Consider the following 506383-nt stretch of genomic DNA (forward strand, 5'->3'; position numbering starts at 1 on the left):
AATGCCAAGAACATCTCCATGTATACCCCTAGGGTAACATTTAATGCACAGCCAGACTGCTGTCATCTGTTAAGGCCTCTCTGTTCTCCCAGGTCCACTCTCTGGAGGAAAGCACTCATTCTTTTGAGACTGAAAGTGGAATCCTGAATTCTGCACGTCTGTCTGCCCCAGGTACAGCCAGTCAGCTGAGAGGTATGTTCTAGGAAACTGGGTAGGTTTTTAATCAAAACATAACTCAGAAGGCATTTTAAGAAATTGAACAATACAGCTCTAAGAGAGGTGTAAGTGATCTGTGAATCACAAATATCTCTACATAAAAAACTGTAAACGAATATTTTGGAGAAAATAAAATTAATAATTCTTAACAACAGCTATAAGAAACAGGCTATAGAGGGGTAAATTACTTCCTTTATGCAAACACAGACATGATGGTACTAGCCTATGATCCCAGTTCCTGGGTGATGGAAGCATTAAAGTCAGGAGTTCAAGACCAACCTTGGCTACACAGCAAGTTCTAGGCCAGCTGAGTTACACAAGACTCTTATCTCAAAACAGATGGTAAAATGGCTCAGCAGAGAGAGAGAGATGCCAGGCCTGGGTTGGATCCATGGATCCCACAAAGTGGGAGGAGAGAACCAACTTCCAAGAGTTATACTCTGACCTCCACATGACACTCAGGACACACACACAGTGAATACATGCATGCATGTATACATACATATATACATACATACACACAGTGAATACATATATATACACACACACATATATATATATACATATATGCGTGCATGCATAAATGGAGAAAACAAATCTTCTCAAGAGGGTTTTCTTTAAAAAAAATTGAAGCCAGGCCTGGTGGCACACACCTTGATCCCAGCACTTGGGAGACAGAAGCAGGAGGATCTCTGTGAGTTCAAGGTCAGCCTGGTTTACAGAACAAATTCTAAGAATCTCTACAGTCGAAATAGGATTCAACCTAGATTTACTTCCACCTGTTTTCTGGGCCTAAAGCTAGGTGCCCTTGCAGGAACTTTCTAGAACCACTCCTCTCAGTGGAGTCAGATATTTGAAAGTTCAGGCTGTGAGTAAAGGAAACCATGATAATGGCCCAGGGTCAGAACATTGCTGGTGCCACACAGCATCCTCCAAGGTTCTTGCCTATACCTGGAGTTCCCAGACTTGCCTTCTGCCTGTGGCCTAAAGAAACCAACAAGCAGAGACAGGAATCAGATCTTTAAAGTTGGGCTTCATTTACAGAGCTATCAAGTGGAAGAGCCTGTGGATCTAAAAAACTAAGCTAAGCATCATCTCTTAGCAGACCATATGGGAGGACATCGGCCTTCTGTCATGCAGAGGTCAGCCCCAGTCACACCCACCCGGCTCTAGGCAGTGATCGGCCAGGTCTCTGAGACTTGGGGTGTCTACGTCTCTCTCATGATCATCCTGTGCATTCCTCCTTCATTCCATGGACTTTTGGCTCCAAACACTTCTCAAAACCCTGAATGTAGAGTCCACCAAGATGACTTGAAAGTTAAGAGGACACGAGTTCAATTCCCCAGGACCCACATGGCAGAAGGAGAGAACTACTTCTAAACATTTTCTGTCCCCTGACTTCCACACATACATGTAAAATTAATAAATAAAATATGCTGGGGGGACGGGGAAACATCAATCTAGTCAGTGTCTGCCAGTATCAAAACTCCTCCAGGAACATCAGGTCTGGGAGGAGGAATTACTTAGCCATGGCCAGTGTGTGTGTGTGTGCTAAGTCATGAATGTCATGTGTGTGCCGACTCCTTTTTGCAACATGCAGTGTGTGTGTGTGTGTGTGTGTGTGTGTGTGTGTGTGACACAGAATATGACTGTGGCTGACCTCTGTCACCCCAGCTCTGTTCTGGCAAAGCCTGCCTTTTTCCTTTAGAGTGTGTGCTGGATAGCTTTATGTCAACTTGACCCAAGCTACCACTGTGATGGCTGTTCCTGGTTGTCAACTTGACTACATTGGGAATGAACTACAGAACTACAGAAATGGAGGGCCAGATCTTGAGGCTGGAAGACACAGGCCTCTGACCCGGATCTCGATGTGAAGATCTTGAGGCATAGCGGCTATGAAAAGCTTAGGCCCAGGCGAGGTAGTACACGCCTTCGATCCCAGGGAACACAGGCAAGCAGACTTCTGCATTCAAGGCGGGGCCCAGGACAGAGCAAGAGCCAAGTAAAGAAGAGCTTAGGTTCAGGCATGGTGGTGCACACCTTTAATCTGGACCAAACCTGCTGCTGGAGGCCTCCATAAGGACATTGGAAGAAGACAGACTCACTCTTCTCCTGCTTGCACTTCTTTGCCAGCACCTCTGTTGGAATCTGGAACCTACTTCCGGACTCCAGCTCATACAGAAGACCAGCTGAGACACCCAGCCTTGTGGGACTGAGCAGCTACTAGACTCTTGGACTTCCCACCCACAGCTGCCCATTGTTGGGATGGTTGGACTGCAGACTGTAAATCATTCCAATACATTCCCTTAATACATAGAGACATTCCGTAAGTCCTGTGACTCTGGGAGAACCCTGACTACTACGGGGGAGAAAGAGAGAGAAGAGGGAGCCTCAATTTAGAAAATGCCTCCATTTGGATTGGGCTGGAGACAAGCCTGTAAGGCATTTTCTTAATTAGTGATCAATGAGGGAGGACCTAGAACATCGTGGGTGGAGCCGCCCCTGGGCTGGTGGTCCTGGGTTCTGGAAGAAAGCAGGCTGAAGAAGAAGCTAGTGTGTGTGCACCCCGCTAATGCATCCGGCCTCTGCATCAGCTCCTGCCTCCAAGTTCTGCCCTACTTGAGTTCCTGCCCTGACTTCCTTTAATGGTCAACTATGACCCAGAAGTGTAAGCTGAATAAACTCTTTTTTTTTTTTTTTTTTTTGGCAAAGTTGCTTTGACCATGGTGTTCATCACAGCAATAGAAACCCTAAGACCCTAACGTCTGCACTCAACCCTGAGGCATTACACTGAAATGTAGTTTTACGACTCATATGAGAGGAAATTGAGGGCTCCTCAGAAAACCACCACATTCGAGCATAGACATGGAGAAACCTGATGAAGCAAATGCAGCTTCAGTGGCCACATACAGTCCTGAAAGAGCTGAGTCTCAGCTGAGAGAATTTACCAAGACAAAGGACAAGACCTCCAAGGAGAGCACGTCTAGTCATTGGGGCTGCTTAGAGCACACCTCTCAGATTCCAGTCAGCAGATCATGCTACTAAGTCAATAAAAACAAGTCAATAAAACTTTCTTTGTGAAGTGGGGTAGGCAGGAGGGGACCTTTAGTCTTCTCATCTAAAAGAGACATCGAGGACTGGAGAGATGGCTCAGCAGTTAAGAACACTGACTGCTCTCCCAGAGGTCCTGAGTTCAATTCCCAGCAACCACATGGTGGCTCACAACCATCTGTAATGGGATCTAATGCCCTCTCCTGGTGTGTCTGAAGACAGCTACAGCATACTCATCATATATATAAAATAAATAAAATCAAAAGAGACATCGAACCCTGAACATTGTCATAGACAGAACCAGCCCATTACACGAATAGAACAGTCCTTGAACTAGGATTGTGAGGGTGGTTATGGGTTCAGCTGGAACTCACCATATGACCTTGGCCAAGTCAACTTGACTCTGAACTTCACCTTAAAATTATGATACAATTATTTCCAGGATCATGAGATTAGGTAACTTAAGTGAGAGTCATCTGCTAGCTGTGCTGCCACCATCATTACGGGTGCAGCAGACTCACTGAGCTGAGACACCCAGAAGGGCAATGTTTGGAAGTAGCAAAGAGATGAAGGCTGGGGTACTGTCAGAACAGACCACTGGCTGAGAGGGACCACCCTGAATGTCACGATCTAGAGAGCCTAATTCTGAGGGAGCCTCTGGGTTGCACAAGTAGTGCATGGCCAAGCCCAACCACAGACTAATGAAGATTCTGTTTCCATACAGAGACCACATAGAGGCCAGCCTGAGGGGCAGGAAAGTGGTCCATACTCATAGATCTCTCATCAGTTCCTGCCATCTGGACCAAACCCCCTTTGCTTAATTCTCTGGCCTGCCAAATAAGACAACTAAAGCCTACTGTGGGAGACCCAGTTTTGCATTGGCACAATGCTTTATTGAGATACCGTATTGGCTGGTTTTGTGCGTCAAGTTGACACAAGCTGGAGTCATCAGAGAGGAAGGCACCTCAGTTGAAGACTTGTCTGCATGAAATCCAACTGTAAGGCATTTTCTTAATTGGTGATCTGTGGGGGACGGCCCACTGTGGGTGCTGCCATCCCTGGGCTGGTAGTCCTGGGTTCTGTAAGAAGGCAGATTGAGCAAGCCATATGAAGCAAGCCAGTAGGCAGGACCACCCCCACCTCATGGCCTCTGCATCAGCTCCTGCCTCCAGGTTCCAGCCCTGCTTGAGTTCCTGTCCTGACTTCCACCAACGATGGACTATGATCTGGAAATGTAAACCAAAAAGCCCTCCCCCAACCCCTGCTTTTTGGTCATGGTGTTTTGTCACAGCAATAGAAACTCTTAGTAAGACAAATACTTTAATACTTTGTATCATTCTCATTGAGTTGGTTCTTACTCATTTTCCCAACAACCTCTTAATTAATTTATTTATTTTTGTTTGGTTGGTTTTTTGTTTGTTTGTTTGTTTTTGGAGACAGGGTTTCTCTGTGTAGTCCTGGCTGTCCTGGAACTCACTCTGTAGACTAGGCTGGCCTCGAACTCAGAAATCCTCCTGCCTCTGCCTCCCAAGTGCTGGGATTAAAGGCCTGTGCCACCACTGCCCGGCCCCAACAGCCTCTTAAGGCCCAAGATATAGAAGAGATCTCACAAATTCAGGATGACATTTATCATGTAGCATTTAATTCTCTACCACAAGTATAATTGGTCCTCATCTCTACTTGACCAATGAAAAATGGGTTCAGAGTATGGAAGAAATTTGATCAAGTCACCCACCTAAACAGAAACCAGAGCTCCTAAGTGTGGAGCTTCCATTATGTTAAATTGCATGGGAAGGCATTTTGAAAAACACAATTTAGAAATATCTATTAACAAGCCTGGCATTCCGACGGTGTGAACAAAGTTTAAGAATAAAATGGCTTTTGCAGTAAGGTAAAGCGTTAGAATGTGGACTCAGTACTAGCATCAAATTCCTTTCCGAGTGTGTGTTTTGTTGTGTTTGTCTCTAAGCAAACAGAACCACCCAAGACAAACAGGATTTTAGGATATATAGCATATAGATAGAACCTGGTAATTTAATCCAGACGGCGAAAGCGACGCATCCACTCAAACACTTAAATGAATGAGTGGATAATAAATAAGTAAATAAATAATAAAGTAGAAATTTAAAAATAAAAAAAAAAATTTTTTCAAGGAGCCACGTCTCTATGGTTGTTTCAGTGTCGGAACACAGGAGACACTCTCTCGTCTTCGAACTCTATGGTTTGAGGACAATGCTGTGACCCCCGGAAGCGATCCTGGGAGGTCAGGGCACCAAGATGGCGGCGCGCGCAGCGTGTGTGGCTATGTGCCGGTGCCTGCAGCAGGTAAAGGGGTGGGCAGGGAACCCTGGCGGCCGGAGGCGCCGTCGCCGAGTCTCGCTGCCACCCTCTGCCCGGCCGGCTCGGAGTCTTCCTCCAGAGTTGTTATTAGGGAGTGACAAGAGAAGGGCAGATTTCTCTTTTGAGAGACTCAACATAAATTGACAAGACGGGGATGAGAACTATAGAATGTCAGAGCGGGAAAGATGAGACAACTGTGTTCAGACGCCCTCCCTTCACGTTAGAAAGAGCAATGAAAGCCTTGAGCTCAGAGAAGACAGGAAGCCAGCCTCGGGTGCTTAGGAGCTGAGCCGGGGCTGGGTCTCAGAAAGCCCCGTCCTCCCCGCCTCCGTGGGGTGGGAGACTTGACCCGCCGGGCCCCGAGGTCAGGGTTGGATCCCCCTCAAGACGTTCTTGGAAGAAGGAAAACTTGCCTGGCGTTCGCACGGCTTGAATCACAGCACTGGGGAAAGGAGGCAGGAGGACTTCTGGGTTCGAAGACAGCTCAGGCTACGCATTGAGATCCTGTCACAAAAAATAACTTAAAACAAAAAACTAGGCTGTTCTCAAAAACCTTTGTGACTCTTCTCAATGGTCAGTTAGTAGTTGTGAAAGTACAGCTCAGAACTGGACCTGGTGGCTCACACTTGTAAAACTTGGCCTGCATATTGAGACCCTCTCTCCAAAAATAAACGAATTTTTAAAAAGGACAGGCTAAGACGGTTCAGTTGCTAGGGGGTTTAATGCCAAAGCCGGCCCTGTGTTGGATCCACAGCAGCAGATAACCCAGAGATGGTGGCCCACACCTGTAATACCAGCCCTTGAGGGGGTCAAAGCACGAGGATCAAAAGTTCAAAATCACTCTCAACTACATACAGAGTGTAAAAACCAGAGTGGACTCCGTGAACTTGTGTCTCAAAAAAAAAATTTTTTTTTCATACTAGAGATTGAACCCAGGGCCTTGTGCACAACAGACAAAGGTTCTGCTACTGAACCCCACTCTTAGCCTTCTGTGGGACTCAAGTCCTCTTGTAAGAACTGCTGAGCCGTCACTCTAGCTTCCAAGGTTAAATAGTTAACACTTTAGAAAACCTGCCTTCCAAAGCAAAAGCAAGTTTGGTGAAGAGTAATGCTTTAGTGTGCAACTTCGTAGCAAAAGCAGTCTCATTCTCAAGTCTGTTTTTGCATACCATCTCTTACTATGAAGTACAAATAGGCAGCTTTCAAAGACTGCACTGTACACCAGCCAGAGGATGAAAAGTCTTGAGTAATGCCTTAGTGAGTGTTGGTTTTAGGCCTCCTGAAGGTGTCTTAAGGATTCATGGGCGGTGCTAGCCCACAGTAAAACCACTGATCCTAAGAAAAGTATATGAGGGTTAGAGAGGTGGCTCAGTGGTTAAGAGCACTTGCTGCCCACCCATGAGGTCAGGGTTTCAGGTACCAGCACCAGGCTATCAAGGGGGCATTCATGCCCTGTGACCCCCCACTCCAGGGGTTCAGCAGAGGTCCACTGAAGCTTTTTGGCTTCCAGACTAGCCGAGAAAACTTGAGACCAGTGAGATCCTACCTTAAGCAGGTGGAGACTGACAGAGAATGACACCCAACAGCTTCTTGCCTCCACATGCTTGCACATACATGTGCATGCATGTAGAAACACCCATACAAATGCAGAAACTTTTTAAAAGAAAACTAGGATGCTAGAGACGGAATTGTTTGCACTTGTAAGAAAAACTTTATCCAGCCAGATCTGTACACACCCAAGCCCTTAAAAAACAAATTAAAGCTAAATGCAGTGGTTCACAGTCAGCACTTGAAAGGTGAAGGCAGACATTTGAGCGTTCAAGACCATCCCCCATCTCTCCGGTTGGAGGCAGGTCTTGTGTCATGCAGCCCTTACCTCAGGGTCACCAGAACTATCTCAGAGGAAGAATGTGACTGGGAAGTGTCATGCTTCTTAGCATTTGGGTCACTGATGTAGGAGAGCTTACTGTCTGAGTGTGTGGGTGTGTGGGTGACCACACATATTCTTGCACTGAGCCTGGTGTCCTAGTTTGTAAGCCAAGAAAGGCTAGAAACTTGTCTCGCAGCATAAGAGCAAAGGCTGGTTTGGGTTTTGCTTTGTTTTGAGACAAGGTCTTTCTATGGAATCCTGGCTGGAATTTGCTGTGTAGCCCAAGCCGGGCCCCAGCTCACAGATCCCCCACCTCATAATGCCAGGATTAAAAGCATTCACCACTACAGCGAGCACAGGCTGTTTTAAACACACCCACTAGTTGTTCTAATTCCTTTACGTGTGCCTCCCTGTTATCTCCATCTTTGTTGTATCTTTAAAGATTTTATTATGCTGCTTTCAAGGTTACAGTTTTCAATCAGTTTAAAGTATTATCCGGGTGGCTAAGAAACCATGAGGTCGGAGCAGTACCATTTGCCTCCTTTCCACTAGGGGGCGCTCGCTTAAAGGGTTTGTGCAGTGCTGTGTTAGGGCAGCTTGTGGAGTAGTGGTTAATGATGGGTATCGATGTGGTGTGTGCTGTATTTTAGGTAATTTACAAGCAAGGTGCTTTGGCCAAGCAAAGATTCAATTATACAGACATGTAATTTTAAAAGACTTTTGTTGTTCTCTGTTTCTGGAACAAATGAATCCTTGGTACATCTGGCTGTCCTTGAATCCATGGCCCCTCCTACTGGGCCTCCAAAGTGCTCAGCTCAGAGGCATGTGCCAGAATGCCGAACTAAGTAATTTCTGGTTTTGTTTTTAATTATGTGTCTTTGTGTACCTATGTGAGTTTTCTGTGTACCACGTGCATGTGGGCACCCATGGAGGCCAGAGGGTACCAGACACTCTGGAACTGGAGTTACTGTAGGTGTGGGTGCTGAGAACTGATCCAAGCTTCTAAGAGCCATAAACACTGTTTTTGTTTGTTTGTTTGTTTGCTTTTTGGTTTTTCAAGACAGGGTTTTCTTGTGTAGCCCTGGCTGTCCTGGAACTTGCTGTATAGACCAGGCTGGCCTCGAACTCAGAGATTCACTGCCTCTGCCTCCTGAGTGCTGGGATTAAGGTGACATGTGCTACCACTGCCCAGCACTTTGTTTTTGATTAAAGCTAATTTGGTCCTTTTGATGCCCAGTATATTCCTCTGAAAGACTGAGACCCTTTCCTAGCACCATGTACCTTCTGACTTGTGCTTGGAACTGACTCTGCTTCTGACACATGTCCCCTCCATCCTTTCTAGGGATTGGGCAATTCATCTATAAATGGTTCTAAGAGCAGTACAACCAGAACTGGTGGCCTCCCTCTGTGAGTATGCAACTGCATTTGCTTTATCATGCTAGAGCACGGAGCTCTGTGCTGTGTGACTGAGCCTTCTCTTCCCCACACAGCAGTGCCAGTGTGAAGTGGGTACCATTGTCAAAGCTGCACATGGATGTCCCAAAGGATCTGACCAGACCTACGGTAGGTACTCCCACTGCACAGGGGAGGCTTCTTTATCATAGAATACCAGCCAGTACACTGTGATGTTCCTGGGAGACTCTGGGCTATTTTTCATGCTACCCAAGGAAGTCCTAAAGAACACCGCTATTGCCCTAGACAGATGTGGTGCTGTGAAGTGTCTTAGCTCACCATAATTCAGGGGTGATATTTAGTAGTGCTGAATCCTTGGTTCACAAAAATATAATCTTTCTGTGGCCTTCAAGCCTTTGGATTTTGAACTTGGGCTTGTGCATTGCTCGGTTTACACTGAAGCAGGTCATTGGCACAAAAATGGTGAATCCACAAGTAGCTATGTAGCCTTACAGAGTTTAAGACAAGATGCTGTCTGTCCCAGGCTAGCCTCTAACTAGCTATGTAGCCGAGGATGACCTGGAACTCCTAATCCTCCTGCCTTATGTTAAATGATAAACTTGCAGGTCACCACTCCCAGGTCTTAATAAAGTTCTAAAAATTCTAAATCTTCCCATTTCCCATCTTAGTTTGTGAGTCTAGCCTAGCCCAGTCATCAAGCCCCAGGTTCAGTGTGAGAACCTATTCCAAAATATATGGTCTGGCCAGTGAGATGACTCGGCAGGTAACGGCAGTTACCACCAAGCCTGTCATCCCGGGTTCGATCCCTAGGACCCACATGGTAACCAGGGAGAGCCAGTTCCTACACGTGTCCTCTGACATCCATGTGTATGCCATAGCATGCACACAGACAAACACAATTAATGTTTTCTTTTTCATAGGAAGATAGATAACCAGAAAGGTGGCTCCGCAGGTAGGGTACTTGCCACCAACCCAACCTGAGTTCATGTCCCAGAACCCACATGGTAGAAGCAGAGACGTTGCATGCATGTGTACACACATGTACACACATGTATACACACACACATACACACACACAATCTCTTTATTACTTGTTCGGGAAATCAGACCTTGATGTTAGATGTCTAACTATTCCAAGCTAAACTGATAATGATCTCACAAGACATCTTCAGAAAGCTTTTAAGATTTGTTGCAAATTCACAATAACTTTAAACCTAAAGGGGCTCTCGAGGCCGGCTCAGTGGTGGAACTTTTACCTACACTCTCCAAACACCACAGAAGTTTACATAAGTACACGGCCCTACAAGATCAGATAGAACATACCATCCTCTCTACAAATTCTGATATAAAGATCATTCAACTAATCCTGTCTTTCCAACCATCTTATTTGGAATAATTGAGAACAGATGTCTGTCTTCCTGGTTACTAAGTGGCTCTCATCAGGGGTGAAGCACTTTAACCCTGACTCACTGGGTTAGTCATAACTCTTCCCAGCCTAATGGTGAATGAAATGAAGATAATTTTCCTCTTGGGAGAATCAGAAATGCCAAGGCCATTATTTCTAAGGCCTTTAGTACTGGTGTGGAAGGTCCAGCCAGTGTCATAACGTTTTAATTAAACATGAGTAATTTCTGTGTGAGGACAGGCCAACCATACATGAATAAATTCGTAATAAAAGGGATGAGTAGAGCTGGGCTTTGTGTGATGATTACAGTGTTTAGCTGTTGTATAGCAGTGTTTAGCGATTTATAAGTACATTAGTGTGTGTTGTCATGGACTCTCCTTGTAGACATGGAAGAGCTTTCGCACACACGTGGTGCCTTAGACATGAGTGCCTGAGAGCAGGCGTCACACCGTCCTCACTGTGCAGCCGCCCCTGCAGAGCTCCTCAGGTCTGGCCTTCCAGCTGGGTCACTGGGAGCAGACCCTGAGACCCTTCTCACTGGAAACCAGTTATGGGCTCAGTCATGCTGAGTTGGAACCTCCATCATGGTTATGTAGTGACCTTAAAGGTTGTGTCATTCTCAGCAGATGCCCACGGGTTTGGAAGGTCATTTTGTAGGTCTGTGTGGCACTGGGAGTCCAGCCAGTAGTTTTAAAACATTGCCTGTCATTTTCCTCATTTATTAGTAAATTCTGAAGTTGTTCAAACAATAATGTTAAATTTTCTGGATGTAAATATTACAAGAACCAAAACCAAAATTTGTCTTTTTTATCTTAGATAACCACTTCCGACGAGCCAGACACATTGTACAAACGCCTATCCATCTTAGTGAAGGCCCATGACAAGGCTGTATTAGACAGTTATGAGTATTTTGCCGTGCTCACTGCTAAAGAACTTGGCATTTCTATTAAAGTGTGAGTATGACCTTTCCTAATCTCACCTGTTGTCTGCCATGATGTGATCAGCAGGAACCTGACTGGGAGCTGAGCTTGTAAAATAGGATAAATTTGTGGGTGAAGTTGAAGCTTGTCCTGTGTAACCCTAACAAGTAGTGTTGCTTCCTGTCTGCTAGAATTGTTAAGTACTAGAACAAGAAAAATAAAGATACCCTTTCTAGAAATTGCCCTGACATAGGTAAGCCCAGGAAGCCTCCTGTCTGGGATCTCTGTGAGACAGGGAGGCTCTGAGACACTGTTCGGACATGGTGGTTCATTGGCTAACCTTCATGTAAGGGGAGCTTCATGCAGCACCCAAATTGCTGCCTCGGGGCACCTGGTCCTTCTGTGCTGAACGGGGCGTCTGAGGCTTTGCCAGTCTCTCCATAAATTGCCCTAAAACAGCAGACATTACAGTTAAGTTCATAACCATTGCTAGTCTCCATAACTGGAATACATGAACATGAGGGAGGGGCTGAAGGGTGTCAGTGTGCATGTGTGCACATTCTTGCATGGCTCTGCTTGCCTGGGTGTGGGAAAAGGTGCTTCTTGCTATCCGCAGTATTTATTTTGGCCTGAGTTTTGTGAAAGCAGCTGTTACAGATGAGGCTTGACACATGGAAATTACTAAATGGCAGTTAGTGTCTGTGATTGAGCGAGTCTGACCTGCAGAACTGTGTTATGATGCTTGGGTACAGTGACTCAGATGGAACCTCACTGAGCTTAAGGCCGTCTGTCCACTGATGCAGACACGAACCGCCAAGGAAAATAGAGCGCTTCTCTCTCCTCAAGTCGGTGCACATCTTCAAGAAGCACAGAGTCCAGTATGAGATGAGGACGCTCTACAGACACTTGGAGGTGGGTGTCACCTGCCCGTCAGCGTCTGTGGAGCACACATCATTAGCATGTAGCACCACCTCACCCTACCATGGGCCCAGTCAGCTTGCTTTCAGGTGACCCATGCCTACCAGGGGTCTAGACAGTGACTCTTGTTCTTGTGAAAGCTGTCCAGTAACAAGAGCAGATGCAAAGCCATCCTTTACACCAGTGGGCTTTAGAATGGCTCGGCATGTAAAACATGGCACAGGAAGCAGCACCGAGGGACTGTTTGCTCATATTTCAAAAGTTCTAGTTAACATTTTATGTAGTTCACCCAAGCAAGCACAGTGGCTCACACCAGCACTTAGGAGGTGGGCGCAGAAGGATCAGGAATTTGGGGTTATCCTTGGCATAGTGAGTTCAGTAGTATTCTGGGCCACATGGGTCTCAAAAAACCAAAAGGCTAAGTAAATATGGATGTCACAGTTCCAGGCAGTGGTGATAGAATACACCTGTAATCCCAGCACTTGGGAGACAAGGGCAGAAGGGCTCTTCGTACAGTGACCCTGTGTCAGACAAAACAAAAAACAAAAAAAACAACCATTTGTTTATTTGTGTTGGACAGTAGTGAAGGATGCCTTTAATTCCAGCAGTCAGGAGGCAGAGGCAGACTGATCTCTGAGTTTGAGGCCAGCCTGGTCTCAGAGTGAGTTCCAGGATAGCCACACAGAGAAACCCTGTCTGGACAAAAAAACATTTATTTGTAATTATAAATAGGGGCACATGCCACAACCCATGTGGGGAGGTTGAGGACCACTTGTGGTAAGTTACTCAAGCGCGTGGTTGTCAGGGTTGAGAGGTCAGGCCTTTTCCCTTCTCTGGGTGGTCTTGTTGGCCCCTCCCCCACATGGGTGCCTACAACCAATAGAGGTCAGAAGAGGGAACTGGATGCCCTGGAATTGCAATTGCAGGCGGTTGTGAGGCATTTTGTGGCTACTGGGAACTGAGTCTGAGTCCTCTGCAGGATCAGCCAGGGCTTGTAACCACTGAGCCATCTCTCCAGCCCTTCTACGCATTGTAAAATGAGAATCTGTGAAAGATCTCTTAGAAGAACAGGCCCCATCACTTGAAAGGGACAAAAGAACCTCAGAGATCTGTGATGTGGCACTATGGCAGGACATGTTCATTTTGTTTCAGTTAAAACATTTGACTGGAAGCACAGCCAACGTCTACCTGGAGTACATCCAGCGGAACTTACCTGAAGGGGTGGCCATGGAAGTAACAAAGGTATGGCTTGAATTCCTGCCTCACGAGGGCTAACTGGGTCCTTCACTCTCTAGCCTTGTCCTGGCTGTGGAGGATAGGGCCATTGGCACACTGGGCACAGAGTTAAGCCCACCCCACCACCCAAGTCCTCATTGAGCCGTCTTACAAGTCTCCCTAATAGTTGTTAAGACCTGGGGACTACAGCACAGCCCCACTCAGAGGGCACTGGGATCAGACGGCGTACACACTGGTCATTATTCTCTCCTCAGAAGGCCTCCGAGTTGAGGGTGAAAGAGAAGCAGAGGGTGTGACAGGTCAGCAGATCAGGCCGTGGGCACAGTTCATGCCAAGGTCAACACTGCATCCAGATTGCTTTGTTTCTGGCTTTAGACACAGATCCAGCAGTTGCCAGAACACATCAAGGAGCCCATGTGGGAAACGGGTCCCGAGGAGAAGGAAGAAAGCAAGTCGTAAGCCTCGGACAGCGGCAGTGCCAACATGTGAGCTGATGTGTTACTTGGAGAGCGCCCCCGCCGAGGGGCATCGGAGTCACCTGCCCTTGCTCTGTTGGGGCCTCACACCTGGGCAGCCAAGCAGGAGCAGGCTGGGTTTCAGGGAAGAACCACTGTATCTGTTCTTTATAGCAGACTATGCTTGTGTTTCGATTCGACAAACATTAGCAAACTTCTGTATAATCTGAAACAAAAGAACCAGATTTAAACACCTGTGTAGCACTGCTCACTTCTTGTTAGCTTGTGCTAATTTTATTTTATTTTTATTTATTTATCCATTCATTTTTATTTCTGGAACTCACAGAGATCTACCTGCCTCTGCCTCCCAAATGCGGATTAAAAGTGTGTCCATCGGGCTGGCGAGATGGCTCAGTGGTTAAGAGCACTGACTGCTCTTCCAGAGGTTCTGAGTTCAAATCCCAGCAACACATGGTGGCTCACGACCATCTGTAATGAGATCTGATGCCCTCTTCTGGTTAGTCTGAAGACAGCTACAGTGTCCTTATACATAATAAATAAATATTAAAAAAAAAAAAAAAGTGCGTCCATCGTGCCTGGGTGGTTTGTGCTAATTTAAAATGTTTACTTGTTCATTCAACAGAAAATGAGTGGTACCTTTCTCATGCACATTTTTATTTTCAAGTTCCCCAAACAACTGTGGTTAAATGAATGCTGGGCAGTTTAAATATGGCCTTTCCCTTGTGTAGCCAGCGAGTGCTGCCTGGAGGTGACGTTGGCACACAGCCTGATGTCAGCACTGTTTGAGAAACTGACACACAGACAACTCCTGTAGCCCAGAGCCTGTGGGGCCACTGCCCATGGCCACTGCAGTGAGCCCCTGCTCTCAGGCCATTAAGCAGCATCTGTCCTGTGATCCATTCATCCGGCACGCTTTTATTCAGTGAAGTCTGCCCTAAGAACTGAGGTGAACACCAGGGTTAAATAGAGCCAGTGGCTTGCACGGACTGTGGGCGCAAGTAAGTGTTTTCGGTTTCTCACTGTTTCTTACAGTCTGAGGAGGCCTATGGCTTGTGTGGTTTCCTTCACTTCTTTGTCCCCTACATAGAACTGCCTGGCCTGACATCAGGTGTCAGTGCTCTGAACATACACTGCTTATGTGCTAGACTGTCGTTACCATGGGACGGACCTCAGCGCCATCGTCTGTGACCTGGCATTCACACGGTATGTCTAAGCATACCTACCCCAGAGTAAGCCTCAAGACTAGGAGGTAGCTGGTGAGACAGGAGCAGGACTAAGCTGGCTCTAGCAAAGCAGCATCTGACTCTAAAAGGCGTGATTCTAAAAAGATGGAGACCCACGAGTAAGATCTGAGGGCTTTTTCTTTTAGAGACAATTGCAGTTAAGAGGACAGATGCTCACCACCCAGGACCGATGCTCACAGTCCACCTCGGTGGGTGGACGTCCATTCCAGTTTTCAGATGAATACCCATAAGCCACGTCACTTAGGTTAGTCATTTATGCAGTAAAATCTTACACCGGTGGGTTGGGAACTCGTTAAGACTGTTGTCACGAAGCCAAACGTGATTTCACCCCCAGAACCCACACGGTGGGAAGAAAGAACCACCCCAAAGTTGTCCTGTGCATATGCATGCACAAACACTATAAGTAAAGATGAATTTTTAAAATCTCATTTCAAGATAGAGACACCACTGCACACGCAGCAAAAACTCTTTTTTTAAAGGTGTATTTGTTTTTAATTCTATATCTATGCATGGGTATGTGCATGGGGCCCAAGGTGTCATATCTCTTGAAGCCGGTGTGAACTGCCCAGTGTGGTGCGGGTGTAGAAGACCGTCTTCTGACAGAGCAGTATGACACCTTACTTGCCAAACTATCCCTTTAAGACAGGGTCACACCATTAACTCAAGCTGGCCTTGAACTTGTAGTCCTGCCTCACCTCCAAAAATGCTGGGATGCCAGGTGTGTGCCTTCAGGCTCTATAATGCTTGCCTGGGTTTGCCTGTTGATGTAACCAAGGTAATGTATCTTGAAAGGCTGAGAGGAGCTAGGAGGTAAGGTGGTTTTATTAGGGTGTGGTCCTCCAGTACGCTGTTGGTTTCTCTGGTGTGAAGCATACTTTTCCATATTAATGATAATCATGTCGAGTTTGTTTCAAGTTGCTGGTTTACCTACAGATCTGCTAAGATTAAGCTAGTCCCATGCCAAGTTTCTGTCCTTTCACAAGGAGTGATGTAGATAAACAAGCCATAGTAAAAAGCTGAGGCAGGAGGATTGCCAACAGTTCAAGGCTAGCCTAGGCAAGATATTTAACCCTACCAGAGTGGGGGATTACACTTGCGTGGGATGTGGGGAACTACCTACCTATTAAGGTCTAGATAAAGCAGCTCACATAGACATTCACGGAGTAGTGTCAGCTAGCAGCGGTGCCTCCGGGACAGCAATGCATGTTTGTGTGCTGTGTTAAGAACCACCCAGAAGAGAGGGAGAGGCTAGCCTAGAGCATGGCTGGGAGGTTTTCTTCAGATGGAAATTTACTCCTTACAATAATACAACAGATGGGTCATTAACCCCTTTACAACAGAGAGCCGAGGCTTGAACTGCTGTACCCGCGCACTTAGTCACTCAGTTGAAAGATAAACCTGGGGCCAAGAAATGGTGGTTTCAAGTTCAGGTGAGTGGCAGGGACAAACCCAGGACCTAAAGGGGCTATGAGCCAAGTGTGGGGGTTCACACCTGTAAACCCAGCACTGGGGAGGTTGAGGCAAGAGGACTGCAGCAAGTCTGAGGCATCCTGGGCTATAGTTAAATACGTCTCATAAAAGAAGGCACAGCCAAGCATTGTCATGCACACCTTCAATCCCAGCACGTGAGAGGCAGAGGCCGGCAGACCTCTTTCATTCTAAGCCTTTCTGGTCTCTTAATGAGTTCCAAGACAACCAGGTCTATACAGAGAGACCCTGCCTCAAAAAATAAAAGATGGAGAGTGGGGGCCAGGGAGCAGGAAGCTGTCTCAGCAAGTAAAGGCACCGGCCACTTCAGCCTGACTTGAGTTTGTTTCCTGACTGTGTTCTGACCTCCACATTCAGTTGTACACATGCCTACACACACACACACACACACACACACACACACACACACACACACACACACAGAGCCTCAGCTACATAGTAAGACCTTATCCTAAAAACAAAATAAGAAAACCCCTACTCTACTGGGCCAGCAAGATGGTTCAGCAGGTAAAGGTGCTTGCCACCAAGCCTGGTAACTGGAGTTCAATCCCTGGAACCCCCTGGTGGAAGGAAAGGACTCTCAAAAGTTGTCCTCTGCCCTCCACACACGGGTCCACACAGGTGCAGTGGCATGAACATGCACACACATACTCATATATAAAACCAAGCTTTATTTTTAAAGAGCTTTGAAGAACTCAAATGTGCACTTTCATTTTAGTATATTCAAACCTTCTTCCCTGTTCCCTTCTTTCCTCATTAAAAGAGAAGCATGACGGGAAAGATCCTAAGGATAAACAATGTCAACAAAGGGAGGAGAGGACACTTGACTCTGGTGGGCCCACTGCAGGCACCAGCCCAGAGTGAGAGGACAACGTGGCGTTCCGGCCTCAGCAAGGCAGGACTGCAGCATGCAAACTGATAAGGAGGCCCGGCTGGGGTCAGTGCGCTCAGTATCTCCCTGGTGCACACGCAGCCTGCAGTCCCCAGGGCTCTTGCTCCGTGCTTAGTCCTGTAAGCCCTTACTATTGTTACACATCCCGAGCTATGCTTTCCTTCTATGGATTCTTAATCCTCTTTAAAATGATATATTTATGCCTCAGTAGGTCAGCAGTATTTATAGGTCAGGTCATGGGCAACCAGCCTGCTTGAAAACCCAACCGATTTGAGGTTTCTCAGCCAGAGACTACATCAAGTTGTGTTTCATTCATAGAATTTATTTTTCTTCTCCCATCCTCCTGGATCCTGGAGATTGAACCCAGGACCGCACACAGGCTAGGAAGTGCTCACTGCTGAGTTACACCTGACCTGCGTGCTCTCTCTCTCTCTCTCTCTCTCTCTCTCTCTCTCTCTCTCCCTGTCTCTCTCTCTCTCTCTCCCTTTCTCTCTCTCTCTCTCTCCCTTTCTCTCTCTCTCTCTCTCCCCCTCAGACAAGGATATCACTTAGGCCTTGAGCATATATTTTTCTCAGCATGCCTCCTAGGTGCCTGGGATTATAGGCCGACATAGAATTTGCTTCTTCTTACAATTACTTTGTAAAGGTTTATTTTTTAACACTTGAGAGTTTGCCTCACATGCATTGCATGCATGTAGTACCCGTGCTGGCCAGAAGATCGTGTTGTGCTCCCTGGAACTGGAATCTTAGGTGGACATGAGCACTACCCGGGTGGCAGGAACTGAACCGGGGATCCTCCGTAAGAGCAGCAAGTGGTCTTAACCACTGAACCATCTCTCCAGCCCCCGCTACTTTCTTTTTCCTTAGAGGCAAAGTCTTGCTATGTAGCCCAGGCTAGCCTGGAATCCCAGCTCTCATGCCTAAGCCTCCTAAGGGCTGGGATTGCAAGTGTGAGCCAGCACTCCCAGCTCTCAGAGCCACTTGCTCCAAAGATGAGTCAGACCCCCGTTTACACTGTGGTGCCTTGTGCACTCCAACACCCCACCCCCACCGTCCACTTCCATCCATCTGTATTCCCACAGCTTCCTCTTCAGACACACCAAACTGAGGCAGGGGTGAGGTCTCTGAGCATGAGAGGAGATGTGAGGTGAAGTGCACCGTGAGAGAGTGTGACTTCGTACGTGGAGGGATGGGCACGCACAGCGTTGTGATGGCCCACTCCGGCAGCTCTCAGCTTCCTAGGTGCAGGCTGGGGTTGGGGGGTGGGGGCGCACAGGGAAGAGACGGCTTCATTGAGGGCCCACCCTGGCCAGGTGAGGGTTACATGGAGAAGGTGACAGAGAGGAAGATGCTCCAGGGGAGAAGCTGCAGGAATGCTGAGCCTGCATCAGGAGAAGGAGATGAGCAAGCTGACAGAGGGTAAACATGTGGGAGTGACAGGTCACAAGCATCATCTGGTTGGTGAATGACTGGAGTGATGGAGTTGGTGAGAATCAGCTGGAAGGGGGAAGGCATGAGAGAACTGAGTTTCAAAGACAGTTAGAGACAGGCTGGGGGAGCCCCAGGCTTTCAAACACCAGTGAGTTTGGGAGCCCAGTAGGGCTTTCTGGACTAGTGCTGGGCTCCACCCAACAAGCTTCCTGAGCCAGCTTACTGGGCGTGGACTCCTGAGAAATTCCATGGGTAACAAGTTCCCAGAGCCGGCTGCTGTTGGGACCACAGGTGGATGGGGGAGGTGGCCATGCTCTTTACAGCTAAGTAGGTGGAGGGCGGAAGGATGGCTCAGCAGGCAAAAGTGCCGTTTGCACAAACCTGATGTTCTGAGTTCAAGCTGGCTGCGGTGGCGGTAGGCATCTGCATTCCCGGCCCCATGAGATGGGAGATGGAGACAGGAGAGTCTTCTGGAAATTCGTAGGATAGGAAACAGAATGGCAGACAAAAGAAAGGCCCTAAGTCAATGAGCAAGAAGGAGAGGACAGCTCCCGAAAATGCCCTCTGACCTCTCACTACATGCACCAAAGAAGGCAAGGGCCTGTGAGCTGGTGTGAGCAGGGCAGTCATTCACTCGGCAGTCACGGAAATGCTGCCCGGGAACAGTGCCATCACTGTCGAAGGACAGAGGAGAAAAAGTAAAACAGCAAGACATGGCTTCAAAGGGACGGACATTTACATTTTTACTCATTTGTATTTATGTGTGTGTGTGTGTTCTCCTGTGTGTACATCACGTGGGTGCAGTGCCTATAGAAACCAGGAGAGGGCGCTGGATGCCCTGAAGCTGTAATCACAGGCAGTTGTAAACTGCTCGGGTGTGGGGGGAAAGGACTCTTAACTGCTGAACCGTCTTCTCCAGCCTTGGGGCAGGTGGTTTGAGGAGGGACAGGGGCACAAGGAAGGCACCAGCCCAAACCTCAGGCCTAGAGAAATGTGGAACATGGGAGAAAACAAGTCTAGTTCTGGAAAGGATGATGGTGGGGGTAGAGGCCATGGAAACTAAGGGTGAGATTCAAGGAAATCGGGGTGTCAGGTGACAAAGATCACAGACACGAGGTCAGGCCTGAGGGGTTCCTCTACAGTTCCAAAATGAGCGTCCCTAGGACAGGCTCACGTGTGCACTACCACACATGGCTTCAAAACAGACAAACCAACAAAAAAACATAGGTTCTAGTGGACTGGAGAGATGGCTCAGTGATTAGGAGCTTGTTCTGTTCTTGTAGAGAACCTGAGTTCCAAAACCAGTACCCATGAGTGGCTCACAACTGCCTGTGACTCCAGCTCCAAGGGATCTGCCGCCCTCTCCTGGCCTCAGTGGGCACTGCACTCTCAGGGGCACAGCCCTCACCACACACATATATACACATAATGTAAAAATAGTAACAGATCTTTTAAAAAACAAAATAAGCACCAATGTTGGAAAGATGGCACAGTGATTAAAAAACACTTGTTCTCACAGAGGACCCAGATTCAGTTTCCAGCACCCATGTGGTGACTCACAATGAATAACTCCAGCCTAGGGGACCTGACACCCTCTTCTGGCCTCTGTGAGCATTGCACACATGTGATGCACATACATACATACACATGCACATACACATACATACATACATACATACATACACACACATATATATATACATATACACATATATACACATACATATATATACACACTTCTTCACATAAAATAAAAATAAGATCTAGCCACCCATGGTAGAAAACACCCTTAATCCCAGCATTTGAGAGGCAGAGACAGGCAGATCTCTGTGAATTCAAGGCCATTCTGGTCTACAAGTGAGTTCCAGGCCAGCCAGAGATACAATGTGAGAACCTGTCTCAAAAAATAAAATCTAAAAAATAGCATAAACATATAGTTTGATTGTTTTGGGTTTTGCTGCAGTGGAGGTGGGGGTGTCTTCCTGTGTCAACAGGGCAGTTTTGAACTCGAGCCCCTCCTGCTTCTCCAGTGCTGGGGTCGTGTGCAATGACTATGGGCTTGATTCAGCGTGTAGTAAATATGTGCGTGGTGGACCTAATGAATACGTAACTGCTGCTAAAGTGAGTCCACGTGGCCTTTAATTTCACGTGGAAGATACTTTGGACCACACTCCCGGGTCCTGCCCGTGTGTTAGTGCCTGAGAGTGAATGGGAGCGGTCACTTCAGGGCTGGAGTGAAGGGCTGGAGAGAAGCAGTTGTCCTTTAAGCTAGAACATGAAAACCTCGAGATTCAGAGATTCAGGCGCAGTCTGTAAGGGAGCTGCAGACACTGGTGGAACCAAGAACCCCGCCCCCCAGGGCTCTTACCCTTCCTAAATCTGCAGCCCCTCCCTGGACCTGTGGAGGGGCGGGGCTGAGGAAGCTTAGCCATCTGGAGGTCAGACCTCCCGGGGAATCTTCTAATGGTCTTTACAGAGCTAAGCTGGCCTGGGCCTGGCCCCCACTTCTGGAGGTCCCTTTACTACCAATCAAGTTCAGTCTCAAGTTACAGTGAAAGGGCTGCTCAGAGCAGGGAGAGAGCAGCCTAAAGTCGGTGGGGGACTTGGAGGAGGCACAGGGCCTGGCTCTGTTCTAAAGTTCTAAAAGCCGGGATGGGGCAGCAGTTCAGCTGGGAGGAGGCGGAGGCTGCCGGGGAGATGGATGTGGCGGAGCTGCAGGAGTGGTACAAGAAGTTTGTCGTGGAGTGTCCGAGCGGGACGCTCTTCCTGCACGAGTTTAAGCGCTTCTTCAAGGTCACTGGCAATGAGGACGCTACCCAGTATGTGGAGGGCATGTTCCGAGCCTTCGACAAGAATGGGGTAAGAAGCCCTGCGGGAGAGGACCTGTGGCCCACCCACACAGTGCCTTTTCCATCTTTGAGCCCTTCAGAGTGAGACTACAGTTCCACCCAGCTGCTTTCCTCTCCATCCCTCTCCCCCCACCCCCTTTGTTCCTTCTTCTCTTCTCATTGGTCCCCTACATCTTCCTAAGGGCCAAAGGTCACTGGCACACAGTCTGGGCTTTCTCTGCTTTTTAGGCCAAGGCTCTGCAGCAAAGGGCATGCCTTTACAAACCCCATATAACCCCTCCTGCTGCTCTCAACACAAGGGAGTAAGATGTCCCAAAAGCTTTCTTAGCACAGATCAAGACCACCTTGCTAGTCCTTCAGATGGAGACTGCTCTCTTCCCTGTATGGATGGCAGGGGCTTCACGCTGACTGGGAGGAGAGTGGATAGTTGCAAAAGCACTTTTGACTTTTTTTTTTTTTTTAAGATTAAATGTGTGTGTGTGTGTGTGTGTGTGTGTGTGTGTGTGTGTGTGTGTGTAGGTACTTGTGGAGGCCAGAGGGGGCATCAGATACATTAGTGCTAGTTACACATATTTGCGAGCTGCCCAGTGTGGGTGGGATAGACCAGTAAGTACTTTTAATTACTGAGCCTTCTCAATGCTTTAAGTCATGGGGCATTACATGAACCAAATCCCAGAGTTTCCTTACGCCTCCCAATGACACCAGCAGCTAAAGGACACTGAATTACATCATGCACACATGATAAGTGTGTGTGTGTGTGTGTTCATGCATGGAGGGTACACTGTGTGCATATGAACACCAGAGATTGACCTCAGGGCCCCAGGGCACACGACCAACCTGTTTCTGTGACACCATCTCATTACCTAGAGCTCACCAACTACGGTAAGCTGGCTGGCCAGGAAGCCCCAAACTCCTCCTGTGTCAGCTCTCTCCGCATAGGGACAGCAAGTAGATGCCTCAACAGTCAGTGTTTTCAAAGATTTTAAATCATATGGGTGTGTGCACGTGCATGCAGTGCCCGGGGAGACCACAAGAGGGCAATGTTTCTCATGAAACTGGAGTTAAGCCGGTTATAAACTGCTCTGCAAAGATGCTGAGAACAGAACTGAGTACCTGCCCTTAACTGCTGAGCCGGCTCTCCAGCCCCCGCACCCAGCCTTTGATGCATGAGCTAGGGAGGGAACTCGGGTCTTCACACTTAGTGGACAGGGGCCATCTCCCATCCCTAATTCATTTCAATGCTACTGTCCTTTGAGAAGCCCAGGCTCAGTGTCTCCTATTGTCTTCCCAAGCAGCTTGCTTCTCTCTTAATCCTAGTGCATAAAATCTGTATTAACATCTCTTAGACTGGAGCTTTGCTTCAGAAAAGTATTTTCACTCAGGGGCTGGCGGCATGGCTCAGTGGTTAAGAGCACTGGCTACCGGCACTCACATGGCAGCTCACGGCCATGACTCATGGTAACTCCGGTTCCAGGGCATCCAGAGCCCACTTCTGACCTCCACGGGGGCCAGTCACACTCCTGGTACACATGTATGCAGACAAAACAGCTGTGCATACAAAATAAAAAAATAAATAAGAAAGAATTATATGGGAAAAAAAGACGTCATTTTAAAGGTTGTCTGAGTCAGTACCCTCCAGTACTTCCTATGGTATTGTGTTATGTTGATTTTTTTATTTATTTATTTTTTTTTTTTGAGACAGGGTTTCACTATCTAGTCCTGGCTAACCTAGAACTCTCCATGTAGACCAGGCTGGCCTTGAACTCACAGAGTTCCACCTGCCTCAGCCTCCTTAGTGCTGGGATTAAATACATGGAACTGTATTTCGCCTGATGCCACCGAAATAATATAATATAAAGCCTATTTCTCTGAATTGAGGGGATACATGGGTAATTTGAAGAGACTGTGAGGACAGTGCCCCTGGGTACAGAAGAGCTTGTGCCACACTGCCTCAGTGGGAATGGCACTTGATGTCTAAGGCTGCCCTTAGTCCCAAGTCCGACTAGAGGGAGGGATCAGCCCGGTCAGTGGAAGCTCGTCCGTTGAGATCAGTCACAAAACACAGGGCACAGAGCCAACTTCAAACCTTCCAGGTCCATCCCCTCCTCTCAAGGCTGTAGGAGCCTACAAGGGAGTGGTGTTTTGTTTTTTTGGTTTGTTTGTTTGTTTGTTTTTGTTTTTCTAAATTAAATTAAATGACAAGAAAACAGGTCAGCTGGGTGTGGCAGTCCACGTTGCCATGCAGCCTCTGGAAAGCGTGGCTAGGGTGAGCCCAGCACAGACAGACCCTGCTTCAGACAAACACATCCAATCCAAGAAAGGAAGCCAATTTGCCCAAGGTCAAATGCTTACTTCAGCGTTCTTCTTTCTTTTTTTCTTTTCTTTCCTTTCTTTCTTTCTCTCTCTCTCTTTCTTTTTTCTTTCTTTCTTTCTTTCTTTCTTTCTTTCTTTCTTTTTAAAATGTACATCGGTGTATAACCTGCATGTATATATGTCTGAAGGTATCAGATCCCCTGGAACAGAAACTACAAACACTTGTGAGCTGCCATGTGGGTGCTGGGAATTGAACCCAGGTCCTCTGGAAGAGCAGCCAATACTGTTAACTGCCGAGCCATCTCTCCACCATCCTAGCATCTTAGTTCCTGGTCTAGTGTTCCTACTTAGAGGCCTGGGAGTTTTGTTGTTTTTAGATTTTATTTTATGTATGTGAGTCATTTGCATGTAAATATGTATATGTCTTATGTCACACGGTGGTAGGACAATACCCCTTGGTACCCATGAGTGTCAGAAGATGGTGTCCAGTTCCCTAAAACTGGAATTTTAGTTGGTCGTGAGCTGCCGTGTGGGTGCTAGGAATTGAGCCTAGGTCTTCTGCAAGAACAAGGGCTTTTAACCACTGAGTCATCTCTCCGGCCCATGTTAGTTTTGAAACACGGTCTTATATGTCTGGCCTAAAACTTGAGATTCCTCCTACCTCTGCCTATCTCCGTCCCTGCTCTCCCTTCCTGACAGTAGCCTGGGAATGGAAGTTTGTTTGTTTGTTGTTGTTTTAAAGAATATGGGGGCTGGAGAGATGTCTCAAGATTCAGTGGACCCAGGTTTGAATACCAGCAACAACACACAACCATTCATAATTCCAGTTCCAGGTGATCCAGTGCCCTCTTCTGACCTCCATGGGCACCAGGCACATGCACACACACACACACACACACACACACACACACACACACACACACACACAGTGTACAGATATACATGCAGGCAAAGCTTTCATACACATAAAAACAAATTAAGTAAATAAATCTACCCAAAAATATGTAAGGTATAACTGGTGTTGCTAGCCAGACTTCTTTTTGTTTGCGTGCTGATCTTTCAAGACTGTGTCATCTGGACTTGTCTTCAGCACAGGTGCCAGTTTGAAGTTCTATGACAGCTGCAGGGTCCATGCACAATGCAGCCCAGCCAAGGAGAGATGGGGGGGAGGGGGGAATCTCCCAGGTATCTCCAGCCTGCTCTGAGTAGGTAGGCACCTCCAACCCCCTCAGGCTAAGGTGGGTAATTGTTGTTGACTAGAGCAACCCATGATGTGACTAACCCCAGTCAGAGCTGTCGGAGAAACAGTCCCAGGGTTTCTGTGCCCTCGCAGGGGAGGCACTGCTCCAAGGAGTGATGTCAGAATGAGCCTCACAAAACATGGGGGTCATTGTGGAAACTGAATTACGTTGAGAGAGGCTATTGTAAGAATAGAAAACTCTGGGCCAGTTCTTCAGACCCAGTGGCATGGGTCTGCCATCTCGGCTACTTGGAAGGGTGAGGCGGAGAATGAACTGGCTCCCAGGGGAGGGAACAGCATGTCCAGTGACACAAAAGGTCCCCAGGTATTGCAGGGAAAGGGGACACTGGGTCTGGGGACACAGCGTCAGTTGGGCTCAGCCTACACTCGGGGGTGGTGAGGATGTGGTTTGGGGGTCCTCATGGCATCCACACTCAATGCAGGACAACACCATTGACTTCCTGGAGTATGTGGCAGCCCTGAACCTCGTGCTGAGGGGCACCCTGGAACACAAGCTCAAGTGGACCTTCAAGATCTATGACAAGGACGGCAATGGTTGCATCGACCGCCTGGAGCTTCTGGACATTGTGGAGGTCAGTGTCTGGCTGGCTGTAGGCTGGCACCGGTCCCAGGTCCCATCCGATCCTCATTCCTGGGGTTCTGCCTGAAGGTGGCCTGCTCAACAGGGAACCACCTAACACTGACATGGGAATCACTCACACTGTGTTATCTGCAGCCATCAAGATGGCCCAGATGGTAAAGGAGTTTGCCATCAAACCTGACATCTTAGGTTCAGCCCCCATGATCCGTATGGTAGAGTAGGAGACCAGACTCCGGGAAGTTGTCCTCCACATGCCCACCATGGCACACATATGCTCACACATACAAGATACACCCCCAACACGCACACTGTTGCACACATACACAATAATAATAATAAATTTTGCCATGTGAGATGGCATGCACCTTTAATCACAGCACTCGAGAGGTGAAGGCAGGGGGATCTCTGTGAGTTCGAGGCCACCCTGATCTACAAAACAAGTTCCAGGATATCCAGAGATGTTACAGGGAGAAACCACGTCTCAAAAAACCAAAACCTAAACAAAGTAAAACAGAAAACAACCATAATAATAAATGTTAATTTGAGAAAGGAAAATAAGAAAACCAATAATCTAAGAGGCCACCTGCAGAAATTAAAAAGAGTAAGTTAAATCCGAAGACATAAAGAACAAGAAGTGAATAAGGTGGAAAGGAAGGCTGGCTGAGTGGCTCGTGGCTGCAATCTCGAAGACTGTCAGTCAAGTCCAGGGCATCCTATACGAGGGACTGCAGGCCAGCCTTTCCCTACAGAGTGAGACTGTCACAAACAGGAAGAAAACAAATGCTGGAGAGAACAACTGTGAGACAAAGTTCTCACTGCTGCGACAGCGAAGGAAGAACTTAGAGCAGGAGGGACTGGTTTGGCCTGGTTGGGTTTCACGCTTGCCTTCTCTTGCCCATAACCATGGGCAGAATACCATGGTGACTGGAGCAAGTGATGGGAGAGGCACCAGGAAGTAGCCAGGCCATGCTAGACCACACCCATCACAGACACCCGTCTAGACACCCTATCTTCTAAATTTCCACGGTCAACCTTCCCCAGCCCACTCAGGTTTTATGTCTGTCAGTGGGTTAAACCATCCCTTCCCCAGGAGCCCTTTTGAGCCAGCTGACTCTAGAAGCCACCCCATGGGCACTGACTGAATATCTAAGCAGCTCCCAGTCCATCAACTGACAGTCACCATCAACTGACACAAAAGACAAGTCAAGAAAAATCAAGATTGGTTCTTTTCATGGGGCGGGGGCATGTGTAGTATAGATTTGTGGATTTATTTTTTAAGCAATTTATATTTTACTGTTTTAGGTGTATCAGTGGTTGTCCTGAGTGAACAGGGTGCCATGAGTGTGCCATGCCTTCAGGAGTCAGAGGAGGGGGTCAGATCTCCTAAAACTGGGGAGACGGGGTTGTTAGCCACCATATGGGTGCTAACAATCCAGCCCAGGGCCTCTGAGAAAACAGCCAGTGTTCTTAACCATTGACTCATCTCTCCAGCCCCTCTACTTTGTAATTAATTAATTAATTAATTAGTGAAAAGTCATTCTAACACCCTTTGATCCCATTAAGTAGGCTGGGCCCTCCCACATCCATCACTCATCAAGAAAATACCAAATAACTTGCCTACTGGAGGCATTTTCTCACTTGAGGTCCCCCTCCCTGGATGACTCTAGCTAGTCAAACGGACCAAGACATTCAAGTTCTGTGTTACTAAGATGCTCAGCCTGGAGGCCAGTGCTGGGTGGTGGCACTAAGGGACACAGGTCCCTGAGAGTCTGTCAGAGTAACCTAGCTCTTTCTCTCTGGCAGGCAATTTACAAGGTAAAGAAAGCCTGCCGGGTGGAGCAGGACCCCGAGCAGCAGGGCCAGCTGCTCAAGCCTGAGGAGGTGGTGGACAGGATCTTCCTCCTGGTGGATGAGAATGGCGATGGTAAGAGAGATGCAGTCTGCCGGGAAACTGCACGGTCTGTGCAATATGACACCCCAAAAGCTCTCTGCCACAACCCCACATCCCTGCTACTGATATACTTGTCTGTGACCTGGCTGGAGAAGGATGGTATGAAACATCAAAGGCGCCAAAGACACCTGAGTGCCAAAGACACCTGAGTGCACATTTGTAGGGGTTGGGGCACTTCCGAGAGCAGCTGGTGAAGGCTGGGCATGCACGGCACGTGGAACTAATCCTCTTTAATTTTATTTTATGTTAATGGGCATTTTGCCCACATGTATGTGCATGCCATGCCCACAGAGGCCAGAAAAGACTCTCAGATCCCCTGAAACTGGAGTTACAGACAGTTGGGAACCACCATGTGGGTGCCGGGATTTGAACCTGGGTCCTCTGCAAGAGCAGTCAGTGCTTTTAACCCTTGAGCCATCTCTTCAGAATATATATATATATATATATATATATATATATATATATATATATATATATTTGTTTTTTTTGAGACAGGGTTTCTCTGTGTAGCCCTGGCTGTCCTGGAACTCACTCTGTAGACCAGGCTGGCCTCGAACTCAGAAATCCGCCAGCCTCTGCCTCCCAAGTGCTGGGATTAAAGGCGTGTGCCACCACTGCCTGGCTATATTTTTTAAAAAGATAAAAAGACACCAGAGATATGATTCTGTGGATAAAGGAACTTGTCACCAAGCCTAATGGCCTGAATTAAATCATGGTACTCAAGGGATTGAAGGAGAGAACCAACCACTTCAGGATGGACCCTAAGCTCTGCACTCAGGCTGTGGTGAGCATGTATTCACACACACACACACACACACACACACACACACACACACACACACTCACACTTGTGAGTTACAAGAGGCTCCTTTAGACTCAGAACCAGCAAGCTACAGGCTTAGAATCCCAGGCTGCAGTGCGGTTGATAGGAGAGGAGGCCCTCCCCATATCCCCCTCCCCTGCCTCATGCCCCTCTCTCCCACCCTTGCCCAGGCCAGCTGTCTCTGACCGAGTTCATTGATGGTGCCCGTCGCGATAAGTGGGTAATGAAGATGCTCCAGATGGATGTCAACCCGGGCAGCTGGATCACTCAGCAGAGGCGGAGAAGCGCCATGTTCTGAGAGCCCGGGGACCCTGCAGGGGCGGGCCCACACTCCCCGCCAAGACTCCCAGGGTCCCCCAGGTTTACAACGTAGCAGGAGGCTCCTGGCCTTGTTGCCTGAAGCCTGACCCCTGGTTGGTGTGGACTTCCCAACACTCCCAGTATGGGAAAGCAATGGCTGCTGGGTCTGAAGTGGTTCAGTCCATTCTTCAGGATTTACTAGCATCCTGGGATCCGATGTTACTCTACTCTCCGGTTGCTCCTGGAAGAACTGGACTTTGACTGGGAGATGTGGGGCTCCTACTATTCTTTAGGTATTCTCAGAGGAAATGGGGCCACTGGGGGGCTGGGGGTGGAACAAAGGTTGGTAGTCTGGAAAGACAGCAAGAGTGGGGAAGGAGCAGCCCAGCTCAACCACCCTGAGCGCTGGCTGGGGACAACTCTCCCCAGCTCCTCTTCGGGGTGTCCTCATTAAGGATGACAAAAAGGAAGGCTACCACCATGGTCTTTTACCCTGAGAGGCCTGGTGGGCTTACGGGGGACGTTACGGCTGTGCTTGGTGCTGCTCTCCAGTTTCTCCTCATCCCATCTCTAACGTGAGCCTGCTACCATTCCCAGCCATAAGCCCACATGCCTCCTTAAGGATGGAGACATCTTCTCTTCCTCTCTGGAGGGAACCTGGCATTTGAGTTCCAGGCCAGACTTTGTGTCCCACAGCTGTTGGACTCCCTAACCTTCTGAGGTGGACTAGTCAGTCCAGGCTGTCATGTCCTTCATGCACCTGATATAGAAGCTAGACTACCAGAGAGGCTCTCTGCCCTTCTCTCCCTCTTTCCATCTGTGCAGCTGGGGAAGGCACCTCAGAGGGCCGGAAGTAGGACCAGTGTCACTTAGTGATTCTCTGTGGAGCCTGGTGGGTTGTTGGTGTTATCTGAAATAGATACACATTCCATGTTAAAATAGAGTAAAATAATTTGTTGTCCTGGAGGTGAACTTTGTTTGCTTGTTTGAGCAAGGCCCCACACTATAGCTCAGGCTAGCCTGGCATTGTATAGCCCAGGCTGGCCGGAACTCCTGCCTCAGGCTCCAGAGCCCTGAGATTCTAAGTGTGAGCCCAGGTTATTGTGCATGGGAGAAGAGCTGTTTGTCTTCATTTTGTGGGGTAATTGAGACAGTTTTGGGAGCCCAGGTCAGCTTGAAACCCATGGCAATCCTCCTGCCTCAGCTCACTGAGTGCTGTTATCACAAGTGTGCACCACTGTGCCCAGCATGAACTTGAAGTGTTTTTTTGTTTTATCTTTATTGTATGGGTCTGCATATGTCTATACACCATGCGTGTGCACTGTCACAGAGACCGATCCTGTGGCACTGGAGTCACAGATGGTTGTGAGCCGCCACGTGAGTGCTGGGAATCAAGCCTAGGTCCTCAGCTGGAGCAGCCAGTGCTCTCACCACTGAGCCATGTCTCAGCCTTTTGGAGTTCTGTAGTTTGTAGGATGCACTATAAAGTTCTCTTAAGAAATCGCTTAGGGGCTGGAGAGGTGGCTCAGAGGTTAAGAGCACTGGCTGCTCTTCCAGAGGACCTGAGTTCAATTCCCAGCACCCACATGGTGGCTCACAACCATCTGTAATGGGATCGGATGACATCTTCTGGTGTGTCTGAAGACAGTGACAGTGTACTCATATACATAAAATACAGAAATCTTTAAAGAAAAAAAGAAAGAAAGAAAGAAAGAAAGGAAGAAAAGAAAAGAAAGAAAATTACCCCACAAAATGAAAACAAATGGTCCATGTAAAATATGAATATATCCCAGGCAGGAAAACTATGTGTTCTCCAAATCGTGGAGGTACATGAGGCAGGCTGGAGGATGCCTCATCTAACACTAATACACAGTAGGTGCTCAATAAATGTTTGTTCTTCACCTGAAGCCACACAGACTCCAGGGTCAGGGCAGAGTGTGACTTCCCGAGGCTGTGGCAGCAGATGCCAGGATTCCTTCAGAGGCCCAGGGGCTCTCTCATAGTCTCCTCATCTTCAGAGTGACCTGGGAAGGAAGATGGGAGGGACCAGAGAGAGAGGGATACTGGCAGGAAGTACCAGCATCCTCTGAGTTCCCTAGAGGATTAGGGACCATCCTTCTCTGTGCTGGACTCTCAATTCCTACTACAGTCACTCTGCCCCGCACTATGAACCCAAAGCAAAACGCTGAGACTCTAACTTCAGGAGGTTCTATGTAATATTAAGACAAGAACAGCACAACCACACCAGGCACCGCACGGGGCCAGCCCTCAGCATGCAGAAGCCACAGGATGAGGTTCAACCGGCAGCCTCCGCTGCCATGTCGCCAGCGTCTGCCTCCTCCTGGTCGCCGCCGTTTTGGAGTCTACGCACGATGCCGGTCAAGTCCAGGCTTCGAGTCAGCGTGTCCAGGAGCATCTGGTCCTTCTGGACGCCTTCCATGAACTCCTCCAGAGACAGTTCCCCTGGATTGGGGAGAAAGAGATTCTCAGGATGAGGTCTTAGGGCTCAGCGCTGGATGCGAAAGGTAGAGACAGAGCTAGCGCTGGGGCATTGGTAAAGAGTTTAGAACCCAAAGTCTGGTGCAGGGATCCCCAAAATCCAGGTCTGCATCCAGAGCAGAGGAGGGTATAAGAGGCGACCATCAGAGGGCCCTCTGTCTTTCTCCTTTCTTGCTCCTTTCCAGGGGTGACTGCCATCTCTGCTGACCCCTCCCCCTGAGGAACCCCTCCTCGGCTCCCTCACCATCCCCGTTGACGTCGATCTTGGCAAACACGGTATCTGTGAATTCCTCAGCACTCATGGATGAGTCGCTCCAGGGATTAATGGTTCGGATAGCCTGGGAACACAAATAGGCAGAAGTGAGGAGATCTTTTTCCCAGTGGTGGGAGTGGGAGCAAAACGAGCTTGTCAGAACCCAAGAACGGTTCAGAGGGGAAATCAAGGTTAGGGCCTCAGGCACTTAGGACACCGAGGTAGGATTGCCTCAAACCCGAGGTCAGTATTAGCCAAGAAGTTGTGAACCAGTCTAAGTTAAAATCGTTAAAAAAAAAAAAAAAAAAAAAAAGAGGAGGAGGAGGAGGCGGAGGAGGAGGAGGAGGGGGCGGAGGCGGGGGAGGAGCGGGGGGAGCATCGCGGTAGCTCATCCCTTTAATCCCCGCCCTCTGGCAGACAGAGGCAGAGACCAGCCGGTCTCCGGTCTCCGTGAGTTCCAGGCCTGCCTGGTCTATATAGTGAGCCGCCATCTCAGAAAAACAGATGTTGAGATAGTAGTAAAAGCGCTTGCTACTCAGGTAAAAAGCAAGGTGTAGTCCTGCCCCTGTAACCCAGTGCTGAAGGGAGGCGAGGGGGGAGGACTGCTAGGGGCTTGCCACCAACCTAGCTCCAGGTTCAGTGAAAGACCCTGTCTCAAAAAGAGGGAGCAAAATTCTTGACATGATCTTCTGATGCCTCACACACGTGCACGCCCCCCTGGCTACACACACACACACACACACACACACACACACACACACACACACAGCGGAGCTTTAGCAATGCCTTAGTACCAATGAAGAAACTGAGTCCCAAGGAATAGTGACATAGCCCAGATCATGCAGTTAATGAGTTAGAGCTGTCATGCCTCCGTCCCAAACCCCATCCTTATTCTGGGCTGCGATTTCTATCCTGGGGCTGTCAGCCCAGGCACCCACTCTTGGCCACATCCCCCATGCACTGCTGGCCCTAGCCCTCTGCACCTGGAGTTACCCGGATGATGGTGAGCAGCTCGTCTTTGTCTATGCACCCGTTGCCGTCCACATCGTAGAGCTTGAAATACCAGCGCAACTTCTGTTCCACCTTGCCCTTGAGGACCAGGCTGAGGGCGGCAACGTACTCCATGAAGTCAATGTAGCCATCCTGGGGAGAAGGGAGAGGCTGGGTGAGCACACCAGGGCTCCGCCCACCCTACTCAGAGCCCCGCCCACTTCAGCCAGAACCCCACCCCAAGGCCTCTCCCCAATTCTCCTCCTTCCCCCCACCCCCCAATTCTTCACCCCTTACTACTGAAGCCATAAGCCCTCAGGTGCTAAGCAGAAGGGAGCAGAAGCCAGTCTGCTCTGCGATGCTCAGTCCCCTTGTACCACTTCAAGGAAGGGCAAGAACTGTGAGTCTCTGCCCCTCAGCTTACAACCGTGACTTGGGAACCAGCAGGTTCCCGGGAGGCAGATTTGTTAGCAGTAAGGACTCCTGTAACAGGCTGGGCTGCCTGCGGGTGGGCCATCGGAATCAATAATGAGCTCTCTGTCGTTGGATGCATGCAAACGGATGCAGCACAGCAGAGGCAACATGTCCTCTGGGATCCCCTGGTCCGTTCGGCAAGACTCTGGCCACACTGAACAACACAGCAAGGCTCAGGTCATGGTGAGTACTTGCATGGTCCCTTCTTGAGTTCAGGGACTTTTACACACATCTGAGCTCATTCTACCCTGTCAGGATGGTCCTCAGGACCGGGCAAGGCCCCTGTGCAACAATGCCTGGGAAGTGATACATAGTAAACAGTAAATAAGCATGGCCTTGTTCTGTAGCCCAGGGTGGCCTCCAACTCAGGATCTTCCGGCCTTGGTTCCTGAGCGATGCGATAAGAGTGTTCCTCCAGGCCTCCGGCCCTGACTTTCACTCTTTCTTCTTGTATTGCTGAATGTTTTTAAAACAAGGAGTTATATTACTGTTGTAATTTCTTAATAACTACAGAGAAACAGTGGAAAAGTCAGAAGACCAAAGTCCCCACTTGGGAAGGACCCAACCTTGGACATGTCGCTGGGCCTCACTGAGCCCTCATTTCCTTGGCTGAGATGCAAAGGACAATATGAACTTTCAAGATTGTGGCTCGGCAGGGTGTATATACACACTTGTAATCCCAAGAACTCTTGAGTCTGAGGCAGGGGGATTGTTCTGAGTTTCAAGTCAGACTGGGTTATACAGTGAGTACTAGTCAGACCACAGACACACATCTCAAAAACAATGTAAAGAAGTGAGATATGAAATGGATTCCCATCAGTAACAGCACAGCTGTGTGTGTGTTGTGTGTGCATGTGTGTGGTGTGTATATGTATGTGTATGTGATGTGTGTGTATGTGTATGTGGTATGTGTATGGTATGTATATGTATGTGATGTGTGTATGTGGTATGTATGTGTGTATGGGGTGTGTGTATGTGTCTGTGGTGTGTGTATGTGTATGTATGTATGTGTGATGTGTGTATGGTGTTTTTATTATGTGTATGTGGTGTGTGGTGTATGTGTGTGTGGTATGTATGTATGTATGTTGTATGTATGGTATATATATATGTGTGTGATATGTGTATGTGTGGTGTGTCTATGTGTTGTGTGTGTGTGTGTGCAGTGTGTGCAGTGTGTGCATGTGTGTGCATTCATGCTTGTACCTTTTGGAGGCCAGAGGTTCATGGGTGTCTTCTTCTATCGTTCCCCCATATTATTTTTGGGACAAGGTGTCTCATGGAACCTGGAACTCACTGATTCAGCTAATCTGGCTACCTCGTGAGCCCCAGGGATCCACCTATCTCTGATTCCCAGGGCCAAAGTTACAGGTGTAAACCTGGCTTTTTACATGAGTGCTGGGGATCAAATCCAGATTGTCACTCTTGCATGACAAGCATTTTACTGGCACAGCCGTCTCCCTAGCCCTTGGTCTTTTATTCTAGTACTTTCCATGGACTTCCTGTGCTGAGACTTTTGCATTGCTCACTGCATCCCGAAGCCACTCCCAGAAGTTGACGTTGAGACTCGGCCGTACAAGTAACTGGATGACAAACATTTGCCCAGAAACTGGGTCTTCTAAACTCGGCACCAGTGCTTACACACAGGCGGAAGGACATCTCGGTGCGCTGTGATGACCTGCACAGCCACGCCCTGCAGAGACTAGCACAGGCTCCCTTGCCTACCTGGCTTGCCCCCTTCGTGTATCCAGTGTAGCTCCTTGGTACCTAGCTATCTTCTCACTGGAACTGCTACATTTTTTAAAAAGGAGTCCTATGAACTAGGGTTTCAGCCCTGCAGACAGACAGCCACTGTCATTTCAGTTTTTTTGATAGCACTGGGGGATAGAACCCAAGTCTGTTTTAAAAGACAGACTCTAAGCTTGGCTGGTCTTGAACTCCCTGTGTAGCCAGGATGATTTTGAATTTCTAATTCTCCTGCTTCCACCTCTTGGGTATAAAGATTACAGATGTGCACCATCTCAGCCGGTTTACATAATGAACCGAGTCCCCAGCATGCTACACAAATACATCCACAGACCTTGGAGCCTTGAGCATACTGGGCAAGCATTCTAATGCTGGGCTGTACCCCAGCCCTACAGTTCTTAATATAGTATGTTCTAATAAAACGTTATTTATAAAACTAGGTTCTTGGATAGGGATGCATGGTGGCACACCTGTGACACCAGCATCCAAGAGGCAGAGACACAGTTCAAGGCCAGCCTTGAACCATATAGTGAGACTCTGTTGCAAAAATAGAAGCAGGGGCTAAGGGTGTAGCTCGGCTGGGAGAGCGCTTGCTGAGCATGCATGACGTTTTAGGTTTGATTGACAGCCCGGCATAAACCAGGGGTGGTGATGCACCAGGGAAGGAGAAGGCCAAAGTCTGACATCATTGTCTGCTATGGCAATGACTTTAAGGCTACATGAGGCCCTGTCCTGGGGCTGTCATTTGAACTCGGCTGTAATCCCTCCCTGCTGTGAAGGTGGTCAGGGCTGTGTCCCATCTCAAGGCCAGGCTGCAAGGTCAAGAGACTGTGGCTCATGAAGTAATTGAATAGCTTGGTGTGAGGCGGCACACTGGGTATGACACAGACTGTGTGTTCACACAAGCGTGCGTGTGTGTGTGTGTGTGTGTGTGTGTGTGTGTGTGTATGGTGACAGACATTATACAGCTCAGGTGGGCCTTAAATCTGTGGTGATCCTCCTGCCTCAGCCTCCTAAGTACTGAAATTAGAAGCTTGTACTATCAGGCCTGGCTACACTCTTCATTATAATAATTGCATAATGAATGTATATTATAAAATCCATATTAGACATAAATCTCAGGGTTTCTCATATATTCACTTATTCATATAATACTTATGAAGTACCTACTATGTTTCTGGCACTGTCCTAGAAGCTGGAGCCACAGCAATAAGCAAGACAAGACTTTGTCCCCAACAAAGCTCACATCCCAGTATGCAGAGTCATACCAGAGGTTATGGCTATTTTAATATCTGGCCTTGGAAAGAAAGAAATCAAATGAATGAATTTTTAAATTTAAAAATATGAATTACACAAATAATTTAATTTTTTATACATGTACAGGGTGTTTGCCTGCATGTATATCTATGTACCACATGCTTGTATTGCCCAAGGGGGAGTGGGAGGTTGTTAGCTACCGTATGAAGGCTGGGAATAGAACCCAAGTCCTCTGCAAGGGCTCTTTACTGCTGAGCCAAGTCTTCATCTCAAAAATAAAATTTAAAAAATGAAAACTGAGCCAGGTGATGGGGACACACACCTTTAATCCCAGCACTTAGGAGACAGAGACAGAAGGATCTCCAGGTTTGAGGCTAGTCTGGTCTACAGAGTGGGTTCTAGGACAGCCAGAGCTACACAGAGAAACCCTCTCTTGAAAAAACAAAAAGAAAAGAAAAAAAAACTGGGGAGGGAGCTGTGGCCAGGGAAGGCAGAGATGGGGCCAGACCCAGTTGGCTCAGTAAACTTGAACCAAGGTGTGTGTCAGTGAGGTTTGAGCAGAGATTTGTAACAAGGAAGATGGAAGCCAACGTGTCTGGAGGAAGAAGTTTCTAGCAGCACAAAAACTCAAGGGAAGGATGCAGGGTCCTGAGGAGGTCAAGCTGGGTAGAAACAAGAAGCTGACTGGGGATTCTGTTTGTTTAGGGCTCTGGGGATGGGGACAGAGTCTCATCACCAAAGCTGGTAACTGTGTAGTTGAGTGGACTTGATCTTCCTGCCTCTACTTCCCAACTTTGAAAAGGAGTGAGTTCCAGACAGCACAGGTGACAAACTGAAGAGATGGCACCCAAGTGATGAGAATTAGGTGCAGGTACAGGAGTTGCACTGTGTCTGACTTAAAGGAATTTTCCCACAGACATGTCTTGACCCCAACAGCTTCCCTTAGCAGGAGACAGGATGTTCCAGTGTGTTGTGGGTAGGTGCTGGGATCCCTCCCAACCTGGCCAGGAGGACCACTCCCTCCCTGGAGCACTTCGGGGTGTCCACCCCCATGACTCCTTCACCTTATCACCCTATCTCAGGCTCTCTGGCCCAGCTCTCCTTCCAAGAGCCCTTGGAGCCAGGACACTGCCCTTGGGCTGGTCCTTTAGCTCCCGTAATCCGGTTGGGCCTCTTAACTCATGTATTAGTGAGTTTTAAATAACCACACAGAGATCTTGGCATTCCCTAGAAGCAACCACCACGGTGTTGTTTTTGAGGGGAGGGGCACTCCCTGTCACAATGGACACGACGTGGCTCCATAGCACTGATAGACCCCATGTCCCAGTGAGGGGCCAGCCCAGCTGAGAATCAGCTGACCCAGCACAAGCTGTGGAAGCAGGTGTGTGGTTTTGGATTCCACCATCTGTAAACCCGATTGTTCTAGATAAATGGCAGCTTTACAGATGAGCTCCAGTAAATCTCTCTCCCTCCCTCCCTCCCTCCCTCCCTCCCTCCCTCCCTCCCTTCTTCTCTCTGAATTCATCCCTCACACCCAAGGAACATCTAGGGGTCTCTGCACAAGCATCCCACCGACCCAGTACCAGCACCTTGGGGTACCCATCGGCCACCTTGGAAGCATTCACACCTGTCTTGGAGGCGGCTGAGCTTGGGTAGACAGAAAGCAAACACCTTGCCTTCAGCTTATTGCTGAAGTCTTAGTTATTGCTGAGCCCCCCAGGGCCTAAAGCTGAGATGTTTGACAAGCTTCCGTGGGATCAAATCTCAAAGCCCACCTTCCAAATGAACCAGACACTGGAAAAACCAACCAGCTCCAACTCTCTGGTAGCTAAAGCAGGGCATGGCAACTTATACTTGTAGTCCTAGCAACTAGGAAGCTGAGGCAGGGGGATCACCATGGGTTGCAAACCAGCCTTGGCTCCACCATAAGATTCGGCCCCCAAAACAATGGGAACCTGATGTAACTGTTGGGGAGGACACTTCTTTCTTCTTGTTCACTCTGCCTCACCCCTAGGCTGCTCCGGCTTCTTGAGGTATCCCCCAAGAATCAGGACCTTCCCGTCCCTCCCATCCTCTGCCCACCTTGTTGAAGTCGAAGGTCTCGAACATCCGTTCCACATACTGGCTGGATGAGGGGCTCAGGTTCTTGAGGCCAAAGAACTGGCGGAATTCGTAGAGGGTGAGCTGGCCAGAGGGGCACTCCGTCATGAACTTCTTGTACCACTGATGGCATTCGGTACTACTCAGCTCTTCCACCGACTTGCCCTCCACAACGTTGCCCATGGTCCAGGCTCACGAGAGGCAGATGCCCTAGATGGACAGGTAGGTCCTGCTTTCTAATGTCTCCTGCACGAGGCTGGCTTGGCTTTTGGAAAGTTGACCTCCCCTCTCAGCGGCCTAAGCAGAGACAGTCCAGTGAGTGGAATTGAAGAGGGAGATGAGCAGGTCGTAACTCACATCCAAACTAGGACTGCTAGGGGGCTGGGATTAACAGACGAGGGGATTTTTCTTGCCCAGTTTGCAGTCTGCTAATCCCTTCTTAAGAGAATCTGGTAAGTGACTGGCCAGCGGCTGCTCTGATCCCACGACCTCTGTGCCCTTCTGCACAGTACTGAACCCACAATGCTTGGCCTCTCGCCTTCAGACACGGAACTGACATAATGTGATAAATAGATCTGGTTTCTCTCCCAGACGGAGGCCGTGCTGTACCCTTGATTGGGCATCTATCTGGATGCAGCTGGCCAGGTGTCCACTACCGTTGGACATTACCGAGGGATTCCATCACATGAAAGCTACTGTTTGAGTTCAGAGTATAGGGGTTTCCAAGGTATGTCCCCAAGAGCTGGAAGGAACCCCAAACAGTGTATTCTATTTCTCCTGGATTGAAGCATTCCCTTCTGGAGATAAAGAAAGAAGATCATGAAATAGCCATGAAACAAGATTCACCAGACCCTCCCAATAGTTACATGAGTAGCAATGGGGAGAGAAGACCCTTGGGCTCAATTCAGAGTTACTCAGGAAGCTTGAAGGATGAAGCTTTTGTGAGTGCCATCACCCAGCGGTAGGGTTTTCAGTGACAATGCTGCCCATGTATCACCCACGACCTTGTAGCTGCTGGATCCCAAACCCCGTTAGCACTTTCCCTGGCACAGATTCGACAGCAGGACAACAGGGTTATAATGGCAAACCTTTCAGCGGCTTAAAAACTTGTGACAGCATCTGTGGCACCAACAATTAAGACTTTGAACTCAGCTTGGGTGAAAAAAATGTCACCACTCAGGAGCCATCAGGTGGTTGGTTGGAAATCTCAGTGCCATGGGTAGGCTACACCTCCCTAGAGGTTTTTGAAGATAGGTCTCTGGGAGCCCATATACCATAACAGCCTGTCCTGTTGTGGGCTGCGTCCCCAGAATGTGATGGCAGATTCCTACTGATGAAGACATGTGCTTTGATCGTAGGGCATGCAGAAGCCAAGCAGGGCCTGAGCTGGCAGCTTCTGTGTGTCTGGCTTAGAGTCCCAGAAGGAACTATACCAGCTGCTGAAGAGGAAGCACCTCCTACTGTCCTGCATGCTACATTGTTGTGACAGTTAGCATGTGAAATAGCCCCTGGGTCCTTGAGGAGGCAAAACCTTGCTGGAAGAAGAGAGTCTCCAAGGTGGGCGTTGAGTTTTAACGGCCTGGCCCTGCTTCCTGTCTCTGTCATATGAACAGAATACGTGGCAGGCATAACAATGTGAAGACCAGCTGTACCTCAGCCACTCTGTTTATTGATGGCACACACACATAAAAATGCAATAAAAATATATAAAACTCATCCCTTCTCTATAGTGATTCATAAGGAATGTGTGTTGTTCACATAACCCCAAGAAGAAACCAAACAGGTCTGTTTTACATCTGCTTTAAGGTACACAAAGGGGAGGGTCCCCAGCTTTGGTTGCATTCTGTAGTAGAGGGACTGTCCCCAAATCTCAGCAGAATTCATCTCCTGCTCGGCACTGGTTTTGTTGTACTGTGAGAACTGTACCCTGCGGGGTAAATCACCACAATGCAGCAGCTTAAACCCGCACGCACCCATCAGCCCACGGTTTCTGTGACCGGCTCTCATGTGCTGCTGTCAGGAGTCAGTGGGCTGTGCTTCCTTCCGTCTGGAAGTTCGACCAAACAATGGGCTCCGACTCTTAGGAGCTGGGGCAGAATTCCCTCCCTTGTTGCTCTGTGACTGGTATTCTAGCTCCTTGCTGGAAATTGTCTGACAGTCACAGGTCGTGTGTGTGTGTGTGTGTGTGTGTGTGTGTGTGTGTGTGTGTGTTATGTGTGTGTTTGTGTGTGTGTGTGGTATGTGTATGGTGTGTGTGTGTGTGTGGTATGTGTGTAGTGTGTGTGTGATCTGTGTTTGTGTGTGTTGTATGTATGGTTTCTGTGTGTGGTGTGTGTGTAGTGTGTATATGTAGTGTGTGAGGTGTGTATGGTATGTGTGATATGTGTGTAGTGTGTGTATATGTGGTTTCTGCATGTGGTGTTGTGGTGTGTGTGTAGTGTGTGAGGTGTGTGTGGTGTGTGTGATGTGTGTGTGTGGTTTCTGTGTGTGGTGTTTCCAGTGTATATGGCGTGTGTGTGTGTGTGTGTGTGTGTGTGTGTGTGTGTGTAGTGTAGTGTTTTCTATAACCTGCCCACAGTTTCTGTTCCAGAGAATAGAATGCCTCTTATTCCATCAGTAAAGGGAGTCTCCTTCCAGAGCTAACTGGAGGCTTATACAAACTAGCCTTTCAGAACAGTGACATACCATCACCTCTGTCACATTCTATGGATTCTATGGAATCAAGTTATAGGCTTCACCAACACCCCAGGGGAGAAGGCTGTACACAGACAAGAGATTGGGAGGTGGAAATCACCAGGATACCCTTAGGAACCTAGAAGCTTCCAGAAGACAGACATTCTAATTTTCTCTGTAGCCTTCAACACCTAGTACCTCCTATTCTGTGTGTTCACTTGCTGGTTCTTCCTCTTCACCACATCCAAGGGGACACTGATCCCCAAAGACTGAGCTTTGTAGACTGGCTCTCTTCTCTCCTGTGACTGCTGCTCGATAAGTGAGAAGGAAGATGCAGGAGAGATGGACTGGGTACCACCGCCTTCACTCCTTGCTGCTGCTGGGTCACACAGTGGAGAAATGGACTCCCCAGTTCTTGAGTTCTCATGGCAACACTTCCCTCCCTCCTCTCAGTGGTTGCAGTGAGAGTCCTTCTGCTGCTGCTCACTGGGGAGTCACCTACAACTGTGTCCATGCCTCGGTTCTCAGTCCTCTCAATGTCCCTCTGTGATTTTTTTTTTAATGTATATGTATGTTTTGCCTGCATGCGTGTCCTGTGCACTGTGTGTGCTGCACCCACAGAGGCCAGAAGAGGGTGTGGGATCCTCTGGAACTGAAGTTACACACTGTTCTTAGCTTAGGGTGCTGGGAACCAAATCGAGCCCTCTGGAAAGGCAGTCAGGCTTCTCGACCACTGAGCCATTCTCCAGTGCCCTTGATTAATATTTTTTGAGAGTAACATCTTGACTTATTTAACTGGGAGCAGAAGCTGGGCAGGCTCTTGACCACTGAACCACCTCCCTGGTATTTGTTCCCTCTATTTTGAGGAGGTCTATCTAACTTAAGTGCCCAGGTAGGCCTTCAACATGTGACTCCCAGGCATCCGCCTCACGCGTAGCTGGGATCACAGGCCTGTACCACCAAGACCAGGTTTCAGATTCACATCTGAGAGGAGACTGAGCTCAGATACATGATCGAGGAACAAATGTACAAACGTGATGGCAGAAAGGGTTGATGTGTGAACAAATACAGGTGTGACTGCAGAATGGGGGAGGGGTGTGACAGGCACCCATGAGGACAAAAACAGGGGTGCATGCGTAATCACAGAAAGGCATGGGGAGGATAGGGCGGAAGGCGCCATGCTGCCGTGGATAGTTTTATAGCCGAATGAAATGAACCAAGAAGCGTGGGTGGGTCAGAAGAAGATAGCAGAAGTTGGGGTACGGATGAGCTCACTCTGACTCCTACATAACAGAATCCTGAGTAAACTGTTAATGCTGGGATTAGTACATTCCACCCCACTCCACTCAGGTGAGACCTCCGGGCAGCTTCTTAAAGGGAGCCCTGAAGGCTGTACTTCAGAGATGAAACTCCAGGGGGTGCAGACGCCCTGATTTATGAAGTTAAACTCCTGCTGAGAACCCAACTCTGTACCCTCAGTAGGGGCAGAATGGTCTGGAAGGGCACCGATGATTCTGGTGGTCTCTCTGCCTCTCAAAAAAAGATCCCAGTCTCGTTGTAATAACATTAATTTATTGCATAAATGATTAAGGTCCTTTATTTTACACAGCCTGAACACAGCACTTATCTCTGACGCTTCTCCAAACTCCATCAAAATAGCAACAAATGATTTTTTTTAAAAAATACAAGTCCCAAGAGATTAAGGCAGGTGGTAGACAAGATGAACATAATGGTGTATGCCTGTAATCTCAGCACTCAGGAGAGGCTGAGGCAGGAGGATAGCAACTTCCAGTCCAGTATGGGCCACAGCAAGATCCAGGTCAGCCTGGGCTACAAGATAAAACCCCACCTCAAAGGGGCAGGTTGAAAGGGGTCTGGCAAAAAATAGTGATTTATTAGAGTGGAGAGGAGAATCCTGAACAACCTGTTAATGCTGGGATTAACACACTCCACCCCACTGCATCCCGGGGAGAAAAGAAAGGTTCAAACACAGATCTAATCCTAGCCACAGAGGTCTCAGGCTCAAAAAGGGAGTGAGCCAGGACCCCTGGAGTCAAGTCTGTGATGCAAGATGTGGGGGTCATAAAATGGGATTGGTCAAAAGCTCGTGCAAAAGAAAATGAGCTACACAAATGGGGGGTAGTTGGTAATTTTGTTTTTTGTTTTTTTGTTTTTTTTCTTTTTGAGACAGAGTCTTGCTGTGTATCCCTGGTCAATCTGGAACTTGACATAGACCAGGTAGCCTTAGAACTCATAGATATCAACCTGCCTTGCCTCTGTCTCTCTGCCTGAGTGCTGGGATTAAAGGTGTGCAGCGCCAGATACCCTGTGTAGGCTGGAGAATAGGCATCCTAGGCCTCTGCCCCTGTGACCTGGTTAAAAGCTATGCTGCCGAATTAGCAAAGAGGCCCCAGTCTGGAGAGGGGGTACAGTCTGGGGAGGACGGGAGGACCCTCTCAAGTGGGGAACAAAGGACAGACTGGTAGAATGAGCCACAGTTAGTAGGCTGAAGGAGTGCCCACGGTAAGAGCTGGCAGCACGTGTTGCCAGCTTGTCTCAAAAAGTTGTCTCTTGTCTCAAAAAGTCAGAAACCTGAGAGGCTTGTGGAGCTCGCCTGCAGCAAACAATGCAAACAACAAGACAGACGGGGAGCACGCCTTTAGTCCCAGCACTTGGGAGGCAGAGGCAGGCGATTTCTGAGTTCGAGGCCAGCCTGGTCTACAGAGTGAGTTCCAGGACAGCCAGGGCTACACAGAGAAACCTTGTCTCGAAAAACAAAACAAAACAAACAAAAGACAAACGGGGAGATGGAGAGATGGCCCAGAGGTAAAGAGCACTGACTGCTCTTCCAGAGGTCCTGAGTTCAACTCCCAGCAACTACACGGTAGCTCATAGCCATCTGTAATGGGATCTGATGCCCTCTTCTGGTGTGTCTGAAGATTGCGACAGTATACAAAAACAAAAACCAACCCAGAAACAATAAGCCTAACTTGGTGGTGAGCACCTTTAATCTAAGCACTCAGGAAACAGAGGTCTGCAGATCTCTGAGTCCGAGGCCAGCCTTGCCAGCCTTGTCTACATAATGAGTTCCAGGACAGCCAGGACTACATAGAGAGACTCTGTCCACCACCACCACCCCCAAAAAAACAACAACAAAAAAAGCCAGAAACAATTAAGAACATAGCTGAATTAGTAGCAGGCTTGTCTAGCATGCATGGCCCCTCAGTAGACCATGAATGTGGTCTACTCTGATCCTTGACAGGTAAGACAAGAGGGTTTTAGCTTTGGGAAGCATTGCCAAGTGTGGCCTAGGGGAATACTGAGGTCAGCACTGACATTGGGCCCTGGGAGAAGCACATTCTTGGGGCAGAGGGACTAAGAGGAAACCCTTTCAGTTCTTCAGGCCCTTCTGGATAAACTCACCAGGTGGCAGCCCTATCCATTTAGGTGCCAGAAAAAAAAAGGACAAAGTTTATTGCTATTGAAAAGAGGCCTCCCTCAGCTGTCACTGCATACCCAGCTAGCCCAGGTATGCACCGCTTCTCCAGGCATGAATGATATCTCCCTCTGGGACCCAGGACCATAGGATAAAGGTGCAGGGGGGGGACTTCCAGATGCCATGGACCTAGCTGCGCCACAAGATCAGGTTTGCTGGAGGGACATCAAAGCGTTTGCGGGTGTGGTCGGTTTCTCTTCGGTACAGGTAGCCACAGGTGGGCTTCTGCAGGGTGTAGAAGGGAGTTAGGGAGTTGGAGTACTGTGACTTGTAGAAACGGAACCTGATGCTAGTGTCCGGGTTCTGTCCCCGAGGATCCACCACCACCGGTATGTAGTCTGCCTCCAGAGACTGCACTCGGTCCTGCTTCCATTTCTGGGACAGCGGCGTCTTTTTGCCTGATGTCATCTTTTCCCCATGACTGAGGAGTAAGGATTTCTGTGAATCCTAAGAAGAGAAAAGGAAGGAGAAAGTTGGCAGGGCCTTTAAACGCTGGGGCACCAGGCTTTGACGTTTCAATCACTAGAGCCAAGGCAGGAAGGAGAATGGGGCACGATACAGAGTCCCCAGCTCAGCTGCCCAAGATGCTAGAACATCCAGGGGACAGCCTTCAAGCCCCTCCCCCTAGGCCTTGCTTGTGGACTTCTGCCTAATTAACAGCAACACCTGCCAGCCCAGAAGGCAGGGAACCTGGGTGTCGACTTCAATGCTGTTCTGCCTCTCATCCCTCCTCCCCATGGCCTCTGGTGCAGTGCTCCCCAGCTCCTGACACTAGCATGCCTTTATCCTCTTTCTCCTGAAGAGCCACCCCAGTGACCTTTGGGGTCACTCTCCCTTCAAACTCTTGCCTTTTCCATTCACCCCGAAGTTCACTTTTGGTATTCATAGCCATGTGATCATGTGTGTGTGTGTGTGTCTGGAAAAAAAATCCCAAAGTATCTATTCTAGAATGCAAGATGTTTAATGTGGCACCAACTATCCAGCCCTTCCCATCCCTGGACCCATCCTGTGTTCTGTCACCCACCCTGTGTAGACGGGTGGTCTACACCGGTCTGCTTCTGTTTCCAGTCCCGCTCGCCTTTGTTTTGGCTACCACCAAATCATTCCAGCATCCAATCAGTGCAGGCCAGAACGAGCTCTCCTGCTTCCTGTCTTTAAGAAGGCCCTTACCTGGAACATAGAAGCTCCTCAAATCCTGTTTCTTTGCTCCAAACCGAAGCATTTAGAGAGTGATGTGGAAATGTGGGTTCACCTCAACTGAATTCTAGTAGAGGGCGCCCCACCTTCCAAGCTGCTGGTTCTTAGAACCTCCCATTGTTACAGCTGTGCCTTGCCTACCTATGCCCGCCCCCCCTAACCTCTGCTCTTGGCTGACAGGGCTCCCCACTGCTAAGAGTCTCCCCACTGATGTGTAATTCCCACTGTCCTGGCATTCATTTACCCTCGGCTAGCCCATGTCTTGAGTGTTCTATGACAGGACCACCATGTTCGTGACAATACCATGCCATCTCCCAAGAATGAGACGTCTGTTTCTTTTTATGTGTTTCTTTGTGGGTTTTGTTTGGGTTTTGCCCTGAGAGGAATTCTCATATAGCCCAGGCTGGCCTCAAGCTCATTGGGGTAGCCCAATCATGGCCTGGGATTCCTGATCCTCGTCTCTAGATCTCAAGTTCCTTCTTTCTCGGGGGCTTTCAGAGTCATGATAATACAATCGAATGCTGGGGCTGCCTGTGAGTGACCATCCACCAGCATGTAGGTTAGGATATTGGATTCTGTCTCTGGGACTTTGACTACCACCCATTTTCTCTCTCTCCCCAGCCTCAGAGCTATAAAAAGAAGCCAGAAAGATAATGGGGTTAAGGAGGGTGGAGCCCTCCTACAGCAGCTGGGGGCTCAAGTCAAATAGAACCTTGGCATCTGATTTACAAAATTATTTTCTCAGGCAACACATGGCAGCATGGGACCTCGTTCCTCATTTTTGAAAGTCTTCCTGTGTTCCCCAGGCAGGGAGCGCTCCTGACAGCCTTCCTCTTCAGGCAGTGTTGTTCAAGCCTGCTCCAGCCCCATCCTATCGTGATCTGTGCCACTTCCAACGCTCAGCTGGTTCTTTGGCCGACCCCGTCACATCACTTAACATTGTCTTCCATAGACATCAGAGGAAAGATATTTTCTTTCATGTTCTTAAGTTTGGACAGACAGAGGATCTCTGGGTAAATGGCCCCTCTAGCCAATCTGCATGTGGGCAAAGGAATAGGAGGCAAGAAGAGCTTGAGAAAATAATCCCTGTTCTTGTTTTGTTTTGTTTTGAGACAGGGTTTCTCTGTGTAGCCCTGGCTGTCCTGGAACTCACTCTGTAGACCAGGCTGGCCTCAAATTCAGAAATCCACCTGCCTCTGTCTCCCAAGTACTGGGATTAAAGGCGTGCGCCACCACTGCCCGGCATTCCTGTCCTTAATATTGGCAGAAATGAAAAGTATCCCTGTACATGGCTGTGAATTACCACTGGCCAGCCCTCCATGAGAAGGTGTCCAGGCATCTCTCACTGTGGTCAGACACTCTCCAACCACTCCATAAACCATCCCCCAGGTCAACCTCCCAGCAAGATGAGACTCGGACGTGAGTCCTCTATCTTCTCCTTGAGCCAGTTGCTTGAATAAAATCACCCTCCTTCCCTCAACACCTTGTCTTATGACTTGACTCCTCTGTTGTGTGGTGAGCACCCAGACTCGGATCCTAATTTCCAAGATGGTGTCCTTTGCCAGGAGGGACTAAAATAGGTACACACAACTTTAGAAAGTTGCAAACTGGGCCTGGAAAGATGACTCAATGGTTAAGAACATTTGTTGCTCTTCTGAGGACAAAGGTAGGAATATGAGGGCCCAGGCCATCCTCAACTATATAGTGAGTTCAAAGCCCCAGGATGCACAAGATACTTCCTCAGAAAACAAAAAAGCAAGAGGAGTCATCATTCTGAGACTTCTGAAACCGCTGTGACCTCCTCCTTCAGCTTGCAACCTGAGACTTGGCATCTTGACCTCTTGGCCCCTGGAGGCTGGGACCAGGGATGACAGAGGCAGGTGCTTCAGAATGGCTAGGGAGCTGACAGAAGCCCCATAGGAGGGCAGATAATGTGTTTTGCTGACAGAATCAAGCTTCTACTGCAGTGGTTTGAATGAGAATAGCCCCCAGTAGCTCAAATGTCGGACTACTTGGTCCTTAGTTGGGATAATCTGTGTAAAAGTTGCCTTTGTATTATTCAAATGCTGACTTTTGTAGGACTGAGAGTTGAGAACAAGACTTGGTTATCTGTATGAAGCATCACTTGCCTGGGTGTTCTGTAAACGTCTTCTCTATCTCCTCCCAAATCCTTTAATAAAGAGATGACTGGCCTACAGCAAAGCAGGAGAAAAGAGACGGAACTTCTGGGCAGAAATGGGAACTCTGGGAAAGAAATCAGGTGTGACGGGATTTGCTAGCCAGATGTGAAGGAGGAAACAGATGCTGGCACTGGGGAGAGCTAACGAGCCATGCAGCAGGATTTAGACTAGTGCAAGTGGGTTAATTTAAATTATATGAGCTAGTTGGCAACAAGGAAGCTGAGGCTTTAATAATTAATAAAAGGTCTCTGTGTCATTACTTGGGTCAAGACAGTCTGGAGATAGACCCCAGCTGGTAGAACTATTTGAGAAGGATTGGGAAAGTGTGGCCTTGTTGGAGGCATCTCACTATGGGGGGGTGGACATTGAGGTTTCTTTTTTTTGGGGGGGGGGGGGTTGAGACAGGGTTTCTCTGTGTAGCCCTGGCTGTCCTGGAACTCACTCTGTAGACCAGGCTGGCCTCGAACTCAGAAATCGCCTGCCTCTGCCTCCCAAGTGCTGGGATTAAAGGCGTGCCACCACCCGGCGACATTGAGGTTTCAAATGCCCACACGATTCTAGTTCTCTCTCTCTCTCTCTCTCTCTCTCTCTCTCTCTCTCTCTCTCTCTGCCGCATGGCTGTTGTCTTTTTTGTTGTTGTTGTTTTGAGACAGGGTTTCTCTTTGTAGCCCAGGCTCTTCTGGAACTTGCTCTGTGTAGATAAGGCTGGTCTCAATTTACAGAGATCCTCCTGCCTCTGCCTCCTGAGTGCTGGGATTAAAGTCATGTGCCACCGCTGCCCATGCAAGCTGTCAGCCACTGCTCCAGCACCATGTCTGCCTGCCTGCCTGCTGCCATACTGACCACCATGATGGTCATGGGTTCCAATCCTCCAAAACAATACACGCAGTAAACTCTTCCTTCTGTAAGTTTCCTTAGTCATGGTGTTTCTTCACAGCAACAAGCGTGTTTCACTCATCTCTGCCAAAGCTCCTAACAGACAACTGAGTGTCTATCCCGGTTTTTCTGATGCTGAAGCAGAGGCTCATGGGTATCTAAGCTACCATCAGTTGAAGTTTCCACAGTTTGTGACAAAGCACACCGTATTTTTCAGAACTCTGACAACTGACTTGCACAACAACTAAAATTCCAACACAGCCTTCCATCTCTGCCCCAGTCCAGGGCCTGGATCCACCTGCTCTCTGGGCACACCTGCTGTGGGCACACCTGCTGTGGGCACACCTGCTGTGGGCACACTTGCTGTGGGTACACCTGCTCTAGGCACACCTGCTGTGAGCACACCTGCTCTGGGCACACCTGCTGTGGGCACACTTGCTGTGGGCACACCTGCTCTAGGCACACCTGCTCTAGGTACAGCTGCTCTAGGCACACCTGCTCTAGGTACAGCTGCTCTGGTCATACCTGCTCTGGGCACACCTGCTCTGGGCACACCTGCTCTGGGCACACCTGCTCTAGGCACACCTGCTCTGGGCACACCTGCTCTGGGCACACCTGCTCTAGGCACACCTGCTCTAGGCACACCTGCTCTGGGCACACCTGCTCTGGGCACACCTGCTCTGGGCACACCTGCTCTGGGCACACCTGCTCTAGGCACACCTGCTCTAGGCACATCTGCTCTAGGTACAGCTGCTCTAGGTACAGCTGCTCTGGGCACACCTGCTCTAGGCACACCTGCTCTAGGTACAGCTGCTCTAGGTACAGCTGCTCTGGTCATACCTGCTCTGGGCACACCTGCTCTAGGTACAGCTGCTCTAGGCACACCTGCTCTAGGCACACCTGCTGTGGGCACACCTGCTCTGGGCACACCTGCTCTAGGCACACCTGCTCTGGGCACACCTGCTCTAGGTACACCTGCTCTAGGTACAGCTGCTCTAGGTACACCTGCTCTAGGCACACCTGCTCTAGGTACAGCTGCTCTAGGCACACCTGCTCTAGGCACACCTGCTCTAGGCACACCTGCTGTGAGCACACCTGCTCTAGGCCTCCACTTGTCAGCTCTGCTCTAGAGAGTGCTGCTGCTACATTCAGAGCCTTGACATATGCAGAGATGAGCCCTCACAGAAACTTGGCAAAAAAAATGGCTCAGGGAAGGTAGAGCAAAAAGAAGAGAGGAAGAAAGAAGAGAAAAAATAAAAGGGAGGAGGCTGCTAGAGAGACAGCTCAGCAGTTAGGAATGTTTGCTCTTCTTCCAATGGACCCTCAGTTCAGCTCCTAGCGTCCATGTTGGATGACTCACAGTTACCTGTAACTTCAGTTTCAGTGGGTCTGCCCAACACTCTCTTCCAGACTCTGTCAGCACCTACGTGCATGCAGCACACACACAGAAACACATCTCATATAAATAAAATAATAGAAGGAAAGAGAGGGGCTGGAGAGATGGCTCAGAGATTAAGAGCACTGGCTACTCTTCAGAGGACTCTGGTTCAATTCCTAGCACCTACATGGCAGCTCTCGACTGTTTGATCTGACATCCTCACACAGATATACATGCAGGAAAAAAAAAAAAACACACAAACGTATGTAAAATTAAAATAGTTTTTTAAAAAGGACAGAGAGAGAGAGAACAAAGAAAAGGAAGCCGATGAGGAAGAAGGAAGAGAGTGCTCATGCCCTCCTAGCCTTGCCCTGCCCCTCCCAGGGGCCAAACCAGAAAGGCTCTGAGTGACTAATACACATTAACTCTGAGGCCGTCCATCACCTACCTGCCCAGGACCCAGCACTGGAGGGAGGCTGGGCCTGGCTTCATACTTCCCAGGTTACTGTCCTGTCTGCTTTTATTTAACCAGCTCTTCCCTGTCATGTCCTTACCCTGGGCATGGGGTTGGTTAGAGAGAGACCCCTCCATGCTCAGGACAGCACCACACCACCAAAGAATTCCCACGGCCCAGGACCAAGAAGGCCAAGGCTGAGGAGACCTGCTTCAGAGCCTTGAGGAAGACACTGCAAAGATGTCTCTTAGACCTCCCGTTCTACAGAGTACAATGACCTTGACGGACAAGCAGAGGAGGTTCACAGCCACTCCCTTCCTTCTGGAACCCTCTTCCATTTCCAAGTTAGAGCTCAAAGTGGGATCCAGATAGAATTCTCCCTTGCTTCATGTCCCATGAAGGACTGCCTGGGAGGAGGCCTTTGAGAGCCACGTGTCAGTCAGCATGTGCTTGTCTCTGTCAGGATGTAGAATGGCTGAGGCTGGACCGAGAAGGCCCTCTGGAGCTGAGAGACGTTCCCTCCAGTGGAGAAGTGCACTTATACAAATATGGGGACCTAAGTTCAGATCCGAGGAAAAGAGCCAGGGCAGCCCACAGGTAAACCTGTAAACCCAGCACTAGGGCGGTAGAGTCAGGATACTGACCGTTACCAGCCTAGCTTCAGGCTCAGTAAGAGACCCTGTCTCAAAGGATTAAGGTAGGCAGTGACAGAAAAGGAAACCATACATGTTTCTTTAGCCTCTGTGTGCACACAAGTGTATGTATGCCATGCAAGTGCACATTCACACACATTAAAGTTAAAGAACAGAAAAGGCATGATTTTCTACGTAAGGTAAGCTCTCACGGTATCGGGGTAGATCTTCTCGGAACACAGGCCCATGGGTATGTGGCCTGGTTAGGACATGGGTATATGACCTGGTTTGGCCCAAGCCTGAGTATCCCAGCCTGGAAAGCCAATTCCACACTAGCCAAGAACCTTTTCTTAGTCTGAAGTACTGATGAACTAAACCCAGGCTCTCTCTCACTTCTTCTAGGCAAGAGCTCTAACCACTAGACTACATCCCCAGCCCTGGCCCAGGACCAAGATTCTCTCCTTACTATCTCACTTTCTGGTAGCTGGCTGTGTGCCCTGTTGAAATGCAAATGCCATTGGGGTGAGGCAGTTGGGAGTCTCCTGGGGTACCCCAGGGCACCTGGTGTTGTGGAACACATCAAGCCTTCCCAGGCTGAAGGCTGACATCTGGCCTGCCTCCGCCCTTACAGGTCAGGCAACCTTCAGGCAAAATGGTCACGGTATAGCCATCAACCTCACCAGCTTGTCCTGGAATGCAGTGGGCAGAGTGATAAGATTGGCTTTGCATAGTGTAGCACCTTACCACTGTATGCCGCCTTGCCCTCAGTGGAGGGTGGGGGGCTCCAAAGACAGCGGGTGATAGACCCTGGGTCTGTGGCTAGCTACCTGTTCAAATTGTAACACCCCCTCCACCAACTGTGTATAGTCTCTGAGTGTGTTGGAATACTCTTTGCTTATTCCCCACACTTGTAAAGAAGAGACGCTAGGGCCAGGGAGATGGCTCAGCAGATACAGCTGCTTGCAGCTGAGCCTGACAACCTGAGTTTGATCTCCAGTACTCACATGGTTAAAGGAGACAACCAACTCCAGCAAATTGTCCGACTTCCGTAAGTATGCCGTGGCATGTACACACACACACACACACAGACACACACTACACTCAGACACAAGCACACATATACATGCATATACGTACACAAACAAACACTCAGATGCACACACACAGAGACAGAGACACACACATATACATACAGGGGCATACACACATACACATAGAGGCATACACATACACACAGAGAGTCACACACATACACTCACAGAGGCACACACACACACACACACATATATACACACACAGGCACGCACACATGCACACAGAGGTACGCATACAAATATACACAGAGGTACACACACAGAGATACACACCATACACATATACACACAGAGAGGAAAACACACACACACACACACACACACACACACACACAACCTGTACCTAGATTTAAGCAGTAACTTTACAGATTTGTCTAGGAGATGGTAACAGAAAAGTCTGGAAGGCACACTGCAAAAACCAAGTCTAAAGGAACCAGAGGATTGGGTGGTAGTTTTCTCCTCTATCCCCAGCCCCCACAGAAGACAGACAGTAGAGGCCCAAAGGAAAGGACCAAGTTCAGTGTGGCCTTGTAATCCAAGCTCCAGCTCCAGGAACACAAGCAAGCCTGGAAAGGACCCTCGTCTCCCTTCAATCCATTTCAATTGCTGTGGCCTGGGACCACCCAGCCCCACCCCATGATGTCATCTCACTTTCAACATCTTTGACCAGTGTCTTCTTTGATGGTGAAATGGGACTTCTGGTGGTTAGGGATCCAGAGGCACCCGGGGTGTCTTGGGAGGGTACTGAGGATGCCAAGGCAAGAGGCCCTGGTGCAGGGGCTTGGGTATTGTGATGTCTCCTTACAGCATAAACTCATCTGTCTTCCTAAGGAGACAGACTCAGGGTCTGGCCCTCTCCCCTCTCCAGTGTTCCCCCTAGAACCTTTACAGTATAGACAGTGGGGTAAGATATTCCTAGTCTCTAGCAGGCCTCCAATGTGTCATATGAAGTCACTAGCAGAGAGGAAATACATCCCCACCCTCTCTGTTTGATTGATTGTTGTTTTGATTTATTTATTTTATGTGTATAAATTTTTGCCTGTGTATATGTATGTATACCGCATGCATGCCTGCAGGTACCCAAATAGGCCAGAAGAAAGCAGTTGGCCCCCTGGAACTGGAATTACAGTAGTTAAAAGTCAGCCCTTGGGTGCTGGGAGCTGAATCCTGTCAGCAAGCCACCAAGCCACCTCTCCAGCCCTGAATGCCCTTGCTCAGGGACAGGCCCTCATCTACCTGCTTCAAACTCTCTAGATAGTAGAATTCGCTCCGTAAGCCTGGATCCCCGCCTCCTTCTTGCTTACTTACCTGTCTGCCCGCTTTCTAAATTACAGAGGTGTAAGACAACTGATGGATTGGTAAAAAAAAAATGATTAGGAGTTGGGGATGACGTGTTGCTGGGTAGATGAGACTGGACCAGCCCTCCTGATTGGATAGATGAATTGACGAACTGAGGGACAGATGGATGGATAGAACAGCATTTGGCTTGTTAACTAGGGAGTGAGTTGGTGGGTGGAAGGGTTAAATAGATAGACAGCTAGCTAACTTGTTGGTCAGAAAATGGATGAGTAGGGTGGGTGAGTTGATGGACAGATGAATGTGTAGACACGCAAATGAGCAAACAGCTGGATTGTTAGCCTAGACATGGGAGGGTAGGTATAGAGACCGACAAAAACAGACAGAAAGCCAGCTGGCTAAGAAATGAATAGACTGGGAGATTGATGGGTGGATGGGTGGATGGATCAGGGGATGGTTGGATAAGAGATGGTTGGATGGGGGATGGTTGAAAGGGGGATGGGGGATGGTTGGATGGAGGATGGTTGAAAGGGGGATGGTTGAAAGGGGCATGGGGGATGGTTGGATGGGGGATGCTTGAAAGGGGGATGGTTGAAAGGGGCATGGGGGATGGTTGGATGGAGGATGGTTGAAAGGGGGATGGTTGGATGGAGGATGGTTGAAAGGGGGATGGTTGGATGGAGGATGGTTGAAAGGGGGATGGTTGGATGGAGGATGGTTGAAAGGGGGATGGTTGAAAGGGGGATGGGGGATGGTTGGATGGGGATGGTTGAAAGGGGGATGGTTGAAAGGGGCATGGGGGATGGTTGGAGGGGGGATGGTTGAAAGGGGCATAGGGGATGGTTGGATGGGGGATGGTTGAAAGGGGGATGGTTGAAAGGGGCATGGGGGATGGTTGGAGGGGGGTGGTTGAAAGGGGCATGGGGGATGGTTGGATGGGGGATGGTTGAAAGGGGGATGGTTGAAAGGGGCATGGGGGATGGTTGGAGGGGGGTGGTTGAAAGGGGCATGGGGGATGGTTGGAGGGGGGGTGGTTGGAGGGGGGGTAGACTGCTGGCCGGGAGGCTGATGAATAGATGTCTGGTTGTTCCACAGAAAACAGATCGTAGCCCAGGAGCCAGGTTCCTTGAACCTAAATCCGAGCCACACCATCTCCTGTATGTGACTTTGGACACACTGACCCCCCTTTGCTTTGTTTTCCTCCACTGTGAGGTGCAGGGACGGATGGCCTCTTCCTATCAGATGGGGACAGAGTTGGTAGGATAATGATCAGCACAAAATCATCACTCCACAGACATCAGCAATCACTGTGTGGGCAGCTAATTGATGGACTGACGGGTGGGTGGTTGAATGGTCCGCCTTGATCTCATCTTCAAAAACAAGTTTGGGCTGGAGGGGTGGTTCAGCAGTTCAGAGCACTGGCTGCTCTTCCAGGGGACCAGGATTCAATTCCCAGCACCCACAATGGCAGCTAAGAACCAGGTGTAGCTCCAGGCCCAGGTGATATAACACTGTCTCCAGACCTCCTGATACATTAGGCACACACGGTACACAGACATACATGTAAGCCAAACACTCACACACATAGAACAAAATAAAAATATATAAATATAATATAAAAGTGAGATGAATATTGATACTTTCATGGTATTGTGCCTGTATAACACATTTAGGAATACAAGGCCTAGACCCAGACCTTCTTTAACTTTTTTAACTGATTTGGGATGGTTAACCTATGAGTTAAGGGACTATAGCAAATTCATGGCTTTGAGTTTATTGTTAGGAGGTTTCCCATATTTTATTCAGAAATAGCTGAGAGGAGTGAACAGACAACAGTCCAGGTCACCTTACATGGATAGTTGGCTTTCAAAACATCAGAAGTCCATAGAATTGACGTTACAAATATTTATATATTAATGTTTATTCTGATTAGAGACCTGTCTGCTCCTGACAGCTTCCTGTCGTGGATTCTAAGAAGAAATTGAGCATCCTTGGAGTTACTCCAGATGTGTGGTGACAGCCACTAGGCAAGAATTGCCTCTTTCCACCTACAGACAAATTACTGTCCAGAAAAGGACACACTTGCAGAATAGTCAACTGATTATATCTGCCTAGACAGAGTAATCAGCCCTTAATAATCCTGCATCACTAAGGTCTGTCAGATGACTCTGGGCCAGAAGGCTGAAGATTTGATGCTCCAACGTTCGGTAGTATAGGGGCTTTTCAGGTGTTCAGCAGTCTCTATAAATTGGCTAAGTTTTAGAAGCTATGTTTAGTGCTTCCCATAACTTCAGTTAACTCAGTCATTCTGGATTTCTGATGGGGTTGAAGACCCATAGTCTCATAGCCAACCCTGGCTATTTACTTTGAGAGAAAAGATCTGAGTAGATGGTTTTCAGCTGACATTCATTCTAAAGCCAAAAAAAAAAAAAAAAAAAAAAAAAAAAAAAAAAAAGCCAGGATCAAAAGTAAGTGTTTTAGTTAGGAGAGATGACAGAGGTTCTGGTTAGTCAACAAAATGATGGACTGGGTATTAGGACTATCTTGTACCTTGTACCTCACTGGTACAATTAGGAATAAGTATGCTCTAACTGTATTTTGAGAGAAAAGTTTTACTTTAACAGGAAGAGTGATATGTAGGAGGAGCTAAGTGGGAAGGAGTACTGAGAGGAAGAGATGGAGTAAGGAGAGAAGATGAAGGAGAGGAGAAGCTAGGTGATGAGAGAGAGAAAGAGAGAGGGGGCATGGAGGCAGATATTCACAGGTCTCCACCAGTCAAAGATAGTTTTTATATCTAGGTTGGGTATTGGGTTACGATTCTGATTGAGCATTACCAAACTTAGAAATCCTTTGATTAACATTTTTAAAAAATTGTATAAAAGCAAAAAGGAAAGGGGGGGCATGGGACAGGGGTTTTCTAGGGAGGGGAAATGGGGAAAGGGGATGGCATCTGAAATGTAAATAAAATATAAAATAAAAAAACAAAAACAAAAAACCAATATATATATATATATATATATATATATATATATACAAACTTTGTTAAAAAAAAAAAAAGTCCCTACCCATTAAGGTCCTACGTCCCTTGCACCACGATTGACTGGCACCATCTCACCATCGGCCGCCTGGCTGCTTAAGCTAGTCCTGACTCTGTTTTCTTCCTGGCACCGTGCCTCTGCTGACTGTGGGTGATGTAGTGGACTTTGGGGCCCAGAGGCAAACTGGAAGTGGAGGTGCTGATAGCTTGTAGGCTGGGCCTAGATCTCATACCCTGATGGTCATAACCCCTAATTTCCAAGGATACTGGGAGGGGTTGAGCACCAGAAGAAGAGGCCCCAGTAATCAGCATACTGAAATCTCAGTCAGAAAGAATGGGAAGGTGAGCCTTTGGCAGAGTGGCCAACCTTTCTGACCCAACAGGGAAGGCCTAAGCTTTAGCCCTGGGCCTGAAGAAACTTTCAGAGGAGCTTGTGAGGCAGGAAGTTTGAGAGAGAGAGAGGAAGGGAACAATGCATGTTATACAAAGTAGGCAAAGGCTGGAAACCCAGAGTTCTGGGTGATCTGAGACAGGTCCCAGCTACCCTCTGAGTGGCCCAGGTCCCATTTTGTGCCATGATGTTACACATTTGATGGTGGGACATTCATTCTATCACACATGGAAGATCTTAAGTGGGGACCTCTACATGATAACTAGGCCAGGCTCTGCCAGTAGTGTCCTTAGCCCAGACCATGCTACTCTGACACGGAAATGTCCTGGGTGGGTGGTAATAGCTAGGGAAATCCCCCTTAGGAAAGTCTAGACAGGTAAGCCTTCCCCCCCTGCCCCCCCCCCCCCCCGTTTATTTCATTTGCAAATTTTTCGCTGGGTTTAGTGGTAGAGCACCTGCCTAGCACAGGCAAGGCCTGAGGCTCCATCCCTCCCAGCAGCTCCATAAGGCTGGGCATGGTGGCACAGGTTTGTAATCACAGCACTCGGGAGGTAGAGGCAGGTGGATTTCTGAGTTTGAGGCCAGTCTGGACCATGTTAGTAAGGGCTACATACTATGACCCTGGCTCCAAACAGATAGATAGATAGATAGATAGATAGATAGATAGATAGATGATACATACATACATACATACATACATACATATGTACATAGATACATAGATAAATGGCCTCTGGGCTCACCCTTCCTGGGCCTAAATTCCAGTTCCGTAGTTCCGTGACTCGAACAAATGGCTTCACCTCTCTGTGCCTCAACTCTTTTTTTCTTTTTTTCTTTTTTTTTTTTTCAGTCTGGGTCCTTTATCCCTTTATTTCTTTTTCTTTCTTTATTTCTTTCTTTTTTTTTTTTTTTTTTTTTTTTTTCACATCAGGCCATGAACTCGTACGGAATGGGTTCCAACAGCTCAGGCTCTTTCCGGTTAGTCCTCACAAAGTGTGCTCTCTGGGTGGCCCAGGCTGGCACTCCAGCTGAACCCAGGTGCCCTTCTCTTTGGCTTCCTTCTTCTTCTGATCGTTCTCCTTCCCCCGCTTCAGGAAGCTGTCTCTGCTCTTCGAGTGTTCAATGTGCTCGGCCCGCACACTGATGCTCTTGGCCAGAATCGCCCACGGCATGCTGGGTGACGTTGTAGACTCTTCCGGTTTTGTCGTGCTAACTCTTACGGACCATTCTGTAATTTTGAACAGTCCCATTCCCTTTATGTCTACAATATCACCCTTCTTGTAGATTCGCATGTATGTAGATTCGCATGTATGTTTTAGGAAAAAACTCCATTTTTCCTAAAAGGCGTAGAGAACACACACCGAGTGGCCCTCCTCTTTCCCTTTGCGTCCGTCATTTTGGAAGAGGACTGCCGGGGCCAAAAGGTGCCTCAACTCCTCATCTACTGAGTCATAACAGACGTGATCCAGCTGGCTCCTCGTAAGGCCCATGGGCTGGGAGCTCAGCTGGCTGCTGGCTTACACTACCACTCTGTAAACGGTACACAATGCTGACTCAGCCCTGCTTCCGACTTAGGACCTCATTTTATTCGTCCTAGAAGTTCCTGGAAGGTAAGGGCTGTGGTCCATCCTCCACAATGCTCAGTGGGTGTTTGGGAAAGATAAAGTCATCGGGACTCTGGGCTGACCTGGAGCACAGGAAGAGCCACCATCTACCCCACCCGCAGCCTCCCACGGCCTCCTGCCTGCCTGCTGTCAGGTGCTGATGGTTAAAAGAGACAGATGACGGCCTTACACTAATAGACCTGGTTCTGTAGCATCCTCTCTCCCCTTCCTTACCTGCTCTGTGACTCGCAAATTACTTACTCTTTCTGATTGCCAGTTAAAAGTACAGAGGGCTGAATTGCCCAGACTCTTGGCTCTGTAGCATATGGGCACTCTAGGTCCAGTGTTTATCTTTAGCACCCTTCCTCAACAGCATCCCTGACCCAGCCAGTCAGCCAGAGGCAGCCATTAATGACTATCTTCTTACTCCTGTGTTCTTGCAAAACACACGGTGGTGTTTGCTGTGTGGGTAGAGTTCATTTACATAAGCAGTGCTGTGTGTTTTAGATCATATTCTGCTGTTTGCTTTAGCGCTCTGATTTCTTCTGAAGATTTTATCCATCCCTGCTGGTTTGAAGCTCTGTCTGAGTTTCTGGGTGAGCCTCTAGCATTTCACTTCTGATCTCTTCCAGGTCCTGCAGGGACAGTGTCCACATGTTCCCTCTGCTTAGAGAGATGGATCCCATATGCCTGCCCTCCACATAAGCCACATTGCAATGGCGTTGCATTCATGTCCTTCCCTCAATTGAGAGAGAGAGAGAGAGAGAGAGAGAGAGAGAGAGAGAGAGAGAGAGAGAAAGAGAGAGAGATTTTCTGTATATCCCTGGCTGTCCTGGAACTCACTCTGCAGATCAGGCTGGCCTCCAACTCATGAGATCCTCCTGCCTCCGCCTCTGAAGTGCTAGAGTTAAAGGTGTGTGTGACCACCACCTGGCTTTTGATTGTAGGTTTGGTTTTGGTTTTTAATCATGCTTATTTGTGTGTGTGTGTGTGTGTGTGTGTGTGTGTGATGTGTGTGTGCAAGGGTGCATGCACCACAGCGTCCATGTGGGGGTCAGAGGACAGCGTGTGGGAGTTGCTTTCTCCTTCCACCATGTTGGTACCAGGGATCAAATGCAAATCATCTGGCTTGGCAGCAAGTACCTTTACCAGCTGAACCATCTTGCGGTGCCCTCTTTATTTTTGAGACAAGATCTTGAGCTTCCTTGTTGCCTAGGCTGTCCTGGAGTGCCTGGACTCAAGGGATCCTTCTGCCTCAGTTCCAGGTGATTGGGACTACAGACTTTATCAGCACATCAAAGCTTAGGCCTTACATGATCAACTTCTGACCTATATCCGTGGCTTTTTGAGACAGCACCTTATTGTAGCTGAGGGTGGCCTTGAACCCCTCCTCTTACTAAGGATGACCTTGAACTCCTGATCTTCCCTCTGCTGCCTCCCAAGTGCTGGGATTGTAGACTTGTGCCACCACTCCTGGCCTAACTTTCTATTTTGAGATAGGCTCTCCCTACTTGCCCAGGGTGACCTTGAACTCATTCTGTAGCTTGCATATGCTTTGACTTTGTTCCTCCTGCCTCGTTCTCTTGAGCAGTTGCAATTACAGCCCTGCACGACCAGGCACGGCTCTATTTTTTTTTTTTTTTTTTTTTGAAGTATACACATGCACACGTGCATACATGTACACACATCCCTTCAGATTGTGGGTATGTCTCCCTGGCCTTCAAGGTGACCTCGTGGACACCTGTTCTACGCCGCTCACTGGCCTGGCTGGAATTTTCCTTCTTAGGGTGATCTGTTGAATCTCCCCTGCTCTCTTGCAGGCTCCTCCCTGACACTTTGGTTCTGTTTAGCACCTCTGCATCCAAAGTTAGGGCTCGGGAGAGGGCAGAGGCACTTGGGCTGAGCGAGCATCTGCTGGCGTCTTAACCCATTTTCTCCCTGCATCTTGTGACAGGAGCCAAAGAAGGCCTGGAGAGGTGACTGCATGGCCAGGGTCACAGTCCTGAGAAGTAGGAGAGCCAGGATTCAAATCTAGTCAGTACCCAAAAGCAGCCCCCTCCCTGCCATGCTTAGAATTCCACCAACACAGCTCAAGGAAAAAAAGGAAAAAAGGAAAAGTAAGGGGCTTTGGTCCATCAGCTAAGAGTGCTTGCTGCTCTTCCGAGGGACCGAGTCAGGGTCCCTGAGCCCGTACTGAGCAGATCACAACACTGTGACTACAGCTCCAGGGGGATCCGACTCCCTCCTCTGGCTGCCATCAGCACCTGCAAGCACATGTGCAAAATAAAATATGGTAGTATCTATTTTTAATTACAGCGGGGGGGGTGGGGGGGGGAGTGGATTTCTGAGTTCAAGGCCAGTATGGAGTCTGGTCTACATACAAGTTCCAGGCTAGCATTGCACTGAGAGACTTTATCTCAAATATGTGTACGTGTGTGTGTGTGTGTGTGTGTGTGTGTGTGTGTGTGTGTGTGTGTAAATAAATAGGAATGTGAACGTCTTTCCAGCAGTAAACACAAACCTTCTGGTCAGGTCAGACACCAGACCTTCACACCGCTCAACACCAGTTAGGCAAGGATTCCTAGGTCCTGTCAGGAGGGCGTCTGCAGTTTAGACTTCCGTTTAGCACTGACACTTCTCCAGAAGAAAGAGGAAGTAGGTTGAAGTGCGCCCTTCCAGGGCCCCCTCCCCCATGGGGCTCCAGGAGATAAGATATCCTCTGCCTGGGAATAAGACGCTGCCCTGCAGCCAGGCTCATCTGGGTATCAGGTGGTGGGAGGGAGCTCTGGAGATCTAGCTGCAGAGACCAGGGTTGGATAGAAGAGAGCTGAAGATGTTTCCACCAGCCTCTCCCAGTCAGAGAGCACACAGGCTTTACCACAGTGGGATGGGGTTTCTGGTTAAACAGTAACTTCCTGGGCCAGATCCCACCTCACATTCCGAGTGGGCCCAGGAGGTTACAGGTTGCTGAGTAATGGCTGAGCAGAGATTAATTACAGGATGGGTTTTTGTCCGTGTCAAAGGGATGCCTGCTATTTGACTGTTTCTTTTACTGGAGGAACAGGCATGCGGTGATGTTATTAGTTGACTAAGTTCAGGCAGGAAAGAGAATCAGGCTCCCGCCCTGCTCCATCTCCTTCCTATGTAGCCAAGGATGACCTAGAATTTCTCGTCCTCCTGCCTCCTCAATCTCTCCAGTGCTAGAATTAGGAGCGTACTCCACCATGCCTGTTGTCTGTGATGCTGGGGATTAAACCCAGGGCCTTAGGCATGCTGGGAAAACACTACCTGTCAAGCCACCCACATCCTCAGCCCCAAATCAGGCTCTGACTCTGCTGAGGGAAACTGAGTTTCCATAGTTGTTGGGTTGACAAGATGAAATTGGAAGTTGGAGGTGGGTTCTCCATATTGAACCTAGATCTTCTGCAGACCGCCCCATGTCTGAAGGCAGTGGAGGGGAGACAGGTGGTGTGAGAGCCAGCCTAGAATATGCTGACACTCAGACCTCAACCTCAAACACCCCTGGTATTCGAAGGGCACTGGGGGCCTCATTGTCTCTACACCCAGCCGAGATGCACCCATATGCAAAGGGACCAGCTCTGGGAAAAAGTGATCAAACATTTCAGGGTGTCCCATATGTGCCAGGCCCTGGGCTTGCTGCTTCACCCTGATGGTGTCCCTAGCAACTTGAGGTGTAGCCCCTGGCCTTCCTCCTGATCCCCGGCTGAGGAAGCTGACTCAGCACATTTGCCTCCGCCTGCCAATCATGACCAAGCCCATTGTTTTCCCACAGACTAGCAATTATGCCCTTCTGTTTGCAGTGTGAGCTCACAAGTCCCAGCCCTCCCTCGTCCTCTCCAGGTGACCAGTTTGATTCACTCATCAGTTAAGTGGCTTCCTTCTGCCCCTCAGTCTAGCCCTCCCCATTCACCTTCCTGACAGCTGTTAGGGTGGACATCCTTAAAACGCAGCTGTTAGAGCCTGAGGTGCCGCCCAGTGGCAGAACTCTTGAGAACAAGCCTGAGGGCTTGGGTTAAATTCCTTTGCAGTGCAAAAAAACAAACCAACCCTCTGATTCCAGTGTCCCTTGCCCGCCTAGCTCAGGATCCTGAGGGGGCAATCTGGCAGCCACTGCTCTCGGCTACAGCCTCTCAAACATTAATGTACATCCTGTTTTGCAGATGAAAGATGATGAACTAATCCAAGAGCGGTGTACCTAATAAGACTCCTCTGGGTAATGACAGGGAAGATGGCTCAGCGGATAAAGGCGCTTGCTGCCAGGTCTGACAACCTAAGTTCCATCTCAGGGACCCACATGGTAGGAGGAAAAAAACTACCTCCTGCGAGTTGTCCTCTGACCTCCAGTTGTGCCCCGTGGCCTGCGAATGCCACCACCACCCCTCCTCTAAATAAATAATATGTAATTTTAAAAGAACTAATCGGGACTGGAGAGTTGGCTTGACACTTGTTGCTCTTTCAGAGAACCTGGGTTCAGTCCCCAGCACCCACATAGTGGGTCTCAACCTCTCTCTTCTGATCTCTAAGGGGACTGGACACATACACAGTGCACATACACACAGGGAAAGCACTGAAACACAAGTAAATAAAATTTTTAAATCTTAAATAAAAAAAAAAAGATAGCAAGGGATTCAGACACTGGAGTTCACAAACTGCCGGCCCTTTTAGACCAAGATCTCTACTTGCTTTCATTCATTCATTCATTCATTCATTCATTTGATTATTTATTTACTTGTTTATATATTCATTCATTTGTTTACTGAAGCAGGGTCTTGTGTAGCCCAGGCTGGACTTAAACTTGTTACCCAGCTGAGGCTGACTTTGAACATCTAATCCTCCTGCCGCCACATCCCGAGTGCATTGTGAGATTATGGATGTGCAATACCTAGCCGGCTTTGCTGTAATTTCAGTTGTTATTTTTGAGACAGGGTTACATTATGTAGCTGTCCTGGAACTCACGATGTCGGCTGGAACCTGTGCTCCTCCCATTTCGCCCCTGCCTCCGGGTGCTAGGATTAAAGGCGTGTGCCACCCTGTCCAGCTGTTTCTAACTTTAACTTTCTGAAAAGTCTTCCTCCCACTTGCCTCCTCCTTCAGCAAACACTTTTACTAGGTTTTAATTTATGTTTTCAAAGTTTCTCTGTGCCAACAAAAGCAAATGACACCATACTTGCCTGTCCCTCTCCCCTTCCCCAAACAGCCGGATGCTGATACACAGGGTTGGTTATCATTTCATCTCAGAGATGCCGAGGAGTCAGCAGGCTTTCCCGAGTTGGTATTTTACATGCTGTTCAACTTGGACTTGAACTCCTGGGCCCAACTGTTCCTCTCCCCTGAGCCTCCTGCACGACTGGGACATGTTCTACCGATATGTAGAATCCTTCATGGAGACTGACATTATTCTACCATTGTGTGATGTGTCATAATTTATTCAGCCAGCTGCCTCCTGGTGGCCACTTGGTTGTTTCTGATTATCCCAGGTGTCTTCCTTATTTTAACTATTAAATATATTATCTATATATTCTTTGGGGATTTTATTCATGTATACAATGTGTTTTAATCATACCCAACTCCCTTTTTCATTTAAATATGGTGTGTGTGTGTGCGCATGCTCACACACTTGTGTGCTTTGCTATATAGTGGCCAGAGGCTAATTAAATGTCTTCCTCAATCACTCTCCAATTTATTTTTTTGAGACAGGGTCCCTCACTGAGCCTGGAACTTGCGATTTCAGCTAGACTAGCCAGCTTGTGGGATCCACGTGTCCCTGCCCTTCCCGTCCCTCCCGCACTGGAATTATAAGTGCACACCACTGTGCCTGGCTTTTGTGTAGGTGCTGGTGATCTGAACTTGGGTCACACACTTGCACAGAAAGCACTTTATCCACTGAGCCACATCTCCAGGCCCTCACCTGGTTTCTGAGCCCTCCATACTCTGGCTAGCCTTGTGACGTTTCATACCCGAGTCCCAACTCCATCTCTCTAAGCCCCCCGCAGACACCTCCGATACGTTCTCCTTTAGTACCCCAGACCACTGTGTTTACTGTTTCCTCCTCCTCTTTCTCATTTATCTTCCTGTGGTTCATCTCACCATGGCTCTGTTTTCCCAAACAGCCTCCTGTACCTGAAGCTCAGAAACCAGGTCTTGGATTCATCTGGCTTCTCCGAGGTCCAGAGCTGGGCACACAATGGCTTTCAAGAGCATTAGGCATTCCACGGGTGTTATATATGATTGGAGCCATGGGCTGGTGACTCTGCCAGGCCATGGGCTGGGTCTAAAAGCCCAGAAGCTGCCCAGAGCAAGAGAGACCTCTTGTCGAAGCCTCTGCCTTGTGCCTGAGTGTGTAGAACACTTGGGTGGGCCAAGATGATGTCCAAGATCTAATGGGGTTCCTAGTGGGATTAGAGGGGGGCCTTGTATGCTTTCCATTTGGTTAGCAGGGGACACCGTGGTGTAAAGACAAACGGTAAAGATGGCTCAGTAGGTAAAGGTGCCTGCTGCTAAGCCTGTGACACACACACACACACACACACACACACACACACACCCCTGAATTCTGCAACTTGCCCTCTGAGCTCCACAGGCAGGCGCCATGCTCATACATGCAGAGGAGCACAAGTAAACAGATTAGATAATAAAAATGTTAAGGGGGTCAGTAGCTTGCCTCTTTTGCTCTTTTAAGGGACCGTACCAGATCAAAGTACCCACATCTGGTGCTTCAGAACTTCCTGTCCAGAGCTGATACCCTCTTCTGGCATCTGTGGGCATTTCCACATCAGTTATACACAGACACATAAAAAAATGAAAATAAATGAATATATATATATGTATATATATATATATATATGTATATATACATATATATGCTTTAAATGAAGAAGGTAAAAGGATTATGGCTTTGTGCACTGTCCTAGCTGGGCTCTTTTCTGTCCTGGTGACATCCGTGTCTTCCCGCACAGGCTAGCTCCAGTCTCCATTTTTAGAAACCTTCCTGGACTAGGCAGCTCCTGTTGACCTCTGGTCCTGTGAACTTCTGCTATATGTGACAGCTACGGCAGCGCTGTACTTAGTCATCCGAGGTCTGCCACCTCCGGTCATATAGGCCTGTCCTCCTGCTGAGATCTCCAGATCCTTATGGGATAAAAAGGTCAAAGAAAAACGCCTGCCTCCTTCTCTCAGCACACTACGTGACCACTGGAAGGTCTGTCATGAGCCCTGTGTCCCAGGGCGGCTGCGGGGGTGGGTGGGGTGTTTACCACAGTCAAGTCTCCAACCAGAAACATTTGAAGAATACAGAGTTTGGGGGATTTTTTTTTTTTTTTTTTTTATTGTCATTCTGGCGTTTGTTGTTGCTTATTTTGAGACAGGGCCTCATATAGCCCAGGCTGACCTTGAACTTGGGTGAGCCCAACCCCTGATCCTCGACCTCTTGAGTGCTGGGTTTATGGGCAAGCACCACCAAACTACATTTCTGTGGTACAGGGACTCGAACCCAGAGCTTTGTGTCTGGTCGGCAAGCGCTCTGCCCACTGAGCTACACCCTCAGTACCCAAAGAGTGTCTTTTAAAATGGTCCTCATCCCAGGGTTGGGATTGTAGCTCAGTGTAGAACCTTTTGCTAAAACGTCTAGCATGTTTGAGGTCCTGGGTTCTATTCCTATCACTACCCAAAAAAAATATTTTTTTTTTGAGACAAAAAAAAAATTTTTTTTAATCTGTTCCATCCTCCTTCCCAGTGCGATTCCACGCTGCCCATCTGGTTTACCTGGAAAGCGATGTCTGCACAGTGGCAAGCCCTGAGGGCATGGCTCTCCTCGTCTCCTGAAGCTGAATGAGGCTTCTCAGAAATGTCACTATCATGGAAAGCAAACAGGCAAGAAACTGTTAGCCTGAGAGATTTAAGTGACAGGAGAGGAAGAGGCGACATGTGGCTCTTGGCTGCGATATGGGAAAGACCTGAAATAGTAAGTGATCTCTGAGGGAGGACTATTTTAATATGGAGTGGCTAGTGCGTGATAATTGTGTGTTACTGTCACATTTCTTTGTGTGTATGTTTGTGCAGTACATATGTGTACACGTGTGTTTGGGTGCATATAGAAGCCAGACACCATCACTGTTGACTGATTTGTTTTTGTTTTTTGTTTATTTGTTTTTTTTTTTAAAGATTTATTTATGTATGTGAATACTCTTATTTACATGTATGTCTGCATGACAGAAGAAGGCGTCAGATTCCATTACAGATGGTTGTGAGCCACCATGTGGTTGCTGGGAACTGAACTCAGGACCTCTGGAAGAGCAGTCAGTGCTCTTAACTGCTGACCCATCTCTCCAGCCCAAATGTCATTTTTGTTTGTTTCTCTGCATGGCCATGGCTGTCCTGGAACTCACTCTGTAAACCAGGCTGGCTTTGAACTCACAGAGATCCATCTGCTTCTGACTTTTTAATTTTTAAAATTATATTTATTAGCCAAATATGGTAGTGTACACCTTTAAACCCAGCACTGGGGAGGCAGAGGCAGAAGAATCTCTGTGAGTTGGAGGCCAGCCTGGGCTATACAGTGAGTTCCAGGCCAGCCTGGGCTATATAGAGCAACTCAGACCTGAACCCAGAGCCTTGCACTAAGCTGCATCCCTGTCTTATTTTTTATTTATTTTAATGTTTTGAGATGGAGTCTTGCTAAGTTGCCTGGGTTAAACTTGAACTAGCTGTGTAACTCAGGCAGTTCTGAACTTTGACACCCTCCTGCCTCAGCCTAAATAGTTGTAATTACAAGGCTGAACCACCAGGCTGGCTCCAAACATGTTTTTAAAGGTTTTATTCATGGGGTTGGAGAGTTGGCTCTGAGGTTAAGCACACTTGTTCTTGCAGAAGACTTAGGTTCAAATCCCACCACCCTCTGAGGGCACCAAGCAAGCGTGTGGGTCACATGTATACACGCAGACGAAACACTTAATACACATATAATAATAACAATTTTAAAGGTTTTATTTATGCCTAGCCTGGTGGCACATGCCTTTAATCCCAGAATTCTGGAGGCAGAGGCAGGTCGGCCTCTGTGAGCCCAAGGCCAACCACAGCTATACAGTAAGGCCCTGTCTCAAAAAGATATATTTTTAAATTTTATGTATATGAATATTCGCCTGCATGTATGCAATGCACACAGAAGCCAGAAGGTGACATCTAAGCCCCTGTAACCGGAATTACAGATCATTGTCCACTGCCATGTGGGTGCTGAGAACTGAACTTAGGCCCTCTGAAAGAACAGCCAGTGCCCGTTATTTCTGAGCCATCTCTTCAGCCCCTCCCCCGCCCAAATCTGGTTTTTGAAAATTACATTCCTAGTCGGGCATGCAGCACACCTTTAATCCCAGCACTCGGGAGCAAAGGCAGGCAGATCTCTATGATTTCAAAGCCAGCTCCGTCTATGTAGAGAGTTTCATGCCAGCTAGAGCTACAGAGTAAGATCTCATCTCAAAAAAAATATTCCAGGAAAGAAGAATCTTGTGTCTATGAAATTCCAGATTTTCCAATGCTGTGTTCAGGGCATGATGTGGCCATTGTGTTCTGAAACTGACTCCATTGTGGTTATCCACACAGGATCAGGCCAGTGAGATCAGTCAGCTTTCTGATGGGCAGCACTAACTAGACCCAGTAAAGAGAGGGGAAAAGAAAAGGGGAGGCGGAGGGGGGGATGGGGAAGAGAAAGGGAAGAGGGTATTAGGGAGTGTGGAAGAGAGAGAGTTTGCATGGATGTGCTCAGGATACATTGTTTTATGTATGCAGTTGCCAAAACAAAAGACTAAATAAAAGATTAGTTCATTAAAAATACATTAAGGTGGGCGTAGTGGTCCAAGCATTTAATCCCTTGGATTAAACTTGGGAGACAGAGGCGGAATAGTCATAAGTTCAAGGCTAGCCTGGTCTACAAATTTCAGGACAGTAATGTATACATAATAGAGAGAGCCTGCCACAACAGATAAATACATATATACATACATACATATATACATGTATACATGTATATGACATATATGACAGGGTCTCTCTAATATACACAATCTATAATATGCAATATGTTAAATATATTTTATTGCATATGTTATATATGTAATATATTAGTATATTAATATTATATTCGTATATTAATAGTGTGTTAATATATATGGAGCCCTAACCATGAGGATAGTTTCTTCCTGTGTTCTCTAATGGTTCAGAAATTTCTTAACTCTAGCTGACCTGTAACATCCCATGTAGACCAGACTGACCCCTCTTGCCATCTTTTTGCTATTTTACAGGCAGAGCTTGTTTCGAAGTCTCCCTCCCTCATGTCAGAGGGCCCACGGGATGCTTTGGGCCATGCTAGCTTAGCCAGGCAGGTACTTTTTCTGGGACAGGAGAGTCATTTCTAAACTGTCCATCCTGATCTACTCAGGAAGGGCTCACAGAAGCAAGGAACTCGCCTCGGGCCTTTCCTGGTCCAGGAAAAAGTGGGGGTGGACTGGGCGTGCCCGTGGGGAACCCGCGGCAGGGGGCGGCTCTTCTCCCCGGCAGGGCGTGGGCCGGGCGAGGTCCTCCGCGCTGCGTACCGTGCCAACAATGGGCTGTTGTGGAAGGAGGCAGGAATGTGGCCCGGGGAGTTGGGCGGCGGGGCGGGGCCGGCTCCGGGCGGCAGCCTCTTACCTGTCCAGGTAACTCGCATTTCCAGGCGAGCGGCGGCGGCGGCGGCGGCGGCGGCGGCGGCGCCCGCACCACCTGTCGCCGGGTGCGCGGGCGGGGAGCGCGGCTGGGGGCCATGGCCTGCTAGTGTCCTCTGGGAAGACGCTGCGGGGTTCAGTCTGGGGCAGGACAGGGCGAGGGACGGAAGGTCCTTCCCTCGGGGACAGATCGGCCTGCAGCAGCATGAAAAAGAACCAGACCATGCAGGGCACTTTCAGCAAACTCTTTGGGAAGAAGCATGCCCACCCCTCCACCACGTCCCTCTACGCCACCAACCCACCCTGGATTTTCACCCAAGAGGCCCAAGAGGAGGGGACCAGGGACTTTGGTGAGTGCACCCCGGGGTGAGGAGGAAAAAAAAAAAAAAAAACAAGGGAGAGTTTCCCGTGGCGCCTCTTCCCTCCTGGCTCTGGCGTCACTTGGGCGCTGGGAAGGCTGGCAGGGGCAGGGGCAGGGACACGTTGGAACCTGTGGCCGAGGAGATGCTGGGAAGTGGGAGGAGGCGCGGCAGCCCGAGTCAGAGAGGTGCAGGGGACCCCTGAAACGAGGCCGGAGATACTTGCCGCCCTCCCCTGCTGGCCCCGGCCCCCTTTACAACCGTTGGTGGGGTTTCTGTTTGTGTGGCTGTCTTTTCTGTGGCTCCCACCCCACCGCATATCCGCATTCTGAGTCAGAAGTATTCCCGAGATCTAGACATCTGCCCCTAGCCCTTTCCGCTTCCTCTGTCCCGCAGAGAGCCTGCCTCGGGTGCCCTTGTCTTTTGCTCTGTTTGAGAAAGCAAAGTCAGTGACGCGCCACTGTTAGCAGGTTGCCAGCCATTTGAGACACCAAATTAACTTTGTTTGGTTTTGTTGGGGGTGGGGAAGGGAAGGGGGCTGCGTGTCACAGGCTCTTGCCAGGTCTTCTTGGGTCTGGGTTGTCTACCGTCTCAGATTGAAGAGGCAGAGGTGGGACAGTGGAGAGCGCGCGCTGACCCTTTGATTCAAGGGCGGTGTGTCTTTGCAAGCTACTGGAAATAAATTGGCACTGCCCCAGCTTTGACTATGAGACACCTTATCTCTTCATCAATCTACAGTTTATACACTCTTAACTGAGGGGAACCCCGAGGAAATAGGGGACAGGTATTCACTTCCATGATTCTGGTGTCTGGAGAGGGAGACAGGGGTGTGTCACCAATTATTCCCTCGGTTTACCTGCCTTCCTCATCACCTTTATGGCCACCGTGCTGGGGCCACAGGAGATGCTGCAATCTCCCACTGGAACTTGGGGTTCTGTTCAATACCCAAATGACTACACTGGGGGCCAGGGCAAGAACAAGATGTCACCTCTCCCTGACCTAAAGATCTCTCACCAGCAGGCAAGCAAAACTAAGAATATGTCTGTCCTCCTGCCCTTTGGAGGTCTCTGCTGCTAGACAGTCTTAGGTGCATGAGAAAGAGAAGAGGTATTTCTGAGAGGAGAGGGAAGGCTGTCACTGGCTGAGCGTAGGTTTCGGTAAAGGGGGAGAGAGCAAGACCAAGTGGGGCGTGTCTAGGCAAAGAAGATGCCAGCGCAGGCAGGTGTACTCCAGGAGTACTCTAGGATACCCCAACATCTTCCTTGGCCTGAAGGAAGACAGCAATACCAAACTGTCAGCCACCCTATCCTAGGTGCAAACTCTCCTAAAACGTTTGATCTTTGACTCACTGAGTTTCTGTCTAGTGTAAGATACTATTATTGGCTTTCTGGATGAGGACGCCAAGGAACAGGGATGTTACAGAACTGGTTGGTCCAAAACCGCAAAATTTAAATGGTAGAGCTGCGATTTTCCCCGGCGGGTACAAACAGATGCTCTTCAGTAGACAACCAACTCACGTAGCTGTCACTACCAAGCAAGTCGGAGAATTTCCGGTACCCCAGAGTCTTGCTGGCAAGAGAGCCAACATCTGGACCCAGGCAGAGCCCTGACTCTTAGCAGGCTTTCTGACTTTACTCTGGAGGAAGGAATTTGGGGGCAAATTGGACTAGCAAGTATCTATCTGACTTAAAAACCAGTCCCCCTCCCCTTCTCTTCAAAGAGTCTGAGAACAGCTTCTCCATTCTTCTTCCCTATTTGGCCCCAGTGAGTGGACTGTTGGGAGGAATCAGGCCTGGAGAGAGAAGAGGGACAGGGTATCCTGTCAGCTTTTACCAGTCTAGGCAGGGCAGGAGTCTAGGGGACAGTTCCTCCCTGTCCTCAGGGCAGGGCCGGGCCTTCAGCTGACTCAGCTTGGCTGTGCATGTGTGCGCTGGGCTGGGGTTTGGGAAGGTGGACAGCAGGCTGGCTCTCCGGTGTTGTGGTGTGCTCCCTGGGGTGCTCTCAGGCAGGAGAACCCCTCTTCCTTGCTTCTCTTGGGGTTGAGGAAGGAAGCAACTGGCGATGGGGATTCTGGGATGGCAGTGGGTCCGTCAGCCTTACCTCTCCGTCAGTGATAGTGCTAGCTCCTTGGAACTCGGTGTTTGTTTGCTGTTCTGTGGATATAGTATTGAGAAGTCTTAGAGCAATGCTTCTCGACCTTCCCAAGGCCAGGACCCTTTGTACAGTTCCTCATGTCATGGTGATCCCACAGCCATCAAAGTATTTTGTTGCTACTACGTGACTGTAATTTTGCTAGTGTTATGATTTTTAATGTAAATATCTGATATACTGGATATCTGATATGCAACCCCAAAGGAGTCTCGGCCCACAGGCTGAGAACTGCTGACTTAAACTGCCTGCAGTCATGTATATTAGCAAGCTTTGAAGACACAAAAGGAAACTGCTTCAACGAGGCGTTAAGTAGCTGCAGGAGACTGTTAAAGTCTAAAGTAGCTGCTGCCCAGTGGTTCTAGAAGGTTCTCCAGGGGTTTCTAAATCACAGTTTGTTACACTCAAATCATTGCAGTTTTTTTTGGCTATGTTGCCCAGGTTGGCCGTGAACTCCTGGACTCCATCGATCTTCCTGCCTCAGCCTCCAAATAGCTGGGACCACAAGTGTGTGTCACGGTGCCTGGCTCATTCTCATTCTGAACTTTGCCTGCCCCTGCCTACTTCATTTCCTTGTCCTCAGGTCGCCACACTCCAAAGGAAATAGGCATGAAGAGGCCACCCCAAGGTTTCAAAGGGGCGGGGCATTCCAGCTCTAAAGGCCCCCTCCCTGGTTTCCAGTGCTGGGGGGGACAAGTGGTGGATGAGGGTGGGGCTGGTAGCCAGAAATCGATGTCCAGGTATGTGAAGGAATTGAGCTTGCCTGGCGTGTGGCTACAGCCACGTCCCAGGTCCCAGTCTGTTTGCACAAGGTCAGGCTGGGAGCAGATAAAATGCAAACAGGCGCAGAGGGTGATGGGTAAATTTTTCTAGACCTTGTATCTGGTGATCACGGCCCTACTGAATGCAATCACAATCTTAATTAAGCCTCTGCCACCCAAACAAGAGCTTCAAACGGCTTCGCTATTGTCTTTTAAGCATTTGAGAAAGCAGGTTCGAATCTTCACAGGTCTTTGTAGTCTCTTTTGATAAGAAACAGGGCCACAAAAGCCGCCGCTGGAGCAGCCACAACCAAGTGGCCCAAGCTTCCAGCCCCTCTACTTCTGGGGGTGAGGGGGGAGAGGGCCTTACTTCAACCCTTTGCCTGCTGCTGATCCTCCTCATCCCAGCGATGGGAAGCGGGGACTCTCCCGCCCAGTTCTACCAAAGGAACAGAGCTGCCAGACAGGTCAGATGCAAATTTCTCAGGCCCAGCCACCAGGCTAGCATTCCCTACATGCCTCATTCCGAGGTGGTTCTTTGTACCAGAGGCTCTGGGGATTCTTGGGATTTCCTTCCCCTTCTGGAGCTGAGCTGTTGGCGTTCTCCCAAGGACCCCTGCAGGGCACACAGCAGGCTGGAAATGAATGTGTGCAGAGCTGTGACTAGCTCCTTAACTGCATTCGGGATGATGGCTGCTGGCTAGCATCCTTCTCCTTGAGGCTCTCTCCCCAGGCCACACACACTTTGCATACCAGGCCAGGCTAAAGGGTAACCAGCCATGACTCTCCCGGAGCTGAGCGCCTCTGTCCAGACAAGGCTGGGCTATCACTGGCTTGTAGAAAGCTGACTTGTGTTTCGATGGGTTGTGAAGGAGACTTGTTTACACTCCTGTCACAGGGTAAACACACCCTGGAGGTGTGCTGTTAAAGACAGGTTGTGGTTTCCTGGTGGTGTGGCACTCCCCCACTTCTACACCCACACACACATACCCCACACATACCAACTCACACCATACACTACACACATACCCCATATATACCAAACATACACCAAACACACCACACACACCACACATACATACCACACACATACCACAGATACACACATATATACACACCACACATACACACATATACGTACACACCATACATACTCATACCACACATACACACATATATACACACCACACATACACACACACATACCCCACATATACCAAACATACACCAAACACACCACACAAACCACACACATATCGCACATACACACACACCACACATACACACACATACCACACACATACCACACATACACACATATATATACACCACACACACCACACATACACACATATACACACACACCACACATACACACATATACACACACACCACACATACACACATATACACACACACCACACATACACACATATACACACACACATACCACATACATACCACACATATACACACACACCATACATACACACACACCACACATACACACATATATACACACCACACATACACACACATACCACACATACACACATATATATACACCACACACACCACACATACACACACATACCACATACATACCACACATATACACACACACCATACATACACACACATACCACACACACACACACATACCACACACATACCACACATACATACATATACACACACACCATACATACACACACATACCGCACATACACATGTGCTCTCCTCTCTGTCTCTCTAACCTTCACTGTGGCTCCATTATGGAAGTCCCTCTTTTTGCTGTAGCTAACCCAGAAAGCAGAGTCTCCTTGACCCTGCAGACAGCTGCAGCCTGTAAGTTAATAATGACATGTCCGTTTTTTCTTTCTCCCAAGGTGTCAGCGATAGAACCCCAAGACCTACTCAAGTTAGGCGGCTCTCCCGTGGAACACACCCCTAACCTGAGTACTGCCTCTCCCACCAGCCCCATCTCCTGAGCTTGTGAAACCTGTCTATTATATATCTTCCCAAACCAAGAGTCCTCTTTGTGCTGAAGGGGAGGCATCAAAGTGCACCCGACCACGTGGCTCTTGTTCAGAGCAGTTCCTGATTGGACAGCTTTGGAATGGGGGAGGTTCGGAGTTTCTAGCAAGTTCCAGGTGACATCATCCAGCTGTTCTGGGCCCCGAGAAACAAGCCCTTCCCTAGAGAGTGAAAGGATTACCTTTGCCCTCTTCGGGCCCTGTGCTAAGACTGGTGTCCTTTGAGATGCCACCATATGTCACCTTCTCTGCTCTGGGCCCCGTTGCCCTACCTCCTTTTCACCCCAGCTGACACTTCAGCGTCCCCTCTGCCCTTGGACACAGGGTGCTTAGGCCAGGCCTGCTAGGGCTTGCTGGGACAAACTGGCCTTTTCAGGTTCCTGTCATGTGAACCTGTTAATTAGCAAGGAAGGGCCTCATTAATGTCATTTGTGGGCCACATTCTCATGGCCGCCCGTTGCTGCTGCCCTGGAAAACCTGCGCTCCTCCAGCAGTGGAAACCTGGCTGTTCCACCTTCCCACCCACCCACCCCCGCCCCCATACCAGCGCCCGGTTTGTGTCTGCAGTGTGAGTGTGGTGGATGCAGGGGGAGGCGTGCTGGAGGTTCCAGGTTACTCTGGGTCAAAACCACATGTCTCCTAAGCTAGGACTCCATACCTCCTTAGCCCTTGAAATCCAATAGATTTGTGGCCAGTACTCCAGAGGTCACAGGGCAGGGGCTCCTGACAGTTTGGGGCTCTGTAGCTCTGCTCTTACCCCTGATGGCTTCACTGGCATGAGCTTGGAAGGCTTCCTATAATGTAGAAGTCATTATCCCCATTTTACAGGTGGGGAAACTGACGTTAAGAAAGTGCCGGAAGTTGATAGGTATTGCCTAGAGCAACTGAGCTGTGAACCCGGAAGTACCTCCTAGGTCCTCCCCGCGGCTACACCAACCACAGGAGACCCTTAAACCCTGCATTCTTGCACTGCCATGCTGGCTGTGACCAAACGGATCAGACTCCAGTCATGTTGCTGGCCCTTGAGTGCTGGGCCCTCTTGTTGGCCAGATGTGGTGCTGTGATCATATGACCTCTTCCAGCTTCAGGTTCCTCATTAAAATGGAGACCCTGGCTGGCAAGATGACTCACTGAGGAAAGGTTTCACTTCTGCAGCTTCTGGAACCCATGCAATGGTGTGAGGAGAAAACCAACACCGCAAAGCTGTCCCCTGTTCTCCACATGCGCGCTATGGCACACGCGCACGCACTCGCACACGTGCGTACACACACATACACACTGTTTCCCCTACGAGGCACGTGAGAGCTTAGAGTAGAATGAGAGCCTGGCGTCTACTATGGCTCCTGTAGGAAGCACAGTGGGTTCCTAGCCGACACAAGGCCTGCGTTCAATTGCTAGGACTGTAAGATAAAGAATAGCGCCTACACCAGGCTGGGTAGCTCAAGCCGGTGAGATCTGGGCCAGCCTGAGCTAGAGCAAGACCTTTCTTAAAGAAAAGAAGTTCGTGTGTCATAGTATATGCTTAATATTTGCTCAATATCAGTAGCTTGATATATGTTAGTCATTAATTTATTGATATTTTTACTACTATGGACAGATCTGGGATTGAGGGAATACAAGCTAAGTCACTGTCCCAGAATATCTTGACCTCAGTGACCATGGAGATCCATCACCGGATTTCAGCCCAGGGAACAGAGAGCATTTTACCAAAAGGCTTTCAACCTGAGTTCTGTGGGAACAGACAGAAAATTTCAGGGACTCCTCTTGGGTGGGGGAGTAGGAAAGAAGGACTCAGGAGTCTGCAGGCAGCTTGTGGTGAGTCCCTGGCTTCCCTAAGGCATCCCCCAGCTAACACACACACACACACACACACACACACACACACACACACACACACAGATATGTACATGCCGCCCCGCCCCAGGCCAGAGAGCCAGGCCATGTGAGACACCACACTGCTGTTTCTGGAGGCTTGTCGGGGACCTGGAAACCCTAACACCATGGGCGCTTTGTGGCTTTGATCCAGTCCCTTCTACTGTGGGTTTTGGTCTTTCCATGTGCCAGGAAGGCAGCCCCAAGCATCAAGAGCTCACAATGAATCCTGGCAAGAAAGCAGGAGGCCATTTCCCTCCTGATGGCTCTGACCATGGGCACGGGTGTCCCTATCATTTATATGGGATGCGACTTATATGATTCAGGCTCAAAGTCTTAAACTCTTAGCAGGAAAAAGGGGAGGAGGGAGATCAGTGATGGTGAGGATGGTGATGATGAGGATGGTGATGGTGATGATGATGATGAGGAGGAGGGTGTGCTTGTGATTTCTTGGGCTTTTTTAAAAAATTACATTTGATTTAGTGGTGTGTGTGTGTGTGTGCGCGCACACACACATGCATGCACATGTGTGTTTCCGTGTCATCAATGTCATCATATGGAGCAACAGACAACTGCTGCAGTCAATTCTCTTCTTCTCCCATGTGGGCCCCAGGGATGAATCTCAGGTGGTCAGGCTTGGCAGCCTTTACCTGGGTCTGTCTTCTCAGCCCTTGGTTTGTCTGGGGTTCAGTTAAGACTCGCGCCTTCGTCACAGGCTCTCAGCTCCTCAGGACACTCCTAAAGGCTCTCTCCCCTTTCCTCTGGAAACTTCCCACTCTGCATGCAGGTCTTTGCCCTTTCTGGCCTTCCAAATCCTCCTGCCTCCCCAGTGGGGGCACGCGTGACACTCCCGGAGCTTCGGGGCACACAGCCCCTTCCAGCGGTCAGACTGAATAAAGATGCTGGACGGCAGAGAAGACAGGGCCTGGTTTTCTGACTGAGCCCTGGCCAGCCTCCTCCCAGGCACCGTTTCACCTCCTTCTTCACCTCCTTCCCGAAACCCCCGCCTGTAGAAGGGGCTGCTTTTCGGGAAGGCCCACTCCAGTGTTCTTGACTCTGTGATCCACACAGCTTAACTACTTCAAGAGGAAGCCCCACGTGGGAGGGCTTCTGACAGTCTGTGTAGTTCTGCATCTTGACCTTGACTCTGGGGAGAAAAAACCAATATGACCTTGAGCTTCTGAAAGAGCTGGCTTGTGGGGGCCACACAGTCCTCTGCTGACACTCACTCTCACATACAGGGACTGACACTTAGGTGGAGGAGGGCCTGGATGGAGCCTGTCAGTCTGCCCACGAGTCCCTTCCGGGTAGAGTTACCTGATGACACATGTCTTTAATCCCAGCACTCAGGAGGCAGAAGCGGGTGGGTCTCTGGGTTTCACATCAGCACAACCTAAGGAATCTCTCTCTTTCTCTTCCTCTTCTCTTCCTCTTCCTCTTTCTCATACTCTGTGTGTGTGTGTGTGTGTGTGTGTGTGTGTGTGTGTGTGTGTGTGTGTGTACGTGTACATATACATGTATACATGTATGTTGTGGGTCCTGGGGAATCAAGCTCAGGTTGTGAGCCTTGGCTGTTGGTATTTCTACCCACTAAGCCATCTCACCAGTCCAACTTTTTGAGACAAGGTCTCAGTGTAGCCCAGGCTAGCCTAGAAGTCACTGCATAGCCTAATCTGGCTTTGAGCTCCTATAATTCCTGCGTCATCAGTCCCTTGAGCAGCAGTACTTGAGAGGTGAAGCCACCACAAACCAATGCCAGCAACAGTGCCCAGGAGTCAAGGCTGGGTCGTGAAGCCTGTGAGATGGTGGTGACAGAATGCCCATCCTCTCAGGCACATGAGGGGGTCAGGCTCTGTTCTAGCCACCTGTGGGCTTTGGCAGTCAGCTTTTTCACTGCTGCACGCTGCCCATGGTCTGTACCACAGTCCACAGACCGGAACCCGGCAAACCAGACCGGGGATCATGTTCGCTGCCAGTGCTCCAGGAACTGTGTTCTGGAACAATGGTGGCACAGTGGAGCTGTTATTTGGGCACCCTGGGGAGGTGGAGAGTCTTGAACGTGCTCTGCCACCTCCATTACTGGGTACCCATGGCACATCCAAAACCCTAGATTCTTCTGGAGACCTTTGGCTGTGGGTAAAGAGGTAGGCGCACCAAGACCCTTCCTGGCTAGCCCAGTCTCCCTTTTAAAATTACATTTTGTTTTGTTTTGTTTTGTTTTGTTTTCAAGACAGGGTTCCTCTGTGTAGTCCTGGCTGTCCTGGAACTCACTCTGTAGACCAGGCTGGCCTCGAACTCAGAAATCCGCCTGTCTCTGCCTCCCAAGTGCTGGGATTAAAGGCATGCTCCACCACTGCCCGGCTTTTCTCTCTTTTTAAAAATATTTACTTATTCATTCTTTGTATTCGAGCACACTGTCACTCTCTTCAGACACACCAGAAGAGAGCATCAGATCCCATTACAGATGGTTGTGAGCCACCATGTGGTTGCTGGGAATTGAACTCAGAACCTCTGGAAGAGCAGTCAGTGCTCTTAACCACTGAGCCATCTTTCCAGCCCCAAATTACATTTTTTTAAATCTTAAATTTATATTATTTATGTGGTATTGTTTGTGTGTGTGTGCCAGGTCATATGCATGGAGATGAGAGGAGAGTTTGCAAGAGTCAGTTTTTCCCTTTCACCATGTGGGTCCTGGGGATCGAACTCAGGCCAGTGGGCTCGGGAAGCAATGCAGCTTTATCCAGCAAGCAGCCCACCAGCATGGCTCAGTCTCTTTCGAATAAATTATTGGGTTTTCTTGCAGTCTCCTTCTAAAATGGGATGCTGGTTAATTGAGATTTATTTATTTTGGACAGGGTATCACCATGTAGACTTGGCTAGCCTGGAACTCCACCTGCTTCTGCCTCCTGAGTTCTGGGATTAAAGGCGTGCATCACCACACTGGGCTTTATTTCATTGTGATTCTGACCTCTTTGCTCTCTGGCTGGAGAGGAGAAGGTCCCTCATTCCCTCAGGTCTGCTAAATAGGGCAACGGCCTTCTGTACTTGTGACTCTGCAAAGCAGGAGACCTGTGGATGTGACAGTACGCACGAACATGGGAGGAAATGGTGAATTCTTATCAGTGGTGTCAAAGGTCATGAGAGAGACTGGTTGAGAACAGGAACATTGCAACTCACAGGTCCATGGCTTTAGAAACAGCCCAGAGCAGGGTCTGGAGGAACCTGGAGGATCTGGAGGCTCTTTTCTGTGTCATCTTCCCTCAGGGTTAGGGATCACATTAGTTCAGTCCCTCTGTGTGCTGGCTGTTACCCCATAGCTGTTATAGAAGGTTGACACTGTCACTTCCGTGGGGCAGATGGGACAGCTGAGGCTTGGGAAGGTTTCACACCGTGTACAGCCAGTGTCAGCTGGGATTTTTTAAAATGTATTTTTGCTGCACTAATTCTTTTGCTCTCTCTATATTCTGCAGTCAAGGGTACACTGAAGGAAGATGGGCAGACACACACACAGACACACACGGACACACACACACAAGGACACACACACATACACATAAACACACATACAGACAGGGGCACAAACACACACAAGCACATGGACACACACAGACACACACAAACAAGAACACACATACGCATATACACACATGAACACACAAACACACATGGACACACAAACACACAGACACACACAAGCACATGGACACACATGGACACATACACACATGGACACCCCCCCCACAGACTCGCACACACACACAAAGAGACACAAGCACACAGACACGCACACTGGTGGTGGTGGGTTGGGGTCAGGAAGTGCTTGACCAGGAGGGGTACAAGAGCCGGGGTGTTGGCCACAGGGGGACAGCAAGTGGCTCTTCTGCTCTGCTTGTACCAGATTAGCAATGTAAACACTTAAGAGAAATCTCAGAGACAAGCTTCACCGGGGCCTGGACCTGGCTCTCAGGGCAGGAGCTGTGTGAATGTGGAGGGCTGGAAGGGTGTATGGGAGGGTGTCAGCAGAGTGATGGCGGCTGTGGGCCAAAGCCTCAAGAACCCACCCCTAGCCTGCTCCACAACACGACCTTGGTATTGTTATAAGCACAGTTCCACCCACGGGATCTCACTGTGTTAGAGAATCAGAGCCGGCAACCCCGAGGCTTGGTTTCCTCACTGGGATCTGCAGGTGGCCCGGTCCCCTTCTTTGACCCCCAGCTCACTGTGTCCCTCTCTGTCCTCCATAGATGGGATCTATTATGGAGACAATCGGTTCAACACTGTGAGCGAATCAGGAACAGCCACGCTGAAAGCCCGGCCCCGAGTCCGGCCCCTGCTGACTTTCATTCCCCTGGTGAGTATGCCCCGGTGCCCAGGCGCGAGTCTGTTCCAGGTGGGACACCTCACCTGCCAAAAAACGGAGCTGGTCTGCCCCATCCGCCTCGCCCACTGTCCACTCGCTTCCTTCCTGATGCCAACCCAGGCAGGCTGCTGGGAGGAGGCGGAGCAGAGACTTAGGGCAGGAAGCCCGGGATCAGGAGAGGCACCCAGTGTCGGGAACAACCTGAGCACTGAAGAAGTTATTTATCATCCCTCATGGCCACTGGTTTCCTGCCAGGCCCTGGACGAGGGATGATGTAATTGGCATTGCTGTTTTCGAGGTGCTCTGTGCCCACACAAGGAAAGGCTGCTCATTAGAGCATTGGCCAGGCAGAGGCAGCCAGTGTATTTGCAAGGGATGGTCAAGAAGGGCTTCCTGGAAGAGGCAGCGTCTGAACTTCCTCATAGGATGAATAGTTGTGACGCTTGGGAGAAAAGCATCTAAGACAGATTTGTTTGTGTTTATGAAACTACAGGAAACCAAAAGCTCTCATCTTTTGTTCCAAGACAGGGTCTTGCTATCCCTGGCTAGCCTGAAACTCCATATTTATATCTCTCAGTGATTCTCCTGCCTCTGCCTACTAAGTACTGGTATTACAATTTCACCCAGCAAAGCAAACACCCATATATATGTAATGTGAATGAGTGTTTTGCCTTTGTGTGTATCTGCACAGCATGTATGTATAGTGGCCACCAAGGCCAGAGCGGTTATCAGAAGCCCTAGAGGTAGAATTACAGGCACTTGTGAACGGCCATGTGGATGCTGGGAATCAGACATGGGTCCTCTGGAAAAGCAGTAAGCCGTCTCTCCATCCCCAAATAAATAGTTTAAAAGCCACAGTTGGGGTTTTGCTTTTTGATAAGAGACCCCACAGAACCACTGAGGAGGGCTGGCAAGACGGCGCAGTGGGCAAAGGGGCTTGCCACCAAACCTGATGACTTAAGTTCGATTCCCCAGAACCCACAGTGAAAGAGAACAGATTCCTGCAAGCAGCCTGCTGACTCCGGCTGCAGCACGTGCTGCCTCTCCTCCACACAAAATAAATTAAGGAAATGTAAAAGGAACCACTGGAGAATGGTTCTGTTCTTCTAAGGCTGTTCGATCAAAGTCTCCTGTGTGGTTTTAAAGGGACTCTATTAAAAGTAAAGAAGAAAGCATCTTATGTAACGGCATCTGGGAGGTAGAGGCCAGAGGATCAGGAGCTCAAGGAGAGACTGGCCTGTAAGCCTGGACTAGGTGGGACCGTGTCACCAAAAGGCTTAAAAAACAAAGGAAAATTTAAAACTAGACAGAAATAAACGCCCCGGGTTCATTCCCCAGTAATAAAAACACAGCCAGCCGAGTGTGGAGGTACTGCCCCTCAGCTCCAACATTTGGGAGACAGAAGCAGGTCATTCTTGGCTACGGGGAGACCCTGTCTCAAAACACAGGCAACAGACAACCACGCCTTTCAGGTCACGTGTTTTCTGTTTAAAAGCGACCTCTGAGGCTAAAGCTGTAGTTCAGTCAGCTTGCACTCAGCTCTGGATTCAGTCCCCTGCGTCACAAAAAAACCAGGCCTGGCTGAGCACGTCTGTGATCAAAGCACTTGGGAAGCAGAGGCAGGATGATCAGAAGTTCAAGGTCATCTTTAGCTACATAGCCACAGAATTGTCACTTCCAACAAGAAGGTTAAAACAAAACAAAAACAAACAAACAAACAAAACAAACAAAAAAGCTTTTCCAGAGATGCTCACAGCTGTGTGTAAAGGCTGCTGCAGCCAAGGTGACAATCAACTGAGCTTAGCATCCTATTTCTAGAAGTGAGTTCCAGTCTCTCCCCTCACTGACCCATAGCGCATACTGGGGGTGGTGGTATGGGAGCTGACTGGCTCCTAATGTCCTGGCCCCTCTTCCACCACTTTAAGACCCAGGATGACAGGGTCAGTGAAGCCTCCTCCAGTCTCTTATATCTTCTCCCCACCCAACTATCTGGAGCCTTTCCTGCTGTCTCCACTGCCCCCACCCCAATCTGGGCAGACCCTCCAGAGGCCTGTGGAAGATTCAGGACAAGTCAAGGCTTTTAGGGTTCCTCGGGCCTGGGGTACTGGGCCTGTTGAGCATATGCCCTGGAAACATTCTTTCTGCATAAACCAGGAAGGCCCCACTATGCAGAATGAGAGAAGAGACACATGCCAACCAACAACTGAAGCCCATTGGGTCTGTGGGAGTGTTCAGTACCGAGCCAGAACTGAACCCAGGAAGGGCCATTTACCACATTCCTTCAGTGCTGGCTAAGGTAGAATTGTCTGCCTGTCCCACCCACCCTGAGAACACAGCTAGCACGGAGTTCCAAAGATCATATACAGGAACAGAGCTGCCCCCCTCCCAAAGAAAGTGCTTGCCACAATCCCCCTCCTCTTCAGCAGCCCAGAGGCTGCAGCCCTGAGACCGGAAATGATTTGCATATAGTCTTGCAGAGCCAAGATCCAAGGCCAAGCCCCAGGTCCAAATGCCCCTCAGGCTGCCCTAACCTTCCCTCTTTGGCCCACCTGGCAGCTTCCCCTTCTAGAACCCTTGACAGAATTAACCCCACCTCCCTGGCCTGGCGATCTCTACACTCGTCCTGTGGTTTCTTTTGGATCTTGGACCCTTTGAGGCCCTAATGAAATGACTTAGGAGGGTTTTAGCTGAGGACTCTCAGGCCCCACCAAATTCAGACCCCTGGTCTAATTGCAGCTCCCATCTTGCTTCAGGTTACGGGTCTGGAGTAGCTCCAGCCTCGCTCACCACCTGCTCTGGAGGAAGGTCGGCTGAGTAGCTCATTTTTTCCTATCTGATCTCGGGCCTCTCCCATAGGCTCTGCGCTGTCTTCCAGTGCCCCAGGTGTGCGTGAAGGGGGGACACCAAGCAGCATCACCCTAGAAAACGGATGAGGCAGGCCCACCCAGGGTCTTTGAGCCCTGCCTGTGTATCTTCTGAATACCCTCTCATCTTTAGTACCTTTCAAGAGCCAGCCAGGGGACGGGTTCACAAAGAGGTTGCCCTCAGATGCCTTACTCTAAGAAGTACTGTCTCACGTATCCATAATTAAAGGCCAATCATGAAACAGACCTTTGGGGTCCTTAGTGACTAAGTTGGGCCCTGGGATTGACTGGTCATCAGGTACCTATCCCCAGTCCCAGCCCTACCTTGGGTTGTGGAGTGACAGAGGACTAGACCCTTGTTCTCTCCAGGCCTCTGATTTCTTTGCCCTTTGGTAGGGCTTACTACTGTGACTCGTTCTCTAGAGTGTCCCCAGCTGTGACTTTCTGTGCTAAGTGACTATAATGGCATGGGAGGGGGCGTGGCAAGCTCTTGCACACGCCTGACACACAGATCCAGATTCTTCCTGGAGGAGGATTGTTTTCTGGCCACCAGGCCTGCCCACCTCACTAAGGGGGGGGGGAGGGGGCTGGGGTTGGGGGTCTTTGAGGTTTAGAAACACCAGACAGCGGAAGTGGGAGGACCTCAGCTATCATCAAGAGGACATATTGCCAGTGCAGTGCTTCATGCCTGAGATCCCAGCTACTCAGGAGACAGAGTGAGGAGAGCTGAAAGTTGGGGCTACACGTACAGGGCCTTGCTTCAAAATATGGATAAATAAGGGCTGGGGCATGGCCCACTAACAGAGCATGTACTGTATGTTGGGTTCACTCCCTGGTGTGGGGTGGGGATAAGAATATAGAAACCTGGGCCTGTGAGAGAACCCAGTGGATAAAGGCTCTTGCCACCCAGCCTGATGACCCAAGTCTGATCTCTGGGACCCAAATGGTAGAAGGAGAGAGGTGACTTTTGAGGGTCATCTTCAGACCTGCACATACGTGACCTGTGCACATGTACACACTTGTACATAAAAATTAATAAATGTAATAAGAATAGTGACAACATAATAAAAAAAAATAATGCCAGACCCACAGAAGAGAGGGCTTGCCCTGGACTAGAGAAGCAGAGGCAGGCTTGGTGGTGCACACCTTTAATCTCAGCTCTTGAGGCAGAAGCAGGAGGATTTCTGTGAGTTCCAGGACAGCCAGGGCTACACGGAGAGATCCAGTCTCAAAACAAAAAGAACAGCAGAGCTTGGAGCTGGGTCTTTGCCACAGGCCTCAGGAAGAACAACCTTTTCCCTACTTCTAGGAAAAAAGGAGCCCAGAACTCAAGGCTGAGCCTGTCCTGTGCATCCAAGAGCTAAACCCCTGAGCGGTAACTGATTGGAAGGTTGTTGGGGCTACCTCTTCTCTGTACCCCATCTGATCCTACCATCCCCAGGCTGATGCTTATGAGAAATTTGAAATTAAATGTCTGTGTGGTAACTATGGGCAAACTGGCTGGACAGGTCTTGGGGTGCCCAGGGGCGTTGAGAGCTCCTTGGGTTGCCCTACCCTCTGAGTCACACAGGCCTGGCCCTGCCAAGGGGAGGAAATCCCTGAGCCCTGAGTCCACCCAGACATCTCGGGAACACATCCCTAAACTCAAGGCATAGACAAGGCAGGGTGGGTCTGCCTGATCGTGTAGATGATGAGTGGAAAGGTTATGGAGTCTGAGGTGTCAGAGCTGGTGACAGTGAGAGTGAAGCTGGAGGGTTTTACCCCTTCCCACCCTCCTGACCCCTTCATTCACAAGAGTCCCCAACACAGACCCTCAAAGCCAGCGACACCCTCATCCTCGCCTATAAATAGCTGCCTCTTGGCTAGCCCTGGTGTTCATGAGCATGCCCTGTCCCGGCTGCCTCAGGAGGCTTGACCAGGAAGATTAGTTAAAAGTGGAATCAGCTCTGGAAGACAACAGAATGGACGTCAGGGACCTGCTCCTTTGGCCCTGCTTACTCCTGCCCTGGAGGGAAGGCTAGAGCTGAGTCCTAGAGCAGAGGCTCAGAAACAGCCAGGCCCCTACAGCTCTGACCCCAGGAAGCCTAGCAAGCAAGAGAATGATGTGGGGAGCAGCTGAGATCAGTTTTTTAGACAGGGACTCCCAGTGCATCCCAGGCTAGCCCAGAATTCCTTATGTCGCCAGTAAGCATCCTGAACTTTTAATGGTTAGTTAAATATCTCTCTCTTTCTCTCTCTCTCTCTCTCTCTCTCTCTCTCTCTCTCTCTCTCTCTCTCTCTCTCCTTTCAACAAATGCTTATTTTGTCACCCTGGCTGGCTGGCCTGGAACTCTGTAGACCAGACAGGCCTCAATCCTCCCGTCTCTGCTTCTCAGTGCTGAAATTAAAAGTGTTAGCCGCTAAGCATGGCCATAATATTAGATTTATTTACTTAGTGTATGTGTATTCTCTTGTGCCTTGCTCTCTGTGGTGTGTGTGTGTGTGTGTGTGTGTGTGTGTGTGTGTGTGTGTGTGTAGTCAAAGGACGGGACGGGTGTTAGTTCTCAACTACCATCCTGTAGGTCCTGGAGACTGAACTCAGGCCGTCAGACTTGCTGGCAAGATTCTTTAGCTACTGAGCCTTCTCACCAGCACAACCTCGAACTCCAGCTCCTCCTGTCTCCACTCTGGGATGCTGGAATTACAGAGATGCACTACCATGCCTGCTTTATTTGGTGCTGGAAATTGAACCCAGGGCTTTCTGAATGCTGAGTAAACACCCCAAACATTCTGACAACTGAGTACGCCCTCAGCTGAACAGGGGGGCATCATGTATTACCACACAGGTAACCCTCTCCTGAGGAAGATAGCCCCAGCCCCATGGAGCTTATAGCTAAAGTCACCCGCCCATCTGATGCAGAGATCTTAAGTGCAATGGAGGACCCAGATGTTCTCAGGTTTAAGTCATGTTCTGTCTTGAGCATCCAGCACTCTCTCTGGCCAACATCCCTATATGGCTCCCCACAAACCAGTGGCAGCCAGCTGGGCTTCACTCAGTTGAGCACCTTGGGTGCCTGTAAAGTTCTCCTTGTGACCCTGCTCTGGGTGGGCTTGAGGGAGGACCCAAGCCGGCCTGGCTATGACTCTAGAGCAAGGTCTTCTCCCTCCCCATGACTCCGCCTCCAGGGCCAGGGCACAGACAGGCTCAGGAGGAGGCTGGTGAGGAAGGCTTTCAGGATGCAGCACACAGAGCCCTCAACACCGAGGTCAGCCATGCATTTACCTGCTGGCCCAGCCTCAGGGGATCTACCTTGGGGCTTGGCTGAACTCTTAGGAATCCCAGGCATGAGGATGTGTGTGCCAGGGCAAGAGGCGGTCAGTGGGGTGGGATGGAGTGTTGAGCTCTGCCTCTTCGAGCTCTCTCATAGCAGGGTGAGCAGTAGACGCCATCAGGCAAAACTCGAGGGGGGAGGGAGGGTGGCGGCTAACTTGCTACTTCCTCTATTCATGCTTTCCTCTCCCCTTTCTTCCCCCTTCCCTTCCTCTTCTCTTTCATCCTAAAGTGATAGCAAAGGGGACAGGAGAGGATTCTTGGTGACTTGTCCCTGATGGTAGGGAAACGCCCATTTCCGCAAAGCATCGGGACAGAGGAGTCACAGGGCTGTGCCCTGGGCAGAGCATCTGAGGTTTGAGGCTCTTACTAACCCACAGAGGGTTTTGTTGTTGTTTAACTTTTTTTGAGGTTTATTTATTTTAGTTTGTGGCGTGAGTGTTTTGACTGCATATAAGTCTCTGTGGGATGTGTGTGTCTGCTGCCCACAGAGGCCAGAAAACGACATCGGATCCCTGGAACTGTAGTAACAGCCTCATGTGTGCTGGGAATGGAAGAACCCTTAACTGATGAGCCCCTCCAGCCTCCCACTGAGTTTTGATTAGACATGAGGGAGAACCCAACAGCAAACACCTCCCTCCTCTGCCCTGCTTTGTGGGGTCTGTGGGCATGCCTCAGCCTCTGTAGTCCAACCATCCCAAGGCAGGTGGGGTTCACCCCACTTTATAGAGTACAGACAAGATCGCTGAGTCCTGGGAGGCAGGAGGGGCACTCACTCAGCTTTGGCAGGTACAGTCTCTGCTTTTGTGATAACTGTTTGAGATTTTGCTTATCTTGTTGTTTTGAAACAGAATTTCATGTAGCTCAGGCTGGCCCTTAGACTCACTGATCCTCCTGCCTCTGCTTCCCAAGTGCTGGGATTATAGGAGTTTGCTACTACAGCCAGCTCATATTTTGTTTTTGTTTTATGTTTTGTTTTATTTTGAGACAGGATCTCCATATGTAGCCCAGGCTAGCTTCAAACTTGTAGTAATCCCCCACTTCTGCCAAGTGGAAATTACAAGCATGTGCCATGTTTAGGCTAAATGATGCTTATATGTCTGCTTTATTCTAGTTATAAAGACTAGTCTTTGAAGACAGCCTTGTTCTGTTGTCCAGGCTGACCGGGACTCAGCCTGGTCTTCCTGCCTCAATCTCCCTCCGTGGATTATGAGTATAAACCAAACACCTTATGATTAAGAATCATAACTATGTTGGGTGGCTTTTTTTTTTTTTATTATAAATGAATACAACCACTTGTTAAGAAAGGAAACTGAGAGGCTGCAAGATGGCTCAATAGGAAAAGGCACTTGCCACCAAATCTGATGACCTAAATTTGATCCTTGAGGTCAATATGATGGAAAGAGAAAATGATTCCCACGGGTTGCCCTCTGACCTCCACAAGCTCGCCATCATATGTGCACACACACAAACATAGAGACAAGTCGCTGGGCATGGTGACCTGGCATATGGGATGCAGAGACAGGAGGATCACGAGTTCAAAGCCAGTCTTGGCTATATATAGAGTTAAAGACCAGCATGAGCAACATGGCACTCTGGTTTCTTTGTTTCTTCCTAAAGGGAGGCATAGAGAGTGAAGGAAGAAAGCCTGAGTCTACTCAGAGTAGTCCCCTCTCACCCCTCTCACCAGGCCCTGGAGTCAGCCTTGCCAGAGCAGTTGGCTCACTGCCCGTGTCTTCCACTGAGCTGAGGCACCTGCCATGGACCCCTGTGAAATGGCCCATGGCCTAGCTTCTGGGTGTTGTCAGGCTGGGGAGACAAGGAAGTGCTGAGGCTCAGTTTCATGACATTTCTGACTGGCAGAGCCAGGCTGGACTCCGCCCAGGCACTGAGGGAGGGCACCTGCCACAGCAGGAAAGGGCGTGGCCTTGCAAGTCTCAGGCGCTCACTGAGTGCCTTCTGCTTGTTGCCCACAGGCTGGTCCACTCCTCAGAGATGTGGACAGCCACCCCGTAAGTGCAGCACATGGAGGCACAGGCTAGTCCCCACACGCAGCATCTTGGACAGTTTGCTCTTTTACCAGAGCCAGAGGCCAAGGATAAAGTAATGCTTAGGTAAGTAGGGCAGAGCACACAGAGAGACACACAGACACACACACAGACACACACAGACACACACAGGCTCATATACGTACTCACAGATACACATACAGACACACAGACACACATGGATACACAGACACACACAGATACACAGAGACACACAGACACACAGAGACACACAGACACACACAGACACACACAGACCCACACAGATACACAGACACACAGAGAGACACACACAGACACACACAGGCTCATATATGTACTCACAGATACACATACAGACACACAGACACACATGGATACACAGACACACACAGATACACAGACACACACAGATACACAGACACACTTAGATACACAGACACACACAGACACACAGATACACAGACACACAGAGACACACAGACACACACAGATACACAGACACACACAGATACACAGACACACACATATACACAGACACACACACACACACGTAGATACACACACAGATACACGCAGGCTCATAAACATACTCACAGATACACATACAGACACACAGACACACATGGATACACAGACACACAGAGACACACAGATACACAGACACACAGAGACACACAGACACACACAGACACACACAGATACACAGACACACACGTAGATACACACACAGATACACGCAGGCTCATAAACATACTCACAGATACACATACAGACACACAGACACACATGGATACACAGACACACAGAGACACACATGGATACACAGACACACAGAGACACACAGACACACAGAGACACACAGACACACACAGATACACAGACACACACACACACGTAGATACACACACAGATACACGCAGGCTCATAAACATACTCACAGATACACATACAGACACACACAGAGACATACACACAGAGACACACACAGATATACAGACACACATAGATACACTACAGACACACACAGAGAGACATATGTAGATACATACACACGGACACACATACACCATGATTATTGGACACACATGGACATACATATAAACATACACCATGATTGCTGGCTGGTGGCTCCTGGAAACTGGCTTCTGAGAACACCTTTCCTGGCCCTCCTCCCGGTAGTTAGACAGCCACCCAGAGGCCAAGGAAGTAGGCTGTCCTAACACCCTGTCCTTGTAGGGTGGCCTGAGCATCAACGTATATCCAGGTCAGCATTCACACAGCCAAGGTTAGGGAGCCCCAGAAGGGACACTGTATGAGCCAGCCTCACAAAACAGCATGGTCAGTGAGGTCTTTGGAATACGTTTACAGGCAAGGTGGGCCGACTTTGCTCTAAGCTGATTGGCGGCTGAGCTGGCATGAGAAAACACAGATTTTTCTTTCTCCTGTATTCTTCATACCACCCACTTACTCCAGAATTTACTCCTTCAAAAGGTATTCGTTCAGTTGTCTAGTTTGTGTATGGCACGTACAGACACTTCTGTCCTGACTGTCCAGCAGGCTGGTGGCATGCTCCAGCCAGTAACGGTGTGCACCAAGTTGACCCATAGGAAGCATGCAGACCAAATGCTGTGGCCACTTGCTGTGTGACCTGGGGCAATGGCCTCAGCCGTTCTGTGCATCACATTCCTCACCCGGAAAGGAAATAACAAGTCTTTTCTGGTTCCTATGTAGACTAATTGCTCTGTTTGACAGACGCTGAGCGTTGTTTTCAGGAGATGTGATGTCGTCGTAACTGTCAGCTATGAAAGTAGTGTCCTAAGGCCCATAGAGTTCACAGGGAAGGGAAGTTAACTCCCACCTGGATTGCCAAGAAGAACTTCACAGAGGAGGGACATTTAAACTGGGGTTTAAAAGATAGCTAGGAGTTGGGCAGGCAAATAAGAGCATATCAGGCAGGAAAGAACTCCACAATCCGTACCCATTCTTAGACGGCAGGCGGCGGGTGTAGCCAAGTCTGGCAGCTTCTTCACCCCCGTCCAGAGCAGTGCTTCTAACCTTCCTAATGTGGCAACCGATAATTCAGCTCTTCATAACTGTAGTTTTGCTACAGTATCCGTGTTCTCTGATCACAGGCAACCACCCGTGAAAGGCCCATTCAACAACTCCTCAAGGGGGCTTGACCCCTGGGTTGAGAACCCCTGCTCTAGAGCCTTGAAACCTCTGCACAGGCATGTCCCTTCAGGGGTGTCTCTGTGGTCAGCAAGATGGCTCAGCAGGTAAACTATGCACGGTGCAAGCTCGACAAACTGAGTTCAATCCCTGGAACCCACATAAAGCTGGAAGAGAACCAACTCTACTTACACACTGTGGCACAGATCCTCACACCCCTCAAACACAACCATCAGCAAAGATTTGAAAAGGAGAGGTCTGCCCCAAAGAGGAGGGCTGCTGCAAAGAGCCCGCTTGCTGAGGGGCAAGCTGGGTCACCTCCAGGAAATGTCAGTTGGAGCCTAGGGTTTGTGGAGTGGAAAGATGGTGACAGACCCGTACAGAATCCACCTTATGGAAGGTCTGGCTCGGACACCATGAGAAGGTCATTGGATTTCTTCCCCTAGGCCATTGTAGGGGTGCTGGAAAAACATCCTGCTTGCAAAATGTTTTTTGTGTGTTTGTTTGTTTGTTTGTGCTGGAAAATGAACCCAGGGCTTTACACGTACCAGGCAAACAAGCTACCACTGAATTGTAACGCAGGGGTTCTGTTTTTGTTGTTGAGACAGTTGCCAGTCCAAACTGAACTCAGAATTCATTTTGTAGCTGAGGGTGATCCTCCTGCCTCCACTTGTAAGTGCTGGGACTATAGGGTCTGCTGCCATACTTAGTGTTTGCAGAGCTCACGATCCAACCTAGATATCCCATCATGCACTGTGGCAACAGAGCTGCCTCCCAGGCGACCTCCTTTTCTTTGCATGGTGTATGTACTTGATTATGTACCCGTGGGCATGTGCACAAGTATGCGTATGTGTGCGGAGGGCAGATGTCAATGTCCACTGTCTGTGTCAACCACGCCATACCTTATCATGCTGGGTGGCCAGTGAGCTTCAGGGACTCACCCATCTCTGCTTCTCCAGTGTGAGGATTGAAGACGCATGCCTGGCTTTCCCAGGTGTACTCACATCCTTAAGCTTTCACGACAAGCGCTTTACCAACTGGTACATCTCCTCAGCCTGTTTTTTGTTGTTCGTTGGTTTAAGAAGGCTCTCTTTATGTAGTCCATGATGGCCTCAAGTTTACAATCATGCTCCTGCCTCTGGAGCCCTGGGATTACAGGTATGCATCACCAGAACCACCTGGAAATGTGCAGAGAGAGAGGGAGCATCATAGAAACTCAAAAGCTCACTGAACTGCTGTGAAGTGTGAGTGACTAGAAAATGGAAAGTGCTAGAGGAGTAGCTGGGACAGAGAAGTAGCTGGGACAGAGGAGTAGCTGGGGCAGAAGTACTAGGGTAAATGACAGATTTCTTTTTTCCTTTCATTCTTGTGTGTGTAGATGTGTGAGTGTAGATATGTATGCCAGGACATTTGTGTGAAGGTCAGAGAATAGTTTGGGGGAGCCATCTTTGCCTTCCACCTTGTTTGAGGTGAGGTCTCTCTTGTTTTGAGTGCTATGCAATGTACTCCAGGATAGCTGACCTGAGTCCTTCCTGTCAATTCGCCCATGTGTGCCCCCATCTCACAGTAGGCATGCTCAGAGGACAGATGCATGCCATGGTGCCCAGTTTTTCATGTCTGGGGGATTTTGCTTGGGATGTCAGGTTTGCACTGCAAGAGCATCTCCCTGCTCTTCCTTCCTTCCTCTTAGAATTTTATTATTGTGTGTGTGCACATATACATCATTATACACATACATACATATATATATCATACACACACATATATGCATATATGATGCATAATTGCATACTCGCAGATCAGAGGACGACTTTGTGGGTTTCTCTCCTCACATCTCATTGGGTTCTGGGAAGTGAGTTCAGTTTGTAGGCATTTGTAGGCTTGCATTGTCAGGAGCACATCTTGTTGGCCCAGAGAAAGGGTATAACCAAAGGTGTAACTTTGCTTTTAGTTTTCTGAGACAAGGTCAGCCCAGGTTACTACCGCTAAACATGGTCCTCCTGCCTTTGCTTCCCAGATGCTAGAATTATTGGCGTGCACCACAATGTCCAGCTAAACTTTTGGTTTGGTTTGGTTTGGTTTGGCTTGGCTTGGCTTGGCTTGGTTTGGTTTGGTTTGGTTTGGTTTGGTTTGGTTGTTTTCTTTTTTCTAAACAGGGCTTCTTTGTGTAAACCAGGCTGTCCTGGAACTCACAGAGTTCCATGCTGGGATTAAAGATGTACGCCACCACCTCCTGGCTTTTCTTTTGTGTGTGTGATGCAAGGTTGTAAATGCTCCTGTGCTTTTGTGGGGATGGGGGTGGGGTGTGTGGGAGTGTGGTGACACACGTGGAGGGCAGAGGACAACCTCAGGTGTCAGTCCTGGGCAGCTCGCCTAGTTTCATTTCTGTGGCAGTGACAAAGCACAGAAGTGACAGGAAGCACTGCAGATGCGGCAGGGTTTGCTGGGTTTACAGTTTCGGGTCACAGTCCATCGCTGTGGGGAAATCACAGCGGCAGGAGCTTGAGCAGTTGGGCAGCCAAGAGCGGAGAGAGTGCAGCACACTGAGAACTCATGTAGCTATCTCTGTACAAGCCAGGGCTCCAGGCCAGGGCGTGCTGCTGCCTGACCAGGGCGTGCTGCTGCCTGACCAGGGTGTGCTGCTGCCCGTGCCTTTAAGCTGGGTCTTCTTTTTCCAAGATAGTTCCTACAAACATCCCCCATGCCAACCTGCTCTAGACAGTCTCATTGAGGCTCTAACCAGGCGATTCTACGTTCTGTCAAGTAGACAAGAAAGCTAGCCACCTGCTGTATGAGTCTCTCATTGGTCCGGAACTATAAAAAAAAATTATTCTAGCTAGCCCATATAAAAGACACAAAATCCTGGTATATTATGTATAAGCTGTAAGCCTAGATTGGGCAGGTTGTGAGCTGTCTTAACTTACATTCCAGGCATATGTCCCTGTTACTTGCTGTTTGAATCTAGAAGAATTATCTCTGCTCCATCAGTCCGCCCTCGGGGACATTTCACTCGGGCATGTGCTGTGGTCCGCCTCCTCTCAAGGCTGGCTTCTCCTCTCCTCATCTCTCCTGAGACCTGTCCTGATCCTCAAGTCCTGCCTCTCTCTCCTGCCCAATCACAGGCTCTAGCCTTTATTAACCAATTAATTTTAAATTGGGAGGCGCTGTTTACATAGCACCACTCAGGGTAAGTGAGGATCTGCTCATGGTGGGGGTAACCAGATCTTGGGGGCCAGTATTTAACATTTGAATACATTGCAGCACCAGACCAACCCTGACATGGAGCTGCAGCATGCATGGCAGGGTACTTGGCCCTTGAGTCACCTCCTTTCCCACCCCGCCCTCTCTCTGATGTTATTGTTTGTTTCTTTTCTGAGACAGGATTTCTCTATGTAGTCCTGGCTGTCCCAGAACTCACTCTGTAGACCAGGCTATCCTCCAACTCAGAGATCAGCCTGCCTCTGCCCACCACCACCTGGCTTGAGTCACCTCCTTTCTCAGAGAGTGCACCAGATTGCAGCTACATTCTACTACAGCCAGTTTTTGTTTTTGCTTTTTTTTTTTTTTAAACAAGTGTTGAGCAGGGCGGTGGTGGCGCACGCCTTTAATCCCAGCACTTGGGAGGCAGAGGAAGGCAGATTTCTGAGTTCGAGGCCAGCCTGGTCTACAGAGTGAGTTCCAGGACAGCCAGGGCTACACAGAGAAACCCTGTCTTGAAAAACCAAAAAAAACCAAACAACAACAAAAAACAAAAACAAACAAACAAAAAAACAAGTGTTGATTTTTTTAAAGATACATTTATTTTATTTTTTTATGAGTACACTGTAGCTGTTTTCAGACACACCAGAAGAGGGCCTCAGATCCCATTACAGATGGTTATGAGCCACCATGTGGTTCCTGGGAATTGAACTCAGGACCTCTGGAAGAGCAGTCAGTGCCCTTAACCGCTGAGCCATCTCTCAGCCCTATTTTTTTTTTTTAATCACTACCATTTTAGGAATTTTACAGTGTTTATTTAGTCCCTCTGAGTGTATAACCTTTTCTAACTAACCCTAATATATGGGCCAGTTGTTGGAACTGTATAAATAATTCCCTAGAACCTTCTAGAGATTGGTCACATTTGTTTCCCAATCCCTCTTATTTAAAAAAAAAAAAAATGTTTTAAACTGTATTTTATTTCCTTCTGAACTTTTCAAGACCTGAGACATGGTGTCCTTTTATCCCCAAGTCCTCCCTGGACATACTGCCTAAGGATAGAAACTTCAGTAACACTCAAGAATGTAGTGTTGATAAAATACTGTTATCTGGGAAGCTGTTTACAGCCAGTGACTGCCAACTGTCCCTGACCGATCTCCGTGGCACACCCTCCGGACTCCAGGATTATACAGAGCCTGTACATGCATCTCTCCTCTTTGAGTGTGTGTGCCTGTGTGTGTGTGCGTGTTTGTGTCTGTCTGTCTGAATGTCTGTCTGTCTGTCTGGGGTGGCGGGGAGGCTACACGCACAGGTGCACTTGCCACAGGATATGTGTAGAAGTCAGAGGCCAACCTTGGGTGTTGCTCTTCACCTTCTGCTGGTTTGAGACAGGGTCTCTTGTTTCACTGTGCCAGGCCAGCTGGCCTGGACACTTCCCCGTCCAGGGACTCTCATCTCACCATAGGAGTGCTGCCATTACAGGCACTATGGCTTCCACCTTTACATGGGCTCTAGGGATTGGAACTCATGCTTACACAGCAAGCTCTTTCCCCACTGCGCCCTCTCACCATCCCTGGACCCTCTCTTCTTCATGAGGATTTGCCTCAGCTCCCAGAGTCTGAGAAGGATGGCGAGACACTGGGCCACCTTGAGCATGATGCCCTACAAACTTGCACTGTCCACGCTGAACTGATCACCATCCAGGCCCCGTGCTCTTGATCCCAGAAGTCCGGGTCCCATACCAAAGGAGGAAACTCCCCGTCTGTTTTTCTGAGGCCGAGATTCAGATAAGTTCTCCAGTGTGCTGGACGCGGCTGCTAAGAGCCAAAGCAGTGATGTATGAGAAGAAAACGCAGGGGCTTGGGCAGACTGGGACTGCTTGGGAGATACTGGAGGAACGAGGCTGAGGCTGGACTACCGGGGGTTCCTTGTGTCAGGGGAGATACTAAGGAGCCAGCCCAAGCCTGAGCTGCTATTGCCAAGTCACGCTCTAAGGACAGGCTTCCGTGCTGCGGTCTGGGGTGGCTGGCTTGTTTGCAGTGTTTTAGGATCAAACGGCTGGGTGTTGTAGTATACACCTATAATCCTGCACTCGAGGCTTTGGCAGGAGTTTGAGGCCACCTATAGATTGAAACCCTGAAAATCCAGGGTTCATCCCCAGCACCTCAAAACAAGCAAGCAGGCTGGGTTGTAGTGCACAACTTTAATCCCAGCACTTGGGAGGCAGAGGCAGGTGGAGCTCTGAGTTTGAAGCTAGCCTGGTCTACATGGGGAGTTCCAGGACAGCCAGGGCTACACAGAGAAACCCTGTCTCGAAAAACCAAAAGGAAGCAAGGATGGAAAGGGAGAGAGAGAGGAGAGAGAGAGAAGGAAGGAGGGAGGAAGGGGGGGACCTGCAGGTGGCTTTGATGGTTTGTAGCTTCTTGCCTTTGCTGGGGGGGGGGAGGCATTAGAGGATAATGGCCTGGGGTTGCATTACCTTTGTGGATCTATTTTCTGTCGAAAGAGCATTTTGCTTTCATTTATATGTGTGCCTCCTAGTGTCTGCATTTTATGTGAAGAAAATGGGTTTCATAGATACATAGAAAAGGAGGAGTTGGGGTCTGGAGGGATGGCTTGCCAGTTAAGAGCACTAGTTTTTGCAGAGGACCTGGGTTCAGGTCCAGCCTCTGCATGGCTGCTCACACTCATCTGTACTCAGGATCTAATCCCCTCTCCTGCTCTTTGGAGGCACTAGGCATGCGCATGGCATTCAGGGTGCAGTGCTGAGACAGGGGGATTGTGAATGTGAGTGAGACCTTGTTTTCAAGCACTGTCTCCACCCTAACCTGTCACCGCCTGCCTAGGGTCACACTGCCGACAAGGCTGAGCACAAACAGGACCCGAGACTTTTGATGCTAAGTCTCAAGCCTTTCTGATTTCCAGTTATGCTTCAGAGAGTCAGCCGAGCTCTCAACCCTGGCCCCCATCACACCAGAGAGAGCGTCTTCAGTGATGGTTATTAGCAATTTCCATTCGTGTGGTGCTTCTCAGAAGGTCTGGGGAGACTCCTTTGCTGGGCAGAGACAGAGTCAGCACAGAACATGTATGTCACTGAAGTAGATAAGACAGAATGTACTTTAAGGTTAGTCTAACGCCAGAATTGTTTACGAGTATGAAAAGGATGTAGCTGCCACAGATTACCAGAAAGGCTCTGAGGGTCCTGGGAACCAAGGTCTGATCCAGAGTGTCTACCTTCCTAAGCCCCTAAGGCTGGGGGTTAACAACATCAGGCCACCAGTAACAACTGGACTTTCTGTGTTTAATTTGAGGATGCCTTAAGACCTGGTAGGTCTGTGGACACCAAGAAGTCCCCCAGTTTCATCGGAAGAAATAAAGAATTATCTAGAGCTGAGTGTATCAGCACGCGCCTTTAATTCCAGCAGCACTCAGAAGGCCGAGGCAGGCAAAACTCTGTGAGTTCAAGGCCAGTCTGGTCCTCACAGTAAGTTCCAGAACAGCTAGGCTACATAAAGCATAGAGAGACCTTGTCTCAAAAAAGAGCATCTAGAGGGGCAGGAGAGATGCTCAAGAGAATTTGCTCAGCCGGGCAGTGGTGGCGCACGCCTTTAATCCCAGCACTTGGGAGGCAGAGGCAGGCGGATTTCTGAGTTCTAGGCCAGCCTGGTCTACAGAGTGAGTTCCAGGACAGCCAGGACTACACAGAGAAACCCTGTCTCGAAAAAAACCAAAAAAAGAGAATTTGTTCCTCTTATAAAGAGCATGGTGATTCATAACCACTATAATTCCAGTTCCTGGGGGATCTAACACCTTCGTCTGACCTTCAAGGACTCCTGCAGACATACAGTGTATATATACACACACACACACACACACACACACACACACACACACAATCCCTATGCATTGTAGAGCGGGAACAAAAGCTTTCTGGAGGCTCACTGGTATCCAGCATGACCTACTTGGCCAGCTCCAGTCCAGTCTCAAAAACAAAGGTGGATGATTCCAGAGGGATATTTCAGGTTGACTTGTATTCTATACACACATACATACATACATACACACACACACAGAGGCCAGCACACATATATATATATATAATATACATAAAAAGAACTACCGAGAAAGCAGACAAAGGTGCTTGCCTTATGAATGGAGAGGGCGAAGTGGGCGGTACAGGGGACTTCTGGAGAGTTGAGCCTTGCCTGGGTGGTTCAGGATAGCAGCATGTTAGTAGGGCCTGGCTTGCATAGGGGACAGGTGGCTCCTCTGTAACATTAGGAACATTTATTGACTTCTCTGTGCCATGAGCCCAGTGCTTTCTGGACATTACCTCGTTAGATGGTGTCTTAGTTAGGGTTTCATTGCTGTCAAGAGACACCATGACCATGGCAGCTCTTATAATGGAAAACAATGAATTGGGACTGGCTTACGGTTTCAGAGGTTCAGTCCTTTATCTTCATGGTGAGAAACACCATGAAGCATGCAAGCAGACTAGCATGCAAGGAAGAGGAGCTGAGAGTTAGTTCTACATCTTGATCCACAGGCAGCAGGAGACTTCCCCACAAGGCCTACTTATGAGCATATGAGACCTCAGATCCCAACCCCATAGTCGCACACCTCCTAATAGTGCCGCTGCCCATGGACCAAGCATTCAAACACAGGCGTCTGTGGGGGCTGTTCCTATTCAAACCATCACAGGTGGGTGCATGGGTACCTTCCGGCTTTAGCACAAGTTCACAGGTAGAGCTAACAGACAGGGAGGGTTGAAGTATTTTCTCAGTCCTGTGGCTAGGTAGCAGGGCTGGTCACATTGAGCCCGTTTACAAGGGGCAGCTCCGCTAGTCCTTAAAGGAAGGGCCGTGGTGACGCGCAATGCCCAGGACCGGGGTCCGGCAGTGCCAGCTGTAGCTGTATGTTTTAAGTTACCTCTGAGACATTTCCGGTTATCCATTTCCTCATCCGGTACATACAGGGGACATCTTTCTCATCACATGGTGACTGAGATGGTTTTAAACAGAACACAGGGAGCATTCTCAGTATTATAGAAATTGATGAGAGGTGCACCGGGACTTGGCTCGGCTGGCAGAGCACTGCACAGAGCCCTGGGTTTAATCTGCGGTACCACAAGGGCCAGGTGTGGTGGTGACAGCTGCAGTCCCAGCACTGGGGAGGCGAAGGCAGGAAAACCAGAAGTTCAAGGTCATCTTCAACTACATAGTGACTCTAAGGCCAAGGATGGTGGCTTGAAGAAAGGAAATGAAGAAGGAGAGAGACAGCTTGCCCAACTCCAGTCCCAGGAGGAATGCAGACTGTGGCGTGGGAGGGAGACGGTCAGACTAGAACGTAAGCTGGTGGGCTTGGGGACCAGAGGTCAGGCCACTGAGACCCCTGAGAAGCACGTGCAGTGCTTGGCCGAGCTCCCAAATGGCAGGTGTGTGCACTTTGTTGATCTATGGAAATGTGTTTGGGGGAGGGGGCGCAGATAGAATGCAAAATAGACTCACCAACGGACAGCTGTGCAAACACTGCTCGGTTCAGGTTGGAGCTCAGAGGCTCTGCAGGCTCATGGAGCCCTGCTTTGACACTCAGTTACCCGACGAAAATCCGGAGTCAACTGGAGGCTAGGATGAGGGTGCTTTTGGCACTGCAGGGTTCTTTGTGTTAGGTTTGGGAACCGGTTCCAGGAGCTGGTTCTCTCCTTCCATTCTGGGTCCCAGAGACCAGCTCAGCTCAGCTCAGCTCAGCTCAGCTCAGGCCATCAGCCTTGGCAGCAAGCGCTTTTACCCCCACCAGCCTTCATTCGGTTTTTTGATGGTTTTGTTGTTGTTGTTGGATTTGGTTTTGTTTTGACAGGGTCTCACTGTAGCCTGAAACTCATGATGTAGACCAGGATGGCCCTGAGTATGTGGTAGCGTGCCTGGCTCCTTGGCTTGCTTTTAATTGAGATTTTTATTCATATGTCCTCATCTTTGCTGATTCTGTATTTGTAGATTTGATCTGTAACTAACATTGTGCTTGTGGTTGTTCTCGTATGTGCACAGATCAGTGGACAATTTGAATGGGAGCCCAAAGCATACATTTCTAGCTGAGGGAAGAAAAAAAAAAAAAAACAAACAGGATACTTGGTGTTGTTTTTTGTTTGTTTCACAAAGTCTCACCTAGCACATGATGGCCTCAAACTCACTATGTGGCTGGGGATGTCCTTGAACTTCTGATCCTGCCCTGAGTGCTGAGATTCCAGGCATACCCCACCACACACAGTTTTTACCCTGCCTGGGCTCGAACTCAGGGCTTTGTCTACACTACAAAGCAAACATTCTACCAACTGAAATATAGCCCCAACCCAGATTCACTTTTAAAATTCACTCTTGGGGCTGGAGAGATGGTTTATCAGTTAAGAGCAGTTGCTGCTCTTACAGAGGACAGATTCAGTTCCCAGCCCCCACATGCTCATTCCCTCTGTGTGTGACTCTGGTTTGCCTTCATCTGGCCTCGGTGGGCGCTGCACAGATAATTAATCTAAAATAAATTGAGTTCACACGAAGTTTTATCGATACTACCATCCCTGCAGTTTCTTCAGTAATACAAGACTCACAGCCAGGGTTTGAGAAGCCTGTTCATCTCTCTATGTCCCCTGGTCTCTTTCAGAATGCCCAGGAGAACCATGGGCTGGCTGTGCCCACCCCGTCTGTCCCAGAAGATTTTGCAGACAAAGAAGTAGGAGGTAAGAGAACTCTGATCTTGTGACTTCTTCTTTTCCTCCCTGCTTGGGCCCTGAATTTAAAACAAAACAAACAAGCAAACATCTCCCCAGCTGGAGGCAAAGCCTCTTGGTTACTGGTCAAGGTGGATGAAAATAGTGGGCCTGGTAGAGCCATCACTGGCTAACAGCCATTTTTAGAGATGGGGAAAGGGGCGGGCCCAGGTCACAGCAGGATAGAAGGCCTCAGGAAGACCTCTGAGAGGACAGTCCTCTGATTAGCTCTTGTCGCTGAGACACCTGACCTGCTTGAGAACAGCGGTGCCAGCTCTAGAGGACTCAAAGTATGGGACGGATGTGAGCCACTTAGTGAAACTAGGCAGGTGACGCCCGGTGTGACTCTGAGCAAAGGTTCCTGAGAACTGCTCGGCTCAGTCACCACTTTCCTGCCCCTCCCCCACCGCTGCCAAAGGGCATTTCCTTAGCTAGCCCAGGCAGGTTTTCACCCCAGGGTCTGCACTGTAGCCCACTCCCCCTATCCCTCTGCTCCAAGGTCACCTTCCCAGTGGGCCTTCCTAATTAAATGGCACCTCTCAGCACCCCTCCCCTGCTGTTTTTATTACTGCCTTCTCCGTGGTAATGATTTACTAGTTTATGGAATTATCGGGTTGACCCCTTATGCAGTAAGCTTCAGGGGCAGAGTATAGAGCCAGTGGAGGGGTGTGTGGAGGCCAGAGGTCAACATTACCTAGCATGAGCAAGGCCTAGGAATTGATCTCTAGAACCCCTCTGTATCTTTTGTTTATTGCTGTCGGGACACGGGGTGCTCCAATTCAGGTCCCCAGCATCACACAGATAGGAGGAGCCTTCCTAGGCAGCCCTGCTCTGGGCTCGCTGCCCTCTCCTAAGCACTCTGAGGAGAGAAAAGGGAAGACAAGCATGGCAGAGGGAGGTGGACTCTTCAGGGGCTGGGGCACACAAGAGAAGCATGTGGCTGCTGTCCAGGTGTCCAGCTCTGTAGCCACATTGCCCTGGCTACCTTCCTTCCTTTCCACCATCCCTCAGTCCAAACACTCCGCTGCAGGGGTTCTAAACGCCGCCATGGGTATTGGTAGACTGGGGTCTCCCAAAAGAAAGAGTTACCTGTTTGTGCAGACTGGGTTTAGGATGAAAGGGCTGGAACTAGTGTTTCCCTTGGCCAACCCGTCTCCCTGTGCCAGGCACAGAGACCAGCTTTGGGTGGGAAAGGTGAGCCATCAAATCTGAGCTGAGTTCAGCCTCCAGAACCCACATGGTGGAAGAAGAGGACTTTTTCCCATAAGTCCTTAGTCCACTACAGGTATGCCATGGTACCTGCCCCACCCCCACCCCCACCCCACCCCACCCCCGTACACACACACACACACACTAAAGAAAGAAACAGAAGCAACGTTTCAAGAGAGAGAGAGAGAGACAGAGCCAGACAGCGAGAGCGAGACAGAGCGACTGGCTCAGCTCCTTATCTCTGCCTCCTCCTTTCAGGTACCGGCACACTAGTGAACGGCAACCTCCGCCTGTACAGCTCTGTGGGTGACCTGAGGCCGGTACACTACGATCTGGACTCTTCCATCCCCCCACCTCCCCCAGGCCCAGCCCCAGGGCCACCCCAGGACACTTCACAGCCTCCAGGAGAGTCCCCTCCACCACCACCTCCTATTCCTCCTCCTCCTCCCCCTCCCCTGCTGGTGGAACCCCCACCCCCACCCAGCACAGCCCCACCTCCACCCCCAGCGTTAGACACCTTATCCCCACCCTCCACACCCACCCCTCCTGACTTCATCCCCCCTGCCCCACCATCTGCTTTCCTGAACCCCCCTCCACCTTCTTCGCCAGCCCCAGGACCCCCAGCTCCAGTCTCTCTTCATACAACTGGAACTCCTCGCCTCTTCCCCACTGGGGCTATTATCAAGTGGAAATCAGAAGTAGCACTCAATGGCAGGCATCCAGAGGACCCCAGAACCAGCCCCCCCAAAAGCCCTGCTGAACTAAAGAGGAGCCCCATAGGGCCTAGCCCAGAACCCCACCTCACCTTCCCCAGGTCACCGAAGGTGCCTCCCCCAACCCCAGTCAGGACCTCATCTATCCCAGTTCAGGAAGCACCAGGAGCTTCTCCAGAGGAGGAGGAAGCCACCCAGAAGAGCTCCGCCCACCTCCCACCGCCTCCCAGTTTCAATGTCCGCCCTGCATCTCAGGTTTACCCCGAGCAGTCCAGAGAGCCCAGGCTCGAGACACCGGGCAGCCCACGGCTCAGGCAGTCTGAGCCCCAGACAAATGGACAAGCTGGAGCTCCACCCCCAGCTCCTCCCTTACCTCCACCGGCTCCCCCACTTCCTCTGCCAGCATCCTCCCTGCCTCCAGCTGCTCCTCCTTTGCCCTCTACTGAGCAGGCAGCCCCTCCATCTTCTGGATTTATGAAGACCTCCAAATCCAGCTCACCTGCTCTCAACCCCAAACCCAACCCCCCTAGTGTGGAGGACACAGCCTCTGCAGAGCCTGTTGACTGGAGAGACCCCCGGCAGATGGAAAAGCTTCGAAGTGAGCTGGCAGCCTATCTGTGTGGGTCCAGGAAAGAGGATCGGTCACTCAGCCACAGGCCAGTCCCTACGGTGGCCTTGAAGGACAAGAACAAGAAGAGTAGCAGCCCATCAGAGGAGGGAGCTCCTCCAAGCCTGCCTGAGAAGATACACCCCTGTGCTCCTGAGAAGAGCCCCTCCAGGAGCAGCTTGCCAGAGAGAGAAGCCACCAGCAGCCCAGCCCTACCCCCTGTGGACTACATGCCCCAGGATGCTCCAGCCCCCAGTGTCAGGCAGATCCGGAATAAGCTAGAGGCTCGGTTTGCCTCCTCGGCTGAGAAGGAAGCCAAACCCAACGTAGCATCTCTGCCCCCCAAACCCCAGCTAGAAGAGGGAAGAGCCTTTGAAAACGGGACTGATAAGGGCAGATTCCATAAGCCTGCCACCAAGAATCCACCCCAGCCATCTACCACCCCTCTGCCTGCCCCAACACTCCAGTCCAAGGTTGTACCTGGTCCAGCAACACCACCCAAAGTCACACCTAAGCCAGCCACACCACTCAAGCCTACACCTGGGCAGGCCATACCACCTAAGGCCTCACCTGGGCTAACCTTACCACTCAAGCCTACACCTGGACAGACCACACCACCCAAGAACACACCTGGGCAGACCACACCACCCAAGAACACACCTGGGCAGACCACACCACCCAAGAACACACCTGGGCAGACCACACCACCCAAGGACACACCTGGGCAGGCCACACCACCCAAAGATGCACCTGGGCAGGCCATGTTACTCAAGGAAGCACCCGGGCTGTCTACCCAACCCTCTCAGCTGATGGCAGAGAAGGACCTTGCCTCTGTAAGGCAGAGAGAAAAGCCAGAATCTCAAGAAAACACAGTGGCTACCCAACTGTCCACAGATGGCGCCCTCTCTCCTCCAGCTATTCCACCAAAGTTGTCTACCGGTGGAGAAGAGGCGCCATTTCTCTACAGACCCCATCGCAGCCAGAATAGCCACAACCGAGGGGTTGCTGTAGTGACTCCCACTCGGGCCAGAGGGGAGACTACAGACTCAGGGGATCTAGTGGACGAAAAGGAGCTCCAACACCATCCAGACAAACCTCTCACCCCAGTCCAGCCAGCTGACCAACTCCTCAGACACCCAGTGACCGGGGAAGTGGTAGAGCAGGGTTCCCCAATGGCCCTGCTCCTCGCAGCCAGACAGAGGGCACAGAAGACTAGGGCTGGAGGGACTGCGATTGGACGGTCCTCTTTGCCAGGGAGTCTCCGTGACCATAGCAACCAACCAGAGGCCAGCTCTGACAGCATCTTTTACAGAGGTAGCCGGCCTAACTCCTTCATTGTGGTCCCTAAGGTGCCCAGTGAGACAGAGGACTCCCAGCTGATTGCAGCACGGCCCACTGGGCCCAGTCAGTGGAAGCCCCAGCAGGGACGAGACACACAAGGCTCAGAGCCAACCTACAGGCATGGGTGGACCAAGGCCGAATCCCCAGCCCCTGTGGCCCGGGAAAGACCAGCTCCCTCAAGCTTACTCCAGGGCCGCGCCCTCCCCAAGTCCTTCTCTTCTCCGCCCTCTCCTTCCTACAAGAGGGAAGAAGAGGAGGAGGAGTTCAGCTTTGATATCATTCCTCCGCCGCCAGAGTTCAGCAATGACCCCGAACCTCCGGCCCTTGGGCAGCAGCAGCAGGGCCATCGCGGGTCCCCACCCAGGAACAACTTCTCTGATTTGGGGCAGTCCCGGAGTCCCAATCCGGCTCCTGGCTTCTCGCGCTTCCCGGGGATTCAATACTCCGAGCTCGGGGGTCTGGATCGCTTCTCGGGCAGCGGACGATCGCTCATCAAGAAACGCCTGTACGTCGGGGAGCCCCATCGCAACCCCGGGACGCCCCGTGGCTCTACTGGCCGCAGCCTGAGCTCCCCTAACTGCTTCGGACCGCAGCCGGGAGGACCTGAGATGCGACGGGTCAACTCTGGGGGCCGAGCGGCCCCCGGTGGCCTGCAAGCACGGAGGCTGTCGCTGGAGGGCGCCCGGGGTGCGGCCGAGGTCAAGTACAAGACGCCCGGCGGAGGCGGTGGTAGTGGCAGCAAAGCTGGGGGTTATGGCTTTGTCCCTGCCAAAGGCAGCAGGTGAGCTGGGTTCTCTTAAGATGGAAGGCTCTCTGGACCTGCGTGAACAGAGTTGATGTCAAGGCCATGGGCCGTCGCCTGCAGCTTACTAAGAAGTGAGGAAGGCCCAGATACCTGGAGAGTGTGCTGTTGGCCAGTCCCTTCCTTCCCAGCACCTCTCTTCACCCACCTCATCCTCTGGGGTTTCAGGGCTTCAAATCAGTGTAGACGAAAGGGAGACCTAGTGGCCCCGGGTGGAAAGACAGATCCAGACCCAGGCTGAGAGCAAAGGAATTTGAGTGAGCAGAGGGTACCAAAAGGGTGTTCTGAGGTTCCACTCTGGAGATCAGAAATCCAGCACATTGCATTTTAAATTGCTCTGCTCTGGGGAGGGCGGTGGAGTGAGGACCGACCAGCTGCCTGTGAATCTTCACCTCTCTGCTCTCCACTCCTTCCAGGTCTCCTCACCGCAACACTCACTATGGAAGCCCCATCAATACGTTCACAGTGAGGCCTGGGACCCGCCATCCCATCTCCTACGCCTACCCTGGGACCCATCGGAAAACCACTTCCTGAGCCACGTGGTTCACTCGGCTGACTTCCAGGGGTTGGATCTGGGCAGTTGTTTTGCGGGGGGTGGGAAGTCGCTCAAGGTATTATAGGTCCCAGCTCAGACACCACTGAGAGCCTTTGTTCTGGAAGACAGACAGACAGACAGACAGACAGACAGACAGACATATCTGTCTCTGAAAGTACCAAGGGACAGCTTGGCTAGGGACTGTTGGCAGCTGGGGATGGGAGGAGGGAGACTGAGGAGGAGCTTTCTGGGCCCTGTTTTTACTATCTGGTACTGTCTGTGTTAGCAAGGTTTATTGGAACCCAGGGGGTTACAGTTTGCCTGTCAGAACCTCATAAAGGACAGTGGAGGTTGTCTTTAACCTCTACCTGTTACACTGAACAGGTAATGGCTGGCCTTCCTAGCCACTTGGAGGTAAGTTCAAGACCATTTGCACAACACAGGGCTCTGCATCAGAAGCCTTATGCACCAGCCAGGGCCAAGCAGGGTCATTGCTCCTTGGCGCTTACTCACAAGGAGGCCATGAGAATGGGAGATGGAAGATGAAGGCTTGCTTTTCCATTCAGGCCCATGAAGTCCTGGTTCAAGGGATTGGGCCCAAGGAGCTACAAGGTCTAGGAAGTATATAGAACATTGGAGAGAGGTCTTGTAAGGTCAAGGTAGTCTGCTAGGGCCAGTTCAGAGCAAGGGAGACTTGTCAATCGGGTGACCATTTGTCCTCTGCCTGCGTGGTCCAGGGTTATACCAGTGAACTGGAATATATGTATAATATATTCTAATATGTGTTTGTGTGTTATGTCAAATAGAGCAGGAACAATAGTTCTTCAGGTGGGGAATGGCTGGACCTGGGACCAGATCAGGGCAGATGGGAAAGGAAGGGCAGAGCAGGGGTAGACAAGAGGAAGCCCTCTCTGGGGCTTCGTGACCCGTGGTACCAGCTGCAGTACCAGGTGGCTGGGACAGCAGGTGAACCATTTCAAGTAAAGATCGTGTGGAGACGGCTGCCACTCAGGTGGCTCGGGCCGGCTAACAGCTTCACTGTGCTCACAAAGCCAAGCCCAGCAACACAACACTGGTCTATAAATGTGTTTTCCCTCAGTAGGGTTTTAGAAGAGTTTGCTAATTCATCTGCTGCTTTGAGGAGAAGAGTGGGGTGTGGTCTCCCGGCAGGGGCGTGCTCTGGGGTGGATGGAGAAGCACTTGGTCTCACTGGACACGGGAAATAAATAGCCAGTTTGGACTGGCCTCTGCTCTGCAGCTGTAGATTGGTGACTTAAATCTCCCCAGGCATATTATGGGATGCTCGGAGTGCTGAACTGGACAGTGCCAAGCACGGGGACCAGGCCCAGAGGTGAAGTCACATGGTAAAGCAACTGTCCTTAACCAAGTCTCTCTGGTTGCCTGAACCTCAGATTCTTCTCCTGGATAGTAACCGTGCCTCATCAATGTTGATGAATGGAGACAGCCCTGTGTTCCTTCTGGGCAACCCTGACAACGTGGTTTGTGTCCTGGGCCAGGCCATAGTCTAAAGCCTGGCATGGTACAGAGCTAGAATCCCAGCACTGAGAAAGTGCAGGCAGGAGCATACAGTCTAAGGCCAGCCTTGGCTACAGGAGACCCCACCTCAAACTGAAACAAACAAACAAACAAAAACACAGGAATTGGGAACAGAAGTAAAAATAATTACAGCTTAAAAGAGGTCAGATGTTAGAATAGGAAAAGAGAATACAGCAGCTGGAGGCTGGCCCAGCTGATAAGGTGCTTGCCTACAAGCTGAATGCAGCCCCAGGGTAGAGCGATGGCTCCCCCATGAAGCGCTTGCCTTATAAACACAATCCCCAGAGCCCACATTAAAACACTATGCTTGGTGCTAGCTTGTAATCCTGGCACCAAGACAGGGATCTGGCCACATGCCCTCACCCTAGTCTTTAAGACCCAGTGAGGGAACCAGTCTCAAGGTAGACAACCTTCCTGGGGGTTATGCCTGAGGCTGCCCTCCAGATTTCACACACACATGCCGATAAAAAGGGGCACACACAAGCCACGCATGGTGTTACACGACTTTAATCCCAGCACTAGGAGGAAGAAGAGGCAGGTGATCTCTGTGAGTTCAAGGCTAGCCTGGTCTATATAGCAAATTCCCGGACAGACAGGACTGTCAAAAAACAAACAAACAAACAAAAAACGGAGCACATAGAAATGTTGAATATTATTTTTTTTTTTTAAAATGCCGGTGAGATGACCCTGGAGTAAAGGCAAGCTTGCTGGTCTGGCAACCCGAGTTCAGACCCAGGGATCTGCATGGTGGGAGGTGAGAACTGACTCCAGCAAGTTGTCCTCTGACTTCTACATGGTTTTCTCTACTCACATGCACAAAATATTAAAACACAAAAGGCTGGTTGTGGTCGTGCAGGTATACACCTTTGATCCCAGCAACTGGGAGGCAGAGGCAGGAACTCTCTGAGTTCAAGGCCAGCCTGGTCTACATAGTGAGACTATCTCAATAATAATAATAATAATAATAATAATAATGACTGGGGATGTGGTTTAGTGATAGGTACATTGGTTTCCATCTCTAGCAAGCTAGGAAACTGAAACAGGAGGATCACTATGAGTTCAAGGCCAGTTTGGGATATATAGAGAAACCCTGTATCCTATAAAAATGCAGTAGGGATAGAACCCCATGTGGTGTTGCTAGGGTGTATAAAACACTGGGCTCCATCCAAACTGCGATCCTCTTACATTATGGTTAGCTCACCGTAATTCCCATAAAACCATGTCTTTCCACCCCCTGACCTGTTGGGCATGCTCTGCAGAGCTGTTTCTGACCACCACACCTCCTCTGCCTTAGTTTTCTTCAGAAGGGGAAACTGAACCAGAGAGGTCATCTCAAGATGTGTTGGGGAAAGAGATACATTTTCTCCTTGGAGATTTTAGGGGAGTCTTGGGGTGATGCAGCCAGCAGGCAAGGTTTCCAGCCAGCCTCTCCATCCTTCAGGGTCTGTTCCCTGCCTCTCATGGTCCTTCAATATCTGGCCTCTTTCCCCTCTGTTTTGCCTCCGAACTTCTCTCTTCATTTAGCCCTGGAGGTGCAGCAGGGAGTCGTGGAGGTTAACCCAGCATAAGAACCCACATCTGCTGCTTTTTTTTTTTGCCTGAGTTCTTGAGAGCTTCCCAGCACAAAGATAACCATTTCTACACATTATCCTGGCCCTCCACCCATCCCCCATTCATGGACTTCAGGTTGAAAATTCCCGACGTTGCAGCCATAACTACCAACACTTACATAACCCTGACCGATGGAAGTCGCTCAGTCTCTGGTTGCTTAGACAGTCATCTAACATTGACTGGGTGTTAAGACTCCTGTTTGCATTGCAGTGATGAGGAAATCAGGCCTCCAATGCAGGAATCAAGTTGCTCCAAATAGCCGGGCAGACTCACCCAGCATAAGAACCCACATCTGCTGCTTTTTTTTTTTTTTTCCTGGGCAAAGTCTCTGGAGCCCAGACTGGCTACAGATCGCTATGTAGCAAGAATGGCCTTGAACTCTCAAACCCCTTTGTCTCCACCTTCGAGTGCTGGACGCCGTCATGCCCAGCTCTACAGTTATATTTATTACTTTTAATTTTGTAGGGTTGAACTCAGGGCCTCCTACATGCTAGGTGCGTGCTCTACCATTGAGCTGTGCCACCTGCTGCCCCTCCTAACAGCCGTGTGCTTACGTTTTCACTAGCTGGTCTGAAAATGACGGGTCTGGACTTCAGCTGTGTGAGTTTGACCCGCTGTGGGGTCCTTGCCTGAGTTCTTGAGAGCTTCCCAGCACAAAGATAACCATTTCTACACATTATCCTGGCCCTCCACCCATCCCCCATTCATGGACTTCAGGTTGAAAATTCCCGACGTTGCAGCCATAACTACCAACACTTACATAACCCTGACCGATGGAAGTCGCTCAGTCTCTGGTTGCTTAGACAGTCATCTAACATTGACTGGGTGTTAAGACTCCTGTTTGCATTGCAGTGATGAGGAAATCAGGCCTCCAATGCAGGAATCAAGTTGCTCCAAATAGCCGGGCAGACTCACCCTGGCCCTCCTGTTTGCTCACAGCTGCCTGTCTTCGAGCTGTGACCATTCCCTGTGGCCCAGCCTTTCCAGAGGGCACTGACTAACCCACATGCCTTCCATTCACCCAGCACAATGGGATGGGGAGAACAGGGGGAAGCCTTGAACTCCCAGTCCTCCTGCTTCAACCTCCTGGTTCTGGATGCCAAATGCCCACATCTGTTTTATTGATTTATTGATTGTTTTTATTTTTGTGGTACTGGGTATTAAACCCAGTGGGACAGTTAATTTTGGAGCCAAGGGGGTAAGGGCTGAAGTGCCAAGCAAGCCTGTCCTGACCTGCCAACCCTCTGAAACTATGGCCCCTTTCATCTCTATAGCTCAGGGCGGGGCCGGCTTCCCACCTTTAGTCAGCTGACCTGGACGCATTGAGATGTACCTCCCTCCAAAGGCCCTGGGCCACCATCTTTAGTTACCTTTTAACCAGGAAGGTGAGAGGTGGCCCTGTAGGATGGGGACTCATGGTAGATTTAGGACTGGAGTGTGCTGGGGAAGGAGGGCCACCATTTGCATGCTTGTCACACTCAAACACTTGACAAAGATATGTGCCCTTTGCCATAAGTGACCTGACATACGTGCTGGGCTGTGGTACTTTGGTGACATCTCTTGGGCATTTACTGCCGCTCCTGACGTTCACTTTCACCCGAGTCCAGGGTAGGGGAAGGAGAGCGAAGCCCCATGCACTTGCACTGCTGTGCACTGCTGTCCTAGCTGCGCCCTCCTGAATCAGCCAGCAGGTGGCGCTGTGCTCACTGCCGCCTGTACTTTTTTTTTTTTTTTTTTTTTAAAGATTTATTTATTTTTATATTATGTGAGGACATGTGTCTTCAGACACATCAGAAGAGGGCACCAGACCCCATTACAGATGGCTGTGAGCCACCATGTAGTTGCTGAGAATTGAACTCAGGACCTCTGGAAGAGCAGTCAATGCTCTTAACCACTGAGCCATCTCTCCAGCCCTGCCTGTACTTTGCCCAGCACTGGTGAGGTTCTGAGTTTAGATTTAGATCCAAGCGTTGTTGGTTGACCTGGCTTCTAGTGGGCATGGGATGCACTGGAGTTCTTGTGAAGATGAGCTCCTGAGGCTTATTTCTAACCAGTTCCCAGGTATGGCAGGTACACATCTGAGAACTGTCTGCTCAGCTCTCTCAGCAGATAATCTCACTCAGCTCCCTGTGAAGAAACTACAGTTCCCACAGTGCAAATGTCTCAGGCCACACAGCTGGAGGGAGGCGGGAACCACCTCCTGATCTGCCCTCTGCCTCCAGGGCAGTGTGATGTGTGTACGTGTGCCTGCACCTGTCCAGATTCTTGTTCCAAGAAAGACAGACAAGGGAAGAGGAAGGTGGCTTGCGAACAGTCAGGAACACGGCCAGTCAGACTGAGAGCAAGTCCCCGGTATCAGCTCACACGGTGGACTCTACCTCTACGGACCATCACCACGTCCACGCACCAAAGACACACCTTGTGGTACTAGGGTAGACACTGGGGCCATTCTTGCTTGGTGCAGGCAGGTGCTGTATCACTGAGCTACACACCTAGCCTAAGCCCTCATACCTCCAGAGGCCAGAAGTGGCCCTACTCACCTCACTGGAGTCTCCCCCTTAAGAGAGTTGCCCCACCCAAGGCCACGCCCCTTACTGTTGAGCAGTCCTCTTCCTCAGCCCTGAAGGATCATGGCGGCTCAGGACCCCATTCACTGAAAGCTAGGCAGCTCCTCTCTGGCCCCCTTTCACCTCCCCTTCCCTAGGGCACTTCCACGGGGCTCCCTTACACTGAATCTTCCATCTCCAGAGGGATTGCTCTCATAGCAGCTGGCTCAGAACCAGGGACGATTACAACCGCTTTCCCTCCCCCACATCCTTTCCCATGGTCCTCCTTACAACCCAGGATATAAGCACCTTCATCACCAAATAGCGAAGAAACCTGTCCCAAGGTTTCCTGCAGCACACGCGCGCGCGCACGCGCACACGCACATGCACACACACACACACACACACACACACACACACAGGAACTTTACCAGCCTTGTATACATAGCAAGAGTTCCAGGCTGTACTGTGAGACGCTCTCTGAAAAGTAAGTAAATAAGTAAAAACTAAGAACCATACTGAGCTAGCTAGCACGGGAAAAACCAGGATTCCTGTGTACATAGTCTGAGCTAGCTAGCACGGGTACAACCAGGGTTCCTGTGTACGTAGTCTGAGCTAGCTAGCACGGGTACAACCAGGATTCCTGTGTACGTAGTCTGAGCTAGCTAGCACGGGTACAACCAGGGTTCCTGTGTACGTAGTCAAGCTTTGGGCTTTGAAGGCTTCAAAATCCTCTCCTGGAACATTCAGAGAAACCGTTCTGGGCAAGGAAGACATGTTCTAGTCTGGAGGAGGTCTCTACTGCTTGGACTTCATTTCCAGCATTTTCTCGCTGGCACCCAGACACACAGCCCTGGGGTTAGACTTACGTTCAGTGCTTCTTGCCTTGGGGTTGACCGTGGTCCCCAGCAGGGCAGTGGCAATGTCTGGAGACACGGTTTTGCTGACACTTGGAGGAGCAGCCTTCACTAGGCAGAGGCCCGGGGTGCTAAGTAGGTCAAGATGCACAGTGCCATTCCCCAAAATTGAGCCCCAAATGTCAGCAGCATTGAGGAGGAGAAACCCTACACTTTAGACTGGAGAGACGGCTCGGTGGGTAAAGGTGCTTGCCACTAAACCTGCTAACCCAGGCTAGCCTAGAATGACAGTAGCTGAGGATGACCCTAAATTCCTGCCTCCACCATCCAAGCTGGCACACCTGGTTTATACACTGCTGGGGACTGAACCCTGGCCCCCATTCATGCTAAGGAAGAAGTCTACTAACCAGATTTTACCTTCAGCACACTTCCTTTTTGAAAAGACTTATTGTGTGTGTGTGTGTGTGTGTGTGTGTGTGTGTTGCCTGTATGTATGTGTACTGTGTGCATGCAGTGCCTGAGCTGACCAGAAGAGGGCATCTGGTCTTCCGGACCATGAATTCAGGGTGGTTTTGAGCCAGCATGTGGATGCTGGGAACCATACAGCCCAGGCAAACTGTTTAAAGACAGGGTGTTACTAAACTCGCAGAGATCCACCTGCCTCCACCTCCCTCATGCTGGGGCTAAAGGTGTGCATTAGCTTCCCTGGTGGATCTTGCACTTCAGGCAATTTTCCTCCCTTAGCTTCCAGAGTGCTGGGACTATAGGAGTGTCTCATCATACTTGGCCTCCCCAGCAAAGCTTCTCCCAGGTTAATGCAGCATGGCTGGAGGTGTCTGGGGGACCCTAGCACACCCACGTCTAGTCAGGTAAAGCATCATACATGTCACATGTGTGCTGACGTCACACATGTCAGTGGTCCCCATTGCCACGGTGCTCCTATGTCTGGGGGAGCGAGTGGGGGACAGGAAAGGCTGGGTCACCACACTGAGAGAAACAGAAAGAACCTAAGCATAGCTTACGGCTGCAGTGGCAAGTCTCAGCTTGTCAGCCCTCCCTTCAAGTAAGCGAGCTAGTTTCTCTCCCTGGACCCTCACAAGGTTAAGCCTGGAGAAGAGAGTAGCTCCCACCCCCACCCCACGACTCCACAGCTCTGCCCTGAACACCAGCCAGCATTATTTCTCCATGGCCACCTGAAGTCATCTCACGTCTGACAACTGCCCAGCTGAGCTGAGTCCCAGATACCTAAGCCTGCTCCTGCCTCAGGGCCTTTAGCCCAAAAGTTATTTTCCCAGTTATTTGGTCTAGATTCAAATGTCACCCTCCTGGAGCAGGAAAGCCTTCCCTTCCACCCCATTAAAAAAACCATTTACCTTGTTCCTACATGCTTACTCTCGATACTGTCGTTTATGGTGTTTCCCTTAGGGTTACCACGATCTGACACACACTGCATTTCCTTGTTTACTCCAAGCCTGCTCCTGACTTCCACACTGAATTATTCATGGCCACCCTCCTCTGGCTTGGTGTTGTGTGTCGCTTTGCTTTAACAGGGGTTTGACATGGACTCTTGTTACATAACTCTGCCTGGTTGATACTGTGTATCCCAGGTTAGTCTCAAACTTGGCAGTTTGAATAATCCTCCTGCCTCCCCTTCTTGGGTGTGGGAATTAAAGGTGTGCACCCTCAAGTTTGACTCTATTTTTTTTCTTTCTTTCATTAGTTTTTTTTTTTGGGGGGGGGCACAGGGGGAGTCTTGCTATAGTCCAGGCAACTGAGGCAATCCTCCTGCCTCTGACTCTGGAATGTTAGGGTTATGGGTATATATAACCACCACAGGCTCTGGACTCTACTTTTTAAAAAAAAATTTTTTTTTAATTACGTGTGTGTGTGTGTGTGTGCGCGCGCGCATGTAATCTCTCTCACATGTGTGCAGATGCTCAGAGAGGCCATAAGAGGGCACTGAATCCCCTGGAACTGGAATTGTCAGCCTTGATTGTAATTTGGGTGCTGGGAAGCAAACACTGGTCCTCTGTGAGAGCAGGAAATTCTCTTAACTGCTGAGCCATCTCTCCAGCTCCCTCTCTGCTTTTTAATTTCATATATTTTGTGACTTACTGTTTTTGTTATAAAATGCCTTTAAAGCCAGGTGGTAGAGATGCACACCTTTAGTCCCAGCACCTGGGAGGCAGAGGCAGGCGGATCTCTGTGAGTTCGAGGCCAGCCTGGTCTATAGAATGAATTCCAGGACAGCCAGGGTTGTTACACAGAGAAACCCTGCCTCAGCCCTGACCAAATAAAGTGCTTTTAAGTTATGACCTAATAAAAAGTATGAAAATACTTATTGTTGAATAACAACTGGCCTGTTTACTAGAGTTTACTCTAGTACACAGATGTGCACACAGACCACCATATATACATACATACATAAGCACATGTACATACACCACCATATACACATGTGCTCACACATGTTCATACACACATACACACATGTGCAGACATGTGCACACAGATGTGCATACATACACACACACACCACCATACATACTGAGATTTTACTTTTCCTGGACATTCTGCCTCTTACTTCCTGGTTCATTCACACAAACTTAGCTAGAAAACTTGCCACCAAGTGTTCCCTAGTCACTGGGCACGGTGGCTGTCACCCACCTGTGTGTGACCCAGCACTTGGGAGCAGGAGGCAGGAGGACAAGAAGTTCAAGGCTAGTTTTGGTTGTACTTGTTTGGAGAGAGTGTCTCATTAGCCCAGGCTTGACTCAAACTTGAATTGTCACTGAGGCTGACCTTCTATCCAGCCTCTGCCTCCTAGGCATTGAGTTTTCAGACATTGGTCACCATTCCTGACCCCAAGGCTATCTAGTATGTTCAAGGCCAACCTGGGCTACATGAGATCTTGTCTTGCATGAAATAAAGGAAGGAAGGAAGGAAGGAAGGAAGGAAGGAAGGAAGGAAGGAAGGAAGGAAGGAGAGAAAATAAAGAGAGGAAGGAAGAAAAGCTGCCCCTAAGTTAACCCCATGACAGTGAAGCTGGAAAGAAGTGAATGCCTGGTTCCGTTCTTACCGAATCCAAAGTCTATCTAAGAATAACATCATCAGAGTGATGATCGATAACAACCCCACAAGAGGCTGCAGAGACCACTCGGAGGTTAAGAGTATTAGCTGCTGGTGCAATGTACCCCACACCCATGTTACAACCGTTCAGTTCCAGGGGGACTGGCACCCTCTTCTGAATTCCATGGGCTCTACACATACAAAGCACAGATATATAGGCAGGCGAGATACCCAATCATAAAATAAGAATTAAAAAAAAAAAAACTATTTTTAAAATTAAAATAAGCCAGGCAGTTGTGGCCCAAACCTTTAATCCTGGCACTCAGGAGGCAGAGGCCGGTGGATCTCTGAATTCAAGGCCAGCCTGATCTAGAGAGCAAGTTCCAGGACAGCCAGGGCTACACAGAGAAATCCTGTCTGAATAAAGAAATGACAGACAGACAAATACAAATAAAATAAGAGAATCTGCCTGGGGAACGGCAGTGAAAGGAACACCACTTTGCTACTTTGCTTGATTCTTTAGCCATCAGGGAAGAGACAGCTGCTCGCTCTGGAGAGAAGGTGGGCGTAGACTGGGGGAGCAGAGGGGAGCTCACCCTGTGGGAAGGCTGAGTTTCTGAAGCAGCTAGCTTCACACTGTGCACACCAGTGTAATTCCTGGGCAGAATGACTGGCAGCTTCCAGGCATTCCGGGGAAGGTGAGAATAGGCTCAGAGGTCATCTTGGCTCACTCCTCAGGAGGCTGTCCACTAGGGATGCCATCTCAAACATCGCTCTGTGGGAACGCTGCCTCATTATCCCATTAGGCACAATACGAAACGCTTCTGAAAACTGTTTTTCACTTATCAGATCGGCAGGAGATTAAAACATGTGGTGTTGGCTGCAGTGTGGGAAACCAGGTTTTTGGTTTTTTGATTTTTTTTTTTTTTCCAATCCTGGAGAGAAGCTAATGTGCCACCGCCCTAGTGAGGGCATTTGGCAGTAGCCACTGTCTCAAGCCGTCTGGTTGCTGGAACAAAGCTCTATCCATGGAGACTCACGGCCAAGAGAAGCTTTTTAAAAACAAACAAACAAACAAACAAACACAGGTCCTGAGGTTTTGAAGCCTAAAAATTAGCACTGAGACTAGAGAGACATCTCATCCATTAAGAGTGGTCGCTGCTCAGGACGGGAGTTCAAACCCCAGCACCCGAGATTAAGCAGCTCACAATACCTACGACTCCTGCTACATACATACTCACACACACACTCACACACATACATACTCACACACACAACACACTCGAGTGCATGCATGTGCTCGCATGTGTGTGTGCGCGCGGTGATGATGTTGGCTTCAGATAGGCTAGTACAATGACATCGTGCCGTCATAGCATTGTTTGCTGATGACAGCGCAATTTCTGTAAACAACAGGCAATCTGTTAAAATGAGGCATGTGTGAGGACGCTCTACACTCACGCAAGCCAATAAGGCTGCTGCTTACGTACCAGGAATGACCCCCTAGAAATAGTAAGGTGTGCACGTGTGTGTGTCAGGGGGTGGAGGGTAGGAGTGTTGGTCTAACCCCTGTAATCCCAACATTTGGGGGACTGAGACAGGAGGATTTCTGTGAGCTGGAGGACAGCCTGGACCACATAGTGAACTGAGCCATACTTTGCCAACTATGCTCAGTTTAAGATCAGTTTAGTCAGGAGAGAGAAACTGAGTGTGGGCATCTGTTGTAGTCTGCTCTCAGAAGGCCGAGGCAGGATGGTTTCACTTTGAGGTCAGCCTAGGCTATATAGTGAGTTCAGGGCAACACAGGTGACATAGTGAGACTTTGCCTCAACCCACCCAGCCACATCAAAAAGGAGGAGGGGGACAGGGAAATACTAGACACATTTTGAGAAAGCTTAGGTCAAGGGTATGGGACATGTTTAATTGGTTAGGGTGACGGGCAGGAATGCCAGTGAACATTGCTCAGCCTGCACCATAAAGGGAGGGACATTAATTAATACAGGAGTGTGGCCTCAAAGGCCGGCCCCCTCCCCACCTAGCAGCTGACAGCATGGTGACTGCATGCAAGCCACTTAGCTTCAAGCCCATTTCCTCTTGCACTAAGAAATGAAGTAACGAGGCCGGGCGGTGGTGGCGCACGCCTTTAATCCCAGCACTTGGGAGGCAGAGGCAGGTGGATTTCTGAGTTCGAGGCCAGCCTGATCTACAGAGTGAGTTCCAGGACAGCCAGGGCTACACAGAGAAACCCTGTCTCAAAAAACAAAAAACAAACAAACAAACAAAACAAAACAAACAAACAAAAAAAACAAAAAACAACAAAAAAGAAAAGAAAAAAAAGAAATGAAGTAACAGTAACGTATGTGTGACCCAGGAGAATTGTACTTCACTCCTGGGCTGAGATCGAGGAGTGTGATTTGGTCTGTTTACATGCTTACCACAGTGCCTCACATCCTGGGGGCCGGAATATGGCTTAGAGGGTAAAGGCTGTCAGAACTGACAACCTGAGTCTGATCCCTGGGACCCACACGATGGAAGGGAGACAAATGATTCTGGAAAGCTGTCCTCTGGCCCCCTTATTCACAGCAGCATACACACTTATTAATGTATACAAATATATTTATATAAATGTAATGAAAATACATTTTTAAAAAGCAACAGGAAGCTGAGTGTGGTGCTGCACACATTTAATCCCAGGACTTGGGAGGCAAAGGCAGATGGATCTCTGTGAGTTCAAACCCAGCTTGGTCTACATAGTGAGTTCCAGGACAGCCAGGGCTAAAGAGAGAGAACCTATTTAAATAAACAAACAAACAAACAGAAATAAAGTAAAACAACGAACATCTTGGGCCAGGTGCAGGCCTATATCTGCAATCCCTGCACTTAGGAGGCGCACACGAGGATTCTCAGTTCAAAACCATCATTCATAGCAAATCTAAGGGCAGCAAAATCAAAAACAAGACACAAAGTAAGTGTATCATGGTTTCTGATCAAAATGCAAACTCCATGGTGAGGCCAGAAAGCTCTTGGGTCTGTTTGCAGCCACACCACCATGGCCACGCTCAGTCTGAGACACGGTATTCTGTGTCCTCTCCTCTCTACCTAGTCCTTCCCTTCCTCCCTCCCTCCCTCCCTCCCCCCCTTCCTTTTCTTGACTTGGTCACTTTGAATGTCCAACTCAATTGTCACCAGTCCCAGCCCAGAAGGAGACTGTGCACACTCCTCTGAGATGCCAGGTACTACAGCATGTGTCTGCAGATGTCACCACACACCACACAGATGAGCCCATGCTTGTCTGTGATGACCCGCACAGGGAGCACTGACTGACACTGGGATGAGGCCATGGTAAGACACTGCTCCTACCATCAGACCAGTAGGCTTTCACAGGTCTCAAGCCACTGGCATGGTGAGGAGGCAGGCACTCACTCACTGAATGTGAACGGGCAGACTCAGAACTGGTTGACCTGTTTAGCAGGCATTTGCAGCAAAGTCACACACACAGAGATTCACTGAATGGACACACAAAAGAGCTGGGGCGGGGGGCAATGTTGACAAAATGGCTTTGTATTTAAAGGGCACTTGTTGCTCTTACAGAGGGGCTTACAGGTTCAGCTCCCAGCACCCTCATGGTGGTTCACGACCATCTGTAACTCCAGTTCTAGGGGGTCTAATGCCCCCTCCTGCCCTCTGTGGGTCCTATGCACAGGTGGTGCACATATGTACATACAAGCAAAGCACTCATAAAGTAAACCAGATAGATCCTCAAATGGAAAAAACCCATGCACCGCTTGCTCTTCCAGAAGATGCACATTTCATTCCCAGCATCCACATCAGTTTCAACTGCCTGTATCACCAACTCCAGGGGATCTGGTGCCCCCTTTTGGCTTCAGTGGGTACCTGTCCCACATGCACACACCCCTCCACTCTTTACTCTTCTCTCTCTCTCTCTCTCTCTCTCTCTCTCTCTCTCTCTCTCTCTCTCTCTCTCTCTCTCACACACACACACACACACACAGAGAGAGAGAGAGAGAGAGAGAGAGAGAGAGAGAGAGAGAGAGAGAGAGAGAGAGAAAATAAATCTTTTTATTTATTTTGAGACAGAGTGTCTCTAAACAGTCCTGGCTATCCTGGAACTCCCTATGTAGACTAGGCTAGCCTTGAACTCAGAGAGATCTGCCTGCCTCTGTCTCCAAATGCTGGGATTAAATATGTATGCCACTATACCTGGCTAAAACTAAATCTAAAAAAAAAAAAACACAAACAAACAAGGAAAGGCAGGTCATGGTGGCGCACACCTCACCTTAAGTCCCAGCACTTGAGAAGCAGAAGTAAGTGGATCTCTCAGTTTGAGGCCAGCCTGGTCTACAGAGCTAGTTCTATGACATCCAGGGCTACACAGAGAAACTCTTTCTTGAAAAACAAATAAACAAACAACCCTTCCCCAAAAAAACAGAAGGTGTAAAGGCCTCATGTGTCACCTAACAAGTCACCTGGATGAGTGGAGGGAGAGCCTATGTCACAGCATTGTAGAGTCTTGAATCAGAAAAAAATTCTTTATTATTGGCACGGAGGACACACTAACCACTAGAAGAAAAATACTGTTTATACAGTATCTATCACGTTATAAAAGAGATATATTTACATGTGTGTTTGGCACATAAAACCATACTGACTCATCAGGGGGAGACCCAAGAGCCTGGGATGGGAGAGGAAAGTATTTATTATATCTTTTTCTGTCTTTCAAGTTCTGTGTTGAACACATGTATCATCTGTTCACAGTGAAATAAAATAACCTCTAACAAAGAAGGAACAAATGACGTAAGCAAATGGAGATGACCTAAACCATAAGCACCAGGAGGGGAAATACCTTGTGCTGGTTTCCAGAGCCGGAGGGGTCCATGGCAGATCTGTACCTGCAGGCTGGTTCCTCTCCCCAGACTTGCAGCTGGGGCTGTGCAAGCTGATGGTCAGCGACTTAAGCACTCGCTTCTGGGTGACTCTGAGTGAAACAGAAGAATGATAAACCTGTCACCAGGAAAATTTAGAGGCAGCAATAAACAAGGAAGGTTCAGGCTCTTCTTGTTCCTACAAAGACACTGGGAAGAGCCTCTGAGGAGCCTGTTGTGCCCTGGGCATGCCTCTGGGCTGGAGATGCCATGCAGTGGTAGAGAGCGTGCCCAACAGTGCACAAGGCCCTGGGTCCCTATCCCCAGCTCCTAAAAAGAGAAAGGGAAATTCTGTAAAGCATTTGGCAACCCTGGGACCCTCGGGCTGAAGGAGTGTGCTGCTCCCCGGAGTGGGAAGGCTCACCAGCTCTAGCTGCCCTTTCCTGGGATAGTCCTGATTCTCTGATTCGGAATTGACAGAAAGCCCCCACCTCCCACCCCGCCAGCCTGGTATAATCTGGTTTTACAAGGGCAAAGGCTCCTTACAACTGACACTACACTGGCCTCCACAGAGATGGGGCAAGAGCCTCAGGCCCAAACAGGACTGAAGTTGAGGCCTCTCAAGATGGCTCCAAGCTGCACCTCGCTTGCCCTCCCCTCCTCCCTCGGCTTACCCTCCTCTTCCAAAGGCTCACTTGGCCAACCCCACCCCACTGGGATTTCAGCAGAGGCTTCAGGCCTCAGACCAGCCCTCCTCCTTTCTTTTGGTCAGAGGAGGTAGAACTGGTTCCTGTGTGTTTACTCATCTCCCTGGCAACACAGGCCAGGCAGGAGGGTGTCATCCGGGTTATCAGTAGGTTTCTGTTTCCTACCTCTCCTTAGGTACAGGTACACTCCGGCTCTCTAGGGCTGGGACCAACCTCCCCCCAGTTCTTGAATAGCTAGCTGCCCCCCCCCCACACACACACACAAACACACACACACCCTGCCATAAATCACATTGGAAAATGCCACCCTCTGTGGAGTTGACTGTGAGAACTCATACTCCCTGTAACCTTGCTCCTGGTCCTGCCTATGGTCCTCTCCTACTCATCTCCCTTTAAGCAGCATCCCAAGACCTTGTCGTGGAGTGATGCCATCCTCCTTGACCCTCCCCCGCTCTTCTGCCTGCAGTCTGGGGGCCTCTGACCAAGAGCATGCTTGTGTTTGCTGTTCTCTTTCCACAAAGATGGCAGCATTTCCTGAACATTCTTCTCGAGCTTTTTTTTTAAAGCGCAGGTCATTCGGTTCTCTGGCTGGGCCCTCCCCCGCTGGCCCCTCCCCACAGGCCACAGAGCCTGCTTGGTTTCTGTGAGGGTTCTGGCAACTGCCTGCTCCCCGTGTTACTAGCCCAGGCTTTGCACACTACCCACCCCTTATGGGTTTTATTTTCCTTGTCCCCTGTCCTTAAATTCTCCAGCACCGTGACTGGCACTGCTTTCCTCCAGGGCTCTAACGGCACCACGGGAGGGACTGACATACCATGTGTGTTGTGGGTTGTCCACCCAACACCCCCCACACACACACACACTGTAAGAGCAGGGACCTGGGACCGCCCTGGTATTTGTCAGTGTCGGTATCCAAATAGTCCCCCTTAGAGGCAGCTCAACTGCTGTTTGAGTGACTGGACAAGGGAAAGGTGGAATGGGGGACAGACAGAAGGTCTGGAAGCAGAGGCAGATCACACCTAGGAGCCAAGTGAAGGCTTTCTCCCTGCAGGGTAGGAGCCCCGTCCGGCACCCTCTACAGCCTATAATGCTTTTACTTTTGTAGTTTCCCACTAGAGTGGATTCCCTGGAGGCAGGAGCTATGTCCTGTTCAGCAGAGCATCTTTAGAGACGGCACAGTGCCATGCATACATGAGTGACTCATGAAAGAACACAGAACTGTCAGGGGACCTCACTGGCCAGATCGGACTAGGAGCGGCGGTCTCCGGGAGGGCCAAGAATGGGCAGAGATGCAGCTGGAGAAGAGCAGGGAGCCTGCACATCTGGGTGGGGCAGCATCAGACTGGCCAGGGAGGAAGATGTGCTGTCTAGATAAAATGGACAAGACCCTGGCGTGGTCTATGCAGGGGACTTGGAAGTCAGTCCACGCTGCCCAGTCTGCAGTCCTACCCCAAAGTCAGCAAGGCAGGACTGCATGCTCAGTGCTCGTCTCTGAGCTCCGCCTGAAGTGGGATAGAGAGGATGTGATTGGGTAGAACCATTAAGTCAAGTTCAACCTGATGTGCTATTACAAGTATAACCATGTTTAATCCTAGCACTTGGGAAGATCTCTGTGAGTGTGGGGTCACTCTGCTCTTCACAGAGTTCTAGGACAGCCCATGACAGGGCTACGCAGAGAGCCCCTATCTCAAAAATAAACAAACAAAAAACAAACAACAACAAAAACCAGACAACTGGGTACAGTTGGATGCTGAGACCAGCTGGGTGGTAACGTCCAGAGGTGAAGAACCAGAGGAACCATACCCCTGACATGAGAGATGGCACTTCCGGGACCCTCCCTGGTTTGGTAGGCACAAGGGAAAAGCCATCAAAGAAAAACCAAGGTGTTGGCCGAGGACATCGGCACAGAAGGTAAAGGAACAAGGTCAAAGAGAAAGTGACAACCTACTGGTCGCACCCCAGCAGAGGCTGGCCTGACCCAGGGCCTGAAGAGCACTTGGCAGTGGGCATCTAGGGCTGGCTACAAAAGTGACCGTGTCACATAAGGCGCTCAGTATTGCTCAGTAGTTTGCTATCTCCAGAGCCAGAGTATTTGCTTTTAGAGGCTATGTGAGTGTTCATGATCTGGGATGTTTAAAACACAACTGTGGCTAGCAAGAGTATCGCCCTGAGATGGGAGTGTAGCTCAGTGGAAGGGAGCCTGTCTAGCATCCCCAGGGCCCTGGGAAGGGGCTGGAGGAGCAGCTAGAGAGGTTAAGAGGTTAAAAGCGACTACTACTCTCGCCAAGAATCTCAGATGGATTCTCAGCATCCATAGTTGACAGATCTCAATTTGTTCTAACTCCAGCTCCAAGGCCTCCCTCTTCTGGCCTCCAAGGAGGCTTTCCTTTGATCCCAGCATTTGGGACACAGAGGTAGACAGATCTGAGTTTGAAGCCAGCCTGGCTTACTAAGGCCAGTTAGGGGTACACAGTGAGATAGCATGTGGAGGCAGAGAGATGAGTTAGAACTGACAAGGTGTTAGGCGTTGGAGGTAGACAAAGGACATGAATTTCTGTGTTTAAAATATACGGGCTGGGCCTGGGGACCGGGATCACAGCTACCTAGGAAGCTTGAGGCAGGAGGACTCCTAGCAGCCTGGGTTACAGAACAAATTCTACCCTGGCCATTTAAAGAAACAAAACAAAACAACCTAAAGCCTTGGGGCTGGAGAGATGGCTCAGCACACACATGGCAGCTCATAACCTCCACGCCAGCATACCTACCATTCTCTTCTGACCTGAGGAAACCACGCACACACATACACATATATGCATGCAGATACATGTAACATATCAAAAATCTTAATAAAACAACAAATAAGCACCAACAACTTGTTCTGGTTTTGAGGCTGGGGCTTACTATACAATCTAGGCTGGCCTTGAACTCAGTATCCCAAATACTGAGACTGCAGATGTGTTACCATTACTCAGCATGCAGAGAACATGTCTGAAGAAAGTTACAGGAAAAGCTGTGCACAGTACTTCTTTGCCAACCCATTGAAAAGCCCTATGTCAGATTCTTTTTTGTTTGTTTGTTTGTTTTGTTTTTGTTTTTTTTGAGACAGGGTTTCTCTGTGTAGACCTGGCTGTCCTGGAACTCACTCTGTAGACCAGGCTGGCCTCGAACTCAGAAATCCTCCTGCCTCTGCCTCCCAAGTGCTGGGATTAAAGGTGTGCACCACCACTGCCCGGCAGATTCATTTACAAAGTTTTTATTATGAATTTTATTACAGGCCTTTCATAAATCACACTTTATTTTTCTTTCCAATAAGACCCCCCAATTATAAAAAATAGAAATATATAAATATACACATACATTGCTTTAACACATCCTCACTCAGGTCCATGTCCGAGCATCTCTCTTCCCAGAGGAAGACAGTGGCGCAGTTCTGAGGTCATGGACAGAGCCCCTCCCACGCCCACCTCGCACAATATTCTCAACAGGCCTTGAGCTTCAACTGTGATAATGGTGCCGGAATTACAGATGTGCTCACTGGACATACAGGAACAGCAAGGTGTGTCCCATCTTATCGTGACTGGATTTCAACTGACTGGCCAGAGCTGCCAAGTGTATCCCAAGCTCTCAGGAACCACACAAGTCAGTCTTCCTGTCCTGACCTGGAAGTTCTGAGTCACAAGGAAAACATTCCTGTTTGGTCCACAGTTGAGAAAGCTCATTTTCTCCCCCTCCTTGTCCTTCACTTCCAGACAGAGCTCTTTCCCTCCAGGCAAGGGGGACCAAAGACCTCCGAGATCAGCAGGGAAGGTGGAGCCCCTACAGCTAACTGGAAGCCAAGCATGGTGGTTCACATGTGTACCTGCAGCAGGTGGCAGGAAGACACTGAGTTCTGGGATAGCTTGGGCTACAGGCAGAGCCTGTCTCTGAAACATGAGGGGTGAGAAGAGAAAGAGTGAGCAAGACTGAAGGAGCTGAAGCAGTAGTCACAGGATGGAGGAGGCATTCCAACCCAAGGAACAACTCAGCCATTTTGTGTCAATTTCCACAGGTCCCTGCCATTCTTCCTGGGAGGCACAACTTATGATTAGTGGGAAAGTGGGTCTTCTCTCCAGGGAGGTGGAGGAGGGGGATTCTGATGCCTCAGCAGGGTCCTCTCAGCCCCTCCCTCCAGCAGGTGGGCATGTAGCTCTCTACCGCATCTGGATTTCTCAGCTAAGCTTGGTCCCCTCCTTCTTGCTAAGTCCTCTTCATGGTGTTTAAAATCCATGGCTCCTTTTTAAGTCACTGATAACTAACTATATCACAGCTTCTGGTCAGAGCAGCTTTCCCAGAGGGTGCTTCGATTCCATCGTGGTCAGCTTTAATCAAATGCTGCTCGGAGATCAAGGCTACCCCATGGTCACTGCCATCGATACTGACACCTGTGCTCCTAGCTCCTGGCAGCCCAGATCAAAGGTGAGCTGTGGGCCTGTTTCCAACACATGAGATGCAAAGACTTTCCATCCACTCAGCAGGGATCTTGGGGCCCAGGTGAGAAGTAAGAAATTCTGGGTTAGTATGTCAGTGAGAGGAATCCAGGAGGTCTGGAAGATACACCTGGCCTTCTTCTCAGCAGAGCACAGAGCCTTATTTCTGCTTCTTCCCTGGCCCTCCAGGTTCCAAAGGAATCAAGTCCCATGATTGATCAACAGAGTCACTAGAAGTCCCTGGCCTGTTATGACAGTTTGGTCAGGGGACAGAGCAGCCCTTCACTGCACCATGGCTTCCTCCACCCACACTCAAGCACAACAGGCTGTCTTCAGACACAAGTTGCTACTAAAATGACACGGCCAGAAGGATACCGCCCTCCTCTTCCCTCTGTGATCTCACTCCCCCAGGAAAGCGGTGTTCTCTCCTTTACTGGGCAGCTTCCTTCTCAGGTCACGAGAGGGACCTAGAAAGAAGAAGAACCACAGAGGCTGCTGCGGGCCCCTCCTGCTCTCCTAGGTGAGAGCAGCCTAGGGCTGGCAAGATACAGCCACTGAAGTGCAGTGGTGCACGTGGGAGCCAAGGAAGAGAAGCAGAGGAAGCCTTCCTCTTGCTCATGCAGTACCCAGCAAGCTACACATTGGCCAGCCTATTCCTACCAAGGAGCAGACAAGCAGGCCGGAGCAGGCCAGAGCAGGCCAGAGCAGGCCAGAGCAGGCCAGAGCAGTCCAGAGGAAGCCAAAGCAGGCCAGAGCAGGCCAGAGGAAGCCAAAGCAGGCCAGAGCAGGCCGGAGCAGGCCGGAGCAGGCCGGAGCAGGCCAGAGCCGCCTCCCACTCACTCACTTCTTCCTCCGGATCTTGGGCTTCTTCACTGGCCGCAGATAGGGGTTATCGATGAGGCTCTCTTCCCCGTTCCGGCTGCCAGACAAGGAGGAGTTCTGCTGCAGGACAGAAGCATTCTCCTTCTCAGCTCCGGAATCATCCTTTGAGCAAAAGCCGGAATAAAGCAGAACACCAGTGGCATGAGGAAGGAGACTGTGCCCAGGACAAGAACCACCTCTGGTGTCTCTACTGAGAAACGAGAAGACAGGAGCACCCTCTTTCCAGTGCTACCATCTCTGCCCGCCGTGAGGAGACCCGGGCAGTGGCTGGCTCTAAAGGGAGAAACTGTGAGCTCTGACCAACGACAGACTCTAGGGTCCTTGACATCTTCAGAATGGGACAGAAAGAATGAAAACCTAGGACGTTAGAATTTACATGCTTCAGGGAGGAAGTCTAACCCAATGGGTTGAGGAAAGAAGTGACCATGGGTATCTTGGAGTGAGGGACACAGGGCCAGAACAATCAATGCACAGGCTGTCTCCTAGACCCAAAGTAACATAGGTCTAATATATTTCCCCAAATCTCTCATTTCTGGCATTTGGAACAAAGAACCAATGACCATATTCCAGCATATTCAAGAACTTTCTGGAATCCTGAAGTGAAGCTCAGCAAGGAAGAGCAGAGTCCATGACTTTAAATTTAGAAACTGTCCTGGAGGCATGAGTGGTTGATTTTCCTTCCTTCTTCATATGTACACTCTCCTCCAGTCCCCACACGCTGTCTCTCATTTTTGTCTCTGGACTTCTTTATCGAGCAGTGGCAGCAGGGCCAGGGCATGGACCACCACACCCAAAGCCTGACCTGGCTGCTCAGGCCCACTGACCAGAAGCTGACCTGTAGCGCCCCCTGGTGACACACCCCACAGGTGCCCTGGGGAACTGAGAGTTTAAAGGAGGCCTCAGATTGCAACCAGGAGTAGCTGTGATACTGAGCTGTCATATTGTGACCAGATGGCAAAAAAAGGAATAGAGGCTTCATGTCAAGGGATAGCTGGGCTGGGGTGCACACACCAGTCTCTCTGGTTTACTGGGCCTCAACGCTCTGGATGGCTCTAGGTTGCAACATCTCTGCACTATCCATTAACTCTGATCTCCCTGGCAAAGCCAACCCTGTACAGTGATGTGCCTGAGTCCTCCCACACTAAAGCCACTGGAGAGTTTCTCTTCAAAACCAGAGCCATAAGACCAACCACACTGATGGGGGCCAGGTATGGGGAAGGTCTGTCTGACCCTCAGCTCCTGGCCTATCTGAGTTCTTATGGGCCTAACAGAGGACTGCCTACCATTCCCTCAGTCCACCACTCCTCCATATCCAAACCCCAAAGTTACCAAAGGCTGCTTCAACTGTACCTTAAACATGTTCTAAGACAATCTGTGAGAGTGATATGAAGGGCCCCACAAATTAGATGTTAGGTGTCTCTCTACCAAGGACAGCTTGTGGAAATGGTACTGCTACGATCTGTTCCCTTCAGACACAGCCTCGAAACAGGAAATACAATGGGCTCTTGGTGTAGAGGCACACCAACAACCCCTACCTGTCTCCCAGCTGTGGCTTCTGCTTCCATGCCAAAGGCTCCAAGTCCAATGCAACCTGTCCCCTCTGTCACCGCCAGTCCCAGCTCAAACCCCTAAGTGCTTACCTGACAGCTTCACACAAGTATCTCGCAGGTACCACACGTTCAGTGTGCCTCAGCTTTCCTCGCATGCTCTACCTGACTCCCCACTGTGGGACAGCCACCACCCTTAGGTGCCTGAGCCGGCGAGTCCTGCAGCCCCCTGTCTCTTTCCTGCACTAAACCCCATCTGTTAGGGCGGCCTCTTGGCTTTACTTACGATACAATCCGACCATTTGCACTGCCTCTGCTGTGACCACCTGAGGAGAGGGACCCACACTTGTCCCTGGCCTACATCCCTGTAACAGCTTCCTAACAGGGCAGCGTTCCCTCTGGGACCCACTGTCACCAGAGCCATCAACAATGCTCCCAGAAGTTGACAAGTGTCCCTCCCTGGCTCCGTGACCCCCTGCAACTCTGCTCACCCAGCTCCTGAAGCAGCTGGCCCATCCCACTGGCCCATCCCACTGGCCCATCCCACTGGCCCATCCCACTGGCCCATCCCACCGGCCCTTCCTTTCTCTTCCCTCCCTGGTCTTCCATCCCAGCCGAAGATGTTCCTCAGGCCCTCCCTCATCTGCAGCCAGTATCATGGCTCAGCTCTCCTCTCCCCTTCAAGTCTCCGCTTGGTGGTCCACCCTGAGTGCTGTTATGGGAAGCAGAGCCCCATCTTCACCATCTGCTGTTTCATCTTGAATATGTGAGGGTGACTTTACAGGCTCTCAGGAGCAGAGGTTTTATCTACTGGGGTCACTGCTGTACCCTGAGCAGCCACGACAGGACCCAACACATGCTCACTGCAGAACACGTGCTTACTGGGTACATGATTGGTACACAAAGTTGAAACTTCTTGGCTGCCTACAGGAGAGCTAGTTCCAGTGACAGAACAAAGAACAAGAAACCACTGGCCACTCTAAACTCATTGTTCCCTTATGTTTAAGGACAGGGAGGAAGAGGTCAGGGTTAAAGTGTCCCACAGCAACAGTGCCTGAGAGACACCCTCACATCAGGAAACAAGGAGGCAGGTTAAAATTGGTCCCAGGGTGAGATGTGACTGTGTTGTAATCCCAGCACTTAGCAGGCAGAGGCAAGATCAGGATTTCTAACACATGATTACATTCTGCAGGCCACCATAATAGTAACAACAGTCTTCTTTATTGCACTTTGTATGGAAGAGCATGGCTGTGCAACCTACCACAACAGGGGGTACCGTGAGTTAGCTCACTCTACCTCAGGCTGGCCCTGCAAGTGCTCTACCCTACCCCTTGCCTGGAAACTCCAGAGACACATACAGGTGTTAGTCTCCTCGGGTCTTTACCCAAATGTCACCTCTAATCCCTTCACCACCACCACAGACCCATGTCTGATCTCTTCAGCTCCTGAGGTGGGGCTTTGCCTGTCCTGCCTCCCACTAGTTCCTCAGCACCAGGCACCAGGGTCTGCCATTCAACATTTGCTAAATGTGTGAGTCCCCAGGATGTGTCTCTCATGATGGAGGCTGGTCACACAGCCCAGCATGCAAGTTTCTAATAGACAGCCAGAGGCCTGGGGTCGGCCCTGTTCAGTTCCCAGGGGCAGGGACCGAGTACTGTGAGAGGTAGGCAGAGGGGAGAACCCACCGTGCTGCTATGAAGAGCGATGTTCTCTGTATCTGTCTGCTCGTCCTGCTCCGAGGAGTCGGTCTCTTCCATCTGCTGTATCTCCAGCTCAGAGGGAAGCAAGGCCGTGAGGTAGGGGATGGTGAAAGGTCTGGCAGCAATCACTAGGAATTTGAAAAAAGATGTGAGTCTGTCAAGAGAGGAAGGCAGGTTTGAATGCTGCCCAGTCACCATGACCTTTGTTACTTTCCCTTTGCCAGACACCTCGCGTTCTGAAAGGCAAACCTAAGGGTTACTAACCCACGGGTCTGGAAGGGCTGCATGAGGTGCTGTGTGGGGAATGGTTAGCACCTGGTGATCTTTGTCCCCAATGACTGCAGAGCCAGCACCCAGCAGGCACTCAGTGGATGCTTACTGAATAAATGAGCCAAACCTCCACATTCAGCTTTACATCTCTGGAGGTCGCCTACAGAGATAAATGAGTTGGTCACCAAAGCCTAAAAGTGGCCCAAGATGTGACAAGAAAGGGCACTGATGAGCAACTGGCTGCAGAAGCCAGTGTTCCTCCTGCCACCTGAGACAACACTTCCCCCCAGCAGGCTCTCTGCTGTTCAGGGCTCAGCCACTGCAAGCTAAACCTAAACTCACTGCAGACAATATATGAGAGGCTTTCTGTTGGGGAATCATCGGGTAGGAATAGGTTCCTGGGATATGAGGGAAGGAGCCACAGATCTGAAGGATAGAGTGCACTAGAGAAAACCAAGAAGGCATACTCATCTCGCCCACTGCACTGAAAGGAAAGATGGTGGGTGTGATTATCTCAAGCAACAGGGTGCCCAGAGGGTGACTCTCACGGGGGAAAGTGCTGACGTCATCCTTGAAAAGACTCTGGGTCTCGCCTGTCTTGGCCATGAAGCGGGTGAGTGCTCGCTCCACGTCTCGCCTCTGAGATGCAGCCTTTTCCCGAAGGACCTGGTAGTCAGACACCGGCTCACGGTATGTCTAGGAGAACAACAGAGACAGCAGGCTGAGCTCCTGCCACCCGCAGCTCTCCTCAGGCCCTGCCTTGCTGCAGCTATGTCCTTCTGAGACCACGACCTGCTCACTAACGTTAGAGCAAAGACATGTCAAGAGCAGCAGACAGCAGAGGACATCTCCATATACACACATTCACTGAGAGAACTGCAGACAGTTACCACACAGCTGACTGCGTCTTCACTGAACCTCCACAGTAGCTTCAGGTGCAGGACACAGATCCTGAGAGAAGACTGAGAACCGTCAAGGACCCCTAACTTGGCACCTACAGTGTATGAATGGTGGCCCATGTGCATCTGCATAATGTACCACCCCTTGTCTTAAATCCACCCTCTCCAAGCAGACACATTGGTCCAAAAGACTCCCCTCCCGCTACATGTGTGGAATACTGGGCCCGGTGGCACACTCAGGCAGGTGATCAGTGAGGTCAAGGCCAGCCTGGTCTAAGAAAGGGAGGGACACAGAGGGAGGAGGAAGGAGAGAGAAATGAAATACAGGTGAGGGTGAGATGGCTCACCAGGTAAGGGTGTGCACTAAGCCTGAGCATCTGAGCTGTCATCAGGACCACATGGCTCGAAGGTTACATGACAATACTCATAACTAAGCACTTTGATGCAGGCGTACACGCGTATACTCGTAACCTCAGCACTTCAGAGGTAGAGGCAAGAGGACCTGAAGTCTAAAGTCAACTTTAACAACATCCTGTATCAGAGGCTAACCTGAGCTGCCTGAGATTCAGTCTCTCTCTCTCTCTTTTTTTTTTCTCTTTCTTTTTTTTCTTTTTTTGTTTTTCGAGACAGGGTTTCCCTGGAACTCTGTAGACCAGAGTTGGCCTCGAACTCAGAAATCCTGTCTCTGCCTCTGGCTCTCAAGTGCTGGGATTAAAGGCGTGCGCCACCACCGCCCGGCGAGACTCAGTCTCAAACAACCAACACTAAAAGGATTTTCTTTGTTATTTTTATTGTCAGGATCCATTAACACACTATATAAAAGAGGGATTAACACTATGTATTAAATTGTATTCCCATAAAAAAGTGTTTAGATGCAGTGAACTTCCAACTCCTGGCATCTCATATGACCTTACTTGGCAACAGAGTCACCAATGATGTCATCAATTAGGAAGAAGTCATGGTATCTTTATAGGAAGACAAAGTATTCTATTTATTTTTGGTTTTTTGAGACAGGGTTTCACTGGGTAGCCTTGGCTATCCTGGAACTCATTCTGTAAAGCAGGTTAGTTAACTCACACAGATCCCCTGTCTCTGCCTCCAGAGAGCTGGGATTAAAAGTATGCACCTCTATTGTCAACAAATAACTTTTTTTTTTTTTTTTTTGGACAAAGTATTTTAAACTGTAGAGGTAGACAGGAGCATCACGTGGGGACTTGAAGACTGGAGTGACATGCCTAAAAACCAAGAGACGCTGGAGAGATGCTGGTGAGACACTGGCATCCCTCAGCTAGAGCAAGGCAAGCAGATTCCCTACAGGTGTTAGAGGGAACATGGCCCTGATAACACCTTGATTTTGAACTTCTGGCCCTTAGGCCTGTTAACTAAGGAATTCTGTACTGTTCTACGTCATCTGTCTGCAGAACTCTGAGAGACTGCAGTGCAGGACAATGGCTGTAACAGATCCTTCCCTGAAGCCTGCACCATGGAGAGGCTTCCCTGAAGACCTACACTCTGCACTTTACTCCTGCTCAAAGGAAATGTGGCAAGTTCTATCTGTGGAGACACAACACGCCCGAGGGAAGGTGGCACTGCTCACCAAGCACGATGAAAGGACAGCATGAGCTTGGTACAGCCGGTTCTCCATGATATTCAAGTAATTCATCTATTTATTTCAACCAACTTTCTCCTGGGTCAAAATGACTTTGTGTATTGGGAAATCCAGAAAGTACATGCAAGACCACCACGGCAACCAGTCATCTTACCAAGAACCAGCACAAACATGTGGAACAGCCTCCCAGATTTGTTCTGTGTGGCTAAGGAGCTTTGTGTTTGGTGGGAGAAGCAATTTCTTGTGCTGGCAACGTAAAGATCCTAACTGTCAGTGGCTGGAGAGATGGCTCAATGCTTAAGAGTGGCTGCTCTTTCAGAGGTCCTGGGCTCAATTCCCAGCACTCACATCCAATTCCAGGAGATCCAATGCCTTCTCCTGGCCTTTGTGGGCAGCAGGTGCACAGACATACACACAGATGAAACACTCACACACATAAAACCTTTAAATAATTCCTAACTCTTCTGGTCAGATTGCTTTACTTTGTGTTCTCCCCCTTCCGTCTCTCTTTGTGAGAAAACATCTTACTCTGTAGCATAGGCTGGCCTCAAATGCATAGCGACCATTCTGCCTCAGCCTTCTAAGGGCCGGTGAGCCACCATGACCCATAACAAGCTGGCATCCCTGTAGGACCGTCTTCAGAGAGCTGAAGGACACTCTCCGCTGCAACCCTCATCAACTGGGACTCACAGACACACTGGCCCTGGGCAGCTCCAGAACTCACCGGGGTTTTGATGTAGGTATGAGGGTCCGGAAACTCAGGGAAATGGCTGGGGATGTGTGGTGGGTGGGGTCGGTTCTGCCCCGCAGTGAGGGCCTTGGGTGTCACTGGCTGATTGGTCACCGGAGCTGCAACACAATTGCAACTAGTTACATCTCCAACCCCTACATTCTACAGATGATGGTCTCTGTCAAATCCCTCTCTTCTCTCTGGACCACAATTAAGCACTTTGTAATCCTATTGACCAAAGGCCTTCCATAACCTTCCCAGATCAGCAAACAATGCTCTGCCCTGCCAAGTAATCTCGCCTGATACTTCAATCTGTGACAACCTGGCTGCAAGCCTCTTGCATCAGCAGCAGAGTGGCTGTCACCAAAGCACTACATAAAAAGAACACGGAAGCTCACTAAGGACTGTGGGGGGCTGTGGCTGTCTGTCCAGGGCAGGCTGGCACTAGGAATAGCTTTTAGTGGTGCAGCACATGTTCAGCATGCAGGGGCTCTGGGGTCTAGTCCCCAGCACATACTGTGAGCGTTCACCCCAAATAACCAGTACTAAACTGGGAGGAGTGTGGGCTTAACTGCCAGAGGGAAGGAAACACACTTTCCACTGTTTCTCTCCATTGTGGGTAGGGAGGTAGCTCACTGAGCCAGTCTCTAGAACCCACATAGTGGAGGGAGACAGCCAACTCCACAAAGTTGTCCTCTGCTCTCCACCGGCATGCCATGGCATGAACACATTCGCACACATGTCAATGGGGGAAAAAGTGACTTTTGAGTTCCAGGACAGCCAAGGCTACAGAAAGAAACCCTGTCCCAAACCAAACCAAACCAAACAAACAAAAACAAGTACAACGTTTTCACCTCAAGTCCTAACACTAACAAAGCAGTTACTCCCTACTTAGCTTATGGGACTCACTTTTATCTAAAACAGACTAAAACTTTTTACATAAAAGGATACATGATAAATATTTTAGATTTCTTTTGTTTGCTTGTCTTTTGAGCCCAAGGCCCAGCTATGTAGCTCAGGCTAGCACAGCCCTCACTACCTACAGTGCACTACAACGCTAGAGCACCCCCATGTGCCAGGGTTACAGGTCCATCCACCAAACAGCAGCAGTTCAGATTATTCGAGCCACAGACCCTGCCTCTGTAACGTGAAAGCAATCACAGATAGAAAGTAAATAAGCCGACAATAAACTGTCACTTACAAAAGCAAGCACATTTTGTCCACAGACCACAGAGTTTGCCAACCCTGATCTAGAGAAGCAAGAACCGCCATAGTTTTTGTACGGTCATCTGCTCTCCAGGGCTAAACTGCAACTGCAGTAGCTCAGACACAGTTCAGGCGCCTGGAGACTGAGCTCTGCATTCTAATCCTGCTCCACGGACAAGACCAGCTCACCACCCCAAGGACTGGGAGGGAGCCCGCAACAAGGGAACAGCTGACACTCTGATGCCTGCCCCCTTCTCCCACCAAGGCACACTACAATCCGGGTTCAAAGCCTCTTACGTGCAGTGATGACCATCCTCTGAGACCGTTTTGCATAAGCAGGTAGAGTGTCAACATTGAAGCCTAGGGACAAAAAAAAAAGGTCATTGCCATGTTCCGATGCTGGCATGATACTAAACAGGAAGACGGGAGCTATCTGTGCGGAAAGGCTCAAACTCCCAGCTTAGCCACTATTCTGCCTCTTCTTACGAGAACTCCCACAAGGACTTAGGAGGTCTCTGAGACAGGGTCAAAGGACTCCTTCTTCATAACGTTCTAACTAAAAGCAGATCAGGGAAAATAGGATGGAATGCAAGAATACTCAGCAGACACGGAGAGCCCAAGGCTTCCCCCACTTCCTGGTGACCCTACACTGGAACACACTTACCCATTTCAACCAGTGTGACCACGATGTCCGACAGTGTGGGCTGGGTCCTGGCTGTGTGCTCGCAGTATGACTTGGCACTTCTCCCGATTTCTGAGATGTCTACAAGGGTAAAAGGCCAGAGGTTCTCCAAAGTTCAAAATAAGATTACCAGGTGGGCTGCAAGTTATACTTTATATATATGCCCAAATGACCAAAGGCAGGGCTCAAACAGGCACTTGTGTGCATTCAAAAACAGCAGTACAAATTCTGTCCCAGGATATTTGATCACACTATGAGCTCTGAGATTGTGGTGTTTACTAGAAAAACCTGTTTCTAGTTGTGCTGTGGCTCAGCCTTAGTGCACACCAAACAATGAAAGTAAAGTTAGTTTGTAGAAGGAAGCACCCATGTTTAAAAGTGATGTCTAATTGAGTGACAGACAAAGTGACGAATCAGAGAAAGATTTGACAAACTAGGATATGCCCAACTCTCAAAAGGAGAGAGAGGAAAGGGAAGCTACTTCAGGGGCAGTGCAGAGAGAGAAAGAGGAAGGGAGGTTGTTTTACTGGGACAGTTATAGAGAGGACAAGCTAGACACAGGTAAAGACGGAACCAGCCAGAGAATGAGGAGCCAGAAGAGAACAGACTGTCCAAGTCAGTATAAAGCCAAGCACAGCAATTCAGTAAGGAACTGAGAGAAGCCAGATTCAGTATGCTTAGAGAGGCGTTTGAGTCAGAACAGCTGAGGTGAACAGCCAGTCAGAGTTCAAGAAGAACTAGGAAGGGGTGAGCTTATTCAGCAGTAAGTCTCAGAGGCTGAAAACATTCTAGGCCCAGATAAGATTGTATGGAGGCTAGAAGCTTCCAGGACTAGGCCTAAGTTAGCAGACTGAGGCGGTAAGCCCCTAAACTAACAATTACATCAGGCAAATAAAAGCTACATTTACAATATTCACAACAATCAAAAGGTGAGAAAGATCTAGCCACTGACAGATGAATAATGGCTAAACCAATTCAGATATAAACACACAATGGAGCGGGTTTGTTCGTTAATTTTGAGACAGGTTCTCATATAGTCTAAACTCCATGTGCAGCAGAGACCGCACTTGAACTTCTGATATTCCTGCCTCCACCTCCCAAGGACTAGGATTACAGTGTGCCCACCATACCCAACTACAAATGAAGTATGTGGTCAACCTTCAAAAGGAATGAAATTCGAGCCGGGCAGTGGTGGCGCACGCCTTTAATCCCAGCACTTGGGAGGCAGAGGCAGGAGGATTTCTGAGTTCGAGGCCAGCCTGGTCTACAGAGTGAGTTCCAGGACAGTCAGGACTACCCTGTCACGAAAAACCAAAAAAAAAAAAAAAAAAAAAAAAAAACCAAAAAAAAAAAAAAAAAAAAAAGAAAGAAAAAAGAAAGAAAGAATGAAAAAAGGGGAATGAAATTATTCAAATGGAATGAAATCTATGACATGGATAAACTTTGAGACACTATGTATATGAAATAAGCCAGGCACAAAAGGACAAATATTTTCAATTCCATTTATCTGAAGAACAGAGAAAAAATAAATAGAAAGCAAAAGCAGAGCCTGTCAAATGGCTCAACAATGAAGGTACTTGCTGCCAGTGACCTGAGCGCCATCTCTAGGACTCACGTGGTAGGAGTAACCTGATCACACAGGCTATCCTTTGGTCTCCATATATGTGCTATGGCATGCATGCAGTCCCTACCACACACACACACAAGGAATAAGAGTAATTTTTAAAGAGATATGTTAGGCTGGAGAGATGGCTCAGCACTGACTTCCAGAGGTCCTGAGTTCAATTCCCAGCAACCACATGGTGGCTCACAACATTTATAATGGGATCTGATGCCTCTTCTGGAGTGTCTGAAGACAGCTACAGTGTACATAAAATAAATAAATAAATCTTTAAGAAGAGAGAGAAGGGGGGCAGGGGAGGCTGATTGATTGATTAGGCTGGGTGGTGGTGGCAGCACACACCTTTGATCTCAGCACTTAACAGGCAGAGGCAGGTGGAACTATGAGTTCATAGCCAGCCTGGTCTATGGAGTAAGTTCCAGGAAAGCCAGGGGGCACATAGAGAAATCCTGTCTTAAAAAACTAAAAGGGAGAAGGTATATAAAAAATAAAAAACAAATTCAAAGACAGAAAGTAGACAGGAGTTCTTGGGGCTGTGGAGAAGGCAGAATCCAGTTCTGTTCAGGGGTACAGGGCTTTGGCTGGATAACGCTGAGGGTTGTACAGCACTAAGCACGTGCACTTAATGCCACTGCAGATGATTACAATGGCAATGTTGCTACGTGTGTGTCTCCCACACCACAAGCATCAAAACAGTTTCATTCTACAACGGACATTTTAGTTTCTTCTGCCTGAAGCTGAGTCTCTAACAGTCTTCCAAGAAAAGAGGGGACAGTATGGGGATGGCGTTTATGGAGTTGCAACCTGTAAAGCAGACAGCAGGCCTGGTGTTTCTTGGTACTCACAGCTCTGCAGCATCTCTGTCAAGGTCTCCACAGATGCTTTTTCAGCACTCTCAAATCCCGCCTCTGTCAGCAAGGAGCTCACAACCACTTGCAGGGTCCTCCTCCGGGCCAGATGGTAGTTATCAGCAGGGTTAGTGGACTGCTTATTTCCTGGTCTCTGTAAATCAGAAGCCCAGAGAGAGGAGACTTTGAACCAATAGACAAGAATGAAACCTCAGAATTTACACCATCAAGAACAACAACAACAAAATGTCCTGTATTGTCCCACCCCCACCCCCCAGTCTCACTCTATAGTTCATTCAGGACAGCCTAAAGCTAGATATGCATGTAGCCTAGGCTGAAACTGCACTCCTCTTATTTCTTCCTGCCAAGCCCAGGAATTACAGGTGTGTACCAACTTTTGCCTGGACAGTAAAAATTCTCTTTTGGTAAACATTTATCAGTGTAATAACTGAGCATCCAAATCCTGAGACTTCCAATAGGATAAATGCTACTTGCTTTTAAAAAATTACTTGTAGATAGATGTGTTTGGTGACTGTGTGTGTTCCTGTGAGTGCAGGTGCCACACTCAGGAGGCTCGGATTCCATGAAGGAGTTACAGGTGGTTGTGAAGCACTCCACCAAACTCAGGTCCTCTGAAAGAGCAACAGTCCGCCTTAACCACTAAGCCAGCTCTCCAGCCCCATTCACTTCTTTCTGGAGCAAAGTATCAGAAAATATATAGGAGCTGGTCGATGGTGGGCACGACTTTATTCCCAGCACGCGGGAGGCAGAGGCAGGCGCGAGACGCTGGGAGGAAGGAAAGAGAGAAACACTATCTACACGAATGATGGTATTGAGGGTATAAACCTACTGTCTTCTTGTCCCATCACACCATTTCAGTAACAAGGAAATTAAAACAGTAACAGATGCAGAAGAGGGCTAGGAATCACCGCAAAGAAAGGTAAAGCAGCTAAATAGTTTACGCAGGGACACCCTTCCAACTTTGGCTGGCCAGTAAGAGGAGAAAAACAGCCTCTTCAGACCAATCAGAAGGTGTTCCGGGTTCCCACCCCCAACAGGGAACAAGCCAATCAAGTCTCAAGTGCAGCCATATAGGAGGCTGCTGCCAAGTCCCAAGCAGCGGGGAACGCCTACGGCCAGAGATACTCTCCAGCCCCGGATCTCAGAGCGGGTCTGGGTTTCTCGGCCCGTGAGAAAGGTCCAAGAAGACCTAAACTCTTTCGGCTTCATGCCTCGCCTCCCGAACCTTACCGTTCCGGAGCCACCAGGCCCAGCCGCTGTGTCAGCCATCTTGCTCTCGCGTAGTGTGCGTGAGCGCGGGGCACGATGGGACTTGTAGTTGTGGGGCGGGGAGGTGGCGAAGGGCGGGGCCACAGTGCCCCGCCTTGTAGGCAAGTTCTACGAACACGTGTGAGTCTTGGCCGGTGGAGGGAGGTCAGGCTATCCCAGGTTCACGTGATTTTTTGTGTACTAAGCTTTCTTGGCCTCTTCGTTGGTTGTAGCAATTGATCTGGAATACGCTCTGTGGGTTGCACTGAGTTAAACATATTTTGGCCAAGAGCCTGCTATCTATAATCTCCGAACTTTGAGGCTGAGTCCAAAGGATCTGGAGTTCCAGGCTAGCTTGGTCTATGTAATGAGTTAAAGGCCAGCTTAGAACTACATAAGGAGACCTTCCTTGAAAGAAAAGAATAAAAATAAAAACAATAACAAAGCCATTGATATAAAATAAGTTCTCAGAAACAATACACTTAAGAATACACTTTGGAGCAGAGTGGTTGGCTCAGTGGTTAAGAATACATACTGCTGTTGGAGATAACCCAAATCTGATCATTCATGTTGAGTGACTCAGAACAGTCTGTGACATCAGCCCCAAGGCCTCTTCTAGACTTTGAGGGCATACACACACACACACACACACACACACACACACACACACGCATAAATTAAGTTACCCTCTAAAAAATGTACGCATTTATTTTATGAGTATGGCTATTTTGCATGTGTGTATATCTGTGAATCACTTGTGTGCCTGGTGCCAGAGAAGGCCAGAAGAGGGCTTAGCGTGCCCTAGAATTGGAGTTATAGACTGTTGTGAGCTGCCAGGCAGATGATGGGAATTGAATCTCTGGAAGAGAACCAATGCTCTTCACTGTGGCAACATCTCTCCAGCACTTAAAGGTGCTTTTGAAAAGACTCAAGAGGTTGTCTGGGGCTGGAGAGATGGCTCAGTGGTCAAGAACGCTGACTGCTCTTCCTAAAGGTCCTGAGTTCAATTCCCAGCAACCACATGGTGGCTCACAACCATCAGTAATGGGATCTGATGCCCTCTTCTGATGTGGCTGAAGTCAGTGATTGTGTACTCACATACATAAAAATAAATAAATAAATAAATCTTTCAAACAAACAAACAAAAAAAGAGGTCCTCTGTCTACAAGAGCAGGGATTTCCCAACTTACCTGATTTTTAGCTTTACCCAGCTGTGCCAGCCCAGCTCCAGTGATCTCACTCAGAGAGGGCCTTTGTATGGTTGTTTTGTTTTATGTGAGCCTGGGTTTCTTGTAGTCCAGGCTGGTCTTAAACTTGCTATGTAACTGAGGGGGTCCTTGAACATTGTGATGATTTGACTATGAATTGGCCCCCTAGGATCATATATTTGAATGCTTAGTCACCAGGGTAGGGCACCTTGTTGGAGGAGAGGTGTCACTGGAGGGGGGCCAAGTGTCTGTCTCTGTTGCCCTACCCCCCCCCAGCCCCTTGCCCTGTGTGTGTGTGTCTACCTCTCGGTCTGCACATCAGGATATAGCACAAGGTTCTCAGCTACTGCTCCAGTACCACTTATGCTGCCACCATCCCCACTATGATGACAGTGGACCAAACCTCTGAAACCGCAAGCGAGCCTCCAATTAAATGCTTCCTTTTATAAGAGTTGCCTTGGTTTAATCCAGCACTTGGGAGGCAGAGGCAGGCAGATTTCTGAGTTCGAGGCCAGCCTGGTCTACAGAGTGAGTTCCAGGACAGCCAGGGCTACACAGAGAAACCCTGTCTCGAAAAAAACAAAAACAAACAAACAAACAAACAAAAAACCAAAACGAAAAACAAAAACAAACCAAAAAAAAAAGTCTTTAGGCAACAATGACTAAGACAAACATCCTACCCTCACTATCCCTCATTGTCCTACCCATTCCTTCTCCAGAGAGCCGGGGCTACAATAATTCACCATCGTACTCAATGTAGGTAGTGCTAGGAGAACCCAGGCTTTTCTTGCATGCTAGCCAAGTACTCTTGAAAACAGCCTATGCCTGGCTGCAGGCTTTTGTCTCACTACCAAGCTCCTTGGATGATTCCCCTGCACTTGTTCCCTGTGGCTCTCAGCCTGCAAGTGTTTACTAAGTGAGCAAGGAAGCTTGTCCCTTGTCCTTCTCACTCCTAGAACTTTGTGTCCATGTTACCCATCAGCCTCTCTGGTCTGGAAAGTCTTCAAGAGAGATTGCCTCTCCTTATCCATCCTGATCTGGAGGACACCAGTAGGGGGTAGGTATGCCTGGCTAGATGCAGTCACTGGGTTTGAATCCTAACGTTTGTTAGCCCTCAGACTCTGATCACGATACCTAACCTCACTGTGCCTCAGTTTCCCTACATGAAAAGTGGAGACAAGGTGAAATAACAGGTGAGATAACAGGTGTCATGGTATCTGGCTCTGTGGTAAAAGTTAAGAACTCAGGTCTACTGTTTACTTCCTGGGCAGTCAGGAATTGCAGATGTCCAGAAGGCCTCCCTCTGCAATGTGTACCCCTGAGCCTGACGGAGCCGCAACCGCCCCCACCCTCCACACACACACACAAGGTCTGTAGACCCCGAGGTGGAGTAGGTCAGAGCTGGATAACCCTTCTGGCTGCTTCTCAAGGTGTCAGAGACTAAACCCAGGCAGAGCCCAGCGCCCAGCGCCTTTGTCTCACCCGCCCCCTCGTCCCCACTTCCTGCCCAGCTTCCAGCTCGCGATCTGCAGTGCAGCGCGGACTTTGTAAACACCGCGCTTCGGTGGGGGTGGACACTCGCTCTGTTTGGGTGCCCAGGAAACGGAGTGCACGCCCCTGGCCTGTCTGTGGCCGGCGGTTGTGATCACCCGTACTGCCCCAAAACAGATGCCCCGCAGCGAGAGAGAACGAGAGGCCACCAACCATCTAAGCTCGGAGAGTTCATCTGCCAAGAGGTAGGCTTGGGAGCTGCAGAAACCAGAATACATGTGATGCCCGCATTGCCAGCTTTGCCTAGGATGTTACTAAGATGTCCAGGCTGGAAATCTAGAAGTGGGAATAACAGGTGAGTGGGTTCAGTGCATCACCGCGCCTCTCTCACCTCAGTTTTGGCCCCAAAAGCTTAGCTTACTTTCCCACGGAGTATGATATGTTGACCAGAGCTAGGGCTCAGAAAAGCCCCCAAAGGTCCTGGAGCCTCCTAACCGCGTCCTCCGCACACCCTCCCTCCAGGTTCCCGGGCAAGCCCAGCGGGGTTAGCTGCAAATAACAGCCTTGGAGGTTGGAGGGCAAACCAGCTGGGCTTAGAGAGGCTGGTATCTGATGTGTACCAGGTACACATTTAAGTGTGGACCAGAGGAGTCACTGAAGAAGTGAGCTGATGTTGCAAGGAAACAGCAATGGTTTGCACTGGCAGAGCACCTACTGTGTGCTCCGTATTGTTTCAGATGCCCAATAAGCTGTTGACTCAGCCACAGCTGGTGTCGGTATCAAGTGCCACAGAGACGAAGGCTAGGCTCTGGCTGGAAAGGAGATGTTTGGGGTGGCTTCCAGAGGATGGTTGTTGACTTCAGAGTATTAGACTGGGAGTCTTTGGGGTACTATTTCTCCTAGAGGCCAACTGAATTGCTATGATGTTACTGGGCACTGGGATATACTGGTAACTGGGAAACAGTTCCTGCTTGTTCCAGTTATTTCCCAGCATGAGGAAGTAGGGATAGAAAAAGCAGTTCTGGGAAAGACAAGCTGTCAAGCTGGATCCCCTGACCTCACAATTGGATGAGGCTGGGTGGGCCAACCTGGGTGGGCATAATAGAACAGTCGAAACCATACCAGACACCCACTCCTCATCCTGGACCCTGGGACTGTTTTTTCCTACAAGCTTTGTCCTGTGCCTGTCACCTGTGTCCTCTGGGACCCTTCTCTGGTGTAGAAGTTCTTCTGAGGCTTTCTGGCACTCCTAGCACAGCAGGCTACCAACTCATTGGACACTTTTTCCTGGGGCCACGTTCTGCCAATGTTGGGGGACATCGTGGAATAAGATCAGAGCTTCTAGCCACAGAGACTGGAAACGGGAAGTGTCTCTGGTCATTCCGTCAGGACGTCAGTCCATGCTCAATCCTTGAACCCATGGTCATGGCTCCCACGGCTGTGTTTCTGTTGCTCAAGGTCTTGGGATCCTAGCAGAGAGTTACATAGCATCTTTGAGTGTTTGCGTAAGTGGTTTAGACATGGCGTTTCATTTACTACGTTTAGTAGCTGTATTAAATCATCTACTAGGAGTTCAGTTTTATAGATGAGGAAACTTGGGCACAGGATGTAAGGAGATCTCCTTAAAGAAGGAACAAGAAGTGAATGTCAGGGAGCTGGGAGATGGCTCAACAGGTAAGGACATGTACTACTACTGCAGAGGACCCAGGTTCGGTTCCCAGCACACACACATGGTAGCTCACAACCACCTGTCTCTAGGGGTTCTCATGCCCTCTTTTGGTCTTTGCAAACACCAGGCATGAACATAGTACACATGCATACATTCAGGCAAATACTCGCACACATAAACAAAATAAATAAAATCTCTTTTTAAAAAGTGAAAGGATGTCTCAGATGGACTTAAATCCAAGTCACTTGACTTAGAACATCCTAACCCTTTTTTTGCCCCTTGAAGCAAGGTCTTTCGTAGCCCAGGCTGGCCTCCAACCCAATCCTGACTCAGCTTCCTAGCCCATGCTAGGATGACAGGTACCCATCATTACATCCAGGTCAGAGTCCCTGCTCTTAATTGGCAGGTCACCCTGCCTATTTAGCCATGTAGAACATGCAGCTGAGCTGGGTGCTGTTTAAAGTCAGTATGTGGTCTTGTGTAGCCCTGTGATACAGCGGGTGTATCTGGACTAAGGCAGGTCTCTTTTGTAGAAGAGCTTGGATCTCAGTACTGTTTACAGAGTCCCTCAAAGGCCTGCTCAGGAGTCTGGGGACAGCACAGCACAGAGATAATATTCTTCTCGTGTGGGTGTGTGCACGGGGGATGTGACATCACATGCCTTTAGTCCCAGCACTTGGGAGGGAAGGGCAGACAGATTTTTGTGAGTTGACTGCCAGCCGGGGTCTACTTAACAAGTTCCAAGCCAGCCAGTGCTACAAAGACCATGTCTCAGACACACTGCTTACGTTATGTGTATGGGTGTCCTGTCTGCATTTATGTCTGTGTACCACATGTATGCATGATGTACACAGAAACCAGAAGAAGGTGCTGGATCCCTTTAGACTGGAGTTAGATTGCTGTGAGCTGTCACGTGGGTACTGGGAACCACATCTGGGTCTTTTGAAATTGCTACCAATGCTTCGGTCTCTCCAGCCCTCGCTGCTGGCCTACACCGGCCGGCCAGGAAGCTCTCCCTCCCTGTCCTACCTCACTGTGCTTGGATCTCTGACATCTGCAGCCTCTTAACATGACTGCTTGGGATGGGAATATGCACACCAACTCCTGTCCCCACAAGCCATGTCCTCAGTTCCATTTGTCCTTTGAGATACATCTAACCCAAGTTGGCCTGAAACTATGTAAGTGAGCTGACTTTGAACTTCTGGTCTCTCTGGCCCGAGTCACCTCTGAAGAGTGCCAGGGTTAGAGGCGTGTGCTACCTACCACACTTGCTTTGTCTTGGGCACATTCAGACTTAGACCTCCCTCATCCTAGATCTCAAGAAGAACACTTGAACTTGGAATCCGATTGAGGAGATAATATAGAAATGGGAGAAGCTTAAGGTACTCTCCCCTGAATCTCCAGTGTTACCTCATGAAAAACAGTGCCCTTGGCTCTACTCCCTGCAGGTTGGAACAATGCCTGTGCTTGATGCTCCCACCTCTATAGGCAGCGTCCCTGAATTCTAGCTGTTTTCTCTGCCTCCTCTCTGAAACTCTCAGTTTCTCCGAGGAGCTCTCTGCATAGGTCTGGAGATACCCAGGGCAGGTCTCTATGCCTGCTATGATCAAAAAACAATTTATAATCCCAGCACTCAAGAGGTAGGGACAGGCTAGTGTCTGTGAGCTGAGTTTGAGAACAGTCTGGTGTATGTAAGTGAGACCCTGTATTTAAAAAGACACCCCCCCCACCACCACCCCATGGGGCTGGAGAGATGGCTCAGAGGTTAAGGGCATTGGCTGAGATTCTAGAGGACCTGGGTTCAATTCCCAGCACCCATGTGTCTGCTCACAATGTCTGTAACTCCGGTTCCAGGGGATCTGAAGCCCTCCCCTTGATCTCTATCACACATGAACAGGGTGTACAGACATATATACAGGCAAAACATCCATATGTATAAAATAAATAAAGGTATTCTTTTTTAAAGAACGGCTAAACATTGATCCTAAGAAGGGATGGGTATTGAGGTGGGTGTTGATGTTGGGGTTGAGGGTGAGGGACGGAGGTTGTGAAGCTTATGGGTAATGAAAACAGAGGGCTCGGTCCCCTCCCACCCCTTCCTCTCTGCTCCCAGTGTGTCCGGGTACAGTGCAACCCTGGGCACGCCCCCTTTCCTCCGCCCTCACTTGCTGGGGAAGAACAGGCTGTACCCTTGAGAAACCACAAGAGGAAGTTTAGGGCAGCTCGTGGGTGGGGAAAGTTCTGGGACCGCGGCCAAGTTTCCCTTTCCCTGCTGAGCGGTAGGTATGTTTATCTTGCCCACAAAGGCTTTTAAAGTTTAAATCCTCTGAGTTTCAGAGAGCTGTCAAGTCCTGTCCTGGCCCTGCTGCTGGCCTAGGACAACCTTCCTACGGTAAGATTGGAGTCTGCGCAGTCTCAGCCCCTCGGTCTCTCCCCACAGCACCTCTAGACCCTTTCAACTCTGGGGAATGTGGCTTCCGCAGCCACTTAGGGGCTTCGCAGTGCTCCCAGAGGCTCCAAAGCCTTTCTCTCATTGGATGCTCGCCGTAATTCTAGGTGCGCATGTGCACGCCTCTGCCGGGCTTATCATCGTGGAAACCAGAGTCCAGAGAGGATTAGGAACCTGCCAAAGTCACACAGCTAGTAAGTGGCAGAGTTCAGAGTTGAAGGCAGGTCTATCTCAATTCACCGTGCGCTTTCTATTTTCAGTAATGGAAGCTGAGGTCTAAAGATTTTGTTTGTTTGTTTGCTTGTTTATTAGAGACAGGGTTTCTCTGTGTAGCTCTGGCTGTCCTGGAACCCACTCTGTAGACCAGGCTGGCCTCGAACTCAGAAATCCTCTTGGAGATCTTGCTATTCCAGAGGAGTTGGTTCAATTCCCAGCATCCACATCGAATCTGTACATGCAGGCAAAACAACCATCTACATGAAATAAAATATATTAAAAATAATGTCGGCCGGGCGGTGGTGGCGAGGCCAGCCTGGTCTACAGAGTGAGTTTCAGGACAGCCAGGGCTACACAGAGAAACCCTGTCTCGAAAAACCAAAATATAATAATAATAATAATAATGATGATGATGATGATGCTGTAACTGAGTATGGAGGACAACGCCTTTAATGCCAGAAGAAGCAGGTGATCTCTGTGAGTCTACATAGTTAGGACAGCCAGGCTATGTGGAGAGACCCTGTCTCAGAAACACCAGAAAAGCACAGGCCGTTCTTCCAGACGATCCAGGTTCGATTCCCAGCACTCACGTGGCAACTCACAGTTGTCCATCTGTCCCTGCAGTTCTGGCTCCGATGCCCTTTTCTTAAGGCCTCTGAGTTTTGATCAGATTCATGTGCTGCCATTTTAAGAATTAGAAAGCAGGAAGCAGCTGGTAGCACCGGGGAAATCTCAAACACTGCAAGCAGACGGCAGAGACAGAATCAACAGTTGAAGAAGGACGTGCACTGGGAATAAGGAAACACAGGCAGCAGACACACAGAGAAAAACGACCTTGCAAGGCAGAGTGCAGACCTGGGAAACAAAACTGAGGGCTGGGGGCCTTTTAAGTCTTTGAAAAAAGTCCTTCTCCCCTAATTTAGGGCTGGTCAGTTTGAAGAAGAGCAGGATGATTGTTGATTGGCCTGCAAAACATCCAGGCCTTAAATCGTTGAGCTAGTCCATCAGCAGGGGGTCTGGGAGTGGGAGCCTAAAGCCAACAAAGCCTTTGTTTTAAGCTGCCAGGCTTTTGTCTCAAGTTGGGAGGGTGAGGAAGAGAGCATTCATTCTGGGGAATTTGGAATTCACCACCTGTATAACCTAGCCACATCCCCTCTCCCTATCTGCCTGACTACCAGGAGGAAGTCTGTTTAACTCCTTGTCCTTCTGACCTTCTTGGGCACAGGACACACGCGTGGTGCACAGACCCAGATAGAGACAAAACACCAATATGCATACAATTTTAAAAATGCAATAACGGTGATGTGTGGAGAAGGGGAGGGCTGGGGTAGAGCAGGGAAGGAGTCTTTGCAAGTAAATACTTCGGAAAAGAACACCCAATAGAGTGGTTATCACTGTGCTTCCAGTGGACCCAGGGCGGGGTCCCAGCATCCACTTTGCCTGGCCCTCCAACTACAAGGGATTTGATGCCCTCTCTGGGCTTCCATTGGTACCCACATACACCTGACAGTAATAGTTTTAATTTAAAAACAAAAGAGAGCTAAGTAGGGAAAAAATAAATACAGTGAATACTTGTGGTCCCAGCACTCAAGAAACTGAGGCAGGAGGATCATTGGAAGTTGGAAGGGACCTAGGCTGTGGAGTAAAACCTTGTCTAAAACCAAGCAAGCAAGCAAGCAAGCAAGCAAACAAGGCAGCATCAAAAAGTGAAGTTAGACTATAGAAACTGAAGGAGACACAAGAAGTGTTTAGATGTTAGAAAGTAACAAAAAATGTTTATTTTATTTTTTAATTACGTGTCAGTGTGTGTGTGTGTCTGTGCACATAAATGCAATGGCCTGAAGGTCGTGAGCCACACAATGTGAGACCTGAACTTGGGTCATCTACAAGAGCAGGACAAGTTTTTAACTGGCTCCCTAGCTCTCTGGCCCCATAACTTTTTTCTTGAGTGGTTGGATTTTTTGTATTGTTCTGCATTTTGATAGTTTTGACTTGTTGTTGTTGTTTTTGATGTTGTTGTTATTATTATTATTGCTTGTGCCTTGCCATATAGCCCCCAGTACTATCATAAATAGACCTGGGTGTCCTTGAATTTGGAGCAGTCCCCGTTTTTCTGGGAGCTGGGATTACAGACATGGAAAGTACCACGCCCACCTGGCAAAAATGTAAGGACTTTCTAACAAATAACTGTGTGATCCCAGCCTAATGACGTGAGTCCCAGCTACAGGAGTCTAGAGCGCATGCACTGAGGACCTCTGCCAGAGTGTCAACGTGAAGACTCCACCCCTTTCCGCTTAGAAATTGGGTTACTCACCGAGGCCCCCTTGCGTCATCACTCGGCCTGCCGCTGGCCTGGCCCATGGTATTCACACTTTGCCCACCAGATGGAGCTATAGCCCAGAGTGTTGCTTCAGGGGCCCCGGATTGGGTGAAGAACCCCACCTGGTCCTTCAGGCGCCAGCTGGTTTCCTGGGACCTCTGTCCCCACCCCATTCCCAGCTGTTTACACAGAGAGCTGTTCTGACCGGACCCAGCAGAATCTCCATAAAATATGCTCTGGCCGAAGTGTGCAGTTGTGCGAGAATGTTCTCCTTTCCCAGGCAGGGGCCCTCCCACACCTCTTCCGATTCCCGACCTTCCCATGTCCTTGCTACAGAGGGACCCAAGTGTCTGCCAACACCAGCAGGTCAGAGAAGCTACTCTGAAATGACCCTTCCTATCCTTCAAAGGGTATAACACATTGTTGCCTGTAAGGGACCTCAGATGCCACACCTTTCTGAAAGTATTAGCCCTCTGCAGCTTGACCAGTTCTCCCATGTTGGGTAAAATTCTCCAGCAGCCTCTCCTGAGATTAGAAAGCAGGGGCTGAGCCATGGCTCTCTGAAGGTGGGACAGAAGGCAGGTGCTGGTTCTTCCAGTATCCGGGCCAGATTTTATTGCTGCCTGTCAGACCCATTAAGGGCTATTACATGCTTGGCTTGATGGCACAGGCCTTTGGTCTCAGCACTGTCGACGCAGAGGCAGGTGGATCTCTGTGAATTTGAGGCCAGCCTGCTCTCCATGGCATGCCAGGGCTACTGGGTGAGAGAGAGCTTGTTTCAGAGACAGAGAACTAAGAAAGCCACACAGTCAGTGGGCTACAGGACACCACACATAATAGGCCAAAATGAGCAAGATGGCTACAGTGCTGAGGACAGCCCCGGAACAGTCTGGCTAGTATTTCCAAGCACTTAATAATCCATTGTCTCCTAACTCCCACCCGCTCAAGAGACATAGGGACAGGAAACACATCATACAGGCCAAGAAGCTGCTGCACAGAGAAGTTAAGCTTCTCACTGAGTTTCACAGTGCTCAGCTGGCAGACTGACGGGGCTGTTTGGCCTCAAATGGCAATTCACCGTCCATTTTCATTCTGTGGTGGTCGGGCCTGAGAGCAGTCCGTCTGGATAAGCTGCCTGGCTTTGTTCTTGCTAGGCTCCTTTCTGGCTTCTGTTCCCTTATCTACGACCCCTCCCTCATGGTGGCTAACACTAGCTAAATGTTTAGTGTATGCTAAGTAACATCTTTGCAGCCTCACAGCCCAATGAAGCCAGTGTGTGGGTGTGTATGTACACACGCGACCGTGCATGCTGAGACTCAAACCCAGGCCCTTGCACATGTTGGCAAGTACTCTGTCACTCAGCTACATCCCAGGCTGAATGGGCTTTATTCTGCCTTTACAGATGGGGAAACGAGGCATAGAATATGGCTGGGTAATATAAAGCCCTGCTCTTTCCAGACAGGCTGTAGATTCTGATGAGTGGTAGTTACTGTCTTCATGACAGCAGAAACCATTCTCTAGTGTATACTCCTTGGGGTGGGCATGGGGGTTAGCCCCAAATGAGTCTTGCTTTCTTTCCTCGTCATCCTGCCTATAGCGTAATTGCTCTCTCTCTCTCTCTCTCTCTCTCTCTCTCTCTCTCTCACACACACACACACACACACACACACACACACACACACACCTTTCATTTTGAGACGACCCTATGTAGTTCTGGCTAAAACTCTCTTTTTAGCCTAGGCTGGTCGTGAACTCACATGCCTCTGACTTTCTGGTACATATGCTACTGTGCTCCATTTCAGCAGAGTTTGGTTTTGTTTGGTTTGTTTTAAAAACATGGCTTCACATAGCCCAGGCTAACCTCAAGCTTGCTCTGTAGCCAAGGATGACCTTGAATTTCTGATCCCCCTCCCTCTACCTCCCCAGTGCTGAGATTACAGGCAAGTATCACCACACCTGGTTTATATGGTGCTGCAGATAGATCCCAGGGCTTGGTGTGTGTGCTAAGCAAATGCTCTACCACCCAGCCCTAGCTCCGGCCTCACAGCCCGTTTTCTTCTAGAGTAAAAATAGACCTGAAAGTTCTGGCCTGTGGGGAGAAGGTTGGACAGAGTCCTTGAAGTTGGGGCAATCCCAGCAACTCCCAATTCTGGCCCCAGCGTTTTCTGCTCCAGCCCACCCTCCCTCTGGATCTCTGTTCCCTTCTCTTCAGGCTGCTCCTCCCGGCCCCTCCCCTGGGCTCGCTGAGTTCTGGGAAAGGAAGTCAGGGCCGGGGCCTCAGACAGATGCAGGCCTTGAGCATCAGCTTGAGCTCCAGCTGGAGGAGGGGGGCCCTGCTAGGGGAGAAGAGGGCACCTGTAGGTCCCATCTGCCTGTCCCCTGAAGGTTTCTGTCTGCTGTCACAGATTCTTTCCTGAGCTCTAGTTTGTGGAGCTTGCTGTGGTTGGAGTCCACTTTGAATGAGACCCGTGGGAGGGTTGGATCTTTAGAAAACCAACAGCACCAAGCATTGGGAAGGGAAGGCTCTTTCCACCCAGTAGCTGGCTCAGAAGGCTGCCTCTTCCTTCCTCTCAGGGCTGTCCTGCTCCTAAGACATGTCCCCTGCAGACATGAAGGGTCTTGGAGTCACGGGCCTCAGATACACTAGATGACCAAGCAAGAGCAGAGATGTCAGACATCCTCTAAGCCCTTCTGTCTTTCCAGTCAGCTGGTACCTGCTTGTCCTAGGGCCAGCATCTGTTTTTTCTCTTTGATTGACTTAGCCCATAAGACCAGCTGAATCTGCTTCTCAGCTCTCTGGATCTCTCGAGAGATAGTCTATTTGGGGTTGATTCAGACTTGCTATAACCACTGAGCTTGACCTTGGTGCCTCTGGGTGGTCCTCAAAAATTTTCCTCAGACATAGCTGCTGAGAGTCCTGTTGGGTGTTCCTTATGAGCATATACTGTGTGGATTTTCTTTCTTTAAAAAAATACGTGTGTGTGTGTGTGTGTGTGTGTGTGTGTGTGTATGTGTGTGTGTGTGTGTATGTGTATGTATATGTGTATATATATATGTATAAACACACACGCACACACCAATATATATGTATACATGATATATGAATATTGGTGTGTGTGTGTGTGTGGGCAAGGTGTAAGTATGGGGGCCCGTGCTTGGAGGTCAGAGTTCAACTTTCACAAGATGTTATTCTCTTTCCATCTGTATGTTTATTAACTCAACTATTACTTATTTTTCACACTAATACTATAAGGAGCTGGAGGATGTCGTTCAGTTGGTAGAGACATGGCATAAAGGTACCTCTGGGTTCAGTCTTCAGGGACACAGAAAACTGGATGTGGCCTGTGACTGCAGTCAGCACTCTGGAAGCAGAGTGGGAGAACTCAAAAGTTCAAGGTCGCCCTTGGACTTGAGGCCAGCCTGGGATATATAGGACCCTGTCTCAAAAAAGAAAAACAGAACACAAGGCTGGAAGATGGCTCGGTCAGTTCAGGGTTTGCCTCACAAGCGTGAAGGCGTAAATTTGAGGCTCACAACATGTGTGCAGATGCCTTATGTGCTATCAAGTGCCATGGAGGCAGAGACAGATAGACCTCTATGAGTTCGAGGCCAGCTTGGTTGGCATATGTATGTCCCATGGGGGAGTGAGAGATGACATCAGGCTCCCTATTGAGATCCTTATACATAGTCTTGGGGGGTAGTAACACAGGGGACTGGGGCTTCTGACCTGGTTGTCAGTGACATGTACATGTGTCTTGGAAGTGGGTGGTGTAGGGAGTGTGTTGTCTCCCCACCCATAGCATACCAGGGCATCCTGCATCCTGGATCCCTTAGGTCTCCTAGCTAAAGCCCCAGCAACATCCACTAAGCCAAACCAGATGGAACACTTGGCCTCACGCCAGCAGGCAGGTCAGGTGTCACAGAGGACCCAGGAAGCAGGAGCATGTGATGGTGAAGGTGAGCTTTGCTAGGTGGGGCTGGGGCTCTGACCTATCTGTGGAGTCCTGGATGAATCAGCCAGACCACAGCCACCCAACTAAAACGAAGGTGCAGACATTTTTTTCTGACCTGCCCCTAACGTTCATTTCCTTTTTCCCTAGGCTCTCCCGTCTCAGCTTTTCTGGGGTGTGGCACTGAGGCAGTAGCTGAGGGTGCAACTCAAGTTCATGGTTAAGCTGGGTCCTGGGGCTGAAACGGTGACTTGGCCTCTGAGGAAGGTTTGAGGTTTCTCATAGTTCACCTAGAGATAGGCAGCAGCCCTGCCTAGGACAGATGCCCCACGCCCCATCCAGGGGACAGGACTGCAGAGAGTCTAAGGCTCAGGCACCTTATACAGCCATCCAGAATCATCTAAAATACACAAAGACTTGGAAAATATTCATTTGTCTGTTATAAGCGTGCAGTAGTGCTATGACATATTCAGTACTGGTTCAAAGTCGGGGGAAAAACCAAACTGAGATGACTGCAGAGATGACTTGGTAATTGGTTAAGACCATTCCCTGTTCTTCTATAGGCCAATAATTTTCAGCATCCCGGTCAGGTGGCTCAAAACAGCCTATAAGCACTATAAGGAGATTTCATGCCCTCTTCTGATCTCTGTGAGCACTGAGCTCACAGGCATAATCAGTAATAAATCTGAATTCCCCATTGCTCCCCCCCAACACTATTAAAGCCAAGTATGATGGTCTACTCCTGTAAACTTAGTCCTTGGGAGTTAGACGCAGGAGGATCACGAGTTCAAGGCCATCCTTGGCTGTATAATGAGTTTGAGACCAGCCTGGGACTTGGACACACACACACACACACAAACACACACACACACACACACATATATATATCCACCCTCCAGATATCATTATTAAAATAACCTAATAACCTGAATCTTCTCATACAACCCAGGTTACATCTAAGAATCTGTAGCACAGCTGGTTTTCTCTGGGGTAGCCAACCAAGTCTTCATTCGAATCTTGGGTTGAACTCGGGACCAGGAACTACATGTAGTATACCAACAATGCATAGGCACCTTTGACCAGCCGTTGGCTCCTCCAGTTGCATTAGTCAGTTAAGTTACTGTTAAGTGTTTGTATTCAGAAGTTCATTATTGCTGGGCGGTGGTGGCGCATGCCTTTAATCCCAGCACTTGGGAGGCAGAGGCAGGCGGATTTCTGAGTTCGAGGCCAGCCTGGTCTACAGAGGGAGTTCCAGGACAGCCAGGGCTACACAGAGAAACCCTGTCTCGAAAAACCAAAAAAAAAAAAAAGAAGTTCATTATTGAGGCCAGTGTGTTCTACAAAATAGAGAGACCCTGTTTCAAAAAAATCAAAAATAACAAATAGAAGTTCACTATGCACATTCTTGTGGGCTAGTAGGGCCACAAGAAGGGTTCCTGTGGCTGTCCTGTGTGGCTGTCCTGTGTGGTCATCCTGTGTGATCATCCTGTGTGGCAGTCCTGTGTGGCTGTCCTGTGGCTGTCCTGTGTGGCTGTCCTGTGTGGCAGTCCAATGTGGCAGTCCTGTGTGGCCATCCTGTGTCTGTTCTGTGTGACAGTCCACTGTGGCAGTCCTGTGTGGACATCCTGTGGCTGTCCTGTGTGGCAGTCCCATGTAGCAGTCCTGTGGTAATTTGGAGCAGGATTGGTTACTTTTGCACAACCTTACGCAGGTTGACCAGGAACTTCCTCTCACTGGAAAGTGAGGAAATCAAAGAAGAGAAGTTTTGGTTTTGCATTTTGTGCTGGTGTGCCCTCTGCTTCCATGCTAGGGAATCAAACCCACTGTCGACCCATGCTAGACAAGTACCCAACTGCTGAGCCGTAATCCTCAACCCCAAGAAGAGGCTTTGGTGAGAAATGATTCAGGAGCAGCTTTTGGTTTTGATTTTCTGAGACAGTGTCTCTTTGTAGCCCAGACTAGCCTTCAACTCACTAAATAGCCCAGGACTCGTCTCAAACATGAAGCTCCAAATGCTGAGATTGCAGGCGTGTAGCACCAAGTCTGAGGTTGTCAGACAGCAGGGATGAGGGTGGGGGTTGTTGTTTCAAGTCAGGATTTCTTTGTGTAGCCCTGGCTGTCCTGGAACTCACTTTGTAGACCAGGATGGCCTCAAAATGAGAGATCTGTGTGCCTCTGTCTCTCTGCCTCTCTGCCTCTCTCTGCCTCTCTGCCTCTCTCTACCTCTCTCTACCTCTCTCTGCCCCTCTCTGCCTCTCTGCCTCTCTGCCTCTCTGCCTCTCTCTGCCTCTCTGCCTCTCTACCTCTCTTTACCTCTCTACCTCTCTCTGCCCCTCTCTGCCTCTCTGCCTCTCTGCCTCTCTGCCTCTCTGCCTCTCTGCCTCTCTCTACCTCTCTCTGCCTCTCTGCCTTTCTGCCTGGATCAAAGAGCAGTTTTTAAAAGGTACTTAAAAGTAAAAAGAAAGATGGGTGTTATTTGGAATTCCCAAAATCCCTGTGAATTCAGTTTGCAAGAGCAGGAAGTCAGAGAATCAGGAGTTCAAGACCACCCTCAGCTACCAGAGTCCTTGTCTCAAAATGCACTTGGAGTACAGAGCAGTCTCAAAAAGCAACAACAGTCGGGAGAAAAAAAGCAAAATTCAGTAGTAAGGAGTGGTGACTCATGCTTTTAATCCCAGAACTCAGGAGGCAGAGGCAGGCAAATCTCTGAGTGTTCTAGGCCGACTAGAGAGAGCTACGCTTGTCTCAAAAACAAACAAATAAATGAACAAATAAATAAATAAAATGACAAGAGCAGTTCTGATGGTGCTGTTTGGGTTTTTTTTGTTGTTGTTGTTTGTTTGTTTGTTTTTTTTAACCTAAAACCATATTACAGAAATACCTTTCTCTCTTATTTTGATGGAAATTATTTGGACTCACTTCTTATTCTCTTTGTGTGATGTTATTGATGACTTCCTTAAGAAAGTCATTGTTAGTGTTATAATCATTATTATTTCTGTGATAACAATTGATTTTTCCCCCTCTTTTGGTGCAGGGGATTGACCTAGGACCCCTCACATAGCTATTGACAGGCATCCCCCTGCCTTGTTTTTGTTTGTTTATTTTGCTTTGTTTTGGGACGGTTGTGTGTGTGTGTGTGTGCAGGAGGAGGGAGGGACAGAGACAGAGGGAGGGAGAGATTAATTGACCGATTCATTGATTCATTGAAAGGCTGGTCTTGAACACCTCCAGTCTTTTGAGCGCTGAGATCACAGGTTGTGACATTAGACGCAGCTAGCCCTTAGTGGTTTTGAGAGAGCATCTCATTGTGTAGCCCTAACTGGCCTGAAATTTATAATCCTTCTTCCTCTGTCAACCCAGTGCAGGGATTATAGGCGTGCACACTCCTCGGATATGAGAGTCATTTTAAAAGTTTATTACTAATTTCTTAAAAACAACAAACAGAAGCTTGTTAACACATTATTATTATTATTATTATTATTATTATTATTATTATTATTATTATTATTATTATTATTATTATTTTGGTTTTTCGAGACAGGGTTTCTCTGTGTAGCCCTGGCTGTCCTGGAACTCCCTCTGTAGACCAGGCTGGCCTCGAACTCAGAAATCCGCCTGCCTCTGCCTCCCAAGTGCTGGGATTAGAGTGTGCCATCACTGCCTGGCCACAATTTTTTTTTTTAAATACAGTAATCATCTTATTTCCCCAAACACCAAAAAATTAATAGGAACCTAGGCCTTGGTTTATCTTTTGTAGCTCTCTTTAAATGCCTCAATCGAAGACAGCCAGATTATCCTGTGGGCGTCAGCTTCTCCTGTGCACTGGGTGCTTTGAGTGAATGTAGAAAAACAAAAGGCAGCTTCAGACAGAGATGTCACCAGAAAGTGGGGACCTGTGGACTGAGCTAGTGGACAGCGCTCCTGTCAGATGGTAAGAATGTTTGATACAACAGTAAGATGCTGAAGGGGGCAGGGGTGTGTGTTGCATTTGACTCTGCTTGGAAGAAGCCATTGGGGCTTTGGAAGGAAGTCATGTGGTCAGGGTGGTTTAAGACAATTCCCAAGGCTGTAGTGGAATAACGAAGGAGACTTGCCATAAAATTATGACAAGACTTGAAATTAGGGTGTAGGTCGCTTTTCTCACTGCTGAGACAGAATGCTGGCACTGGCAGCTTTGGGAGAGAAGGGGTTCTCTAGGCTTCTATAGAGGAAGAGAGCTCTACTTTATCATGGTGGGGAAGACATAGCACCCCGAGGGCGAGACTCAGCTGGTCACATTGCCTCTGCACCCAGGAAGCAGAGAGAGGTGCATGCTGGTCCTCAGATGCCTTTCTTTTTTCTTCGTTTTTATTCAGTCTAAGACCATCCCCTCTGTGAGAAGGTGCCGCTCACATTCAAAGAGGCTGGGCCCTCCTCAGTTAAATCTCTGGAAAACCTCTGCCTGTGTTTCCTGGGCGATTCCAAATCCTGTCCAGTAAGAGTCAAGCCCTGCCATCCTACAGGATGGCAGAAATGGAGATGAGGGGCCGTGCCGTTCAACAACAGGTTCTGAAGGCTTCAGAAGCAGCAGAACTGGGTAACTGGTAGGAATTAGACTTATCCACACTTCCCCCTGAGAGGCACCCTGCATATTTCTGCGATGAAGTATGTGGTCTGTGTTGTACTAGCTGCTTGAATTCCTTCTCCCCTGCCAGGCTGTGTGCTCCAGCTTAGGAGTGAGTGAGAAGAATCAAGTACAGCTCTGCAGGCCTCAGGATACAGGCCTGTAATCCCCGCTACTCAAAGGGCCGGGTCGGGTCGGGAGGATTGAAAGTTCAGGGCCAGCCTAGGCCACTTAATGGGACCCTGTCTCAAAATAAGTTTACATAAAACAAACAAGCAAGGTTCCCCGTGGCTTCCTGGCAGAATGCTGGTAGAGTTAACAGAGACAGTAAAACCAGGAGGAAAGACTCAGATACACTTAAGTCAAGCCCTCCCATCCTATAGGATAGTATATCTGCAGAAATGGAGATGAGGCACCATTTGACGAATACATATTTATGGTGTTTCGAGACAAGATTTCTCTTGTAGCCCTGTGTGTCCTGGAACTAGCTCTGTAGAGTAGTTTGAGGCTGGCCTCAATGCAGAGATCCTCCTGCTTCTGCCTCCCAAGTGCTGGGACTAAAGGCCTGCACCATAATTCTCATCTAAGTAAAATATATATATATATATATATATATATATATATATATATATATATATATATAAAAATTTTAATATATATATATATATATATATATATATATATATATATATATTTAGGGAGATGCTTTTTTTTCTCCTTTTGGAGTCAGATCAGCACTTGGGAGGCAGATGCAGAAGGGTCATAGGTCATGGGTTTGGAGTCATCCTTGGCCTCACCGTGAATTTGAGACCAGTCTGGACTATACTGGACAAGCACTTTATTGACTGAGCCACATTCCTGGCCTGGAAATATTTTTCAGAACTCCAAATATTAAGCTGGGCATGGTGGTGCACACTGGGGGGTGGAGGCAGGAAAGTCAGGAATTTAAGGTCCTCCTCTCCTACATATCGAAGCCAGCCTAGGCTGCTTGAGACCTTGTGTAAAAAAAAAAAAAAAAAGGAAAGAAAGAAAGAAAAGAAAACCTGACAAAAATAGAATAAGACAAATTTTAGAAATGTTTTCATTTTAAACCATTTTGTCCACACATGTACAGAAACACACAAATATGTATATAAAAAAGAAGATCTGCTGTAATGTGCTTATGCTTGCTTGCTTCAGCAGATGTACTTTTGATGTCTTTAAAACAAAAATCTGTTGTACTGTTTCTTTTGTAAAACATACTGGTCAAGCGTAGCTTCAGGGCCTGTGAGGCTCAGCAGAAGCTGGAGCACCTGAGCTGGAGCTTCAGAACTCACTGGGGAGGGGCAGAACCCTCCTGGAGTCTGGCCTCGGGCCTCCATACACACTCCGTGGTATGCACTCGTCCACAGGCACAGTCGTACAAACACATATGATGATAATAAATTTTCAAAATGAGTTTCATGACTTCCAAGAGAAGCTGGGAAAACATCCTGTCTTGTCATCGGAAACAAACTGAGTTTGTTCTGGGGGTCGAGGGATCAAGCTGTAACTCTGGTAGCCCCAGAGACAGATTATCCAAACTAAAGCAAAGGGTCTATCTACTCTGGGAGCTTCGAGAGACACTTTTCAGGAAGGCTGGGAATGAGCCTAGGAAATGGACAGAACAGAAGAAGTGCCCAAGGGTAGAAAGAGAGCCCTACTGGGAGCTGGCTCTTAGCTCTGTCCAGGTGGGACTGGTGCGGGTGGACAGGTTTCTGGGGTACAGTCTGGGGCCTGGCTTCTGGATTTGTGATAAGGAACAGAGGGGAGTGCAGTTCAGCAGGGGGCTGGGCTTTCCACTGTCAAGGTGACAGGCATAAGCAGATGGAAGGAAGAAAATCTAATTTCGGGTGGTAGGGTGACCCCGCAGTGAGTCTGAACTGCTATTTGTACTTTGCTGGTGTCACATCCAGGGCTCCTTCTCTTCAAAAGAAGGCTGGGGTAGAGAGCCCTGGCCTAACAGGCCAAGGGTCTGGATCATATCCCCAGAGGAGGAAGGAAGGGAAGCGGGGAGCGAAAGAAGGAGAAAGAGAGGAACCAGACATGGTGGCACATGCTTTTTGGATCTCTGTGAGTTCCAGGCCAAAAGAGAGAGTGAGAGAGTACGAGGCCCGGGAATGTTGCTAAGTTGGTAGAGTGCTTACCTAACTGTGCAGGAAGCCCTGTGTTCAATTCCATAAACGGCAGCTAATCCTGTAATTCGGAATTCGGAAGGTGGAGGTTCAAAGCCTGCCTCAAAGACATCGCCAGTTTGAGACCAGGCTGAGCTGTGAGATGCTGATCTTTTTTTTTTTTTTTTTTTTTTTTTTTTTTTTTGGTTTTTCGAGATAGGGTTTCTCTGTGTAGCCCTGGCTGTCCTGGAACTCACTCTGTAGACCAGGCTGACCTCGAACTCAGAAATCCGCGTGCCTCTGCCTCCCAAGTGCTGGGATTAAAGGCGTGCACCACCACCGGCCCGGCGAGATGCTGACCTCTTAAAGGAGTTTTTCATACATATATTTAGATGCACTACACATCCATTAAAACACAAAAATCAAGTGACGGAAGTATACCACAAATAATAACAGTGGGATTTTGCTTGGTTGGGTTTATTTTGTTTTGTGTGTGCTGGGGTCTCCCTGTATAGACCTGGCCAGCCTGGAACTCACTGTGTGGACCAGGCTGGCCCAGAACAATGCTGGGATTACCAGCATCCACCACCACACCAACTCTGCTTTTTCTTTAAAAAAAAAAAACAAAAAAACAAAAACAAAAAAAGTATTTTAGCTGCAGCTGTATGTGGTTTGAACCCCCAGTGTTACATAATCCCAGGATTTGTAGAGACAGAAGAATCAGGTGTTCAAGATCTTCCTCAGGTACCTATTAGGTTTGAGGGCAGCCTGGGCTATGTGAGACTCTTAAAAAAAAAAAAAAAAGTCCAGTTCTGTAACAGGAAGAATACAAACATACTAGGAGTGTTTCCGTGAGCTTATGGAAAAAGTGTCGCTGGTTTGTGGCATCTCATTGGAAGCTAAGAGTAAAGCAGGGGTAAGAGGTCCAGTAAGGCCCAGAGCTGGTGTGGACTCTGCCCCAGCTCTCAATTATCCGGCCGCTCTTCAAGTCCAGTTACACCAACTAAATTTTAAAAGTGGCCTGCCTGGCACTTGCGGGGTGACCATCTCAGGCCTTCATGACAATTGGGGTGAGCGAAGTTAGATAAAGGGACAGTTACCCTCAGAGGGGCACAGAGTAGGTCTGAAGAAATCCAGCTTCCTCTAGTCCTCCTGAGCAGCCTGGAGGGGCAGGGGCGGAGGGCTGGGGAAGGACTGCGGTGGGAGCCGGAAGCCGGGCAGCATCCCGCAGAGTCTGCCTCCCCGGCTCAGCAACAGAGGAGGGGGTGGAGCCTCCGTTGAGCCCTGAGATAAGGAACAGGCAGCAGCTGACACTGGGATCAAAATAAACAGCTGTGCCCCGGGGAGAACAAGCTTCGCATTCCGTTCTGTGATCCCACCCCAATCCCTACTCTTCCCCCGGCGCACCCCACCCCCACCCGAGCACACTCGGCATCCCTGTCAGCTCCAAGGGCCTCCCCTCAGCCTTGGCTTGGCTCCTTGTGAGCTGTGTTCCCACATCAGCCCCCTCTTTAGGCAGAGGCTCTAGGGGCCTTTCTCCAGCTGTCTGGAAGGACTGAGGACTCAAGACAGGTGGCCGGAGGTGGAAAAAGAGGGGCCTCTTCCAGGGCCAGTCCCCATCTGCCAGGCTGGGCCACCCTCAGACTCTTCCCCTGGGTCATCTAGGAAGGCCTGGGAAACAGAGTGGGGCTAACCTCTGATAGCCGGGCTGGGGAGGCTGAGGCAGGACCTGGGGTCTGGTGGTGGCAAGAGTATTCACTGGGCTAGAGCCATCTGCCCTCTGCCCTCAGGCTCTCAGTACAGAAACGATGGACAGTGGCCCCTATGAGGGGCCTCTTTGACTGGCTTATGGGAGTTCATTCCTCGGTATAGTGCCTGAAGGTATCCTGGTCCCAGGGACCTGGGAGGCTCCATATCTCCTGAGGTTTCATGTTAGTGCCTCAAACACCCCCTGATTTATTTCGACACATGCTAGCCTGGGGGTTAAAGTCTAAGAGCTACAAGGAGCCAATACTTGCCCTTTCCCCAGGGCCAGGCCAGCTCCTGGGGCCACCATGAGTAGCAGTTAACACCCCTTCTTCACCAATACCCCCATAACCAGTCCCAATCTGAAGAATGCAGGGTTTCAGGAAGGCCCTGGGCCACACCAGGAAGTGTCTTCATTGCCCTGAAGAAGGTTTAATGACTTCTCTGTTCCTGAGCCTGGATGTGGCTTCTAGCCTGGTTGTTCAAGGGTCTGATCCAGGGGGCTGCAGGGAGGCGTTTGCTTTGAGATCAGGAGTCTCTGCTGCTGTCAGGAAGATGGCCGAGTGGGAGCATGTGCAAAAGGGTCACCTACCTCTTGCTGGCAGGCTCTCTCTGTACTGAACTGACTCCTTGAGACCCCCAAGACCCTCCAAGAGCCTACATCTTCAACAGATGCTAGGCATATCCTTGATTATGTAACCACGCCCTCCCCTGACCAGCAGTTTCAATATGTGAGTGCCCCAGAAAGCTAGGAGCAGCCGCTTATATATAAGTATCTCAGGATAGGAGTGGCAGATCCTTAAGGCCTCTGTGGCCTTAGGAAGCTGCAGTATATTCAGGCCCTGAAAACCAGCCCTGGTAGTGACTGACATGCACTGAACACTTGCTATATGCCAGACACAGACAATCTTCTTCCTTCGTCTTATCCTATTATCCATACTGAACAGACAAGGAAATGAAGGCTTAGATGAGTCACCTAATTTGCTGAGATCACATAGCAGCTCTTGAGCGTGTGCACCACACCGGGGACAGAATCTGGCCTGCCTGTCTCCAGAGCTCTTTCCCACCGCCACAGACAGCCCCAGCCTCCAAGGTTGGAGAGAGCTCTTCTGGTGGCAGCTGCTTCCCTTCTGCCCTCGCAGGCAGGAAGGAGAGTGAGGCAAGAAACAGCAGCTGACAATGTGGCAATGTGGCAACAAGGGTCTCAGCGCTGAGGGTGGCCAAACGCCGGGGCAGAGGCTCCAGGGCGGGGGCAAACGCAAGATGGGTACAAGGATTGTCTGAGCTGCAGGCAGCTGATAGACTCCTCAGCTGCTTCCCCCACCCTCTCTGATGCTTGGTGTGGCCATCACTCCTGGGGCTGTCCTCTCTTCCCCTCCCCTGATGTCACTCCCAGCTCTGCCTCTCTTCCTCTTTATGACCACGGTTTCCCTTCCTTAACTCTCTCCTCTGTTCTCTTCCTGCACCCGAAGGAGGTTGTTCATGTCTTTTCTCCAGCTGTACCTGTGACATTCCTATCTCCATAATAATAGCATCTATTATTAACAAGCACCTACTGTGTGCCAGGTTTTGTCTCCATAATAATAGCATCTATTACTAACAAGCACCTACTGTGTGCCAGGTTTTGACTCTATAATAATAGCATCTATTACTAACAAGCACCTACTGTGTGACAGATTTTTGTCCCCATAATCATTAACATCTATTATTAACAAGCACCTACTGTGTGCCGGGTTTTGTCTCTAACTACTTAATAGCATGAACTCTGTTGTCTTTTCCTTGAGACAGGGTCTCACAGCCCAGGCTGGCCTCAAGCTCCCTGTCTACCCAGGGAGCACCTTGAACTGCTTCCCAGTCTGTCTTCACATCCCAAGTGCTGAGATGACTGGTATTTACCACCACTCTGTTTAGGCGGTGCTGGGGATTGAACCCAGGGCTTTGTGCATACTGAGTATGCAGTCCACCAGCTAAGCTGTACCCCCAGCCACAATGTGTACTCTTCATTCTCCTTGGGAATCCATGAACAGTCACTACCAGATCTGTTTTATAAAGAAGAGGAGTGGGCTTGGAGACGCTAAGACATCTGCTCAGCGTGACTGGCCAGCAGTCTTCCCTCAGGTCTGAAGCTCACCTCTTCTCCCTGCCCCGAGTTTCATCACCTTCTCCTGCAGGATCCAGTTCCACACGGTTCCCTGAGCATGTCAGAGCCTTTTCTCAAACAGAAGAGAAGTCATTTGAGAAATGGTTGGTTCGAGAGGTGTATTTTGATTATATATTAGATTCGCGTTTCGTCTCCGTTTGACATAAACTAGGGACTAGGGTTGAGCGGCTGTATTCTGATATTCTGTACCTAGATGGTTGTTCTCTCACCTTCAGAGAGCAGACTCTCTCGATGGTAGAGAAGGGCTGAAGAATGTGAATGGAGAGGCAATCCCCCTTTCACCTATGGAGACCAGACAGTAGTCTTCCTGTCTTCCTGAATCTGGACGTGGCTTCTAGCCTGCGTGTCCGAGGGTCAGATCCACTGGGCTGCAGGGAGATGTTTGCTTTGAGGTACATCGGGCATCTTTGCTGCTGGCAGAAAGATGGCCCAAAGAAGTAAGCCTGTCCAGCTCTTGTCGGAGCATATGCTAAGTCTCACCTTGCTCTTGACCTCTCACTGATAACCACATGAGTACCTCTGTACTCAGCTGACTCCTTGGGGCCCCCAAGACCCTCCAAGGTTCTACATCTTCAACAGATGCTAGGCATATGCTTGACTATGTAACCATCCTCACCCCTGGCCAGGAGTTTGAATAAATGAATGACCCTGAGAGCGAGTAGGAGCCACTCGTTTCTGAGGACCTCAGGGTGCTGTGGTTCAGTACGAGAGCAGATGCTTAACATGGAGGGGTCAGGGGCTCAACCTTCAGGACGAAAGTAATAAATAAAAAGGCCAGGCATAGTAGTGTGTGCCTTTACTCCAGTACTTAGCAGGCAGAAGCAAGCAGATCGTTGTGAGTTCAGGTCAGCTTCTCATAGGCTCCAAGTTCCAGAGCAGCTAAGCTACAGAGTGACATTCTGTCTGAATAAATCCATTCATCGGCTGGACTAGCATTGATTTCTGAACCAGACCCTTTAAGATAGTCACTTGGCAAAACTGAACTTTCCTACCTGTAAGTCGAGCAGATGGTCCGAGTCCTTGGTAGACCTGGGAGCCCACTGTTCTTCTGTGTTCTGGAATGTGGAAGAAAGCGTCCTCCTGAGGGCTTCACGAAGCCTAGGAGAGCGGCAGAGGGCAGGAGAGAAAGGATAAGGGAGGGAAGAGGTACTTTACTTTTTTTAGAAAAGTATTTCTAGGGGACTGGAGAGATGGCTCAGAGGTTAAGAGGACTGACTGCTTTTCCAAGAGGTCCTGAGTTCAATTCCCAGCAACCACATGGTGGCTCACAACCATCTGTAATGAGATCCAATGCCCTCTTCTGGTGTGTCTGAAGACAGCTACGGTGTATGTATAAAATAAGCAAGTGATTTTTTAAAAAAGAAAAAAAAAAAAAGGTAAATATTCTTACTTCGGTATGGGGGGGTGCTTGCCCCAGAGCACACATGGAGGTGGGGGTGGAGATGGGGTGGGGGTGGAGATAGGATGGGAGTGGAGGAGCTTTGTGGAACTGTTTCTCTTCTACCTTTCCACGAATTCCAGGGATTGAGTTCTGGTCACCAGGCTACATAGCAAGCCTCCCTCTCCGCTGAGCCTTCTTACCAACCTTGTCTTTTTCTTCTCAAGACGTGGACCAAAACTTGGCCCAGATCAGGGCTGAGATGACCTGCTGGTTCTGAGACCAGATTGCTCCTGCAGAGGTCATGAGTTTGAATCTTGGCACCCATGTTGAGCTGGGAGTCACAACTGCCTGTGACTCTAGCCCCATTGTCTCCATCGCTTGCATACACACACCCACACAGAGACACACATAATTAAAAATTAAAATATCAATATTGTTTTTTGAGACAGGGTTTTCTGTGTAGCCTTGGCTGTCCTGGAACTTACTCTGTAGTCCAGGCTGGCCTCAAACTCGAAGATTCATCTGCCTCTGCCTCCCAAGTGCTGGGATTAAAGACATGGGCCAGCATGCCTGGCTCTAAAATGTAAATTTTTTTTTTTTTTAAAACCCAAAGTTACGTATCTGAGGATGACCTTGAACTTTTGTAAGTCTTGTATATTTGCTATGCAGAGCTTCCAGGGGAAGCCTGAGGGACTCAGGGCTTCTAGTTGAAAAGTACAAACTGGGGGAATGAATTTTAGGGAAGAGGTTAGCCATCTCTGCCACAGGATGGGAACAGAGGAGCCTGTGATATGTGGATGAGAATGGTTTCCTGTGTGGGATTCACATCCCCACACTTCTGTAAGGCTTGTGTCAGGTAATGGAGGCCCTGCAAGGGTCAGAGGAAGGGGTGGAGACTTCCAAGTCTGTTCTGACAGAAAGAAAGCAGGGCTGAGGCAAGGAGGCAGAGAGGCCAGACATAAGGGGAAAATCCTTTGCAGAGGAAAGCTCTGTGCAGCCAGATGGCCACCGGCCATAGGAACACACTCATTTATTGAATAGCTAGCATGGGTGTGGAGGAAAGGGAAGGAGAGAAAGACAGGCATGGTCCTTTACCTTGTGGAATTTATGAGCTCTCAGCTTTTCCTGGTCCCTCTGCTACCCATGAGCGGACGAACTAGAGCATACCAGAGAGCTGGGAGATCCCATAGGGAGGCCTGTGGAAGGCCCTCGGCTGGGAACTGGATGCCCGCCATCTTGGGGCACAGCGTAGGCTGCGGTACTGGTTGGAATGGACACTGAGGTTGTGGGTTTGCTTTTTTCTCACACCAAGCATGTGACCTGGTTTCTCAGGCTGAGGTGAACAGCCTCACATGGGCTGGGGGCAGTTGCCCCCTCTCAGGGCAACTCTAGGTGTCCCTTTTTATGTTGTAGGTTGTGTAGGAGTCCTCATTCCCACCACCTGTGACCCCAGGTCACCAACTACACCCCTGTTTTCCAGTACGGAGTAGAACCCCTTGTGGAAACACTTCTGTGGGGCCTCTGGGCCTCCCTTCAGCTTCCTGGGCCCCTCTTGGCTTGGCTGGAAGAGAGGCCCCATGACTTCACCTCCTCAGAAAGCTTCCCGGCCTGCTCCCTGTTTCCTCTCTCAGTGCATTCCAGACCCTCTGCCTGTCTGCCTGCGTGCCTTGGCCCGTCTCACACAGCCCTCCCTTTATTCCCCCTAGCGTGGCCTCCTCAGGCTCTGCCTGCCTCCTGTGTAGACTTCAGAGCTCTCTTGCTGCCGAGCACCTCTGACACCGCTGAGACCAGCCCTCAAAGCTCTCTCTTCTGTCGCTCACAAGTCTTGTGACCCAAGGGGAGGCGTCCTGTTGCTGATTTTTTTTTCTTTTTTTTTCTTCTTTCCTTCCTCCCCGTCGTCCCCCCTTTTATTTTATGGCAGAATCTCACCATGTAGCCGTAGCTAGCCTAGAACTTGTTATGTAGACCAGACTGGCCTGGTGTTCACAGTGATGCCCTTGCTTCTGCAGCCCTAGGCTTCTGGTGCCTCTCCCATGCTGGGGTTAAAGACATGTACTTCTATGCTGGGCCTGTTTATATTTTTTAAAAAGCTTCTTCCTCGTGGGTGGAGATGCAGCTTAGTTGGGAGAGTGCTAGGCAAATGCTCTGCCGTTGAGCTTTTTCTCCAGGCCCCAAGTGCATTCTCCGGGTGTGTTGTGTATGTGTGTGTGCTGGAACTCACTATATAGACCAAGCTGGCCTCCATTTTACAGATCCACCTGCCTTTGCCTCCTGAGTTGCTGGTATTAAAGGCATGCACCGCCATGCTGGCCCACAGTGAATTCTTAAATGTTCTGTGCTTCTATGCCTCAGTGCCCTGGCCCGTAAAGTGGGACTGTAACAGTACTTAGCTACAGAGCCATCAGGAGAATTACATGCACTGTGAGGAGGCTGTAGGCCCATAGATCACCCAGAACAGGGCCTGGCCTGGCCCATAGCAAGCTCTTACACAAGTATTAGGTTATTATTATGGAACACATGTTTGCCATTATGATGATGTGGACAAAAGGTTTGGGCTCAGTGCTGGCTTATAAACCCAGGGATCCAGGCTGAATCAATCAATAAAATTCCTCAGATTCAGGCCAAATCAATCAATAAAATTCTCAGACTCACATGACCCATACTTGAAGCTAGGATGGCCCTGGAATAAAGGCACAGGGCACTGTGCTGGCTTTGTTACGGTATCTAAGGACCTCAGGGTTTGCGGTGCTCTTGTTCTCCTGGTCACGTGAACACTGCATTGGTGACAGTTGAACCTTGCTCCTGGGGAGCACACAGGGCTGAGTGCCTGTGAGGCTCTGGTCATAGCATCTTTATCATATCCTTGTTCTTTGTGTGCTTTTTGCCTAGACACCCTGTTTGAAATGTATTGTTGACACGTTAGTATTGAACTCATGGCCAGCAGTCGTACAATCTTGCCAGAACAAAGCCCATGTAATTATTTTTTCTGTAAGGTACATGCAGACAGCTAGCAGTGGATGAGGTGGGTCAGGTAAAAGAAAACAACAACAACAACAACAACAACAACAACCCCAAAAAACAAAACAAACAAACGAACCAAAAAAACCCAAAAAAACAAAAAACACTTGCTACACAAGTCTGATGGTGTTCAGTTAATCCTTAGGAAGGAGAGAACCTCTCCCCAAAACACACACACAGGCATGCATGCACAATCAGCATGCACATACACACACACACACACACATACACACACACACTCAGACACACTCATGCACATATGTGTGCAATACAAACACATGCACAGGATACATGTTTCTGTACTCAGACACATGCATCAAACACACACACACACACAAACATTAATAAACAAAATTTTAAGATTTATTTCATGATCCCAGCACTTGGGAGGCAGAGGCAGGCAGATTTCTGAGTTCGAGGCCAGCCTGATCTACAGAGTGAGTTCCAGGACAGCCAGGGCTACACAGAGAAACCCTGTCTCGAAAAACAAAAACAAACAAACAGACAAACAAAGCTTTATTTCATGTGTCTGGTGAGCATTTTGCCTATATGTGTGTGTATGTAGTATGTGTGTCATGTGCCTGCCTGGTTCCCCTAGAGGTTAGAAGAGGGGGTTCCCTCTTCTGGAGGTCCCTTGCATCTGGAGTTTTGCTTATGAGCCAGTGATTGCTGTGAACTGAACATGGTCCCCTGCAAAAGCAGCAAGTGCTCTTAACCACTAAACCACCTCTCCAACCATCATTGTCATCTGTGTGTGTGTGTGTGTGTGTGTAAGGTGGAAAGAACTAAGAGTCCAAGGTTAGTCTTGACTAGAAGGGACCATGTTTCAAAGAACAACAACAAAAGTGTTACTTGTGCAGATTGGTGTGTTCTCAGGGAAATAGTGTCAGCTGGTGGTAGTTGTTGCTTTAGTACAAAACCCTAGGTTTCATCCCCAACAGTGCATGAAGCTAGTTGTGGCACACATCCACAATCCCCAAACTCACTAGAACTCAACTAGATAGTGAGTTGAGGCCAACCTGGGCTACATGAGACCTTTGTCTCAAAAAAAAAAAAAAAAATGTGGTGTGGCAGTGGCATACACCTTTAATCCCAGCCCTTGGGAGACAGAAAGAAGCATTAGTTTCTTTAAGTTTTGGACTAGCCTGGTCTACATAGTTAATTCCAGGCCAGCCAGGGCTATACAGTAAGAGACCCTGTCCCCTAAACAAGACAAAACACTAACAAATCAACTGTATACCCACATGGGTGTCTATCCCCCTGCTTCCTCGAGTGTACCGATGCCCTAATCCTGTTTCCCCAAATTCATCAGTGGAATGACAGATTGCCCTACCCAGTAGGGGGCTCCAACATCTCTAATGGTACCCATACATGCCACTTGGCCAGTCTTTGCATATCTCTCCCAAAAGGGTTAAGAATGTCTGCATTAGCCGGGCAGTGGTGGCGCACGCCTTTAATCCCAGCACTTGGGAGGCAGAGGCAGGCGGATTTCTGAGTTCAAGGCCAGCCTGGTCTACAGAGTGAGTTCCAGGACAGCCAGGGCTACACAGAGAAACCCTGTCTAGAAAAACAAAACAAAACAAAAACAAACAAACAAACAAACAAACAAAAGAATGTCTGCATCTGCCCTAGTCTGTACGGGAGGAGGGGTGAAGTAGCCCTGCCCTGCCTCCTCCCCCTCCCTACCTCCCCTCTGCACCCAGGGCGTCTCCATGGTGAACCAGACCTACTTCTGCATCAGGAGGTGGGGATGACTGCAGGCAGCCACAGCCACCTGTGACTTCCCTAAGCCAAGCGTTTCACCAGCACCTGGGGAAGACCCTTGGCGGTTTGGGGGAGTCTGTTTGGGTTTGATCTTTATTTACCCCTCAGAGGAAGTAAATAAATAGCTCTTCATGTGTTGAGGTGGATGCAAGGATGCCAGACCTTGTGCCTGCTGCACACCGTTAACAGCCGTGACCCAGCCCTAGAGGAAGTGGTAACGAAAGGATTGCTTGTTTTCCTTTCCAGTCACCCTCACTGCTCCTTCCCGCCTCCACCTGTCTGCAGGAGCTGAGCAGGCGGCTCTGTCAGCCTGGGATCTGATTGTTAGTTCTTCATTCCTTTATTCATTCATTGCCTTGTGAGGTTGGAGGGAGGCGGGGATAGTGACTTCACCTTGGCTTGAATTAGAACCCTGAAGTTTGTACTAACAAGATTGCAAGCCAGCTGCAAAGACACTCCAGCCCTGTGGGACTCTGAGTCTCAACTGTGGAAGTCAGATCGTATCTCACAGGACTCTTGTGGCCATTAAACAGACTAGATGGTGATTTGCATACATCCGCAGTTGGTCCCTTTAACGTGGCAGTGGACAGACCATTAAAGTCTGATGATCTTATATCAATCTCTGTAACCATGTAGAGTGGAAGGAGAGAGCCGACCCCAGAGTTGACCTTTGACCCTCTACCTGTCTACCATGACGTACTCCACGGCGCAAATGCACAAAATGACAACAAAAAAAAATGCTAAGTTGTTTTTTTCCTTAAAGATAGCAGTAGGGCCAAAAAACAACTTAAGAAAGGAAAAAAACAAGGGATGGAGGAAGGATAATGGAGCCGGGCATGGACAGTTTGTGTCTGTAACCCTAGCACTCAGAGGCAGGAGGGCACTAAGTTCAAGGCCAGCCGGAACTCAGAGGTAAGACTGTGGCTCAGACAGACAAGGCTGGAGGAGGACGTGGCTCAGTGGGTAAGAGACCTTGGTCTAGAAGCATGAAGACCTGAATCCAAATCTCCACATTGACATAAAGAAAACATACAGTACCTTTAATTGGTTTAATCCCAGGACTGATCTCTTGAGTTCTAGGCCAGACTAGTCTACAGATTGAGTTCTAGGACAGCTGGGGCTACACAAAGAAACCCTGTCTTAAGGAAAGAAAGAAAGAAAGAAAGAAAGAAAGAAAGAAAGAAAGAAAGAAAGAAAGAAAGAAAGAAAGAGAAAAAACCATAGGATGTATATATATATATATATATATATATATATATATATATATATATATATGCCTTGATTTTTTTTTTTTTTTTTTTTTTTGGTTTTTCAAGACAGGTCTTCTCTGTGTAGCCCTGGCTGTCCTGGAACTCCCTCTGTAGACCAGGCTGGCCTCGAACTCAGAAATCCGCCTGTCTCTGCCTCCCAAGTGCTGGGATCAAAGGCATGCGCCACCACCGCCCAGCTTATGCCTTGAATTCTAAAGTGAGGAGTAGAGACAAGTAGATCCAAAGGCCAGCCAGCCTGGGGAGCTTCCCGTTCAGTGAGATACCTATCTCAAGGCAATAAGGTAAAATCGGTAGAGAAAAGCATCCAGTGTCCTGCTTTGACGCCTGTACATACTGCCCTCATACACACCATTAATAATACGTTTTTTTAAGTTGGTATATGGCTCACTCCTGTCATCCCAACACTCAGTAGGTCGAGGCAGAAGGATGGCTGTGAGTTGGAGGGCAGTAGAGTTGCTGTTTCTTTGTTTGTATGAGCTCTTCTCTGTGCCTGCACACTCACAGTTGATTCTAAAATAGAACTGTAGATATAGTCCACATATGATCACTGGTTTGGTTTATTTTGCATATCCAATGTTGCATTTCATACTTGTTAAAAAAAAAGGGGGGGGTGGGGTGGGGCTGGAGAGGTGGCCCAGAGATTAAGAACAAAGACTGCTCTAGCAGAAGACCAGGGTTCAGTTCTCAGGACCCACCTGGTGGCTCACAAACCATCTATAACGTTAGTTCCAGGGGATCTGATGCTTTCTTCTGGCCTCCAAGGGCACCAGGCATAGATGTGGTGCACAAATGTACAAGCAGGTGAAACCTTCAAATACACAAAGTAATTTTTTAAGAACAAAAACCTAACATCGTCTGTGTGCATGCGCGCGTGTGTGTGCGTGTGCGTGTGTGTGATCAGCACATGGGTACTTGCTGCATCCTGACCATCTGTTTGACCCCAGGAACCCCCTTGGTGGAAGGATAGAATTCACTCCTGAGAGTCGTCCTCTGATCTCTGCACACACATTGTGATGTAGACAACCACACACGAACATAGACACACAAAATAAATACAAATGTAGTAAAAAAAAAAAAAAAATAAAGAAAGAAAGAAAGAAACAAAGAAATAAAAAGAACTCAATACATAAGCAAACAAACAAATAATTAAATGTTAAAAAAAAAAAAAAAACCACACAACTGAGGTTGGGGATATAAATAAGTGGTAAACAGATTACCCAGCATGTACAGCGTAGGGGTCTTTCCTTCACCACAGTAAAACAGACAAACAACCCTTCCTTAACACTTAAGGTCTAGCTATGATATTGAGAAGATTGGTGAAGATTCCTTTCCAGGTTTTATTTGGATGTATGGAGATTCTGCAATAGCATTCTAAGAGTTTAAAGAGAATGAAATGGAGTCTCTAGTCAATATTTTATTGGTACAGTAAGATTTACGGGCTGGGAGATGGCTCAGCAGGAAAAGCCACTTCTGGCTAAGCCTAATGGCCTCAGTTCAGGACCCATGGGTTTGAAGGAGACAGTCAACACACTTTCTCTCCCTCCCTCCCTCCCTCCCTTCCCCCCCCCAACCCCCGTTTCTCTCTCACTTATTTTGAGCTAAGGTTTCTCCCTGTAGCCCTGGCCATTCTGGATCTCACTCTGTAGACCAGGCTGGCCTCCAACTCAGAGATTCACCTGCCTCTGCCTCCCAAGTGCTGGATTAAAGCTGTGCGCCACCGTAGCCCAAGGACAACAACCAGTTCTCAGAAGTTATTTTCTGACCTTCACATTCAACGTCATGACACTCCCTACCCCCACACAATACAGAGACATAATTAATAAAAATATAACAAAAACACCAGGTGATACTGGCAGAGGCAGGAGGATCTCTGAGTTTGAGACCAGTCTGTTCTACAGAGTGAGCTCCAGGACAGCCAGCACTACATAGTGGTGGTAATAATAATAATAATAATAATAATAATAATAATAATAATAACAACAACAATAACATTTTTAAAGATGCTAATGAATATTTTTAAAAACTTGAAATTCCCAGCCTTTGTTTTCTTCGTATATAATACTTTAATAAACCATTTTCTTTATGCCAGAATGTAACTTTGATGCGTATGTGTGTGTGTGTACGTAGAGCCAAGATTGACATTAATAAGCTGTTTTCTTTAGGCTAGTACATAGAGTTTGTGTATATGTTTACGTTCTACGAATGTTATATGTAGAAGCCAAGGCTGACATTAAGTGCCTTCTCTCCCTTTTTTTTTGTTTTTTGTTTTTTGTTTTTTCGAGACAGGGTTTCTCTGTGTGGCCCTGGCTGTCCTGGAACTCACTCTGTAGACCAGGCTGGCCTCGAACTCAGAAATCCGCCTGCCTCTGCCTCCCAAGTGCTGGGATTAAAGGCATGCGTCACCACAGCCCAGCTTCTTCTCTCCCTTTTTGGCTCCTAGTTTTTGAAGGGAGGTCTCTCTCTCGCTGAACCTGGAACTAGCTCTTCTGCCAGACTAGTTGAACACCAAGCCTCTGAGATCTTCTTGTCCCTTTTACCCCAGTTTTGGGGTTACAGGCCCCCTCTGTAGCACAGAGTATTTACATCTGTGCTAGGGATCTGAACTCAGGGCTTCATGCCCAGAGTCTCAGTGTAGACATTGTTAATGCTTGTATAACATTTCTCCTGTTTTGCCAGAGCCTGTACAGTTTCCTCAGTTTTGTGTCGGCTCAAGAGACAAGTTGCTTGTCCTCTAGAACCCACTGGCTGCGCGGGCCTCTTAATACCTGCCTGGTGTCTGCTCGTGTAATGTTGGCAGTGAGGATCTTACAGTGGGTGGGTAGCAATCTTCAGGGGATAGGGCAAGCAGAGGTTCTATCAGGGAGGTCTTGGGGGAGAGCAGACCTTGAAAGAGAAACAGAAGCTCCTGGACACAGAAGCTGAAGGATAGTTTAGAGGTTGCCAGCCACAGCGAGACTCACTATCAGCTCAGTCAGCTGGATCGCACCTCCACCCCTCCCCATTGGGTGGTTTGTTTCTGTTTTTTCTTTAGAGATGACAGATTCTGCAAACAAGGGCTCCAGCTGTTTATCAGGGGCCCCTCCTAGGCCCAAGTGCCAGGGGCTCCCACTCCCTTCTGGAGAAGCTGTAGGGTCCTGATTAAGTCGACAGCTGAGGCAGGGGACTTGGGACTAGAACAGAGGGAGGCTAGAAAGGATAGTAAAAGACAGAGGCAGAAAGCTTCAGGAGAAGGAGTGGTGCCCCACTTGGGAGCCTGGGCAAGCAGAGGAAGCTGACCTCGCCTCTCTGTGCTGCCAGGGTGTGTCTCATGCTCCTCTGCCTGGTGCAGGGATGCCGCCTTCAAGGCTGCTGCTATGGCAGCTGCTTTGCAGCCCGACACATTCCTCTACTCTCCCGATGAATCCCTCTGCTTTGGCCCTTCAGCAAATCAACATGGCTTCCAGATGTGAACTTCCGGGACTAGAAATGTGGTCAGTGGTTAAGTGTTTGCCTTACATGAAGGAGGCCCAAGCCTTGATCCCCAGAACCACAATAAAAACAACACAACACAACAAAACCCTCAGAGCTGAGGGCAGGAGAGACGCCTCAGAGGGTAAAGGCCAATGCTGCCAAGCCTGTTCACAGCGGAAAGAGAGAACAAGTCTGTCACCTGCACGTGGGCAACCCTGGCTTGTGAGGGCTCCCACACACACACATAAATACAATGGTAATAATCATATCATTTGAGTGAGGCTGCTACACATCTGTAATTTCAATACTCAGGAGGCAGAGGCAGGGGGATTAGAAGTTTGAGACCAATCTGGGCTACATGAAACCCTGTTTCAAAAAAAAAAAAAGTAAAGTTTGGAATATGGAAACAAACAAACAAACATAAAAATGCTGGGCAGTGGCACTAGGCAGTGGTCCTAGGCAGTGGTAGCACACACCCTTAGTCTCAGCACTCTGGAGGTAGAGTCCAGCCTGGTCTACAGAGCTAGTTTCAGGACAGCTAGGGCTACACAAAGAAACCCTATCTTGAAATAAGACCAAAAATTTAAAAATGCAAACAACTAAAAATGTGAGAAAAAAAAAAAAAAAAACAGAATGGGCCAGACATGGTAGTTCATAGTGAGATCCTGTCTCAAAAAATAAATAAAAAATAAAATAAAAATCAGTGGTTAAGAGCACTGGTTGCTCTTCTGAAGGTCCTGAGTTCAGTTCCCACGTGGCAGGCGGCTCACAACTGTCTGATGCTGTCTTCTGGTGTGTAGAGTACATGCAGACAAACATAACCATAAAGATAAATAAATAAACTCTTATTTTAAAAAGTAGGAAAAAGGAAAGAAAAGACTTATATTAAGGAAAGGTACAAGGACGCTCAGAGTTGGTGGACATCTGGAGTAGATGGCTTCTGTGGCCCTTCCCACTATCATTTTATACCTGAGAGGATAAGGAAGGGCGGGGTCCGTGACTGACCTACTGTACAGAGTTTCCCGTTAACCACATCTCTGCAGTCAGGAACAAAGTGGGGTACACTTAGATTCCCAGCATGCAGAAATCCACAGCTCTCAGAATACCGCTGTTCCTTTACGTTAGGGTTCAGATGTGTGAGCCCCAGTGATTTCAGAGAGTTAAGGATAAGTTCAACAGGCATCCCACAGGGCTGGCCAACAAATACCAAGTCTTGATTTTGACATAATTTCAAACTTAGGATAAAGCTGCAAGAACGGTACAAAAAGAAAAAAATGAAAATTTCTCAAGGGGCTAGAGTGATGGCTCAGTGGTTAAGAGCACTTGCTACTCTTTCAGAGGACTAGGGTTTAAGTCCCAGCACCTACATGGCAGCTCATAACCTGTGTCTGTCTGTCTGTCTGTCTGTCTGTCTCTCTCTCTCCCCCCTCTCCCCCCATGTACAAGGTCTCCTGTTTTTCACCACTTTATACACCAAATCCAGCTGGCCCTCGGCTTCTGGAATTCTCCTGTCTCCACACCCACCAATAACAGGCATGCTGCTGTCCCCAGGCTTAAAATTGGATTCTGGGCATCCAAATTTAGGTCCCCCTAAACTTGGCAAATGATTTATTTACTCCATGAACCATCTCTCCAGACCAATTTACATTGTTTACCACTCTGGTGTATGCATGCGCATATATATATATATATATATATATATATATATATATATATGAATCATAGAATGATAAAAGGCAAGATGATAATATCCATATGATACCAGTGTCTAATCTAAACTCCAGGTCCACGTTATATTCATTTGTCCTGTCTCTGATTCTTCTTAAACCTGGAATGGTCCCTGTGTTTGCCTTGTTTTATTTTATTTTTTTATTTTATTCATTTGTTTTGAGACACTGTTTCTCTGTGTAACCATGGCTGTCCTAGAACTCTGTCTGTAGACCAGGCTGGCTTTGAGATCCACCTGCCTCTGCCTCCTGAGTGGTGGGAATAAAGGTTGTGTTTGTATGATGTCAAGTTTCTTTTCTTTTCTTTTCTTTTCTTTTCTTTTCTTCTGTACACGGGATGTAACATGGGGCATCATACATGCTAGATAAACACTCTGTAAATGTCTCAGTGTGGGAGTTTGGGTGTGTGTCTGTGTGAGCATGTGAGTGCAGGTGCTCTAGGAAGCCAGAACCTCGAGGCAGCTGTGAGCTGTCCGATGCTGGGAACCAAACTCCTGTCCTGTGCAAGTACAGGCAAAGACCTTTAAACATATCTTTTAACATTTCTGTGTGTGTAGCGGTATGTATAGCACAGAGCACATGTGGAGGTCAGAAGAGAACTTGTCACAGTAGCTTCTCTTCCTCTGCCATGTGGGTTTCTGGGATTAAACTCAGGTAGCCAGGCTTGGCAGCAGAAACTTTTACCTCCTGAGCCATCTCTCTGGCCCAAGAACTTCTTTCTAAAAAACAAAACAAAAAAACCAAAACAAAACAAAACAAAAGAAAACTTTTATTTTTGTAAGACTGATGGCCTTGAACTTCCAGTCTTTCTTCCTTGCCTCCATATAGGGGTTTTAGGTGTCCATCACCACACTCCGATGCATTTTGAAGGCATCCTATCAACTCCGCTATGTCTCCAGCACCCAGGCAGAGAGCTTCAAAACAACATGTCTTCAACTGTGAGCTGAGCTATGTTGTGAATGGAGTTTGTTTTACTTCTCAGCCTCCATTTCCCCATAGACGAGGCACCTCCGGGAACATAGGTGCTAATTCCTGTGTTTATTTCTGGGGCATTCACCCACAAATACTTGAAAACTGTGTGGAGCCAGATGAACAGAGTTTTTTCTCTCAGCTCTGGAGGCCAGAAGCCTGATAACAAAGTGTTAGCAGGACAAACAGGCTCTGAGAAGCTTCTGGGGCAAGATCCCTCTTGTCTCTCCCATTTTGTTGCAGCCCCAGGCAGGCACTCCTGGGCTCTAAAGCTGGATTGCTCCTATCTCTGTGCTGTCTTCAGCAGTCTCTCTCTGTGTCTTGCACTGGTCATATCAGATTTAGGACCCATTCTGCTCCAGTACCGGCTCCTCTTAATGACACCTGGAGCCACCCTGCTTCCAGACAAGGCCATAGTCTGAGACTTAGGATTATTGCTTCCAGGGAGCTTTAGGGTGAGGTCTGTAAATACCCTCTACCTCATCTTCCCATTGGGAGATGCAATCCATTCCACCCCGTAACCTCAGTTACCCAGCTTGATCCCACATTTCCTTGTATGTAGGCCCTCTGCTCAGTCATACTGTCTCTTCGGGGGAATGACTACTCTCGGGGTGGGGTCAAGGGTCTGCATTCTCAGACTGGTTCAGTTCCTGCCTTTCTCCTATGTGCCTCAGGCCCCTTTCTTCCCAAAAAGGGTGATAATGCTACTGTTCATTTTTTAGCTGTGACTAATTATATACTGGAGAGAGTTCTAAACTTCTCCACGAAGCTGAGCATGGTGGTGCACACCTGGAGTCTTAGCACTTGGGAAGCAGAGGCAAAAGGCTATCAAGGGATTCAGGCCAGCCTGGGCTACATACACAGAACCTATCTCACATTCAAAACAAACAAACAAACAAACAAACAACAAAGTGAAAAAAACTGAGCCCAGTGGTTCATGGGTGTAGCCCCAGGACTGGGGAGGCAGAGACAGAAGCATCCTTTGGAAGTTGGGGAGCATTCTTGGCAGGTTGCCAGCCAGTCAAATTCCAGTGAGAGGCCCTGTCTCAGAAAATTAGGTTGATGGCTCCTGAGAAAGGATACCCAAAGTTGTCCTTTGGCTTTGACACGTGTATTTGTATAGGTGCACCCACATATGTGCAAACATGTACACATATGCAAAATAAAACCATCATCAGATAGTCAAATGTGATACACTGATTGACCAGTTGACTCCTTGAACTACTGCAACGTTGGTTTTTTTTTTTTTCTTTTAACTTTTTCATTACATTTTCTTTATTTGGGGGAGGGGCAAGTGCACTCCATGGCACGCATGAACGTGAAGATCATAAGACTTGCACGAGTCCTGTCTGTCCACTGTGTGGGTTCCAGGCACTGAATGCAGGTGACCTTGCTTGGCCCCTTTCTCACAGAGCCATCTCACAGACCTCTGTGCCATGTCTGTCTATGGAGACAAGCCTAGAAGAAATACAAGATCTCCATTTTTACAGAGAACCAAACACTGCTCTAAAGTAAATCTAGGAGGCGAAATCTATTAGAAAAGGAAGGGGAGGACCGGGCATTGTTTTGGAGATTGCTGTGGAACAATCTAAGGTTTCCCAACCAGGAATTCCGTAGCACAGATGACTGCCATCTCTGGTTCAGGACTTGAAAGTCCCAACCCACACAGTCACGGGCGACTTTTGCCCTGGGGTGACTGAAGACAGTTGCACCACACCCCCAGAGGAGCCCAGCTGTCTCTGCTTGCCCTCATTCAGCCACCTGAACTCATTCACTGTTTTCCTGTCAGTTGGGCTATGCTCGGGAAGAGGCCCCTGTGGGTGGGGAGGGGCCGTGTGTTTCATTTGCTGTGGGGTTTGCTGTCTTTCCTCAGGCTTTAGCAGAACAGGTGCCGGCCAACCAGCTGGGTGAAATGAGGACATTCTTCCCCCCACCTCATCCAAATCCCTCCCCCAACCCAGCCACACCAAAGCCACATCCCATTTCCTCCCTCCCCCCACCCTCCATTCAAAAGCTCCCCGCCCTTCTCCTGTCATCTACCCTACTACAGTGGAGCCTGAGGGGGAACTCACAAGGACCCTGTCCCACTGCCACACTTCTGTTTATTCAGAGTGAATGGAGAGATGGGAATGTCCTAGGGAGGGAGGGTCAACTGTTCAAGGGATGGCCTAGGTCCCTGATTTTGCCTTCAGCTCAGCACATGTACACAGTTCTGTAGTTGAAGAACCACTTCTCCAAGGCCTAAGAGAATGGACATATGACATGGGTGGACGGTGAAGGAATCAGAATGAGAAACATACTCTAGAATAATGACTCTTAAAGTTGAGCCTGTATCTACATAGGCTAGAGGGCCTCCGAACTTTACTTGGTACTGTGAGACTGAAGCGGGCCCATGAATTGCATTTCCAGGTTGTTCCCTGGCTGATGGTTGGTGCTACACCAGCTGATATAGGAACCACATTCAACCTCTATTCTAGACTTCCCTTAAGGGATGAGAACAGACCACTCAAGGAGGAGGGGCTGCAGCAGGGGCCTTTCTACTTGAGGTGTCCTGTTTATACTCAGATGGGGAATTTGGCTTAAGAGAAGGTAGAGGCTGCATTGGTGCAGGAAGATCAAGAGTTCAAGGCTACCCTCAGCTACATAGTGAATTCCAGTTTAACCTGGGCATTCGAGATGGCAGTGAAGACACTTGCTGCAAAGCCTTACTGCCTGAGCTTGATCATCAGGAACACACACACACACACACACACACACACGCACGCATGCACGCACGCACAGCACGCATGCATACATGCAGCATGCACGCACATATACACATGGCAGAGAGGAGACCCTCCTTGTCTGTGCCCACCTGACTTACCCTTCTCAACAATGCTGCCTGGCCACTTGACTCTCTCATTGAATCTCCCAGCCCTGGGGAAAGAAAAGCCCCTGTCTTCTCTGGGGTTTGCCGCTCACTCTTTCCTGTGCTGTGGATTGCCTGGTAACAAGTCAAAAGCACAAAGCTAACCCCACTGCAGCACCTGAGAGCGGACCCACAGTGATGAGTTAGAGAGACATTGCTCAACTCCAGGTAGCAGATGTTCCTGTTTTTGCAAAACAAAAACAAACAACAAAACAAACAGCAACAACGGAAAACCCCCCAAGTATAAAGTGAGAAATATTGCTGATAGAAGTATTGACATACACATAGACAAAATGCTTGGCTGGCAGGAGCCCCTCAGGACTACCACCCAGGGCTCTGCTGGGAGATTCTAGGGTTGGGAATCTAGCTCCGGGGCAGCATGCTACTTGGCTGGTTCAGCCTTCGTTCGGAAGGCCTGGATTGCATTCCCAGCACCTTGAGAAAACCAGGGAAACTCATGCATTTGTTTTCTGTTCTGTTTGTAAGGGTTTTTTTTGAGCTTGTTTAATTTTTTTTTTAATCTAATTTATTTTTGCCTGCATGTTTGTGCAATATATTTACCTGAGACTGGAGTTACAGGTGGTTGTGAGCTGCCACATGGTTGCTGGGAATCAAATCTGTGTCCTCTGAACAGCAGCCAGTGGCTCTTAACTACTGAGCCATGTCTCCAGCTCTGATTGATTGATGATTGATTGATTGATTGCAGAGGACCCCAGTTCAGTTCCCAGCACCATGTCAGGTGTCTCTTGACTCCCTGTACCAGTCTAGGGGATTCAGTGCCTCCAGCCTCCCGGCCTCTGAGGAAAACTGCGCTCACATGCACTATGCACACTCAGACTCAAAATCCACATAATTTAAAATAATAAAACAAATGGCTGGGCAATGGTGGCGCACACCTTTAATCCCAGCACTTGGGAGGCAGAGGCAGGTGGATTTCTGAGTTCGAGGCCAGCCTGGTCTACAGAGTGAGCTCCAGGACAGCCAGGACTATACAGAGAAACCCTATCTCGAAAAACCAAAAACCAACCAACCAAACAAACAAACAAAAACAAATGGAGTCTTGGAGTCCCTACCTTTCCCTGCTGAGCTGTTGACAACTGAGGGATTCTAGGGGAGCAGGCAGCCATTGCTTTCAGTGGTATAGAGCCTGCCAGGCTCTAATGTATAATTTCAAACCCGCAGCCACACACAGCACCTGATTAAAAACTGAGGGTCACAAAACAAATCCAAATAGCGTGAATATGGGAAATGAACCTGTAAAGAAGAGAAGGGGTAACAGAGATGGTGGGGAGGTGGAAGAAGGTGATGCCCAAGGGTAAACATTGCATTCTGTACATGTATGAAATTGACAGCGAATGCATTCAATCAGTTAAATAAATAAAAAAAAAAAAGATGGCACCCCCAAGATGGCCAACAAACCTGACCAACTGAGTTTAATTCCCAGGGCCCGTATGGTGAGAGGAAGAAATCAACCACCATAAGTCATCCTCTGCCGTGGTACTCCTGTCCACAAACACACACACAGGGAATGAATAGACCAGATTTTTAAAAAAATTAACAGACTTAGTCGGGCAGTGGTGGCACACACCTTTAATCCCAGCACTTGGGAGGCAGAGGCAGGTGGATTTCTGAATTCGAGGCCAGCCTGGTCTACAGAGTGAGTTCCAGGACAGCCAGGACTACACAGAGGAACCCTGTCTCAAAAAAAAAAAAAAAAAAAAAAAAAAAAAAAAAAAAAAAAAGAAAGAAAGAAAGATTAACAGATGTACCAAAAAGATGGTGGTGCACACCTGTAATCCTGGAAGATTGAGGCAGGAGGATGAAATGTTCAAGGTCATTTTTGGCTTATAAGGACTTGGCAGGTGACACCAAGCTCCATAACACTGTGGTTAGTGAGTGACTGAGCCGATAAAGAACACAGAATTACCCCCACTCTAACCCATCCTCACCCCTGCTTCCCACCCCTACTCCTCCCCCATCCCCACCACCCTATCACTGCCTCCAGCCCTCAGGCTCATCCAACTATTCCTGATTTCATTCCTAACTGTCACTGTCCTTTGAGTGGCCTTCACTCGCGGGCTCTGTTTCCTCACCGGCTACTTTTATTTTAAAGAAACACTGCATGGTTTTGTTTGCCAGTGGACACCCTCCCCAAAAAGAAGATCCGGAGACCTTAACTCAGCCTCAGCAAGCAGGGCTCCATCTTCTCCGGCCTCTCCCGGGCTCGCAGCACACGCATGCCCTTTCATCATTGTAATCTCTGTAAATGCCATTTTGTGTCTTCAAATGCTTTACGTCACCTAATTTGGGAAGCCCGTCTGTGTGTGCACACAGAATCGCTTCTTCTGGAGATGGTACTGGGGCTGTTTAGTCAGGGTCTGATTGTTACCCACTTGGGTGCTTTCCAATCTGGGACTACTTCCTTATTCACTACTGAGCTCCCTGCATTCAGCCTCAGCCCCTCTCCATCTATAAAAACCTGCCTTCCTAAAGGTCATGGTCACCAGGCTTTCTAAGAGTCGTCTCAGTCGTTGACAAAACCCCAGTCCTCACCCCAGTCCTCACTGTAATTGGACCTGCCTGACTAACCACCCTCAGGGCTACCCAGCAAGCAGCCTGTCCATCAAACTCGAATTCCAGTCTTTTCTTCTTTCCATGGTTTCTTTTACACAGGCCAGCAGCCCATGGGTACAAGGTTTATAACCCCAGCTAGTGGGCAGACTGAGGCAGGAGGGGCCCAGTTTCAAATCCTGCCCAGTTTCTGATCCTGGGATCAGAGCAAGACTGACCAACTTAGGGAGACCCTAAAGCAAACAAAGTGTTAGGACTGAGGACATTGAACACTTGTTTAACATGTGTGAGGCCCTGGCTTCAGACCCCAGTGCGAGGGGAGCGGGGGGGGGGGGGGGGACAATCCAAAGTTGATAAATCTGATAAATCAAGCACAGAATTAAGGAATGGGTGAGTGAGTGAATGAACGAATGAATTATACTGCATTGCAGGTATGGTTGCAAGTGACAGAATCCCAGTGACATGGGAAGCTAAGGTTGGAGGATCTCTTGAGTCTTGGCCTTTGAGGTAAGGCTGGGTAACAAATTAAGATCTTGGCTCATTAAAAAATACAAATCACTTTAATCCCAGCACTTGGGAGGCAGAGGCAGGCGGATTTCTGAGTTCGAGGCCAGCCTGGTCTACAGAGTGAGTCCAGGACAGCCAGGAAGCCAGGACTACACAGAGAAACCCTGTCTCGAAAAAAAAAAAAAAAAAAAATACAAATCAGACCAGGCATGATGACATATGCCTTTAATCCCAGGCAAGGTCTCTGTTGACTTTGAGGCCAACCTGTCTGTTATCTAGTTGATGAGTTTATTTTTTGGTGTGGTACCGGGAGCTGAACCCAGGGTCTGGTGCACCCTTGCCAAGCCCTCTAGCACTATGGCTTCAGCTCTCTAGGCTTCGGGTCCTTTGGGGGTTTTGCATTTATTTCTGTATTCACGTGCACGTGTGTGCACTTGCATGGGTCAGGGGATGGATGACCTGTGGGAGTCGGCTCTTTCTTTTCACCATGTGTGTTTTGGGGCTTGTGCTCAGGTTGGCAGGCCTGGAGGTTGGGGCTCATCTAGAGCCAGTTCAAGCTCCCCAGAGCTGGTTAACTTGTGAGGTGCTGCGGTGAACCCCAAGGCCTCACATGTCAGGAAGCTTTCTCTCAAGTGTCTACATCACTAGCCTTACATCTTCATTTTGTTTGTTTTAGACCAGATCTCTCTAAGTGGCCTAGGCTGGCCTTGAACTCAGTTTGTAACACAGGAAGATTTCAAATTAGGTCCCCTCCGCCTCAGTTTGTACACTATCTAGGACTTATGGATATTATAGGGTAGGCCCTTTACCCTATACAGTGAGCTGTACCTGCAGCCCCAATCTAGAGTCTTTCTTAAATAGATAATTCATTTAATCTTATTTTATGTGCATTTATGTGAAGGTGTCAGATCCCCTGGAACTGGAGTTATGGACAGTTGTGAATTGCCATGGGTGCTGCAAATTTAACCCAGTCCTCTGGAAGAGCAATCAGTGCTCTTAACTGTTGAACCATTTCTCCAGCCCCAATTTTAGATCTTTTTAAAATTTCCTTTTTTAGTCTGGCACTGGTGGCCTTTAATCCCAGCACTTGGGAGGCAGAGGCAGGTGGATTTCTGAGTTCGAGGCCAGCCTGGTCTACAGAGTGAGTTCCAGGACAGCCAGGGCTACACGGAGAAACCCTGTCTCGAAAAACCAAAAAAAAAAAAAACCAAAAAATAACAAACAAACAACACAAAATAAAAATTTCTAATGCATATCTAATGTATGCATTTAAGGCTATAGAGTCCCCATTTGTGCAGCTTTTTGAATCTTATAAATGGTTTTCTTTATTCACCCTCCGTAATACAAAATACACAGCTCCACAGTCTATAAACACCCACATCACCAGCATTCAAATCAAAGTTCAGGGCATTCCCATAACCCTAGGAAGCTCTGTGGAGCTCATTATGGACCAGTTTCCATCTCGTCTCCAGAATTAAAACTGTTTTTACTTAGAATTTCAACTACATAGGGTCCTGTAGTATATTTTCTTTTTGTATCCAGTTTGGCTGAGCCTGTACGTGGTATGCAGAAGCAATTTGTTTCTTCCTAGAGCCAGTTTGCACTGATGTATATGTCCATTGTGTGTATATGTTCATGTATATGAGATATACATGTATTTGTCCATGTATATGGAATGTATGTGTATATGTTCATGTGTATGGAATGTATATGTCCATATATATGGGATGTGTGCATATGTGTATTCCATCCATATATACGGAATGTACATATATATGTCCATGTGTATGGAATGTATGTGTATATGTCCATGTATATGGAATGTACGTGTATATGTACACATATCCATGTATACGGAATGTACACACATATGTTCATGTGTATGGATATGTCTCATGTATATGGAATGTATATGTTTCAAGTATATGGAATGTATATGTCCATGTATGGCTGTACATGTGCTATTTGTTTATCCGTCCTGGTGTTGACAGACATTGGATTGCTTCCGGTTTGGAGCTCTTAAACATGTATGAGCATCCTGTGCAAGTCTTTCGTCTTTTTTCTTACATTTTTCTGTGCATTTTGTACATGTGTGTATGTGTGCAAATGCATGCATGAAAGTCAGAGGTCAGTTTTGGGCAGTCAGGTCAGCTCTGTCTTCCTACCATATAGATCTTGAGAGTGGAGCTCAGATTATCAGGCTTGGCTGCAGGCAGCTTAACCTGTTGAGTGATCTCACTGGCCCCATGTTTGAACCTTTTGTGGACATAAGGTTTCTTTTTAGGTAGGGTCCTAAATGTGGGGTGTCAGGATCTTAGGGTAGACACCTCAGCAGTTTGATTGTATCTGACTCTTTACACTTTTTGGTTTTGGTTTCAGTTTTGCTTTTTTTTTTTTTTTTTTTCCCCACATAGAGGTTTCTCAGTATACCCCTGGCTATCCTGGAACTCACTCTGTAGACCAGGCTGGCCTCAAATTCAGAGATCCACCTACCTGCCTCTGCCTGCCGAGAGCTGGGATTGAAAGTGAGCACCATCACTGCCTGGCACACTTTACTTAATTTTGAGATAGGGTCTTACTGTGTTGTCTAAACTGCCTTAAACTCCTGAGCTCAGACAGGCCTGCCTTAGCTCCTAGAATAGCTGAGACTACAGACATTTATCACTCATAAATTTTACACAGTGATAATTTCTTTTTATCTTTTGTTGTTGAAGCAGGGTAGCACGTTAGCCCAGGCTGGTCTTAAGCTCAAAGTGAGCCTCTGAACGTCCTAGGGTCACAGCTGTGAGCTGCTATATCCAGTTAGCATATGGTATTATCATTTTGTTCGACTTCTTTAAAAGTTTCTCAAAACCATTTATTTGCTTGGCATACAACTTGAAAGAATGTTTTAGAACTCCCACCTGTGGGAAGAGATCTTATCGGGTCACTGTAAGACCTAAGAGCCATGGCAGGGAGGGGCCAGAATTGTTATGGGTTTGCATTCTAGCCTGGACCCTTGTCGACATGGGATGGTGTAGCTCCTTCATCCGTTTCCAGATTCCTCGTGGAGTTTTAGGTTGAGCACATTAGTGTAATAAAGTCCATAGATCCATGATCCCAGGACTCGGGAAGCTGAGGTAGAAGAATGGTGAATTCCAGGCCAGCTGACGCTACACAGTAGGCCATCTTGGCCTATGTAATAAGACCTTATGTTGAAAGAAAATGTAGGGCCTGGGCATGATGGCACACACTTTTAATCCTAGCAGTTGGGAGGCAAAGGCAGACAGATCTCTGTGAGTTCGAGGCCAGATTGGTCTATGCAGAGCAATGCTGTTTGGGAGGTATTGGGGATCTTTTGAGACAGGGTTTCAAAAACCTTCTACCTCGGTCCCTACTCCTTTCCCTTGTTCTAGTCCCCCGGCTATCACGTGACACCCTTACGCCCATCACGTGACTCCCTTCCACCTGGATCTTTACTCTGCCACCCACTCCCAATCCCATGTTAGTTTCCCCAGTCTCTGGCTCAGGGCCAGATTGCTTGTTTCTTTTTATGGAGTTCCTGGTTAATCTGACAGGTTCCTTGTGACAGTACAAAGGTTGGCGGCTGCATAAGAGTTGTTTGTTGACTGGGTCTTTTTCTGGAGCACATCAGGGGGAAGAGATGGGCACCACACAGCCAGGCAAAGGAAAGAGACAGACCGGTGGGGACACTGGCAAGCTTGTGGCCCAGGCATGTGGTCAGTAGATACCTAGACATGGTGGAGGGTATTTATATTCCCAGCATCACGGGTCGGGGTGGGAAATCAGGTGGTTCAGACAAGCCTCTACTACACAGTGAATTTGAGGAGAGTCAGAGCTGCGTTAGACTGTGTCGAAAAAATAAACAGAATGTTCGCCCCAGGCCAGCGAAAGCTGCACAGTGAGGCCCTGCCCCCAAACCAAACAAACAAATAAGTAAATAGGACCGGGAAGATGTCTGAACAAGTAAAGGTGTTTGCTGCCAAGTCTGGTGAGTTGAGTTAAACCCCTAGGACCCATATAATGGTAGGAGAGGACTGACTCTAACAAGTCGTTCTCTGTCCACGCATGTGCAGACACACTCTCTCTTTTTTCTTTTATTATTATTATTATTATTATTTATTTATTTTGTTTGTTTGTTTTTTCGAGACAGGGTTTCTCTGTGTAGCCCTGGCTGTGCTAGAACTCACTCTGTAGACCAGGCTGGCCTCGAACTCAGAAATTCACCTGCCTCTGCCAAGTGCTGAGATTAAAGGCTTTCATCACCACTGCCCGGCACACTCTCTCTCACACACACACCCACACTAAATGTAATAATAATAATAATAATAAACCTTTAAAAGTACCTAGACATAATTGGGTGCTGGAGACAGTGGGGACAAGATATCACACAGGCAGTAAGACTTGGAGTGTGGTCACTCGCACCTATAATCTTAGGTCTCAAGACGCAGAGGAAGGAGATCAGGGACCCAAGCCTGGTGTTTTTGCTGAGTTCAAGATGGCCAGTCTGGCTACATGAGACTTTATTCTCGAAATAAGACTTTTCCCTGCCATCAAGAAGAGAGGGAAATCTTGAACATACAACCTACATGGTAGAAAGAACTGCCTCTACATAGTTGTTCTCTGACCCCCATATGTGTGCCATGGCACATGCGCTCACATACATGCAATCCTAATAAATAATAAGAGTATGTGTAAAAAAATACTGAGACAAATTGGGCCTGGTAATGCAAGCCCTTAATCCCAGCATTTAGGAGGCAGAGGCAGGTAGATCTCTGAGTTTAAAGCCAATCTGTCTACAGAGTGACTTCATGATGACCAGGACTATACAGAGAAACTCTGTCTTTGGGGGGAAAAAAACCAGAAGAAAATAAAAATACTACAAGAAAAGAGAAAACAAAATGCAGATACATATGTATATATTATGTTATTATATTATTATATATCTCATGTGGTGTCTCTGAGAGAGCTCACAAATATGAGGATCTGAGTTCCGATCCCCAGCCTCCTTGTACAAAGCCCAATGCATACCCGTGTCTCCAGCGCTCTGTGTGGGGCAGAGATAGAGAATCAACCAGCCAGGCAACCGCCAGCATAGCACGGGCTCAGTAAAGATACTGTCTCAAGGGAACAAGGCAGAAAGCAGTAGAGGAAGATGCCCAGCATAACATTCTCCTCATGGGTGCACACACCTGCACACACATCCCGTGCAAGCACACACCCAAGTAATGTACACACACACATTTGTAAACGTTTGTCACTGAAGACATTTTTGAAAGTGGTAGCATGACCAGTCGAGACCCCAGGAGAAGACTGATTTCAAATCAGTTTTCATCAAGTCAAATATTTTGTTTGTTTTGTTTTTTCCAGGATGGGGTTGAGTGCACCCCAGGCTGTCCTTGAACTCTCTGTGTGGCCAAAGATGATCTTGAAATTCCTGATCCTGGGGCCAGGCAGATGGTCCATTGGGTGGAGCGCTTGCCTCTCAAGCCTAAAGACTTGAGTTCTCCCCCTGAAACCTGTGTTAAGGTAGAAGGAGAGACCCAAATCCACAAAGCTGACTACTGACCTTGACACACAGGCTATGGCTCACACTAGCCCACACTGAAAACAAAAGAAAATAAAAACAAAAAACAAAAATAAAATGTTGGTTCTTCTTCTGTTTTCCAAGTGCTGAGATTACAAGAGATGAGTCCCAGTCTGAAATTTGTTTTTACATTTTTAATATGATTTTATTTAGTACTGTCTGTCTGCCTGCCTGCCTGTCTGTGTGTATCTGTGTATTTGTGTGTGTGTGTGTATTTGTGTGTGTGTGTCTATATGAGTGTGGGGACACCATGCCATGGTGCATATGTGGAGGTTGGAAGCCAGTTCTCTTTCCCCTGTAAGTGCTAGGGTTGACAAGGTTAGGGTTGTCATGTTTGTGCAGCTGGTGCTTTTAAACCCTGTGTGCCACCTTGTCGGCCCCTCAGGGTTGTTTTGTTTGTGTGAGTCTTTTCTTCTTTAGTATTTCCTTGTTTATTTTATAAGTGTTTGTATGTATGTGCACCACATGTCTGCCTGGTGCCTTAGAGGTAAAGGGTCCCCTGAAACTTGAGTTACAAGATGGCTTTAAGCTGCCATGTGGGTGCTGGGAACTAAACCAGGCTCTTCTGCAGAACTAGTGCTGCTAACCAGTGAGCCGTCACTCCAGCCCCCTGAGTTTTTAAAGTATAGAAAATTAATTTTATTTATCATATTTACCTTTGCTCTAAGTATTTGCTAAAGGAGACATGCATTTATACATAAATGTATGCACGCATACATACATACATGTCTACATACATATATACACATACATGCACGCATACATACATACATGTCTACATACATATATACACATACATGCACACATACATACATACATACATGCGTACATAGATACATATTAGTTTCTTTCCCTAAGAACTTTACTTGGCAAATAACCTTACTTCTTGGTCTCCAAATATTGGGGGGAAATTTTTTTAGTCTTTGAAATGTAAATTTCTGGAACTAGTCTTGGGGAGGGTGAATAATCTGGTTGAAGAAGGTTCTCTGAGAGGGTAACAGGCTTCTTCTTCCCCCCACCCCCCATTGAGTCACCTGCAAACATGAGCCCTTTCCGTGGAGACCAGAGAGTAATGAATGGCTCATTGCATCTTTCTCCCCGCCGCTGAGTTTGGTCTTTTTGCATACACCTGTCCGACTATGATTCAGTGTGTTTTAGGGACTGCTGCCCTGTCTCACTCCCCCCCCCCCAAACACCAGGCATGCATTCACACATTCAAATTAACAAGCATGTCTGGTGTGGTGGCACATGCCTCTAGTCCCAGCACTTGGCTGGGGATCAAGCTCAAGGCTTCTCCCATGCTTGGCAGGGACTCTGTCAGCAGCTAGAGCCCTATTCCCCCAACTTAAATTTTTATTTATTTATTTTTGTTTCTTTTGTTCATTTGTTTGCCCCTTTTTTCTTTCTTTAAAATTTATAAGATTTTGAAAAATTAATTATGCACATGTGTACGGGTGTGGGTGCGGTGCCTGTGGAGGCCAGGATTGGGCATCAGATCTGGAGCTGAGCTATATATAAGCAGTTGTAAACTTCCCAGCGTGGGTCCTGGGAACCTAAGGTGGGTTCTTGGCAGGAGCACTACAGGTAGGCCTTAGTCACTGAGCCATCATTCCAGCCCTGCCCTGCCTCCCTCCCCACCCCGCCCCCAGCTTTTTTTTTTTTTTTTTCTCTTTTCTTTAGGATGTTTGGAACAAGGTTTCACTCCATTTCCAGATGGCTGGGAACTCACTTTGAAGCCCAAGCTGGCATGTATCAACCTCCCAGGTTTAGATTACAGGCATGGATCACCACGCCCACGCAGGGTCTCCCAGTGTTCTTATGAGACTGAAATCCTTTAGTGAGGAGAAAGTATGTTGTAAAGTAGTTAAGCAGTGTTGAACACATGATGCACACCTGTAGTCCCACCTACCCAGGAGGCCCATGTGGGAAGAGATGGCATGAATCCTGGAGTCCAAGACCAGCATGGGCAGCAGGAGAGACCCTAGCTTAAATAAATAAATAAATAAATAAATAAATAAATAAATAAATAAGGAGAGTAAAACACCACTGTTACTAATAAATGACTAAACATTATCTGTGTAAATTAATAATCATCATGTCTGTTTAAATTTTTTTAAGAAGAGTATGGGGCTGGAGAGATGGTTCAGTGGTTAAGAGAATTGGCTTCTCTTCCAGAGAACCCAGGTTTTATTCTTATCACCCACAAGACGACTCAACTACCTGTAATTCTGGCTCCAGCAAATCCAACACCCTTTTCTGGCCTCTGTGGGTACCAGGCATGCATGTGGTACAACATACACAGATGCAGGCAAAACACCCATACACAGAAAATAAATATCTAGAAAATAGAAGGGAGGCTGCTGAGAAGGCTCAAGGGTTAAAGGCACTTGTCATGAACGCCAGGCAACCTTAGCTCAGACGCCAGAATTCACATGAGGGAAGAAGAGAACCGACCCTACAGTGTTGTCTTCTGACCTGCTCTCCATGGTTCATACAGGCTGGACACATATCGAATACACACACTCTCTCTCTCTCTCTCTCTCTCTCTCTCTCTCTCTCTCTCTCTCTCTCTCTCTCTCTCTATCGTTTTGTTTTGTTTTCTGAAACATGGTTTCTCTGTGTTGTCCTGGCTGTCCTGGAACTCTTTCTGAAAACCAGGTTGGCTTGGAATTCAGAGATCTGCCTGCTTCTGCCTGCTGAATACCGGGATTAAAGGCGTTCGCCACCACTGCCAGGCTTCATACACAATATTTTAAAAAAACATAATGTGTGATATGAATTACCCCAAGTCTGTTCTATGCAGAGAACTGTGGGACACCAGTAGGCCAGACATGATGACACACGCCAGTGGACCCAGCACTTATGAGGTAGAGACTGTCTCCTAAAGATCGGAATGTTGAAGGCCATCCTCAACTACCTAGCAACTTCAAGGCCAGATTAAACTACGTGAGACCCTGACAGGTGCAGAATACCAGATGGGCCAATTATCTTTGTACCCCAAGTCCCTTTCAGGGTTCAGTTGAAGTAGTGCCAGAGTTTACCAGAAGAAGAGTTAGGATGGGAAGTGAACTAAGTTGTGGTTCAACAGGTGGCTGCCTCTCTGTGACCCTTCTAACTTGGGCTGTTGTTGAATAATAACGTGGGCACTGGGGACCCTTCATCAAGGCCTCCCTGCAAACTGGCAGTGGGTTTTCTGTAGAACTGCAGATGAGCTGAACCCTGTGGCCAACAAGTATGGTGTTCTGAGCTCTGCTTAATCTTTCCCAAGCAGACCAAAGTGAGCTCCAGCTGCTTCCTTTCAGAGGGTCTGGCTGTGGTGGCTCAGACGTGTAATCCCAGGACGAGAGTGGTAGATCTAGGAGGATCGGGAGTTCAAAGTCATCCTTGACTGCATAGAAAGCATGAAGACAACTCACAGCTACATGCGACTCTGTCTTTAAACAAAACACAAGGGGGGGGGGGTGGCTCTTACGGACAAAGGACTGAGGTTCTGTTCCTAGAACCTGTGTTAGGCAGTTCACAGCTGCCTGTAACTTCAACCCCAGAAGATTCTCGTCCACTTTGGAGGGCACCCAAATAAATACATGTGGTATATGGACACACATACACACACACATTAAAGGGAAAGAAAACCTCTCACCCGCCAATCCTTGTGTGTGATATCCTGCCAATAGCTGAGAAAATAGGCAAGGGATAGAACTGCCCACCCACCTCTCTCAGATTGTACAGCTGCTAAAAAATAACAGAACCCGAAATTAAACCGGTCAGGGACTGGAGGTAGAGGAGGACTTGCCTAGCATGTGTGAGACCCTGGCTTCCATTCCCAGCACCATAAACAAAACAAAGCAAAACAGATAAAGCAGGCAGGGAGTCTGGCTATGGAAGGAGATACTGTTATTATTGTTCTAAAGCAGAGAGACACTTAACAAGGCCACACAGCTGGTACATCAGACATCTGGAAATCAAACCAAACTCAAGTCCAGAACTCACACTGGTAACCATGACCCTGTTCTGTGTCCATGGTAGTTCTAATTATCATCCATTCACTCATCCTCCTTCCATCCATCCTTGCATCCTTCCATCCATCTATCCTTCCAGCCATCCATTCATCCTTCCTTCCATCCATCCTTCCATCTATCCACCCATCCTTTCTTCCATCCTTCCATCCATCCATCCATTCATCCATCCATCCATCCATCCATCCATCCATCCATCCATCCATCCTTTCTTCCTTCCATCCTTCCATCCATCCATCCTTCCTTCCTTCCATCCATCCATCTATCCATCCATCCTTCCTTCCTTCCATCCATTCATCCTTCCTTCCATCCAATTTTCCATCCATCCATCTATCCTTTTATCCATCCACCCATCCATCCTTTCTTCCATCCATCCATTCATCCTTCCATCCTTCCTTCCATCCATCCATCCTTCCATCCATCTATCCTTCCACACATTCATCCATTTTTTTTGGCTGAACCAGGGACCTCATGAGTGCTGAGGGTGTTTTCAGACAAGATTGTTTATGTTCAGAATATTGTGGACACAGACATGTGTTGTGTTCTGCCCCCTAGGCCTCATGGCTGCTTTAATTATTCATTCAAAGCATATAGATCATTAGGGCTGGAGAGATTGCTCAGTGATCTAGAGGACCCTACTTCTCTTCCCAGCACCTATGTCTAACTCTAGGGGATCTGACACCTCTGGCCTCTGAGAGGACCTGCAGTCACATTTTCATGCCATCACATAGACACACATGTAAACATAATTAAAATAATTTTAAAACGTGGTCATATCCAATATTATGAAAATGATAGATTTGGGGTGGGATACGGCTCAGTTGGCAGAGTGTTTGTCTAGCATGGATGTAGCCTTGGGCTCCATCCCTGAGGCCACACAAACTACGCATACTGGTTCTCAGTTGTAATTTCAGTACTTGGGAGATAAAAACAAGAAAAATCATAAGTTGAAAAGTTCAAAGTCAGAAACAAACCCACGGAGTAGTGGGGACTCAGAGACCACTCATGACCCATGCAAGCCTGAGGGTCTGCGGTTGATCCCCAGAACCCAGGTAAAAACCTTGGCATGGTGTATGCCTGCAATCCCAGAGCTAGGGAGGCAGAGACTGGAGCCCACTGGGACTCACTGGCCAGCCATTAGCCTAGGGAAAGCTAAGTGAGCTCCAGGCCAGTGAGCGACCCCGTGTGAAGGGACATGGATGATGTTTTTGTGGACAGACGTAAAGTTGTCCTCTGTCCTCTATGAATAAGCACACATGTGCAACCACACAGTCTCTCTCTCTCTCTCTCTCTCTCTCTCTCTCTCTCTCTCACACACACACACACACACACACACACACACACACACAGCATAAGTTTGAGGTCAGCCTGGGCTACATAAGACCCTGCCTCAAAACATAAAACAAAATGGGCCCTGATATAGCCATGCACAGCTTTACTTACAGCTCTTAGCAGGCAAATGTAGGTGTATTTCTGCAAATTCAAGGCCAATCTGATCTACCTAGAGAGACCTCCATCTCTACAAACAAACAAGAAACAAAACAAAGGAAAAGTAGTAAGATGCTAGATCCACACAGAACTCAAAAGCCTGAGAACCCGACTTCAGTTCCCCAAATATACATTAAAAACACAAATGCTGTACACATCTGTGATTCCTACAGGATGATGCAGCAACAGGAGAATCATCTGTAAGCTTGCTGGCCATCTAGCATTGAGAAGAAATGACACAAGAGACCTTGACTTACTGAAGGTGGGGAGAAGAGCGACCTGCGGACTCCTGAGAGTTGTCCTGCCTCCACATGTATTCCCTGCAGCATCCATAGTCACACACACACACACACACACACACACACACACACACACACACACACTCCCCAATGGTTCATTTACAGAACATTCTACAGATGGGACATTGGGGTTCCTTCCATTTTTATTGTATTCTTTTTCAGAGAGAGAGAGAGAGAGAGAGAGAGAGAGAGAGAGAGAGAGAGAGAGAGAAATGGTAGGAATGCAGTTGGATTTATCAGCTTACTTCTTTGTGTAAGGGCTTTCCGAGGCTGGAATTGGAGGCCTGGAGAAACCACTTGAGCAGGAGAGGAAGTTCTGATTAGTAACGGTGCCAGGGTGGAGAAAGGGAAAAACAGACCATCGCTGTTCAGCAGGGATTTGGCATAGCCTGCTGAGATAGGAGATTTGGGATGCATTTCAGAAGTACTTGCAATCCCCTCTCTGGGTACTACTGTAGCATTCTTTAGTGTTTTCCAGCCCAGTGTCTCACTGACATTTCCCAGATGTATGTTGGAGGGGCAGGGAAGGGTGGGGCCATCTTCCCAGCTCAAGCCACGTGCCGCCCGCTGTGGCCATCTGGAGTACCGAGGACCATTCATCCCGTCTCTTTCCCCTTTCCCTTCAACCCAATGCCCCTTTCAAGTATTTCCTTTAATGTTCTACTTTTCAGGGGCTAGGAGACCCTCAGCAGATAAAGGGCCTGCTGTGCAAGCATGGGGACCTGAATTTGGATCCCCAGGACCCACATAAGCTATCAGGTGCTGGTCTCTGTAACACTCGAACAGATGGATGGGTAGAGGCAGATGTACCTGCAGAGCCTGCTGGCCAGTTAGTCTAGACAATCAATAAGAGACTTTGTCTTCAAAGGAAGGAGGAAAAGCCATCTGAGACACTAGAGGAAGACACTACATGTCAACCTCTGGACTACAGATGCACACACCCCATCCTCCCTCTGACACCTCAGGCCTAAACTGGCAAGAAGACCCAAGACCATCAGATGAATCACACCCATGGTGCTTTCTTATTGGTGGCATCCTCAGCTTGGGTTCTGAGCACTTCCTAGGCTCTGTTCCAGCTATCACTACAAATGACCTTATGTGATATTAATGGCAAACACTGAAAAAAATTATTACATTATTTATTTACTTATTATGTTCATGATGGTAGGCACCCACACCAGCACCCCTGTGAAGATCTAAGGACAACTTTTGAAAGTCAGTTCTCATCTCTCTGTATATAGCAGGGACACAGGGTCATCAGGCATGGCAGCAAACACCTTTGCCTGGTGAGCCATTCACCAGCCCCAGCCAGCATTGTATTGAGGAGTAAGGTAGACACTTTGAGGAGCTAAGGTCTTATCCAAGCTACGTGGGTAGGGCCTATGACTGGGGAATCAAGAGCCAGGGCTGTCTGAGCTCTGGCCACAGGGTAGTAATTCCCATGTATTCTATACAACTTTCCTGATGTTGTAAACAAGAGAGATCATAGCTAGGAAGAAATGCCCCTGAAGCCACAGGAACCTTTCATTGCTTAAAATACACTAATAAGCTTACTTACAGAAAGTGCGTGCAGCACAGGACGCCAGGCATGCCCCATCTCTTTCTTTACTGTGTTAGGATTGTGTCAGTGCACTGTGGACATGTAACTGTGGGCGTGTGTCCATGGGCTGTAGACATGGAACTGTGAGTATGTCTGTGTGCTGTGGACATGGAACTGTGAGTGTGTCTGTGTACTGTGGACATGGAACTGTGGGCGTGCGTGTCTCATGTCGTGCTTATTCTGAGGTTCTCTCCTTCCACTCGAGGTTCTAGGAATTAAACTCAGGTCATCAAGCTTGTGTGGAAAGTGTTTTTATCCAAGGGACCATCTTCCCGACCCATCAGCTTTATTTCACTCATCTGTTAAAACAGTTTATTTAGCCCAGGCTAACCTAGAACTCACTAGCCTCCTACATCTGCCTCAAGAATGCATTGGCTCTGTCTGTCTGTCTGTCTGTCTGTCTGTTTATATATTTAGTAGCATCCTCAGCATTGTAGAGATTTGTTTGTTTGTTTGTTTATTTAATATTTTGTAGTTTCCTTATCATTGTGCTGAGAACTTTCCAGGCTCTGTTCCTGCTATCTTTACAAACAACTTTGTGTGCATTAACATATATTATTTAACAACAAATATGTACGTACGTACGTATGTATGTATTATGGCAGGGTCTTGGCACACCGCCTCAGCTGGCCTTAACCTTGCAGTGCTGTTGAGATTACAGGTGTACACCATCTCTGGTAGTTTTCTTTCTATGTAAGATCCAAAGTGACTCTGGGTCACTGTTTCTTTAGCCACAAAATGGAGACAATAAACCCTTACTGAGTAGGATCACTGGGAGACTAAGATAAAATAATGCTTCTATTTAAAAAGGGGGGCACACTTCTAATTCCAGCATTCCAGAGATGGGGGACAGGAGGGTTCCTGGTATTCGTTGGCACAGCCTAGCCAAGTGGATGGGCAGCAGGACCAGCGAGAGAACTGTCTCTGAAAACATACGGTTGAGAAGCTGCCGACAGCTCGGTGTGTTAGAGTATTTGTTGTTCTTGCAGAGAATCCGAGTTCAGTTCCCAGTACCCATATCGAGTGATTCACAGTCACCTCTAACTCCAACTGGGGGCGTCTGATTCTCCCCATGGGCTTACGTGTGCAAACCCACACACAGGCACACATATATCCACACCTAATTAAAAGTAAATAACAATGATGACGATAATAATAATGATAATAGTAAAAGATGGAACCAGATGTGGTTTTGACACTTTAGTTTTGGCACTTGGAAAGCAGAGGCAGACTCATCTCTGTGGGTTCAAGGCCAGCCTGGGCTACATTGTGAGACCCCTGTCTCAAAAAGGAAGAAAAAAAGAAATTAAAAAAGGAAAGTAGGTAGCTACTGTGTGTGCATGGATACATGCACCCCACACATACACATGTGCACGTGAACATACAACACATGAGTACATACATGTACCAACCCTCAAGGATCTATTTCCTGCCTTGAAAGACACAGACAAGTGAGAGGAAGTAAAATTATTAATATAAACTTGACATGCAGGTTTCCTGAAGGATGTCCCTTCAGCTCTGTGACCTTAAGTGACCAGCCACTGTCTTCGTTGTTCTTTTACCACAAGCTGGAGGAGAGGGCCACAGAGCAAGTACCTTACATATAGTTTACTGACTCCTTGGGACAACCCTGCAAGATTTGGGTCAAAGACAAATCTAAGATTCAGGCAGGTTAAGCACCATGCCTCAGACTACACAGTACATGGCCAGCAAGCGGTAGGTTTGCGATTTCAGTCCACATTAAACATTGGAGATCACATGCTTTCAAGGACTACAGAATTGATTCATGATTTTATTTTATTTTTGAAACAAAGTCTCACAATGTATTCCTGGCTGTCCTGGAACTTACTGTGTATTCCAGACCGACCTCAACTCAGAGAGACCTACCCACCTCTTCCTCCAAAGTGCTGGAAGTAGAAGCAGGAATCACCAAGCCTGCTCGAATTTTATTCTTGTTTATTTTTTTATTGCAAACATGTCTATGTAGTCCATGCTGGCTTCAGACTGACCAGGAAGTAACCTTGAAGTCATGGCCCCTGGCTCCTCTGAAATGCTGCAACTATAGTTGTACACTGTCCTGCTTTTTGTGAGAGTTTATTGATTTTTCTTTATTCCTTGGAAAGATATTGATGTAGCCCAGGTTAGCCTCCAAGTTGATAAATAGCCAAGGATAGTTATGAACTCTCACATCTACCTTCATGGGACTAAAATTGTAGGCATGCATCATTTGCCTGGTTCTCTGCCCCTGTTAAACCTCTTACTCTTTTGTTACATTTTCATATTATGCTGATAATTTTTTCAAAATAGTGTTTTTCTCTGGTGCCCTGGCTGTCCTAGAACTCACTCTGTAGATCAGGCTGGCCGCAAACTGAGAGATCCACCTGCCACCTCTGCCTCCCAAGTGCTGGGAGTATAGGCGTGTGCCACCATGTCAGCCCCCATGTTATACTTTACTTAAAATAAAACAAATTAGTCAGGCGTGGTGCACACACTTAATTCCAGCACTTCAGAGGCAGAGGCAGGCAGATCTCTAACCTGGTCTACCTAAAGAAGAGACTGCCTCAAAAAAAAAAAAAAAAAAAACTATATATGTTTGTACATAAATTGATAGAATGATTGACAGCTTAGCAAAAAGGTTATTTAAAAATATGTTTTAGCCGGGCAGTGGTGGCGCATGCTTTTAATCCCAGCACTTGGGAGGCAGAGGCAGGAGGATTTCTGAGTTCAAGGCTAGCCTGGTCTACAGAGTGAGTTCCAGGACAGCCAGGGCTACACAGAGAAACCCTGTCTCAAAAAACAAACAAACAAAACAAAAACAAAAATATGTTTTAAAGATTCATTTATTTATTTATCTGTATGTGTGTATGTGTCTGCATGTGTTCATATGCATCCAGGAGCTGAAGGGGCCAGACAAAAACGTCAGATCCCAAAGAACCGGAGTTCAAGGTAGTTGTGAGCCACCATGTGGGTGCTGTTAACTGAACCCCCTCTTCACTGCTGAACCAGCTTTCTAGCCCCAAGATTTATTTTTAACTGTGTCTGTGTGAGTGAGTATGTGCTTGTGTCTCTGTGTGTCTGTGTCTGTGTGTGTGTCTGTGTGTGTGTCTGTGTGTGTGTCTGTGTGTGTCTGTGTCTGTGTGTGTGTGTCTGTGTCTGTGTGTGTGTCTGTGTCTGTGTGTGTGCCTGTGTCTGTGTGTGTGCCTGTGTCTGTGTGTGTGTCTGTGTGTGCCTGTGTCTCTGTGTGTGTGTGCCTGTGTCTGTGTGTGTGTGTGCCTGTGTCTGTGTGTGTGTCTGTGTGTGTCTGTGTCTGTGTGTGTGCCTGTGTCTGTGTCTGTGTCTGTGTGTGTCTGTGTGTGTGTGTCTGTGTGTGTGTGTCTGTGTGTGTGCCTGTGTCTGTGTGTGTGCCTGTGTGTGTGTGTGTGTGTGTGTGTGTGTGTGTCTATATGGGGAGAGGGGTCTGTGCATGTAGGTGCCCTTGGAGGCCAGTGGCATCCAGTCTCCTGGACCTGCAGTTATAGGGTTTGTGAGCTCCCCCATGTGAATGCCGGAAACTAGAAAAGCGTTATTTCAAGCTGGACTCTGTGGGTCAGACACACTTGTAATCCTCACACCTTAGAAGGTGAGGCAGGAATGTCATGAGTTTGAGCCAGGTTGGTCTACATAAGTTCAAAGCCAACCAAGGCTACTTAATGAAACCCAGACTTTAAAAAAAAAAAAAAAAAAAAGCAACAAGATAAAGTTTATTTGAGCTTCCCAAGTCATTGTTGATAATACGATACACTCGAGGACGTTAGCCAGTTGTGGTGGCTCATGTCTGTAATTCTACTTCTTAGGGGGCTGAGGTAGAAGGACTACCTGGAGTTTGTGGCCAGCCTGGGCTACAGAGTGAGAAGCTGTCTCAATTCTTTTTGCTGTTTATTTTTTTTTTAAATACTGAGATTGTTGTCAAATTTTTGAGGAACCACTATTGACGATTCTGTCACATATATACCATAGGGTTTCATGTTCTCTAGCGGGTTGACTCATCTGTAGTCACCTCTGAAGTGGTGGGGTTCACACCCTTCACTGTCAGCTAAGTGTTATCTCCTTTAATATCAGCATTTTGTGTCAGGTCAGCAAGAAGTAATCTTTTCCAGCACGGTTTCCTGTCTCTGACACTCTGATCATAGTGGAGATGGCCTGCAGTAGGGAAAGAACTTTCGGGGTTTGGGGTGTAGCTCAACTGTAGAGTTCTTGCCTGTATTCTTGAGTCCCTGGGTACAACCCCTAGCACCTCAGGAAGGAGAAAGAAAAGGGCATATAGGATATTGTGGCTGACATCTGTCATCCCAACGCTTGGGAAGCTGAAGCAGGAGGATCTCTGTCAGTTTGATGCTAGCCTGTGCTACATAATGAGTTCCAGGGCAGCCTGGGCTACAGGATGAAATTCTAATCAAAAAGAAAGAAAAAGGGAAGAGGAACTCCTTTCTTATCAAACCTGACCTTTTCTTTTTTTTTTTTTTTATTTTTATTTTTTAAACCAAAGTTTTATGCTTGTAACCCAGTTGGCCTGAAATTACAATAAGCCTCCTAAGTTGAGGGGTTACAAGAGTGAATTATCACACCTGGTTTCTTAGTTAGGGTTTTACTTCGTGAACAGACACTATGATCAGGACAACTCTTATAAGGACAACATTTAATTGGGGCTGGCTTTCAGGTCCAGAGGTTCAGTCCATTATCATCATGGCAGGAAGCATGGCGGCATGCAGGCAGGCATGGTGCAGAAGGAGCTGAGAGGTCTACATCTTGATCTGCAGGCAGCCGCAGGAGACTGTGACACACTGGCCAGGCTTATACAACCTCAGAGGCCCACTTCCACAGTGACACACTTCCTCAAACAAGACCATACCTCTTCCAGTAGACAGACCACAGCTCCTAATAGTGCCACTCCACTCCCTGGGGCCAAGCATTCAAACACAGGGGCCATACCTTTTCAAACCACCACACCTGGGACCTTTTTAAGCATTAATTCATTCATTTAATTCAATTAATTCATTTTTCTGTGTATGTGATGGTGGTAGAGGATTCGTGTATCACACACCTGTGGGCAGAAGGCAACACACGAGTCTGTTCTCTCCTCTTACTATGCGGGTTCTTGTTTTGTTTTGTTTTGTTTTGTTTTGTTTTTCGAGACAGGGTTTCTCTGTGTAGCCCTGGCTGTCCTGGAACTCACTCTGTAGACCAGGCTAGCCTCGAACTCAGAAATCTACCTGCCTCTGCCTCCCAAGTGCTGGGATTAAAGGCGTGCACCACCACCGCCTGGCCCATGCGGGTTCTTAAAATGGAATTAGGTGCACAGGTCACCAGGCTTTGCAGCAAGTGCCTTTACCTACTGAGCTGTCTCATAGACCCAGCCTGATATTTCAAAGGGAGTTTGGTATAAAATATGGGAGGAGAAAACACCACAAGCATTTATAGCCCAGAAGAGGGAAGACTAGAAGGCAGATAACACCCATGTTTCACAGCTGAGGATAAGCTGGGGGTGGGGGCGGGGTGTGGAACCACTAATATTGACACTTAGACTCCAAGGACCAGGAAGGTGTCGTGTAGTCCTACAATGCCCAACATTAGGGACATCCGAGTGGCCTCCACGTGTGCTCCTCATTGCTCAAAGTGTGTGCTGTGGCCCAGCAGTTGCTTGGGATCAGGATACGTGCAGGCTGCTAGGCCCTACCAGAGCTGCTGGGTGCACAGACCACTGCCTGTGACGTGTACAGCTGACTTTTGAGCAGTTCTTTCTGAGTGGGCCTTGTATGGGAACTTCCTAGTTTTATTTTGGCATCTGTACTAGTTTGGCACTTGTGTGTGTGTGTGTCTGTCTGTCTGTCTGTCTGTCTAGTTAGGATTTCTACTGCTCTGATAAACATCGTGACTAAAGGAAGATACGAGGATAGGTCTTAGCTTGCAGCTCCCAGGTCATGCTCCACCACTAAGGGAAATCTAAGCAGGAACTTCAATGCAGGAACTGAAGCAGAGACCATGTGAGAAGGCTGCTTACTGGCTTGCTCCCCATGGCGTTCTCAGCCTGCTTTCTTATAGACCCCAACCCACCTGCCCAGGCACGGGTAGGACCATACCCAGTGACAGGCACTTGTCTTCGAGACAATCTTTTTTTGGTTATTTGAGACAGAGTTTCTTTGTATAACCTTGGCTGTCCTAGACTCGTTTTTGTAGACCAGGCTGGCCTCGAACTCACAGAGATCCACTAGCCTCTGCCTCCCGAGTGCTGGGATTAAAGGAAGACTTGCACCACCACACCAAGTTCTTCAGGCCAGTCTTCTGAGGCATCTTCTCAAGTGAGATTCCCTCTTCCCAGACATAGTTAGGCATATATCAATTTGACAAAAACCCAGCCAGCAGTGAGCTGATGCGGTCAGTGGAGCTGCTTACAGGAGCATTTAGTGAGGGCGGGTTAGTGACAGAAGCGTGAGCAACTCACTAGTTGCCACACCACTGAGGAAAGTGTCCTGTCTCCCCCACCACATGCTGCCTATAGACCAGTGGTTCTCAGCCTTCCTGATCCTTCAACACTTTAACACAGTTCCCCACGTTATGCTGACCCCGCCCCAACCATACAATTATTTTTGTTGCTACTTCATAACTGTAATTTTGCTGCTGTTATGAATCATAATGTAAATATCTTGGGAGATGGTGGTTTGCCAAAGAGGTTATGACCCATAGGTTGAGAACGACAGGTATAGAACCTTCTGAACCATGTCCGCACCCCATTCCCTCCTCCAGAACTGTGTTTGCTGCCCTAGGAATCAACTTCTGCAGTAGCAAGCCTCTTGCCATGTTGGTTGAGTGAGTCTCTCTCTCCTTTAGTAGCTCACAGAGAACCTAGGCAGGGTGTTTGCTTTCCAGCCACTAACAGTGCCTGGCACACAGGAGCAGATGTCCATGAAATGCCCGTTGCATGACACAATTCTTGCCCCTTCTTTCCTCGGTCAGCACTTGCCTCATGCTTGTAGGCTGAACCGAATAGCCCCCGTTCTACAGATGAAGCCACTGAGGCTCTGACCCTTTTCCCAAGCTCAAAAGTGGTAGTTTGACAATCAAATCTTAGGATGTCCCCTTAAAAGCCTTTCATAGTGTTAGGTTTCAAATCTGGGACAAAAGGCTGCAGTGCCTATTTAGCATATCAGAGCAGACTCTGGCCTCCTGTTCTCTCTCACCTCTCAGCCCCTACCTGTTTTTTTTTGTTTGTTTGTTTTTTTGGTTTTTGGGTTTTTTTGTTTGTTTGTTTGTTTGTTTTGTTTGTTTTTTTTGTTTTTGTTTTTGGTTTTTTTTTTTTTGTTTGTTTGTTTTTTTGTTTTTTTTTTTTTTTTGGTTTTTCGAGACAGGGTTTCTCTGTGTAGTCCTGGCTGTCCTGGAGCTCACTCTGTAGACCAGGCTGGCCTCGAACTCAGAAATCTGTCTGCCTCTGCCTCCCAAGTGCTAGGATTAAAGGCGTGTGTTACCACCGCCAGGCTCAGCCCCTACCTGTTCCAGGGCCCTCCTGGCTGGCATACCCTACTGGATACCCTGAACTCTGCAGCCTAGGGGGCTGGCCATTTGGTTACCAGCTCTCTTTGTACCCATGAACCTCTTGGCTGCTCACCTGGTTCCCTCTCTCCCGTCCCCTCCCACTCTTGCCACATGAGTCAGGATCATGTCTACTCTGGGCTCTCTCCTAAAAGTCTCTGCCTCTAACTATGCTCTCCCACATATATACAGTAACCTTTCTCCTCCACCGTACTTAGGAACAGGTAGGTCCTTTCTTTGCCTTTTTTTTTTTTCATTCATATAGAAGATCTGAAAATGCTGAGTTGCTTATATACTGAACTTCTGTTTAAGCATTTGTTAATATTTGTATGTGTACTAGTGTTTTGCCTGCTTACATGTGTGTGTGCCATACATACAATGCGTATTTGTTTGTTTGATGCCCAGGGAGTCAGAAGAAGTCATTGGGTGCCCTGGAAGTATAGTTACACATGGTTGTGAACCACCATATATGGATGCTGGGAACCAAAGCTGGGTCCTCTGCCAGAGCAACAAGCAACCATAATCCCTAACCTTCTCTCAGGCCCCAATGAGCTGCAGGGGAGAGGGAAAAAGGTTCCAGTGAGGGGCTTGCTTGCTGCTTCTCGGTCAGAAAAAAAGGTGACCTGACTTCAGGGCAAAAGGCTCTCACTTTCCAAATCAGAGTAGGTCTCCCCACTTGGCAGAGAGAGAGAGGGAGAGGAAAAGGGAGAGGGAGAGGGAAAGAGGGAGAGGGAGAGGGAGAGAGGAAAAGGGAGAGGGAGAGGGAGAGAGGGAGAGGGAGAGGAGGGAGAGGGAGAGGAGGGAGAGGGAGAGGAGGGAGAGGGAGAGGAGGGAGAGGGAGAGACAAAGAGAGAGAGGGACAGACAGGGAGAGAAACAGAGACAGAGACCCACCCAGGCTCGGCCTCTTGTCTATTTCAATGTTCTTTATAACTCTAGAAAGATGCCCAGAGTCTAAAATCAAAGATGACCCAACAAAGACAAAAATTTCTCAAAAATGTGCTCTCTTCCTGGAGGAATTTCACCTTCCTTGTCTTTCAGTCCTTAGCCAGGGAATCCAGGAAGTCTGCAGGCTGTGGTCAGCTGTGGCCCTCAGCCTGTCTGTCTTCCCTGAGACTCACCTTCCCGGGTTCCTCACAGGGCCTAGGAACAACAGCAAGCTTCCTTCCTTCCTGTTCCTGATTCTGGCGACTGCCAGTCTGTAAAGTTCTGATCTATGTAGTGTGGTCATTAAATCCTAATCTTGAACTAGGATGATCTGGGTTCAAATGCTACCTCTACCTCTCCTTCTGGGTTTCTCTATGTAGCCCTGGCTGTCCTGGAATTCTCTTTATAGACCAGACTGGGCCTTGAACTCACAGAGATCTGCCTACCTCTGCATCCAGAGCTCTGAGATTAAAGGTCTGTGTGTGCCACCACACCGGCTGCTACCTGCACCTCTGACTGGCTGTGAGACCTAGGTAGTTTACTTCACCTCTTTGTGCTTTGGTTATTCATCTGTAAAATGAGAATAATTTTTAATCCCACCACTCCAGAGGGAGAGGCAAGTAGATCTTTGTGACTGTGAGCCTGGTCTATAGAGTGAGTTCCAGGACAGCCAGAGCTACACAGAGAAGCCCTGTCTCAAAAAAAAAAAAAAAAAAAAAAAACTAAAATTAGTAAAGTGAATAAGTAAAAATAAATAAAAATGTAAAAGAAACAATTTTAGAAAAACCCTGAAATTAAATAAATAAAACTAAAATATGGATAACATAAGAATATATTTGAGCGTTAAAAGTTTTGTAGGGGCTAAGTTTGCTGGGCTAAAATTATTTAAATATATTAGTATCTCTTAGTCAACTTTAAAATATACATTAAAACACATTTGTGATCTATGAAATGTATGTTAAAATATAGTATTTACATGCACATGTCTCCATGGGTTTTGGGGATCAAATTGGGGTGCTACTTTTACAAGGCAAGCACTCCCTATCTCCCTAGCCCAGCACACGAATACTTGATCAGGCACAGGCACACACAGTTTTTAAGATAAGGTCTCTCTACGAAGCCCTGGCTGACCTGAAGCTCACTCTGTAGACCAAGCTGGCCTCAGACTCACAGTGATCCAGCCACCTCTGCCTCCTCATTGCTGGAACTAGAGACATGCCCACTATAGGCAACCTAAGATTTATTTTAATTTGTGTGTGTGAATGCGCATGCACACGTGTACACACTCACATATGTGCAGATATCATGTAAAGAGGCCAGAAGAGGGTGATGGGTTTTCTGGAGTTGGAGGTTTAGAGGGTTGCTGGCCTCCGTGTGGGCGCTGGGAACTGAACTCTGATCAACCCCCTTTCTGCTTCTCTCTCCTCTCCCCGCTTCAAGTCTTACTCTGAGGTCGAGGCTGGATCTTGGGATAATCCTGTTGCCTCGTCCTCCTGTGTGACCAGACTCTAGGTGTGTACCGCCACACCCAGATTCTCTTCTCTTTCCTTTTGGAGGCAGGGTCTCCCATTTCTCGGGCTAGCCTTGAATTCCTACACGGCCGGGGATGACCTTGAACTGCTGATCCTTCTGGCTTCATCTCCCAAAGGCTGGGGCTATGGTTGTGAGTCACCATGTTTGGCTCGCTTTTCCTTTCATCTGTCCTAGCCCAACCCCGGGATTTTGTGAATTCTCAATTATTCACGCTGTGGAGAGCTAAGAGGGCAACTGCAAATGAGAGAATACATTAATAAATTAGGAAGTGTCAGTTGCCCTCTGATAATAAGATTATTGTTATGGATGAAGAGGCTTGACCCAATAGATTTTTGATTTGAGAATAATTATATCCAGCCTAGGAGGGGGCTGGCCCTTTGGAAATTTCCAATATAAAATGGCACTAAAAAGCAGTTTGCTGCTACAGTAAATTGCAGGCTTGTTTTGTTGGGGTTTTGTGTGTGTGTGTTTTGTTTTAGTTTTTTTGTGGGGGGTGGGATTCAAGACAGAGTTTTTCTTCATAACCTAGCCTGTCCTAGAAGTAGCTCTCTAAACTAGGCTGGCTTCGAACTCACAGAGAACCACCTGCCTCTGCCTCCCATGTGCTAGGATTAAAGGCATGAGCCACCACTATCAGGCAGATGTGTTTCTTTTTGAGACAGAGTCTCACTACTTTTCTCTGGTTGGCCTGGAACTCATTGTGTAGACCTGGCTGGCCTGGAACTCCCAGAGATTCATAAACTTGACTGGATTTATTTGTTTTTGACTTTTGACACAGGGTCTCTTGTAGCCCATGTTGGCTCTAAATTCAATATATATAGCTGAGGATGACCCTAAGTTTTTGATCCTGCTGCCTCTTATTGCTTAAATGCTGGGCTAGTAGGGCATCCGCCATCATGCTCAGTAGTGTTAAGATAAATTGTTTAAACAGAGATACAAGAAAAAAGAATTTGAGTCCTGCCTAGGGAACCCTACAGATCTCAGTTTCAGAATCACTTGAAAGTGTTGAGCCTGGTGGCACCCACCTATAATCCTACCATTTGGAAGACTGAGGCAGGAGTTCAAGACCAACCCAGGGTACCTAGTAACACCATCTCACTATCACGAGCACACACACACACACACACACACACACACACACACACAGAGCATGGTGTTATATACCTATTATTTTAGAACTCTGTATTCCCAGTGTTCAGGCAGGTAGAAGGAAAAAGAGTTCAAGGCCAGCCTTGACTACATACACAGTAAGTTCAAGGCCAGCCTTGACTACATGAAACCTTGTCTCAAAAAACAAAAAGGAAGAAGACAGGAAAAAAATAATCTGGGAAGATGGCTCACTGGTGACCGGCCTTGCTGTATATGCAGGGGGACATGAGTTTGAATGCCCAGTGCCCGAATTGGAGCTAGGCAAGGCTGCACATGCCAGAATTGAGCAGCACAGGTAAGGTGCTATAGGATGCTCCATGGACAGCCACCCTAGCCAAACCGGCGAGCTTCAGGTTCAGTGAGAAATCCTGTCACAAGGGACTAAAGCGGAAAGAAACAGAGGAAAGCACCTTTCCTCCTTCCCTGGCTCACAAACATAGGTGCTAATACTGCCACACACATGTATACACATAAGCATAACCCCCACATACATATTACACAAACACATTCCAGTTTTGAAAAATAATATGAGCCAGGCACTGGTGGCACAGGCCTTTAATCCTAGCACTCAGGAGGCAGAGGCTGGCAGATCTCTGTGAGTTTGAGGCTAGCCTCCAGGACAGCCAGAGAGCTCCAGGACAGCCAGAGCTTTTGAACAGGGAAAGCTTGACTCAAAACAACTCCTCCCCCAAAACCAATAATAAATAAAATATACTTATATATTTGCAAATGTACATATATATAAATGCACACATACTATCTGTCTGTCTATCTATCTATCTATCTATCTATTTATTTGGTAAAGATAAAGGGTAGGGGTGCAGCTCAGAGACAGAATGCTGATGTGGTATGTAAGAGGCCCAGTATTGCAAACCAGTCAGGCAGTCAGTGGATCCACACTTCTGGGTATAGAACAGAATTCCCTTTCCCCTCCTCCAGACAGGGTCTCACTACACCTTAGGCCAGAGTTGCCCTCCACTTCAGCATGTGAACAGGGCATGAGGAGAAGCAGCAGCTATAGAAGTAACTACAGGTACTGTAATCTGGACTTCTTCCACTCCTGTTCCCACGTCTTCTGAACCCACCAGGCAGCCGAGATTACGCTGCGGCCAGCGTGCCCCAGCAGAGCCCCTGTTTGAACTTAGCTCAGACTCTACTTGGCTCATTTATCAGGTCACACCCCACATCATCATGGGAAGTCAGTGTGTTGGACTCTTCCCAGAAACTGGAATGAAGATAGCTCACATGAGAACGGGCACATAATGGGTCAGAGCAAAGATACGCCACTGATTGAGAGAGACACAAAGGCTGAGGACAGGCAAGCCTAGACCTTTACCCTCTGGCCCCTGTTAGCATATCTAAAGGAAGAATGTGTCCCGGGGGTGGGCCTGTGAAGGGCAAGTTAGTCCAACCAAATACTTTAAGATCTATGGGGAGGAGGGGTCCTGGCCCGAGTCTCGGGCGGCCTTGGGGTCTGACTGAGACCTTCCCTCTGACCTCCTTTGGTGGCCTCTCTTTCTCCACCCCCTCCTTAAATGTGGATGTCTGCTGCTGTCCTGTGCACTCTCCCACATTCCTTACATGACAGCATTTACCCCGAGCTCAGCTTCCTGTGCACAGGACTCAATAGGAACCAAAAAGAAACGTGCCCACACTGGACTGAGTTCATCTTCCAGCCCTGCTCAGCTCTTAGATTTTCCGACCAGGTGGCTCTAGTGGTAAGGGCACTTGATGTTGAACCATACATTCAGTGAGGCAGATGCACCCTCTTCCCAGGTAACAGGCACCGACTGGCACCCCCACGGATAAAGTTTTAAATAGAAGTTTTCTGTGAGTTATTTTGAGATAGTGTTTTGCTGCGTAGCCCAGGCTAGCCTTGAACCATCAATCCTGCTTTAGCCTCTGAATAATTAGAAGCATAGCCCAGCATAGTACAATGCCCAGCGCCCTTGGAATTTTTTTATGATTTTATTTACAAGAACCTCTTAAAGGCTTCCTACTTACATGGCTGCAGACCCTAAATGTTTAGAACTGTTTCTGGTTTTGATTCAAACCTTTTAACTAGTTTGAAATGTACTATAAATTACTATTAACTCTTACCTTCCTGTGCCGCAGCATAGAGTGCTTGAACTTGAATACACAGGTGGTGACATTGTACTGGAATTCATATGTTGTTTATGTATTTTAAGACAAGGGACTTACTATATAGCCCCGGCTGACCTGAAACTTCCAATGTAGTCCAGGCTGACCTCAGAAAACTCTCTCTGCCTGTCTCTCCCTCCTGAGTGCTGGACTTAAGAGCATGCAGCACACCTGGTGTAATACGTACCACTGGACATAGTGAAATATGTCTTTAATCTCAGGACTTGAGAGCTGGAAGCTGGAAGGTTCAGAGTTTGTGGCCAGTGTGGGTTCCACAGGACACTGTCTCAAAAATCAAAATACATCATTTGTTCTTAAGCTGGACACATTGCTATCCCTGGAACCTTATCTTAGGAAATTCACAGTGTGGGGGAACTTCCTGCATGGACATCCTAAGGTATATAGTAAATTCAGCTAACCTGGGCTACACAGACTCTGATCCAAAACAAAGGTGCTTTGTTGCTTTTGGGCATTACTCAAATTCTCCTGCTGGCACAGCCCCTGCATGATTGGCTCTGCCTTCCTGTCTAACCCCTGTCCCTTGGCACCCTACCATCGTGTTGGGGTTCAGCGTCCCAGGCGAGGGTGAGCAGAGGCTGGTTGCTTAGTTGGATTTGGTTACTTGGTGACTCTACCTTTCTTGTTCTGTGTTTGTTTCTGTGACCGCTGTTAAAAAGGCTTGGAGCCCGCCCAGCAGGAACCACAGGAGCAAGGCTAAGAACAGAGCCCCGAGGGCCAAGGCAAAGCCCACCTTCTCGGGTCAGGCTTCACGGTGGCCACTGTGTCTCTTGTCACCTCTACCTTCACATTTCAGCAGGAAACTAAGGTTCTTGCAGGGACATCCAAATGTCATCCTTCGCAGGTGACATTTAAGCTGGCCTTGGAGGGTCCAGGGCATTTCTAGAATGGTGGAGATGTGTGAGAAGGGTTTTAGGCCAACAGAAGTCTATGAGCTAAGCAAAAAGACCAGTGTAGGACATTCAGTGGTCCCAAGTCTAGGTGCTTCTGTGTTGGGGAAGACAATCCAAGGCTGGAGAGAAAATTTGGGTTCAGATCACTGTACCATGTGCCCCTCTTTCTGTCTTTCTTTACTTTTTTTCCCCCCCTTCAAATGGCCTACTTACCATATTTCAAGCTAGATCTTGGTGGTTCCCAAACTTTGGGAGGTCTGGATTTGAAGTTTTTATGATTCGAAGGAGACATGTGCATTCCTTTTTTTTTTTTTTTTTTTTTTTTTTTTTTGGTTTTTCGAGACAGGGTTTCTCTGTGTAGCCCTGGCTGTCCTGGAACTCACTCTGTAGACCAGGCTGGCCTCGAACTCAGAAATCCGCCTGCCTCTGCCTCCCAAATGCTGGGATTAAAGGTGTGTGCCACCACCGCCCGGCTTCCATGACAAGTGCATTCCTAAAGGTTCTGAAAGACGGCTTGGGGAGCGTGGGGAGCACAGGTTAAGGGATGGCAAATGGAGCCAGAGCGACTACTACATCAACCCATGTGTTACATAGGAGTGCGGGAGCAGTGAGTGGAAGGACCAGATTCCAGAGCATTTTGGAAGTAGTGGCGACAGGACTTGTTTGCAGATTGTTGTAGCGACAGGGACAGGAGAAGTTGAGGAAGAATGACGTGGACATTTACAGCTTGGGGCTACACACCAGATCCCAGTTAATAGGGACACAGAACCAAAGAGATGGGGCAGTGGGCCCCGAGTGTCTAGGACGAATAGCATCAGTGTGACATCCAGGTGGGGATGTGGACTGGGGGTTGAGGATGGAGGCTGGTCACTGGAGAAATGAGAAAGTGAACTAATTGAATTTAACAGGGCAACTCTTTGAGGTGTGTCCAAGGAGAGAAGATGGGGCTTTGGCTTCATCTGGAAGCCAGTGGAGGAAGAGCCAGTGAAAGGGGAGGAGGCTAAAAAAAAAAAAAAAAAAGTGGATGGCGGGGTACAGGGGTGCACATCTGTCATCCCAGCACTTAGATTAGAGGCAGGAGGATCAGAAGTTCAGGGTCACCCTTGGGTACACAATGCAGTTGAACACCAGCCTGGGCTCCATGAAACTCTATCCCCAGGGAGGGGGTTGGGGTGAAGAACCGAGTTGCTCAAGGCATTTCTGGGGCTCTTCGGCAAGTCTCAGCAATGGCAGCTACATATCAGAAGAGGAGAGCTGACCTTTCTCTTATCTGCTCAGAGACCAGATGCTTCTGCCGGATCTGGGCTTGCTTCCATGGTCTTTCTCCCTGCGCAGCCTTCTGCTGAAGGGGAACTCATAAAAGAGGGGAGACCAGCCTGGTCTACAAAGCAAGTACCCAGACAGCAAGGGCTACACAGGGAAACCTTGTCTCTAAAAACAAACTAAAAAACTGAGAATGCTGACCTAACTCCATTATTATTCAGAGACAGACGGGGCACTCAGCACAGAGCCTGGGACAATGCTGTGACCTCCGTTGCCTGCTTTGCCTGTGGTGTGAAGTCACTCTCTGGAAGGGAACTATCTTAGCTCCAGGCATGGAGAGAATCTGCTCTGGGTTTTGAGTTGTTTAGACATGTTTCATCCCTCAGTCCATCCGTCTGCCCATCAGCCTGTCCATCCTGTGTCCATTTGATTCAATTTATCCATTTGTGTGTTCTGGCATTTGTGTGAACACTAGAGGACAGCTTGGGGGTTAGGGGTCAGGTTTCTTCTTTCCTGGGGGCCCTAGGGTTTTCAGTCATGGTGGCAGGTGCCGTCACACCATCTTGCCATCTGTAAGATTTTATTTATCCTTTGTGTATGCATGGATGATGTGTGCAGGGATGAGGGAGTGGTGTGCAGGCGCCATGGCACTTGTGTGGAGAGTAGAGAACAGCTGTGTAGAACCCATGTTCTGCTTCCATCTTTACATGGCTTATAGGACTCAGGCTCAGGTTGGCAGGCTTGTACTGCAAGAGCTCTTACATGCCACGCCATCTTACTGGCTTTATTGCCCCTTTGCTGGTGTTAAGTATCTGCAAATACTTAAACCAGGTCACCATGGTTCTTGGGTGCTCCAGTACTCCTGGGTTGCTTTACTGACCACCCTGATATAGGGATTACTACCCCCATTTGTAAAGGAGGAGTCAAGTCTTTTCCTCCAGGTCACACGTGAATGAGTACATGGCAGAGGAAAGTCAGACCTGAGCTAGTGTGCCTGTACATGGATGTCAATCATGCATGTTAACCCATTGTGGAAAGTGACCATCCATTCACTATCCAGAATGAAACACGTATCTTTGCTTCTTCCTCTGTGTATGCGTATGTGTGACTGTATGCATAGGTGTACAGATATGCACATGTACCCTCACACACTTAGGACCAGAGGACGGAATTGCTTCTTCTCTCTTTTTATTTGTCCCAAGACAGGTTCTGCCATTGAATTTGGAGTTCGTGGTCCTTTGGCTAGGCTGGCTGGGAGTCCCAGCAATCCTCCTGTAACTAAGTTTCATATCTACAGATTTAAAAGTTTTTCTTTAGATGGGATCTCTCTGTGTATCCCAGGTTGTCCTGGAACCCTCTGTGCATATGAGGATGACCTTAACCCCCTGATCTTCCTGGCTTTATCTCTTCAGTGCTGGGACTACGTGTGTGCTCCAGCCCACTCTGTTCTGCAGATTTCCTATTCTGTTTGCTTTACGTGAATGGAATCCAACAGCAGGTAGTCTTTTGGGACTCTGTTCTCTGTCCTTAGGATAATGTTTTCAGAGTCTGTAAGGGGTGGAGCAGGTATTGGTGCTGTATTTCTGAATTGTATGTCTGTGGTTCTGTGGTGGCCGCACTAGGGATTTAACACGTATTTTTCCTAGGCAAGAATTCTAGTACTAAGCTAAATACCCAGACCCTCTATTTTACATTTACGTTTGAGATGTTCCTATATTCTTTTTCTTTTGTTTTAAATTTAAATAACTTCATTATAAAAACAAAAACAGTTGTGGTAGTGTCTGCCTTTAACCCCAGCACTCTGGAAGCAGAGGCAGTCAAATTCAAGACAGGAGAGAGGTTTCAGGTTTGTTTGTTTGTTTGTTTTTTAGGTATATCTTAATCCACCCAGAGAGTGTTTTTCTTCTTTAAGATAAACCTGAGCCAGATGTGGTGAAATGCCCATGATCAAGAGCAGGAACACTGTTGGAGCCCAGGAGTTTGAGGTCTTGATGTCAACTTGGATGACTTAATAACACCCCCCCACACACACACACACACATACACACAGAGCTGGTCATGGTGGTACTTGGGAGTCCAAGGCAGAAATGAGATTAGGAGTTTAGGGTCATCCTTGTTTGTGTAGAGTTTGAGGCTAGCCTGTGCTACATACATAAGACCTTCTTTACAACACAAAAAGATAAAGGGGCTTCCTGTCCTTTTTGTTGCTTCTAGCCTAGAAATATCTTAGATTTAATGGGGTCTCAATACATCACACAGAAAGAGTCTGAGAATGAATAAAATACACGCTGTGGATGAATTGCTTGCAGAGGCTAGTGAGTTAATTAATTAATTACAGATGGGTCTCTGTGCAGTCCTGGCTGGCCTGAAACTTGCTGTGTAAACCAGACAGACCATGAACTCATAGAAACCCACCTGCTTCCTCCTAAATGCTGGGATAAAGAGCAAGAGCCACCATACCCTCCCCTTTTAAATTTAAATTACATTTATTTATTTATTTATTTCTGTGCATAAAGCATAAAGCGTCTGGTTTTACAGTGTGTACAGCGTCAGTGTGAAGGTCAGGGAAGACCAACCTATAGGGTTCTCACCTTCTACCAAGTGAGCCTCAGGGATTGAACTCCAGTTAGCAGGCTTGGCGGCAAACGCTTTTTATCCACTCAGCCATCCTGACAGTCCTGGATGTTTTACTTCTCATTATCACAACACTACTGGTTAGTGTTTCGACACACTAATAACTAATTTTTTTGTTTTTTTGGTTTTTCAAGACAGGGTTTCTCTGAGTAGCCCTGGCTGTCCTGGAACTCACTCTGTAGACCAGGCTGGCCTCAAACTCAGAAATCCGCCTGCCTCTGCCTCCCAAGTGCTGGGATTAAAGGCGTGCGCCACCACTGCCCGGCTACTAATAACTAATTTTAAATTGGAAGAAAATAACCCACCAAAACACACACGCTATAAGTGAACTTTAAGTTAGACTTTGCAAGTATCCATGACAGCTGGCTGGAACCAGATAAGAAGACTCTACATGAGGAATCACCCAAGTATCCGTCTTTAGACCTTGCCCACAGGCTAGCCAATTTTGCAGCTCTTCCCACCCACCCACAATAAGTTCCAAATCTTTGAGGACAGAGAGGAACTATTTATAGGAAATGAGGAGAATTGTTTAGAATAGCTATTAACTTGCTGTCTCTGATCTTTCATCCTGCAGCCCCAAAATGTTCTGGAAGTTATGGACCAGCAAGACCTTCAGGAAGAGAGAGGAGGATGGCAGTGGTGAGCGATAAGGCCCTAGGTGGGCAAGACTGCTGCAGACATGATAGCATTGAATCGGGCATCTGGGGCCTCTCAAAGGAGAACTTTAAAAGCCAGGGTGGCTGACTTATAAGTTGACTTGATAAGCAGGTCCTTGGATGGGGATGAAAGAGGTGTCACTGAAAGATTAATTTCATGGCCTTGGGCCACTTGTCCAAATCTTTCTGGGAGCAATGTGAAGATGGGGTGCTTTAGAAAGTTTTGCATTACCAATGGGGCCCAACCTTTCAAACTTGGATTAAAAAAAAAAAAACCCATTGAAACCCCTCTGCCGGCCGGGCGGTGGTGGCGCAAGCCTTTAATCCCAGCACTTGGGAGGCAGAGGCAGGCGGATTTCTGAGTTCGAGGCCAGCCTGGTCTACAGAGTGAGTTCCAGGACAGCCAGGGCTACACAGAGAAACCCTGTCTCGAAAAAACAAAAAAAAAAAAAAAAAAAAAAAAAAAAGAAACCCCTCTGCCACTGGAATGACATGTAGCTTTCTTGGGGTTTCATCTTTCCTTAAGCATAAGAATTCAGAGCCTTGCCGGGCAGTGGTGGTGCACGCCTTTAATCCCAGCACTTGGGAGGCAGAGGCAGGCGGATTTCTGAGTTCGAGGCCAGCCTGGTCTATAGAGTGAGTTCCAGGACAGCCAGGGCTACACAGAGAAACCCTGTCTCAAAAAAAAAAAAAAAAAAAAAAAAAAAGGAATTCAGAGCCTTAGGGAGATGGTTCAGTGAGTAAGGGCAGCTGTCCCCAAGCCAGAGGACCAGAATTCAATCCCTGGGACCTGCAGTAGTGGAAGGAGAGGACGGATTCCTGTAAGTTGCTGTTGGTGTCACTGGAACATTGTGATGTGCGTGCCATGCCCTATAAGTAAATGCATAATAAAAACATTTTTAAAAAAATAGACTTACCGATAAGTTATTTCTCTGCTGGTGAAACCAGCCAATTCAAGCCAGATTAGTTTATATTAAAGGCAGGTTTGTTGGGAAGCTGCTCTCTTGAGTTCACTGGCCCCAAGGAAGTTGCCATGGGGAGGGAGAGAGAAGAGGGGGAAGAGAAAGAAAGAGTGCATGCTGAGAGAGGGTGGGGCAAAAAAAAAATCTGGATTATATGAGGAAGAACTGTGGGGGAAGGATAGCCCGGCCCCTGGGCTGGAAAGTTCAGTGTTAGGGGCAGGGGCAGGGTGTGCCAGGTAAGGACAGAGGGGTGCTGGGAGAATTTGGATGCCTGGTCTGCTTCAATATATAAATAGACATCTCAGTCCCTTGTCCCAAGGTCCAAAATCAAACATCTATTTATTTCACTTATTTTTCTTGGAGAAGCCATTATTTATATATTACAATAATTAGGGCTATATCATGGACCAGAATCCAAAAATGTGTGTTCTTTGAGATAGAATATAAAATACATATCAGGTTTCCATGGGGCATGATCAGGCCATGGGATCAGATTCTTAACATCACCCCCTTTTCTGTGCTGTGAAGGAATTCACTTGGTGGCAGATTTTTGAGAACTCTTCCATGTCTGGCAGGCTCTGGTGGTGCACCTGCGTAATCCTGGCACTCAAGTAGAAGCAGAAGTATTGCACAGTGGCTAAGGTAGCCGCCTGCAGAGGGCGAGCCCGTGCCCTCTGCTCTGTCTCTCCCAGTTCTAATCCCGCTTTCCCCGTGTGACTCTGCCTGAGTTTTTTTTTTTTTTTTTTTTGGTTTTTTCGAGACAGGGTTTCTCTGTGTGGCCCTGGCTGTCCTGGAACTCACTCTGTAGACCAGGCTGGCCTCGAACTCAGAAATCCACCTGCCTCTGCCTCCCAAGTGCTGGGATTAAAGGCGTGCGCCACCACCGCCTGGCGACTCTGCCTGAGTTTAATGGGGAAAAAAAAAAAAGAAGAAGCAGAAGTGTTGGGAGCTCACTGAATTCAGAGAGATCCTGTTTCAAAACAAATGAATAAACAGGTAAGCAGAGGGAGTGGACGCACAGCAGGAGTAGGACCTGAGCGATCTGGAGGACCATTTCTGTCCCCACCAGACAGCAACAGGATCAGTAAATCAAAGCAAGAAAGAAATCCAAGATGGTACCCGAGCTGACAGTGTGAGGACCCTGTGGGGCATGGTGGTGACTCACACCATCAATCCCAGCAGAGGCAAGAGGACCTCAGTGAATTTCAGGCTAGCATGGTCTATCTACAGAGGGTTAAAGGATAGCCAAGGCTCTGCAGTGAGACTCTGTGTTGAGTGTATGGTGTTGTTATTTTTGTTTTGCTTTTTTGTTTGTTTGTTTTGTTTGTTTTGAAAGAAAGAAAGAAAAAAAGAAAGAGAAAGAAATAGACAAATAAACCCAGAAGTGTAGTAACAGAATTTCATGCTAGTTCCAGATTCAAAAAAAAAAAAAAAAAGCCAGGTGTAGCAAAAAAATAAAAGTGGTGGCGCACACCTCTAATCCCAGCACTTGGGAGGCAGAGGCAGGCAGATCTATGAGTTCGAGGCCAGCCTGGTCTACAGAGTGAGTTCCAGGACAGCCAGGGCTGCACAGAGAAACCCTGTCTCAAAAAACCAAAAAAAAAAAAAAAAAAACCAAAAAACCAAAAAACCAAAACCAAAAAGTCAACATGCAATTTAAAATAAAGTCAACTTAATCATGATTTACCTTTTTTTTTTTTTTTTTTTCTATTTTTTACTTTGTGGGAGTGTTGTTTGTTTTGCTTTTGAGGGAAAGTTTCACTATGTAGCCCAGACTGGCCTTGAATTCATGAATATACACCTGCCTCTTTAGTCCTGGATGCTCAAAATAACATTAATTAATTAATTAATTAGTTAACATGTGTGTGTGTGTGTATCTGTATGTTTGTGTGCTTGTGTGCATGTATGTGTGTATGTTTGTGTGTACATGTGTATAGACTTGCCATGATGTGAGTGTGGAGACCAGAGGATAACTTGTGAGACCTGGATCCCTTCTTCTGTAATATAGGTCCCAGGGATGGAACTGAGGTCCTCAGGCTTGGCAGCAGGTGTCCTCACCACTGAGCCATCTCAACATCCTCAAGGGCCATGGATCTTATACATCACCAGACTTCATTTGCCAGCACCTTGCTTAGGGCTTTCCTCCGTGCCCTAAAGCGTGTTTTTCTTTCCATAAACTGTTCTTGCTTCTCTAGGACCTCCAACATACTAAGCAGACAGATGTTCTACCAAGGAGTTATATATCACAACTCTTAGAGAGTTTTTTCTTTTGAGTCAGGGTCTCCTATATCCCAGGCTGGCTTCAAAGTCACTTATTAGAGGGCTACCTTGACTTTCTGATCCTCCTGCACTCCTCCCCAGCATGGAGAGTACAGACAGGAACTACTAGGCTCAGTTTACAGGATGCTAGGGCTTCATCTCCCCCAGGGCTTCATACATGCTAGACAGTCACTGTACTCGCTACACCATATCCACAGCCTGAGAGTCTTGCTATCTGTAAGTTGCCCAGGCAGACTTGGAACTTGTAATATTTCTGCCCTTGCCTACCTCCTAGCTGGATTTTGGGCATGCGCCATGATGTCTAATTTATCTTTGGGATTTGGAATTAATGTTATATTAAAATTTAGTGGAGATCCCAGTGGCAATGGTGCATGCCTTTAATTCCAGCACCTAGGAGGCAAAAGCAGGCAGATCTCTGAGTTCAAGGCTAGCCTGGTCCACAGAGGGAGTTCCAGGACAACCAGGGCTACACAGAGAAACCTTGTCTCAAAGAACAAAAACAAACAAAAATAACCAACAGCAAAAAGAGAGAGCTAGGGGTTGGGAAGACTATTCTGGAAGTAAAGTACGTGCTGTATATATGGATGACAGGGGTTATGGCCCCAGGCTTTACCCATGGAGTGGCTTTGGGTGGATGAGGACTGACTAGACCTGATGTGATCTTCTCCTTTCCTGGGCTATCTGGTCTCAGTGGACACCTGAGGTTGTCCACTGAGACACTGACCACATTTACCCACTAGATCAGCTGAGTGATCGTTCTCAGGAGAGTGTGGCTTAAACTCAGCATGTACTTTTTTTGGTTTTTTGTTTTTTTCATTTTGTAGTGACTTTTGAACAGAGACTGAGTGGGTGAATGTTAGATTTAAAGTGTGTGTGTGTGTATGGTGTTGTTATTTTTGTTTTGCTTTTTTGTTTGTTTGTTTTGTTTTTTGAGACAGGGTTTCCAGTATAGCCCCGGCTGTCCTGGAAATCTCTATAGACCAGGCTGGCCTCAAACTCAGAGATCTGCTCATCTCTGCCTCCTATTACTGGGATTAAAGGCGCGTCCTATCACTGCCTGTCATATGTATGTTTACTTTGTGTGTTTGCATGTGTGTATGTGTCTGTGTGTGACTGTGTGTCTGTGTGTGTGTGTGTGAGTTTGTGTCTGTATGAGTGTGTGTCTGTGTCTGTGTGTATGTCTGTGTGTGAGTGTGTGTCTGTATGAGTGTGTGTCTGTGTGTATGTCTGTGTGTGAGTGTATGTCTGTGTCTGTGTGTATGTCTGTGTGAGTGTGTGTCTGTGTGTGACTGTGTGTCTGTGAGTATGGGTCTGTGTGTGTGTATGAGTGTGTGTGTATGAGTGTTTGTGTATGAGTGTGTGTGTGTATGTCTGTGTGTGAGTGTGTGTCTGTGTGTGACTGTGTGTCTGTGAGTGTGGGTTTGTGTGCCTGTGTGAGTATGTGTGAGTATGTGTCTGTGTGAGTATGTGTGTGTGTATGTGTGTGTCTGTGTGAGTGTGTCTATGTCTGTGTGTATTTGTCTCTGTGTGTGTCTGTGTGTGAGTGTGTGTCTGTGTGTGTCTGAGTATGTGTGTGAGTGTGTAATGTGTGTCTGTGTATATCTGTATGTGTCTCTTGTGTCTGTGTGTATGTCTGTGTGTGAGTGTGTGTCTGTGTGTGACTGTGTGTGAGTGTGGGTCTGTGTGAGTCTGTGTGTGTGTCTGTGTTTGTGTGTGTCTCTGTGTGTGTCTGTGTGTGTGTATCTGTGTGTGTCTCTGTATGTGTCTGTGTATCTGTGTGTGTGTCTGTGTGAGTGTGTGTCTGTGTGTGTGTCTGTGTGTTGTATAAGCACACCTATGCACACTTGGTGGCCAGGAGGCAACCTTCAGAAGTTGTTTTTCTTCTACAATGCAGGTCTTGAGAATCAAATGCAGGCCATCCGGATTGGTGACAAGCACATTTATGAGACAAGAAAACTTGATGGTTCTCGAATGACCTTGGGGTGGGGAAGGGTGCAGGGGGTGTGATCTAGGACCTGTGAGATGACTCAGGAGATAAAGTGCTTTCTGAGAAGGCCTGACGACCTGAATTTGACTGCTGGGTCCCACTTTAAAGACAAAACAGACCCTACCAAGTTGTTCTCTGACCTCTACAACCCCTGACACACACACCATGGCATTTGTGCACCCTGCCTTTCCCCATTCACACTAAATGTGAATGCACATTCAACAGTAATTGATTAATTTTTAAGAATCTTTTAAGATGAGCCAGGTATGACAGTGAACATCTTTAATCCCAGCACTTGGGAGGCAGAGGCAGGCAGATCTCTGAGTTCAAAGCCAGCCTGGTCTACACAGAGAAACCCTGTCTTGAAAAAACAAACAAACAAACAAACAAACAAACAAAAAATGAAACAAAATAACCACCCCCTCCAAAACCCAAAATGGCCTTTGTGTGTGTGCACTTGTTTGGGTGTATAGTTTTGTATAGACTCGTGTGAATACTCAAGTCTACGAAGCTTAGACAGTGAGGACTGAGTCTTCCTCTTGGCTCTTCATTTTACTTTTTGAGACAGGGTCTTTCACTGAACTTGAAGCACATGGATAGGTCAGACTGGCTGGCCAGCATGATCTTAGACGCCTCTTGTCTCTGTCTCCCCAGGGCTGGTACTGAAGTCATTTACTGCAACACCTGCCCTAACATGTGTGCTAGGAAACCAAAGTCATGTTCTCATGCTTGCACGAAATACTTTACTGACAAGACACAGCTCTCCTTCCACCCCAGAACAGTTCCTTCCCAGCTCCCCCAGCCCCACTTCCCTCTTTGTTTCTTTTTTGTATATTTTTCCAGACCAGTCTCAAATTCTTACATAAGCAATTCAAGTTTTCACCTTGAATTTCTTCTTTAAAAATTTTTGAAATTATTTTTAATTGTGTGTGTATTTGTGTGCACAGGCACACTCAGTGAGCCAGAGGTGTTGGATCTTCAGGGAGCTGGAGTTATATATAGGTGGCTGAGAGCCATCTGATATGGGGGCTGGGACTTGAACTCAGGTCTATGGGAAGAACACTGTGTAATGCTAACTACTGAGTATCCTCTCTAGCCTTCGACTTCTTACTTCCCTTCCTTTCTCTTTTTCTATTTAAAAGATTTTTATTTTACTTCATTTTGAGACAGGATCGCACTGTGCAGCAGAGAGTGGGTTTCTGGCTCTTGAGTGCTAGGGTTAAGGGCATGAGCTGCCACGCTAACATATTTTTACTTACATGTAGGGGTGTGTGTCTGCATGTGGATATGTGCACATTAGTGGATACCAGACTCATCAGACCCCCTGGAGCTGGAGTCATGCTGTAAGCCGCTTGAACTCAGATCCTCCAGAAGACTAGCATGTGCTCCTTACTGATGAGAGCTCTCTCCAGACCCACAACCTTGAATCTCTGAATGTCCTGCCCTTGCCTCGGAAGTGCTATGAGTTTACACACATCACACCTGATCATATCTCTCGCTCTGGGACTCCATCTCAGCTTCCTCCAGGCCAGGCATGTGCTCTATCCACTGAACTACCTGCTCAGCCTCCACTGATCATCGGTTAATTTTTAAGAGTACTTTTATTATTTTGATTATGTGTGTATGTGTACAGAGTGTAGTGTGTGTGTGTGTGTGTGTGTGTGTGTGTGTGCGCGTGCGCAAGTGAGTAGAAGTGCCCTTAGTGGCAGAAGGTATTGGATTCTTCTGGAGCTAGAGTTACAGGTGGCTGTGAACCACTGCCTGTGTGGGTGCTGGAAACCACACTCAGGGTCTTCTGGAAGACCAGTAGGGATTCTTAGCCACTAAGCCATTTCCTCAGGCTGGCCACAAACTCACAGAGATCCATCTGCCTCTGCCTCCCGAGTGCTGGGATTAAAGGCATATACTACCATATACATCCCAAAATACTAATACTAATACTAATACTAATAATAATAATAATAATAATAATAATAATAATAATAATAACCAGTGATTAAATAAAAATTGATAAAGCTTGTTGAGAAGTCACCCTTCTTGTGATAGTCTCTGATTTAGGGATGACACCTTTCTTGAATGTTTGTAAGACTCGACCTATTTGCTGCAAGTGTAGGTGAAGGCTAGCCTGGTGTGGAGATGAAGGGCTAGCCTGATGTATAGGTGAAGGCTAGCCTGGCGTGTAGGTGATAGAATTGAACTTTTACTTGGAGAGTGAAAGTGATTTAAACAATGAGAAAGAGGTGATACTTCACTCATCACAGAAAGTCCAGAGGTAGCCTCAGGACTGGTTAATCAGTAGCTCCACAGTGTCGCCCAGGAGAGAGATTCATTTAGATAACCCACTAGGCCCCTTTCTTCATCACAGAGATGGCAGAGGCTGCCCCAGCATCCTAGCCGACTGGTTTAGGTGTAGCTTTGTGGTAGCAGTTTTCTGTGATCCCTTTGGTTGGGAAGCAGAGGCAAGAACGTTGCCAGCCTAGGCTACAGAGTGAGCTTCTGGTCAGGCAGGGCACACAGCAGAGTCCTGTCTGAGAAGGTCAAAACGAAACAGAAGGGTAAGGGGTCTAAAATGGACCTTGTCTGCTAGAGCACTTGTCTAGTTGCCCAGCGTGTAGGAAGCCCTGGGTTCCCTCCCGAGCAGCACATAAGCGCGGCTACACACTGTAATGTTCCGCCATTCCTGCACTGCGGAGAAGAGGCAAGATCAGGATTTCCAGGCCCTGTCAAGTTTAAGTCTAGCCTGAGCTCCGTGTTACCCACCTCAGAAGGAAGTTCGAGGTTATCCTCAACTATACATTACCTTAGAGGCAACCTTCGGCTATATGGGCCATTATCTGAAGAAAAAAAGGGCTAGCAAGATGGCTCGGTGAGATGGTTTAGTGAGTAAAACTACATGGTGGACAAGCTTAAAAACCTCTGCTTGGCCCTGGAACCCACTGTGGAAGATGAGGGATACGTCAGAAAATTGTTCATAGGTGCAAACACATATAGCCCATGTTTTATATATATGCATGCGCATGGTCATACAGTGCCTTTAATCCCAGCACTCAGGAGGCAAAGGCAGGAAAATCTGTGTGAGTTTGAGGCTAGCCTGATCTACATAGTAAGTTCTAGGACAGCCAGGGCTACACAGTAGTGAGGCCCTGCCTACAAACAAAGAAAGAAAGAAACAGATAGGTAAACAGACAGACAGACAGACAGATGACAAAATATAATGCGACAGCAAGCATTATACAGTAAGACCCAGCCAATAGATGGGTGGATGGACAGATGAGCAGACAGAATGATAAAATATAATGGGGCCTGCAAGATGGCACAGCAGGTAAAAATGCTTGCTGCCAAGATCCCCAGAACCTATGTAATAAAAAAAGAGAACTATCTCAAATTGTCCACTGCCTTCCACATACGCATAGCATACACATGCATGTGGAAACACATACACATTTAAAATAATAAACCAGTTACAGTGTGGAGCTAGCTATAGCTTGGACAGCCTGTAGGATGCCCTGGGTTCAGTCCCCAGCATTGTGTAAACTGTTCATGGTGGTACCTGCCTGTAATCCCCAAATTCAAGAGATGGAGTCAAAGAGAAGTTCTAGGACACCTTCATCTACAAAGTGAGTACGAGGCCAGCCTGGGCTGCATGAGACCTTATCTGAAATATAGCAATGGGTATAGCTATTTCAGTTTTACAGCAGGTACATGGTAGTATAGTCCTGCAATCCCAGCACTGGGGAGGCAGAGGCAGGATGACCCTAGGTTTAGACCAGACATGTTCACGGTGAGTTCTAGGCCAGGTTAGACCCAGCCTTAGAAACATTGACAAAACAGCAACAGCAGCTTTTGTTGTTGTTGTTTTGTTTTTCCGAGACAGGGTTTCTCTGTGTAGCCCTGGCTGTCCTGGAACTCACTCTGTAGACCAGGCTGGCCTTGAACTCAGAAATCCCCCTGCCTCTGCCGCCTAAATGCTGGGATTAAAGTTGTGCACCACCACTGCCCGGCAACAGCAGCTTTTTATTACACAGATTGTGTTGCACACACACATATCAAACTGAGTGGTTACTTGTTCAGTTCTTGAGTATAAGGCTACCTCTACCAGGAGAGCTCTTACCTAGACGGGCATGGTACTTGTCATGTCAGAGTGTGGCAGCCTCCTTCTGAGTACCAGTCACCTTGACTGCTTAGTGGCTTGTTCTGTAGGAAGCTATTGTACCTACCACAGGATGTGGAAGTATCTAAGAACTGAAACTATCCTGAGTCTATCTACAGAAGCCTTCAACCAGAGGCGGCTGGGAATCTGTAGACAAACATCCTGCCTCATTGTGCCTCAGCTACAATCATTATATAGACAGTTGTACGCTGCCATGTGGGTGCTGGGAATTGAACCAGGGTCCTCTGGAAGAGTAGTCAGTGCTCTTAACTGCTGAGCCATCTTTCCAGCCCTTGCCCAGCCTTTTTTCTTAAAATTACATTTTATTTATTTTCTGTGCATATGTGTGTTTGAGTGTGAACATGGAGACCCTAGGGGTTGAAATTTGTCAGGCTTTGTATGGAGCCTTCTCACTAGCTCCAGAGTCTCTTGATCAATAGGGAACCCTCCTAGAAGCAGGATGCTAGTGAGTATTTTGGTCACTAGTAAGACATTTCATTGTGAAATGGGAAGAAAACCTTTGTGTGTTGTTTTATCTTGCTGGTTTAATATTATGTTCCACAGTGATGTGTTTATAAAAAGATAAAAAGAAAGAGAATATGGTCTGTGGGTGTGTGGTGAGATGTGGGGGAAGGGGATGTCTCAGCGGGCCCATGCTGAGGCATCTCTTCCCCCTGAGGGACCAGTTACACACAGGTATAGTATAGAGTTTATTCAGGGCATGGGGAGGGGAGCCAGGAGGGTAGTAGAGGCAGGGGGGTGAGGGGAGGGGAGAGAAGTAGAGGCAGGCCATGACCACGTGGAGAGAGGGGGAGGGGAAGGGGGTGAGGGCACAGAGGGATCAAGAGATCTAGAGAGCAAGAAAGGAGTGGGCAAGCAGCCCCTTTTATAGTGGGCCAGGCCTACCTGGCTGTTGCTAAGTAACTGTGGGGGTGGAGTTTAGACAGAATGCTAACACACAGAAGATTATATATTGGTGTCATAAGGACAATAGGGATATAGTTTATTTATTTACTTATTTTTGAGACAGGGTCTCACTAAGAAGTCCTGTCTGGCCTGGAACTCACTATGTAGTCCAGGCTGGCCTTGATCTCACAGAGATCCACTTTCCTCTGTCTCTCCAGTGCTGGGATGAAAGGTGTGTGCTGTCTCACCAGGCTAGTGGCCTTTTTTTTTTTTTTTTTTTTTTTTAAAGGTGTAATAACTATTCTTTTTTTTTTTTTCTTATGGAGACAAGATCTCATTCTTAGCTCAAGTTGGCCAGGAATTCACTCCATAGCCCAGGCTGACCTTGAATTTAGGCTGATTCTCACTCATACTGGGATTCCAGGTCTGTGCCACCAGGCCCAGCTTATATAATTGTGTTTATTTCTCAAATTTAAAAAAAAATCCATTTTTATTTTATGCATTGCGGTATTTTGCCAGCATGTGTATGTATGTATATATATATATATATATATATATATATATATATATATATATGCATGCCTGGTGGCCAGAATAGAGCATCGGAACCCCTAGAACTGAAGTTACAAATGGCCTCATGGGTGCTGGGAATTGAACCTCTGGCCTCTGCAAATAGCAGCAACTGCTTTTTTTTTTTTTTTTTTTTTTTTTTTTGAGACAGGGTTTCTCTGTGCAGCCCTGGCTGTCTGGCTGTCCTGGAACTCACTCTGTAGACCAGGCTGGCCTCGAACTCAGAAATCCGCCTGCCTCTGCCTCCCAAGTGCTGGGATTAAAGGTGTGCACCACCACTGCCCGGCCGCAGCAACTGCTTTTAACCGCAGAGGGATCTATCTAGACTCTAAGTTCTCAGTTGTGGTAAATGTTATTAAAAGTTATAAAAATGGGCCATAAGGAGTGCAGGTTCTTGACATACAGGAAGTCCTGGGTTCAGTCCCAGCCACTATTATTATGTTGATAGTTGTAAATACCCATACAGAAGAACAAATTTGACTTTTAAAAGCCATAATCCCAACTAACTGGTGTCCCATCCCCCACCCCCACTGTGGGTCTGAGGATTGAACCTAGGCACTAAATGAAGTCTGGGTAAGTGCTTTTTCACTGAGCTATGCCAGCTCAGAGAAGGGGGTGAGAGAGTGAGGAGGAGGAGGATAATTGTTGTTACAGGAGAACAAATGTCACTAGTCAACAGCCCTGGCTGTCCTTGAACCTGCAGCAATCCACCTGCCTTTGCAGGATGAATGTCCGGATTACAGGTGTGGGCTACCACAATTGGTCTAGAAACTACCACATTTGCATGTTCACTTTGCCCCAGATACGTGCGAGATACTTTAGGCCCGTTGGTCATCAAAACACCCCCGTAGGGTATGGACTTTGTTATTACCCAACGGGATGAAAAGAGAAACAGACAAGAGAAGCAGTAGATTTCGAACTCACTCCAGAGCGGCCTCACTCTAGACTTGTGTCCACCTTCCTATTTGGGGGTGGTATCCCCTCATCTTAATCCCATACCTGGTTTCTCTCTCTCCCTCTCACAGTGAGTGTGAGAGTCACTGTGAGGAGATGGGCCTCACCTGTTCCTCTTCTGGGTCTCAGTAGGAGAGATTCCAGTGATAAAGAGGTGAGGGAGTGGTAGGAGGAAGGAGGTTTGGAGGCTGCCTTCCTCCTGGCTTTTCCTCTGGCTGTGACAATTACATTCCAGCTGTCCTCTAATTTACCATTGCATTGAGTAACTTTGTAATTGGATGCACCTGGCCTGAAGCACTTTGATTCACTCCCCTTGGTTATCAGGAGTGTGAGCTGGCTGGCGCTGGTGCTCTTGGGTGCTCGCTCCATCTCTCTCTCTCTCTCTCTCTCTCTCTCTCTCTCCCTCCGTCCCTCCCTCCCTCCCTTCCTCCTTCCTTCTCTCTCTCTCTCTCTCCCTCCCTTCCTCCTTCCCTCTCTCTCTCTCCCTCCCTTCCTCCTTCCCTCTCTCTCTCCCTCTCTCCCCTTCCCCTTTGTCTTGCATTTTTGTTGTTTTGTTTGTTTTGTTTTTGAGGCAGAGTCTCACCTAGCCCAGGATGGCCCAGAACTTTTACTCTTCCTGCTTCCACCTTCTAAGTGTGATTGCCAGTGTGTGCCACTACCCCTAGTTTTGCCCTGGGAATTGAACTTAGGGCTTCTTGCATCTTAGTCCAACACGCTACCAACTGAGCCTCATTCCCCGTCCTTGCTTCATTGCTCTGTCTTCTTAGTTCTGTATTTCCAGGGGCAGTGATGAATCTGATCAGTGTACCTCTCTGGAGTCCCACCGAGGGGGCCTCCTGCTCGCCGGGGCCACCTGATACCGAAACAGCCAACCTTCATGTAGCTGGCCAGCTCCTTGGCCCTGAAGGCCCCAGACAGTGGGGCCGTTGACCAGCTCTCCAAGAAAGCTTCCAGGACTCAAGTGTCTCTGGGCGCCCTTTCTCAGTAGATCCACAAGGAATAAATCAATATACATCCCTGGGACGGCACAAGAGGCAACGGGATGAAGTGGCCAAGAGCTGGTACTGACTGGTGCTCTCAGATCTTGGTGGCTCAGCACCCCCCATCCTTCTTTTGTGTTCTAACTCAGTGTGTTTAAGTTTTTATTTCCTTCATTCTGTCTTCCAAATGCTTAAGTGTGTTTGCCCCAGTGCTCTGGGCTGTCTCCCTGCTTGTTACTCTGAAGACATTCTCATCCCCTTTCTATAATAGACACTGCATATTTTCCTCGATGGTCCTAACTCAAAAGGCAAGGCTTTCTCTCCTCCTTGGTTCATCTCCCTCTTCCTGGCAGCTTCCTTCCCTGATTGTTTTTCCCCCCAAATTCTAATAAAATGGTCCTCAAGCTTATTAAAACAAAGAAGCCATGGGCTTAGAGAGGTACCTCAATGGTAGAGTGTACCTGCCTAGTATATGACCCAACCGCTGGCTTTGAACCGCAGCACCTCTTTCTCCTGTGTCCTCCCATGCAAGGGCATGAACTCAGGAGCTAAACTGGACTGCAGCCTGCTTCCACCAACTGTGTGACCATGGTGACTTAGCCACCCATGCTTAGTGTTAGCACCCGGCCCCTGTTACAAAGGGGCAAATCAATATACTTTCTGTAAGGCTGTTGTGAAGAAAAAAATGATTTATTACATCTCAGATATGTTCAGTTCTTGAATATAGTGTGTGTACATGAAGACCTGTTATTGGCGCTCACAGCCAGTTATTGTATCTAGAGGATACACGGCTACACAGGACTTTGTCTCTGCCCTTCAGGACAGGAAGTTTGGTGGTACATTCCTGGAATCCCAGAATTTGAGAGGAAGAGGCAGTAGGATTGTTGCAAGCTGGAGGCTATTCTGGTCTACCTAGAGTCAGAGCAATATAGAGTCAAGTCTATAAATGTCAGAGCTACATAGTGAAACCCTGTGTCATAAAAGGAACAGAATGTTAGTGTGGGTAATGCATGCAATTGGGAGGTAAAAGCAGGCAGATCAGATCCAGCCTCAATTATATAGTAAATTTAAAGCTAGCCTGGGTTGCATAAGACCCTGTCTCAAAAAGTGTCCCCTCCCCAATTCTTTAACTGTACAACTTGGAGTATAAGCATGGTGGTACACGGTTGTAATCCCAGCATTTGGGAAACCGACACAAGAAGCTGGAAAGTTCTCCACGGGCTATTATTATTTGGTTTAGTTGCTTTTGTTTTTGAGATGGAATCTTATATAGCCCAGGCTGGTCCTGAACTCATTAGGTAGACAACAATGACCTTAATCTTTTGATCATTTCTGGGTTCTACAGTGCTGGGGATTGAACCCTGGGCTCTGAGAATGCTAAGCAGGCGCTCTACCACCTGAGCTCCATCTGCAGCTTCTCTCTCTCTCTCTCTCTCTCTCTCTCACACACACACACACACACACAGAGAGAGAGAGAGAGAGAGAGAGAGAGAGAGAGAGAGAGAGAGAGAGAGACTGATTCATGAAGCATGAAGCCTAGGCTGGCCTTGAAGTGTCTGTATAGTGGATCCCGGCGTTAGGCATCACTTCCCTGCTTCTTAGATCACAGGCGTGCTCCACCACATTCAGCTCCGAATGGCTTTCAATAGGCTGATTTTAACCAACATTGCTTATACTTCCCTTGGAGCAATGCAGTGTCCCATTCAGCAGACCTGAGAAACTGCGTTTCTTCTTTTGCTTTTTATTTTTAATTGTGTGTGTGCATGCCGGTGTGTGTGCACGCGGGTGTGCGTGCACACGCTACAGCACTGGTGTGGAAGTCAGAGGATAACTTGTGGGAGTTGCTTTCTTGTCTTCCACCATGTGGGTCCCAGGGACCACACTCAGGTTGTCAGACAGAGTGCCAGGATCCTTCATCCCCTGAGTCATTAACTCGTCCAGAAACTACATTTCCGCTCAGCTCCCAGATGCTGCTGCAGATCTGCGGAATTCATTTAAACGGACGAGATTCTAAGCCACATTTCCCGACAGGCTAACTACTGTGCCTCAGTTTCATGCTCTGTAAAATAAAGCCAAACTCAAGTCCATTCCTAGAATCCACTTTAGGGGAGGAGTGTCCCAACTATGTAAGCAGTTATTACTACATTCCCTAGAGCAATGAAATAAGACGCGTACGCGAATGAATAACTTTTGGCGACTAGTTCTTTCTTGGGTGGCTAGCGTCACGACAGGGCCCATTGATGGGGAAGAGGGCACCCTCCCAGAAAGTTCTCTCCACCCTCTTGGTCAGAAGGGACCCGAGGGCCCGGAAGCCTGCGGGCCGGAGCCCAGCGGACCAATGGGGCTGCGGCGAAGGAGGGAGGGTATGGCGCCCGCCAGCCCTTTCCGTCTAAGGGGCCCGCCCCTTAGAACGTTGTGACGTCGGAGCATTCCACGGTTGCTACATCGTCGCGAGGGGCGGGGCGCCTGTCAGGGAAGCGGTGCGCGCGGGTGGCGGGCGGGCTGGGGCTTCTCCGCACAGTGCCAGCGCCAGCGCCAGACCCGCCCGCACCCCGCGCTCTCCCTCACGCGCGTCGCCTCTCCTAGGACTCTCTAGCCCGCACTCCTGCTCTCATCCTTGAGCCATCGCAGGATGGAGCTGCTGTGTTGCGAGGGCACCCGGCATGCGCCCCGGGCCGGGCCCGACCCGCGGCTGCTGGGGGACCAGCGTGTCTTGCAGAGTTTGCTCCGCCTGGAGGAGCGCTACGTGCCGCGAGCCTCCTACTTCCAGTGCGTGCAAAAGGAGATCAAGCCGCACATGCGGAAGATGCTGGCGTACTGGATGCTGGAGGTAAGGCCCGGACGGGTCCCCTCTCCTCACCCCACCCCCACCCCCCGGCTCTGGGCAAATCGAACTTTCCCTGTCCCGGCTTCGCGATCCCGACCACAATCTGCAAGATGCTTTGGCGGCCCAGACTACAGGGGCCTGGCCTTTTCACACAGGCACCCTAACCAGCTGCCTGCGTTCTGTCCCTTCCCTTTCCCCAATCCTGATCGGCTTCTTCTGTGACTGCCAGTCACTTGGCACTTGTAACTAAGCTTCACTTTGGGTCGGAAAAGCGGGCTAAGGGCCACTCTTTCCCCTGTGGCTTTTCTCGGTGTCTCCTGCTTCCTTCCTCACCCAGTACTCCCTGGAGAGCGCGTTTGGAAAACCCTGGGCTCGGCCGCCTTCGTCCCAGAACTGGTTCCTGTGTCTGTCGTGGGGTTCTGGCGGGGGAAACCGGTGGGTGGGGGTGGCGCGGGCTCGGTTCCGGTCCACAGGGAAATGAAAAGTGCGGGAGACACGGCAGGAGTTCCCTCCCCTTCCCCCGGGAGTGAGTTTGCAGTGGGTGGCGGTAATGAGGGTAAGGTCCCAATTCTCTCTAGGTGACCCTTCTGTCCCCCTTCCGCTCGGCGTGGGGGAGGGGGAGTCTGGAATCTTTCGTGAGCATGGGCTTCTCTCTTTTACACCCCCTACTCCGGGGTGGGGAGGAGACCGTGCAGAGGAAGTGGGGGGGGTCACCTTGGGGAGGGCACATCCTCCTCGGTTATTGATACTTGTCGCTCCAGGTTTATCCCCTCTCGGTTTATTTTTTGCTCCACATTCCACTCTCCCTCCACCCCCGCCCCACCCCCGCCCCCCATGCTGCCCTGTTTCACTTGGTCCTTCCCTGGCAATGACTCGTGCGCCCTCCCTCAGGTGTGTGAGGAGCAGCATTGCGAGGAGGACGTCTTCCCTCTGGCTATGAACTACCTGGATCGCTACCTGTCGTGCGTCCCCACCCGAAAGGCGCAATTGCAGCTTCTAGGTACCGTCTGCCTGTTGCTGGCCTCCAAGCTGCGCGAAACCACGCCCCTGACTATTGAGAAGCTTTGCATCTACACGGACCAAGCTGTGGCTCCCTGGCAGTTGCGGGTGCGTGCGGAACCCTCCTCCCTTCCAAACATACTATTGCCCTATGTACTAGTAAAAGGAACGCCAAGCTCACCCTCTCACTCCCCAGCCCTCCCTTCGCCCCTGGCTGGTATTTTGGAAAAAAAACTAGGGTGGGACAAAGGCCGTGTAGCATAGTAGTGGTGCTTAGCTGCAAACTTAAAACTAAATGAACCCCTTTCCTCTGACCACAGTGGGGTTCCACCCCCCACCCCCCCCAGATATCAACAAGTCCAATTGCGGGTCTATACACCAGTACTTTGCCTCTGGGTTTACACAGCCACCGTGAGTTATTTATTGGCAGCGGCAGGGCATGTCTGCACACCCCCACCAGAGTGGAATGTGCTTCACGTGGGGGAGGGGGCTGCCTTGCATGAGTCTTTATCCCCGTGTGGACTTTGTGATGGAAAAGCCTCCCGGAGCTGATTAAAGCCAGGCCCTGATTGCTGGAAGGAAGCGCTGAGGTGTTTGCATCCCTTTCCCTCGTATTCCCAAAGACACAGCTCCTTCCTAACCCTCCCTTTCTTGTCTGTCTTCTGAAAAACTCGAGCAGCTGCTCTGGGCCGGTGGAAGAGTTTCTCCCTTTGCTGCTCAGCCAAAGGCCAGAGCTGAGACAGACAGGGAGCTGAGCTGCAGCTGCTTCCGATGTGATAATGACGCTGGTCCCCAGGCCCTCCCACTCAGACCAAGGGCTTTCATAACCCTGTGGGGAGCTGCTGTCACTCCTGTGGTTTGGGAAGTGGCTCCTTGGGGCCTCTTGCTGGGAACTTGGGCTGGGCTCCTCCAGGCGGGGCAAAAATCGGTTGGGTTCTGCCCTGCCCCGAGGAGTCTAGGGAGGAGGTGGATCTGTTTGGATCTGGAAGAGAGCTTGAACATCATCTCCCACAGGGTCTGGGGGAGAGGGTGGGTGAGCTGGCACCTCCCTCCACCTTGTTCTGTGGCTGGCCAAGCCTTCCCTGACCCTGAGAGGAGTCTCTGGGCCCCATCTCCTAGGGAGGAGGGCAGCAGGCAGAGTACTGTGATTGGCTGGCTGGGAAGCTAGGGTACTGGGGCCCCTGACTGCTGTGAGTCTGGGAACTGGATTCCTCTTCCTGTCAGGCAGCTCTCTGAGATGGGAGGCCTGAGTTGGGAACCCGGGAGGCCCCACAGCTCTTTGTGATGAATCTGGTAGTTTCCAGAGCCAGGGAGCAAGATGTTTTTTTTTTTGAGGGATTGAGGCTGGGAGGTAGGAGACTTACTCTTTGTGAAGAGATTAGGGTGGTCTACATGACTGTGTGTGAGGGGAGGTTTTCAGAATAGGCAAGTCCTTCTCCTACTCAAGGCCCTGAGCTGTGAGTGGCCTGCGGTCAGAGTCTGAGAGACTCCAAGAACTCCAGCAGTCTAAATCCACAGAGTAAAGCAGAGGCCCCAGAAAGGAGGGGAAAATTCCGACCAGAGCGCCTTGAAACCAGGGATGGGTTGTATGCTGCCAGCTACTATGTTCTTGGATTAGGGCTGGGATTTTCACGTTGTCTGGATATGGGGGAGGGTGCCCACCTAGTGAGGACCCCACACACTCCTGATTGCCTTTGGGTGCTCCCTTCGAGGCTAGATGCTATTTGGTTATCAAGGGCAGAGCCCTGGGTGCAAAATTCAAGCTTCCTTGTCCTGTTTTTGGCTCTGGCCCAGGCTGTTTCTGTGGGGTCCTGTAAGAAGCCTGGGGCTGACACCTAGGTCATAGGACAAAGAGAAGGACAGCTGTTGCTGGGGGACCTGGAAGAGGTTGGGTGGGGCTGTCATTTCTACCTCAGTGAGAAGTCAAACCCATGAGTTCCTTCCTGAGATAAAACAATGAAGAAATCCTCCCGTGTGCAACTCGGAAGTGCAGCTCAGGCCAGGTCTAGGATGAGTAGACTGGGGCTGGGGCTCCTAGCCTCTTAAGACTTCTTAATGGTTATGTAGGCTTGGGCAGGTTTCTCAGGGGTCATCTGGATTCATCCTGTTTGGCTTGGACTCCCTCATCTTGAGACCAGACCCACCCATGATGTCCCACAAAGGGGGTGTGGGTGGGGTTGGGCAACCTCTTTGAGGAACCTTAGGAGTGGCCTCGTGCTCGCTCTGTTTAAGAGACCTGGCTTGTGATATTGGGAAAGAAAAGATTTCCGAAGCCTGTGGAATTTAGAGTTGATCTGTCTCAGTTCACTCACACCAGCCTCAAAGGCCTGGGAGGATCAAGAGGGAAAATTCACGTCATTCAAGCCCCTAGTAACGGTCAATAGACTCTTAAGTGCATGCCGGTAGATCCTCCCTGCCCACAGCCCATCATTCCGCAGTGCCGGAGGCAGAACTAGGATCTTCTGTCCAGTTCTCAGCCCCTTTGCTGGCCACTGACTGCATGTCCATTCTTTATCCCCCAGGAATGGGAGGTGCTGGTCCTGGGGAAGCTCAAGTGGGACCTGGCTGCTGTGATTGCCCATGACTTCCTGGCCCTGATTCTGCACCGCCTCTCTCTGCCCAGTGACCGGCAGGCCTTGGTCAAAAAGCATGCCCAGACCTTTTTGGCCCTCTGCGCTACAGGTAAGAGCCAACCTGGGGAAATATTTTGGGGAGGATACTTGGTAGCAGCCAGGAGATTGTTTCAGTACTCAGAGCTCTGTGTGTGGTGATCCTGGGAATAGTAGTTACTTGCCTAAGGTCTTCATACCAGGCAGGGTTTTGGCTATTTTCTAGTTCCTGGCCAGGTACAACTGAGGTAGATGGAAAGTTTGCTGTTTGCTCATGTCTCAGAGAAGGTTGGGCTGGGGTAGAGTGGTTCAGTGATAGTATGCATTCCTCAGTCCAATTGCCAGCCCCACGAGCATACACCGAATCCGCCTCTCCTAGGATCTGCTTTCTCCCCTTGGCTCTGTCACCTCATCCACCACTGGGGGTTCCCAGTATGCCGCCTTCATCCAGCCTGGTGTGTTGTAGGGAGTGGTAGGACGTATGAGATGGCTTTCTTCTCATGGTTTCCTCTCTTTTACAAGATTACACCTTTGCAATGTACCCTCCATCCATGATCGCCACGGGCAGCATTGGGGCTGCAGTGCTAGGCCTCGGCGCCTGCTCTATGTCTGCAGATGAACTCACAGAGTTGCTGGCCGGAATCACAGGCACTGAAGTGGTAAGTCTCAGGCCCCATTCACAAAACCAGTGCTATTCCCCTGAGTCCCCAGCAGAGGGCGGCATCCACCCCAACTCCGATTGTACGCCCTGCTTCTATGGCTTTTTATCTCCTGCTCCAGTCTTGGAGAGGAGTGGGTGGGGTGAAGGACACTTGCAAGTAGATGTCCCTCTCTCGACAATTGCTGTGCCGCGGCCAGGGGTGGGAGACTTGGTGTCAGATGCAGGGTTGCTCTCACACCCTTGCCACATCCTCTTGCCAGTTTCTGAGAACTAAAGACCTGATTCCTGGGCTGGGCTGTGGCCTAACCTCCCCAGACTTCCCGGTGCACAGGGGGTGGCCTTTCTTTCCACCTGTCTGCTGTCAGTGCTTTGGGGAGAGAGTTGCATTGACTGAATGATCTTGTTTTTCTTCCTAGGACTGCCTGCGTGCCTGCCAGGAGCAGATCGAAGCTGCCCTCAGGGAGAGCCTCCGGGAAGCTGCTCAGACAGCCCCCAGCCCTGTGCCCAAAGCCCCCCGGGGCTCTAGCAGCCAGGGGCCCAGTCAGACCAGCACTCCCACAGATGTCACAGCTATCCACCTGTAGCTTGGGACAGGCCCCCTCAGGTGGCCACCAAGCAGAGGAGGGGCCACTGCCACCCCCTCCCTGCCTCTAGAACAATCCATGCCATATCTGAAGCCCGAGGGGGGCTCTCCTTCCCCTCACAAAGCCCAAGGGGCCAGGTCCTGCCTATCCCCACAGTGTGCACTAAGGGGCTGCTTGGTCATGAGGGTGTCTACATGGCCAGTCAGCTCCTCTTCCTTCCCACTCAACCAGCTTGGCTGTCCTGGGCCATGATGGTCAGAGAAATACAAACAGGTAAAATCTACACACCAGCATTTCTTTTGAGTCCCTCCTGTCTGGGGCTCCAACCTTCTCTTTGCCAAAACGCCCCAGTACCTTCCAAAGGTGTTGCCCCTTGCAGGGTCATTGCATTTGGATTCGGGTCCTTCAGACATCCCGATAGACGCATATGAGGAACCAACCTAGATGGCCGCTGTGTAATCCTGTACTCCAGCTGCTCTTAGAGGGAACAGCTTAGGCCTTGGCCAGAAGAGCAAGAACCCATAGATTGTTGCTTTGCTTCCCGCTTAGCTTCTATGATTGAGGGGTCTTGAGGGGTGCTGATGGTCATTTTAATTTATTGCTTTGAATACAACTGTAAGAGGGTACAGTGAGGCCTGTACCCCACAAGTGGTGGTAACCCTGGCGGTTGCTGTTTCCCTCCCCTCCCCTCTGCTAACTGCTTTGTGGCCCAGGAGCTGCTATAGCCTGGGATGGGGTCATGCCTTCCTCTCCTTAGCCCTCCACCTCATCTTCAGTGGAGAGGGTTTAACTAGGGATGGATGCTGTGGAGGTGACTGAGCTATCTGGAGAGAGGGCAAGCCCTATGGACACAGGTCTTTCCTCAGGCCACAAGGTTTGGGCTGGTGGCCCATTTCTATCATGCTGCCTTAATAAAGATTTCGGAGTAAAGCTGTCTCCTGTGATCCCTGGGGTTCATGTAGAGCTGGGAGCCACGAAGTCTCAGGCAAACTGCTTTTTCTGGAAAGGGTCCGTAAGGAATGCTCAGGCAGCATGGCCTGCTTTACCTGTGCACCCATTATAGGGCCAAGGAGTAGCCACAACCCAGAGGGCTCGTGGGAAACAGGACTGGACAGTTTTGCATAAAGCCATTTTGATGTATTTTTGATGATGCAAGATGGCAATATTTCCTAGCACTCAGAGGGAGAGGTTTTAGGCTAACCTGTGTACTACATGGCAAAGAATGGTGGCTCAGCAGCTGAGCACTGGCTACTCCGGAGGAGAACCTGGATTTCATTCTCAGCACTCAACCATTTTTAACTCCGGTTTTAGGGTCTAATGCTGTGCGGGCACAATGCTGATAAACAAATGCATTGCAAAAACAAACCCACAAAACCGGATGAATGGGGTTAGGGTGTGGCTGGGAGTACTTCCCCCAGCATGGAGGCAGGCCTGGGTCCCATCCTCAGTGCTGCAAAGAGAGCTGGGAGTAATGGCAGTAATTTGGTTGGGCTCAGCTAGGTGCAGTTCTCTGCACTGACCTAATGTTTCCAAGATGAACTACCGTGTAAGCAAGCAAACGTGAATTCAACGGATCAAAACATACACAAACTGGGTTAGAGACACACTTTTTCAAAAGTGAACATGATACAGCAGGATGACTTCAATTTAGTCAGCTGTGGTAACAACTGTCTGCCAGGGTTTTTTGTTGCTTATTTTGGGTGAGAGGGTTTCACTGTATAGCTAGCAGTGGCTGGCTGCTACTCAAATTTCATACAAATTTTCTCAGGCCATTGAAAAATACAAAGATTGTGAGCCTAGCCTTTAACAGCTGAGCCATCTCAGGCAAGTGGATTGCTGAGTTCAAGGCCAGCCTTGTCTACAGGGCAAGTTCCAGGGCAGGTAAGGATACACAGGGAAACACTGTCTCAAAAAAGACAAAACCAGACACTACTCTTTGCTCATTAGTTCTGCAGACACAGGTATCTGACCTAGCTTGTCAGCCAGCCTAAAGCTCTTGTCACTCAAAAAGCTAGGAGGAAATCTCATTTTGCTTCTCAGTCTGTTGTGTTGCTGTCCCCTAGCAAGGGCCTCCTCCTGCATTATATTCTTCTCTGACAGCGAACTTTTCCAACAGACACCTTTCTAATATGGCAGCAGAAACGGGTGCCCTTAAAGTCACCCATGACTGTCATGTTAAGAGTTGGGGGCGCATGTGTGCATGCACACACATACACCCTTACACCCTTTGAAGAACAAAGGAAGCAAGAGTCTAGAGACACAACTGTAGAGTAAGGTGGGCTGAGGGCTCTGTGGAAAGGAAGAACCCGCCCTCTGAGCAGGGGACAGGGAAGAGCCAGCAGCGATTCCCACTTCTCCCTATAGAGGGGAGGCAGGGACCTGCAGGGACCAAAACACAAGAGCTGCAATAAACAACCAACCGCCTTTGTTTTCTCCACACCCGTGTGCTTATACAGTATCTGGAGAGAGCACCCCTTAAACCAAGTGCCAGGTGGGTTGTGGGGGTGCTGAATTGGGGTAACTCCAGTTAGCTTCCAGAAGTGAACAGGGACCAAAGCCTAAAATGGCAGAGAAAGCCACCAGATGCAGTCCTCTCTGCCCAGGGCTGGAGCCACTGATGCCATAGCAACCCTTAAGTGTCTCGACCTATGTCTTTTAACTACACCAGCCAGGGTCCTGCTGTCCTCCCATGGCCCCTGGACCAACACAGGTGACTGTTCTCATTCCATGGAGACAGCAACATCTTCCACGTCTCTGGGGACTGCACTCTGAAGCTCACGTCTGATTTCAGGGGACAGCTGTGGGTGGGGCTGCAGTCGAAGCAGTTCCAGGAGGGCCTCCTTCTGCTCTGTGGCCAGGTCAGCCTTGTAGCGCTGTGCTAGTGTCAGCAGGCACTGGTGCCAGAGCACGGGCAGCTGGCGCTTCTCTGTCCGGAAGGCAAGAAAATGGAAGACGAGAGCGTCGAGCACCCGGTAGGGCAATGCGTACTTTTTATCCAGCAGCAGGCGCAGGAAGATGCTGTTGGCACCGCTGTATTCCATCTCAGCAATCTTCAGCATGGCCGCACTGAAAGGGAAGGTGGAATCATGGGAATTAGGCCACACCCACGAGAGTGGGAAGGTCCTCCCTCAGACTGAGTCTTACCTACAGCATTGCCAAGGGGACCATCACAGGCTGCTATACTCCTGAGATTTTCTTTACCATCTCTACACATCCGCCCCACACCTCCGTCTCTGGCTTGGATAGTAAGCAACTGCCATGTGTAACTACAGAGCATGTCCACATGTCTCACCACCTCCACTTTTTAGCACACTTATTTCCTAGGTGTCCATTCACACATACAGTCATTTATTTACTGAGTACCTACTCTGTACCAGGCCCCCAGACCCTACTCTTGAAGACCTACTATTCTGCTGGAGTAATCAGACACCACTGGCATAAGCAAGCCTCAGACTCTAGGTATGGTAGCTCCTTCTCCACTTGTACCCCCATGCCCAAGTTCTGGCTCTATTACATAGCTCTCCGCTGACCAGCCCTCCTGCACCTCACCACCAATACCTGGAGTGCAGCACAGGTATGGAGCACTTGCTGAGGATACTGCCCACGATGATGGCTTCTCGGAGAGTACAGGTGCCAGATTCACACAGTGGGATCAGGATTCCTAGGCAGAGTCAGAGGTTTTCAGTCTGTGGTGAGGGAAAGGCAGCGCAGCACCCAGCAGCCCCAGCCATCCCGGACCACCAAGGGGACACAGCCATTCACCACGCAAGAGCTCTGGCCCTCCTTTCTCCCCTGCTTCTGCGATTTTACCTTTGAACCAGGCCCCAGGCTTGAACAGGGCCTTCTTGAGTGCCATGTAGAGGTGAAAGTTGAGTCGTTTGTATTCAGCAATGTCATCTCGGACTCGGGGAAGCAGGACAAGGTTGTAGAAGCGCTGAGCCATGCGCTCCTTCAGATTAGAGGCAAAAATCCTAGCAGGGTGGGAGTTTCCAAGTTACAAGAGAGCCTGGCCCTGGCACTTTAAGCGTCACCATGGATGGTGGATTTGAGAGGTTTTACAGTAAGACACGGGGACATCATTTCAGAAAGGGTATGTGGGACTTGTGTGCACACATATCCAGGTCAGCTTAAAGACAGAGAGCGTGGCCATAGATGTACCCCAAATAGAGCACGTACTGTCTCTCTAGTGTTTGGTTTTAACTTATTTTATGTGCGCGCGTGCGTGTGTGTTTTCCCTGCGTGTATGCCATGTGCGCCTATGCACCGTGTATGTGCCTGGTGCCCATGGAGGCCAGAGGAGAAATCAGATTTCCTGGAGCTAGAGATGGTTGTGCTGGGAATTGAACCTAGATCCTCTAGAAGAACAAGTGCTCCTAACAGCTGAGCCATCTCTCTAGCCCCTTGTGTTTTTCTTCAAAGTGCTGCTGCTGGAGCTGCCTTTCCTGTATTATTTAAGCTGAGCGCCTTTAGCTAGTCTGTGCTGGCTACTCAGGAGAATCAAACCGTCAAGCTCCCCTCCCACAGCAGAGCTGGAGCATGAAAGTGAGAAGCCCTTCCCTCTGAAGTGTACCACAGGACTGGTCACGGAAAACAAAAGAGCAAAGAGCAATGGGCCAGTGAACAGCGGCGGCAGCAGAGCCTGCGCACCCACACCCTGCCACCAGGGCCATCTATGCTACCTGGTGGCTTGATACATGGAGGCTGCAGTCCAGGCTTCAGGCTCAGTGACATAGAGGATCTGCTCCCAGTTGGACAGTGCAGGGATGATCTTAAAAGCCTTGGGCAGTTTCCCACTTCGATACTTACATAACACCTGGGGATAAAGAAAGCAAAGTCACCAAACCATGCTCCAGGTCCTGGCCCTGTCACTGTCTCACGAACTGTGTCACTCATGTCCAGAACAATCCAGAAAGACTCATTCTCTAGGTGACCTTGTTTAGTGGACTTCCAGCGTCAGTAAGAGGCAGTGTCCCAATCCTGTCCTTGATCGTCATGGCTTATTTGGTGGGGTCCTTGGATGAGAGCCCCCCACACACACCCTCTTAGCTCTTACCTCCCGGACTCCTCTGTAGACTTCCAGGACCCGGGGATCCAGCTGAGGCATAGGGAAGCCCGATACCTCTGACATGACAGTCTCCACCTCTGTCTGCTTCTCAGTCAGTTTCTCCATGATGATGTCAGCCAGGGTTCGCCTGCGGAGACACAGGGAAAGAGGCGTAAAGGACTAGGGTCACTTTCCAGGAAACTGTAAAGTCCCCTCACTCTGTTTGTGTACTTTTTTTGTTTCTGTTTTCGACACAGGGTTTCTGTGTGCAGCTTTGCCTGTCCTAGAACTGGCTCTGGAGACCAGGCTGACCTCAAACTCAGAGATCCAGTTGCCTCTGCCTCCTGACTGCTGGACATAATGGTATGCACCACCACTGCCCGGCTCCTGTTTATTAAAAAAGAAAGCCAGCCGTGGTGGTATAAGCCTTTAATCCCAACACTCAGGAGGCAGGCAGATTTTTGTGAGTTCAAGGCCAGTGTGGTGGTCTTCATAGGGAGATCCAGGCCAGCCAGGAGTACACAATAAAACCCTGCCTCAAAAAGAAAAAAAAAAAAAAAAAGAGTCACAAAACAGCCCCCGAAATCAACAAGAATGATTCACAAACTTGCATGTCATCCTTGCACTGGGGCCAGGTGTTGGCCTGTCACTGTTCCAATTTTAGTGTAAGTGATGCCAGAAGTGGCAACGGGCAGTTCCCCGAGATGCTGACAAGTCTTGATCCTCCTGGGATCACAGCCTCAGCTCCCCTCTATGTCCACTTAGCCACCACAAAGTGCTGCAGGGAGCACGGGACCTGGGTGTCTCTGCACTTGAGACAGAGCCAGCAGTAGCAGGGACATTAGGCACTTGGACTCTGAAGTCAGCCCTGGCTCTTCTATCCCCCTTATGACCTTGGCTTGTCACTTGACTCCCCTATGACTCAGCCTGCTCATCTGTAAAGTGGCCACAGTAAACAAGCGTACCCTAGACAGTCAGCTAATGGGTAGCTGCATATGCCTACACGCAGAACTCTCAGACAGAGCCAGCACGTACTGAGGGATGCTACTTCAAGCACACCTAACACTGCTTGCAGAATGGAGATCAACTTTTGAGTACACACTGGAGCTCTGTCCAGGCAGTGGTGGCGCACACATTTGATCTCAGCACTCAGAAGGCAGAGGCAGGCGGATGTTTGTGAGTTCAAGGCCAGTCTAGTCTACAAAGCGAGTTCCAGGAAGGCCAAGGCTACACGAAGAAACTCTGTCTTGAAAACCACAGACAGGCCGGGTGGTGGTGGCGCACGCCTTTAATCCCAGCACTTGGGAGGCAGAGACAGGCGGATTTCTGAGTTCGAGGCCAGCCTGGTCTACCGAGTGAGTTCCAGGACAGCCAGGACTAAACAGAGAAACCCTGTCTCGAAAAACAAAAAAAAAAAAAAAAAAAAAAAAAAAAAGAAAACCACAGACAGACAGAGCTACACAGATAACTAGAGCTCTGGCCGTGTGGGTGCACCACACATCTCCATTACTTGCCAAGACTCCAGGAAGCTTCCTTCCTTCTTCCCACTTGTACAAACAGTCCCAGCACCAACTGCATCCTTCTCAGCCTCTGTCAATTATCCCTGAGTGAGTAGCTGGGATTGGCATCGGCCCATCAGGCTTGTGCAGACGCACACCCCACACACCCCATGCACTGAACCACCCTGCTGCCTCTGCCATGTCAGCCTCTTTAAACAGAAGCTGTCAAATGAGGAGTCAAAATTACTGCCACCTTGGGCTGGAGAGCCGGCTCCACCGTTACAATCTCTCGTAGAGAATGGGTTCGGTTCCCACCGTCTACGGAGTCACTCGCAAGCACCAGTAACTCCAGTTCTAGTTCTTCTGACCTTCACGGGTACGGGGATGCACAAGATGAACATACATACATACATACAGGCAAAACACTCACACCCAGAAAAGAAAAAAAAGTTTTAAGAAAATTACCAATGTAGTAGGCTGTGTGGTCTGCTAGTGGCATCTCCAGAGGCCACCGATGTGACTTCAAATTGCCCTGTGTTGGGGTGTCACTCACACAGCAATGCCTAGCAAGGATGAGACCCTGGGTTCTAGCTTCCAGCACAAGGGGGAAAACGTTTCTCTGCTGTCTTTTTCTGTGCCAGGCAGCACTGAATCTGAGACTTTGCAGACTTGTGTCCTGTTGTCTGCATGACACTGGTGGCAAGTGCTTTTAAACCCTCTGGGAACATGTGGCAATTCCTGGAATAACTTTTCACTATTGGTATCAAGAGGGAGGTGTCAGAGACAGCTGCTAAAGACCATTGGGTTCTGGCTTCCACACATAAAAGAGGTATTGGGCCCACACACTGTGACTGCGACTGAAAGCCCTGAATTAAAAACTACGCTATGAGAGCAACGTACCAAGAATAAAAACCAGAATGGGTCCCTAGCTATAACAAGGGCCTGGGTAACCTAGAACGTCTATGTCAGATGGACAAAGGGGAGACATTTTGAATTTAGGAGGGCCACTGTTGGCAATGATCAGACCAATAGCTGTGGTTTGTGGGAACTTTCTATCAGGGTCCACTGTCCCAACCTTTAAGCCCCACCTGACGGGAGGGTTCTTGTTCATGAACATTTCAATGGCACGCTCATCTTCAGGGTCCACGACCACCTCTGCCTGGTGGTTCACCCCGGTCATTTTGGCCGCCTTCTCCAGGGTAGGCCATTCTTCATCTTCCTCATCCGATCCATCCTGTGGCACTCCTGGCCCTAAAAGAGGAAAGACAAGACAGAATAGTCATGGTGAACTGGGGCTTCTGAGTCAGGTCACCATTCCATGTGCCGCACACCCAGGGTGCAGAAAGGATACACGTGCAAAGGGAAGGGGCAAAAAGTTTTATAAACTATCCTTTTGTTCCCAGAGATTTAGAATCTTGAGACAAAATACAGCACACGAAGCAAGAGATGATGATGCCAGTAAATAATGGATGATATGTCACCCTCAGTGATCTAGAAGGATCCATTCTATACTACACATGTGTAATCCAGATGACCTCAGGGAGCAGGTACTATTTGTTGTACCCAGTTCAAACTGGGACAGATAAGTTGATGTGCCCACAGTAGGCAGTTTGGGTCCTGACTTCCTACTATGTTGCTTGCATAGTAGATCTGTGCCATGTGCTAAAACTAAAACCATGGTAGAGGCAGTCTGTACCACTGGCACTTAGATGAGCACGGAGGCTGAGGATGGGCAATCTGGGAGCAAGAGTGTGCTCCATATCCTGGAAAGCGATGTTGCTAGAGTGTTGGGCGTTAAGGAGCTAGAGCCAGAAAGGAAATGTAAAGGCAATCTGGAAGACTCCGAAGGCTGGGCAGTGGCATTCAGACTCTGATCAACCAGTACGCTTACATTACTGACTTAGGCAGTCAAGGATGACCTGGAGTTTCTTGTTCTCATGCTTCCACTTTCCAAGTGCTGGAATCACAAACACTCGCCACAATGCTTAACTCTGAGCTCCTGGTGTTGGGATAACCTTGTGTTCTGTGTAAAGGTTGCCTCTGCATTATTCACACATTGATTTTTGTAACAGCAGAAAGCTGAGTACAGTTGATATTTTTTGTTACTTTTATGAAGCATCACCCTGTGGGGTGTTGTGTAAACACCTTCTCCAGCACCTTCCGATTGGTCTAATCAAGAGCTGACTGACCCATAGCAAAGCAGGAGAGGGTTGGCGGAACTTCTGGGCCGAGAGAGGAACTCTGGGAAAGAAACACATGGCAGCACTGAGGAGTGGTAACGAGCCCCGTGGTTCAACATACATCAGTATAAATGGGTTAAGTTGTACGAGCTAGTTGGGAACAAGCCAGCTAAGGCCAAACTTTCATAATTAATAAAAAGGTCTCTGTGTCCTTTCTTGGGCGATAGGTGGGTCGAGCCATTTCTGCCATATCCTGAGGTCTTAACCATGTAGCCTTGGCTGGGTGCTTCCTGAGTGCTGGGATTAAAGTCGTGTTCCAACATACCTGGCTGACTTTGGAAACATCCCGCAGAGCTGAAAAGGCAGCTGGGAAAGAGTCTAATAAAAACCGAAGTAGTTGAAACATTGCCTAGCAACAGGTCAGCTGCTATGGAAGCGGGTTAAGGGAAGCACACAGAGCACCGATGATGAGAGTCAAGGTCAGTTTTTGTTTTGTTTTTTAGATTTACTTATTTTACTTTAAGTGTGTGAGTACTGAATGCATGTATGTCTGCACTCAAGTGTGCCCGGTGTCTAATGAAATCAGAAGATGGCCTCTGATCCCTTGCAACTGGAGTTACAGACAGCTGTAGCCTGCCATATGAATGCTAGAAACCAAACTCGGGTCTTATGCAAGAACAAGTGTTCGGAAGAGCCAAGGACCAATTCTTGAGAGTTTCCTCTGTTCTCTACACACATGCACATAAAATTCATGTTAAACAAAAGAAGAAAGTGCTTTGAAACATGTAGGGAAATGAGAGCAATTAGGAGACAGAAGCTGACATTTGTGGGGTGTTTTGTTGTTGTTACTGTTTGCTTTTTGTATATGAGTGAACCATCATGGAGGCCAGAGGTGAATCTTCACTGTTACTCCTCAGGAGCTGATGACCTTGTTTTTGAAACAGGGTCTGACTGGGCCCTGGGGTTAGCTGGTTAGGCTAGACTGGTTGCCCAGTGGGCCCAGGAGATCTGTCTTCAACTCTGTAGCTCTGGGACTATAGGCTGCTGTGAGTGGAAGTCAGGGCCTCATGCTCTCAAAGCATGTACCTCACCAGCTAAATTATCTTATTCCCTACCTAGTTTGTGGTCAGACCCGAAACAGAGACAGACTAGACAGGATGCCATCGATTTCTTGCTGCTGAATAGACCACAGAATACAAATTATGATGCTCCCACCGTGACTCAGGGGAGAGACTGTGGCAGCTTGAACAGGAGGTGTACCAGGTAGATAGAAAGTGACCTGGTTCTGGATAGACACTAAAGACAACATCTTCAGGACTTAATGTGAAGTGAGAAAGAGGAGCCCTGGATTCCGCTTTGAGCAGTGGAAGGCTAACTAGCTAACAAACTCCATGTAGCAAAGAGAGCAGGCTTGGGAAGGAAGTCACAACTTCTGTTTTGGATGCCTTCTTTCTAGAGATAGATACTAGTCTTCAACTTGGAGATGTCAGGTAGACCACTGGATAGAAAGATGTGAGTTTTCTTGGGAGAACCATGTGGGTGAAAAAGCTGGAAGGAGCCATCAAATAGATGGCTTCAAAGTAAAATTTACTGACAGCATCACAGAAGGACCTAAAGGCTCAAGCCCTGCCGTGGTCACCAGCAAGTTCAAGTCCAGCTTGAACAACTTAAGCAGATCCAATCTCATAGTAAGAAAAAAGGGTTTTGTTTTTGTTTTTGTTTTTCAAGACAGGGTTTCTCTGTGTAGCCCTGGCTGTCCTGGAGCTCACTCTGTAGACCAGGCTGGTCTCGAACTCAGAAATCCGCCTGCCTCTGCCTCCCAAGTGCTGGGATCAAAGGCATGAGCCAACACTGCCCAGCTAAGAAAAAGTTTTTAAGAGGTGTGATGTCAAATACATATAATGTCACCCCTTGGAAAACAGGGGCAAGATCAGGACTTCAAGGTCATCCTCCTCAACAGAGAGTTTGAGGCCACCCTGGGCTCCATGACCCCTTACTTCAAAAAACCTAAAAGAAAGCAGAAGAGTTGCTGTAACCCTAAAGCAGTGTTCAAATGTGTCAATACTGCTTTTAGGACAAATAAGGTTAAGCACTGGAGGGCCACAGCAGTTCCTCCCCAGTGAGACAGGCAGCAAGCACCTACCCGTCGTCTTTCCCCTCTTTTTAGCTTCTTTTTTTGTTTTGTTTTTCGAGACAAGGTTTCTCTGTGTAGCCCTGGCTGTCCTGGAACTCACTCTGTAGACCAGGCTGGCCTTGAACTCAGAAATCCTCCTGCCTCTGCCTCCCAAGTGCTGGGATCAAAGGCGTGCACCACCACCGCCTGGCTCTTTTTAGCTTCTAAACAATACTGTTTCCCTTCCCCATCGCTGGAACATTCCCCACTTGCTTTTCAGATCTTATTAGGACATGAAACTTGGGGTACCCACCATGTATAATTAATGTCCCTCTGTTTTTGTTTAAATAGAAATACCATTTCCCCCCTCTCTCTTGAGAGACGGGGCTCTACCATGTAGTTCAAGTTAATCTAGAATTTAATTATATAGACAAGAAAGCCTTTTGCCTTGCTTCTCGAGTGCTGGGATCACATGAGAGAGAGCATCGCCACTCCTGCCTGGAATATATAACTTTAATTATCTATTGAATGTGTGCCTTGAGCTAGACTTCAGGATAGACTTGAGGTGCTATCAGGAAGGACGAATATCTTATTTCTGTATCAGAACTGCCTAAAAACTTAATATAGCTCAAGCATTACGCAGGCAGCCCACAAATACTTCAAGCGCCCAGAGAATAAATTAACGCTAGAACTCGTGTGAGAAATCGCTTTGTGTTGGCTTAACTCTGGGTTCCGGAACCCAGGAGTTGGAAGTGAAGGACCACGAGGGAATGGTAAGCCGCCTACTCTTTTTAATTCCAGCCCAGTATTTCGATGAAGAGTGTTAGACTGGCCCAACCCACCACTTGATCCCTTGTCACTCACCCAGCCGCGTGGCGCGCTCTCGCGGTTTTGCTGGCCGATCTCCAGTCCCGTGTTCAGTCTCGAGCTCCTCCTGCTGTTGCCGGGCTTGCTGCAAAATCCGTCTGCTCAACCGGGGTCCCACATACTCTTCCTCCTCTTCGACGCCGCGCCCCCGCCGTTTTTCTCGGGTCCCCGAGCGCACTGCGTCCCCAGCCAGAATCTGCTCGGCTAGAGGTGCATGCCTCTCCTGATTTTTGGCAACACGTGTCACCTTGAATTTGGGCATTTTTGTCGAAAAACTTGCCCACAAGGTTTACACGTGTGAAGCCGGCTAAAAGCCGCGACTGCGCTTGCGCCTTGTATTCCGGTTTCCAAGAGGTCACTGAGAGGTCACAGCGCCCCCCAGCGTTCGGAGGCCGGAAGTTCCTCATATATCATTATCTCTAGAAGAGCTTCGGGACCTGGAGCAGGAATCCCCAAATTCTCAGGTAATCTCATTGGAAGAGGTAGATGTCCAAGTCACCTTTTCCAGAATTAATGAAAGTAGCTTAAGGCGTCCTGTCAACCCGCCGTATGTCTTGGGGGCGGGGCCGAGTCGATGACGTATAGAAGTGTCACCCCTGGGTATCCGGAGATGCCTTCCTTGTGGGAGCGTCTCCCTGGCGCTCAGTATTTACGCATTTCCGGAGGCCGGTCAACACTGCTTCCTGTGTTTAGGGGCCCGCCGTTCGTGTTAAGGTCTGGGTTCTTTGAGTACCAGTGTTTGGAGTTGCCACATTTTGACCCTTCATCATGGGAGTGACATGGTAGGACTTGAAGGGCTTCTGTGGTGGCGGAGCTTGGGGTTGTGGAGGTGTCTGTGAGCCTGTAATGGCCCGGGGAAGGGGATTTTGACCGAGGTTCTCGGTTCCTCGGGGGCGCTGACCAAGATGTCCTCGGGTTGTGTGGATCAGGGGACACCGTGTGGGACTTCTACCTTCCCAGACACACCCGTTTGGCAAAGAGAGCACTTCATCCCAAGAACCCGCCAGGAGTTGTTGTACTTTCTATTTCGTTCTCTTCCTGTCCTTGAGGCCTTGTACTGTCGCTAGTAGGACCCAAAGGTTTTAATGTTTTAAGTTTCACTTGAAAAAAAAAAAAAGGCAGTTGGTAAGGTTTGGGCACCGTGCTTTTCTGGGTCTTAATTTCAAAGTACTAGGCCTCGGCACCTAAAATCTTGGGAGTGGTGCACTTCTTTCCAGTTAAAGAACTTTGGAGGCCAGTGTGGGGGAAAAGTCAGGGGCCACAGGTCTGCTCGGAGAAAAGGCTCCCGCAGGCGTTTTAGGAACTGCACTTGCCACAGTTAGAGGCCTCATCTCTGCCTTCTAACCTACTGTAAAGAGTGCCTGTCAGCAATGAAAATAAATCACATTAGAGTCATTGAGACATACCATGCCCACCTCTATGGGCTGTGTAGCCCAGGCTAGTATGTAACTTAGAATCACCTGCCTCTGCCCCTTGCACCCTGAGATTACAGGAGTGCTCCACCAGTGCCTGCCCACCCTGAGTTCTTCGTGTAGAGAAATCGGTCCCTGGGAAAAGGGCTCCTTGCTCACTAGTATCAGTTGAGCTTTCTCAGAATCCCAGAATTTCTGTCATTGTATCAATTTAGTAATTGGAACAGTTTTTTAATAACGGTAGGGCTCTCCCTTAATAGATTTTTCTAATTGATTGATCATAAATTAACACAAGAATTTTAAAACATTAGTTTAGAAAAAGCTTTGACGTTTTCAAACATTTAAGTGCCATCAGTGTTATTTTTAAAATCACTGTTCAAGAATTAGGTCTCAGCCAAGTGCACTCCTATAGTACAAGCATATGGCAGGCTAAGCGGCAGAAGGATTGCTTGCTGAAAGGGTGAGGTCAGCTTATGCTAATGTGGTCCATTTCAGGTCAGTATTGACTGCAGTGTGAATCCCCTATCGCCAATAAACGAACAAGTCTCTTTTAAAATGATTCAGCAGATTACTACCTTGGCAGGTATGGTGGCACATGCCTTTAGTCCCAGTACTCAGGAAGCAGAGGCAGGCAGATCTCTGAGTTCAGGGCCAGCCTTGACTTTGGTCGAGAGAGAGAGAGAGAGAGAGAGAGAGAGAGAGAGAGAGAGAGAGAGAGAGAGAGAAAATATCACCACATCCCTAGGAGAATGGTTAAAGAACACAGCTGAGGAGCCAGGTTTCCTGGCTTTGAGTCTTGGCTCTACTGTCCGTTAACTGTGTGACCTTGTACAGATGGTTTAGCTTTGGGGTTCAGTTTCTCTGCAGTAATTTGATACAGAATGGGACCTTTTCTGGGGCCTTTGGAAGATTCAGTCAATCCATCTGAAGGATCCTGCCTTTGATCCCATCATTTGGGAGGCAGAGGCAGGCAAATTTCTGTGAATTCCAAGCCAGCCTGGTCTACATAGTGAGTTCCAGGACAGCCAGAGCTATATAGTGAGACCCTGCCTCAGAACGTGGACAAATGTAAAGACGTACAGATGCTGCATACATACAGAGCTTGCACATGCCTGGTGTTTGACAATAATTATGTACCACTCCATGTTGAGGCTACAGTGTAAGGTGGAAACCTCAAAAATAATTGTTCTTACAAAGACTGTTCTTTCTCTTTTTCAAGACTTATACACCCGAAGCCTAATGGGAGACACTGTGACAGTGGGAAAGTTCTGTCAGCAGTTTCCAGAACATCATCCACCAGCCTCCTGTGACACAATATCTGACAAAGGCATCTTATGATAGGCTCATTTTGGCTCACTATTTGAGCCCAGATAGCATCACAACAGAGAAGGCATGGTGACAGGAGCATGAGGGGGCTGGTCACATGTCAGGAAAGAGGGCGGTGTTGTCCTGCTCAGCAGTTTTATCCACACCTTAGTTAATTATAGAATCTCACAAGCATGATCAGGAGTTTAAGAAATCGGGCTCAGGCAAGTGTACTCCTGTAATCCCAGCACTTGAGAGGCCGAGACAGGGTCACTGTAATAGTGAGGTTAGCTTGGCTTGATGTAGTGAACTCAAGAACATTTTTGGCTGCACTGTGGGAGCCCTTGTCTCCAACAGATAATCAATGATTAATAATAATCAGTGATACAGTACCAATCCCAGCCACTACAGCTCCGTGATACTGAGTGCAGTGGGGACTACCTAGGGTCGTCACCTAAATGTTAACACATAGGCCTTTCTTGGGGAATGCTGGTGTGGGAAAGCTTATGGCCCCAGTGTAAGACACTTGAGACCTGTGCTCTGCCTGTTACAGGAACTCTTGGGGACTGTAGGCCTCTTCCTTTATCAAATATGATGGGTGGGAATCAGAGTTGTCTAAAATAACTCTTAGCCCTGTTGATTTGTTACCTGTTGGGGAATTGAGTGGCTTAGCCAGAAAATGTGTCTCTGGACCCTGCTGACTTGGGTTCTGTTTTTCAGTGTGTCCCAGATGCCTGTGGCTGAGGGCAAGAGTGTCCAGCAGACAGTGGAGCTCCTCACCAAGAAATTGGAGATGCTGGGAGCAGAGAAACAAGGAACATTTTGTGTGGACTGTGAGACTTACCACACAGCTGCCTCCACCCTGGGCAGCCAAGGTCAGTAGACGGCAGTGAGCAGGTGCTTGGAACCTGGCTTAGATTCCACGAATATTTATGTTATTGACATCTGTTTGCTTTTCTGCCAAGGGTAGCGGTCTTGAACAAGGCAGGATATGTTTGTGAACTCATTCATTCTTGGTCCATCTTAGACTATAGTGGTCAGTTTGCAGTTTGACCCTATTTGTTTACAGATTTGTTTTTATTTTTAAGTGTGTGTAAGTACGTGTACTTGTGCCCCTGTGTATGGCTATATGCCCAGAAGTGTGGGTGCTTATGGAGGCTAGAGGTAGCAGATCCCCTGGAGCTAGAGTTACCTGATATGGGTGCTGGGAACTAAACTTGGGTTCAAGGCCAGCCTGGGCTAGAGACTGAGAGCCTTTCTTGGGAAACAAAAATTGTACACAGTAACAGGAAGAACTTTCTTCATTAAAGAATAGTTTTGGAGCTGAAGAGGTAGCTCAGCAGTTAAGAGGACTGGCTGGTCTTCCAGAAGCCCCGGTTTGAGTCCCAGCACCCCACGTGGCAGCTTACAGCCATTTGTGATTCTAGTCCTAGGAGATCCAATGCCCAATGCCCTCTATGGATACCTGGTGCTGCACAGACATACCTGAAGGCAAAGCAGTTACACACATTAAAATGTTAAAAATCAATGTCCTGCCAGGCAGTGGTGGCACACGCCTTTAATCCCAGCACTTGGGAGGCAGAGGCAGGCAGATTTCTGAGTTCAAGGCCAGCCTGGTCTACAGAGTGAGTTCCAGAACAGCCAAGGCTACACAGAGAAACCCTGTCTCGGGGAAAAAAAAAAAAAATCAATGTCCCAAGGGTTGAGGTTGTAGCTCAGTGGTAGAACACTTACGCAAGGCCCTGGGTTCAATCCCCAGCAATTCCCTTTCATACTCACACAGTCTTTAGCTGCTATTGAAAAAATTCAAGACAGTGCAGCTTGATATAGTATGATCCAGACATATAATTCCAGTGTGTAGACCTGAGACAAAATAAGATGAGCTTTGAGTGACTCTGAGGGCTGACGTATTTGAAACTGGATTCTCAAAGAGATGAAAGGTGTGAATTGGCAGTGCAGAGGGATGGGTGCTGGAGGTTCATGTAGAGCCTGCCAAGTTCAGCAGGGGGCAGCAGAGAGGCCAGGGCAGCGCAGCTGCTCCCCAATCCTGCCGGCTTCCTCCTCTTTCCATTACTATACTTTTTTTTAATAAAAAGATTTATTTTTATTTATATTTATTTTGTTGTTTTTTGAGACAGGGTCTTACTATGTAGCTCTCGCTGTCCTGAAACTCACTGTGTGGACCAGAGTGCACCATTACACTTGGGTTTGATTTATTTCTGTGGATGGCTGCCTGTGGAGGCCAGAGGGGAGCATAGGGTCCCTTGGATCTGGAATTACAGACACTTGTGGGCAACCCAGTGTAGATGGTGGGTGCTGGGACCGGAACTCTAGTTTTATGACAGAGCCATCTCACTAGCCTCTTGTTATACTCTTTTGTTTGTTTCTTTCTTTTGATTTTGATTTTTGAGACAGGGCTTCTCTGTATTCCTGGCTATCCTGAAACTCTCTCTCTCTTTCTAGACCAGGTTGGCCTCGAACTCACAGAGATCCACCTGCCTTTGCCTCCCAAGTGCTAGGATTAAAGGTGTGTGCCACCTCTGCCTGACTTATGCTATGAATAGCATCTTTCCTGCTCTGATGCTGAAGTCTCAGATTTCTGGTCTTTCAGGTAATCACTCTTTAAAGTTTTATCTTGTATTAATTAGGGTTTTTTTTTTTTTTTTTTTTAGCTGAGGCTAGCTTTAAACTTGCTTTGTAGCGGATGACCTTGAGTTTCTGATGCTAAGACCCAAGTTTATCAGGCTTAGCAGCAGGCAGCTCTACCTGCTAAACTAGCCCTTATTATTTGTGCGGGTGCTTTGGTTTGGTTTTGGTGTGGGGAGGCATGCCTTTGATCATGGGTGTAAGAGCTTGTGCGTGCCCACACCTGTGAAGGTTGGAAAGGGACATTGGATGCTTGCACTGGTGGTTTCTTCCATGGCTCTCTGCCTGATTGCCTTGAGACACAGTCTCTCACTGAACTGGAAGCTTGCCATTTTGGATATCTGACTGGTCAGTGACCTCTTTGGGTCCACCTGCCTCTACTCCCCAATGCTGGAATCACAAACATGTGCAGCCTTCCAGGCTTTTTACCTGGGTTTGGGGCATTAGAATTTAGGTCCTCATTGAGCTATCTTCCTAGGCCCTGTTCCCATTTTTTAAAAGTAGACTTGTACACGTTTATTATTCTATATTTTTATTTCATGTGTGTATATGTAGGGGAAATATACCCTATATACATATGGGTATACATATATACCCTAACAAGGGAGCAGAGGTCAGAGGACAACTTGCAGAAGTTGAGGCTCTCTTTCCATAATCTGGGTCCCAGAGGTGCAACTCATGTTGTCAGGCTTGGTGGCAAGAGCCTTAACCCATTGAGTTATCTTGCCAGTCCTGTTTTTTATTGTTTTCAGACAGGGTCTTGTGCAGCCCAGGCTGGCCTCAAACCTGAGGCAGTTATACTGGGTGAGCCTCTTGAGAACTCCTGAGCTTCCATGTGACGCTTATTATTTAGAGGCTGGGTATCCTTGTGAAGGTCTCCTCCACCCTCCACCTCAATATCCTCAGTGCTGGGATTGCAGGCTTGAGCCACTCTTGTCTTGGGTTGTAGACTCCTGGCCTTCTTTTAAAATTTTTTTTGGGTGCTTGTCACTGAGTCTGACAACTTGAGTTTTATCCCCAGAACCCATATAGTAGAAGGAGAAAACAGATGTTCCCACGTGTTCCCCTCTGAGTCATATGTGCCTCTGCCCCAAAATACAAATTACATGTATAGTTTTTAAAAGGGGGTCTTTAGGGACCTAGGAAAATGCATTTACTAACAAGAGTTACAAGAGTTTGAGTTTGTATCCTTTGAACCCACTTTAAAAGTTGGGTGCAAGCCAGGCATGGTGCCACAGACCTTTAATCCAAGCACTTGGGAGGCTAAGGCAGGGTCTCTATGAGTTTGAGACTAGCCTGGTCTGCGGAGTGAGTTCCAGGACAGAGTTCCAGCTAGAGCTACATAATGTGACCCTGTCCAAAACAAAACAAAATAAAACACACCACAAAAATAAACAAACCCAAACCTGGGCAGAGTAGCACGTGACTAATCCCAGAGCTGAAAAGGTAGAGACAGGAAGAAAATCCCTGGGGTGTTGGCCAGACAATCTTGCTCTAGGTTCAGTGAGAGACCCTGTCAAAAACTAATATGGTGGCCTCACACTTATGCATGTAGAGATAGTCCTAACTAGATTCAGTCAGTTATTAAGAAAAAAATAGAGAAGGACATGAGAAGGAGAGGGGAGCAGGCAGGGTTTAAAGAGGGAGGAGGGAGTTTTTTTTTTTCCCCTTGAGACTTGGGGAGAGAGTCACAGTGGAAGAGGGAGAGACAGCAGGATCCGAACTCGGAGAGAAGGGGATGCCTGCCCTCTGGTGGCAGGCGCCCAAGCTGTGGGCCACCGCTCGCTTGCTAAGAGGGAGGGTTTTAAGTATATCGTAAGTATTTCAAATTGTGCTCATCTAGTCTCTCTTGGAGTGTTAAGGAGAATTTTGGTTTCGAGTTTTGTCTCCTTCCGTGTCCTGTGTAACCAGATGCATCCATCTGTAGCTCTCCCTTCTTGGAGAAAGCCTGCAGAGTAGCTGGGACGAAGGGTCAGCAGGTGAAGGCACTTGAGGCCATTTCTGATGACCTGAGTTTGATCCCCAGGACCCACAGGGTGAAAGGAGAGAACGGATTCGGGGATGGTCCTTTAACCTCCACATGAATGCTATGATGTGTGCACATAACCTCTGCCCCCCCCCCCCCCCGACCCCCACACAAGTAAATGTCTGGAAAAAGAAAGAGTTTAGAGCCAGGTGTCTGGTGCACACCTTCTGTCTCAGCACTCTGAGGCAGAGTCAGATGGGTCTTTGAGTGTGAGGCCAGCCTAGTTCATAGAGAGAGTATCCAAACTATCTAGTAGACACCATGTTTAAAAAGAGTCTGGCACACCAGGTGAGGGAGTGAGAGCACCGCCTGAGCATGTGCAGTACTCTAGCACACACAGGAAGCAGCAAGGAAGCAGAGCCAGCTTCCGTAGCCAACACTTCTACCTCCAGCATTAGGAGTTACAGACATGGGCTAGGGAGATGGCTCAGAGGTTAAGAGCACTGGCTATTCTTCCAGAGGTCCCGAGTTCAATTCCCAGCACCCACATGGTGGCTCACAACCACCTGTAATGAGATCTGGTGTCCTCTTCTGGTCTGCAGGCAGAACATTGTATATGTAATATATAAATAAATCCTTAAGGAAAAATAAAAAGAAAGGAGGTACAGTCACACCCCAGGGCTGCCTGGGTTAGACAGCAAGACCCTGTTTCAAACCAAATAAAACAATATAGACTAAGGAAACCCATTTCTCAGAGAGTGAGGGGGGCTCGAAAGAGCAGCTTCAAGTCCTAGTGCTCGAGCTCACAGCTTTTTTCGCTGTCTCAACTAGACACTCAGAAACACTTGTTCTCACTGCAGGAGCCACTGCCAGCCTTTAAAGTTACAGCAGGAAAACCTCCACTCAGCTTGACTGTGGTCTGCCGTCCTAGGCTAGTGTTCATAGGCTCCCTATTCAGAGCCTCTGTAAGAGCATTTAGGTTTCATAGGCAGCACTGACAGGGTCCAGAGAGGCATGCAGATGCTGTTACTTCTATTTTATGTTTGAGGATTTAGGGCTGGTGCTCAGGACTAGGCCAGTATCTATTACCAAGTAACACCACCAGCCCTTAGGGTTTTTTTTTTTTTAAACTATAGATAGTATGTAAGAGTTTGGATTATTAATCATCATGATACAATAGCCTTCAGTGAGCTTAACATATAGCTCTTCTCAACACTTGAGAGTTCCCTGGTGTTCTTCAGGTATGTTTGGCCTCTGTTGTCTAGCTGGCTTTTCCAATTCCCTGGGCAGCTCTGGAAAAGGGTACCATTTAAGCATCCTTTCCCCTCTCAGGCTGCCAGGGTACCAAGCTGCCAGCTGGTCTTTTGTGGTGCACTTGACTTATCCTGGGTGTGTTGACAAAAGTCCTGATCATGAGTGGACCATCTGTCCCTTGCAGGCCAGGCTGGGAAGCTGATGTACGTGATGCATAACTCTGAGTACCCACTGAGCTGCTTTGCCCTCTTTGAGAATGGCCCTTGCCTCATTGCTGACACCAACTTCGATGTGCTCATGGTGAAGCTCAAGGGCTTTTTCCAGAGTGCCAAGGCCAGCAAGATCGAGACCCGGGGCACTCGCTACCAGTATTGTGACTTCCTGGTGAAGGTGGGCACGGTCACAATGGGGCCTAGTGCCCGTGGCATCTCTGTGGAGGTAAGAGCTTGGTGAAGGACAAGCAGGGTATGCTATGGGCTGCACAGCAAGGATTCTGGAAGTTTTCCCAGCCCCACTTAGTTCAGATAGACTCAGATAGTATCATCCCATGCCTCCACCACAGGGATCCTTTTTTGGTTGGCTGATTTTTTGCCCGGTGGGAAGGGAGGGACGGGACAGGGACCAATTCATGTCTCATGCCTTGGACTTACTATGTAGCCAATGACGGTAAACTTAGGTTCGTCTCTTAGCTCCCACGTGCTGAGATTGCAGCAGTGCGCCACTATACCCAGCTTCTTTCTTAGGTATGTATTTATTTAGACAGTTTCATTTGGCTTGGACTGTCATTCTTACGTTTTTACCTCCCGAGTTACAGTGTGTTCCACCATGCCTGGTTTGTGTGGTGCTGGAGATGCAGAACAGGCCTTTGTGCTTGCTAGACAAGCATTGTACCAACATAATGCTATATCCCCAGCTCAAAAAAAGAAACAGAAACATATATTATATGCATGCATGTATGTATGTATGAAAGTGTGTATTATGTTGAGACATAGTCTTACTCTGCTGGGGTTACCATGAGCTGCCATGCCTAGTTCTTTAGGAGATTTTTTTTGTGTGTGTGAGTATGGGTATTTTACCTGTATGTCTATGTACCACATGTATACAGTGTTCACAGAGGCCAAAAGAGGGCATCCAATGCCCTGGAATCGAAGTCAAGACTTTTTTAAAGTTGTTGATCCATGTGGGAGCTAGGAACCAACCACAGGTCCTCAGAGCAGCAAGTGATCGTAACTATTGAGCCATCTGTCCAGCACCACTCTTGGGTCCGTCTGTCTTTTCTTTAGCCACTCACTCTCTAGCCCGGAATGGAAGTGGGTTCACAGCAAAGAGAAAGCTTAGAGAGGCTCCCTTGCTGGAAACTGCAGGCCTAACCAAGGAGAGCAGGGCTAGAGACCAGCAGCTTCCAGGAAGGGCTGGAGTAGAAGCTCTCTGAGGGACGCCAAGGTGAGCTGTCACCATGTGTCCACGTGCGCCTCCTTAGTATGTTTTATGAGAGGCCTCCAGAGCTGTGCAGCAAAACTGTACCTTTCCTTTTGGCATGGTGGCCAAGAATGTGTGTAGGAGATGCCTTCCTCTAGTTTTTTAGTCAAAACAAAAACAAAACAAATACCAAACAAAAATAAAAACAAGAAAACAAAATCATGACTGCACTTATTTATCATGAGTGTGCGTGTGCAATAGCACACTTGAGAGTTCAGAGCAGTCAGTTCTGTCTTCCTACCATGTGTGGGGCCTAGAGATTGAACTCAGGTATCGGGCTTGGTAGCAAGCATCTTTACTGGCTGGTGGCCTTCAACATTGAACCTAAATATGTAGGTACTGAAATGACATATGGCACGTATGGAGAGATAGCTTTAGAGTGAAAGACCAGAGCCTGCCATGTGTCCAGCATTAACTGAGATTTTAGAAACAGTAAAACAAGAGAGATGCTTGCAGGGCCTCCCTTCTGAAGATGTTACCATGTAGTAAGCAAGCAAAGCTGAAACAGAAACGTTTGAAGTGAGTTTAGGGGCTGGTGAGATGGTTCAGTGGTTATGAGTTCAAATCCCAGCAACCAAACATGGTGGCTCACAACCACCCATAATGAGATCTGATGCCTTCTTATGGAGTGTCTGAAGACAGCTACAGTGTACTTACATATAATAAATAAATAAAAACCTTTGGGCTGGAGCAAGAGGGCCAGAGCGAGAGGGAGAAGGGAAGGGGGAAAAAGAAGAAGTGAGTTTAGAAAGGCATTTGGCGTAGGGAATCGGGCTGTGGAGAGTCTTGCTGACTGTGATGGCAATCTGTAAAGAATGTGTAGAACAGGAGTTGAGGAGTCTGCTGCGTGCTTGCTGTCTCAGCACTTGGGAGATAGAGGACAGAGGACTGTGAGTTTGAGGCCAGCTTGAGCTGCACAGTTAGATCCTGCTACGAAGTAAAAGCCAGAGGAAGGAGTCTGGGAAGTATCCCAGGTAGAGAAAAGGACCATAGTGTCAGTTTCTTTTCCAGAGGCTCCCAGGCCAACATTGTCTGATGACTTCACCTTGTGACTGTGAGCAGTCACAGTGGCAAGAGAGAAGAAAGCCAGCTCATCCTTGTCCTCACCCTTGCTGTCTGTTCTCTTGTCCCAGGTGGAGTATGGCCCTTGTGTGGTGGCTAGTGACTGCTGGAGCCTCCTGCTTGAGTTCCTACAGAGTTTTCTAGGTAGCCACACGCCAGGGGCACCCACAGTATTTGGGAACAGACATGATGCGGTCTATGGGCCAGCAGATACCATGATACAGTATATGGAACTCTTCAACAAGATCCGAAAACAGCAGCAAGTGCCAGTGGCTGGGATCCGTTAGTGACTGGCAGCTGCCCGCCTGCTGAGCTGTCACCAGGGTACTGTTCATGACCACGTGCTGGACTTGGGGTCCTGGGCCCCTAGCCCAACTGGTTCCCAGCTGTAACTTGTGTTCTGGGGCTTTGGACTTCCCTTCTGACCCCAGCACAGCTGTTTTTTACTTCATGCTTTAACTGGATTTGGCTGTTCCTCAAGAACGGTAATTGTGAAGAATGGAAAAGCTTGGACCTTTCCTGCTGTAGGCAAAAGGTAGGACAGGGTTGTCCCCGCCAGTGCAGGAGTTGTGTCCCCAGGTGCTGAGGATTTGGTGTAGGCTGTGTGCCTGTGTTGTATGGAGCTCCCCTTGAGTGTGAGGATGTGGCTGGCCTCTCCTGGGGATGGCTGCTAGAGTGTCGCTTTCATTCTTTGGACACTGATGCCTCCCCTACTGTATTAAATTATGTGAACCTGCAGGCCAAGCGGCTGTTAGCTGAGCCAAAGCAGAGAGCTCTTACTGCAGTTTATTTTCTCTAATAGTTCAGAGGCATTCAGTTCCCCAGAGCATATGAACTCCATTTCCTGTTCCATACTGTTCCTTATGTCATACTGTCCCCCGAATGCTTTCCTTACCACGCTCAGATCTGTGCCCACAGTCCGCCGAGGAAAGAGCTAGAGGGGGATGGTTTTCAGAGTTGCTCTGATCACTGTGGACGCACATTCCTGACACTCAACACTCAGTTTTTTCAGGGTGCTCCCTAGGTTGTCTTCTTGTCTTGCTCGTGCCTTGAAGTTATTGACATCATTGCTCACCTGCCTCACACCTGCTACAGAAACATTTACCACGTAGACAGACTTGGGAAAGCTGTTAATATACGAAGTGTAGGGTGTCGGTGAGGATCCTGTCCTCAGAGATCAGCTAAGCAGACTTGCCAGCGCGTGCGCCAACTCTGAGGTTCTGGTCATTCTTGTCTCCTAGCTTTGGCGGGCAGGACAGCTCATCACACCTTCCTGGCTGTGGCTCCATTACCCCATTGTTCACTGTTACTTCCTCTTGCTTTTGCTTTTGCTGTTACTCTTTTTTTTGTTGCTCTGTAAAAACTGAGGTGTTTTAGATACCACAATAAAATTTACAAACATTACAGTTTGGGCCTTCTGTATTCGGGATTATCGCGGTCTGTCTACTTTGAACTGGTTGCCTGAAAACACAGATGTTAAGTGTGGTAAACATGGACTCTCAGTTCCTACATAAGAAGGGCTCAGTTTCTAAAAGATAAGGAGAAGCACAAACAATCTAACATCTTGTTAAGTGTAGTTGCCAGCCATGCTTGCATTCCCAGCAGTCTTGTTTTTTTATTTTTTATTTTGAAAGATTGTGTGTGTGGGGGGAGGGGAGGTTGTATGTGTTTGAGTATGCAGTACCCTTGGAGGCCAGAAGAGGGCATCAGCTCCTGGATACTGGTGTCGCAGGCAGATTTGGGAGTTGGGAATGGAGTCAGGTCTTCTGCAAGAGCAGCAAGCACTCTTAACCACTGAGTTGTCTCTTCAGTCCCTTCTATCTGAGCTCACAGTTGACTGGCTTTAAACATGAGATGAAGGCTGAAGAATGGTCACTTGGGTACTTTGCTTGATCCTTGTTGGTGAATGGAAATGCAGCACTGAAAGAAGCTTGCTAAGCAAAACACCTCCTAATGATGGAGCAGGTGATGCTGCCGGCAGAGGCACCAGAACTGAATTGTGACGAGTGAGGCCAGTGTTGTCCAGCTTTCACATGCAAGTCTAGATGGGGCGTCTTAGAACACTGTAGGACATGGTTGTCATGCAACTTTTATTTATTTATTTATTTATTTATTTATTTATTTATTTATATGAGTATACTGTAGCTGTCTTCAGACACACCAGAAGAAGGCATGAGATCCCATTACAGATGGTTGTGAGCCACAATGTGGTTGCTGGGACTTGAACTCAGGACCTTTGGAAGAGCAGTCAGTGCTCTTAACCACTGAGCCATCTCTCCAGCCCCTCATGCAACTTTTTGAAGGTTCAAATCGCATGGAAGTTGGGATTCTATGTGTAGATTTAAGGGGAAGAAGGATGCTTAGCACCATTTCATAAATCCTAGGACCCAGAGCTACTGGGTTAGCCAGGCTGGCTGTCCAGCAAGCATCAGGAATCTCTGAGATTACACATGCGTTCCTCTCTACACTTGCCTTTTTATGTGTGTTCTGGGGATTGAACTTCAATTCTCATGTGTCAGGCCAGCAATTACTGAGTTGTCCCTCAGTTCTAAGGCGAAGATTCTTAGTTTTCTTGTATTGTTTCATTTCCTATCATACCTGTTCTAGGCCCTATCAATAGCATAAGCTAACTTTAAAATATTTTAAAAATTATGTGTGCGTGTTTGGTTGTATCTGTGTATTTGGTTGTGTGCATGTAAGTGCAGTGCCTGAGGAGGCTGAAAGAGAGACTGGATCCCTGGAGCTGCAGTTATAGGCAGCTGTAAGCTACGGTACACAATAGTGACCTGAGCCATCTTTCTACTCCCATATAGGGTAACTTTTAAGGCTAATATACATTCTACTGAAATTTTTAGAAGTCATTCACATCTTTAATCCGAGCGCTCAGGAAGCAGGGAAAGGAGGCTGAGTTTGAGCCTAGCCTGGTGTACATATAGTAATCTCTAAGACAACCAAGGACTACATAGATAGACACTGTCTTTAAAAAAAAAAAAATAGTAAGAGAATTTAAGGCCTGCACGATGGCTTGGCAAGTAAAGGCACTGAAGCCAAATGATGTGAGTTCTGCCTAAGTACGGTGGGAAAAGGGTCAGCTCCACAGCTGCGTCCTGACTTTCCCAGGTGTGGCATTCCATGTGTGCACTTCTGCCTCACATCAGGCACGCTCATAATAGCTTCAAAAAGAGAATCTGGTACATTTATGTAGCTTAAGTTATCCTGGAGCTGGATTTACCATTGGGAACCTTTATTTGAGTAGGAAAGGCTAGGCTGGGGTTGTGGCAGCTGTGCTGGGGCTGCCAGTTTAGGATGCTGCTTTAGGAGACAGCTGACTGGCAGCTGGCTATAGTGCTGGGTTTAATCAATCTGTTCTTTGGGTTGAATCTGTAGAGTGGGAATAGGGCCTGCTTCCCATACAGCAGAGAAGTTGAAAGGGAAATTTGTGAACACGAAGATGCTGTTTCTGGCTTTTTCTCCTTTTAAAATGTATGTTTTGTCTGGATATCTGTGTGTACCATATGCACGCCTGGTCCAGAAGAGGGCATCAGATCTCTTGAGACTAGAGTTACAGGTGGTCCTGAGCACCTTGTGGGTTCTGGAATCCAACCCAAGTCCTCTGCAAGAGCAGCCAGTGCTGTTAACCACTGAGCCATCTCTCCAGCCTGTCTGGGCTTTCTAATGTACTCACAGAGGTCCACCTCCCAATGCTGGGATTAAAGGTGTATGCCACCACTGCCCAGCCAAGTGTTTCCATTTTAAGACACAGCCTTACTGTGTGTACCTCTCTGACTGCCCTGGAACTGTATACAAGGCTCACCTCAAACTAAGAGATCTGTCCTGGATGCCCAGGTGATCTTCCCTGCCTCACAAAAGCAACAAAAACCAAAATATATTTAATTTCGGGTTTCCTTGGGTTTTTATTGGTTTGATTTTTTTTTTAAAAGACAGAATCTCATTTACCTAGGCTGACTTGTACTCTGTAGACCTTGAACTTTTGAATGGACCTAAGGTTGGACCCTAGGTGTGTGCCTCCATACCTGGGGAAACGTTTTCTTACAACTAGTAATTTTCATTCGTTTAACCTGAGACATATCACACACACACCCACACCCACACCCACACAGTCTTAAAACATCTGTGTTTATATAGTGCCATCAAAGAACAGTTGGATGATTCTGTGGTTTCCCTACAGTTGATTAGGCTTCTGAGGTAATTCACTGTTCTTTTTAAAACGTTTTTAACTTGCATTCATTTATTGTGTGTGTGTCGGGCACATGCATGTTGCTGTGTGTCGGGGCACATGCATGTTGCTGTGTGTCAGGCACATGCATGTTGCTGTGAGAAGACAATGTCTGGGATCATTTCTCGTTCACCATGTAGTCCCAGAATCAAATCCAGATTGTCAAGCTTGGTGGTAAGTGATTCATAGGCTGAACCATCTAACCCATACCCCTGCCTTAAACCACACACACACACACACACACACACCCTGTTACACACACACACCCTGTTACACACACACACCCTGTTACACACACACACCCTGTTACACACACACACCCCACACACACACCCTGTTACACACACACATACACACACCCTGTTACACACACACATACACACACCCTGTTACACACACACATACACACACCCTGTTACACACACACATACACACACCCTGTTACACACACACACACACCCTGTTACACACACACACACACACACACCCTGTTACACACACACACACCCACACACACCCTGTTTGTTTCGCAGATGATAGAGGACAACTTGTAAGAGCTTTCATTCCAGGGAATGGAAACCCCTGTATTTATTAGCAAACACCTTTCCCCGCCGTGGCCGGGGCTTTGCCCTTATTGCTCCTGTTTGTTGTTGTTGTTTTTTTTTTTAAGATTTATTTCTTTATTTTATGTGAGTATGCTGTCACTCTCTTCAGACACACCAGAAGAGGGCATCATATCCCATTACAGATGGTTGTGAGCCACCTTGTGGTTGCTGGGATTTGAACTCAGGACCTCTGGAAGAGCAGACAGTACTCTTAACCACTGAGCCATCTCTCCATTGGCTCCTTTTTTATTGTCAGTTCAAATGACAGTCCAACAACAAAGGCCGATTATTTTCAATATTATTTTAAAACTCTTATTATTTTAAAATATAAAATAATATTATTTTAAAACTCTTAACTGCTGAGCCATCTCTCAAGCCCCCATAAAGAGAACTGTTAAGACACTAAGTGTGGCTCTAATTAGGGATCTCAGGTCCTGAGACTTGTTGAATTACACTGCAGGATTCCCTCCTATGGGAACTGAACCCAGGGCCTCAGTCGGCCCCCAGGACTCAATCTCCTCCTATGCCACATTCGAGACAGAGTCTTGTTACTTATCCAAAATTGTCCCAGAACTCGTTGCCATCCTCCTGCCTCGGCCTCCTGATTGCTTAACCACATCCGATTTTATTTTTTAATTTTTGCCCTTTTGCTTCCTTTGTATTTACAGACATAGAGCCTCGAACCACCTTATCATATAATACATGCTTATTATTTCTTCTTGTTTTTCTTAAAACAAAAATCTTTTTAGCCGCTTTAGGCTGTCTTGGGGGTTGTAACATTGTTTATCTTATTTGGAGGGACCCTCTGCTGCAAGGTCTGTCAGGACAATGTACCCAGGAAGTTTGCCTACCTAGCAAAGGGAGTCTTTCTGTTTCAGAATGGACTTTATCCCTCTCGGAAGTCCCTGGGGCCACTGCCACCTAGGTCTGATTTATTTCCTAGTCCCCATTTGGGGAGCGATGAACCTTTTTCTGTCCCGTCGAAGAGGATTTCATAAAGCAGCCGAATGCCGCCTGAGTCAGCAGTGGCAAAAGTCCACACGTGTGTGTTTGTCTGGGCGCCAAGAGTAACTTTTGCAAAACGCTGCCTCCGGAACCTCCAGGTTCGCTGGCTGCTGCTACACATAAAGAAAACAACAAAACCAGAAAATACTCGCAAGTGAAAAAGGCCTCTTTGGAGCGGTGAGACGTACTGAAGGTAAGCTGCAGGGCATGCAGAATTCCTTTACCTTTACAGATCGGGGACGTGGGGGTAAGGGTAGGGGTGGGGAGCTCGGCAAAGTGGCTGGCCCTTTAAGGAGGAGGGCCCGACAGTAGACTCTGTACCTTTAAGAGCCTCTTTGTCTAGAAATCTTCTTCTGTACCCTTCTGTGCCTCAACCAAACTTTGCCGGTGACTCGCGCCGCGTCGTGTCTCTGCCTCTCACTCCGGCCCGCCATAGCCGCTGACCCGAAACTTGGTGCCCGCGGCGCGAACCCGCGTAAAGGGCATGGGGGCCCGGGTCGCGGCCGGGAGGTGCGCCGTTGGCGCAATGCGGGACCTGGGGGCGGGGCCCTGACAGGCGAGCCAATGGGCGATGAGAGGCGTGGTCCGCCCGCTCGTCTCGCGCCCCGGTGACAGCTCGCGCGTGCTGATGATGGCGGTAAATAGAGGGGGGAGGGAGCTGAGGAGGGGCGGAGGGCCGGCGGAGCGGCCGAGGGGGCGGCCCGGGGGGCGTGAGGGGCCGCAGTGGCTGGGAGTCCGCGCAGACATTCGGAGGCGGGGACACGCGGCCCCGGCATGCCGGCCCTCCCCTTTTAAAGGAGAGAGAGAGAGAAAAAAAATCCCCTCACACACCGGGTGAGGGGCGACAAAGGCGGCGCGCGCCTAGCGGGCGGGAGGAGCGGCGGCAGGGGGCGGGACCGCGGCGGGGACGGCGGGCGGCGACAGCGAAGGCGCGAGCCCCGGCGCGCGGACGCTGCGTTTAGGCGGGGTGGGCGACGTCTGGGTTCCGAGGTGAAAGGCTTGAGGGGATAGAGGGAAAGGCAGGCTGCGGCCGGGGGAGGCGGTTTGCTAAGTGTGGGATGGGGAGGATTAGGAGAGAAAGGGTTAGGAGCCGGAGAGAGGAGTGAGAAAGAAACCCAGACTGGCCCCGGGATGAGGTTAGGAAGCCCGGGGCTGGGAAGAGGGATCCGGGGTCAGGGCTAGGAGCAGGGATCGGGAAGAGGCAAGGCTTGGCAGGTGGGAGGTGCTGAGGTGAGTGAGGGGTGCCAGGGGCAGAAGAGTTGCAAGTGGAAGACAAGGAGCAGAGCCGGGGTAGTAGTTGGGAGTAGAGAGAGAGAGTGATTAAGAGCCAGACGTGACAAGGGTGTGAACTAGTGCAGAGCTAGGGATGAGCTGAAGGGCTGGGAGCCGCTGGGGTGGGATTGACAAGGTGTGGGTCAGTAGCTGGTGAGGGGTGTGAATTCTGTAAAGGAGACCTGGATCACAACCAGGTGGAATCAAGAATCGAGCGTTAGTGGAAGGGCTAAAGGGACGCGAGCTGAGAGCTGGGCGTTAATAGGACAGTTCTGGGAGAAAAAGAAAAACGCTGAAAGGACGCTAGAAGCAGGGTGGAAGGAATGATGGTGAGCTGGGACGGGGGAACTGGGGGATTGTTTATTGAAGAGGTTCAGCCAGGTAAAGATAGTGGAGTCAAAAGACTGGCGGAAAAGCAGCCAGAGGAGATGAGCCACGAAGAGATGGGCCCTGGGAATTAAAGGATGGGATGGGGAGTGGGGGAAGAGAAAGGAGATTAAGGGAAGCTAGGGGAGTCCTGATGGGGGTAGAACTGGGGTGGGTTGCACAGGAGTGGGGACCCCATGTTGCCCTGAGGTTCCCCAGAAGGTCTGGAAGGGCAGGGCACAAACGCTGTAGTGGAGGATCCAGTGTAGGGAGCCTTTGGTGCAGAAGATAAGGAACCATGGTGAGTGAAAGGGGACCTAGAAACAAGGGTAAAGCCTGAGAAGTAGGGGGCCAGGTGGGGGTGCAGCATAGGAGTTCTTTGTTAAAAGAAATATGTATTGAATTTGTGAGTCCTTTTGTCCCTAATAGTAGGAAATTCCAGAAACCTTTTTCTCTCTTCAAGGAGTCTTGGATCCAGTTTCCACCTTTAATTTCTTGAAAATCCACTTACATGTCCACTTTGAAAAGATGAGACCCATTTTTACTTGACTTTGTTCTTGTGGGACAGGAAAATTGGCAGCCTTGGGTGCTGAAAGCCTCTTGGTTTCACCAATGTTGTGCTAAAGGGTAAAGAAGTTGCCTGTGTGATGTGGTGGTCGGGGTGGGTGGAGGGTCAGGGTTGGAGCTGGCAGTGCTGCTGGCCAGGGCGGCTCATCCACAGCTCTTCTGTCTCTTTGAAGAGTGTACTGCTGGGGAGAGAAGGACGTGACTCGTTTTGTTTTCATTAACCAGGCAGATTTCTGTCTAATCGTTTTCAGCAACTGAAGAATATATAGAGAGGTGAATTCCCTAGTGAATAACCAACCGGGGAAGTTTACTGAGCAGGAGTCTGAAGTCATGACTCCGAGGGCATTGAGTTCGTTCGTATGCTGCTTTCAGCTTTGTGTGGGACATTTTTCATGGGGTGATTTCTCACCTCCCAGATGTGCAGACAGTGATGAAGAAAGGTGGAATGCAGAGCTGTGGAGAGTTTTAGAGCTATGAGTGAACTCATCTTTTAGATTACATAATGGCTTTATGAGTACCTTTTATGAAAAAAATTCTGTAAGATAAGATTGCAGTCCCTCTGCCTGTTGTATTTTATGACTGTGAATAGGAAGGGCATATTAATATTCTTTAGAACCTTTTGATTTGTAAGGCTCATTTTTAATTAAAAGAATTACATTTCTTTGTATGTATGGGGAGCACTTACGGAGGTCAGAGGACAACTTGTGGAAGTTGGCTCTCTCTTCCCATCATGTGTGTCCTGGGGATTGAACTTAAGTTGTCAGGCTTGGCAGCAAGCTTCTTTACCCAATAAGCCATCTCTCTGGCCCTATAAGATCATTTTGGAAATTAAAGGGAAGATGAGAATTTGGGGACAAATTTTAGGTTATTCTTTCTTGGTAATGTATTTTAATGATTTTTCATTCCAACGTGATTATATTTATCTAAGAAAATGAGTATTTACTTCATATTTGATAATGTGAAAAATAATATATAATTTCTTTTCAGGGTCATGGGGTACAAACTATTATTGAATTTTTTTTTTTTAAGATTTTATGTGTATGGGTGCTTTGCTTGCATGTATGTCTATATACCACATGCATGCCTGGTGTCTACAGAGGGGCACTGCAGAAGACAGAGTCAGATTCCCCAGGAACTGGAGTTACAGACAATTGTGAGCTATGTGTGGGTGTTAGGACTCTAGCATGTGTCTTCTGAGAAGAGCAGCCAAGGGCTCTTTAACTACTGAGCCATCTCTTCAGTCTTGTTCTCAAGGTTATTTCATTGGTGTACATTCAGGTAAACAATGGCACCTTTTCCCCTTGAAGTCCCTAAGAGGCTGCAGTGTTGCTGGCAGCAGAGCTTTTGTCTAAGGTATGCACTGTCTTGGGTTGGTCCTCAGCACTGTAAGCAAAACAACCTCAGCAGACCTAGTCTAGGACCTAGGCGTTGGTAGAGGGCTTGCCTAGCATTCATGAAAGCCTGGATTTGATTCCCAAGCACTGCATGGTGGTGCATGCCTGTCATCCTAGCACTCCCAAGATAGAAAGGTCAGCCTTGCCTACATGAGTGAGTCTGAGGCTAGCCTGGGTTATACTAGACCATGTCTCAAACAAACAAACAAACATAAGAAGAGGCTCTGGGATTAGCATTATGTCTAAAGAGAAAAGCCCAGCCTCCTTTTCCAGTGTTGTGTGATTTTAGATTGCTCTTGTTTGGTGGATATCTGCATACGTAGCAAAAAATTAGGTTTCTTATGATTTGTGAATATCAGAAACATCATGTGTGTGTGTGTATAATTTAGAATCTGAACTCTAAGTTAACTGTTAGCTGTGCTAAGGGCAAGCTTATAGTTCATGGATTATTTTCTGGCTTCTGCTAGGCAGAGTCCATGTAGGTAGTGATTTTACTAACTTAGAAAATTTTTAATTATAATTTTTTCCTGCTTAATTGAGATCAGTCTGGAAATATTAACTTTGAAGAGGAATATCTTTAATCTGAGATGGCTGTTTCTGTGAGGTGTGTGCACATGCCTTTGTAGCTGTGGTTGGGCTGTGTAAGGTATTGCCTTAAACAATTGTGTTGTACTCTGTTTAAGGTATTGCCATTTTTATGATGCCGTTATCTAAAGGTGATCTGTCTGTGTGTCTGAAAATACAAAATACAGGCTCAAATGAAGGAGCTTCTTTGAGTGGGGCCTTTTGTTTCCACTACATTGCTATAGTGTGCAAAACCTCTTGTTGGGAATGGTTGCATCACACTGGTCTCCTCTCCCTGTCTCTTCCTCTGTGCTGGTGGTGAGCTCTCGAGTATCACATGTGCAAGGCAAACATTCTTACCAAGGAACAGCACTCTCAGCCCTCAGCACACGTTTTTAGAACTGGAAATGGATGCTCTTTTCTGTTTATAGGACACTGGTCTCACTATACACCCCTGGTTGGCCTGGAACTTGCTGTGCTGACCAAGCTGGCCTTGAACTCACAGAGACCCACAAGTCTCTGCTTCCATTATGCTAGAATTAAAGCGGTGGGTCACCATGCCTGGCTGAAAATTAATGATCTTTTAATTCAGACACTGTTGCTTAAAAGTACTCCAGTGTTAAGTTTTAGCTGTGTTTTCTTTTGTTCCTCATATTTTGTTGTTGTTTTGTTTTGAGACAGGAGCTTACTGTATATCTCTAGCTAGCCTTGAACCTACTAGATAGAGCAGGCATGAACTTATAGTGATCTACCTTCTTCTGCTTCTTTTGTACTGGGAGTAAGGTGAGCTCTACCAAATCTGGCTTGTCTCTAGTTTTCAGGTTTTGTTTTGAGATATGACCACACTGTAGGACAGGCTGGTCTTAAGTTGTCTGTGTGGTCTAACCTAGCCTTAAATCTGTGGCTGTCCTCTTGCCTGGCTTCCGGGTGCTAGCACTATAGGCTCCAGCACCATACCCAGCTGTCAATGGAACTTAACATTTATTTTTGTTATTTGCTGAGAATAAAACTTATTTATATTTTCAGATTTGAATGAGTAGGTTGTACATAATTTTTTTTCTGGTTAATTGTAGAGTCTTTGGATGGGAAGAGACCGTGAAAGGACCTTGGGTTTATCTGCGACTTCAGTCAATATCCCACCTAAATTATCCCAGGTAGATCAAAAGTCACCCCATTTTCTTTTAAATCTAAAGTGTCAACAGGGAACCTTGTAGGTAATCTCTTTTATTTTTAGGAGATTTTTTTAATAACCAGCACACACTTAATGTTATATTTGTATTCATTTTCTTGCTTTGTTTTCAATCTTTTACTAGGAAAAAAAAGTCACTTATAGTTGCATTTATAACATCTCTAGCTGGTGTAGTAACTCATGGCTGTAATTCCATCATTGAGGAGGCTGAGGCAGGAGAATATCCAGGAGATTGAGCCTAATCTGGACTACTTAGTAAGTTCCAGGCCAATCTGAGCTCTAAGGTGAGATCTTGTCTCAAAACACAAATAAGCAATGAGACCCTCACTTCTCCACTGGTGACAGAACCTGTTGTAAATCAACTCCTCACAGCAGTTCTGAGGCAGGACTCTTAAACTATTGTACTGAAATAAAGGGTCCTTTGAGATGAAGTGATTTCCCTATTTCTAGAAAGACATATTTATTTGGTCATTAATAGTCTTTCAGCACAGATACTATTTCTTTTTTTTTTTTTTTTTGGTTTTTCGAGACAGGGTTTCTCTGTATAGCCTTGGCTGTCCTGGAACTCACTCTGTAGACCAGGCTGGCCTCGAACTCAGAAATCCGCCTGCCTCTGCCTCCCAAGTGCTGGGATTAAAGGCGTGCGCCACCACCGCCCGGCACAGATACTATTTCTATCAATTATTAACTCAATGATGCACTTATTCTTTATTTTATATTTGATGATGGGGATTGTACCCAGTGCTTCAGATACATAAGCATGTGCTCTACCACATATACCCTGAGCTCCTCAGTCTGTGCGTGTTCCTGTGCACATGCGTGTAGGTTAAGTATGTGTTTCCTCAGTCACACCCTACCTCTTATCTGGGACAAGGACTCTCACTGAATCCTGACTTCACCTTCTAAGTTTGGCTGGCTAGCCAGGAAGCTCCAGGAGCCTGTCATTTTTGCCTCCACAGTGCTAGAGTTACAGATAAATGTCAAGTGTCTGGGTTTTACATATGTGAGTACTAGGAATCTCAACTGTGAGATTAGTCCTCTTAGTTGAGTCTCAAGTGTCTGGGTTTTACATATGTGAGTACTAGGAATCTCAACTGTGAGATTAGCCCTCTTAGTTGAGTCTTCTTTCTAATCTTTATATGATCTGTGGTCTGTTTGAAACAACCCCTTCCCTCTCTTCTTCCTCCTTTCCCCTCTCCTCCTCCTTCTTTTCGTCTTCTTTCCTTTTTCTTTTTTTATTGAAGATAGTGTTTCATATAGCTCAGCTTGGCCTAGAATCTGGAACTGGCTATGTATGCATGGAAAAGGATAACCTTGAATTCTTTTTTCTTTTTCTTTTGAGACAGGGTTTCTCTGTGTAGCCCTGGCTCTTCTGGAGCTTACTCTGTAGAACAGGCTAGCCTTGAACTCATAGATCCCCCTGCCTTAGCCTCCTGAGTGCTGGAATTAAAGGCATGGGCATCCCCTAGCGCACCCCCCCACCCCCCCAGCTGACCTTGAATTCTTAGCCTGCCTTTACCCCAGTTCTGGGATTCCAGACACTTGCCACTCTACAGCTTTCTAAGTGGTGCACCTAAGACCTGTGTCACAGGGTGACATCTAATACACATATTCATTCACACAAGGTTCTCTTGTGCGTTTACATTTTTTTAAATTCCAAACTTGTTTTTACAAAACCAACACCCCTAAACCGTTTTCTAGTACCTTACTGTGCTGCAGATTACCTGCCCACTTCTAAAGCTGGAAAGTCGTTCTTTACTCAGTTGAAAGATTATTGCTATTTGAAGAAAAATGAAAGTCATGCTTCAGTTCAGCTATTCATAAGTGAAAATATGTTCAGAACATTGCTATTTTATTTTCTTCTTTATTTTCTCTTTATGTTTGCCTGCCTAAAAAATGTACTAAGTGCTCTGCTTTCATCTGGTGACATGAATCAGTTTACTCACTAAAATTAAAAACATAGTTTGTTGAGTGTGGTGGTTCACACCTGGAGTCTTAGCACATGGGGGACTAAGGCAGAAGGATTACCCATAAGTTCAAGACCAGCCTGAGTCAGTTCTAACCCAACCTGGGCTACTGAGTTGAGCTCTCTGTCTCTACTGAGACTACTGAGTACTTAACTTAGCTGAGTGTGTAAATCAGGACAGGAACAATGGGGAGGGGCTTCTGTTGGTGAGGTTTTTTAAGGTGTTTGTTTGTTTGAAATGGGGTATTATGCTGGGCAGTGGTGGTGCACTCCTTTAATCCCAGCACTTGGGAGGCAGAGGCAGGCGGATTTCTGAGTTCGAGGCCAGCCTGGTCTACAGAGTGAGTTCCAGGACAGCCAGGGCTACACAGAGAAACCTTGTCTCGAAAAACAAAAACAACAAAACAAAACAAAACAAAACAAAAAAGAAATAAAAGAAAAGAAAAAAGAAAAGAAAGAAATGGGGTATTATGTAGCTGAAACTCTTCCAAGTTCTGCAAGTGTAGGCCTGTGCTACTGAACAGTCTAGGGGTCTTGAAATGATACAGTCAAATGGTCTAGACTGGGTTTGTTTTTCTCTGCCAGTTTCAGAACGACAAGGCAAGAAAAAATCTGAAGTGAAACAGGGAACAGCAGAGAAACCTCAAGTGCTTAAGGACTGCAGACAAAATGGACAAGGCATATGTTGGGGGTGAGAAAATGCATGTAACAGGCAGGAACCCAGAGAAAAGGCCCTCTGCAAAGTAGAGGCTCAGATGGCTCAACTGCAGTCTTTTGTCCAGGGCTGCTGTTCCAAAGCCTCTGAAGAACTTTCCTCCCCTCCCTTAGGCTTGGTCAATTTGAGGACAGACAGGAGAGTTGATTGGTCTGCAATTCTTGAGTGACACCTGCAGATCTGCCCTTGAGCTTGTTGGACCAGTCCATCAGCAGAGGCCTGCTTTTGAGGGCTAGAGGACTAAAGCTGCTTCTCTCAGGTCTGGAGGGTGGGGAAGAAGCTGGCCATCTTGGAAATGTGACACCTTTGTTACCTAGCTAAGTCCACTCTCCATCTAACTCCTAGTCTCTCACTTCCATGACCTGCAAAACTATATTTCGATGGCTGTGGGTTTTATTAGTTTTTCAGTCTTGAGGAAGTTGCAGAAATGACGTGAAGAGATTTTTATATGCCTTCATTCCAACTCGCTGCTTGTTTTTACCTGATTTGCTTTATCATTGCTAAAAATGTTTAAACAAATAACAGGAGAAAATTAATATGAACATATTTGTCTTACTAAAGAAAAGGGAGGGACTAACGAGCTGGCTCAGTGGTAAAGAGTGCTTACTGCTCTTGCAGATGTTCTAAGTTCAGTTCCAAGCACTCATGCTGAGTGGCTCTACACCACCTGTAATTCCACGTTTGGGGACCGCTGACACATCTGGTCTCTAAGGGCACCTACAGTCATATATACGTACCCACACACAGACACATACATAAAAATAAAATTGCCGGGCGTGGTGGCACACACCATAAAGCTCAGCACTCTGGAGGCAGAGGCAGATCTCTGTAGGTTCAAGTTCCAGGACAGCCAGGGCTACACAGAGAAACCCTGCTTTAAAAGAAAGAAAGAAAGAAAGAAAGAAAGAAAGAAAGAAAGAAAGAAAGAAAGAAAGAAAGAAAGAAAGAAAGAAAGAAAGAAAGAAGCCTTTTTTTTTTTTTTTTTTTAAAAAAAAAAAGGAGGCCGAGAGATGGCTCAGTGGTTAAGAGATGATCTTGCAGAGGACCTAGGTTGGGTCCTCACCACCTACATGGCAGCTTATAATTGCTTATAACTCCATTTCTAGGGGATCCTATGACTTCATACGGCTTCCAGCATCATGAAGCTTGCATGTGGTACAACATACATACATACATACAGGCAATATACTCATGCACATAAAAAATTAAAATTGGGGCCAGGTGTGGTGACTCACCCAGGGGGCAGGAAGATCTCTGTGTTTGAGACCAGCCTGGTCTACGTAGTAAGTTCCAGGACAGCCAGGGTTACATAGAGAGATACTGTCTCAAATAAGTACCTTGCGGAAAAAATGAAAGGGAATCACTTTGGTGTACATTTCATTTTAGTCAAAGTCCTTGGGGCGAAGTAATGTCAAGATAGAATGTATAAGTCAGGTATTGGTTCAAAACCTGGAATCCCATTCATCAGACGGTTGAGGCAGAAGGATTATCATAAATTCTAGGTCATCCTGGGCTACGTTGTTTCAGTCCAGCTTGAGCTAAAGTGAGACTCTGTCTTAAGAATCCTAAATAAATAAACATTAGGAAGACTTGTTAAAGTTATACAGTGTGCTTTCTTTAGCAGATGCTGGGAAAAATTCTGTCATCTGTAAATGACAAATGCGTAGGCCCCTGCTAGTGACAAAAAACTGTGTTGAGTTCTTAGGACACAGTAGCTGCTAACGTTGCACTGTGTAAGAAACGGCTGTTAGGCCGTGCCATAGAATATTCGAGGAGATTTTCTATCTTGTAGATCTTTATGCAGCTTCAGGGAGCTGGGACGGACCAGCATACACAGATTCTGCTTCTGGAATGTTGGCTGGGATTCATTCAAATTGGTCTGCCTTATACTGAGGTGATCTATGGAAATAGTAACATAGCCACCACCTCCAGCCTAAGTCTAAATCTTTCCCACTGTTATCGCTGACCCCATCTCACCTCTAGACAGTCTCCAGTCTAGGATGTTAAAGGTGTGCACGCAGACAGGCCTGTCTAACCGAAGCCAGAGGCTTGCTGACTAACATGAAACAGAGCTTGTGGGCTTCATTCCCTTTTCTACCCTTCCTTAAGCTGTTATCAGAGCTATGAAATATAGCTCCTTATAAAGCTGATTGTAATAATTAGAAACAGTTCCCTTTCATAAGGACGAGAAAATTACAAATTATTTGGGAAGCGTTGTTTCTAGTCATGTGTTATTGTTTCTGAGACACGGACAGTTTTAAAAGACTATAATACCATTCCTTTCCCATTCACATGTTAATAGAAGTCTGGAAAGTAAGGGCTCCTGTGAAATGTTCAGTGTTTTTATCATGTGTCAAGTTGTAAACAGCATTCTGTGACAGGTATTTTTTCTCTTTGTCTTCCTTTGAGCTAATTAGTAATTTACACTGGAGTAGCATCTCTCCAGAGTCACTGTGAGAATGCTGCTGCTCCATGCTTTCCATGCAGTGGGGCGGACAGATGAATGGGGGCAGATGTTGGCTAGCACATCAGAAGAGAGTCAGGGTAAAATGAATGTTTGCATGTTGTGAAAGGCTTTGTGTGTGTCTCTCTCTCCCTTTCCATCATGCCCTTCTTAGCTATAGAAATGTGAGGACCTTCTGTACCCCATAGCTACTGCCCGTGGCTCAGTTTGATATTTTGTGTGCTGTTTTCCACCCCCACCTCTGTGCTGTGGGATTTGGGGAGGATTAGCAGGGCTCTCTGCATAGTTTAGAGCCCAGGAAACCGGTCTTTATGGCTCCCACTCCAGTAGAATAGCTAGCTTCCAGCATTGTCTTTGGAAAGCTTACAGGCAGTGCTGCTCTTGCTGGGCCAGTGACCGCCCCATGGTGAGAGGGCAGTGCTGCTGAGGCTGAGTTAGGAAGATGCTTTTATCTTCCTTAGCTCCCCAAGGAAAGGTGGTCCTACCTTTGTATCCGCTTTTTCAAAAGGCAGCTGAGTGGTCAAAATATAAATTATAGCTGAGTTTTAACCTGTGTCTCATGGAGTTCCTGTTCAAGGCCCTGCTCTTTGCCACTTCCTGCTCTTTCTTTATTCAGTGTCTGACATAGGGGAGATATGCAGGGGCATGTGTGTGTGTTCACTGGCACAGACCTGCAAGTGAAAGCATCGAGAACATTTGACTCTGAGATAGCCTGAAGGATTCATTTGTCCCATCAATGTAAATTTTATTTGAAAATTAAAGCAAGGATGGGTAGAGGTTTATTGGTTTATGGGTATTGAGCTAAAATTCTTCTAGAATGGCAGATAAATTAGGGTACTTATTTTTATAATGATAGCTACTGATTTATCAGGATAGTAAGGTCACAGTCCCTGTTAGAGCTAATTTGATTCTCCTTGAAAAAAAAAATTGTTACCGGGAGGTAGTCATGAAGAAAATAGGGTAAGAAAATGTGAGAGGCATTGAGCCTCTCAGGGTGAATCGGCACTTGTGAACAGAGGTCATCTCATTTATGTGAGCCTTTACAAAAAAAGTCTGTGGGTCTGAATTAGTATTTTGTTTTTATAAACCCAAATCCCAGCCAGGCATGATAGAATATACCTGCAATCCCGGCACTTGGGAGGTAGAGGCAGAATGAGCTAGAATTCAAAGTAATATTCAACTATAATACCTAAGCATCACAGGTACCAGATTAAGCATTCCCAGGACCTACATTAGGTGACTCAAAACCATCTCTTAAGTCCAGCTCCAGGGGATCCATTGCCCTCTTCAAGACTCTTCAGTCACATAAACCTCCACTGCCCCATATAAGAAACTTAAAAAGAAAAAGCAGCAGCAGCAGCCTAGAGAGATAGCTCAGTGGATAAGAACTCTTATTTCCAAACTGTCTGCAACTCGAGTTCTAGAGAATCCAGCGCCTGCACCCATGTAATACACATAAACTTATGCAGGCATGTTTACATACATATAAGTAAATTAAAAAAAAAAAAAAAAAAAAAAACCTCTTTAAGTCTATTTGTCAGTGTCCTGTTGCTGTGAAGAGACACCATGACCATGGCGATTCTTTTAAGGAAAAGCATTTAATCCTGGGTTGTTTATAGTTCCAGAGGTCCCCTGTCCTCGTGTTAGGGAACATGGCAGCACACAGGCAGAATGGTAGCTGAGAGCTCTACATCTAAATCTAAAGGTCGCAGGAATAAAATGAGCCTCTGGGCCTGGGCTGGGCTTCTGAAACCCAGAGCAGCACAGTCCCTCCAGCAAGGCCACACCTCTCATCTCTCTCAGCAGTGCCACTCCCTAATGCCCAAGCGGTCAAGTGTATGAGTCTATGGGAACCATTCCTATTCAAACCACCACAGTAAGGAAAACCCAGAATGTCTAGAATATCCTTGTGGGTAGCCAATGCTAAATTTTACCTTTCTTTTTTACATTTATTTAATGTATGTGTGTTGTCTGCATGTACCACAGATTGTGCATGGAGGTCAGAAAACAACTTGTGATAGTTGGTTCTCTGCTTCCACTATGTGGGTGTCAGGGATCAAAGTCAGAAGGGTTGGTGACAAACACCTTTCAACTGAGCCATGCTGGCTGGCCCCAACATTTATTTTCCTATGTTTATCACAGCTACCTATATGTTAGTTTTATTGCATGCTCAGGTTTAGACACTAATTGCACCTCTGTACTCTATAACACGCAGGGTGGATGAGATTCATGAGCAACTCTACATAAAATGCCATCTATAGATCTAAGGCTGGGGGTGTCTCTCAGCACTTCCCTCACATGGGCATGGCCTGGCTTCTACTGTCAGAGATAAGTGAGTTCGTGAAGACAGGACAGTGAGTGCATGACCATAGAGCCAAGAGCACTCATATGTTCCAAATTGTGAAGGATAAGTATGTCTCAATGACACGTGGCATGGTGTACCCCATGTTGAAATCCCTGCTGTCAAGCAACACCAGCCTCCCCAGTTACACTGTTAATGTGACTCTGGAATTCATCTCAGCCTACAGCTATTATTCATTGTAAAATCTACCTGAGCTTTAAATTCAGTAGTTCCAAACATTTACATATAAATAAAACGAAACATATAATTTACTCTTCTTTTACCTGTAGGACTGACAAACATTTTAAAAGTCAGTGCTAGCCAGTAGGATGGGGATTTGAGAAAGCTGAAAACCTTGCACACTTGTCAAGAATGGAAGCTTTTCTTGAAGGTAAATTAGGCAATGTTTGTTAGAATTTAAAATGTGCATATGCCCTTCTCTAGGGACTTGTCCTATATCCATGCACTTGAGATAAAGAGAAGGATGAAACCTGATTCGGTAGCTTAACATTGTAGTACCAGCACTCAGGAGGGGGAGCAAGATGGCTACCACACGTTTAAGATAGCCTGGGCTACATAGATAGACCTTGTCTAAAGGTCAGAGAAGCGGGGAGGATAACTGGGTTTTTGTTTCCTCATGTTCTATCCTAAGAGGATGTGGAGTGGAATAGAACTGTCATTTTTGCATGGAGCATGGCAATCAGGTTGTGTGGGTGGTCAAACTTAGATGACATCCTACAGGAGCCATCTGTGTTACTTTTTGAGTTTTTCACTGGGACCTAGGGCTGGTCCCCAAAGAGCCCCAGGGATCCTCCTTTGTACTGCTGAGATTACAAGGAAATTACCACCATGCCTCACTTTGTATGTGGGAACTGAGGGCTTCACGTACATGCAGTAACTGCTCTGCTGACTGAGCTGTCTCCCAGGCCCCATGAGTCAGTTTGTGTGAGCATGCAGTGATGGGCACATTAACTGTGGCGCCTACATAGTGTCTAGTAGTCTGCCTGTGAAACCTCTTAGAACAGGACAATCTTGCTGAGATTTCTGAGCAGTTAGAATGTATGGGGGGCCGGGGATTCTCCAAAAAGTAATTGTTTTCCCAGTGGTCATGTGAGGGAGAGTATCTTCCCTGCGGACTGAGATATGAAAGTCACTAGAGTTTTCTTTGTGTTCCAGCCCAGCTTATTTAAAGAACTTAAAGCTGTCTTCTTTTTTAGGATTTTTGTTTTGTTTTTTGTTTGTATTTATTTTAATGCATATAAGTACACCACCATTGCTCTCTTCAGACATAGCAGAAGAGGCCACCAGACCCTATTATATACAGTTGTGAGCCACCATGTGGTTGCTGGGAATTGAACTCAGCACCTCTGAAAGAGCAGTCTGTGCTCTTAACTGCTGAGCCATCTCTCCAGCCTGTTTTTTGTTTTTCTTGGTTTTGTTTTGTTTTGTTTTTGTGGGGAGATAGGTCTCACATAACCCAGGCTGATCTTGAACTTACTATGCAGCTAGGACTGGTCTTGATTGATTGATCGATCGATCGATCGATCGATTGATTGATTAGATTTTATTTAGTTAGTTTATGTATATGAGTACACTGTAGCTGTCTTCAGACACACCAGAAGAGGGCATCAGATCCCATGACAGATGGCTGTAGCCACCGTGTGGTTGCTAAAGTATGGCCACCACATTGGGCTCTCAAATATATTTCTATTTTATGAAAAAAATAAAAGAATAAAAAACCCTGAAGGATTAGGGCTACAGCTCAGTGGAATGTAGCACTTGCCTAGCCTGCATCAGGCTCTAGGATTGACACCGTCTTAAGAATGATGCTGAGGCTGGAGAGATGGCCCAGAGGTTAAGAACTTACACTACTCTGCCAGAGGACCTGGGTTCAGTCCCTCACATCCATATGACAACTACAACTGGCTATAACTTCAGTTCTAGGTTATCCAATGCCCTTTTTTGACTTAAATGGACACACATGTAGTGAATATATATATATACAAATAGAACACTCATACATATAAATAAATTTTTTTTTTTTTTTTTTTTTTTTTTTTTTTAAGATTTATTTATACAAGTACACTGTAGCTGTCTTCAGACACACCAGAAGAGGGCATCAGATCCTATTGGAGATGGTCACGAGCCACCATGTGGTTGCTGGGACTTGAACTCAGGACCTCCGGAAGAGCAGTCTGTGCTCTTAACCGCTGAGCCATCTCTCCAGCTCCTATACAAATAAAATTTTAAAAATCTAAAAAATAAAATAAAAGAGAATGATTTCTGGGGGTACTGGTTAGTCAATAAAGTGCTGCTCTGTGAGCATAAGCTCTTTCACCAGACCACATGAAGAGCCAGGTGTGGTGGCTGCTCCTACAACCACAGCCTGTAGGTCAGGGCTTTAGAGAAGCTCACTAGCCAGCCAGCCAGCCAGGGAGGGTGGGAGAGGGGGAGACGGAGACAGAGGGAGGGAGGTGGCGAGTGATTAAGGGAGGACACTGGTGTTGACCTCTGGCCTCCACGTGCATATTTCTTACACATGCAGGAACATACATATGCAAACCCACAATAACAAGTACATACAACACACATACACATGTGAGCTTCTCACTGTGTAGTAGTAATATACATATTCTAGTATAATTTACTTTTTTCCGATATGTCCAATGAAAACATACTTTTAAAAAAGAGGGGTTTTTTTAGATTTATTTATTTATTTTATGTATGAGTACACTGTAGCTGTCTTCAGACACACCAGAAGAGGGCATCAGATCCCATTACAGATGGTTGTGAGCCACCATGTAGTTGCTGGGAATTGAACTCAGGACCTCTAGAAGAGCAGTCAGTGCTCTTAACCGTTGAGCCATCTCTCCAGCCCTGAAAACATACTTTTTAAATTAAAAATAAGAAAAGAATTGTATTTAAACTTAACTCTTGACATGTAAGAGGCATTTAGAAGGTTTTATTGCATAAATTAATATATGTGTGAGCTCAAAGTGGTTTTCTTTTAAGTTTTAGGAGGTTTTGTTTGTTTTGGTTTTTGAGATAGAGTTTCACTATGTAGCCCCAGCTGTCTTAGAGCTCACTATCCAGACCAGGCTGGCCTCAGACTCACAGAGATCCAGCTGCTGGGATTAAAGGTGTGTGCCACCACACCCTGCCCTTTAAGACCCAGCTGACTTTCTTAAGATTTTTTTATTATGAGATGTCTATGTGTGTGTTTGCGTGTAAGTTGGAGGATAATTGTGTGTGGGACTTGGTTCTCTTTTACCCATGTATTGTAGGGACCAAAATCACGTCATGAGGCTTGAGGACTCTTGCTTCAGTGGCCAAAAGCTGTGTGTTCATCTTTCTCATATTCCTTCCCTACAGAATCCTCCCCAGTGTGGCTTATACAAGCTCTTAATTCTAGATGCATCTTTGTAAAATATTTAGTAATGGGAAGTGTTTATCTTTAGTCACAAAATATCTGGCTCTGTTCTGCTGTTGGAGAATTTGGCTTTAGAATCTCCTAGAAATGCCATCTATCTTTTACTTTGTTTACTATTTGAAGGTGTACTTATGCTGGATGGAGACCTAGCTAATTGATCTTAACTGTGGTATAGTATTCCACGGTGTACACAGATCCCCATAGCAATGGGTGCCTAGGCTACTGTAAACAATAGTTCCAGTAGCAATCTTGCAGTGCCCAATACCAGCATATTTTAGAATACAGGCCCAGGCTGGCCATGATGGCCTAAGAGCTGATCAGAGCTAAGTAGATCGATCACACTGCACCCCACAAGCATGGCATGTCTGTAACTGCCCCAGTACTTACATTTCTACCTTTTGCCATTTAGTAACGATGTCTCAGTGTAACTTGTGCAAGGCACTAAGGATCTGGAACATTTCTTCCTGTTTCAGTTAATTGCTCCCCTTCTGTGAATTGCCTCTGTATTTGTTTCCTATAGAAACTAGAAATTATATGATTATAATAATCTATAAACTTAATATCTGCACATCCCCTGGTTGGTTTTAAGCCATAAGAGTATAATCTGAGTATCCTCTGTTAATTCTGTCTGAGTTGTTCTTTATTGAATACACATGAACTTCATGTAGTCAGAACCATCACTTCTAGCCTTAATAGGTTTTCCTTATAGCACTGCTTGGACTTAGCATTCCCAGGTTGTCTCCTGGTTGTCTTTCTCTTAGTGGGATTGGTTTTCCTGTGACATTTCATGTATGTGGAACCCTTCCTGCCTTTCCTTAATCCTTTCCCTCATCTCCATCCTCCCTCCCTTCTTCTCTTTCCTGTGCTGGGAACCAAGTCTAGGACCTTGGACATGGTACTAAGCAAGCCCTCTGCAACTGAGATATCAATCCCCTGTTGTAATTTTGACATTGTTTTAATTTTTTTTGGTAATTTAGCAAGAAGTGGGACCTTTTCTTTCTTTTTTTAAAGATTTATTTATGTATTTTATGTGTATGAATGCTTTATCGGCATGTACACCTTAACTGCTGAGCCATTTTTCAAGACCTTACTTTTTATTTTTTATAAACTTTCTCCATTTATGAGCAAGAGCATGAAAGAATAAACATACTTGTTTCTTTCCTTTTTTCTTTTCTTTTGTTTCTCTTTTTTATTTGTTTGTTTGAGACAGGGTTTCTCTGTGTAGCCCTGGCTGTCTAGAACACCTCACATCCTGTGCTGACCTTGGTATGTCTCTCTGTAGTCATCTTCCTGGAGAATAAACCTCCCAGCCACCATCAGTGGCCACTAGGCGTCAGAGTAGAGATCAGGGTAGCCGTTCTTACCACCCTTCAGTTCTGCCTGCTGTCCTCCCTCCCTTCAGTTCTGCCTGCTGTCCTCCCTCCCTTCAGTTCTGCCTGCTGTCCCCCCTCTCACAGGTATTCCAAGCTCCATTCGCTTTACTCCTCAGTATGTATAACTACTTTTTAAAGACATCTCAGTTTGTATCTCTGGTTGGCCAAGAACTCATCTATAGACCAGGCCAGACTAAAACTCACAGATATCCTCCTGCCTCTGTCTCCATGGTGCAGAGAACATATGGCTTACCTTTTACTCTTCTGTCTAGGGCTACAACAGAGTCTCAAGTGTTCCTTTCTGTACCTGGGTAGTATTCTCTGAAATAGCCTCTGGCTATCACTACAAGTCACTAGGATTAAAACTAGGGTCTCAGGCATGCTAGGCCAGAGATCTACCACTGAACAATCTATCTATTGCTTATGTCACCAAATGGTCTCCGCATTTACTATTGTTTTGTGAAATTTAAGTCCCATATTTCTTCCTCATTGGGCTCTAGTTCTATTTTGACAAATTTATTTTATTTTATTTTTCCAAGGCAGGGTTTCTGTATTTTGCCCTGACTGACCTAGAACTCACTCTGTAGACCACACTGGCCTCAAACTTAAGAGATTTACCTGGGGCTGGAGAGATGGTTCAGTGGTTAAGAGCACTGGCTGCTTTTCCAGAGGTCCTGAGTTTAATTCCCAGCAACCACATGGTGGCTCACAACCATCTGTAATGGAATCTGATGCCTCTGCTGGTGTGTCTGAAGACAGCTACAGTGCACTCACACAAAAAATAAATAAATAAATCTTAAAAAAAAAAAAGAGAGAGAGAGAGATTTACCTGCCTCTTTCTCCTGAGTGCTGAGATTAAAGGCACATGCCACCATCACCTGGTTTATTTTGGTGAATTTTAAAACTAAGAAAAATCTATGCTTTACATTTAAAGATTCTTTTCTTTAGGTTTTCTGTGGCTCAGGGTGGCCCTAGAACTGCATCATCAGAGCTGGCCATGAGGTCAAAGCATTTCTCCTGGCCCAGCCTCCTGAGTGCTGGGATGCCATTTACTGAGCCACCACACTGGGCTCCTGTTTATATTTTAAAGAGCTTAAATGAAGCACTAAAAGGGCCTTTTTACTACTACTGTTCCCTGCTTGGTCAATTCTAAAAGTGCTTTGTGAAAAAGGATCGGTTCACAGTTCAGTAATTGCAAACCATCGACACAAGACTATAAACTGTGTTCCTTGGTTACTAGAATGCACCAGTAAAGCACTTGGCCCTGGCTGCCTCTGTTTCCTTGGCCATGTGTGGGCTAGTCACTTACTGAGGCTGACCCTGTGCTGTTCTGTAAAACACCACTAACAACTATCTCATTTTGAAGCCTGAGAGGGTAAATGTGTTTAAAACACCCCAGCACAGTGATGTTTTGTGAGTGCAGTGGACACCCCCACGTCCCATCCCTCTTAAAGTTGCAGCTCTGTTCTTGTAAAACTGTTGTCTAGTGTTTCTTTTTTAAAATTTTAATATGTGTGTGTATGTGTCTGTCTGTCTGTCTGTCTGCCTCGGTGGGGCTATGTGAATGCAATGCCCACAGACTCCAGAAGAGGGCCCTCTGGTGCTAGAGTTACCTACCAGTACTTGTGAGCCTCCTGACACAGTGGGAGCCAAACCTGGGTCCTCTACAAGAACAGCCTTTGCTCTGAACCATCTCTAGCCCATTGTTTAGTCTGTCTGTCTGTCTTCCTTTTTTAAACTTTTAAAAATTATTTTATTTACTTATGGGGGGTGGCACCCTTGGAAACCAGAAGAGGGTATTGGAACCCCAGGAGCTGAAGTTATAGGTAGTTGTGAACTTTCTGACATAGGTGCCCAGGTCCTTTTGAAGAGCCCATGTGCTCTTAACTGTTGAACCATTTTCTAGTATTTCTAAGGAATCCCTGATGACAGAATCACTGTTTTGAAAGCAGTGTGACTATATTGGAAGGTTAGACTCTCCCAGTTAACAGTATGTATTGTATGTTACATGAGGCATGAAGGGTAGAATGAGAATTCCTATATGATGAGATGGGAGCTCTGCGCACGATAATGTCATGGCCGTGGCTGTTTCTGCTGCTGCTCAGCGTAGGTGGGGTTTGGAATTGCTTTGGGAACAGGATCACTCTAAGCCAGTACTCTTAGCTCATTCCATTTTATTTTATTTTATTTTATTTTATTTTATTTTATTTTATTTTATTTTTTAGTAAGAAGGAACTCTCAGTCTAGAATTCTCATCTAATTATGTTCTTTAGCTCCTATGAAACTTGGTAGTTAAAACTAGGTGGTATTTAAGTAAAATAAAGAACCAAATGCTAAACGCATTTCAGAATTCTTTGAATTCTGCCTGGATGACCTAGCTCTTTGATCCCAGCTCGCTCAGAGCTCCTGGAATGTTTAAATACCAGGGTCTCCTCTCGCCAGAGTAATATCTCACACATACTTATCTATAATGCATTGATACACGTTTTCTTATTGATTTGGGCAGCATCTTTGGTACAGTTGATGTTATAGGGGAGGAAGTTTAGGGGTCCCAGGTCATAAGTGAGTTGTCCAAGGTCTCTCAGCTCAGGGATCAGAAGTATGTGCCACCACACAGCATGGCCTTCTAACTAAGATCAAATGTAGTAGTATGTTAAACATAAACTCCATGTGGTTACATATCTTATAGCTATTGAGTATAGAGGTGATTTATGTAGTTAGCTGGAGAGAGGGGACATCTAAAATTAAATTAAAATTACTTGGTTTTGACTGTAATTAGCTTTGAGGGGAGACGTTATTACTTTGGAAGCCAGAGGTTTTGGGTGAGAGGGATACTGTTTGAATTTGAGGCTCCACCCATACATGCCAATGTAGTTTGTCTGGGTGAGTGTCTCAGACCTGCAGCCTGTAATATATAGTAAATTAAGCTCTTTCTATAAAGCTTTTGTGAGTGTCTCCATCTGCACCTCTTCTGCTTGTGGGCCCAGACTTTTCTTGCCCTGTAGCACTGATTTGTACCGAGTGCACCCGGATGGGAGTCTTGGTGTGTGTGATTTTCAGACAAGCTCTATTCACACAGGGCATTGTCAGTTGGTATACCTACTAAAGAAAGGGGCAAGGTAGAGGTGGAGAGAGCCGAGCTTTGCATTGATGCAGACACCTTCAGCCACCCTAGGCCTGAGCTCTTCATCCCCACCCAATCCCAGCTCTGCCCTATTGTATGGCTCTTCTTTTCTTCTCTGTCCTCTCAACATTCTTCTCCCATGCCCCTTTAGAGATAAAACAACAAGTGCTTCCCCTCATAGAATGCAGAGCAATTTCCCTTTCTCCACAACCATTCTGAGATCTAACAACCATTCTTCAGGGAACCGCCTACTCCAAGGAGACTGGACCTTAGAAGTGGGGCCCCATATCAAGGGTACATATTTTCAAAAAGAAAGTTTCCCTCAAGAGGATTCTTGTGTTTACTGTTAGGCTGATAAAACAGAATTTGCCACACTGTTTTGTAGCAGCTAATACACCAATCAAGTTTTATTCAATCCCAAATAAACGATCAGAAATGTAAAAAAAAAAAAAGATTACATGTGTAATGTATGGGACTCATAAACTCTATCTTTGCTTAATATAATATCCTTGAGTATAGAATATGTTGCTTTTAAAGATACTTGCTGCTTCCATATAGGTCAAAAGCCCAGTTAGTACAAAGAAGTCATCTCACTCTCTCTCCAAACCATCATCCTTTGCACTTTGCATAAGTAAGTTTCGCCTTTGGTACTGGAGTATTTTTGTTAGCACGAGTTTTCAGTTCTGACTGTTTCAGGTTATATACAAAGACAATGTGTGATCTGAACAGAAATGCTTTTTTTTCCCCCAGAAGAAAACCTTGAAAGCATTTATGGCTCATTTTCCCTGTAAATGACTGAATCCTTGGTTGCTCTTAGCTGAAATGTGGGTCATATTGTTTCCCATTTTTTGAAATATCAAAGTTGAAAACTTGTAGGAATTTCACTGTTGTAATATACTAATCCTTTTCTGAAATATTTTCTGAAAATCTATAAATTTTATAAAAATTGCTTTTTTCTTGCTGTATATCATACCTTGCTCACAGGTTGTTTCCCCTTGTAGGGAACAGAGAAGAGGAAACCCAGCCAGTGATTTTGTGAGAATATGGAAGACAGTGGGAGCGGCTTGTTTAATGGGTAAGGAAGAACGCTGTGGGAAGACCTTATCAGTGAGAATCATTCAGTCCTGTCAAGAGGAGGGAGGAACCATGACCTGTGTCTTGGTGATGTTCTGAACTTTCAATAAAGTTTTGGGTAGCTTGAAGTTTCTTGATGAAGAGACTGTGCTTGCCATAGCCTGTCGAGTAATTATCCACCCCTTTTGCTCTGAACACTGCCTGCTGCTGTAATATCAGGCTCACTATGGGGGTCTTGTTCATTTAAGCACTGTAGATGTATGTCAGGTGGTAACAAATAAAATTCCAAAAGCCGTTATATGTTTATTGTCCAGAACTCAGATATTGTAGATAACCCAACTCTACATGGATGTTAGGTCCCGTCAGCGTCTAGAAGTTTATGCAGCTTTATTTGGGCAGCCTTCTTTGTCATGGTCAGTGGGCTTCAACCTTCCTAACGCTGCAACTGTAGCTCCTCATGCTGTGGTGATAACCAACCATAAAATTATTTTCATTGCCACTTTATAACTATAATTTTGCTACTGTCATGAATTGTAATGAGACTATCTGTGTTTTCCAACAGTCTTAGGTAACCCCTGGGGGTCACCCCACAGGTTGAGAACTGCTGGCACAGTGGTTGAAACCATGAGTTCAATGCAGGCCTACTTTGGGATAGTTGGTTTCAGTGGCAGTGCAGCAGTGATGGTTTCCGTTCTCTTTTCTCATCTCCCATGCCCACTATTGTTTGAGACTCTTTCCTAAACACTGATGAAAGTGTGGCATTTAACAGGGTCTTACAGGGGCTCCAGGAAGCACTCACTTTCAGGGTAGATGGGTTGGCATTATTTTAATAACAATATTGGAACATGTTTTGTCTTCCATCGTTTTCCACTCCTGGGTAAGCAGTGAGTTTTCATAAGGCTCCTAACTATGAAACTGACTGATGCAGAGGTAGGTAGAAGGACTTATCTCTTCCTTAATTCATCTTGAACATTAAAAAGACTTGTAGAAAATGTAGAGAGCACTCCTCACTCACTGCAGGTTTGCTAGGAGCTGTAAGCCCAGTGTGGGCTGGAGTCAGGAGCCCTGTTCTCAGTGTGGCATGTTCGTAGCTTCAGAAAGCACCTTCCCAGGCGGTTTTTATTTTATGGATTTAGCCGAGCATCTACTGTTGCATGCCCTATATGTTACTACATGGAAGGGCCTGGAGACAAAGCAGTAAACAAAATGAGAGAAAAAAAACCTTTCTGGAACCCTTGTCACTTCCAGCCTTTGAGTTTGTTGCACCATAGGCATAGCTCCCTTCCCAGGGGAGTTAACAGTTAGTGTGTATGTGTGTGTGTGTGTTCGTGTTCGTGTCCGTGTCCGTGTCCGTGTCCAGTGTCTCTCTATGTAGCCTAGACTAGCCCTGTGCTCCTAGTCCTCTGTAGTGTACGCTGTGCCTGCCTATCTCTGTGAATCTTACACACTGAGTCACTACACTCGCATTTCCCAGGGCTTCAAGGATAGTGTGGCTTGACATTTTGTGCTTTGTTTTGTTTGTTTGTTTGTTTGTTTTTAAAGAATTATTTATTTACTTTTTATATATGTGAGTACACTGTAGCTGTCTTCAGACACACCGGAAGAGGGCATTGGATTCCATTACAGATGGTTGTGAGCCACCATGTATAAACTGTCTCAGAAAATCATGTGCTGGGAATTGAACTCAGGACCTCTGGAAGAGCAGTTAGTACTCTTAACCACTGAGCCATATGTCCAGCCCGTGATTTTTTTAAAATTATTTTTAAAGGGCAACAACTGATTTACAAAGTTTGGTATTCTAATGCACCCCCCCCCCCCCCCCCCGCAGAAATAGAGATGGGTCTGCTAAGCATTTCTCTTTATCTGATTTGATCTCATTTGTTTTCAAAATTAGGGCCACTTTTACCAAGATGTTTAAAGGAAATAAAGTACCAGTTAGTTTTCAATTTATTCTACTGCTTTTTATTATTTGAAGAAAATGCACTTGCATGTATGACATTTTCTGTGCATGTTAAGTTGCTCCCAAGACCCTACCTATAATTTTCTTAAAGAGACTTATGGAGAGAGATTACTTGGCTCATTAGATTGGGTCACTTAATAATGACTTGAAGGTTACCTAACAGAGCCATCCGATCCTGCCCGTCAGCTAGATGTCTATCTGGTATTCACCAACCCCAGCCGTTCCTCAGCACAGACAATAATTGAGACTATCAATAGAATACTAATGGAAAAAGAAGCTGACATTCAAAATTGGAATGACTACAGACCTTAGTTCTTATTTTAACCTTAAAATACACTTTAACAGAAGCTCTCTTTTTTTTTTTTTTTAACCTGACATTTAGCCTCCCTTTCCTTGATTTTGAGAAGCCTTCTAATCAGAGAACTCAAATGGCTGCTGTCCACTCCGCATTGCTCCTTGCCAGCTGACTGACTCTTAGCTGTACTTACAGTTCTAAGAACTGGAGTGCCCAGCCATCTTCTGCTTAAAAAGAGATAGTTACTCCAGGCATGGTGGCACATGCCCTTAATCCCAGCACTCAGGAGGCAGATGCAGGTGGATTTCTGTGAGTTCAGAGCCAGGCTTGTCTACAAAGTGTGTTCTAGACAACCAGGGCTGTTAAACAGAGAAACCCTGTCTCAGAAAATCAGAGGGTGGGGGGCAAGGGTCACTTGACTACTCAAAGCTCAGGAGCAGGGACTGAGAGAGATCCTTAGGGAGGGCTCTGTCCTGGTTGGGTATTTTGTCAATTTGACACAGCTATAGTTTTCTGGGAAGAGAAACATATTCCTCTGACTTATGTCTGATTGTGACATAAATAAGGGTTTAAGAGAATGGCAGGACTGGGTGTGTTGCTCAATAGTAGTGTTTTGTTTAGTAGACAATCAGTGGTTAATTTTAGCACAATAAAGGGAGGAAGGGAGGGAGGGAAGGAGGGAAAGAATAGAGAAGGAGACAGAGGAGAAAGGAGAGTAAAAGTGAATGAGAAAGAACATGTATAAGTGAATTTTATTCCCTTGATGCTGACTGGTGTTCAGTTCAGATGAACCAAAGTTGGGAACCGTATGCAAGAAGTATTGGGTTTGGTTTGGTTTGGTTTGTTTGTTTTTTATAGAGTCTCTATTGTGTAGCAGTTCTAGAGCAAGATACGTAGAAAGGGCTGAGCTCAGACTCCCAGAGATCTACCTGCTTTTGCTGGATAAAGGCTGGGGCTAGCACACCTGACTGGAAGTGGGGAGTTTTAACAGGTGTGAATTTTATGCTTGGGTGAAGAAGAACATCTGCCTTGTCTTTTTGACATTTGTCTGAATGTCCTATAATTACATCATATGCTACAGGTTCTAGAGAACCATCCCATAATTACATTATATGCTACAGGTTCTAGAGAATAGATTTCAGTAGTCACATGGTTTACTGCAGTGCAATTGGTCATCTTATTTTTAAGCTGATTTTAAATACTATATTTTATTTTTTATTTTTTTAATTTTATCCTTCCTTCCTTCCTTCTTTCCTTCCTTCCTTCTTTCTTTCCTTCCTTCCTTCTTTCCTTCTTTATTTCTTGAGATAGAGTTTCTCTGTGTGGCCCTGGCTGTCCTAGAACTCACTTCTCTTCTGACCGTTTCAGAACCAGAAACTATATGGGCAGTGAGATGGCTCAGCAGTATGAATGCTTGCTGCAAAGCCTAACACCCGAAGTGATTACCCAGAACCCACACTGGGGAAGGAGAACTGACTCCTGCAAGTTGTCCTCTGACTTCTATATGTTGTGGCACACACACACATTCAAACACATTCTTATATTTTTGGTTGTGAGCCTAGCCTTTGTTTTTGTTTTGTTTTGTTTTCTAGACAGGGTTTCTCTGTATAGCCTTGGCTGACCTGGAACTCACTCTGTAGACCAGGCTGGCCTCGAACTCAGAAATCCGTCTGCCTCTGCCTCCCAAGTGCTGGGATTAAAGACGTGCGCCACCACCGCCATCACCGCTTGTGAGCCTAGCCTTTAACGGCTGAGCCATCTCTCCAGCCCTCAAACACAGTCAAACACACAAAATAAATAAGTGTGACACACACATTAGAGGTGTCAACCTAAAGTCATGGTGCATGACTGAGTCTGGTGCACTGCTGGGTTTGATTGCCTTGAGTCTACACCAGGGACTTGGCTTGCTGGGACTATAAACCCTGCTGTCTCCAAACCCTCAAGCTGCTACTCTACACCGTCTGAGCAGATCTGCCTGTACTCCATGTGAGAGGCTGTGCAGAATATGCTTACTCTGTCTTATCCATTACTAAAACCCTACAGGAGCAATTAAAAAAAATTCTCAAAAGACAATAATATAGTAGGGCTAGAGAGATAGCTTAGCACTTGTTGCTCTTGCAAAGAACCTGGGCTCAATTCCCCAGCACCCATTCAGTGGCTCACAACCATCTGTAATCCCAGTTCCAGGGGATTCAACACATATATAGCTTGCATGCAGGCAAAATATCCATACATATAAATTAAATTTAAGAAAATCTTTTTTAAAAAAAATTAAAGCGCCAGGCGGTGGTGGCGCACGCCTTTAATTCCAGCAATTGGGAGGCAGAGGCAGGTGGATTTCTGAGTTCGAGGCCAGCCTGGTCTACAGAGTGAGTTCCAGGACAGCCAGGGCTACACAGAGAAACCCTGTCTCGAAAAACCAAAAATAAATAAATAAATATAAAAAAAATTAAAGCAATATAATAAACAAATTTAAAACTCTAATGGGTGGGAGGTACATTTTCTTTAGTGGTGCAATCAAATAAATTCCCTTACACCCTGCAAACAACTCTAATAAAACTCACCGAGTCACCAAAAAAGTAAAAAGAAATGAAGCAGGAAATGGGGCTGGTTAGTTGGGTAAATACCTTGTGGCCATCTGTCCCCTCAGACTAAGATTAAGTTGAAGAATACAGACGTGGAGAGTCACATCTGATCTGCTGCAGGTAAAGATGATTGTCACTGACTAGCAATTGCTATGCAGCCAGAAGGTCCCCACCAGCTGTACTTCCCAGCCTATGATTTACAGATGCTGGCCTCACATTCCACACTTGGTGCAGCTTGCACCTGCCATCTTGTTCAGAAAAAAAGACTCCAGATGCTCAGTAGGCCCCCTAGGTGAATCTGCTGCTGTGATTCTGTCCCCAGTAGAGCTGTACCATTTGAAGTTACATTTCAGTGTGTCTTCAAAGTCTGTCTTTTTTTTTTTTTTTTTTTTTTTTTTTTTTTTTTTTTTTTTGGTTTTTCGAGACAGGGTTTCTCTGTATAGCCCTGGCTGTCCTGGAACTCACTCTGTAGACCAGACTGGCCTCGAACTCAGAAATCCGCCTGCCTCTGCCTCCCAAGTGCTGGGATTAAAGGTGTGCGCCACCACTGCCCGGCTTCAAAGTCTTTCTTGGGCAAACTCTGCTTGATTTTCCCTATTCACCCAGCAACTACTTGGCCATGCGAAGCAGAGACTTTCAGAAAGGGCATTGAGAATGCTGCTGACGTGTGTGAACTCAGTACTACAGGTCTTCAAAGCCTCTTGTTGTGCAAGCAGATAATTGAAAGCCATATGTCAATGGCATGGTAGGTTCATGTGAAACTAAGTGGTTGGGTTTCATTTGAAAAGAACTAGCCACAACCCAGAATAATCATTTCCCTAGACATATTTGGCTGTTACCTGTATCATTTGACCAGTAGGAAGGGAGTTTGTGAGTGTCTGCCAAAAGGACCTTAGCAGGAGCCAGTTAGGCTAGATTTGTTCACAGTGACTTCTAATCTGAAGGGAGTCCTAGTTATATCAGTTGGTGAACTAACTTTCCTGAGCTCTGTTGGTACCAGGCATTCCTTGAAGCCTTTCTTACCTGTTAACTCATTAAATAGTGCAATGATTCCATGTAAATGTTGTTTCCTGAAGAAACTGAGGTCTGGAGACACCGCTTGTCAGTCACACAAAGCTAAGAGCAAAGAGATTGACTCCCAAGCCTGCTACCTTGGCTGTACCTAATGGCTGTGTAGGTACCTGTCGGTGACTGTTAAAATTTTCTCCATTAACATTTTATTGTTGTATGAACAGAAAAAAATTAAAAAGTACTTTTAGTGAGGAAATAATAGTATACAAAAGAAAACGTCAGCTCACACGGGAGGGAGGTCTCTACAGAGCTGTGCTCCAGACTCTCAGAGCCAGAGGCTCACGAGCTTGCTGCTGCTGCTCTTTGGTTTTTTTTCTTTTTTCTTTTTTATGTCCTGGAACTCATTATGTAAAACAGGCTAGCCATGAAATCTTCCTGCCTCTGCCAGCTGAATGCTGGAATTAAAGGTATGAGTTACCACGCCCAGCTTTTTTTTTTTTTTGCATTTATTTTATTATTTGTGGTTGTGTACATGTATAGATTCATGAGGAGGTCAGAGGACAGCAGCAAGAGTTGATGCTCTCCTCCTGTCATGTGATTCCCAGGGAATGAACTCAGGTGTTTCAGTTCATCAGCAAGCCTTTACCTCTAAGCCATCTCATCAGCCTGGCTTTGCTATTCTTTTGAATCAAGAAGCAATTTTATATTTAATATAATAAAAACATGAGATACAATAGATACACTTGTTTATCCATACACAAAACAAGATAATATTGGTTCTCTATTCCAGCAGCCACATTCATGTCAAAGTGATGACAAGTATGTCTGTCTGTCAGGACTGTTCTCAGATGCTTTGACCTGTGATTTCATGGATCTTTTCAGTATGTGCACACTCATGTGCATTTTTGCACAAGCTTGTACATGCTAAAACACACATACCCTAAACTTCAATCTACTGTCTTCACCATGAAAACAAAACACTTTAACGTCAAGAATGTTGGAGATAAAAATCTCTTTCTAAAGAACCAGTGTTTCCCAAGAACAGACCTGATAAGATTCACTCTGGTCAGTTAAATTATTGTTCTGAAGACTTGTGGGTAGCTTACTCATCTGGATTTGTGCTATCGGATTCCATTGGAGTTAGGATGAATAACCTTGGACCGAAGTGATAGTATGATCCTATCCATTCATTTTTTCACTTTTTAGATTAAATGAACTCAGAATTTACAGGCGAGTGTGCACACATGTGTGAGATTTCTCTCAAGTCCTTCAGGCGCTGCCCGGTGTCCACTGTCCACCTTGTTTTTGAGATAGTGTCTCACAGTCTATCTGTGTAGACCTGAGGACCTGAGTTTGGATCCTCAATACCCATATAATAGCCAGACATGGGCTGGCAAGATGCCTCTGAGGGTAAAGGCTCTTGCTACTTGGCTAATGAGCTGATTCCAATACCTGCAGCCACATGGTAAAGGAGAAGTTTTCCTCTGACCTCCACATGCTTGCTGTCGTACACATGCACACCGGCATGCCCACAACAATTAGTGAAGCTGGGCGTGGCGGTGATTATCTGTAGCCTTGGCACTTCTTAGGCAAGAGATGTGGTTTCCTCAGAGCTCCCTGGCCAGCCAGCCTAGTCAACTGTTAAGCTCCAGGTTTACTGAGATACCTTGACACACTTAAAAATAAGGTATCTCAACAATAGCGTAATATACCTGACGTCACTTGTGCACATGTGTGCATACAAATTTAAAAAAAAAATTGGCTTCCTTGGTTTTTTATAACCCCTCACTGTTCCTGATATCTGTTGGAGAACAGCACTGCTAGCTTGCTGTTCTTTGTTTCCAGTGGCTTCCAAACTCCAGCCCTGTTCTGTCTAGTCCCTCCAGAAAGTTTCCCCCACACGTGGGTGCAATTCACCTCTCTTGGTCCAGAGGAGGAGACCCCATGCGAGGGAAAGGCTTTCCTCCTGGTTCTTCTGGTCTATGTTGTATTAGGTTTGGGACATGCATGGCCATGATACTTGCTGTGGATATTCCTATCCTGTTTGAGCATTTTTTTTTTTGTTTTCTTTACTTTTAAAAATTATTATTTCAGTGTACACATGGGTTGCCTGCTTGCATATATGTGAGCTTCATGTGTGTCTGGTATCCCTGGAAGCTAGACAAGGTTCCTGGATCATTTGGAACTGGAGTTACGGACAGTTGTGAGCCCCATGTCAGTGTTGGGAATAGAACTTGTGTCCTCTAAAAGCACAGCAAGTACTCTTACCTGTTGACTCATCTCTCCAGTCATTCTTTTTTGTTCTAAAAATGGTCTGGGTGCTGTTGCTTCTAGCTTTTCTTTAGGGTTTCCCAGAGGTATTCCAGTGTATATGCTACCACTAATAAATTAAACCCCCTCCTGATCCCTGGCCTTGCTCAGACTGTCCCCCTTCTAAGAAGAGCCTCCACAGTTCTTTCGTTTAGGACATACTTTGAATACTGAGTAGCCGTTATGTTGTTCCTGGAAATACAGTGTGGAGAGGGCACAGTGTCCACTCTGTCTACTGGAGAGGACCTCTAGCTGCCTGCCCATCTCCTCCATTGATAGCATCCCCTCTATTGCTTTTTAAAGAAAAATTCTGCTTTTGTTTCAAGGCAGAGTCTTGCGTATGTAGAACAGGTTGGCGATTCGCTGCCTCCCATGTGCTGGGATTACATGCTTGCACCACCGCGCATGGCTGCCTTTCATATTTAAGGCGATTTGCATGGCATTGGAGACAAAAGGAAATGACAGTTGCCTTGGAATCACTCATCTTCCTACTGAGAAAAGTTGTGTTTTTAAGTTGAAAGTACCAATATTCAGTAGACTATGAGCAAGCAGCCTGATGCAGCTCAGTGTAGGATGTGATAAGCATGTTGCGCCCTGAACTTAGTGGTAGTGACAAGTCCATCTGTCCTTGGAAGCAGTTTTTAATGAAAGTGAGTGTTTGGGTGAAAACTTTCTCGGAGATGGATGAGGCAGAGTCCTCAGTCCTAAGCTGATGGAAGCACTGTGCAGCTGTACACAGAAAGGGAAAGGAAGGCTAGGGAATGAGACATTTCAATTATTTTTAAATAGAGTAGACTCCATATTTACCAGCCAACATGCCTTGTTTCTGGGCCTCAAATGCTGTCTTGTGAAGACTTTTAGTGTTCCCTAAGAGCCCAAAAATGCCTGCTCAGCTTCCTGCAGGCCCTCTCTGCTTGCCCGTGGCCAGTCCCTTTTTACCCACTCAGATGTGTTATTGCCCAAGGCTTCCTTTACTTCCAGACTGTTTTGAGTTTGCAGCTGACTAGGAAACCTTCCTGTGCTGAGCCCATCCTCCAGCCCACCACCTTCTTCATGAAGGTGATGCTGGAGGAACTCCTGGCATGACACAGTCCAGAGCTGGGTTAGCTGTGTCCTAAGGCCTGCAGATCACACTCTGGTTCTTAACAGCTGTATATGCGTTCCAGTGCTTCCCATTGTCTATCTCCAGGAAGCTGGCAAACTGAAATTGCAATCAAGTGTCTTTCATGACTAACATGCCTTCTGGAATCTTGTAATGGGGATATAACGGCATGAACACTCTTCTCAGTTGACTAGAGCACCCCTTGCATGCTAAGTGGGGCTTCATTATCCTCTCATCCACTCATCCATCCATCCATTTCCTTCCTGTGAAATGTCTGGCAAATGTGAAGCACAGCAGCTCCACAGCAAGCTGTGTTCCATAACCTAAGGATTGCCTGGAACAGTGGGCAGAGACGCCACTGAAACTCAATGACAAGTCAAGCCAGGGACAGCCGTCACCTTTCCTCTTCCAGGATCATCTCCCCCTCCCTGTCCCTTATTTTCCTTCCTTCCTTCCTTCCTTCCTTCCTTCCTTCCTTCCTCCCTCCCTCCCTCCCTCCCTCCCTTCCTTCCTTCCTTCCTTCCTTCCTTCCTTTTTGGTAGGAGGTAGTTGAGATAGGGTCTCATACAGCCCTAGCTATCCTGGAACTTGCTCTGTAGATCAGGCTGACCTTGAACTCACAGAGATCCTCCTGCCTCTCTGCCTCCCAAATGCTGGGATTAAAGGCGTGCCACCACCATCCTGTCTTTTTTTTCTTACTTATATGTCTGTGTCTGTGTGGAGGTGTGTGTGCATGTGAGTACAAGTGCTCTTAGAGGCAAGAAGGGGCTGGATCACCCAGAGCTAGAATTACAGGTAGTTGTTAACCCTTGGAATTCTGTGTTAAGAATCAAACTAGGTCTTCTGCAAGAGTAGTCCCTGCTCTTAACTGCTTAGCTATCTCTTCTGGTTTTTGTTTATTTGTGTGTGTCAAATAAACACACACACACAGAGACACACACATGCATGCACACATGTGTGCCTGTGTACCTGTATCAGAGGACAGCCGAAGTTGATGCTGGATGTTTTCCTTAATCACTTTCCAGTTTATGAGACAGGGTATCTCACTGAACCAAAGTTCACTAGTCTAGCTAGCCAGCTTGCCAAAGTAATCTTCTGTGTCCACCTTTGGAGACCTGAGATTACAAGCACACTTGCATAGAACGTTCTTTGTCAACTGAGGCATCTCCCAGGTCCTCTCCTCTCTTCTCTTCCCCTACCTTCTCCTCCCCTCCTGCCCCCTTTTTAAAAGACAGACTAATTCTGTAGACCAAGCTGTCTGAGCTATCCAGGTATTGGGATTACAGATGTGAACAGCCACACTCAGTTGCAGTTGAACTTCAAGAAAATATTTTTGGGCAACATCATATAAGCTCATTGTAAATTTCATAGGTATGGAGATGAAAGTAGTCAAAATTACTTTTAAAAAGAGTTGGTAGAGAGAGTATGGTTTGAACCAGCAAGATTTGCCCACTTGTCTCTCGCCTTATCAAGATTTAGAGGAAATAAGAGAGGATATTTTTATTACGTTGTGGGTAAAATGTAATTTATAAAATACATCATGTAAGGACATTAACTATAAATTTCATGTATGAAAAGACACTTGAAACAAAAGAAAGGCGGCAGAAAGAAGCTGTGGTAATACTTCTGTCTGGCAAGTGTTTGTATACAGGATGTCTAAGGAATGCTAGTCATTTAATGAGAAAAAGACAACCCAACTGAAAACAGTTGCTGATCCCTTGGGCTATGTATTGTCTGTCTGTTTCTGCTAACACTGAGTCTTAGTAGCTACAAACAGTTTTATTCTTAGTTCTGCCAAGTGTCTTGTGTGGATGACAGGAACAGTGGTGAGTGCCTGCCTTATCAGTTTACTGAAGAGAAAAGAAAATGGCAAGTAAGCCAGACATGCTTGTATTAACATTCAAGTTCAGACAGTTAATAATCACATTTCTTTTAAATTTTTTTATTAGTTTATTAATTCTTTTATGCTTATGGGTGTTTTGCCTGCATGTATGTGTACCATGTATGTGTCTGGCCCTTGAGGAAGCCAGAAGAAGGCATGAAATCCCTTGGACTGGGATTACAGGCAGTTGTCAGCCATCCTCCATGTCTACTGGGTATTAAACCCAGGTCTTCTGGAAGAACAGCAAGTACTCTTAACCACTGAGCTATCTTCCCTAATAATGTTTTTTTTTTGTATTAATATTATTTTTTTATTTTTTGAAATTATAAATTCATGGCTTCTTATTGTTGCTACATACATAAATACATATGTATGTTTATGTTGTGTCTATATATATATGCATGTGTGAATATATTTTTTCTAAATACATAGTATAATGTGCTCAGTTAGTATAATATTACTTACATATCTGTTTTCAGGATTGACCATTGGAATTGCATAAGCAGTTGGTGTTCTTTTCCCTGGGGAAGACTGTTTCTCCTGCTCCCAGCATTCCTTAGTTGCCTATAGTTCTACGTGTAGAGTTGAGGACTCCTGCCTCCCCCACGCACATTAGCACGCCTTTTGTGTTGTTCTGGTAGACTTTATGGGTGAAGCTCCTGACATTTGCAGGAGACACAACAAGCTCCCTATATCTCTGGCTGTTATAACTTTTCTGTCCTCAATTATATTTTCTTAATACCCAAGGATTTTCATTTTGATTTGTTTTTATTTTTATTTGAGGCAGCATCTTCCAACATAGGCCTGACTGTCCTGGAACTCACTTTGTAGATCAGGTTGGCCTTCAACTCACATAGATCCACTTGCATCTGCCTCCTAAGTTCTGGGACCCACCACACCCAGTTCTTAAAAGCCAGTTTTGAAGTCTGCCACACAACTCAGCCATGCACCAGCAATGTAACTATGGAGAACGTTCTTTACTTTTTCTAAGCCTATTTATATTTAAAATGGAGTTACAGAACCAGCAAGATGGCTCAGCAGCTTAAGGCAGCTGCCACCAAGCCTAATGATCTAAGTTCAATCTCTGGAACCCATATGGTAGATGGTTCCTACAAGTTGCCTCTGACTTCTACACATGCCCTGAGACACATGCTTGCCCCAACCCAAACATAAATATAAAATAAATAAAATGTAATAAATAGGTCAAATAAAAGTGGATATAGTCAGTACCTAGCCAGCTTATCATGGTAAATAAATGATGTTTATCTTCAGTTTTAGAACAGTTCTAGGATCTAGTATTTGATAATTGGAATATAATTTGTATTATAATCATAATACCAGTTATTTATAAGAATATGGAAAAGCATCTGTCCCTAACAAATTTATCTGTTCTACATGAAGAGAGCTTGGATAGAGAGCTACCTAGTCTGAAAACACTGTTAGCTCCCAGCCTCTGACTGAGAGCCCTTGCAGGTAGTGTTACTCTAATTCGGTCATCACTAGGGTCTGGACTTAACACTGCAAGTTCAGAACCTCAGTTTTGTAAAAACGTGATATGATGACCAATTTTCTTGGGAACAGACATACATTTTGGAATCACCAGGGTGAAGATTCATTTGCAGTGAGGAATAGGACTGTTCAGCACACTGATCTTGAGTGTGGCGGTTATTGCATTCTGTCCCTGAAGGCCAGCGCCACAGAAAATCAATTTTGGTTTACTGCACAGAAGTGCAGATAGAGCTTTGCTGGGTAGTTTTAGTGACTGCTTGCATCAGGCCCTTTTGTGCTCTCAGCAGTGCCTCTGTTGTATTTATGAGTTGGGAGACCTACTCGCTCCCAGCCTTGTAGGAAGTACACTGACCAATCATTGCAGAGACTCTCTAGACCCTAGTCTGTGTCAGGCATAGGATCATAGTCCTTGACAGTCAAATTTTCTCTGGTTGTCTAAAGTTGTACCTGGGTCACTTTGATCGGTCTGAGGGTTCTCAGAACTCTGAAGTCACTTACATGTCTGACATCTGGTTAATACTAGACTTAGTGTTTTGGCATTTTAAAACATGAATCACTGTGTGTCTAAATCATAACTTTTTTCATTCTTAGGTGTTTAAGCTTTATAAAAGTACCTTTTATTCATCTGATTTAATTGCCGTCTCTGAAGCTTACTGCTTCAGTCTGCTAATCCAGGCCGAAAATGTTCTCAGCCTCTGAGACTTGCTGCTGAATAAACTCATCCTTTCCTGTTACTTCTGAACTTTGTTGGCTGCTTCAACTCAGCTGTTCAAATTCCTCTCCAGGATGACTGAATCAGTAACTCTAGCAACCTGTTCTATCTTCTGGTTCCTTCTCATTCTCTGGCTCGTTCTGTCTTCACCTGTGTCTAGCTTGTTCTCTCTCTGCAACCTGCCTCTGTACAACTGCCCCAGTAAAACTGCACTGCTCTCTTAAGCAGCTTCCCTTTCCTCTCTCTCCTTGTGAGAGTTGGGCATAGCCTATTTTGTCAGATCACTCTCTGATTCGTCACTCTGCCACTCAATTAGACATCACTTTCAAACATGGGTGCTTCCTTCTACAAAGTAACTTTACCTTCATTGTTTGGGTATGTACTAAGGCCTGAGTTACAACACATCTAGAAACAGGTTTTTTTCAGTAAACAACACAATCTCAGGGTTCAGCGTGATCAAATATTCTGCAACAAACCTTAAGCTCTTATTCTGGAAATATTTTATGTCATTGCTATGTCTAAACTTGAAGTGTTCTTTCTTTGTGGGTGTACACACGAATGTTCCGAATCTCTGCGCTTGTACCTGCTAGGTAAATACTCTCCGGCAGAGCTATATCCTCAGTCTCTCTCCCTTCCTGCCCTGGAAACTCACTGTCTGGACCAAGCTGCTTCCAATTTCTGCCACCCTGACTTCTCTGCCCCTGGGGTCTGTGTCCTTGAACTGTAAGCCAAAGGAAAACAACACAATCCTTAGTCAGGTTGCTTTACAGCCACAGAAAAAGTACCTAATCCTAGCACAGCATTTAATTGGTCCCACTTCTACCTTTGCATGCAAGCCTAGATCAGGTCTGAGACACTCCTGAGTTAGTTCCTTCTGGAATATAAAATGATAGCTACTGTGTTACTCTGCCAGTATTAGATAGGATGTTTCTAGTCTGTAGCTCCTTCAAAGCAACTTAGTTCTTATTAGCTATAGTTAAATTCTTCAAATGATATGCAGAATGAAGGATATATATGCTGGTAGTTTGTTGGTTCAAATGAGCTCTTTGTCTTTGGATGTGGGCTGTTAGCAGCCATTAACTTAAAGATAATAAGCAGGCCCTGGGGTTATAGCTACTGGCAGAGTGCTGGTTAGAATGTTCCAGGGCCTTGCGTTGAGCCACAGTACCATGGACAAATAAGGAAGGTGAGAACAAGGCCAGCGAGGGAAGGACTGAGTGGGAAAGTATTCACTGCACAAGCCTGCTGACCTGAATGAGGTCCTGGCACCACACATCATTCATGCACAGATTAATAATAACTTAAGTAAGTAAAATAAAAATAAATTCATAGTGGGGTGTGGTGGCACACACCTTTGATCTCAGTACTTGAGAGGTAGAGGCAGGTGGATCTCTCTGAGTTCCAGGCTAACCTGGTCTATGTAGTGAGTCCAAGACTCTGTTACACAGAAAAACTCTATCTCGAAAAACCAGAAATAAAATAAAAATAAAATAAATTTATAGGGACAACAGATTTGGACAACATATGGTTCATATGTGAAAAGTTTACCTTTAGAATAAATGCTGCTCTTGGTAACTATTCCATTCTGTGTTTAACTAGGCTTAGTGTTGCATACCTGTAGTCCACATACTCAGAAGACTGAGACAAGAGGATCGCCAGAGCCTGGGACTTGGGGGCTAGACCAGGCAATTCTGTGTTAGCAAATAATAGGATGAAGCCACAAGTGAATGAACTACCTTGTCTTATTATTTGGTCTTTGCTATAAATGTGCCTCATTGATGTTTATAATTTGATCAGTCTATACAGGTGACATAAGAGGGATGTGGGGGAAATGAAGTCAGCAAGGCTCATGTTTTACAGTCTCGTGTTTTACTCTTCATGACTGATGTCATCACAGCGCTAGGCTCGTCCTTCCTTCTGCGGGGTCTCAGGCCATAACTCATGCTTCTACCTCTTCTTCTTTCTGCCTGCATTTGCTCATGCAGTACTCTGTCCCCACCCACCCACCACCACCACCACCTCAATTCCGCTTTCTGACTCCTGCTGTGCTAAGTGAACCTGCACTAAGTTATTAGCAGCTGCTTGCCTTCGTTGCTTTCCCTAATAAAATCATGTTTGCCTCGGTATAGTTTCTGATTTCTTAACTTAATGGTGGGACAGGCAGGGCAGGAAAACTGGTTTGGTTTTTAGATTATTTTGTTGTTGTTGTTTTGTTTTGTTTGTTTTTGGAAATAGGAGCAGCAATGCTGAGCTCATGGGACTTGAACTAGAAGAACATGCTTGGTGTGTTGGCCTTTGTGTGAGAGCCAAGCCAGTCTTTACCTCTTGGGACTGCTCACTGGGCTTGTGCTCTATCCTTACACAGGGAGGAGAGTTCATGCACAGTTCATGTCTTTGACATTCTTGTATGCCTTATTGAAAGAAGACCCTTTATATTCCTGCCACACAGCACAGTCTGCAGGGAGTCAGTGTGTATCCTTGGCTAAAGGTCGAATTGAGGCTAACTCTGCCTCTTTAATTCAACAGCACTGTTTGCTTTTAACATCTTAATTGGACATTTACTATCCTTACTCTGTGATGCTATTAAATAACTTTGAAAGACTTTAGAAAAGTAGAAAGTATAGGATAAAACCTTTAAATTTATTTTTAAAAGATAGTACAGTTTTTATGTTTCTAATTTGAGCATATTCTCTAATTGCTTAAGGTCTCAGTATGAATAACTTGTTAAATGAAGCTCTCTGGGTAAAATCAGGACCCATTTCTTGGTTCTTATAGGACTCTAGGCTCTCTCTATAGAGGTACCAGGATAAAGCCTGTCTCAGACAAAGCCATCCTTAGCTGGGTCTACCAGGGTCTTGGTTAGATTCAGCGACTTATGAAGTATAAGAGAGTATGTGAACAATTCCTTCCTCAGCTGACTCCCTCCTTCAGACAGGTCAGCTGGGTGTAAAGAGAAAATATGCTGGCCTCTAAGCTGGAATATTGTTAGGAGCTGTCCCTCGAGAGAAGAAAGATCTCATTAGAATTGGGGGAAAGACAGTCTCCTCAGAAATCCACTTCTATGAACGACTTTTGGGACTGACCCCTGAGAAGAAGAGAAATTACCATGCTACCATGGCTGATATGAAATGTCAGATGATTGACACTTAACTGATGGAGGCTCAGTTGTAACTGATGGAGGCTCAGTTGTTTTGCAACTCTGCAGAAAGCTGGAGAGGGCTGCTCAAAGCTCAGAGAGTTGGAATGAGGAAAGGCCTCTTGCTGAAATGACTAGTTTGTAAAAATAGAATTTCTTAGGCACTACATAGTTTTTGTCACTAGACTGCCCGTCTTGATGCTTTGTTTTCTAGTGAAAGTGTGGTAAACTATATCATTCTATATTTAACATTGATCACCTGGCTAATGCCTGAATGTTCACTTTGTTTGTGTACACAAGTGTGGGTTATTGGCCTGTCTGTCTGTCTAATTAATTAAGTTAATTAAGATTTCTATTGCTGCCATGAAACACCATGACCATAATGCAAGTTGGGGAGGAAAGGGTTTATTTGGCTTATACTTCCAAGACAATGTTAATCACTGAAGGAAGTCAGGACAGGAATTTAAACAGGGCAGGATCCTAGAATCAGGAGCTGATGCAGAAGCTATGGAGGAGTGCTGCTTACTGGCTTGCTTTCCATGGTTTGCTCAGCCTGCCTTATGAAACCCAGGACCACCAGCCCAGGAATGGCACCACCCATCATGGAGCTGCCCAACCACGCCTGCCCCCATTGATCACTAACTGAGAAACTTATAGCTGGATTTCATGGAAGCAATTCCTCAACTGAAGCTCCTTCCTCTCTGATGACTCTAGTTGGTTTCAAGTTGACACACAAACCCAGCCAGTAAAGTGTGTACACCGAGCCAGAGGCATTGGGTCCCCTGCAGCTGGAATTACAGGCAGTTGTGAGCCATCTGACATGGATGCTGGGAACTGAACTTGGGTCCTCTGTAAGAGCAGCTAGTTCTCTTAGCCACTAACCCATGTCTCCTTCCCCTCATGCCTGAGTTAGGACATTGAAATACCAAGTCTCAATGCTACCTCCTCCTTTTGAAAATACAGCAGTTTTTTGTCCCTCAGAAGGTGCACTCTCCTTTCCATCACTACTCACATCCCCATGGGACAACACAATGTGCCTAGTTCCTCCTCATTCTCTGTGTAGCCTTAGGCAAGAGGGCACTCATGACCAATAGTATAATATTCTTCTCCTTTGCTTTTTTTTCACATACTGTTTGGTTAGATTTTTCGAGATGGAGTTTCTGTGTGTAGCCCTCCCTTGCTGGTCTTGAACTCACTGAGATCTGCCTGCCTCTCTCTGCCTCTCTGCCTCTCTGCCTCTCTGCCTCTCTGCCTCTCTGCCTCTCTGCCTCTCTGCCTCTCTGCCTCTCTGCCTCTGCGTGCTTGGACTAAAGATGTACATCACCTCGTCCAGCCATGTATGGTGTTTTTAATTACACACATAGCCACCTCCTCTCTGCATTTCTTTTTAAAAGGGAAACACATATTTATTTTTTTCCCAATCTGCTTTTATACCATTTTAATTACATGCAAGTATTAAGGTCAGTTCTAGATTGAGGAACTAGCAATACAATAGATGCAAATAGTCAAGAAACAAGCAAGGCAATAAACAAAGTCCCATGGTCACTCCTGTGATCACTATTTCTAAGGGCCTATCAGGATGACCAAAATATCTGAGCCTACTTCCCTGTCCTAGCCTAAAGTCATTTTCATGCCTGAAGCCTACTTCTTTGTTCTAGCCTAATGTCAGATTCCTGCCTGAAGCCCTTTTCCTCGTCCTTGGCCAATATCAGATTCCTGCCAAGCAACCCCAAAAGCGTTCCACATCTTCCCTCCCCCCCCCTCTTTTTTTTTTTTTTTTTTTTTTTTTTTTGGTTTTTTGAGACAGGGTTTCTCTGTGTAGCCATGGCTGTCCTGGAACTCACTCTGTAGACCAGGCTGACCTCGAACTCAGAAATCCGCCTGCCTCTGCCTCCCAAGTGCTGGGATTAAAGGTGTGTGCCACCACCACCCAGCATCTTCCCCGTTTTTATTTCGTAAACAAGACTGAGCCTGTCTTAGGTAGTTCTGACAAGAATGCCTTCCTCACCCATCGTAGAATATGCATTATCAAAAGCATTGTACTTCTGTCTTAGGTTGGTAAGGCTCTGTGCAGAATCTTACCTGTCCTTGGCTTGCCAGCCTGTTAAATTAATAATTCTCTCATGGGGGTTCTCTCTGCATTTTTAAAAACAAGTAGTGGATCCCATATTTGGCTGATTTATAAAATCTTACTGTTGCTCTTGTTTGACTTTTTAGATAGTCTCAGGTAGCCAGGCTGACCTAAACTCACTTTGTAGCCAAGGGTGGCCTTGACTCTCTGACTCTCCAGCTTCTACCTCCCAAGTGCTGAGATAGATCCCAGGGCTTCATACAGATTCATACAAAATTCAATGGGTCTCTGTCCTGACAGATACACTTAGGAGTGCTGAGGGTAGCCTATGTACACAGGACTCAGTGTCCGAGTGTCTTAGAGCCTCCCTTGAAATAACGGACGCTGGCATCCAGTCCAGAGGATCACTTGGGAAACTCTAGTCAGATAAAAGGAGTAGTTTTTGTTTACAGAACTTGTCTTTTTCCTCTGCCAGCAGTTCTTAACATATAAATGTGTCTTCTGTACAAATGGTCTGTGTGGAAAGTCATCTTCAGCCATGTGGAGACGTTAGGAAGGAAACTCCCAGTTTCATTGCCTGGGCTGCACCCAGGGGGGAAATTGTTAGATCTTAAGTTTCAAGCTTGAATGAATTTTGTCTGAGACAGTACATTTGGGTCAAGAGTAGTAGCCCATGCCTATAATCTCATTACTTGGGGGAGGTAGAGTGGCAAGTTCAAGGCCAGCCTGGGCTATATTAAGACACCCTGTCTCAAAACAGAATACTTTTGGCAGCTAACTGCCGCTGTGGTAGTGCTGACACTCCAGTCTCTTACAGATTCAGTAGGTTCAGTGAGGCTTTCTAAAAAGTCATTTAGACTTATTGTTATTTTATGTGTATAGTTTTGCTTGCATGTATGTCTTTGCACAATGTGTGTACTGGGGACTTGGAGGCCAGAAGATGGCCCTGGGTCACCAGGTGCTGGAATTATATAGACTGTTGTGGACTACATGTAGATGCTGGGAATGGAACCTGCGTATTCTAGAACAACTAGTGCTCATAACCACTGAATCATCTTTCTAGCCCCTCCACCTTATTTACTGAGACAGGATCTCTCACTGAATCTGGAGCTCACTGATTCAGCTTCAGCAGTTGGCCACTGACAGCTAGAGTACCAACATGCATCACAATGCTCAGCTTTTACATGGATGGTGGGGATCTGAACTCAGGTCCTTATGCTTACATGACAAGTACATTACCACTTGAGCCATCTGCCTATACTCTCAAGGGACTAGTGACATCAGGAAAAGACAGTTGCCACCAAGCCTGATCATCTAAATTAGATATAAGGGACCCACATGATGGAAGGAGACAGACTGCTCTCACACATTGTTCTCTGACAGCCACACACTCAGGCACACACAGATTCCCATAAGCTGAGTAAATAAATGTAATTTCAAAATTACATCTTAGAGTTAGAGAGGTGGCTCAGAAAGTAAGATTTGGAAAAATGTGTCAGTGGGTAAAGCACTTACCCTATAAGCATAGGAATCTGAGTTTGAATTCCCAGAACCCATGTAAAGCCAGGCGAGAGAGCACATATCTATAGTATCAGACTCTAAGATGAAATAGGAGGCAGAGACAGAGACTCCCTAGAAGTTAGCAGCCATTGAGCTTGCATACAGAGTGATGGACAACAAAGAAATTCTGTCACAAACAAGATGGAAGGTGAGGGCTGGCACTAAAGCTGTTCCTTGATCTCCATGGTGGCACACATGTTGAACTCATACGTGAACATGCACACATGTAGATGCACATCATACACATACCATACACTTCCTCCAACCCCCCTCTAAAATCCCCAAAACTTTGGGCCAGTGGGGTGCCTTAACAGATAAAGGTTTTTGCCATGCAAATTTGACCACCTGAGTCTTGTTCCCAGAACCCACAGAAAGAGAAAGTAATTTCCAAAACTCCCTTGATGTCCAGGCATGACCAGCAAACTATTGAAACTACTAAACATGAGTCAGGCTTACATATGTAATTCTTACAGAGCAATCTGGTTTCTGACTCTCAGCTGCCATCTCTCTGCACAGAGTTGAGGATTATTTTTCTTGAGGTTCTAGGAATTGAACCTGGAGGCTTAACTATGTTTGGCAGTCACTTATCATTGACCAATGTCCTCAGCCTTCTCTTACCTTTTATATAGACACAGGATCACACTAAGTTGCTTTTCTACTACTATAACAGAGCACCATGACCAAGCAACTTAGAGAAGAGAGGGTTTATTGGGGCTTGCTCACAGTTCCATGGCCATCATGGTGAGGAGTATGGCAGCAGGTAGGCAGGCAGGCAGGCAGGCAGGCATGGATGGCATTGAAGCAGTAACTAGAACTTACATCTGATTCACAGGCACAAGGCTAGGGAGTTGGGGTTGGGGTAGAAAGAGAGAGAAAACACTTAGTGGGAATGACATGGGCTTTTCAAACCTCTCAGGTCAGAACATCAAAGGATACTTTTAATGAGAACTTCTGCATCACTCTCAGATAGTTCAGCCCCTCCAGCATCTCCAGGCTGTGCTCTGACTATGGGTATCCCTAGCTTGCTCTCTGACCATTCCCTGTTCATGGAGAGTGGGAATAAAGGCATAGAGAAGCCAGCAGCTTCCACCCCTCCCCTCCCCAGCACATATACTGCCCTTTAGTCAAGGGCTTCTGACCTCAGCTATATCCACTCTTCTCAGTGTTGGCCTACTTTTAGGTTTTTGTTTTAGCCATAAATATAAACATTCAGAAGGCTGGATTCATTGTAATTATAGCCTTGCATTGCATGCCTGGCTTTCTGCCTTTTCTCCAGCCTGCCTGCCTGCTGCCTGCCTGCCTGAGTCTTTCTTTGTTCTGTCAACAAAGGTTGGCCTATAACTCACTATGTAGCCCAGGCTGGCCTTCAATTTGCTGCAATCCTCTTGCCTTAGCCTCCTTAGTGCTGGGGTTAGAGGTATGAGGCACCATGTCCAGGTAAAACCTTTTACTTTACTTTTTGTGGGGTAGTTTGTTGTTGCTGTAGTGTTTTTTTGTTTTTGTTTTGTTTTGTTTTGAAAAATATCTCTCTATGCAGCCTTGGCTATCCTATGCAGACCAAGCTGGCCTCAAAAACACTAGAGATCTGTCTGAATACTGGGATCAAAAGTATATCCACCATACCCAGCTTAAATGCCTTCTTGATTACACATTGATAACAAATTATATTTTCTCCTATGCCTTAAGAATAAAATATTGGGCTGGAGAGATGGCTCAGCAGTCAAAAGCACTGACTGCTCTTCCAGAGGTCCTGAGTTCAATTCCCAGCAACCACATGGTGGCTCACAACATCTGTAATGGGAGCCAATGCCCCTTCTGGTGTTTCTGAAGACAACAACAGTGGACTCATATACATTAAATAAAAATAAATAAATAAATAAATAAATAAATAAACCTTTTAAAAAAGTTGTTCAGTCCTGCAATCCCAGTAGGCCCCTTTCAAGTGCTTGGTAATCAAGTGTAACCAGAGTAACCAGAGTGTCTCTTGGGAAGCAAGAAAGAGTATTCTGTCATGTCAGGCAGTGTTGGTCTGAGTGGAAGAATTTGGAAAACAGCCAGTTACAGTGGAGCATAGCACTCAGACAGAAGGCAGAGGTGGCTCACTGTAAGTCTGGGGTCAACCTGCTCTACATTGAAAATTCTAGGCCAAACAGGGCTACAAAATGAGACTGTCTTTGGAGACAAAGTAGAATTCTTTATTTGGTTTCTGAGTCCTTCATCCCTAATTTGCTGGATTAATGCAGTGTTTATAGGGCTTTAGGTAAGAGACCCATCTCTGGGGTTTGTTTAAAATGGATATGTGGGCCTTCTTCAGATTCTCATCCCTCATGTATAAAGTATCAAGGAGGTAGGTGGGAGCCTAAAGAAGTCTGATCCTGGGGGTTATGGGGGGGGGGTCAGGAAGTACAGTTTGTAAAACAGAAACTTACTAGTTTCTGGTTTTAGCCTGTTTCCCCTTCATTTCTTTATGGCTGATTTTGTGTCCCTGGTGTCTGATCTGAGAGCATCCTATGTACCTAGAACAGCTGCCACTGTGCTGAAGAGCATTTATCTTGCGTCATGTCAGTTCTCACTTATGTGTGTTCTGATTTGGCTGTACCCTGAGTAAGCAAACATGTGCATTTCAGGTCTGTTTCAAACTGGGAGAGTCACTGCCCTTAGAGACTAAGCTCACGCTCTGCTACAGCTGGAGCCCCGCCCCTGGGAGGGCGCTCTAGGATAATGTCTGATCCATAGTTGGACACTCAGTAAAACAAAAATAAAACACATGAACTCCTCTCTAAAGGAGAGTATATCTAGTCAGAAGGAGTAGCCTCATCTAGAGAAGTGACTTAGAGGGAACACAGCAACAATCAGTAACAGTAAACTAGGAGCATGAGAACAGTGATTAGAAAGACAATACAACTGAAGCTAGGGCCTGGGAGGACATCCTTTGATAGGGGAAGTATAGATTCCTTCCTTTTTGTGATTGGGGATTTGTTTTCTTTTTCCTCTTTCTTTTGTGGAGTATTTTATTTCTCACGTTAATCAGGTCATTAAGGTAAAGCCAACATAAAAAAATCTTTCAAATTACACTATTCATTTCTATGCATAAGGCTGGGGGATGCTTGTTCTCCCATGTGACCTACTGAGCTCATCAGGGTTAGCTACAGACTTCTAATATGGACCTGTTGCTCTCAGAAATGGAACGTGAGGAAGACCTAGAGAGGAAAGTTCATTTCTAACAACTAAGGGTGGAGACAGCTCAGCAGTTGAGAGTGCTTCCTGCTCTTCCAGATGACTGACTCGGATTGGTTCCTAGCACCTACATCAGGGCTCACAGCTTCCTGAAACTCCAGCTCAGGGGAATCCAACTTCTTCTGGCCTCTGTGGTTACACGTGTACATAAGGACAAACCTTCATACAGACAGACAGACATAGCACACAAAAATAAAATAGCTGTGTGTGGTGCTTCATGCCTTTAATTCCAGCACTCAAGAGGCAGAGACAGGCGGGCAGTGGTGGTACACGCCTTTAATCCCAGCGCTTGGGAGGCAGAGGCAGGCGGATTTCTGAGTTCGAGGACAGCCTGGTCTACAGAGTGAGTTCCAGGACAGCCAGGCCTACACAGAGAAACCCTGTCTCAAAAAAACCAAAAAAAAAAAAAAAAAAAAAAAAGGCAGAGACAGGTAGTAGATCTCTGTGACTTTGAAGGCAGCCTGGTCTAAATAGTTCCTGGACATCTAGAGGATGACCTGTATCAAAATTAATTAGTTAATTGATTAAATTTAGAGAACTGTCTTTAGAATATTTTTAATCCTAGAGAAACTTTGGGTTTCCAAATAATATAACTTTTTTAAAAATATTCTTTGGGCTTAGAAGTTGCCTACTGCATTTCTTTTATGAATATTAAAAACCAACATTAGAAGCCAGATGTGGTGGTACGCACCTGTAATCCCATAACACTCTGGGGAGGCAGAGTAGGTAAATCTCTGTGAGTTCAAGGCCAGCCAGGTCTACATATGTGTTCCAAACCAGCCAGAGAAGCATAATGAGACTCTTGTCTTCAAGCCAACAAAAAACCCAGGGCGAAAGGGCAATATTAGAGCTCAGGAATCGGCATTTTGTTCACTGAGGCAGGAGGATCACCACCAATTTGAGGTCACCCTGGGCTACATTTTTTTTTTACAGTCGTAAAACAGAAGGGTGGAGGGAGGGAAGCAAGCTTGCTTCTGTTTGCTTGTTTCTTGAGTCAGGGTAGTTGGCTTGAACACTGTTGTCCCAATAGCCATACCACCTCTTGTCCTTTCAGATTCATCTGTGAATTTGCTTTTCAGTAAAGACTTGAGTTTTGCCATTCTTTCTATAAAATGTGCTCTTTTCAGAAAGGCTAGCTTATAAAATGTTCCTTAAACTGAGGCGTGGGCTCTACCTCCTTAGATGTCATTTGTCTTTCTTTTCCTTACCTTTCCCTTATGCTATGCCTTTGCTTTGAAATACAATGAAATTGACCTAAGGTTTTATTTTGAGGCTTCTGTCTCTCCTTGTGGTACTTTAAATGCCAGTTTCAATTTTGAAAGGGACAATTTTAAAATAAAAAACTAATAAGTCTTGCCCAGAAATACCAGTTGCAACCTCTTTTTCTAGGAAAATATTTTCCTTAAATTCTGCTTCTTCTTCTCCCCCCCTCCCCCCTTTTGGGCGGCTCTGTGGTGCCAGATTAAGAAAGTGGCGACTGCGCTAAAACATGGATAGATGCAAACATGTAGGACGGTTACGGCTCGCCCAGGACCATTCCATCCTGAACCCCCAGAAGTGGTGCTGTCTGGAGTGTGCCACCACCGAGTCTGCGTGGGCCTGCCTCAAGTGCTCCCACGTGGCCTGCGGCCGCTACATTGAAAACCATGCACTAAAACACTTTGAAGAAACGGGGCACCCGCTGGCCATGGAAGTCCGGGATCTCTATGTGTTCTGCTACCTGTGCAAGGACTATGTGCTCAATGACAACCCCGAGGGGGACTTGAAGTTGCTGAGAAGTTCCCTCCTGGCGGTTCGAGGCCAGAAGCAGGACCTGCCCGCGAGGCGTGGGCGGACGCTGCGATCCACAGCTGCAGGCGAGGACGTGGTCCCGCCGCAGCGCACTCCTCAGGGACAGCCGCAGATGCTCACGGCTCTGTGGTACCGGCGCCAGCGACTGCTGGCCAAGACGCTGCGACTCTGGTTCGAGAAGAGCTCCCGCGGCCGTGCGCAGCTGGAGCAGCGGCAGCAGGAGGAGGCGCTGGAGCGCAAGAAGGAGGCGGCGCGGCAGAGGCGGCGCGAGGTCAAGCGGCGGCTGCTGGAGGAGCTGGCCAGCGCGCCGCCGCGGAAGAGTGCGCGCCTGCTCCTGCACTCTCCCGGGCCCGTAGCCGTGCGCCCTGCCACCCTCGCTACCTCCCGGCGCATGTCCTCGGCTGCCCTCAAGCCGCGCCGCCAGCCGGCGGTAGCCCCGGGTGTCACTGGCCTGCGCAACCTGGGTAACACCTGCTACATGAACTCCATCCTCCAGGTGCTCAGCCACCTCCAGAAGTTCCGGGAATGTTTCCTGAACCTCGACCCTTCCACCTCCGAGCACCTTTTCCCCCAAGCAACCAACGGGAAGACTCAGCTCTCTGGTAGGCCAGCCAGCAGCTCTGCAGCGGAGTTGTCAGTAAGGACCCAGGGGTGTGACCCTCAGGGCCTCTGCTGGAGTAGCGGAGCCTCCATCAGCAGGAGCCTGGAGCTCATTCAGAACAAGGAACCCAGCTCAAAGCACATTTCCCTCTGCCACGAACTGCACACCCTCTTCCGAGTCATGTGGTCCGGGAAGTGGGCGCTGGTGTCACCCTTTGCCATGCTTCACTCCGTGTGGAGCCTGATTCCAGCCTTCCGTGGCTACGACCAGCAGGATGCACAGGAATTTCTCTGCGAACTGCTGCACAAAGTGCAGCAGGAACTTGAGTCTGAGGGCTCCACACGCCGGATCCTCATCCCCTTCTCCCAGAGGAAGCTCACCAAACAGGTCTTAAAGGTGGTGAACACCATATTTCATGGACAGCTGCTCAGTCAGGTAGGTGTGCACCTACCCGAAGCAAGGTCGAAAGCTTGGGTGGTAGTTTGGGCTTTCCGATCCCTGGGCTAATTAAGTATAGGCAGTGTTTTCTGTGACTCTGCAATGTTTCAAGATGGTTGTTTGTACCTGACATTATATACTGGTGACCATGTAGGTGGACTTGGGTGTTCTCTCTGTCCAGATCTTTAATCAATCTATTTTACAAAACCTCCTCTTTCTGCCTGTGAATGGCACCTAGGAGTATTGCAGTGGGAGAGGAGCTCTAACCAGTGCTTTGAGGCTCTGCAGACTGGACACCATGGGAAACAGGGAAATTCGGTGTCATCGTGCCAGCACTTGAGAGGCTGAGGCAGGAGATCAGAGGTCAAGATCAACTGGGCTCTGTAATGAGGTCCAGGACAGGAGGAATACATAGTGATTCTCTAGCTGGGAGGAAAGGAGAAAGGAGGGAGGGAGGGGGGAGGGGGGCAGAGGGGTGGATGGAGGCGGGGAAGTAAGTTTGCTCTGTGGAAGCACCAAGGAAGGAGGAGGAATTTGAGGGCAAGCAAAGCACACAGTAGCCTGTCATTTTTTTCTCAGCCCAGTTCCTTCAGTGCCTCTGAAGTAACTCTCTACCATCTCTTCTGAGGCAGCATTCATTAGGAGAAGGCAGAGGGTGCCCTAAGTCTGAGTTCTTATTAAGCCTTTTGGGAGAAGCGGTTAAATATATATGTGTTCTAGAAAACAAACAAGGTTGTATGTGGGAAGCACGGAAACTATAATCTGCAAACCAATCTTGTCATTCTAGGTCACATGTGTATCATGCAATTATAAATCCAATACCATTGAGCCCTTTTGGGATCTGTCCCTGGAGTTCCCTGAACGATACCACTGCATAGAAAAGGGGTTTGTCCCTTTGAATCAGACAGAGTGCCTGCTCACTGAGATGCTAGCCAAGTTCACCGAGACAGAGGCCCTGGAGGGGAGAATCTACGCTTGTGACCAGTGTAACAGTGAGTGCTGCGTGAGGAGGGCAGGGGTTCAGGAGGAACTGCTGAAGGAGCTGCTTTGACCCTTCAGTCAGCAGTAACCCTCACAGGACTAAGTGCTCTAAAGCACCTTTTAAAGATCTTTTTCTCACAGTCTCTATAATAGCTAATATGGAATTTACATTATAAAACAGAACTGGGCCAGTGAGACGGCTCAAAAGGTAAAGGTGTTTGCCACACAAGCCTAGTGACTTTGAATTCAATCCTTAGAACCCATAAAAAGGTGAATGGCTATAACTCTATAACTGCCTGCCATGGTAGCACACACACCTACACACACCTACGCACACCTACATGCACATACTTCATAGAGTACTAAAAATAATGCCTCCTGCCAGGCAGTGGGGGTGCATGCCTTTGATCCCAGCACTTGGGAGGCAGAAGCAGGTGGATCTATGAGTTTGAGGCCAGCCTGATCTACAGAACGAGTTCCAGGACAGCCAGGGCTACACAGAGAAACCCTGTCTTAAAAAACCAAAACCAAAACAAACCAAAAAAAGGTGCCTCTGACTCCTGACTGGCTTCAGTTATGGGGAAGTGTGTGAAAGTGGCTCCTGAAGTGGGGGCAGCGAGAACTGAGTACTTAGCTTCCTCATGCTACAGGGCCCTAGGCTCACAAATGTAGCCTAATGGTTCTTGTTTGCTCTGAATCCCACTTGAGTGCTGTAGGATGAGAAAGTGTGTTCTTGTACTGAGTCCATAGATCTAAGGTCTGTTAAAACTCATGCCAAAAGATGGGGTGATAAGGCTAGAGACTTCTCAGTTGGAAAAGGGTTTGCTGTGAGGTAGAGCCCCTAACATAGGGAAAAGAGGCAAGTGTGCTGATGTGTGCCTCCAAGCCCGAAGAAGTACATCTATTACAGATGCTGATGCTTGCTGGTCACCAGCCTAGCCTACTTAGCAAGTGACAGAGCAGTGAGAGGCCTTGTCTCAAATCAAATAACAGAAACAAACATGGATGGCTCCTGAAGAATGACACCTGGAGTATTTTGCTAGTCTCCACAGGTACACATGCACGTGTGCACACACATGTGAACACACCACACACACACACACACACACACACACACACAAGATCAGGGCTAGCAGGATGGCTCAGCAGGTAAAGGTACTGCCACCCAGCCTAACAAGCCAAGTTTGATTTCCAGGGCCTACATGGTTGACAGAACACCCTCACCCAGGCACGTGGCGAGTGACAGCCGCATAGGTATTTTCTTCTTTTGCTCTTGACATGCATCACAAAGAAGTGTCTCTGTATCACTGGCATAACTTAAAGTGGGTTTCTTTCTGTGTGAGTACATGGGCATCATGTGCAGGCCCTTCTGTGTCACCATACTAATACCCAGTGTTCCTGCTGACCCAGCATGCACAGATGGAAGTGTACAGCAAATGTGGAAGCCCATGTCTGCTGATGGCATTTAAAGATTTATTTATTTATTTGTGTGTGTGCCTGTATGTGTGTCTGTGCACCATGTCCATTCCCTGCTGTTAACAGAAGCAGAAGAGGGTTTCGAATCTATAAGAACTAGCTGTAAGCTGCCATGTGGACCTTAGGAACCAAACTTAGGTTGTTTTGCAGGAGCAGCCAGTACTCTGAACACTGAGCAATGTCTCCAACCCTGGTGTCTGCATTTTATGACATATAAAGATTTAGAAACAAAAAATACAAAGTTATGGGTTATACAATGACCTAGATAATCAGTTTAATACTATATAATAAGAATTTGGAATATACATTGTTTTTTTTTTCTTTTGGGGGGTGTTTTGGCTTTTGTGGTTTTTATTTTTGTTTCTTGTTTGCTTGTTTGTTTGTTTTGAGACAGGATCTCTCTTACACTTCCCTGGCTAGCCTGGAACTTGCTCTGTAGACTAGGTTGGCCTCAAACTTAGAGATCTGCCTGCCTCTGCCTCCTGAGTGCTAGGATCAAAGGTGTGCCCCACCACACTAGGCCAAAGCTTTTACCTGTAAGGAACAAAATGGCGTTAATAACTTTGAATCATTCTTAGCTAGGACAGATTAGGTAGGAAACACTCTTAGTTTTTCCAGAAAGTATCCTTTTCTGGTAGCTGGATGTACCAGTCAGTCAGGATTTCTCTGTGCGGCTGATAATGCAGAACGAAAGCTTCTGAGGGCCTGCACCGCATTGACTTGTGCTTATGAAGTTTAAGGGTCGCCACTCTTCTTCCTCATTGTATCTGACCTCAAGTAAACAGAGACAAAACTGGTCAGTCTCAACTGAGTCAGAAATTTCTGTTTCTTGGTGAATTTCATATAGGGAAACAAAGCCAGAGAGTTTGTCTTAGTTCACATACTCCCTCTGCTGTGGACGGTGGTCATTGCAGCTTCCTTTGCAGAGCTCCAGCTTTTCAAGTCTGATTAGCAGGACTAGAAGAATAGGGCAGAGCCCCTGTTTGAGTGCTTTGCTTCTTTGCGCATCCCAAGTGTCATGACTGCATGGCCGGTCAGGGTTCTCCAGCAGCACATGCACTCTGATGCGCTCTGCCCTGAACAGCTAACCCTCCACGTCCTGTGGTCAGAGTGCTGCTTGCACACGTGCTACAGACAGGACTTGGAATCAGATGCTATGCTTTCTACTCTGAGCCCTCAGAGGAACAGTGTGGAGATGGGAGAGCATGAATGTTGTGTCCCATGTGTCACCTCTGATGGATCAGGAGGCGCTCACAGACATCTCTGACTGAGATCAAGAAAGTTTGTTCCCATTGTCTGTTTTCCAAGGATGTAGGGGTTCATTTCACTTACAAGTCAGTGGTTTAGAATCAAAATTAGAGTCTGCATTTATTCTTTTGGACTAGATGAACTCAGCTGCCTTCCTATCATGTCTATAAGAAATACAGTTCAGGTCAGGCAGCGGTGGCGCGCACACCTCTAATTCCAGTACTTAGGAGGCAGAAGCCTGAGAAGATCCAAGTCACTGGTCTACAGAGTGAGTTCCAGGACAGCCAGGGCTACACAGAGAAACCCCTTCTCAAAAAAACAAAGCCAAAACTAAACCAAACCAACCAAACAACACCCTTCCCCCAAAAAAGAATGACATTTCAGAAACCATGACATAAAAGCCCAGAGCTACTGTCCTAGTTTGTTCTGTTGCTGTGATAAACCCTGCCCAGAAACAACGTGGGGAAAAAGGGTTTATTTTAGCTTATTGGTTATATACAGTCCATCATAAAAGGAACTCAGGGTATGAGCTTAAAGAAGAAACCATGGAGGAAAGCTACTTACTGGCTTGCTTCCAGGCTCAAATCCACACCCCTCTATATCACCTAGGCCCAGTTGTCGTGGGTAATATAGCCCACAGTGGGTCATGCCCCACCCCACCCCCATATTAGTCAACAACCAAGGAAATCCTACATGGCCACAGGCCAGTCCTCTGTAGAAATTCCTCTATCCTCTTCCAGGCCATCACTACTTCTAGAGTTCATATTTAAATATTTGTGGGGGGCTGGAGAGATGGCTCAGCCATTAAAAGCACTGGCTACATATCCAGAGGTCCTGAGTTCAATTCCCAGCAACCACATGGTAGCTCACAACCATCTGTAATGGGATCTGATGTTCTCTAATGATGTGCATGAAAACAGAGCCCTGGTATATACTAAATAAATAAATAAATAAATAAATAAATATTTGTGTATACCATAAGCAAAACATGTTGGAAAAATTTGCTTTCATATTCTATGCTTTATTAATCATAATTTATTATCTTTCTCCTAAGCCTCAAGTATATGTAACATTCAAAACAAAAATATGTCTCCTACTGAGGGAGCTGAGCCTCAGAGTTTTGAATAACACATTCATTTGGTATAGAAGTTATAAGCAGGAAGTGCAGCTGTAAAGAAGAACCCTTTTAGACTTAGAGGTCATAATAATTTAAATGATAGGATGTAAGAGCATAGAACTATGCTCACTTCCTATGTCTATACTTCCAAACAATGAAGCATACAGGCAAACAGCAAAAATCCAACCAAAACCTTTTGTTTGGAGTAAAGCTAAAAAGCTGTTAATGATCTACAGACTACCTCAGGTCCTCCAGCCATGTCATGAAGATTTAGGTGTGTTCACTGCAGTGTGTACACTGTGGTAGCAGCCACTTATATATTCTGTTAAAGAGCCATTGTGCCTAGAATGTACCATCCTGAAGCCACACCAATTCTGGAAGCTGCTGGTAGCAAAAATTTGAAAGCAGATGCATCAGAATCAGGTTTAGCTGCTGGTCAGAGCCCAATAACAGTGACTGTCATATAAAGAAGTCTAGAGGATACCCCAAGCATGTGGCTACATGGTCATCGAGGAATTGCAGGCTCCTTCCTCAGAGTTTCCTCAGGGTCCCATTACTCCTTTCTCTTAGCCACAACTCCAAAGGCTCGTGAAGCTGGGAAATGCAAACATGTTTAAAATGTATCATATTAGCACCTTAGACAAAACCCAGATCCAATTTATGACTGGATGACGCTCCTTACTGCCTATGTCTTATACCTTTCCAAACCATGTAGGCAAACGACGAAAGTCCAACCCCAAACCCCTTGTTCTGAGTGAAGCTAGAAAGCAGTTAATGATCTACAGACTACCTCAGGTCCTCCGGCTACACCTTAAAAGATTCAGGTGAGCTTCGGGATAGCTGCCTCAAAGGCTGGGGAGGACAGATGTCTGTTTGACATGGGAAAGAAACCTATTGGTGTGGGGCCTTGCACTTACCATGGAGAGTCACTCTTGTCCAGTAAGACAAGAAGCTGATGGTAGAGCAGCAGCCCGGGCTTCAGCTCTCTCACCATTTCCTTTCCAGTGTGCACCTAATGTGTACCAGTACCCTTCCTGCCTTGTTTGGACTTATGCAAATCCATCCTAAGGACGCAGTATAAAATCACCAGTGAAAGGGGCAGGCAATAGACTATACAAAGTATACAGAGTCTGCTGACTTTTCTTCTTCTTCTTCTTCTTCTTCTTCTTCTTCTTCTTCTTCTTCTTCTTCTTCTTCTTCTTCTTCTTCTTCTTCTTCTTCTTCTTCTTCCTCTTCCTCTTCTTCTTCTTCTTTTTTTTTTTTTTTTTTTGAGGGTGGTGGTGGTTCAAGACAGGGTTTCTCTAGCCCAGCTGGCAGTCCAGGACCCTCTTGTGGTCTGTGCAGTGCTTCAGGAAAGTCCTGAATAGTAGGGGATGTCTTGACTGTCCTGGAATTTGCTCTATAGAACCTGCTTTCCTCAAACTCCAAGAGATGTGCCTGCCTCTACCTCCTGAGTGCTGGGATTAAAGGCATTTGCCACCACAGCCAGGCTCTAAACGGCTTCTCTAGGGATTTGTAGGTTCAGATGCCCTATGGAACTTTCGCAGCAGATATCCACAGGAATTTTGATTGGTAGGGGGCAAGAGCAGAAACAAAAGCTGTTTTCTCAGCTCCCTGTTAACCATCTATTACCAGTCTTCGTCTTTGCTAGTAAGAATTTCCTTTCCATGTTGTAGGTGGTCTGGCCGTAACCATCGTGAGAAGATTGGGGTCCATGTCGTCTTTGACCAGGTATTAACCATGGAACCTTACTGCTGCAGGGACATGCTCTCCTCTCTTGACAAAGAGACCTTTGCCTATGATCTCTCCGCAGTGGTCATGCATCACGGGAAAGGGTTTGGCTCAGGACACTACACAGCCTATTGCTACAACACAGAGGGAGGTGCGTGCGCTTTACTCTGTGGGGTCGGGGACATGGAAAAGGGTTGGTTTGTTCACACCTTATTGCTTTCTGTTATTTCCATCCCCTGGGTCAGCTAGGGACAAATTACATACATTAACCCCAATGGGAAGCATTATGAAAGTTAGGAGTTTAGTAAGGATATAAGGCTATGCTAGGAATGAACAGGACTCCCGTATCAACACACTTAGATCCAATGCTGGAGGTCAGCACAGACCTGCCATTCCTAGTATTTTATATTGATGGGCTCACTGTGGCTATGGTAATGCTACTGACTTCAGCTTCCTTCTCAGTTATGCAGAGATTATGGGCGTCATGGAGACAGCTATGTTACAACTCCAGCATCTCATCCCTGAGGGCACTTTCTGTGTCCTCACTAGCTCCCCTACCTTGAAGAGCGTCACCCTTCCCCCACGCAGTCTCCAGCTGAGAGCAGTTTCCAGCAGCCCAGGCCTACAAACAGGCCTCTGCTGAGCCCTCCACTTCCTCTCCCTCCCTCTCCCTTCTCCCTCTGCTTAGCCCTCATTGCCTGCAAGCATGAAGGAAGACGGAACTTAGCAGTCAATACTGTAGGCAAGTCTTTGTGGTGGTGTAGAGGGGATGAAAGCCAGTGGTTATGGGGAGCCTGCCATCATATGGTCCCCACTCCCAGTAATCAGAAGGCGGCTGGGTTCTCTCATTGTTCTCTCATCTCCTGGCTGCAGCTGTCTGAAAATGGAAACTAGGTTGTCATTTTCTCTCTCTCCTTTGGCTTCCTAGGTTTTTGGGTCCACTGCAATGACTCAAAGCTGGATGTATGCAGTGTCGAGGAAGTGTGCAAAACCCAGGCCTACATTCTTTTTTACACTCGAAGAACAGTTCAGGGCAGCGCAAAACTCTCAGAACCCCATCTCCGAGCTCAGGTGCACTCCAGCAGCAAGGACGAACGCAAAACATACACATTTCCCTGACTGGGAGGCAAGCATCAAAATGGCCTCCGGTTCTCTTCTTGGGAAATAAGGCTTGCCACAGTAACAGATTCTTGGGTTCGCCTCACTGGGTCTAGGGGAGACAATGCCCTGTGATTCCTGCTCTGTCAAAAAATTGGTAGTCACTTGCTGTGAAACCATGGAAACCCCATCCTTTCATAAACACAATCTAAAGGAGTAGCTTCTATGAAGAGTCCTTTGTCAGTCGCTGCTGGATAACAGGGGTCAGTGATCAGCCAGCCAGGAGAGCAGCCATGTCTGTCTTTGTCGTGAGTCCTCTACTAACTAGGCCGTCCCCGAAGCCCTGCACAGAGTACATGAGGGCCCTGGGCTGACAGCTGGTGGAAAGACTTGTTCCTACTCGGAAGATGAAGTCACAGGAGTTAGTCACACAGGAGGTAGCCATCCAGGTCCTAGCTTGCAGACTTCCTTTTTGCGGAGAGCAGTTGAGGAGTGAGGGCTTGGAGCACATTTCCTCCATGCCAGTGGGAAGGCCGTCTGTCACTGCACACAGTGAGGCTGAGGCTTGAGGCACCCCTTCCTTCAGAAGAGGCAGTCAGAAGGACACACAGACAGACCTGTGTGCACATGGTCTGAGCGTGTTAAGCCGTGGACACTCCTGACTTCCCCAGTCCTGTAGCAAGGCCCAGGCTCAAAGTCATGGTTTGGTTCAGATTGGTTTTTGTGTCAGTTGTCAGATACCTTCTCAGAATGCAGTAAAGGTGAGCTGGGCTTGTCTGAATGCCTGCTGCCCCTAAGCTCTCACCTTGTGTGGCATGACATTTCTTTCCTGCACCTAGAACCTTGGCATCCACAGCTTTGGAAGCTTTCACTTCCTAGTGTGTGAGCGGAGCTTGGGGACTGACTGTATTGTTTGCTTGTGGCCTTGCCTGTTCTATCCCAGTGTGCTCGTTATTCACTCGTGCTGCGCTGTCCATGAGGAATAGAGGAAGACTCCGTCTCTTACTCTGGCATTAGTAAAAACGCATCTCTAAAGGTCACTCCATCTCTAAAGGGATTGAGTGCTCAGAGCCTTCCTCCCTGTCAGACACAGTAAGCTTCTTTGTCTGCAGTGGCCACTGCAGCACCGACACCTCCCCCCATGAATGCTGTCTTGGTAAAGCAGCTCCTTAATGCTTGAGTTCACGCAGAACACTTGTCACCTGATGAGAGGTATAGGGCGGGGAACAGGGACGGGGAGGCTGAAGGCAGCACCACCACATTTCCAGGCACATCTGCAGTATTACTGCTGCTCTCTGAGGTGAACCCTCCTGTAGGTCTGCCAGACATCAGAGACTTGGAAGAAATCAGACAGAAAGTGGCTCATCCTGACAGGAATGGCATGCTGGATTTAAACTTGCTTTTTAAGAACACTGTGAGGTTTCTGTTATATTTAGCTTTTATTTGGAAGCGATAACGTAAGGCATTTTTGTGCTGTTTGGTTGTTACTGTCTGCTGCAGGCTTTTTTTTTGTGAGCTTTGCTTGGGCTTCTCCTCTCCAGGACACTGTTTTAAGGTGTCCGGGTTGCCCACACTGCCCCAGGTTCTGATGTAAAGCTGTGCCCCTTCAGGGAAGTCTACATTACTAAGATGCTCTGACGGTGATGATTTGTTACCATTGTAGGAAAGCCCATTCAAAAACAAAGCCATGTGTGCTAGTACACCCCTGTAAGGCCAGCACTTGTTAGGCTAAGACAGGAGAATCATGAGTTTGAAGCTACATTGTGAGGCCCTGTTTGAAAAACAAAACCAACAACCTATTGAGAGTATTTAAAAAAAAAAAAAGGGGGGGGGGAAGTAAGACTGGATTGTACCTCACCTTAAACCCTGTGTTGTTTATTCTAGAAAGAGAACTGCAGGCAGAGAATACAGATCTGCCTGTCTAGAGGGGAAACACATTAATCAATATAAAAACACAGGAGCACTAAAAGATTCTTATTCAGTTTTTTAAAATAGTTTTATAGCAGCTATCAGCGGGCCTGGTAAGCAGAGTAGGGACTTTATAAAACAAATGCTTAACTCACCTGAACACCCACATATGAGATTAGTAAACTCACTTCAACTAAGTCGGAACTGAAACCATCTCCACTGAGCCACCCTCACGAAGGCACCACTGCAACCACAGAGGACACCTCGGCACCGGAAGCAGCAGCGCAGGGGAGTTAGGGAGATGGTGCTTAAGGAGACCTCTGCTGCAGAAGAGCTGTGCAATGTCAGGGCTCCTGTGGTGCCTGCACAGCCAAAGAGGGCACTGTGTCAGCTGCATCACAGTGAAGCATTCTAAAAACAAAGGACAGACAGACACATTGACTAGCTGACTCCAGGACAAACCCCAGTGCTGCTCTCCCAGCTGCAGTCTCAGTCTGAAACCTTTGTCATTGGCTGGTGTGTTTACTTACTGCTGTAGCCAGCCAAGACGAATACACCCCAGGCCTCAAAAATGACTTATTACCTCAGTCTAGCCTGGCCCTCATACTTGTGGTTGTCTCTTAGAGCAGCACCTATCGCTAGTGCGAGAACAGCGGGGATTCCCTTGGTACCAGGCACTGCGGCCCTCATCCCATGGCAGGCAGAGCTCTTGCCAGCTTTAATCCAGCCGCTTTGGCTGAGAATGGACAGCACTGACACATGGTAAAGAACTTTTAGATGTCTCTTAAAACATCAAGAATAAAATCAGAAGCTGTAGAAGAGTTAATGTGTCCTATGGACTCAATAGCAGAGTTTATTTTTGTTCACAGTGGCAAGGCCTCTCAAGCCCATGATTGTATGAGGTCCCTGCTCTGGCTATGCCTTCAGCTCTATCCACATTCAGGGGAAGAACCAATGAGGTGGACTGGCCGCCAGTGCCCCGAGTGAGCCGAGAGGTCGATGGTGCAGAATGAAAATTTGGGGGGGTGGGGGGGAGAGGGGAGATCTGAAATTTGTTTTACTGATAAAGCTTTGTGAACTAATTTTCTACAATTCATAAATTTGGTGCCTTGTACTTGATTGTGGATTGCATGAGAGTTAAGGGGGAGGGTTCCTTTTTGTTATGTCAAGTGGCAAATGGGTCTGTAGTGTTTAAAGGATACGTACTATCAGAATTTTAGAGCATTCCTTTCTCTTATGTATGAATGCAAATTGTTCTTACCAGCAAGTTCTAGAGTTTTAATGTCCAAATTGTATTTGTAATCAATCATTCATCACATGTCTGACTGCCACTGTTGTTCGTTGCCTTTTGTACATGCCCAACATTAATGCTGGCCTTTTCTAGAAGGTGACCCTTTCTTGAATGTCTATCATATCCCTATGTGGGGTGGCAGCTTCTGTGTGCAAGGGTTTCCGGTTAGTTGGGAGAGCACAAATGATGAGAAAAGCCTTTCTCTAAATCACGATGAAGCTAGGTGACAAATGGCAGTAGAGCCTGCGTTAGCTCTGGGGTCCTTCTGCATGAACCATCAGGAAGCAGTGTGGCAACAATGCCCACATGTGAACCTTCAGACTGTAAGACAAGTCATTGTGTAATGTGCCGCGATTCATGGAGAAATGACCCGTTTCCACCACCCTCGACACTTCCTGGGCAGATGACAACTGAGGACAGTGCTGAGTGGCTGAGGAACTCAAGTGTGTTCAGTTAGGGCTGGTCACAGACAGTTCTTTCACTCCAAGCTTGAAGTTTCTACTGAGCTTGTGAGACTTCACCAAGTGTTCATGAACTTACCATTCAAAGCATACTCGGTAACTGGGTCCCTCCCTCAGCTTCATTCCTAGACGAATTAAGTGAAGAGCTTTATCTCTGGGGTGAAATTTCCTAGGGTCACTTGACTTTTTTATCAGCTAAGTGTGGGTCTTGCAGGTGGTTGGTTCTTTTTGTCAGTTCTAAAGCTGAAATTCGCCTTCTCAGGACTGTGACTTCATCTCTCTTCCACATTCTCCTCTGCTCTTGTCCAGGCCTGTCACTGTAACTGCGATGTACCTGTCAACCCAGACACCACTCTAACTCACTGTGCCTCAGCAGCTATGAAGCCAGTGGTCAGTTCTGTGAGATTTGTCCACGCTCAAGTTGGCATCTTTTACTTAAAATACAGCTGGCAGCTGGGGAAATGGCTCATTGCCAGAGCACTTAGCACTTGAAGCCCTGGGTTTCACCCAGCTTCACTAAGCCAGCTTAAATGAAACTGCCCAACCAGCACAATGGCTTCAAAGAGCTACAGTTAAGTTACTTGAAATTAAACCTTAGATTCTGAATGAAACTTCACTTAAGTTCTGAAAGCTGTCATGTCTTAATTCTTGTAGAGTCTGGTTTTTAACTTAAATTTTTTCATTAACTGCTCAATTATGGGATCATAGCACACTTTAAGGTTTTCCTCCAAAACTCAGGTTGTTCTCCCCTAACATAGCTAAGGTCATGTGGGGTTCTGAGTCTAACATACAGCTTACAAGGCTGCTGCTCTGCAAGTTACAGCTTCAAACCCAAGCTTTGTCCTTATGTTCATACTCATGACTCTGGCTCCCTGGCTCCATTTTAAAAAAAAAAAAAGAAGAAGAAGAAGGTAGTCTCACTGTGTAGCCTTGGCTAACCTGGAACTCACTATGTAGAATAGGCTGGCCTCACAGATCCGCCTCGGGAATTAAATGTGTACCACAGGCCTCCAGCCTGTCTTCCTCTCTTCAGAGTATCTGTAATCCCAGGGGAAATTCTAGGCCTGAGTAGTTCACTCAGGGTGTTTCGCCTAGCCATCCAGCGCACAGGTTCTACCTGATACACATTCACAAGAGGATGGTAACCCCCATCCTATACATGGCTAGGCATGGAGCTCACTAGTGCTTGCCTCGCAGACATAAAGCCCCACCTAAAACCAGGCATGGTAAAGCTTCTAATTCTAACCCTGTACCTGTAATCCTAAGAGTTGGTTCATGGAAGCAGCCGATAAGCAGTTCGTGGCCATTTTCAACTATGTAGCTAAGTTTGAGGCCAGCCTGGGCTAGAGACCCTGTGTCCAAAAAAAAAAAGAAAGAAAAGAAAAAACTTTTAATTGTGTGCCCCCCAATTAATTATTCTGTGGAGGTCAGATTGAAGGCTTTTCTGCAATGAGCTACACTCCTAGGTTGCAGAGAACTGACTGACTGAGGTATCTGCCAGCAGATCCAGGAAAGCTGTTTTGCCCTGCTTCCTTTAGTGAACTGAGATGAAAAGTAACATCTGTAATAGTCATGCAGCTGTGGCCCAAATACACCAATCCTTTCCCACTCATGTTCTGTAAGCCACGACCAGTTCCAAAGGGGCTGGCACATAAAAAGCAGTTTTAAAACGTCTAGTAAGTTGACTAAATGAAACTACGGAGAGCCTGTTTCTTCACTACCTGGTTCCCCGGTGCAGGAGTCTTTCCGTGCTGGCTCTTGCACGCTTGGAAGAACGCCAGACAGCAGCACCAGCATGAATCTCGGGGTAAGAAGCACCTTTCTTTGTAAAGGAAGCTGCTTCCTTGTGCTCACCCACACATCACTGTTCTCTCCTGGCTCCACATCTCAACAATGCCTCTCTGGTACCTGGGAAACCCACCTGGCAAACTAAAACGCCAACCATCAACTTCTTCCTCCAGGACTCAACAGTAGGAACTGCTCAAGAATCAGCTTTGTGGCATGTCGGCACCCCATGGAGTGAGTGGTCCCATTCCTACTTCATCTCCACTGCAGTTCATGTTTGGGGCTCATTCCTGTCTCTTGAGTGTGAAATACAAGTCATGTTTATTTGATTTTTGTAAACTGACTTTTTACACTTTGTTTTTGTAAGACGCTTCTTATTAAAAGAATAAAACACCTGTCTTTATGTGCAGGCTTTATTTGAAATCTTTTTCAAGAACCATTACTACTCTTGAGGACAAGGGCAAAGATCACCCTCTGTAGAAAGTTAGGAACTGCACACAGAACTGTGCAGAGGCAACATTTCAACTGATGCTGGGGACTGGCGGGGGGTGGGGGGGGGTAGGGTAGGTTCAGGCAAGGAGAGGGAGTCAACTTCAGCTGCCACTTGGGTAGTATCTTGTGGTGGTTACAGACAGTAGGCTGTCTTTGGAAAGTTTGAATACACAGGAGTTCCATTCTCTGCAAGCAGATAACAGGTAGCATTAGAAACTGCTTTCACCTAGAAACCCAAGGGCAAGGCTTTACCCCAAGAATCTTCCCTACTTCCTGTGACTGGCTGACAGAACTTACTGCTGTTTTCATCTTTTAGGACTCCTGAAATAGGCAGAGGAAAGTTAAGTGCTTACCTGGCTACGCCCCTGGCTGAGGTGCCATCAAATCAATGTCACTCAAGTTCCTGGCCAGCCAAACTCCCGCAGCAAAGAGTCCCAAATTGAGGATCAAGTTCCTGAGTAAAGAATACCTTTCATTAACCCTACAGTCTGCGAGTCTCATGCAGCTAATGACACACCATGGAAGTTTCCAGAGGGTGGTGCTGGCTGACACTTGATACAGTGGTATGTCCCCCTAATATGCACTGGAGAATGTTAAACTCACATCTACTTCTAACACAAGCAAAGGCCGACTTAGCACTCTGCCGGGGCTATAAGTTGTTCATGCGTTGGCACCCCTTCCCTGCCTTCTAGGTTAGGGTGACTTCTTAAAACTATTACATTCATTAATTTATGTATGTGTGCGCGCGTGCACGTAACACAATGTACATGTGGAGGTCAGTACAACCCGCAGGAGTTGGTCTCTCCTTCCACCCTGTGGGTCCCATGGATCGAACTCACGTCCCCAGGCTTGGCAGCAGAACTATCGCTGCAGCCCAGGGCGACATACCTTGAAAGCCACGTGACAGATGGCTTTTGCCACCACGAGACCACTATGTTCTCAATGCGATAAAACCCCTGGGAGACTCACCAGGTAGGGAAATACAAGTTTAAGTTTATGAGGACCAGAGAGGGGCCAGGCAAGGTTACCTCCGGAAGTCGTTCCGATCGGTGGCGAAGCGGTAGACGCCGCGGAGCCAGTCTCCCACGTTGTCTGGAACCTCGGAGGCCTCACTGGCCGAGCCGGTGGCGCTCACTGTCACCCCGCTGGAAGCCATAGCAGCACCGAGCACGGCCGTACGGACTGCGCGTCGCACTAAGTCGGCGCAGGCTGATCACGCAACTTCCGACCCTGCACTTCCGCGATTTGAGCAAGAAGTGAGCGAGAGGGCCCGCCCCGCCCCGCCCCGCCCCGCCTCCAGGAGTTCCTAGGGCTGGAAAGCCCGGTCGGAGGCGGAGCCCCAGCTCGCGGCCCCACCTCCCAGTGCCTGGGGTCTGTTATCCGTGCTGCGCTGCAACTCCGTTAGTTTAAGCACGGTGCTGACGGTGAGGCTAGTCCAGCCTTTGGGGATAGGGGGTAGCTCACCCTGGAGGCTCTGGGCAGCGGTGTGCTCCCAAGAAAGTGTCCTTCAGGTCAGAGAACATGCAGTACCAATGCGACTGTCCCGCGTGCCTGACTGCCCTCAGTCTCAGGTCTTTACACAGCACAACCTTGCTATCTCGCTTCACAGGTTCCCCCCCCCCCCCCGCCCCGCCTCCAATCCCACTACCCCATCTCCCGGCCGCACCACTAACAAATGGTGCAGTGCTTCCTGGAGATGTCTCTGTCATCTGCTTGAAGGTTTTCGGGGGTTTTCCAGGGATCTGGAAGGTGCTGGCCGAAGAAAAAGCCTTCCGGTTCCGACTCAGAGGAAGAGGAGCAGGTGGGGCAGGAGCTGTCCTCTTCGGGATTCCCGGGTGTCTGTGGACCGTCCCTATCCTGCCATTTAGACGCCCCACTTGGGGTTTCCAGGGTGAGGCTGGTAACTGCAGAGGGAAGCGCAGCTTGGGAGGTGATCTTGTCATCCGAGGAGGCACCGTTCCAGCCGACGTTTGGATCAGGTCCTTCTTCCCCTGTTCCAAACCCATGAGAAATGCCCATCTCAGAGCCCCCAAGTCCCTGTGCAAGAGGCGGGCCAGGGTTACGTGCGGCCTCCCGCCCCGCCCCAGGCTGTGCCGTGCGCGCCACCGCTGCCGCCAGTCTACCCCAGGGGCCCCCGCCTCCGTCCACCAGTGGGCGACCGCCTCCCCCGCCTGGGAGCGAGTCCGGCGCCGCAGCCCCGCCGGGTGGGTTCAAGAGGCCTTTGGAGCTCGCAGGCCAGGGACGCGCGGTGAGAGCTGCGGGCCCCGATGCTCGCGTCTGGGGGTTGCGGTGGGAGGACGAGGTGTTGCTGGAGCGGGTAGGATAGTGTGGGGATGGGGCGAGAGGTTCTGGCCAGGGAAATTACGCCCTTCTATGCTCAGCCCAAGCCGCCGCTCCCTCCCCTTAAGATCTGCACCGTCCCCTCCTTTACCAGGGCACGCTTGTCCTTCCGCTGCCCCTACTGAGCTAGAGCCCGTACTTCTGTAGCGTCTCGCAAAGCAGCTGGGGCAACATGGGCTACCCCCAGGCAGGGCATAACGTCCCCCATCCAGGGGCCCTGCGCAGTCTTGGCAGCAGAAGTGGTTCTCGTGCCAGCGCTGTCCCTCGGCCTCAGTGCAGCGCTGGGAGAAGATCAGCTGGGTGAGGGAGAGGAAACCGATTCATTCATTCATTCATTCATTCATTCACTCACTCACTCACCCATTCTTTCATCCATCCAATAATCACGCCTTATACCCATTAACGCTATGCCCACAGGCATTCTGATTTGAAGTACTTTGTGACTTTTGGATTCAGGGAGGGTGATTGGCTTTGGGCCGGATCTTCCATGTAGCAGGTGGCACAGCCAGAAGTTGGGCCCCAGAGCTCCCCTGACTCCTATCCCAAGGTTCAACACGGTCTTTGATGTTGACGTTAAGATCTTTCTAGCATTGGGCAAGCGCAGCACTGATCATCTGGCATAGTGATGAGATAAACATCTGTTCAAGAAGCCAGAGACGTTCTGCATGCAAACTAATGTAAGGACCTCTGCTAGCACCGGAGAGAAATAAAGGCAACAGGTCCCACATGCCCATAGCCCAAGAGAACAACGGGGACTGGGGTGGCCCTGGCTGCTTCCTAGTTCTGATGAGCTGCCACCTAGGAAGCTGTTCCCTGTCCCCGTGCTCCTGCCCCCAGGGAAGAACTCCCCTAGTGCCTCCTCTTGGTGCTCTACCTGGTCACAAGCTGGACATCGAGGTCGCAACAGCTCTGCATGATGACGGCCACAGTACAGGTGGCCATCGTGGTAGAAGTAGATGAGATTTATCAGGGCCTGGCCACAGGCCTGGCAAGCAAAGCAGGGTCTGTGCCAGCAGCGCCGCTCACCAGCCCTGGCCGCGAACACTCCATACTCCCCTGGATGTAGCAGCTTCTTGCACTGTCAGATGGGGGCACTGAGCAGGTCAGAATCTGAAGCTTCTTAGCTCCTCTCATGGCTCTTCCACCACAACCCCAAATCTGACCATTCTCATATTGTACCCCAGGCCACTCTCCACCAGAAAGGCCACCAACCCCCCAAAACCATTTTTCTCTAACATTTACCAAATCTCTGCTCCTGAAACCATCTCTCCACTAAAGCCCCCCAAGGTCCTTCTGCAGAAGCGAGAGAGCAAAGGGTAGAGGAAGGGATAGAAAAGGGAGGCAGACTCCCTACCTTTTCACAGACGTATCCTTCAAGCTTAGGAGGTAGCAGACGGGCCAACCCCTGTCCCAGGGATTCCTGCTTTCGCTGGGCACAGAAGAGTCGAAGTTGGGCCAGTTCCTCCTCCCCTAGGGCCAGACAGTATCGTTCCTGCCGAAACAGGTCCCCATGCACCCAGACCTCAGGGTAGAACGCCACTAGGACTGAAAAGTTCTATGAGGCTTAGATGTTGGGCCACAGAGGGAGAGAACCTTGGGGGAGAATAGTATATGTGCTTCAAAAGGGGAAGAGAATGCAATGCCTTCGGTTCACTCTGCTGCCCATGGAAACGGCCACCACTCAGGGGCCCTTAGCGCTTAGTACTGTCGTCAGATAGCTTGGTTCCATTCCCGTGAAGCTATATCTCAGCATCGCTTTCAGGTCTGTGTGTTCTCTCTGCTTCATAGCCGCCTTGGCTCCCCTAGTGAAGTGTAAGTCTTTAGGCTGTACATGGCGGGGCCTCAATAAATGCTAAACGATCATTATTTCTACATTTGTGCATTCCATTCTTGATTTCAAATGCCGTTCATGTTCATTTTCCCATTTGCCTTTGAGCTAAGTAAGCTGTGTGGCACACAGAACAAATATGACTATACCTGTTACTAGACTCAAGCTAAGGGGAATGACTTCCACCAGCTAGAGGCAGAGCTGGACCTTCTAGTCATACCTCCTGGATTCTAGATCAAGAGTCTTTCCACTTACTGACAATGTGGGGAGAGGGAGGGAAGAAGGAGAGAAAAGGAATCAGAGGAGAGACCCACATCACTGTCCTGTGGAGGCAGCTGCTGCAGGAGGGTCCAAAAGCCAGGCCAGTTTGAAGCTTGGTTGATATCCAGGCAAGGTAGACCCAAGCTCGAGCATGTAGGAGCCTGAGGAAAAGAGGGGGGCTAGGTTTTCTTTTCCCTTCCCTTATTCTCTTCCAGTCTACAGCAGCTCCCAAGCGTCCTCTGCACCTGGAGGGAGAGCCCTCCAGTTCTTCACTGAGCCAGAACAGTAGGTCCACTCCTGATCTGAGGTCTGCCCGGAAGGAACCCCCAAACACTACCTCATATATTTGAAGCTCTTCCATTCACTCATTCCCTGGGGCCAGAGTCCCTTTCATCTGCTCTGACAACTCAGACCAGACCTAGGAGAGGTACTATATGGCATTTCAAGTCAGACCCCCAATTCCTGACAAGAGAAAGGGTCTACAGAGTGGCTGTGCAACCCTGTCATCCCACCCACTGGGAGGCTGGAGCAGGACTGAGGGTTTGAGGCTACATAGCTGGAGGCAAGCTTGCCTCAAAGTCGGAGAGAGCAGGGAGCAGAAAGATGGCTCAGCAGGTAAAGCCACTTATCACAAGCCTGAGTTTGATCCCCAGGACCCACAAGGTAGAAGAAGCCAGCTGCCTCTGCCATTGAGTTCTGGACTAATGGTGTGCACTGTCACCCCTGGCTAACAAAGGTTTTGTTTTAATAGAAAGAGAAATGCAAACCACGTCCTAGTGGGCAAGACGGGAATGAGGGCCAGAGGATGAGACCACCGCGGTCTCAGAAAGAGTGGGACTCCTACAACCTGAGCAGAGGTACCCTCATAGCCTTCCACTGGCCGGTGGCCCGAGTCACTGTCGGTGCTGACTGGTGGATCTGGCTCCCTGAAGATAGGATGGTCCTGTTGGAGGGACCAGTTAGAATTCTGAACTGACATTGGTGACAGTCGCCTGAAAGAAACAAAACAAGAACACCCCCTTCAGTAAGCTTTCAAAGTATGCCAGGTGAGCCAAACACCATCTCACAGCCTTGTCAGTAGCCAGGTGACTTAGGTAGCCTTGTCCCCATTTTACAGATAGCCAGACTGAGGCTTAGAGAGCAGTGATATATACCCAAGGCCAAACAGCTGAGAAATGGCAAAGCCAAATGGTTTAGCCTCTGGGTTTATGAAGTTCAAATTCTTGGGTCTTACAAAGCTGGGATGGACTAGAAAAGGAGGCAACAGTGGAAGAAACCATTTTGCTCTCCCATGAGCCTCTGGGCTGGTTGGACCTCTCTTAACCACCTCAGTCTTCTCTGGTTCCTTAGTGCACACTTACCCAGGACCTGCCTCCTCACCCAGCCCCACACAGCCTGCATATTTCCAGCTATGTCATTTGAGGGCCTGGTTAAAGGCCTGGAATCTTCCTCAGCTTCTCTGGCCTGTAACAGTGGTCCCTTCCCTGACTTCTCAAGTGAAGCATAGTCCATGGTCTCAAATTAGCACCCATCCTTTCCTCATCTAGTCTGAATGCCTCGAGGGTACAAGAAACTTTTGTTCACTCGTTCTGTCTCTGATGGAAGCCATAGCCTCTCACAAACCAGGTAAGCTGTCTTCCACTATATAGCTATACCACCTGTTTTTATAGCAGCTTTTTAAAAAATATTTATTTTATATGAGTACATTGGAGCTGTCTTCAGACACACCAGAAGAGGGCATCGGATCACATTAACTGATGGTTGTGAGCCACGATGTCATTGCTGGGAATTGAACTCAGGACCTCTGGAAGACCAGTCTGTGCTCTTAACCATGAGCCATCTCTCCAGCTCGCAACAGATTTTTTTTTATTTTGAGACAGGGTATCAGAGCCAAGGCTGGCCTTGAACTCCTGATCCTCCTACCTCCAAAGTGCTGAGATCCCAGGCATACACCACCTCAGCCAGCTTTGTAGCAGCAATTTTAATGGACAGTCCCAGTGCACCTGTTTAGCCAGTCTAGATGGGATCACAGTGTCCTTGAGTGGAACTAACTACTGAAGTAAAGAAAAGATGGGCCCTGCTCTCGGGGAGGTCGCAGGCTAGCAAACAGGAAGAACTGTAGTAACCAGGGAGAATAGGGGTCATATACTAGGTGAAGGGTTGGGTTGTGTGGGGTGGGGACAGCCAGAGCAAACATGTATGTTTATTCAGTATCTGAGATTATTCTAGATCTGGGGTGATCAGACAGCAGCTGGGCTCAGGAGGACCTGCTGGTAAACCACTGGGCTTTGGGGATGTCCAGCAGGCTCAGTTTATAACCGTCTGCGTGCTCTCAGCTCCAAGCACTCCCTCACTCCTCTTTCCTCTACCCAGTGCCACCCTTCCTTATTCCCTGCTCCACACCCAACCTACTTCCTTCCCGTTCTGTCCCTCAGGTCAGGTTTCCTGTGGAAGGTGGTGAGGATGGACTGTCCACACTCAGGGCTAGGAACAGTAGCCACACCCCTTAGCACTGGTTCAGCTCCATGCAACAAGGCAGGGCGGCAGGGTGGGGGTGGGTGGGTTCTGAGGCCCCAGAAGAGGACTTGCACCCTCTTCCAGATTCTAGTTTGCATGAAACTGTTCAGCACAGAAATAACTATCAAAATACAAACCTCTACCCAACACCCTTCCTGTCCCACACCCAAGGACAACCTAATTCACCTCCGGTTACCATTAGAACCCATCTTACTAACATTCTGGTCTCCTCCCATAGTTCTCTTCCTCTCTCCTTTCAGGTAAGAACGGGCCAAACACTGGCTCCCCAACCCCTCAGGTGCAACTAAGTTCAGGGGGTCGACCTTCCTTAAACAACACCTGTTCTTGGAAGAATGGGCCCAAGAGGCCCTAGGGACTGGAGAGCAGTAGGCATAGGAAGATGTCCCTGACACCCCGAGGAAAAGGGGACGGGAGTGTACACTTTCATCAAGTGGCCTCTAGGCATAGCCCCAAAATTTTCCTAGAACTTGGCCGGTCCAACCTCAAGGCGGAGGCTCAACGTGTGCTTACCGAGATCGCTTGGGGTCCCTGTCTAGCTGCTGGTTTAGGAGTGGGTATCAAGAATCCGAAAAGGGTCTCTGCGTGGCTAAGCGCCAGAGCAGTACAGGAGAGACCTGCCGTCGGCCACGCCCCCAAGTGGCCCGGACAAGCGGGTGCTTCAGATCGAGGAAAGCGCTTGTGAGTCTTAGGGCAGGAAGGGCACAGGCACCCGTGGACTTGGCGACGCGATGCACCACCGCCAAGCTGCGAACCGTCCCACGTCTCTCGGCCCGCACCCAGCTTAAGCCCCGCCTCCTCTGCGGGCTTCTACAGCCCTCCCCTTTGTCCCCAGTGGTCCCTCGCCACTTCCCTTCCTGGATCCCGAGTCTTGTCCAGTCTCCTCTGATCCGCTTTGCTATCTTTCCTGATTCTCTTCTGCTTGGGACATCGCTCCTACCTCTGTCTCCGCCCCGCCCCTCCCCGCGCCCTTTCTCCAGACAGGCCCCGCCCCTCAGGAGTCCTTGCCACCGGCCCCGAGCGCCCTCTGGCGTCTGCGCATGCTCTCTGTCCCCGACTGCAAAGTCCTCCAAAGGGACCTTCTAGGCTGCGCGCCGGTTGCCCGGGCTCGGGTCGGTCGGCCCGCAGCGTCTCGTTGGTGCAGCCAGCGACCTCCGACCCCGCGGGCGCGGGGCGGGTCTGGGAGGCCTTAGCTGCGGGCGGGCGGCGGCTGCTGCAGCGGGACCCGGGAGCGGGGCCCGGCGCCGCCTGGGCCGCGGGGCGATGTGAGTCGGGGCGCGGCGGGGCGGGGACCAGGCGGCTCTACCGAGGCCGGGTCGTGCCGCACCGCAGTCTCCGCTCCTACCCTAGAAAGCCCCCAGCGGGCGGGCTAGCGGCGGACCCGGGTGCTGGGGACGGGGATCCAGGCTGGGAGCGCGGCCGCGACCTCCGCATTCCGTCTGGGTATCTAGAAAACCGCCTGTTACCAGTTCTGCCTTTCGCTCCCCAGACCCCACCTCTTCTCCCCCTAGTTACACCTTCGGGTCTTCAGGATCCCGCAGAACCCCCTCACTTACGCTCCCAACCCTCTGAAACGTTCACATCGTTCTCGGTTCAATGGCCCAAAGGCTTCTGAAATTCCTCAGCCTTTGCATGCTTTTTGCAGCCTATCTTCTCTCAAGGCTTCGTATACATTTTCAGATCTCATAACTCCATCTAGTGCCTGTACCCAACCCTACCTACCACAGACATAGCCTCCCCCATCCCACCCAGTATAATCCCCCTCAATGGATCATCCGATAATGTGTTTGATATCTCAGAGAACAAGAGGGGTGTCGGAAAGATGCAATCCTTCTCCCATCTTGCATCCAGTAGATCTTGACTTCATACCCCTTCCCAACTCCCTGTTGATAGTTTAGCCCCCCCCCCCTTTTTTTTTTCAGTACCTTCCTTCAGCCTGCTTCCTCCTTCCAAAGAATAAGCCAGACCAAGAGTGAGATTCTTTTATCTAAGAGTTGTGCAGGGCTCGGGGGACCCTGGGAATACAGTTTTCCTGGAAGAGTAAGGTGGGATTTCAAGGGTTTTCTTCAGAGTCCTGCTTCGTTGATTTATTTACCTAGGGCTCAGATAATCTGAAATTTTTGCCTCTTATTATAATTGGGCCTTTCTGACACCAGGAACAGAAAGTCCAGCTTTCTAATGTGAAGTGCTTTATTTATAGTTACTTCTAGAAATTACCTCAGCTAGAACTGGCATAGTTGACAGATGTTTCCTCAAAAAAGCAAAACAAACAAACAAACAAAAAACCCTAGGGGCAGGAGTAGAGATGGTGGAGGGAGAATGCCCCCCCCCCCCAGGTATATCATAGCAACAAAACATTCTAAAATGTTGGTTTCCAGAATCAAACTGAGCTAGCATACTGTTTTATTGTTCTTCTGAGAAAGAAAGCTTTCTGTTTGTTTGTTTGTGTTTTTGGTTTTTTGAGACAGGGTTCCTCTGTGTAGCCCTGTCTGTCCTGGAACTCACTCTGTAGACCAGGCTGGCCTCGAACTCAGAAATCCGCCTGCCTCTGCCTCCCAAGTGCTGGGATTAAAGGCGTGGGCCACCACCGCCTGGCAAAAGAAAGGTTTCTATAGGATTAAAATCCTCTGCAACCGTCAGGTGATGTGTTTGGGTTTTGGTTGGGAGTGAGTTTATTTATTTATTTATTTATTTATTTATTTTGGAGTGGAAGTTGTGATAGGGTTTTTCTGTGTAGCCCGGGCTCTGTGGACCAGGCTAGCCTTGAACTCAGACATCTGCCTCTGCCCTCTGAATGTTGGGATTAAAGTCATATCACCACCTCCCGGCTAGGTGATATTCTGGGAGGTACTGGGCACCCAGAGTTTATTGTCTTTAGTCCTAAGAAGTCCCTGTCAAGGCTGAGAATCTGTGGTCTTTTCATCAACAATTTTGTTTTGCTCATTGGTCTTTCTGACCTGCTAGAACCTAGACCGAATAAGTTAAGGTGGGCTACACTGATAACAAGTCTGTTTCCTGAAGCGTTGATGTTGAGAATAGGTCTCCATTAATGTGTGGTCTCTGTCTCCTGTGCTAGGTGAGCCCCAGGTGTGACCCCCAGGGATCTAGGTGACGTCTCTGCAGACACTCTGCCATGACACCCCACCAAGGACAAGGGGAATAAAGTGGGAACCCTTTCCCATGCCCCTCCCATGGTCAGCCCCCCGATGGCCTGGGTGAGGTAAGAACCATGGCTTAGGTATTATTGGCTTTGGAGAGTTTCTTGATGTGGGAAGAATGTGGGGAGCAGGCCGCTGGGTGGCTTGAGGTTCTGTAGCAGCAGAATACATAACTGGGTAATCCACTGCCTTATTTATTTGTCTATGTATAATTTTTGCAGCAAAGTGAACCACTTAAAACTCTTGTCTGGGGCCTAGGAGAATTGCCACACCTTAGAGCCCTTTTTAACAAGTGTGAAGCACTGAGGTGGATTTCCAGCACTTAAACCAAAACAACAACAAAACCTCTGTTTGGGATCTGTCCGTGGATCTCTCCTTCCCCTAGGTCACAGAGGTCTGAGTTCTGTCCTCTCCATATTAAGGCAGAAACCTGCCGGTTGTGACATGTCATCCAATTACCAGTGTCCTGCGGGGAAAAGCCAGCTAAGGTGTCTTATCTCTGCTTTGGCCTTTGGGAAGAAAGCTCAGACTTTTGTTTGTTTTCGTTTTGGAGTGTTGGGAATCAAATCTGGCTCCAAATAAAGTATGTACCCTGCCACTGAGCAGCGACATGCTGGGCCCCAACACTCTGTGTTTTCTTTTTTTTTTTTTTTCAATGAAGAAATACAGTATGCTTACTCCCAGTGCTTGGAAGCGGAGACAAGAGGGGTCTCTGTGAGTTTCAATGTTCAGTCATAAAGTGTGTCTGTCTTAAGATCATAATGTGGCAATAGCTCACTTGAAGAGAACATCAGGAATATTAACTTCCAGTGGATATTGGGGTGGGGGCAAGGGAGGGAAGAGAACAAGTTTGGAGATGAATGGGTGAGGTGAAGACTGAGGGATGGAGAAGGACAGGATGGTGTCTGTGACGCCCATGTGACACGGTGTTTGCTGAATCCTAATGAGGACCTCTGGCCAGCACACAGCTGAGGCAGCCACTCCCAACACCTCCTTACATCCATCCTGCTTTTCCAGCCCAAGACTCTGTCCATATCACTTGGTGGGTCAAAATCCTGTGTACTTGCCAGGGGCTGGATTGAACGTTAACCTCTGAGAAGCTTACCGTCCTGCCCCCACCTGCAGGAATCCTTAACACATTCTAACTTGAATTAATGTTTATCCCAAGTGTGTTTGGCCATGGATTGAGAGAGAATCCCCTCAGGGTGTGTCTGTGTCATACAGCCTGTTGGACAGAGGGCGAGCTCACCGTGCAGTGTTCTGCACAGAGCAGAGCAGCTCGGTGTGGCTGTGGTGACCTGCTCATCTCTTGTCCTCCCTAGGGCCGACAGGCTGCTCTGACACCATGGGGAGCTGCTGTAGCTGCCTGGACAAAGACAGCGTGCCACACAACCACCCTACCAAGTTCAAGGTACCCAGACCCCCAGACCCCCTCCACTCAAGTTCCCAGTGGCCCCTTGAGGGTAGGCTTCCTATATCTCTAGGGAAGGGAAAATGACAGGCTGGGATTGTGGGCCCACTATGGCTCCTGATGCTTGCTCTTGGCCTTTGAGGTAGTGTGAGGGGGGAAACCTAACCCTTGATTTTTATTCTCTCTCTCTCTCTCTCTCTCTCTCTCTCTCTCTCTCTCTCTCTCACACACACACACACACACACACACACACACACACACACACACACACACACACACTACCAGGAGTAATATGTTTTAAATAGAGCACACAGCACAGGAAGAAGTGCTGGGTTGGTGTCCAGTGACCCTAAGCTCCCTACTTCCTATAGGAGGCGCCGGCTCCTCACCACTGGGTTTTTTCTGGGCCTGTGTTTCTCCTGCCCAACTGGAGAGGAAGCTCAGCAAGTCTGCAGTTTAGGGGGTCGGAGGCTGGCTATGTTTGTTCCACCCTGGGCCTGTCAACAAGTCTTTAGATTTTGCATCAACAGTTAAAGCCTTCCACAGTGTTATCTGGCCTTTGGATATTAAGGCCCAGGAAGTGCTTGAACATTGAACAGTTAACCACCTGGCCTGGGAGGTCATCTGCTGACCTCTTTCCTGTCTGTACAAACAACAGAGCTGAGGCTCATCGGAGAAACTTGCCCCCAGAGAACTGTGCCCCATGGCTCTGCTCTGTGTGGCCAAGGGGTCCATTGGTTCAGCTAGGAGCAACTTAGTCTCCTAGCTCTCGTCTCCACTGCATCCTGGTGTCTCAGGGTCCGTTGCAGACACTTCCTGGCTTCTCTATTGACCGTGGGTCACTTCTCCCTACAGGTGACAAATGTGGATGATGAAGGGGTGGAGTTGGGCTCAGGGGTGATGGAGTTGACCCAGAGCGAGCTGGTGCTGCACCTGCACCAGCGGGAAGCTGTCCGCTGGCCCTACCTCTGCCTGCGGCGCTATGGCTATGACTCCAATCTCTTCTCCTTTGAGAGTGGCCGCCGCTGTCAGACAGGCCAGGGTGAGTATCAGCCCTGTCCTCCAGGACAGAGCAGGAGTTTGTTACAGAACTGAAGAGTGACCCTTAACACCCTACCATCAGACATGGAACATGGCAGTGATGCTCAGAGCAGGGAAAGGTCTCAGCCAGAGGCCCACAGCATGTTATTGCGGAGTTATGTGGACGCAGACCAGTCCCATGCCTCAGTCACTGCTCTTCTTCTAGGTGCTTTTGTGGGAACGACTGTCACACAGTCCATGGAAGGAGCCCGTGCTCCCAGACCAGAGTCTACATAGCAAAGACAAACAACTTTCCACTGTTGCCATGGTTTCAAGGTCCTTATTGCCTCTGCAGTAGGACAAAAACCTCCTGAGCTGCCAGGCCACATACCTTGGGCTCCATGCACAGTGGAAGAGAGTCAGGCGGAAGACTACCTACTCAAGGCTGAGTAGCTTTCGTAGAGATTTAGGTAGCAGGAGCTTGGGTCTCTCGTATACAGTGTAACCTTCAAGAGCCTGACCTTTGTCCGCCATCACCTGTGGGCAGTGGAGTATGCTATATTCCCCTGCCCATGTGCCCTCTGCAGCCAGAGGCCAGGGGCTGGCAGGCTGCTCACGAGCTTGAGGTTAGGGCCTGAGGTCTGGACTTGCTTCCTAGGTCCACACATGCTCAGCACAAGGAATCCTTCTTGGGATTGTGCTGCAGGCAGACAGGGATGTTTCTCCTGAGACAGCACAAAGCAGTGAGTGTTCTGGGTTGATGGATGAAGGGATTTCCCTCCATATACTTCATCTCTGTGGTATAGGCAAGCATGATGTGTGAGCAGAGATGAGGCAGAGGCAGCCTTGCTCCTGGTGAGGGTGATCTGCACTTGCCACCTGAGAGGGGCTGCCTGAGCTCCCAGTTCAGGGCTCCCCCCAACGCCAGGCCTTTGCTGCACCCCCACCACCCCACCCCTTTAAGATGGTCTTGTTATATGTGGTCCTGACCAGTCTTCAAACTCACGGGGATTCTCTTCTCACCTCCCAAGTGCAAGATTACAGCCATATGTCACCATTTCTGTCCTTCTGATCTTGTCCAGCTTTCACATATTCTGTCATCTTTGTTTTGTTTGTACAAACTTCACTCTATACTGGAGCTAATGAATAACAGTGTATAACAGTAATATAATAGTCATTGTCCATAACCCAGTTTAATTGTATCTATCATTCTGTGGGTGTGGTGCTGGGGATTAAACTCAGGACTGAGTACATGCTAGGAACCCCCCATTCACACCCTGGTTTTTTGAGACAGGGTTTTCATGAGTATCTCAGGCTAGCCTTGAACTTAATGGTTAACTGTGGGTATATGGTGCCATACCTGGTAACATCTATCTTTGCTGTCCAGCTATCCCCTCAGCTTCCCCTGACTTCCACGGGCCTGTGTTGCAGAGCTCAGGCTGGCATACTCAGAGTCATTGAGTTCCAGGTGCTCAGTCAAGTCCTGCCACTTTGGGGATAGACTGGACTTGGAAGTGCTTAGAGGCCTACTGCGTGAAGCAGCACCGGACTGCCTTGCTCTGTCTCTCCCCAAGCTCTGTGAGGGACCTTTGTGCGGAGACAGGAGGCCTTTGCTTTCCGGCAAGCCTCTGGGCTGAATATTCTGTGGATGATCTGGGAGTAGGTCTTCAGAGATGAAAGAGAGATTGAGTAGAGTTGGCCACACCCTAGATGAAGGTTTTGGGGCGGGGGGGGGGGGGGTGGGGAGCTGGGAGACAGGGAGTGACGGGTACAGGAAGATGGGGCCACATATACATGGTTTTCTCCCCACCACAGAAGGGACCTATCCTTATGAAAGCAAAGGTGCTGGTCTTGGATGACAGCAGGTAGTGTGGGTATGGGTGCCGGGGGCTCTGCTGCTGCCTCCAGTACCTCAGGGATTCTGGAACGCCTCTGTGAAGATTGCTCAGGGAAGGAGAGGCGCTCCTGCCCTCCACCATTGTGAGGCTGGAGTTCAGGGACGTTGCCCTCTTTCCTTACTAGAGAGAGGTGGAAGGGGCCCTCACTGCTTCTTCACCTTCCCCAGGGATCTTTGCATTCAAGTGCTCAAGGGCAGAGGACATCTTCAACCTGCTGCAGGACCTCATGCAGTGTAACAGCATCAACGTGCTGGAGGAGCCAGTTATCATCACTCGGAACAGCCACCCCCCTGAGCTTGACCTGCCTCGAGGGCCCCCACAGCCCATCGGTGAGAGACCCCCACCCCAGGCACCCTCTCATATACACACGTGAGCTCCTCCTGTCTGGGAGGCCCAAGTCAAGGAGCGGGTATGGGACAGCTGGGGTGAGCCAGCCTTCCTGGACATTCTCCCATCATCAGAACCATTCCTGAGGATGGATCAGTCCTGGGCAGGGCCAGTTGGGTGACTCAAGCTGGAGTTGCAGAGTCCTGGGCCTCGGGTCGACTAATGGTTATGGAGCAGACAGGAAGACGTTGGGTTGCCATAGAAACAGCAGTCTGGAGCTTTTTGCTTCCTTCCATCTATTGGCCTAGATCACATACAAAATACACTTCTGACTTGCTGGCGCAGCCATCTCTGCTTGTGTTTGTGTGGAGGTTCCCATGATCTATGCTTGATGGCCACGGAGTCAGACCACACAGCCCTGCTCATTGTATTCCCTGGCCTGTCTGTGAGAGACAGAAGGCTAAAATGACCCCTGTGTTTGTGGGGTTTTCCTGGTGCTCCCTGGCAAAGCCTGCCTGGTCATAGGATGGTCCAGGGGTGACAGGTGTGCCGTCAGTGTTTAAGTAAGTCTATGAGAGAGTAGGAGGTTGGGCCAGCCTCAGGATGGCTTCAAAAGGCAGGGCAGGGTTTGCTTGCAGAGGTACAGGGGAATGGACCAGGTCAGTCATAATAGGGTCCTTGAGAGCTTCTTGCTTGCCATTGGAGGGGTTGCAGGGCACCCCACATATGTGTGCATGTGATTGCAAATGACTGTCAGATGCTCCCATAACCCTCACCTTGGCTCCTCCTGAACCCACCTCTAGGCTACACGGTCTCCAGCTTCTCCAATGGCTTCTCTGGCTGCCCTGGAGAGGGCCCACGGCTCTCCTCAGCTCCTCGCCGCCCCTCCACAAGCAGTCTGCCACACCCCTCGCCTGGGGAAGAGTCCACCCACACCCTCATTGCCTCAGATGAGCAGGTGCACATCATGATGGGTGGGGCCTAGGGAAGCTTGTGAGAACAGAAGAGACTCCATAGGGCCCTCTCTACGGAGCAGGGGTGGCAACTTGTTGAGGGTGGGGGTGTGGGGGTTGGAGGTGGCAGGAGAAACTCTAGCTCTTTCCCTGTCCTCTCTGGTCCTGTCCCTCTGCCCTCCCCATTCTCCCAGTCCTTGAAACCACTTGATTCACTTAACGTCTTTACCCTGCAGTCTCACACCTATGTTAACACACCAACCGGGGATGAGGAAAGCAGGAGTCGCCACTGTCTGCAGCCACTGCCTGAGGGCAGGGTACCCTTCCCACCACAGACACAGGTTTCCGACCAACGGGACCCACAGGTGTTACTGCAGCCAGGGCAGGTCAAGTTTGTGTTGGGCCCCACCCCTGCTCGTCGCCAGGTGATGAAGTGCCAGAGCCTCTGCCCCAGCATGCAAGACCCTCCCCATCACAACAACAACAACGAGGGCCCTTCTGAGTGTCCAGCTCAGCCCAAATGCACCTACGAGAATGTCAGCGGGGGCCTGCAGCAAGGGGCTGGCTGGAGACTCAGCCCAGAGGACCGAGGGTGGAGCGGCCTGGCCCACCGCAGGGCCGCCCTGTTGCACTATGAGAACCTGCCCCCACTTCCTCCTGTGTGGGAGAGCCAACAGCCGGGAGGTGAGGCCGGGGATGATGGGGACTCCAGGGATGGGCTTACCCCTTCCTCCAATGGCTTCCCTGATGGCGAGGAGGATGAAACCCCGCTACAGAAACCCACCAGCACCCGGGCCTCTGCCCGCAGCCACAGCAGCTTCCCTGTCCCGCTGACCCGCCGACGAGGCTCCCCAAGGGTCTTCAACTTTGATTTCCGCCGGCCGGGCCCTGAGCCCCCAAGGCAGCTCAACTACATCCAGGTGGAGCTCAAGGGCTGGGGCACAGCCTGTCCCAAGGGGCCCCAGAACCCCCCAGTGTCTGGAGCTCCTGGGCCCACCCCACACCCTGCTCGCAGCTCAGACTCCTATGCCGTGATTGACCTCAAGAAAACGGTGGCCATGTCCAACCTGCAGAGGGCTCTGCCCCGAGATGATGGCACTGTCAGGAAGACTCGGCACAATAGCACCGACCTGCCTCTGTAGACCTGGTCCTCCACATGCCTCTGCCTACAGCAGGCGGACTCCACCTCACCCACCAGCCCAGGACTCAGCTGCTTTGCAGAAGACACTTCCCTGCATTGCTGGAGTCCCCAAAGATGTCAGCCACTGAGTGTCCAGTTCCCCAAGCTGGGGAGAGGAGGGAGCCATGGTGTAAACTGTGAAGGGTTCTCAAGGTTGCATCTCGCACCCTTCCCTAATGTCTGGTTGTCTAGTCTGTCAGCTGTCTCTGTGTTTGTGCTTTCGGGGTTTTTTCTTTCTTTCCTTCCTTCCTTCCTTCCTTTCTTTCTTTCTTTCTTTCTTTCTCTCTTTCTTCTTCCTCTTCCTCTTCCTCTTCTTCTTCCTCCTCCTCTTCTTCCTCCTCCTCCTCCTCTTCTTTTTTGGTTGGAGTTTTGAGACATTTTGTACCTGTTAATTTTATTTATCAGTTTATTTTTCTATTTATTGTTTTAAATGTAACTTAACATATTTATTATTAATATAATTATTTTTAAATTCTGGCTCAGTGAGTGCTCTCATCTGTGCAGTGTTTTCTGTTTCCTGGCAGGGTCTAGGTAGGCAGGCAGCCTCACAGAGATAGCAGCTTCATTCACAGCAAATGGGAGTGGGGTTAAAATCTGTGGTCACTTCTTTTTCTCCTCTAAGAAGCCCTGGCCTAAAACATAAAAGTTTCCAGGGATCGACAAGCTCTTGCTTCTGCTAAGCTGGGAGCTCGCTACTGAGAGCTCAGATGCAGAAGGAATCTGGGAAGAAGTGTGACCCAGGAGATGGTGCTCACCTCGCAGGCTACAGTGGACCGGAAATGGGGGGAGACATTTCACAAGACTCTGAGGCCCCTCCAGGCAAGCCCCAGGGGCCACTGCTGTCCGGAATGTGTTGACTGGAAGGTAGAGCACAGCCTCTCCTCACAGGGCTACCCCAGCGCAACCACACCTGGGTCAGAACCTTCACACAGGGGATTTTGCTAAAATCTCAGAAACTGCCAAGGGAAAACCATACGTGCCTGATTAGCTTCCCAGCTCATCCTTTGGGGCTTTCCTAGAGAACAGCCCAGGAGCACCTAGGGGCCTCTCCTCTGCTCGGCCCACCAGGCCCAGGGAGGGCTCTCGCCCAGCCCCCATCTACATTCAGGCCACCTGGTGCCCTCTTGTGGCAGGGCCCTTCCATCCTCTCAGGGCCCACTGTACCCTCCTCTCTACATTTGACCTAAGGACCCTGCTATGAGCCTCTGTGGGCATGAGTGAGGATAAGAGCCAGTCTGCCCAAGATAGACAGGCCAGCTGCTGTGCAGTGAGCATAGAGCCCTCTTCAGCAAAGCTACAGTCCATGGGGCTCACTGCTTTCCCTCTGCCGCTGTCCAGCCTCTTTCTTTGGCTTCTTCAATGTGAAGATGAGACCAAGAGTCCCTCCTGACCATGAGTGGCACTTACACTTTCTAAAATGGACAGGGGACCGGAAGGACCCAAGGGGACCGCTGCCTTCCCATGAGCTGCTGGCTGCAAAGCCTTTTCTCCTTTCCAACCTGTTGACCTCTGAACTGGGGGATGGCCCTCTGCAGAACAGGTTCACTTCCGCTGTGGTAGGATGCTAATGGCCCCTCTGGCTTCCCGAGGCAGCTTCGCTGCTGTCCCATGTCCTCTGGTGCAGATCCTGACTGCTTTTTGAGGCCTCCAGTTAGGAAGCCTTATGTTTGTACACAGGAAGATCAAACAGGGTTGAGGGGCCAGAGTGGAGGCAGATATGCTTCTGCCTGGATCAGAGCTTAGGACCTTAGCTATACTTTGACAGGTATGGGTCCATGCTGACTGGTTTCCTCTCCATCCCTCCCTCTGTCATCTCTTGCCCTCTTTCTCTTTCTTGCCCTCTACCCTCGTGGCAGTGGCATAATGTATACTAAGCAAACACTCCACACTGAGTTACACCCCTAGTCCTCCCAACTCCTCCATGCTAAGGGATGGACACTGCCAAGGGGTGGCCAGAGGTTGGCTATTGTCAAGAGACCAGATTCTGTCCCTGACTCTACCACGCACGCACGCACGCACACACACACACACACACACACACACACACACACACACACATCTGTTTACGAGAACTGGGCTTCACTCTGCCCCTGGAAGACATGGAGCTAATGTGACAAATGGCCAGCCCGGTGGTGAATAGGACTCCTCTTTGAAAGCAGACAGATTTCAAATATGATGGCCTGCATCTTTGCTTCCTAGCACTTGGGAGGTAGCTGCAAGTAGATCTGAGTTTAAGGCAAGCCTGGTCTGCATAGCAAGTGCCAGCATAGCTAAGACTATAGTAAGATCCCGTCTCAACACCAGAAGGCCCAGCTGTTCTGACAACAATGAACAGTTGTCCCCACCCTCCAGGCCCCCCAACTTCAGACTCGCTCCATTCCATTATAGACATTTATCTTCATTCCCTTGCCCCCAGAGGCTGCTCTGATTCCCTGGGTTCCCCAGAACAAGTCACCATTGCTTCACTAAGAAAGCCCAAGAGACAGGCCCCCAGAATTGGCTCCCAGCCCAGTGGGGCCCTTCCCTTCCCCCTCTGCCCCTGACCCACATCTACTCCAGGAATTTTCCCCTCCCAGGGAAAGGATAGAGAGGAGTGGACAGCTTCCCTACAGGACGGAATGGGTGGGAGAGTGGGCACAGTGCCCAAGAGGGTGACAGCTGTCCTTGTGATGGGACCTGTCCCACAAAAGTCAGGGCTGGGACCTGGGATGGAATCAGCCATGTTATCCAAAGATCATCAGCCAACATTAGTGGGTGAGCCCCGCCTTTTCTTCTTTAGAAGCAGGTGCCACTGGCCTCCTGGTCTTCCTTCAGGATAGGACAGGATCCAGCATCCTGTCTGTGAGTGACATTTCAGGTTAGACCGGAGAGGCCCTCCCCAAGCCCACCCCTGTGTAATAACAAGGCTTCACCAAATATACACACAACGGCTTTCCACAGAGGTAGAGACCATTTATCTTTGTCAGGCCTCACTGGGCAGGTTTTGTTATCACCCTAGGAGAGGAAACAGCCAGGAGGTGGAGACTCACTTCAGGCTATATGTTAATTATCAGTGTGCACTGAGGCTGGATGCCAGTCGTGTGTCCTTCCCACCCCATCCCACCCCTGCTCTGGGCCAAGCCTGGCCAGACTGGGGACCGCTCCCCTAGGCCAAACGGTTCCATTCTCAGTAGAACCACATTCTACTTGGAAGTCCTTTGGAATTCCAGGACCTTGCCTCGTTACTTACAAAGTGAGCCTGCTCCTCCCAAGCTGCTCAACACTTACAGCTCACCCTGCTTGTACACTCTTGTGCATCCTCGGGGACAGCTCTTTCTATCCATGGGAGGGGCCCAGGCAGTAGTGTGGGAGGCTTGACCTCACCTGCCCTGATTTCTCCTTCTTGTGGGTGGAAGGACCTCCCGGGGCAGGCCAGGCTAAAGGATCCTGAATGCTGGCTGCTCCAGCAAATGCCTTAAAGTGAAATCCTACCCAGAGGTGGGGCAGGGTCATGCTCCGTGCTGCTGGTCCTCCAGAAAAGCCATGACAGTCTGTGGTAGAGAAGAGCTAGACCCAAATGAGCAGGGCTCTGCAATATCGAAGCCCAGGAGTGTTAGTTGTTTGTCTTATTGCTGTGACAAAGATGCCTGAGCACAGTAGGTTATGCAAGGCTTGAGTGGGTGCACAGTCGACCATGGAAGGGAGACGTAAGAGCAGAGTATGGGGCAGCTGCCCCATGGCATCCATGGTGAGGAGCAGGGCAGGGGGAGGGCAGATCAGCGCGCAGCCTCCTTTCTGTCCTGTCTGGGACCCCAGCCCATGGTGCTGCCCACATTTATGGTGGGTCTTCCTATCTCGATTAAACCTAATCTAGAAAGCTGCTCACACACAGGCATCCCCAAAGCTTGGCCTCCTAGGTGATTTTAGGTTTTGTCAAGCTGGCAATCACATTTAACCAGCTCAGGACTGGGAGATGGCTTGTTTATTACACACTGGGTTCATGCAGAGAAATCAAGTTCAGTCCCCAGTATCCAGCTCACACAGGACTGTAACTACAGCTCCAGGGGATCCAGCACCTTCTACACACGGCATGACATGCATGTGCAGAAATTAAAGCAAATCTTAAAAAATGGATTAGCCATCACAACTAGATAGAAGCCCAGCATGTGTGTTCTCCGAGGTACCTTCCTGAGTCTGCTGTTCAGTCTGTTCAAGGCCTCTCTGCCAAGGGAACTGAGCCCTGAGACTTGGTGGCACCATTTGACCTCTTGCCATCAGTTTCTTCATCTGTCACACAGGGATAATGATAGTCCCTTCCTCTAGGAAGGATTGCAACAGTGAAATAAGAAAATGTCCTCCCAACACGAGCCATGCAACTGGTTCACAGTTAAGTGCTCGGTAAATGGTTAATGACTGGCACTGCTTACATCAGCATTTGGTTCTTCCCAGCATGCCCTCTGAACTCTGGTTTGAGCCATGGCTGAAAGCCACACCCAGGCCTGACCTTCTACATGCAACCAGGTGTTGCCCTGTTCTAGACATTTCTATTCCATAACACATGTGGTAAATGTTCACTTAACTGCTGGTTCCTGGGAGCGAGACCATCATGCCTTTTTCTATATAAACACCTGCCATGCTCCTGGTCCCCAGCTCCCTCTAGCATGGGTATTCTTGTACATCCAGGTGTTATTCCCTCTCGGCTCTCTGAGTATGCCCTGGGATTAAGTGGCACCAACTCTTGCTGTGGGCATGGTGGTGACAAACATTAGTGATGGGACTTGGGTTTGGAAAAGGGCTGTGAAGAAGGTCTCCATGGTGGCTGGGCCATGAGAATTTATTTGACTTGCTATCCTGCCTGAAGTTTTGTTGTGTGCTAGAGATAGGCAGGAAGCTACCCTGGTCACTGTGGCATCTTCTCTGTCTCTTGTCTTGCTCTTTGGGTAGACACATCGATGGGCCCTGTTTCCCCAGGATGAACGCTACAGGCAGAACTGCCCCTGGGGAGGACCTGGGAAGCCGGGGGATCAAGGACATCACTCCTGTGTCATATGCAAGCTGTTATTACTATAATCACTGGTTTTGAACAGTGGAGGGTGTGGCGCTCCCACTGGACCTGTGACCTAGGTGGCTGTGCCTTTTCTTGTCCCCTTTCTCAGCTCTGATCCTGTTAGCAGGGAGCTGTGACCCCTTCAGGGACTGCAGGAAGACTCTCCCTGTTGATTCTGTCCACCTGCTGCACTTCAGCACTTCAGCAAGTCCCAGTGTCCCTACAGTTAAGAGACTCCCAGAAAGATGAGTCAGGAAGAGATGAGTGCTTAAGACTCCCGGCTCTCTGGGGGAAGGAATGTAATCAATGAGATCTCTGGTCTCCTGATTGTGTGCACCAGGCTGGGATAGACCAGCAGTGCTAGGAGTGGCTGAGGCACTAACTGGAGGGCATGGACCTGAGGAATGGGGGTGGGGAAGAGGTACCAGGTGTTCCTGGAGGCTCCTTGTCTCTCTTTGCTTGGGAACATATCAACAGATTGATACATGGGGGTGAGGCCCAGCTTACACAGTGGCCTTGATTTCCCAAGTAAACACTGGCCATCCAGGATACAAAATCTGGATTGTGTGGGCTGAGCCCTAACAAACCCTGGAACTCCCCAAAGCTTTTGTCTAAAGGACAGGATTATGGGACATGTGTTCATGTCTCTGAGAGCTGTGGGACCTCAGGCATACCCCACTCTGAATCTGTTCCTTCAAATATCATGGGGAACGAACGATTGATACCTAGGGAGTTATTATGAGTGAAATAAAAAGCCTAGAGACACCAGGCAGTGGTGGTGCACGCTTTTAATCCCAGCAATTGGGAGGCAGAGGCAGGTGGATTTCTGAGTTCGAGGCCAGCCTGGTCTACAGAGTGAGTTCCAGGACAGCCAGGGCTATACAGAAAAACCCTGTCTTGAAAAACCAAAAAAAAAAAAAAAAAAAAAAAAAAAAAAAAAAAAAAAAAAGACTAGAGACTGGACAGATGGCTGAGTGGGTAAAAATAATGGCTGTATAAACTGAGGACCTAAGTTTAGTCCACGCGATTACATAAATGTCCAAGTGCAGCCGTACACTGTAATCCCAGTGCCTGGGAGGCAGAGACAGGAGGGTCCCTGGAGTTTGCGGCTAGCCAGTCATTTTAGCCACATCAATGAGTGCCAAGTTTGGGGAGAGACCCTGTCTCAGAAATTAACATGGACAAAAAAATTAAGGAAGACACCAGACGTCCACCTCCAGAGACAACAAGCACACAATGTGTACATATCCTCACACATGTGTGCATGTACCTACACACACACACACACACACACACACACACACACACACACACAGAGAGAGAGAGAGAGAGAGAGAGAGAGAGAGAGAGAGAGAGAGAGAGAGAGAGAGAGAGAGAGAGACATATAAAATTCTCAGTGGTTACTGGACACACAGCATACACTTAGCCTTGTTGTGGTTTTCTTAACAACAGACAGCTGATATGGGGCCATTCCTGAAGGAGGTGGGCCCTGATCTTGTAGATTTGGCGAAGGACAGAAGGGTGTAGTCCTAGCAATTGGCCTGCTGGGATGGGAGAGCCTGGGGTGTTGAGAGCAAAGTGGGTGGGTGGGTGGGAGCTGAGAGGATAGCTTGGTGTGGACAGATAAAGTGGAGGTGTCTTCCTTCTGTGGTCTATGGGATAGAGATCTGTGTGCGCGGATGGCCTGTGGGGGCCAGGCTGAGGGCGGTGAGGGGGCTTGCGGTTCAGCACAGAGTGCTCATCCATCCATGTAGTTAACAAAGTATTTATTGAGCACTGACCTGCTAGTGTGCAGGACCCAGTCATGAGGGGACCATTGAAACCCCGCCCTCGTGGCCCTGCATTCCGCTGTCAAGGATAGCCTCTGGGAGGTTAGATTGGAGCAGAGACATGAGTGACAAGACAAGGACTGAGCGGTGTCTCAGGGAAGGAAGTTCCAAGCAGAGGGAACTTCAGGTGCAAAGGCCCTGGGGTAGGAGACCATAGAAGACCAAAGGAAGGGTTAGAAAAGACTAGAGAAACTTTTGCAGGGTGAGAAAGCCTGTGGTCGAAACAGGGCACTTGGGCCTTGCAGGCCAGGGGCAGGTGGACTTTATCTGAGAGCTATAGAATGCTTTGGAGGGTCCTGGGCATATGCTTTGTAATGTAGAGTGTAACAAGGTAGATCCTGCCTCTGGATGGACCATGGGGAGGGGACTGAGGAGAGGGCGGTAAGGAGACAGAAGTTGGGAGTTATTACGAACTAAGTGTTTGCGTCCCTCAGCTCCCTCTGTTGACACCCTACCCTCCATTAGGAGAAAAAGTCTCCAAGGGGTCACTAGGGTAGAACCCTCGTGAATGAATGGGTTATTGCCTTTTAAAGACTCGGCGCCTTGAAAGATGGCGGTCTACGAACCTGCAAGTAGTCCCCACAGGTGTCGGAACTGCTGGCTCCCTGACCCCAGCCTCTGGAGTCGTTTACTATGCAAGCCCCCAGATTTTAGGTATATTCTAGCGGTGCACCTAATAGGACACTGACGGTGGGTGCCCAGCCATTGCTATTGGGGGAGGGGGAGGAAGGGAGTGGAGAAAAGGAGAAATCACGGAGGGCTGTGAGGCTTGTCTCAGAAAGAAGGGGTCACTTCCTGGAGTGGGGAGGGAATATAGGGGAGGAGGAACAGATCCCAGCAAGGGGTCCAGAGGACAAACTCGTCACATTGTGACCCATCCTTAGAGCGGGTCATCTGGCCACCGGACATTTTGGAGCTGAGCACGTCATACCCTCCCCATGCTGGAGGTCAGACATGGTTCTGTGGGGACCTCACATCAGCAACCAGTACTTTCAATCTGACCTCTGCTCTCTGAGGGTGACCTGGGTGGCAAGCGTCAGTACATCTTAGACTTTAGAAACTGGGGTGGCAATGTTATGGGTGAGACCCCAGTAATGTCCACAGCAGGTCTGAGGGAACATGGGAACAGAGGACTCTGAGGGACCCTCCTAGGCCATCCGGGTCTCAGCTTCAGGGTAAGTGGGGGAGCTCTCTATACTTGGGAAAAGCAGCTCTCCCACAATCTACTCTAGAGGAGTTTGAGACAGAGTCTATAGGGATCACCAGAGACCTCTGGCTCCTTCCTTGTGGCACATGAAGACCCTCTGAGGCTTGACCCTTGCCTGTTCCATGCCTCAGTTTCTCACCCTGTATAGAGCTAGAGCCTCCAGATCTAAGTTGGGTGACTTCCTGTTCCTGTCAAGCTCCCAAGCCAGGCTCTCTACTCTTCCAGAAGACCCATCATGTCCCAGGAGTCCACCACAGCCATGCCTAAGCTCAAAAAGAGCCAGGCACACCCAGACAGACCCAAGCAAGCCTGGTAAGGCCACTCAGCTGAGGCCGGGGTCACTGGGCCGAGGCTGGGGGTTGGGGTGGGGAGCAGTGGCAAGGCAGAGACTGGGCCAGATCATCCCCAGGCTCATTATCAATGTTTAGCTTGGAGCTTTGGGGTCAGGTCCAGATCCTGCTCCTTATCCAGGGCCGTGATTAGATTCTTTGGACTTTGATGTATCCGAGCTTAACACAGGGCTCTCGTTTCTCTGCCACCCAATCTCCAAACTCAGCATTCTCCTCACCTAAAGACATGGCGGGGAGGTGTAGGGAGGTAGGCTTGCTTAATCCAAACAGCTCACCCTCATGCTCCCTCCCCTCACTGCCTCCTGCTGCTACCACCAGGCCTACAGGGCCTCCTGAGGAACACAAATAAGGGAGTTTGGGTCCATGCAAAACAAGGTCCTTGAGATACTTGGATGGAGGGGATCTCTGGTAGATCACAGGCCCCCATGGCCACTGGCCCTGGTTTCTCCTACAGAAAAGGAGAAAGGCTGTGGATGGAGACTGACAAGTGAGACCAGGATAGACCAGCTATCCTGTGCTACTGTGGGCCCAACTGTCCTCATTTCTGCTCTAGTCGCTATATAACTGCTTTCTTTCCCTGATCTCCACTCAGTTGTGGTAGTGGCAAGCGGTCCTGGCTGTCATTTAGTAAGGGAAGCAGGGGCTACAGAAACCTTACCAAGTCTACTTATCCTCTCTAGTAAGGAAAAGGGGATGGGGGAGAAGACCATAGCTGGTCTTTGCCTCCTTGCTCCGAAGATGTGGCTATGCAGAGGAAATGTGCATAGACACATCTGTCCCTGGCCTGCCCCACCCACCCTACCCCAGCAGAAATATCCTCCTCACCCAGACTATCGCCCCAGGGAAGGCACCCTCATGGAGCCCAAGCAGCAGGGCCATCTTGGAACGAATGACAGGGTTGTTGCTGAGGATGCCTTTGAGGATGTGCAGGATGGAGGCAGATGTGCAGCATGGATGAATGTGAGCCTGCATCTGAGCATTCGTGCTCAGGCAAATCTCTGACTTGGAATAGTGCCGGCCATCACAGGACGTGTTGGAGCCATTGTAAGATCCACTGATCCATTGTTGAGGTTTGATCTGTTGCTATGCATTGTAATGTTAAATTCTGTACCTTGGAAGGTTAAGGGCCACAAGTGATACCAGCTTTTGTTGTGCAAACTTTGCTCCTTAATTTAAAACCACTGGTTGAATAAAGATGCCTACAGCCTATAGCTGGGCAGGAGAGGTAGGCAGTTCTGGTTCCTGGACTTGGGGTCTGAGGCAGAGACCATGAAGGAAGAGGGAAGGCAGAGAGAAGATGCCGTGGGGCAGGCAAATCATGAAAATGTGACCACGAGGGCTGGCCAATTGGAGTAAGAGCCGCCCACATGGAACGCGGCAAGTTCTAACTCAGGGTTATTGATGGAAGTAGATACTAATAGCTTAGAGGGGAGACATCTGCCCGGCTCTAGTGCATTAAAGGGTTATCATAAACATAAAGGCTGTGTGTCTTTTACCTGGCAAGTAAATAATTTAAGGTGGGGTAGAAACCCCCGATTTATATTAATTAATACACCAACAGTTCGTTCTTTCTATCTAGTACATTGCATTAAAAACAGACCCTCTGCCGGGCGGTGGTGGCGCACGCCTTTAATCCCAGCACTCAGAAGGCAGAGGCAGGCGGAATTCTGAGTTCGAGGCCAACCTGGTCTACAGAGTGAGTTCCAGGACAGCCAGAGATACACAGAGAAACCCTGTCTCGAAAAACCAAAACAAAAAAACAACAAAAAAAAAGTTTTTAACGTAACTAAATAAAGCCAGGTGTGATGGTTCATGCCTTTAATCCCACTTTAGAATTTAGAATTTAATCTTTAATCTGCCTTAGAATTTGATGCAGTCAATCAACACAGAACCTGAGTGTGTATATATATATATATATATATATATATATATATATATATATATATATTTAATTTGCATATGTGAGTATGTGTGTGCATAAGTATGTTCGGGGAGGCAGAGGTGGGCAGATCTCAGAGATTGAGGCCAGCCTAGTCTACGGTGTGAGTTCCAGGATAGCCAGAGCTGCAGAGAGAAACCCTGTCTTTAAAAACAAAAAGTTTTTAAAAAATAGCTGAGAATGCGGCTCAGCTGGTAGAGTGTTTGCCTAGCAGGAAACCCTGGGTTCAAACCCCAGCACTCCACAGACCAGCTCCGGCCTCATAAAGCCAACTCTCAAGAAGCAGAAACACAGCCGGGCGGTGGTGGCGCACGCCTTTAATCCCAGCACTTGGGAGGCAGAGGCAGGCGGATTTCTGAGTTCGAGGCCAGCCTGGTCTACAGAGTGAGTTCCAGGACAGCCAGGACTACACAGAGAAACCCTGTCTCGAAAAACCAAAAAAAAAAGAAGCAGAAACACTAGGATCAAGATGGTCCTTAGTTACAAGGCTAGCCTGGGCTACGAGAGATGAGGGAGCCTGACACCAGGGCTAGGGTCCTCCTCTGTAACTGGAGGAGAAGCTGGGCCCAGCTGGAAGACCCTGAGATTAGATTTACTTCCTACCCAGCCTTGCCCTGCCCTGCTTGGCCACACAACACCATGAACACAATGCGCACTCTTTTTCACAATTTGCAATCTTTTTCTTGAGGGAGCTCTCATGCCTCCTGCCTCACAACAACACTTCCAGACTGCACTCCTAAACCACCCCTCCCCTTCCTGCTTGGGTCTTTCCCCAGCCCTGCAGGCCTGTTCCTGTTTTCTCTTTATTTCCTCAATACCTCCACCCATTTGACCCTCTGCTTCCTGAGGTTCATGGCCTAGCTTGGGACTGCTTTTCTCTCCAGCTTGGGACAGACCCAGTGAAGAGCAGAAATTACTTGTAAGCCCCAAGTTGTCTTTGTTTCTCTGGAGAGCTATTCCGGGGGTAGGAGAAAGAAGTTGGCGGAGGGCACGGGTGTCAAAGAGGAATTGGGAAATGTTTCCCACCTGCTGTCACTGGAAAACCCAGGAACACTGACCCTAAGGGTCCTTTTGAATCTGGCCTCTGAAGATTTGCTTGTGGGTTCTCTGCCAGATGACATATGGCAGACACACTGATACCCTATTCCCTACCCTTCCCTGCCCTGCACCCTCTCCTTAAAGGCTCCCCAACATCTGCCTTCTTTAGAACTTCCTGTCCAAGATGGCCCCAGTGCTGGGCTCCACCAGAGCATCCTCAGTAGGGTGCTAATCTGAGCTGAGGAAACGTTTGGGTGCTGACTAGTTTTATGTCAACTTGACACAATCTAGAGTCATCAGAGAGGAGTGGACCTCAATTGAGAACCCCCCCCCCCCCACACACACACACTATGATCTGGCTGTAGGGTATTTTTTTAATTACTGATGGATGAGTAGAGTCGACCCTGGGCTGGTGGTCCTGGGTTCTATAAGAAAGCAGGCTGAGGAAGCCATGAGGAGCAAGCCAGTAAGCAGCACCCCTCCATGGTTTGCAGCAGGTCCTGCCTCCAGGTTCCTGCCTTGCTTGTTGAGTTCCCGTCCTGACTTCCTTTGATGATAAGCAGTGATGTAAGCCGAATAAACTCTTTCCTCTCCAGGTTTCTTTGGTCGCGGTGTTTCATCATAGCAATAGAAACCCTGAGCAAGACAATTTGCTCCAATGGCAGAGGAAGGGGAAGCTGGCAAGCGAGGGTGGAAAGATTTGGGGGTGCATGGTGAATTTATTTCTGTTGTGACTGTTTGGAAGACAGGGTCTCATGCAGCCTCAGACTTACCACTGAGCTGAGGATAAGTCCCAGGGCAGAGATCATAGGCGTGTGCTTTAATGCCCCGCTTGTAAAGACTGGTCACTTCTACCTATGAGCTCCATAGAGAGCGGATTCTCACACTCCCTCTCTGCATCTGTGGCCAGAGCCTGCCCATCTCCGCTTTCAACACCAGTGACATCAGCTTCCCACTGCTGGGCCCCATGGCTTCATCTTACACCCCAGTCTCCTGGCCTCCCCACTACTCCCTTCCTACCTGGGATAGAGAAAGCCAAGCAGTGGTGGTGGGGGATGAACATTGTTTATCCAGAGCCTGTGGTACTGGGCGTGGGAAGGGTACTAGGGGTCATTTTATCTGTTTTTCCAACAGAAAGAGCCACTACCTGCTTCCCTCCTATCCTTTCCTCTTCCTTCCCCTCTCTTTCCCTCTCTTCCCCTCTCCCCCCTCCTCCTCTCTTTCCATCACCTCTCTCATCACCTCTCCCCTCCTCTCTTCCCCCCCCACCTGTCCTCTCTTTTTCTCCTCTCTCTTCTTTCCCCACTTTCCTAAATTCTCTTTGTGGCTTCACTGGCCTGGAACTTGTGATCCTCCTGCCCACCGGACAGCATTAGCTGTGTGTAGTGTTACAGGATGCTGGATGAATTTAGCAGGAGCCAGAGGGTCAGTACACCATACTACACTACACATATCTCACTGAGAGTCATCTGGCAGAACTCAGCAGTGGGTTGCATTGTTGACCATTGATGAAATCCTGAAACTCAGAGAGCATGAGAGACTTCCTTCATGTCACATGTTAGCCACAGCTGGCCCGAGGAGGTCAGAGGCAATGATTTCCTGGAACTGAAGTTACACACAGTTGTGTACCTTCTAGGCAATTGCAATGTGTGCTTTTAGCCACTCCACCATCTTTTCATCCTTATCACCACCACCACCACCACCATCATCATCATCAATTGAGACAGGTCTCTGTGTAGTTCAGGTAGACCTGCAACTCACTGTGTAGCAGCCCAGGCTTGCCTTGAACTTAAGATTATTCTCTTGTCTCAAACTCTACAGTGTGCACTTCTATGCTCAGCTCTCTCTCTCTCTCTCTCTCTCTCTCTCTCTCTCTCTCTCTCTCTCTCTCTCTCTGTCTGTCTCAGTAGGGTTTCATTTGGCTTAGGCTGACCTTAAACTGAGGACCTGAGTTAGATACTCAGGACCTACATTAAATTGGAAGGTGAGAACTGACTCTCCAAGTTGTTCTCTCAGCTCGATGTTTGTGCTGTGCACACGGAGAGATGAATGATAGATCGATTGATAGATAGATAGATAGATAGATAGATAGATAGATAGATAGATAGATGCTTAAAATCTGTGTGCTTTCTCATCCTCTGTAATTGTGGCTTCACTGAATTATGTGGATACACTGCAGAGTTTTCTCATCTCATTTTATATGGGACTTAGACTGCAAGTGGCTCGTCGGGTCAAAGAACAGATGGATGGTAGACACTGGTTTCCAAAAGAGAATGTAGTAGTAAGACATGCAGCACATCCTTCCATATACACGAAGAGAGAGGCGAATCAAGCTGGATGCAGGGCCCATGGGGACCACTGCAGAAATGTGGACATTTACGACAGTCTTGGCCCCAAAACACCCCTTGCTCCTCCCAGGGCCTTACTGAGGACTTAAATCCGAGTGTTCCTGTTCACCGTCTTCAAGGTGTTTCCTGAGGGAGTAGCCAGGATCTAGTTGGTTCCTATTTGCTGGCCACAGTGGATGGGTCCAGGAGTAGGTGCCTGATCCAATAGAATTTTTCTAGGAATTGTGATCTCATTCTTTCTCTAGAAATGAAAAATCTTAGCTGCTGTTTGTCAGCCATATAGAGTTGAAACCAGGCTGAGCGGCCACTTGCCCATAATCTCAGCATCTAGGAGGCTAAGGCAGGAGGAGCATGAATTCAAGGCCAGACTGGGTGGGCTACACAGCCAGACCTTGTCAGAGACACAGATAGAGATTGGGGGAGGAAGCACATGGAGTGGGAGGAGCTACAAAACCTGAATCAGAAACAAAGAAAGCCATCCTAAGTGTGTGTGATCCGTGGCCCCAACCCTCCTCTCCTTCTGCAAGCTGGTGTGAGTCTGAGCTTCCCCACCTACCCAGAGTGCCTCTTTCTGGCAGGGCAGGCGAGCAATCCTCTGTGAGCAACCATAGTTAATCAATAGACCAGAGGACAAAAACAATTTGTCTTTCTATGTATCTGTTGAAACAGACATTTCTTTCCAGATGTTTAAGATAGGAACAGATAAAACTGATTTCTCTATTGGAATCACTGAGAACTGGATGATGAAAAAGATACAAAGTGCTCTGCCTTCTGCACCTTCAGGAACGGGGATGTTTTAGCCCGGGGAGGAAAAGACCACTTTCTGCCTCAGGTCTAGTTCTTGTGTACAACAGACACCTAATCAATAAATTCAAAAGGAATGAGCAGACTGGAAGTCACCACCAGACAGACACCATAGAGATATTGGAGCTGCAACCCATTCCCAGATGTTCAAGTCACCAGCAGAAAGCTGTGAGCTCCAGCACTCAGGAAGCAGAGGCAGGAGGATCTCTGTGAATTCCAGTCCAGTCTAATCTACATACTGAGTTCCAGGCTAGTTGGGGTGATATAGTGTGAGCCTGTCTTAAAAATAACAACAACAAAACAAATCAAAAATCAAAGACGACATTGGCAAGAAATGGCTCGAGCTTGTGATCCTAACACTTGGAGAGCAGATGCAGGACTGTCTGTGAGTCCCAGGCTATTTGGGGCGACAGAGTGAGCCTTTGCACCCCTCCCCTCAAACAATAATAAAAATAATAAACAAACTCTTGCAACATTTAAGGGAAAAAGTAAAAATCTAAGCAAACACCAGATACTGTAACTAAAAATTCATGTTGTGAGCTGCCAAAGACAAGGGTTATAGAAACCCGTGGGTAAGCTTACACATCCCAGCACACAGGAGAAATTCAGATCCTGGCTCACTGTCACAGCTAGAGCAAGAGACCCTTGACTGTCTCAGACAGGTTCCTCTAGCCTCTGCTTGCATGCCTCTGACCGTGGGAGACTCACTACTCTATGTCTTTGGATGAATTCTAGTGTGGGAGCCTGAGCTATTGATAACAATGGGAAACTGGAAGGAACCCAAATGAATTGGGCCAAGTACTCCTAGCTACCAAAAAGATACAGCAGCATGCAGCCTGGGAAGCCGATAAGGGCTCAGCCTATCTTAATGCATGGAAATGTGTTCCTGTGACAATCGAACATGATAAGGCCAGAACAGAAGTTGCCTTGGCACAGGGAGTGTGGCTATGTTAAAACATAAGTGTGTACAATAAGGGCTGCTGGGTAATTTGAAAGGTATGAACACTTATACTTTAAAGCCACCTTGATTTTTTTTAAATCATTTTCTCTCTCTCTCTCTCTCTCTCTCTCTCTCTCTCTCTCTCTCTCTCTCTCTCTGGTTTTTCGAGACAGGGTTTCTCTGTGTATCTCTGGCTGTCCTGGAACTCACTCTGTAGACCAGGCTGGCCTCGAACTCAGAAATCCACCTGCCTCTGTCTCCCAGGTGCTGGGATTAAAGGCGTGCGCCACCACTGCCCTGCTTTTTCTCTCTTTTTGCTGATGTTGGTCTTTGAGCCCAGGGTCTCATGGATGCTAAGCAAGCACTCTATCAGTGAGTGACACTCCAGGCCCAGCTTAATTTTCATAAAAAGTTATGTGTGTATGTGTATAATTTTAAATGAAATTTGACATTCCTAACTCTTATGTTATATTTTTTGTTTATATGTTTTGCACATGTGTACCATAGCATACCTGTAGAGAGCAAAAGATATTTTATGGGACAATCAGTTCTTTTCTTCCATCGTGTGGGACACCAGGGATAAAATGCAGGTCATTAGGGTTGACAGCACATGCTTCTATCCCAGCATTCAGAACCAAAACAAAACAAAAATCCAAAATGTTATTAAAGGTCCCGGGAGATGGCTCAGGACAAAGGAGCTAAGTTCATATTCCCAGAACCCATACAAGAGCCAGGTGTGGTGGTGCATGCTCCAGGGATGGTGGGTGGAGAGAGGAGGAAACCCAGGTTTTGCTGGACAGCTAAGATGGATGAAGTTGTAAGCTTTATGTTCAGTGAGGAAACCGGTTTCAAAAGAAGGGTGAATGGGGTGTTGAGGTGGTACATCAGTTAAGAGTACTTGCTGCTCTTTCCAGAGGACCCAAGTTCAGTTCCCGGTACGTCATATTCTGGAAGCCTCACAACCACCTGTTAATTCATATCCAGGGGACACAATACCCAATTCTGGCCTCCAGTGGCATCCACACGCATAAGCTGTGCACTTGTATGTGCGTATACATATAGAGAAATAAAAAAAAACTTTAGGGTAATAAGGTAGAGAACTTATTGAAGAAATGCACCCTGATCTCAACCTCTGGCTTCCATCCACGTGATTGCACAGAAGAGCACACACACACACACACACACAGAGAGAGAGAGAGAGAGAGAGAGAGAGAGAGAGAGAGAGAGAGAGAGAGAAAGAGAGAGAGAGAGGCGATGATGGACCCAGAAGGGTTGCAGTCTAATGTCTAAGACCCTGTCTGAGCATAGTGTGAAAGAATGATATAATTGATTAATGATGTCTGCCATAGTTGACTTGATTGATTAGTGATGTCTGCCATAGGTGAAGGATAAGCAATGGTCGTTATCCTCCCCATACCCCCATACCAGGTCTCACTATGTAGCTCTGACTATCCTAACTGGAACTCACTATGCAGTCCATACTGACCTTGTCTCTGCCTCCCGAGTGCTGGAGTTAAAAGTGTATGCCACTATGCCTGGCTTGATGGCATCCAACTCTGGTTGTCACAACCTAGAAATACTGCCAGCTCCCTGCGTGACTTTGCGATGCCCTCATCTTTGACTGTTTAAGAAGTTGTGTGTAGGGAGAGAGACTCTTTCTGTGAGTTAGAGGTTGTAGAATTTGGGTAAAGTCACTGGGATAGGAAATAAATGCCATAAGGAACAGAAAATCTGTTTTCCACACTGGTTTCAGAGTTGGCAAGTACCACAGGGAGAGCTCTGTGGCCTTTGTCTGGGTCTTGAAAGGGGAGGTAGCTTTCAGGGTGGCCTTGTTAAGTGAGAAAACAGCAGGACTGCCGAGGAGAAAGCTGCTGAGGGATCAGGAAGGGAATGAGAATTTGGGGTGGAAACTGGACCACCTGGATAAGGAGGCATGAGGAGTGGCTAAGAGCCACTGAAAACTATCACCAATTGTTCATGATTTCTGGAGCCCTGGATAGGTAGGGGACCATGAAGAGTGTTAGCACACTGGGAGCTTCCGAAATGAAATACACCAGGGCAGGAGGAGTGGTAAGATGCCTCAGGGGGTAAAAGTACTTGTAAAGCCTGGAGACCTATGTTCAATCCCCCTGATGGCTACACATTAGCCGTGGCACACAGGTGCCCAAGTCTATGAATGCACATACAATAAATACATAAATAAATAAATGTAATTTGAAAAACACTCTGGGGAACAGCTTGTGACTTCTCCGAGACTGTTGAAGATACAGCGTGGGGTCAGAGGGTGAGCTTGGGCTGAAACCAGTGGTTCGGTACCCAAGACTACACTGAACAGAGGAAGATGGCCCTGCTGACTTCTGAAGTGTCTTCAGGTCCTAAAGATCCATGAGACGTAAAAAAAAAAAGTGAGCTTTCTAGATATTGGGCAGGGGGTCAGACGAGGGAGGGGCAGAGGAGGGCTTGGCACATCTGGGAACCCCGAAGTGAATGACAGAGCTGTCAGAAGGCCAAGTTGGGCACACAGGGGCTGTAGAATCCCTGGAGCCGGTCAGCTGAGCAGGGATGGCCTGGTCTGCTACAGGTCAGGAATACTCTGTAGATGTGGCAGAACTTAGCCTAGGGATTTGACTGACAAGGACTCCTAGAGTCCTAGTGAGTCAAGGAAAAGTTCCTGAAAGCTGAGGTTTTGGAATCTGGCAGGCCTCAGAGACTTAGAACACCCCATGACTCTGGCAAGTACCAGAGACTCTCTCACTATCTTTTCCCTGTTCACCAAATCTGGAGCTCCCATACCTTACCCCGCCAACCCAGACTCCAGTGGGTCTCTGAAGGCTCTAGGGAAGGAGAGCCAAGCTAGGCTTGAAACACAAACACACAGAGACCTCCCTGTCTGTGCCAGGCCCAGGCAGACACCTAGTCCCTCCTCCCCCTCCCCTCTCTCATCACAGGCTTGGGGAGGCTCCAGAGCTTTGGCGGGGCGGTGGGTAGCAGTTGCCAGAATGGAAAATTCCTACTGGAGAGATGACATACGTGCCTAGCAGATCTGATCCCAGCCTTCTGCCTACAGTGCTACGGTGGGTGTGTTAAATCTATATGGGGCCCTGAGTCTGGGGTAAAAGGTGACAGAGCTGGCAGGGGACTTTTTCCATTGACTCCAAATAGAGAGCTTGTTGGTGACTAAGCTCACGCAAGGCATGGGAAGAGTGTAGCAAGGTTAGAGGGGTGAAAGAGTGGTTAGTGGATGTGGGTAAGGGCTTTGAAGAGGGTAATAGGGGAGACAGAGGGGCTTTGAGAAGCCGTAAAGGCAGGAGAGCCAGGCCTACTGTGATCCTACCTACACAGTAGGTTGGTAGTGCCGACACTGGGGGACAATAAGTTCAAGGCCTGCCTAGGCTACAGAGTGAGTTCAAGTCTACCCTGTACAAATTAGCAAGTGTCTGTCTCAAAAATAAAAATACCCAGGCAGAGTAGCGCACACCTGTAATCCCTGAACCTGGGAAACCAGGGCAGGAAGACGATTTAGAATTCTAGGTCAACCTGGGCTGCGTAGTGAGTTCCGAGTCAACTTGGTCTACAGTGTAAGACTTTGTCTCCACCTAAAAAAATAAAAATTAAAAAAAAAATTGTCTAGGTCATGCAAACTTGGAGAGTTGAGTTCAAATTCATCACCCACATAAACAGCAGGCTATGAATATATCGCATGCATCTATAACCCTGGCACCGGAGGACAGGCAGGGAGAGCCCGGGGACTCGCCAGCCTTCAGTTTAGATGAAACATCAGGCTCAGTACTCAGCAAGAGACCCCATTAAAAAGAAATAAGGTGGAGGGCCAGCAAAGTGGCTCAGTTGGTAAAGGAGCTTGCCACCAAGCCTGAGAATCTGAGTTCCACCCCCAGAACCCACTTGGTAGAAAAAGAGAAAAAACTCCCTCAGTGGTAACACATGAGTGTTCCCCACCGCTGCCACTACCACCTCCATCTCCGTTCCACCTCCAACCCCTTATTTAAAAATTTAAAAAATAAATAATTGAAGAAGACATTTTGACATCAGCCTCTGGCTTCCACATGTACCTGCACAGATGAATGCAGGCGCACACACATGTAAACACACACATACACCACACGAACACATCCACAAAGCGGCCTGGGGTACAGCTCAGTGGTAGAGTTGACTGGCACATATGAGACCCTCGGTTCAACTCCCAAACCCCAAATCAAATAAAGCTCCCAGGTAGCAATGGGAAGGGGAAAGAGACAGCAGGAGAAACAGCAGGATGCAGGTGTGACCCTCTACTCACACCCTGCTCTGAGTTTGTTCACGTGGGTGTATGGTGTGATTCTCCCCTGGGAGCGATTCCCACTGAATTGGGACAGGACTTCATGCTGAAAACTTCCAAACCACCACCCAATTCTGATGTCATCTGCCAGCCTGGCCTCAGCATCAGTACTGTCACCACAGACTGCTGCCACTGTGACCACAGCCACCAGACTGCTTCCTGGACCCTTATCCTCCAGACCCCCTGAACCTTAGCTCCAGAAGTTTAAGGGGGATTGGGAAACACGACTTAAGTCAGACATCCAAGTACATCGCCTGCTGGTGAACTAGGTGGTTCCTCAAGGCCTTGTCTCCAAGGGCAAAGCAACAACACCTAGAGACATTTTGGTGGCTACAGCCTGGGGTCGGGGTGGGGGTGGGATGGGGGGCTGCTTTTAGCGTTTAGTGGGAAGATGGGGTTTTGCTAGTAAACAGGACCATGCCCAGAAACAAAGAATTATTTGCTTCCAAATATCAATAGTGCCAAGCTTGAGGAGCCAACCGTCAGGTTCCAGGCCTTAGGCCCCTTCTTCAAGCCCTCAGCCCAGATGCCTATATCGAAACTCTGATTCCCAGAGGCATAATCTCTGCCACTCTTCTGTACGGCTACTTTGTTCTCTCTTATCGCTTTTACCTCCTGGCCTTCCCTGCTTGAATTAAAAAAGTCAATAAGATGAAAAGTGTCCTGGTCCCACTCCAGAAGGAAAAACACACAGAAACTATTGATACACGGAGTACAAGGAACATCTTGGCTTGGGGTGGGGTGGGGTGGGGGATGTGCTTGCCCAGGGCTGGGAGTTAGGGGCTGGGCTAGCTCCTGGATGTATAAAAGCAAGGAGTCCTGCTCAGATCTTCACTCCACTGCAACGGTCGAGCTCGAAGTGATTTCTTCCTGTGAGACCACTGCAAACCGGCGTCATGAAGTGGATGGTGGTAGCCTTGCTCTGCCTCCCGCTCTTGGAGGCATCTTTGGTCAGGTGAGACTGGAGAGTGGCTTTAGGCTTGGAGAGCCTCAAAGTGGGAACCCGGAGCCTGGTGCCTATGGAGGTATCAGATCCCCTGGGACAGGCATTCCAACAGGTTGTGGGTGCTGAGACTTGAACCATGCTCTTCTGGGAAAGCAAGCAGTGCTCTTAACCACTGAGCCATGCCTTCAACCCCTTTGTAGGTATTCACACTGATCTACAGATACTTTAAAGTAGTGTGGGGGTTCATGCAGGTTATAAGTAATACCCATGGATTCGAGCATCTGTAGATTTGGATAGCTCATAATTTCTTTTTTTAAAATTATGACTCAAATTCTTCTTTTTAAAATATATTTTGTGTATGGGCATATTTCTTTTTTTAAAATTATGACTCAAATTCTTCTTTTTAAAATATATTTTGTGTATGGGCATGGGGCGGGGGGTGTAAGTGTACTTGTGCCACTGAATACAGGTGGAGATCAGAGGACAGATCCCAGGAGTCAGGGCCTCCTTCTACCATACGGTGCTAGGAACTACATCAACTCTTCAGGCTTGGCAGCAAGCCCCTTTTGCTGTTGAGCCACCTTACCAGGCCTGCTACCTGGTAGTTTCTTGGTTGAAAGGCCAGCTAGCTCCTTCCGTAAGCTTGCATTGTGCAACTGCAGTAGAGGTGAATGGTGTGGTTCCTGTGGAGGTTTAAGCAGAGAAATCCTGGAACAGAGAGTCCTACGAGAATGAGGAGTTAAGACGGAAAAGGAATTCTAGGTTGCGGTGCAAGTGGGTGGATCTGCAGAGACCACTGGGCAATGGTAGGCCACTTAGACCACGCTTATGGTGACATCAGTGACATCAACAGAAGCCATGACTTCTAAGCTCTGATTTTGAATCTCCTAAGCCACTTCCCTATGGACTGTCCCAAGAGGCACGGTGATGCCCCCTGGGGCCATAAAGTTACCAACAAGTAGGGAGGACAGGCACTATTTCCTTTACCCCATGCCCTGTCATGTCGGCTGGTACTCAGTGTCCCAGGACCCCATAGGAAAGGATTCTTTGGGGTGAACCTGCTTTCTCTGGCACCTTTAAAAAAGTGTAGTCGTGTGGGCTGGGATGTAGCTCACTGAGTAGCATACTTGCCGATCATGTGTGATGCTCTGGCTTCGACCCCCAGAACTCTATAAACTGAGTGTGGCAGCACATGCTTAGGACGGAGAAGCAGAAGGATCAGAAATTAGAGGCCACTCTTTGATTCGTATTAACTTTGAGGCCAGCCTGAGACACATGAGACCCTGCCTCAAAAACATGAACACACTGATTCTAACAAGAACAATTCTCCAAGTCACCCTCTTGTTCTTGGGGGAGAATTACAGGCTGTGGTAGAGCAGGGGGCCTGGGCAGTAGACCTTTTATGTAGGGTGAGGATGGATGTAGTTGAAGTTGATTAATATCTGAATCTTGAAACAAGCATTAAGGAGGAGTTTGAGTGAGGGAGGAAATGGGAAGAAAGAGATGAAGGGGAAAAAAGCTAGAAAGAAATTGAGAATGAGAGGAAGAGACAGAGACTCAGTGGGCATGCGTGGGGGCAGACTGGCAGAGACCAGGCACACGGGTGGAGCCAGGAGACACAGAGAGAGGTATGGAAGGAGAAAGTTAAGAAAGAAGAAGAAAGCAGGGCCTGAGCCTAACACACAGCCTTCCACAGGGTCCCCCTGAAAAGGATGAAGAGTATCCGTGAGACCATGAAGGAAAAGGGTGTCCTTAAGGACTTTCTGAAGACCCACAAGTACAACCCTGCCCAGAAGTACCGCTTTGGCAAATTTGGTGACTACAGTGTACTCTATGAGCCCATGGCCTACATGGATGTAAGTCTTATCATCCCCCAGGGAGTCTCTGTCTCTGTTGCCAAAGGGTCCCCTGCCATCCTGCCCTGGGGTGCACATTCTTCTTTCAATCTACTATAGGCAACTGTTTGAAGAGCCTGGGGTAGGGGGTCCTTTCTGTCCTTACAGCTGAGCCCACAAAGAGACTTGTGGCTGTCTGGGGCAGGCACAGACTGAGCATCCCTTGTGGCTTGGGGCAGGTTTCAAGGGAAGACTTGGGCCAGTGGTTTTGGTGTGGTCTGAAGGGCAGTCCTTCTCCACTTACTTTTGGAGTCGGTGAGCCCTCGGGTGGTTCAGAGCTGAACAGTTTATCCGGTGACATCCTCTACTCCACCAGGCTTCCTACTATGGTGAGATCAGCATCGGGACTCCACCCCAGAACTTCCTGGTCCTCTTTGACACTGGCTCCTCCAACCTGTGGGTGTCTTCTATCTACTGCCAGAGCGAGGCCTGCCGTGAGTGCTGGATGGGCAGCAAAGGGGACAGACACCTTCCTAAGAATGCTGGGAGGAAATCCACTCCTGGAGAGGATGGTGGTAGTCTGCAGTCATGTGACATGTCCAAGCCATGTCAAGAGGCTGGCTCTGCAGCTGGGTGGCTCCATTGCCTTCCTTGCTAAGCAATCTATACCTTCACCTATGCCAGATCACGTTACCCACTCATTATTCCACCCTACCCATCCTGGTCACCTGGGCAATGGTATCCCCTTTTCTCCTGGACAATTGCTACTGTTTCCAACAGTCAGTGCCATAGATATTCACCCTACCCAACCTCACCACTCGCCATGTGTCTAAAGACACATTCATCAAGTGTGTCTACAGGACTGGTTGGAACAGTACTGGGTGTGATCTTGTTCTGCAGTAGCTTGGGCAGGCAGATGGAATTTACCTTTATAATACTATTTTGGTTCATGGAAGAACCTTGGAATCCTATTATCTCTGGTCCAAGGAGTCTCTCTTTGGTCGTATCTCATGCTACTCGGGATCTTGGTATAGCCAGCTTCTTAAAGGGGTGGAGGCCATGGGATGAAGGCATGCTCGACCTATTCACGCCTAAGAGGGAGTGAGTAGGGGAAGCTAAAACCTCCTGGAGTTTAAGTACAGGCTGAGGAGAGATAGCACACTCTGGGCTTGAAGTCCTCACCAGGCTGTCCTCTATGTCCTGCCTCTCTTACAGTCACCCACACCCGCTACAACCCCAGCAAGTCCTCTACCTACTACACCGATGATCAGACCTTCTCCCTGCAGTATGGCACCGGCAGCCTTACCGGCTTCTTTGGCTATGACACTCTGACTGTGAGTCAAGTTCCCTACTGCTGGCCGGGGGATGGGAGAAAGATGAGGGCCGTAGGCAAAGCCTTTGCTGTGTGATGGGAACACTGTTCATAGGATGGGTTGTCAGCACAATAAGACCTCATCCATTCACCTGCTGACCCTCATTACGTGTCAGGGAAGCCATGAAGAACCCTTCAGTTGTGGCCATTTTTCTTCAGGAACATAGGCTGTGCTAAGGAGAGAGGGGAGAGGGGTGGGCCAGGGCCAGGGACAATACTGTCAGTGCTGATTCTTGAAAGACAATATGGTTCCTGCCAGACCTATCAAAGAGGTGAGGACTTGAGTGGAGATGAACAAGACATCTCCGGGGAGAGGGTCTGGAGGTGGGAGGTCCAGTCTGGGTAGTCACCATCCTGTGTTTTAACCTCCATTCCCAGGTCCAAAGCATTCAGGTCCCCAACCAGGAGTTTGGCCTGAGTGAGAACGAGCCTGGTACCAATTTTGTCTACGCACAATTCGATGGCATCATGGGCCTGGCCTACCCCGGCCTGTCTTCAGGGGGTGCCACCACTGCCTTGCAGGGCATGTTGGGGGAGGGCGCTCTCTCTCAGCCCCTCTTCGGTGTCTACCTTGGCAGGTAAACAACAACTTAGCAAGCTCTCAGTCTTTCTGCTACTCAACCAAGGTTCAATAGTTTGAGGGTTGGCGGCTTCAGCCATACCTGTCCCAGCCTTCCTCTCTAGTTCCTGAATTTTGTGCTCTCCACCCCATCCGTATCTGTTTCCTGTCCACTCCTATTTTTTTTCAACATTTATTTATTTATATTAGAGCAGGGGTTGGGAATGCACTCCACAGTGAGCTTGTAGAGGTCAGAGGTCACCTGGCAGAAGTCAGTTCTCTCTTTTTATTGTGTGGGTCCCAAAGATGGAACCCAGCTCGTGAGGCTTGGCCACAAGCACCTTTACTTGTTAAGCCATCCTGCCAGTCCATACAATTGTTCTTTGTCATTTGAGTCTGTGACAAGCTCCCCCATCACACCCTCTACCCCACCCCCGCTCAAATCCAGGGCTCTGGCTTTCTCTCTAGCACTTCCTGGATCCACCTCTAGTGCCTGCCCGACTGAGGGCCCACTCTGGCAGAGACTTTCCATTGCGTATCTCTTTTGTGTAGTAATCTCACTTCATCTCCTTTGATCTGTTGTTCCAACTGGTTCTGGAGTCTATGGGTCGAGGTCCAGGATCGACTTCTAACCTGGTGTTATCCTTCTAGCAGACATGAACCGGCGCCGGCTGGGCTTCACGCTTTCTCTGTCTCTTTCTTTCTTTCTTTCTTTCTTTCTTTCTTTCTTTCTTTCTTTCTTTCTTTCTTTCTTTCTCTCTTTCTCTCTTCCTCTCTTCCTCTCTTCCTCCCTGTCTTCCTGTCTTTCTGTCTTTCTGTCTTTCTGTCTTTCTTTCTGTCTGCCTTTTTTCTTCCAAGTTAGCTACCTTCTAGAGTGTCCATACGCTCTGTGGTTTAAGGGCCTGAATTTTACTTTGTCACCAACTCTGCGGACTTACTTTTTGCCTGTTTATAAATCACTACATGTCGCCTTTGGGAGCTCTGTCCATCCCTGCTCTCTACCTTTGGCTGGGAGGCTACTAGAAAAGTCTTTCCTCCTCCTCCAGCCAAGCCTCAGTTGTCTATCCCAGTAGAAAAGTGAGCAGCCTGACCTTGCATGAGGCTCCATCTCTGCACAAAGTGAAAGGCATAAGACAGGGCAGTAGCTGGTGGCATTCACAAAGTAGCTGCCCCTTCTGGGGGTGGGGGTGGGGCTGGGACTTGAAGGACAACTTTCCTCCAGAGTCTGAAGCACTGAGGATTCTGAGAGGCCCAGACAGGGAGTCCATCTGAGGGAAACATCCCATCTTCAAGGAGACCCAAACTGAAGGAAACACAGACTGTCCTCAGGAAGCCCCAGTCTGGGGGAGACAGAGCTTGTGCTCAGGAAGCTCCCGTGTGAAATGAGGGGAAGAGGTGTTTTCCTCTGAGAATGGCTAACCGACCACTGGAATTCTTTTGATGTTCACCCCTACCCTTCCTTTTGTCCTCTGTAGTCAGCAGGGGTCTAACGGTGGACAGATTGTGTTTGGAGGCGTGGACGAGAACCTCTACTCTGGAGAGCTCACCTGGATTCCTGTCACTCAGGAGCTCTACTGGCAGATAACCATCGATGAGTGAGTCTGTGGACAGGCCTCAGGGAGTGTCACCTTGTACCTCAGACATAATAAGCCACCCACCCATCCAGGCACTGCTGGTAGGGGTCGGGTGGGAGAAAACCTCCTCCAAAGTCACAGCCTCCTATACAGCAGCATGGAAGCCCAGCTGACTCTGGAGAAGAGGGGGTGAGGCCACACAGGGACGGTCAGCACTTAGGATCTCAGACACGAGGGAGGGCCCTGTAGTCCAACACTATAGCTTAGAAACTGAGTGTTTCACCATCCTTGCGACAACCAGTGACTCTCTGGCTTTCAGTGTGTCTAGAGCCTTCCTTGAGAATTTGAAAGTAGATTCAGTGGCCATTCAGATGGCCTTGAATAGACTCTAGGGTGATGTGAGGTGGGGGTCCGATTACCTTCCTTAAGAACAACTTGGCCTCTGTATGCAGCCACCTATGCCACTGTGGTGCAAATCCCCCTGACTGCCTTGATCAGGTGGGGACTGAGGCTGCTATCTTCTTACTCTTCAGCTTCCTTGTTGGCGATCAGGCCTCTGGCTGGTGCTCCTCCTCTGGCTGCCAAGGCATTGTAGACACAGGTACCTCTCTGCTCGTCATGCCTGCCCAGTACCTGAGTGAACTTCTGCAGACCATAGGAGCCGAGGAAGGAGAGTATGGACAGGTGAGTCTGGGAAGGGGCTCCCTTCCTCAGGGTAGTGGCCTTGGTAATTTAGCAAAGCAAAGCAAGAATTTCTTCTGAGCCAAAGTCACCTTGAAATATGGATTGAACATTGTCTGGATTTTAAGATTGGAGGAAAATAACTAGAAGATGGGGCCACACAAATGAGTGACAATAATAATCCACACTCTCCTCACCTCTGCTTGTTCTCCTGTTCCTCTCCGTCCTAAACCCAGAGGAAAGTTTGCCTACTACTGAGCCCATCCTCATGGATTCTGGGCAGACACTGATGGGCCATATGTTCTACAGATCTGTATGTTAAAGAGTGTTACCTGAGGGAGGGCAGCCATTCAATCTCCCAGAGTGGAAATTCGGTCAGGAGCAAAGCTTTAGCTTAGTGGGTTCCTCAGGTCTCCTTGGATGCTGAATGCTACTGAATACTGAAAGTTTGTCAGTCAGGTTTCCCTTGACCCTATGCCCTCTGGTCCAAAGCAGACTGTGGGCGTGGGCCTAGGGTGTAGAACGTCTGGGTGGTGGGTGTGACGGGCAGTCTTCTGAGAGAGATGTTCCTCTCTGCAGTATTTTGTGAGCTGCGACAGCATCAGTAGCCTGCCTACCCTCAGTTTTGTCCTCAACGGTGTCCAGTTCCCCCTGTCACCCTCTTCCTACATCATTCAGGTAAGTTCTCGTTCCTCTGGGCAGAGCTTCCAGGATTTGGTGTGGGTCTGGGAAAGTCACACTAAGGTTCGTACCCAAGTTGGTCTGTCTTCAAAGCTTAGCTACCTGCTGACCTGCTGTAGGCCCGGAGCGTGGGGGAAGGTAGCTGTGGAGGAAGGAAACTTCCACCCCTTAGAACCATTGCTCAGCAGTCCTTGTTACGGAGGGTCAGCTGTCCAGTGAGCCCTTTGGATAGTCTTTCTGCTAATTCAAGGGCTGAAGTTCAGTCCACAGGTAAACAAATGGGTGACTCTTGTCTTTCTGTTGAACAGGAGGAAGGCGCCTGCATGGTGGGTCTTGAGAGCATCTCTCTGACCTCTGAGAGTGGCCAGCCCCTCTGGATCCTTGGGGATGTCTTCCTCAGGTCTTACTATGCTGTCTTCGACATGGGCAATAACAGGGTGGGCCTTGCTCCTTCTGTCTAGACTTGCCATCTAGATGCCCCTGTGCCCTTCTTCCCTCTATCCCTCCTCTCTGCATCCAGCTTTCCTTTCTGGACCCTAGACTTTCCCTAATAATAAATAGTCCTCCATACTGACCAGCCTGTTGCATTATTTGTGTGTGGGGTGTGTGGAGTGGGGGAACTGGGCAATGTTGTGACTTGTCAGATTCCTGGGTCTCGGGAACTGTGAGAGACAGGGCAAGTTCCACTTTGACTGACCTTAGTGGCCACACGGTTTCCTGGTGGGTCACTCAGATGCCAAGTGAAATGGAGTTTGAAGCCAGGCTTGGAGATAGGACTGAACTCTTCAGTGTTTGGGACCTATTCACAGAGTCCCTCTGAAGAGATAAAACTGGCAATGGGGATAGGGGCTCGTGCATGCCGAGCAAAGGGAGAATACTCTGTTGAGCATTCCCAAACTCTCCCACTGGCCTCAAGGCCACAGGAATGCCCACTAGCGGCATATCAGGGGGCAACACGACACAGAGCGAAGAGTTTGTCTCTTCAACTTTGAAGTGGTTTTGACTAGAGTTTTCCGGAGGCTGCTGTATGCATGTTCGTTTCTAACAGTCACGGATCCTTGAGGAAGCAAGATGCTATTTCTAGGAAAGCTGTGTGCACATGGGTGACGCTGAGTTGGGATGACTATATTTTTGCCCAGTCTGCTAAGTCCCAGGGCAATGCGTTGGAAAGAGGGCTGTCCATCGGCTGTGGACTGCAGGGCCAGCTCTCTCCCAGGCTTTCTCTAACCAGCTCAATGAGAGGTGTGTCGCTCTAGATTTCATCTGTAGGAGTGTCTTAGAAAGCCCCAGAAACTTGGGGTCACATGATTGAGGGAGGAAGAGCAAGAGAAGAGGGAGAAGAGGAAGAAAAGAAAGAGCAAGAAGGGAGAGAGGGGAGGGGAGGAAGAAAAGGGCAGGAGGCAGGAAGAGAAGGGATGAAGCAGAAGAAGGACCACAAGCTAAGCCATATCCTAGTGCCCATAGCTTCCAGCAGGAGGGACAGACATGGCAGAAGACTGGGGAATTCTGAACAGTAAAATGTCAGGGCTGATGCAGGTCCACTTTCTCTTACACTTAGGGGCAGGGACAAAAGGGCAGGATCCAGGTCATGCACCCCATTCCAAACTGAGGCAGGGTAGACAGTGAAAACTGTGGGCCGAAACTCCTAGCATGGTGACTGTTTACCATAGAACATGCAAACACAGAGGGAATTCCATTAGGCGTGTCTGAATGACCAGTCAGGAGCGGCCACACACACGCCTCAAACTCCAGCATTCTCGGAAAGCAGAGGCAGGCAGATCTCAGTTAGATTGAGGGCAGCATAATCAACTAATGAATTCTGGGCCAGCTAGAGTTACTGGGTGAGTCTGTCTCAACAAAACAAAACAATGGTAAAAATAACAATAAATCAGCTTTAAATCCCAAGCACGTGAGCCATGGAATATGGCTTTAGCACTCTTCCACACATTGTCTGGGAATCCCACAAAAAAGAACTGTTTTGATTACAGTTAAGATATCCTAACTTTCTTTATAACCTCTTACCTAATCAATTACAACACTATCAGGTACACCCCAGGAGACATCCTGTGATCTTAAGTTTCTCAGCAGTCCTTTGAAGATAACTTTCAGAACTCACCAAAACAAAAATATGGCTATCATAAAAGACAGTGAGGAACCTTTGCCCATTTTCTCTGGTAAGCCTACTCTCTCCCTAATCTCAACTTCCTCTTAATCTCTGTGTTTTAAATCTACATTTCAAAAATATATATTTAAACAAGGCGGTAGTGGCACACACTTTTAATCCCAGCAGTTGAGAGGCAGGTGGATCTCTGTGAATTTGAGGCCAATCTGTCTACGGAGCTAGTTGCAGGACAGCCAAGGCTACACAAAGAAACCCCGTCTTGAAGAACCAAATATACATATATATTTGTATAAGTATATATTTTATAAATATATTGAATAAACTACAGCTCTCCTTCATACTGGCTTGCCCTGAAATAATAATTAATAGAACAACAACAACATTATTATTATTATTATTACTTAACAAAGAAATAAAAACTTTTCCCAAGTGAAAGTTCCTAAAGGATAAGGTAACTCCTCAGGCTGCGGCTGGCAATTATGGGCGTGTCTCCTGTTACACAAACCAAGAGGGACCACTTGGGATCCGATATTTTTGTCACATTCCTAGAAAGGCAGCTTGCTATTGGTCCTTTCACCAGATGTGATAATGTAGTAAGTCCTATCACGGGACATCATTGATAGAAATGAGAGAGAAAATCTGAAAAGGGAAAAAAAGACAAACATTTTAAGTCAAAAGTTGACTCCTGGGGAATCTCAGCCGACAGAATGGAACTGCAAATCCCGACGACCCCTTCGCGGCTGCGACGGGGACTACATTTCCCAGCGGGTGCCGCGGTAGGCCCACGGGGGGCGGTCCGCAGGAGGGGCGGGTGCTGCCCTCTGCCGGGCGCAGCGGGAAGTGGGCGCGGAGTGACAGCCGGAGCCCAAGCGCCGGGCGCGGGGCTAGGTGACAGCGGAGGCGGCAGCTGCGGGCGGGACGCAGAGAACGGCGACGGCGCCGACGGCGGCGGGAAGGGCGGACGGGGCGGGCCTGGCTGGTGGCGCGTAGCCCGAGGAGCCCGACAGCGGGCGGCGGGCGAAGCTCGGGGGCCGGGCACCCGAACTTGGGACAAGTTGCCGGAACCTCAGGGCGCCGGCGGCGGACAGATTGACCTTCAGAGCGAGGTGAGCGGGACTAGGGGGCAGGGGGTGCAGGGGGGCTGAGGAACGCCAGCGCCGCACTTCCCATCCCGTGGGTGCCTGAGACAGGTGGGGGGTAGGTGGGGGGTACAGACTGGAGCAGGACAGGGTGCACTGCGTCGCCACCCACCCGCAGCCGGTGCAGCCCTGGGTACCCGGCGCGTGGCCCGAGCGATGCAGCTCGCCAGCCGGGGAGCCCCTCGGGCCCCTCCCTTCGGGCCGGGCCGGGGGCCGCCTCCCCGCGACCTTATGTAACCGGGGCGGGAGTGGCCGGGGCGGGCACGGGCCTTCCTGGCCCGGGGAAGCTGAGCTGGGGCGGGAGGTGCAGGAGTGAACTTGCAAGAAGTTTTGAGGGACTCCCGGGCCCTGAGCTCGCTCCCCCTCCCCCGATACCACGGGGGCGGGGGGGGGGGCTCGGGGGAGGGAGTCCAAGGCCCGAGGAGGTGTGCAGGCACCAAGGCCGGCGGGGCCTGGCCCAGCCTGGATGGTCGCGCGGAGTGGGAGGGCCGGAGAGGCGCCACGCCCCGTGGGCTGGGCTGCCTGTGTCCGGGGGTAGTGTGGACGTCCCATCCCTTCCTCCCTCCCTGATTTGTCTCCTGAATCTCTTGCAGAAGACACCTCTGGTTTCAGCCCCTGATGTCCCTGGCAAACTTCTCTTGAACTATCCCACCACCCTAGGGAAACCCAACTCGGGGTTGCACCCTCTGTGCACCTTGCTTTCTGCTCCCTTGAGCTCCGAGTCGTCTGCCCTCCTCCCTGAGCCACCCTCTTGGTCCTCGATTCCGGAAAATACGCCCCCCTTTCCCTGTCTACCCCCACACTCGCACTGTCCAACCCCAGGCTAGTCCGCCCCGCCAGGTCAATGCCTTCGTCTCCCCACCCCCAACTCCGGACCCCGTCGCCTCTTCCGCTCAGCGCCTCCTGGAAGGGAGCTGGCGGATGCCACCTGGGCCCCCGCCCTCGGCCCCCGCTGTGCTCTGGGTTCTGGCTTCACGCACCGCTGCCCGGAGCTGCTCGGGGCTGCGCGAGCAGGTTCGCGCCGCAGCCGCCTGGCGCGCCCCAGCCCCGTGCCCTGGGGAGGAAGGGAGGGCGCCCGCCCGGGTGGGGCTGGTCTGTACCAGCGCTACCCTGGCCCCCGCCCTCCATCCTGCGCCTGCCCCTCACCGCGACGCCCTTCCCCAACCTGCGTCAGTTCTCCCCTGTCTTGCAGGAGACCGTTCAGTGTGACAATTGCAGGACTAAACTTGAGAGCGCTCTGTTCGCTGGGGAAGTGTGGGCTCCACTTTCCCGGACCCGAAGTGAGGGGGATGCTTGGTGAAGCAGGAAAGGACGTGGCCTGAGGCCCCTGTACCCACCCTGGGCCGGATTCCGCTGGCCCAGACTAGGCACTCTGGCTGTTGGGGGGGTGAGGTGGGGACGGATCTCCAGTTTCCTCTACGGCGGCCAGGTGCAGATGCTGGCAGATCCGAACGCGGAGGCCTGGCTCGGTAGCCGGTTCCCTCCCGAGCTGCTCGGTTCCCCGCCGGGGAGCCAGTCGCCATCCCCCAGGCTCTGCCCTCGGGCAGCTCCCAGTCTGGAGAAAATGAGCCAGCCGTGGTTACCCGCCATCCAGGAGAGGCGGCAAAAGGGGAAGGGCAAGCTGCCTCTGGAGCCTTTACTGTGCCTCAGTTTCTCTCGGCTTAATTGGTTCCCTTCTTTCAGCTCGCCTCCTAGTAACGGGAGAGCCGCGAAGCAGAGCGTGTGATGAAGGGCAGGCCTGTTTGGGGGTTCGCCTCTGTGAGAGGCTCGGATATTGCTTACACTTTACCGGGCCTGTTACAGCTGAGTGTTGATTCTCTGGCTATCTAAGAGGTGGAGCTAAATGGAGACCCAAATTTCTTGGTCCCAGACCCCATGGAATGAGGCAAGGGACGACTGAGGTGAACATTGAATCCGCAGAGAGCCAACTGTGCATTTTAGGGCTGATGGCCTGGTGACTCAGTCAGAGGTGGGCAGGGAGTGGGCCAGAGAAGGCAAGAGTTCATTCAAGTACCGCTGGGGTGTCCAGTGCCCGCCCATCCCATCATCAGAGAGCTGCCCTCCGCCCCCACCCCATTTCCTGGATGCTGGGAAGTAGGTGGGAGGGGGACCCACCCCTTGCCTGGCTGCCCTTTGAGGGTCTGGCTTCTGGCCCTGATCACTCTTGGGCTCTGTTTATGGCTGTAATTGCATCGTTAGCCAGGGTTTATAGAGTTACTTAGCACCTGCCCCCACAGGGAGTGGCCCAGCCACCCTTCCCCCTGGCTTCTGTGTCTTCCTTTTCAAAGTCAAGTTGGTTTTTGCAAGCAGCAGGGGTTTCCCCAACCACAGCTGGCAGGAGAGCCAGGTTGAGCCTTTGTCCTAGGGATGGAGGGCAGGGGACACTTGGGGCCCAGCATGGGGCTGCCATAGCAATGACAGTGGGAACTGAGTTGGCCTCCTCTAGTGGGGAGGTGGGGGTTGGGCGCTCAGATTCTCAGAGCTTCCAGAAGTATCCCTGTCTCAGGATACAGCCAGCCTCTGTGCACGTGCTGTGAAGCCACCTGTTAGGCTGCTGTGGGGATTGAGGGCAGAGAAGGCCAGGTATTTGGTGAGTACTCGTGGGGTTTGTGTAGTGGGTGTGGAACTGTGGAATCAGGTCTTCTTTGTGGATCAATTGTGGATGAATTGTGTAGATGGATGTTTCTGATAGAGTCACGAGAACACAACACTGTATTCATTAGGATATTAATTCTACCAGAGCAGGACTGTAATAAAACCGAGCTGCAAACACCAGCTGCCAGCACAGAGCGTGTCTCTTTGCATCAGGGTAGGAATGATTGTTTCATTATACTGGTTCAGAGAAGTTAAATACATTGTTGGAAACCACACAGCCTGGAAGCAGAGGGCTGGGGTTCTAAGCCCTGGCCAACTGATTCCAACATCCACATCCCTGTAATTCCTGAAGAAGACCACATCAGTGTTGGCCAGAAGTGTTTTTTGTTTTTTTAGTTATTTTAATTTATGTGTGTTTGTACAAGGCTGTGTGCATGAAATGTGGTGCCTGTGGCGTCCAGAAGAGGGCGCTAGATCTCCCGGAGCTGGAGTTAACAGGCAATTGTATGCTGCCAGTCAGGGTGCTGGAAACTGAGCCTGTCCTCTGGAGGAACAGCAAGGGTTCTTATCCACTGAGCCCTCTCTCCTAGAAGAGGTGTGGTGGTGGGAAGCTGGAGACAGAGATCAGCAAGCAGCAGTTAAGGGCACTGGCTGCTTTTCTAGAGGGACTGACGTTCAGTCCCCGGCATCCACATGGCAGCTTACAACTCCAGTCCTGTGGGATTGGATTCTTCTTCTGGCCTCCTCGGGAACTGTACATATGTGCTATACAGACATACAGCCAGGCAAACACCAACACACATAAAAAAATTTAAATTTATAATATATATATATATATATATAATTTTATTTATTTATTTATTTATTTTGGTTTTTTCGAGACAGGGTTTCTCTGTGTAGCCCTGGCTGTCCTGGAACTCACTCTGTAGACCAGGCTGGCCTCGAACTCAGAAATCCGCCTGCCTCTGCCTCCCAAGTGCTGGGATTAAAGGTGTGCACCACCACTGCCCAGCATTTTTTTTTTTTTTTTAAGTGAGTGTATAGTAGGTAGTTTGGGGACCTTATTTTTGCTGCCCAGGGTCTTCTGCCCTGGGGCTATACTTGTCTCCTGGCCTCTTTTCTGTGTCTCTGAGCCAGGTGCCCAGAGGACCACTGGGAGATCTGGTCCTGTAAGGACTTAGGTTCTGACAGCTTTCTGGATCTGTGGCTTTGGCCATGGATGACATGCCCTTTAAGCCACAGGACGCCCTCATAAGGACTTGTTTCATCAGATGTGGAGGAAAGGCAGTGAGAGCTTTGGTTGAGAAAGTCACAAGGCCACAGGACCAGGATCCAGAGACCCCACACCATCTCCAATTATCTGTGTTGACTCTGCTCAGTTTCCCTTTGCCTAAACACTAGTCATTGGTGGGGTCCCCTCCAGTAAAGACCTGCTACAGGTCTCTGCCTCAGGCGCCAGGACAGTAGGCTTCAGTACAGGAGGGTGTGGGTGGTAGAAGACCTGGGGACTGTTGGAGTCCCTGGAATCAAGGCTGGCTCATGTGTCCCTCTTTGTCAGGATTTAACCCTAAACGCCATGTATTTAGCACTGTACTGAGTGTAACTTTGTCTGGGTGAATGGGACTGTGGGCTCTGGGGCCAGGCTGCCAGTCTCAGAGGCCTAACACTGCCACTTACCACCATGGGATCCTAGGCTGTTTAGCAACTGGCCACTGTTTCCATGACTAAGAAATGTACACTCTGTCAGCCCTACCGAGAGCAAGGGCCAACGCTGTTACCCGGAAAACACAGAGTACTAGAATAACAAACACGCACCCAACTCCCGAGCTCTTTTTATCTTGTCAGTTTGCATGTTTAAATGAGAGACAGAGGCCTGGAGTGCTCCAGGGAGAAGAGAGAACCGTGGAAGTCTGGGATATGATACTTGCCTGGCATGCAGGAGGCTCTGGGTTTGATCCCTAGTTCCAAACACGCTGGGCATGGTGGCACACACCTGTCATCTCAACACTGGAGAAGTAGAGGCAGGAGGATCAGAAGTTCAAGGTCATCTTCTGCTATAATAGAGAGCCTGTTTTTAAAAGAGAAATCAGTAAGTGGGTTTGGAGAAGTGGCTCAGTGGTTAGAGCACTTGCTGCTCTTCCAGAGGACTGGGTTCTGAGCACCCGTGTTGGGCAGCTCACAACTATTTGTAGTTTCAGTTCTTGGGATCTGACACCCTCCTCTAGCTTCCATGGGCATGCATACTCTGCTCCCCCCCCCCCCCCCGCCAAAGTTATCTACACATGCACATACATTTTTTAAAAGGTGAGGGTGGGGCTGGAGAGATGGCTCAGCGGTTAAGAGCACTGGCTGCTCCTGCAGAGGTCCTGAGTTCAACTCCCAGCAACCACATGGTGGCTCACAACCATCTGTAATGGGATCTGATACCTTCTTCTGGTGTGTCTGAAGACAGCCACAGTGTACTCACATACATAAATACACATATCTTTAAAAAAAAGGCTGAGGGTTCCAACAGGCCACCCTACGTATCTAACACCTTAAAATATAACACCTTCTAGTTGTGGAAGAGTGGGAGGAAGGATTGTAGGATCCAGATGGGTCGAGGGCTTCTGGAGAACATGGCTCACAGAATCAACTAACCGGGGATCATGGGGGCGCACAGGGACTGAACTGACAGTCATGGAACCTGTCTGAGCCATACCCTCTGCATTTTGTAGCTTGGTGTTCTTATAAGATTCCTAACAGCCGGGCGGTGGTGGCGCACGCCTTTAATCCCAGCACTTGGGAGGCAGAGGCAGGCGGATTTCTGAGTTCGAGGCCAGCCTGGTCTACAGAGTGAGTTTCAGGACAGCCAGGGCTACACAGAGAAATCATGTCTCCAAAAAACCAAAAAAAAAAAAAAAAAAAAAAAAAAGATTCCTAACAGTGGGGTGGTGGGGATGTCTCTGACTCTTTGGCCTGCTTTGGGACCCTTTTCCTCCACCGGGTTGCTTGTCAAGCCTTGATATAAGGGTTTGTGCCTAGTCTTTTTGTAACTTGTTATGCTGTGTTTGGTTAATACTCCTAGGAGGCCTGGTTTGTTTTTTTTTTTTTTAATTTTTAAAAAATGATTTATTTATTTTTGTTGTATGTGCACGTGTGTTTTGCCTGCACATATGGCTTGTATGTCTGTGTGAGGGTGTTGGAGCCTGTGGAAGTGTTGTTACAGACAGTTGTGAGCTGCTGTGTGGGTGCTGGGAATTGAACCCAGGACTTCTGGAAAGAGCAACCAGTCCTCTTAACCACTGAGCCATCTCTCCGGCCCTGGGAAGTCTATTCTTTTCTGAAGGGAAATGGAAGAGGGGTAGAAGTAGAAGAGAGAGAAGGTGGGTGGTGACAGGGGGGTGTGGAGAGGGTCTGGAGTGAAGAGGAACTAGGATGTATTGTATGAAAGAATAATAACCCCCAAATCCAACAACCTCCTCCCTCACACCCCCACCTTCCAGGCCAGAAAAATGGCTTGGCTTTAGCGTACCCACTTCCCAGCATACAGATACAGTGGCTCGCAACCGTCTCTAACTAGGTAGTGCGGGGCATTTGGCACTACCTAGTTAACAGTGAGTGTCTCTACCCCTTGGATTTCCCCGCGGAACATCGTTCTGCCTCCCCTTTCCTTGGCATGGCTCTTCCCTTCCCTCTCTTGCCCGCCCCTTCTTCCTGCACCAGAGACACTGATCCTCCTGGCTGCTGTGATGTTGCTGAGGGCAGAGATAAAATCCCAGCGATAGGGAAGGACCGAGACTTATCTCACCCACAGGAAGTGCTTTGCTGTGCAGTGGGTTGGCAGCGGGTGAGATCAGAGGACAGCCCAGAGAGGCAGATGATCAAGATCACTGTTGTTTCGTGCGTGATGTGTGTGTGCGCGCGCGTGTGTAAATATATAAATACATATATTACATATATATTTTTTCCCTTCTGGGTATCAGACCTAGAGCCTCGCGCATGCTAGACAAGTGAGTGCCAGACCTCTGAGCTCCACCCCACCGTGGTCCCGGTCTTAACTGGATGAATAAGGAAGAGAAAGGAGTCTGGCCAGTGCTGTGCCTTGCCCAGTTTTGCTGGGGGACATTCCACCTTGTTGAGAGTTACGATACAGTGGGAGTCCCAAAGTAGGGTTTGATGCTATGGAGAAGAATCTAGAGCGCCCGCCGACCCCGTGCCTGCCTGCCTGCCTGCCTGCCTGCCTGCCTGCCTGCCTGCCTGCCTGCCTGCCTGCAAGTGCCTTCCTTCTGCCTTCCCGGCTTCCTTGCTTTCTCCCTCCAAAGTTTTCTCTAAATGTAGTCATAGCTTTCAAAGAGGCCACTGGACTCTTCCATCTCCTGACAGGCTGGCTAGCGATTCTAATCACCTGGGAGCTCTTACAGAGAATCCCTGCCTCCTGGTCTCTGGGGGCGTGGCTTGGGCCTCAGTATGAAAGCAAAGCCCTGCTGGTTCCACGCCCTTTCTCTAGGCTCCTCCACCAAGCCTGCCTGCGACGTCCCTAGTAGGACTGCACCGCATCAGCTGTCACGGCCCTGCTTCACGTTTCATGTTTAAGTAGTTCCACAGGATTCTGAGGGTTGGAATTTTACTTTTTAAAAGAAAGGATTTTTTTGTTTGTTTTTCGAGACAAGGTTTCTCTGTGTAGCCTTGGCTGTCCTGGAACTCACTCGGTAGACCAGGCTGGCCTCGAACTCAGAAATCCGCCTGCCTCTGCCTCCCAAGTGCTGGGATTAAAGACGTGTGCTACCATTGCCCGGCAGGATTTTTTTTTTTTTTTTAATGTGCATGTGTTCATGTGTGCAGAGACCAGAGATCAACCTTGGATGTCATACTCAGGAACACTGTCCACCTTCTTTCAGACGGGGCCTTTCTTTGGTCTGGAGCTCACCTCTTAGGGAGATTGGCTAGCCAGTGAGCCTTGGTGATCCAGTGATCCGTCTCTTGTGTCTCTAGCTCTGGGATTATAAATATGTACTATCACATCCCACAGTTTTACACGGGCTGTAGGGATTGAACATAGGCCCTTGTGATTAAGTATTTATTGAACCATCCTTGCAGCCAATATTTTATTATGCTTTGTGTCTGTATAGGTATATATGCTCATGAGTGCAGTTACGCATTGAGGCCAGGAGAGGGCATCAGGCCCCTGGAGTTAGAATGACAGGTAGTTGTGCGCTATCTGTGCTGGAAACCAAACTCAGGTTCTTTGGAAAAGCAACAGGTGCTCTTAATCACAGAGTCTTTCTCCAGGCCTCCAGGCCTACTTTATTTCCTTGTTTATTTTTTTTAAATTTTTTTTTTTTTTTAATTTTTATGTGTATAGGTGTTTAGCCTGACGTGCTCCCACATCACATGCATGCAATACCTGTGGAGGCCAGAAGAGGGTGTTGGATACCCTGGAATTGGAGTTACAGAGGGTTGTGAGCCGCCATGTAGGTCCTGACAATTGAACCCAGGTCCTCTGCCAGAGCAGCCAGTGCTCTTAACCGCTAAGCCCCTATTTTACTTATTTTTGAGATAAGGTCTTACTATGTAAATCTCAGGCTGGTCTCAATGTTGTGATCCTCCTGCCTCTGCTTCCTGAGTTCTGGGATCACACAAGGTTTCAAATGAAGCCAATGTTTCTAGTGGTGTCCTCTTAGATTGTTTTGGACTTCTTTGGCTTTCAAGGCAGATCTCCAAGGCCAGGACTCTTCTGAGTTGTGTGGCACTATTTCTGTCCCAGACTTCCGTGTGTTAGTTTATTTTGAGTTATTATATCAGAACACTGAGAATCAGTAACCCTATAAAGAAATAGGGCTTGGCTTTCACTCACAGTTTGTGTTGAAGGCAAGGGACCACATCTGATGTGACCCTTCTGACCTTGTGTTGAGAGGAGGGTGAAGGGGACTGTGATGTGTGTATGGTGCTTGTACTTTGTAGTATGGATGTGGTATGTATGCCTGTGGTTGTGTGTGTGTGCATATGTGTGTTTATGGATGTGTGTGTGTGCATGTGTGTGCGTATATGTGTGTGTATGTATGTGTGTGATGTATTTGTGTATATATGTATGTGTGTAATGTGTGCATGTACATATATGTATGTATGAGTGTGTATGTATGTATGCATATGTATGTGTGTGTATGTATGTGTGTGTGCGGCGTGTATGTATGCATGTGTGTGTTGTGTGCATTTGTGTGTGTCCAGGCCAGACATCAGCACTGTGTGCCCTTCATTGCTCAACACGTTTATTTAATTTTTCGCTTGCTTTATTTATTTGTTTGTTTGTTTATTTATTTATTTAAAATTTTTGTTCTTTGAGATGGGGTTTCTCCGTGTAACAGCCCTGGCTGTCCTAGAAATCCCTCTGGAGACCAGGCTGGCCTCAAAGGTCCGCCGGCCTCTGCCTCCTGAGTGCTGGGGTCAAAGGTGTGGGCCTCACCACCACACAGATTATTCGTGCATTTTTGAAGCAGTCTCCCCGTGAACCTTATGTTTATTAACTCATTTGGGCTGGATGGCTTGAGGGATCTGCCTGTCTCTGCCCACTTAGCACTGAGATTATAGGCACATGCCGCCATGCCTGGCTTTCTTGTGGGTTCTAGGTATAAACCGTGGCCGTTAGGTCGATGGCTGCCTTAAAAAGGACTCAGTCATGGGGACTCCATCGTGATGACTTTGCCCAATTCTAACCACTTCCTGGGCCCTATCTCTGAGCTTCAGATTGTATTTCCAGCATCCTAATCCGCACTTTGAGTAATGGAGATTAAATTTCAACCCTTAGGGGACACTACAGCCACACCCACATTTGAGCATCCCAGGAAACTCAGCAGTATTTAGCCATCTGATTCTTGGTCCCAGTCTGGGACAAGCTTAAGAAATCCATGCTGTCTACGTAAGGCAGAGTGAGGTGAGTGAGTGGTAGCTTTGGGCACAGGGTCATCTGAACCTGCTGAGTGTTATTGGTGATCTGGGACATTGTTGGGATGAGGCCGTTAAGCTCCTGTCACCTTAAGGCTCGCGTCACACAGGGCCACAGGGCACGTATTGATCACTGCATCACATTCCTATTGTGTATGATGGGGAGAGCACACGCCAGGGCATGCATGTGGCCGTCAGAAGACAACATTTGTTTTGTTTTGTTTTAGACATGGTCTCTCTACATAGCCTTGGTTGCCCTAGAACTCGCTATGAAAGACCAATCTGGCTTTAAACTCACAGAGATCCACCTGCCTCTGCCTCCTGAGTTCTGGGATTAAAGGTGTGTGCCGCCATGCCCAGTAGAGGATGGACAACTTTGTGGAGTTCTCTCCCTCCACCTTTGTGTGGGTTCTAGGACTCAAACTCATGCCCTCAGGCCAGCACGGCAGGCACTTGCATCTGGGAATCATCTCACCTGCCCCTAAATCACATTGCACACTAGCAGTAAGCATAAAACACACATAAAAGGAATAGTTCTTGGGCTGGAGAGATGGCTCAGCAGTTAAGAACACTGGCTGCTCTTCCAGAGGTCCTGAGTTCAATTCCCAGCAACCACATGGTGGCTCACAACCATCTGTAATGGGATCCGATGCCCTCTTCTGGAGTGTCTGAAGACAGCTACAGTGTACTCATATACATAAAATAAATAAGTCCTTTAAAAAAAAAAAAAAGAAAGATTTATCCCTTTCTCTGCTCAGAAAGATGCTAGGAAGACCCCTGTGGGAGGCCATTTCATCTAGGAGGTTCTGGGATATTTATTTATGTTACCTTAAAATTATATTTATTTACTAAAAATCATATTTACTTATAATCCTGTGTGTGTGTATGTGTGTAGCCATGGTGCTTCTGTGTGTGGAAGGGTCAGAGGACAACTTCCAGGAATTGCTTTTTTCCTATTATGTGGGACCCAAGATCAAACTGAGGTCATCGGACTTGGCAGCAAGGGCCTTTATTTACTGAGCTGTTGGGTCGGCCTATGTGTGGGTTTTTGTTGATGTTTGTTTTTGAGACCTGTCTTACGTAGTTCAGGCGGTCCTTAGAGTCACTGTGTAGTCAAGGATGACTTAAACCAGCTCCTTCTGCTTCCCTTTTCTAAGCAGTGGGATGACAGGTACGTATCGCTCTGTCTGGCTTTGTTTGCTCCCGTGTTTTAAAGATCTGAGGCAGGGTCTCACTGTATATCCCCATGTGTCACTCAGGCTGTTCTTACACTCATAGTCTTCCTACCTTGGTCTCATCTCCCCCAATGCTGTGATTACAGGTAGATGTCGCCTGGACCTTGAGGGTGTTATCAGGAGAGCAGGAGGCAGAGGCTCAGGGACAGAGGGGTCTTTAGAAATAGGAAGAGGTTGGAGAGAGGATGGTGGGGGTGAGGAGGCGTGACTGGCAGGGAGGAGCTTGGAATCCCAGGTAATGGATGGCTGAAGGTACCGGACTTCAGACGCCCTCTCAAGACAGGGATTTGGTCTGTGTGGGTCCATTCCTCCTGCCCAGAAGACAGCCTTCTATGCAGCAGATGCACGGTGCATCTTTGCAGGATGAGTGACTGAACAGTTGACTCCATCACATGCCCAGAAACGATGCCTGCAAGATGGTTTCTCCATGACCCCTACTCTGTAGGTATTCACGACCTGATGCCCAGGACCTCATACACAGCTCAGCAAAGACCCTGGTCCTCTGCCTCCGCTCCGCTGCGTCCTTGCCCTAGTTCTTCTGGCTTGGGGTGCCTTGCCTGCTCTCCCCATAGAAAGATTGCCAGCATCCCCACCCCTTCCCTTTTAACCAGTAGGTATGTGGGGAGAGGTAGGGCTTCTGCATGTTTGGCAAGGGGAGTCACAGCCTGTCCTCTGGTTTGTTTATAATCAGTTTGGGGACAGCACTTGTTCTACCCCCTGTAGTCCCTGTGGGATGTGGCGTCGCCAGGAGGTGACATCCTATACTGTCCACCCCACTGTCACTCACCCAGGCCCAGCTCTCGCCAGGTGTGTTCAGCCGCCTGGCAGGGCAGCGCTGGCTGGCTCTGCCCTGGGCTGACTGGAGCCTTAGCAGCCGGCTGGCATGGGCTTTGTGTTCTTGAGAGGAGAACAGAAGTTGGGACTTAGAGATCCAGCCTCAGCCTAGCTGCTCATGGCCTTCAGGACAATGAGGGTTGCCAGATGTTTACTTGGCACTCAAACCTGCACTGTCCAAATAGGTGGTTACAAGTGGAAACTTCTGAAAATCTCAGCAGAGGTCAGAGAAAGGCAGACAGCCAGCAGAGAGAATGAGGCGAACGAGACCTCTTGGCTCTTGGTTGAATCTTCAGTTCTTTCTGTCTTCTGAACCCTAGAAAGGGCTTTTCTGCCTCACCCTGGATTCTTGTCCTAGGCAACACTGCTACAAACCCAGAAGGCTTTCTTCCTGGACAGAATCCTTCTTTCTAGGCATTCTGGAGGAGAGGGGAGGCCCCTGGGCCAGTCACCTGCTGTGTAGAAGCCTTGGGGCTGTAAGGTTTGTGCACTTGGAGGCCCGAGGACAGTACAGCAACTCCTCTCTCCGCCATCACCTTCTCTCTCCCCTCCACTCACCTCCTACCCCTCTCCTTCCTCCACATCCACAGAACCCAAAACAGTCCCAATGTCTACTTCCAGTGCATATTCATTCTCTCTCTCTCTCTGTTCCTCTCTCTCCACCTGCTTTATTTCTTTTTTCTGTCTTCCTCATGCTCAGAGGATGACCCAGAGAGAGCCTCCGGGTCCTGCCATTGGGCACTCTGAGGAACCGCCCATGGGAGAATGAGGTAGGAATGCAGGCACCTGCCTGACACAGTCACTCTGCCCTCATCCAGGAAAGGGCATCCTGACCAGGGTGAGGAAGAGCCTTTGGTAGCCAGCTCTGCTTGGCTGAGGGGCAGCCTGTAACCTGAGCCATGTTGGGAACATTGATGGGGGTCTCCATAGAAGAGAGAGGGCCCCAAGCATTATCACATACTCCAGAACTATGACTAATTATAGGTTATCATCCAATTTTTTTTAGCCTAATTACAGTGTTTTTCAAAGCCAGGTGTGGGAAGAAAATATTAGAATTTCTATTACTATTTACCTATGTCTTGTCCTCTCCTGCCCTGTTTTATTGTGACATACAGCAGACTTGCGAAAGACAGCGTAAATATAGGAGTGCAGGAGTGACTGGGTCAGCACGATGGCTCAGGTAAGAAAGGAGCTTGCTGTTAAACCCAGTGACCTGAGTTTGATCTCCTAACCCGCACGGGGAGGCGGGGGAGAGGACAGACTCCTGGGAGTTGTCCTCTGACCTCCTCAGGAGGACCCGTGAAGGATCATGTGCACACAAGTACTAAATAAATAAAGGGAAGAGTGATGGGCTGGAGGGACGGCTCAGTGGCTAAGAATACATGCTGCTCTTGCAGAGACCTGATTGCTTTCCCAGAACCACATTAGGGAGCTCAAAACCACCTGTAGCTCCAGCTCCTGGGGAGCTGACACCCTCTTCTGGCCCCCAACGGTATCTGAACACATTTGTACATACAAACATGCACACACACACATAAATACAATTAAATCCTTTAAATAAAAGGGACTCCCCAGAGAACAAGCACCTGGATGAACAAGCAGACTGTAACTTGAAGTCTAAAAAATAGCTCGTATGATCTGGGTATGATGGCTTACTCCTGTGATCCCAGCACTTAGGAGACGGAGTGCTTTGAGTTCAAGGCCAGCCTTGAACTGTTTTACATAAGGCGAAACTTAAAGCAAGTGGGCAGCAACAAAAAACAACTTTTCATCACTTCGAGAGCTAGCCACTACCTTGGCTATATGTGTGTGTGTGTGTGTGTGTGTGTGTGTGTGTGTATGTATGTGTGTGTGTGTGTGTATGTGTGTGTGTGTATGTATGTATGTATGTATATTTAAAGATTTATTTATTCATTTAATGTATGAGTACACTGTAGCTATCTTCAGACACCAGAACAGGGCATCGGATCACATTTCAGATGGTTGTGAGCTACCATGTTGCCAGGAATTGAACTCAGGACCTCTGGAAGAGCAGTCAGTGAGCCATCTCTCTAGCCCTATTTTTATATTTTTTGTTTTGTTTTTCTGAGATAGGGTTTCTCTGTGTAGCTCTGGCTGTCTTGGAACTCACTTTGTAGACCAGGCTGGCGTTGAACTCGGAGAGCTGCCTGCCTCTGCCTCCTGAGTGCTGGGACTAAAGGTGTGTACAACCATTGCCCAGAATTAATTAATTCCTTCTCCTCTCTCCCCTTCCCCTCTCTTTCGGCATTCTGTGTGCATGTATGTCTGCGCGAGGGTTCGGATCCATTGGAGTTATAGACAGGTGTAAGCTACCATGTGGGTGCTGTAAATTTGAACCCAGGTCCTCTGGAAGAACAGCCGGTGCTTTTAACCACTGATCCATCCCTCCAGCCATGTTTGTTAATGTTTTAATTGTGTGTGTATGCTTAAGGGTGTGTGCATGTGAGTACATTGCCACAGTAGGCCAGAAAAGGTCATTAGATCCCTTGGAGCTGGAGTTCTAGGTGATTGAGAGCTGTCCACTGTGGGTGCTGGGAATTGAACTCGGGTCCTCTGCAAGACCAGTGTGGGCCCATAGCCCTTGAGCCAAGTCTCCAGCTTTGGTTTTATGGTGAACGGCTCCTGACTTCCCTTCATTGTCTCGCCCAGGTGACACTATCCTGACCTTGGTGCTGATAAGCTCGCTGGGTCTCTTTGGATTTAGCTCTGTCCGACCCCATTCATTGCAAATGGATGCCATTGGTGACCTCCATGCCTCCCTGTGTGGTACTTTCCCATTCGGTGGGTCTGAGTGGTTTCACTCCCCGTGGCTGGAGCTTCTTTCCGGAGCCACATAGCATCCATATCCCTGGGCATAGACCTTTGGGTGGCTTTCTCTCGGCTGCCAGGAACAGCACTCTTCCCTGTGTGTGTTCCTTGGAGTGTTGGTATACAGATTTCTATAACCAGAGTGTGATTGTCTGGGCTCTGTATAGTACAGCCTCACGTGCTATTCTAAATGTTGTGCAAACTTGATCCTCCCTGGGGACTCTCTGGAGTTCCTGTTGCTCTGGAATCTTCCCAGCATTTGGTAGTGGTGTTAGACAAATGTCTGGCATACCGGTGAGGTTTTGTTTTTGTTTTTGTTTTTTTATCACAAGTGTAATTATCGTGCTCATCCTTAACTTTTAAAAATTATGTGTACTGTGTGCAGTACCTGCAGAGGTAGTGCAGAAGGAGGCGTGGGATTCCCTAGAATTGGAGTTCCAAATGATTGTGGATCACCATGTGAGTGCTGGAAACCAAAGCTGGGCCCTCTGCAAGAGCAGCAAGTGCTTTTAACTCCTGGGCCATCTCTCCAGCCCCTCATTTTCAGAAACAAATCTATTTTTATATATATATTTAGAAGCATGCATTTGGTATACAGTTGGTGTGTACAGTGGGCCCGCTCTGAGTCCCGTGTCTAAGAATTCAGCCAACTTCAGGTTTAAAATGTCTGAGAAGGAGATGTACTGGTTAACAGGGCCTGCTCCTCTTCCGGGGGATTTGGGTTTGGTTCCCAGCACCACACTGGCTATTCATAAAGTGCCTGCATCTCCAGCTCCACTGGGTCTGCACGTCTGTGTCTGTACCCACTCACAGGTACGCACACAGACACATAAAACGTACTATGCTGAATAAGTGCACGGTTTTTCCTGCCACTATTTTCTAAGCATTACAATCCTGGTAGGCTTTGCAGTGACCTAGAGCTGATTTAAAGACCATCAGAGTGTGCGCTGGGTTAGAGGTCCTGTGTATAAGAGACACAACATTTCGGGACTTCAGCATCCAAAGGGATCCTGGAATGAATCCCCAAGAATACTGAGGGACGGGAATGTTTTCCAGCAATCCTGAAGAGAGGGACATACATAACTGGGGCTGATCTTACCACTCTTCCTTCCTTTTCAGTGATGGACAAGTCTGATAAGAATGGGGGAGGAATCGACTCTCGGCCTTTTGGCTAAGATCAAGTGAAGAATGGGGGAAGCGTGCTGGCCTGTTAGAAAGTTTCCCGGGATCATGCTTGAGCAGGAGGGGACGTTTGGTCTTGAAGGAGACCCTGGGTAGCAATGCTTGCTCTTGGGATGCCCTCTCTCCAAGGTGCTTAGCCAACCATGCTTCTGGCCTCTTGCCCAGTGCTCCTGGCATAGGGGGATTCTGTGCCTTCCATTGAGATTGGGACGCCCTTGACTTGTAGCTGTTCCGAAGGCTGAAGGTCTCCGGTGAGAGCAATTGACTGGCCAGGGCGATGAATGTTTGCTAATATCTGATGGCACTGTGGCTAGTGATGCAGGTTGTCCCATATCAGCAAAATGGCCTGGGCCCTGGTCTCGGTGGTATGACCTCCGAGAAGTCACTTACTTGCTTTGTACCTTGGTGTCTCCATCTGAAGAATGGGAGTGGTAGGGTTGCTTGCTGCCCCTTCTTCATGGGGTTAACATCAGGGTCAGGGCACAGGTGCTGGGGAAGGAACCTGGGGCAGACTGTGTTTCCCAGACAAACTAGGCTTTCTAGCAGTCTTCCTCCCTCTCTGTCCCTGCTCACTGAGCTGGAGGCATCAGCTGATGAATCTGGTGCCGTGGGTCCTCCTGTGGGGAGCCGCCCTGTGTGGGGTGCTACCCTGAGGGCCCCAGGCTTTTGGTGAAGACTGCAGAAATGAGGGGTTCTGTGGGAGTCCTGGGGCCTCTGGGCAGACCTTTGTCCTTAGCTGGAGTCCAAGGTTGTGGGGAGATAAGGAGGAGCCTGTGAGAGTTGCTTATCTGAGGCCCCGCTGCAGGTCCAGGGCAGTGTTGGGGGTTCTGCTCACCTCTCACATTCCTCCCTGTTTACTAGTCCAGGGCAGGTTGGAGTCATGACTGTCCTCTCTGGGCCTCTCTCATCTCACTGGCCTCTCTGCCGTTTCTGGGAGTCAGGACTGGCCCACTACACTTCTGAAATATGGCCAGAAAGAAAGGCTCTGTTGAGCTCCTCTTTCCTGAGGTCCACCTCATCCTGAGGTGGCTGATAACTGTCTGCCCTCCAGACAGTATCTGTTGGCACTGGGTGTTAGAGAAGAAGCCGGGGAGCCGCAGAAGTCACTTGTGTGCGAGAATGGTTTCTCAGGCTGGAGGGGTGGCTCAGCAGTTAAGAGCATTGACTGCTCTTCCGGAGGTCCCAGGTTCAATTCCTAGCACTGGTTCAATTCCTAGCACCCACATGGTGGCTCACAATTGTCTGTAACTCTACTTACAGGACATCTGACGCCCTCATGCAGACATATATGCAGGCCAAACACCAATGCACATAAAATAAAAATAAATAATTAAAAAGAGAGGAAGGAAGGAAGGAAGGAAGGAAGGAAGGGGAAGAAGGGAAGGGAAGGGAAGGGAAGGGAAGGGAAGGGAAGGGAAGGGAAGGGAAGGGAAGGGAAGGGAAGGGAAGGGAGGAAGGAAGGTAGGTTGGTTGGTTTCTTTTGCTGAGCTGGGCCGGCACGCCTTTAGTCCCAGCACTCAGGTACTCAGGAGGCAGAGGAAGGTGGATCTTTGAGTTGGAGAGCAGCCTGATCTACAGACCATGTTCCAGAACAGCCAAGGCTACACAGAAATTCTGTCTCGAAAAAAAGAGAAAAGAATGGTTTCCCATAGGACAGAACGCTTTGACTCCAGTCTGCCAGATACTGGTGGGTGGGTGACATTTGGGTCTCATATCAAGAGAGGCTAGCTATATAAGACTGAAGTGGAGGCCGAGGCCACAGGTGTGCCTCCTTGGGAAGGTGGAGGAGAACTTTGGTGTTCTCTGGGAGAAACATGGGTTGGTGTTAGCTATTGCCCCTGAGTCTCTCTGGGTGCATCAAAGCCGAAGCTAAGAAAGGCTCTGTCTAGGACCAGAACCTGAGGTTGGGGAGATTGGAGCCAGCCTGCTTGGGTAGGGTAGGCTTTGGGGGGAGGGGAAGAGCTTCTGGTCAGAGCTTCCCTTTGAGCTGTGAGTAATCCCTGGCCACATTTGCAGCTCCCAGGGGATTGTGCAACTTCCTCTCACTGAGGTACAGGGGGCTGGGTGAGAAGCAGCACCAGGAGAAATGAGGAAACAGCTTGGGTCGGGGAATGGAGCTGTGCACCCAGAGGACCTCCTTCCAAGGGCTACCCTCTTCCAGGTCCATGCAGGCGTGTGTGTGCGCATATGTGTGGTGTTTTCAGAGAGGAGAATTCCTCTGGCTGCAGGATCCTTTCATTGAGACTTTGTCTTACCTGGTGTCTCAGGCTGGCCCCTTCATCTTCTGGGCTGGGCTGAGGCAGAGGGGAGACTGAGGAAGATACAGTTGTGGAGTGTGCTCAGATCAACTAGGAGCAGAGGATGGTGGGGATGATGGAAAACTGGGAGCCAGCCACAGTTGGGCATGGGTCTCCTCAGCACCTATACTTGTCTCTAAGTCCTAGTGAGGTCGTGTAGGTTGTTGGATCGGGGACATCATTCAGGGTTTGAATCCCAGCCCTGAAACCTTTCAGCTATATGATCCTGACAGGTAACTTGCTCTCAGAGTGCCTTAATTTCCACACCTCTAAAATGGGGTTGACAAGTGTAGCTCCCCCATCTTGTGTGTTCATCATGGTTCATCAAAGTGCTCAGAAACAGAGTCTGGCAACCAGTAAGTGTCCCATGCCTGTTAGCACAGTGGGCTGTCTCTGTGCCTGTGACAGAACACTGTCAAGCAGGTTATTTTGTTATTGCTGTTTTGGGGTTCAGGCCTTGCCAGTGCTATACCCCCAGACCTTGATTATTTCTGATGAAGAGTGGTGTGGTATCTGTCTGTCTGTACATTTCTGGAAGACCTGAGTTCTCTCTGGGCCATTTACTGTGTGACCCTGAGCCTCAGTTTCTTCACACTGGAATTGAAGATGCTCACGAGTCCTCCTTGTTAGAGAGGTGGGGAGGGCGGGGTTGGGTAGTGCAGAGCGGCATTGCCAGGCCTGGACATGGCTGCATAGACACGAAGGGGTGTTCAACGAGGGGCTTTTTCAGTTTTGGACCAGGCCATTAACTGAACTCATGAAATCAGTGCTGTGGTCTCCACGAACAGAATTTTTTAAAAAAATTATTTATTTATTTTTATCTTATGTGACTTGGTGTTTTCTTCTGCGTGCATGTCTGTATGAGGGTGTCAGATCCTCTGGAGCTGTATTTATAGACAGTTGTGAGCTGCCATGTGAGTGCTGGGAATTGAATCCAGGTCCCCTGGAAGAGAGCTAGTGCTGTTAACCGTTGAGCCATCTCTCCAGCCTTGTAAACTGGGGGGGGGGGGGGTGGTGGTGCATGCCTTTAATTATGGCACTTTGGAGGCAGAATCTGGTAGAATCTCTGAGTTCAAGGCCAGAGGATGTTCCAGGACAGCCAGGGCTATGCTGAGAAACCCTGCCTCAAAAAAACAAAACAAAAACAAACCAAACAATTATGCGTGTTTCTGTATGAGCATATGCCATGTAAACGCAGGGTCTCATAGAGACCAGAAGAGAGAGTCAGATTCTCCCTGGGGCTGGGGCTTCAGCCTGTTGTGAGCCACCTGACGTGGCTACCGAGACAAACCAGATCCCAAAGTCCTCTGGGAGAGCAGGAAGCACTCCTTCCCATAGAGCCATCCTCTAGCCCGCCATAATCACTTCTAAAACCAATGAAATGATAGAAAGAGCTCGGTGGATAAGAGTACTTAGTGGATAAGGACCTGAGTTTGAATCCCCAGCCCCTACATAAAAGCCAGACATGGCCATGGACACTTGTAACTTTAGGGATGGGAGTCAAAGACAGAGGGATCCAAAGAGCTTCTCATCAGCCAGCCAAGGGGAACATCGAGCCTCAGGTACACACGCACACGCGCACACAGACAGAATAGAATAGATCAATTTAGTGTGTTGCACAGCGCCAGTATATCAGGAACTTCTATTTTGGAAAGCACTTTGTTTTGTGTGTGTGTGTCTCCAAGGTCAAATGAAATACATCTTTCTGTGAGTCATGGTTAAAAACTTTGGGGCCGTCCTTTAGAGACTCTCTGCTGCACAGGGTTTATTGGAGACCTACTGAGTATAAGCCCCAGCGCCCCTAGTGAGTGGGGCTGGGGTGTCCATCCTGGGGGTGGGGGTGGGGCTTCAGGGCCCAGTTCTTCACAAGCTCAAGCAGAGGATAGGTGATCTGGAGTGTTGGCTGGGGGTGGGGAGAGGAGAGAGGAGCCAGTTCCTGGCACGGTTGGTTGGCTGGTGATATAGGGGCTAGAGAGGCAGTTACTTATTGGTGCAGGCTGCAAGGCTGGGCCTGGCAGGAGGTGCCATGTGTGTCAGAGCAGAGGGTTAGGTGGGCATCATCTGGGGACACTGGGCAAAGCTGTTTTAGTGCTCTGAGATGCTGGGGTGCTGTTGAGGATTCTGGGTTGGGATGCTCCCCTCCCTGCCTGCAGTATCTGTGCTGAAATGAGGGGTTCATCTTCCCTTCTCTTGCTGCGCCCCTGGAACCTTCTGAGCTTTCTCCTGCCTGCCCTCTGCAGCTACAGCTGGCTCTGGTAGGCCTGATCTGCGACCTGACCCTCAGCTCTGAGTCCTGCTCAAGGAACCAAAAGCCCTTTTATGCCTTAAGGCCTAGCCCTGCCAAGTACTTGGACCATTCTGGGCCTCAGTGTCTTACTTGTACAGTGGGTACCCTAGCACATAAGCTGACAACCTGCTAGCGGCAGTGCCCTGTCTGCCTTGTGACTCAGCACAGATGACCCAACTGCAGGAAGTGTGGGAGGTCTGGGTGGGTTAGTGTTGTCTCTCAGGCGGGAGGGCTGAGGAAGGTCATGAGGACATCAGGTGCCTGTCTGGAGAATCCCCCTTCCTTCCCACCCTGTGACCGAGGGCAGTGGGAGGAGCTGTGGGGAGAAGCCTGTGAGCATGGTGGGCTGGGGATATCCCTGGCTTTGAGTAGAGATGATATGCTAAGGTCCCAGGGGGTGAGACCAGGTCTGGCAACCCCCAGCCTCTGGAGCACCCCCTGCACTGAGTCTCCAAGGAGCCCCAGCTTGAGGTTTATGTTGCCAGGGAAAGGGGCAGTGCCCAGGGTAGCCACCAATTTCCAGGAAGCTGTGGGCAGCTTCTAGCCTGCTGATCAGGGAGCTCAGAAGTGCATGTTGTGTTAAGAAGGCGGTCTCTGACAGTAGAGGTAGCCTACAGAACTTTCCAGTGTTGGCATCTGCCCTTGGTTTGGGTCTGCTTCAGATTCCCGTGGCTCCTGTCAACCTCTATGCAAACTGCTCGAATTGATAGACATGAATCTCCCAGGGGTTTCCCCAGGATGGTTCTGTTATGCCTTTGGGGGTCAAGCAGGTATGGATGGTGGCCTCTGAAAAGTGAAACATGGGTGAGAAAATTAGAGGTGCCAGCTGGAGGAGGCGAGGCCTTAATATGACAAGTGCCTTAATTCTGGAGATATGACAAGAAATTTGTACCCCTCCCCTCGGGACATGTACAGCACAGCAAATTCGTATTACGATTTTTTTGTTTTTTTTTTTTGTTTTGTTTTGTTTTTGTTTGTTTTGTTTTTTCGAGACAGGGTTTCTCTGTGTAGCCCTGGCTGTCCTGGAACTCACTCTGTAGACCAGGCTGGCCTCGAACTTAAAAATCCGCCTGCCTCTGCCTCCCAAGTGCTGGGGAATTATGATGTCTTATACATTCAAAAATATCAATGATAAATATTTGAGGTGTCAGACATGTTAATTACCTTGATTTAGTTATTCTGCACTGTGTGAATAAATTATAACACCAATTGTACCCATAAATATGTCTGCTATTCATTTGTTTTTATTTTATATGTGTGTGTGCCTGCAGTATGGCTGCGTATCATGTGCACGGTGCCCACAGAGGCCAGAAGAGGACATCAGATTCCCTGGGTCACCATCGTGCAGGTGCTGGGGACCAAATTCAGGTCCTCTGCAAGAGCAAAAAGTATTCTTAACCACTGAGCTATCTCTGCAACCCCTCCCTATACAGCAAAATGAGAGAGCCGGGTGGAGGTGGCATATGCCTTTAATCTCAATACTAGGGAGTCAGTGACAGGCTAATGTCTGTGAAGTCCAGGACAGCCAGGGTTACACAGAGAAATCCTGTCCACAAAGACAAAAACAAACAAAAAATGAAAGGGAAAATGAAGGCTGGCTTGTAGCTCAATGGCAGAGTGCTTATGTGGTGTACAGAGTGAGCTGAGTTCTTTGTTGGACTTGTTAGAGACTTCAATGGGCTACTCTTCATTTAAAAATTAATTTTGTGAATGTGGGTGTATGAATGTATGTGTGATATATGAATATGTAATGTGTGTGTGGTGTGTGTATTGTGTATGTGTGTGTATGAACGTGTGTGTGATATATGCATATGTAATGTGTGTGGTGTGTGTATTGTGTATGTGTGTGTATGAACGTGTGTGTGATATATGCATATGTAATGTGTGTGGTGTGTGTATTGTGTATGTGTGTGTGTGAATGTGTGTGTGATATATGAATATGTAATGTGTGTGGTGTGTGTATTATGTATGTGTGTGTATGAACATGTGTGTGATATATGCATATGTAATATGTATGTGGTTTGTGTATTGTGTATGTGTGTATGAACGCGTGTGTATGAACGTGTGTGTGATATATGTATATGTAATGTGTGTGTATTGTGTATGTGTGTGTATGAACATGTGTGTATGAACGTGTGTGTGATATATGTATATGTAATGTATGTGTATTGTGTATGTGTGTATGAACGTGTGTGATATATGCATATGTAATGTGTGTGTGTGTGGTGTGTGTATTGTGTATGTGTGTGTATGAACGTGTGTGTGATATATGCATATATAATGTGTGTGTGTGTGGTGTGTGTATGTACTTGCCAGTGCAGATGTGCAGAGAAGGACACTGAGCGTCTTGCTCTAGCAAGGTCTACCTTATTCCCTTGAGACAGGGTCTCTTACTGACCCTGGAGCTAGAATGGCAGCCAGCAGGCCCCAGTGACCTGCTCCCTGGACAGTGCTGGGTGTACAAATGCATACGCATCCACTCCTGGCTCTCTGTCTGAGTTTCCGTCTGTTCCTGGGATTTGAACTCAGGACCTTATCCTTCCACCTGCTGAGTCATCCACCAGCCTTACTGTCTGTTCTCTTTATGTCCCCATGGCACTGAAGTCCTGATATTTAAAACCACATCTTCTAGATGGACCCGGATTGAGGCTATGTGTGTGACATCACTGAGGCTGGGCCAGGGGCTCTGACTCAGTGACCAAGATAGACCTAGGATCCTGTTTATCTTCCTTCTCTCTTCTCAGAGTGGAGCTTCTGCACTGAGAGCTGTGCCCCACTTTTTTTCCAGCCCCCACCCCCTGGCTCCCAGCCTGAGAATAGAATGTCTTGTGTGCCTGGCATGTGGTTTGCAGTATCCTGGACACACTTCAAAGGCTGGTGCAAGGCACTAAAGCTTTGTCTTGCACTCTGTTCTCTGGGCCTGGGCTCCCCCTCAGTAAAGTCCCCGCCCAGTCTTGCTGCTGGAGAGTGTTATGCATAGTTCCCAAATCCCAGATACAGATGTGTGCAAATGAAACAAGCTTGTGACCTCTGGGGGCAGTCAGTGCGTGGCATGGAGTCTAGTTGGTTGAGACTTCTTTGGATTCAGTGCTGTGTGACATCGGTCCTCTAGTATGCTGCTGCCCCTCTCTGGGCTCTGCCCACTGATGAGTCTGCAGACCGTTGATCTCGCTGGCTCTGGATACCCATTTCACAGGTGAGCAGATGTACCAGCCGGGGCATGTCTTCCTTCTTCATGCTCTGATGAGAACTGGTGTTAGGACAAGGGAAGGAATGTGTCTCGGTGCCTCAGTTTACCTCTGCATTGGGCCCCTCTGCAGCTCTCAGATGCCTGTTTCCCTGTCTTTCATGTAGGGCGTCTGGAGGATGACCTGTGTTGTGCGTGCAGGCACACCTTGCCTGGCTGGGCAGGGGTTGAAGTAGGGCTTGCTGTGAAGGCTGTCTGTGGGTGACATGGGGCTCAGCGCAGGGCTGGTGCTGCCCTGGCGGAGTGTCCTCTCCGGAGGGCCGTGTGCCCATTTATTCTTAGTTGTGATTCATCATGGTGTCTATTTTTAGCTTCGGTTCCAAATGTTGCCAACATGTGGTGCAGGGCGACCCCTGTGGCTGCTTCTGAGGCCTGGAGGAGAGCTGGGGCAAGCTCTTAAATCATGCACCTGTTGTGACTTGAGGCTGGATGCGCAGCAGGTGTTTGTGCTCCTGTGTTGCTCTCACTTGCCATCTCATCCCGCCCCGGTACTGTGGACGGATGGGGACAGCGTAGGGTGATGTGGGCAGGGCCAGGAGTCATAAAGCATAGGTCAGAGCATAGGCTTTGCGAGTAGCCGTCGGGCGGTTCATTTGGCCTTTGACCCCCTGCAGACAAGGGTCTCGGAAAAGGGAAGCAGGCCCCATGCCAGGACAAAATGGAGCAGCCGAAGGAGGAGGCATTAGCTAATCACAGGGAGATGTGGGTGCTGCAGGGCTCAACAGAGACTGAGACAGAAGGCTTCTCAGCTTTTCTTTACATCGGGTGACTCCTGGGATGGGGTTCAGAAGAATTGGTGTATACCATGCATAGTGACAGTGGTGACTTTGGCACAGCAGCCATGTAGGGGTTATGACTGTGAAGGTGGGTTGGAATCTGGGCTTATTACTCAAGGTTGGGTCCTGTTGGTCAGACTGTTGTATCTGGCCTCAGGGCACGAGGGTGCGTGGGGCTGCAGCCATGGGGGCTGCAGCCATGGGGGCTGCAGGGGAGATGCCTATGGCAGTGTCCCCTCCCTCTTACTTTGGAGTTGTGGAGAACAGGCTGGCATTTGAAGCCATGGACTATGGCCCTGTCCTCTCTGGACTACATGCCACATACCTCATGCATTTCCTCTGGCCAGCTATTAGATGAGGAGCCAGAGACAGCTGAGATCTTTGAAATGAACACATCAATATCAATTTATTTCTTATAGTATATATTACTGTTCTTTGGAAGTTCTCATAAATGTATGTATTATATACTGTATCTTGATTATACACCCTACCCCTATACTTCCCAAAGCTATGGTCTTGAGAATGTGGCAGGTCCCCCGGGGGTGTCTAGGGTAAGGTAGGGTAGATTCTCCTTCCTGGGTAGGGCAGATCTTCCCTCTCCCCCTTCCCTTGCTTTAGTCTAAGAGGTCCATGCGTTTTTTCTGAAAACGAGGCTCTGCCACTTCAGTTGGCCTGGGGTTCTCTAGTACTTGACTGCACATGGCCCTTATCCCATCATCCTCTGACGATGTCAGCCTTGCCTCTGGTTAATGACCTCAGAGGGTGCAGACAGCACAGACTCCTGGTACCGTGTGCCCCTCATAGTGTGGGGCACAGCTGAGTCAATCTTGGGTAGAGCTTTGAGCCCAGTATGGCTGCTTCTCCATGCTGAGGAGCCTTGAAGACAGCAGTCACCCTAGAGCTGGCGCTCACAGGTGGATGACCCTGGACAGACAGGCCCCTGAAGCAGTACAGGCCCCCCCACACCACACCGAGCTGTGAAAGGCCTTGGAAGATAGCCCAGAAAGCTGGGACTGCACTGTGAGCTCTATTCCCACCTTCCTCTTCCTTCTGCCCTCTTTCCGATTTCCTACTCCTGGTCTGTTGAACTAGCCTCAGGCTATACCCCAGCCCTGGCTTCCAGACTCCACCATAACCTTGAGCATAGGCTCTTCCCCTGCCTGTTGTTTGTTCATTTGTAAGAGTAAAGGGCTGATCTCCACCAGGCCCCATGGCTTCAGTCTCTGTTCTCAGGGCACAGGAGCAAACTATCATGAAGATGGGCATTATACAAATTCAAGTGTCCTTTCACATACATACACATACACACACCTATACACACATCCACACACAAACACACATATACCTATACACACACCTATACACACACAAACACACATAAACCTATACACACACCTACACACACACATCCCCATACACACGCGAACACACATATACCTATACACACACCTACAAACACACCTACACACAAACACCCCTATACACACACATACACACACATCTATATACAATCACACACATACACATACAAAACACATATACACCTATGTATACACACACATATCCACATACGAATACACACACCTATACATACATCCACACACAAACACATCCACACACACACTTATACACACACATACACACATGGATTATGCATGTTCTGAGACATGATACTGTGTGAGGCTGACAGGACGCCTGTGACTACTCTTGTTGCTTGGCTAGGGAGATGGAGGCCTTTGATCTTCAGAAAATGAGCGGTCATCTATCTGTGTCTGAGGAACAAAGATTGTCACTGTACCTTTTGTGACCTTTGGGGAGTGTGGGCAGACGCCTGTGGGGCCACACATTTGTGTAGAATAGTCTGTGAAACCTGTTGAGGATCCCCAGAGGGAGCAAAGGCAGTAAGCCCCTGTCACCAGGTGCTTCCCCGGCTCAGGAGAATGGCAAGTGATTTCAGCAAAGGGCCCTTCCGTTTGGGCCACAGCCTGAGGTGGCACATTGGCTCCCTCCCTTCCCCGTGGCCACGGGAGCCCCATTTTCACTCCCTGCTCTAACCCTGCTTGTTCCTGGGGGATGTGGCTGTTTTTTTTCCTGCAGTTTAATGTCCCTATCTGTGGTGCTTCAGCCTGTGGCCAAAGGAGGCATCAAACCCCACAGTGCAGGCACCAGCAATCCCTGCCCCAGAGGAAGTGGCCGGTCGAAGTCCAGTCTGGGACACTGTGGTCAACACCTGATACCAGCTGAGTGGTTTTCTACCTTGAGACCTGCCAGGGAGGGAACAGGCAGCTGAACCTGCCCACCACCTGCTCGACATCCTGGCTACAGCGGCTGGTGACTCATTCCCCCAGGGAGGATGCCAGCAGCTCTCCTGGGGCACCCTAAGGCTATCAGTACCGGCTGTATGGTCAGAAGTCCTGGGTGATTCAGAAAACCTGTGCAAATGGAGTCCCCACTGGGCAGGCTGTGGAGAGAGCAGAAAAGTCCTACATGTGGGACCAGGCCACTCTCTTGTCCCTCTGCCCTCTCTGTCACTACTGGAGAGACTACACTCCCATGAATTCACTGACCCTGTCATGTAAGAGGTCCACAATCCCTCACAAGTGTGCAGGATAGGCTCAGGAGTCCCTGTTCCTAGTGGCCGTCTCCTCCCTGGACTGAGGAGGGTAGGAAGTACTTGCCATCCTTGCAGCTCTTGCTCCAGCCCTGCTGCCCAGGAGGGGTGGGAGGCTCTCTTCAGGGAAATGAATTCTTGGCCTGAGCCCAGATGCTGGCCTGGCTAGCTTTACTCCAGGGTAATGCTGGGTGCACACACAGCCCCATTGTGTGCCTGGGCCTCAGGCCTGCGGCGTCATGGGCCTGGCACCAGCACTATCAACAGCAGTGGCTCCCTAGTCTCTTCAGCAGCTCCCACAAGGGCCTGAGCCCTCAAACTCTGGTGAGAGGGCAGGGGTGCTAGTGATTAGGAGAGAGTCCTGGGGTAGGGTTGGGGTACTGAGCTGCTTGATTGCTGGTCCCCACTTTCAGGCTGGACTCCTGAAATTGTGTGACCCCAGCTCTTCACCACCAAGCTGGGAAAGCAAAGCAAACTTCTTTCTGGTAAATAGCTTCTCCTAGGGTGTGAAGGGAGCCTGATACGTGAGGATCTGGAGCCTCCGTGTGCTGTGTCAAGCGAGGAAAATAGTAATCAAGGATGGTATGGTTGGCGGGAGAGCAAGCCTCCAAAGCTGGAAAGCAGGCTGTGCCTCAGTTTCCCCACTCCAGCTGTATTGGATGTACCCTACCAATAAGGAAAAGGAGTACAGAGGTGAGCTGTGGCCAACACTGGGCTGAGAATCTCTCCTGAGCTCCATAGACTGGCCCCGAGCCCCTTCCCAGGCCTAGGTCCCACTGACAAACAGGACATCCTGCCTCTAGATGCTTCTATTCTGAGAGTTTGGCTTGAGTCTCTGTAGCTCCTCAGGTTTCTATCCTGAAGGGGCCTCTGGAGCAAAGGAACCTGCCATGGGCAGCCTAGCTACCAGCAAGAAGGGTCCCACTTCTGCCTTATGCCCAAGCCAAAGGCCAAGAAGGAGAGAGTCCCCAAACATGTCCTCTGTGGGGTCCCTGTTTTTCACTTCTCTAGTTGTACCTAGTCCAGGAACCCCGATCCCCACGGCCCACCTTCCTAGCTCCCCTGTCCAACCTGGGCATGAGGCCTGGCACCTTCCTTCAGTACTTAGCAAAGGGACAGGGCATTCCTTGGTGCCTGTGAAACTGTGAAATGGCTGGTGCATGGGGACAGGTGCAGATGGTAGCAAGTAGAAGGGGACGCCCAGGGTGTCTCCCATCCCAGAGCTCCCCCTGCATGCTGTTCAGACTTGCTGTTCTGTTTATCCCTTCCCTTATGCCTGGCCATCATGCCCTCCTCTCAGGACACAGTGGATAGAACAAGCTCTCAATACATGAACATGGCAGGTGTGATCCAGAGGGTAGCATTGGGTACCAGCTACTTGAAGGATTGTGGGAGGTGCCAAGGAAGAGAAACACCAGGAAAGACCTTGGAAAGCTTACACACTAACTAGAAAACTGGGCAGGAGGCTAGAAATTTGGGTCAGCTGGTCTGAGCACTTGTTGCTCTTGCAGAGGACCCAGGTTTGATTCCCAACATACACATGGTGGCTCACAGACATCTGTCATTCCAGTTCTAAGGGACTCAACACCCTCTTCTGATCTCTGCAGACTCTAAGCATGCATGCAGTATGCATACATACATACGGACATATATACATACATGCAGGCAAAAGATACACGCATGAAATAAAAGAAAAATCCAAAAATTGGACAGGGACTTCTCAATGCCTCAGTTTCTCGACATCCTGGTCACTGTCATCTTCTTCTTTGCCCTCCTCCTCCTCCTCCTCCTCTCCTCCTTCTCCTTCTAATATTTATTTTATTTGTATGAGTACACTGTAACTGTCTTCAGACACACCAAAAGAGGTCATCAGATCCCATTACAGATGGTTGTGAGTCACTGTGTAGGTGCTGGGAATTGAACTCAGGACCTCTGGAAGAGCAGCAGTCAGTGCTCTTAACCTCTAAGCCATCTCTCCAGCCCCATCCTGGTCTTGAGAAACCCCATGAAGGAGCATGTGAGAAACCCCTTAAAAGCATCCCCAGCAAGTGGTGAAGGGATGCACACAGGGGTTAGGAGAAGGAGCAAGGACTGTGCAATCACAGCTACCTAGCCAGTCCAAGGCTGGGGACTACGTGTAACATATATAGTGTGTAAATCTGATGACCTGAGTGTAATCCCCAGAACCCACAATGAGAGAAGTGACTCTTGAATGTTGTTCTCTGACCTCCACACCCATGCTGAGATATGTGATGCACACACCCACACAACAAATAAAAAAATACTGTATACATCCATCTGTCCATCTGTTATATCCACCATTTACAATTATTTGTTTCTCTATATAGATTATGTCACTCTATCCACTCGTCTATTCATTCATTTATTTATCAGCCCATCTATCCATTCATCATCCACATATCTATCTACCTACCTACCCACTTGTCCATCCATCCATCCATCCACCTTTCCATGAATCTATACATACATCCACCAATTATCCATGCGTGCATGCATGCATCCATCCATGTGTCCATCGATTTTTGCGTACATACATGCATTTATCCATCCATCTAACCATGCATCCATCCATATATCCATTCATGCTTCCATCATCCATCCATCCATCCATCCATCCATCCATCCATCCATGCATTCAATCATCCATGCATCCATGTATATGCATGCATCCATTCATGCATGTATCTATGCATCCATGCGTGCATGCATGCATCAATCCATGCATCTATGAATGAACGGTGTTCACCTTTCAAGGTTTACGGAGCATTCAATCTGCCGGATGCTGGATTGTATACTTTACACTTGGTCTGTACAGAACTGTCCAGGATGGAAGTTATTTTCATTTATACATTAGGAACCAGAAACTCTATTAAAAGAGATACATTGATGAAGCTCTCACAGCCAGTTAGTGATGGATCTGAGATTCTGCCTGGTCTGCTTCTAAATACAAACACATCTAAAAAAGATTTGAATTTGTGTTTTATGTATGTGAGTGTTTGCATGCATGTATGTCTGTACACCACGTGTGTGCCTAGTGCCCACAACCCAGAAGAGGGCTTTGGACTCCTGGAACGAGAGTTACAAATGACTGTGAACTGCATGTGAGTACAGACGACAAGACTTGGGTCCTCTGCAGTAGCAGTGAGTGTTCTTAACTCCTGAACTGTCTCTCCAGTCTCAAAATACATGCTTGTAATGTTGAATCAAATGGTATCCCTCGGTGTCCTGAGTGCTTCTTCCCTGAGTTCTAAACACAACGACAGTGTTCTCAAATGAGCGGTGTGCTACCTTTCTATAGTGTTGGAGCTCTGCAGTTCTGCCCAGATGCCCCCTGCAGGTGGAAGGCAATACCAGGCTTCCCATCCCATTGGCACCTGCTGATTAGAACCAGGAACCACCCCGACACATAGTGTTCTCCTGCAATTATTCTGGTAAGCCCAGATTCTTCTCTCTACCTCTGCATCTCCTGCATCTAGGGGCAGTCTTACCTGCCCCCTGGTCAGAAAGTTCTAAGTATACATTTGGCCACTGCATCTGGCTCTGGCTGTTTTCTCCAGTGACTGATTGACTCTTACATCTTTGTTTCTCAGGCCCCCACAGGGAAGTCACTTGTCACTGGCCCTTCTAAGCGTGAGAGCTGGCAGCTCAGTTTCAATCCAGATTCCTACTGTCTGACAAAAGAATGAGGCTGTGAATTGTTTATTTGGGAGGTTGCCCAGGGACTACCTGGAAAAGTAGGGTCTACAAATCTGGAAGGGCAGAGATCTGACAAAATGCAGATTATGGAGGTGTACTATTAGCTCTCTCTCATGGGGGAGAATCTTAGCTCATGCTTTGAGGTTAGCCAGTGAGGGCCTGGGTTTTTTGGCTAGGCTACATCGGGGTCACTAGGCAGGATGCTAGTGCCATCACCTCTGGCTGCACATGTTAGTGCTTAGGTGGACTGCTTGTGGCCAGAGGTGTGGTACCAGAGGATGTGACTGTACCCTCAGCAGCTTCTTCTGGGTTCACCAAGCCCAGCCTGGTGGTCAGCCTAACCCTCTTCCCACAACTTCCTTTGGTCTGTGTCCAAGACAGCCCCTACTCCCTAGGCCCCATGCCAAAGTCTACGTTTAACAGACGTAGAAAATCTACAAAGTCCCATTAACTGAAAGAGGAAGCTGGCAAGATCTCTCCCTTGGTGTACAAATATGTGTTTACTGCATTCCCAACATTGGCTCGTCCTTTCCTAACAAGAGCCCCCAGGGCGCTACATTTTCATCTAGAAAGATGTGTGACCTTGCTGGGTAGCACATAGCCTGAAGACAACAGTCCCCCCCTAAAGTGAAAAATATGACTATTATTTTGTTTGTTTGTTGAGACAGAGTCTCTCTATGTAACTCTGGCTATCCTGGAACTTACCTCCTGCATGCTAGGATTTTAAGCCTGTGCCACAACACCCTGCCAAGAGTCCCCTTCAAGAGTCTGTCTGCAACTGCCAATATTCCTTTCTTTTTCTGCCCCCACCTCTTCTCTAGGCCCATGGCTACCCTGTGACAGTCCATTAGTCATTAGCGGGAGTCAAGCCTTCTGGTGCTCTTCTCTTTGTGTGCCCATCTGAATAAGATGCAATTTGTGGCACATGGTGTGTGGGGGAGTTAGTTTTGCAAAGTCACCCCTGTTTTTCCTAGTGAAGGATCTGCCGTGTCTGCTTTGAGGAGAAGGGCTAACCTCTGCTTCCACCTCTGTCTACTCCAGCCCTGCCAACCTCATGCTATGGGGCTCTACCTAGTTGAGAGCCTATCTAGGTAGGGAAAGCGAGTCAAAAGAGGGAGCAGTAGGCTGGGGTTATGGCTCAGTTGGGGGAGTGCTTGTCTGGCGTGCATGAGACTCAGAGTCTGATTTTCAGCCTCACGTAGAACCAAAGCCTAGTGGCTCCAGTCTGCAGTCCAAGCACTTGGGACGTAGAGGCAGAAGCTCAAGGTCATCCTCAACTCTTGTAGTGAGTTTGAGGCCAGTGTGGCTACATGAGATGCTTGGTAAGAAAGCCCCCAGCAAGAAGCTGGCAAAGGGCTGGGGCAGGGCTGGGGCAGGGCTGGGGCAGGGCTGGGGCAGGGCTGGGGCAGGGCTGGGGCTCACACGTCTCCACTGGACAGGTGCAGCACACGGCTTCCTAGGGCTTTGATTTTTCTTCCTAGCTGTCACTTGTAGCTCTTCTCTTTTCATGTTTGGTCGCAGTTGGGTATCTCGGTGGTGGTGGCAGACACGTCTGTCACTGTTGGCCACCCACCTCATCTCTGGGTCTCCCTGCTTACTAGGAATGTCTCCTCCCCAGGTCCACGTACCTCCCTTTACCCGTTGTATAGAAAGGTGGCCGTGCTGGCTCCAGGCCCAGGTGAGCTGGCCGGGGACTGAGAGCTTTTGCTCAGAACCTGTAAGGTGGGCTTCTGCTGGGTGTAGTTTTCTGGTCCTCTCTCAGGTTTGGGCTTAAGCCTCTTGCATATGTGGGGAATCTGCTGTTGGAATGGCACCTCTGGGAGGGAAATGGAGCAGCTCGGAGTCCTGGAGGAAGGACGTGGGGATAAGATAATTACTTGGGATGAGGAGATACCCCTGTCCCAGCTCCACCCCAACACGGTCAGGGCTCCTCTCTGTCTCTTGGGAAAGGCAAAAGGCTGATGGTTAAGGACCAACAAAAGGTAGAAGCAGGAGAAAGAGTTCCACGTTTCTCTCATACCTGTGTGGGGCCCTGGGGGAGGTGGCTGCAGGTGGCTGGTCAGCACTGGGACACTAATTTGAAAAGTGCTTTCACCTCAGGCTAGTGTCCCCTGGCTCCCGTGGCTGGTGGGTGGAGAGGCCCTCCAGTGTTCCCAGGCAGTGCAGGTACAAGGCTGAGTTCTGGGTCAGGCAGCTGACATCCCTGGAGACACCCAGGTGGGCTAGGCTAGGCTAGCCCCCTCAGCAAGGGAGTCTCCGGGGCCTCTTCCCTGGAGCCAGTGATAGCTTGGGTAGGGCAGGAGAAGCATGGAGTGAGGGGAGAAGGGCCCTCAGCTGAGGGTTCTGGACCACTAGTTGTGGTCGTCTGATGGCCTCAGTCCATACTGGCCACCCTCTCCTGCCCCCACCAGGCGTGAGTCAGATCGAAAGCAGAAGCAGCCAGACACTGTGCCGGGTGAAGCAAGGCAAAACCAACTGTGCTATTTTAGAACCTGGTTAATTCCCCCTCAAGCCCTGCCACCTCCTCATTCTCAGGGCCCCCGTCCTCTCCTGGTCTTCAGTACATTACTTTCCTCAAGAGGGACAGTCTGGATGGGACTTGGTTTCTCTGGTCTGTATGAGGTGGTGTTAAAAACTCTCTTGTCTGGACTGCTGGCTAAAAGGTGCTGGCTTCTAGGGTACTAGTCCTTGGGTGGGTGTTGTGGCAGAGCGCCCCCACCTGGTGGGAGCTGGCAGAGGCTAATGACCCCAAACTGCCCTGCCCTGTTCTGCATCTTTCACCAACTCTCAGACCAGCTGTCAGCTGTGGCTCCCAGGGAGGGATCTGACTAGAACTTCAGGTGGGAGCCTGTCCCAGCAGTCAATCTCAGAGGGATGGGGGAGGGGATTTCCTGACTCGGAAGATATTTTGGGGCCAAAGGCCTTTTCTGAACCTGTGAAGTCAATTCTCTGCAACAGTTCCAACTGACCCCCAGAACCAGAGGCTTTTTCTTGGGAATGCTAGGCCTGTTTGGGGTTCTGGCCCCATACTTTGGGGTTTCTGTGGCACCCACATGAGCTTGGGTTTCCCAGAAGTCCAGCCTGCAGTGGTAAATGAGGTCAGTGGGGTGTGGGACGGGGTGCCGATGATGGGGGTTGGAGGTAAGATCTGTCACCTGGCCATGGATATAGTGGACAAGGGCCTTTCCTAAGGTCCTGTGGCTGGAGACAGGGTATGACTGCCATTGTCCTGTGTGTTTGTGTGTGCATGTGTATGTGAGTGAGTACGTGAGAGACCATACAGTATTGGGCACGGCTGTCTGTCAGGGGACCCTACGGTGAGAGTGCCACTCTGTTGCTGTCTCTCAGCAGCCTGGCCTGGCACCTCTCTACTGAGAAAGAGGGTCGAGCAGCTAACCAGTAAAAATGTGGCTCCTTGCCCATCTGAGGCGAGTGGGAGTTGGGTGTAGGCAGGTGACAGAGACTAAAGGCAATGCAGGGCTCCTTGGCCTGCTGCGGGGTCGGAGTGTCCTGAGGCTCTGTGTATCTGGGAGCCCTCTGCCTCAGAATCATCCTGATTAGGGAGGGAGGCAAAGTCGCAAGGTGGTGTGCTTGTGACAGGGCGCACCTATGGGTGCATGGTGTAGGTATGAGTGGGTGTTCTTTGCAGTTTGTCCTGACCGAATCTCAGAAAAATCTCAGCTTCCCTTCTGCTAGCCCATAAACACTGGCTGTGGGTGCCCCACGCACGGCCCAGCTGTGGGTGAAGCAGCCAGCCGCCCTGCACTGTAGCCTGTGCTTCGGCTCCTGGGCTGTTGGCTCCTGTTCACGGTGGAGATTCTACCTGTGCTGTACCTTTCTTCTAGGGCCTAGACCACCCTGTTCTCTCCTCCTTCTTGCCCCCAGTTTTCACTCTTGGAATCAGGTGAGCAAAACCTCAGAGGTCAGCATGTAAAGTCTCTTCGTTTACTGTTGTACAGACCTGGGAGAGTTGTTGGAACGTAGCTGCTGTTTCTGGGGCCAAGCCCTGAGCCTCTGCCCTTCTAACTAGCACTCAGGAGTGTGACACGTGTGGATCTTGGTGTGTGTGTATGTGAGTGTGCATGTGTGTACATGGGAGGGGGGTTGAGGCAGGGTTTTATGTGTCCTAGGCCACCTTCAAACTCGCCATGTACTTGACAATCGCCTTGAATTCCTTATCCTCCTCCCTCTACTTCCCAAGTGCTGGGATTACAGGCGTGCAGCCTCACCCCCATCTGGCCACATGTTGAAGTAAGGACATAAAAAGACCCTTACCCAAGTCTAAACTGCACTTGATGGACACGAGTAGCAGGCAGGGACCTGACTCTCACACCACTCCCTCTGTGACAGCTACTCTGAGTTGCCATCTGTTTACAGATAGGGAAACTGAGGCTCTGAGAGGTTATGCACCTGCCTGCCATCACACGACTGCTAAGAGGCAAAGCCATATCTGACTGTCAGCTTTGAAGGACCCAGAGCACATGTCTACTCCTTTGAACCTCAGAGCTCAAGCGAAATCATACTTCATCTGGGTCTCGCTGTCAGACATACAGTGCAAGGGGTGGTCCTTGGTGGCTCTTAGGTGGGACGACGGTCTGATGAGGAGGCAGAAGGAGAGCGGTTCTGGGAGAGAGCTGCGTCCTGCTCTCACCTCCTTCCTTATGCACACTCCAAGCAGACATTCAGCCACGCATGCGTGCTTGGGAGGTGGCTGGGTATGTGGCTCCAGGGTTAGAGTGTTCTATCACCTCCTTGCATGATGCACATGATGACATGTGACCGTAAGCATGTCATCAGTCCCTCTGTGCCTCTTCTGTAAAATGGGAACATAGTAGTACCTGTCACAGGTTGGTAGGGTTGCTTGGAGGATTAAATCAACAGAATGAGCTGTGTACTTTCAGCTCTCAGTGAAATGATGAAGGTGGGCAGTTTATATACCCTGGGGCTGCCTAGCTAGCTGTATCTGTTCAGGGCTGGTGTCTCCTTCCTTTCTCTTCCCCACAACATGCCTTGTTTGTTTGTTTGTTCTTTACCTAGCAGAACCTGGCTGTTGCAGTTAAGAGACTGTTTCTGAAACATTTAGATGGATCAGAGGAAGTAGGTTCCTCATGGCTACAAGCTGGGAGCGGCGGGGGAGGGAGCCAGCAGAGGCTGGGCTGAGGGTCAGGACTGTACACCCTGAGGGGCCCCAGGAGCCTGGATAGACACTGGCCACTGGTACAGCCAGGGGTGCTTTGTGAGTCCCCACCAAACTCAAGGATAATGATGGGGTGACAGTGACCCTGAAGGCTTTTAACAGCTCAGGAAGACAGAGGGAAGCCTGGGTCTGGAGCTGGTACAGAGCTAACCTTGGACCCAGAGACAGAAGTTGTTATGAATTTGACAAAGAGTTTTTCTAATCCCACGAATGTGTCCCAGAGACTGGAGGTGGAGGAATGAGGATGTGCGTTGTGTGTGTGTGTGTGTGGGGGGGGGACGGGGACAGGCAGGCTTGGCTCCCAAGGCTCTGGAGCTCTGGAGAAGGCTTCTAGAATACTGGGGAATGAGAGTGGAAGGCAGCCCTGGCTCTTCCCATCAAGCTTTGCAATCTTATCCACCATGTATGCATGGCCTAGCTCTGTATACATCTGTGCTGTCAGAGAGAGAGAGAGAGAGAGAGAGAGAGAGAGAGAGAGAGAGAGAGAGAGAGATATTGAGATTTGTCCAGAATCATTGCTAGAGACCTTACCCATTGGGCCTCTTTCATCCCTACTTGGGCAAGCATTGCTGGAGCTTTGTAACTTGCCATTGTGAATACAGCTGCTTTTTCACTGCAGGGAAACTGCTCAGGTGGCTGGGTAGCACAGATAGGGCATTGGTACTTGTGGTCCTGGTTTTGGAGCCCCCTCTTCTGTCCTCAGTCCCCATTCCTGTTTGGAAAAAGCCATCTGAGAGCTAAACCTCCCTCTGCTCTTCCACCAGGCTCTGGTCCCATGTTGGGTGCCAAATCTATGTAATTATATTCTCTCTGACAATTTGAAGTGTTTCCCCATACGTTAGTGGCACTGAATGAGACCAAGTAGATGGTCTCTAAGGCTCCTGGCTATGTATCTCCTTAAGTGGAAGGGTTGGGTGGGCTTCAGTCTGATAGCCTCTAAGAGAGCCAGAGGGGCCATGCCCAGACCTTATAGGGACTTTCTGAAGGGTTCACTGAGGGTAGCATGTGTGGATAAGTGAGGAGGACTGGGGCGTGCAAAGGACAGCAGAGGAGCTTTCCTGTACCCTTGTTCTGTGGGAGCTAGTGGTGGCACTCTGGTGAGGCCTGGGCTGTAGACTTGCCTTCACTATCCTGCAGTGTGATATCAAACAGGACACTCTCCCTTCTGAGTCTGTTTCCTCTTTTGCTAATGTTGCTGTTTGTCTCATGAGTGTTTGTTCGTGGGGTGTGCACAGAGTCCGATGTGGGCCGTGTGTCAGCTGTGACGCCTGGCATTCAGAAGGGACTCAGCAGTGCTTGCAGATGGAGAGGAGAAGAGATCCGTGGACATGCAGGGCTATTGACAAACACAGCAGAGACCTCCACACCTCTCCTGGGAAGACTGCTGAATGGAAGGGCAGAGAGGGTCAGAAGAACTCAGAAGGTGGTAGCTGGGAGCCTGATGGGCCAGCAGGAAACAAAAGAACAAAATGGTGGACACAGGCGTCGTGCGCAGCAGTGAAGGAGGGTGGCTCAGTCCCTGGTCCCTCTTCAACCAAGGGGACAGGTGGCTTGCCAGCTAAGGAAAGCTGAGGCTGCAAAGGTGTAGGAGACAGGGAAGAAAGGCTGGGGAGGGGAGAAGAGGAGAGGAGAGAGAGATAGGTACAGATATAGGTAAGAGGCAGAGACAAAGTCTCTGTGGAGGCTGGGTCAGAACCCAGCATGTCCCAAGAACCTTTCTGATCTCCACTTCCCACTCCTGTGTGGGCTACACACTCTTCCTGCCTCCCCCACCCTCCCACTTTTAGTCACTTTCCCTACACAGGAGCCCAGCTGGTCCCTGAGGGACAGGACAGGCGTCTCTCTGGTCTGGGGTTGCCTTTGAAGCTGTTCCCTGTGCCCCAGACTCATAGGCTGGCCAGGCAGGAGGTGCCAGCTCCCACCCTTTCCTGTGGAATGTGAGCTGGGGCCTGGGGTGAGGAGCTGGAGGCTGCTACCAAGCTGATGGGAAGGAAGCTCATGCTATGCTCTTAGTTCCCTCCCCTCCCTTCTTCTCCTACCTACTTGCACCTCTGCTCAGGGGTTGGAAACAAGCCTCTGGCCAGCTCAACTTAGAGATGTTGCAAAACAGAAAGTAAAAAAAAGGCTGGGGTTATAGTTTAGTGTTAGAGTACTTGACTTGCTAGGGGTGTGGGAGACCCTGAGTTCAAGTCCCTGTACCTCAAACAAAACATGACAGGGCTGAAGAGCTGGCTTAGAGGATGACGTCCTTTCCTGCAATCAAACCCCGATGCCAGATTGGTGTGATGGCCTGCCTATAATTCTAGTACCTGGGGTAGGTAGAGACAGGATCCTAGGAGCAAGCTGGCTAGCTAGACTAGCCCACGTCAGTGAGCTGTGAGTTCAACTGAGAGACCTGGACTCAATGAATACAGTGAAGAGAGACTGGGGAAGACTCTTGATGTCAACCTCTGGCCTTCACACACATGCACACCACAGATTCCATGCATACACACACACACATGCACGCATGAACACCACACACTCACATCATACACCTACACACATGCATACCAAACACATGCACACCCACACCACACAGCCACATATATATGCATACCAAACACTCGCATGCACACCACACACACACACACATGAATACCACACACTCACATGCACACCACACACACACACACACATGCACACACACACGCACACATTCACATCATACACCCACATACATGCACACCACACTCACATGCATACTGCAGACTCTCTCACACATGCACACCACACATATACCACACACATACATGAACACCACACACTGCCCCCCCCACATAATACCACACACAGACACACACATTAGAAGTTTTCAAAGACAGGCCTCTGGCTGCACCAACCTCCAGCCCCAGCAATGGATCCACGGCTGAGCTTCCTGTGAGCCCTTAGTGCTTGGTATGGCTGTGCTGTGCTATACTGATGTTTGTTAAGGTCCCCCCTTTTTGAGCCTCTACATGTCACTCTGTTTTGGGACCTGCCTGTAAGGGTCAGGCAGGCCTGGGCTAAGTGCTTCCACTAAGTCAATTAATGATAGGCCACCTTCTGCATGAAAGCTCCTCAGTGTCTTGGAGACCAGTGATATCAGCCTAGGTGCTGTAGGTCAGGATGAGGCCCTGGGGGGTCCTCAGTGCTTTCTATCTACCTTACAGTGGCGACTGCATGGGGGAAGGGCATGGCGTAAAGTTTATGAGCTACAGGGTTCAGATTTGTGCATTTAAAATTTATATTTATTTATTTATTTATTTGTTGGGGGCGAGAGCGTCACCGTGTACGTGCGGGAGGTCATAGGACAAGTCTCATGAGTTCGGTGTCTCTTTCAGCCATGTGTATCCCGAGGCTTGAGCTCACGTCGTCAGGCTGCTTGGCAAGCAACCTTACTGACTGAGCCATCTCAGTGGCCCCAAATGTGACTGCTTCAATTAGGTACCTGATACAAAGGAGAGAGATGCAAGGGCAGCTTACACTGCCTGTGACTACAGTTCCAGAGGATCTGTTACCTTCTCCTGGCTTCCATAGGCGTATGTACAGTGCACATACGGGCAAGCAGGCACACACACATACACATAAATAAAACCAGACATTTAAAAGGGTATAAAAATGTTGGGGGCTAGAGAGGCAGGGGCTCAGAGGTTGTAAGCATTCGTTGCTCTTGCAGAGGCCTCAGGTGTGGTTCCCAGCACCCTCATGGTGGCTACAACCATGCATGACTCACTCTTCTGACCTCTGACCTCTGCAGGCACCAGGCGCTAGTGTGATGCATATACATACACGAAGGCAAACGCTTATCTGATAAAAATGTAAAAGTGTGTACCTCTGATCTCATTCTAACTTGGTACCAGGAACCTTCCAACCAAACAGCATGCATGATTCCAGTTTGATGTTCTCAGGGCAGGAAGTAGTTGAGAGTCTTGTGCTTGTCTTCCTAAGCAAGGAGCCGCTGGTGGGATGCTGGGATGATAGCCTGTATTGAAGATGTCTCTAATGTTCTAGGCCCCTGGCCTCCCCTGAGAGTCCAGGGAACTGGGAACTGCTCTTCTGCTTCTCCAAGACCCCTTGCAATGGGCTTCATAATGAACACAAGCTTTGGGAGTCAAACCGTCTCGCAGAGCTGCCCTGTGCCTGCCTGGAGCCCTGGCCGGGTATGGGGAATGGATATGTGACCAGAAGATCCTCTTCCCAAAAGGACCAGAGAAGGGACTCAGGCTGTGGAGATGGCTCAGTGCACAGGTGCCTGCTGTGCATGAGGAGCCATCCTCAGGACCCAGTGACAAGCAGGCATGGTGGCAAGCCCCTCTCACCCCAGTGCTGCGAAGTGGGAGCAAGACAGGAGGATTCTGGAGCTCGTTGGTCAGCCATACTAGTCACTTGGTGAGCTCTGGGTCAGTGAAGGCCCTGTCTCAAAAACCAAAGTGGAGGATGATTTAGGAAAACACTTAATGTCAATCTCTGGCCTCCACATGCATATTCTCTCTCTCTCTCTCTCTCTCTCTCTCTCTCTCTCTCTCTCTCTCTCTCTCTCTCTCTTTTTCTCTCTCTCTCTCTCCCTCCCTCCCTCCCTCCCTCCCTCCCTCCCCCCTCTGTCCCTTCCTCCCTCTCTCTGTCTTTATGTCTTTCCCTCCCTCCCTCCCTCCTTCCCTCTTTCCCTCCTTCTCTGTCTCTCTCTGTCTCTGTCCCTCTCTCTCTCTCTCACACACACACACATACAGAGAGAGAGAGAGAGAGAGAGAGAGAGAGAGAGAGAGAGAGAGAGAGAGCGCTTATTCAGGGACATTACCTACTCCTGAGCTCAGACAGATGGCTGACAGGAGTGTTGACACCTCTGAATGCTCACACTTTGCCCTAACCTGGGCATACTCTGTGGGCAAGCTGGCTCCAACTAGCAAAACCAGGCTAACTGGTGGGGAAACTGAGGCAGACACTGAGTCAGGGCCAAGACTGACACTTGAACCCACTGCATTCTGATCCCAAGTCTTGTGAGAACACACCGACTCTGCCCGAGTCCCATGCCTGCTTCTATAGTAGAGGCCTGGGGTATGGTCATTGTGTGGACATCTGTCTCATGTAGCCTAGATTGGCCTTGAACTTCTGATCCTCCTGACCCCAGGACAATGCTGTGAGTCCCGGCATGCACTAGTGTGTCTGGTTTATGGGTGCTGGGGATCATGCTCAGAGCTTCATCCATGCTAGGCAAGTACTCTACATTGCCACCTGGCCCTCCTGCAGCAGAGGCTGCACAGAGGAGAGACCCTCTCCCAACAGGGAATCCTCTTCCCAGACTCCTTCCTTTCCTTCTGGCGTCCATTCCCCTGCCCAGGCCTTTGACTAGGGTCATGGATTCCTCAGGATTGACCCCCATCTCCCACATACTGAGTGGTTGTAATAGACTCAAGGAGAAAGGATTTCTTCCCACCGTGGAGGCAGGCCTGTGACAAATGACTTAAGCAGGCGCCCCTGCTCTGGGCTCACACTTTGCGGTTTCAGTTAGCAGACATGTGCTTTTCTGGGAATGCAGGAAACTGGCTCTGCCCTTTGAAGAAGGGTAGCTGTGTCTCCTGTGCTTGGTAGTTCCAGACTGTTGCTGGATACCTTCCTGGCTCTGGGCTATATGAATGAGGTCAGCTGCTGAACCCTTTGATGAGTAGGCCGCTTCTTCAAGGGGACTCCTCAAATCAAAGGAGGCCACCCTCACTCAGCCCATACAGGACGGAGGTGGTTCTCAGCCCCGGAAAAGCCAGGCTGCCAGGACCCAGCCCCAATATCAGCTCTGCGGCTTCATCAAGCCAGAGCCTTCCTGTCTGTCTCCTGTCCTGGAGTCGTGAAGGAACTACGAAAATTAAAACAGGCTGAAGCTCCAGGGTGATGATGGTGCTTACTTGTAATCCCAGGATTTGGGAGGTGGAAGCAGGAAGATCAGGAGTTTGGGTTATCCTTAGCTACATAGCAAGTTTGAGGCCAGCCTGGGCTATAAGAGATCCTGTCTCAATAAACAAACAAACAAATAAGGGAGCTGGAGATAGCTCAGCAGTTAAGAGCACTTGATGTTCTTTCCATAGGACCCAAGTTTGGTTCCCCAGCAACCACTTCAGGCCACTTACAACCACCTGTAACTCAAGATCCAACATCCCTTCTGGTTTTCTTGGACACTTGCACACACATGAGCGTGCACACACACACACACACACACACACACACACACACACACTCACACATACACATTCACTGAACACTCATACTCCCGTTGTCCACAAAACCCAGTCATAATTTTGTGTACTTCTGCCAAGAGGTGCATGTGTCACACATGATAAACACAGCGCACCGTTAGGTGATAGCAGATTCTATATAAGATCGTGATGGTTGTGCTGTTTGCCGTAAACACATCGGTGGCATGCACCCTAATTTATTGAGCAACCCTGCTACTGGACATTGAGTATTTATTTATTCTTACTATTTTATGTGTATGGCTATTTTGCTTGTGTATATGTCTGTACATCAAATGTGTGCCTGGTGCCCGTAGAGACCAGAAAAAAGTATCAGATCCCCTGTAGCAGGAGTTACAGATAGCCATGTGTCGCTCTGTGGGTGCTGGGAATCTAATCCAGGTTTCCCCAGAACAACCAGTGCTCTTACCTGCTGATTCATCTCTCCAGCTACCTTCATTTTTAAAAACAGGCTCTTGCTATGTAGCCTAGGCTGGCCTGAAACTCAGCTACGTAGATCAGGCTGGCCTCAAACTTTTTTTTTTTTTTTTTTTTTTTTGGTTTTTTGAGGCGGGGTTTCTCTGTGTAGCCCTGGCTGTCCTGGAACTCACTCTGAAGACCAGGCTGGCCTCGAACTCAGAAATCCGCCTGCCTCTGCCTCCCAAGTGCTGGGATTAAAGGCGTGCGCCACCAACGCCCGGCTTGGCCTCAAACTTTTACAAACCTTCCTGTTTGACTTCTGCAGTGCTGCCAGCACAGGAAGGACCCTACACCCATCTTGAGACTGTTTTGGTTTTTTTTGTTGTTGTTGTTTAAGACTTATTTATTTTTGTATATGAGTACACCACAGCTGTCTTCAGACACACCAGAAGAGGGCATCAGATCCCATTACAGAAGGTTGTGAGCCACCATGTGTTTGCTGGGAATTGAACTCAGGACCTCTGGAAAAGCAGTCAGTGCTTTTAAGCACTGAACCATCTCTCCAGTTCTTTTGTTGTTGTTTTGTTTTGTTTTGTTTTTCAAGACATGATTTCTCTGTGTAGTCCTGGCTGTCCTGGAAATTACTCTGTAGACCAGGTTGACCTCGAACTCAGAGATCCGCCTGCCTCTGCCTCCGCCTTCTGGGTGCTGGGATTAAAGGTGTGCGCCACCACCACCTGGCTCTTGAGATTGTTTTGATTTTTTTTCTATATAATTACTTCCTTGGGCTAGTGAACATTTGTAATAATAATAATAATAAATCTTGTAGTGTGTGCATGCCAGTGTATAAGTGGATGCTCAGAGGACATCTTTGAAAGTCAGTTCTCTTCTTCCTTGTGGGTTCTGGGGATCAAACTCAGGTCTTCAGGTTTGGTGGCAGGTGCCTTCATCCACTGAGCCATCTCTCTGGCTCCCCATCTGTGCTGAGGAAGCCTGTGGTGAACATGCTTGGGCTAGAGACCTTGGTGAAGGCAAACTGTGTGAGGTCAGCCTCCCTCTTTCAATGAGCTTTTGAGAGAGAGAGAGGGAGAGGGACGGAGGGAGGGAGGGAGGGAGGGAGAGAGAGAGAGAGAGAGAGAGAGAGAGAGAGAGAGAGAGAGAGAGAGAGAACAATTTGCATCGGCAGCTGAGCTAGAGCTCATAAACCAGTCAGCCAGCTCACCCACACCTGCAGGAGTCACAGAGCATTCCTGGTCCCCTCCTGCAGAGACCTCCTTTCTCCCTCCCGGCAGTTCCCCAAGGCTAACTGGGCCCTGTCGACTTCTCACACAGTGGCTTTGTCCCTGGGTTGAGCTTTACATTCATAGATGGGACTTTTGTGCAGTTCTGTTTTTTGTTGTTGTTTTTGGTGGTGTGGATTTTCGAGACAAGGTCTCTCTATGTAGCCTTGGCTATCCTGGAATTTGCAACGTAGACCAGGTTGTCCTTGAACTCACAGAGATTTGTCTGCCTCTTCTTCCTCTGAGTGCTGGGATCAAAGGCATGCGCCACCACACCCAGCCGGGCTTCAGGGATTTGAGTCTGGCCTCTATTTCAACACTTCTGTGAGAGCCTCTGGCCCTGATGTGTGGGGTCAGTGGCTGAGCTGTGCCAAAGGCTGTGTGCAGCTTTTTCCCGGGGGAGGGGGAGGGAGAGCTGGCCTGGAGCTTGCTTTGTAGACTAGGCTGGCCTCGAATTCATAGAGATCCATCTGCCTCAGCCTTCAGAGTGCTAGGAATAAAGCCATAGCCTCATGTCTGGCTCTGTGCAGCCTCTGTATCCCGTTCATCCGTGGACGGTAGGTAGTGTCTAGTTGGGTTCTGGTCACGGTGTTGCCTGGGAACATTCATCAGTGTCCTCGAGTGACCACAAGGGCTTCAGCTTTGTAACCCAGTGTTTACTTTTTTATTCTCATCTTTGAGACAAGGATTCATGTGGTTAGCCTCAGATTCCCTATGTAGCCAAAGATGGCCTTAAGCTTCTCTTGCCTCTGCATTCTCCAATCACAGGCGAGTGCCACAACGCCCAGTTTACACAGTGCTGAGGACTGAGCCCAGGGATTTGCCTGCTAGGCAAGCCCTCTACCAACTCAGCTACATCTCTGATGCCTATCATCCAGCTTTTAAAGGTGACCTACAAAGCAGAAGATTCCCTAGGAAGCTGGGTATGGGTGACAAATACCTCCCAGCATGTGGGAGCCTGGGACAGGAGGATCAAGAGTTTGTAACCAGCCTACACGACATAGAGACCACTATGAGAAGTAGCTTGTTGCCTTCCAGCATGAAGAAAGCCCTGAGCTGGATGCCCAGCAGCAGAACATGAAACCAGATGTGATGCACAGCTGGAATCCTAGCACTTGGGAAGAAAAAGCAGGAGTATCAGAGGTTTAAGGTCATCCTCAGTACATAGTGAGTTCAAGAGCACTCTGGGTCACATTCATGTCTCTGTCATTCATGGTCCCTACCTGGCTTAACAATCTTTGCTCTGAACAGGGCAGTACTTGGGCCTGACAAGATGACCTTTGGGGGCGGGGCACTTTCCAGAGATGCCTGATCAGACATGATCAGAATCAGGTAGGGCTCCATGGGCCTCTAGAAGCTAGCCTGCTTCTCACGAGCCACACATAATCATACTGGAGAGTTATGTGCTTCATAAGTGGGGGAAGGGTGAGGAGGAAACCATATAAGCATGTCCCCACTTGCCACTCTTCCCCAAAGGTGACCACCTGGAGCAGCTTCATGTGCCGGGGAGCCCAGAATAGTGTGTTAAAAGTAGAGGTGGGAGCTGGGCTGTCTTCCTCCATCATTCTCCTTCCCGTTGCTCAGTAGCTGTGCAGCTTTGGACAAGTCACGTCTCTTCTCTGTGCCTCCACTTCCTCCCTGGAAATCTACAGTGGTGGTCCTCTCCTTCCAGACTAGCTTGCAGCTTTAGGATCTGTCTCACCTTTCTGTCCATCTACACATTCTCTGCCTAACTGAGGCTCCTCCTCCTCTTCCTTCTCTTCCTCCTCTTTTTCTTCTTCTTCCTCTTCCTGTTCCTCCTCTTTCTTCTGTTCTTCCTTCTCTTCCTCTTCCTCCTCCTGCTCTTCCTCCTCCTCCTCTTCTTCCTCCTCTTCCTCTTTCCCTCCTCCTTTCTTTTTCATGGTCTATCTTTGATGTCTCCTTTCCTGGATCCAAGACTTCCCACTGACATTTCTCTGTACTCCTATCCTGACTTCCACTCATCTCCTTAGGAACCCTCTACCCTGCTGGTTCATACATGTAAGTGAGTGGTTAGGGAAGGCCCTATGCTGGTGGGCCAGTGAAACCAGACGCAGCAGGGACCCTCTCTTCTAGTTGCTGAATTCCTGCAGGCCATTCCCCACATTCTGTCTCCTGGGAACAGCCCCACCAGAAAGACACTTGTTTTAGAGATAGGGTTTACTATGTAGCCTTAATTGTCCTAGAATTTACTACATAGACCAGGCTGGCTTTCAACGTATAGAGATCTGCCTGCATCTGCCTCCCCAGTGCTGGGATTAAAGGTGTGTGGTGCCACACCCAGCCCTGGAAAGCACTTTCATTGGTTTGCTTTACAGGGAACAAGAAAGCTAGTTACACTAATAAATTCCCATGTCACTCAGCCAGTGAAGGTAGTCTGCTGGCCTGGGCAGCTCACTGGGTTGTGACCAAGCTGGACCTGGACAAGCAGCAACTGGACGTCCCCGATGGGTCCTGGTATGCAGATGGGGTTGGACAGGCAGTGACTTTCTAGGGCCACTGAGCCTTCCCCTTAGAAGTTGGTGGTAGGGGTAGTAACCGGGAGAAAATTCTGTCCTGGTACTTGTACATAGAGGTCCCGTGGGTCCCATGTGGCTAGGCTTTCCCAGTGGGCCCTTTCCAGGCTTTGAGGGGCAGGAAGGGAGGGACATAGACTTTGGACATTCCCATCCCTTTGTTCATCCTGACTGGAAGGCACTGAGGCTGATGAGCGGGGTCTCTCCTCCCCAGTCCTCACTAGCAGTTGACCCTCATTCTCCCAAGCCCAGTAGGGGAGGCTAGAGATTTGCCATCAGGAATATGGGGTGCAGTAGCTCTTCCCAGGAGGTACGGGGAGCAGGAAACTGTTTTCTGCCTGCCTCTACCCTCAGTGGTCACCGACACCCACCAGTCAGCTAGACTTGCACTGTTTACACTATCAGACAGGATGCTCCCAGGGGAGGGGATGAATTCCCATGCCCATTTCACAGACAGAGAGCCGAGGCTAATAGAGCCAGAGCGGGGCCTAGCGGGGCCTAGAGGGGCCTTGAGGTAGCCAGGGCAACTCTTTGTCAGGGAAACAAGGGACTCCTTCTCCCTAGCCCTCCCTGAGCCGGCTGGCACGGCCAGGCGCCTTGGCCCCCACTGGCCATCTGAAGTTAGATTGTCCATGGAGGAGAGGCTGCGGGCTGTCTGAGTGGATGTGTGGGGCCACATCTGGCCAGCGCTAGGGGTCTGTTTGCCAGTGTGATTGATAGGGTATAGTGTGGAGACAGGGACACCCCTCTATAGGAGCTAGAGAATGGGGTCATGGGAGGGAGTGGAGGCTGCAGCTGGTGGCTGCTACGGGATGGGGGAAGGGCAGGGTGTCATTGCCTGTGTTGTTGGGGGCTTCTCTGTAGAGCGTGGCCCCTTCACTGGGCAGACGATGAAAGAAGATGAAGTGATGGTCACTGCAGGCTGCGGGACACACAGGATGGTGGGTAGTCTCACTCCATTACAGAGCCGCTTAGATAGTGGCTGAGGTCTCGATTGGAGATCTGTGACCTGGGCACCACTCCTGGCCCTGGATCAACCAGTTATACAACTGGGAACAACTCTGGCCCCCAGCCCTCTCCTCTCTGGCATGGAGTAGACCAGATGTCCCAGCCCCTAGCCCTCTCCTCCCCAGTGTCGGGTAGACCGGATCCCTGGGGTAGGGTCCTAGCTTTGTCCTGCACTGTGCCTGTTTTCCCTTCTTTCTGAAAGACTGTGGTTTGTGGTTGAGCAAGGGCCTCCTGACAGGGCTGATATAGGCCTTGGATGCCAGTTTGAAGACTTTAGCTAGATTGTACCAGTCTCATGTACTCAGACTGCCAGGCACTGCACAAACCCCACAGTTTTTACTGAATGCAGAGGAAGATACCATTTACAGAGGAGGGAACTGAGGCTTGCCTGAGGTCACACAACAGAGAACCAGCACTCTGCGCCACCAGCCCTATGGGGAAGCCATTGTTCGTTCACTCATAAAATCGTGTCTTGCCAAATCCCTCTAGTACTGTCATGGACTCATATACCGCCAGGCCCAGTGCCTGTCAGTCTTGAGCTGTCCCTGAGAAGTCACTGGGTTCTGCTCTTTCCTTTGTGGCCTAGTGAGGGGAAGGGATTTGACTACTGTCACTCAGTGAGCTAGAGACAGCAGGCTGAGTTGCTGGACTCATTCTACTTCACCCTGCCCCCACTTCAGCCTTGGTTTGGGGCCTCAACCACACCTTCCCACAGTTGGTCAATCTCCAAGCAGTGAGGAGCCCTGAGGTGGTCCTTCCTTCTGTACTGGTCTCACATGCCTGTGAGCCTCCCTTTCTCTCCCAGACTGTGGGCTCCAGGAGCAGGGCCGGGGTACATCTCCAGTGCCTGGTTCATGGAGAATATCCATTTTCCTCAATCACTGTGAAGCATTGGTTTCTTTCTGTCTCCCAGGGCCCAGCGGCTAGAGGCCAAAGGCCTAACAGTAAACAAACAGATGAAATGTGTCCCCTCAGGGGGCTTGCATTCCTAGTAAGGGACAGACAGCGAATACAATAACAAGAAGCAAAAAATGTTCTGCCCTAGATGGTGGCATCTGATATAGAGAAGCAAGGTGGTGGGGTATGCCGTTTTAGCACAGTGGTCCCGAAACAACACTCTGAGGGGACAACTAAGTCTCTCTCTCGAGGGAGGTGAAGAAGTGAGCCTTGATGCTATCTGGAAAGAACATTCCAGGTGGAGGCCACAGCAAGTGAAGTGCAAAGGCCAGGGTGGAGGCAAGCCTGGAGTGTTTGAAGGATGGTTTCAGGCTCCGGGTGTGGCTGGAGAAGGGAGAGCATGGAGAGAAGCGTGTGTTGGGGGTGGGGTGTCTAAGGGGGGACCATGAGGGTGCAGCAGATTACAGAGGGCCGTGTAGGCTGGGTTTAAGGATTTAGGCTTTTGTTGTGATGAACTGGGAACCATGGAGACTTCTGAGCAGAGAGCAGGGCAGGAACTAACTGGATGATGGAGCAGATGGTGGGGGAGGAGCGAAAAGGAGCATCTGGAGGCTCCTCAGGCCTCAGGAGGCGTGGTGCAGGCTGGCCTGGGGAGGGGCGGGAGAGAGGATGGGGCTGAGGCCAGGTATGAAATACTCAGGATGTGGATGTGACAGCAAGGGGTCAGGTGGACTCCTGCAGTCACTGAAGGACAGAGTCTTCGCCTCTGGTCTAAAAGTCAGGGAACTTGGGTTCATGGCTCAGCTCGCTCAGTGGTCTTGGGCAAATCCCTTCTGTCCGGACTCAGTTTCTCCTTATGCACAATGGGAGCAACCATACTTATGCCAGCCCACGCTTAACGACTACGAAGATGATGACTACTTCATGGACCTGTCTCCCCTCGACTACAGGGAGCCCGAACCGCCAGCTGCCATGGCGTCACGCATCGGGCTGCGCATGCAGCTCATGCGGGAGCAGGCACAGCAGGAGGAGCAGCGGGAACGCATGCAGCAGCAGGCCGTCATGCATTACATGCAACAACAGCAGCAGCAGCAGCAGCAGCAGCTGGGAGGGCCCCCCACTCCAGCCATCAATACCCCGGTCCACTTCCAGTCGCCTCCCCCTGTGCCTGGGGAGGTACTGAAGGTAAGGCCTCTGCCTCTTCTGATCCTGCTCCCTGTAGAGGAGCCCCAGCCCCTCTACAGCTGTGCCATCCATCCCCTTCCCCAGGTGCAGTCCTACCTGGAGAACCCCACCTCCTACCACCTGCAACAGTCCCAGCATCAGAAGGTTCGGGAGTACCTGTCCGAGACCTATGGGAACAAGTTTGCCGCCCACGTCAGCCCAGCCCAAGGCTCCCCGAAGCCTCCACCAGCAGCATCCCCTGGGGTGCGGGCTGGACACGTACTGTCCACCTCAGCCGGCAACAGCGCCCCCAACAGTCCCATGGCTATGCTACATATTAGCTCCAATCCTGAGAAAGAGGTGAGTGAGGGTTTCCAGCTTGGAGTCAGTTGTCTGGAAAAATCCTGGTCTTAATGGAAGAAGTGAGGGTGTATCTTTGTGGAGCTCTAGGCTGAGGGAGACACAGTCCTAGTCTGAGGAGAGTTACTATCTTTATGCAACTCTGCTGGGGACTGGGCGGACTCACAGAAGAAAGCCGCACTCTCCCAGTCCTGGGAAGGTGTGTCCAGAACTCCCTGTCAAGGTTCCTGGAGACAAGCCTAGAGTAGCCTTAGGCTAGGTTGTAGCACCCTCCTCAGATCCATTTCCTCCTCCTCCTGATGAGTGGGTTGGGTGAGGTGGAGCTGAGGCAGGGGAGCAGCTGCCTCTCTTCAGGTGGGCCATCCCCAGATGGACGTTTCTCTTTTCTAGTTTGATGATGTCATTGACAACATTATGCGCCTGGACAGCGTACTGGGCTACATGAACCCGGAAATGCAGATGCCCAACACGGTACGTTAGGGCTGGACGGTAGGGAGATGGCACACACTGTGGGCTGGAAAGAGTTCTCCAGGCAGAGCTGGTGTCTCTGTGGAGGCAAGAGGCACCTCCATCTTGTCCATCCTGTGAGAGGGACTCGGGGTCCAAGTAGAACTGAGGCGAGAAATGCCTGGGATTCATAATTCCAGCACTTGGGAGGCAGAGCTAGGCAGAGGCAGGTGGATTTCTGTGACTTTGAGGTCAGCCTGGTTCCATAGTGATTTCTAGGGCAATTAAAGCTATCTAAGTGAGACCTTGTCTCAACCTCAGCTGGTGTGTGTGAGTCCCTGAGTGAGCTAGGGACAAAGATGGGAGAACCTTCCAGAGTATCAGTGTGTCCAAAGGTAGACAGTCCTGAGCTAGATTGCTTCTAGGAGAACTATAGATCCCCTTTCTTTGCTGTGCCCAGGATCGCCCACCCAGTGGAGCTGGCCTCGTCCCTAACCACAGGACTCCCCCCTCTGACAGTCTTGTCTGCCTAATCTACGGGTCTTGTTGGCTGGGGCAGGGAGGGGGAGCCATAGGCAGCAGACGAGGAGCCAGGTTTGGAGTCAGGACACCTGGGGTTTCTGTCATGACCTTGAGAAGCCCCACCACGGTTCTGACTTCCTACTCAGTTGCAAAAGGGGGTGATACTATCTGCCCACAGGGTTATGGGAAGATTAGAAGGGACAAGAAGAGGGAGGGGTTGGAGAGATGGCTCAGTGGACATAACAGGTCAGACTGCTTTCAGAGGCCCTCAGTTTGGTTCCTCGAACCTGTAACTCAAACTCCAGGGACCCAATGCCTTCCTATGGACTCCGTGGTCACTGCACAAACCCACATGCAGACACATACATATACACAAAATTTAACATTAAACATCAAGTAGAAGTGCAAACACCTGGAGAGTGGCAAGAGCTACTTCTGAGAGGCAGGCCTGTCAGAGGCCGCGGCCCAGCCGCTTTTCTTTGGGCTCACCTGGTTCCCTCTGCTTGAGCAGAATATCATGTATTGCCATGCCACTGAGAGACAGCCAGGAGGAGGCAGTCTGTCTTCAGTCCCTTCTGCCCTGGTGACACTGCTGGGTGGCTTGCCCAGGAAGGAGGGTTCTACAGTTAATTATCCAGTCCCCTCAGTGGCTCCTGTCTGTGTGGCGGCTCTCTGGGCCAGTGGTTGGCTCTAGCCTGGCTCTGTGGTAGGTCCCAGCAGAGATATCCTGCCCTGTTGAATTCCACACTCTGACAGAGCCTTGCAGAAACTCCCACTGTTTGAGCCCCTCCCTAGGACTTCTGCAAAAAGAACCCAATCCCATCACTGCTCGGGTTCATCCTGTCCTCGCCCTGGCCGGGGGCTACTGAGGGCAGGGCTGTGAGGAGCTTTGCACACTGCAGCCTGGAGAGGGGGCTCAGGGGTAGTTTTCCCATTGATGAGAACAGCTGTTCCTGGAGCCATGGGTCCAGGTGAGGACTCACCAAGCCCTCCTCTACCCCTCCCCTCCCAGCTACCCCTGTCCAGCAGCCACCTGAACGTGTACAGCAGTGACCCCCAGGTCACAGCTTCTCTGGTAGGTGTCACCAGCAGCTCCTGCCCTGCTGACCTGACTCAGAAGCGAGAGCTAACAGGTATTGTCCTCATTCCTGTCCCTTGGGGCCTCCCCTCTTCCCTTTCTTCCCCTGCCTTCTTTCTCAACGCCTCTTTGTCTCACTGGCCTCCAGATGCTGAGAGCAGGGCCCTGGCCAAGGAGCGGCAGAAGAAAGACAATCACAACCTAAGTGAGTCCTGCTGGCCCTACTTCAGATCACCTGGGCTGGGGAGCCAGCCCCTGCCTCTCCCGCACCCCAGCCCCTCTACCAGTGTCCCTCACTTGGGACCCCACGTGCTCCAAGGCTGTGACTCTCCCCAACTCCTTCCAGGCTTTTTAGGAAAGTGGGAGGGGCCACTGGAAGCAGTAGTCACGAATTTTCCAGTTGATCAGATTGCAGTCTTCAGGGCCTGGGGCACTAGGACTGAAGGAGGTTGCCCCAGGCTAGGCGCTGAACTGGTTTCCTGACCCCGCCCCCTAATTATCCAGACTGTACCCAGAGCCTCCTCAGCTTTCAGAGGTCTCTCTTTTGTTTTGAGAAAGGGTCTCTAAGTTGCCTTGGAACTCACTATATAACCCAGGCTAGTCTAGAACTCACAGAGATCCACCTGCCTCTGCCTCCCAAACACTGGAATTAAATGCTTGGCAACCACACCAGGCCTTGGGTGCCTCATACTCTAAACAGATTTTCTATGGGGTGTCCAGTTTAGGCTGAGGGGTTTTCTTGGGTAGGGGTTCCACCTTTCTAACCATACCCTCTGGAATTTAATCTGTAGTTGAGAGAAGACGCAGGTTCAACATCAATGACCGAATCAAGGAGCTGGGAATGCTGATCCCCAAGGCCAATGACTTGTGAGCAGGTTTCTGGAGGGAGGGGAAGGGTCCGGGCTGGGTAGTGGCTATAGACACTACCAGCTCTCAGTTGCTAAGGGCAGCAGCTGTAGGCACTACCAGCTTCAGTTACTAAGGAGAGCAGCTGTAGGCACTACCAGCTCTCAGTTGCTAAGGAGAGCAGCTGTAGGCACTACCAGCTTCAGTTACTAAGGAGAGCAGTTGTAGGCACTACCAGCTTCAGTTACTAAGGAGAGCAGCTGTAGGCACTACCAGCTTCAGTTACTAAGGAGAGCAGCTGTAGGCACTACCAGCTCTCAGTTGCTAAGGGCAGTGGTGGCAGCAGCACGTTGAGGAGAAAAGGTTCCTGCTCCTGCAGGGTCAAGACAGCTTCTGTTAGGAAGGGAGGCTTCGGAGTAAGGTGAGGACTTTCTGGAGAAGGAGCCTTACTGGGAAAGTGTCTGGAGGGCTGTGTGGACTGATGGAGAGGCGAGAGATGCTGGCCAGGAGAGCTGAAGACAGCAAGATAGGTGTGGGGTGGACAGATTGCTTGAGCCCAAGGATTAGTGAGGAGCCGGACGTGTCTGTAGACATTTGCACAAGACTAGGTATGGGCAAGGGCGGGGCAGCTGGGACTCTGAACCAAGCCTGGGGTCAGAGGGCCCTGGCTAGGCCTCTGGGTTTGCCCTCTGACTCGACCTGGTTGTGGCTGCAGGGACGTGCGCTGGAACAAGGGCACCATCCTCAAGGCCTCTGTGGATTACATCCGGAGGATGCAGAAGGACCTGCAGAAGTCCCGGGAGCTGGAGAACCACTCTCGACGCCTGGAGATGACCAACAAGCAGCTGTGGCTCCGCATCCAGGTCTGACCTGGACTTTGGGCTCCTCCGGTAGCTCTCGCTGATCTGATCTGGCTCTCAGACCCATAGGGAAGGAAGCTGTATTAGTCAGGATGGGATGCCTCAATGAAAAATGAACCTCAGTTCCTTCAAGCAGCAAATACAGCGGGTTCCCTTCTGTGAGACCCTCATTTTGCAATCCACACTGGAGGTCAGACAGATCTGACACACACACACACACACACACACACACACACACACACACACTGTCTCTCTGTCGCTGTCTCTCATTCAAAGACAGGGTTTCTTTGTGTATCCCTGGCTGTCCTAGGACTAGCTCTGTAAACCAGGCTGGCCTCAAAATCACAGAGATTCCTCTGCCTCTGCCTCCCAAGTGCTGGGATTAAAGGCGTGTGCCTCCACATCCAGCTTCCAGCTAGGTTTAACTTTCTTAAAACCATGTAGCCACGTGTTGCCCCTGGCCTGGAAATTATAGATCTCCTGCCTCCAAAGTGCTGGGATTATAGGCCCATGCCACCATGCCTGACTGCAGGTCACTGTCACGGGGCTGCAGTCACTTCTGTTCACATTCTTGGGCAATGCTACACACTGTGCCTAACCTTAAGGGAGCAGGGCTAACTGCCCCGCCCTGGGTGTCTGGGAGGCAGCACTGGGAATCTCCAGCAGCTGGGCAGACTTAAGATCTAAGGCCTGAGAGGGTCAGGGCCCTGCCAGAGCTGCAACTATTTCAGCCATTCCTGGCTGTATTGAGGACCACCCAAGGCTGGTCCTCACCCTTCCTAATGCTGAGACCCTTTAACGCAGTTCCTCATGCTGTGCTGACCCCCAACTATAACATTATTTTCGTTGCTACTTCATAACTAACTTTACTACTGCTATGAATTGTAATATAAACATTTTGGTAGGTAGAGGTTTGTTAAAACTCGAGACCCACGAGTTGAGAACCATTGCTCTGAACAAAGTATGCTTGGACCACAGGTTTTACACTTGGATTGTTCGTGGTGGGTGATGGGAGAACTCACCCTTAATTCATTCAGTGTGTTTTGATAATTTCCATTCCTACCACCACTACCCAGCTCAATTTAAAATTTTGAGAGAGAGCCGGCAAAGGTGCACTGTGGCGGCTTCATAAGCCGCTGGCCAGCTATAACTTGTAGCCTGGAGAGCTTGGTCTAGACTCACACTGCCCTCAGCTTTCTGCTCCTCCAGCTGAGATATTGTCACTGGAGATAGGGCAAGTGGTGCAGTGGGCTACAGGGAGGGCTAGCCTGGTGCAGGTATCGTGTATGGAGGGCTAGCCTGGGGCTGGTATCATGTGTATCTCATCATTCCATCCAACCCAAACAGGAGCTGGAGATGCAGGCACGTGTGCACGGCCTTCCCACCACCTCGCCATCTGGTGTGAATATGGCCGAGCTGGCCCAACAGGTGGTGAAGCAAGAGCTGCCCAGTGAAGATAGCCCAGGGGAGGCCCTGATGCTGGGGCCTGAGGTCCCTGACCCTGAGCCGATGCCGGCTCTCCCTCCCCAGGCCCCACTGCCCTCAGCTGCCCAGCCAGAGTCTCCGTTCCATCACCTGGACTTCAGCCATGGCCTGAGCTTTGGGGTTGGGGGCGATGAGGGGCCCACAGGCTACCCTGATCCCCTGGGGACAGAGCATGGCTCCCCGTTCCCCAACCTGTCCAAGAAGGATCTGGACTTGATGCTCCTGGATGACTCCCTGCTTCCCCTGGCCTCTGACCCCCTCTTCTCTACCATGTCTCCTGAGGCCTCCAAGGCCAGCAGCCGGCGGAGCAGCTTCAGCATGGAAGAGGGCGACGTTCTGTGACGCTGGCTGCCCCTGTGCCGAGGAGCAGGGGCCGCCTGGGGGCTGGGAGGACTGGGCAGAGCCCTCCCATCCTTCAGGCTGCACTTGGTGTGAAGTAGCCGCCTACCCTGCCTCTCTCCTTCCCCTTGGTTGCTCACCCCACCCCCTGTTTGGACTTAGTGCCTGCCTGGCAGCCGATGAGGCTGGAGAAGCCTCCCCCTCGGCTTTGGGCCCCCTCCTCTGGCGGCAGTACTATGATTCGAGATGGAGAAGAACAGGGGTGAGGCGGAAGAGGAATAAGAAGAAACCTTGCTAGGGGAGCCCCTCTCCTGAGCCTGGGCTCTCCCATGAAGGACATTTTGGAGAATGGGGTACAAGTACCTCTGAGGCAGCAGCTGGTCTGGGGGTGCCCAGGCCTGCCTTCCTGGGTCTAGATGGCACCCAGCCTGTCCCCCCAGCCTGAATTCCCCCACAAGTGGGGCATCCACCCCCCATTTGGTGCTAACAGCTCTCCCCTGGTGGTATGAGGGTGGGGTGGCCAGAAGAGGAGTCTGGGTTCAGGGTGGCAAGCACCCCACCCCCAGACCTGCCACTTTGTGCCTTTAGTAAACACTGTGCTTTGTAGTATGTTGTCCTGACTCTGCGGTGCGTCCTCAGCCCACGACGGGGGCGGGGTAACCAGCCCAGTGGACCCCTTCCTGGATCAAGAATTCAAGTGCTCCATGAAGGATCCAAAGGAGGTTCTTCTGGATTCAGAGGCCAAAGAAACAACCTTGACAGCGTGGGGCTGAGGGCATTGTCTTAATGAGGCCACATGGTGGCGCTGCAGCCATGCTGGTCTGAACCCACGCCTCCAGCTGTGGTCTGAACAGCAGTGGTGGTGGGTGTGGGCAAGTCCGCCCTTGGCGGGCTAGCGGCTTCCCTAGGGTGTGTTACTCTGGCTGGCCAGAGTTCTAGTGAGGCTCTCAACAGTCCTCCCTGTGTGGGTAGCTGCAGACCAGGCTGTATCCTTATGGCTGTGGGAAATAGACCCGTTTGAACCAATTTTGGCACAGATGAGAGCACAGGACCTTGGCTGGAAGTCAAAGTTTAGTGTTCACCTCCTTTCTCGTCTGGCACTATTCTCTAGTGGGGTTCAGGACACACTTTGCTCCAGGTTCTGGGGTGCTAGACCCTTTCCCTGGGTGGAGAAGCAACCTGGACAGGGTCTTTAAAGGTTTTGCTTAGTTCCTTGATTTCCAAGGCTCTTTTGCCAGGGACTAAAATGACTTCCCCATCAAAGGGCCCCAAAAGGCCAAAGGAGCCTAATTAGAATTAAAAAAATTTTCTCTTCGAAGAACAAGAGATCAAATCAACACTGGAGCAATTAATGTTCAGAGAAAGACAGTCAAACAGCGTGGTTGAGATGGCTCAAGGCCGGCTGAGCTGAAGGCGCAATCTCAAGGTCAGATGAGCTGTGGGTGATCTTGTAGAGCCTGGGTTAGCCTGGGCATATCATATCTCCTTCCAGTTCAGGGTCCTACTCCATTGCCTAGGACTTACCCTCATGAGACCCATGGGGTAAACCCCAAACTCTGGCTGAGATCAACTGGAGACGGGAATTTGGGGCTCATGGGGTCTGGAGGCAGTACTAAAGGTGTTCATGGATTTGATATTTCCATCACCCTTGGGAGTGACGTGGGAAACTGACTTCTACTTCCTCATATAACCCCTCAAAACCACCGAGTTACTGCACCAAGGCCTGGAGGCGCTTCCTTTATTTTGTTCACAGCCAGTCAGGACCAGGGTGTGAGTGGGGTTCTGTCCACAAGAGGGCGCACAGGCCCAGACAACAGCAGTCTGGGGAGCCGGTCTCAAGACTAAGCAGGCCACACACAGCCTGGGTGCCTTCCATCCTGCCTGGGGCTGCTGATGCCCGCCTCTGTGGCTAAATCCAACCCAGGTGCTGCCTCCAAGAAAAGTGTATCAGACTGGCTGGCCAGGCGCTGACCTGTGGTTGCATGGAGTCAAGCTGGGGGTTATGACTTCCAGTTAAATAAGGGGACTGTATTCTTCACCCTTAGATGGCCGGTGGCCTTTCCAGACAGGACTTCTGCAGGGGAGAATCTCATTCAGACTGACAGAGTGTGCCGTGAAACAAAGATACCCCCCTGACCCTTCCCTTCCAGTGAGGGAGCCCCTTTAGGTCTTGGGGACAAACTATGGGGGTATGAAGTCCAAGCAGCCATGGCTTCCTTGGGTCCCACATGGGAGGACCTGAGGAAGGAGCCGAGTTGGCAAAGCTGGGACATATGCATGACATCCCATCCCCTGGGTCCCAGGTTCCTATATCTGTCTGTCTGCCTGTCCACACCAGCTGTTCCCACTACCCTGGTTGCCAGTTCTGGACTTCCAAGAGTAGCTACCTGTCATCTACAGGGACAACTGGGTAAGGGACACTGTGATCTCAGGATGTCCTGCTTGGCCTCTCCACCCCCTACCATCTTTTTCAGTCGGATTCTTCATTTGCTATTTTGTAGCTTTTAACAAGCTGAGGGTGTGAGACTCTGTGGTGTACACACAGACAGACACACTTGTAGTCCTAACTTCGGGAACACCTGTCCCCTGCCCTCCCTCAAGGCCTGCCTTCTCCCCTGCCCTCTAGCCAGCTGGAGAGAGCCCCTTTAGTGCCCTTCCGACTCCCAGGGCCCCCAGACCCACGGTCCTGCCTCTGCCGCTCCTGTTCTCCCCTGGACTCATCCTTCTTTGCTGCCTTTTCTGAGGGGGCAGTGGAATTTATACAATATTTAAGCAGGCAGAGCCAGGTCCTGGAAGATATTATTAATGTAAAAGGGATGGACCGCAAATGCTTTTGGACCTGGTTACAATTAGAGGGTGATTTTTCTAAAGGTCAATGAATTCAGATGATATCCACAGGGGGGAGAGAAATTTAATACCTTTTTAGTGAATTAATTAATTATAATATTATATCGGCTTGGGGTTCTTTTCCAGAGTGATTAAGGCAGCGATCTGTCTTCTGCGAGCTGGCTGCCGCGAGGACCCTGTCACAGGCTTGGGGACTGGGGCCCTTCACTCTCCTCTCAGCCAGCCCGGTGGGGGCTGGGAGAAGGCAGACTGCTCAGAAGGGTGTCCTGCCGGTGTGGTGACTGGCTCTGACCTGCTCCTCAGCCTACAAGCCCAGCCTGCTCCCTGCTCTTGGTATCAAGCCTCGTACCACAGTAGCTTGGAGGACTCTTCTTTACACTTAGGGAAACTGAGGCCCCTGGACTATGAGATCTTAACTGAGCATGCTGGCCGAGGACAGCTGGGCAGAACTGGCTAGAAACACCATCCCCCAACCATCCTTTAAGCCAAGCAGTCTGGATAACCAACCCTCCATCAGGAAGGTGCCAGTGTGGCGTTTGATCTTTCTGTCAGGAAACTATTATGGGCTGTGGAGTGTGCCTATGCGGCTGCAGGGCTAGTGAAGAGAAGCTAAGATCTCTGTCCTGGGGAGATGGGAACATGGCCATGTTTGTCCCTGTCTTCAGCCACACAGCCTTTAACCTTCATAGGACATCACTTTGTTCCTTGTGAGACAGGCTGACAGTCATTCTGGAGCTAGAACGGTGGAGCCTGGGAGCCTGCAGCTAGAGGGGCATCACCAGGGAACTGCTGAGCGGCCACTGAGTGCTGACCCTAGCTGGATATCCTTGGATAAAAGGTTAGACTGACTTGTGAACTACACCCAATGGGGATGCCGAGTCGGAGTGTGAATCAGAAGTGATGACAGTGAGCTGAGTCTCTAGGGACCAGACTGGCAGGAGTGCTCCCCCTGTAGGAGGAGGAAGGGAACACTCCAGGTATGGGATACCAGTTGTTCAGGGAGGTCTGAATGTGCAGAGGCCAAGTGAGGGCCCTGCAGATGGGGCCTGGCAGTCAGACCACGAGGCCCGGGCATGGCTGCCCAATGTCCCAGATGTGTTGACTGAGACTGTTCCACAAGGCCCCAGCATCTAAGTGGAAGGCCAGAAACAGCAAAGCCAATGAGACCACTCTTAATGGTGGGCTCTGCCAGTTTGCTGCATCACAGAGTCTCTGTGCCTCAGTTTCCCCATCTGTGAGGGAGATCACAATATATAACTATTCAGGCTGATGTAGGAATTAAGGGGAAGCTAAACTTTGTTTTTAACTTTCCTGACGCCCCCCCCATTCTCTTTTGGGGGCCACCAATGGAAGTTCTAGATTCGGGTGCATTCTTTGTTGGGGGAGATAGACTTCTTCCTTGACTGCTTTTTCTTCTGCCTGCCTCTGTCCCTCTCCCTCAATGCCCTCCGTGGCCTGGTTCGCCCACAGCCCCCCCCCCCATCCCTGGCTCACTTGGTGTGCGCAGGCCAGGGAGGGCCTTCCCATTGTACCATCTTTGGGCCCTAAATTAAAATTGATGACATCTTGAAGTGAGCAGTGAGGGTAATTTTGCTTCAGAGCCGGGATGCTAATGAGACCCCTTAATGGTGCAAATGCTGAGCTGACGGGTCGTGTGTCACGCACAGCAGCTAGGGGGGTAATGGCCACGGTAAGTGCTGGTAATTATACCCTGTCTTGCTGTATTTTGGCAGGCCTGGTGGGAGAGCAGAGGCTCAATCACCACTGGCGGGGATGCCCCCACCCACCATGGGACTGACAGCCAGGGATACCCCCTGGGCCCCCTCAACTCTAGCACCACCTAGAATGAGGGTCTTGGGGACAGACAGATGCTGTGCAACCCACAATCGTACCACTGGACACCGCTTAGGCTTGCATATTCGTCCCCCGAGCCTGGGCACATTCCCATTGTGCCCTGCACGTGGAGCTGTGCACAGAGCTTGCCCATTACACTCCCTCTGAGCACAAAAAGGTCCATGTATAGGCAATTGCAAACCCACACAAAATCGCCTTCTCAGTGTGCATACGCCGAGTACCTACTGTGTTTGCATCAGGGAGCACTCAACTTCCCAAGTAACTCTCCCCACATCTTTTTCTCCCCTTCTTCCTCTCTCTCTCTCTCTCTCTCTCTCTCTCTCTCTCTCTCTCTCTCTCTCTCTCGGACACAGTCTATTTATTTATTTATTTATGAATTTATTTATTTTCTATGTATGCATGTTTTGCCTGTGCTATACATGTCTTGTGCACGAGGAAGTCAAAAGAGGGCATCGGATCCCCTGGGACTGGAGTCACAGGCAGTTGTGAGCGGCCACATAGGTGCTGGGAATTGAACCTGCGTTCTATGGACGAGCACCCAGAGCCTTTCACTGACTCACTTTTCCAGACCCTCAATGCTACATTTGAAAACTTTGATTGTGTGTATGTGTGTATGTGTCCACATGTGAGTGCAGGTCCAGAAGAGGGCGCTAGAGCTCCTGGAGCTGGAGTTACAGGGAACAAGGTGCCTGGCACAACCCCGGTGAGTGTGTAGAGAGGTTTGTGTCCTGGTAAAGGGTGCTCTCCAGGATGTGAAGGCAATGGAAGGCAGAGCTGGGGCACCCTCCTAAGGCTGGGTGATCAGGGAGGGCCTCAAGGAGGAAAAGGGCTTGAGATTATAACCAACTTCTCTGTGTACCAGCACCCTCCTGTGCTACTCAGCCATGACCTGGTCCCAGGTGGGTGGTCGCATCAGAGCAATGGGGGACAGCTGAGAGTGGCTGGAGAGGCACAATGGAGGGCCACCTTTCTGTATGCAGGCCCATAGTATTCCTGCTAGACCTGCTATGAACAGGGCAACCTTGGCCCTAAAGGTACACCCCGGAATCTACACAGGCCTGGAGAGGCCACATATCTGCTGGCCGAGTCTCAGAAGGAGGAGGAGATGTCTTGGAGAAATATCCCAGAGAATCCTCAGAATCACTGAAGGAAATCAGGACAGGACCGCAAGCAGGGCAGGGACCTGGAGGCAGGAGCTGATGCAGAGGCCATGGAGGGGTGCTTCTCATGTACTGCTCATATACTAACTTTATTTTATTCCCTTGTCCTCCCTCCCTTCCTCCCTTCCTCTATCCTTTCCTCCTCCTCCTCCTCCTCCTCCTCCTCCTCCTCCTCCTCCTCCTCCCTCCTCCCTCCTCCCTCCTCCTCCTCCTCCCTCCTCCCTCCTCCTCTTCCTCCTCCTTCTTCCTTCTCTATCTCTCTCTCTCTCTCTCTCTCTCTCTCTCTCTCTCTCTCTCTCTCTCTCCCTTTTGGGTCTTCTTGTGTTGTCCTGATTGGCTGGCTTTGAACTCACAGCCAGCCACCTGCCTTTGCCTCCCAAGTGTGCCAGCATGCCCAGCTGAATTTTTGTACTAACCAGGACCACCTGCCAAGGGGTGGCACCATCCAGTGTGGGCTGGGCCCTCCCACATCACTCACTAGTCAGGAAAAGCCCCCACAGACTTGCCCACAGGCCCAGTGACTGGCGAATTTTCTCAAGTGAGGTTCCCTCCACCCAGATGACCTAGCTTGGGTCGCACTGACATAAAAACTAGCCAACACAGGCGGGTGCCAGATGTTTTCTTCCTCTTTTTTCTTTTTCTTTTTCTTTTCCTTCCTTCCTGTTGTTGTTTTTGAGACAGGGTCTCTCTATGAAGCCTTGGCTGTTGCAGAACTCAGCCTCGAACTCAGATTCACCCGCCTCTGCCTCCTGAGTGCTAGGATTGAAGACTAGGCTACCAGCGAACCCGCAGTGTCGCAGCGGGTAAGTTTTAACTGCATGATTCTTTCTGGGTCACCTTGAAGTTAAAAACACACAAAGAGATAAACAACAACAAAAGCCTGTGGATGGAGCCAGAGACGGCCGCACTCGTCTGTAATCCTAGCTCTTGCGGATGAAGACCGAGAGGGCAGAGATACAACAAGTTCATTCTTGGCTGTCAGCACGACACACATGAAATTTTGTCTCTTTAAAAAAAAAAAGCTGGGCACGGTGGCAGGGCCAGGTAGATCTCTGTGAGTTCGAGCCCACCTTGGTCTACCAAGAGAGAGTTCTAGGACAGCCAGGGTTACACAGAGAAACTCCATCTCAAAAAAGCAAAAATAAGGCAAAAATTTTTTAAAAATCAAAAGAGGGGCTGGGGGTGTGGCTCTGTCACATGCATGAAGTCCTGAAGTCCTCGGTTCGATCCCCAGCACCAAATAAACAGGCAATGGTGAACCAGGCCCGGGATACTAGTATTTGGGAGGTGGATGTAGGAGAGTCAGGAGTTCAAGGTTATCCTTGGCTATATGAGGCCTTGAGGTCAGCCTGGGCTACATGAGAATCTGTCTCAGAAGCAATAATAATAATATAATATAATATCCTCCTGAATGTCCACCACTATCATGAGCAGGGAGGCATGTGTAGAGGGCATGTGGTTTCAGACTGGGACAGTGAGACCATTCCCAGAAGACCTCTGGGGTGGGGCTAGGCTGGGCTGGGCTTTCAGTGGGCAGAGGGCCTGGGGAAGGGGAGGGAGAAGGGCCGCTTTCTGATGAACAATTAGTGTCTGCTGTGCTTCTAATCATGTGGTTCAGTGTAATTAAGAAGCTAATTAGTGCCATGTCAACTCAGGTTTAATTAGTCCCCTCTTCAGAGAAGCCAGGAAGACCCCCATGCTGGAAGCTTCTGGAATAAAAATGTGGATGTGGCATGGTAGGTGCAAGGGAGGACATCAGGTATAGAATGGGGAGCCCACTTACTCGTGTGACCCTTCCAGGCCTGGGGTCAGCGACCTAGGCCTCCTTTATGCCTCCCCTCAGTGACGTTGGCCATGGAGACACTGGGCCCATCTGAGGCTCTCCCCGCCCCCCAGCATCCATGGGGACACTTAGCTAAGTGCCCTTAAGTTACTGTACCCCATTCTGGATTCATCCTGAAACCCATAGTTCACACCCCATTCTTTAAACTTGCTTTGTGATAACCCCTGGGTACTTTCCTGAAGATGGTGGGGAAACAGGTACCCCAAAACTTAAGTAATCCACTCAAGGTCACACATCCAGTTAAGTGGGGGACCCAGACTGTGAGACCCCAAGACTTGCCGTGACTGAGGAAGCAAAGCTTGGTTCTCACTCAGGGAGCCAGATGCTTCCTCCAGCACTCAGCTTTTGCTGTTTCTCTGTGATGATGGCGGCCCTTCTTATTCGGGCCTTTCAGATAAACATCTCAGTCAGAGAAGCTTCTGGGCCCCACTGTGAAGAACAGCTCACACTCCTTATTGTATCTTTAGTGAAGCTGGTTCACTAGACACCATGGCCTGTCTCCCACTGGAGATGAAAACTCTGTATGGTGGGCACTTCCTGTTCTGTTCCCAGCTCCTGGCACCTAGGATTTGCTCTGAAGCTTATCTGTAGAATGAATGAACAGACATGCCCATGGGCATCTAGAGCACTGGCGCAATGGCTCCGTGCAGTCCACATCTTGATGCACTTCCAACAGTTGAGCCTGATCGGACTCCTTCACCAGCCATTGTTTCTAACCCACCCCTTCTTTTTGTGACAGTCTCATGTAGCCCAGGCTGGCCTTAAACTTAGTACGTAGCAGAGGATGTCCTTGAACTCCTGATCCTCGGCTTCCATGTCCCACGTGCAGATTGCAGACATGCATCACAACTCAAAGCTTTCCGGCTTTGAGGGACGGAAAAGGCCTCTTTCTGACCTGGAGGTGTGTGGGCTTCACCCAGTGAGCAGGGCAGTCAGCTAGCTAAGAAAAGCCACTCCCTGCCACACTGAGAACTGAGGGGCTGTAGGCCAGGCCAGGCTGCCAGGGCCTGGATAGCCCCAAATGGCTCTTAGCAAACAGAGAAGGCCAAGGGGTGTGCAAGCAGATGAAGCCCAATGGCCTGTGTCACGTCCAGCAGACACCATCCTCAATGGACTTCAAACCTTGGTTTGATTTCCAGTACCCATGTGGCTGCTCACACCTACCTGTGACTCCAGTTTTGCAGGTCAGAAAACCTCTTCTGGCCTCTTCAGGCACCAGGCATGAACAATGGGATACACAGACACACGTGCAAGTGAGGCATTCATTCATTCATTCATTCATATTCATACATCTTCATACATCTATATACATATGTGTATATATGTATAAATATACACATATATACATATGTATGAATGCATACATATATTCATACACATATATACATATTTGTTTATATGTATACATACACACATATATTTAAAAATTGGGCACCTAGAATGCAGTGTGCAAAAATACAGATAAAATTCATTTCTGGTTCTGTTTTGAGAGAGGATCTCATATATTCTAGGCTGACTCTTAAACTGGCTAGGAAGGCAAGGATGGCCTCAAGTTTTATTTCTGCCCGTGTGTGTGTGTGTGTGTGTGTGTGTGTGTGTGTGTGTGTGTGTGTGGTGTATGTGTATTTCCATCTGGGGTGTGTGGGCATGTGTGCACGCCAATGTGTGGATTGCCTGTGTGCTCGTGTGGAGACCTGAAGCTGATGGCACATATCTTCTTTGATTGCCCTTCACCTTCCTATGTAGTCTCTCGGCCGATGCCAGAGCAAGACACCTGCTAGACAGCTTATCCAGCTTGACCTGGGCATCCCCCTCTCTGTCTTACCTGCCCAGCTTTTGTGTACACCCATGTGTTCCACCCATGTGTTCCAAAGCCTTGTCCTGAGGCTTGTTTGACAAGCCTTCACCCAGGGAGTCATTTCAGTCTCACCTCTAAGTGCCAGGATCACAGACAAGTACCACACCTGCTGTGTGTGCTGCTGGGATGGATGGGAGAGCCTCATGTACGCAGGGCAAGCATTTTTCCAACTGTGCTATATCCCCAGCTTTTTGTCTCTTCCGTCTGGCCCCAGCTCTAACCATCCTTCTATTGTGGCTTATCAAGGACAACCACCACACCTCCTGTTACTCAGCCCAGACTTGGTGGTTGGATACAGAGCAGGCCCAGTGGCTGTCCCTGTTGCTGTCAGGAGGCAGGAGGCAGGGCAGCCTGAGGCATGCTGGATGGCAAGGCCTCCAGCTTGTATAAAGAAGATACTTGGAGGCACATGTCACACACTGTGGCTTTTCCTCTTCTTGCTCAGCCCCTCAGTTCTCAGTGTGGCAGGGAGTGACTTTTCTTAGCTAGCTGACTGCCCTGCGCTCACTGGGTGGAGCCCACACACCTCCAGGTCAGAGAGAGGCCTTTTCAGTTCCTCAAAGCCGGCAGCCTCAGCTCTGACTGCATCCCTGTGCCCTCCCAGTCAGCCTGACCTGACTCTTGCATCAGCCATTGTTTTGTTTCTGGGTGTTTGTTTGTTGAGATGATCTCATGTAGCCCAGGCTGGCCTTAAACTCAATCTGTAGCAGAGGATGTCCTTGAACTCCCGACCCTCCTGCTTCCATGTCCCATGTACCATTGCAGATGTGGAACACAGCCCCCATCCTTCTGTTTCTGGAGTGGTAGGGATTGAACCCACAGCTTCCTGAATGCTGATTGAACACGGAATCAGTGGAGCTGCATCCCCAGGCCTGTGGGGTTTCCTCTTAACTCCAAATTTCCTGAGCCAAATGTCAACTGTCTCAGGTCCAGCTGTCTTTGCAGGCCAGAAAACCTCTTTCTGAACGCAGGCTGGGGCCTCCATCCAGAGCTACAGGAGTGACTGACAAGACCACGCCCCGCGTTCTGTTTCCTAAATGGCTCCAGAGTAATCCACTAAGTGCAGGGGTTCCTGGGAGTAGAAGCCCACTTCAGAGGCTGGGACTACTGATAGATTGTCATGGGCCTCTGCCACCCCTCCCCCACCCACAGGAGGCGGTTCCACTGAGGGAGGAGAAGCAGATTTGGCTTGAGGGAGAGATGAAATGAAGGATAGATGTAATTGCTCCCGTCTGACAACTTTTCCTAATTAGGGAGCAATTATATCTTCGGGTACCTAAGCGGGGTCCTGGTAGACTCTCTAGTTTACAAAGTAATTAGTGACCAGTGATCCTGGCAATGGGAAGGCAGGGAAGGGTTTGCTCTGCCGGTGATGGTGGTGGTGGTGGTGGTGATGGTGGTGGTTGTAGCTTTGTCTGGGGAGCAGGTAGGCATACTAGTACTACCCAAGTTGTTCTGCTTTCTCCCTGTCCCTGAGTTTGGAGCTGGGAGCTGGGAGCTGGGAGCTGGGAGCTGGGAGCTGGGAGCTGGGAGCTGGGAGCTGGGAGCTGGGAGCTGGGAGCTGGGAGCTGGTCATTTCTTTGTAGCCATCAACCAACACCATGAGGGTGTGGGGCCATCTGGGCTTATGCCTCTTTAGCACCCATGTGTCCATGTGTTTAGCATTCAGCGTTCAGTAAGGCAATCACTTTCAGTTTGGAAACTGTTATAGGAAGCTCATTTGCACATGTATGTACACACACATATACACACACATACACACATACATACACACATACATACACACCCATACGTACACACATACACACCCATATACACACACATCGTGGCAGAGATTTAAAGATAAAGGTATCATTATCCCTACTTTATAAGCAAGAAAACTGAGATACTGAGTAATGTGAATATAAGGATTTGCCCTACAATTATTAAGATTGTGATTGAAGGCACTGGAGAGATGGCTCCATGGTTCAGAGCACTTGCTGCAAAAGGGCCAGGGTTCAGTTCCCAGCACCCACAACCATCTGTAACTCAAGTTCCAGATCTGCTGCCCCCTTCTGACATCTTTGGGTACTGCAACCTGTGATGCACCTATACAAGCAGAGACAAAACACATGGGAGAATTTTTTTTTAAAAATATGCTTGAAGATTTTTTTAAAAAGATCTATTTATTTTTACTTCATGTGTGAGTGTTTCCAGTTTCCTGCTCTGTGGAGAGGTGAGCAAGTGGCCAATGTAAACCCCCATCCTGAGAAGCCCCCTGCTGCTGTGCCCTCCTGCCTGGTGGACCTGATCCCTCAGACTGTGAGCCAAAGCAAACCATCTTCCCTGAAGTTCATCTTGTCAGCTCTGTGCTTCCAGCCACAAGGAAAAGTGATTAATACATTTATATATTTGGTGAACAAACATTTTATTATGCATATGATTTGTAGTATTTTATACTAGCTTGTGCGGCCCGCCCTCCAGGGCCTTATCCCTGGAAGGCAACCACTCCACCACCTCAGTCTCTGAGGAGTTTTGGAGAAAGACAAAGTTGGGGTTTGCTGACTAGCCAATATAACCTACCTGGTAAGCTCCAAGCCAACACTCTCAGAAAACAACATGGAGTCTGGGCTGATGGCGGCGCATGCCTTTAGTCCCAGAGGCAGGGACTAAATACCTTTTAGGCTGTGATGGTGGTGCCTTTAGTCCCAGGAGGCAGATGTCTTAGTTTGAGGCCAAGCTGGTCTACTGAGTTTCAGGACAGCCATAGCTACAGAGAGAAACCGTGTCTCGAAAATCAAAACCAAAGTAAAACAAAACAAAATGACAAAATAAACCCCCAAACGACAACAACAAACAATGGCCAGTGACTAGGTATTTAGCTCAAGGGGTGAGTGCTTGCATAAAGAGCACACAAGGTCCCAGGTTCAGTTCTTAGCTCTGAGAAAAAGAAACATTAACAAGGTGTGTGGTACCTGAGATTGTCCTTTAACCTCCACCTATGCACAGACTCACATGCACACATGCATGTGCGTGCAGACAGACATTCAGACAGACAGACAGACAGACAGACACACACACACACACACACACACACACACACACCAGAAAGTTCAGAGGTTGTATGATTCCAAGGCAGACATGACATTAGGAGACTGCTATTTTTGAGTGAGGGTCCAATTGATTATACGGCCATGGCTCAGAGCCAATGTGTACAACAGACTGACCTTTAAACTCTCACTGGGCCGGGCGGTGGTGGCGCACGCCTTTAATCCCAGCACTTAGGAGGCAGAGGCAGGTAGATTTCTGAGTTCCAGGACAGCCAGGGCTACACAGCGAAATCCTGTCTCGGGAAAAAACAAAAAACAAAAAAACCATAAACTCTCACTGGTCTGCTGCCCTGTCTTGTCTCCCAAGAGCTGGGGGTGCAGGCCTGCTCTGCCATATCTGCAGGAGCAGAAGGACACGTCTCTTCTTTTCATTCTGACCTCCTTGGGGAACTGTCTCCACTTCACAGACAGGGCTTCTTCCTGGTGCAGGTGAGCACTTCTGTGTCAGCACGCTTGCCTAGCATGTGCCAGGCTCTGGGTTTGATAAGCAAAACAAAGCAAAGGTTAGTGTTCAGGGCTATATGCAGAGAGCAGACAGGTACTGAGCACAGAGACGAGAATGTCCCTGCCCGTGTCCTTGGAGCCCCGGCTGATGATTCTCGTGCTTCATTGACCAAATACCCATTTCTAAGCCAATCACTGGCAAGGGTCAGGGGGGCACCGTGGCTGGCTTAGATCAGTCATGCCTCCTGCCCTGGAGCACTGGCCTGCTCTCTTTAAAGCTCATGGTTGTCTGTCAGAGACAAACAAATCATAAGTCTATTCACAAACAAGATAGGTGGAGCTGGAAAAATGGCTTAGCCTGTAAGAGCACTTCCTGCTCTTGTAAGAACCTGGGTTCAGTTCTCAGCATCAGTTACACGGGACATGACATCCCCTTCTGGTCTCTGAGGGCACTAGGCATGCATGCAGTGCACAAACATACATTCAGACAAAAGATCCCAACACATTAAAACACATACATGCATGCACACACATGCATACAGAAAGAATGTATGGGCCTGATGTAGTTATTTTACATTTCTTTTTCTTTCTAACTTTTCCCTGCTCCCTCCTCTTCATCCCTTTCTCCTTTTCCTTTTCCTCCATCACTCTTCCCATCTCATCCCTCCTCTTCTCCTTGTCATCCTTCTCCTCCAGATCCTCCTCCTGATCCTCCTCTCCTCCTGGCCCTGATCCTCCTCCTCCTGGTCCTGGTCCTCCTCCTCCTGGTCCTCCTCCTCTTGGCCCTGATCCTCCTCCTCCTGATCCTGGTCCTCCTCCTGGTCCTCCTCCTCCTGGTCCTGGTCCTCCTCCTGGTCCTCCTCTTCCTCCTCTTCCCACTTTCTCTGGTTCAGGGATTGAACTTGAGACCTCATGCACACTAAGCAAGCATCTACCACTAAGCCACACTCCCAGCTCATTTTTTCCATTATTAGACATTTTGGCCAAGCGCATGGCCACCCAGAAGGAAGATTACACTCCCAGCCTCTTGTGTAGCTAACTGTGACTGGTGGCAGCGTTCCAGCCAATGGGAAGCTGCAGATGTTTCGGTAGCTCTCGGGAATCTTCTTTAAGGGAATCTTGGCATAAGCCTTGGCTCTCATTTCTGTCTTCTCTCCATTTGCTGCCTGGAATGTGGGTGTCACTGTGCTAGACCATGAGAATAAGAATCGTGGCAGAGAATGAGCTTCGAGGAACCTGGGGCTGTGAGACCCCAGGAGCAGAGTCCAGTTTCCGCGCTCTGAATTCACATGGGGAGAAAGGAACCCGAGCACACACTGTCGCAATGGAAACCGCATTGTCAGTTACAGGAAGCAAGTGTCCAGGTGAACAGAAAGCCTAAGTCAGCACTAGGGCTTGGGCTCCCAGCACAGGGCTCACTAGGAAACAATGTAACAGAGTGAGATATGCCCAGGAGATCTCGCAGGATACCCCATTGGAGATGTTACTTAGAAAATGTTCCTGGGCCAGGTGGTATAGGTCAGTGATTCTAGCTACTGAGGAGGCTGATGCAAGAGAAGTGTAACTTCAGAGCCTGCAAAGCAAGTTTAAGGCTAGCCTAGACAATTTAGGGAACTCTTGGCTCAAAATAATGTAGCACAGTCTAGGAACTCACTACACCAGCAAATTTGTGAGATGAAGCGAGGGTTGGTAGCCTGATCCCTAGTAAACACGGGAGTCAGCTTCCAAGGTGACACCCACTATATTCTAGCTTTCCAGGTTCACAAACCCTTTCGATGGCTTCCGAGGCGAGTGGGGCTGACTCAGACTTCTAGGCCATTTAGGCCCCTGTTTGGCTGAAATGAATCATTAACTCTGAGGAAGTTGGGTTCAGTGAGTAAGCCCACTCAAACATCCCCGCATCTTGTCCCTAGTGGTGGGGCATCCCTTCAATCCCAGCACTCCGGGAGGAAGCAGGTGGATTCTGAGTCAGAGGCCAGTCTGGCTGTAAGTTTTGTAAAAGCAAGTTCTAGCACAACTGGGTCTACACAGAAAAATTTTGTCTCAGAAAAACAAACAAAGAAACAAACAAACAAACAAACAAAAAACTACCACCACCAACAAAAATTTCCTTCAGCAAGGTGGTGCAAGGGACTGAGGTCTCCTGTTGTAGTCAGTACCAACTTCTAGCTACAAGAGTGGTCCTCTGTCTTAGGGTTTTATTGCTGTAAAGAGACACCATGACCACAGTTAACTCTTAAAAAGGAAAACATTAACAGGGGCTGGCTTACAGGTTCAGAGGTTCAGTCCATTATCATGGTGGGAAGCATGGCAGCATCCAGGCAGACATGGTGCTGGAGAAGGAGCTGAGAGTTCTACATCTTGATCTGAAGGCAGAAGGAGACTGTTTGTCATACTGGGTATAGCTTGAGAATATAAGACCTCAAAGCCACCCCTACAGTGATGCACACGTCTACTCCAACAAGGCCACACCTCCTAATATCCTAATAATGCTAATCCCTGTGGGCCAAGCATTGAAATACATGAGTCTATAGGGGCCATATCTATTCAAACCATCCCTGGAAGTAGGTCCTCTAGTCCCATCAAGATGACATGATGTCATTACCACCACCACCACCACCACCACCATCATCATCATTATCCATTATCAAGGCGTGACTGGAATTGAAATGGCCCCCATAGGCTCATATACTTGAATATGGGGTTCCCCAGTTGGTAAAACTGTTTGGGAAGGATTAGGAAGCGTGCCCTTGTGAGGAGGTGTGTCCCTGAGGGTGGACTTTGAAGTTTCAAAAGCCCAAACCATTCCTGGTTAGATGTCTCTGCTTTGTGATTGTGGGTCAAGATGCAAACTCTCCACTACTGCCCCAACACCACGCCTGCCTGTCTCCTGCCATGCTCCCACCATGACAGTTGTGGGCTCGAACCCTCTGGAAGCATGAGTTCCAAATTAAATGCTTTTTTTTTTTTTTTTATAAGTTGGCTCAGTTATGGTGTCTTATTATAGCAATAGATAAGTAACTAATCCTTGTCATCTAAGACAGGGTCTCAGATAGCACAGGCTGGTCTAGAGTTTGCTTTGTAGCAAAGGATAACCTTGAACTTCTGACTCTCCTGCCTCTAGCTCCCAAGTGGCCATAAGGGAGGTATATGATACCATTTTCACAGTTTACGTAGCACTGCCAATGAAACCAATAGCTTCATGCATGCCAGGCAAGGATCCCATCCCTGGCTACATCCCTGAACCCCCGGCTACCATCTTGACTGAATCTTCCTGACTGACCCTGAGCCAGACCCAAATCACTCTACTGTGTGCAAATTCCTTAGTCACATTCCTGTGTGAAGCCATGGCTGTTAGGATTGGCTTTACTTGTTACACAGCAATGGTGATGAGCAACAAATAAGCAAAGACTAACTAGAGTCTTTCCTCCTCCTCCTCCTCCTCCTCCTCCTCCTCCTCCTCCTCCTCTTCCTCCTCCTCCTGGTCCTCCTCCTCCTTCTCCTCCTCCTGGTCCTCCTGCTCTTCCTCTTCCTCCTCTTTGTTTTTTTTTTTTTTTTAAAACAGGATTCCTTTGTGTAGCTTTGGCTTCCTTAGAACTAGCTCTGTAGACCAGGCTGGTCTTGAACTCACAGAGATCTGCCTGTCTCTGCTTCCCAACTACCAGGATTAAAGGTCTGCACCACCACTGCCTGTTGAATTCCCTTTTCCTTCTGGCAAGACTTTTCTTCTCCGAAGCCCCCTGCTCCCCTTCACCTTCCATGGGATCTCAAGTCCCAGAACTACAGCAAGCAGTAGGATGAAGCAGGCTGCTGCCTGCTCACACTGCTTAGAAGGCTCTGCAGAGACAGAGAGGACCCAGAGATAAGGCTTGTCCCCAGAGACATCCTGTCTCAGCTGTCATAGCGGTATCTTGTGAAAGAAGACAGGATAGGGTCTGAGATGTGGCTCAGATGATTGAAGGAAAGGGGGAAAGGGGAAGGGAGGGGAAGGGAGGGGAGGGAAGTAGAAGGAAGGGAAGGAGGACCTGGGTTGACAATGTCCCCCATAGTCTCGGGTATCTGACTATTTTATCTGTAGTTGGTAGTACTGGCTGGAGGTCCAGGACCTTTGCCATGGTTGGGAAAGCATGTCCTTAGATGTGAGCTTTGAGACTTTAAAGACCTGTGCCAGCTCCAGTTTGCTTTCTGCTTTCCTTGTGGCTCAAGATGTGACCTCTCGACCCCCTGCTGTTACCGCCATGCCTGCCACATGCTGCCATGCTTCCTTGGCATGACTGGACTCTTAGCTCTCTGGAAACATAATGCCACATGCTGCCATGCTTCCTTGGCATGACTGGACTCTTAGCTCTCTGGAAACATAAGTGAAAACAGAGTCTTTCTTCTATAATTTGCCTTGATGGGTGGGAGGGGTTAGCATAGCAACAGAAAAGTAGCTAAGAGAAAGAAAAAAAAACCCCAAACATTTGCCTGCTTCCCAGAAGTCCTGCATGTCCTTTCCAGCCCTACCCCTCAGAGCAGCAACGGGTGACACTGATTCTGACTTTAACACTGGGGATGGTTGCCTTTTGACCTGATGCTGTATGCAGAGGCACATGGCACCCTTTACTTCACGTCTGAGTTTGTGAAAAGTGTCCATGTTGTTAGAGGCAGCGAGGATCCTGCATCCTCACTGTTGGGAAGAATTCAATACACTGGCCTGCCTTATGTCTGTTCTGCCACCGTGAGACAGTCAGACTTTTCCATCTGGAGACTGTAGTGAACAGTGTGATGTTTGGTTTGGATGAGTCCAAGTTGTTTGTTACACCACAAGCAGGTAATATAGCATGTGTATGTCTACTTGGTTGCTTTTGCCCAAGTAGATGCCCCAATTTGCAGTTGCTGGGATAACATGTGTGGGATAGGGACGCAGGTGTCTGCCACCCTTAAGAGAAGGACACTAGCTCAAGCCAAGCAGTTGACAGCGGTCTCTGAGTGGGGGGAGCTGGACTTCACCACCCCAGGAGCAGGCACTCTGGAGAATCAGGACCACCTCTGGCATCACCTCCGTCTTTCTAGTCAAGGTGACAATACAGATTAGACCTCACTGCCAGGTGGTGGTGGCACACACCTTTAAGCTCAGCACCCTGGAGGCAGAGGCAGAGTTCTAGGCCAGTCTGGTCTACAGAGTGAGTTCCAGGACAGTCAGAGCTACATGGAGAAACCCTGTCTTAAAAAACCAAAAACCAGAGCTGTGGAAATGGCTCAGTGTTTAAGAGCACTGGCTGCTCTTCCAGAGGTCCTGAGTTCAATTCCCAGCAACCACATGGTGGCTCACAACCATCACTAATGGGATCTGATGCCCTCTTCTGGTGTGTCTGAAGAGAGCGACAGTATTTATATAAATAAAATAAATAAATCTAAAAAAAGAAAGAAAGAAAGAAGAAAAGAGAAATCAAAACCCACAACAATGACAACAAACCCCACACATGTTTAGGTGTCTGCTGTTTGCTGAATATCACTTACTTACAAAAACTTTGAGCCCTTTGGATATCAAGTTTCGCACCACTCTCCTTAGCTTCTGGGCTGTGGTCTTAAAGAGGGGCTGAGAGAGGCTTGGGGTGAGGGAAGGCAGAGCAGGCCACAGGCTTGAACTCCACAGGTTGGCTGAGGACATGGAGCTGTGCACCTACCACTGTCCCTAGAAGAAAAAGGGACATGAGAGTAGCCGGTGTCTGGGGTCCCAAGGACAAGGATGAAGAGGACAAGAAGGCAAGTCCCCCCATCAATCTGACCACGGAGCACATTATTATTGTTATTATGAAGTATCCTGAGGCGGTGTTCAGCCTGGCCTGGCCGGGGGAGGGGAGGCCCTAATGGTCCCATAAATCCAGGCCATAAAGAGTAATGGGGGGAGACAAATGAGATAATTAGAGATAAATCTCACCGAAGTCTCTATTCATCAGCGTCTCTGGAACTGGCCAATCTTCCGAGCCATTAGCCAGGGTCTCTAATTAACGCTAAGCTGCTCAGTTCTGTGAGGCTCCATGTCTGGGAGGGTCCCAGGCTGAGGGGCATCTCTGCTCCCACAGCTCATGATGGGTGACCTTGGGAGGAGCTGAGGGCCTGGTCCCCACAGCACACTCCTCTCCTGGGGTTCAGATTCTTACTATACCTTCTCAACTGTGCCCTGCCTCTTTGTTTGTGCTGTGTGTATCTTTGCCTGTAGTCCATCTCTTCCCTTTCTTTAGCTCACCCCATGCTTGTGTCTGTTCTACGTCCTGGTATTTCTCATCAGACGGTTGTTGTTCCAGTGGTTGAGCCGTGGAGGGACTCAGTTAGAAGGCACTATGGGCACCATGAGGGATAACCCTTCACGATCTGTCTCCCCTGTCACCTGGTCAACACCAGAACAAGGACCCATGGCAAACCATGTCCCAGAGCAGTCTGGGAATGGAGAAGCTGCCTTTGGGGTCTTAGTTCTGTGGATGGTGTTCATTCTCTCTCTCCTAGAGCTGGAGGCCTCTCCTTTCTGTCTGCCTCTTACTCTAACCTCCAGCCTCTGGAGCCTGAGAGAGCCTCCATGTCCTCTGAGCCCTGGATTGTTGAAGGCACACATCATTCCTGGGCTGTGTTTTACTGTTGGAGCTTTCAAGTCCAGCAACCCCACTTAACAGGGTTGGTGCTCACACCTGTACCAGCCATGGTAGCCCAACCTGATTGCAGCGCCCATCAATGTCATGTGACTTCGACCTAGCCAATCACAGCGTTCAGCACAGCACTGACTCCTCAGGGTAGCAATTGAAACTGTGGGCCGCTGGTGTTTGAATGGCGCCCCCCCACCCCCCGCCCCAGCATACACCTAGTTCCTACCCCTCTGCAGTCATGGCAATGTTATCCCCCAAAAGCAGGTTTAGGGGTGGTAGGGATTGTGAGATGAGAGGTGGTTAGGACAGGGTGGCAAAACCACTGAGGTACTGTGGTGTGGGTGTCATCCCAGATTGTGACCCTCCTCTCCCCAGGAAAGCCAGCGCTCAGAAAAGTGCTCAGTCTTCCTATCTCTGCCCCTACGCAGCTTCCCTAGCTACAATGGCACCCTACTCCCCCTTTCCCCGCCACCTAGCTATATGGGTTTACAGCAGCCCTGATGACCTCAGAGACCACCCCAAGTCCACTACTGGCAGAGAACCCAGGACACGGCTGCAGATAGGTACGGCTGCTCAAGCTGTCCCCTTCAGTAGCTCTGGAGCCAGTGGTGCTGTTCTGAAGCTCCACGTGCCTAGCATTGGGTCGGCAACGGAAGTGCCGGTTAACATGGGGTAGGCTAAGGGCATGGGTGAGCATCCAGCCGCACAAGCAGCCTTGGTCTCTGCCTCCAGTGCGGCAACTCTTAGACCCAGAACATGAGGTCCCATTGGTTCAGGCCAGGGACAGCTTCCCTTGGGTTCCTCAGCTTATCTCCTCCAAATGTAAGAATGGCTGCCTTGGTGTGGACAGCTCAGGAGTGAGGGGACTTCACGATAAGTGTCCTGGACAGGGATGGCCAGCGCATTGCTCCAAAGATCACAGAAAAGCAGAGGCAGGAGCTCCCTGACACCAGCCATCAGACCTCCAGAGTCCCCCAAGCTTTGGTGTGTGGAAAGGATGTTCAAGGCCCAGAGGGGGGAAAGGCCTTGTTCTGTGACCCACAGCAGAGTCACCCAAGGGCTTTCAACTAGCTCTGTCTAGCTGTAAGCAAAGGTAGGTGCCACCAGATGATTGGGGGAGAGAGAAGGCGGTACCTAGCCAGGGCTTTCCTGGGTGGTTTCTGGAAGAGCTGAGGAGAAGGTGGCTCCAGGCAATACCATCTTGGAGGGGATGAGACACCTGGGAAAGATGAAGGGTGGGAGGCAGAGGACTCATGGGATTGGAGGTCGGACCCTGACCTCTGTAGCTGAGTCTGGGCTCTGGAATGTCGAATAGGAGGATACCATGCGACTGTGTGGGACCTGTGTGTGTGTGTGTGTGTGTGTGAAAGGGTATGGGTGGAGGGGCCTGTGTGCAAATGAGTGTGCATATGAATGGGAATTCCTGTAGGGGTGTGTGTGTGTGTGTGTGTGTGTGTGTGTGTGTGTGTGTGTGTGGTAAGGGGTGTGTGAAGAAATGTACAGAGGAATGAGTTTGCATATGAAGTTGTGTGTGGGAGTGTGTGGATATGAAGGTGTGTCTGTGTGTCTGTGTGTGTGTGCTGGGGACTGACTAAATCCTTCCTGTGTCCTGCCCCCATCCTGCTCAGGCTGGGGATTCAGCAACTATCCTAAAGAAAACAGCCTGGAGCCTCCAACAGGAAATCAGTGTTTGGACTGCTGGGGTGCCTCTTCCTGCCTCTGCCAGCAATGTGTGAGCGGGGAGGGGGGGCAGGAGGGGCTTCCTGCCCACCTGGGCCAGATGCCGAATGGGTCAGCGCCTTCACCCTTTCCTTTACCCTGGCTGCTGAATCCTCTCAGTCCTCAACTCCCAGACTGAGGGAGATCCGAGGCTGCCGGGGGCTGAAGAGAAAGCCCTGCACAGGTTTCTGATGAGAATCACTGAGGGCAGTGGGAGAGGGGAACAGCCTGAGGCCATGTGCATTGAGTTGGCAGACATTCCCAGAGGCCCACGGGGGACCTGCCAGTGTCATGAACACTCATGGGCACAGGAATGCCACTCTCAGAGTCTTTACCTAAGACATGTTCTTACTGTGTGGCTGACTCGTAACCGAGCTCAGCCTCCAGAGCGCAGGATTACAACATGTGCCATGACAGCCACCTTTCAATTTCTAAAACATTCTTCAGAGATAGCGCATTCATGTAATGGGTATGTTATGTCAAGTCACCCATCCAGAAGCAGACTATCCACGGAACTGGTCGCTCTGCCTCAGCCCTGCCATTACTGAGACCAAAATACAACAGTTTGCCGATCACCTCACACTTTTTGTTGAAAAAGCAACAAAAAGAAGCTGCATGTGGTGGCTCACACCTTTAATTCCAGCACTGGGGAGGCAGAGGCCCGCAGAGGCAGGTAGAGGCAGCCTGGTCTACAGAGTGAGTCCCAGGACAGCCAGGGCTACACAGAGAGAACTTGTCTCCAAACAAACAAACAAGACCATAGAAAATGCAGATTGGACTCTTGAACCTTAGACATTGAAATAAATAAAAATTATAAACAATTACAGACAAATTAACGGGCGTGAAGGTCCTGTGTGCTTTTCTCTCGGTGTGATCATGTGACTCCAGGCAGCTTCTGCCTGTTTCCAGCCCATCCAAACCTTCAGCTACTGTAAGGAAGCCCACTGTTCTGTAAACACCTGTCTTAGTCAGGGTTTCTATTCCTGCACAAACACCATGACCAAGAAGCAAGTCAGGGAGGAAAGGGTTTATTCAGCTTTCACTTCCACACTGCTGTTCATCACCAAAGGAAGTCAGGACTGGAACTCAAGCAGGTCAGGAAGCAGGAGCTGATGCAGAGGCCATGGAGGGATGTTACTTACTGGCTTGCTTCCCCTGGCTTGCTCAGCTTGCTTTCTTATAGAACCCAAGACTACCAGCCCAGGGATGGCACCACCCACAATGGGCCCTCCCCACTTGTTCAATAATTGAGAAAATGCCTTACAGCTGGATTCCATGGAGGCATTTCCTCAAGGGAAGCTCCTTTCTCTGTGATCATTCCAGACTGGGTCAAGTTGACACCAAACCAGCCAGGACATCTCCTAAGGAGAGTCTGGATTGATTGCCACTCGCCATTTTTTTAAAGTGTCCTTCCTACTAGAAACCACTCCAGCCACCGAGTCTGGAAGCAGCACCCACACGTATCTTTGGGTGCCCTCCTCAGCCAAGTCTCTCCCTTGGACTCTTCCCTGCCCCATGACTTGGTCCAGGTCCCTGTGGCCTGTGCAGAGCTGCTCAGTGACACCCAGGCCCACCAGTGCTGCCTACATCTTACTTTCTGTCCGAATGTGTCACTAGGCCCATGACCTCCTGTGGTCCTGACATGGCTTCTTTCCCAGCCTCTGGCAACTGGGGAAAAGGACTCGAGCCATGGAATATGACCCTAGTTCAGGCCACATCTGCCCCCAACCCCCCAGAATCTCAGGTACAAGGGGTGTGCAGGCCTGGAGCCACCCCTTCCTAGGAGTCCCTCTGCAGCCGACACAGGGTCAGCCAGTGCCTTGGAGCAGCTCCATAGGGAAGCTTGGAGAAGCTGCAGTCGGCAGGAGATTAATTAATCAAAGCCCGAACACATCTGTTGTTAATTACACTGTGCCAAGGTTAACTCTTCCCTTGCTGGACTTGCTGTCAGCTGGTGGGCAGCAGGAACGGTGGAGGAGCAGGTCTATCCTTTTCCCACCATTGCAGGAAGAGAGAAGAAAGCAGAAGAAAGAGACCCCGAGAGCAGCACACGTCCACTGGGTGCGTGTGTGTAGGGTGTAGGGGGTGCATGCACAGGTCACAGGACCACCTCAGGGTCAGCCCTCTCATCTTCTTTGAAAGTTTGTGTGATAGCTGGCTCTTGAGCTTCCAGAGATTCCCCCATCTGCCTCCCAACTTGCAGTAGGAGCACCGGAATGACAGACACAGGCTTCCACATCCAGCTTTTATGTGGATTCCATCACAGCTGGGTCTTCATGCTTGTGTGGCAAGTGTTTTACCTACTAGCCCACCTCGGCCCCACACAAGATGCTGTTGGGGGCCGGAGGGAAGGGTTTGTTCCCGAGGATTTATGTCTGTCAATTCTGTAAAGAGTCCTGAGGAGAGTGGAGATTGAACGGATATCTTTATTTACAGTAATGAAGAGAACAGACCCCTCCCCCCACCTCTTTCCAGTCTTTTCCATACTGCCCCCTCCCACTCACCCTCTCCCTAAACCCCATCGTCTTGGGTCACTATATGGGTTAGGCCCCCACAAGAGCCCAGTAAATGGGCTGGGAAAGAGAGCGGGGGTGGGGGCTGACAATGGGACGGACAGGTGCCTTTTCACATTTTCTGTCCTCAAAGCTGGGGTAAGCCGAGGGAGGCAGGCACCTGGAGCAGAGGTAGAGAAGGACAGGGCCTCCCATGCCTGCCCCTCCCCTACCGTTCACAGTGTTCTGAGTCTGGGCTGCTAACTGGTTCTGTCCTACCAGGCTCTAGATGCTGTGTTCCTGGTCACCAGTCGAGGGGACCAGGCTTTGCGTCTGAAAGCAGACCTGTTCCGTGGCTGAGGTGGCCCCTCTGAGTGTGCCACCTTCTCACATCTGGGTTAGGGTTCTGAGGGGGCCCCGGGGTCAGGGGAGGCGTCAAGCTTTGTGCGGCAGCTCTGGGGCCGCCCCGTGGCATCAGGAGGAGAAGCAGAGGCCACAGCACTCCATGCATATCTCCAAACAGTCGGCCGACTCGCAGCAGGCGTCCACGATGCCACAGTCCAGGTCGCAGGGCAGGTCACAGTCCGCACACTCCCCGGAGCCGCAGCAGCAGCAGCAGAGGCAGGAGTCCTCAGAGCTGCAGGAGCCACAGGTGGCGCAGTCCAGGACAATGTTGCAGAGGGTCAGGAACTCACAGAACAGACAGGACAGGATGCAGTGGACGCAGCAATCTGTGGGCAGCGTACAGGACAGTAAGGGGCTGGAGCAAGGGAGCCCCAGTAACAATAGCCCAACAGCTGCTGAGCGCCTGCAGTTTCACTTAGTCCTCATTACAACCCCCCCCCCCCCAGAAGAAAATGAGGCCAGTGGGGATGCCCAATTTCTTTATAGACACAGCAACCAAACAAATCCGAGTGGGGACTGGAGGGAGCCTGTTCTTAGCTGCCCTTTGCTTACGTATTTAACAGGCATGTGGACGAAGAGGTGGTGCAAACACGGCTGTAAGCGCTCTGTAGGAAGTAAACTCCCAAGCCTCTGGTACCACCTCTATGACGTGGGCGGTTAATTGGCCCCATTCTAAGGGGGTGGGGGGCAGAGATTGGTCACTGAAAGATATATCCAAGGGGCTGGGATATGGCTCAGTTAATAAAGCGTTCGAGAAGCCCTAGGGTGGGTCTCCAGTGCCGTATGAACTGGGCATGGTGGCACACGCCTGTAGTCCCAGTGTTTGGGAGGCAGAAGCAAGAGGAGGCCGTCCTCAGCTACAGTGTGAGCTTGAGCTCAGGCTGGGGCACTGTCTCAAAAAGCCTGCCTGAAAAAACCAAAACAAATAAACAAGAATATATAATGGGGGGGGGGGGGGGCCGGGAGAGATGGCTCAGTGGTTGAGAGCACTGACTGCTTTTCCAGAGGTCCTGAGTTCAATTCCCAGCAACCATGTGGTGGCTCACAACCATCTGTCATGGGATCTGATGCCCTCTTCTGGTGTGTCTGAAGACAGCTACAGTGTATTCATATACATAAATAAATAAATCTTAACACACACACACACATAAAATCTAGAATTCTGCTCGTCTCTCATGTACTGACTCCCTACGTTCTGTCTCTGGCGACACCTCACCAATGTGCTGTCTATTCCACGGGCAGGAAGGGAGCCTTTAAAAACAAAGGCTGAAAAAAATACAAATAAAAAGAGAGGCTACACATCAGATCCTGCTTTGCTCAGAGCTATCACTGACCCTGCCCCCGAGGGGAGGAAGCTTAGGGCCCCGATGGTCCTCAGGCCCTGAGACCTCACCTTTCCTGACTAGTTCTGAGTGCCTTCTACTTTGGCCTGTCCACACTGGCTGAACCTAGGCCGAACAGGTGCCACTCTCTATCTGGAATGTTCTCACTCCCTTTTCTCCTTATTTCTCCAAACATCATGTCTCCTGGATGAGAGCAGGCTCCTCTCCTCCTGCCCAGGAGAGAGAAGAATCTCTCCTCACCTGGCACACCAGCTCTCCTGCATGCCTCTGTCTTCCTGGCTATACTGCCTCCCACCACGCCACAGGCTGTTAGCTGACGGGCATCCCATACCTCCCAGGCCCCTGGTCTGTTATGTTTACAGCTGTGTCACAAGTCCCCAGAACAGGATGCAGCTCAGTCATGCAGTGCATGCACAAAGTTCCGAGTTCTACCCCAGCCATGTATATATGTTGTAGTTCTGCAGGTCTGTAACCCCAGCTCATGGCAGGTAGAGTTCAAACTCATTGTTGGCTACACAGAGAATACGAGACAAGCTCGGGCTACACAAAGTGAGCACAGTAGGTGCTCAGGTGAATTGGTGAGCTATAGCTCTCTCCGCTGAGTCCTGAACAGTAAGCCCTGCTGAGGGCCAGGCCAGGGGACAGAGCACCTATCCCTCCCCACTAGAACTGTCCTTTGCTGATTAATGCTATCCAGCATCCTCTGTGGATGCCTGATCTATGCCCAGCATTGAGACAGTAGTTCTCTTCAAATGCAGATGTGGTAAATGTCATCGCAACCATCCACGTGTGTAGGTAGGCCATCTTTGTACCCCACAACATAGGTGGCATAGTCAGTCAGGCTTTCCCACGGTCCCTACGTGCCTGGAGTGTCAGTCTACCTGCCAAATGCCATCACACTCATTCATTACCTGTCACTTCCATGTTCTTGTCCCCTACCTCACCCTCTAGACTCTACACCTCCTCTTCAGCCTTCTGGGCTGGTGTGGGTGTTCCCGTGCTAAGGCGACCTCTGTGCTCGCCCTTGTCACATGGATGATGATCACGTGTGCCTTCTTCATGAGAGCCGAAGGAGGCCACAGGCGAGGTCCCTAGCATACAGCAGATGCCCAGGATGCACAGGAGTTATTTTTTTGCATCACTGGGACTTGAACCCAGGGCCTTGAACATGCTAGACAAACGGTCTACCACTTAACCTAGCCACTTCCCCATCCCTAAGGCAAGTTATGTGGATAGCTGCCTGTCATAAAATACTCCTGGCAGAATCTGTCCCCAGGGGTGAGGAGGTTTCAGAATGCCTTAACAAATGCACACCTGCATGTGTGTGAGTGGGGGTGGGGGTGGGGGCAGGACAGGGGTGCTATGGAGATGGCTCAGTGGTTAGAACAAATTATTTTTCTTGCAGAGAACCTGGGTTTGATTCCATTCAGCTCAATTCCCAGCTCCCACATGGTGGCCCTAAACCATCTCTAACTGCAGTTCCAGGGGATCTGATTCACTCTTCCGGCCTCTGAGGGTACCAGGTACATACGTGGTGCACATACATTTGTGCAGGCAAAACTTTCATACACATAAAATAAGTAAATCTTTACAACAACACCACCACAAATGCCACACTGAATCCTGCTTTCTGGTCGCTAGGCCAGGGTCCCCCCCAACATCAACAGGGCTGAGATCTGATGGTTCCTGGCTTGGCAAAACCAGCTGACTGCTGACCCAAGCAGCCAGAAGAGGTTCTGTGTTGTTGGAACATCAGCTGGGTGTTGGATCTGAGAACTTCTGACCTCCCTTGCTGTACTTCGTCCCCATCCACCACCACACACACCTGCCACCCCCCACTCCCACCCCACACACCCCATGTCCCCCATACACACACCCACCACCTCCACCCCCACCACACATCCACCCCCCCCCCCCACACACACACCATTCTCTTCTCTCCTATCACTTTGACTAAACTTTTGGTTGTCCACTCCGAAAGGATTTTTATGTTTTTATTTTCTTTGGTGCTGGGGATAGAACGCCATCACACGCTATGCACGAGCCCCACAACCGCCTTGTGGAAATTTTCTGATTCTGGAAATAGGGAAGCTTATGCTGGATCAGCCCAGACATACTTTGGAAGGTTTACTAAGTTGAACAGGATAGCAAGGTCCAGGGGGTCCTGGCGCGCATGCTGACTCCCCTCCGTTACCTTTCACCTTAGCTTCTGCTTGGCCTCCAGCGGTCTCTTCCTGCGGTCCCATGGATGAGTCATTGGAGGCTGGAGGCCTACCTTTCTATATACATGTACTGGCTGGGTTTGTGTGTCAATTTGACACAAGCTAGAGTCATCAGAGAGGAAGGAGCCTCAGTTGGAGAAATGCCTCCATGAGATCCAGCTGTAAGGCATTTTCTTGATTAGTGATGAATGGGGGAGGGGAGGGTTCCACCCACTGTGGGTGGTGCCATCCCTGGGCTGGTGGTCCTGGGTTCTATAAGAAAGCAGGCTGAGAGAGCCATGGGAAGCAGGGAGGTAAGCAACACACTCCTCCGTGGCCTCAGTGTCTGCTCCTGCCTCCAGGAGCTTGCCCTGCTTGGGTTCCTGTCCTGACTTCCTTTGATGATGGATTGTGATTTTAAAGTGTAAGCCAAATAAACCTTTTCCTTCCCAGCTTGCTTTTTAGTCATGGTGTTTTTGTTGTAGCAAATGAACCGCTAAGACCCCGTTCCACATACATGTGGAGGTCAGAGGACAACTTGGAGTTAGTACTCTTTTCCCACCCGACGGTACCAGGGAGCAAACTAGGGTCATGGCAATCCTGCTTGGGCCTCCCGAGTGCTGGGATTACAGCGGTGTGCGCCACCACACCTGGTTTCTTGTTATTGCTTGAGACAGGGTCTTAAGGTGATGTAGCTCAAGATGGCCTTGATCCTCCAGCCTCAGGCTCCTTAAGTGCTGTTCGGCTGAGTTGTGCATTTCTTAAGCAGCAAGCCGGTGATGCTGTCTGTGGATGGGACAGCAGGGACCTTACCTTCCTGTGCCTGGAGGGGGACCTGTGAGGTTGACCGGGTGCTGCCTTTGCTCTTCCTTCCGGCTTGGCTGCCCAAAGATGGATGCGTCTGCAACTTCCGGTGGGCCTTGGGCCCGCCCAGAGCACCGTTCCCCGCATGCGCGGCACTGCCCAGTTCTGAGAAGTGGTCGTGGCCGGAGCCATTTGGCAGTAGTGGGGTGCAGCCTTGGGGGTTCCCTTGAGGCTGGCCTGGAGAGATGAAGAGCTGATGAGGAAAGGGTCATCCTCTACTTCCTGCCTACTTCATTCCTAGATGCACCTTAGGGCAGCGCAGGCAGATTTGTCTTCTTTACATGGAGAAACTGAGGCCTATAAAGTAGACATGACTAGCCCATGGTGACACTATGGAACAGGGGCAGACTGGGGCTCATCTCTCAACCCCTATAGCAGTGCTCATTCCACAGAAACCAAACCCCAAACTAGAAGTACAAGGCAGGGGGCCGCAGGGTGGGAAAGACCCCCCCACTTTCTTACCCACGTGAAATCTGTTCTTTTAGGCTCCGGGATTTGGGCTAGAGTGGAGTAGGGGAGACGTGGTTGCCTGGGGTTTACTTAAGACGGCAGCGAGTCGGTTAATCTTCACCTTGGCTTCTGCCAAACCCCCAGCTGTTTTCGCCCTTGGTGCTGTGGGTGACTTATTGGGAACATCTGTTTGGAGATGCATTCTTGGCCCTGGACTCAAGGGCCGCTCACAGCAGCCCCCTTTTTTCTGCTTCTTGCCTGCAGCCCCGCGGAGCCCCACCGTGGGCTGAGTGTGCAGAGGGGCTTCTGGTCTAGGTGATGGGGGAGGGGTGGGGGATGGTAGGCGAGAGACCTCCAGGAAGGCCACTTACCCTCCCAGCCTAAGCAGCCAATTTTAGGAAGCTGAGGCCGCGGGGTTCCTCAAATCCTCGGCTCCTTTGTAGATCTCACTCAAAGGATGCCCAATTGAGCGGTTTGGCACTAATCTCGGGAGGTGAGGGGATATGTGTGTCATGCTGGTATAGGGGTAAGAAGGGGTCACAGGAGGTCTGGGACCCCCGGCTGCTGAGTGCCTCTTGCAAGCATAGGGTACTTCCAGCCCTAAGCTGAGTCCTAGAGGCCTGACTTCTCTAGGCCACCTTGTGGATTTAACTTTTATAGGAGGCCTCAGGCGCTTGGGAGAGACAAAGGGGGCTGGACACCCGCTGTGTGCTGGCTGGTCACTGTCCCAAGCACTTGCTAATTGTCTTCTCATGGAACCCTCTTTATAAAACTTTCTTTTTTTTCCCCCACTGAATCTTTTGTAGCCAAAGCTAGACTCAAGCAGGCTATGTACCTGACAACGATCCTATTCAAGTCCTTCATCCTCCTGCCTCCACTTCCGAGGTGCTGGGATCACTGGTGTAGACCAACATGCTTGGGTCACTATCTTTTTTTCAACTGATAAGGAAACAATGTTCCAGAGAGGGACAGTAAGTTCCCAAAGGCCACACAGCTAGCAAATCTCAGCATTGGAAGCAATTTGAGATTTTGAGCTGGGGACCGAGGGACTGGGAAATAATCTTTTACATTCACATAACCACTTTAAATTTTATTTATTTATTTATTTATTTATTTAATGTGCGTTGGTGTTTTGTCAGCAAGTATTATGCCTGTGTGAGGGGGGTCAGATCTTGGAGTTACAGACAAGTGTGACCTTCAATGTGGGTGCTGGGAATTGAACTCAGGACCTCTGGAAGAGCATCAGTGCTCTTAACCACTGAGCCATCTCTCCAGCCCCTACATAATCACTTCTTATAAGCAGTAGCTAGTTAACATGTGTTGAGTAGGCTTTAGGGAAGGCGGTGTGCTAATACTTACACATAGTATTATCTTTAAACATCACAAGCGATTTGTTATTGGCCCATTTCTCTTGCTGAAAAACCTTGAGGACCAGCTGGTATAATTTGAAAGATTCCACAGCTAGGAAGTGGAGGGAGGAGGCCTGGAGTCTGGTAGGGTAACACCAGGCACCAGGAGGGGAGCAGAGGTGACACGCTGGGAGTGTGAGAGGTGACAGAGCACTGGGCAAGCATGGCTGGGGTATCCTGCACCTGGTGAGCAGGAGCACAGCCTTGGGAGTGGCCAGGCCTGAATCATCCTGGCTCCACACAGATGGCTGGGCTGAGCCTTTGGCCAGCTTCACTGTCCCTTGCCCTGATGCCTAAACATGGGTACAGTGGCCAGAGGGAGGGAATGTGTGGTGAGCCCAGGGCCCTGGGAGGTGCTGCAGACACAAAGCTCGCCTGTGGCCTTGGCTGTGGGGTAGCCAAGGGGTGGGGGTGGGGTTGAGTCACAGAGCAAACACTCAAGGCCATAGACACAGGGGTGTCTGTCCCACTCCCACCTGGGACGTTCTCCCTGTGGCTATGGCTGTGACCTCCTTTTCTCAATTGTGTGTGTGTGCGTGTGCGCGTGCATGCGTGTGCATGCAGGAGGCTGAGGACACTGCTCTCCCAGGAGTCAAGAATCCTACTTCCACACTTGGCCCCAGCTTCCCAGGCTAGAAGTCTAAGAGGCCCATTGTTTATGCCAAAAAGACAGGTGGGCACAGTGGAGTGGGGGCCAGCAGACGTGAGTGCCAGGCTTGTGTCCTGTTCTAGGTCTGTCCCTCACTTTCCTCATCTGTAGAATGGGCTTGATAAAGAGCTATGGCGATGCCTCTCTAGGAAAGCACTCAAGCACATTCAGAGACAGAAAATTCACTTTGAGATACTAACAGAGAAGTCAGCAGGTGCTTATTACAAAATGATCCTGGCAACCCCTGGTCTGGCTCCCAGGGCCAAGAGACCTCCAACCAGGGTTGGTAAGGAAGATGAATTTTGCTCCTTTCACCTCAGAGCAACTGGGAGCTTCCCTCTTTCCTTTGCACCATGGTCCTGCCCTGAAGGGTGCACTGTACAGTGTTCCAGCTTCTGGCCCTGCCCAGCAAACCAATTCTCTCTCTGAAAGGCAAAGATACCCCTTGCCGTACAATCTTAAGCTGTATTTATTGCCTGAGCCTGGCCTCTTTCAGGGCAGAGAGGTAGGGAGCTGCCGACACAGGACAGTCTCTCTGACATTCCCTGCCTACGTAAGCACCCACAGCAAAGACATCTCATCTGTACTTCTGACAGCATACCTGGGGTGGATTTCCCTGCATGTTGCCACCCCAAACCCCAGGTCCCTGGGACTCACACGTCACAGCTTCTGTGGGGACATCGAGGTCAGTGCTGTTCAGAGCCTGGTGAGCCCCCAGACTACTGTCTTGGGGCATGGAGGGTGCCGCCTCCTCAGGAGAGCCCTCTTCAGATGATGCCTCTGCAGGGTGAGTGGATCTTGCTACCTCCAGCCCAGGGAGGAGGGACATGGTCTGGGCTAAGGGAAAAGCAGATGATCAAGGATTGTCTTCCTGGTGTGCCCCTGTGTGCCCAGGCCCAGGTCTGACCTACAGTGCAGAGCCCTCAGGATGGTCCCTTCACAGTCACCCAGCTGTCACCCTATCTGGCTGTGGTATTTGATCTCCAAATTGAAAGTTTCCAAATCATAACTCATACATGTGCAAGGGCATGCTGGCATGTGGGCATGCATTTGTTCACGGGTGAATACATCCAGGCATCAGGAGAAGGGGCCTGTGGTATAAAGAGATGTAGGGAGAAGAGAGGCAGTGTGGGAGAAAAACGGACAAACTGCTCAACGCTGCAGCTGAAGAGTTAGCGATGGAGACTGACAGGCACTGGATGGTAGATGCTGGGAGAAGAGAATTTGGGAGAATGGGTTGGGAAGGCAGAGCCACTGAGATCTGGTGACATCCAGTCTGGGATGAACAAGAAAGTCAGCCATGAAGAAGAAAGACAAAGATTAGACAGGGCCTGGGCTGACCCAAGCAGGGAACCGCTATGAGACAGGAAGAAGGCAGATGTGGAGAAACTGGGTCAGAGAGGGGATGCTGGCATGGGAGAGAAGTGAGAGAACAACCTGGGGGTGAGGAGCAGGGAGGGGCCCCAGGCAGGAAGAGAGGCCGGGAGACAGCCAGGAGCGCTGGGAAGAGGTGAACCACAGGCCCATGTAATTAGAGTGGCTCTGGGCAGGGTGGGCGGAATGAGGGAACGAAGCCACCTATAAACCGCAGCTCTCCCGCCAGCAGCAGGACTGGGCCCCTTGGGGTCCCAGGAAGGCACAGGGGATAGGAGGTGTCTGAGAGCCTACAGCCTTGGCCTCTGGGCTTGGGTGTTGGATCTTGGGGTAAAGCCGGTAGTCACAGGGCCCAAGCTAAGACAGTTTTGGGGTACAGCTGCCAGACCCCAGGCTGTGCTGTACAGGCTGGTGGTGGTCTCAGGAAATGGCTTCCATACTTGTCTCCCCTCATACATCCCATGCTGGGAGAAAGAAGAAACAGAAGCAAGAAACTCTGAGAGAAGCAGAAGCCAGAAGGCAGGGCTGTGAGGAGACAGGTTACATAGATGTGGGTGGGTCCAAAGGTGAGAGGCCCCCACAACCTGGATTCAGGATGCAAAAATCAAATGTCTCTTGGCAAGTCACGGGGCTGAAATATGGGACAACAGACAAGCAGAGCTGACGGCCAAAGAGATGTCACGCTGTCTGCTAGGTGGAATCCCTGACATGACTGGAAACTGAGCTGGCATGAAAGAAAGCAACTAGGTACTTGCGTCCAAGTTATAGGAAGAAAAGCCTGCTAGTTCCAGACACCAGCCCCTGGGCCCTAGAAACATCTCTCCATGGTTCTAAGCCTGGGCTGGGGTACTAACCCTCCTATATTGTGTCATGAAAAAGACCCAAGGAAGAATAAGTTTCATAATCTTAAAAAAGCTTTATCTTGGGGCTAGAGAGATGGCTTGGTGGTTAAGAGCACTGGCTGCTCTTCCGGAGGTCCTGGGTTCAATTCCCAGCAACACATGGTGGCTCACAACCCTCTGTAATAGGATCTGATGCCCTCTTCTGATGTGCATGAAGACAGGGCACTCATAGACATAAAATAAATGTCTTTTTTGAGTTTAATCTTATTTTTAATTCTAAGTATGTATGTGTGAGTGTGTGTGTGTGACTACGCACGCATGCGTTCACACACAAGTGGGTTTGCCCACATGAACACCAGTATCCACAGAGACCAGAAGAGGGCATCGGCTGCCCTGGAGTTGGAGTACCAGCAGGTTGTAGGCTACCTGATGTGAATGCTGGGAACTGAACTTTGACCTTCTGCAGAAGCACTGACTGCTCTAACTGCTGAGCCATCTCTCATCCTTTCCCAACCCCGAATGCCTTTAGTAGATAAGGTCTCACTCTGTAGCCCAGACTGGTCTTGAACATAATGAACAATCCTCTCTTGGCCTCCTGAGTGCTGGGATTACAAGCATGAACGTGGTTTGTTACAGAATCTGAGTTGCTTTGTGTGGAAAGGAGGCATGGATACCCAACTCTCAGAGCAAGATGCATAGCAGAGGGGCCATTTGCCAACAGCCATCCATTTACCCATCTAACCTTCCCTTCTTCCTTCTCTTCTCCCCTCCAGCACCCACTAGTGTCTAAAAGATGCCTAACCTAATCAAGCACCAGGTGAACCAGAATGAAGAAAGCCAGGCCACTGCCAAAGGAGGGGCCTGTCATGGCGCAAGTGGCTGTCATATACATTGACAGGCAAGAATTGCAGCAAGCCAGCTAGGCATGGTCACGGTGGCTCACATCTGTAATCCCAGCTCTTGAGAGGCTCAGGCAGAAGCTTTGCCCATGAATTCCAGGTCAGCCTGGGCTATAGAACGAGACTCCCTCAAAAGCAAAACAAACAACAAACGAGTCTCTGTAGGCTGCTGGGTGTGATGGGACAGATCTGTGGGCCTAGCACCTAGGATGCTATGAAGAGTTGGAGATCTGGACTGAGCTACATAGCAAGACCCATCTCAAAATAAAATAAAATAAAATAAAATAAAATAAAATAAAATAAAACAAAATAAATCCCAGCAGGGATATTTATAAGGGTTGATGAAGAAGAGGGCTGAGGGTACAGTTCAGCAATCAGAGAACTTGTTATAATGTTAGCTGTTAAGGGCTCCAGTGGGGTGTGGTATCACTTACCTATAACCTCAGCATTTGGGAGGTAGAGGCTAGAGAGTCAAGAGTTAAATGCTAGCCTTGGCTACATAGCAAGTTGAAGGCTAGTCTGGGCCTCATAAGACCAAGTCTTTAAAAAATTTTTTAAAAAAAAAAGTGCCCCCCCATGTGTGTAGGTGTGTGAACATGTTAAGTTTGTGTATATGTAGTTGTGTATGTAGTTGTGTGTGTGTATGCAGGGGTGTGTATGAGGGTCTGTGCACACATACATGCCAGGAAGTATCCTGGAGAAGGCAAAATCCACTGAGTGCAGTGCCATTCTGAAGAACTCTGGAATTCGGTTTCTTTAAAACAACAATGGAGAAATCTTGTAAGAATGTGCTTTTATTTTAACCCCAGGTGTGGGACGTGGGGCTGCCATGGACTGTCCACAGCAGGACCATGATTTACCTCATGCTTTAGCAAAAGCATTGTGACTGTGTGACATTTGGAATTGTGGGACCTTTTCAGAGGGTACATAAATGCAAGGACCCCCAGAGGCATTTTCAGTGGTTATTGGTCATTTAGGGAAGTTGATTGCGGTTAGTAGCCGTGGTCAAAGAAGAAGCAAAAGGAAAGAAATTAGATTCAGAAAGTTTCCTAATTCCTCTCTCCCCTCTGTCCCTGTTTCTCTCCTAGTGTCAGCGGGTAAAAGGGGCAGGGGGAGGGCAGGAATAAAGAGTGGGAAAAAGAAGAACCCACAAAGTCGCAAAGACCAGCTACAACTGAGTCTTAGTCAATCGCTGCGGTCAGAAGATGGAGAAGAACAAGACCTCAGAGCCGCCAGTCTGATGGGCGTGAGGGGCACATGCCACTCCCTGCTACCGAGGATGGGAGTTTGGGACAGCAGCTAGTCATCAGAAGCCCTTGGCTTCCCTGGTTTTTTTGCTGAGGTCACCAGAGTGTACAGTCCTGATAAGAGTCAAGATTCCTGCTCTTTTGGTCCCTAGAGCTTCAAGAGGAGGAAGAGGAAGAGGAGGAGAAGAGGAGGTGGAGGAGGAAAAGGAGGAGGAAGAGAAAGAAGAGGGTTTAAGGATTGGGAACCCCCATCTTGGTCCATTCATTCAAGTGTCTCTCCTAACAATAATCACCTACATGGCTGGTGACCTTGAACCTGGAAGGAACAAAAAAATTTCTAGAGAGACCAGACCACAGCCCGAGGAAGCTGACAGTGTAGGAAATTTTATTTCTAGGACCAAGTCCAGTGTTTCAGCCTGGACACAGAGGAGCAGACCTGAAGTTAGGAAGGTCACAGCTGCAGGCAGAAGAGGGGAACGGAGCATATGCTCAGAGTCAGGCCCACAGTGCTGGAAGGAAAAGGCAGAGCCAGGAAGACCTGCTCCGTAGATGCTACCTCGTGGCATCTGGACCTCAGGACACAGGCTGGGAATAGCACTTCTGGGATAGGTGAGACAGAAGAACCACAGGTGAGTGGAAGACTTACAGACCAAGAGGCTAAAGAGCCTAGTTTCCTTTCTGTGACCAAAAGACTCCACTGTCCGGCCATGGAGAAGAGAGTGTCTCTAAGGGAATCTCCTGAATGTGAGTGTAAGAGGGGGTGAAGGAAGGTGTAGTTGGGAAAGACCACAAGGGGACACTGTGAGCATGCACAAAGGACCCACTGGATAGAGACAGACTGAAGTCCACAGCTGGAGTCCCAGGGTGTGCCATCTGGTCACGTGGTAGTACATCTACCTCATACCCACCAGAATGACATCATTCTTTAATGTACACAGTGACCTCAAACACACTAGTGTCCTGCCCCCTGATGGAATCCAGGCAGGATTCACTCTGACACATGCCCATCCCTACCATGGGCTAAGGTTCAGGTCTGCACGGCAGAGCTCTAGAAAGGAGCGGAAGTTACATATTTAAATCTACACACCGCAGAGGAAAATCAGGGAGACTCACAGTGGCAGCAGGGACCTCATGGAGTCCCTCAGCCCGTTATCCATCAGGTAGGGGGTGGAGGGTCCCTGGCCAGAAAGAAAGTGGAGAACCTCTTCCAAGTGGGATGGGTTCACTTCAAGCCCGGCCAGTTCCTGTTCTGGGGCTCCAGCATTGTCTCTGCAGACAGTGGATCTGAGCTCCCTGCCCTTTGGGTTGTGACTGTTTCTAGAGAGAGAAGATCCGGACTTCAGGCCAGAGAGTGATGTCTGGAACCCCACAGTTCGCTCTCTGCCTGACCAGACATTCAAAGCCTCTGGTCACACATCTTCAGTGAATGTACAAAGGTCTTGTGTTCTAGGCAGACTAGCTTATCCACACCCTTGGGCTATCACAGCAGCTTCTGGCCAAACTACCTAGGTGTCTATAGTTCCTCATGACCACACTGCCACCATCCTTCCTGGTCAAGCCACACTATCATCTCTTTCTCCAGAAAGCCTTCCCTGACCCCCCGTGACAGCAGTCCTCTCTCCAAAGAGCCATGTTATACTGACAACTTGGCAATGACGTGCTGGCTTCTGCAGACCGGGCCCATGTCCATCTCCTTCCCTTTTGGTGGCCAGCATTTGTCTCTACACCTCTGTGGCTGAGTAATGCCACTCAGACTGCCCCAGGTTAGGGGAAGGAGAGAGAGGGGCCGCATGGAGGATTAGGAGTGGCATCTGGCTCTGATCGTAACGAGACTGGAGAAGGTGGAGTCTTCTGATGTCCATTTCACAAGTGTGAATTCACTAGTCACAGACCCAGGCCACTGAGCGGAGGACTGGGGAGGGTCTGAGCTGCTCAATCCAGTCGTTTCAAGTCCAAAGGCTTCAATTACCAGGAAACTGAATTTAGACCCATAGATAGAAATGTGACTTCCCAGTGCTGGGCAGAAATCTTGTGGGTTAGGAAGCCCCAATCTTGGAGCTTCTCAGGAAGAGGTAGAGGCCAGTGGGGGAGTCAAGAATTTCAGTGCTTGACCACCTGCCCTAACCAGAGCTGCCCTGAGTCCTCTTGTGCCCTGTCTGTATCTTGGATGCCTGAGAGAGGAGGCCATGTCACTCTCTGGCTATTGAGCCAGCAGATTCTACTCTAGGGGACAGTGTAATGGCCTCCCTGTTCTGTGGGCGCACAGGGAGCATGGGAGATTCTGGTCTCAGAGTCAGGCGTCTGTGGGGTTTTGGCTGAGTCTTCTGCGGTTTGGGCTTCCTGGGTAGCGGGCAGGCAGAACAGAACAGGACAAGTGTTATAAAAGCGGCATTGTCTGGCCCGGTTCAGGCTGGGTTGGGGGCTTGCTGGAACACCGGGGGCCTCAAATTACAGCCCAGGACTAGGCCTTCCCAGCAGCTCCCCCTGGACTCCGCAGCCTGTCTGCAGCACACTTTGCTCCCCTCCTCTGCCACTGGGTGGAGAGCAGGTCAGACAAGGGAGGGGATCTTGGAAGGAGATATCACAGGAGAGCGAAGAGAAAAACGAAGAGAGGAAGCAAGCAAGCATGGAAATTCTGGTGGGAGAGAGGCAGAGAGCGAGAGCAAGAGAGAGAGGGGGGAAAGAGAGAGAGAGATCCCAGACACAAAGGCCTCCCAACCCCCTGCTCCCCACTGTCCTTCCAAGCTAAAGGACCCTTGTCCTTGGAGGAGGGTATCCCTAGAGTTCAAAGTCTTGAATCAAGGGCTCTACCAGAACAGTGACTTAGGACAGATGAAGACGAAGCACAGACACATTAGTCTCCATTGGCCAGACATCACTCTGTTTTGGGAGACTCCACCTCTATAGTTGGGAGAGGCCAGGCCAGGTAGACAAGCAGCTGAGACCATCCCCCAAACAGAACAATCTTAGGTGGCTCTGAGAGGGGGTAGAGACCCAGGCCAGAGAAGGAGGAAGGACTGGTCTAAGACCTTGATGCGAGTTTGAGGTCTGGGATGGGCTTGGATTTTCATTACTGAGGCAGTGTTGGGAAAAGGAGAGGTTGGTTTGGGTGGGAGGAAGGCAGGGCTTTCAACTGAGCCAAAATGGGGGTTTAAGTCAGGAAATCTGGGCCTCCACTTCTGCACCCTGCCCACCCTGACTCTGAACGAATCTGGATGTCCATATGAGGCTCAGAGAAAACTGTAGACTGTGAGGGCCAGGGACTGGAAAGCTAAATTGGCAGGTCCCCTCTGGCCACACAAGCCCTTCCTTAGTCTGTAGGCTCCTGGGGCAATCAGGGTAGTTTAGCCTTTGAGGTGGGGGAAGGAGCATTTTACTATGTTGTAGATAGTGTGTGTGTGTGTGTGTGTGTGCGCACGCGTGCGCCCGCCACGCAGGATAGGGACTGGCCGAGGGAAACTTCAGCTAACAAGGAGGGAAGGGGCCAGGGTCCTAACCACTAGTTGCTGAGACAAAAGTTCTTAAAGAGCGCTCGCTCAAGCTACATTCTGCTTAGTTTGGGGGAAGGGAAGAAGAGAGACTCAGACACCGCCTCCCCCTGCCACACACCCCGCCTAAGGCCCTCATAAATATTTACACACTGGGCAGAAATGGTTCGGCCACAAATCCCAATATTATGGGCAGACATGACGGAGTGTGTGTGTGTGTGTGTGTGTGTGTGTGTGTGTATGTGTAGCTGGGGCTGGGGGAGTTGGAGCCAACTCTGCACAGCCATGGCCGCCTGCTCCGGGCCCTGCCTCCTCTAGTCCTCTCTTCTCCCCTCGGACCTGGTTCCCAATACTTCCCACCCCTACCCCCACCTAAGCTCCTGGGGGCCATCCGCCTGTCTGTCTCCAGGAGAACCAACAACCCCACCCCCCAAACTTCTCTCAGCCTTCCACACCACTCTGGTCTACCTTCGATTTTCATTCCCGCTCCTACCTGGGTCCAAGGCAGCGCTGGGGACTCCATGAGGCGCGTCGCAGCGAGAAGGGCACTGACCGCTCACCTGGGACATCGGCCTGGGACCTGGAGAAAGTAGCGCTCAGCAGGAGGGGCAGGCCACCCTCGGGTGTGCGTGGGGAACCGGAGTGGGTGCCCTAACGCATACTCGTACAAGCTGCGAGCTGCTGGCCCAGGCAGGTCACCTCGTGGACCCCGCCATGCGACACCTGGGTGTCGCCCGCGCCCCCTGCCTGCTCACTCGCTCTTGGCTCCCATTCCAGCGCCAGCTCGCACCCACCGATCGCCCCTTCCTTCTTCCTTCTCTCGTTCCAGCCCCCTCGCTCCTCCCCTCTTCCCGGCCCACCCTGTCCCCGCCCCCTCCTCGCTGTCTCAGCCCCCCCCCTAGGCGTCCCCTCCCCCGTGCGGGACTCGCTGCTGCCAGGGCAGGACACGTCTGTCCGCGGGGCGTCCGAGGCCTGAGCCCCCACAGGAAGCCAGCTCGTCTGGTTTCCTCCCCTCGCTCAGAGCCAGGATCTCCAGTCTCCCCAGATCTCCGCCTACCCAGGGCCGGGAGAACCTCGCGGGTTGCACAAGGGGCCGCATGTTTTCCTTCGGTCTTAAACTTTGTAAAAGTTTCCAGAATATCAAAAAGAAGAAGCCACAATCACTCCGGGACAATGATCTGAATAGCAGTCTCCCTCAAATCTCGGAGCAATCATGCCCCTTGTTCATACCCTCGATTTCTACTTCGGAGCTGGGTGCCCGGAGTTTGGGGCTCAGCCCATCAGAAACTGGCCCTCCGGGAAGCCAGGCTGGTGTGTCTCATCAGCCTCCCCGGTCCCATAGCAGCCAAAAACATCCCCAAGGCCTGCCACCCTTGCCAGTGCCAGTTGGACATGGGAATTCATTTTAGAAGTCCAGTCCCTCTTTGGGCTCCAAGCTGGCACCCCAACTTTCTCACGAGGGTGGGTGTAGAAAGGATTGAGGAGAGGACAGTCTGTTGGTCCGGCTGGAGTTGTGCGGAGGAACTGTCACCAAAAGGTGGGGGTGGGTGGGTTCGGGGACCCTCAGGGTGACCCCCAAGAACCGATTCCGAGAGCTTGTAGGCAGCCAGGTGGGGCTAGACAGGCTCACGGAGGTGATCCCCTCTGAGACTCACACTGGACCTGAGCTGCCTCCAAGCCCCGCGTCTGGGTCCACACCACCAGGGCTAATTAGGGAGGCGGCGGCGCCAGGCCACCTCCTCTCAGCCCGCGTTACAGCCGAGAGGAAAGCTGGGACGCCAAGGATGGAGCTTCCCCACGGTCGCCTCCCAGTCCTCGAAGTCACTACTTACAGCTTTTGTAGGTCTTCTGGGCGCCGTCGGGGCCAGGACCCGCGTGGCCCCCACGGCGCCCGCAGCGCTGTCACCGCCCTCGGCCACGTCCCGGGGATGGGCAGAGGAAAGCTGGACGGCAGGGGGTCCCGCCCTGGACGTCTTGATGCTCGCTGCGGGGGACTTGGCGCCCCAGAGCCTCCGAGATCAGGCTGCTGTCTGGGGGCGTCGCTGAGTTTGGGAGCGAGCACTCCTCCTTCCTGGTGGCGGCTGAGTCACTGCGACGCGCCCGCGGGAGGGCTTGGCTGCTGCTGCATTCTTCCCGGCTTACCTGCGCCGGTAGGCCGGGCCTCACCTGCCTTCAAAAGCAGCTCCTCAGTCTTAGCTTCAGCGCTCCATCTTGTAAGTTTTTCTGTTTCAGATCAGGGCCCCCTGAAACTAACTCAATCAGAAGAACCAGATTGCTCTGATCTTTGGGACAAGGGGATTTGAGGGCCACTACTAATTAGTATTGTGATACTGTACCAAGTATCACATGGGTACTTGTGGTGTAGGAACTTCTTGTTGTTGAGGCAACGTGGTGTCCAGTGTGGCCACAGATTCCTGTGTGATGACCTTCTGCTGCTCCTCCCCAAGCACTCTGGCACTGGGCACCACATCCGGTTTGAGGGGTCTTCCATCTGGGCTGCATCCCACCTGTGAGCTTTTTGGTATGCTAATGTATTTGAATAAGAAGTATTTTGGTAAAGAGAGATGTGGGTGAGACACAAGAATCTCATTGTGTCGACAAGCTGGCCTGAAACTCCTGCTCCTCTGGCCCCAGCATCCTAAATGCTGGGATTACAGGTGAGCACCGTTATGTCTCCCTTCAGTGAGTTGTTTCTTATCATTATAGTATTTTTGAGACAGACAGGGTCTCACTATGTTGCCATGGCTAGCCTGGAACATACCAAGTAGATCAGGCTACCCTCAAACACTTGCTTTGCCTCCCAAGGGCTGGGATTAAAGCTGTATATCACCCGGCCTGGCCCCGTTATCACTAGTATTGTTAATTTTTAGATTATCATATAAAATAATGAGTTTCACCGTGTGTCGTACTTCTGACTTGTTCCCCTCCCCCACTGCCATCGCCTCTGCTCCCCCCCGCCCCCCCCCCCCCCCCCCCCGTTAGCTGGTCGCCTATTCAGTACATTTACTCAGTGACTCTCACTCTTCTCTAGCTCCTCTCACATCTCTTTCTATCCTGTCTTGATCTCCTTTACTGGAGGTTCATCATATGCACATTCATATCTATAGATACATATGCACATATGTACACACATGTACACCTATAGATATACATATCTATAGATACGCACACATACACGGTCATTCCCATAGGTATAATCTTAAATCAAGGCTCCACCACTGAGAGAAGACAGGCGGCATTTGTCTTTTTGAGCCTGCTCTGTTTCGCTTAACATAGTTTCCAGTCTCAGCCACTGCCCCACAAATGTCACGCTTCCTCGTTTCTCCAGGCTGCATAGAATTCCATCGTAGATGTGAACTGAATTTTTGAAATCCATTTATCTGTTGACAAGCACCAAGGCTGCTTGTTTCCTCTGTGAACAGCACAGCAGTAAACACGGGCGAGCAAGTGTCTCCGAGGTCCTTCAGGTATATACCAGGAATGGCATGGATGGGTTATATGCCAGCAGAAGCGTGTTTTCAGTTTTTTGAGGAACCTCCACAGGGATTTCCATCTGGTGCAGGTATGTATGCATCCCTATCAGAAGTGAATAGGGGTGTTTGCCTGCATTAGGGGAACCTTGCCTGCATTAGGGGGAGCCTTGCCTGCATTAGGGGGAGCCTTGCCTGCATTAGGGGGAGCCTTGCCTGCATTAGGGGAGCCTTGCCTGCATTAGGGGAAGCCTTGCCTGCATGAGTGGCTTCCCCCCCACCCCCCACCCATGACTGCCATTCTGACTGAAGTGAGATGAGCAAGGTTGGATGCCCTTTTTACATCAGCACCTGAGCCAAACGTTCCACCTAGTCTTGCCTCCTCCTGAGGAACATGGCCAGGCTGCCTAAGGTGCATCCAATGTGGCTTCACCCAGGCATAGCCTGCCCTCCCACCTTCCCTCCTTTCCTCCCTCCCTCCCTTTCTTCCGTCTTTCCTTCCTTCCTTTAAAAATTTTTTTTTGGTCTTTCACCAAACACTGTAGCTCTGGCTGACTGGAACTCACTCGGTAGACCAGGATAGCCTAGAACTCACTGATATCCCCCTGCCTCTGCCATTCCAGTGCTGGGATTAAAGGTGTGAGTCACCACCACCCAGCTTTCCTAAAACCAACTGTTAAGTACAGAGGAAAAACTCAGCCCCAGGAACTGGCAACCCCATCTGCCTGCACATGTCCCCCGGCTTTCCCATGTAGACCAGGCTGGCCTTCAGCTCACAGAAATCCATCTGCTCCTGCTTCCCAAGGGCTGAGGTTAAAGGCTTGTGGCACCTGCCTTTCTTCTCTTTTTATTTTCATTTTTTTCTGTTTTCATGCTTGTATATGGTATGCATACATGTGTGGGGGTGCACCAACGTGTATTGTGCATCCCATGTGTGTGGAGACCCGTTTGATCAGGCTTTCCTCTTTCATCAAACTCAAGGTCTCTTCTCCATCACACCCAGCGCTTGCAGAGATGGCTCATCTTGCTAGCCAGCTTGTGCCAGGACTTGTCCCCGGACTGCGCCTTCTGAGGCTGAAGCCCAAGGCAGGCCTCTATGCCCCAACCAGCATTTACATGGGTTCTGGGAAACCAAACTCCATTCCTCACACCTGCTGCATCTGCCCAGCCTGTATTTCTTTCTATATTTCCTCTTAAAAAGAGATTCCTTTTTGCTATTTTTAATTACATGTATGTGTATTTGTCTACGCACACGCATTTATACACATACACACCACACACGAGTGCATGTTCTTGGCGAGTGTCTTAGGATTTCATTGCTGTAAAGAGACACCATGACCAAGGCAACTCTTATAAGGACAACATTTAATTGGGGCTGGCTTATAGGTTCAGAGGGTCAGTCCATTATCATCAAGGCGGGAACATGGCAGTGTCCAGGCAAGCATAGTGTAGAAGGAGCTGAGAGTTTTATATCTTGATCTGAAGGCAGCCAGGAGAGACTCTGTCTTCCACACTGGGTGGAACTTAAGCATAGGACTTGATAGCCCCCACAGTGATGCACCTCCTCTAACTAGGCCACACCTCCTAATAGTAGCCCTTCCCATGGGCCAAGCATATTCAAACCACCACAGGGAGGCTGTAGACTGGAGATCCCCTGGAGCTGGAGTTTCAAGCAGTTGTGATCTGCCTCATGTGGGTGTTGGGATCTGAACTCGGGTCCTCTGGAAGAGCCCCCTTTCCACTCTATATTTCCTCTGTTGTGGTGCAGTAAAAGCTCACCAAGAAGGGAGCGGCTTCATACAAGTCTCATGGGAAGGGAGCCTCTCAGTCCAGTGGTTCCTTCTCTCCCTCCCACAGCCTTCTAATAACCAAGATGACAAGAAGCCGCTGCACAGGCTGTGTAGCCCCAAGGCCTTCCGGAGTAGAGCAAGCCCGTCCCAGTCTCCCCTCCAGATCTTTCTCAGTGTACCCACACAGCCTGGCCACTCCAGTGGTGCACACCCTCTGTGTCCAGCAGCATGTGCCAGTCTTCTCCACTTCCTGTCTTGGACAGGGGCCAGTCGGCTGGACCGTATGCTGCAGCTGGACCACAGCTGTAGTCTCTGTGTCCTAGAAACCAAAGCTAGGACATGGTCTCTCTGAGGCAAAACCCTTCCAGATGAAGGTCGTGTGGGGGGGTGCCTTTTGTCACCTAGACTGACCTCCAACTTCTCAGTTCAGCCGATCACTCCTGTCTGGGTCCCCCTTTAGCTGGGACTACAGGCATGTGCCACAACATCTGGCAGGAATGCGGAGACTGTGTGTAGTTAGGGGCACCTGCTCCATAGGAATTAAGGCTCACTTTCCAGCTCTAACTAGGAACACTACAAGTGTCTGCTTGTAATTTCAACATTCCGATGCCAAGGCAGGATAGTGAGATCCAGGTTAGCCTGAGCTATACAGCAACTTCCAGACCAGCCTGGACTACATAGGGAGACCATATGTCCAAAAAGCAAAGCAAAGCGATCATGGTCATGAGTGTAATCTCTGCACTGGGAGAAAAAAAAAAAATAGAGGGGTCAGGAGTTCAAGGCCAGCCTAAGCTACATAGCAGTTTCCAGACCAGCCTGGGCTACATGAGACCCTGACTCAAAAGAGCAATGAATCCAGGGCAATGAGTCCAGGTGAAGCTGTATGAGTAGGTAAAGGGGCCTGGCAGTCTGAGTTCATCTGTGTCGAAGTGGATGGAGAGAATCCGCTCCACAAAGTGGTCCTCTGACCTCCGAGTGTGCGCCGTGGCATGCGTACCCTCCCCAGTGCATTCACACTTTTGTATACAGGCACATACACATAATTAATTAATTAATTAATTAATACCACCAAGAGAACACCCCCCCAAACTTTCCTAACCCTTCCTTGATACCCTCCACGTCCAGATGATGATATCAGTAAGACCCTGTCTTAGGAGTCAGCACAAGACTCCTAATGTGGGCCATTTGGTAAAGGCTTTATTTGGCACTCAGCCCTGGACTGTGAGTCCCGACCACACACATAAGCTATTTGTCAGGGTGCGCAGCTATAATTCCAGCCCTGGTCTGTATTTTTCTAATAATACATGATGTCAAATCACTTTTTTATGGGGAACCTGCATGGGATTGACCTGGGTCCTCTGCACATATGTTACAGTTAGGTAGCATGGTCTTCTTGTGGGGCTCCTAACAGCAAGAGCAGGGGCTGTCTCTGACTCTGTTCCTGCCTTTGGGACCCTTTCTCTCTTGCTGGTGTTGATGGGAGACGGGGCACCTAGTCTTACTACAACTTGATGGGCTATGGCTGGTTAATAGCATGGAAGGCTTGCCCTTTTCTGATGAGAAAGAAGGAGGAGTGGGTGTGGGGGGAGAGGGGGAGGGGGAAAGGGAGGCAGAGGGGGAGAGGACTGGGAGGAGAGGAGGGAGTGAAAATACTGGTCGGAATGTAAAAAAATAAGTAGAAATAACTTTTAAAGGTTTTTATCATATATATCTTACTATTTATACATCTTCTTTGGTGAGATGTCTGAGTTTCATTCTTAGTGGCTCAGTAGTTTATAAAAGTACAAAAATATAAAATCTATAATAAATAATAATGTAATGTGTTTTTGATAGTTCTTCGTAGGATTAAAACATTGTGTGTGGGTGTGTATTGTGTGTGCACCCCCGTGTTCGAGACTGACGGAGGATATCAGTGTTCTGCCCTGTCACTCTCAGTCAACATATAGCAATAGACTGACAGGTAGCAGACCCCAGTGGGCCTCCTTTCTCTATCCCCACAGCACTGGCGTTCAGGCCTTATAACTGGGCCCAACCTCTTATGTGATCGCTGAGGATTTGAACTCAGGCCCTTGGTTTGTACTGCACGCCCTCTTCATCCTCGAGTCAGTCTTTTAACAGCTGCGACTTTTACAAACATTTTCTTTCAGTCTTGTCTTACTTTATTGACAGTTTTTTCCCTATTATTTTAATGAAATCAGATTTTTCAGTTATTTCTCCCATGGGCCTTGCCTTTTTGTGGTTTGGTACCTAACGAGTCACTGCCAAGGGTCTCCTGGGACATTTGTTCCTCCAAATACAAATTATTTCAATAGTCAACAGTCACCCAGTGAAGTACATAATTCAGGGGGTTTTGTTACATTACATTATTGCTTTAAATTGCAGCAAAAAAAAATTCTGTAATGTCTAAACTCGGAATAATTATAGCCATGACAGTGTGCAACAGCCTGTTTATAAGGTTTTTCATCACACCACACAGAAATTCTTTAAATATTAAGCAATATCTCCCTGTATTAGGTAGGTAGATAGATAGATCAATCCTAGTCCATATCTATCTATATCTATCTATCTATATCTATCTATCTATATCTATATCTATATACCTATATCTCTATCTCTATCTATATCTATATCATCTATATCTATATATTGGTTTTTTCGAGACAGGGTTTCTCTGTGTAGCCCTGGCTGTCCTGGAACTCACTCTTTAGACCAGGCTGGCCTCGAACTCAGAAATCCACCTGCCTCTGCCTCCCAAGTGCTGGGATTAAAGGCGTGTGCCACCACCGCCCGGCTCTAGTCCATAAATCTTAAGTTCCTTGACTTGTGGATCCATCGCTCTGACCCATGCTTCAGGTCATTTATCCCTCTGGACAAGCTGGAATCCATATTGGTCATCATGGAATAATGTTGCATAAAAATACAAGCAAATTGAGTAGATCTTCCTGAATTCCATAGCGGTAGAAATAATGGTGTTATTTCCCTCTCCCCTCACTCAGTTCAGGGGAGAGCACAAATACAGTCCTCCAATGCCACAAATTACACGGTCAAGTTTCCCACACTGAGGAAAACCACAGGGGTCAGCCCATGCAGAGTGCACCCTGGAGAAGCCACAACCTCACCGTCACGAGGTCGCCCCTGCCAGGTAAACGCCGAGACAACCGCGCATTGCTCTGCCCAAAAGGAATGAATATTCTACAGTCTCTCGCCTAACCTCTTGCTTATTATTTTTCTGTATTCCTTTGACAATCTGATGATAGCTTTAGGCTCCCTCTCCAAAAAACTTAACTCCACAACTAAACAGAATTTCCAGTACAATCTTGGGAGATACTTGATCTCCAGAAAGCCCCATGGTAAGACATTAGGGGCTGGGGAGAGAGCACAGGGCCACCTCTGTGGTCCTGTCCCTTGTCAGCTGGTTATTTAGCATTAATAATAAAAAGTGACAAATATATGGGAAGCACGTTGAGTTTGGCAGTCAGAAGAAAGCACCCCTAGTAGCAGAGAGAATAAGACAGGACTTCTGGTGCCAAGGGAGGAGGGTTGTAGAATTGGGCAGAGACTGGCTGCAGCCTTATGTGTCCATGGACTCCTGTTGGAGGTCATCTGTTGATTTACCCTGAAGCAGTCAGGCTGATGTGTGGAGCCAGCCTTCCACTAATGGGAAGATCACCATGTGTTTGGGGCTCCTCTCCGCTTTGGATCTTACTATAATGAGAAGCAATAGATTCTTCACTTTTATCATGCGCTGTTTTCTGTCTCAATCATCAAGAAAACTGAGCCTTCAAGGGGAAAGCTGTGTCAAGCAAAGAGGAGAAGGTTTGCAACTGTCCCAGAGGGCAAAGGGATGCCATTCCAGCTGCTGGCAACACTAGGCTGGAACACAGGGACACACTGGCTGGGTAGACAGCCAAATACAGGAACTAGGTGGCTGTCCTCAAGAATTGCCACACTTGCCCTGCTGCTGTGGGCCTCCTCCTTCATGAGACTGCCACTGCCCAGCATGAATAGTCACCTCCCAAAGCAGAGAAGGATGCCCCACCCCCCAGCCTCGTCCTCCTTCCTGTCCCTCAGTAGCTCCTCCCATGGGGATCAGAGTATTGGGAATGCAGTTTGTTGGCTTTTTAGCTCCACGTAAAATTCAGAAGGGGAGAGATGCGACTGAGTGCTCTCAGACAAAGCTAAACACCCGCTTCCCCAGTCTCTCTCTTTCCTTTCAGAAACTGTGTTTAAAACTGAGCGCTTCCCAGCGCCTTGCTAGAATAGATTCATGGTTTATAAGTACCAAGTACGGCGGTCTGAGAGACAAGGTGCTGTCTCAACCGCTCCACTTTCTTCCCCAGCTACGCCCAGGCCTGAGTCAGTACCCACTAGAGATGCTCTCTGACGACTCCATCCTCTCTCCAACAGAGAGGACCAGTGTTCTCCGCCTTTTATATCCAGAGATGCCAGAGTCCAGAGAACCTGGACTTACCCCAATCAATACAGCTGCCGTGACTTGCCCGACTGGCCAGTCTAAGGAAAGCCGACTCAGCACTGCCTGCTCCCCGCCACGCCTCCCCAGCGGGTGCTGTGGCTCCCAGCCATGATCGGTCTTATTTCTGTGAGTTTTGGGATCCGAGGCCAAGAAAGGCTGACTCAGACATGACCCCTTCAAGGCCTGCGACTTCCTCCTGCGCCAGGAAATAGGGCATCCTGCATCTCCGCCAAGAGGACCACAAGGGAGGTCAAGGAGTTTAGTGACTGAGGTCTGGGCTGGAGAAACCTTATTCCCCAGGGTGAGGTTCTCAGGCGCAGAGTTGTTGCTCTACTGTCCTGGCCATGTTTCCCAAGCTCAAAATTTTTGCCTGTGGTTAGGCACATACAATTGTCCTTGAGAAGAAAATGGGAGAGGGGATTAGAAACAGGGTCTGACTTGGGGTTTATCAAAGTAGGACCTGGTCACGTCCTCTCTTAGTCACTAAGAGACCACTGTTGCGTGGTCTCTAGGCAGATCTGGAGGATGTCCTCTTTCTTAGGACAACAGGAAAGTTGCCAATCCTAGGGAAGTCGCCGGACACATTTCTCATTATTGACTTTTGACAGGAGGATAATTCTTTGTTGGCGAAGCTATACAGTGAACTGGAGAGTGCCCAGCAACACGCAGGACCTCTGCTCAGCAAGTCCAGTAGTATTTACCCAGAAACCCTCTAATCATGGAAATAAAAAATGCCTCCAGGCTGGCAAGATGGCCTTCGGGTAAAGGCACAAGCTGCCAAGACTGACAAGCTGGGTTCCGTCCCTGAGAAGGAGGACAGAGCTGACTGACTCTTTAATGTCCTCAGACATGGCCAAATGTCTCGGGAGCAGTGACTAAAGCTCTCTTGGTTGGGGAGTTCTGATCCCAGAACACAGGCTATGACTGTATTGAAGATGTTCAGTGTCCAGGAAAGAATGGCAGAGAAATTCAAACCTCACAGTGTAAGATTCTGCCGCTAGCCTGGGGAAAAAGGACAGCCTCATTCCAGAGAACTTCTGGGCTAAGGGAGGGAGCATGAACAGAACAGGCCCTAGGGAGCAAAAAACCAGACTTTGTATCTAGAATGTCCTGGTCTCACTCACGGCCTTCATGGGAGAAGCCATCTCTTCATGGTTTCCTTTCCTTACCTACAAAATGAGTTTCTAATAGCACCTGTTGCAGGATGGAATTAAACTTTTAATTATTTCTCTTTATAAAATATTTTGTTTTTAGATTACACTATTTTCTTTTAAGATTTATTTCATTTTAAATGATGTGTTTTATGTGTGTCTGGGTGTGGGTATGTACATGTGAGTGCAGTGCCCTCAGGGACCAGAAGAGGGCGCTAGACTCACTGGCGCTGGAGTTACAGGAGGTTGAGAGCTGCCCAAGGTGGGTGCTAGGAACCAAACTCAGGAGCTCTGCAAGAGCAGTATGTGTTCTTAATTGCAGAGCCATCTGTCCAGCCCTATGGCCAATTTCATGTAGATTTACAGAAAAATTAAGGTTACATTTGGTGATCCATGCATGTGATGCTAGCACTCAGGAGGCAGAGCTGGGCAAATCACAAGATTGAGGCCAGCTTGGTCTCCATAGTGAGTGCCAGGTCAGCTTGAATTACAGAGGGACATACAGAGTGAGACCTTGTCTTAAAAAGGCAGACTTTCTAACTGGGGCATGGTGGTGCATGCCTTTCATCCCAGCACTTGGGAGGCAGAGGCAGGTGGATTTCTGAGTTTGAGGCCAGCCTGGTCTACAAAGTGACTCCAGGACAGCCAAGGCTACACATAAACCAGTATGTGGTAGTGTGTGCAATCCTAGTACTGGGGAGGTAATGGCACAAGGATCAGAAGTTCAGAGTCATGCTTAGCTACATAGGGAGTTTACAATGAAGCTTGGGCCATCCTTGGCCACACAGGCTTGGTTTTAGGAAGCTGGTGGGATGGTTCAGTGGGCGGCGAACATTGAACCTGATGTCGTGGGTTTAATCCTCAGGACTCCTTCGGCCATGGCCGTGGTCCTCTGACTTCTACATGTGTGAGCACATGTGTGCTCTCTCTCTGGCATTAAATAAGTTAATAAGGGATTTAATTAGAAAAATGACAGCAAAAAGAACAAGGCGTTAGGAGACTTAGCTCAGTGGTAGAACACTTGCTTACCAAGTGCCAAGGTTCTGTCCCCAACAATGGGGGGGGGTGGCACAGAGAGACCCTATGCACACGTCCCAGCGGATCCCCCCACTGACATTCGTTATAAAGGACAAACCAACACGGACGCATCATTAGTAACTGGAGTCCCAGTTAATTCAGGTTTCCTCAGCTTTGACCTAATATCTTTTCCGAGAGCCATGTCCATGGAGGCCAGAAGAGGGTATCAGATCTCCTGGAACCAAACTTAAGAATGGCTGGGAACTGCCATCCCAGCCAGGGATATTACTGCTGTGACAAAACACCATGACCAAAGCAACTTGGGGAGGAGAAGGTTGATTCCACTCACAGTTCATGGGACAGTTCACCATCTAAAGCAATGAGAGCAGAAACTCAGTCAGGGCAGGGACCTGGAGGCAGGGGCTGACGCATGGAGGGTGCTGCTTACTGGCTTGCCCCTCATGGCTTGCTCAGTGTGCATTCTTTTTTTTTTTTTTTTTTTTTTTTTTTTTTTTTTTTTTTTTTTTTTTCAAGACAGGGTTTCTCTATGTAGCCCTGGCTGTCCTGGAGTCACTCTGTAGTCCAGGCTGGCCTCGAACTCAGAAATCCACCTGCCTCTGCCTCCCAAGTGCTGGGATTAAAGGCGTGCGCCACCACTGCCCGGCTCAGTGTGCATTCTTATAGAACCCAGAACCACCAGCCCAGAGACAGCACCACCCACAATAGGTTGGGTCCTTCCTCATCAATCACTAATTAAGAAAATACCCTACAGTCTTACCTACAGCCGGATCTTATGGAGGCGGTTCCTCAGTTGAGGTTCCTCTCACATGACTGTAGCTTGTGTCAGGTCGGCATACAACTAGCCAGCGCAGTGGTAGAAGGAATGAGCCAGCTTCTTCTGTTTGTCCTCTGACAACTGTGACAGATGTGAACCCGCTCACAAATACTTAGAGCTTAAATGTTTAAAATACAAAAACAAAACAAGAAAAGAAAAGACCACCAAAAAAAAAACCCCTCAAAAAACAAAACCCACAAACAGTGCATGTGAGGGGGCACACCTGGCTCCATGGTAGGCAGAACAATATCCTCTAAAGACGGCACAGGAACACACAAACACACTGTCTTACACGACAAAATGACTTTGTAGAAACAGAAGGATACAGACCTTGAAGTGGGATACCCTCCTCCTTAGACCAAAGCATCACACAATCCTCAGCCTTTGGCTGAGGCCAGAGAGTCAGGGTAACCAAGGGTCAGAGAAACAAAGCATGAGTACTCAGTCTTCCCTCCTAGATGTATCCCGGAAAGACGCAGCCCTGACAACACCTTCAGGCTAGCCCTGCCAGTCCTGAGTTAGACCTCTGACCTAAGAACGTTAATATAAAAAATTCACATGGCTTAATGCTGCTGACGTCATGGTAATTGCAGCAGCTTTGAATGAACGCATGTGCTGACAAGAAAGTGTGGCTGGTTGCGGGAAACAGAGTCACTGGGCAAAAATGACTGCTCACTGCCTTGGCGTGAGCTGCCCCCTGGACCTGCAAGCTCAGTTCTTTTAACAACAGTTGCCAAGACAACATTGTGCTGGGTGCGGTGCTGTATGCTTATACTTCCAGCACCCAAGAGCCTGAGGCAAGATTATATGTTCCAGGCTACAGTGAGACGGCTCTGTGGATAAAGAGGCTTGTGGTCAAGCCTGATGACCTGAGTAATTCCTGGGACTCAGACGCCTACAGGTAGTCCTCAGATCTCCACTTGTGCATGCCCCCCTAAATAAATGTAAAATAATAATAGCAATAACAGTAATACTAATAATAAATCTTCTAAGTACCAGGCCAGCCTGAGCTATAGAGTAAGAACCCTGTATCACAATGTTCCATCTCTGATGAGGCAGGGACAGAGGCAGACAGACACCTGTTAGCTTGAGGACAATAATATACAGTGAGTTTCAGGGCTACATGTTGAGGTAAAACAAACAAGCAAACAAACAAACAAACAAGCAAACAAAACAAGGGTCATCAAGGTGGCTCCGAGGTAAGTGGACGTGGCGTGAGAGAGAACCAAGTGCATGAAGTTGTTCCGGGATCTCCATGAGGACGCTGGGATACGTGGGCCCCACATGGACATCGTACAATGGGGTGATGATGATGATACTGCTTTAAGGCTCAATGAGACCCAGCCATGGTGGTGCCTGTCTGCCGTCTCAGGACTTGAAAGGGCAGGCTGTGTTGATCATTAGCTTGTGATGAACCCTTTGAAGTCCAAAAACTTAGTTGAAGGAGGTATGTTTGGCATTCTGCCTCCAGTCAAGACTCCCTGTGAAGGTCTGGGTGTGAAACACCCCTACAACTTGGTCCTCAAGTAGTACTGACATTTGAGGGAGGTTGTGGGAATGTTGGGAGGTGGGCCCTAGCTGCAGGAATGTGAGTCTCTGCTGGGTGGGCTTTGAGGTTTACAGCCTGACCCTGCTTCGTGTTGCAACTCTGTATCTTGGTTCACAGAGATGTGAGCAAGCAGCCTGGTGCTCCAGCCACAGCAGCCACGAGCTGGGGGCTAGATGGACTCCACCATGCCTTCGCTGCCAAGATGGAGTCACTGGGTATACCTTCAAACCATTAGTCAACAAGTCGGGGATCTGTCACCTACTGGGATCCTTGCAGGCCTCCAGAGTATCTCGCAGGCACGCACTCCTTCAGGCACGCACTCCTTCATTCCTTTCTCCATTCATTCGGGCAATGCTTGAATTTGGTACATTTTTTTTGTTGCTGAATTAAAACTTCATGACCATGAGGTTAGAGTGATGATGGCTCAGGGTTTAGGAGCACTGGCCAGTCTCGCTGAGAGTCAGGTTCAATTCCCAGCACCCACATGCAGACTCACAGCCATCTGTAACTCCAGTGGTGGGAGATACAATATCATCTTCTGGCTCCCGGGGGCACCAGGCACGTACATGGTACACATACATACACACACACACACACACACACACACACGCACGCACGCACGCACGCACACGCACGCGCGCAGGCAGGCAAAGTGTTCACAGGCATAAAATAAAACAAAACAAACAAAACCCACAAACAGACAAATGAATGTATACCCCACCACAACCAAGGGAATTTCAGGAAGAATGCGTTCATTTTGGTTTATGGCATGAGATGAGAGAGAGAGAGAGAGAGAGAGAGAGAGAGAGAGAGAGAGAGAGAGAGAGAGACTCAACTGTCATGCCCAAATCCCTGTACCTACAGGGAACATTCTTATCCAAACCATCATATTTAACAAGCTATAGAACCCTGGCCCTCAACCTCAGGTTCCAGAGAGTGAATAAGAGACTGACAGATGGGTTGGAGAGATGGTTCAGTGGTTAGGAGCACTGACTGCTCTCCCAGAGGTCCTGAGTTCAATTCCCAGCAACCACTTGGTGGCTCACAACCATCTGTAATGGGTTCTGATGTCCTTTTCTGGTGTGTCTCTGAAGACAGCTACAGTGTACTCATAAACATAAAATAAATTTTAAAAAAAAGAGAGAGATGGACAGATATGAATGTGGGCTGGAGCAGGGTAGAACTATGACCTTCAGGAAGCATGTCATGGTCATTTGACTGGGCAAGACACAAAGCGTGAGCCTCTGGGAGGCTTCAGGGAAGCTGTATGTTAGCCTAGAGCTTGAGCTTTGTTGCAGAGACAATGTCAGCAGCTGTCCACGTGCGTGCGTGCACACATGCACACACTTCAAAATAAAATAAATCTTTTAAAAGCTAACTAAATTATATTATTAATTGATGGTGGTGGTGGCCACCCAACTCTGTATTAAAATCCTTTGAATTACACATTTGGGGGATTTAGATGGGTGGATTATGTGGTGTGCGAGTTACATTTTAATAAATTGTTATAAATAAATAAATAACCATCTGTCAGATCATACAAACATCTCAAGATCCCCGGTAGAACATTTGCCCAGTATACTCTGGCCCATCCTCAGCATCACCACCTCCCTCCGAAAAGAAAATCGAAGATATTAAAAGAAAAAAGTAAAAGAGCAAGCAGAGGAGGGTCCTGCTAGCTCACAGACACACTAGAAGGGCTTGATTGGTGTTACCATGTCCCAGGGGGCCAGGAGGAGGGCAGAATGTGCAGTGGAGGGGGCTGGTGGGACAGAGTGAGGGGTGAGGGGTGAGAAGCACAGAGAGCTCTCTCAGGGCAGTTGGCAGAGAAAGGAAATAGAAGAGAAGGCAACGAGCTCCTGAGAGAAACGTCTGTGGAAAGAGGAAGAGGTGAAAACTTCCAGGGTGGAGGCAGGGAAGAAAGAAAAGGGGGAGGGGAGACACAGGAGGAGCCTTTTACCTCATCACCCCACGACTTTAGACAAAGGAATGACCCCTGGGACCGAGGCCAAGCCAAACATTCAATGTCTTCTCCTGTCTCTCTCATAAGGATGTCTGGGTCAATACAACGTGGTACCTTCTGTTTTCTAGCAGGAAGACTGAGGCACAGATAGGTTGGTGACGGGCATGAAATGACACCATAGTTAGTCCTGTTCTTAAACTCTGGCCAAGGGGCTCAGAGCCACCATCTGTTCCCTGGAAGGTTCTATATGTCACAGCCACACAAAAAGAAATAAATCTGTTAAGCAGATGACAGGCTCTGGCCATAGGGAAGAAGCAGAGAGCAGATTTACTTGTCTCCCTCCAAAGCCTACAACTCCAGGCTGGGGTGTAGCTTATCAGCCTTCCTGCCTAGCAGTCACAGAGTTCTGAGTTTGGTTCTCAGTGTCCTCGGCACCTACACACCAGGCATGGTGGTACATGTCCGTCATCCCAGATCATAAAAGGCAGAGGACAGGAGGATGAGAAGTTCAAGATCACCCTCAGCTACTCAGGTAGTTAGTTCAAGGCCAGCCTTGGCTATAAGAGACTCTATCTCACTGAAAGGGGTTGTGGTTGGGAGATGACTCAGTCAGCTGAGTTTGAATCGCAAGCATCCACTTAAAAACCAGGGGTGCTAAAATGGGTTTGGGGTTCCTCCTCTTTCATCCCAGAACTTGGGAGGAAATTGGTTCTCTAAGAGTTTCAGGCCAGCCTGGACTACCTAGAAAATTCCAGGGCAGTCAAAGCTACAAAGTGAAACCCTGTTTCAAACAAACAAACACCACCATCACCACCACCACCAGCAGCAGCAACAATAGACAGGTATTAAGAAAAATGAAATTCACAGATAACTGAATGGAGCCAGAAAAAAAATCTCCCTGAGTGAGGTAACACAGACCCCAAAAGACAAATGTGATATGTTTTCTCTTACACGTGGATGCTTTAAAGCCCACGTGTGCTATAATCTGAGCAACCACAGATGTTAGGTACCTAGTAATGGAACAGGGGGAAAGGAGAATCTCCCAAGGCAGGGGAAATAGAGTGTATTGTCATAGAAAGACAAAGAACTAGAAAAGGACGGAGATGGAAGAGAAGGCTAAGGAGGGGACACAGGGAGGGACAACTAACACTGTAGGCCATTTGAGAAGTCATAGAGAAACGCAATATTGTAGAAATAGCCTAAAATATGTAAATATAAAAAAGGGATCTGAATGGAATCACCAAATAATAGTGGCGACAATGCCCCTAATGCACATCTTATGTCGCCAAATAAGACCTCCTGTGCCAGGAATAGGTTGCATCTTGTTGAGTCATTGGTCAAAGGGGTCCCAGGGAAACCCCCAAACATCACAGGCTATTGCCAAGGCTGTTGGTAACTCTCCACATCCTGACGCCGTGACCCTGTTGCTGAAGACAGCACTGACACATGCCATCCGACATGGAGAAGTTGAGCTGGCACCTAACGAGAAGATTCCTGCCTACTGACTAGCATTAAGGCTCTAGAATGTCCTCTGAATGCTATCAGAGGAGAGAGGCGTCAGTATCTGCGTAACCCGTAACGGTGACCTGCCTGCACGATCAGTGATGCATCATGGTCCAGATGTTGGGAGGGCAACCAACCAACAGCCTAATTATATTTAACGCCCACTCTGTGAGTTAAAACCACACCTGACATTGCTAAAGTGTTCAAGAACTGAAACTCGAAAAGTCATAGCCCTAAAGGAAACCTAACACCATTACTCTGCCAGAGGCACATATCAATAAAATAATATCACAGCATATTGGTGTGTTCATACATCAATGCCACACTCAGCCTCCATCAGAGAAGCTTCTCCTTGTCCCGTGTGGGAACCAACACAACTGGACAATGTTCAGAGAGTGGGAGACTTAGGAGCACTGAGTCCTAAGAGGGATGTTATCAGTTCCCTTCCCTCGAGGCTCAGGAACGTATGGGGAAGAGAGATGGGACGACTGTAAGAGCCAGAGGGGACAGGTGGCTCCCAGTAAACAGCCTTCCAGATACAACAGGAATGATACCTGTGTGAACCCACAGCGGCAGCATCCACAAGGTCTGCCCAGGTTCAAGCCAGACAGGGTCCTGGACACGGGCTCCTATCCTTGAGCTATTCGAGACTGATACTCACTTGCAAAGAAAAATTTAGTTTTTTCCCAGTGGAGTCTCACTGGATATATTAACCAAACCCCGGGGAAGGGCCCATGCCCAGGAGTAGTCAGTCGGTCAGCACAAAACAAACTCAATAGCATTTTTTTTTTTAAAGACTTTTGTCACCGGGCGGTGGTGGCGCACACCTTTAATCCCAGCACTTGGGAGGCAGAGGCAGGCCTGACCAGTTGAGTTCGAGACCAGCCTGGTCTACAGAGTGAGTTCCAGGACAGCCAGGGCTACTTTTGTCTCATTTTCCTTTGGGCATTTCCCCCCTTATTTCTTGTTCACTTTGGTGTGTGTGTGTGTGTGTGTGTGTGTGTGTGTGTGTAGAGAGAGAGAGAGAGAGAATAAAGTTGGGTGGTGGGGAAGTGAAAAGGATCTCGTAGAAACTAGAGGTGGTGGGAACCATGTTCAAAATATATTGTTTGGGGGGAAAAAGCAGATAAACGAGGTATGGTGACACATGTCTCTAATGCCAGGACTTGGGAGGCAGAGACAGGAGGATCTCTATGAAGTCAAAACCACTCTGGTCTACAGAGCAACTTCCAGAGCAACTTCCAGGCCAGCCAAAGCTACACAGAGAGAGACCCTACAACAGCAGCAGCAGCAGCAACTACAGCAGCAGCGGCAGCGGCAACAAACCAAACCCAGACACAGGGAGCTGGGGACATAGTTCAGCAATTGAGAATACTGTTCAATCCCCACACTGTGGCTCAGAACTGTCAGTAACTTCAGTTCCAGGGGATCCAGCCCTTTCCTGTCCTCACAAGGCAGCAGGTACACACACGATGCACGCACAGTCTTACGTGTAGATAAAAGTCTCCCACACATAGAAAGTAAAATACAGAGAACCCAGAGTCTGATCCCCAGCATCATGTGGAGCACACGAAGCAAGGACAGACCAGTGCCTGCCGCTCACACAGACCACATGCTAGACCAGTGCCTGCAGCTCACAGAGAGCACATGCTAGACCAGTGCCTGCAGCTCACAGAGAGCACATGCTGAGACCAGATCCATATTGGATATTGCATGGAATCCTCCCAATCCTCAGAAGGGATTTGCCTTAGTGAAAGTCTAAACTAGCCTTAGCCAGCTACTCTATCTGTGCTAAGAAGTCTTAAAGGCAAGCATCGCAAGGAAGCTCTGATTCTGGCTGGGGGAGACGGCTCAGAAGTTAAAGTGCAAGCATGACGATAGGTGTTCGGATCCCCAGAACCCACCTACATGCCAGGTGATTGTGGTGGGCCACCTGTAATTCCAGCCTTTAGAAGTGAAGACAGGAGATTCCCAGAGCAAGCTGGCTCACAAGCCTCGTCAAACTGGCAAGCTCTGGGTTTGATGGAGACCTGCCTTGGTAAATAAGGTGGAAAGAATACTGGAGTGTGGATCCCGACATCAACCTCCTGCTTCTGTGTGCATGTGTGCAGAAACAGGCAAGGGAGCGCCGTTCCAGGAAACTCAAATGCCGTGTCAGGAAAGGAAACAAAGTATCTTAAATACAAGATACACTGGATTAGAGAAAGAGCCGCTCGCCACTGTTGAAGAAAGTTCACAAGGGGAAACGTCTAACAGGCGCACAGGGAGACTAGAGCAAGAGACTAAAGAGATCACCAGAGATGTCTAGAAAACAAACAAATGCACAGTTGGAGGCCCAGATTGAGAGAGCGGGTAAAATTCATTTTATGTGTGGGTTGGTGATATGGCTCAGCAGGTAAAGGAGCTTGCTGCCAAGCCTGACCACCTTAGTTGTCACAGGCAGAGGCCAGAGGAGTATGTTGGGTGTCCTGTTCTATTGTTCCCTTATTCCTTTGAGACAAGGTCTCTTCCTGTATCCAGAGCTAAGCTGGTGACCTGCAAGTCTCAGTGACCTCTGTCTCTACCCTACACAGTGCTCAGGCTATAGGGACTCACATAGCCAGGTAGGTTCTTTTTATGTGAGTTCTGGGATTCAAATGGGGGTCCTCAGGCATGTGCGGCAAACGCTCTTACCACTGAGCAACCTTTCAGCCCTTAAAGTGTTATTGATTCTATTCATTCATAAATCTATTCATTCATGTTTTTCAGTGTTAGGGATTGAATCCAGGGCCTTGGGCATGTTAGACAGGTGCTCTACTGATGAGTTCCATCTCCTGCCTCCTCTCCCCCCCCCTTGCAATGAGTTCCATCTCCTGTCTCCACACCATCCCCCCACCCCCCGTTACTGGAGACTGAACTCAGGACCTCACTATGCTGGGCAAATTCTCAACCACTGAACTACATCCTGAGACCACTTTTATTTTGAGACAGGATTTCACTAGGTTGCCCCGGCATCCTTAAACTCATTCCATAGCTCAGACTGGCCTCAAACCTATGATCCTCCTGCCTCAGCCTCCCTACTAACTAACTAACTAACTAACTAACTAACTAACTAACTAACTTCCAGGATCACAGGCACGAGTCATCATGCCCAGGTTACATTTTATTTTAGTCCTACAGGTCATTGCTACCAATACAATTACTACATGAAAATCTTGGTTATAACACTCTGTGGGGCAGATGGCTCAGTGGTTAAGAGCACTTCCTGCTCTTGCAGAGGACCTGGGTCCAGTTCCTACCACACTGGATAGCTAACTGCAGCTCAGGGGCATGCAATGCTCTTTTCCGGTATCTGTAAGCACCGTGCTTGTGTGTACACGCATACATGTACATACGTAAGAATACACCTTTTTTGAAAAAGAACATTGGGACTGGTGATTTTTAGAGCATAATAGAGAGGTTTTGTAGAATACATTCAATAATGTGTGGAATATTGATTTTTTAAATTAATTATTAAGCCAAATGTTGCTGCCAGCCCTTCAGCACGCTTTTAGGTGTTTATTATTACCTACATTCAGTGATTTGTTTACTATTTTTCTCTTAAAAAACAGATGTATGGGGGTTGGAGAGATGGCTTAGTGGTTAAGAGCACTGACTGCTCTTCCAGGGGTCCTGAGTTCAATTCCCAGCAACCACATGGTGGCTCATGACCATCTGTGATGGGATCTGATGCCCTCTTCTGAAGGCATCATGTGTCTGAAGACAGCTGCAGTTATCATATACATAAAATAAATCTTAAAACAAACAACAAACAGATGTATGGCAACCCAAGATTTTTGTAGTTGTTGTAAGGAGTGTATATACACATACATACATACATACATACATACATACATACATACATACATATGTGTGTGTATATGTCTGCCCTTCATGGCAGACTAACCAGTCTGTTGGTGTCCAGTGTCTGTCCTAAGAGGATGTACTTCTCATATATATATTTATGGCATATATATCATATATCTATCTACATCCATCTATATTTATATCTATCTGTCTGTCTGTCTGTCTGTCTGTTTGTCTATCTCTATCTCAGGGTATTATTGCTGTAAACAGACACCATGACAAGGCAACTTTTATAAGGACATCATTTAGTCGAGGCTGACTTACAGCTTCAGAGGTTCAGTCCATTATCATGGTGGGAAGCATGGCAGCATCCAGGCAGACATGGTGCTGGAGAAGGAGCTGAGAGTTCTACTTTTCTTTGCACTGTGTTGCCTGGAGGAGAGGGTGGGTGTGGGGTTTAGAAAGAGCAGAATGTGGAGAAGTTTCTGGAAGAGGTCTATAAAGGTGCCACATAGTGGAGAATAGCAGGAAACGTTGTCAGGACAAGTCTGACGGGCTGTGGTGTGAAGACAGATTAATGGTGGCAGACGTGCAGGGGACACTGGCTATTTTCCCGTGGGGACAACAGACTCATTGAAAGAGATGTCAGTAGGAGAAAACGTGAAGCTTTTTTGAGATGGCTTCTTTACTCTGATTGCTCCTTGTCACCCTGGGAATAGAAGCCAGTGCCACTTGGCAGTCCTAAAAATAAACACAGGCCAGACAAAGATAGAGACATGGCTGGGTCAGAGCCAGAGACCAGCTAGAGTTGCAGAGGGATCCTGACTGGCCACATTAGGCCAAGATCCTTATGAATCAAAAACTTGTGATCTGATGGAATCAAAAGGATTCAAGGCTTGGGGATGTGGCTCAACTGGTGGAGTGCCTGCTTAGTACTCATAAGACCCTGGGTTCAATATCCAGTACCCCATAAAACCAAGTGTGGAAGGCAGCAAAGTCCTTGTACCCCAGCATTTGGGTGGCACGTGCCAGAGGGTCAGAACTTTGAGCACGTGGCCTGCCTGGGACACAGAAGATCCTGTCTTAAAACAAAACAAAACAAAACAAAACAAAACAAAACAAAACAAAACAAAACAAATGTGAAGTTACTTCTTATTGTGCCAAAGGCCTCCCAAATGAATCCCAGTGCCTCGATGGTGTGTTCCCATGGCCTGGTTTCCCTCCAGAGACCCCTTAAATCAAGACAGGCCTCTGCATTGTGCCATTCACCAGCCCTCCAACCTCCTGGTTGCTCCTGAGACTCTCTCTGCTCCCGGTGCATATCCCTTTAAGATGTCAGTTAAGGCCGGGCGGTGGTGGCGCACGCCTTTAATCCCAGCACTTGGGAGGCAGAGGCAGGCGGATTTCTGAGTTCGAGGCCAGCCTGGTCTACAGAGTGAGTTCCAGGACAGCCCGGGTTACACAGAGAAACCCTGTCTCGAAAAACCAAAAAAAAAAAAAAAAAAAAAAAAAAAAAAGATGTCAGTTAAGGTCTGAAAAACAGAGATTAAATTCCACAAGTGACAGTGGATCATTGTCAGCCCAGGCTTTGGTTGCTTTTGTTTATTCTGCTATGTAGCCCAGGCTAGCCTTGATCTCTGCATCCTACTGACTCAGCCTCCTAAGGGTTGGATTATAGATCTGCCCCTCACCCCTATGCTCAGCTCCCAAGCCCAGTCATAAAAGGGGTTTAGCTGCTTCAATCTGGATCTCTTGTACTTTGAATGCATTGCCGGGGGGAGGGGGGCTGGGGGTATCCAGCCAGCCTGTGTGAATCGCAAGCACCCAGTGTGGTCAGCTGAGGAACAGGATTGCCCAGCTTCACGTTTAAGTCACAAGTGTAACAGTAGGTAGTGGCCGTGTTAATTCACTTACGCTTTGGAGTAGTTTTTCTTGTTTAGACACCCTCAAAACATGTAGTTGTCCTGGCTGGCCTGGAACTTGCTGCAGGCTGGCCTTCTGAGTGCTCAGATTAAAGCATGTGCTTTGTTCAGTCTTGGAGGAGATTTTATATGAGACAGGCATTCGGAGCTCTGGAAGAGCCTTCCAGATCATTCTATCCTGATATGACCCTTGAAGGTGGCACTTTTAAGTCTGTTTTCAGGTGAGAAAACTGAAGCTCAGGGGTAGCCTCGTCTAGCCCTCACTCTTTCAGCTGGGGAGTCATATAGCCTGGTTCCTGATCTAGGTCTGTCTCACTCCAAAGTAGCAGGGCTGGCTAGAATGTGACAGGGGTTGGGGACTGTGTCATCTGACATTAGAGAAGAAGAAAACACGCTCTCCATGACTCTTACCCACACTGGGCCATCCTGGGCTACAGCAGGAGCAGAGTGAGGGAAGGACAAGGGCCAGCTGGAGTGGCGATCAGGTCTTGCATCTGGGTGAACAATGATTCTTTGTGGCCAGAGACTCCTTGATCCAAGCTGACTGGGACCCTCGACCTCCTTGTCCCTCGCTTTGTGTGAAGCACCCTCTGGTGTCACAGGGCCCTGGTTGAGTGCTGTTTCCTCAAGGTCCCCTGGCTTGGCCAGTTCATCAGCCTGCTGCCCCATGTGACCAGCCTCTTGCTGAGTGTATCTATAGAGTGGCTATCACAGGGCCACCTGCGCTGAGCATCCTCTTGGTATATGGAGAGTCCCTGAACTGAGGACCACATGAGATTTGGTCTTTCCAAATCATTTCTCTCACATCCTTTTCTGTGACCTCTCTGTCCCCTCCCTCTCTCTGTCAGCTTGTGACATGCTGTCTAATGTTCTCCCCACAGCACCAAGCCAAACTTGGAACCTTTGTCCTCCTGGGGTAGCCGGATTGATTCTCTTCTGATGGATGGGCCAGGAAGGATAAAGTGGACACGGTGGCCTGCTAATGACACTCTACACCTGTGAGCATGTGAGTCTGGAGATCCTGCTGGGCACAGGTGCTCCTCCAGGCCCCTGGTTGTCACACCAGGCAGCAGGCATTTCTTTGGAAGTCTGGGAGGAGAGAGGAACTTTTTGGTGCAATGGTGGGGAAGAGAGAGCTGTGTGTGTATGGGGGGGAGGGGTTGTCACAGAGGGTAAAGTCAGCCTCAGATTTTGTCACAGCTGAGCTAACAGCAAAGTGAAAGAATGTTCTGAAAGCTACTGAATGGACATTGGGCTCTGTTGTGTAGCTTCCTGTTACCTGATTGCAGCATGGAGTATGGCTTTATACTTACATTATTGATCGATCAATTGATTGGTTGATTGGTGATTGATGTGTTTGTGTATTTCTGTGTATATGTGTGGATGTGTGTTTGTGTATTTCTGTGTATATGTGTGTATGTGTGTATGTGTGTGTATGTGTGTATGTGCGTGTATGTGTGTGTATGTGTGTGTATGTGTATGTATGTGTGTGTATGTGTGTGTATGTGTGTGTATGTGTGTATGTATGTGTATGTGTGTGTATGTGTGTGTATGTGTATGTATGTGTGTGTGTATGTGTGTGTATGTGTATGTATGTGTGTGTGTATTTGTGTGTGTGTATGTGTGTGTATGTATGTGTGTGTGTATTTGTGTGTATGTGTGTATGTGCGTGTATGTGTGTGTATGTGTGTGTATGTGTGTATGTGCGTGTATGTGTGTGTATGTGTGTATGTGCGTGTATGTGCGTGTATGTGTGTGTATGTGTGTGTATGTGTGTATGTGCGTGTATGTGTGTGTATGTGTGTGTATGCGTGTATGTGCGTGTATGTGTGTGTATGTGTGTATGTGCGTGTATGTGTGTGTATGTGTGTATGTGCGTGTATGTGTGTGTATGTGTGTGTATGTGTGTATGTGCGTGTATGTGTGTGTATGTGTGTGTATGTGTGTATGTGTGTGTATGTGTGTGTGTATGTGTGTATGAGTGTGTATGTGTGTGTATGTGTGTATATGTGTGTATGTGTGTGTATGTGTGTGTATATGTGTGTGTATGTGTGTGTATTTGTGTGTGTGTGTGTATGTGTGTGTATGTGTGTGTGTATTTGTGTGTATGTGTGTATGTGCGTGTATGTGTGTGTATGTGTGTGTGTATGTGTGTATGTGCGTGTATGTATGTGTGTATATGTGTGTATGTGTGTATGTGTGTGTATGTGCATATATGTGTGTATGTGTGTGTATGTGTGTGTGTGTGTGTATGTGTGTGTGTGTATGTGTGTGTGGAAGTCAGGACAATTTGAAGGAGTCGATGCTTTTCTCCCACCATGTACTTCTCACAGATCAAACTCAGGTTGCCAATCTTGGTGGACCGAACCTTTGCTGTGGAACCACTTCATCAGCCACACTCTAGGACTCTTACTTGTGTGTGGCCTTAGAATAAGAAGGTTCCTGTTGTCACCTCTTCTTTTCCATTCTTTCAGCTTTGGCAACACGAAACAATTCTGGTAGGGATCACATAAGCCTCTTCCCCTATGCCTTTCTGAATGGTGGCTGCTGCTGCTGCTTCTCCTCCTCCTCCTCCTCCTCCTCCTCCTCCTCCTCCTCCTCCTCCTCCTTCTCTTCCTTCTCCTCCTCCTCATCTTCTTCCTCTTCCTCCTCCTCCTCTTCCTCCTCCTCCTCCTCATCTTCTTCCTCTTCCTCCTCCTCCTCCTCATCTTATTCCTCTTCCTCCTCCTCCTCCTCTTCCTCCTTCTCCTCTTGCTCCTCCTCCCCGTTCCATCTGCCCATACCTGTCTTCTTTCTCTTCCCTTTGTTCTCTTTGGAAAGCTCCTCCCTCCAGGGGTGGGGGGAGATGGCTCAATGGGTAAAGTGCTTGGTGTGCAAGCATGAAGATCTGAGTTCAGATCCTCAGGACCCACATAAAGCTCCTACAGGGAGAAAGCAGGTGGACACAGGAGACTCTTGGAAGTTGCAGGCCAGCTAGCCTGGCATACACAACAGAAAACAAAACAAAAGGCCCTGCCTCAAACAAGGCGGAAGACAAGAACTGGTATCAGTTTGTACTCTAACCTTTGCACATGCTTTGTGCGGGTCCTGCATTCACACACACAAGTGTGTGTGTGTGACAATAAAGAATAAAGCCCTTCCCAGGATAGCTGTTTTCCTGTGTAACTATCACCTGTATGCATCTTAAAGGTAGCGTCTGCCTGTTACAGATCTCTAGACAGAGAATCAGGAGTCTGCTCATTCCTTCACAGGCCTCGGCTTCCTAATCCATCGGTGATATGGCAAAGCAAAAGTTGTCTGACCTCTGGAACTTCCAGTGACTCACCCCATAATCATGTAATTGAAGACCTGCTGTCAGACAGGTCCTGCCTGGGCTGGGTGCTGGGCCAACATGGCGAGTGGGACCTGGTCCATGTCTGTGTGGTCTTGACCCTTGATACACACACACTCAAATCACACACACACAAAAACACACACTCATACTACACACAAGCACACACACACACTCAAATCACACACACACAAAAACACACACTCATACTACACACAAGCACACACTATACATACACAAACATACATGCACATACAAACGTAAACATACACACACTCATACACAAACCACAGTACATACAAACATACACTCATACTCATATAGAAAAACATACACGCAAACACAAACATCACACACAGACACACACACTTATACTCACATATAAAAACACACACTCACACCCCCTCACACACACAGAGTTTAAAATTCCTCCAAAAGAGACTCTGACTTCTTCATCCTCTCCTTTAGCTATCAGTCTTTCTCTGAAAAACACAGATTAACATTTCTCATCCCCTCTCCACATGGTGACCAGGCTCAGAGTCCGTCTCCTGTCTCCAGTGTGAGACAGTCCCTGGTTACCCAGGGTTGGTGCTGCCGTAATCACGGATAAGTGTTATGCACAAACAGAGCCTCTATTGCTGTGGTTTTCCTTCAGACAGTTCCCTCTCTTTAGACTCCCGCCTCCTCTTCTGTCCCTGTCTTCTTTGTATATATTAATGATTTGACCCCTAAACCTGCAGGGTCAACACTTACACACATTCCAAGGTTAGACTCCAAAACATCAGGCTGGACCTTCTGGAAGAAAGAACACTTGTCAGGGGCCTCGGAATTCTCTAGTCTGACTTGCTCTGTTCTTGGCTCAGTGTCTCCAGATTCCTTTCTTAGGTTGACCCTGGGCTTTCCTTGTCTTGTGCAAGGGAGGCACAGATCCTCTTTGTCTCTGTGAGTAACAGTGAACAGAAGTTCTGTGTGGAAAATTTGCATGTCTCCCCAGTTCCCCCTTATGCTTAATTAATAGTCAGGCAGGGTGAGTTTCAGGTTGGGGATAATTTCCCCTTAGAATGTCAAAGGCAACGCTTTTGTGTGTGTGTGTGTGTGTGTGTGTGTGTTTGAACAATCAAGTGCTACTTTGAGTCTCTGCTTTTGATGTGTCTCTGCCTTCTCTCTGCTAGTCCGTGAGACCTGCTCTTTCTGCCAGTGTCTGGGGAATAAGTCTATACTTGCTCTTTGGCTTATGCAGCTTGGAAATTCAAGTTGAAAACCTCTTGAATTGCTCAATTTTTCTCCCCTGTTCCTTCTTCAACTAACCCCTACCTGTCTCTTTTGAGAATTCTTCAATGTTGCCTGGCCCTGAAGAACTGGGCTGAGGCATGCCTCCTGCCTTGGCCTCCTTAGTAACTGGTTCTACAGGTACCAGGGTTCCAGTGTCTTTTATGTTTTCTTTTATGGTTGGTGCGTGTGTGTGTGTGTGTGTGTGTGTGTGTGTGTGTGTGTGTGTGTGTCTGTGTGTTTACTTTTAATATGGTTGTTATCATTAATTAGAATACTTTCATAAATAATAACTATTAATTTATCTCCAGATTTTAAATATTTACTTACTTTACGGATTTATTTATTTTTATTCTGCTTCTATGAGTGTTTGTCTACACGCATGTATGCGCACTACGTGTGTGCAATACTGATGAAGGCCAGAAGGTGGCGCTGGATTTCCTCATGGAACTGGACTTACAGATGGTCCTGAGCCACTGAGTGGGTGCTGGAAGTGAACTTAGGTTCAATGGAAGTGTACAATGTGTTCTTAACCACTGAGCCATCTCTCTCCAGCCCCTATTTTGTTTTATTTTGAGATAGGGTCTCTCATATCCCAGACTGGCCTCAAATTCTCTGGTTAGCAGAAGTTGTTCTTGAGTTTCTAATCTAATCCTCCTGCTTCACTCTACCTCCCAGGTACTGGCATAAAAACTGTGCCTGGCTTATGCAGTAATAGACACTGAGTCTAGGCAAATACTGTATTGGCTGAGTTGCATCCCTGGGCCTATTTTTTGTTTTGTTTTGTTTTTGAGACAGGGTTTTTCTGTTTGTGTATCCCTGGCTATCCTGGAACTCGCTCTGTAAACCAAGTTGGCCTCGAATGTATGTACACTCATAGAGATCTGCCTGCCTCTCTGCTTTTTGAGTGCTGGGATTAAAGGAGTGTACCAGTATGCCTGACTCCTGGCCTTTTTTTTTTTAAGGACATGATCTTGCTATATAGCCCAGGTTGACCCTCCTATCTCAGCCTTCTCAATGCTGAGACTATAGGTTCATACCACCATGCCTGGCCAGATCCTATCTTTAAGTTTCATTCTTTCTGGCTTTTGTTTTCATTTCTGCTATTAAACTTTTGATTTCTAAGACTTCATTTTGTTCTAGGAGTGCTCATGTGTATACCATGTGACCTGTATTTTATGGATATAGCATGGTATCTGAGAATAAGTGATTATTTTAGGCCAGGCATGGTAGTGCACACCTTTAATTCTAGCACTCAGAAGGCAGAGGCTGGTGGATCTCTGTGATTTTGAGGCCAGGGCTGGATAGTGAGACCCTGTCAAAAAAAAAAAAAAGTAAAAACAGTAAGCAGAGATTTATTCAAGCATAGTGGCACACACCTTTAATTCCAGCACTTGGGAAGCAGAGGTTAGTTGGATCTCTGTGAGTTCAAGGCCAGCCTGGTCTACACAGAGACTTTCCAGGACAGCCAGAGGTATTCAAAGAAACCCTATCTTGAAAAAGTTTATTTCAGATTTACTTATGTGTATGTCTCTGTGAGTGTATGTGTATGTGTGGGTAGATGGGTGTGAACTGAGACTCTGTGAGTGTACATGCTTGTGTGTGAGGGTGTGAGTGTATGTGCATGTGTGTGCGGGTTGGAGTGAACTGGTCTCTGTGAGTGTATGTGCATGTGTGTGCATGGGTGGGAGTGAACTGAGTGTGTGTGTGTGCAGGTGAGTGTGAGCTGAGTGTGTATGTGTATGCAGGTGGGTGTGAGTTGAGTGTGTGTGTACAGGTGAGTGTGAGATGTGTGTTGTGTGTGCAGGTGGGAGCGAGCTGAGTGTGTGTGTGCATGGGTGGGTGTGAGCTGAGTGTGTGTGTGCATGGGTGGGTGTGAGCTGAGTGTGTGTGTGCATGGGTGGGTGTGAGTTGAGTGTGTGTGTACATGGGTGGGTGTGAGCTGAGTGTGTGTGTGCATGGGTGGGTGTGAGCTGAGTGTATGTGTGCATGGGTGGGAGTGAGCTGAGTGTGTGTGTACACGGGTGGGTGTGAGCTGTGTGTGGAGGTGGGTGTGAGCTGAGTGTATGTGCATGGGTGGGTGTGAGCTGAGTGTGTGTGTACATGGGTGGGTGTGAGCTGAGTGTGTGTGTGCATGGGTGAGTGTGAGCTGAGGCATCTCTGTGTCCATCATGAAGAGACGACCACATCTGGGCTCTCCCTCGAGCTTCCTCTTGGCTGCCTCAGCCACCCTCCCTTCCACTTCCCCAGCCCTGTCGTCCTGTCTTGTGTTCATCTTCTGGAATCTATTCCTTAAAATAAAACAATGCCTCCCGTGGCGTCTCCGGCTTCAGGAGGCAGGAGGGGAAGGGCATGAACCCCGTCCGTCCATCCTCCATCTTTAATTAGAAGTTGCTCCAATTGGGTTTTCTGTTGTCACCTCAAATTTTACTGGACTCAGAGCCTCCCTTTCATCTTCCTCCACAAGCTCCTTCCCCCATACCCTTGGTCCTGCCCCTGGTTTCCGCAGCTGTTACCCGAGCTTTAAAACCATAGGGTCCCTTTTGTATCTTTGTTTTCCTTGCCTCCTATTTGTGGAACAAGGTCACCCCTTTCTCCTTCCTCATGGCTCCCTCCCACCCCCTTCCTCTCTGTTCACAGCTGCCGTCCAGACCTGTCTTCTCTCAGCAGGGCAGGAACGAAAGGCTTTGCCCTCACAGCTGATCTACAAAATGAAAATGTCTGTCTGGTTTTAGTTTTCTTTGGTTCGTGTTTAGCTTTTGTTGTTTTGTGTTTTCAGGCAGGGTCTCGTTATGTAGCCCGTGTTGGCCTCAAACTCACAATGCCTTCCACCTCAGCGCCCCTAACAAGTCAGGAAGAGGAAGAGGAAGAGGAAGAGGAAGAGGAAGAGGAAGAGGAAGAGGAAGAAAGCTGCCCTGGGGGTTCAGAGCATGTACTGCTCTTCCAGGGGGTCCACAATTCCCAGTACCCACCTCGGGCAGCTTTAAACTGCCTGTAACTCCAGTTTCAGGACATCCCAGGCCTCTGGCCTCAACACCTGCACTTACATGCACACAACACCCCCCCCCACATACACATACTCATAACTGCAGAATAAAATAAATCTTTTTTTTTCTTTTTAAGACTCCAGCTAGAGAGATGGCTTAGTGATTAAGAACACTGGCTGCTCTCCCAGAGGGCCAGGGTTTAATTCCCAGCATCCACGTAAGGGCTCTTAGCTACCTGTAGCTCCCGGTCCTGGGATCCTATGCCCTCTTGTGGCCTCCTCAGGCACTGCATGCATGCAATGTAGAGGCAGACACTTAAAAATTAAACAAACAAAGCAGGCACAGTGATGCATGCCTTCAATTCCAGCACTTGGGTTAGGGAAGGCAGAGGCAGGTGGATCATTGTGAGTTCAAGGCTAGCCTGGTCTATATAGTGAGTTCTAGGCCGGCCAGGACTACATAGTGAGACCCTGTCTGCAAACAAAACAAACAACAACAACCACACACAAAAAAACAAAAACCAAAAAACAACAACAAAAAACCAAGAACAGAGCTAGAGGAGGAGGAGGGGAATGTAAAGTGTGTCTCTGTCCTCTGTCCCTGGGAGGCAGAAGCAGCAGGACCAGGAGTTCAAGGTCAGCCTCAGAGCCAAGTTGGCCAAACCCAAAACTAACAAACAACAAAACACAAACAACAATAGGCTTAGCAGGTAAGCGCTCTCGAGGTACAGTTGTGAAGACCTGAGCCGGATCTCTGCAGCGCACAGAGAGACAGATGCTGTGATGAGCACCCGTCATCCCAGCATTCCTGCTGCAGAGGGGGGTGGAGCATGGAGCAATGCCTGGAAGCCCGAGGGCCAGAGATCTCGGCGAGCATAAATGTACGGCAGAAACAAGAGATCCTGATCCCCACATATGCACTGGGGTGTGCGCGTGCACACACACACACATGCACACACACGTGCACACACACATGCACACACATGCACACACATGCACACACATGCACACACATACATGCGTGCGCACACACACGTGTGCGCACACACACACGCACATGCGCTTACACACACGCAAACATGCACGTACCAGCAATGACAACAGCAATAATAAGAAATCAGAGATGAGGAAAAACTGCCCCAGCCACCACACATAAAGTGGGCTACATCCCCAGGCCTTTGCTTAAACATGGTTGATGTTGTCCAGAGCAAGAGAGTCCAAGTTTCTGAGGTGAGAGGCAGCTTCCTCCATCTGACTTCGCTCCAGGTTGAAGCCTCCCTCACTCTCTCATGGTCCATCGTTCTTCCCAGCGCTTCCCTCTGCCTAGCTGGCTCCCATCACTCAAATGCCCAGGGGAGTCACCCAGACAGAGCCTTTCCTAGGTCCCTCTTCCTCCTGTTTCTGCTTAGCACCTGGCTCCTGGTTCTTTGAGGAGACAGACTGTCTAACACATTCTGTATTCTAAGATTCCATCAGGGTCTAGTATGGAGGACAGCCTCCATCAATTTTGAATGTGTGAGTGACTGGCCCGTTCCATTTCATTATTCATCTCTCTCTCTTCCTTCTCTGAAGCCGCCTTCACTGTCATGTATTAATAACACTCTTTATTGGAGTCCTTTTAAATAATTAAGACACTTGGGCGTGTCGAGAAGGACTCTCTCCCCATGGAAAGGTGCGTAGAGCAGAAGGGACTGGAATAAGTTCTTTTCTTTGGTGGGGATGGAGAAGGAGGATGTCACGATGTAGACTAGGCTGGACCAGAACACACAGTGATCAATCTGCCTCTGCCTCCCGTGGGCCACCACAACCAGTTGGAGGAGGTTCTTTGGAAAGTCTTTTAAGTTTTTCGTGTGTGTGTGTGTGTGTGTGTGTGTGTGTGTGTGTGTGTGTGTCAGCCGTTTTCCCTCAGAAGCTATCCACTTAGATCTTTAGATGAGGTTATGTTTCTAGCCTGGGCTTCCCTGAGTAGGTACTGGATGATCTTCGAGCCCCAGCCAGGAGGATTTCTGTCCCTGTCTCTCCAACGCTGGGATGTCAAGTATGCCTGCTCCCCTCCCCCTCCCCCTTATAACATGGGTTCTGCAGCTTGATCTCAGGGCTTCATGCTTGTACAGCAAGGTCTTTACTGACTGAGCCCCAGCTGAGTGCCAGTTTTTGACTTCATAGTTTACTTCATTACACATTGGTGGTCGTTTTACCATCTGTTCTGTGACCCCCACGAGGTGCCCATCAACATTCTGAGTGTAAAGAAAGAGGCTCAGTTAACATTGATAACCTGGCTTTGGACTTTGAGGTAGAGAAAGACCCATGAGTCAGCTTGAGGTCCTCTCTGAGGCAGAAACAAAGTCAGGCCTCCTGTGGCAGCTCAGGAACAGGATGGCCGCTCTTCGGGGGCCTCCCAGTGAAAGCAGGCTTCTCTTAGAAGTGTGTGTGAGTGAACTGGCAGCTGTGGGGGTGGGGCAGGGGCACGATGTAGGGAGGAGGTGAGGCAGGTAGACAGGTCCCAGGAGGGGAGGACTTAGGAACCCGATATTCTGAGCTCCCCTCCGACACTTGCTTGTTTCTGCCTTGGTGCCCAAAGGAGCCCCAACTGTCAGAGATCCACTTCTTATCCAGGGCACCCATTAAGCTCGGGCCTTGCTTGGGGGAAGAGACTCCTTCTCTGTTTCCTCCCAGCCAAAGTCAGACGGGTAATGGCTTCCAGACACCTGCAGGGTCCCATCCCTCTTCTGAGCTGCTTCGTGTGTGTTTGTGTGTGTGTGTGTGTGTGTGTGTGTGTGTGTGTGTGTGTGTGTGTGTGTGCTGGGGCAGGGTTGGGGGGGTGTAAAGAGATGGTCCAGAGAAGATGGAGGTCTAGCCTGTGCAAGCTCAGACTCTTAAAATGCAATGAAGTCACCCTCGCTGAGGTTTATACTGGGACCTCTCAGTCCAAGGTCATGAGCCCTTCCCGTATCATCTGAGGGTCTGCTCTCTCCCATTTGTGACTAAAATCTTTACACCCCCACACACACACACACACTTGCTCCCCAGCTGAGTATAGTCCTTCTGGGAGCGGTTCGGTCTTAGGGTACATTCTCAGGCCTCTGCCTCTATGGGCCTTTGCCTTGGCCTGGGCTAGCCCTCTCTCTGGGTCTGTCTTTTGAGACTCTCCACCTTTATTTTAGGTTTCCTTCATGGCCATGCCTCTTGCTCCATGGCCAGATGTGCTTCACTAACGTCCAGATGTGCGTCACTAAAGTCCATTTATCCAGCCACCTGGCATGGGCAGCTAGGTGTTCTAGCGTCTTCAAACTTAGATGAGATTTAATTTGCTTTGTTCTGGCCTGAGTTAGGTGGGTAAGGATTCTTCCTGGGACATAGGCCTCACACCTTGGAATAATCCCACTCTTCCTCCTCTTCTTCTTCCTCCTCCTCCTCTTCATCTTCCTCCTCTTCCACCTCCTCCTCCACAAAAAATAGACTCCTCGAGGCATCAATACAACCATTGAACTTTACCCTAGGCTTAGGTGAAATCTTTCATGACTTATTTATTTACTGGGGGAGGTGCCTACCGTTATATACATGTAGAAGTCAGAGAACAACCTGTGGGAATCGACTCTCTCTTTTGACCATGTGGGTCCTGGGGATTGAACTCAGATCTTGGCAGCTAGTGCCTCTACCTGCTGAGCCATCTTGCCACCACCTGTTGACTGTTTTGGAGATAAGCTATCGGTCTTTGAGTTCTTAAGGCTCCCTGCCTCAGCCTCCTGAGTGTTCTGACCACAGGCATACAGCACCACGTCTGTGCCGTGGAATCACGCGGAGGTCAACTTTCAGGAGTCACTTCTCTCCTTCCACCATGCAGGTCCCAGCGCTTGACCTCGGGTTCTGCTAAGGAACTTTACCTACGACCAAGCCATCTCCCTGATTCCAGCTCTTCTTTGTCTCACTTGTGTTTATTTATGTTTTGAGACAGGACCATGCATGTTGAGACAAGCCCAACCTGGCCTGGAACTTTCCATCCTCCTGCCTCCGTCTTCTTATACTCTTAAAAGGAAACATTCCAACACTGGGTAACGGGATGACCCATGCTCTCTCTGCCCAGCTCAAACTTGATGTCAGTAGCATATCAGAAACCCCTGAGGGGTCTCTCCTCTTACATCCCCGTCCCCAGAAGACAACCAGATTCTGAGGGCTACACATTCCTATTACGTTCATCAAATCTCTGTTGCATGTATATATAACTGGCAGAACATTGCCATACATGGTTTCAAACACACTATAAATGTAAGAACTCTCTATGTCTTCCACCTCCACCACCACCACTTCTCTTACATTGGTCTTGCTGCTGGAACCTCTTGCTTATTCCTTTTCTTTGCTGCAGCCTATTCCATGATAGCACACCCAAGGTTCCCCCATCTTTTGACCCAACACTTAACAACACCCAGCTCATTGCCCTGAGATGCATGGACCTTTCCCACCTCCACCTATTTCTGGGCCATAGAAGCAACTGTCCCCTGACAGATACTTTTGTCACTGTCCTGCCCACCCTGCTCCCCAGAGCAGGAAGCAGGTGGTGGCCTGGTACAACCTGGGGTCAATCTAGGTCCCAGGGAGTGGGGGTGGGGCTGGTGCAAGGACACACCCATTTCACCTTGACAGTGCCAGCTAGCTAGACCCATGCCTGCCTGGATCCTCCCGCAAGGATAATGGACCTTTCAGGCCAGGCGGGCACAGGGACAGGCTGTCTTTCTAAACTTTGTTTTTACATCATTTATTTATTTTTATGAGGTGGGCAGACCTCAAGAGAAGAGTCAGTTCCCTTCTTCCACCGTGTGGGTTTCTGGGGATTGAACTCAGGTCATTAGGCTTGGCAGCAAGTGTCCTTATCCCATGAGCCACCTCAGCCCTGTTTTCTAAACTTTTGATCAGGAGGAGCAGGGAGAGGGCCAGGCCCAAGTGGTAGGACTTCTCTGAGACCTGTGAAAGGGGCCCCTGGGTGTAAACCAATCAATGACGTGTATGCATGCACAGCTCCCACTCTGGACAAGGCTCTCTTTGTCTGCCTTGCCTGGAGGTGCTGCAGAAGGCCCCGTGTGATTATTGCCTCAGGGTGGTTCAGCCTTGCTCCGCTGCAAACCCCATTCTGCCAAGGGAAGAATATCAACGGGGGTGGGGGTGGGGGGATGAGGGTTGGGGGGATGTGGGGCTCAGAAAGCCACTGTTTAAATTGCCCCTGAGGTTCTCTGAACCTCGGTTTCCATGCTGAGTATCTCCAAGGTAGTAGGTACCAAATATCTCTCTTTATCCCCCCAGGGGGCAAATTTAGCCCCCTTCCCACTCTGTAGCCCAGGCTGGCCTTGAACTCAAGGTCTTCCTGCTCAGCCTCCTGAATGCTGGGTCTACAGGTACAAGCCACCGCGTCTTCTGAACAATTAGACCATGCCTCAGTTTCCTTATCTGAGAAATGAGGATACAGTATCTAACCCGGAGCTGTGGGGAATGACATGCAAAGCTTCTAGAAGCATCTAGCACACAGAAAAGTCCCATTAAATGTTAATGCTTTTTTGAGGGGTATTTAAAAGACAGGGTCTCATGTAACCCAGTCTGGCCTAGGCCTGTATGAATCAGAATGCCCTAAGACTCCTGATCCTCCTGCCTCTCACGTGCTGAGAGCTCAGGTATAGACCACCACACCAGGCTAAATATTGATACTAATTACTGTTAGACCTGGTTTCATCTCTCCTTGTGACCGGAGTGAGCAGGTGGGCCGGTGTCTGTCTTTGGGTCCCCACAGTCTTTCTCCTTCCTTCCTTCCGATTTTCTGTAGAATGTCTCCTAAGCCACATGTTGGAAGAATCTGGAAAGCCCCAACAAATAGCAAAAGGAACCCTGGGTGAGGGGAGGGGTTTTCAAAGGACTTAGCTCCACCCTCTCGGAGCACGCAGAGGCTCGTGTTGCAGGTCCCCGTTCTCTGAAGCGCCCTCTGCCGGCCGCGGGCAACAGGCCCTGGGACAGAGTGGTGAGCTCTGGAGGGAGGACGCCGGGGTGTGCAGCAGGTTCCAGAGAGCTTCTCCAGCAAGGGCTGAGATGCTAAGACCAGGACCAGGCAAAGGGGGTGGGGGTGGGGGAAGGACACAGGCTGGGGGAAAAGGCTCAGCACTTGCTGCTCTTGCCTGGGGCTGGAGTTTGGTCCCCAACACCCACGTGGTGGCCCACTAACCATCTCTAACTCCAGTTCCAGGGGATGTGATACCGTTCTCTGGCCTCTGCAGCACCAGGCGCTTACATAATGCACTTACAAACGGGCAGGCAAGAAATTCATACAGGTAAAATAACCTTTAAAAAAATAAATAAAATAACCAGACCCTGTAAGCAAAAAACAAAACAGTAAGAAGGATAGAAGCTAGACTGCATGGAGAACTTCCTGGTGGGAAAGTGACCTAGAGGGAAGACTGCTGGTGCATGGTGGCAGACATCTGTAATCTTAGCACTGGGAAGGCAGAGGCAGGCTGCTCCCCTGAGTCTGAGTCCAGCCGGTCTCCATGCTAAGTCCCAGGACAGCCAGGGCTGTATAGGAAGATCCTGATTCAGAAACAAAATCGGAAGACTTAAGTTCAATGACTCTAGCAACTTCCTTCGTCACATCCTGTAGGGGGACAGTTTTCATCAACGTCCAAAGTAGACCTTCAGCCTTCTTCTCCACATAGTCTAATATTTATTTATCTATTTATTTATTTACTTTTTGGTTTTTCGAGACAGGGTTTCTCTGTGTAGCCCTGGCTGTCCTGGAACTCACTCTGTAGACCAGGCTGGCCTCGAACTCAGAAATCTGCCTGCCTCTGCCTCCCAAGTGCTGGGATCAAAGGCCACCACTGCCAGACCTAATATTTCTGATAAGCATTTCCATCATTCTATGGAGGACTGGAAAGACAAAAACAAAACCCACTAGGATTCTAGTTGAAGCAGGAGAAACTGAAGTTAGACTGCTGGGAGAACTATCCTGAGTACAAAGCTGGGAGTTATGGGAAAGGATGGCATATTGTCCCTTTGGGGGTCTGAGTAAGCAGGCTGCTCCTGGGAATTGCTATCAGAACAGAACCTTTTTTTTTTTCCGCCCCCAGGGGTAGGGTGAGGGAGTTAGGTGCCTGGCAGCTAACATCCCTGGGTTCTCCAGGGGCCTTTTGTGGGGCTGGGAGAGGGGAAAGGAGAGCAAAGGTATTAAGAGGTCATGTCAGGTTAGACGGGCACTGCAGGTGCTGTCCAGAGTAAGCAGACACCACACTGCCCTTTGGAGGGCGGGGAGGGCAGATCAGGGCGGCCTGTCAGGGTGAGGACTGTGCGCGAGCGCGCATGCGCACCCGTGTCCGTCTGCGGGTCTCCAGGTGGAGTCGGTTCCTCTCCAGATGTGTGTGTGTGTGTGTGTGTGTGTGTGTGTGTGTGTGTGTGTGTGTATGGACAGACACAAGGAGATCATCTCTGACTACTCTTGCCCAGTGTACAGAGGACCAGGTGGAGGAGCTAAGGTTAGGGAAAGGGGTCAGCGAGCCAAGGTTAGAAGCCAACGAAGACAGCAGAGGTCAGCAGGCCTTCCGTGCCACAGCCGCAGTCACTGGAAAGTCCCAGCAGCTTGCAGGGAGATAGCACTTAAGTTGGCTACTTCTCTTTCGCCCCATCCCCCATTCCTGCCAGCCTATCGGCTTCCCAAGCACCTGCAAATTAATACTGACTGGCCCAGGAGATGAGGCCCTAGTGGGTGCCCCGGGGAGCAGTATTCAAAGGTGATGTCACCCACCTTAAGACTAATAGCTGGGTCAGTTCTCTCCTCTTTCTTCTCTACCTCACTACCCAGGATCCCCCTGAATGGATGAAATCATTCTTGTCTTAACCCAGAGCCACCCGCACTATGCCTCTGTAGACCATGCACCTTAGTGCAAACAGGTCCCCAACCCTGGAGTGTCAGGATGCACACATACTCATTCAGATGACA

General features: G+C 48.8%; 16 protein-coding genes across 45 annotated transcripts; 9 read left to right on the top strand and 7 right to left on the bottom strand.

The window, feature by feature from the left end:
- The first annotated feature begins 5460 nt into the window (after positions 1–5460).
- On the top strand, positions 5461–14229 carry Mrps10 (mitochondrial ribosomal protein S10). 2 transcript variants are annotated; one of them, XM_034521549.2, is made up of 7 exons: positions 5461–5592; positions 8820–8884; positions 8971–9040; positions 11112–11248; positions 12019–12127; positions 13286–13375; positions 13745–14229. In XM_034521549.2, exons 1-7 carry the CDS (start codon positions 5545–5547, stop codon positions 13826–13828), a joined length of 603 nt encoding a protein of 200 aa, XP_034377440.1. In that variant the 5' UTR covers positions 5461–5544; the 3' UTR covers positions 13829–14229. The 2 variants fall into 2 exon arrangements, with proteins under 2 accessions (XP_034377440.1, XP_034377439.1); XM_034521548.2 differs by having other exon boundaries at positions 5462–5592; positions 8968–9040.
- Positions 14230–21392: 7163 nt separating this feature from the next.
- Positions 21393–29943, top strand: Guca1b (guanylate cyclase activator 1B). The gene is made up of 4 exons (XM_034521409.2): positions 21393–21759; positions 25746–25895; positions 27707–27827; positions 28848–29943. The coding sequence occupies exons 1-4, from the start codon at positions 21553–21555 to the stop codon at positions 28973–28975; spliced, it is 606 nt and encodes a 201-aa protein (XP_034377300.1). The 5' UTR covers positions 21393–21552; the 3' UTR covers positions 28976–29943.
- Positions 29944–31175: 1232 nt separating this feature from the next.
- On the bottom strand, positions 31176–38684 carry Guca1a (guanylate cyclase activator 1A). Its single transcript, XM_034521408.2, has 4 exons — positions 38276–38684; positions 32723–32872; positions 31721–31814; positions 31176–31440 (listed from the first exon to the last, which is right to left on the bottom strand). The coding sequence occupies exons 1-4, from the start codon at positions 38474–38476 to the stop codon at positions 31274–31276; spliced, it is 612 nt and encodes a 203-aa protein (XP_034377299.1). The 5' UTR covers positions 38477–38684; the 3' UTR covers positions 31176–31273.
- A 3880-nt stretch (positions 38685–42564) lies between these two features.
- On the bottom strand, positions 42565–70452 carry Cimip3 (ciliary microtubule inner protein 3). Its single transcript, XM_034521698.2, is given in 5 exon segments — positions 42565–44909; positions 66384–66471; positions 69300–69508; positions 69902–69954; positions 69957–70452. Coding segments are annotated over 5 exon segments (711 nt in total). The 5' UTR covers positions 70000–70452; the 3' UTR covers positions 42565–44591.
- Positions 69440–107638, top strand: C17H6orf132 (chromosome 17 C6orf132 homolog). The gene is made up of 5 exons (XM_034521697.2): positions 69440–69663; positions 80734–80840; positions 101069–101144; positions 102642–105825; positions 106263–107638. The coding sequence occupies exons 1-5, from the start codon at positions 69519–69521 to the stop codon at positions 106378–106380; spliced, it is 3630 nt and encodes a 1209-aa protein (XP_034377588.1). The 5' UTR covers positions 69440–69518; the 3' UTR covers positions 106381–107638.
- Taf8 (TATA-box binding protein associated factor 8) lies at positions 92373–139436 on the bottom strand. 7 transcript variants are annotated; one of them, XM_076915329.1, is made up of 10 exons: positions 139320–139436; positions 138066–138222; positions 135582–135680; positions 135215–135277; positions 133706–133830; positions 131022–131169; positions 130189–130331; positions 126919–127058; positions 120883–121014; positions 92373–92400 (listed from the first exon to the last, which is right to left on the bottom strand). In XM_076915329.1, the coding sequence occupies exons 1-10, from the start codon at positions 139356–139358 to the stop codon at positions 92388–92390; spliced, it is 1059 nt and encodes a 352-aa protein (XP_076771444.1). In that variant the 5' UTR covers positions 139359–139436; the 3' UTR covers positions 92373–92387. The 7 variants fall into 7 exon arrangements, with proteins under 7 accessions (XP_076771444.1, XP_076771445.1, XP_076771446.1 ...); XM_076915330.1 differs by lacking the exon at positions 92373–92400 and adding an exon at positions 95026–100505; XM_076915331.1 differs by lacking the exons at positions 92373–92400; positions 139320–139436 and adding exons at positions 118682–118808; positions 138919–139050.
- Positions 139437–142094: 2658 nt separating this feature from the next.
- On the top strand, positions 142095–236014 carry Ccnd3 (cyclin D3). 2 transcript variants are annotated; one of them, XM_076915332.1, is made up of 7 exons: positions 142095–142391; positions 214534–214598; positions 229991–230234; positions 231123–231338; positions 233753–233912; positions 234362–234498; positions 234917–236014. In XM_076915332.1, the coding sequence occupies exons 3-7, from the start codon at positions 230037–230039 to the stop codon at positions 235082–235084; spliced, it is 879 nt and encodes a 292-aa protein (XP_076771447.1). In that variant the 5' UTR covers positions 142095–142391; positions 214534–214598; positions 229991–230036; the 3' UTR covers positions 235085–236014. The 2 variants fall into 2 exon arrangements, with proteins under 2 accessions (XP_076771447.1, XP_034377191.1); XM_034521300.3 differs by having other exon boundaries at positions 142095–142281.
- Positions 236015–237487: 1473 nt separating this feature from the next.
- Positions 237488–247280, bottom strand: Bysl (bystin like). The gene is made up of 7 exons (XM_034521299.2): positions 246785–247280; positions 242716–242878; positions 240138–240276; positions 239764–239897; positions 238895–239055; positions 238643–238745; positions 237488–238150 (listed from the first exon to the last, which is right to left on the bottom strand). Exons 1-7 carry the CDS (start codon positions 247047–247049, stop codon positions 237805–237807), a joined length of 1311 nt encoding a protein of 436 aa, XP_034377190.1. The 5' UTR covers positions 247050–247280; the 3' UTR covers positions 237488–237804.
- Positions 247281–247422: 142 nt separating this feature from the next.
- Positions 247423–259315, top strand: Med20 (mediator complex subunit 20). Its single transcript, XM_034521707.2, has 4 exons — positions 247423–247569; positions 250225–250379; positions 255555–255808; positions 257983–259315. The coding sequence occupies exons 1-4, from the start codon at positions 247556–247558 to the stop codon at positions 258196–258198; spliced, it is 639 nt and encodes a 212-aa protein (XP_034377598.1). The 5' UTR covers positions 247423–247555; the 3' UTR covers positions 258199–259315.
- A 4498-nt stretch (positions 259316–263813) lies between these two features.
- Usp49 (ubiquitin specific peptidase 49) lies at positions 263814–325288 on the top strand. 14 transcript variants are annotated; one of them, XM_076915336.1, is made up of 8 exons: positions 263825–263951; positions 268995–269075; positions 285525–285598; positions 310429–311794; positions 312585–312789; positions 317335–317443; positions 318296–318501; positions 319279–325288. In XM_076915336.1, the coding sequence occupies exons 4-8, from the start codon at positions 310457–310459 to the stop codon at positions 319467–319469; spliced, it is 2049 nt and encodes a 682-aa protein (XP_076771451.1). In that variant the 5' UTR covers positions 263825–263951; positions 268995–269075; positions 285525–285598; positions 310429–310456; the 3' UTR covers positions 319470–325288. The 14 variants fall into 14 exon arrangements, with proteins under 14 accessions (XP_076771455.1, XP_076771451.1, XP_076771454.1 ...); XM_076915333.1 differs by lacking the exon at positions 263825–263951 and adding an exon at positions 264324–264395; XM_076915335.1 differs by lacking the exon at positions 263825–263951 and adding an exon at positions 264476–264592.
- Tomm6 (translocase of outer mitochondrial membrane 6) lies at positions 321508–326560 on the bottom strand. 2 transcript variants are annotated; one of them, XM_076915351.1, is made up of 3 exons: positions 326414–326560; positions 325739–325839; positions 321508–325189 (listed from the first exon to the last, which is right to left on the bottom strand). In XM_076915351.1, the coding sequence occupies exons 1-2, from the start codon at positions 326539–326541 to the stop codon at positions 325743–325745; spliced, it is 225 nt and encodes a 74-aa protein (XP_076771466.1). In that variant the 5' UTR covers positions 326542–326560; the 3' UTR covers positions 321508–325189; positions 325739–325742. The 2 variants fall into 2 exon arrangements, with proteins under 2 accessions (XP_076771466.1, XP_034377600.1); XM_034521709.2 differs by lacking the exon at positions 321508–325189 and adding an exon at positions 325291–325571.
- On the bottom strand, positions 326471–333311 carry Prickle4 (prickle planar cell polarity protein 4). 5 transcript variants are annotated; one of them, XM_034521705.2, is made up of 8 exons: positions 332863–333309; positions 330662–330806; positions 329868–329975; positions 329080–329217; positions 328600–328803; positions 327817–328021; positions 327052–327376; positions 326471–326615 (listed from the first exon to the last, which is right to left on the bottom strand). In XM_034521705.2, the coding sequence occupies exons 2-7, from the start codon at positions 330791–330793 to the stop codon at positions 327054–327056; spliced, it is 1110 nt and encodes a 369-aa protein (XP_034377596.1). In that variant the 5' UTR covers positions 330794–330806; positions 332863–333309; the 3' UTR covers positions 326471–326615; positions 327052–327053. The 5 variants fall into 5 exon arrangements, with proteins under 5 accessions (XP_034377596.1, XP_034377597.2, XP_076771463.1 ...); XM_034521706.2 differs by having other exon boundaries at positions 326512–326615; positions 327059–327376; positions 327817–328006; positions 332863–333311; XM_076915348.1 differs by having other exon boundaries at positions 326512–326615; positions 327059–327376.
- On the top strand, positions 327371–342773 carry Frs3 (fibroblast growth factor receptor substrate 3). 4 transcript variants are annotated; one of them, XM_076915347.1, is made up of 7 exons: positions 327371–327633; positions 335426–335569; positions 336830–336918; positions 337774–337960; positions 340004–340165; positions 340967–341121; positions 341353–342773. In XM_076915347.1, the coding sequence occupies exons 3-7, from the start codon at positions 336853–336855 to the stop codon at positions 342256–342258; spliced, it is 1476 nt and encodes a 491-aa protein (XP_076771462.1). In that variant the 5' UTR covers positions 327371–327633; positions 335426–335569; positions 336830–336852; the 3' UTR covers positions 342259–342773. The 4 variants fall into 4 exon arrangements, with proteins under 4 accessions (XP_076771462.1, XP_034377594.1, XP_076771461.1 ...); XM_034521703.2 differs by lacking the exon at positions 327371–327633 and adding an exon at positions 333465–333614; XM_034521704.2 differs by lacking the exon at positions 327371–327633 and adding an exon at positions 333640–333792.
- Positions 342774–362914: 20141 nt separating this feature from the next.
- Positions 362915–370335, top strand: Pgc (progastricsin). The gene is made up of 9 exons (XM_034521832.2): positions 362915–363068; positions 364756–364915; positions 365271–365388; positions 366110–366228; positions 366645–366844; positions 368301–368420; positions 368933–369083; positions 369660–369758; positions 370070–370335. The coding sequence occupies exons 1-9, from the start codon at positions 363010–363012 to the stop codon at positions 370220–370222; spliced, it is 1179 nt and encodes a 392-aa protein (XP_034377723.1). The 5' UTR covers positions 362915–363009; the 3' UTR covers positions 370223–370335.
- A 2508-nt stretch (positions 370336–372843) lies between these two features.
- Positions 372844–428835, top strand: Tfeb (transcription factor EB). Its single transcript, XM_034521846.2, has 9 exons — positions 372844–372989; positions 422079–422313; positions 422398–422652; positions 423043–423123; positions 424634–424754; positions 424848–424904; positions 425491–425566; positions 426261–426408; positions 427753–428835. Exons 2-9 carry the CDS (start codon positions 422101–422103, stop codon positions 428230–428232), a joined length of 1431 nt encoding a protein of 476 aa, XP_034377737.1. The 5' UTR covers positions 372844–372989; positions 422079–422100; the 3' UTR covers positions 428233–428835.
- Positions 428836–450678: 21843 nt separating this feature from the next.
- Mdfi (MyoD family inhibitor) lies at positions 450679–469423 on the bottom strand. Its single transcript, XM_034521575.2, has 5 exons — positions 469162–469423; positions 467823–467909; positions 460137–460316; positions 456921–457148; positions 450679–452889 (listed from the first exon to the last, which is right to left on the bottom strand). The coding sequence occupies exons 2-5, from the start codon at positions 467896–467898 to the stop codon at positions 452633–452635; spliced, it is 741 nt and encodes a 246-aa protein (XP_034377466.1). The 5' UTR covers positions 467899–467909; positions 469162–469423; the 3' UTR covers positions 450679–452632.
- Between the last annotated feature and the right edge of the window lie 36960 nt (positions 469424–506383).

This window comes from Arvicanthis niloticus, chromosome 17, assembly GCF_011762505.2.
Source record: "Arvicanthis niloticus isolate mArvNil1 chromosome 17, mArvNil1.pat.X, whole genome shotgun sequence".
NCBI classification, from domain to species: domain Eukaryota; kingdom Metazoa; phylum Chordata; class Mammalia; order Rodentia; family Muridae; genus Arvicanthis; species Arvicanthis niloticus.

Bases quoted from the DNA above. Each gene is read 5' to 3' on its own strand.
- Mrps10 (XM_034521548.2), top strand. From the start codon at position 5,545: ATGGCGGCGCGCGCAGCGTGTGTGGCTATGTGCCGGTGCCTGCAGCAG. The intron at 9,041-11,111 runs GTAGGTACTCCC...TTTTTATCTTAG, and splicing joins AGGATCTGACCAGACCTACG to ATAACCACTTCCGACGAGCC. The intron at 12,128-13,285 runs GTGGGTGTCACC...ATTTTGTTTCAG, and splicing joins CGCTCTACAGACACTTGGAG to TTAAAACATTTGACTGGAAG.
- Guca1b (XM_034521409.2), top strand. From the start codon at position 21,553: ATGGGGCAGCAGTTCAGCTGGGAGGAGGCGGAGGCTGCCGGGGAGATG. The intron at 21,760-25,745 runs GTAAGAAGCCCT...CACTCAATGCAG, and splicing joins GAGCCTTCGACAAGAATGGG to GACAACACCATTGACTTCCT. The intron at 27,828-28,847 runs GTAAGAGAGATG...ACCCTTGCCCAG, and splicing joins GGTGGATGAGAATGGCGATG to GCCAGCTGTCTCTGACCGAG.
- Guca1a (XM_034521408.2), bottom strand. From the start codon at position 38,476: ATGGGCAACGTTGTGGAGGGCAAGTCGGTGGAAGAGCTGAGTAGTACC. The intron at 31,815-32,722 runs GTAACTCCAGGT...TTGTGTTCCCAG, and splicing joins AGCTGCTCACCATCATCCGG to GCTATCCGAACCATTAATCC. The intron at 31,441-31,720 runs GTGAGGGAGCCG...TCCCCAATCCAG, and splicing joins GATCGACGTCAACGGGGATG to GGGAACTGTCTCTGGAGGAG.
- C17H6orf132 (XM_034521697.2), top strand. From the start codon at position 69,519: ATGAAAAAGAACCAGACCATGCAGGGCACTTTCAGCAAACTCTTTGGG. The intron at 80,841-101,068 runs GTGAGTATGCCC...GGTCTCTTTCAG, and splicing joins TGCTGACTTTCATTCCCCTG to AATGCCCAGGAGAACCATGG. The intron at 101,145-102,641 runs GTAAGAGAACTC...TCCTCCTTTCAG, and splicing joins TGCAGACAAAGAAGTAGGAG to GTACCGGCACACTAGTGAAC.
- Taf8 (XM_076915327.1), bottom strand. From the start codon at position 139,358: ATGGCTGACACAGCGGCTGGGCCTGGTGGCTCCGGAACG. The intron at 133,831-135,214 runs GTAAGAGGCTTT...ATTGTGTTGCAG, and splicing joins GAGGATGGTCATCACTGCAC to CTCCGGTGACCAATCAGCCA. The intron at 121,015-126,918 runs GTGAGTGAGTGG...TGTTTCACTCAG, and splicing joins CCCAAGATCCGGAGGAAGAA to AGTCACCCAGAAGCGAGTGC.
- Ccnd3 (XM_076915332.1), top strand. From the start codon at position 230,037: ATGGAGCTGCTGTGTTGCGAGGGCACCCGGCATGCGCCCCGGGCCGGG. The intron at 231,339-233,752 runs GTGCGTGCGGAA...TTTATCCCCCAG, and splicing joins TGGCTCCCTGGCAGTTGCGG to GAATGGGAGGTGCTGGTCCT. The intron at 234,499-234,916 runs GTAAGTCTCAGG...TTTTCTTCCTAG, and splicing joins GAATCACAGGCACTGAAGTG to GACTGCCTGCGTGCCTGCCA.
- Bysl (XM_034521299.2), bottom strand. From the start codon at position 247,049: ATGCCCAAATTCAAGGTGACACGTGTTGCCAAAAATCAGGAGAGGCAT. The intron at 238,746-238,894 runs GTAAAATCGCAG...GACTCTGCCTAG, and splicing joins GCCTGGGGCCTGGTTCAAAG to GAATCCTGATCCCACTGTGT. The intron at 238,151-238,642 runs GTATTGGTGGTG...CTTCCCTTTCAG, and splicing joins ATACCTGTGCTGCACTCCAG to TGCGGCCATGCTGAAGATTG.
- Med20 (XM_034521707.2), top strand. The intron at 250,380-255,554 runs GTCAGTAGACGG...TGTCCCTTGCAG, and splicing joins CTCCACCCTGGGCAGCCAAG to GCCAGGCTGGGAAGCTGATG. The intron at 255,809-257,982 runs GTAAGAGCTTGG...CTCTTGTCCCAG, and splicing joins CCCGTGGCATCTCTGTGGAG to GTGGAGTATGGCCCTTGTGT.
- Usp49 (XM_076915340.1), top strand. From the start codon at position 310,457: ATGGATAGATGCAAACATGTAGGACGGTTACGGCTCGCCCAGGACCAT. The intron at 311,795-312,584 runs GTAGGTGTGCAC...TTGTCATTCTAG, and splicing joins ATGGACAGCTGCTCAGTCAG to GTCACATGTGTATCATGCAA. The intron at 318,502-319,278 runs GTGCGTGCGCTT...TTGGCTTCCTAG, and splicing joins TTGCTACAACACAGAGGGAG to GTTTTTGGGTCCACTGCAAT.
- Tomm6 (XM_076915351.1), bottom strand. From the start codon at position 326,541: ATGGCTTCCAGCGGGGTGACAGTGAGCGCCACCGGCTCGGCCAGTGAG. The intron at 325,840-326,413 runs GTAACCTTGCCT...TTCTTTACTCAG, and splicing joins GATCGGAACGACTTCCGGAG to GAACTTGATCCTCAATTTGG.
- Prickle4 (XM_076915348.1), bottom strand. From the start codon at position 330,793: ATGTCAGTTCAGAATTCTAACTGGTCCCTCCAACAGGACCATCCTATC. The intron at 329,218-329,867 runs GTGGGTCTCTCC...CTGTTTCGGCAG, and splicing joins TGCCTCCACAGGACAGTGAT to GAACGATACTGTCTGGCCCT. The intron at 327,377-327,816 runs GTAAAGGAGGGG...GGTTTGGAACAG, and splicing joins GGAAGGACAAGCGTGCCCTG to GGGAAGAAGGACCTGATCCA.
- Frs3 (XM_076915347.1), top strand. From the start codon at position 336,853: ATGGGGAGCTGCTGTAGCTGCCTGGACAAAGACAGCGTGCCACACAAC. The intron at 336,919-337,773 runs GTACCCAGACCC...TTCTCCCTACAG, and splicing joins ACCACCCTACCAAGTTCAAG to GTGACAAATGTGGATGATGA. The intron at 341,122-341,352 runs GTGCACATCATG...TTTACCCTGCAG, and splicing joins TCATTGCCTCAGATGAGCAG to TCTCACACCTATGTTAACAC.
- Pgc (XM_034521832.2), top strand. From the start codon at position 363,010: ATGAAGTGGATGGTGGTAGCCTTGCTCTGCCTCCCGCTCTTGGAGGCA. The intron at 364,916-365,270 runs GTAAGTCTTATC...CTACTCCACCAG, and splicing joins AGCCCATGGCCTACATGGAT to GCTTCCTACTATGGTGAGAT. The intron at 368,421-368,932 runs GTGAGTCTGTGG...CTTACTCTTCAG, and splicing joins TGGCAGATAACCATCGATGA to CTTCCTTGTTGGCGATCAGG.
- Tfeb (XM_034521846.2), top strand. From the start codon at position 422,101: ATGGCGTCACGCATCGGGCTGCGCATGCAGCTCATGCGGGAGCAGGCA. The intron at 423,124-424,633 runs GTACGTTAGGGC...CTCCCCTCCCAG, and splicing joins AAATGCAGATGCCCAACACG to CTACCCCTGTCCAGCAGCCA. The intron at 424,905-425,490 runs GTGAGTCCTGCT...TTTAATCTGTAG, and splicing joins GAAAGACAATCACAACCTAA to TTGAGAGAAGACGCAGGTTC.
- Mdfi (XM_034521575.2), bottom strand. From the start codon at position 467,898: ATGTCCCAGGTGAGCGGTCAGTGCCCTTCTCGCTGCGACGCGCCTCAT. The intron at 460,317-467,822 runs GTAGGAGCGGGA...CTTTTCCCTTAG, and splicing joins CAGCGCTGCCTTGGACCCAG to CCCAGACCATGTCCCTCCTC. The intron at 452,890-456,920 runs GTAAGGTCCCTG...CGCTGCCCACAG, and splicing joins CCCCCTCCAGGCACAGGAAG to ATTGCTGCGTCCACTGCATC.